Source organism: Bombus pascuorum, chromosome 6 (assembly GCF_905332965.1).
Source record: "Bombus pascuorum chromosome 6, iyBomPasc1.1, whole genome shotgun sequence".
NCBI classification, from domain to species: Eukaryota; Metazoa; Arthropoda; class Insecta; order Hymenoptera; family Apidae; genus Bombus; species Bombus pascuorum.
Window position 1 is genome coordinate 12,703,755 of NC_083493.1, and position 459,273 is coordinate 13,163,027.

The 459,273-nt window shown below is 42.5% G+C and overlaps 21 protein-coding genes and 1 long non-coding RNA gene across 40 annotated transcripts; 13 read left to right on the forward strand and 9 right to left on the reverse strand.

Moving 5' to 3' along the window:
* Positions 1-212: 212 nt before the first annotated feature.
* LOC132908007 (uncharacterized) lies at positions 213-41,880 on the reverse strand. The gene is made up of 6 exons (XR_009658288.1): positions 41,629-41,880; positions 41,193-41,572; positions 39,554-41,038; positions 2,345-2,486; positions 476-534; positions 213-296 (listed from the first exon to the last, which is right to left on the reverse strand). It is a non-coding gene; the product is annotated as an uncharacterized LOC132908007 (long non-coding RNA).
* On the forward strand, positions 9,064-19,438 carry LOC132907781 (uncharacterized). Of its 2 annotated transcripts, XM_060961177.1 has the most exons (3): positions 9,065-9,842; positions 9,995-10,178; positions 14,305-19,438. In XM_060961177.1, exon 3 carries the CDS (start codon positions 14,360-14,362, stop codon positions 17,732-17,734), a length of 3,375 nt encoding a protein of 1,124 aa, XP_060817160.1. In that variant the 5' UTR covers positions 9,065-9,842; positions 9,995-10,178; positions 14,305-14,359; the 3' UTR covers positions 17,735-19,438. The 2 variants fall into 2 exon arrangements, with proteins under 2 accessions (XP_060817161.1, XP_060817160.1); XM_060961178.1 differs by lacking the exon at positions 9,995-10,178 and having other exon boundaries at positions 9,064-9,842.
* Positions 31,638-37,532, forward strand: LOC132908001 (solute carrier family 41 member 3-like). Its single transcript, XM_060961509.1, has 9 exons — positions 31,638-32,210; positions 33,154-33,264; positions 33,447-33,722; positions 34,534-34,808; positions 35,229-35,562; positions 35,766-36,060; positions 36,164-36,369; positions 36,462-36,610; positions 36,704-37,532. Exons 3-9 carry the CDS (start codon positions 33,449-33,451, stop codon positions 36,878-36,880), a joined length of 1,710 nt encoding a protein of 569 aa, XP_060817492.1. The 5' UTR covers positions 31,638-32,210; positions 33,154-33,264; positions 33,447-33,448; the 3' UTR covers positions 36,881-37,532.
* On the forward strand, positions 40,032-43,704 carry LOC132908004 (uncharacterized). 3 transcript variants are annotated; one of them, XM_060961515.1, is made up of 5 exons: positions 40,032-40,168; positions 42,411-42,528; positions 42,610-42,684; positions 42,825-42,989; positions 43,101-43,704. In XM_060961515.1, the coding sequence occupies exons 1-5, from the start codon at positions 40,160-40,162 to the stop codon at positions 43,301-43,303; spliced, it is 570 nt and encodes a 189-aa protein (XP_060817498.1). In that variant the 5' UTR covers positions 40,032-40,159; the 3' UTR covers positions 43,304-43,704. The 3 variants fall into 3 exon arrangements, with proteins under 3 accessions (XP_060817498.1, XP_060817499.1, XP_060817500.1); XM_060961516.1 differs by lacking the exon at positions 40,032-40,168 and adding an exon at positions 40,917-41,048; XM_060961517.1 differs by lacking the exon at positions 40,032-40,168 and adding an exon at positions 41,885-42,014.
* Positions 43,678-44,730, reverse strand: LOC132908005 (uncharacterized). Its single transcript, XM_060961518.1, has 3 exons — positions 44,511-44,730; positions 44,104-44,271; positions 43,678-44,030 (listed from the first exon to the last, which is right to left on the reverse strand). The coding sequence occupies exons 1-3, from the start codon at positions 44,578-44,580 to the stop codon at positions 43,828-43,830; spliced, it is 441 nt and encodes a 146-aa protein (XP_060817501.1). The 5' UTR covers positions 44,581-44,730; the 3' UTR covers positions 43,678-43,827.
* Positions 44,731-44,831: 101 nt separating this feature from the next.
* LOC132908006 (uncharacterized) lies at positions 44,832-46,609 on the reverse strand. The gene is made up of 8 exons (XM_060961519.1): positions 46,375-46,609; positions 46,184-46,287; positions 45,921-46,079; positions 45,797-45,864; positions 45,533-45,715; positions 45,330-45,463; positions 45,153-45,257; positions 44,832-45,065 (listed from the first exon to the last, which is right to left on the reverse strand). Exons 1-8 carry the CDS (start codon positions 46,523-46,525, stop codon positions 44,887-44,889), a joined length of 1,083 nt encoding a protein of 360 aa, XP_060817502.1. The 5' UTR covers positions 46,526-46,609; the 3' UTR covers positions 44,832-44,886.
* A 514-nt stretch (positions 46,610-47,123) lies between these two features.
* Positions 47,124-51,202, forward strand: LOC132908000 (protein lin-9 homolog). Of its 3 annotated transcripts, XM_060961507.1 has the most exons (8): positions 47,124-47,226; positions 48,073-48,412; positions 48,484-48,789; positions 48,865-49,282; positions 49,359-49,708; positions 49,790-50,036; positions 50,108-50,310; positions 50,429-51,202. In XM_060961507.1, the coding sequence occupies exons 1-7, from the start codon at positions 47,208-47,210 to the stop codon at positions 50,297-50,299; spliced, it is 1,872 nt and encodes a 623-aa protein (XP_060817490.1). In that variant the 5' UTR covers positions 47,124-47,207; the 3' UTR covers positions 50,300-50,310; positions 50,429-51,202. The 3 variants fall into 3 exon arrangements, with proteins under 3 accessions (XP_060817490.1, XP_060817489.1, XP_060817491.1); XM_060961506.1 differs by having other exon boundaries at positions 50,108-51,202; XM_060961508.1 differs by lacking the exon at positions 47,124-47,226 and adding an exon at positions 47,320-47,866 and having other exon boundaries at positions 50,108-51,202.
* A 507-nt stretch (positions 51,203-51,709) lies between these two features.
* LOC132908002 (nuclear pore complex protein Nup50) lies at positions 51,710-54,386 on the reverse strand. Of its 3 annotated transcripts, none has more exons than XM_060961511.1 (5): positions 54,255-54,386; positions 53,691-53,848; positions 52,614-53,605; positions 52,416-52,553; positions 51,710-52,314 (listed from the first exon to the last, which is right to left on the reverse strand). In XM_060961511.1, exons 2-5 carry the CDS (start codon positions 53,844-53,846, stop codon positions 52,008-52,010), a joined length of 1,593 nt encoding a protein of 530 aa, XP_060817494.1. In that variant the 5' UTR covers positions 53,847-53,848; positions 54,255-54,386; the 3' UTR covers positions 51,710-52,007. The 3 variants fall into 3 exon arrangements, with proteins under 3 accessions (XP_060817494.1, XP_060817496.1, XP_060817493.1); XM_060961513.1 differs by lacking the exon at positions 54,255-54,386 and adding an exon at positions 53,932-54,018; XM_060961510.1 differs by lacking the exon at positions 54,255-54,386 and having other exon boundaries at positions 53,691-53,858.
* Positions 54,387-54,461: 75 nt separating this feature from the next.
* On the forward strand, positions 54,462-68,464 carry LOC132907999 (uncharacterized). 2 transcript variants are annotated; one of them, XM_060961505.1, is made up of 9 exons: positions 54,462-54,569; positions 55,624-56,575; positions 59,029-59,061; positions 59,750-59,815; positions 62,252-62,493; positions 62,584-62,845; positions 62,920-63,313; positions 63,413-63,595; positions 65,098-68,464. In XM_060961505.1, the coding sequence occupies exons 2-9, from the start codon at positions 56,498-56,500 to the stop codon at positions 66,969-66,971; spliced, it is 3,132 nt and encodes a 1,043-aa protein (XP_060817488.1). In that variant the 5' UTR covers positions 54,462-54,569; positions 55,624-56,497; the 3' UTR covers positions 66,972-68,464. The 2 variants fall into 2 exon arrangements, with proteins under 2 accessions (XP_060817488.1, XP_060817487.1); XM_060961504.1 differs by having other exon boundaries at positions 55,971-56,575.
* A 76,302-nt stretch (positions 68,465-144,766) lies between these two features.
* LOC132908003 (LIM domain only protein 3-like) lies at positions 144,767-155,668 on the forward strand. The gene is made up of 4 exons (XM_060961514.1): positions 144,767-144,872; positions 145,144-145,407; positions 152,644-152,884; positions 153,607-155,668. The coding sequence occupies exons 1-4, from the start codon at positions 144,784-144,786 to the stop codon at positions 153,760-153,762; spliced, it is 750 nt and encodes a 249-aa protein (XP_060817497.1). The 5' UTR covers positions 144,767-144,783; the 3' UTR covers positions 153,763-155,668.
* A 37,824-nt stretch (positions 155,669-193,492) lies between these two features.
* On the forward strand, positions 193,493-264,064 carry LOC132907849 (LIM domain only protein 3-like). Its single transcript, XM_060961287.1, has 6 exons — positions 193,493-193,861; positions 234,766-234,881; positions 235,264-235,401; positions 236,002-236,127; positions 254,104-254,260; positions 262,039-264,064. The coding sequence occupies exons 2-6, from the start codon at positions 234,799-234,801 to the stop codon at positions 262,195-262,197; spliced, it is 663 nt and encodes a 220-aa protein (XP_060817270.1). The 5' UTR covers positions 193,493-193,861; positions 234,766-234,798; the 3' UTR covers positions 262,198-264,064.
* A 15,432-nt stretch (positions 264,065-279,496) lies between these two features.
* LOC132907838 (probable serine/threonine-protein kinase DDB_G0282963) lies at positions 279,497-284,921 on the reverse strand. The gene is made up of 7 exons (XM_060961262.1): positions 284,822-284,921; positions 282,404-284,724; positions 282,227-282,322; positions 282,074-282,161; positions 280,840-281,989; positions 280,161-280,220; positions 279,497-279,741 (listed from the first exon to the last, which is right to left on the reverse strand). The coding sequence occupies exons 1-5, from the start codon at positions 284,871-284,873 to the stop codon at positions 281,847-281,849; spliced, it is 2,700 nt and encodes an 899-aa protein (XP_060817245.1). The 5' UTR covers positions 284,874-284,921; the 3' UTR covers positions 279,497-279,741; positions 280,161-280,220; positions 280,840-281,846.
* A 92-nt stretch (positions 284,922-285,013) lies between these two features.
* Positions 285,014-286,269, forward strand: LOC132907850 (zinc finger SWIM domain-containing protein 7-like). 2 transcript variants are annotated; one of them, XM_060961290.1, is made up of 3 exons: positions 285,014-285,331; positions 285,412-285,572; positions 285,713-285,925. In XM_060961290.1, the coding sequence occupies exons 1-3, from the start codon at positions 285,208-285,210 to the stop codon at positions 285,728-285,730; spliced, it is 303 nt and encodes a 100-aa protein (XP_060817273.1). In that variant the 5' UTR covers positions 285,014-285,207; the 3' UTR covers positions 285,731-285,925. The 2 variants fall into 2 exon arrangements, with proteins under 2 accessions (XP_060817273.1, XP_060817271.1); XM_060961288.1 differs by having other exon boundaries at positions 285,059-285,331; positions 285,412-285,643; positions 285,713-286,269.
* On the forward strand, positions 285,815-287,127 carry LOC132907845 (cell cycle checkpoint protein RAD1-like). Of its 2 annotated transcripts, XM_060961284.1 has the most exons (5): positions 285,815-285,957; positions 286,042-286,266; positions 286,362-286,556; positions 286,631-286,906; positions 286,990-287,127. In XM_060961284.1, exons 1-5 carry the CDS (start codon positions 285,865-285,867, stop codon positions 287,017-287,019), a joined length of 819 nt encoding a protein of 272 aa, XP_060817267.1. In that variant the 5' UTR covers positions 285,815-285,864; the 3' UTR covers positions 287,020-287,127. The 2 variants fall into 2 exon arrangements, with proteins under 2 accessions (XP_060817267.1, XP_060817266.1); XM_060961283.1 differs by having other exon boundaries at positions 286,631-287,127.
* Positions 287,128-287,175: 48 nt separating this feature from the next.
* LOC132907851 (sodium/calcium exchanger regulatory protein 1) lies at positions 287,176-290,482 on the reverse strand. Of its 2 annotated transcripts, none has more exons than XM_060961292.1 (3): positions 290,281-290,482; positions 288,171-288,442; positions 287,176-287,626 (listed from the first exon to the last, which is right to left on the reverse strand). In XM_060961292.1, exons 1-3 carry the CDS (start codon positions 290,351-290,353, stop codon positions 287,573-287,575), a joined length of 399 nt encoding a protein of 132 aa, XP_060817275.1. In that variant the 5' UTR covers positions 290,354-290,482; the 3' UTR covers positions 287,176-287,572. The 2 variants fall into 2 exon arrangements, with proteins under 2 accessions (XP_060817275.1, XP_060817274.1); XM_060961291.1 differs by lacking the exon at positions 290,281-290,482 and adding an exon at positions 288,650-289,312.
* Positions 290,483-294,042: 3,560 nt separating this feature from the next.
* Positions 294,043-354,858, forward strand: LOC132907844 (calmodulin-like). 2 transcript variants are annotated; one of them, XM_060961282.1, is made up of 7 exons: positions 294,043-294,170; positions 314,079-314,514; positions 318,492-318,635; positions 328,128-328,243; positions 344,865-344,955; positions 352,201-352,257; positions 353,191-354,858. In XM_060961282.1, exons 2-7 carry the CDS (start codon positions 314,172-314,174, stop codon positions 353,271-353,273), a joined length of 834 nt encoding a protein of 277 aa, XP_060817265.1. In that variant the 5' UTR covers positions 294,043-294,170; positions 314,079-314,171; the 3' UTR covers positions 353,274-354,858. The 2 variants fall into 2 exon arrangements, with proteins under 2 accessions (XP_060817265.1, XP_060817264.1); XM_060961281.1 differs by lacking the exon at positions 294,043-294,170 and adding an exon at positions 296,869-297,673.
* A 546-nt stretch (positions 354,859-355,404) lies between these two features.
* LOC132907833 (uncharacterized) lies at positions 355,405-410,084 on the reverse strand. The gene is made up of 8 exons (XM_060961252.1): positions 408,818-410,084; positions 367,848-367,983; positions 365,392-365,587; positions 364,302-364,512; positions 362,909-363,233; positions 361,792-362,058; positions 358,699-361,678; positions 355,405-358,519 (listed from the first exon to the last, which is right to left on the reverse strand). Exons 1-8 carry the CDS (start codon positions 409,182-409,184, stop codon positions 358,181-358,183), a joined length of 4,821 nt encoding a protein of 1,606 aa, XP_060817235.1. The 5' UTR covers positions 409,185-410,084; the 3' UTR covers positions 355,405-358,180.
* A 2,410-nt stretch (positions 410,085-412,494) lies between these two features.
* Positions 412,495-415,100, forward strand: LOC132907843 (RIB43A-like with coiled-coils protein 2). Its single transcript, XM_060961280.1, has 7 exons — positions 412,495-412,625; positions 412,793-412,933; positions 413,125-413,270; positions 413,371-413,611; positions 414,360-414,587; positions 414,739-414,845; positions 414,918-415,100. The coding sequence occupies exons 1-7, from the start codon at positions 412,503-412,505 to the stop codon at positions 415,057-415,059; spliced, it is 1,128 nt and encodes a 375-aa protein (XP_060817263.1). The 5' UTR covers positions 412,495-412,502; the 3' UTR covers positions 415,060-415,100.
* Positions 415,101-415,462: 362 nt separating this feature from the next.
* On the forward strand, positions 415,463-418,033 carry LOC132907841 (sodium channel and clathrin linker 1-like). Of its 2 annotated transcripts, none has more exons than XM_060961269.1 (7): positions 415,463-415,640; positions 415,723-415,798; positions 415,871-416,351; positions 416,416-417,400; positions 417,461-417,589; positions 417,656-417,817; positions 417,883-418,033. In XM_060961269.1, exons 1-7 carry the CDS (start codon positions 415,603-415,605, stop codon positions 417,908-417,910), a joined length of 1,899 nt encoding a protein of 632 aa, XP_060817252.1. In that variant the 5' UTR covers positions 415,463-415,602; the 3' UTR covers positions 417,911-418,033. The 2 variants fall into 2 exon arrangements, with proteins under 2 accessions (XP_060817252.1, XP_060817253.1); XM_060961270.1 differs by having other exon boundaries at positions 415,726-415,798.
* Positions 417,950-418,826, reverse strand: LOC132907848 (vacuolar-sorting protein SNF8). The gene has a single exon (XM_060961286.1). It carries the CDS (start codon positions 418,824-418,826, stop codon positions 418,071-418,073), a length of 756 nt encoding a protein of 251 aa, XP_060817269.1. The 3' UTR covers positions 417,950-418,070.
* A 354-nt stretch (positions 418,827-419,180) lies between these two features.
* On the forward strand, positions 419,181-420,525 carry LOC132907852 (RING-box protein 1A). 2 transcript variants are annotated; one of them, XM_060961293.1, is made up of 5 exons: positions 419,181-419,340; positions 419,507-419,534; positions 419,649-419,770; positions 419,883-419,968; positions 420,132-420,525. In XM_060961293.1, the coding sequence occupies exons 1-5, from the start codon at positions 419,248-419,250 to the stop codon at positions 420,142-420,144; spliced, it is 342 nt and encodes a 113-aa protein (XP_060817276.1). In that variant the 5' UTR covers positions 419,181-419,247; the 3' UTR covers positions 420,145-420,525. The 2 variants fall into 2 exon arrangements, with proteins under 2 accessions (XP_060817276.1, XP_060817277.1); XM_060961294.1 differs by lacking the exon at positions 419,883-419,968 and having other exon boundaries at positions 419,195-419,340.
* A 4,072-nt stretch (positions 420,526-424,597) lies between these two features.
* LOC132907840 (proton channel OtopLc-like) lies at positions 424,598-433,591 on the reverse strand. Of its 5 annotated transcripts, XM_060961265.1 has the most exons (12): positions 429,958-430,905; positions 428,815-429,118; positions 428,622-428,694; positions 428,369-428,527; positions 427,724-427,944; positions 427,473-427,642; positions 427,231-427,389; positions 426,622-426,888; positions 425,740-425,990; positions 425,493-425,626; positions 425,065-425,297; positions 424,598-424,980 (listed from the first exon to the last, which is right to left on the reverse strand). In XM_060961265.1, the coding sequence occupies exons 3-12, from the start codon at positions 428,651-428,653 to the stop codon at positions 424,690-424,692; spliced, it is 1,917 nt and encodes a 638-aa protein (XP_060817248.1). In that variant the 5' UTR covers positions 428,654-428,694; positions 428,815-429,118; positions 429,958-430,905; the 3' UTR covers positions 424,598-424,689. The 5 variants fall into 5 exon arrangements, with proteins under 5 accessions (XP_060817248.1, XP_060817251.1, XP_060817246.1 ...); XM_060961268.1 differs by lacking the exons at positions 428,815-429,118; positions 429,958-430,905 and adding an exon at positions 433,126-433,591; XM_060961263.1 differs by lacking the exon at positions 428,815-429,118.
* Positions 433,592-459,273: the final 25,682 nt, after the last annotated feature.

Below are 459,273 nucleotides of genomic sequence, written 5' to 3' on the forward strand. Positions count from 1 at the left end.
TGTGTCTATTTTTCAAAGAAATTATAGATGGTACGAAATTTGGTACCATTTATCATAATTTAACAACAAAATTAATATCTAATATCTGTGATTCGCTGTATTTAATAACGAATCTTTGTTTTTACAGATTGTGATTGAAATGATATTTGTATTTATTTATTATTTAAATTTATAGCGAATGGAATAAGTACTATCGTAAGACTCACGTGCAAGGAACGTAGACATCGATGCTGCCCAGGAAAAGTCGTCGTGAAGGCCATCATCAAGGAGGAATCATGTAAACCTATAGAAGAAAACTATAGCAAAATATGGATATTATAATTTGTTCTTAGAGATAATGTTAATTATTTGAAAAATTTAAAGTAGTAGAAGATCAATCTCTATTAAAATTATAATGACAATATTCAATTCAAGAATGCAAAATTTAAATACAAGCAATAGAATTTAATGAGCTACAAATTATAAAATTACTTACATTCTTGGCTTTTGAAGCCCCGCTAGCTCCTTTTCAAGAAACAGGAGGAAGAGGAAGAACTGATAAACCTTTAACAAAATATGAACTATTATATATAAACGATATATATATAATTATAATAAAAATTATAATAATATAATAAAACGATATATGAATAATTTATTTTGAAAATTAAGCGATGATTAGCCAAAAAATTTGAGACAACGAAATATGAAAAAATTCTATGAAAACTTTGAACTTTAATAATAATGGAAAGGTTAAATTGCAGGTAAACTAATTACTACAACAATTGGAATTTTGATATTAAAATTTAAGATCAGACCTTATTCTTTAGTTAATAATAATTAAAGCAAAAGACAAAGAATTAAACTAATTGGAACACGATATGTAATGATTCTTACATGCTTAGTTTTGAAGCATCACTGCGTCCTTCCCAAAACACAGGAAAAAATGTGAATTGTGAAAAATCTGAAACAAAACATGTGAAATATTACAATTTCCTCTGCGAATATACCTTTCGTCGTTTAAAGAATTTAAGGAAATGAAAAATAAAACTATTCAAACTTGAAATTTTAATAATAATAAAAATCAAAATTCTGTTAAAATTCTTATAAAATTGAAACTCTAAGACAACAATTTTTAATGTAATTGACGCTATGAAATGATGAGAATCTATGGAAGCTTAAAGATTTTATGCTAATAGAAATTAATAATAGTTCAATCAAAATACGAGTAATAAAATAGTTTAGAATGCAATGTACAGAGATACTTACATTCATGAGTTCCAGAAGAGACTGTATCCTCTTGCGAAACCTGCGACTCTACTACCGAAAGCGAATGTTTGAAAAAAAAAGATATATAAAAAAAGAAAAAAAAAAGACTATTAGCGCGTCCGTTTAAGTAACAATCGACGAACACACTGACTCTAATTTCGCGTACAACTGTTGTAATTGAATTTATAATTACCACGAGCTATCGTGCTCTACAAAATATAAAAAATGTTATTACGTAGCAAACACTGACCCTACCGACCGCATTGCGCGCGGCCATAAATATTTTCTGAAAAAAAGTTGTATTAGCATGGTAGCTAGGGGGGGGGGAGGCAGACTGTTTATTTTGGAAATACTTTTTTTGCTGTTTTTCGAAACCTATTATGCATTTTTCACCAATAAAGAGGTATTACGTACGCGTATTAGACAATGGAATACACGTGTAATATTTCAAACACTGTTTATGTATTGCAAAACATTTTCTAATATATTTTTTGTATTTATTAATATTCTAAAATATAAAACCAATTTTCCAAGAAGAATTCAATTGTGAATGTTCGTTATCAGAGTTTGAAATATGGTTTTTACTAATATATCATGTTGTACTTTATAAAGATTCGACAATGCTTATAATAAATTAAGCTTTCTTATCTAAACGTATCTGAAGTGATTAGAATGTATAATCTTGCACAGAAATGTGTTTGTTCAGACTCTTTCAAGGAAATAGTAAACTTATTTTCTTACTCAAGTATATAAAAATATAATAATTTCATGATAGATTTTTTTCCAATAACAATTAAATGATTCGCATAATTTGCTATATATTGATATAAAAACATTAATTACTTAATAGTATATCCGATTATTAACGATAATCTATGTATATACCCATAACACTTTTAAAATGTGATTTCTTTAACCTCATTTTATTTCATCTTAATATTTTCAACAAATTATACAACTATCTATAAAATAATGTCATTATAAACCAATTGTAAATTGTATATCAATTATGTAACAAATACTGATTACCACTGAGCCAATAAAAAAAGAAAATAATCGTGTACATACATCTGCTTCGTTATAATATCTCAATTACCAAATCTGCATGAGAAATCAACAACAGAATTTATTAATAAACATGTATGGCGTCATTTCGTATCTCTTCGAATTATCGATTATTAATCGCCTGTGGCGTCTATGATGTGAACCCCTATTTTTTCACGTGACCAGCCAATAATCTGTACAAAAGAAAACCAACAATATCAAATAAATGCATGACAAGAGCAATGATATTACAATAATAAAACAAATTATAATGCAATAAAGCAAAAATAGAATCCAAATTTTGCCTCAAAGGCCGATAATATGAGCTATCGATAATGAAACCAGTCAAATATTCGGTAAACAATGATGGTTAAAAAGAAAATTTCGAAAAACTACTCAGTTTTATTAAAATGATAATCTATAAGCGATTAAATAAAAACGTACTGTTTAAATGAAGCAGATAGAAGTATAGAAATGTTGATAAAGTTGAAATGAAAGTGCTAATAATGACAAGTCAGTACGACGAATTTTCCCTCCGTAACTTTCAACGGTAGAATGTCACCTCACGTCACGCTTCACCACCAAACTACGACTTTACAATTCTTCGCACCAATAAGAACACACGCTTTGTTTCGACGATATATTGCACCAATAGGAACGCTCAATTTCATTTGACAATATTCTGCACCAATAGGAACGCCCGATTTGACTTCGCAACACGCTGCGCCAATAGGAGCGTCCAATTTTCCTACATACGAAAGCGCGAAAATTTAGTGTATTCAAATAGTCAAACTGATGAAATTGAAGAATATAAGGTATGTTTAAGACAATGTTCATAGAGAATAAAATTATGTTGATAATGAAAAGCTCTTATATTATAGAAGTGTAGCTGATATTATTAAGTAAAGTAGGGTATTAGTAAAAATATAATTATAGTATATTAATTAATTATTCATTTCATTATTAATAAATATATTTAAATAATTCAAACATTTTCATAGATGAAAAAACATGAAAAAGATTTTCTGTGCTATTTTATGGATATCTCTATTAAACATAAATGTCATTTTTAGAAATTATTAATATTAACAATTTGGAATAGTCTTTGATAATTTATAGCAAAACTATTATGCAAAGAGAAATTTTTTTAATCGGAAATAATTTACTATCATTTTTTACTTTGCTATTAATTAATGTACAAATTCTAAAACTTTCATTACTTTAACATAATCTTATATCAGGAAGTAAAACGGACTTATGTGTATAACAAGATATTATATTTACATATGTATTTAATAATTAATTGTTGAACAATTATATATGATTAGAATTAAGTTAAGAAAGTTGGTAAATTGTTATAAAATTCTATATATCGTTTACTCTTGTAAGATATTTTATACCATACTTAAGTACGTAATTTCATATTAAAATTTCATTTCAGTATATTTCAATGACTATAAACGTCGTAACCTCATTCTGTGCTGAATCGGTAACGTTGGGAATGATAATAAAATGATAAGGTGGCTGTAAAACCTCCGAGATATATGAAACAAAAATGCTTTGGATATTTCTGATTAAATATACATAATTTCTATTTATACTATCAAGTAGAGAAAAGTAGATGTAAGCATGTAATAACCAAAGCCCCTAAAGCTCCGAAAGGACAAACGAGGTTGCAATACATATATAATTTCTATAATCGCTGCTCTAAAGCACAGATGATGCAATATAACAAAATTCTACAATTTTTGAAACGATCGGTATTTCAGTACATATTGATTTTAGTACAGAATTGGGATTTCAGACACGAAATCTCATATCACGCCAGTACAAAGTGATGATGCTATGTCTATTTCACAAATATGTACTTCGTCTATTTTATAGTTAGTAATTATTGGAATTAAAAGTGAGTATGACTATAAACTTACAAGTTGATATTTTAAACAGAAGAAATGGAATTTTATATTTCATATATGTATCATGTTCACTTTCTACTCTTTCTATAATATTTGTAAATAGTATCAATTTTTCCAATAAAATAAATTTTAATGGTTCATTATTATATTATAATTTCTAATACACACTGATTATCGGTGTAACAATTAAATTATTACTTTATACATTTTTCAAATGGAATTTTGCTTTTGTTCAACTTTCAAATCGATTTAAATTTAAGACTAGAAGTTTGTCAGTATAGTTACTTCAATTTCTAAAAAATGTACATTTATTACACGTTGAAAAAAGCATTATTTAAAGAGTTTTACAGTCCTTTGTTAGTAAGTTTAAGGTAAATTATAAAAAATTCTTATACCAATTTAATTTCTATTTAACTTCTCTCAACAAATAATAGGATAATAGAAAGTTAGCACGCTGGAAATTTCAAGTGAATTTCTGTTTTAATGAAATGGTAGTTGCAAGAAAAAGAATGCAATAACAAAGTATTTTGCAGCTGAAAGAATATTGTTTTCGTTGCAGTAAATATTCCTTCAATTATCTGATATCAATTGCTATATATATCCGTACGGTATATGCGTATACATACAAGATACATATCGAGTACACAAAATTGGCTGCATAACGTATCTTCGCTGTCCAGGGATAGAAAACAAAAAAATCGAGTATGGGACTACTATTGTCCAGCTGTCCAGTAATGGACGACCCTCTTTTGGCTCGAGCTAATAATGCCGAATTGATCCAGGACGCTTTTCAGTGATTATATTTCACGATGCCGAACGTTTGCCTTTTATTAGAACCTCACCAAGAAAAGCAAATTTTTTATTACAGTTTTTCTCTGTCCGGCTGTTTACGGCTTTGCATTTTTCAGGCATCTGCGTTTCAAATCGTACCGATGTACAAAAACTGAAGAAAAACGTAAAACAGGATATGGCTATATGACGATACTATTCAAAAAAAATAAATTATTTAGCGCGAAACCTACGCACTCGTATCAGCTACGATAAATATTTATCTGCCGATCATCGAGCAAATTGTATTATCTCTTACGATATTCCATAACATGTGTCGTTTGCATTATATTGAGATTATTATGAATGCAGTGAAACGCGAGATTTAAGTTACAAATAAACACAATTAACATACGAAATATTATTATCGTTTATTATAGACAATACGTATGTTACTCACAAGTATAGAAATACACGGCGAACTGAATTTTTACATATATACAGTAGCGGACAAAAGTTTAAGACGAAATGGAAGAAATAAATAATTGATTTACTTTCCATAAAAAATATAAATACGGTGTTCTACTTTTGGTATTAACTAATTGTACATTTGTTTGTACACTTAGAAAAAAAATTTCATTTTGATATTTTGCTCAATAGCTAAGTTATAAAAAAGGAACGAAATCTGTATAATATTTCGTCGGTCAAAAGTTTAAGACTATACAAAAAATATTAATTTTTGGTTAAAAAATATACACAATTTTTGTTTAAATTCAATATTTTGTTCAATATCCGTTATTTCTTATCCCTTCGGTACATCTTCTTGGCATAGAATCTATTAATTTTTTATATTAATCTACCGTAATATTATTCCAGGCTGTTTCAATCGTAGAGTAAAGTTCATTTAAATTTTTCGGTTTATAACCTTGTACTGTCTTTTTTATGATGCTTCACAAATTCTCGATTGGGTTAATGTCTGGTGATTGCGACGGCCACGGCAGCACGGTGATATTTTCTTCTTGAAAAAACTGTTTCACAACCCGAGCCGTGTGCTTCGGATCATTATCATTTTGAAAAATAAAATCATCACTCATATTGTTGCGTGCAAAAGGTAACATTGTGTTCTTGAGTATGTCCTTGTATTGAAAACGGTCCATAATTCCATTGATACGACATATCGGACCAGGGCCGCTTCGAGAAAAACACGCCCACACCATAACGTTGCCACCACCATGTTTAAGAGTTTTTAAAACGCACTGTGTTTTCAAACTTTCGCCAATTCGACGTCTAACGTACCGTATCCCGTCAGAACAGACGCGATTGAATTTCGATTCGTCAGAAAACAATACCTTTTGCCAATCTTCACTTGTCCAATGCTTATGAGCTTTAGCAAATGCAAGTCGTCTTTTTCGATTCCTAGAACTCAGCAGTGGTTTCTTTTGGGGTTTTCGTCCTCTTAAGTTAAAGTCTTCTAATCTTCTCCTAACAGTTCTAGCACTAATTTGTGTATCGTTTTCATAGTTTATCTCCGCAGCAATATTATTTGCACTACGAAAACGATCCTTTTCGCTCAATCGATGAATCCGGCGATCCATTTTCGGTGTTGTTTTCCGTGGTCTTCCGTTTTTCGGTTGATCGCAATACATGCCTGTCTTTAAACATTTATACCAAGCTTGTTTACAAGCTGTTTCTGACCTGTTCACTATATTTGCTATTTCGGTGAAGGTTTTACTTTGCTTTCGCAGCCTTACGATTTGTTCCCTTTCGTTTTCAAGTAAATTCTTTGATTTACCCATAGTCTGTTCCTACCTAAATGAATTTTAAGCAATAAAAGGTACACTAAACAATGATTTTGACATTCCAGAATCAAAATGTTCAAAAACTGTACTCGTACTCACGTTTTACACAGATCGTCTTAAACTAATGTCCACTGTTTCCAAGTGCTAGGCGGTAACTAACTGTTGTAACTCCTACATTGTTTGTATTTAACAACTGACTGTCTGAGGTTACGAAGGTCAAACATACAGCTACGTTATTCCAAAGAGACAAACCGAATAGAAGAACAATATGCGTATAAGATGTTTGTAATCCGGTTTACAAATCATCGTCTTAAACTTTTGTCCGCTACTGTATATTCTTTTTTTTTTACTATCACCCTGTGCAGTAACCTATATCCACACGATACTGTTAAGAAAAAAAGCGACCATTATTGAATCGTCGAATCTGCGGTCATCCATGTGGCGCGTGTCCTGTGACACGACTACTCGTTTCTTTTTTTGCCGGTTCTTTTTTCACCGATGATTCGATTATTCAAGAGGGAGGAACGAGAAAAAGGACGTGAAAGAGAATCGGACCAAAGAGTATGTAGAATCGCACGCATGCTCGAGAAACATATCCGCCAGCTAATTTTCAGCGTACTAATTTGCACCGGAATCTCCTTCGCTATCGAGCGCTTCGAACAAAGAACAATTCGTTGTCGAATCTAGATGCATCGATAAGTGGCACTTTACTATCCAATGCACGGGAATTTTACAAAGGGACCATCTTCTTTCCTCCCTTTTCCATGGTTGTGCAAAAGCAACTATACGATTACCGGTCTATAGTTCGCTGTAACAACTATGAATAACAGAAGTAGATCGCAGGATGGGAAAGCGAGCACCGGCACAAACAGGCGCGGACTGCCAATTGAAATGCATCATGCGATTCGAAATTATTGGTCTATGTCTCGCAAAGTTCCTCGAGTAATATCATTAATTTCGAGCAGCGAATACGAACGGACGCAACTTCATTATCATTATCAATACCGCACCGAAATCGCGTGACAAGTATGCAACCGCAAAAGCGGAACACCCTAGCGTACGCTTGGATGTTATTGGCCAGCCGCTCTAATTTATCCTTTAAATTATTCACCATCTCGACTATCCTGTCGATTTTTGATCGGTAAAGAAAGAAAGCATCCAGCGAGACAGGTGCGCCGCAATTAGACACGTGCCGTGAACGCGATGGGGCACGATTAAATTGTGAGGAAAACGGCACCCGGTCATACTGGAAGGTAAATCGTGTGTCCGACAGAGTAGTTTCACTTTGGAAGAGGAAAGGATGCGCGTGGTCAAACGCGATGCGCGCATGAATGTTTATAACCCGCGATAAGTGCAACTTGTTTCAATAAATTATTCGCATCTAGCCCGACTACGTGTGATGGATTATCATACAAGCGTTACACTTGTTGAGCTCTAGTTTTGATCGGCTTTTCAAAACGAACGTAACATTTTATGTAACATTAACGTAGAACAGAAGAAATAGAAAACGCGTAAAGACTTTACTCACTGGAGGTACATATTGGGTTAGCAACTAAGTGATTGCGGATTTTGTCATTAGGTGGTATTGACAAAATCCGCGATCACTTAGTTGCCAACCCAATATTTAGCAATAAAGCTAACGAACATTGTCCTTTTCTTTAAGAACTTTCTTTTTGATCGCTTCTTTAAAACGAACGTAACGTTTCGTGTAGCTTCAACATAAGATAGAAGGAATAAAAATCGCATTACTATTTTATTTGTTAGAAATATGTATTTACGAATATAACTAATGGCTATTGTTCTTTTTCTTTCAGAGCGTAATGCTCGTTTTTGAAATCTAGCGATAAAATATCGAGACAGCAGTGCGGGAAGAATGGAGAAAAAACATCGGCTCGTCATCGAACGAGCTCCCTTGAGTACTTTTCGAAAAAATATCTCTTTCGTGTAGGTGCGAGTGTCTCTCACGAGATTCTGCGCGTCATTTCCCGTGGAATGGAAGGAAACTCCTAAGAGGAGGCTCGTACCCGGCCGGACTTGTCCGTGAGGCTAAACTAATTTGCTGCGTGAGGGTAGTCGCTGGGTTGGAGCTTGAAGTGGGGTGACACAGGGTCGAGGCAGATGGAAAGTTCAGAGGGGTTGAAGGGAGAGTCATCTGATTCCGCGTAGTGGGAGAACCGAATTCCGAGTGACCAGTAAAAATGCCACCCCACGCGCCCCTCCCCTTCCTCACCCCCCTACACCGCTTTCCTTCACTTTCTCTTTCCGCTTCGCTTTCTTCCCTTTTCTTCCCTTTCGTCTCCCTTCTCTTTCGGACCCTTTACCCTCACCAAGCCCACCTTCGGGGTGCAGGAAGGACTGTGAACTGGGGTAAAAGACTGCTCGTGCTGAGTCGCGAGGAGGACGGTGATAGCTTAGAGACGCGCGGATATGTTCGCGTCTGTGGTTGAGCGCGATCATGTGGGTGGGCGCCTTTTTTAACGCACGTGTGTGCAGGTGCGTGAGTCTGAGAGAGGAGGAAGTGCCTTAACGAAGAAAGGCTCTCAGTGACGGATACTTTCCTCCAAATACCCTCCGTTTTCTTACATATTCGTGAAATTTATCTTTTCATCTTCTACGATGAAGAATGACAATGAAATTTCTAAATAACGTGAACGTTATATCGCACAAAGATGCGTGCAATGTGGATCGTTGATCTGATCTTAACGTTAATTTCGCATCAGGATGCCGATAAAACAGAAACGTTCGTTATAGAAAAATTATATGAAAGAACATTGATCTTACAAGGGAAAGCTTAAATCTTGTAGCAAGAAGAAATAAGATGAAGAAGGCGTAAGGAGCCAACAAGAGCTTAAGAAGACGTCGTCCCTGACTTTGAAAGAGGGTAGCAGGGAGTAAGGGGTGAGTTCACTGGGGGGACTAGAAGCTAGGGTATGGAGGCGGTAGCGGGGATGGGGGTTGAATCAGCGCGGGGGTGTATGGGGGAATTAGTAGATGGCCGTGGACAATGTGGGGGATACTTTCTCATATCAAGTATGGCCGCCATCGTGGCACGATGGCCAAAACAATAGTAAGTAGAGAGACCAGTAAGCAATCGTCGTCTCTCGTAATTCCTCGCTAACGTCATTTTTTTCACCCCTTCTATTTTGAAAATTCTTAATCTCGGATTACGTCTTTGAGACAACACTTTAAACGTTTCCTATTGTTTTTCTCGTGTTTCAGTGCGCAGTGAATAAAGTGATGTTATCGTCGTTATCGTCGCCGTTATCAGTCGCAAGCTCGTGCCTCGTTTATTAAAAAGGATTCATCGCCGTATCACTATAATTAAGAAATGGATAATGGCAAGAAATCAATCAATCGTGAACATTTTGAATTCTTTTACATGGGCAAATTGCTTCTGATTACGGTAAGTACTTAACGAAGATTTTCTAAATTTCCTTGAAATCGTGTATCTTTAATAAATCGAATGGCTACTGTAATGCATTATCATGCAATTTTTCCGATTATCGTCACCGATACGAGTATTGCTTATCTTTTACGAAAGAATCAAAGATGAAAAATTCTTCCCATTCCATCTGCTATTCAACGGAAAAATAAACTTCGCGTGTGCAACAGAGTGCGCGACTCATCGTATACATTCTTACGTTCGACCTTCGCGATTTTTACAGCGATTTGTCATCCATGAAACAGCTTAAGGATTGTAGAAACGCGTACGATTACTTCACTAAGATTATCAATGTCTAAATAAAAAGAACAAAATAGTAACTTTAAATATGGAATTTCTAAAACGACGCTACACCGTTGCCCATTCGACGAAGACTAAGAGGCCGTCCGATATCCGCCGACGTCTTTTGCATGCGAATACTCCACGTGGTTCATCTGACGACACGCATTGCGCAGATCCAACTTTCCGCAATCCCCACCTTTATGTGAAACGCACCTTTTACATACTTATTTCTGATACGAATATAACACGCCGCTCAGTTAATATAGCTCGGACATGTGAACGCGTTTAACCCTTTTTTAAAAATACTTCTATCTTCTAATTTGCAATGAGACGTTTAAGAGAAAATGTCTTACTCTATATATTTTTAAATTCTGTTAACATATTTTCAATTCAGAACACGCCAACATTTTTTTTTTAATTTTTGGAGATAAATCCTTGAAAAGAGAAAAAAAAGCAAACTTTTTACAAAATACATTGCAAAAGTTTAAATGAATGCGATCGAAGTAATTCATTGGACAGTACAACGAAGCTACGTGTCCCGTTACAAATTCATTTCCTTATTGAAACTTTAGAAGCAAAATGCAACCAGTTCGGATGAATGTCAGTGAATCGCAATTACAGAGACGTCAATCACGTAAGAAGGTCGAAGTGGAGAGACGAAGCGTGCTAGATGTTTAAAGAAAAGAGGAGTGGGTGGGTGGATAGATTTTCAGTACTGGCGCGATGATATTTGTCTTGTTTACGGACAGACTTATGCGCGTGTGCGGACCAGTGAAGTTCGCTGCTCGATCAATAGGCCTCTACTGAAATCACATATAAACGCACTCACGCGCACACACGCAGGTTACCGTTCGAACGGACACACGTACGCCACGACCAACGCAAAAACTTCGCGAGCTTTTCTTTTTCCACTAGGAGAATCGAGATGGTCGAACGACCCAACGCGATACTTCCATAATTTACCCTCCTCGTCATCTTATCGATTCTAGAAATTCCCGTTTCTATTGACGTTCATGTTCAGTTTGTCTTTAAAAGTTCAATGATCACCGCGCGAATAATCTTATCTCGCATATCTCCATAAATACTTACATCGCTCATTTTTTTTTTTTTTTTTTTTTCTTAGTACCAGTATATTTCTGATAAACGAATTACGAAAACAGGTTAAACAGATATAATAAAATACGAAGGGACGTATCGAGCATCCTAACCGAACAATCTCGTATAGGCTGCTTCGTCGAATCATATCGATTCATCGCATTCAATATTAATTACCGTGCAAACCCTCGCCGAAAACGCATAATTTATCGTACCATCGTTTCACGAGTCGGTAAAGAGTCAGCTGCGACCACCACGCATCCGCGTATGCTACACGCGGCATATGTTGTCGCAGCATCGTTATTCTGTCAAGTTAGAACGTTGTTTACCGCGTGTAACACGCCCACGCAACAACGCTATGAAACGATTTCAGTGAATCGCAACAGAAGAAAGGCATATGCAGAATACGTGCATCCACGATAATACCTCTTTCACTAGCTGCCCCTTCGTATCAAAAACGCGCGATTGTTATTTCCTTCTCTCCCTTCTTTGTGCTTTCCACTCTTTAACAACATGTTTTTCTCGACACCCTTTCGAGAACTATCAAATTCCCCTCGCTCCCCTAACCTTCCCGTTCTTTCGATGTCATTCATCCAATTTTGGCTAGAAACGGTGCAAAGGCTTTTCCACGATATAGTGGGGCACCGACGTACCATACGGGCGTATTTACGCGTATTTTTCGAAAATCCGTCAAATGTTACGCAGAAATGCGGGTTCTGCTTCGCAACCCTCCGCTTCTCTATCTCAGCCTGTTTTTCAAGCCTCGCGTAATCCAATTTCTGTAAGCTGACAGGCGGCCGCCCAAATTTCGAATAACGATCTTACGTTGTCGTCGATTCGAAGGTTCGATATATGTGTCTGAACTTTTACGATCAACCCTAGAGACGACGATCGCAAATAATATTTATTATTCCCGAATTATTATAATTGTATTACCGTAATAGATATAAAATAAAATTTTAAAGGCCACGAATTAAAAGATAAGAATATCAAATCGTTAGATGTAAAAAGATTTAGACGTGACGAAGAATAAACTACATCCTATTATATGTAAACGTAACTCAAAGATTAAAGCGAAATCTTCAGGATAATGACATAAGCGTGAAGCACCTTTTTATTGAATCGTCGAATTCTTCGATGGAACGTGATTGGCCTTTGATCCGCGAATCGGAGCGGAATCGATCGAAACAGTTCGAAAATCATCTGTTTGGGGAATGTAGCAAACGATGCTTCGTTAGAATGGTGGGGGATATTTATGTGATAGTTCTCTGAAGGTGGTAGGGGCGAGAACGGTGTGACATCCCCTTCATAGGGCATCGTGTCTGCACCTAACAGTAACCTGAGAGAGTTCACAGAGGCGTAAGCGGTGACGAACACCATAGATTAACACCTCTTCGAGATCTTTAAAGATCTTTCTATCGAGAGTATACGTAGTAGCATAGGCAGCTGTTCCTTTTGCCTTTTTTCAAGAATTCGCCATGTTTCCCTCGTCTACTCATCTCCTAACTTCAGTCCAATTTGATCCCTCCAAACAGTTTCAGTACGATCGAACGAATATCCTTGAGTAAAAATACCCTCCTCCTAACCCCTCGTTTGGTCGAGACGTTCCGTAGAAATCGTAAAATTTATATCGAGTGGCTCGTTCTTTCGAGGGCTCGTTTGACCAACACCAACCTGAGGTAACCCCACGGTTTACCTACCCTCCTTGATGCCACGTGCCAATAACGTTTTTCCAGCATTCTTGACGTCTTTAAAAGAGAGACAGCGAAAACGATTGTTCGTCGCGCGAACGTGTGGCTATGTGTAGTTTCAACAAGAAAGTGGTGTTTACGCGCGATTTCTCCGATAAAAATGTGCGATAAAGTTCCACGTGATACTCAATGGAATTGTATTGTTTCGGAGCCGTTTTATTTACATTCAGCGATGTTTATTGGATGGTTTCTAGAGAAAGATGTTTCTCGGACGATTTCAATCGGTGGCGTTTAATCTTTTACGAAGAAACCATTTTTATATTGGTAAGAAACTTTTAATACTAATTTTGACATATTTTTTTCTTCTTTTGTAATTTTTTCTCTTTTTTTCCTATTGCTATAACTTTCCTATAACTTATGATCGTTTAATTCTCTTTATTTTCGTCCAATCTTGTTTCGATATTGTCCCTCGTCGCGAGCATTACCAGAAACTGGCACAGTTCAATGACCTGACTATTATTTCGTGACAGGAGGCATGGGTCTGTCAACTTCAATTAGTAATTACGGAGCTTCTGAAATGCATATTCGTACTATCCTCTGAATTCAGCCCTAAAGTATGGGCGCATATATGAGTCATATAGTAGGTTCCCCAAACGTCTCCCTTTTCTAGCTGTGTCCATTCGCGTATAGGGTGTCTCATCGAGGTAAAGGCCTATAACTCGTGTGTACTTCTTTCTCTGCCACTCGTTAGGCGATTCTATTTTCATCCGTATATATCATCCAACTGCAATCACGATAGTACATATAGAAACGAACCCACGGAACAAAACCAGGAATATGGATGAATCCATCGATACCCACCGTATATATTAGCGGGACTTTGTTCGATTTCGCGTTTTTTAATTATTCGTGTTACCAATTCAACGATAGAAAAATACGGCGACGTTTGAACAATATTGCCAAGGCTGCGTGAATGCAAATAACAACGAGAGGGGGCCGGTTTGATTTTTGTTTAACAGGGCGACGAGTAATCGATAAGCTGGTGCGAGATTGGGCCTGTCACGTCCAAGCAAAATGTCCTCGACGATGGCGCATGAGACGACGACGATATCGGAATTGACGGAATTGGACAGCGACGGATCGAGTTGCGGAGAGCGCGACGCGAGGAAACGTCCTCGGTTCGACGCGGATTCAACAGGGCCGAAGAAGAGACGAAAACAAACGACGCCCGTGAGATTCTCCTCGACGTTAATGCCCGGTGTGCACGAAGAATCGAACGAGGACGAGGAAGAGGACGAGGACAGCGAAGGTAAGCTGTCGTCGCAATCACCCATACCGAGTCAATCATCGATAAGAGACGAGAACCTGAATAACGAATTCCGTTGCAAATATTGTAGTCAGTTTTTCGATAGCAAGGAAACGTTAAACGTTCACCTCGACAATGAGCACGGTTCCGCGAATCAAATTTCGGAACAAAGTCAAAGTAGATCTCCGAATTCCGTGATCAAACAAGAACCGTCTCAGCAACTGGACCAATCCGAGAATCCCGTTAATTTGCTTAGCGTAAAGAACTTCGCGATAAACTGGCTAGCCACCGGGCAACACGTGCAATCGCAAGCACAAATGCAGACGCAGAACGAAGAATCCTGGCCCGGGCCAGCGAGTCAAATTCCACCGTTACCCAACCACTTGCAAATCCTTTCTGGCTTTCCTGGCGCCTTGGCGCAGTATTTACCTATGCCCGCGTTCCCATTGACGGAGTCCGGTTCTATCGCCAGGCCCTCGTTGGGACCAACGCCGGTCAGAATCTTTAATCCGGACGCGTACTGTGATCTGTGCAATAAAGAGTTCTGCAACAAGTATTTCCTCAAGACACACAAAGCGAACAAGCACGGTATCTACGTCGATTCACCGGGACCGAGCACCGTCGACAATAGCATTCCAGGACCATTGTTCCCTACCAACTATCCTAGTAACATGGTTAAGATAGAACTACCCGCGACACCACCTACACCGACCGTCGCGTGTGATCTCTGCCAGAAACGTTTCAAAAACGAGGAATCGATGCGTAAACACAAACAAAAGATGCACGCTGAATTATTGGATCAGTCGCAAGAGATCAATTTGTCGCAAAACGAAGAGGATAGGGATACGTCGAGGGATAGTCTCGGCGGTATGGAAACGTTGTTTAAGCAGGAATACGGGATAGAACAAGAGGATGCAACGTTCGTACCAGCACCCAGACACCTATCGCCTCAATCGATTCAACAGGCACGAGAATCCGGTTTCAGCGCTGATCGACTTCGCCGTTTAGGGGTTATAAATCCAGACGCGTTTTGCGAGATATGTTGTAAAGAGTACTGTAATAAGTACTTCCTACGGACTCATAAAATGAAAAGGCACGGTATCATCGTTCAAGACAATGAAAGATCGCCTAGCAATCCAGGGACAGCGGCCAGTTGGCATCAAGTGCAGACCAGTCCGTTAAATCTGATCGTGACGGAGAATCCTGGTAGCTCAGAATCGAACGATCGAGCCGTCGACGATTACGAGTGCAAGTTATGTGGTATACGTTTCCAGACGATTGGGCTGTATCAAGCTCACTGTCGGAAGATGCACGAGAGCGAGGAACAACAATCGCCTAGGCAAGAGTGCGAGCTAGATATATCCGATCAACGGAACGATTCGATCTCGGAGGATCTTCAAAAACTGCAGACGATGCTGTTGCAACTGAACGGACTCAAGCCTACCAAGGGATTATCGTGCAACGTGTGCGGAAAAGAATGCGAGACCAGAGCAGCGTTGCATATTCATATGATAACGGAGCACGGCGCCATCCAAGAAGATTCAACATCCTCGCCGCAAGAAAAGTCACCCTTAACTACAACCTCAGCGTTCTGCGCCCTATGTGGAAAAGATTACGCGAGTCAGGACGCTCTCAGGAAACATATCGCCGACGAACATCAACCAGCGGTTTCGAATACCATTCCTCACACTTCTACAACCACAGCGACAACGACCAATTCGAATTCGACCAGCCAAACTCCAACCGAGAGAAAGGTAACGTCGATGACGCCAACGTCGAGCTATTGCGAGATATGCAACAAGGAATTATGCAATAAGTACTTCATGAAGACGCATATGCAAAGAATGCACGGTATTGAGATTGAAAATGGAGCCCAGATCGGTGGCGTGATATGCAACATTTGCAACAAGGAGCTGTGCAGCAAATACTTTTTACGCGTTCACAAGCACAACACTCACGGCATAGTCGACGAAAATACTCCCAGTTCGGTAAAACAAGAGACCCACGAGGCATCAAACGCGGACGATGCTGCTTTGAAGCCGGAGCAACTCGGTGATCTGAGTCACAGATATTTCACCCACTTTACAGAGGTTTGTCCAATCTGTAGCAGAAGGTTCCGCAGTATAAAGTGGTTAAAGGCTCACCTGATGGGTGATCATGGAAAAACAGGCATCGATAAATGGCGCGAGATGGAGCAACAATATCAAACAACGCCGAAATCAGGGAATAGAACGGCGAATGCGATATCGAAGAATCCTCAACAGAGCTCGAATTTGAAGATACCGAATGGATTTGAAATCTCACAGCAAATCAGGTCTGCCGACTACACTGGTTTGGGTAATCAAGTTCTGTCAAATTTACTGGGATCATCTTCCGAAGATCAGTCGAAAAGCTATCGCTGTTCCTATTGCAATTTCACGTCCTCCGTGTTACCGTTTCTCTTCCTTCACGAGAGGTCTCACGTGAATATCCGTGACAACGAAGGAGAGAAATCGCTTCAATGTCCGATTTGCTCCCAAGGTTTCCATCAGCTGGATATGTTGCATCATCATCTCCTCACGTCGCACCAATTTCCCATGTTGCTGCCTCATTTTCAACCCCCTGTGCTTAATAATTTAGGTCTTGACGCAGAGAAATTGAACGAGGCCAAAGAAAAACTCGATCTGGAAGCGAAGGAGGACCATACGAGGAACAGTCCACAAGCTATCACCAATCAAAATATTCCCGAACCGATGAGAAACAAACAGGACGAAACAGCGGTCCAAGTTACTCCTCATGGTATATATAAGTGCGCACAGTGCAATTACGCGACGACCAATTTAAATAGAATTAAGAAGCACGTGAGAAAAGATCACAAAACGATCAGCGATCCTACCGATAGCGTGCTCGCCGAGCTTAGCAGAACTTTGAAAGACGTTGCCAACAAACATAAGGTACCAGCTTGCTACGCAACGCCACAGGACATGAATTCCAATCCTGATAAAACGATCATGCAGCCATTTTTAATCGAAGAACAGGACACGATGCAAGCTGGAGAGGAATCCAGCTCGGAGAAACGGTTCGCGCCGGCTTTGGTCTATCTGCCGGTTAAATCGCGAATCAACAACGTGCTCACTGCATCCTTTACCCTCAGTCCTGCTTGAAACTCTTCCTTCTTCGCATCTACTCCTATGGATTTTACAACTTGTTTCTACGTCTGCGATTTGAGCACGTGTTATCAGTTCCTACGTAAAGTGTAAGAAAATAGTTAGCGAAAGTTTATATATTTTTCATATACGTGGCTCGTCGAGGGTTCGACTCATTCATCGTTTAGCGTACGCGTACTATCTTGGTGAAAACCATTCACTACATATATTTCCTGGGTATTTGCCGACGAATTTTCATCCTACGCTTTTCTCGTGCAGTGAACGAGGATCTAAGAGATGTATTGGCCTATTTTTTTCGCTTGTTTGATGACTCTTATCACGACGTATATCGCATACATATTATGTACAGAGTGTTTATCAAAATTCCCGGATTCTGTTTTTTTCATAAGAACAGAATGAGAAAACGGAACCCGCGTTCGAAAGCCACGTTGTTATACTGTTCCAATTCGGGAACGTTTTATTGTACATAATATAATTGTATAACTGACACGAACGTGTGATCGAAAAAGTTCCTATTTTAAATGTGACCGACCTCCGAAGAGAGTATACTAGATCGTGTCTAATCTTTCGAGCAACAGCCTCCTTTGTTCGCTTTAATTATTCTCGTAATGCCGCAATTTTGCTTTTTGCTCAAGTCCAGGAATTACGAGCGATACAAGATAGAGAAGGAAACGAAAGAATTACGCGACGCCATCTCGATGTTCGGGCGTCGTTGATACATAACTTTATCGATATACCGGTGGTTTTTCATTTTTCGCGATCGTGCTAGTCAATATTTTATATATAAATATATATATATATATATACATATATGTATAAGCAAAGTTGAAAGGTAGGGAAGAAGATTTATAGAAGTATTTATATGTAGACGCGTTAAAATATGATGAATAACGTGAGGAAAAAGAGGTAACGATAAAAAAGAAGGACGAAAGAAGCGTAATTACGGTAACTGTGAGACAAGCATGATTAAATCTACGGTTACGATATTTAAGTATCAACGAGCAGTGAAAGCCAATCAACTCAGGGTCGACACAGTATAACCCGCAACAAAAAGTACAATCGTATACACAGCCAACGCATTACATAGAATTAAAATAAATATATCGATATAACGTTTCGCAAGCCGCGGATATCAAATATACGCCAATCGATCTCTTCCCGTTTTCGAAAGGGACAAAACGACCACTCGAGAGATATTCGACTGTACGATACCCGTTTCTTTAAATTTTAAACGATTAAAACTGTATGCGCCTCTCTGATTATCTATCTAAACTATTTAAACAGTAAGATCTTACATAGTCTAGTCGTTTACAAGAAATAGCAAACGTTGCCCTAACGATGTCGGAAACGTAAAGTTCCTTTCCGAAATGATGTTTCAACCTCGTGCCTTGCAGCTGAAGAAACTGAGAATCAAAATTTCGTTATCGCCATATATAAGAGTCGAATAGAAGTTGGACACGGTTCGAGTGTCCACGATGTGATGTCGTTTATTTCTGTCGTCCGTATATACAGAAAACAATTCGTACCACGATAATCCTCTAGATCTCGTAATGGCAGTTTCTTTCTCTTTACCGTGCGTGTAATCGTACCACTCTTATCCGCGACGACTGACCTCACCGGTTATAACGCTCTTCGATATAATCGTGTGTTATTTAAATTTCAATATAGAAAGATATATACAAAATTAGAAAATATCAAAATTATATACAGAATTATAAAATTTGTAAAAAGCATAGCATAAAACATAGCATAGAAAAGTAAAAAAAGAAAGACAAACAGATGCAAAAAGATTACATGATTGATCGCACAGTATTTTTAACCGTGTTTCCAATTCTTTCACCGTTAACGGTCAGCAAACGTTCGATCGAAACGTTGTAAAAGACAGCTGGTTTTATAGTGTGACCAGTGGATAGCCAGGCGTGCAGCCGTTCCGAACTTACCTCACCTCCCAAAATGCATTCTTTGCACCGGTGGGGTCCCTTCGATCAACAAACAGACGCGTTACGTTTCCGCCTCCGACGCACGCCTACGCATTGTTAACCCTGGATTATGGAATAATAACGCGGCTCGTTTCGACGACTTTCTTATGTCCAACGAACGACATACGCACGTTGATTCAGAGGCAAATTTCAAACGACACCCGGTAGCTTAAGCCGACTTACATCATTTCACTTTGGTTTCATCGGCGAAAGAAAACCAGGATGAAAGCAGCGTTCGTTCGCCGTGTTCCTTTAAAGCGAAACAGTGTAAATCCGACTGTATCGACCGCGAGACGAACCGAACAGCCATTGAATATACGTATATCGAACACGAACAAAAGACGGTATCCAGTGGCGATTCGATAAACGCGAACGGTCATCAGGCCAGAACGCGTTCCGCGCGATCTAGATTTATGGCACATCGGAAGCAAAAACGGTAGTCTCGACCGACCTTTGTCTCAGCACCCATAAAAATTTCCCCGGGACAGCTGAAATTCGAGAACCGCGTCATTTAATAGGATACGTCCGGGTTTTCCGGCGAAAATACGCCTGAATTAGTATGCGCGCACGCGTGCATTAACATATTTTAGGGGAAGCCAGAGGAGGAATCGGCCATTACGAATCTATTGAGAGAAGAAGAGAGAAAGAACGAACGAAATGTATAGATGAGGGGTACGGAAATTAGAAGAGCCGGCGATCAGAGAAAAAGAGGAAAAAAGACGGAGAGAATTTTTAGTGGCATTGTCGAGATGGCGAGTTTGGGTCCGGGCGAACGGTCTCACATCTGGTCCCCTTATGTGAAGGTCATGTAGGCGAAAGGTCGTGACCTTGGCCGGGATTTTTCCGAAAAAGTCCGACAGAAACGAGCCAAACGAAGGGGGAGGAAGGTGGATAGCACGTATCCTGTCCTTCCTCTCTCCCTTTCACCATTTTTCTCGCCCCACGGACGAACGGTGACATGCAAAACGCGCGCGTCCATGTAAATCGGTACCCTCTTAATTGCATCCCATGGAAATGTGCGTATTGTGCACTTAATGGTCCGTGCGCGGCAACGAGGGTCGTAGATTTTAATTATTGTAACGACTCGCAGTCGATAATAAATCGAGAGCAACGCCGGGGGCGTCATGGTTTTTCACGTGCTGCGTGCAATTTATATCGCCACGTACGAATGATTACGCGATAAAATATCACGGTTCATTGTGTAGAACAGCTTTCCTTTTTTCGTTCCATTTTTAATAGAAATTCGTGGAATTTCATGGAAACTCACGGACCCTTGTCAACGTGTATGGAAAGAAAATCATGACGATCCTAGCCATCGGGGATCATGAAATTTCACTGCAAGCGGCGTGTCCTAAAACGAGTATTGCCTTGACTAACGTAATTGAGCGCAAAATCAAATTTTACCCGTTTAAATCAAAATGATAGAAACTCGAAATATATTTAATATATATGTATATATAATATATAATATATATATTGATTATATATACTGAAAAATTAAGTAAGTACGTCATAGGTTAAGCGCGTTTCGTACTTAAACGAAAAAGATAATATAAATATATATATATATATAAATATATAAATGAATATATATATTTATATATATATTTATGTATATATATATATGATCTGTATTATACTATTATATGATCATACGTGTTTAATAAGCGTATCGTTTCATATAAAGTGTTCTGCGCGTCTAGAGAAATTATTTTTAGCCCGTCTAGTCATTTTCGACAGAATTTACAATTCCAAAAAACTGTTCTAGTCACACGACACAGTCGAAGAATCATATACATATAAATATATAATATGAATACACACGATATAACTAACCTTGAATGGTTTATCGATATACAAGATCGATCGTATATTTTTATATAAGGTTGCGAAATAAGGAAGTTCTTCCTTTGTTGTTTCTCATTTTGTATTATTTCATATATTTATTTGAATTTATTTATTATAATTTATAGACGTACGATCATAACGATGTGCATAAATAAAGTATTTTTCATTTCTTTAAGTTCTGTTTTATATGATTTTCGTTTCCTTCCGTTTCTTATTTATATAGTTACTTGAAACCAACCGCTTTTACGTTCCCATTAAAGTTTTACCGTTTTGCCGTTGCACGACATCAACTTGTATAATTCAATTTACTCAAACGTCAATGTACGTCAGATCGATCAATTTCGCTGCTCCGCGTTTTAAAAGGTGCCACTCCTACGAGTTTTTCAACGCGATGCGAAAGGGTGCCCTGACAAATTAAATGTGACAAATTGCTCGCGTGTTCCGCACTTTTGTCGTTTCATCGAACAAAAAGTATAAGTCAAACATGACCGTATCCGGTTTCCTTTCCAGTACAATTTTTTTTTTTTTCATCACACTCGCAACAACGTAGAATTGGGGAGAGAAATTGGAAAGGAAAAGAAGGGTGGAAACGCGAAGTGAGACGGAGGGAAAGAGAAGAAAGAAGGAGTTTCCCTTTCTCGATGATTCTTCGTGAGCGTAGTGAGGGATAATATTTTATGGGCAAACGAAAGGAAAAGCGGGTTGGTCAATTTTCAGCGAGAGGGAGAGCACGATCCAAAGACGTGAAACGCTTGCGCTATATCGGAGTTTTCTTTTTGGTTGATGGCCGGAGTCAACGGTTTGAAAAGGGAAGGCGGAAGGCAACAGTTTCTATCTCTCTCGAGCCAACGACCACCAATGAGTAAATGACACACAGCTAGCCCCTACTCTCGTACGTAAACACACAAACGTACGTACACACCGAAAATTGGACGTCTACCCACCCACACCCACTGGGGATATGTATAAAAATCAATAACATCTTGCGGTTTCCAAGAGCTCCGAAAACGGGGAAATATATATGGAGGGGAATTACATTCCCTCCTATAGACAAAAGAACCGCCAATTTTTCATTATCGTTCGCCTTGGGGTATTAATTATCGATAACAACCTTAACCAGCCTCGATGAAGAGAAACCATACGAGGAAATTGGTTTTTTTTAAATAGAGACGAATGAAAGTTAAAAAATAAATCAAGTAGACAAGAAAATAACAAAACCATAAAAAGATGAAATAAATCTCTCTTTATTTCGTCCTCTAAGAATCCAACGACAATAAATCTTTTCAAGATAGAACGTACCTATATATATATGTGTGTATATTTATTTTTTCAACACGTCAATATGTTGCGTTTTTCAAGCATTGCAAGGGAAAACGTGAAACGACGTTTTTTTATTTTCTCAGGCGTTGCCATATTTTCCATTTACAGATTCACCTTGTAAAATTGTGCGCGAGGTAACAGTACACGCAACGCGATAGCATGTCAGAGTGTTAAGAGAATAATACTGACATTTCAATAAGAAGGCGAAGTGCACCGATATAGGAAAGCTTCGAATGCGGCCGATGTTTCGTTTATCGACTTGCTTCCTTTCACCCTACATAGGATAAAATAATCGGGATCTTTGCCTTTGTTCCCCCGTCAATTATTTACGAAGACAGCGGCGATGGTGGTGATAGTAGTGGTGGTCGCGTCTCAAAGTTCGTGGTAAATTTAAGAAAGGTATCGAACCGTATACATCCCTTCCTCTTTCCTGGTCCACCCCGTTTCTCCTACTCATCAACTACCACAACCGCAACGCTGCTTATACCCTGACAAGGAAGTGAATTGCAATTATCAAAGCCTCTCCCCTCCCGAACCCACTCCCCTCCTCTCGATATACTCGCCCCTTTCGTCTCTTCTTCCTTGGCTCCGCCGTTCACTTTCTTTCCCCTATCGTCCAACAACTTGGAAATTTCATCCCCCTGTAATAATTTCGCCACCACGGACACTACCACACACAGTCGTGACCGCCGTCTTCGACGATCAAAAGAATCCACGTGCCGAGATGAGGGTCGACGAAATATTTCGCTACGTAGCGAATTTCGTGAAACCCTATTGTTCGATCTTACGAATGAGAGTGTCACCGCCGAAGAGAAGGACACTCACCGTAGACAAATTTCGACACAAATCAGAGTACGGTAGAATCTCAACCACGTTCTTTGTCATTTAGCCTTTTTTTCTAGGATATGTGTAACTTTTTTATCGGGAAGATTAAAAACAGAGCCAAGTAGTTTGTCTATTGACACGATTTTCATCGAAATCGCGAGTACGCGTTCGAACGTAAACGCGTGACATCGCATCGGACGAATATATAAAATGTAGCCAAAGCAGCACAATGAACGAATCTCGTATCAAGATAGCTTCCCTTGAAAACCGTGCTACGGAGAAATGAAATATCGGTGTCGGTTGCCTTACAATACCGTTGCCAGAATCGCGTAACATTGAACAAAAAATTCGAGTGCGCGTAAAATAAAAAGACTGAAATTCGTGGAATCCTTTCATCGAACTCACCCTCGTTTTTCTCCGCGCGACAAATACACGATCGCTTTTCCTTTCTCTCTTTTTTCCTTTTTTTTTTTACGAATCATATACATACACGTACACGTACGTACATACACGTATATACCCTTTTTTCCGGTTCAACGATTTCCGTGGGGAATATCGAGAAAAATCCGCGATTCGAGAAAAACTTGGCCGAACGGGGTGAAAATATCGCCATTGTTCGACGATCGGTTTTCGGAGCTTTAAAAAGGGGCCGCGGAAAAGGCGCACAACCCTTTATTTGTTTAGCAGCGTTGTGGCGCGTGAAGCGTGCCGGCTGCGCGCCATGGCATACGCTTACCGTTTCGACGAATTTCACCCCAAATTTTCAGCTGGCACACACCCCAGCCGATTTACACAATATTTTGGAAATCTTTTATAAGATTTCGTCCCTCCGCCGCTCTCATGGCTTAACACGAGCCCGTTTCCGAACTCCATTGTAACCGACCCGCCACTCCCCTGTTTTCTTTCCGACGACCTGTCGACGAACGACCACGACGACAGATGGGAACGTGCCACTGTTCCGAGGAATACCGCGCGCACGACCAATGGTTTGAACGACAAGAATGATGGGGAAAAAAAAGAAAAAGTTTGTAGAACGCATCGAAATCGTGAAATTAGGGTCGATATCGGAAAAAAACGCGAGGAATTAACATAGTCATTGTGAATGGGCTCCACCGACCGGAAGGGTGAATCGTCTCACGTGCACCCCTTTTAAGCGACACGTGCCTTTCACTTTTCCGCACCTTTTTTTTTCTATGCTTTAATGAAATCCGGCGTAAACGAGAAACACAAAGGTGCAAGCAAAGTCGTAAATTAAATTTTGGTCCAAGAAACGTGAAAGGGTACAAAATACAAGTCCGAAAGTCGTGTAGTGGTAAAATATAACGCGCGAGCTCGTACTTGATATTTTTGTTTGAAAGTTTGTTACACGGAGTGGCACCTGGTTGAAACCGGTAGGTGATTAATTCTAACACTAAAACTATCATAATAGTGAAAACGACCAATCAGAATTTTTCATACAAATTTTATACACTTGCAACGGTATATTATTCGGAATTTAAGGAATACGAACGAAAGCTTACTTGTCCGTTTTTTATTTTAATTTTCTTGGTACAAGGTTTGTACTTTAGTCACCGATATTTCTGGCGTTGATCACGAAACGCATTAAGTTTACACTATTACTCCTCACTATTTCATTCCAGCCAAACCACCTTCGAAACGACTGTATTTTATATATTGTGTACATACATGTACGGGGATCTAGTAAACTTAAGTTTCCTCTTATGTAAACTTGGAAAAATACCTGACAATAATACTTCTTCGGTTGAAAATATTACGCAAGCGCTACAAAAATTTCCGAACGCACAGAAATATGTGCATGACACAACATATTCTACAATTACTCTTAACTGACGTAACAACTAATTATTCATGTTTTTTGACTGAAACAAGCGACACGACTGTCGTACTCCATGGGTGGAGGAGCAAAAAGAATAGGTTATCAACGCGCAAAAATTTGGCGCTCGAGATATACTTAGATAACTTGTAAATATCACTGATGAAAACGTTTCGCACGGAAATGATATGATGTGGTAACGTGATACAAGACAACTTATTAAGTTCCTATTATCGTGTTATATAAACGTACGTTCCTAAGTTAAGCTTTACTTAATCGAAGTTACACCACGCGTTAATGTTATAATTGAAAGAAATGACCCTGTCACAAGGCTCTAGATCAGCGGTGTGATTATATGTACACACATTTAGAAATTCTGTTTTTACGTCTCTCTAAACAACAAAACATGTATGTATGTATGTACGTGTGTGAATTGTGCGAACTGTGTACACTATAAAGTTAAGCAATACCGTTAAGCGGCAAAATTATATCTAGCTGATAAGGATATCGTAATACGTAACATGGATAGTGGGATAAGTCACTGAGACAAAGATCAAAATTAGTTGTTAAATGTAAAACAGCGATTCGTGGAGCTACTATCCAATCGCGATAAGTATTTAAGAAAATATTCAATCGATAAGTACCACAATTCAGGGTCCCCTAGTTGTTTCTCTCTTAGCGGATAATGGTGAAATAGTGTAATTAAAATGAATGTATCTATTCGGTGAACCATAAGTACAAGTAAATACTGTTTCAATGACGAATTACTAAAATGTATGCGTATATCTACGGACAAAAGGTGCGCAGATTATGTGTGTGTATGCATAATGAACGGTCATCGCAAGAATTCGACGTCATTTTGTCTAATTATATACAGACCAGTATGTTAATTACGAACAACTGTGACAAGGAACATTAAAACAGAAGACTATTACATTCGTCTGATATGATCAGTAATTTTTAAGCCGGCTACTTAGTCATTACCAACGAAACGAACAGAAAAGAAGATAAAAGATAGTGATAAATAAAGTTAAACAAGTTAAGAACATGCAACAAAATATTTTTTTGGGAAAATCCAAAATATACAAAATTATTATTTTTGCAAATAAAAGAGAAAAAGAGAGAGAAAGAGAGAAAGAGAAAGAGAGAGAGAGAAAGAGAGAGAGAAAGAGAGAGAGAAAGAGAGAGAAAGAGTAGACCTTCCTCAATACGGTGAAGATACAAGACTTTTTCACGATATATAAAAATATCTTTTTTACGCAATAGAATGTTTTATCGAGCAAAGACAACTATCGATTCTTTAAAAGACGAAAAAAGAAAAAAAAGAAAAAGACAAGAGATCCATAATTTTAAGCGTAACGAGAGCTGTAACGTAACGTTAGAATACAGCAAACCGAATGTTCCTAATGTAATGCTTTCATCTAAATACATATATTTATAAATATTTACACGATAGAGGTTCTAATATTTATACCTTGCTCTATATTATGTTTCGACTTTCTTTTCAAGGAATAAAAAGAAAATTGATATTAATATACGAGAAATTAAATAAACAAATTATGGAGTATTTATATCTGCGAATAATATGTATATGCGAGAGAATCAAAGTAAATGCGAGTCGAATGATCGAATGAGACAATTTGCAACGTGTCCAGTATACCTGACCTGTATGGAAAACGTGTATTGTGCAACTACAGCTTCATTCTTTCAATCTAATGCAAACATACAGAAATTGATCAAATTCCATCCGGAGACACATACAAGCTCTTTTATATAAGTTAGGTATACAATATCTCAGAAAAGCTATTGTATGTACATTTCTTTCAATGAATGCTTTAACCATCGAGCGAAAAATATCATCTGAAACCTTCGAGAGATTATAACGTGACACGTAAACAGCTTCATTACATTAATGTTCATCAATTAGATTTGACATTCACTTAAAAATTGTTGTTAGCAATTGTTCTGACACGACCGAGGGTACAAAAATCGAAGGAGCGAAAATCAAAATATTTGAGAATCAAAGTTACAATGTAAGTTCATAGAAGTTCGTTGTTCGTCGATAAATATTATTTGTTAGTCAAGAATAGTTGGATACGTCCAATAATATAGTCTAATAATCATTAACTCTGTCGTTTCATTCTCTGTTCCCTACTCTTGTCATATAATCAATAAAATCCCTTTCAATCCGCGTATCAATAAATCTCTTCCAATTTTTTTTTCACTCGAGATCTTTATTGGAAAAATTTTACGCTTTTATCTCGTGTAATTACATGCGTTTTATCAAAATAACTAAATAATTATAGTTTCAGATTGTAGAATATATCAGCTTAGATATTATACATCCGAATGTTTTGTGCGTCACACAAAAAAAAAAAAAAAGTAATGATATTCCAATTAAGAACACACCGATAAAGATTTTGATAAAGCACGAATTAAATGCAATCATTCATGGAACTGATAAAATTAAATATCGCAATCATTTACGCCACGACTCTCGATATCTTATATCTTAACTGAACATTAGATCAATGAAAATCGTAACAATTACTTGAATTTTTATTATATTACCATATGTGCTCTCGTGATACTTACGACAGAAATTTCTTATTATTGTAATCTCTATTATCAATGACAATTATTGTTACTTGTAACAAACAAGGCTCTCAACGTACCGTCGACTGAAGGTTGTCAGTAAGTATCTTTCTCATGATCAAATATTACAAAAAATACTTTCTGAAGATATCGTTTTAAAGTCGATGGCAATTGAGATTTTAAATTGCACGTAAGTTGATATAATCTTTAGTAATGAATAGTTTTATCCTTCTAGAAAATCTTGTTAGGAAAATCAGCTTTTTTACATAATCTCCTTGAAAAGAACGAGAGGTAACAATGGGGATAGATTAGAATTACTTCTTTGGAGTACAAATGAATATGGACATTTTTATTTCCTCACGTTTCTGAGAATCAATGTTTCCTTCAATTTATCGTAGTTATTTAAGCAAGAACATTGTACCGAGAATAACAATACATTTTCAACGACGTTCGCGTTGAAATCTAAAACGGTGACTACGCTATATACACATAACGCGATAAAATAAAAATAAAAAATTGTTTTAAAATCAATAAACAATAGATACATTGGAAATCTCTATTTTTCACATTCCTAAGAAATACATCGTGATAATACTCTAACAATAAGATAAATGCAATAGAAGTATCATTTGCATCGTTCCAAACAGAGAGAGAGAACGAAAATAAAGATATTAAATACAGTAAGCTCGTGGAAATTCGCTGCTAATCAGACGGTGCATAACGCATTTTATAATGCTGATTATAGCACACAAATCGTGGAAGGGATTCACGCGTTTTACAACCGGCAATAAAGATGCTATAAAGCTTGTTTACATTGGAGTATTATAATGAGCAAAAAGTACCAAATGTCAGCGAGTAGAAGATTTTATTGTTTTTTTCACGGTGACGATATCGGAACAGTTAATTCATTATCTGACGAACGCGAGCTAATTCAGTTTCATTGTATTTTTAGATGCTTTAACGTAATCAAAATCGAAAATATAATTATCTAATCTCTAAATTATATATCTACTTAACTGCTTGTATTTCGATTTAAATTATAATTGTTTGATCGTTGTATACCGAATAGACAAGCGTGATACGGCAATTAGACTTGCTTACCGCTTCAATCTTACCCCTTCGATAGAAAGTAAAATCAACTGTATTGTAATTATATTTTGAAACACACATATTCGACCTATACTTTGTGCTGACGACTGTAATGATTGTCCTCGTTAAATTAGTCTTCAATCGACTCGCGTATCACATCGGATATGACCTAGTGAAAGACGTTCGTAAGTCGCGTTGCTAGACGTTTCAACGTCAAAAAGTGTCAATACGCGTATTTACAGTGATTTCTAGGAAAAAGGAGTCGATTATCAACCGCGCACCGCGTGAAATTAAAATCGCTGCGTCATGTGCATCTGCGATTCTCTAAATTGAAGGAGTAATAAACTCTACACGAACCGAGATATACTTCTCACTATCTGATGAAATCACTCTGAAACTGGAGGGATAAGGTGAGGAAAATAATAATATTACCCAGACAGTTGTCTCGAATCGGCGATGTAGTAGTCGAATCGATGTTAATTCAGATGAAACGTCTTTAGATGATAACAAGTTCGCGAGAAAAATTAACGGAGTCGTTGAAAAGCCTTCATCATGAATTTTTTGATCTAATCTAACTAAGCACTTTGAATTTTGTTCTCTTTTAACGGCATTGCATTCGTTCGAAGCCGATTCTAATAGTCAGATTTTCTACGATAAAAATTATAAATTATTCAGAGAAGACTAATTGCTTTATAATAATTACGTTTGTTAGTGGTTTTTAAAGAAATTTGCATAATACTATACTATTATCATGCATTTGCTGACATCAGCTATCAGATCTTAAAGTTGCACGACAACCCGTGTCGCGTGTTAGGTATTTCCCCGTTCATTCGCGAATCGCATTGGATATGACGTCATTGAAAAGAACGAAGGTAATCCCATTCGGTTCGCGTAACCGTACGCACGGAATACCAATTATTGAGAAATTCCTTCGAAAATGATCATGGTGCGAAGCCAACGGATTTACATTCGTGCAGTTGCATTTGCATCCCATAGGATACTATAAAATGGATACGAATACATCTTCTCAGCCGCCGCAATATTTAATCGATTGTATGTGTTGCGAATTCTCAACTAGGTGATGATCAGTCAGATTGCAACTGATCGGTTGATATCGCGAACCTGTGAACGCTACTAATGCTCAAGGTGCAGGTAGATTAAATACGTCGAGTAATATTACGTGAAATTGATTTATTCGCACTGTATAATATAACACGAAGAGTATGACTTTGATGAAGTCTTTAAGGCTGCTTGAAGAAGCTTGGTCTACATATACTAACTCTCCCCAAGTTTTCCTTCTTACCATGGATTTTATGGGATTAGAATCTATTCCTTCCAATCTTGTAATTGTAATGTAAAACATAACCACCTTGTGGTGAGCGCATATCCTTTAGTGTTGCTCATTTGTACTGTATGTTTACTTTAGAGCGGATCCATCAAGTACTTAGGGTATTCAAATTGGCGAGTTATTCGTCTTAACGAGTTCGGCATCATTAAGCTTATGACTTGGCAGGTAAGAAATTTTAATTTTTCTAGAAAATTCGGATTTTCCAAGAAAGGCAGATATACCGTCTGTATACAATGGCAATTTAGGTATATTGTATACAATCTGTATAGTATACAATCCAAATTCCTAATGGTACCTTTTTTCTATTATTATACTTTACAATTGGTTGAACTGGGCATTTGGTAAATTTCTCTAGGTATAGCTATTCCCAGCGAAATACCGTCTTCGACTTTTTGACCATTCTATTCTTTTAGTGAAGCCAATGGGGTGTTTCCTTTTTACTCTTCTTTCATGAGAATTTTGCTCGCTTCAGCAGCCAAATGGTTTGGATGTGTTGCCGTTATTTCTTTGTATTTTCTTGCGTACCTGCCGATTTTTTCTTTGATCGTTGGTATTCGAACAGTTTTAAACATATCGTACGATATTCATGCCCATTTATTCTTCCAGTAAAAAAAAAGACTTCCTAACATTATACGTCCTTTTTTGCAATATTGAATCACTCGCCTCGAGCATATTAAATTTCGCATATTAAATCACTTTAGACAAGAAATAATTAAAAAGAGAATTACGATAGAAATCTTTACTGATGATCGAAGAACAGACGCAACAAGTGGAAGCACGCGAATGCAATAATTTAGATAAATCGCTCTTTCATTTCGATCACGTACGAATGCAAATAAAATTGTTAATAACCTCGATCTTACAAGGATCAGTAGCTCGGAAGCGATTAAAAAATACGATTACGCTTCTTATGATTATTTTTGCCTTCTAACATGAACACTACATTTAATTAAATTCAAGGATTTCCTCGAATCTATATCATTCGTTACGCGTACGAGCATATTATATATATGCGAATAAACTGCATTAGAAATACGAGAGGAGACGCCATTGTAGACTGAGAGTCATAGATGAAACAAGAATTTCTTACAAGTAATATAACGGATCAATTAATGATTTACGATCTACGATCTATTTACAATAAGCTCCCCCCACCACCGTCCATCGAGATGGCGCACGTGGGTATATCCAGACAACAGTACATCGCAGCCATGCATTTGAGCGGTCGAAGTGGCAACAAACGAAGTAAAGCTTCTTTTATCAGTCAGTTACGACCGCTTGAGCGAGACAGTTGAGTGCTGGTATTGGTGGTGCAGTTACAGTGTGAAACCCATTCCGTGATTTCGTTTTTCCCCGGGATCTACGTTTGTGCACCTTTCCTTGTACAATTCTCAGAACGCTGGATCGAACATCGATCACAACGTCCCATCGTGACACGACGAAGCCAACTTTTTATTTCGGCTCACGTAGTACGGATCAAGAAGAGTCCCATACAAAATCACACGCGAGTTCAACAACGAGATCGAGCAGTGAACAATCAGAAGTGGCAAGGTTAATCGAGTATCAAAGAACAATAAACACTTTTCAAGGAAACGTGGACACGCTGGCGCAAATTCCTCAATACATCGTTACTACGTAAGTGCTAAATCAAGATAACAGTTTATTCGTTCTTTTCCTTTTTTTCTTGTTTGTTTCATTTTGTCAAGCCTCAATACATATTCTCTATCTTTCTCCTATCTTTCTGTTGGCAATATCGTTTAGTTTCCATGATAGCCAACAATCAACACGGTAGCACAACATTACACGCGTCGAACATAAAAAAAAAAAAACGGTAATTTAACATGAACTGATAGCGACATAAACCACAATGTTTTAAATTGTAATTTAAAAACTGTGTATTTTGCTAAGTATTTATATCCATCATTAATGATAAATTATCGTTTCTAAAAATAAGATGCAGACATTTTTATCGATATCTCGATAGTATCGTGTATACGGCATAGCGTCCTGATTACGTATAATTAGTATGAAATATGCTTCTGTAAACATAAGTTTCTCATTAATTTTCATTACCTCTAGTAATAAGTGTCTGTAAGGTTTCACAAAAAAGGGTGCCCTCTACATAGATTCTAGAGAAATACTGTAAACGGCTGTTTTCAGCATTTTTGTACGCATGTAATTTAAATCCGACGACACGTGGACTTAGATTAATAGTAATACAAGAACTAAGTTCCTCGTGTCGTTAATGATACTATGCTGATCTCGTATATTAAGTTTCATATGCTATCAAAACGTCTAGACCAAGAGCAACGACTTAAGAGAGCAGCAAGACGTAACTATCAGTTCATGAATATCCTCGTATATTATCAGTTAACGAACAACTCTTTGATCAATATCGGTCATATAGTATCTTATTGCTTAATGAAATTTACGATTAACGGTGAGATCGATAAGCTTTAATGCGTCAATTCTACAACACGATGAAAATTAATTAATTTCCTTGGTTATCCATTTTTAAAACGAATTCAATGTTCTATTCGTTTTAAAAGTAAATCATATTTACTTTTACATTTTAAAGATCAAGACTGACCGAAATAGGCAGATCTGACGTGAAAGTATCACAAGTCGATCCTGCACTTTGCCAATCTCGTGTAGGATACTACAAGATTGTCCGCCAACGCCGAATTCGGTACGTGTCAAAATGAATTTTATGCGAAATTATTTATTCGCTCAATAGATATGTTGCCTTCGGTTAAACAGTCAATGTCTAATACGCACATATAATGTATGTTTATTTAAACTTACGTTCCATAAGTATACGAATGACTCCTTTAAGCGTTGTCTTGTATCGAATCATTAAATATATTCCAGATATGGTCGATTTTCCGGACTCGTCGACTGAACCGGCACTGTCAAACATGACTGTTATAAAGTTAAACGATTGCACGGATCGTAATGAGCATCTAGTAAACAAACCTAATGACAGGGGAGTTAAGGATCACGTGCTTACTATAGAACCAGACAACATGTCAAACGGCAAGGATAACTATGCGTTAGATTTCGATAGTGTAGAAAAAGTTATTGACAACAAGCTAAACACATCGACCGACATTAAAGCAGAACCTGATATCGTGAAGAAAGTGGCAGGTAAGAACTTATATACTTATTGTGATACAGTATTGACATAAAGAAAATGTAGAAAGAAAATCAATGACGATTTAACAGTTATATCTGTTATTGTACGTTCGAATGCTTAAAATATTACGTTCAAAAGGTCACGAGCCGTACAACTTTTATAGACATTTGTACCTTCTAATTAGAAATTGACGCGCTGTACGATAGAACGCATCACGAATGTTGTTACCGGCGATGATAACACAAAAGTTCATTTGTTTCGCATTCAATTCCATTGAACAAGCGGCAAAACGGACATGTCGGAGAATCGAGGGAACATAAAGATTGAAACAACTTTGCGCGGACACGTTCTTTAGATTGATATTAATGAAAATCCGTTATGTTAATTAGCTGCAATCGTATTGATAAAACAATCGCTTAGTCGATCAAAGTATTCACCGTATCGTATTGCCTACGGGAGTACAATGCAATAAAGGATATGTTGTATCGGTGTCGTAAAATGATTTATAAGTAACGGCAATCGTTCTACCGTGATAACCTTATTCGTTATTTCTTGTCTACTTGCGCGAAATAAAAAGATGAGTTTCGTGAGAGCATTGAAGTAATAACGACGCATTTCGCGACTTACGTACCATTGACGACATCGTGAATTTATATCAATAAACCTTTAAGAATTCGTAACAAATGTCAAATATCGGAACTGTGCTGTGACTAAAGCTATACATGTACATCATTCAGTAATTCGCGATAACATTCCAACGAATGATTAAATGTCTTTGAAACGTCGTACGGTTCAGTGTGAGATGTATTGATTTCTCGATAGCGGGTCTGAAAAATCCTAACGGCCAAAAGAACAAAACGGGCATGTCACTATCCAATCTCGGTGGTGGAACAATTTCAAGTGGAAGTTCCGTAGTGACCATCTCTTCCGTCGCAAATTCAGATCCTGATCCTGACTTCCATAATAACACGGACGGCTTTGGTAACAGACCATACAGAAACGAGAGATGGTATCAGACTACCTTCCAAGTCGCTGTTCCATTTTTCATCGCTGGAATAGGTACGATCGGCGCGGGCCTGGTGCTTAACCAAGTTAAGGTACGTTTTCTCTAATATTAATAAATGATAAAAGCAGATCGTCCTCTCAAATTCGATTATCTGGTACAGATAACGAATCTAAGTTTGATCGTAGTAATCGTAGTAATGGAATAAATCACGTATTTTTTCGAACGCGAGTTTTTCTTATCGATCATACACTTTACTCTTATTATCTGAAGATAATGTTAAAACACGTGGTAGCACTCTTTTTTTATTTATCACGCCTTTGCATTTTATCTTGTCTTAATTCCTACTCTCTAACAATCTCAACCCAACCCCTTTGGTACAAACATTCACGATGCAAGATTTTATCGGCATCTACTAATGTAGAAATTTTTAAAACGTAATTTACATTCTTGGTTGCGTAAGAATATCCCGAGGAACGTAATCTTCTTTAATTAAACATCGTCTCTGTTTTAGGACTGGCCAGTATTCTCCGCCATTTCTCAATTGTTCATTCTAATCCCTTCGCTATTGGGCTTGAAAGGCAATCTTGATATGTGCTTAGCCTCGCGGATATCCACGCAAGCCAATTTGGGTAACATGCACGAGTTTCGAGAAATCATGAAAATAATTATTGGTAATATCGCATTGGTACAGATACAGGCGATCGTCGCGGCTGTTTTGGTATCGATCTTCGCGATCACAGTCAACGCTATAACGGAAGGCGGCGAGTACATTTTCGAATGGAACAATTGCCTATTATTAGCCACAGCTAGCGTCTGTACTGCCACGAGCACTTGCTTTATTCTAGGTAAAATTATTATAATTGATCGTAAATCATATTCCTATTTATGATATACATTTCAAGTTTGCAAACGTAATTTATTGATTCATTACATTACTATACTATATGCTATATATATATATATATATATATATATATATATATGCTATACCGTAAAAAATGCAAATTCACGCTTAATGTTTATTTAATTAATGTTTCTTTTCTTATAGATTTCGTAATGATCGCCGTTATCATGATTTCATATCGATGTAAAATGAACCCCGACAATTTAGCTACGCCTTTGGCTGCCTCGTTTGGAGACGTCGTATCAATTAGCGTTCTATCAGCGGTAGCATCAAAATTGTTCGACAGAATGACGCCAGAACCATGGATCTTATACGTTATACTTGGCTGTTACTTTTTAATTTTACCGTTTTGGATCTATGTGGTTCTTAAGAATAAATACACTAGAAATATTTTAACATCTGGATGGCTTCCTGTTTTATCGGCCTTGTTTATCAGTGGGTTCGTATCACTTTCAATCGCCGTTAATAAATTTTGACTAATTCTTAAGAATAAATCAGGCGATACATCTTTGCACGATTCTATCTTTCTACTGTTTCAAAAGATTTGGCGGTTTGGTTCTTGATCAAGTTGTTGACTCGTTCGATGGATTCGTGATCTTTCAACCAATCATAAACGGAATTGGTGGTAATTTAGTCTCTGTGCAAGCATCTCGAATCTCAACTACATTACACCAGACAACGATTATGGGAATTTTACCGCCACACTCGAAAATTTTCATCAGTCCGTGGAAAGCGCTCTTTAGAGGCTGTAAGTGATGCAACAATAATTAATGTTACGCTGTTACATGCTTTTTCGCAGCTCGACGATTATACAATAATGTTCATTTTCTTGTTCTTTAGCGCTGTACGCGAAAACAGCCAGAATACTCATTTGCATGGCGATTTTCGGTGAAATAATTTTTATTTTTGTCGCCGATTATATCACAAAGGGAACGTCCACGTTACATATATGCTTTGTGCTTTCTTACATCGTCATGGCCGTTCTTCAAGTGAGTATATAATGTCCGTTGATTCGACTGTACTAATGAAAAAGTGAAAGGTTTGTATCATGGGAAAAAATATTCACGATTTTTGTTTCGCAGGTTATGCTGTTGCTCTACGTGGCGCATATCATTATTCACGCTATGTGGCAACACAAAATCGATCCGGACAATTCCGCCATTCCATATTTAACGGCATTGGGCGATCTCTCAGGAACAGTATTCTTAGCAATAGCGTTTTGGTTCCTCATAAGTATACATCAAGAGTACGGAAAATAAAAGACTGGTTAAAGTAACGAGATTGACAAGCAATTTTTATTGCGTGTCAATTTTTTCTTGGAAGATGTCATATAATTTGAACGGCGTCAAATCACGTCGATGTGATGGTGTACGAACGAACGAGACAGTAAGAGACGAAGATTAATTAAGAGAGTGAGTATTTCGTGAAAACGGGTACAATACGTTATTACGGGACGATCTGATTGATCTGAAACGGATAAAACAGTAGGATTGTTTCCCTCCACTAAGGGACGTTCTTAATGGTACGTTACTCGCGTTAATTAGTTATTACACGCTGAACATAATAGATTAAAGGAATACGTCACTATTCTTAAAATAGATACACGAATAGGAAGAAAAAGTACAATGACACTGATTCTAATATAACTGGATCGAGCAAAGTGATCCATCATCGTTTAATTTATTATGATCTAGTGTTGATACAGTCTCAATTAGACGAAATAAACAAAAAAAAATAATACGCTGCCTGTTATACGTATCGACTGACGATTACTTACAGTCACTAGATATATATAACTTTTCTGTAAGTTTTTAATTATACTTAATCGTATGAGGCAGCAGAATTTAAAGTATTTTATATATATGTGCATTGTACTTTCAATGTAATTGTAATAAATATGTATAAGCAGAAGACCTAGTCAGTATTTTAACGCTGATCGATAATTGTAGGAAAATTATACATTAGGTTGTCCCAAAAGTTTCTTTCGTTTTAGAAGAAAATAATAGATGCGCAATATTTTTTATTTTATAATATTTTATTGGATTATGTATGATCCATTTTATTCTATTGGAACAAAATCCAGATTCAATATACTAAATGAAATTCTGTGTTAGTATTAAGTTGTTCCAAAAGTCTCCTTCGTTTTATAAGGAAATACTAGATGCACAATATTTTTTATTTTACCAAATCTGGATTTTGTACCAATATGTATGATCCATCTTGTTTTATTGGATCTGGATTTTGTTCCAATAGAACAAATGGATACATAATTCAATAAAACAATACGAAACAAAAACTATTGTGCATCTAGTATTTCCTTATAAAACGAAAGAAACTTTTAGGACAACTGAATACTAACAGAATTTTATTTATACAATAATGTATATCTTTTTAAAATAAAAATTATATTTGCAATCTGCAGAGATCTAAGATAGATAATACTTTCTAATTATAAACTTATTAGTTTAAAATATTTTATCGATATCAGAAATTTGAATAATCTTTTTAGTAGAACAAGAAAGTCATGATGTATATGTTATACATTGGATATTTTTAATATTGTATAGATCGTTGTATTGTTATACACTGGGTACTTTTAATATTGTATAGATTGCAATGTTTTGATATTTTAGAGTCAAAAATAATAAAGTAAGTGATCGATATAGAATAATATTCGATAGTATCAAAATAATATATATAATGTATTTTATAAAAACTTGCTGCGATACTCTTGTAAAGATACATTGTTGATATCTTAAAATAAATTACACCAAACGATCTAAGCAAACTGGACATTCGTAAAATGAATAGTGTAGAATAAAGTATAATGTCTTTAGTTCCTTAAATAGTATTACGGTTATTAAATGATAATGAACCACTTTCATAGCAATCTGTGATTTAAAATGATATCTGTAAAAAAAATGTACATGCAATTGCTCCCCTGAAATAAAACTTTGTATCTCTATAATAATGATTTTTATTCTAATGACCAATATTTTAGTTGAATTTAATGAAACTGATACGAATACTTTGCGTTATCTTATGTTTCACAAAAGTTCCATAAAATTGAGATAGAAAAACCATTCTCTGTACTTTCTTAAATACTAATAAAGCTATGTTAACGATATACTAATAAAGCAAGTTTATTACAATTTACTGTAATTGCAAACATCCCTTCTAATAAAAAGTGAAATGTAATATATCTATACAGAAATCTAACCTACTCAAACCATGTAAATTTCACACATATTTTACAGTTATATTATCTTGTACTTTTCGTTATTTACAATTCTATAAAGTTTTAAATAACACATCATACACCATTTAATATAAGAAGATAGAACTTTTGAAACATGTCATGTTCTATCTTATAAACATCCAAACAGAGTTTTGATTGAACAATAAATGGTACACAGTATTAAGGTTATGTCTCTTTGGCGCAAATTTCAATATGATTGTTCAAAGTAAGTCAAAATATCGCATAATAATTACAATTATGTAACAGACATATAAAAAAATAAATAAAGATAGTTTTATTACTGTGCTGATAGAGTTATTACTATTACACTTATTATTCTTACATAGTGCGTGCTATACCGCCATGATATCAAAACATAAAAATAGCGCGAATTTAGCAAATGAGAGGATGCAATGTAATTTTGTTTTCAAATAATCCTAATTATTTATTTTTACGTATTAACTCAATATTATAAAAACTTAGATACGATAGAAGATTGATATACATGATATACATGGCCCTATAAACATGAAATCTTAGAAAGTACTTTAATTATTTAAAACGCAAAATCTAGACATCATACCTTTTTCATAACGAAATTTAAAAAATCACTGACTAAAGCGTATAACTATTAACAGACTAAATCATTTCAAATTCATGTAATTATACGTGTAATAGAGTATTAAAAACTTACGCATTTTTTAGATATGATTTCGAACTTCGTAAACGCCAATATATCATTCGATGACATATAATAAAAAGTCCAAGTAGTTGCAAATTTATGATTTCAGTTGAAAGAATCACATTGATACGTTCACAGATACGCCTTATATGTAACAACAGTCCGCCGTTAAAAGATCAAATTTCTTCATTTTTTGACAATTTCGTAGTAGCAGTGACGCAACCGCGTATAACGCGCCGAAGGAACGCACTCTTGCGCATACAATGAAGCGCATACATTGGTCATCCTTGCGCGCGGCACCTTCAAAACGTATAAAGGATGGTTGCATCGCGTTCACCGAAATGAAAGTTCTACCGTATCGCCGTGCGAGTCCTTACGAACCTTCGCAACTGGGTTTCTGGTCAGGTGGGGTACGTAACAAGAAGGGGGATGCTGGAACCACGCGCGACATTCTCCCGAGACATTTAAACTAGAACAGTTCCTGGTCGTGTTTAGAAGACACTAGACAAATCGTTTCGGAATTACGTTTTCACGCGGGTGTTCACCAGTGTGTAAGCAACTCAACAAGCGAAACGAAACTGAACGTCAGAGGTCGATATTTTGCAAGTGTTATTCACAATGTCGATGGTGAGTGTTACAACGACTACCAATTTATTATTCAGATACTTTTTCGATTTTTTATGCATATTTATAACATGATCCTGTGTAGAAATTTTATCACGAAATTCTACGAAACTTGATTATTGCAATTAAAAGTATAAATAAAATCGTGCCAGAGAGCGGTATATGCGCACCAGTGGTAGATGTTTTCATACAGTAAAGCGAAGGTTCCGGGTTTCCATTGTTCATTGCTTCTACATTTAATTGGACGTAACACTTGACTGGATTAATTGATGAAACACTGATTGTTGATTAAAGTAATTAATGTTTTTATATGACTGACACAACATAGATACACATTAAGATTGTCTTGATTAATGTTAATCACTTTCTTTCGCGTGACTCGATCAATCATCGCAATTATCTAATGTGTAATACTTTACGTGTTTGTATGTAACAGGTACTTTCTAAAAGCGAATACTTGGCGATAAACCATTCTTTCTATGTACATCATTCTACAAAAACATTCGTTTCCATTTTCTCATTCTTTTCTCTCACGTTTTCTATTTCTTACGTTTGTATCTCTTTCTTTGGAGAGTCATTGGAAGCACATATATGTAGTATTTCGCAATTAAAGATTTCTATAAAAAATATTACATCCAGTGCGTACAAGTGTTTGTATCGGCGGTGAAAAATTTTCCATCGTAGCTATTGCATTTCGTTTCACTGCCTTACAATGGGCGCAGAATTAATAGGAGCCACTTCTACTTCGCGAGTGAAGGTGAGCGGGAAGGAAGGCGAAAGGGTGGTTTGACACGCATCGTCGAACACACGAATGTCTTTAACTGCTACTATCTTGGCGGAATAAGGCTCTTGTCAAGCACAAGTGCACTCGTTCTATGCGAAGGTAATGAAAATGTACGATCTAGTTTCAATCGCGATATAGTTACGTATTACATCAGAATAGGAATAATATACGTGTTTCTGGATTTTTCTTAATAAATCTTGTTAACCAATAACATTCCATTAATAGAAAGTAAATATTACATACCAGTATGATTTTCAATTACTTGTTGACGATGCGCTTGCCAAAGCAATGACACAATTCGTTGCGCTGATTCGCGAACCACCAAGCTCGATGAAAGCTATAGATATGCAAGTTAGCCAATATCGTTGAATAACCGTTTCGTGAAAGAAGAAAATAGCCCTATAAATTGGATCTTCTATAATAAGACATAAAAAGCAGAAATGGAGCAGCGTTTCACTTAAAATATGAACACTATTTGGACGTTTACTTTCTACGAACGTTCGCATTCGAATGTACAACAGAGTGACGAAATCGCGAATAGATATCTATGTAATCCCTTGCAAGACGCGCTGTGTACGAGTCATGTATGAGCGAACCAATTCACAGTCATCTATTGCGTACATCTGCAAACACACACAGGTAAACACAAGCACGCGAATATAAAGAAACACATACACACATATACACGTACAAATTATGATACGCGTCGAGGATGTTGCTTCTATGGTCGCTTTCAGATTCTCTTTTAAACTCGTTTGATGTATGAAGCATTCGTGTCGAAGGATAATTGTTTATTTCAGTGGACATTGGTTCGCATGATAGTCAGTCCCGCAACATTCGATCCACGCGTCTAGTAGTTTGCCTAACACTACTCGATGATATATATCATAATAACGATGATATACGACACAAGACTGCAAACAAATCACTACCGCGGAGACTCTACTTACGTCCTTATCTTGTACATATCCGTAATAAGATATGTTCGAACATGTCATCCACGGGCTGTGATTATCGTTTACAAGCATCAGATTATCTAGCTATATTAGGAAGCACTGTGACTAGGTATACAATTAATTTTTGTCAGAGAAACCACTGGAGAACCTGCGAGTTCATAGTTCTGTCTGTTTCACTCTCAGCAGGGCCCACCGATGGCGTCATCGTTTCGTAAATGCGGTTTAACATTTACATTTCGTTCTTTCGGTCATCCGGGTTGGTAGAGCGTAGAAATATTTGCCACAAATACCTTGACCTACTTTTATATTATTATTATAGGAAGAACGAGTTTACTAGTAAAAGTAAAATAGGGTCCTTCAAAATATATATACATATATACATATAACGATGTCTGCTACTCTGCGGCAAAAAAACAAGGAATTAATTTCGAATACGTTTTAAATTTAGATTCCAACAAGAGAAATTCGTGGTAAACACATGAATATCCGAGAATTTTAATTACAGATGAAAGTGGTGGTCTTCTTAGTTGCTGTTGCAGCAACCAGAGCTTTGCCGCTCTCAAAAGTGCACGTGAAATTTATTTCTCCTCCGCACATTTATGAGCACGGTATTACGACAGATGGTTAGTTCATAAATGTAATTACGTACTATATCGTTAAAAATCTTGCATTATCACAAAACAACATTAATTCCTATCTGTCAGGGGATCGGACGATAGATCAGACGTCTTACGTCTCTATTGGCAGAAGAAGCACAACAGGAAACCCTACAGAATTTGGTACGATATTCCACTCTGATAAGTATAAGAGTATAATACGTAACCCAATAATTTAACCATGTGAATATATTCGTTAATTAGGATCTAATATTAATTTATAATATGATATATACTATAATAAATTATGCATGTTCTCACAGGACAACGGTTACACAATAAAGGTAACGTTGCACCATATATAAAACCGGAAAATGCAGAATCTTTGTGGCCGGTAGGCGTTTTCATTCCACCAGTGGATATCAATGATCTTGGTTACAGTTCGCGAGAATCGAGGCATATGACACCTGACTTTTCCAATGGGCTTGGTGAGCAATACATTTGACACGCAAGAATACACTAGAAGAATTCAAGGATATATTGGTTTGCTTTTAAAAATAAAGTGAGAGACATTCGTTTTAGTTTTAATGATATTTCAGAATACCACGACCCGTATCTATTGACCGGTGAGGAAGCAATGCTCGCTGTAAAATATCTTTATAGCCAGGGCGAATTATTTTACGATGATATTCCACATGAAAGAGCACTGCTGAAAAATCAAGAAGAAAGGAGGCGAAACGGCCTTCATGGTCACATATTGAGAAGTTTGAGGCCTAGCTCGCCATTCTCTAGAAAAGCTTAATGTAGAGGAATTTATTAACAGTAATGTTATTTATTTATGAATTGACTAACGGACGTCGCATGTTAGTAAAAGAAAAAGATAAGGTTTTTTAATATCAAGCAGAAAGTGTGTTCCATCTTTATTTAGTATAATTCGAAAACACCAACTTCTTTGTTTCCTATTTTGAAATTCTTCGACATAAAAATAATTACATTTTGTCTTTTTACGCAGTCCGCACTCAACAGTCTTGCAATTGTAATGTACACAAATGATCGTGACCGCTATTAATTACAATAAAACATTATGCTAATCACCGTACAACGTTTCACAGAAATTTGTTATATAAAATATGTATACCTCGGTTTCTTATGATTATAATACATAAAATACGAAGCTATAAATAAAATTAGAGTATATTTTTACATATTTCTCGCTCATTTAAGCTTAATAACAAATCTATACTGGCTATACTTGCAAATTGACGATATCACGACATGTACAAATACAAGGAACATTTTATACAATAATATACATTCGATTCAAATTCAAATGAACCATCGTAGTAAAACGGAAAGCGTTATCAGAATCAAACCATTGGAGATGCTTGATTTCGTTGTTCCATTGCATAGATCCCCGAAACAAAGGCACATATACACCTTTTTGTAATTCCACACGGTAAACGCGCATCGTTCCTCACCATCGTCAGGTCCACGTTGGAAACAAAGCCTTTGCGTGGCGGTACCATACTCTATACGATACAATATTCCTTATAAAACAATTCTCAATATGTATATCTAAATGTGTATCCATCGAATGTTTACCGTTATTTAAACCGTGTCGTTCAATTATTTTGCCGCACCAACCAGATGCGCAAGGAACAGTGTCGACACCTTTTTCCATTTCAATTGCCGTCGAGTTCATAGTGAAAGGATCCTTACAGGATCCTAGATCTCCTCTTGATCTACAATTCACACATCTTCGCAGAAGTCCTAAAATGGAGCACTTATAAATAACACTTTTACTTTCGTACAGAATCCGCAAACGTTAACGAGATCGTTTCTTTGGAATCGCTTTCGAGAATCATGAATAAATACGTTTTCAATTAAGGAAAAAAAAGAAACACCATACTTCAAGGAAAGGATGAGCTATTTCGGTATGCGGTGAAAGTATGACATTGTCCACTATGTATGTACATATAGATACGACATGTGTTGTGCATGAAACTCACCGGTTGCGCCTTGAAACAGAACCAGACAAAGAATGACGGAGAGTACGAAAACCTCTGTCCTTAACTTCATCCTATCGCGAATATGTTTACAAATACGTTTCCTTTTAATTGAATTTCTCACTCGTGAATTGACATAAGGAAACAGGAACGACCAAACTCAGCCATTTTGAAACTAAACTGTGACTACGAGAAACAGACACGTATTCCATGCAGTTGTCCCTTCCACTGCCTCCTTTCACTTGGTTACCTGTAAGGTCATCGTCTGTTAAGAAGCTCCCATAGGAGAAATCGTTCGAAGAATAATAACTCGGTCGGTAAACAGCTCGCACAATTCTTATCAATTATCTGTTATTAGTCACTTCGTGAATCATGAACCTTAATACATAAACGGTGTTTCTTCTTCTCCTTCTTCTTCTTCTTTTTCAATTGTATCTTTCTTTGGAACAACTGTATCGAATTTATCTCTTCGTCTATATGTATAAACCAGACCACTACAATAACAAAACGAGCAAAGTAGAGATAAGAAGCCTAGATATCCCAGATGACGTAGAAATTCTACAAAAAGTAGAAGATATTGTAATTAAACGTCCAATGTTTTACATAAGCATTATAACTGACTGAAGAATTTAGTTTTAATTTTACCTTGGGTTACTAATCTTGCCTTAGGTATAACAATAACTTTTACTTGCATCATGTTAACGTTATCGATGTAGCACGTGTAGTTTCCCTCTTCGTGAGTGGAAACATCTGATAGTATGTAGATGGAAAAATGTGAAACACCATAAAGTACGATGTGTAATTTATCTCTACTTGAAGTACCTATCAGATAAAGCGTTCCAAAGGCGTCTACTATCACGCGAGCTTCTGGATCCAATTTGCGAAAGGATCGTCGGACACCCCTTTCCAATGTAATCGAATCCTTCTTCCACGATACTTGCGTATCCATAGTTGATCTACGATGTTTGAATTTTGAATTTCGTTACAAACAGTACTTTGTCAATTTCGCTCAAACATTAAATTACTCGGGACAAACGATCGTAAGATAAGCTCCTTCTGCTAGTACGAATCGTTTAATGTACTTGAATCTGCGACCTTTTACTCTTTTCACGCGTGAACATTTTTTGCATGTTTCCTTTAAAATAAATATCGGCAAATGACGCACCGCACTACTAACAGCAGGAAATTCTTCTTCGAGTAAAATTGCTCTTAAACCCGTGATATTATGAATAAATATTTGTTTATATTTCAAATTTATCTTTTCTATATAAAAAAACAAGTTTGCTTACTTGCAGGGTAATGAAGGAGATCTTCGAAAAAACTTAACTATGGACGAATCGCTCTTGTTGGCAATAGTCTGTAATAATAATGTGGTAAGTCATCGTCTCCAGCCTTATAATTCGTTTTTCTTACCGCATTTATTTGTCGTTTTAATTGACAATTTCCAACGCTCGTCTTATATCCTCGATTACGTATACAATGTTCGCATGGACCCCACGGTGCCCATTCCGAAATGACTTGAAGCAGTATTCCAACCTCTCGAATTTGAGCCAACTCAGACATTTGTGAAACCTAATGCAAGTTGCGCTTAATATATAAACACGAAGAGTGTGAACATTTGATAAATATTTCGCATTTAATATCGAGTAGAATAGTAGAATTAATGATGATCTCACGGCAAATCGTGTGGTAACTGATGCCAAATATATTTCACGATATTTCTCCCAATCAGTTATGTTGCCTTGTTCTTTATACGAGACTCCATGTTCTTTGAAAATTGCTATCATCAAATAAGTTTGTCAAATTAATTATACCTAGATATTAATTCTATCTAGATAGTTGATAAATTCAGTGAGATTTTGATTACGTTCGATTCTATAGTTGAATTTATTCTCCATCTCCTGTCCTTCCTCACCATGGCATAAGTAAATACCAGCGTCTGTTACTGCAATGTCTTTAATTACTAAAGAAAGATCTGGAGTAGTGTAAATTCTATTGAACGACGCGTTGTTGTCCATTCCTAATTGAATTTCTTTTTCAGGAGTCTCTCTATATCGATCTTGATGGTACCAAATTTTTGATTGCCTCTCTTCCTTGTCATTGCTATCTTATAAAACGAATATGATAACAAAAACTTTCGTTTTTCTCGGTTAGTGAAATAGTATTTTATACCAAAATCGACATTCCATCACAACAATTGTATCGACCTCAGCGCTTATAAGTAAATATTCATCGTTCTCTTCTGACGTTACTAATCTTTCCTTATTTCTACAATATTTCGTAGGTGCCACGGATTGATCAATTGAAACAATATTATCCGAACTAACTGATGAAATTATTAATAACCAAAAAAAGTTTATTTGTATCATATTAAGTTAGCATTAATGTTAAAATAAAACTACTAAATTCAGAGTATACATTACTTAAATAAATTAGATATCCTATAAATAATGTTATACAGGTATATATAGATATAAATAATTTCGTTTGTTCGACTGATTTTACATAATATCGAATCTTTTAAATTTCATTAATTTAGTGTACATTTAAAAGGTTCCGCAAGATTTATTTCAGTATTCGAAGGTGCTCGCTGACCAATCACAGCATTTGGAACGATGGAAAAGAACCAGTAACGAAATTCACCGCGAAACGGACGAACTCGATGAAAACACATACCCATGATGCATCATTGATAGCAACATGGCGGAGATGATTGAAAGTAAGTTAAAGTTAACTTATTCTTGATAAAATTAATATAACAAGGATTAATTAAAAACAAAAAGTAGTTACACAAGTCTAAGAAATGTTTCAAAATTGATATTATTAATGTACAAGATCTTTCTGTAATACGTTGATGATTTTAGAGTTAGTGTTTTAATTGCGCTCAGAAAGATCTGGTTTAAAATTTCAAAAATGACCAATACACAATTCAAGCGGGACAATGAAGATTTTTACCGTTTAAGATTTCATTTACTAAACAATACTACAGAGACAAATACTTGACAATATATTTTGCGGTTTTTGTAATATCGCTTATTCTATGACTTTAGTTATAATGCAATAACTATACATACTGTTTACCAAACTACGTACAAGTTTGGTTATGTCGATAGTTAAAAGCAGAATGATTTTCCCCGTTCTTACTAAACTCTCATTTTAAATAATTTTTATTAGCAGATTTAGAAAAAGACAAAGAAAAATATATTTTATATTTATAAATGAATAGTCTATTATGAATTATATCTAATATTAGTGATAGTTTTATGCATCAATTTTTTTATAAGTTATGAATCTTCAAAGAGTTATATGTAAAATATTATAAAATATAATTTACAGACTCTTTGAAAATAACATAAAATGTAAGTGCATTAAAAAATAGTTTTTATAATGATGATTGATTATATCTTTGCATATTTAAATAGTTATTATAAATGGACTTGACAGATTTGTTGCTTTTTAATCGTGAAAGGTAGATCTTGATCTAAAGGAAGTAAAACCAAAATTATTATTGTTGTATTTTATGCAAATATTCTTTTCTTATGTATAAATAATTATTTTATCTTAGGTGAATCTGCTGAAACGCTACTATCTATAAAGAATGGAGGATATCCATCAATTGATGAGATCAAAAGTGAAGTGATCGATGATGATACCATGGATATGGATGATCAGCAAATTTCAAATAATTCAACAGACTCCCATATGGACACTGAAGAATCTGATCCAATCCCTGAACTTGGTCCTGCAGCTTTAGGTTTACAAAGAGTAGGTAGCCAACCTCCTCCAAAACCAAATCCTCCTAGCCAACCAGTTCAAGTTTTAAATCGAAGGGGAATGCCAGCAAGGATTAGAAAGAAAAACAAATTATTTTATGATGATATATTAGTTAATCATCCTCATCATAGGTAAATATTTAACATTGTGAATATGTTTATTAATATGATGTATATATTAATTAATATCACCTATTTTTTAGAATTAAGAAGGATCCGTCACATCCAGATACGAAACATTCTCCTAAAAAAGTATCTCGTCCATCTCCTGCAAAAAAACAAAATAGAATAACCAATGAGCCCAGAAAAAATAATAATATATTAAGTCAACCTGTATCATCTACAATGACTCCAATTAAACAAGAGAAAGAACCTGATAAACCAATGCCACCTTCATCTCCGGATCGTAAAATTGGACAAAAGATTGGTATGAGGTTAAGAAATTTATTGAAATTACCAAAAGCACACAAATGGGTTTGCTATGAGTGGTTTTATAGTAACATTGATAAGTATGTATGAAAAAGAAAGATATTCACATACATGTATAATTTAATGTAGTACAGTTGAAATATTCTTTTATGCAGGACTCTTTTTGAGGGAGACAATGATTTTATGATTTGTTTAAAAGAATCGTTTCCACAATTAAAAACTCGGAAATTAACACGAGTTGAATGGTGCAAGATAAGGAGAATGATGGGTAAACCACGGAGATGTTCACAGTCGTTTTTTGAGGAAGAAAGACGTGAATTAGAAAGAAAGAGACAAAAAATTCGAATGTTGCAACAACGAAAGGCTGCTGATATTAATAGTTTCAAAGATTTACCACCAGAAATACCATTACAATTGGTAATAGGAACCAAAGTTACAGCAAGACTGAGAAAACCGCAAGATGGTTTATTCACTGGAAGTATTGATGCTGTGGATACTAGTAATAATACTTACAGAATTACATTTGAACGCGCCGGACTTGGAACGCATAGTGTTCCAGATTATGAAGTACTGGTATGTGTATATCTGTTTTGGAGCAAAAAAGCACATTGTAATCTTATATTATTATGTATTTATTTATTATTTACAGTCAAATGAACCACCGGAAACGATAAGTGTAGCCTCATTTGCACAGAAGTTTAGACCACGACATGTACAATATGTACCATCTCCACCATATGCCATGAAATTAATGTCACCGCGTTTAAACAGCGATCCTTTAATATCGAATGCTTCTGTATCTTTACCAAAGAAATCTCATATTGGTGGAACAATGAATGGTTATCCTTTAAAATTATTGGAATTTATGGTTAAAGTAAATAAAATATTAGCTGCTAAGAAGGTTAAAATAAAAAAATTAAAAGAGATGAACAGCGAGGCAGAAAAAAGACGTTCGTTTGGAGAACCATTACCACCAGACTTTGAAAGAAAATACGCAGGGTAAGCGGTTATTATATTAATCTCATATGTTATATTTGATGAAAAACTGTTTTCTTTCTTTATTGATATTTATAATTTTAGTATTGTTGTTGAATTGGAAAAAATGAATACCGCTTTGCAAGATTTTCTTAATGACGTTCAAGAACTTTGTCAAGAAATGGCTCCGGAACCTAGTGTTGCAGCTATGTTAGCTCCTTCTCATCTGCGTGAAAAATGTAGACAGGAAGCTGCAGATATGATTGCAAGACATAATAGTGTTAATGACAGGGAACCCGGAAAAATGTCTCAATTAGTAACAGATTTAACAGCTCTTATGCTTCAAGTAAAGGTAATTTGAAACATTATCCTTAGTGCGAATACATACTGTTTTATTGTTATACAATCTTCTTTACGTTTTAGAGTTTATCTGATTCAGATCGTAATGCATATGAATTAAAAGTGCTACAAGGCACAATGGAGCAGATACGTGCAAAATTAAGTCCACAAAATCAACAAGTTTTTCAAAATTGTGTTGAAATACACATGCAACATATACAATTAGGCTTGGGACAAAGAGGTGCTTTAACGCCATTTATGGCCCAAAGAGCTTAGCAAATATGAAAGTATTTCCATTAATACTTACAAAAAAATGTACAATACTATCAGAACAGATATCAACTATAATATTACGATATTTTATATGAAAAAGTCCAATTTTATTTTATTATCTTTTTTGTATAGGGCATATCATCATTAAAGAGCACCTATCTTATTAGGATACAAACATTCTAGGAATGAGTTTAGGATAATGTGCTGTGCTGTTAATTGCATTAAACATTTAAAAATGTTCACGTTTAAAAGATTTACATGTCAACTTTGCGATTTTTACAATACAACTTTGCAATAATTAATTAAATATCTATGAATTATTAAATAAAAAATAAACTAATATGGCTATTGTAAATAAAGCGTGCATTTTGCAGTGGCAGCTTTCATTAACTTTATATAGAAATTTATAACATTACATCATCACAGTAGGAATGAAACAAATTTTTTATTTTGTAAAAAAGAGTTTAATATTTTCTGCTTATAGATAATTCCAAAAATTAATATATAATTAATACATTAGTATTTTAAAAAATTATTTTCAATAACTGTACATTAGGTATATGCACAAATATGGCATAACCAATTGTAAATATACTATAAATGATATAAAATATGGATCTTTTACATTTGTTTTATTATACTAGCTACCAATTTTTTATTTATATCGAATGTTTTACTTTGAAAAATTGTAAAATGTTTAATATAATATGCAATAACTTATTTATAATATGTGAGTCTACTTAATGGTCCTACTTTTAAAATAGTTACCAATATATTGAATTAAGAACATCAATTATTAAAGCTTATCTGATTCCAAATATTATGTTGTCATAAATACACTTATATGAATGTTGTACTTATTTTTCAAGCATATATTTTTAATAAAGTAAATATAAATTTGATGCACATACATATGCAATACCAATATAAATAATTCAAATATGGACATCCCTTAAACTTTTTTTTATTATCTGTAAATAAATTCTTGTTCCAAAATATCGCAATCCTTTTATATTTCTTTTTATCTTCGACAAAAAAATTATTTTGTTAGATGATGAAACAGTCATTGCATTGAGTTATAAACGTGGAAACTATAAAATATTTTATATTCAAGAATAAGCCAAGAAATGTAAGTTACGAACTTACCACTTTTAGATTCTATTTACATGAATTTTTCATATGTAAATAATTTTACATTAGGAAACCTATATTAAGCATGTAGATAATATTCCATAGATACAATTCTGTATATATACATAACAAAAAATTACTTTAAATAAGTTATGGTATTTATATTTATAACATATACTAATGCAGAGAAAAAATAAATTTGGATATGTATACATTTAGCTAATTATTCGTACTTGTTTTTGTTCTAAGTACTTGCAATAAAAGTAGTAAATAACGTATATAAACTTCAAATATTCTAAGTCTTATATTTATTTGCTTCATATACATATTATATTACTTATATTATGTATGTTACTGATACCATAACGTACCTTTCGTACAATAAAAAATATGTATGATTTATACTAGTTCTATTTTACATTACAGACTATATCAAGTCAGGTAAAAGTATTACAATGAATAGGTGTAGCGTGAAGGTGTATTTTAATTTTCAAAAATTCATCAATTATAGTATTTAACATGATTTTACTATATTTCTTTTTCAATAATATGTCATTATTTATAATTGCTATTTTTTTTCTTATTTTTTATGTTTATTGAGTGTTTCCAATAATACATCAGCATCTTCATCTGTTTTTACTCTCAGTAATACTGGTACTGGAGGTGGTGTAGATTCAGGCATTGGTAAACAAACTAACATTATTGTATTTTTGTTCATACGTTTTGTTGGAATACTTTCAGTTAATAAAGTATTGAGCAATAAATTTCCCAAAGATGTTTGTGCACGTACTAATAATTGTGTTTTTTCATTTGGAGTTGGTTTTAAGAATAGTGTTCCTATACCTCGATCAGTAAAATTGCCATCTTTTTTAACAAAAACTTTACACCTGTAAAAATTGTAATAATACATTGCATCACATTCAAGTTTTAATCTTAAATTAATACATGTCCTGCTTTCTTTATGGTTGCTAAAAAATGTTGAATGTACCTTTGTTCATATATGGCACCTTCTTCTGTTACCGGTTTAAAATCTGCTTTTGGTGGTTCTTCGTTTTCATCGTCTTTTCCTTCATCCTCAGGTTCTTGTGGCTGTACTACTTGAGCTCCAAATGTAAATGGTTTGGTGCTGCAAAGTTAGAATATTATTAAAATATTTTCATTATACTGAAAATTTTAAATAAATTACCTTCCAAAACTAAATCCAGTTGATGTATTACTCGTAGCAGAACTTTGACCAAAACAAAAGGTAGTTGTATTTGTTGTAGCAAAAGAACTAGTAATAGTGGTATTAGTAACAATAGTAGTAGTAGGTTTTGAATCTGATTTTGTTTCTTGCTCTTCTGATTTATCAGATGCAGTAGGTGGCTTACTCAAAAATGGATTTTTTTCAGAACTTGTATTTCCAAATATGCTTTTGCTACCATATTTTTGATCAATACTATCAAAAACAGATTTTGGCGATTTTTGATCAATACTATCAAAAACAGATTTTGGCGAGTTTGAGTTCTGATCTGTACCAAAAATAGGTTTACCAGTATTTACAGTATGTTCTGATTTATTAAATATAGATTTAGAAACTGGATTAATATTGCCAAAAATTGATTTTTCAGGTTTCCATTCGGCAGATTTTAATGATGACTTTGCATGTGTTCTTCCAAATGGAGAACTCTCAATATTTTTATCTGTATTTGCAATTTCTTTATTATCACTAGACTGTACTTGTGTTGATTTTTCAATCTCACTTCCATGTTTTGCTTCAATTTCCTTAAGATACCTTTCATAATCCTTAAAAATTGGAGTTAAGATACAAAATGGATTTGCATCAACATGAGTTTTAATCCATTGTGCCACACTTTCATTTAACCCTTTTAATTTAGCAAAATAGTCAGTGGATTTTTTAAATATATTTTGTTCTTCCTGATCAGAAGTACTATTTTTACTAGTGAACATAGTTGACGAAGTTTGTATTTCTGTATTTTCCCTCTTATTAGTTCCATTTTCATTAGTTTTTGGAGTTTCATTGTTTGAAGACTTGTTTAGATTCGTAACTGTCTTAGAAGCCGTATCATTAGCACTAATATTAGTATTATTATTAGCTAAAAAGCTAAAGGGTGAAGCACTAGTTGAGGTTTTTGTTTTAAAACCTGTAAACGTACCAAATACACTTCTGGTACCATCCTGAAAAATATTGTGAAAGAAATATAAACACATATATATACACATATTGTGAGGTAAAAAATAAGGAAATGTCGGAATTATTTACTTCTGAATTTTGTAAACGTCTCTTAGCTTTTTTAACAACACGTTTTTCCAATACATCATCAGAAGCTTTCATAAATGTTCCTGCTTCTTCGGCTTTTTCTTCATCATCCCAATTGTCGTGATTCAGGTCCGTAGACGCAGCCCTCTTACCAGCCATTTCTATAAACATATTTTACAAATATACTCAGCGCTGCCTTGCTTATATCCTTTTTTCTTATGTAAAATCAAATAACAAAATTAACCTCTCTAACTAATGATGTAAAAATTAATATGCATTTAATAGATATTAAGATTATTTATTTTACAAATTGACAAAAAAAGTTCTGTATATTATATGTTCTTACAGCAAATAATTCTATAGGAGTTGGAAGTACAAAAAATTGAACGATTCATTACTAATGTTATATTAAATAATCATAATACGATTAATTTTAAGGAAAATCACATGTTTATTTTTAAATATATGAAAGAAAACTTGCAATATAACCTCACAAACTGCCAAAATAGAAGATATCAACTTTTTAATATAACTGAAAAATAAACTAAATTATATCATATTATTTACCAAAATAAATGTATATCTATAAAAAGTTTAATTGAAATCAGTTTACTATACTTGTATTGCAGTACGCACTTAACGTACATAAGAAGTCGAACGGAGTTTAACACTAAACTAAACACAATTTTCAAGTTTGCGCATGCGCATTTTTTCAATCTCGATCATACTACACATATATACATATATCCAAGGAACAAACTAAATCTTAAAAGGTTAAATGACAGAATTATAATATTTCAGTTCCATTTTACGTAACGTGTATGTGATATAAACTTATTTCAAATTCTAAGAACAGTAATAAGGTAACGAATCGTTTTTAAGGTAATTTTGAATACAATAAGCATTATAAATTTAAAGATTATTTTTATAATTTAAACATAATCATTTTTATAAATATTCCGCTTAAAGTTATTACTTTTTAACATGTACAAAAACAGATATAAAAATACAGTGAAGTGAATTGAAGCATATAAAAAACTAGACAATTTACATATATTTTGATAGCTCATATTGATGTTTATTAGGCATATTTATATATAGCTTCAAATTGCACTTATAAGTTAGAAAAGAGTGTGAAATTATGACACAACTGAAAATGTAGCAGAATTGCTAATGTACAACATGCTATCTATTATTTTTACTCATTTTTGTTCCTTAATTTATCTTTTTATAAGGTGTGAAAGTTGTTAAAGAAATTGCTCCATTTGAGATAACTTGATAGAAAAGATGATATTTATGTGGATGGAATAACGCATAATTTTTAATAACATAATTAAATTTTTATAATGTAAGGTATGAAGATATTATATTTTATACATATTAAATTAGGCTATACATATAAGATAGGTATGTGATGTGTGATCACGTGATATATTATCACGTGCAACTGATCGATTTAAACTTCATATTTTCCTGTATATGTATATTTTTCTTTTTTATTTAATTTATATATAATGAAGTTTTGAATAGTTTCGATATATTTACATGAGACAGAAGTTAATGACTAGCAATTAATTTTCAATGTTGCGGCATATTGTGATTTATAAATGAAATGAAAACTGCGTAACGTACTTTTTTCGCATATACATATATACATACGTGTATGTAGTAGTCTTTTTCATTACGATATCAAATATTAAATAACTATTTATTCTAATTATTTTAAATGTTCAAAGTCTTCTTTTTATGATTCTAAGTATACAAGATACATTATAATTACTTAATATGTCATTACAAATATAAGAATGAGTATATAGAATGGTAATAATTTATCGCACTTTATATAAGACTTTCATTATTTTAAGTGTGTATATGTATGAACTAATGAAGCAAATCCTTTGATATAAATACTGATCCAACTTTATATGCTTAATAGGAGCAGCCGTGCTGAGACACGTATTTAAATATGAAAATTCCGAAACATATCTTCGGGTATCATAGAATGAGCTTGTCTCCTATCACGAACAGCATTTCGTTTCCTAATCGTAAATATGTGGCGCCACTATCGTCGGCATTACCAACGTTCACTATCATAAAAGATCTACTTCAAGGAAATGTTTTCTTTGAACATCCTGTGTTTCTGAAAAATTTTTAAGCGCAGTTCATAGTGATTACACAAGATATGCGAACAATGCTTGTAGAAAAATTGTAATATAAAGCGGTAGGCTGTTTCACGTGGCACATCTATCGGTTATAAGCTTGGCGCGAAAACTTTCTTTCAAGAAGCGCGTCAGATCCCTGGGCATACAGCGTCGGAAGAGGAACGAAGAAAGGGAGAAAGAGAAAGAGAGAAGAATCGAGGGTACGGGCCAGGGGTGTCAGGGGATCTCTAGCAACTTGGCACGTCCGTGTACGGAGGCAACAGTGCTGGTGGCAGCACAGACGCTCGTTGATGAGCGAACAATTCACTTTGGTGCGCGGTTTAGCGACGTTGTTTCGTCTGATCGGTGTCGTGAAATAAGGGTGTGCATATGTACCTATGTAACGAACCGATAAAATATGTCTATGACATTTTTATCTGTCTGGTTTTCTTAAGTTAAAACGGTCAAGTGTTGTTGCGGTGGTACGAAGAGTTTGGTGGCTGGTGCGCGCCGTGCGTGCGGTTGATCGGAGCGTATACCGCTGTTCTCGTCAATTTGGTGGGAGAGTGAGAGTGAGAGGGAGGAGGGTTTCCCGTCCTCCTCTTCTCTCGCTAAAATCGGCCGAATTTTTGAACAGGGAGGAAATACGAATAATCTCAATAGAAAAATATGGAGATATCGAAGAGTTTGCAAGAAGAAATACTCACTGTGCAAACTAAACTGAAAAATGCCATACGCGATCATCAGGTGAGTACCGCGGCTATGCATGTATGTCGATAACGATTTAAAGATTGAGAGTACGAAGCCGAACGAACGAGCGATCAAGTTAACGAATGATTCTTGCCCGACCGGCTACTTCATACTTCTTTTTAATACATTTATACTCTATCGATCAAAAAGTCGAGATAGTATGTTCAATAGGTAATCGGCTCCAAAAGTGAAATAGTTTTTAGACAGTTTTAACGTATTTTTCGAATGCAGTTTGTTGTTTACCGAGGAATTATCGTAAAGTAAACGCAAACTAGTCTATCACCTGTTTAAATTCTTAACAAATTATTTTTGTGACTCAGTTTCCTCGGCATTCCCACGCACTATGCGTGCACAAACGCATGTACGCATCGAGCACGCGCGCGCGTGCATAAATGCACACCTCCTATACTACATGTATTTACGGAACTTGTTATTTCAATGTAAATTCTATGAAATTTAATGAAACAATCGCGTTGATCAAAGATGTCCGATTTATACAAGACACGAACAGAAACTGAGTCACTCTAATGTGGTATACGGTATACACCTCCTTTCGATCTATTTTATAAAAGTATCCCTTTCACTCGTATCGGACGTTTGTAAACTGTATTCGCTCTTCGGTTACGTTGCGCGTTATCGAAAGTGAAAGAAGCGTAACAAGTTCCAAGGGAACTTTTGCTTGCTTTTTAATCATGTTATAAGCTTGCACCATGCAATGATCATTTTTTTTTACGAATCGCATAAACTCGAAGGTGAACGAGTGTTCAGACCTTAACCTTTGTTGGTAGAATGCTTCGACCGATGCGTCGCATGACTTTGAGAACCAACATTCTATCTCTCTCTCACTTTTTATCTTTATCTTTCTCGCTCGTTCATGCAGTTACTCACTTGTTCGGTTGATTTCCCTCTCTTTTTCTCTCGTTTACCCTAACTTCTATAGTCCTACATATATTCTCTCTTTCTCCGTTTCTTTCTCCTTTACTTGCTTACTTTTGTCTTTGTCAAGTTCGCTCTTTTTTTTTTTAACTACTGCTATATACTTTAATTTTATCATGATGTATGCACTGCACTTTTACTACGATAAACACAAGACGACTTCCATTATATTTAACTTCTACCTTATCCTGTTCTCTGCCGATTGACTTTTGAATTTCTTTATGTTTATTGCTCGATAGCGCATAAAGTAAACCAATAAAAGTCTGATTAATTCTAACGGCAGTACTATTAGCTTTTATCAATATTTTCGCACTGACCTTTATTTAAAACTTTTAATGCTTGTTTTTATTATTTTTTTTTTTTTTTTTTTTTTTTTTGGTACCGCCGATCTAAGCTCCGTATTAATATTAAACGATCAAAGACTAAAAGTATTCTATCGACTAAACTTCGGACGCGTATGTTAAAATACTATAAATCAGTGTTATCGGATCATACATAACACGTATACTTATTTCGTTTATTTACACTAAACTTCTATTAACAAGTACTCACGTTAGAGGGACATGTAACGCAATGGGGAAAGTTTAACGGCACACGATTCGCATTCTGCCCTGCTCTACCGACCTTGTCCTGTCTAATTCTTCGAAACTGAATATTTTCGTTCGGACAGTAATTTGAGATACGTGTAGTCGATATATCTCGATAATCGATTTCTATTTTCTTTGATCTGTTCGATATGAATTCGATTTTCGACATAACCGATTCGTGTTTAGTATTATATTTAGTAAAATTTTTGTTCAGCGTAATTGTAAAAGTAGTTTCGGATGTTTGCTTAATTGCTTAATCGCTGAATAATTTATCAGGAATTTATCAATTGGATTGTATTGGATCAATATTCGCGTTCGGCGTATTTGCGAACCGGATAGGGCAAACCTGTTCTCGTTTGATACGCATTTGAGTTACACGTCGATTGTCGGGAAACAGGTGCGTAGAATTATCGGTCTGTGAATTTTATAATATTTTAAAAAACAAAGTCGGAGCATACGCAACACAGGGGAAAGACTGGTATGTGACGTTTTGTACTTCGTACGAGTTTATTTTAATATTATGTACACATCGATATATAAATAAACGTATATAGAATATACTTTATTTTTATTTCGAACGTGTTTACTTTGGTGGTCGATAAGATTTTTTTTGAAAATCTTTTTCTCTTTTTGTTTATCTAAACATAGATCGAAATTAGCCGAAACAAGTGTTCGTAAGAATATTTCTCTACTGCAAAAAACGAAAAGAAATGGAACTTTTAATCACGTAATAACATTAATTTGATCGTTTGTACACATTTTTCAATACAAGCGACACACAATGTTACGGTAATTGCGTCATTACGCCGCAGAAGAGACGCCACGGTCGCGTGTATAAAAGCGTAGCGACCGAGGATGTTCTGAATCGAACATTCGAACCATCTTTGTAACTATAACTAACACTGAAATTTTCTCTTTCAATTTCAGATCTGTGTGGGCAAATTGAAGGATGACCCGAACGTAAGTCACTTATTTTTACTAATCCTGCAAACCATTTCGAAATTTACAAACACACGATCGTACGTACGAGTATCTCGGAGGGATCGTAATAACGGTGGTACTCTCGTACCAGGCTTGCCGGAAAACCAAGTCTCCGCTACCAGTTATTTTTGGCGTTACAATTGATTTGCTGTATTTAGTGGATGTTAAATCGTTCGTGTCTTGCTAACGTTGCTATTCGATGTTGTATTGATATTCTTCGGCGGATAGTTTTCTTCCAACTTCCTATATATAACGTAATAATTATTATCTCCGAAACAATTAACTCTCTTCCATTATACTTTATGATCGTTCTCACGTTGACCTTGATAAAAATATAATTAGGAGAAAGTTTTAGAATTAGAAGGAAGTGTTATCAGAATATGAAAATTCTTATAACAATTACGTTTTACTGTATCAGTTTCTACCGGTGACTAACTGTTATGTCACAATAACTGTAACAGTACGATCGATGCGAATACTTACAGCAGAGCAACAAACAAGCAGACGAAGCTATAACAAATTATATTTATAATTAAATGTAAGAATTTCTTTCGTCTTTGTTATTATTCCGCGTTGTTAATAGAACGAACCTATTTGCATATAGCACTCTATTAATACAAAATACATATAGTACGCCTAATTAAGAATGTGTCCTATTATTTTGCAGAATACAGATATCCTTGGTCAGATACAAAAGATTCACTTGCACATCGTATCTCTGGGAAGGTGCCAGGTAAGTTGAGAATCGATTTCCTCGAGCTTCACTCTTTCGCGATGATCCAGGACAGGCTGGCTCGGGGATGTTCCATATTTATGCCTGTCCGTTACGTGCAAATAGAAACGATATCATATCAAATTATCCTACCGATAACGAATCGTCTAGGAAACATAAAATTGTATCGATCAATGTCCTTGATTCGAAGCAAACAAAATATCCGCTAACTCGATCGATAGACGCATCACACAAGAGAAACGTTTTAAAGATATTACAATTAAGACAACCGTAATACTATCTATTCGAGTGGTTTTATTTATCGGTAGTAAATATAAGTTACGTATTCGGCATAAGAACATCTACGATAATTATTAATATTTTATTTCAAATTTGATCAAGCGTTTCACCCTGCTACCTTTAAATGGTACATTTTCTTCTAACACCAAAACGTATCATTGAAAGGAATTAATTCGCAAGTTTAATGGGACAAGTCATTCCTGGAATGCATTCATCACAAACTGTCCATACGTTATCGAATCATGCGTTTATGTATCGACCATGCTTGCAGTTTCTTCGTAGGATTCTCGCTAGCATGAGTAATACACAGTTATAATTAAATAGCGAACTCGTTGAGCGAGTTTACCAACCACCTTTCCAAACTTTGTCGATCGCATCGAAGATAGAGACGAATAGGCGTACTCTTTCCCCTTGCTCACGCACCATGTATATCCTGCATCTTTCTAGTCTTTCGCGAGCTTACTCGACCACGTACCCATGGCTGTTACATTATCATAAGCTCGTGTACATCGCATCCAGTAACAATATCATATTTCCTACCGCAGAAACGTATGAACGAAAAGGAAACTTTCAATGAACGTTCCGAACACCGGAAATAACCGCTAAAGGCTATCTACGTTTGTCGACGTGATAAAAGAAAAAAAAAAGAGGATTAAAAACGGTTGTAGAACGACGCGACTAATTAATGGAAAAAGAGACACTTGCGGAGAATCGAATTTTCGACAAGTCGCGAGGAACATATCCATTTTCTCGAAAGATATCCGTGGAACGTGTGCGCGGTCGCGTTAAATTATAGGAATCACTTGGAGCGCGTTTCTTTTTGGGATTCGCGAATCGACGCGAAGAATCGATAACGGAGCTAGTGTTGCCCGAAGAGACTCTGGTGGATGCGCTTTGCTATCGCCCAGCATCCTTTTCTAAACATTTTCACGATAATCCCGTCGACGCGGATGCGCTTCTTTCTCTTCCCTTTGTATACTCGTGTTTCTCCTAAAGTCTCTGCCTCCCAACGGCTTTCCTGGCTGCCATTTTTCTTCTTTTTTCACGTTGGCAATAAACGACCGATCCAGGTAGATTGCTGTCGGAGCGAAAGAGATACGTAAACGGATAGAAATGGATAAAGATGGAGTAAGTGGGAGTGAAAGAGAGGCACGTATATACAGATACACGTTGAGGGGGTGGATGGAGGTTGTACCGGGGAGTATGAGATGGAGAGAGATGTTGGGCAGAGAAAGAGAGAGAGAGAGAACGCGAATGGGACTTGGGCGAAAAGGAAGCAGAGTAGGGGCCGGGCAGAGGGGCTCAATCAATAAAATGTCCCGCAGAAACGTTTTCAGCTCTTTACGAAATCTCCGCGTTTTTTCCTTTCTTCCCTTTTCTTCTTCCGCATCCCTTCGGTTTCCTCGTTGGTACGTCGTCTGCTTCGGTTTTTCTGCCGCTTTCCACGCTCATTTCACCGAGATCGCTCTTCGACCGTTGTTCATTGTATTTCAAGTTAAACGTTTTACTTCTGAAAACTTCTGCAAGTTGCTCGCCACCTAGCCAAGGTGCGGTGTCTCTGTGTTGTACAGAGGGGGGAAGCCATCCTACCAATCTTAACAGATTATTAACATGCAACTTACGAAATACATACCAGGCGTACGGTTTTTTCTTTTTACGCGTAAAGGCGAAGGTTTTTATTTTCTATATCTTTCTTTCCTTTTTGAATACAAATTGGAGATTATCATACAAGAGAGTTAAGCTTGAAATTAAATCGATCGAAGTATTCTCTAGAAAATCATGTCAGTTTTTGATTATTCGTTACGTAGCTCTGCGGATCCTTCGTCGCTAAATAATTAAAAATAATACGAACGCGCAACATTTTTCTTGGCAGAATGTACATCTCAATAAAATGTAATAACAAATGGTACACTCGTTCTTCGTAATTTATTAACAATCGCTGATCTATCATCGCTTGCATTCGCATTGTCGTTGATATTCCAACGAATTTTTCCTCGACTTGTAAATAAGCGCGTTTGCTAAGGACGGGCTTGCATCTAACTTAATCATACGAATTCATATTTAAACGATCTGCAACACGTAGTCTGCCAAGAAAGTTTTCTACGATCATCATTGACCGATGCTCTCATGCTCATAGTTTTCAATCTGTATACGCAGAAGCAAGTTGTCCAGCGGCTGCGCAAAGAGGTCGAAACATTCAAAGCGGAGAACGCGAACGGGGCGAAAGTTTCCATCGCGTCGCTTCTCGGATTGAACAACAATAATCATATTACAAATAACAATGAAACAAAACTTAAGACCGGCAATGACTTCACTACGAAGAGTTCGAAAGAGGACTACGAGGAAATCGTTAGAAACGGGGATATTGTCTCGCCTACGCGGAATCCCGCATCTACCAAGTGAGTTTTAATTGCGAACCTTGAGTAATTTGTAGAAGTTGATAATGACAATTTCTTTTATATAAAATTATTCGTCGTGTTCGTTCTTAGGGGACGGTCCAGTTCGGTGGAAACGATTTCCGGTGAAGATGATGTTATTGAAGTTTCCATGGACGAGAATTCTAATGAGAAATCTGAGAAAGAAGAGCCAGAGGAGCGTAAAATCGAATCGACTGAAAAAATTAATTTTTTAAACGCTCTTGGTCTCATTACTACTAAAATGTGCGCCGAATTACAAAACAAGAGGGCTGAAAGGAAACGTCGCAGTACTGCTAATCCGCAATTTGTATATTCCAGTCTTGAAGTGCCAACGGTAAGTATAGAGAAATTTTTAATTATCATATTGAATGACATATTAGTATCAAACGTTTTGTATGCTTATTCTAGAAACGAAAACGACACTCGTACCTGCAATCTGGAAATGTTCCGCAAACTCGTCAAACTACTGCTCGTATGAACGGTCCATCGCCACCTCCTGTAAAAGTTGTGCCGGCAAAGTCTACGTCACCACCAACGTCAAGGACAGTGATGAAATCTTTAATACCGGTACAAAAGTCCACTACGAGGCCGAACATACTTAGAAACGTAACGGAAAGTAAAGTTTTCCCTAATAAAAGCAAGGTTGAAAACGGACCTAGTCAAGTACAATTGCCTGTACCTACTGTAAAATCTGTTCAATCGGTTGGCAACAAGGCGGTTCATATACCTGGTTTACCTTCCAGTCTAACTATCGAGAGGATTAGCAGTGATTCAGCAGTCTGTATAAGTTGTAGAAATCCAGGTACATCGTCAATTCTACATTTTATTTTTAGTTTTACATCCTGCTTTCGTAAAGCATCTTTAAATCGTAAATATTTGTTTTGATTTTGTGTTCTAATAGGTACGTTAACGGTGTGTGAAAATTGTGCATCGAATTACCATGTGTCTTGTCACTCTATATCACCAGCTCCATCAAGAATATGCCCCAAATGTGCGTTAATAGACGAGGAAGAAATTGGTGACGGAGACGAAGGGGAGGAGGGAGATGAGGGACGTTCATCTTTTAAAAAGGACGAGGAATTCGGTAAATCGTCCTTGGTTTTTCAGAAGATTTTTAGCTGTAGTAACGTTGATCGTGTGATTGACAAAAAAGTTCTTGTTTCCTGCAGACACTAGCTTTTATGAATGTTCGTGGCACGCTTATCTCATTTCGCGGCGGCACCGTTCGGAATCATTCGATGTATTGTGATGTATTCTTGATAACAAAAAAAAAAAAAAAAAAAAAAAAAAAAAAAAATAAGAGAGAGAGAGAAAGAGAAAAGATATAAAAATATAGCGGCATTTTGCTTATACTCGATAATCAGAAATTAGCGTACATATGTATGTGCTATAAAAGAGTTTCACGCGAAAAATAAAATGGAAAAAGTATTTATAGATAATGCAAACAAGTTGTATGAAAGAAGAGCAGGAAATTGTGTAACATGGGTCCACAATTTCTAGATTTAACGTGCAACGAGGTATCGCAGCGTTGCCGCAGACTTTATTGAGCGTAAGCACACAGAGAGAATAAACGAGAGAGCAGCCTGCCGGAAGAAGTGTCGCGAGTGAAACCGGCTTCTCAAATACAGCAGAAGAATTTGCAATTAAGAAGAACTTTTTGGTCGATCGTCAGTAATAGGGCACAAAAAAGCAACGTGTATTGAACGCGAAATATCTTGCAGAGGAGAAAGAGAGAGAAAGATATGAGCTGCTCAAGCGAAACTCGGATCTGAGATTGCAGGTTTACGAGTTGGAAAAACGCTCACAACTACTCGGCCAGTCCCTTCAGGTTCGTCCTGTGGCCTGCGTAGAAAGAAATTCACAAATTTTTTTCATTTGGAATGCCGTTAATGGAATTATACGCAAATATTTTGCATCTTTTGTTTTTTCATCAATGAGAACCTGCAAGATCTCTACGTTTTTCTTGTTCATTTTGAATATTCTTTTCTAAATATGTGCCGATTTTTTTATAACAAAGCTAGTTGTTTGCTTTATAAAAAAATCGATTTATCTAACGTTATAATTTTTTTTAGCATTATTACTGTAGACATATACACGTACAGACATAAATTATTCTTTTTTCTTGAAGTAACTTATTCGCTATAGTTCATAAAATACATTATCTACAGTAATAATTTTATTCGTTAATTCGTGAAAGTACGTAATGCACGATGCTTCTATCACGTACGACTTAAAACAACTTCAGTGTTTTATAAAAAAAAAAAAAAAATTAGTTTCGACGTTTCATCTTTACTTCTTAAATTTAAATTATGTATTGCTTATGTATTTTGTCTTAGTAAATATATAGTCAATTGACGAAGATAGATTCGTGTATAAGAAACGTTAAAAAGTAGCGTATGTGTGTAAATATCACAATACCGGGATATATTTCAAATCGTTTGGTTAAAATTTTGTTCCGAGAGCATGTGCATCTTTATCGTGATATTATCAGACAGTAATCGATGTGAATCTTAAGTTTTGATATTTTTCAGATCCTTTTAATACAGTGATGTATGTTTGTTAATTATTAAATCTTTCTTTACACAGCTACAGGAACGCACGCGACAGGAATTATTAGGAAAGCAAGAGAAGACGCAGAGATCTATAAAACGACTTGTGGACTTCATAAAACTGATGCAACTCCGAAAAAGCGGGGATTCTCCTCTTCCATCGGCATCGGCCAACTTCCCTCCTCAACTTTCCTCATCCCAATCTCCTCCAATAGCATCAACCAATCAGACGTTGGGACTTCTACAACAATCAACAGTGACTATCGAGAAAGTTCCGTGCCCTACTCCTCCATCGTGCTCAACCAGCTGCCTCGATCGAGCATCGCCTATGTCGATAGGGCAGAACCACAAGTGTCCTACGCCTATCAGCTACCAGTCACCAGTGTTCAATCAGAAAAGCATCAATCATACCTTATCGTTAAAAAAATCACAGAACCAGCTAGAAGGGCAAATCAATCTTCCGAAGACCAAAATCACGCCACAGTGCTCAACTACAAACTGCCAATCACATCAGGCTACAACTCTCGCATTCAGACCGAAGTCTCCGACTCCTCTGTGTTCATTGGTAAGCAATTGCCTGACACCGTCGGTCGTAACCGCAAGAAGCAAACAAATCGCGCAGTACCCGCCCTCAATCGTATCATCGACACCGAAAATCTCTCCATCACGGCAAAATGCCAATTGGAACGAACAACTCTCAATGGAAGAAAGTCCAGGACCAGGCAGCCAAGAAATAAGTTCGGTGTCAATCAACTGCGATCCACCAGAGCTACAGAAATCCTACTGCCTTCCTACGATAGTACCGAATCCGATAAGCAGTTACAAATTACAAAGTCAACCGAGCCAGAGGAAACAACCTTGTTCAATAGTCGTTCAAAGTACAGGCCAAGAACCGGTGGTCTTCTCCACTCATTGTTCTCAGGCCATAACAAGTCCTATATCCTCACCGATAATTCTCGAGAATCACGAGAGGTCGGTCCAGGTAACAAAGATTTCTCAGTCGGGAGACAACAGCTGTATCATCAAAGCTACCAGTTGGAATCAGGCGAACGAAACGAGCCTGCGGTCCAATTGCAGCGTGGTGCCCTCACAAAATTCTTCGAGCACGTGAAATTGGAAGAAGCGCATATACCAGCGCCATCTAGAGCAAAGCTAGTATACAAAAGCGGTACTACTTCCGAAAGGAATGAACTTGAAGTTACGGAAGTCGCGGACGAAGACACAAATAGTAGCGAGTATGCCACCAAGACACCCTTGGCATCGAGCAGTTTCGAAGATGATCTTATTGATGGAGAGGTGAAACAGAAAAATTGGCTCTCTAGCAAGATCATAGCAAAGAAAGGACAAAAGAATGACAAGATAATCAAGAGCGTTGAATCGCATGATTCTGCTTCGAACTCGATGACATCGAACGACTTTATCACGTATGAACGTAAACACGGTAATACGTATGTCAGAGTCGAATGTGAACCTGACGATGAGGACGATAATGCATTGACTGATTCGTTTCAAGATGATGTGACTTATACGCGCATCGGATCTCTGACAGAAATTGTATCAGAGAATCGAAAGGATCGACAAGATTCAGCATCTCTGTGTAACGCACAAAACACTTTCTTGGAGCTTCGTAACGAGGTCTCAGTTCCTGATGATAAGGCTGACTCCGAGAGACAAGACTTATCTAGTGGCAGACATTCGACTAGCGTCAGCAGCAGTAGCAGCACGAGCGACAGCGATACTCCGGAACAAGCGATGAATGACTCCATTAAGTACTCTCGACGACGATTACCCGGAAACGATTATAAGGAACGTTTGGGCATTAATGCTGTATCCCCGGAGAATATGCAAGTCCTCGAGCAATTTGAATCTGCTATGCTGGAAACAGGATGTAGCAATGCTGCCACTTGCTAGGGTTAGATTAAAATGCGGTGTGGACGCGTTGATTACGCTCATTGCTGAAAATTTTTCCTTTCGTCAATGAAATCGACTATTTCTCAAACACCAAGTTTTTTTTTGTGTGAAATACGTTACGTTTGAAAAGAAAACACTTTTGAGATAATTCGAATTCGTATGTTTAAGGTGGTTAGATTACTAGTAATCGTTACTGACTTTCTTAGGCAGTTCCTACTTTTTATACTGCCTCGAGAAACATTGCAATCGTTCGTATATCAATGTTCCGATTATAACATTACAATAATAATGGTAATTAATTACCGTTATATTTCAATTTATAGAGATAGATTGTCTTATTATTCTGTTAGTTTTGTTAGCTATCCATTTATTTATTGATTGTTGTTCATCAGATTTTTTGTCTTAAACTTTTGCAATAATTAACGATGCACGAGGACCAATTTGAATTTCTCCTAATTCAGTAACACAATTTGATGAGAAGTTAAGGTAAATCTTGAACCATCTGTGTACAATCATACAGATAGAACATTAATTTAGATGAATAATGAAAAATTATGAATTATCATACATAGCAAAATTATTTATGTAAAACTCTTACTAAGTTTTAAAACGCTTTAAACATTGTTTCATTGGTATTTTCAATCTCGATGAGTAGGAAACACGCACATATCTGACAGATACTGGGCGATTTATGCAAGGCTTGAAAGTAAGCCTATGAACGTAAGTCGAGTCATATTACCATACTGCCTTAATAGTAATTTAAAAACGATACTTTTTACAATAATTTCTTATGGATAAGCTCGAGAAACGTGTACGACTCAATAGACTGATTTGAATGTCGCCATATTGAAATTAAGAAGAACGAAGAGGAAAAAAAAGATAATCAAAATGCATTACCGTAATCGAAAACTTAGATGTTAAGATTGCGTGAACGTTAAGTAGATAAAAAAGTTACTGAAGCAACTTGCTATCTTAATTTTATGACTCAGATAGTTTCTTACAAACGAAGTACAGGAAAAAGAACCGTGCTTTTTTCTTTTTTGAATACCTTACATCGAAGTAAATGCCTCGACGAAACTGAACGTTACTATTATTTTTAGCATATCATTTATCAAATTTTTAAGCATTTTCTTCGATAAACCAATGGTAGCAGTATTTACTACATTTCAGTCCATAATGTAGGCGGATGTCTTTCAGCAGTTAGATTGTGTCGAATATTACGATTTATATAGCGGTGAATTAATCAGTATATTGCCATTGAGATAATTTTTTTGATCAAAAATTGTGCGGTAAGCAATCGAGTTCGTTAATCTATTTATTCCGTTTTCGTTTTCCCTCTTGCGGCAATTACCGCCAGCTTGTCCAATACATTTAAGTAGTGTATAAAACAAAAAAGAAAAAAAGAACAAAAAAAGAAATTGTTATGCAATGTAGGCAACGAGATAAAAATCGAAATTCGTATTTTTATGAATAAACTGAAACTGAAATATAAATTCTAGAATACAAGTCTTTATTTATACGTGATATGATTTCTTTCTTAAATTTTTGAATTTGTTTCTCGAGAAACAGAATGTAGTAAAAATTAGTACGCGACAATGGTTTTAATAGAAGTGATTTTTAACGACACAGTATTTTGTGGAGCGTAATAACTTTTATTTCGTATATTGACGGACAACGGTGATGTAGAAGGGGAACTCCCGACTCGGACAAACACTCGGCTAATGATATGTAAATATGGTGGAGCTAATCAAGCGGCTGTGCCAACAGGATGCAAGAAGAGATCGGTAGTGCCGTGCGAGCGTTCGATAGCCGATGCATTTGTGCTGGCCTGCACACACGTATCGTGGCGCAGTAACTCGCGTACATATTTAATAGTCGCACGTTAATTGCGCTCTGTTTGCCCATTCCCCATTCTACGCTTCATCCCCGTACCTACAACCGTTCTCGTCACCCTTTCTCTATTCGCCCTTCTCCTTTGTTAGTTTCTGCCAGAGTTTAATTTTAACCAATTTATCTCGAACGTTTAATCGTTTAATCGTTTATTATCGAAATCCTACATAAAGCATGGATTTCCGTATAATTGATAGATTTATATGAATCTCTTTCGACACTTTCTTAATTTAATTCTCTGATATTATACAACTGTTATAGTAGAATGATACTAACGTTTTCTTTATTCATCCTATATTTAGAACTCGAATAGTTTACATAAGCGATAAGCAGCGGAAATGACGACGTAGTAGGAATCAAAGATAAAGAGTCACTCGTAGGGCAGTTACCGCTCGAATGTTGAACTTCTAGTTCGGTGTTCGCTCACTAGATGGACTAAGGTCAGTGTCATTTTTCTACGTGAAATTCAAATCGAGGTAGAGTTCACGCTTCCCCTGCGGGTCAGACAGTATTCGCTTCCTACGATCGATCAAATCGTAACTTCGTAATAGAATGTGTGCAGTGAAATATAACCACTTCCAGAATCATCGACTAGAGACCTACTGCGGGCGAAGCTATTGTATCGCTGCGGGAAGCAATCTTCTCCGAGAATGACACAGGTATATCGAGTCACTGTCCTTTCAAACGGTTGCCAGTAAACTTTCCCGCTTTTAGATTGCGTTACGTCGTAACAGTAAAATTAAGATCTTTAATGACACGACAATTGACACGAAGTGAAATACTTTGATTTTTTTCAACATCATTATAAATTGAAAATGCAGATAATTCGCTAAATAGTTGCCTTTTCGGCACGGAGAATATCGAGATAACATAACCATAAAATATGAAATTCATAGAATGCAATGAGAATGGAAAAATGCGAAAAGGACAAACAATGACATCTATTTAATTTGTTTGTTGGTATGTTGTGTTTAAATGAGTTATTATAGCCGATAATGATTCCTCTGGTGCTGCTAATACCTCTAAATGTAATCCAAACTTTGGAATGCGTCTTACAATTAGTCTCACTGGTTCGAGAATTTAAAATGAACAGATTATAACCATTCTTGGTCCGCTGATAATACATCCTTACATGCGTAATAGCAAACGATGCTCTGCTACAGTAGCAAAAAGACTGTCGATAACTTCGTGTTTGAATAGGTTTCAAATGTTATGGCAGGAGGCTGTACATTTTATCTGATCATGAAATTATATTGCATCTTCGGATAGAGGGTGTTTATTTGTAGTTATTTTCAACTTCTCTGAGATACACATAGGTACATATATAGGATAATCTTTCCAGACATTTTGCTACTTCTTCGCAGCTTTGAACAACAGAACGCCATAGGGCATAGATCGTTAAAATCGATTCGAAATCGACAGTTTCATCATTCACTGTACTCACTCGACGGTCAATTTTTGGATAAACCGTATTCATCGAGAGAAAAAAAAGAAGAAAAAAGAATAGGGGATCTCTCCGCGTCGAGATTTACTTGCATTTATCGCGTTCCATTACTGTCGATGGACGATTCGGTCGCCATCAGCAACGTCGCCACTGCCAACCAACATCGCCAGTCCCAATTAAAAGCCCCTCATCGTCGCTCCGAAATTGATATCGGGAAACAAAAACGCCAATTCCAGGCGTCTACTTCGCGTGTTACGTGTACTCGTATACCCGTTCAATACGTGCATACTCGATGACCGGTTTCCGTGTATATGTATCGTACGTTCTTGCCCTCGCGCACCTATATGTGCACGCCGCGCCGGTCTTGGAAGTGTTAATTGACCGCTGTCGGTCGTTACACGGTTGATCGCAATTAAACACCACAATTTTGCGAACGAACGTTGGACTTCTATGCCGAATTAAAATTACAGTGTTCGGAAGATAAGGCGTCCAATTCGAATCGCGAGTCCAATACGATTTTTTATCGATCAACGATCGACGACGTTCTTTTCGTCGTTCTCCTGCAGTCTTTTCAAAGCATCGGATATCTCGCACCTAGTGTCGTATACGTTTGCAATAATTGCTGCATGGCGATCGAATTTCGGGCATTAACGCTCGTCGTTAATCATTACGGACCGCCACCGCGACAAAGGGGGGACACTCTCTGCCCCTCGATCCCTTGGTTTTCAACGATCCAACAGAGGTCGCGGTCGCGCTGGCGTAGGTAATGTATTCGGGATTCTAGTCGTGTCGCGACGTTATTATTCCGTCGCGATGTGTAAAACTAGTTGACGCTTCGTAAACCTCGATTTCACGCCTCGTCGACCTCTAATTAATGCAGTAGGAAATTGTTATTCCGTTACGTGCACTCTACGTTCCATGCATTATTTCGGATAGCTGATAGTAACGCCCGCTCATGTCCACTACAGCCTTCACCGTCCATTTATCTTTTGCACGGCATTAAACGTTCTTTCGACTACGAACGCGGATCGTTCTTTCTCCGATTGATCGCCACGCTGTGCTGGAAGCTACTCGCGATGAAAGCTTAATGATACACTCCGCGTGCTATGCTTCGATTTAGAGACTTTTCGTCGATTATAGAACAATGGCAGAACGCAAACGATATTTCTATCTTCCAAAGAGTTCTCTCGTTCTTTTAGTAATTCTGATATTTGATCAGATTGACCGCGCATACAGGCGTCCGATGCGTAAACGAAACTCAATCTGCTCGTTTGTAAATGAATTCTGTGGGATTGCAGGTGATCCCTGAATTCGATTCGATTGACTGCAATTCATCTGTCTGGTCGTTAAATGTATTTCCTATGGTCGAAATGAACGTGCTGGAAGAACGAAAGATGGAAACGATAGAGTTTAGTGACTTGGCTAGTAATAGTCGTAACGTTAAAATTCAAATGACGCTGTACCTGACAGTTAGATTGACCCGAGTCTCTTCTTATTACTTTATAGCACAACGATATAGAAAACGAAAATAATTGTACGTTTCTCGGGTAAAGTGTGTCAATTCCGTAATCAGAAAATTATAGTTTACTCGAGAATTTTTGAGGTTAGGTGCAGGTAGAAAGGAATGAATAGAAACGATAGAAAAAAAAAAAAAAAAAAACACGGAGAAAGAAAGGAAAAAGAAGGGGAAAGGAAAGAAGAACAGCCATTACGAGCCTTTACTCACGTTGTGTGTACAATTCAAGTGGGAATGACCTAATACTTGCTTGGCGTAGGATTTTTGGGATTTTTATATCCTACCTCTTTACCATCCGACACTGAATTTCTTTCGTAAAAGTCTTGATCGATTTTTGCATAGTCGTGTGCGTTATGACGCTAAACGTATAAAATCAATTCCCCAACGTCACTGCTGTGAAATTACAACGACGTAACATAGTTCGTTTGCACAAAGTCTAAAGGCTTACTAGAGGGGAAGGGAGAAGGGGGAAAGAAATCGAGCAAGCAATAACGAACAATGTCCGATTACCTTAATATTAGCCCGTGGGTTCCTTTCAATTTCAAGTTCGTGCTAGTAACTTACAGAAAATTTTCTCGTTTCGCTCATTACCTGACGGTATGCGCATGGCACGGCTACGAATACACCGTAGGTTGAGCGTAACAGGCGAGTAGGTAGTCAGTGAGGATGGGCCGGCGCTACTATCGCGTATACGTGGATGTAATGCATGCTAAACATGTCAGGTAATTAACGTGAGCATTACACGTATGCTGCCACCCCTTCTGCCACCCCTCTATCCCCCTTCTGCTTCGTACACTAATTACAGTCAGCTATAATGCCAACCAACCAATCGAACAGAGTTTGAAGTTCGTGACCGTGCCGTGATCGTGAAAATGGACGTACTCGCGAACAATCATGGTTCTTGGATGTCGTGCCGCTCCGGTCCCAAGGGTGTTTTCAGGATTTTCGGATTAGCGATGTCGTCGTCAGGCTCGGCTACCATCCCGAGTCGTTTGGTCGATCGATATCAGGAATTTTGATTTATTCGTTGCTCATTTTTCGTTTCACCAATCACTTTGCTAACTGGAGCGGTTAACGAGACGCGATATCGAAAGGGGAGAGAAAGAAGTATTGGATTTGTTAGGGGAGTACGGGGTCATGGAATTTTTCCGATGTTCTTGAAATGTGGGCTCGTTTAATGCCTCGGCTGGATTTAATGTTAATAGTTCGTTAAAAGGAATCTGGGATGGTAACGTTGTCCTGTAGGAACCCGCATTGGTCCGCGAGAACTACGCTCGAAAGACACGGGGTAGAGAAGGAGAGGTAGAGAAAGGGAGAGACACGTACATCGTGTATGAGGGTACAAAGAAATTCTAATCGAGATACAACCGTTGATCCTGCGACAAATTACACATACGGGTCCTATTACGCGAGAGAACAACTGTGTCGATCGAAAATCTTGTCGACGGCTGCGTTCGTTCTCTCCTAGTTGCATTCAAAAAACAATTTAGTCGAGTAGATGTTTTTTCAAGTGAAATTTATTGGTCTACGAGTTGGTAGATCCGAGAGTTCCCTTTCGATTCCGTACAATTCATGATTTGGAAAATAAATGTTTATCTGACTGGTGGTGATAGAAGGGTAAAGAGAAGTGAGAAAAGAGTAGCATAGACGCATCTTTTACAGTCCTTTAACGATGATACATTGCTTCCGAGACTTTCCAATGGTCGCAATCCTAGCCACATTACTGTCACTTACAGGATGAAACCACGAATCTGTCTCCAAGGATTCTCGCTCGCCTGCACTCGAAAGTCGTGAAAAGTAAATTAGTGTATGTTAGGAAATCCTACTCGAAGAATATAATACAAAAGTGTTTATTATACATACACCCGGATTATAGCGAAATTCTGTACATAAAATTGATACGGTCGCTGTAAGTAGTCTGAGATTAATTAACTTCAAATAACAGACTATATCCGAAATCGATAGAAACATTTTAATACGTAATATCGCGTAAATATTAATAACCTGCGATTTTATTATTTGTTTGTGTGTTACGCGAAATTATTCGGTATATTAAAACGAATTAACGCCGCTTGGAACGTAGATGTAATGCAAATGCAACAAACAGCCGTGTTGGAATGATTATTCGTGATTATTCGCGAACGGGACGAGCACGAAACCGAAGAACATGTAACAACAACGAAGAAGATTCGAGAAGTTGGAACAGTCGTTGAGAGGCTGAGTATCGAAAGAGGGATCGCTTGAAAGGGAATTGAAAAGAGAGAAAGATAGAGAGGGAAGAGAAAGACCTTTCGCATGGTCCTTGTCGTGATCCTACTTGGGGCGAGTACGGTCGTCGCGACGCGATGCGTCCACAGGACCGACGAACGGTTAGTTAAGGAACACGGGAAAGCACTTCTGAATCACTCTCGACGACGCGCGTCCCTTCGCTCGCGCTACTTCGAATACCACGATACTATACACTTTTCCACGAGATATCACTTCGTGCATATATCAATTTTCCACTCACGTCACTGGCCTTCGCGTGAACGTACGACAAAAGTGGAATATGCGAGCCGAGATACGCAATATACGATGATTTCGCAGCTATAGACTGTCAGGCGCCACCTTAGGTACGTTTTCATTTAGCATCGATTAATCATCGTTGAGATCTGCTTAATCGAGTTTCGGGTCTCCGTAAGGGAATTTATGAAATTACGGTGAGATTTAGCGCGTGAAAATTCTTGAAAATTCTTTTCAAGACGATTTGATTTTGCGTTCTTCGATCGCGAACGAACTCGAAGAAGACGATTGCACGAATGAATTTCTGGTATACGTTACAAGCTCGATCGAAAAAGAAAATAGTAACTTTGCTTTTAAGAAAGCGTTAAGGCAACCGCGATAAGCGTGTCGTTGGTAACTCGAGAAATAAATCGTCAGGAACAATTCTCGCCGGGAACGTTGTACTCTCCATCAAGCGCGGTTACTTTTTCCCATTTTCTCACTTCCGTCGAGATCTCTTCTTTTACCTTTTCTTTTTTTTTCCCCTCCTTTCTTCTACATTCTTCTTGGAGATCCTGCGAGTTAGCACCGAACACCCGCGCAGATTCGAACTCGGAAGCGATGCATCATAATCAGGCGGTCAACTTACTTAGCCCGGAGTGCTGCGTGCTTTAAGTTAATTAGCTAATTACTAATTTTAATCGGATGACGTATGCGCATCTCGAGGGATACAAGCAAACCCTCTTAACAGGGGGAAACTGAACTCCCATCATCCTTCTCTTTCTCTCTCCCTTATCCTCCGTCGATCTTCCTTCTCGTTGCTCCTCCCGCTCGCCTCATCTTCAACATTCTGCCATTCCCCCTGCGATCCTCTCTCTTTGATACGTAGAAGCCGAGAATGCTACCTAGCTCTAACGTAAACTCAACTTAATTGGGTCTAAGTAACTTCGCTAAAACTATCTGCTTATTTTTCATTTATTTTCCACTACCTCTTTCACCTTCTTATCAACCATCGTACGTTCATTTCGTTAGATTCGCGACCAGACTACAATCGCGATCTTAAAATTACGAATAGTTCCTTAATATCCGTGGGTGTATCGGTGAGGGATCGCTATCGTTGAAAGAGTCTCGAGTTAGCTGCCTCACGAACGAGGTTAGCCCTCGTTAATGATGCAAAACGACGTAGAAGATCCGTGACGGCAGCGTGAAATAAATATTTGAAACGATTTGAAATGTCGCAGGGAACACGTTAAACCGGTACCCAGCGTGCACTTGCTAGGTCGAACTCGATTTAAATCTGCTCGTTACCCGATCGACGCGTCGTCTTACTTTCCTCGGACTTCTTTTTTGAAATCTCACGCAAATACAGCAGCTCCTTGTCTCGTCCGGTCTCGCCTGCAAATGGAATTCTACCTGTTTAATGACGCGTCTCATTTGCCACATCGATGACGACATTTGTAATTAACCACCCACCTATTTATACCTAATATTCGATCAGTTATACTTACGATCATAGATGAAATTACCATCGTGGATATCAAGATATTGTAGACCGTATTAACGAAACAGAAGATCGATTTGGCCGAGACAAAATCAATTGTGATTTATCGGTTGGTTTATGAGGGCGAGGTCTTATTTGCGTCCGTGATACAAGAACTTATGGTCTCCGAGCAAGGTCCCCGTCATTGACCCGATTTTCTAACTTGACAATTAAGCTGTCTGGGTCATCGGTAAATTCTCCCACTCGGAGTTTAATATTTAAAAATAGATGACGTTTCCGGGCCACGTGTGCCAGTCACCGGTGCGAAGGAACGAACATTCGTTTACTCGATATCCGATATTTCGTAACACAGTTTGGCTTTGCAAGTTTCTAAAAAAGATGCGGCATCCTCTTCTTTTTTCCGACAGATATAAGATCTTTCAACTTCATACGTATGCAACGATCAATTTTGAACCGTCGCGTTGGTTTGCTTCGGTGCGCAGGTTATTCGTTAATTGGCGTGATCTTCGTTCGCGATGCTCTTATTAAAGCCATCAGCTTCGACGGTGGATCAGAAAACAAGCGACGAAACGATATACGCTTATTGTTCGATAAAACGAACCGACGTGTATCTTCGTAGCTAGCTTAATTAGAATGTGTATCTAAACGAATTGAAACAAGACTCGAACGACATGGAGCGACCATAAACGCGTTCAATAATATATCATCGTGCTCGAGGGAAGAAAGAAGCAGAGACGGGAGTCGACGTCTCGATGTATGAGCACATGCAGCCTGGCAAAAAAAGAGACGCGAAAGAACGTGGAAAAAAGGAAAAAAGAAATACATGTATATGTATATACCAGCAGAGAGAAAGAGAGAAAACGAGCAGAGCAAAGTGGGATATATCAACGAGCTCGCATGCGGCTGAAGTGCACGCGCTTAATTAGCTCGCCGTATCCCTTCCCGCATAAAATTACTAAACGCGTTATAAACCAGATATCATTATATTTCGACGTAATAAGATCAAACTTTAATTAGATTCTCCGTAAGAGTGTTCGTATACTTGCGCCTGGTCCGCCTGCTTTACTCGTGCGCGCGCATACACACGTACACATTGACGTCGATCATACGCATCAGGCAGCCTCTTACCCGTGTAAAGACATCGCGTGTAATACCGAACGCAAGATTGGTCATCAGAGAGTCGGTCAGAAACAATTATTAATAACACGTGGTACCGGGGAACGTGCGACGGGATGCAAGCAGCGCTCGATGGATTGCCTACTCTCCGCAGAAGAGAATGCTGCTCGGTTGGGCACGTTAATGAGGTGGGAGTTAATTAACCGAACTGAAGTGAGATGGTAGTAGAGACGAAGGAAGAGGCAAAGGGAGTGAAGGACTGGCGGGAACGTCGGGAATGACGGGATGAGGCCGGTTCTCTCTTCTCTTGTGGAACGGAAGGGAAAAACACGAATCGGTGCAGAAGGTAAAGAAGGAAGGAGAAAGATGGACGAATAGAACGGAGAAGCCGATAGAGGCGAGGAGTGTTAGGGATTGAGATACGGGCACGGGTAGTAATAGTAGCACGAGAGTAGACGGGGAAGAGAGGACAAGGATCGGAGTTAGGGTTATAGAAAGGGATGCTGGATGAAGGGGGATCAGGGGGTGGAAACGAGAGAGGAATAGGTGTACCGAGCAGGGCATGCGGGCTCGTAATTAGGGATCTATAATTGCGTGGAGTCAGCTAGTGCGGTTGAGTCGAGTGGCAGGCACCCAGCGTCACGTCGTTCACACGTACGCGCGCATTTGCGTACCTATGCGGCTGCCTTGACGGACGACGACGCGTGGCGGTGTGTTCTGTGCGTGTTTGCCTTCTCTGTCCCTTTCTCTTTCTCTCTTTCTCTTTCTCTCTTTCTCTCTGTTTCCGCAGGCTGAACTGACTCTCCACGCGGGGGCATCGGTCGCAACCGGAAATGGAGTTGGACACGATGGCCGCAAGTAATACGGCCCGTTACTCTGATCATCCTTGAGATTAAAGACTCCGCGATTACATTGTACGAGCGCTCGAAATCGCACGTGGACCGCGTCGGTTTTTTCTTTTTAACAGCTGGCAGCTGTTTCTTGATACAACTGGAGAAACATTTTTCACTTTTCTTTTCAGATAGCAATCAGATCAAATAATTTTCTTGTTTTTACTTGATATGCGCTACCTATATCCTAATGACGATTTGACGAAGAGTTTACTTCGAGTTTATTATGAGCGTCGCTCATTGGCTATCATCACGCGTTCGTGGCTATAAATTAACAAATCCTGTTTACGTACCCTCGCAGCTAACATCGAAGAAACGCGTCTGACCGCGTAAGTACCAGTATCGTCGCTAATTGGAGCTACGAAAAGCACCGGTTTACAACGGTTAAATAGCGAACACACACGCGATCGATTTTCCATAGTCGCGATGATTCGTTTCGCGTAGGCAGCTAGCTTCTATCGGCTCGCTAATGAGGCAGATTATTCCCGGTAGACTGGACTGACAAGAAAAAAGGAGAATGTGCATAGGAAGTGGGTTTGTCGTTCGCATACTGATAGCACGACGTCGCATTCAGCCGAGGAGATAAGTGCATCTGACGGAGATACGCCGATCCCGGGGCTAACGTTTCCCAACTTGCGCTTCTCGACGAAGTAAATAACCTCGACTGTGGGCCTTGAAATTCGTGAAGTTAATTTAAATAACGCCGAACACTTGATCGTACTGTGGCGTCGCGGTGACTGTTCCACGGAACGATAAAACAAAGACGCCCTGTAAATTCGATAAATCCAGGCAAACGACGCGTATGAACGTGTCAGCTCTAAATGGAGCAACGACGAGCGAACGTAACGCATGGTCGCGACGACTGGAATTTTCACGAGTATGACGAAAGGTCGTCAACGAAGAGGGGAGTTATCAGGAAATACGGATTTCAAGCTAATAGGAGAGCGGTGTATCAAAGTTGAATCGAGCGATAGCATAGTCGACCGAAAATTTCATCAGTAACGGTGACGAGTACGACGAGGACGAGGACGAGGACGAGGACGAAGGACCTAGCCTTGGTTCGGCCGAAGGCGCCGGAAAAGAGCTTTCCCTGGCGTGGCGCTTTCTTCGGCTTGGCAATCCTTCACAGTTAACGCCCCTAATCGTATTCATTAAAGTGCTCTCAATGCTTTTACACGGCTCTCAAGCTCTGCCACCATCTTCTCGCTTCCACTCTTTAAACACCCACGCTCCCGGCCTTCGTTCCTCTTTTCCATCGTTCGCCTCTTCCTCTAACTCTCTCCTCGTCTACCTTTCCGACGGTGCTTTCAACGCCCGAGATCTTGAGTAGATTCTCTCTCCCTAGTCTTAGCCTCCTCTCTGCCCCCCTTCGCCTCCTTCGTCCTTCTCTCCCTTCTATCCCTCCTCTCCCTTTTCGTCCGTCTTCTTGCTCCCTCCCTCCCTCCCCCCCTCGGTTTCTCGTTGCGAGAGCTTTTAAGTTGGCAACAATGCGCGGATTTATAAACCAGACTGAGGGCATTGTTATCGGCGAGTGATTGGAAGGCGGCGTTTCGACACTAGCCGAATACCAACCATTGGTTACCGTCCATTGTTGACCCCTTTATCTTGGAAATTCGTGCTCCACCACCTTGCTTTTCCCCGTACGCCCGCCAGGGACTCGCTAAATCACTTGGTTTTATTGATGGACCGCGCCGCTAGAAAGGCGCGGCCAGCGTTGGTATCACGACTTTTGATAAACGGCCCATTGTGGGCCGTCTTTTCTTCGTGGTTTCTTCCTGTCGCGAGGCCGTTTCCCGTTTCCTTCCATCTCCTAATGCGGCCGATTCTCGTTTACTCTCGTTCGTTCGTTCTTCGACACAGAACGATACCCGCTTCTGCGCTTTTCTCGATTCCCAAATTTTTCGCCGGACGATTAATGATATCTCCTCGGTCACAGCCACCCCTATTTCGATCTTTATCGATTCCACGCCGCTGCTGTTGCTGCTGCAACTAGGATTCGAAATCCGAGAACCAGTAGAAAGTAGCTTCCGGGAAACGCTAATGGTTCGCGTTCGAATTTCGATCGCGTGCACGATGAAACGATGGGAGGCGAACGGAACGCGCTGGGTTTGCCGTGCTGCACCTTTTTGTGCTTGGAAATTAATGCCGAAGCGTGCGGACGCGCGCTGGATCCCTTCGAATTATACGCATCGGTGACAGTACTCGCACAATAGGATACGATAGGATGAATCGAGTTTCTACCCTCGCTTTGCGAGTTGACTTTCCCATGATGCGGTCGTAATCAGATCATCTCTACCCTACCGTTCTCCCGCGTGTCGCCGTTGACTGTTCCATCGACGTCCGCGTACCCGTTTTTGTTTATTGCTCAAATGGTCCCATTGTTCGCCGTTGCACGCCACCGTTTTTGTCTTTCGCTTAAAAATTAATTAAATCGCCAGCCAACGCCGCGCTATCAAAACCCATTTATCTCTTTCGAATCGTAATGAAAACATGAAAACGAATCTCCAAAATAGAACGTTCGACTACCTTTGCGCGCGGTAAAGGATGCTGAATCTCCAATTAGACGAATACGGTGCTTCACGTCGCTAATTCATCGAGTTTCACGATGAATGAACACGGCCGTTGCAAATACGAAACGCGATTGCCTCAAGAGACATTCTTCGTTGTAACGTACCTAACGTCGACATAAAAGAAGACAATACGTACGTAGGAAATCGCGAGCGTGGCGAAAATCATTAAACGATTACGCGTCATGGGAACTGCAGAACTGCGCGATGGTAGACAAATTCGTACGTACGAAGGATCGCGGATTGAGAAGGGAGCTTAAAGCGCGTTAAAATAATATACGAGGTGGCCGATATCACGAGGGGTACGGAAGAATATCGATTCTCGTCGGTGAGTCGCACGTGTACCGGCGCTTCGACACGTGCCGGCTAACTCCGCTACAGGGAACCACGAGATGCGAGAAGGTATCGTTCACCGAGCTAACTGTGTGGCACGCGTGTGCGTGCAGAATCGCGTGCACCCCGATTGATCCCGAATGATGGTGGCGGTCATCCCGCGTTCCGTAGCCACCCTTCGCGCGGAGCAGTTAAGAGCTATCTTCCGTTCATCTAATCCGTAATTATGCCGGTCGAGTAGCAGCTATTTGTACGGATAGGCCGGCATTAGTAGGAGCAGCACGTATGAGCTTCCCTTTGCCTAGCCGATGTTATTTTTGTTGCGTTAACCCTGGCCACCGGGGGTGCACGCATTACGATGCAAATCGGTATCCAATGACTCTTACCGTTCGATCTTTCTCCCATTAATTGGCCGATAAAAGATCCCTTAGGGTTGAGCTGCGAGTATTTCACACTTGGAGGTGGGAATCGTCAGTTCGAATGGGTGAAATGAGCACTTTTGAAAATGAAATACGGTTTAGTTGAACGACCAGCAGTCGAAATTTCATTTTCATCGGTCATCGGGGAAAGTTCATCTCTAGAGAACCTCGATATTTTCTTCATTGAATATTTCTGATTAGTTTATATTTACGTAAGCAGTTAGTTGGAAAACTCGACGAGAGTAAGATCAGTTATATAAAAAAGCAAGAAGAAATTTAATATGACTAGAAATTTTTGAGCTTAATCTCTCAACTCCCTATCCTGCCGTTTCGAGCTACCATAGATATCCTTGAGTTTAATCGCTTCTAATCTCTTGCTCCATTCCTGAGAACATCTCCGTCATCGGTATTTGTCTTGATCTGCAATCTTTTCTCGTCCAATCGAGCCTCAAACAAGTCGGAAGAAACTCTCTCTCTCTCCGTCAAGCGGAGTAGCGTAAATAAGCGAGCGAGTTTTTCTTTGCACAATATGTTGCGGGACCATTACTTAAGCGTGGTGGCGCGAGAGGGGTGGGTGGCAGCTTCTGCGCGGGGAGACTGGCTCTTACCTAAATAACCACTCAGTCACTCGCAGACTTAGCTGGGAAACGGCGGAGAGGTTGAGTGAGAGAGAGAGGGAGAGGGAGAGAGAGAGAGAGAGAGAGAGAGAGAGAGAGAGAGAGGGTGGTTCGGACCGAAGAGTTGCCGCGGGGGAGAGGTCGTGGGGGTTAAGGCCAACGGGGGGATGGCCCGATACTATTACGTGATGTAAGAGCAACCGAGCATCCAGAAACCACCCCGCCAGATTAACGAGGCCATTCTCCGATTGATTTCTCGAGAAACGCTTCGACCGTTAACTTCAATATCGTGCTTCGCTAGGTAAAGTAACTTTTCGTACGATTTCGATTCCTGCCATCCTTTCTACGTGTCGACCATGACGCCGGTAAAGGGCTTACGTCGCGTTATTTTACACTTTGAAAGGCAGGGGGTTATATAGGTTCCGATCGCTACCCCTTGGCTATATCGTTTTCAGAAGCAATTAACAAAGCTGTTCCCGAATAAAAACTGGCTATTGATACGTAAATTAGTACGTAAACAAATTCGTTTTTAAAACACGTCGTTGAGGGGTTGATTACGCGACGTAATTTTCTTTTGTCTCCGTCACAGGTAAATGCCGCGGCCAGACACCGTGAAAAAACTCGATTCGCTTTGATCTTGAACTAGCTGCTCGCGTGATGGCATAATATCGCTTCAAAGCAAACGATCTAATTTCAGCACACGTGTACGCAATTTCGTGAAACGTCGGAACGGTCGGCTTTGAATTTTCTGTTTCATCGAAACTGTCTAAAAATCATTAACAGCCTCGATATCGTTTCGACGTTGACGTTATCCGAGACGCGCCACACAGAGATCAGACAATTTCGCAATCCTCGGTTCCGTCATTGTTTCCCTACTATCGTTCGTTAGGTTTATTTCTATGATTATTTCTTATTTCTAGACGTATTCCTATCATTGTTCTAGGTTAACAGCCTCGATATTCGATTCAATAGAAATTCTTCACTTCGGGTTTCTCCGAACTTTAACCAGAGACTGAAAATTTGACTTCCGATACTTTTTCTTTCCATTTTCATCTCCTTTCTAGAATTAACGATCGCTTAGAAATTTCGTAGTAGGCACGATAGCTATACAGAAAGCAAGTAAGCGTAGAGCTCGCGATCATTGGTATCTGGAAAAGTATTAAGCCCTGTAAACACTCGCAAAAAGCGTTAAGCGGGGTTAGAAAGACAAGCTATCAAATGCAGCGTACATCCAAGTTACGTTCAAGACTTGTTCACGAGTAGCGTGACTCGCCGCTTTGATGTCGTACGAGTAAGTCGCAAGTTTTCGTACAAACAGAGACCGGCGGGAAGTTTCTCCGCAACCTTTCATTACGAAGCTTTGTCGCAAGTGTGTACGCGCTTTTATAAATTGCAGAGTTTAAGGAATTAGCATGCCGATCGCATAGGGTGGCTCGGAGATACGCCAGACGCGTCAAAGTGACACTCGCAGAGAGATGAGGTTCAGACGGCGATGCAAGAGGGACTGGATGCTAGGAGGTAAAGTGAGGTAATGGCGTGTCGGAGTTAACCGGCTGATAACCATCGGTTATAATTAACTCAACCTAATTGGCGAACAAGCTAACCCTGCCAACCGCGCTAAGTCATAACCGAGCGTTTCGCTTTATGGGTATCGAACAGAGGTCGTGCTGTACAGGATTCCTCGCTGTTCGTCGTTCCTCTTCGAAGGAAAACCTGGGATGGATTCGAATTTTTGATACGAAATTTTCTTCTTAACTATTATTTTTCATATTGTTATTGTTATTGTTATTATTATTTCAAACACGACACCTACGATTGAAATAGAATGGAACGGAGAAAAAGTACTTATGCAGATCGAACGGATTCGATCGAGGTATACAGAATATTCATTTTGCTTTGATGGACTTAATCTATTTGGTGCACAAGCCAACTCCGCCAACCACGCAAAGTTATAACTGTACGTTTCACTTTGTGGATATCGTGCAGCGATCATAGTACGTATTATAATTTTTCGTATTACTTATCGTTTGCCTTCTGTAGATGCAGGAGTCTTAGGATCAATAATTAGGATCAATAATTGTTCTTCGTATAATTATTCTCGAGAAAATAGTCACAGCTGAAACAGGATAGTGCATTATAAGGGCTGCAAGTCGAACAGGTTGAATTGGAATCTATAGAATTCCCATTTTACTTTAATTAACTGAACACGTATGACGAATAATTCTATTAAATCGCTAACCGGTAATAGTCAGGATTCCTCGCGTTATTTGTAATAATCATGTTTTAGAGTCGTCGTCCTCTAACGCAACTCCAGAGGTCTCAGGAGCCTCGATAAAAGATTCTCCGTCCATTCTTCGTTATTGCGAATAAGATCGAGATACAACATACATCGGAAACTCGACAAAGTAAACTCATCTTAAGCGCGTTTAACCAACGACTATAGAACGTCTATTTCAGCTGGATGTAATTTTCCTCAAGCAACCTATGAGCCAGAGTTTCTCACAGGAACTGTAAACAAGGCGTTGCGTTACCAGGAAGCGGCTTAAAAACGACACCCGGTACGATCGCTGTCATGGCAGCCGTTGCCGCTTTCTCGTTGCATTCTGCCGAAGGTTAATCCCTATTGTCGGTTGACATAAGCCTCTAATGGATGGAAGCGATCCGCGGGACGAATGGCGCGCAGGCTCTGCGACATGGACGCATTACCAGTTCGATTCGTTCTGTTTGTTCAACGTAACGCTTGCGAGGCGCGAACAAGGATAAAACGTTTATCTTTTTTGTTATTTCATTCGCGAACAACGGGATGCCCGGGTTCCTGTTACGGATCTCTGGACGATGGCGTAGGATTTCGGATTACACGGAGTTTACATTCGGACGTGGTATCGTTTAAGGTCAATTTTAGTTAAGACACACGGCCACGTCGAAGACGTATAATCGAAATCTGTCTTCCGATGAACGAGGCGAGCCAGACAGCTAGGGAGGTTAAACAGGGTGTCCGTTTCGGGTGCTTTAACGAGGCGAAACGAGGCACGGAGAAACGCGGTAAAAGGGCCAATCCCAATCACTTTTCCCGACCAATTCTGTAATTTTCGCTAAGCAGAACGAATGCCTTCTCTCTTTTCTTTCCTCTGTCGGTGGTAGCCGAGCCGGTACGGTAGATTGCAGGGAGGGCTTCGAAGGAGGCCGAGAGCCGGGACACGGGGTGGTTTGCGGCGGAAGGGGAGGGGGAGGGGGTGGAAAGGCCAGGCTGGGCCGCGCGCAATCATCGCCCAGTCTTTTAATTTCCTATACTGGCGGGAGAGAGCACGTGTAAGTGTGTACGCGTTGGCGTGCACGCGCGCATCAACGTCCGTGACCGCGACCGTGTGCGTGCGTTCGTGTGAAACGGATGTAGGGAAGATAGGGCAGGAGAGAATGGGAGGGAAAGTTTCGAGTGAAGGAAAAGGAGGAACGGAGAGGTGTGGAAGAAGCAAAGGGAGAGAAGGAAAGAGAACGTGAGTGAAAGGAGTGGGAGGGTAGGAGAAGGAGGAAGAGAGCGGTGGCTCGTGCGCGAGGGTCGGCACGGGGTGGTAATTGGCTGTCATGGCTTCCCAGTTCTACCAACCGCCCAACAACCCCGAGAGATTGGTATCGCTTATAATTAACTTCTCCGTGCCACGAAGCCACCGTTTCCATCGCGGCGTCCACGAAAAAGAGAGCCAGTTACAAAGGAGAGGGGGAGGGAGCGAGGGTTAAAAAGCAGCTGTGCGTGGGTGTCAGAGAGGGTGGGACGAGCGGGTGGAAGTTTCGGTTGAAATCAAAAAGCTAACCAGTCTTCGTAATCGTGCGACGAAAAAAGAAATCGAGGTACGAGAAAGGACAATCGGTGTGGGTATGTCGATGGGAGGGAGGATTGGCTCGTGGTCGGCCTTCCTTATTTCTTATTCGTAATATTAAGTTCTCTTCGCGGTACGCTGGCGTCTAACGGGGAAGATCGAAATTCCGTATGCCCGGGAGCGTCGAACGGTGGTCTCGTTATTTCGTAATTTTCCTTAGGTACCGTAATTGGAGCCTTTTGTACGCGCGTCGCTACTCTAACGAAGAAGATCATTAGCTTTGAGAAAATCTGGTAGTCCCGCAAGTTTCTCGGCGAACACCTTTGAAACGAACTCACCAACACCTTTAGGGGTGGCTGAACGAGTTAGAAAGAACTGCGGAAGCCGTGCGTCAGGGTTCGAGAAGGATTTTACGGGACATAGGATAGCGGTTTGCCTCTCGGATGGCAGAAGAAGAAGCGACAGCGACCAGAAGAAAAGCTCTTTCACCGTGGGAAACGTGAAAAGCTACCATTCAATGCGACTTTGTCATATTTTTAGCAACTGTCATATTTTTAGGAACAAAAAGAGACTGACACAGGAGGCGGGAGGGGAAACTGGAAGAGGATTATAAAGGAAGGGAAAAAACAAAGAGGCAAGACGATAAAATGGATTAAAGCGGAGTGGATGATAAAGAAAGCAACAAAGGAGTAGAATTTAGAAAGCGTGTTAAAGAAAAGGAAGAGGGAGAGGGAGAGAGAGAGGAAGAGAGGCAGAACAACGTGGACGTTGCTAGAGAGCTGGATAAGAAGAGAGGTTGATGAAGAAGAATGACGTGGCGAAGAGAAGTAAACCAAGGGAATCGTATGAGCGACATGGAGAGCGAGAAAAGAGGAAACTGGAGGGATAGAAATGCTCCGAAGTCTAAGTAAGTAACATCCATTTCTATCCTCTACCATCTAGTCACTCCTTTTACTTTGGTTTACCTTATACTTTACGCGCTACTTCTGCAACTTTTTATTTGCAATTCCACTTTCTTCCACGACTGCCGTCGTTCTCGCAGTGGTTCTCAGGAACACCTCGGTACACTACATATTTCATGCTCCGTTCTCACAATACCATTTATTCGTGACGAAGCTTTTCTGCTTAAAAGGGCGTCCCGTGAGTTTTCGCACGAACGAAGAACGTTTGTGACGTGTTCAACAACGACGATAAGATATTAATTCGAGAAAAGAAACGAAAGAAACTACGAGCAAGGATGCGATAATAAATAACGATCATACGATGCAACGATCTCGAGAATGTCTTTCCATATTCGTGGAACGTATCTATTCTCAGATAGAATAAAACGTTAGTTGGCGCACCCGTTCGTCTGCATGTATGTATTCAATGTCGCGTGGGACCCGTGGAATGCCAGTACAGTGCTCCCGTAACTAGTTTCTGAGCAGGTCACCCCAATTAACGTTTTCACGTGCAACGTGCCGCTCGTCCCCTCGCTTTTCGTCCTCCGATAGTCTCTTCTCTTTCCGCCAGACCTTGCCCGCCATGAGCACACGTACCCTCAGCAGCCAACCTTCTCTCTGTACCAGCGAGCATGCTGGCACGCCACGCCAAGTCTCGCAGAAACTTATAATTACGAAAGGAGTCGGCAATTATAATTGCCTCCGGCCAGCAGAGACGGATGTAATTATCCAGACACTCGTAGGCGGCGCGGCGCGAACGTCGTGAAAATTGGGCGCAAACAGTGCCGCGGTTGTATGTTTTCAAGGACTACTTTTGTCCCTCCTTCAAAGGGCTTTTATCGCAAAAGGCGAAGAAAGAAAAACGCAGCGATTCGATCGAATCCAAGAATCTGGTGTCTTTCGCTGACGGGAATGAGAATTCATGAAAGAGTCTTCGTAGAAGAGAATTCGTAAAGTAGGGAAAGGCGAAAGGAAGGTTTAGTGGTGGAGGTCGTGCGCGAACGAAGCCGTAAATTTCTTTCGATTAACACCGCCACCTCGTAAGCCTGACGCGCAAAAAGTTTTCGCGTTAAAGGCGCGAAGAATGGCGGGCTGTCTTCTCCTTTCTTTGCTTTACGAGATGGAGCAAGGGACGACAGGAGGTGAGAGTGACTGGCGCGCGAGTAGTCGTGTCGAGGTAAGGAGCGAGAGAAACCCAAGCAAGGAGGGAACCAAGACTCCGGTCAATTAAGCGCAGGAAATTAGAGTTTTAATTACGCAGTCATTCAGAAAATTACATCGGGGGCCGTGAAGAAGGCATCCGCAATCACCAACGAACGACGAGGGCACGGCGTGCCCTTTCCTTCCGACAGACCGTCCGACGAATTTTAAAAAAGTAAACACGGATCGATGCGCGCTCGCTCGCTCATATTATCGTTCAACGATCGTTCGATCGAACCTACTCTTCTCTCTTTCGCCTTTCCTTCCTTTTTCGACATCGAAGTCGATAGACGACGAATATGAAACGGCGGAATTAGTTTGGCGCTTTTCCGAACGAATAAATTATATCGTGCGCGAAAACTGACTCATTTTCCTTAACTGCTGCATTTAAATTCCAACAAATGCGCAATTCAGCCTTTAATTGCTTTACGGGCATACCTGATGTTCGTAACTGCTCTCCCGCGAACCAGTAACTCTTCGCCGTATCTACCGAGACCTTTATAATATGTTTCGCCTCTTGTTTTTATTCTTTTTAGCCCACTCGAAATTCGCCGTTGCGATTGCACCACGTCCCTCGCATTGACGTCCCTCTATTCGTCTATCGTGCGTGGTAATTCCGGGCTGGCCGATAAACGACGTTACCATCGTCGTCGTTTCAATATGCGAAGCGCGACCCTCGATTTTAATGGCGCTTCCGCGCGACGCCGCGCCGTGGTCCAGCGTTTCCATTCGATTATCAAATCGAGTCTCGCGGAGTGGACGCGATAACGGTGAAACGGAAATAGTGGAAAAGAAACAGGCTGGATGGGGATGACTGGAGTATGTGGGTCACGGGGAAGGTCAGCGGATAGCGCGTTAAATTTAATTACACGTGTCCGTGACGGCTGTTTGAACGGTCGGGAAGGCTGTGGATCGGGTAAAGCTTGTCCAAATCACTTCGATTTGGAAGTCGATAATGGTATATCCGCGAAAACGCGGCCGATATTCGCTTTAAATTGGTATCGATGGTACTCTTTAGGACGACTTTGTGACACGTCCGCGTTCAACCTGTCCGGTCAGCCGGATTCGCTTGATATCCGGATTGCAGTTCCGACCTTCCCCTACAGACTCGTCGGAAGATCGTCCAGTGGTCGAGGACGGTGAAAGGGAGCGGAATAGTGAGAAAAAGAGAGAGCGCGAGGCAGAACACGATTCGGCTAGTCAGATATTATTAGCGATGTATGTTAAATGGAAAAGGAGATTGGTCGTTCGCCGCCGGAACGGAATTATTATCGTTGGCCGTTTCGGTGCCGCCAATCGCTTCCTCGTCGATCGATGACGTTTATCTTAAAACGATCTAAATGTATCGATTAGCATTTTGAAAGAAGTCGGGCTATTTAGAAAGCACCTGCCGGCTTCTATCTCGATTCGAATTCTCATTCTTTCGAGATCCTCGTTGATTTAACCGTGTTAAGATGCTCTTTGTCGATTAGAGTAGGATCGAGAGAAACATTTCAGCGAAATCATTGACGATACGTGAAACGTAACGAGACTATATTCGTATGTAGAAATTAGAAACCAATCGCGTTCAACGTCGAATATCAATGTCGAGTAACGAGCCTGACGACGACGTGCTCACGGACCTTGAGAAGAGGCACGCGGCCAAAATCATGGATTGCGAACGGTAGATAAAGAAGGGTAGAATTGGTCGCGTGACGACAAAACGCGGCACAGGCGGTAGCGGAAGAATTTGAGCAAGGTGGGTCAGGCCATAGAAGAAGGAAGAAAAAAGATTATTGGGTGGTTGGCAAGTAACGGAGAGTGTTAATTTTCGGAATGAAAACGAGACATCCATCTTTCGCGAAATACTTGGCACTCGACGCTTCAACTGTCGGCCCATTCTCTCGCTCAACGCATTAGAGTAATGAATTAATTTCCATCCGAGTCTCTCTCTCTCTCTCTTTCCTCCTGTCCCGTCGTGCTCCCTTCTACATCTCGCAGGCCGGCCTTTTACCACTCGTTTAGCCCGCAACGACTCCACTCTCTCTTTCTCTCTCTGTCTCTGTCTCTCTCTCAATGCCTCGCTTCTTCCTCGCTTTGCATTCTGGATTTAAAGTCTATCTTCTTAATTATAACGGAGTGACAATGCACTCCCTCTTTCCCTGTCGTTTCCTTTCTCAACACTTCCATTTCCGTGAAAATTCCTATGCCGGTTTGCATTAAGCGGAGGAGAAAGATCAACCCTTCTCGCGCTGAATTCCTCTTCAAAGCAGCGAAAGACGTCTCCAAAATTGTAAAACGCGTTCGTTCGTTCGATTTTCCGATTCGCGCGCACTTCTGTAAGTATGTTCTTCTCGAACGTCGCGTGTTACACGACTTCGTCTTTTTCATGCTCGGGACGAAAGTGACGCGTCCCGAGGTTCGTACGTCGGTCTCGGCCAGAGTCGAGGAAATCTGTATTACGACGCAATCTACCACCCTCTTCTTTCCGTGACTTCACCCTCGCCACGAGCGTCGTCGCTGGCGTGTGTGCGTTCGAGCTTCGTCGATCCCTCGCTTCCCCGGCTTCTCGCCCCGTTCCCTCGCCAACCTCCTCGTGGCTCCTTGTTCTTTGGCGATGTTCGCGAGGTACACGGCGCGCTCGTTAACGTATTCATGGGTTTATGGGACAATTAACCCTTTGAGGGACAGTATAATTACAGAAGCGATTAAACATCTTAACGTATAAACACGCCGTGCCCCTGCGACGTATACGTATACGAAATTCGATGTGGCAGCCAGCCGAGTAGGTAGGCAGACCGTTAGCAATTAACATACTAATGACACGAGGTGCTTTTCGAGAGTCACTGTAACCGGCTAGCCTGCAAAGCTTCCTGTGCATGTATATATACGGGACGATGGGGTGGACGGGGAAATATACACGCGTATCGGCCGCTGCAGCAGCAGTTTCGGCTTACAATTATTTGCGATTAGGGATCGCGCGATCGAGACGTTTCCCGGTGATGTTCGTTAAAATAATTGAACCTCTTCCTCGTTGTCGTCGTCGTCGTCGTCGTCGTCGTCGTCGATGTCTCGACACGCCGATAACGAACACCCGAAATACTTATCCTCGCCCTCTTCCTCTTCCTTTCTCTTACTCTTTTTCGTTCTCTGTCGATTTCACGTCTCTACGGCTAATGGGATCGGTTAACGGAATAGAACGAAAACGCGTTAACGTCTCCGGCAAACGAATAGGATCACGAGAGACGAAGAAGGAGAGAGGCGGGGTAGTTTGTTTTTGCGCGGCTCGTTCAGCCAACAGAGATTTTAATAGTTTTTTAAAGACGAGAAAAGGAACTCGTTTCCTTGATTGGATTGAAGCGTATCTCGCGCGCGAGCTTCCGTAACGACTTTCCTAATTACGCTATCCATTAATTTTAATTGACCCGGTTTTTCTTTCGAAAACGTTGATACCTTCCACGAAATTCGATTAAAAAATCCATCGAACAATAATCTACAGCTCTTTCTCTCTCTCTCCACCTTGTTCGTATCCTCACTTGCCGCGATATCGGTTACAGCAGAAACGAGAAAATTTCAATCGTGCCCGAGGCGCTGAGCGTACTATACCGATGGCTGGATCGGCCGACAACATCAAACTCCTAATGCGATGCACGGCGGTTAACGATACGGTCGAGCATTCGGACATTTTGTTTGCCACGAACGAATTTGATTATCGCGTAATCTCAGCCGGGCTGTGATGCTCGAGCCTGTAAAATCATGGAAAATCTGGCTGGACAATACCGCTTACCAGTGTCATTGTGAAACCTTTATCGCATACTGTGATACGGAGCACGAACGCGCGCGCTCCACTCCGAAAATCAACGCTGCCGCTTCCCCCACCCGATCGTACGTATCGGACGTGTGCACGCTCGACTCACCGAAATGCTTTTGATTTAATTAGCTAATTATAATGTCCATTTAATTAATATAATCGGACCGGTTAGCGAGCGTGGGTGAAGCTTGTATGCCCGTGACGCCGCCAGTGACTATTTCACCGCGTTGCATTTAATAACACCCATTAACGAACATTTACATTAGCAGTAATTATCGCTGTTCCGACGCACCATCCAACCGATTGGGATATTTTCGTTCGTCACAGGTAATCGCGACGTCATCTAATTACACGTTACCATTGAAACAAACCCTCGGCGATCGTCTCTCTTCCTTCCGTGCTTGGAGTAAAATTTAACTACATTAAGGAGAGAAAAGAACGACGCGCTTAACGAGAAACTCTATCTGCCGACTTCTTCTCTCGATCGCGTCAAGACGGACTTTTTCCCGAATACAATACAAAAAGCCTAGGGATTCTTTATCAGTTGGTAACGTCGTTATAGACACGATTAACTTTCTTAATTCTATATTCTCCTTAATCAGTCCTAAAACTCTTGCATAAAGTCAAGATCGTTAGTCCTTTTCAACCCCGTTCCCTAACGCCCTGCTTCTCCTCTTCCCTCCTCTCTCCCTCCCACCCAATTCTCGACAACCGAGATCTTGTCGCTTCCTGTCTTATCGTTAAATCCTCCCAAGCAATATCCGTCGGTGTAACGAAGAAATCGTGCCGGCCAGACGTAGTGGTGGTGGCAGCGATGGTGGTACTGGTAGTAGTAGTAGTGGTAGTGGTAGTGGTCGTGACTCTCCGATTGATAAAGATGACTGGTGCACAAAGCGCGTGTACTAGATGCGTGTATAGTGTATACAGTGCGCGGTGTGGTGCGGCAGAACGTTCACGCGACACGCGCCGTGCGGGCAACCGCGCATGCGCACGGCCACGCGTGACGTGCCAAATGACGTCGCAGTATGGAGCGACGAGTGGCGGCCGGAGGACGAGAAGCAAGGAGACGCCGGACGAGCGTTCCAAGCAAAGTCTAGCCGAGAGTGCGCCGAGTGGTTGGCGGTCTCGCGTCGCCTCGCGTACCGTCGCGTTTCTCTTCATTCCGAAGTGAGCTGCCGTTGCGGACTAACCGGCAGCCCCTGCGCTCACCTCCGTTGCTTCTGTTGCTGCTACCGTTGCCGGCCGATATCGTTGCCGCTGCTTATCGTCGAATCTTCAGCGGCGGCGCACATCGGCGATAACGCAACGTGTACTATTACCGATACGTCATCGCGTGCACGACACCGCGCACCCGCTAATGAATTGAATTACTTTCGTGCCGCGGCTATCCACCGCACGAGACTCCGCGGCACGCGTACGCTCGATCGATCGATATCGCGCGACAAGTGACTCAAGCGATAAGTGTCAGATACCGAGAACGTTCCTCCACTTTCGTTTCACTTCCTTGCGTTACTCTTTACTCCTTCTGCATCCTTTTCTTTCTTCCAGCCAAATCCTTGATTCGTTTCGGCTTTCTACTCCTTCCTGTTCGAAGACTCGCTTCGTTCATCGAGTGTGTTTGATGAGTGTCAACATTTGCATCGAGGATCGAGGAACCCTACCTACCATCGTGTCCTCTGGTATACCGAAGTTTAAGGATTTCCAAGAATCTGTCGGTTTTTTCGGCCGGTGAGTAGCTGAATGATTTCTTGCGAAGAAACGTGGTCGACACACGCGCGATTTTCAACGAATCACGTATTCGAGCGGATGTACGGTTTAAATCGATTTACAACGCGACGAAACGGCCGATTGATAGATCTTATTACGGTGTGCGCGCGGGGCCAGAACGTCGGAATCGAGGTGGACGATGCTCGAGTGTCGATACTCGGTGCTGGCGATGTTGAGCGTGGCCGCTGATGCCGGTTCCGATGCGGGACGTTTTAATTAACGTTAGGAGGAGCGACTTTTTCATCGCGACAGCGCGCTTTCGTTGCATCAACAGCGCTGATTCATTTAAAATCGAGACGTCCCATGTAGATTGTTTTACGTTGCGCATGTGTGTGTGTCTGTTTACCAAGAATCCATGACGTTTCCATCTTCCCTAGAATGTTGTTTCGCAAATGATTTTCCGTGTTATCAATAAATTATTTTTTTATCTTTGTTACGATTAGTGGAACGTCGGTCACGAGGTTCCATTGATTCCGTTTCACGTGCACGTTCCACGAAGCATGGCCGTACTCGAGGAGGATTTTTTGCACCCCTTTTTGCTTGCCACGCTCGGTGCGTGTCACGTTTGAGGTGATCGTGGTGTAACTCGAAGAGGAATGGAGCGTACGGGCCGCACGCATTCCACTCGTCGTTCCGCGAAATAAATCCGAGGCGCGGTTATGAGTAGGTTCGCCGTATTACACGATATAACGTCGTCCTTTTGAATCCGGCCTCGGTATAAATCGAGCATTATCGGACAATCCGTAGCATTCAACGGCCGAATGAAACGTTCGCCGCGGCGTACATTTACGTTTCAATGGCCGAATGAAATTTCCGCGTGGCGTCTGCCAGGCAAGAAGGCGTTGTTTGCGGGACAAGGAGAGAGAGAGAGGGAGAGAGGGAGACAGACAGAGGGAGAGAGAAAGAGAGATAGCGAAAGAGAAAGAGAGGAGGTGAGTTTATAGAGGTTTAGAAAGAGAAGAACGGCCGTCGCAACGCTCGCCAGCAACCCCCGCCGCGTTTGCCGAGGCATTAATTGGGTGGAGCTTTAATTGCCTTAGCGCGACCGACCGCCGTTCCCGCCGAACTTGGCCCGAGAAGGGTGGCTGGAAGGTCGCGTTAACGTTTGCCGACCCGAGACCAATTTCTTCGACGATTACGATCACTCGATTAACCGATAGAAATTGTACATTGCTTTAAACAATTAGGATATCACGGTTTATCGACGGTTTCGATAGGAGAAATCGTGAAAATTTCTCCGTGGTAAAATCGTCCATTTCCCGTTGGTTAAGTATCTGGAAAGAGAAAATCGAATGATCTTGTTTTGTCTCGAATGTTTGTTCAACACCGCGTGAAAGGCCATCCGAGTAATGGCGAGTGCGGTCAAGCTCCTAGTCTTTGGAGTATACACCTCTCCACGCCTCTCTCCTTTCATCCTTTCTGTATCTGATACTCTCTCCGCGACTCCCTTTCTCCCCCCGTGGCTCTCACGAAACGCGGAGGCGACTAACCCCTAAATGAAATCCTGGAATTAAAGCCGTATATTAACCTCGGGGCGCCTCCTAAATTAAAAAACAACATTTTTACGATGTCGAGGGCGGAGTAAGGGGTTGAAGAGGAACGAGGAGGATATCGAGGAGCGAGAATCGGTTCGCGGGTACGCGGGAATTCCTCCATTCCATCGCTTCAGCCCTCGATAGGATCGTGGCCTAACGTAGTCCTTGTTCTACGTAGGCCGCCTATCCTCCGCGTCGACAAGGTCACCGAACTCCGACCACTATTCTATTGTCCGTAAATTGCGTTTTTAAATTCGTCGGGCGCTCTGGCACGTGGTGTATCCGCGCGAGCTTCCGAAACCTGCGAATCGTCCGTCGGAGTTTGGAAACGCAGCTGTAACCACATTTTGAATTATTCAAACGCTTAACGATCGATCCATAAAGAATTTACGCCTGAAACATTCTAAACAAATTTATCATTTAAAGAAAGGGATGCGGTATAAAAGGGTCGATGGTAGAAGCAGTGGTAAAATTAAATAATTCAGTTTGTTGGTTGCAAAAGAAACGGAACGTTTGTAGAGAGCGACGAGTTAAGGAGGTAGATGGTGGATGGTGAAGAGAAGGCGTAAAGCGTCGAGATTACCATGGAAATCCAGATCAGTCGCTTTGCATACTTTGGAAATACGTCCACGGAATCGGGTAAGGGTGTATAATGGAAGTTGAAATTGGTTGAGCCTGTCCCGTCTGGGCAAGCTATACCCGTATACGAGGTATCGAGGGAAACGCATTCCTTGCCGAAATTGCTTCGCACTCGATTCAACGGAAAACACACGCGAGGCTTCGAGTTCGGGGTTACGTTTTCGCGCATCAAAAAATATATACGCCACCGGACGAGCACACACCGGTGATCTGGTGTATACGTACGCGCGCATCCACCACTCTTCGGGTTTCTCCTCGGCTTAACTTCCTCTGTCTCACACTCGTAAAGCGTTGATTAAAACCCACCCGTGCAATGCGGTGAGACAGAGAGGGAACGAAAGGAAAGGGACGGAGAAAGAGGATGAACGAGAGAAGCCGTGGAAGAGGAAAGAGCAAAAGAGGACGACAGAAGGAAGAGGGAGATTGAGAGGGGTTGAGAGAGAGAGAGAGAGAGGGAGAGAGAAAGAGAAAGAGAGCAGAGCAGGGGGTTGAAGGCAGTAGAAGTTTGGGTGGGTTCGCGTGTATATGCGTAAGTGGGTGCGTACGGTTGTTGTATGGGTGCGTGTATGCAATTGTATGAGCGGAGCGCGCGCGTACTCGGACGCAGGCGCAGGAGAGTCGAACCGAAACGGTGTGTGTCCGACAACGACGGTAAGCAGAAAGGAGAGAAGAGGGAAAACTAGGAAGCTAGGAGGCGAAGAAGGAGAAGAGGCAGGGTTGAAGGTGGTGGGTATAACACAGGTTGGTAGGGTGGGTGAGTGGATCGTCGAGGGGTAGGGGTGGTCCAAGGCGTTGCTTGCTTAATTACTAAAAGCTAATCAATTCCGGAGGAAGTAAAGTTTAAATTGCAAACTAAAGTATAGCTAGCTCCCGGATGTAACGCTGCAAAGCGATATTACCGTTCGCTGCATTCTGCAATTAGCCCGTGGTAAATCATTGAAAACAAATTATGGGCGGAACCTGCGGATGGCTGCTGACCCTATCCGATCCTCTTCTAACCCCGCCAGAGATCCTGGCCTGTATCTATAAAAATGTTGGCGGACGGACAGCGCTGATATTGGAATTTTACCCCGGTAATACGGACGGTTCTTTCGTTCGCGTTAATAAGCCCAATTAATCCCGGCCGGTAGCGATTTTTCACGGTCCTTTTTGTCCGGGCTGTCAAAGGCGCGACCTCGCCATCGCACACCCGGTCACTGTGTCCAATCCCCCTGATTCACCGATCGAAAAAATTTCCAGCCGAGGATGATTCATCGCATTAAAGATCGCTCGTGCGTTCACAATTTCTGCGATTTCTTGCCGAAGGTTCTTTCCACTTCTCTTTCTCTTTCGTTGGTCGTAGAGCTTGAGCGATATATTTGCACGGGCGGAAGTTCGTTCGATGGATAATACAGGAAGGGAGGGAGGGAGGGACGGACGGATGGAAAGTGCGTTGGCGGATGGTTTAAATAACGAGAAGAAGAAAGAAGGAGACAGAGATGGTGGTAGAGGTATAGGAGAAGCTTGGTTTCAGATCGAAGGCAAAAAGGAGAACGGAATGAGGTATACAGCACTGAAAACAAGCAATAAAATCAATGTCGTTTCCGGCGATTCAATTCGCAAGACACATCGCACAATTTCACATACAATTTTACGGCAGAACAGGCAGGACTCCTATTTACTTCACGGCCGTCCTTTCCCACCTCCCTATAACCGTTTACCCTCTTACCCTCGGTTGGTCGATCGCTCGCTCTTTTTCCCTCGTTTCCCCGAACCGCTCGCTTTCTTTATCTTAAATCCTCGGGAAAGCGCGGCCACGCGATCATCCCGCTCCGACATCTTCCCAGCCAAGATTCTTTCTCTCGAACAAATCGTGGCTCGATTAATAACGCGAGAAGGGCGACTCGCTGGAGAAGAAACGTAAGCGTTTCGATCGCGCGCAACCGATCTCGATGCCACGATATGTTGATCGAACGTCGTTCCTCTATCGCGACCGGTTCATGGCCGAACCTCGTATAAACTATACGCCCGATATATATATATATATATACACACATATATATGTACAGTTATACATATAGCCGCGTATAGAGGTGGAGACGGAGGTAGCTATTGGCCTCCGTTATGAAACCATTGGACATGCCCGCTGTCGCGTTCCCCCGGTTTTAATTTCCTATTATTTAAACGAGCTCGTCAGTCACCGTGACATTTATCAATCGCAAATTACGCTCGAGCACGCGCAATATGCGGATTATGAGCGCGATCGAGTCGACGTTGTTTGCAATTAATTATTGCAAATCAGCCGCGACTTTGTACGAAAGGCCACTTTCCCCGTGGCCACGATAAATTTTCTAGTAAATTGGTGGAATTAATTGCACAACGAGACTGCTGCCGCCGGCGTGGATAGAAGTTAGAGGCACCGAGAGCAAACGGATCTCGCGAGCGTAACGAGGGAACCAACACACCGCGAAGATACGGGAATAGGCATCGATGTAAGGAAATATTTAAACACGACATAATGAGCGGTCTAATTAGAGCTCGAGTCGCGATAATGGCATGACGTGGATGTGTTTAGCTTCGTTCCTAATGGACCTACTAATGAGTTCGTAATACGTGTTTATAACCTTCCTTCTCCATTCCTTAATCTGTAGCTTGACTATCCTTGTCTTGTGCGTCGAAAGCCACTTCCACACAATGGCTATCGTCCATCGGCCAGCATAGTCTATCGACTGATGTTCCCTTGCCTCTTTCTGCCCCTTCCTGCTCCTACCTTTCTTTTCTCTCCACAGTAGCCGACCCCTTCAGAAATCACGCTCTCGGTTCATTTATCAATAAAAGTATTGGATCGGTTGCCTGGAAGTGACGCCTCTGCTAACGAAACAAAGGAACTGGGCGTAGTTATCAATTGGATATCGGGTTCGCGATTAATTATGCAACGTAACGCGCGCACCAGTCCTCTCCATTATCGTGGCACGTACTTGCGAATGGATGAATTTCAAGGTTATTAATCTTCTTTTGGCGCCGTTTCGGCTGGACACAGCGTCGCTCCTCCAGACCGAAATCCCAATTTTGCTTTCGAACGAATCTCCTTCCCCTCTTGCTCTTCTATTCACTTCGTGACGTTTGCCACGAATAAGCGAATCGATCGATCAACATTTCGGAGCGATCTAATTCTTGCAGTAGCGGACAAAAGGGATATACGAGTATAAGAACGTTAGTGGAGCAACCGATCGTCTTGATCTATCCGTAATTAATGCCGCGGTCCCTGTTCTTGTTTCCTGCGGTGGTTTCATGTCTCGGATTTCTGTACGGCGTCTCCACCGCATACAGAGGGTTCGACGATTATACCGGTGTCACGATACGACCGTTCACCGCAATAATATCGCATTACCAAGATTAACGTGATCTCCAATAATAGATCGGACAGTGAGCAACCATGCTGGATTAGCTGACAACAGAGATCCCTTGCGCTTGTCCAGGGCATTATTCTCATTATTCGATGCCCATTAATAATCACAGCATCGTTCCTTTGGTGTCCTTAAGTGCGTTCAATTTGATTCTCCCTTTGATCGTGTCCGTGCACAGTGCACGCAATAATGCCACGGGATAAATATCGGCTCGTTTGGTACCCGTATACGTGTACCACGCGTCTCTCTTCTTCTATAATCGTCCTCGAAACCCTTTGCTCGATTCTCAACAAACCCTGTTCCCTAGCCACGCGACATCTACGTACTTATTACTTATACCTATATGTATATGTAGATAAGTGTATCTATTCAGAGATACACGCTGTGGATACGAAGAGCAGGAGCGAAAGACGTCGAGCATTACGCATCGTGAACGGATCGTAGATTTAAATAGTCTCTCCCGCACCTTGGCGGGGGATTCGATTTTTAATCGGTGAGCAGTCGCCGGAAAATAGCCACTTCGTCCCAGCGCGTCGTGTCTCTGTGGCCGACTCGACCAGCTGTCTTTTCCGCCGCCAAACAATTGTCCCTTCGTTCGTTTATCGAGCGAGCCGACTCGAGAAGAATGAAGCGCACCGATGTCGAGAACATCCGAACGAATTGTACCGCGCTTCCTCTCGCGTCTGCGTATAAAACATCCATCCACGCTTTACACTCCAGTTCGTTCGTTTCTTTCTATCTTTTTCCCTGTTTTCGAATCCTTTCTTCTTCCATTATCCTTCGGTTCTCATTTTCTTTCCCGTTTTCCTTCCTCTTTCCCGATTTCTTCATTCATTCCCCGTTCCTTCATGGTGATTTTCGGTAGGTAAACCGGTATCGAATCAAAGTTTCGCGTTTAGGAGCAACGTCACTGAGCAAAATCGATGAGACCCAACGAGCCAGAGAGAAAAGGGGCAGATAGAAAGAGAAAGGGCACGACCAGCCGACAATACTATCACCGTGGTTCGTTGAAGCCAAGTGTAAATAAATAGATTGCATTCCCGTCCCATTTGTTAGATTAGAATCAAATATAATTTCGCGAGGCTTTCCCGGTATAGGATCTTGATCGAACAGCGGCAGCAGGCTGGTCTCTCTGCCTGCCTGCCTGCCTGCCTGCTTGCCTGTCTGCCTGCCTGCCTGCCTGCCTGCCTGTCTGCCTGCCTGCTTGCCTGCCTGCCTGCCCCCGTATCCATTTTACCGCGTAAATACGGCCAATCTTCTCCAGAGTAATCTTTCGCGGCGCGTTAGTTACGGAGTTCGATGAGAAAGTTTACCAGGGATCGCGGCTCGATTCTTTAATGCATTTTGCTTGCACCGCAAGCCAACCTGGCTGTTGGAACCAGCACGAAATATTGAAATATACGGAGCATTCGACAACACCGAGGAAACGTTTACAGCGGCTACGCGCTTATCGATTCGCCGTAATTGGATGATTAATAAAATTAGCGGAGCGACACTGACACGACAGAAGCGTCTGCTCGATTTCTCGCGGCAACGCGTTCCTGTGGAACGAAACGAGTTTGTCACGGAGAATCTTCGTTAACGGCGATCTTTCTTGTTTTTCTGCAGACGAACGGCTCTTTCACTCTGCATTTTTCTTTTTTTCCTTTGCATTTTGATCGGTCATCGAAACTCGTCAGCCTCGATAAACAAGATATACATATGTAGTCACGAACGTATCGCACGATGCTTGACTAGCTAAGGTGATTTTTACAAAGCAAGAGCCAGCCAGTCTTTTAATATCGTGCGGTCCTCTGTAGAAACCAAGTGGGCGGTAGAAAATGAAATTTAATTGACAATTTGTGTAACGCATAGCCGGTTATCGTGTGTATCGTATACAAAGTGTCGGTGAATATTTTCATCAAAGGGATGATACGCTTTACAACGGCATTGGTAATTTTTCTTCTTGTTCGATGCACGTATCCCCTTTTGAGAAGCAAGCGGCGGGTATATTAAGCGCGTATCGGTGTTGTTTTTATATTTCAAGCGTGTAATTTGGAATTACAGTTGCTCGATTCGGTATTTCACAGATTCGGTCGGCGCAAACTCCTTTTTCGCGTTTCCGCTTCATCGCGGTGGGTGGCCATTTTCGCTATTGTATAGTACCGGTGGCTTCTACGAGAGGAATAATTATTTCTGCGTAAATGACGATAATCGGGCTATTATTACATTTACGGCATTACGATGGTACGATATTACAGTAGTACGTTATTAGAGTATTGGAGGATGAATATTAATCGGGCACGTACGAGTGGTGCTTGTAATTAAAGTAGACACGTCATTGGACGGAAAATTAAATTAAACGGCGAGATAACCGAGTAATTACGCGATGTCATTTCACCGAACAAAGCGAAATTTCTTTCGCTCGAGCCTTTCGCGCGTTGCACGATGATGCTTCACGTTGACGTTTCGCGAAATTTCGTCCACGTTGAAAAATCACCACTCCAAACCGTTTTTAAACGAAATCGTTTCCAACAGCTGAAACGAATTAAATCCCTAGCGAGACGCTTCTCCCCTGTCCCTCTGTAACACGGTTCCCCCTACCTATTCCTCTTTCCCTTTTTCTCTGTCGACAAAGCGTTAACGAACGCTAATTCTTGTCGCAGGTGGATCGATCGAACGTCGATTTCTAAACAAATATTAAACGGCCAATTGGTGTTTTCCGCGTAGCCGCTCCCTTGTTATTATAATTATTGATTGGCTATTCCCATTTGGCTCGTGACGATAAATTAATGTTTCTGCGTGCAACAGTGCACACATACGTACGCACACGTGCAAGCACAGTTAACATACGCAGAGTTGATTTCTAGCGACGTTAAGTCGCATTTACCGATTGCCCATATTCCATCCTGCTCTGGTAACTGTCTTTCATCGTTCCCCTCGTTGGCTCACGTATGGTGCGCCGACGCAACGCTGGAAAACACCGTTTTTACCAATTACCCGGTCATAAATTTCGCGGGAACCGGCGGCCAATTATCCTGGAATTAGCGTCGCGCCGAGCGTCCTTGCAAACGGTCGCGCGTCTCTGTCTAAGCGGCGCGCATTCACCTCGCTAATTAGAAGAAAACCGAGTAATTACACCAGCGACCGAGCGACCCTTTTCCGAAATTTCGCCGCGAATATAACAGAGAGGGACTAGAGAGCGGAAGAGCGCGCGTGAAACGAAGAGGAAGGGGCAGAGAGAGAGAGAGAGAGAGAGAGAGAATAGAGAGTATAAAAGACGGAGCGAGAGACTCGCTGGTGCGGTTGCTAGTTTCTACTTTGAGCGTTGAAACGCGAGCGAACGATCAGGGAAACACTATTACCGCCGGTACCTATATACGCGAGAACGTTTAATTAATCTTACGCGAAATCAGCGGGCTTTTATTGTCATGAATAGCCTCCGACCTGTATTTAAACTGGTTGATTTTCGAAGAGCTGGGCGGTGTTTAATGATTCCGCGTGCTCGCGACCACTGGCCAAGTAATTTCCCCGGTAATCGGAAATATGGAATCGGCCGTTTGATAAAAGACATTAGTAATGGTGCTGTCGATCCGCGATAAACTATTTATTACGTTCACCCGTGGCCGATACACGGCACGCGTTACACGCGTTTCATGGCCCAGACCGCATCAGGCTGTGGATTGCCAGGAGGTGCGCGTGGGTGAGCGAGTGCGACGAGCTTGTGTACAACGTATCAGCCTAGCGAGCGAAAGACCGAGCGCGCGAGCAGGTAACACAGCGAGCACAGCGTCGACTCTCAAAACCAATTTTCGGGATTTCATTTGGAAAACATAACATGCTTCGCACGCTGTTTATGGGTTCCATTAGGAACCTGTCAGCCGGTGATCCCGCGTTGCATTCTCATACCATAGGGAAGGAGGCAACATGCGATGCTGCAGCCGATATACCAATCGTAGGGTTCGATGCCATCTTCGGGGACTTTGGCTTATCGGATACACGGCCTTGATCCACCGAATATCCGTTTGATATCGGCTTTGATATCGAACACGGGCACATTTTTTCCTCTGCCAGTTGATCGTCGCGATTTATTCATTTCGATTAATCGGAACTTATATACGTGTACAACTAACTGATTTTACTACGTAGTTATAATTTGATCGATCAACGTTATGCTTTCGGATAAAATTGATGGAATTATCTGAAAAGGCTGAGGCTCGATTTTGAAATCCTTAATATTCGTCGCATCGAGTTCGATTAGCGGTCTGATTTGTTCCCTGTCCAATCGAACGACGTTTCCCAATTAAGTTTACTCTAAATTGCGCGATCGTCGCGGTTGTTTTTCTTCCACCGTCGTTCTCTGCGCCCGTCCTGATTGCTCTATGGAAAAATACATTTTGGTACAGCCTCCCGAGTCGCTTCCAACGTATTTTTCGTATCGAACAAGCGAATACCGATGACAAACGTTTGCCACGACGAGTTACTACGCGCGCGTGGACGATCTCTCTTTTTCTCTCCGTGTAATCGTCTCTCTCTCTCTCTCTCTCTCTTTCTCTCGCTTATGTGACACGAGGGCCGATCGGTCGAATCTATTCGTCGTTGCAACGTGCCGCGCTAACAAATCGATGGAATCCATTAAATTCACCGACACGCGGCGTGACGCTCGAATTATTCGTAGCTGCAGAGAAAATTAGCGATTATACCGCGGTACACTCGAAACGGTTTCCCCAGTGGCGAGAGTGCTATTGTTCGATCGATTTGAAATCGAGGCTCGAAATTGTCGAAGAGGATATAAAGATGTTGATTTCGAGTCGGGATATAATGGATCTATGCGATAAGTCGGTGAAAACAGATTTATTCCTAAATATAATAGGATGACTATATTACAGAAATATTGACTTTGATTTGTATTCCGTATAAAGAAAAAATAGGTAGATTTTTTTACCCAATATTAAATAAGATCTACATTTAGAAAAACAAGGTAGGGACGATATAATAATTTCATTGTACGATGATCTTTACTCGATTCTCTCAAACTCCGACTTCTCACCCTTAACCTTTCGATGAAAAACTTCCCGCTTCTTAATAATTTCGCATTATTATCGATTTCACACGTCCGATACACATTTTGTATAGTCGTGCGTAGCTATAATATCCACGTGGCATGCTCTCGTACACGCATGCACGCGTTTCTCGGTCACCATCGTTCACACGGCTCCTCTCATTCCCATAATACGTATTAGATCGGTATATAATCGTACCCCTTGGTTTCACGAGACATCTCGATCCCACAACATCCGGAAAGTTAATTCCTTATGGTATTAATACAGAAAGTGCATCTCCGGTAATGAGATTGCGTTGCGCGAAGGGGATGATATAAGGGGTCGATTACAAGGCTCGTTCGTAATAACATACTGTACACTCAGCCGTGTATTTGCCGGAGGTAGGCATGACGCGTCGTATATACGTGGCAAATAACGTAAATAGAGAACTGTTCCGCGCGCGACGATAATTAATTCGTTGGCGGGGCTTGGTCGACCGGTGATCGCGTCGAATCGCAGGCTACCTACCATTGCCTCATCGCGAGTGATCGATCTTTCAACGGGGATATTGTTGCGGATCGAGGCGGAAACGCGTGATTCCGTTGGTTTAGAGACGGCTAAGCGAACTGCGCCGCGGTGCTCTGGCGCTGGCGAAAGATGAAAGTCGCAAGTCATGCGCCTAATTCGTTCGAAACGTTCTGTCTTCTCTAGCGCGCGCAAGCTGACCGCGACCACGGCGACGAAAGCAGATGGAAAAAGTATTAACGAAAGATTCGAGCGTGGAGGTTTGGTGCGGGCCAAGCCGCGGTGCCACTCGCTTCTTTTTCACCCGCCCTCTTCCCGTTTCGTTTTCTTTTTTCTTTTTGCGATATCGGTGGAGCGATCCATCGACGCGGCGATTCCCGTTCTTTTCAGGAAAAAGAGACGTAGCCGGTCGTACGGAAAGACCGAGATAATTACTTTCGGTTTTCGGGCGTACGCTTGAGCGAGCGCAAACGAAACAGGCGTATCTTGCGGTCGTGAATTTAATTAAATATTTTCGTGACCGAATGTCCGCCATCCGCCGTGATCATCTTGCCTTTTCCTTTTTTTTCTCTCTCTCTCCCTCCTAGACACCGGGCAATTTACTTTTTTAATGTCTGTAATGAATTAAACGTTTTCCCCCGTGATCTCCCTTTCTTTTCCGTCGTGTTCCCTTTTGCCAGCCGGTGTTACCAATCCCCGTCTCGCACGCCACCGTTTCCTCTCTTCTTTTCCCTCCTCGCTCTATTTTCCATCTCAATATTCCTCCATTGTCCATGCAGCTTTGCCTCGCCATCTTCTCCGTTTTTTCCACACTCTGCGTGTACCTCGTGTCTTGTACCGTTTCATACACAGATGAAATTAGAGACAATGCGATTTTTCTACATGCATGTGTACTCGCTTATGGTGTCCAATTTCGTTCTCGAAACTCCCGGTAATTCGTACCTTCGTCGTTACAATTCATTCGCTAGCGACGAGAACGAACGTCACCGAGCCCGCTAGCCTCCTTAAACTTTTATCGTGGCCGGAGTTTGTCGAGCCGCGCGTTCGTGATCGCGACGCTATCCCTCTTCGCGCAGGTGCGCGCCGTGACGCGGTGTTCAAGGCGAGACCGTGCAAAAAGAGTCTCATCTCGCCCGAGGATATAGTATACTCGTAAAAACGTCGTGGATCGATGTAATCTATTTAATGTAGACACTTTCCAACGCCATATCGTTCCACGTTATATTCGAAAATTCGCCGACACACGGATCAATTTCGGTTCCCAATTAACATAAAGAAACGCGCGACACTGTGATTCCATTAGGTCGATACTAAGATTCAATTTCATCCGCTCTTTTATTTCGCTTTTTTTTCGACCTCGATAGCGTAAATTGGATTTGACGACACCGGACGCGAGCGACGTCGCAATACAGGGGCGGATTGCACGACAGTGCAAGCAGCCCCGTGCTCGCCGCTGTGCGGGGAAGCCGGCCAATTACATTACTTAGACTAATGTTATTGATGTCGTGGCGCGGAGAGGATTGTTTTTACCGCGCGGTGGCCCGTACTGCCTCGTCGTTTCGACATTTCCGTATGCTAGTGTGTCTACTATCGTAGAAATCCTCTTCCTGTTCCACGCCTCGCACGAGCCAGTTGCTCGCGTAATAATCGATTTCCGTGTATCGTTTGACGTTGCCTCGATCGATTCTCGTTTTCGTCGAGTAAAAACCGATCTGCCGATACGTGATTTAATCACGCGCTCCTTCGATTACCTCTCCGCCATTCTCGGATAAAATACGATTACGCAAGGAGATCACAGGGTGGCGTGGCGCGCGATTGTTTAGAGGTTTCGAACGATTTTCGTGTTTCGAACGGGAGGCACGATCGTATCCCATCGGATAGATTGGCTAGTAACGGCAAGGAGTGGATTTTTCGTCGTCCCGCCGGAGGAAGGGATTCTGAATGAGAAGTAGGAGCTGAATCCGAAGCAGAAATAGGGGGCGGAAGGGGATAGCGAGGAGGACAGCGACATGCGTGTTTCCTTTTCCTTTCCTCGGAATCTAATTTCGTCGAATGTCATCCTCGAGACTCGAGAGAGTGCAGCGATCTGCATTCGAGGTTGAATCGTCCGATAGCAATTTCCAAGTGAAGGGGAGAGAAGCTGTCGCACGCGGCTGAAAGAGAGAAACACACCGACCGAGTGGGGAACGGAGGGGTTGGAGGGGTACGGAAGAGTCGGTTGCGGGGAGGGGTTGAATCCTGCGGGAGGATACGCTGTCCGTTCCCGGGGAAGTCTCGTCGAAGTATCGAGACCTGTATCATGGCGGCTATAATACATTTTTTATCTGATCGAGGGGATCTTCTTTATGGAGGGTGCTCCGTGCACGCTTCTCCGTCGCTCTCTGTATCGGCGCATATGTACACGCGCGCCACCATTTACCCTGTGCCGCTTTTCGAATAGCTCGGTCGCTTGGTATCCTGTGTTCGTGTTTCTACTTTTTCGCGCAGACACCGTCGCTCCCCGGAAGCAGCTACATACGGAAACGCAGCCAGGTTCGTACACTTCTACCGTAGCGTATATTTGGTACTTTCTTGCGCGACAATTAACGGGCGGTGATTTTCTCGCGGAGGAATTCGCTCGACGAAGTCACTCGATAAAGTCGCCGTCGTTGATCTTAACTCCGATTAAGCCATCTAACGTGACTAATTTGTGGATTCCTAGGAATTTCAGACCGTGCGTCCCTCCCGCCTCTCCCCCTCTCCCTTCCCGATCATTCCTTGGAAATCGTTAAAATTTACGACAGCGATCTGTTCGTGAAATAAAACAACGGCAATAGAGATCGAAATCGAAAGAGGCGCAAGAAAGGGTGGTCCCTGAGTGTCTGGGTTGAAGGCTGGATGTTGAGACAGAGGTATAGGCAAAGGCAAAGGTAGAAGAGGGAGCAAAGGAGCAGGGAAGCAGGGACTGAAGCAGAGCCAAAGACGGATGGTGGCGGCGACGATGGTGGGGTGGCAAGGAGAGCTCCCTATCATGTGGGGAAGAGGGAGGGCGGTATAGGGGATTGAAAAGCAATTTCCCCGCGAGGGACGCGCGGTGTGTGGTCCGAGCTTTATATTAATGATCCAGATATATTATCGGACGTGACCGAAATTGCTGTCAAAAAACTCGGATATTGGATCGAGAGGAGATTGCGAGAAGGTCGCTCTTCTCCGGTTGCGCGCTTCTACCTACCTACACACACACACACACACACTTATGTATATATACATACATACATACACACATATAAAAATATATATATTTGTATATATGTGTACATGTATGCCGATCGGTCACCGTTGAAAGTCGTTCTAAAACGGGCACTCGTTTCGAGGATATTTTGGTTTTCCGATTCGGTGTTTGTCTGTCGATCGAGCGAAACGAGGGCACGCATTTCGCGCGAAGCGACGAGCCCATTGAAATACTCGAACGAACGCCTAACGTTTCCTATGACCTTCGTCGTAAACTATCGGCGACGACTTCCAACGTTTCTATATCGCATTTCATGCACGATTCTCGTTCGCGTTTCCCCGTTGCAGCCATGTCTATTATTCTCGCCCATCACGAGATAATGCGTCCTGTCGTTCGCCGGAGGTTGGACAGATCAATTTTGTCCGCGGATTTCCCCGTTTCGAATCCGTGTCGCCTAAAGCGTTTCGCGTTCATTCCAGTCCCCTTCCGATAACACGCGAAACACGCTTGTTCATTTTCTGCCGGCCGGTTCAAGGAGACGATATCGAGCTACGACGAGAGAAGGAGGAGACGAGTTTTGCAGAAATTGGAACGCGTAGATTATCGTTGGTCTCGCGCAAAGTGGACCACGCGATCGTGAATTAGACTATCTTCCAAGCGGAATATTTATAAGACGACGAGACGATGGCGATCACATCACCGACGTGCAGTCACCGGTTTTCAGTAGGTAGAAACACGTCTGTGCGAGTGTGTATGCGGGTGCGTTAAATAGTGGATCCTGTCGCGTTACGTACATACGCGAAACATGTTTTATGCAGACGCGAGATAAGCGATTAAACTGCAACCCAGCCGTACCGGTTTCGAAATGATAAGCCCGGCTAATGAACGCACTTTTTGCCCGCTGAAATCCCTCCGGCGTGGCGTGCCTATGCTCGGTATCGAGCATCGCGTTGACGGCTCGTCTAACACGTGTTCACATTCGATCGATCTGGTCGAAGTAAAATTTGTCTCGTTACTCGCAATTGCGTTTCATCGATGATTTACTCCATCATTTTCTAGAAGGATCCCCCTTGCTCTTTCTCCATCTCTCCCTCTCTCTTTCTCTAGACTCGTACCTCGATCTCGATCGATTCAAAAAAAGAAAGGGAGAGAGCAGAGATTGGCTATTTAAATGCGATCGCATCAGCGCGGACGCGCGTCTGATACGTCGATGGAAATCGACGCTGGTTTTTCTGTTAAGATGCCGCTAGCACGAGGTCACGTTCCGACTCGAAAGACCAATTTCCGCTGACTTCTATTTACATAGTTAGGTATACGGGTTGGATAATACGGCCCTGTCGAGTTGGTCGTTCGTTCGAGGGATAGCGAGAGGGGCTAGCTGTCCACTGGTAGAAGGATAGCTTGGCAGGAAGCGGGTCGAGGAGGGTATTACCGTAATACCCACAGTGTTTCCAGGACGGTGGGTAGGCGTAACTAAATTTCCATATCTCGGTGATTGTAATGCGCATTTAGCGGTGAACGACGACGACGACGACGACGATAGATCGAATTAGCGTTTCACCCCGGTTCCTTCTTCCCATGTTTACGCTTATACTTTCTAATTTCGTGAACCGACTTCCTTTCCCTTCCAACGAGCTTCTCGCATCGTGGAAGGAGCTTCTCGACTGTATACCCGGCGACAAGGTTTTATCGGCGTCGGAAGCACGACGAACCTCCGTGATTTCGTATCCTTCCGCCTTTGATCGATCAACGGACCACATCGGGCCGAAAGGTCAAGCTCACAACGAGAGAATTGCGCCTCGGCTATAAATCCACGCGGCTGTTCGAACCTGTATTTACATGCGCGAGTAGCGACGTTTGATTGGCCGTGACGTCGTCGCTTGAAAGTGGCTTGCCAGCCCCTTGATTGGATTCTATCCTGGACACAATGAACTGTACATCGTACGATCCAACGTAATCGAACCAGGACGTCGGTACTGTGAGAGGTTGCCAAGGGGAAGAACGAGAAAGGGATACCAGCGGGATTATTACGGAGCATTGTACAAAACCGTGCGAAGATTCGCCTAACTCTTGATTGATTCTCCGTCTCTCTTACTCGCGCGTCAGCTCGCAACGGCGTCTCGATTAATTTGCGGCAAGTACGAGAACGTTTTGTATATTTATTCGTACACTATTGATGTTTCGTTGTTTGTACGACCGCGTGTTTGTTAATAATTGTTTTGTCGATTATTCGCGGGCAGAACGCTTTTCAATATTTATCTTTCAGTGGCACCACGGTGTACACTGATGAAACGGAGAAAAGTAAAAAATAACGTCAGCCGAGGATTCGAACTAGGCTGATAGACTACATAGAAGCGAGGAAAATCAAAGGAACGATCGTATATTGGTCACGTTCCGAGGGTGCGCTTGCACATAGTAGTTTGATACTGATTGACGCTTGTTCGCGTGCGGAGGGATTAGCGATCCGACTCGTGCCGGGCAACCGCGTCTGCGCGCTGATTTCCTGCCTCACCGCGGCCAACTCGATTCGCTCATCGAGTATACTCCGTGAAATTCGCCATGACTCGAAGATTTCTGCTCTTTGGTCCCGTTCCACTAAAATATTCCCTCCTCTGACTCAACCATGTAAAAACTCCACGGTCGGCAAGCTTTTTCTGAATCGAAACCACGGTCAATGGGACACAGTCATGGGAACAATCGTATCGTTTAATCGCGTGGCAATTTCAATCTCGACTTCAATCTCTTTTTCCAATTAATCCGTGTCTGGCGTGACGAGCGGACAGACGGTGTTCGATCGTGTCGGTTTTACGCGAAAAAAAGAGGTTCAAATTTGGCCGAGGAAGTCGATCTCCTTCCAGTGACACACCACTGCGGAGATACATCTATATATATATCTATATCTATATATCTATATATATAGTTCTCGTTTAGGTCTCGTGGGAATCAGGCACGAACTGAGTATCGTGTCGAGACGAGGATGCGAGCCATAGTCACGTCGAGGAATCAACGCGTGCTCGTAGTCGCGTGATGCAGGGCACAGGGGTGGAGATACAGCGAAGGGTAGTAAACGTGGAATTCGAAGGGTGTAGCGGTTTGGAAAATGTCGCAGAGTCGCTTAAGAAATACGTAAAGCGAGAGACAAACAGCGTTTAATGTGGGGTAAGAAAATAGGAAGAAAAGGAAGAGGAAGACGATCGTAAGGGTCGGTGGCAGCGTGAACGAGGAACTATGGCGAATCGAGGAGCGGGGGCGCAGAAGGGATTTGTGGAACTCGAAGGGGCTCAGGGATCAGTAGGTTGGTTCGAGGGCTTGGTAGGAAGGGGTGACTGTACTTAGTTAGCGGACAATGCGGCCCCTAATGAACAGCCAGGGGCGGCCGGCAGAGCAGCCACTGGAGCACGCCATCTAGTCTGAGACAGACAGATTACGTTGCGTAGCGTTATACCGCGTTATCCTCCCCCGGCTGTTGCATTCGAGGTTCGCATTGCGTGGCAATTTCGATTACGGCCGACCGTTTCGTCGTTTACGACTCGAGTAAACCGTATCGACGTTCCTAAGTATCGTTCGGTCTCCTAAAGCGTGAAAACGTTCGCCGGGTACTACGTCTGGCGATGGATGGACGCATCTCGGACAGGACTAGCCGAGAGTACGTGTGCATCTACTTATATACGAATACGCGGAACGATTATCATACAGATCGAATTAAGTCGAGTCAGGTTTTGATCGTCGACTGTTAATGAAGAGGACAATAGACCGTCCTGATTTTTAACTCTTCGGATTTCAGCGGGTTTGCAGCGTCTTTTAAAGGTCGATAGGGTGAAAGGGAAGCACGAAGCTGTCCCGTAGTCGCGTAACACGGTTAACGCGATGAAAATAGATTTCGGGCGGCTTGTAAATTAATCGTAACTTGCTCGTGGATAAGTTTTGCTAACATCGTTGAAAGTTGAGGTTAACGAGAGGCGTGTTGCCGCGCGGGACGAGTAACCAGCAAATTCGCGTGGAATACAGCGCGCGGATTTAAACATCTTCGCGGAATCGTAGTCGGTCTATAAAAAGAAAAAAAAAGAGCGTGAAAAGTACAGTTAAAAAGAAACGAAAAATTCGCTGAACGAGAGAAATAAAAAAGGCGAGCACAGCGAAGCATCTCGGTGACTTTACGACGCCGATGTAACGGTGTGTAACGATGCACTAAACGCGCGTGCATTTAAAACTTTAACATTGCAAAAACTGGTATAAAACGTCGACATCTCGCCGACGTCGGTAGATAACGGTTGGAAAGAGCGATGCGCGTCAGCAGTCTCGAGAAAGAGATTAAAGAAGAGAGAAGAAACAGAGGAAAAGAATGTATAATCGAGGTAATACAACGAACGGCGTGGCGTGTCCGCCGCAATGGAAGAAACGAGCCGCGTTACGGCACGATTGAGATCCACTGGCTGCTGCGGCGGTTGTAATTGGATTCAATTGTCCCGCGTTAAATCAGTGACTGCACTCTCCTGCCAGTTCTCCATTCTGCGTCTATCCATCCGCTACTCCTACGACACAGCTCATTGAAACGAGTCGGCTACAGCGCGCTCGGAAAACCGAGTCCTTCACGACGTTCGCGGAAGCTTGAAAAGAGCTTCCGCCGCCAGTTCCGCCGTTGTATAGAAAAACACCGATTATTCGCGTAAATCTTTGTCTCGGCCGCGAGCCGCGGACGTTCCGATTCACGCGTCAGCTTGTTTTTTCAATTAAAAAAATCGTCCGTTTATTTGCTGTTCCTAGCACGCGTTTCAATCGTTCCAGTTGCACTCGTCCGACTCGTTAACAGCGTACAATGAGATAGGACCGGCCTTTGTAAAAAGTTCTTTTTTAATCGTTGATTCGTGCGAAATGTTGCTCTTATATCTCGGATTCAAAATCAAAATAATGGAAATTAAATATTTGACATTTCAGGCATCCAACATGTTCCTTCAATTATATTTCTCGACATGTTCGGTTTAAGATCGAAGAACACGGAACGCTTTGAAATATTCGATGAAGCATTAAAAGTTGTCCTATCGCAGGTCGATCGATGCCATTTGTAATTACATTCCTCGGTGAATCGTCGAACGGAGAAGTAGCAGGGGGTGGATTGCGCGCGAAGCTTTTTGATTTTTCATTGCGTCGAACGGAACGGCCACTTATCGATTGGTCTTTGCTCCCATACTCGCGTATCGATAACAAGCTAAGCGGTAATTTTGCTAATGGCATTGCCACGTCCTTTATATTCTACCCCATTTGCGTCTTCCGTCCTTCTCGTCACTCGTCCTTCTGGTCACTGCACTTCCGGAAACATGTTTCGCGCTACGTGCGTGGCTTTCGTATACATATCTTGCGCGTATTAAGGTGGCTCCCTGTTGGTCGCATATCTTCATTTTCTTCGTAAACACTATTCCTTTTAGTAAAGTTGCATTTAATACATTTTTATGGCCGTTTCTCGCTCCTCTCAGCAAACGCTGGTTCTGATCTCGATCCCTAACGAACACAGTGGAGTTCGAAGACTTTAGATTTCCGAGTGCCCTATGTATTCCAAGGATAAGAGATGGAACAGGTAGAATCGATCGTTTCTTGTTTCTTAAATTAATACGCAAGTTGTAAAAATATAGTCATGTTTGGTATCGCTTTTACAGCACGAATCTTAATAATTTAATTAAAGCTGTCTATATAGCGATATAATAAAAAATATGAAAAATGATATTTTTTTTATTATGATAATTCAGTATCAGTTGAATCATGTTAAAAGATGACCGTTCGGATTTCTGGTTTATGATGCGCTATTAAGGGCTGGAGAACGAGGCACGAAAATATGGAAACTCTAACTAAACGGGCTCCATTATGTATTCTATCTTTGAAGGAATCAGTTTATATTACTTTAGAAATAAATGTCTTATTTTTTTTAATATATACATAAAATGTCTCTTTAAATACATATATTAAATTTCATGATTTCAACATATATATACAATACTTGTTTAATACATATGATAATACATACATTGTCCCCGATAACAATGGACAGTCCTTTATCCCCTGACGTATTGCAGAAACGAAAAATTTGTCTTGCACGGTATAACATTTTTACCATTCGTACCATTGCATGGTACACGGAAGGCACATTTTCGACGAATACTAACTTTCTTTTCTTTTTTACATCATTTTTTCCCGAGGTACGAAGGTAAAGTTTGATTTTTTTAATTATGATTATATATTTTTCTTCGCATGATTCGACAGCACTTTCCAAGGTGACTGTTTTTTCGTCCAGTCGCGGGGAGACGCGATCGCGTTGAAGCGCGTCAACGGGAGTCATAAATTCCCGTTACGATTATAACAATCGACACCACGAACATCCCCTTATTTCTTGTGGGATAATAGGGGTGTTTGTTGTGTAATAAAACTGTGATCAACAGTTTTACAAGATTTATATTTTCAACAATTTATTACGTTTATTATTGCGCCGTGTCGGAAGATGTATTTGATAATTCTATACTTGCTAGTTGCTTCGTATAAGCAAAAAGTAGATTAAGTTAATGTCGCGTAGACTGTAGCGAGGCCTAAGTTTGCAGCAACGGTAGATGACTACGTCGAGATTGAAAGAACAACAGATTTGACTGATCTAAATGTGTAACAATAGTAGATGACTGCTCTAAGGATAAGACCGTTGACTCGACTACACGAAGATTGGAAGAACAGTAGAAGACCCGTCTCGTACTATTAAGGAGGAAAGCTCGGTGTGGGTGTGCCTTTTTGAACTAAGAACGCGGATTCGTTGTTCACACTTTACGGTAGAAAAGCGAGGGTAACGATCCGCGAAGCCCATTGATTATAGCCAACGTTAATAAGTAAAAATATGAGGAGAAAGTCTCCTGCAGATGTGGCTCATGGGTGTCCTTGTTCATGGGAAGAGCCTGCTGTTTCGCTAGACAAACACCCGCTTTCTTCGTAATTTGTAAGAGCGTTCGATAAACATAAGGACTGTTTTAAGGACCATCCATAAATCAAAAATACTTATATGAATAGAGATTAAGCTAAAAAGATTCGGTTTATGGTGGTTCCTTAGGTTTATTGCGAGTCAGTGTAACGAGTGTAGGCCTTGGCGGTCAGACCATGAGGGACGTCGCATGGACCATCTCACGCGACGTAACAGTGACTTTATTAACCTTTTATGTATACCATCGATTTCGATTAGCTATTGAGGCACAATGTTTCCAAATTTACCAATTTTCTCGAAAAAAAAAAAACTGCTGGTACAGGGAGCGCGGCTGGTGGTCTTGTTCCCGCCTCATGTGGCACGTGTTAGACATTGCTTCTTGAAACAGATACGAAGGGGTTGTGTCTACAATTTATTGTTGTAATCATCTTTCCGTTCTTCTTCCTAAGTGAAAACCAACAACAACAATAAATATCAATAGATATCTCTCTCAAGAGGCAACGTTTGACACGTGGCACTTCAGACGCGAGCAAGACCACCACCAGCCATGCTCCGCAACTTCAGCAGTGTTTCTCTGCAAAAATTAGCAGATTTATAAGCTCGATATTTCAAATATTAATCGATATCGATAGTATTCATGAAAGGTTAATGAATCGATCTTGTGAAGTACTATCAAATAATGCGAAATGTTATATAGTTCTGGTTAAAAACGTAAGCACACCTTCGTATCTTGGAAAATAATCGTTTGTGTTGCTTGATGATTGCGTTGGACAAAATAACGTTGACTTCCATATATCCTCAACACCTCCAACTGCAAAAAAAAAAACTAATTACATACCTGCATTAAACTTCTGCTTTCTCGTAACCAGTGTTGGGCGAAATTTTATTTACCTATTAAATAATGGATAATAAATTAATGTAATATTTTAGTTATAAATAAGAATTAAATTTCTTACTTAAACAAGTCATTCGAAGGGTATATTTGCTATTTCTTATTTGCAAATGAAATTTTATTATTTTTTATTTTTTTTTTTTTGGATTTAATTGGAAGATGGATGATAACGTATAAATAAATAGTTGTTGGTTTTGTCTTATCCGTTTTAATTTTATACAGTGAAAATATCGTGAAATTAGTATGGTTATGTTTCGATGGACAAATCGCAAGTTGTCTCTGAAACTACTTGCTTTTCAAGTTTTCCGAAAGTTTAATTCATTTCGACGTATTCAACAAACATTGTTAACGATTATCATTTATAGTATGCAGTAATCTTCCTGATTGAAATATTATGTTTGTGTAAAAATAAACTTGTTTACCGATATACAAATAGTAAATAAAAATAATAAATTAAAAAATAAAACTGTATTTGTAAATAACAGTTAATTTCATTATTTTATGCAATGTATTTAGACTTGTACAAATAATAGGTAGTATATAACAAATGATGCTCTTTTAAAATAATTATTTAAATGAACGATTTATTCAATGATGTCCAATATTGCCTGTGACTAATAACAGTGTATTTCTAATTTATCGTTTTAGGATTCTGTTGTCTGTATTGTAATTTTGAAATTGTTCACTTAAAAGTTAGAAATGCAAGAAACGAGTTATCTAACGTTAACTATACCAATTCTATTGTACAGCCTAAAATTGTTTATTTTCAGAAATTATCGATAATTGCATAAAACAAAACGACAACTTTTATTTCTAAGATTATTTTCGACGCTTTAAACTAAAACTTTTGCGATTAAAATTAAAAAATAATTGGTTTCTCGTAGAATTGCTCGTTCTCTGGGAAACTAAAGTACTACGAGAAAATATTATATCGTAGTTCATTTCATCTTTCATGTAATTCGAAATTCACTGTTGCTTATACATGGACAAATCTTTGTTTCGAATATTATGAAAGAATTATCGACAAAGCTAACTAAAATGATCAATTGACGGTGAGTTTAATGAGCTTCCGTTCTTGGTACACGCAGTTCGCGTTAATGCCACGGCGTCGGAAAAATTTTTTTATCGTTTCCCGCGATTGCATGGTTTCGGCCATATCAATCTTGCATGAAAAGTAGAATTTCGCTTCTCTTTGTACTTTTATTATTCGTTGTAGCGAATTAATTTTGAAATTGCAGTAACATTTAATTATTTCCGCGAGAATCATTATACGTGCATAATACTGTATAAATACGAACTGAGAGAAGAAATGAGCGTTGGTACAAAAGTAATTTGAAGCGCACGTTACGAACCGAGCTTTTAAATCAGACGCCCACAATGAATAATTAAAATTTAGCGGAACGTTTTACTTCACTAGGGTAACATACAGCACGCGTGCAACGCTGAGTTTTGGTCCTGTCTTTCTTCTGTCCGCACCCGAATCAGCTCGTAGATATCGCTGCAGATTATGTGACGCGAACTAAAACATTAAAAGACACGCGCTGTACAAATAACTTGTAAAACGCCACTACATGGTAATTGCAGAAGAGTAGAGTTGTGGCTATCTCGTCGCGCGAGAATGGTGACGCTCACCACCTTTTTTCTTTACCCCTTTAGGGGGTTGCGTGCGTGTACGTCACGTTGATTAACGAAAATACCAAGGTTTCCGAGAGCTTGTACTACACGAAACAGCGTAATTCCTGGGCTCACGCCACGTGGTGCAACATAGTTGCAAATTGGTGAGAGCAGATTTGTAATGAGTTGTGCTTATATACCGGTTATTCGATCTTTGCGTCGCGATCATGCGATTGTTTGCGTTCAACGGTGAACGGTTTACGGTTTATATAATTATTTCTGGGAATTTCGAGCGCGTCATTATCGCTAAGAAGCATCCGCGAGACGAGGGAAATTGCGATCGAACAAGCTACTCGTACTTACGCGCAATCCATCTTGACGTCCTTAGTTATTAATGTTCTCGATACAATCTCGAGGTTAAGCTTTACGCGCATACGTAGCTGATCTTATGTAGGTAGAATAGACAAACACAGACAGCTAGTGAGAGTGTGTGTGTGTGTGTGTGTGTGTGTGTGTGTGTGTGTGTGTGTGTGTGTGTGTGTGTGTGAGAGAGAGAGAGAGGGAGAGAGCGTAGCGAGAAATCAATCGATTTTCGCGATTACGTAGACATCGAACATGCCACGCGATTCGAGTTTCCCAAGCGGAATTAATAAGAGTAAATTAATAATGAAACGAGCTTGCCCCCTCCTCCGGCCGCGTTTCTCGCCTTTCTCGATTTAATCTCTTTGCGCGTAGCTACTCGGCATTCGCGTACAAAAGCGAAAGACTTTTCAGCTGCGAGCCCGGCAACTTTAATGAAAATAGTTCTTACGTTTTTACCTGCGAGTCTCGAGGGGGGTTTACGCGACCCCTTAACGAAGATTCTAATTAAGCGAACCTCCCACATCACGGCCCTAACTCACGCCCGTCACCTACCCTTTCACCCTGCCTTCTCCTCTCGTTCCACGCGAACGTCGTTTTCCAAGAGAGCCACGTAAAGAATAAACGTTGTTGGCCGCATCTGCCAACCTCGTCGACAGACGTACGTATGCACTATACACACATCGATGCCAACGTCGATATTTCCCATTCGGACGATAGGCCATTGTACCAGGCGGCAGAATAGCGTCTCGATAAATCCTCCGTGTTCAGCGTTTTAAGCTTCTTTCGCGCGTCTACGGATCGACATCGCGAGCATAGCGAGCATAACGAACAAACAGGTTGAGCAATCAATTTAATTTCTCTCCTCGTTCCTCCTCCTCCCTTCTCTTCTTCTTTCTCGGTTTCTCTTATTCGCTCTCTTTTTCCTCTGTTTCACCTCGTCCTCGTACTCCTTCGTACGGCCACCTTCTTTTTCTCCTCTCACCGGGTCTAGCTACTCGTGTGACGTAGCCCAGCTGTTAGTAGTTAAGAGCAATGGTTATAATGAGACCCCCATTACGCCGCGACTTTTAAAATCTGTCTCTGACAGCTGGACCACGATGGATTATTCTTTATCCGCGGGCAACAGTTTATTTAAAAGTAACGAGACCGGCACGGATAATGAGCCGTCCTTCTTTATTTCCATCCGCGCCTGTCTATGAACTTCTCTCCGGCTTCTCTCCCGGGAGAGAACCCGGCTTCCGTTTCTCTTATATGGCAAGCGTAATTGAAGTTTGTATCCAACGTAATAAATGTCCTCCGCGTGTACCATGTAATTAATAAATTCCGGGATTAAAGAAGCTCGCGCCGCGCGGTTCTGGCATAGTTTCGCGGCCAGTTTGCCTTGCTTTTGTTCGATTCGCCAGTGGCCGGCAACGAACGTACGCGGCCGGATCGCCTTTCCAAATACGAACGTTAATTCCGTTCCGTTAGAGTTCAATTTCAGAGTAATGGTTTCTCATAAGGGCCGACGCAAATCGATAATTCGATTCTCCGTTCGAAGATCAAAATAGAATTTTATCGTGCTATTCGGAATCTTTTCGAAAGCTGACAAAAACGCGTTAACAAATTGAATTCAACGATGGCCATCGTTCTTTCTCGCGACGTTCTTCCCTTCGTTTGCTTAGATCTCTTTTAATTATCGAAGGCGAATAATCGTTCGTTTAAAGCGAAATTAATGGATTCCTTCGGTGCCAGCAGGTGGAGGCGGGGGTTGGGGTTAGATTTATTTTTCCTCGCGCCACCCTTCTTCTCCTCGCCATTGCCTTCGTCGTCTTTTTCACGGCGTAACGACGGGGGAACATATGAGGGCACGCTGGAGGGGGAGGGGGCGGTTACGGCGCCATGGAATCTCCATAATTCTGGCTTACAGAAAATGACAGCTTTTAGCGTTGATGCACAGTTTATACCGGGCGTATTATTTTAAGTGGCGCTGTCTGTATAATTCAAGACTCGGGGTGCATAGACAGAGCGAGCGAAACAGAGGAAGAGTCTGTGGTATCCAATCCGCGAGAGAAAGGGAGAGGACAAGAGCGAGAGAGTTTGGGGGTGAGGACGACAAAGAGGTTGGGGGAGAGCACGAGCGATAGAGAGAAAGGAAGAGAGACGGTCCATACGAGAAAACAGGACGAAGAGAACGGTAGGATGAGGCGGAAGGCGAGTGAGAGGTGAAACGGGAGAGTGTGGGTGTTGCAGGGGAGGGGCGGGAAGGTCGACGCGGTAATGGCATCGTCGTGTCGCCAGCTTAAAGCTCCAGTGATTCTCAATCACGCGAATCCATTCTCCGTGTCCATAGCGTTGGCGCCAAGTCCGCGTCGCGGATGAAACCGTCGGAGGCTGCGCTGAGATACTTTCCGCTCCGTCGATGCCGACGTTTCTTCCGAACTACTGTAAAATAAATAAACTCGGCCAGCATGTTCACGAGTTCTCTCGCTCCTCTCTCTTCCTCTCTTCCATCCGGTCTGTCCTCTTTTTTTCTCTCCATTTTTCTCCCGTGCATCGAATTTGAATTCATTCACGAGCCGGATAAAACACGGTCGCTCGCGGCTAGCTGGTACGCGAGCATAATGGACATCGACGAAGAAAGAGGGGAAGAACGTCAAACGTTAAAGAGGAAAAAAGAAGAAGAGCGAGTAAAAAGGGTGAGAGGGAAAGAAGCAGTGGCAGAGGAAGGGCAGAGGGGGGAGGAGCTGAAGAAACGAGCAGAAGGGGACCAGCTGCGGTTTCCTCTAATCTTTGTACAGCTACGGCCCCACCGAATTAATACGAGAGCCTCGAAGAAAAGATAAACATTCCCGTGAATACTCAGGGGTATACAGGAGAGCGAGTGTGTGTACGCACATGCGGGCAACCGTAGGCAGTAGCATGTGCTTTGCCGGCAAGATGTTTTGACCGACGAGATCCCGTCGTCACGGATGTCGTTTCTGCTTAATTGTTCGCTCTCCCCTTCGTATCTTCCTTCTTGGTTCCATCGAACGCGAACGCCGGCAGCGCGAAACCGAGCGCCACGATAGATGGAACCCTCGCCGTGTCCTCCTCCGACGTGTTCCATTGTACGCGTTCGAAAGAATAATCGTAAGTTCATTAAACGGAAGTCGATTCGCAGTTGCGAACTCGTCGTTAATATTCCGTCGGTACGCCGCTACCGGAGAGTTAATTAATCGCGGCCGAATTCGAGCACGAATTCCGACAGCATCGGGACGGCGAAGAAAAATCCATCTTTCTTTCGAAATAGACGCATTTAACGACGTAAGTAACTCGAAAAGGATCTAAGGCTGGGGTTCGTTGTCGTTGGTTAAGATCTCGAAAATTGGGTGGGGATGAGCGAAGATAGGGAAGAGATCACATGGCGGAGAGAGACGGTAGCGAAAAGGGGCTGACAGGGTGAGACAGGAAATAGAGAGCAACGGAGAAGGACGTGTACGACGTAGAAAGGGTGGGACAGAGAGAGAAAGAGAAAGAGAGAGAGAGAGGGAGAACGAGGGCCGATAGACGTAGGCGCCGGCCAAGTTGCGCCGCTGATTGCACCACAAAGGGTGCAATTATGCGGCCCTCCAGCAATCACCGCGCATTCTGCCCACCATTTGACCCCTCGACACCCCTCGAGCCCCTGAAACCCCCGCCATACCCCGAGATATCTACCGTCCCGGGTACACAGGCAGCACACTGCGAAGCACGACAGACATATCACCGGTCGGGCCACCGTCGCTTTTTATTTAAATGCGCCCCCTCGACGAGTCTACACCCTGAATGCCCCACGGAGTCTATGCAATTTAACCTGGTGGTGTCGCGAGAAAAAATCTGTTAATGAACGATTGTCGGCTACTGGGATTCGGATGAAAATATCCTGAAAATTGGACGCCTTTCTTTCCTCCTTTCTTCCGTTCGCTCGTTCTCTCCCTATTCGTATCATCCTCCACCCCGACTCGTCGTTTGAATTCGCGCGATGATCAAACGTTTATTCACCGGTCTTCCTGGCCGCGTGCCTCCTTGCTGGATAATTTATCGATGCGTTACGTACGACCGCAACAGATTTATTTCTCTTTCGTTTCTCTTGTCCGTCGTCGATCCGTCTGTAAATTCAACGTTTCGTTAATTACGCATACGTATAAATCTCACGTTATTTACATGTTCTATACACAAGATAGCGTGCATTCAGTAACGTACGATATTTCGAACGTTCGACCGTTCTAACGAAGTGCACTGCCTATAGCAGACGCGAGGCGAACGAACCTAATTTCTGGCTTTTTGCCTATTACACGAGAGCACTCACGACGTTGTAGCGATTATGGAGAAAGGGCGAACGAAGGATGAAAAAAACGGCAGCGAAAGAGTGGAGACAAGGACCAAGGAACAGACAGAAGGCAAGAGAAAAAGAGAGGAGCGATGAGACGACGAAGGAGGTACGACGGAAGAAACGTTCCAGATGTGTTGCCGGCTTCTGAACAAGTTCAGAGTCAAGTTGCCAGACCTCGTCTCCACGGTCGTGGCTCGCAGGCAGGAAGTGCCGCATTAAAGCCGCTAATCTGCCTGTTTTCATGGCTCTTCGTTGCTCCTCGCGTCGCTGCTGCTACTCTTTCCCGCTTTTGTGCCCCCGCTCGTAAAGCGTATGTTTATGCCCGTTAGTTAAGGAAACGAACGGGGGATCGATACGCGGATGAATGTCAGCGCCGGGATTGTAACAAACTTATTACACGGTCACGCGATAAGGAAACATTTCTGTCACGCCCAAATTGTTCTGTAACGTACTTAGATCTTATTATCGTATTCTTCGATTCGTCGTGGATCGATTTCAACCTTCGTGTTCCATCGTGGAATTCGCGCAGATGTAGTTTTTTATCAAGTTATTTGCCGTGGTAGTACGCGTTGTCACTTTCTCGAATCGTATATTTTTAAGCGTATACCGACGAGACCAAACACCGACCAGGTTTAAAGTAAATTTTAAAAACGTATTCGTCCGGGTCCCAGACGAAAATCTCTCCCAATGGCCCGTTTCTGTAATCCGAAGACATTAATTTGTTGGCAGGACGGGCTTAAGAGTGTTGACCCGGCCGTTCTCCCAAGGGACTCGTTGTATTTTCTCAGGTTATCCGGGAAGAATCCGGGAAACAGCACGGGACGTGCCGGTCAAATTCTACGCTCGCCGACTTTTGTGCTTCCGTCGCACGATGGACGGATCGCCTCGACTGTCTGTTCTAACGCGCTTTTCAAATATTGATTTTTCGATTTCGCCACGTGTTCGACCAACGTGTCCCATCGATCGTCACGATCGTTTCCTTCGAAGATGAAATCCTGTCGTCACCGAGATTCTTGACTTTGTCTTAGTTCCTCCATTCTAAAATCTCTCACTTGTATCTATTACATCGTTATATCGTTACCGATCCGAATTACAACCTTCTACCTCGGGAACCCAAGGGATATCCCTTCCGTTCGATTCGATCGAAAGTGTAAAATCGGCGGTCTCGTTTGCAAGGGTTCTTCTTCAGGGAGCGAAACGGCGCGGGCGTACGGGCGCGTATCAGTGCCGTCGGTGGCAGAGATCCAGGGGCAGAGGTGGCTCGCAAGCAAGAACGGGCGGGTAGGACGGGAGGTTATTGCCTGTTGGGTGATTTATCTAGTAATACTAGTCGACAGGCCACGAGGCCAGGGCACCAGGCATGGGGGCAAACCCGTGCCTTCTACCCCTACCCGTGGGGCCAACCACCGGCACCGGTGGAAATTAAAAACTCACTTTATTACACGTCTCATTCTGTGCTACCCCCTGGTTGCCTCTGGCCTCGCACCCCCGGCAAACCGTCTGTACGATCCTCTCCTTTCCTCTTTTCGCTCCTCTCGTCCGTTGCGCCACTCCGCTCTCTCGTCACATCCTGCCGTCCCTACAGCGCCTCGTTCACCGCGGACCGACTTAATATGAGGCCGGCCATACCTGATGGAACGAATATTATTAAAGTTCGCCCGCACGCGAAACCCGTGAAATATCGCTGCTCTCTCTCTCTCTCTCTTTCCCTCCCTCTCTCCTTTTCTCACCGTCGACGCTCCACGTCTCTTCTCTTCAGCGTTTAGACCCTTCACCTCCTCCACTCTCGGCCTGCTGCCTCTTGCCACCGGGCTTTTATTATCTGCCTCTAGCTTATACTCGAGACGGTAGCGAACTCCCAGAAGCAAAAATAATCACGGGTAAGCCGCGATGTAAATACGCTGAGTTTCACCGCCACCCTCTCATCCTCGCCTCCTGCTCGCCACCCTCGTCTCCTACCTTCTACTTCTACTCCTCCTTCTCCTGTATTCCGGAATAGAGTCCTCCTCCTGGGTTTTCCATTTGCGCCAGCGGTATACTCCGATTTTTCAAGTTTTCGCGAAACAGGATGAAACGCCGCGATGGATCGAACCGCACGCTGCCACTTCCTAAGGTACTTCCGTACCAAGTAACGGAACGTTACGCGATGGATTATTTATGATTCTATGCTTTTATCTGTATTACTTCGTCCACTGCGACTCTGACTGCACCGCCATCCCCGAACCCGCACTTACGTATTAAGAATGCTTTCCTACACAGTGACCTGTCGCGAAACGCGAGCCTCCTCTGTAATTCCAAACGATGCCACGATACCTTGCAGCCAAAGGTTTCGTCGATGATCCGCCTAGCAGAATCAGTAATGCTTTTTTCGCGATTTTGTTCTACCATCGTTGCTACTGTGTATCCTTAGGCCATGGTTACGGTGGATGCGTGTTGCGACCAACTCGATACGACAAAACCATCGATTACGTGTAAGAACTTGTACGCGTGCATGATTTTCGGTTTGCCGGACGTTTCATTCGTCAGAACGTTGAAACACTCATGTACTATAGCACAGGGTTGTTACTCGCGCTCGTGATAGACCGAGCCAATGGAACAACAAGCGCGCGTTAAATACAGAAATTCTTACGCACGAACTTATCGAACCGAACATTATTGGCCTCTTTGCTTTCCTCCTTCCTCTTTTCAATCGATGACTAAATTTTCCCTCTCGGTCGGGGGACGCTCTGTATAATCCGCAGACAATCAAGATCGGTCGGCGGAGCGAGGCGGGTAACGCGATTGATTCAATTTCCAACGTAAAGGGAGCGGTTACGGAGGGAAAATTGAAGCAGCACGTTGATCGGGCTCAAAACGGCCGTGGAACATACTTTATCTTATCGAGGAGACATTGGCAAGAAACGCGAGGTCTCCTAATCATCTCGCGTCGCAGCTGCGCGGCCTCTTTTCTCTTTCCTTTTTCCACTTCGTGTCTCGTATTTCTCTCTCTCTCTCACACACTCTCGCACGCTATATCGAGTGCCTACGCATTCGTCTGCACGCGTATGCACGCGTGTGCGCGCGTGCATAGACCTCGATGTCGTACCCATCGGTATCTGGCTCGTTTTATTAATGTCAATAAGGCAATTATCGTCGATGAATGGCGTGGGTGGGTATCTTGCTCATACCGCTGTCGTGCCGGGTTACCTGCCTTCGGTATCGATGGCTACGAACCGATGTTTTTAATGCGCCCGAATGGAACAAGTTCGTTCACCGTGCGAGCGACGCCCTCCGGTAGCTTCGGTTTCATTTGGAATCGACGGAAAAAAAAAATCGATGGAACGCTCGATTCTAACCCCCACGGTTCGTGCAAACAATTGCTTAATATTTCGGCGACGGATAATACTAGCATGGAGGGCAAACAGCGTGTCGGCGACGAAATAAACCAAGTCAAATAAAAACGTGAAAGCAAACGAAACGGGAACGTAACGCACGATTCGAAAACTAGCTTCCCCTGCCCTGCCCTTCGGTCCAGGCCTGTGTGCAACTACACGATTTCAATTTACCTGTAAAGCGTCACGCTGGTGGCTGCATCAAACCGATAACATCTATCTGCTAGAGGTGGCTTAGAGAAAATTATCCACGCTGTATCCACGTACCAGAACCGATTTCTTTCCGCTGGCTTCTTGAACGTTTGCGCGTTACTCAGCGCACTCGCTGAACGAAATATACCGAGGGATGGGGAGAATAATATAGGAAAGAGGGGTTTCTCCAGTCTCCGCTAAGCAATATCCATCCACCCCACATGCCTGCCTGCCTGCCTGGCTGCCTGCTTGCTTGCCTGCCTGCCTGCCTGTCTGCCTGTTCGTATTATCGGTATGTACAGACGGGCTCTCAGCAATTTATCCATTACGGTCCCAGTCGCGCGCGCACTATTATTGCATTTTTTGAAATTATTGCTCTCCCGGCATCGACGTCGCACGCCACCATCTTGATTGACAGGCTGTGCGCGCCTTTATCGCGTATGAGCGCACCCATGGGCCGTATCGCGTATATACGCGTGCCGCATCGATTTATCGTTACGCCTTTTCTACCCACGAAACCGTAACCGTTTATCGAATCGTTTTATCGATAACGAGAGACGCTCGTTACGGCCTAAGAATCGCTTATAGGCTGCTGATACAGTGAGTACCTGTATAAATGCGAAAATTTCTCCTTCTCAAGGAACCTGGCATGATTCGTAAAACGCTCGTCTACTACTCTGCTTTATTCGATCGTCGGGCTTCCATACGAATCTTCAAAATAAATTCACGTTAATCCGATACGATCGCGATTCCTAACGAAGATCGACAAAGGAAGCGAGAAAATTAAAATTAAAGACAATGCAAGGACAGGACAAATGCAGCAGATTACTCAGAAAATTTCTTACGGAAACTATCGCGAGATAGAGTTAAAAATCCAATATTTTAGATCTTTTATTTTATAGCAAAGATCTTCGCACTCTTCGTACCGTTTACCCTATGCATTTCGACTCGTCAATTATCGAGATCGATAATTACGTATACAAAGATCGCGTATTATTAACGGGCTGCTTCCGTTTTCTCGTTAAACAAACCCCCGTTTTATCATAGCCAATATTTCCATGAGGCTCTTAGGGGACGCGTACGTGCGTAGACTCAATTACCCGAAGTGTGTGTGCCTGGTTGTGTCCGAGGAGACTTGACGGGAGCGGAAAGAGGCGGGCTGAAAGGAGCGCGGTAATACATCGTGTCCGAAGCAACTGGAAGGATGTACGAGTTCGTTTGGGGCAACGAAGTCCGCAGAGGCTCCGGTAAAGGTTGGCATGGTAAAAAATTCAGAGGGTGAATAAATCAAGGAGCGTCGCAGCAGCAAGTAGCGAAGCGGTAGAAAGCGGAGAAGCGGTAGCAGCCCCGTGCACGGAGACCGATCTAGCGACGAAAGTGCGGCCGACGCGCCACGATCTCGACGATCCTCTTCTTTTGTACATACTTTATGGCGAATAATGCGTGAAAAGGGACGGGGCCGGCCCTCGCGCGTCTCGTTTCACCCTGGACATTCCCACGTATAACGTTCCAACGTAATCCTCTGATCCGTCCTTAGACGCACGATGATTTAGGGCGCCCCTTGCACTCGCACGTTGCTTGTCTTCTATTACAGAAATACGATTAGCCACGCTAGCATATGTATATCAGAGCATTGTCGTGTATTCAACCTATCCTGTATCTCGTTATTCTTCGCTCGAACGATGCTCGGTCGTTTTTCATTCGGTCCTCCATCGTCGAGTTATTCGCTGAATAAAGGACATTAATCGTAACTCAACGCGTAACGTTTGCGCATTCAAGCTACTACGATTCTCGACTGAGTATTCGAGGCGTTTCGAAACGCGTATCTTTCGTTGGTATTAATCTACGGTTCAGGATACGTAGCTTGTGGGGTGGGGGGAGGGAGGTGGAGGGCTAAAGAGATCGGTAATTACAGGACGCTATGAAGTAATGTCCGATACCTTTTACGCTACTATCTATTTGCGAGAAAAAGGATTAAGAGGCCGGACAAGAAGGATTGAGAAGTTGAGTGGGTGGGAGGGATGCCAGAGGCTGGGAGAAAGGTAGGGGAGGAGTGGAAAAGTGAGAAAGAGAGGAAGACACGAGAGGGAGGAACGTATCTATATAGTAGGTATAGATCGTACCGTATCGTTGAGTAAGTTGGAAACGGAGGGTAGGACGCTCGGGGGGATGGTGGCTCATCTTGTAATGGACTCAGAAGACAGGCGAGTCGGCTAATGGACCCCTGCTCTTCCAGAAAAGCTCTCAGTATCTGTGCCACACGAGCATCGATGCCATCGGGCTGCGTCCTTCCAAAATCCGCAACGCGTATCGGTACCGTGTTGCTGTTTCTCCGCGATTCTATACGGCAGATACGGCTCGACCAGCGTTTTTCTAGATCGATGTATTCTATTCGGGTCCGCGCGACGTGTATCGCCTGATAGACGAAAAACTGACCGGTTGTTTGCCGAGTTCACGCTCGAAAAAATATTTGACGTTACGCGTAGGATAACTGGCTATCTACGTGTTTGGATAACGGGAAATAGCAGATCGGAGCGTGTAGGAACTCGCATTGGATGACCAACGACGCGAGCTCTCGTCGCACAAATATTTTCTCGCGGAGACGCAAAACGGCGAGAATATTTAAGAGGATGCACGTTCTTTCGAAACAACGAACGGCGCCGCACGATATCGTTCACAGGCCCTGTGAAACGTTTAACCTGGTAAACGAGCGCGTAACTTCTCTTCGAGCCACGAGAACAAGACATTCGGGAGTAATTAACGAATTATTGAGAACGAACAGTTGACTGAAATGAAAATATATTCGATTTGCGTGCGTTGGCTCGCGTGTCACAGGGGATGGAATCTTAGAGGTAGACGAATGGAACTCACCTCGCAGACAGACAGTAGAGGGAGAGAGAATTCCGAGGAAAAGGGAGCTGTGGAGAAGGAAAGCGAGCCAGAGGTAGTCGTTCTACTCTCATCTACTCCCACCGAGTCGCACCGTCTTTCTTTTTATCCTTCGCCAGTCGTCCTTTCCCGGTCCACTCTTGAGAGTAACGTCTACCTTCGTTGATGGGCAACGCCACTTGAGCGGCACTAACACACGGTCCCGGACACACTCTACGTAGCTGTCCGGCCGATGTCCGATACATCAGGTCCATGCATAATAAATCCACAGGAGCGGAGCGTGCGGAGCGCAAACACGCGCGTTGCCTTTACCCGTATTGGACGAGCGGATGTTCGGCGGAACAGAGACAGGAGGATGCACTTCGAGTCGAGTGGGAACTTTGAAGACGGGGCACGGGACGTTTCTCCGCGCGCGTGTTTGTCCTCTTGCTCATCGAGAAAGCCTTCGCCCGGATATCAATATCCAGGCTCCGTTGGCGTTAGCGGGTAAACTTGCCCATCAAATTTTTGCCAGTTCGCTTGCCGTGCCCGGCGGGCAAATTGCACGTGAAAATCGGACAATTGGTATTTTCGAGTACTTACCTATCTCTCTCGAACGAACGTCGAATTTTCTAACAAAAAACTTCGAGTCTAGTATGCTGAAAAACAAATACGCAATTATCGTTACGGACTCGTTAACGGGAACGGACGTTGAATTGCGTTCCCTGTTTCGGCGCAACATCCTGGCAATTACGGGGGAACGAAGGGGTGTATCGCGTGACTACGGGAAATTTAGGTTTTATCGAAGAAAAGCTCGATCGAATTTAGAAGTTGGAACCGGTGTGCGGGGCTCTCTTAATTAACGAACGCTAAATAAATCCGTTTCGGGGCGAAACTCGAATGGGTCGGGCACACGGGGGTATGCGGGTGGCAGCCGTAGAATTTATTTCGGCATCGACACGGAACGTTTCTTCGGGAGACAAGGCAGTTCTCGCTGGTCTGGTTAGGCGAGAGAGCGAGCTAGCTAGCTAGCTAGCCGAGTGCCGTTTAGTTTAATACACGTAACGCTACTCTCCGACTGCTTTTTCTCCCAAATACTCTACTTCCAACCGGTTCGAAGTAGTATAAGTCGTGGACAAAGTAGACGGCGTACAGAAAACCTCCATTAAAGTCCCTAGAAGTGATTAGTACCTTTCCCATCTTCCCCCTCTCCTCTCTGTTTTCTCTATCACGATCTTTCTCCTTTCCCCGTTCTTCCGTTCGTTACTTCCCCGCTACTATCTCCGTATACCTCATCGTATCTCTATTCCTTCAAATCTTTCATCTATTCCACTTTCTCTACTAGCCACGATAGCGGTTCGGCGCTCGCAAACGCGCCGCGCGTTTCAAACATTCGTAACGAACGCGAGAAGGCGGACTCTGACTCCCCCGTGCGTATTTTGCTCGCTTTAAAAAAAAATCCATTCTCATTGGTTTCGGTAGTCGTCCTCGACGCAAAGTCGTTTTCAAACGGGAGAAGCAACACGGGACTCGAGTCGACGAGATTTTCGTTCAGCGGAGGCTAGCTGCGTTTGCGACCGCGAGTTAAAAGCACAGACAGCCAGGCCTGCCGCAACATTCTAGGAAATTAAATTCAACATAGATAGTTTCGTTCCTGATTGCAGATGAAACCTGGCAATCGCCCCAATTTCATTTCGTTCTCGCGAGAAATAGAGGGAAAGGGAACGCTTGTACGTGTGTACGTGTACATGCGGTATCGATGACGGTGATGCCAGTAAAGGGTGGGGGGAGCGGGCAGTCAAAAAAAGGGTGGATGCGGATTGTAAACCGACGCGTCGAAATCCCGATTCGAAAAATAGAGCGCCGCGTTTCCCATGAACCGGAAACTTGGCGGACGTTAAATTTAGCCGCGCACCGATCGGGAACGTTCGGGAGAGGGCTAGATGGGATGGGTGAGCCGGTGGGCGGGAAAACGGGTGGGTAAATCGAGGACGGAACGGAGAAAAGTATAACGTCGAATCGAACAAGTTTCAGAGAAATGTCATTTCGCGGGAGTATGTAATCCACTCTTCTCCCTGATTTAATCAGAGACCAGTCATAAATCAGCTGGTAATTAAAAGAGACCATCGTCGATAGCGGTAGTAAACATGGCCTAATCCATTTCGCAGGGTAGCTCATAGGTGTGGATAGTATGGGAGTGGAAAAAAGGTCGTAGCCTTTCTAATTTAATCTGGCGAATGATTCCGTGATTCTTGGAGCCGGCGGCAACCCTTTCATTACTTACGTCCCCACCCTAACTCACGAGGTACCCTCGCGCGCCACGGCAGCTCCCGAGCCTCTGTTCCTCGCTTTGCCCCGCGGACACCCCCAAGAACCGGCGCAGAACACTAAATCAGCGACCAGTGTAATTTTTGTAATGGGAGGTGTGGCCTCGTAGGGGTGGTAGACGCGTCTCCCGCCGGGAGAACCGGACATATAGTAGGGATGCCATCCCTGCGTTCGCCTCGCGTCGAGGAATGGTAGGGTTTCGTAGGGGTGATTTTAGGGGTGGAATTCTACGATGCGAGCACGCCGCTTCGGTGGTTAATCCTCCGTTGCTATTTCTCGACTCGGGTTCCGATCCGCCACACAATCTTCTCTCTCTCTCTCTCTCTCTCTCTCTTTCTTTCTTTCGCTTCACCATCACTCTCTTTCTGTTATCGTTCTCTTTTTCTTTAGCCTGTATGCTTAGTTCTGTATGCGCACACTTCCATCAGCGATACAAAGCGATTCCTTCGTTGGTTTATCCTCGAAAGAACGGTAATTAGAGACTTCTGTTCCTACGAGCGATACCCGCGTGGTTATTAAATCGCGCATCATAGAAACGTTTCCACCAAGATTTCTCTTTTGCAGGTCCAACGACCCGCATCTATCGACTTCGTTATTCCGGCCTTTAATTAGCGTACATCAAATATGCAAGTCAAATGTCGAATCGTCGATCGACCTTTTAAAAAAAGACCTCCGTTATGATCCGCTTACTTTTCTTCTCTTTTCCAATCAAATCCGCGCACTCGACTCGTGGCAACATATTCCGAACCGATATGACTCTGGCGCTTTGATCGTCGTCTTAATCGGCTTGAAATGCGGACCCTGCTCCTCGTTGCTGAGAATTTCGCTCGAGTAGCAGTTAAACTGCGCGGCAGCGTAAATGGTTCGATGATAGGCTGCCGCGGAGTGGGGCAGCGAGTGCGGGTTGCGTTTGATGGCGGGTGCAAATACGGGTTTCGGCTCGCGCGAGTTCCTCGGGTTTGGATACGGGTGCGATGACGGTCGAGTCCGACTGATGCGGAGTGGGGAGATCGTCAGTGGCGGGGAAGGCAGCAACAGCGGTGTAGGGGTGGAAATTTAATACACGGGTGGGGGTAGAAGCACGAGAGTGGGGCGGCTAGAGGGGCGAGCGGCGGTAGAAGTGGGGATTTATCACTTTCGGTGGCGTGCCGCGGTCGCACGCGGTGCTCGGTAGTTTACAACTGACCGCCGAGCGGGCGGTTTCGTGACTCTTGTCATCCGCTTCTAGATCCTCCGTTTATCGTGTTTAAAGGACGCGGGATGTCTCGTTCCGCGGTAGAATAAACAGGATCGCGATCACGATCGAAAACATCTTCGAAGATCCGTATATTAGAGCGAATTCCATACCTTGAAATAAATGTTTCGATGTTTCATGGAGAGGCGAATGATAAATAGTGAACGTTGTTCTGTGCAGCTGGTGTAGTGTCACGTGACGGAGGGAATCTGGAGAACCGTGCTCGGCACAAGGTACTCGTGGAAACTGGCTCGAGATTCGAACTCTGTTAGGTAAGTCTCCGAATATTTTAATAAATTATCGTTATACGTTGTACGATGTTAATTTCTAGCGACACTCGATGCACTAGTAGTATTTCTTCTCTCCCCTGTGGCTTTTTATTTTTAATGTAATCGCTAATTGGAGTGATAAAAACGAAACGCCAGAGAGGAATTGGAAATGCGGTGTGTAATTCAAATTTCACTAGTTCCACTCGGCCAGTCCAGTCCGGCCGCGATCACACGTTCAATTTAACAGGGGCTTCCGGTGAAAACCGCATTTGCCCTTTCCATAGTGGTGCGATTAACGTGCGCGCGCTCGCGCTTGTTCCCGCTCAATCCGCGTCGTTCGAAAATTGTTATAAAATTCCGCGTAATCCGCTTTGCATGCGAATGGTGGGAAATGAAAAAAACGGTTGAGAGACAAATGAAAGATGAAAATTACACGCTGCCACGATATTGCGCGTTAGACCAGTGAATAGTTGGCTATTATCGCTCCCGATATTTTTTTTTTGCCCTGATTCATGTGCTTCACCATGATGTTTAGTCATCGACGCTGTCGTGGTTCAAGAGCACTAGTCCTTGTCGCCGGTAGCATCGAACGTAATGCGTTCGTATGGTTGCCGTTAGCAATACCGATTCCTTAGAAGCGACCTTAATCTGCATCCCGTCAAATGCTGACACATTGCTACGCTTACTTTCTCAGCGTAAGGTGGCGCTCGATTACAGTTGACTCGCGGCAACGGGAGACTTTTTTCAATCAACGACCGGAATTACCGTGCGAGTCGCGACGTTTCGACGCGTTCATAACACAATACCCCTGTTATTACGAATGGGATACCGGTCGTTCGGTTTAATTGACTTCGACACGTCTCGCAACCGATGTTTATCCTCCTCACACATCCCAACTGTAGACAAAAAAATTTCATTCATGCAAATGCTATTCACGACTTACGCTCAATCGTGTACGATTGATCTTGAAATTAAAATCCCGCGATGTAATTACTTTCACAAGTAAAATTAACGCATTTTCTTTTATCTTATACTTAATATACGCTTACTCAATGATCCATGCTGGAAGTTACGTAATCGAATCTCTTATCTATTTCCACTCTATATCTTCCGTTGGTCTTTGTCCCTCTTCCAGAACGCTCGGCCACGATCCATTGCGACCGGATATCTAAGGGGCTGTCCGTTGGCCGTCCCGACCGGGCAGAGACGCGAGGGTATCCGGTCGTTTGAATTTCAATAATTGGCGCCAGTTTTAGTAGCGGCGGCGGTCTCGTTAGTCGCCCTCCCGAACGGAGTGACTTAATTATTTCGTTTGAAGTCCGCGGTAGACGAACGAGGGAGGAGAAGGGAGGCCAGGGGGCTGTCAGAGGTTGTGAGGCGGAGGCGGAGGTAAAGGAGGCATTTGGGTGATGCACAGTCAGGCTCCGATCGTCTGTGTGTACGTATACGTTCGAAGACGTTGCCCCGGTCCCCACACAACTCACAAATAAATTGAGAAAACTGGAGCGAGGGAGACGGTCGTGCGAGGCAAACGTTTATTTTACACCGACAAATTGGTGCAGCTAATTAGCTCCGGCTAAAAGCAGAAGTATGACCGTGACGCCACGCCTCGTGTCGCGCCGCATCGATGTTGTTGCTGCTGTAGCAGCAACAGCAGCCACGGCGCGATTCTATGTAACAACGTTTCATCGTTGCAGCCTAGAGACGTGGCACGATTCACGGCAATTGTCTGTTGCTTCGTGTTTTCATTCCTTTTGTACACCGCTCGCATTGAATCTGAAGCGTTTCTGTACCGGTGCTTACGCACCGAACCACAATAATGCAGCAATTAACGCTCTTTCGATTCTTTTCTTTTTTCCTCTCCTATTCTCGTTCTTTCTCGTTCCCTCCGTCCCCGTTCGTTACGTGTTGAACACGATCGAATGTTGTTTTTGCAAAAGCAACCGAACATCTTCAAGGACGATCTCCTCCGATCGTTTCTTGACAGCGTGATGCGTTTTCGCAGGAGATATTTGTCGACGATACCAAGGAAATTATAGGGGACCGTCAGTTGCGATATAATTTAATAATGCCGGCCACGCGTAATGTCTTTCGACACGCGTCAACGATAATTCCGAGGCGAATGTCCAATAAAAAGCCACTTTGCCCGATCGAAATATCAAATGTAATCCTCTTAAGTCGGGTGCACCGGTCGAACGTGTATCTCCGGGACTGACCATCGTACGCCATCCTTTCCTCTTCTATCGTCTCTCGCTTCCTCTCTCTCTCTCACTCTCTCCCTTTCACTCTCTCTCTCTCTCTCTCTTTCTTTCTCTCTTTATCGTTCAAACATTTCTGTCTCTCTCTTACTAGTTTCGAGGGAACGTCCGCTCTCACCGTCCTCGTCCCACCCACGCGATTCACCGCGAACTTCTAAGTTAACTTCTAACCCCACACCCTTTTCCCTCGCTCCCCATTCCTATCCAGAGGCGTTGCTTTTACGGCGATTGAAGCTTCCCGTGGGTCCTTGGGCACTCCGCCAGGTGGCAGTGCCGCGTCCTTCTGGGCGTCGGCCCCCGATATTCCATTTACAAGATTTTTTAGACAAGGCTCGAGTATCTCTTCGCAATCCGCATGATTTCTTGCTTCACCGTTCCTCAAGAATCTTCTAGGGAGGCGAACCGCCTCCGCGACCGGTCGAATTTTCCGCCTGCCAGTTTACGTTCGCTACGAGTAGAGTGGGGGCGGTCTGTTGCCGCACGCGAACACGAATATAATTAACTGAAACTTTAATTCGTTCTGTTCTCCAACCGGCTGTTTGAAATCCGATAAAGTAATCGGTGGATTACGCGAATTTCGACAACGTTGATCGATACTGCAGAGATCGTTGCGATGAACGGTGATGATTTCCGGTGACGATTCGCATCCTCGAAGTTCGATCGAACGTAAAGCCAGGACGTAACGCGCGATGGATCCGATCCACACGGACAGAACGGTAACAAAACGGAGGTGGAATGGGATACAACGGTGCGGAATAGAAGGAAGAGAGCGGTCGGTGGCAACGCGCAATATCGCTGTGTTCCCCTGATCATTAAAGAACCATTTGCAGTTGCACCGATGCCGACCGACGTTGAATAATTAACCGGCCACCGACTAAAATCGATTCATTAATTAATAAAGCGGCTACGCTCGCTTCTACTAATAACGCCAGTCCACAATTGAATAGAGATCGCGTTCATTAACTGTCCGTGTACTATTAGCAGCGGTTGCGGTACATTACGAACGAATCGAATCAACTAACCAGAATGATCGAGTTTACCAGGCCGATAAACAATTTTTCTGCTTCTGCCTTGGTTCTCTCTCAGGGTTTACCATCCGATCGTACGCGATCGTCGTCGCGCGACGCGTATAAAACTTACATCTCTGTAACGTGTAACGCTTGACGTCGTTCCGATTCGCGGGATAGACGAGCATCTGTGTCCTAAACCGCAAACAACGACGGCTCGTTTCGTGTCAACGGGTTAAAAAGACTTTGTTCCCTTTGTTAAACGTTTCTCTGCCGCATCGCCTCGACACGGCTGTTCGCTATCGGTCGTCGCGCGGCTCTACCGTCTCTCTTCGTGCCGCGAATTTTCTTCCCCCTTCCCCGATTCCTTCCTCCACTGATCTCGAACACAAACGAACAAGGAAGAAAGTTCCATCCTCTTGCTCGACTCTCTGGTACTTGCTCTACCTATCTCTGTGTTTGTCCGTCCTTGTTTCTTTCTATCCACCCTCACTCTCGATTCTTCGTACTCTCTCGCGCTTTCTGGTAGTCGTTGGTCGGGCGGTGCCGTCTATTGGCCAGGATATCTTTCGATTATCAAGACTATCCGTAGCTACCGCCTTAGCCGAACGGGCGCCGTTGTCTTCTCGGCTCTTTCAATTAATGTTTTGATTGATTTCGGACCCTTGCCCGGAGGCCGACCCTCCCCTTCCGCCTGGCTCGCGTTCGATCCTCTTCAGCGCACGATTCTTGCCTCGCCGCTGCTTCCTGCGCTCGCGTCATCGATCTTCATATTTACCTTTTAAGCTTCTATTGTCTCGCTTATACAGTTCCGCGTTATTTGTCCAGGATTATTCTTGCGGCGGATAGTAAAGTCTTTTATCGAGGATGGAGCGCGGAATATGGAATACAAGTCGAACGGTTTGCTCCTTTTGTACACGAGAAATCGGTTCGATGGCTTACTTGAAATTCTCGTCGTGTTTCGTCAACCCGTGGACGCGAATCGTTCTTTCTTAATCCGTTGTTTTGTTACGTCCAATCAATCTCGTGACGTGGATTTTACTCCTGATCCAACGAAAATGAGTTATTCGTTACGTCTTATCTCGAGCCTGACTTCGATTCCTCTGCAGGGATTATCAAATTGATCTGTCGCTTTAAAATTCAGATATCCCAAGAATGTCTCATTCTTCGGATAATCGTAGAAAAAAGCATCCATGTACAATCTCTGTCTCACGTTCATCGGCTCGCATATCAAGGTAAAGGAACGTCGGGACACCGAGATCGAAGAGTATTATACAGTGGAAGACAAAACAAAGTTTAAAATTCCCACTTGCGTGTACGAGCGTTAATAACATCTATCTCAAACATATTTTATCAAATCGTAACAACAATTTCTAGGATACCTATTGTATCTATTCATCGACTTTGTATATTATAATTTCGTTTTTCAAAATTATTGTTTCTCCATATTGCTTATTTTTAAACATTCTTTCGTCCGCAGTTCAATAAGATCAAACTTATCCAACTTCCACAATCATCTTACACATTTGCATACGAAAGATGGGTGCCCTATGTCGCGTGATAGATTTCCAAAAGATCGAACAAAAGTTGGCTCGTGAGTTTATTTAGATCAAAGAGCGAGCGATTTAAAGCGGTTCGGGAGGAAGGGATGGGATAACCGTTAGCCGCAGCTTTCTGCCCGGATTAACCGAAACTTCCGTTTCCGATTCTCGTGTACGTGCCGCATCCACGCGGAGAATGGACCCCCTGGTGCGGGTGTTTGGCAACGGGTATTCGAGAAGACGGCGACGATGCAGACAGCGTCGGCATCGTCGACGCCACACTAGGCACTCGGCAAAGGAACCAACGAGAGATCCAGCCTCTACTCGTTCGAGACGGTCCCTCGAATCGGTGTTATACCGGTGGCTGTTTTATTGCGAGATTTGCGGCGTGGCCTCTCCGTGTAACAAGACTTACTGAGATCTTAATAGAATCTGAGACCACCCACTCTCAGCGAGTGCCGTAGCACCAAGTAACGCCGTCTTCGGCTACACAGTCCCGTAGCCTTCTTTCTCTCTTTCTATCCGTAGAGTTTCCTTTTTCCGCTAGAAAGAGTCGTCGCTTCTATCTCTCTTTGGTTGCTCGGCCTTTCTTTGGCTGGAAGAGGATGGACGGAGAAGGGAGTTGACCCCGGCGCTGCATCCCTCTATCAGGAAAAGGGGTGCTTATTCTAAGCGTATATAAGAGGGGCAGGAGAATGCCCGGGGTGGGCTGTAGAGTGATTTATGAATATTGCCTACCGAGAAAAGTGTATCGCGTTCGCCGCGTCGATTTTACCTCGACTCCGGAGCACTTTGAAACGCGTACGCCAACTTTCTTCCGTAACATTCTCGTCGTTCCGATTAGCGGGGGCCGACGAAATAGAAAAGGGGCGGATTTCGAGCGGTAGCTGTTGCGATCGTCACCGACCCATCGGATTCTCTTGTCGTCCCGGTGATTTCGATCGTACGCTCGCTTTCCCGGAATCTTCTCGGCGATCGTCTAATCCGATCTCAACGGTTTCATCCTCCCGTCGTTTGTACCGGATCGAAATTCGAGAGAAATTTCACGTTTCGAATAAATCACTGGTAATTGTTTAACGAAAAGATAAACATCGTGGCTGTCAACGGGAGGAATTTGAACGGTGATATTGGCTCGACGATCGCAGAGATTACGCAGACGCGATCGCTGTAAACCTTGGCGGGTGGTGCTCTGCTATTCTTCACCGTACGACGTAATTAATTTTGCGTTTTATCGCGGCATCGACTATTAATTACTGGCGGGAACGTGAGTGCGCGCGCGACCGTGCCCCATCGCGCTAAATGAATGTTCCTTCGGTCGACAATAGAGAAACCTTATTAATAAATATGTGAGGGTATCTTGGCCGCGTGGTGCGATAATGGCGATCGCGAAATTCGAAACACGCGTCTCTGTATCGTCTGGCCGGCTATTCACCCACACGAACGGAATATTTGGAACGGTTATTTTGTAGCGCAAATATAAACGTAGCAAAAATAAACATCGCACTGGTATGTAATCCACCCGGTGGGTTATTCAGCTCACATCTAATAATAATAATAACAATAATAACAGTACACACCTGTTCGAAAACGATCATCGTAATTGTTCGAGAGTATAAGGAGTGGTATTTCGGCAGTTTTCATTCTTTTCGTGGCAATGAGAATTTTTCGTACAAGATTCTCTCGAGCTTAAAATGATCGTTCCAGTGTGCGGGGTAAATATCTACGTAGAATAAAGAATGGTTAGCGCCCAGGGCCATCGATGATCGGTTGGCAGAAGCAATTTTATATTTTATTCCTCGATTTAAATTTATCATTTCGGATCTGGCAGGGACAAAAATAAGTTTAAATTGAATTCCGTTTTCCCCCCTATCCACGACGACAACCGCGTGCATACGCCTACCATCTCTATCCCTATATTCTTCGTATACCATCGAACAATTCTGTTTCGCTTTTCCAACCAACCTCAAGCCTGTCGTTTCTTCGACACGTCGTCGCGAGGGCTAGCGGTGGTATTGCGCGAACCTTGTTTCTTCGAGGACGGTTTAATGGGAGCCGCGTCAGACGGGAAACGTTTCGTATTGATGCGCGTTGTACATTTTCAGCGAGCAAGCGGGAAACGTGGGAAATAAACTCGGTGGGAGAAGTAACGTTCGAGGAATTCAAAGTCGACGCACGGATTATACTATTATCTCTCGTCTCGTCCTTTTACACGACTCTTTCTCTTCTTTTCCGTCTGATTCCAGTTTTATCGTCGTTTGGGATTTTTGTTTAATACAATAGAGACCGATCGAACAGTGAAACGTTGCGATGAAACAGGAGACGAAATTCCGTGGTTAAGACCGCGGTAATAATCGTTAGCGTAGTTACCAGCTAATTAGCGCGAAGCTTCGAAAATATCTGGACGCGGTGATACGACATAGAGCGAGGAAAAACGGAACGAGTAGGAACCTCGTGGCGGAGTGTAAACGAGAGAAAGACAGAGAACAGCTAGAAGAATATTTTATAACGAGCTCTCGCTACGAAGACAGCACCAGCGGTACGGTTGCCAGCGCGTATAACGGTAAGATCGGGAGTAGATCTGTCTCCCCAGGAAGCTTGTTAGGCGTCGGCGAGCTCCGCTATCTTCTAATTGGCGATATAATGATTCTGAAGGATGGAATAGCATGGTCCTGAAGGGGCCGAGGAGCACCCTATTCCGTACCATCCCTTGTTAGGGGTGAAATTAAAATTTGGCTCTACCTACCTTCCTGCCTCTCCTCCCTTGCATCGTCAAACCTCCATCTTCCTCAGCCACTGTTCCATCAGGCACGTTCTCTCTCTTCCACTCCATTCACCTCTCGCAGCTTCGTCCTCTACTTCCTCCCTCTGTCTCCTTCTTAACTTTATCCTTTGGCTACCTGCTCTCTTCTCCCTGGTGGATTCGTTATGCGACCGCTGTGAAATGTATATGTCTTCTGATATAGCTGGAGGATTCGACCGCGAGGACGAGGCGGGGTCGTCGTTATCGTGTCGTTCGAATTTCGAGGGCCTTTCTTAGAAAGCTCGGCTGGTCGAGCACCGAACGCGATTGCGTTTGTTATCCTACTTCTCTCCTCGTTCCCTTTTCGTTCGCCACGTCCGCGTTATTTCCGCCGTTCTCTCTCTCTCTCTCTCTCTCTCTTTTCCTCCTAGCCCTCGGGGAAACGTCGTTAAAAGATCAAGGACCGATTCGTGGCGGTCGGATCACGCGGCAAACGATCTTGTCTTCGCGCGAATTTCCCGGAAAAACGGAGCCGAGTGGAATTTCGAGATGGCGCGTCCATAATTGCGATGATTAAACGCGTCATCCCGGCACGCTGGTTAATTGGACGAGTCAGTTGGAAAGTGGCGTATCAACCGGCGATTTCGTTTTATATCACCGGAAACTATGACTCGTGAAATCAACGCCGGGCCCTGTAGTTAAGCGCCAATGCTTAATTAAACGTTAATCTCGCGCACGATGGCAAACGAAAGTAGCGGTGTGTCGGGGCGGTGGTACTGGTTGGGACTAGTAAAGAGGAACGTAAGGGGAAGAGGGTGGTGTAGCCGGGGCGAAATTAAGGCTCGCCGGTTGATTCGAATTCTCCTTGAGAAATTTCCTTTCCCTGAGAACGCCCTTGGTGCGCTCTCTAGTAGTTACTAAACTGGTCGTCTCAATTAGCGAAACTTGCAGCTACGTTACCGACTTCCAATTAGTCATAGGTTGCAAACTGTATCGCGCTTACTGGAGCGAGACTAATAACTCCTAGACCATGAAATATATGCATAGATACACGATGCAAATTAGTGGTACACGGCCGGGCGGACGTTTATGAAATACTTATCTTAAGAAAAATTTCGGCTCCCTCTGTGTAATCCTATCTATCTACCAGTCAAATATGTACGTTAGGTTTCTCAATTAAATATCTTTTCTCACCTCGTCCTCCTTATCTCGCTTCTTCACCGTGTTTCCTCCTTTTCACAGATTCAAGAAATGCGCGATACAGATTTTTTCCCGCGTGAAAGTTCAACGTTCCAAGACCAGACGAAACAACGAACGTGTGCGTCTCGGGATCTGGCACGTTTTCGTGTTGGAACGAATAGGTATAAGTATATGCGCGCTTCTCTATGTATGTGTGTGCGTGTGTGTATGCTCGACACATAGACACACGTATTCACCGTCGATCCTCGGCGAATTTACGAAGGCCCTTGTCGCGCGGCTGATAGTTACAGGCCTGGTCTCAATTAGTAGAACTTACGTCGCTAGGGTCCAATTAGACGTAGGCTAGAAGCTACACCCTGTTTGCTCAAGTTTGCCGTACCTATGCACCACCGTCCGTCGGATGGGGTTGCTGCCCGTCCTGTACCTACCAAGCCTGTTGAAGGTGTCTTTTTCCTACGCTAATGACTAATTAGCAGCCTCTCCACTTCACAGTATAATGACACGGGATACAGCCTTGAGCCGTCGGCTGGGATCATTATTAAACCCCGAAATTGCAGTCGTGCCTGCCGCCTCGTGTTATGCACCGCCTCGTGCCCTGTACTTTGCCCTATCCTGCGTTCTACTCCCAACCCTGTTCAACGTGGTTTCGTATACCCTCGCCACGACGTCGCGACGCACCGTACTCGCTTGTTTCACTACCCACGGCTCGATCCACGGCTCGAAGGACACGCGGTAAGATGCGGAACGTGACTCGACGAGGATGAGGGTGCGTTCTGATTTCGTCTACCTCTTATACGCACAACCTTTGTTTCCTATCTTTTTCCTCATTGGTCAGCTTCCATATCTTTTCTCTTTGTTTTCCATTCCTTTTATTATATCATATTCTCTTATACGTTCTTCTGATTATATTTTGCAACCTCTTTCGAAAGATTCGATGGAGCGTACAAGTTGTATATTTACATTTGATCGACTGGTTTCGTGGAACCGGATAAGGGATACGCGTGAAATTACTCGTTTAATTAATTCAATGTTAAACGCAATTAAACAGGTTTCCTCGACGCGCGCGCGCTATTCTCAATTACGCATCAGTATTTCAGGACACATAATACGAAACGAGAGAGAAAGAGAGAGAGAGAGAGAGAGATACCATCAAGTGATCCTGTGATCCAGCAACAAAATCATTGGATTTTACTTCGGTTTTTAAATTAATTTCATAGATGAAACGTGTACATTTCAAGCTACGCTATAGTCCATTTCCAACCCTTGGCATATTATACGACGCCCATTCTCTCGCTTATTATACAACGGACAAATTCGTCTCGTTCTATGGAATAATACTTTTCCACCCTACCCGCGCGGCTCCGTGCTACAAAACCGTTCCTTCCTTCTTCCTTCAACCGTTTCTTTTACATTTATTTATTTCCTAAACGTCCGTCCCCGCTGGCTACTTTATATTTGACATTTTTATTAAACCAGACGGTAGCCCCGTGTGTCCGTAGCGACAGCGCGTATCTCAAGGATGGCAATGGCAGTGGGGACGCACGAGGCACGGCCCCGCCGCGTTATCCCATATTGCTGTTAGGGCAGTTTCGTAATCTCGCGAGGGTGCCTCCTTATATATCGAGCGAATAAAAAGTTGTATCCGTCGCGCCGATTCGTCGATCGTCGCGTCCGGTTTTCCACCCCTTGTCGCACCGCTCGCTCCATTTCTTCGGCCACGAAAGACAGTCAGTGCGGAAACGATGGGATATTGTATCGCATCCAGAATCACCGGTACCTCCATACACGTCCCTTCCATAAATCAACTTTTCACTTTACGATTCCGTTACGTCCGAAGGCGGCACTACCCTTTGCGTCGTTTCTTGCGCGAGAACGATTTTACGCGGTCGATCAACGGCGGTACGCATCCTACAGAGAGTTTTCTCACTTTCTGCCAGACTGTGAGATCTCCTATATATCAGAATCGTCGAGCATCGTCCGGACGGTGCGGTCAGTCGGTTACCGATACACTCATTGTGCATTGTCGCGAAATAATGGGACGGTAAATTGACAGAACTAGTTTCATTCTATCTAGCGTATCATCGAACCCGGAGTTTCGATAACGGATACTGCGTGACGGTATTAAATACTGCGCATGCCTGACAAATAACTGTACATCCGTGAGAAGTTCGATCGGCACGCGCAACTTGCTTCCGCTTAGGGAGATTTCCGTATCGATACACCGACAATGTTATACTATATACTACCGCACACATATGTAAACGCAACATAGTATGTTGCGTTTTACTCCGGTTACGATTCTTCCGGGTGATCGCGGGCTGTCGGCTCGCTGCGCGAAATTTTCTTTCCTCTTTGTCGCTGGAATTTCGTTCACATCTCTTTCCCTTCTGTTCGCGACACGGATTTTCACGTCCGCGCGTTCGATATCGTCTCGCGACGATATCGTGTTCGATAGGGAGAAAAAAAAGAAGCGTAAGGAGTCGTTGGAAGGGGTCAGAGAGAGAGAAAGAGAGAGAGGGAGAGAGAAATCCGAAGAAAAAATGGAGCGCACAGATCGTTTGACGAATCACGAGGTGCCTCTTGGATACCAACGTAGTCGGGGCACGCTAAGAGGGGGCCAAGGGGATACGCGGTAGAGGGATGATGTTTTTTTCCTCCGCGGCGCCTCTTTAATTTGCCCTCCAATTAACGGACGGGGTCCTATTTGAAAAATACCTGCCACGAGGGCTGGCAATTATACTCCTTCCTTTTTTTTTTGCGCCACGAGCGCGTTATTAGCGCTATCCGTCGTTCCTCTTGCTCCTCCTTCTCCCTCATCTCCCATACTCCTTTCTTCCACCATCCTCCCACTTTGTCGTCATCCCTCCAACTTCATTCCTCCTCTTCCTCGTATCGTCGAGTCGAGCTGTTCCTCTTCGTTCCCACCATCCGCTCGTCCCTATCCCACCCGCACTCTCTGTCACCCTCGCTTTTTACATGCGTGTGGCCGCGTTCGCGTATCCGCATCTGCGTCTGCCTGTATGGGTGGTTATATATGGATGTATTGCAAAATGTGCGAGTGCTGGTGGTCCAAAGGGGGAGGACACGCGGGCGCTCGTATACGGGAGAGAGGAGTGGCGACGCGGTGAAGAGAAAGGGAGAGGAACAGGGACAAACTGTTGGAAGAGGGAAACGAGAGACAGAGAGGTACAGGGAAGGGTATAGAGAAGGTAGGAGAAGGAGAAAGATAGGGTAGGTGGGGAGGGATGGGGCCGGGGTGCTGGCGAGTTAGAGGAGTGGCGTTTATAACTCGTGCCCGGGTCTCCAAGCTTTGAGAAGGCCAATTAGCAGCATAAAGCTACAGCTCGGCCCCGGGGCCGAGGATGTTTGTATGTAATAATGGATTGTTACTCAAAGTATCCGGCTAATTAATTAAGCCCCCGCGCCTCGCCGTGCAGCCACTCACCATTTTAGCCGGCCGCCCTCCTTCCCTCGGATCGCCTTTAGAACGCGTTCGTTCCTGCGAATGTGGTTGTTCGTGTTTCGCTCTCGTACCCGCGCTTTTCACCCTCGCCGGACCACGTCGGTTCCAACTACGAACGATTCCTCGCGATCGATGCTCCCGCCAGTAGATCCGCGAAACGCGCCCACCGGATTTCAATCTCGATCCTTCGGCTTCACGTCGATTTTTTGTCGATCGAAATTTAGAGATCCTTGGCAAATCTTGTGACCTAATGTTTGATATTATTCCACGCAATTATTTTCGATTAAGACAAGACATTTACGACGCTCGTGGGAATAGCGGAATCGATCTATCGAAAAACGCAGGCACGGGAGATTTAGCGCGCGTCGTCGGACGACCGGTCCAATTAGCGTGGATCGTTATTGCATGTTGTCGGCCACTTAGCAGACGCTTATTATCGCGACGTACGTGTACATTACGCGGTGGCTGTCTGCGGGCTCATTGTTAGGAACTCACAATGGCAGAGAGACACGATTTACGATGTCGCGGATTTAACGAGTCGACGTTCTTGTTCCGTGTTGCAGACGGCGTTCTAGCCGAAATCACGATGACGATGGACGTGAGCAAGTCGGAGCCGAGTAAAAATGGCGCGACGCAGCACGAGTGCGCTGGATGTGGGAAAGCGATCACGGAAAGGTAAGACGATCGTGGTCTTCAATTTCTACTTTTATTTCTTTCGTGAAACGAAACGGAATGAGTTACAAACAAAGAACAAATTGAACGTAAAATAGAAAAGGACGCGATTGACGAACCGTGACGAATTACTTGAAAATATAAGACGGACGATTTAGAGAAACTTTCTAATCGGTCAAACGATAAGCTTCTTCCGAGAACCGTGGTCAAAGATCAGTTTCGAACACGATGGGTTACTGGTCGGTAAGAAGGAAAACTATGGTCGGTTCTTCAGGTATCTCCTCAAGGCCATGGACCTGTTCTGGCACGAGGACTGTCTGAAGTGCGGGTGCTGCGACTGTAGGTTAGGAGAGGTCGGTTCTAGTCTGTTCACCAGGGCCAACCTTATCCTCTGTAAGAGGGACTACCTCAGGCTGTTCGGGAATCCGGGACACTGCGCGGCCTGCAACAAACAGATACCGCCGTTCGAGATGGTTATGAAGGCCAGGTCGAACGTCTATCACTTGGACTGTTTCGCTTGTCAACAGTGTACTCATCGGTAAGTTATTCAGCGCGAGAAAATCCTTCGATCGATTCGATTTACATATCGTTCCGCTGTAAACGTCAATTTTTCCGTCGTTTTTCTTTCTGTCTTCTCATCCTACGATCTCCGTTTACGTTTCTCTGCATCGAGCCGTACGACGATGCAAACGACGAGGGTAAGGGAACTGTACGCATGCAAAAGTAACAAAGACGAACAGAGTTGGGGATGAAGAAAAATAGTACGACGGAGAAGGGGTATAGAGAAATACAGGGGACGAAAAGAAAGAAGCGAGAGTACGGTTTGCGAGAGACACAGTCCGCTCGGGAGTTGCTTTACAGGTCAGCTGGGAAATCACCCTGTGCTCTATCCGTCGCGACCTCTTCCTCCGCTCGCGCTAGCATTCCACGCAGCAGGAGGCTAACTTCTCGTCGCATTATTCCCTGCGACGCTTTCCACCCCCGCCAGCACTCTACCCCTGAGACCAGTTATGTAATTATACAGATACTGCTGACATTTTTGTATCATATCGCACCGTGTAACGTAGGCAGACAGAAACAATGGCTAAATGCCGAACGAAAGCTCGCCACGTTTCCGGTTCAGCGTCTCGCGATGGACGACGAGAGGAAATTCACAGCACGAGTTTTTCCTTTCCGAGTTCGATCCCTGAATCACTCGGGAGATTTTATTTCAAACGTAGGTCGAATCGCTTCGTTTATTGTTCGCCTCTCGTCTTTCGCGATTACCCTTCGCTTCGTCCTCTCGATGATCATGTTTTATTAAAGTTCCGCAATTTGGCTCAAAGCGATCTTTCTCTTCCTCTACCCTCCATCTCTCCCCCTCTTCTTTTCCTGTTGATCATCCGGTCTCTGCCATCTGACGCGTAAATTACAACGGACCGTGCGGCGAGTAATTTGCCCGGATGCGAAATTTTATTGCCGTTGGTAACGAGGCTCGAGTAATTTCGCGACGTTACCCCCATCGTCTCTGCCGGTGCGTCGCGATTCCGTGCCTTCCACGTTGCTTGCTACTTTGGTGAGTACCCAGAACAAAGAGAAACGAAGTAGACGCAGGGAGACAGAGAGGGGACATGTAACTCCGTGTACCGCGATATACAGCGACGACAAGAAATCGCGAGAGATATAGACGAAAGGGGACGGGGCTAGAAAAGAATAAGCTTCCGATAGAAATGGCGGTCAATGTAAAACGGCGAAACTATGGAACCGTGGTGAGACACAATGCCGACTTATTGACGAGATGAAAGGTTTCGAGGGTGGCAAAAGCGGGTGGTTGGCAGCGGTCTCTGGTGGTACGTAAGAGAGCGCGAAAGAGAAAAAGCGACGAGCGAGGTGGACGAGACGACGAGAGGTCGAGAGGAACCTCGTGCACGAGAGGGAGAAGGCGAAACGGAACAGGAGAATGTAGTTTGGAGCCAATAACAGTGGCTCGTCCAGGCGTGCGACAAACGTTGTACAGCTTCTCAAACAATGCGAACAAAAGGGCATCAATTTTACGTTTTTATCGCGCGGCATTGTCTGTCTTCGACAATGGGCCGAGCGGGCAGCGACGGAGCCGCGCGCCGCCATGCCCAAAGCAGTGTCGCGTTCATCGCGGTACAACCGACTTCAACGGAATCGACGAAAACCTGCTTTTGTCTCCGTGATTCACCCCGTGCCAGAGAGTGTTGCACACACGCGACATTCTTGCGGTTCGCTGCAAACCTTTTCGCTGGATTCCCGGGACCAATAGCCTCCGCGATTGCCCGTTTCGCGGAACCATTCGTTTTGAAACATTGGACGAACGCGTTTTCACGCTGGATAACCGGCAACCTAATTTCCATTACAGTCTGCCATCGTAGCTTTATCTGGTTCGCATCGGAACGATGGTTATCTGTGAGAAATCCAAACCGTTCTCAATACATTGGCGATTTTTTTCTCCGTTTCAAAAGCTAAGTTTACATATAAAAAATCTTGTCGTTGTCCGGTGCTTTTTACGTACGATACGATACTTTGAAAAATAGAAGCGTATATATTCAAGAATACGAGACCTACAAACCGTCTTTCGCTTTAACCGAACGAAATTGCCGACGATTAGATTTCATTGGTAATTTAGCGTACCGCCAATCCCGCCAATTATTCCCGTTTGATCGAAGCCCCAAACGTTCCGTGGCCCGGATCGAAACGATTCCGGGCGTTCTCGGTCGGATTTAGATATTTTCCGTGGTAGGGGAAGAGAAAGCGAGCGAGAGAGAGAGAGAGAGAGAGAGAGAGAGGGTGGATCGTTTCCAATTATTTCGTCGGTAAAAAACGGACGGGTGAACTCGAGGAGGGCAATTATACGCGGGGCGCCGCGACGTGTAACGCGACGACTTAGAGTTTGCAATTAAACAGCAACAATTACACGGGGTAACTTTAGACTGTAATAACACAGAATAAAGGGTTGCCGGTGGCGGTGCCTAGCCTACCACCCTCCTGGTTAGAGGATGATTTACCGATCCAATTAGATATCTCTCTCTCTTGCTCTCACGCTCTCCCTCTCTTTGCTCCACTAACACGCAGAGAATCGCATCGTGTGTGTGCAGACAACTTTCTACTTACACACGTTTATTCGTGCGCGCGTGAACGACAGAGAATACGCGTCCCCTCGACGTTTCTTCGATCCTCTTGAGGAGACGTCCGGTCAAATTTAACGACCGCCCAGTTAATGCCCTCGCCGACTACAAATTGCAGTTTGCCGTCGTGGCGTCGCTAATTCGACGTTGGCCGATTCTTCGTACTCGAGCATCGCGTATCGAACAAGCCGCGTCCGGTTAATCCAGAAAAATTGAAAGTAGGTGTTACAAAAATGATCTACGTCTTTCGTAACTTTGGTTGTTTACTTGTTTGTTCTCGGACGAGAACGACGATCGTTTCTATGGAAGTACGTATTAAGTAAATACGGGATTGAAAGTTGTAAAGGACAGTCGATTATGACGTGTCATTGACAGTTATTACGTTGAATTGCAATTAGAAGAGATACGATAAAGTCGACTTAACGGGTCTCGCACGTTTATAATGCACGGCAACGGATGCGGGAACCTGTTTTAAAGCATATTAGCTATAACCGCTTTGAATACGATTATTACTTAAAACCACCGTCGTATTACGATCGTCATCCTGTGAAACGTATTTGCAACCAGTTAGCTTCGCATCTGTGAAAGCTTGATACTTAGTCTGTGGATACTACACTTGTACCCAGTATCTGTTTAACGTCGAGCCATTGCTCCTTAATGAAAAAAGAAAAGGAGCAAAACATTCGAAAACCTGCACTTACACCATGAGCACGTCATTAATCGTGCACGACTCGGTTGTTCGAGCTGATACGCTTAATTTGCCTGGCAACGCCTTGCAGCTGGACGAGAGAAAGAGAGGGAGACAGAATCGGGGAGAAAGAGAGAGAGAGAGAGAGAGCTGTTTAATCCTCTTTTCTGCGCCGAGGAAACTCGTCCCGTTGCGGCAAAGGCGCAAATTAAACCGGTAACGCTGCCACCGGGTCCCCGGACGCGATCGCGACGTTGAGACGCGGCGCATATGCAAATTTTATTCAAGAAACCTGTGTCCCTTCAAAGAAAAAGATTCACAGAGACGGGCAACGGTGAATGTTTTATTTCGTTGGCGTTGGTCTGCAACAGAGACGCTCCGGGAATGTTACAACTGCATCGAACACGTCCCGTAAAGCGGAGTCTAATGGGGTCACGCATTGGCACTGGTTACTTTATTTATTTACGCGATACCCGGCTTTCGAGGTTCCGGTCGTCCGTTTTCCGCAGTGGTTGGACGTGTCCGATTCTTCTCCAATTCTCGTGCGTCCAGAGCCTTCTGGCTTCAGCGAGCTTCGGCGACCCTCGTTAAACATTCGCCCGTAGCGATCTCCGAGACCAGCTTCCTCTATGGATTGAAATTTTCTACGTGAATCGGACTACGAACCTGGTCTTTCCATCCCAACCACTGTACCGATCCTCTCTGCTTCAGCTTCGTGGGTAGATTAATATTTCAAGCGCACTGTTGTTGCGGTACGCCATTGGTGACTTGTAGATACGTGACGGTTCCGTACCGGACTTTGACTAGTCTTTGCTTCGAAGACTATTGGCAATGTAACGCTGAAAATTTTAAATGGTAAATAAAATTGTAAAGTCTTAGGCTATGGTTAAAATATATGCGTGTTCTGACGAACTATCGTTCGACAAAACAGACTCATAGGAGTCTATATAATAGTTACTATATATTTGATTGCTCCGAGCAATGGAACATTTAGAGGATGAAACGCATACGCTCATAAGACTCTACAGTTGTTGATGAAAGAATTCAGACGCTTGTAGGAATATTTTACAAATATATCAAGTACGTGTGCTACAGGAAACATTTCGAAATCTCCTTAGCGCTGTAATCAGACTCGACTCGACGTTATGTTCATAAAGCTTGAAAAAATTTTCTGAAAATGTACATGCAATCTACGAGATATTTAGTACAAGTATATATTTCACGAAGATCATAAAAATATTTAAACAGTTAATTATTCGTTACATTAATAAGCCTCGTTCAATGGGACCATCTTAGATACTTATTACCATACCTAAAATGGCTAATTCTTCATATGGTACATATATGTATCTATCAATTACTTTTAATAAATATACGTTTCCAGTAAATATTTCGGAAATTTTATGCGCATTTGAAATCTTTTTTCCAGTATAATCATGATACTCGTGTTTCACTATAGCAATAAGAAAATTCAATATCTTTTCTACAACACACACGATGTACATATTGTACATTACATACGATAAGTTCACATACATTTCTGAGTCACTGTGTACATATATGTGCACGTTTGGCTGCTTTGACATACCTATTCGTCAGAATTTGCTATTTTGCTATTTTTGCATCCTTTGCAATTTTGTATTTTCGTTTCTGTTTGTCTTCTCTCGAACATCAGGAGACGAATAAGATTGGTCGATTATTCTATCGTTAGAACACACTGCACGCGTAATACGTAACGACGAGAACAGTTAATTAGGAGGGTTAAATTGTTGATGAAACAATGCGCTCAAAATGCTAGATGGAAAACGTTAAAGTGGAAAATCAGCGGGTATCGCGCGCTGGTATCGTGCCACGACAGACAGCTGCACCGGTTGCTAGAATTAGAGGAATGGGATTCACGCGGCATTATTCGCGCGATTATAATAGAGACTCCTGAACGAATGCACTCATGCAACAATATAATTCTGGCGGATCATAGTTATGTGAATATCTAGTTCGATCCAGACTTCACGGAGGAATGACTGAAAGAATGTGACGCGAATCGTTGGTACTTGCATTCCACATTCACGGCATATTATTATAGAAAAAGTACCTACAGGAGAATTTTAATATCGTCAAATAGTATTCAAAAGCTCAGCACTGTGAATAGCACTGTGACCTATAAAAGTAAAATCCCTCAACATTGTGTTCAAGATGAATCGTTCAACGTTTCAGTCCTGTGACAAAGTCTTTGGTCCTAATGGCACTTCTGGCAACATCCGAACGTAAGGGAACGTTCATCTCGTAATTTCTCTACAAATTCACTTAACCAACTACCAAATAGCCAAATCTAACTAGTCATTTGGGTTACCAATCTCATGCACATAATAATTTCTTTACGTGTGATTTCATAGCTGTTGAAATCAGTCAAGGATTAAAATACGTTCAGCTTCTAATCCCATGGCTGTAGAAGTTTCTAATTAAAGAACGACCGGTTAATAAGTTAACTAACCGGTCCTAGACACGACAGTGATTCTACGATGGTCACTGGTAACCAAAGGCGTGTTGGGATTAATCGAAGTATTTAAAATGACGATAAATTTCTACCTTAAAAATTACGACCATTAATGTCATCTTTTCTTAACATATTCAATTTCCTTTCCTTAATCCGCTTAAGAAAGTAAATCACTCATTTCCGAAGCAGTTGAATATTAATCATTTACCCAGATAATGAAATCGAAACATTTACAAAACGCCAAGTTGATCGATTTTATTAATTTTAATGTACAGAATACACAAAACTCGTTTGATAGTCGAGCCTTAAGTATCTTATCAATCAACTCTGAAAAACAAATAAAAAAAAAAGCAAACGAGAGATGAAGGCAGAAGCAGACAAAGAATGAAATTTGAAAGAGAAGAAATCCACGGGATGGATTCGTTGAGCGAAACAAAGTAAATAACCGAGGATGGTTAGGTGTCAGGCAATTGACAAGGAAAAGAGAGAACACCTTGAAAGCAGAAGGCCGGTTGCGGCGAGAGATGGTCTCGCGTGGTGGAGACCAGAAACCAGCAGGTGACGGCCAGCTGAATAGCGAGTAGAGGAACGACAGTGAGAGGTATAGAGGTGACAGAAGGGCGAGTGAAAGAGAGAAAGAGAGGTGGAGGTGGATCAGAGTACAGCGTCATTTAGCAGACGACGCGTATAATGGGGGAAACGAGCGAAACCCGGTATAAGCTGTGCTCGTTGGGAATGGCCGCGCGCAACGCGATAATTCTATTTGCCGTACGATTATGAGAGTATCTACCTCGAACCAGACTCTGCCGCTCTCGTATTTCGCTCTCGTATTTCCTACCGGGATCAAAGCGGATGTGAGACCGCTCGCGGACAGAAGCCCGATAATAATTATTTGTCCGACGCGTTGCGATACGCTCGTTATCCAACGCTCGTCCCCTGCCACCCTTTGTCATTGTTTCTCCTTTTTCCCTCCCCCCGATTTTTTATTTTTTTATTTTTTTTTTTTGAGTCCCACTTTTTCGGATTTTCCTCCCTTTTTGCCTTTTTTCCCCCATTGTGACGATCAACCGTTTATCGACGAGCTAGCAGCGACGCGATACCCATGCGTAGTGGTTCGCGAATGAAAGAATCGTTACACACGTTCTTTTTATATCGATCATTTTTTTCCCCAATTTTTCTCGCCGAATAATCCCTGATTTACCTGCTGTTAATTGGCAAGAAATTAAAAAAAAAAAAAGAAGAAAAGAAAAAGATATTAATCATATATTAAACATCTCTTCTCACATAATGTCGCGAACGATCGAACAAAAGTTCAGGCGTTCTCTTTGAAGCTGGCTCGGGGATCTCGCAACGTAACAGATGACGAGAAACGTATCACGCGGAGATCTCATCGAATCGCGGTTGGAGGCGGTGTACAAGTTGAAGCGGCGCGACACCAGTAGCCTGTGGTTTTGATTGCAGGTTTTGCGTGGGCGATCGATTCTATCTGTGCGAGAACAAAATCCTGTGCGAGTTCGACTATGAGGAGAGGCTCGCGTTCGCCAATATGTCAGTACAAACACCCGCCACGCTGGCGTACATCAAAAGGCAACTGCCTCCAGCGCCGACACCGCCTGGCCAGAACATGCATCCTGGTCACAATCCACTGCAACCTCATCAGGCACTTGGCCAGTCGGTGGGTCAACATAATCACGTGTCGAACGTAAGTTAAGAGAGGACCGTAAACGTTTGAAGCGTTGTGTCACGCACGCATGCTTAAAAGCATCGACGCCTTAGTCGCTGTGTTACCACGGTCGTCGATGACAGGCGGAGCCGGTGGTATTTTAATTGGAAGCGTTACACGCCACGCCGGAAGTTTTCGTCGCGTGATCGGTTTCGTTCGCTGGCCCGAGGGACCAGCGACGTACGACGTATTTCAACTTTGCTTTTCAGTCGGAAAATGAAACGCGAAATTCGAATGCTTTTCATCGTTTTAACGGTCAACAGTTACTTCTTCTTGTAAATTATTTTGTAAATTATTTTATAAATTATCTTGTTTAAACTGCGCTCATCTCGTATATAAATATAACGCAATATTAAAAAGAAAAATATAAATCCGTTTCTTGCAATCTGGAAAGTTGACTAGCGAGATATTGAAGGGGCGATGGACGTCTACATTGCTCACTGCTTCTCCGATCTATAATTATTTTGATTAATAAGATTGTTAATATTCCCTTCTACAAATCGATCACGCCTTTCTTTCCGCTAGCCAATTTACCAGCCGCGAACATTAAATCTGCATGGGTCACCTCTCAAATATTAATGCAAATTTACCAAATAACAATAATCCGATTCACAAAATAAAAAAAAAGAGAATCGAAAGAATATAAGAGAATAGGATTAATGCTATTAATTCTCAGTCAGAATAACAATTTTATGGTGCAGGGGCAGATGTCAGGGAGCACGCCGATGGTGAACGGAACGGCCATTGGCGTCGGTGGACCCAGAGCTCCGGGAGACATGAACAACAACGGGCTATCGGGTCCAGCCCTCGGACCGGTGAAGCCACCGCCGATGTCTATGCAGGCTCCGACCAGCTGAAACGAGGTGTCACCCCCTCTGAAGAAGCTCAGATGTCTCAGCGGTTATTGAGGCTATTGACGCTGACCGACGAGATGAACGGGAGGTACGGAGAGGGAGTACGGGCGAGGATTAAAACGTCGTGACGAAAGTGAACGCGAGGAACCAGAGTGATAGACAGAGAGGACGCATAACATGTGGATCGGTGAGAGAAAGAAGGCAAGGTTGAAAAGGGGGGTGGGAAAAGACGAGTCGTTCGCGACGAGAATGGAACGAAGATGGGAAAGAGAAACGAGATGGTCTCCGCGACGGATCTCGAGGATACCCGCGGAGGATCGAACGTTTTTGGGGGAAATAGTCGTTTAGAGGTTGGGAATAATCACTGTGATCGCGAATTGTATGAATAAATTTATGGAAAGAGATACGATAGGAGCTGCATAGGACGTGGACATCTCGCGAAGAGATACACGTTTAATACACGTCTTGTAATATACGGTACAACATGTAACATGATAAAAATAGGCGATTTATGTAAGATACGTTTCTAGCGAGGAGAAGAGCGATTAGAAGCGTGCGAGTAAGCGTGGAAGGGCGACCGAGTGAGAGGGTGAGCGAATGGGGCAGAGTTACTTGTAAATATCTGTATCTGTCGACTCTGCGACACCGAAAGACTATCAGTATACGCAGACCAATCGAACGAATTTCCATAGTACTCGCGATTCGTCGACATTCGACGTTTGACGGCCGATCGAGAAGACGAGTGTCGAATAGGCGAAGGAAGAGAATCGTCGTAAGTTTGTTCGTAAGTTACTGTTTGCTGTTTTTCAATTTTATCGTCGGCTCGAGACGGAGGTCTGTGATTCGCCTGGACAGAGGCGAACGAACGTTCGATTAAATACCAAAGGTAAAATCGAGAGATGTTGTTCTGTTCGAGGGGAATCTCGGCGGCGCGAATGTGACGAATCTCGAGACGTTCCCAAAATGTCGGTATACGAGGCGCGAGCGAAGGCGTACACGATGGCTAATACCAAAGATTAACGATGTAAGTTTCGATGCCCCTCGGGAGAGCAAGTCGACGTCTCGGATTTCGAATATTCCTTTCTCGGTGATAATGGCGGTGACGGTTTACTCGAGCAGCCCGTGTCTACTTGCCGAGCTTCGCGGAGAATGCATCTTTAACGCGGTCTGCGATCGGAAACTTGCGAAACGAGGGGCTTAGTCGCGGCTTTACGCTTTAACGCCAAAAGACGAGCGAAAACGGTCCAGACGAAAGGAGAAGCAACAACGAGGAAAAGAAAGGAAAAGAACGGGAATAAGATCAAACGGCGGCATCGATACCAAAAGACGATTGAGAAAATCCGATAAACGTTGCGTGCGCTGATAAACGATCCGTTTTGAATCACCGACGAAGCAAATCACATTTGAAGGCGCCAGAATCGTGATCGTGGTACTCGTAGAGAATTTGCCTGACCGTACGCTTATACGACGACAAAATTTATCACCCTCTCCTCCTTAATCTCGACGGAGTTGTTGACGTTGTCGTTCGATCAGACTGTCTTCACGAGCCACGTGGGACGACTCGAATGTCGCGCTGATTCTACAGGATACTGCATTTCGAAACCACCGAATCGATTAAGTACAAAAGATGTTACGCGAAGAGGATGTCCTACGAAGCGGGCGTGAGGTAGCAACCTGTGGCGAAGAGAAAGAGGGAGAGAAAGAACGAAACCTACACGAGTGATTCGCGCTCCGAATACGCGCGACAGAGCCGAACACACTTTCCTCTCGTTTTTTTTTTTTTTATCCATCTGTATATAAATATCATTTATTAGCGCACTACTAATATATTTACCGCCTCTATAGAGGCTCCTATTACTACCGAGAAAATATAACATTCTTATAAATACAAGCAAATCGTGAGTTTCAAGCGTGTGTTCATTTCGTTTCCAGGATCGGCCGGTACCTACAACGCCGAGTACCATACGCCGTCGTCTTTTTACTCCTCTATTTATGGCTGTTTCCGCGACGTTTGCTCCCCTCCTTCTTTCCTTCTCTCTTGTTCCTCTTCGACGAGAAAGCGAAATCGCGACACGCAGTAGAAGAGATCCACTGATTTGTGCGGGCCGTATTGCCCGCGTGATACAGGGAAATGGTTAGAAACGGAGACGGGACAGAGCGAGGGTGGGGGTGGAGCGAGGAAAAGGGGTGAGGGTGAAACAGGCAAGGGGAGGCAACGCGATTTCCCTAATGCCTTCCAGCCCACGGAGTTGAATGTTATTATGCACGGTGAAGACTTTATAATAGGACGTTGAAACTCTTTAAAACTCGCGGAGAGCGGATCCTCTACCTCCCCCTCTCCTTTCGCATCGTTGCGCTACCCCTCGAAAGGGCTCGTCACTTCTCCGACACTCGAACAATTTTCCTCGTTGCACTAAAAAATTGAGAGGTTCGTTCCGAGTATACCCCGTTGTTTGTCGCTTTAAAGTTTATTAAGACATTTCCCTCTTGGATTTTTTCTTATCGGACGAATAACGTAGGTTGCTTACTTATAAAATTGCTTCGTCAAAGATTCATTCGAAGAATCGAAAGCAAATAGCGATATGCTAAATCCATATATGAGTCAACTTTGTCCCTTGTTTATGCGTCCACTGACTCGTTCCAAAGTCAGAGATCATATACGGAAAATTTTATACTGAAAACACAAATACTTCCTTTTCAAGTATGTGTTATTTTATTATGCATATATGTAGAAATATTTTTCTTCGCGAATATTATTTAATATACGTTTTAGTTGACGAGACGCGTATACCTATCGTCTTCTTTGACCTACAAGGACGGATAACGTTTTCGTTACAGATCGTGTACGCGTTAACGAGGGACGAGTAGGAAGTTTTTCGTAGAATAACAGAACTTTTCGTCCTTTAAAATATCGGTATCGAAAAATTTATATTGGCAAACTTTGATACGAGCCCAGTGAGACAGATTTCGTCTGGATATCTCGCGTCAAGGTCTCGTAACAACGCGTCAGTCCGTATAAATTAAATCGATCAGCTTATAAGCCAGAAGGTAACACGAGTCTCGATCGCTGACGCTTTTCGACCAGCCTCACCCCCTTTGTCTCTGGTCGCATTAATCACGCCGAAGTCGCGCGGTTATAGGGGATGGTAACTGGTGTGGTAGGAGAAAGAAAAACAGAACCCCTTAAAATAATCTGGCCTGAAATGAAATCAGCCAAGGCAATTTCCAGCCCCTGTAGCCAACGGTGATGTTAACAGCGCCGGCGGTTTTATCCATCCACTCTCTGTTCCATCCCTGATTCGAGCGCGGTGCAACCGACAAATGACGACGCGGCAACCCCCTCGCGGCGGCCCACGGAATTAAAGATCCCGAGATAAGGGTGTCATCCTTCGCTATGCATTATGTGTTCGGCAAAAAGCTCAGGGCCCCCCTCGGGCTATCCTGACGCTCTGCGTCTCGTTCTCGCTCAGCTTCGCGCTTCTTCTCACCCCTACCGCCCCTTTTCTCTACCTCCTCTCAATTTCCTCTCTGTACGTCCTTCTTCCTTTCTCTTACCGCTTCGTACGCCACCTTTCCTCCTCGTCTTCTCTTCGTTGACTCTGTTGCGCCCGAAGAAGGTTCCAATTAATCTCCCTCGTACTTTTTCCACTCCCCACCCCATAGCCGCGTAGGATGCCACACTATGAAAATATTAACGGTGTTTTCGCCGTGTGTCGGATCGCTTTATTCCACGATACCAGCTCCACGACTCGTTGTTGGTAAGAACGTTGGACGATATTGGACAGATGCGTACTGGTAAGTCATAATAAGATTATTAATATTAGAATTGTAATTGATCGAATGTGATCATGTTCGTGATTGCAAGGTAATTCAGTGTAATTGGAGAATGCGGTGTAATTGAAGCATGGGGTTACACGTGTTCCCTGAGACGATCAAAGTGTCACGTACAGCAGGGTTGGAGGAGAGGGCCGGAGAACGAGCTGGGAAGGTGGCGAGGGGTTCCTTTTGAAACCGTCGTGCAAAGTAACTCACGGAAGCAACGGGGTGCACGGGAGCGCGCCGTGTTATGATCCGGACATCCTTTTCGGTTCGAGGCGAATAGAAGTTCGACCAGCGTACGCGCTCGTATTTCAGGTTTTATCGCTCGAAAACGTGGAGGGTGGGCCGACGGTCGTCGTACTCGACAAACCGTGTACCGAAAAGCGACGTACGCGATTCGAAGGAGACCGTTCTCGTGACCCGCGGCGCCTCTCCTTCCTGATGGATAAGCCAAAGCACGCTGGTGGATCGAGCTCGCCCAACCCAAAGGTTATCGACCACTTGATCGTACGTTTAAGGATAGCTCGTGTGAAATTTAATAAACAGATAAATTTTATCGCGATAAATTTACATTGTTAGAAATTCACTTTTTCATGCCACGGACAATTTAACGATTCTCGTGGCTTGGAAATCTGTTTAACAAAAATGATGGCGAAATCACGGAAACGAAAAGAAGATTCTTCCGTAACGATGACCAAAGAGGAATAACGAGGTAATTCGGGTCGACGCGGCGGGGTGGGTACGGAAGGATGGCGCGCGTAACTGTCGTTGGTCGAAATCGGAGTCGCTTTATCCCGGTGTATTGTCGGCGCGCATCCTAAAGCAATCACACAGGCGACCGGCCAACCCACCATTACACGATATACTGCCTTAACTTTGGACGGAGAAGCGACGTTGGCGTCGCCCTGCGTCGCGCCGCATCGCGAACGTTACGTATAGGGTGTACCGAAGGAAATAACCGTCATCTGTATTCGCGATAACATCGTAATTGAATGCGGTTGACGGGGATTTGCTGTACGGGCAAGCGGCCACCAGGCCCATAACCGTTCCCTTTTACCTCGGCTACCTTCACCCTCCGTTATCCTTCTCTTTTTTTCCCCGCAGCCACCACGTTTCTTCCGTCCCTCTCTCTCACTCTCTCTCTCTTTCCTCCCTTTCCTCTACGTTTTCTTGTTTTCTCTCCTCCTTCCTACTTCCCTTCGTTCCAACTTCTTTCTTCGTTCCAGTTTACCTTCAACTTTTCTACCCCCTTCTTTTATCTTCGTTCTTTTGGCCCAACACCCAACCCGCACCCTCCTATCTCGCAGGGATATTAATCATATCGAGGTGCGGAAAAATCTACTTCGCCGACGTTTCGAGCGTGTCGTGGTAGCGTCACGTATAAGTACACGGGCACTTGCGCGCGCGCGACCATTTTCGGCGCGGGGACAGGGAAACTGAATGGCGATACGAAGATAGCAAACGTAGGAAAGAAAGTTTATGAGGGGTGTTTCGTGAAAAGGGATTTTATATGTTGCCGTGTATGAAAGTGGACTAGCCGCTTGGTTGGCCCGACAAAAGAAGTCGCTGAACTCTTACCCTCGCCGGTTCCAGCAATTTCTATCTCTTTTCATCTCCCTCGTTTCTTCTTTTCTTCTTCTTTCTTTCTCGCCTGTTGTGCGACGAGTATACCGCCGCTGAAGTACGCGAACATCTCGATTTCAATTAGTCACCGAACCCTTTCCTCTGGCTCCCTCTTGGTATCTGCCCGTTAATATCGTAGCTCCCGATGCTGCGGGATACATTTCCATGGATACGCGACAAAACGCGCGTCGCATCGTTGCGGCGCGTCATAAAGGAGTAACCTCGCCAGGGTGTACCGGAGTGTAAAAAATCAATTAACAGGAAATAAAAACACACTTGGCCGAGATAGGAAGGATTGTTCGAGTGCATCGATACCCGCTATCGGAGCTGTACAGGAACGCTAAACGGGCAAGAAAGAGGACGAATCGCGGCTATCGGAATAATAAACGGAATGGTGACTGGATTTCGCGAGACTATTCGGGATAAATCGGTGCAAGCGCTGATGGGAAATACTTGTTTCCTCGGTACTGTCACGAAACCTGATTGGCGCATAACCATCGGATTTCGCGCTCTATTAATGGCCGTGTTTTTAATCTTTTCGTTTCTTTCTCTCTTACTCACAACGATCCTCTCTCGTGGTCTTTCTCCTTTTTATTCTACTCTCGGTTTTCTCTCCTCAATTTCAACCACCGTCGATCCGAAAAGTGGCCGTCCGATAGAGCGACACAGACGCGTACAAATTATTTAGCCAGCACAGATCGTGGATATGGAATTTCGTTGCTCCGAATGTCTGCTCAATCGGAACGATCGACCATCCTCTTATTTCGTTGGTTATGGGTCAAGCGTGATGCGTTCGGGAAATGCGGTTAAGACGTCGTACTCGAGTCACGGTTTCGTTCATGGGTGCCGCCACGGCGCCTTACCCCCTTCTTCTTGCCACCAACCCCGCTAAATATACTCTTATACATTATTCGCCGGTTACGTCGCGGTGGTGGGCAAATAATTCGGTCGCGAGCCCCACGAAAGATCGATAAATTGTATTACATAAATAACGGTCGCGCGTGGCGTCGATGTTATCCCGCAATACGTTAGAATGAACTATCTTGCGCCGAATCACGGATGATAGCCGTGATCTGTGGCGCCTGACTCGGTCATCCAAACCGCCTCCTCTGCCAGGAATTATAGTTCCGACACTTTTGTCGGAAAAGAAACGATTCGGGAAATGTTTCGTGACGATATTTTTCTTCGACATGGAGATAATCGTGTCGTTGTGCTTTTATGACTCTAATATACCGGGTGTGATACATACGCGTGATACAAGCGAGCAGAAAGTTGATCAAACAATATCCTAAATATATTCCAAATAAATTGAAAGACTAAAATACGTTCGAAGCTTTGTGTTCAAAAAAGTGGAATTTGAAAATTTCCGGACAGTTAAAAATTGTCAAAGTGGCCTTTGCCGAAAACCAGACCTTGAACGAACAAATTTTATTCTAAAAATATATATCTACAGTTTATATGATACACGTATATTCTAGAAATTTTCCAACTCGATCTTCTCGAGAACAGGGCTCTTTCCAAACGAACGGTTAATGGACTTATTGGAACAATCGCGGATGCGTGGAAGCGGAGTTCGACTGTCTGGAACTCGTCGAAGGCAATAATCGCGCGTAAGCAGGGCATTAGGGGCAAGTTAGTTGTCCGTAAGCCCCAAAGTACGAATTAGCGTGCGGCCATTGTGGAGGGAGTTTCGGCAGAATGCTGTGCTTCCGGTGGCCCTTAACCACCAGGATACGAGCATGAAGGCGCAGAATGGCGTCAGGATTGAACTAAGAATATTACCGTTGGGAAAACACGCTAACTGCGCGTACTAATTACGCGGCCCATACTAACGGTCACGATATTTCAATTTCAGGCGACAATGGTCACGTTCTCGCCCACTAAAGAGTTAAGTTTAGATATGGAGGGTGATTCGAGTATACGAGCTGATTTATATCGTCTAGCTTACGTAAGAAATTTTGAATAAATTAGTTTTGTTTAATCAATGGTAATAGGAATAGCGTCCACGTTATTAATTAACCCGTTGCTTTATGATTTTTTTCCGTGGTTATATAAAATGGCGTGCGAAAGTTTTGCAAATTTAACTTATGCAAAACTTATGCAAAGGTATTCACATAGACGAATTTACATCGGTTTCCTCGCAAAAACGCAGGGAAATGTTAGCTACGCTTAGATTTACACGTTATGTAAGAAGGAACGATATAATAAATAAATCTTCTTTATTATTCTATATCCATTGTTTTAAAACACCGCCGAGTTAACACGATTAAGAGAAGGTGAAAGAATCACTATACGTAAGTCGACGTTAATTACGTATATATACATATATATACTGTTTTAGCACAGCGATGAGGACAGAAAGCATTTGCACATACTTCGTTCTTTTCCAACGAAGAATTTTTTTGTCGTCTTCCACATTTCATTTTCCTAATATTACATTATTTCACAGTCGTAGTAAAGTAATACTAAATGATACGACATTCAACATACCTGAACTCAATTAATTGGTATATGAGTTCTGTAACAAATTTAATGGTACGCAAATACCCTTTGTAGTCGCGGTATGTCGGGAGCAAGATATTAAAAACATCGTACGTGATTCGTATTTAATAATTTTAATCTTGTAACGTTAAATTAGAGTCAGGATCATAGAACCAACTTCAAAATGATTGAGCTTAATACGAGTAATAGTCTGCCGTTGTTATCTTTGCTCCTTTTTCTAGCGTGATATACGATAAGGCGAAGGGTTAAACAATCGTACGAAGCGAATTTGAAGAACATGATGAAAAATTGAACGTTTTGTGATCGACGTTAACAATAAGATCTCCGAGCAAATGCGTAACTCGTCGATATTTAAATTTTAATAGCTGTCACGTTTGCGCAAGTAATAGAACAGCGCAAAGTGTACACAACGATTAAAGTATGTTCGAGGGAAAAGTGGTACATGCTAATTAGTCGACGATACGTAGCGGGGAGAACGGTCGATGCTAACTACCTCGATATTCCAAATTTAGGGGACAGGAGTTTCGTTTGCGTAATCAATAGAGCGGCGCGAAACGTTTCGGCGCGATTGAAGAGTGTGCCAGCGAAAATTGGATATAATCAAGGAGAAAAGTGGCGACGATATTTCCATTATCGTTCGTTCGTGACACTTTAACGGTCTACCCGGTGTCATTTTCGTGCAGATCGTTGACAATATCCGGCCAAATGAGTCTATTAAATGCACTCGTCGCTGAAAATGTTGAAATTAACCATTCTGTCCGATGTTTTCTGGCATTCGTATAAACCACGTCGACGTCTCCGTCGTTATCCTAAAATAAAACGTTCGTAAGAAACAACCTACGCGTGCCATCCCCAGCATACTGCGAATTGAAAAGATTCCTGCGATCCGAGCCGAGCGGTCGCCTTATTCCCTTGTGCGCAAAAATGGAATACGTTAATGCGTCTCGTTTAAGCGAAGCTATTTAACAGGTTCTGATGCTGAAACGAGTTGTCGGGAATAGAAAATCTGTAATTACCCCGCGTCCTCGCGCGGATGTAATTTACGCTAATTAACTTGAAAGCATTTTTTCCCCTCTCGTCGGTGTGCCGCCTCTCACTATTTCGCGGCCGTTCCGTCCGGATCTCGCGTCCGCGCTCACCTCGGATCACGTTTGCCGCGGAGGCTTTCCTTTTTCCCGTAACTCGGCCGAGTGTTCTCGATTCTATAATTGAGGGAAAAAGAGAGAGAGAGAGAGAGAATCGGCTAATCGAATGACGCAATAACCGCCCATTCCTCGTACCTAAAGCGAGCGGATCGCCTCGTAATAAGACGATTCTCTTGTCGAAAACGCTCCACCGACCCAAGGAATAGAACGATCCTTCTCTCCCGTCTGCTCGGTTTCTTTCGTCTCGCCATTTCTATTTTCCTCCTTGGCTACCACGCGCGTTTCCTTCGCGTTTCTCCCTTGCTTGCTCCATGGCCGTAAGCCCGACGGGGATCGTTCACGATTTTACGAGGGACTAGAGTCGAGTATCGGTGGGCAATTATCCGCGAAACAAACAGGTCCGCGAGGGAAAGTCTAACGACTGCCGGGGTCTTCCCAGCGATTACCTCAAAGCAAACCGCCTAACAAGACATTGTTCCGAATAGCTTAGCCATTCTACCCTGGCGTGGCCCTTTTCCACCCTCACACCCACTCCAGCGGAACCTCTTCCCACATAGAAGAACCACCACATCCAGTGGGACGACCGAACCCGGCAGCAGTTAACAACCCTGGTCTGGCGACGGTCGTTAGCAACCAACCTCGTGCACCACCTCCCTATCCGCATCTTCGACTTTCTCGCTCTCCCTTACTCCTCTCCTCTCAGCATGCCGCATCACCATCTCCTAATTCAAATCCGTGCTCCGTTAGCCGCTGCTGGTCTGCGGACGTTGATGAGCGTGCGGCAAACGTCCGTGCATCATGGAAACGGTCCGTTAATAGCGCGCGCCATCCCCCCGTCAGAAGTTAAACGTGCGACGTTGTGTCGCTTTTTTCCTTTCTTCCAGTTTGAGAATTTGTCCCGTTATCAACTTGATTCGATGGTAGAGTTTGTCGCGTATTTTGGAATATATTCTAAACGCTGTCAGCGCTATTGAAATTATATTTTTCTTTTGTGGCAGTGACGCAATTTTTCTATCGGTGATACCATCGTACGTGGTTTCTTTATCAATTATTATAATTATCGATACGATGCAATATCCTTTTTTTATGTCTGAAGACAACAACGATTATTCGATGAAAAGGAAAACGCAACAGTTGCGACAGCGGTGTGATCGAAACAATAGGCACAGTGAATTACGTTGTTAGCTTCAATTAGATATTATTAGACAATCTTGTCTTGCAACAGGAAAAACGAGCTGGTTGAATTGAAACGAATTTAAAAATACCGAAGACTGGAGTCTATGTTAGCGAGCGAAGATAACGTAAAAGATAGCTGGAATAGGTGGCGCGAATAAACACGCGACTCGGTTGACGCGGTGTAACTATGAATGTCGCTTTTCATGCCGTTTTCCTTCCGCGCCTTCGTTAAATCTTGATTAAATCACAGAACATACACGTCAGTAGGAACCAGCGTTAATAAATTGAAGGAGATGCATACATTCTGTGTATCGTTGATTAATCAAGTGTATTTTTTAAATAGAACAAGAAGACATATAAAGATAAGATTCCTTCACAGTGGTCTATTGTCGAAGCGAATCTCGTAGCATCGTGTCGTCGATGAGGCACCAAGAGCTCGTTCTCGATAAGAAGAGAAGAGGAAGAGAAAGAAAGAAAGAGGCTACGGAAGAAACGGCACGGTCGACCGGTAACTCGCTCCTTTAAAAAAGTTCTTTCGAGTATATTCGCGCGTTAACGGCATTATCGCCGCCGCGATAAAATCCCCCGGGTGATAATATATTCCAGCAGGCAGGCCGGGAAAAAAATACAGATTAAGGTATCCTAAGCACGGATTTAATGCTTATTTATACGCCGCTAAGCACCAGCATTACCGGCGTATTACGATCCTAGCAGTCGCGTGAACTTTTTTCGCGCCTCCTACCACCCCTATCGTCTCTCATTCTCAATCTCTCCGCCGCGAATTAGCGAGCACGATTAATTTTGATAATTCCCAGATGCTACGAAACGCTGGAAACCGCTGTGAAACCAGCCTCCACGTTCGAGGCTGAGAAACTTTACGCTGCAATTTTATCGCGCTGTTCGCGCGAAACACGTTCCGCTAGTTCTCGCGGTTCCAGTCCATTAATGGGTCCTGAGATACGACTTTTTTTCTACGTTCGACGGTTAAATCGGAGATTATACCTGTAGCGAAGAGACCGTGGAAGGCTGAGCGACACGAAGACGAATCGGTTTACGAGGCTGTCGGACTGGAAGGATCGGCATTTGCCATCCCAACTTCCGAACCGACGAAACTTTCTCCGGTCTGTTTTTCCTCTTGGTCGCGAGTCGAGTTTTAAGTATTTGATTACCACCCTGCACAGCCGTAACGCGTTCGCGTTCAATGAGCCACCGTTGCTGTTCGTTAGTAGCTAGAGAATGCCAGCTCTGCACGCGATTCGAGCCAGCCCGCTCGACAGACTTACGATACTTTGTTACTGCGTCGTTAATTTTAACGTCTCGTACGTGCCACCGATTTTTCTACCGGCCTCTTCGATTCTCCTCTTGCCTCGAACAACGCGTACAAACCTTTGTCTTTCGTGATTTTTCTCTTTGCTTGCGACGCCAGTGGCAACGATTATCCTGGTGATCGCGCAAACAATTCGAATCGGACGTAAAGTGACGAAGGTGGCTGACTCGTTTGATTAAACTGACGGAATCGGGAAATTGCGGAGGAACAGCAGTTTGTCATTTAAATCGTAGATAGATCGACGATCGGCTGAACGAAAATCAGGACGCGGACACGTAATTACCCGTTCTCCTTCGCGTAATCGGTAAGACGATCGCCTATCTCGCGGCTCGATGCGGCGTCGTTAAAGGGAATGCTTTCACACCACCCTGGGGAGCATCACGCTGGAGACATTATCACCGGTAGGCTTACGGAATTAATATCAGAGCTCTGGCTCCCTTCTGCCTTCGTACTGTGTGTATCTCACGATACACCGAAACTTTCCAGTTTTAAATAGCCGCAGAGTAATCGAGGATCGCGACGATAAGGGTGTGCCAAAACAAGAAGCAATTTCGTCGAGATCGACGTTTGAATAATTTCCAAAATTAGTTTGGCGGTCGATATAGCGAATTGAACTGCTACTGTCCTATTTAACAAACATTCGAATTATCGGAATAGGTAGATGGAAAAGAGAAGAACCGAAAAGGAAGGTAAAATGTTAGTAGATTTAGTGGTAAAATTAAATAGCATGGGGCTATAATTCGCTCATTCCTTAGATGTTGGGATAATAGAAGTTCTTTCTTACGTTTCTTCCTTTATTTTATTAGAATTGCCGTGGAGAAGCAATTGCTCCTCCTATTACTTGTAATTACCCTTTATTTTTGTTTTATTAGCAGAACACAGTACTATTTCAGTAGTACAAGAAAAATGTTTAAAAACCTGCTTGACGCGAACCAATGAGGTCTTCCGTATCATTTTCAGCAGATGATCATAAAAATCAGGATCTCCCTGCACCATAATGAACTAGCTAGTAGTAGTGTAATTATACATATTCGTGAATTAACAAATAGCAAAACGGAGCTGCCTTGTAACATACAAAATTACTTTTCGTTACGTCTGTCACTGTAACTTGTAACTTGTGACCTGTAAAATTCGCTAGTGAGATTAAGCCAATTGCACAAGATCGCCCGCATTAAGAATTTCATTTATAGAGGAAGATTATTTACGTCTGTCTATACATGTGCCACTGGTAACGTGTTCAGGAAACACACAACGAGTTTAAGAAAACATAACCGTATCTAGTAACAAAATAATTTCAGGATTAGTCTATCGGATTTCTAGATGAGCATTTACCAACGCGCATAAAGCAACGCGTATATCGCGCGAATTATGAGGGTGTCATAATGTTTCTCACGAAAATCCAATTTGCCCCAAAAGCTGGCCGATACAGTTGGACCCGCATTTCGATATTGCCATGCTTGTTAATACCGCGACTCTCTTCCGTCACTTTAATGGATGTCGCCGGGGAAAATCAATTTGTTCCAATTTGCCTAGTTCTTCTCTCTCCCTCTCTTCTCTCTCCGTTTCTCTCGCGAAATATCACAGTTCGTGAGCGTGACTTCGCGCGTGCACAACACGCGGCCTGGTCCATCCTTAACAAAGAAGCATCTCGGACGCTGCGTGTCGGTAAACACGCGTATACGTATCCCCTGCAGATAATCTTTTTTTCGTTACGTTGTGTTTTATTTACTTCGATCTTTCACGGTTCACGTTATAATTTTTATTGGCTTCCACGCATCGACAGTATCCGTTTCGAGCACTCCAACGAAATGAATTGCAATATTTGCCGGCTGCATTGGCGGGCATATTTTCGAGCGACGGATCGATGGATTGGAAAGCCAATAACGAACATTTTCGCGAAAACAGACGGAAGGAATGGGAAGAGTGATGGCGGAGAATGATTGATTGATGTTCTTTGGCGTTCCTCGAATTTTTCCTGGTAATCAAATGAATTAAGATCGGAGCAAATTTTCGACCGATCGAATATTTAATACTTCTTAGAAACGAGATAAAAATACTTGGAACAGTATAAAATCGTTGCCGATCGTAGAATAAAGTATCGATTAATTTGCGTATTGAAAGTTAGATCAGACTGTCTTCGTTAATTGAATTGTTCGAATGATCAATAGATTATTCGTTTGCGCGGCTAATCAATCGTCGATGTCAGATAGACAATGAGGCACGGTGACCTGCTTCCTTAATATATCACATCGATATCAATTTTTCATGGTATTCCTTCTTTCAGATCCTTCTTCTATTTAGATCGTTCGTTATTTCCAATCGCTGATTTGAAACAATCGGCTGTGAATTACGCGCGGCAAGATTGCTAACCTTAAATAAACAACGATGATAGAGACTAACGACTAAAAGCCAGTTGGGAAAATGGTGGCTGGAAAAATCGGCGCAGATGGAACGGAAATCGGAGGAATGGGTCGATTAGGTCTGGATAGGCCTCCGGACGGCAGTGAACCGATCGAAAACCTGTCGTGTAACAACAGCGGCCGGTTGCTGCTATGTCAGGTCCACGGAGTGAAGTAAAATGGACTTGAAGGGTTATGGCCAGCCATCCGTGGGCTTATGGGCTGATCGCGACCGATAGAATCAGCGTTCTGCCTCCGTGCTTTTGCTCATAATCACTTTTCGATTAATTAAATTTTACGCCCTCTGTCGTCGATAAACATTAAATTTAACGGGTCGCTCCTGCCACGCCGTTATTACTCGTTACGGTCTATAAGCCCGCCGCCGCTGCCGCCGCCGCCACCGCCGCCGCCTCTCGAAACACGTAACGCACGCACACTCATAAAATCGACGCGCGAAACGTTACCCGTTTTTTGGTACGCGCTATCGTTTTTCTTTTCCTTTTTCATTTTTCTTCTTTCTCTTTTTTCATATTTCCCCGTTCGTTTCGTTCCTAATACTGTAGCCTGTATCTATCTCGTGCGATATCAATTTCGATCGCTGACACGTGAAGGGACGAGGCAGCAGGAAGAGGACGGTGGAGGCCGCGCGAGCGGGCCGTGAGGCTCATGGATGCTGAATGGCCACGACGATGAAACGGAACGACGGCCGAATCGCGGAGGAGGACGAGTGTTAATTGGATCGAGCGTCTGCAAGAATATCGGTTCAATTAAGAATGGTAAGTGGTTCCGTTAATTTGAATTCCTCGAAGGCTTCGGCCCGTTTCCTTTGGCCCGCGACGCGGCCTCTCATAAATATGCGCTCGATAGTTAACCTTTTTCTCGTCGCTTTCGTCATTCATGAGCCTCGAGCACGAAGAAATCGAGCGGATAAAGGGGAGAGCCGATCGAGTCGAACGATTCGTTCCTTCTTTATTTCTCCGATTCCCCCTCCCCCGCTCTTCGACCCACCTTATACTTTGCCGATTCGGCGGAGCCGGCGAGACCAGCGAAATCATTGTACTCCTTAGCAAAATCGACAAATACTGAGCCATTCTGAAGTAGGGTATCCGTGGAGCGGTGCGGGGCTAAATCTGGCGAAGGCGGTAATTAAATTAATTAGCCTTCTTGAGGATGCAAGGATACCGACCGACCAAGAAAGCCAGCAGAACACTGCAACAGAGAAAGAAAGAGAGAAAGAGAGAGACAGCCAGCTCGTTTCTTTTCCCTTAAAACGGTCTTAATTATCAGGGAATTTTCCCCCTCCTGTTTCGGCCCACCCCTTTCCGTTACCCCTCCTCCTTTCGCTCTTCTTCCTCCCTCTCTTCCAACCATTTTCTTTCTCGTCTCTCTACCACCTTCCAAACCTTCGCCTCTCTATCCGCGCTCACACTTCCTGTCTCGGTCTTTCTTCCGGCTATTTATTAAGTTTTTACTTATGGTGGTGACTGCATAACAATCGTCCCAAGCGACCAGCCGGTCGATCGGTTTCGCGCGCTCTTACAGGCGGACGAAACTTTTGCCGCGCCCGGCCATGGGACGGCTCACTTTCCATGAAAGAAGCAAAGCACTCAGAGTAATTAGAAGCGGAATTATATTCCGCCGCATCCTGTTTCAGTTTATAAACAAGGACTCTTAAATGAAGTTCCCTCGGAAGAGTAGGACGCTTTAATGCCCCCAACGCCATGCGTTCACGTGTCCCCTATCCACTGGTTTCATTATTTTCCTCCTTCTCCCACTCGACCTGATTCCGCGTACTATTCGACATGGCAATTTTGATTTCTTCCTTTGTGGGAAGCAAGCTTTCTATGGCCATTCGGTATCGGTGAAAAAACACAACACTCGAGAAGACGAAGTATAAGTGTTCGACTTTGGAATTTTCGTTGTTTCGATCACTGAACGTATGAAATTTAATAACGATTGAAATTTAGAAACATAGGAAAAAGAATGTTAAACAAAACAAAAATAATAAAACAAACGTACGTTCGTTTTTGCTGACCTTTTGACTTTTGTGTCACTCGATGACTAAAAGAAAGTATTTCAATGTGAAATAGTTGAAAAGATGTGTGAGATTCCAAGATAAGAGCTTTAACCTACAGTGTTTTTAAAGAAATAAATAACATTTTTTCAGTCGCTACGTTAACTTAATCCAATCAATAATAGATAAATATTGTGTAAATGTAAATAATATTGCGAATATTTTTTAAAAAGTATTTAATCCCAAAATCAATTGGAAAAGTAGTTCCGATTGAATTTTGAAATTAATCTTCTGTAAAGCAGGAGAGATATTCCTTTTCATCTTTTTCACCTGTAACGTTCATTTGCGTTTTGTTTGTCGGGAAGATGTGAAATAAATTATAAAGACACATTACCAGATCAATGAGCATTACCGTTACTCCTGAATTAATTTATATTCCTTTCACAGATTTTAGAGAATACTTTATGAAAATCATGTTTAACGGTATTAAAAGCTTAATTATAAAAAGATTTGTGGTGATTAAACGACTAAGCAACCACGCACAATTGCCCAAAGACGTATCGTATTAACTTTCTGTTATTAATTATTGTTTTCCAAGCGTATCGATTGGCCGGCACCGGATAATTGGACCCATGGCCCGTTAATAATGCAGCTTCCTCGTTGAGTTAATATTCATAAATTAGCGTTACAATAGAATTTGTTACGCGTACAACTACAGACTCACCAAGGACGGTACCGACGTCGAATTTCGCAAAGCGGCTTGAAATCCGATATAAAGTTACCAGTGAATCAACGCGAGATTCTCAAATCTGAAGTCTTGCATGATTTTCGCGCGCTGACTTTATCGATAAAATCGAGTTTCAGCCAGTGGATATTAACTCAGTTTAAATCTACACCATATGTAGAATTAAATGGTAATTTGGGAGAAGTTGCATCAAAACTGTGAATAACGTTATTATAAAATGAATCTCTACAATATTAAATTTAATCAGTCACTGACAAACTGAAGCCTCTTGTACGATAAGTTATCACCTAACTATGCTTATAGCGATACTGTTGCTGTATTTTACAACTTCATTAACTAAATAAACTTTATCCATTTAATATACAATATATATTGCGTTGCATACAACATAGTTGCATATAACGATATTATATATAACATAATAGAATAATATAAAAAAGGTAAGATTTGTTTCGACAAACCGACGCGCAAGTTGTAAAATTTTCTTTGCAACTTTATTCCTTTTACCGATGTTATCGTGCAACACAGAATTTATTAGTATTTGTAACTGGTAACTCGTAAAATTTCACTAATAGTATTAGCTCGTTCGTGTAAGCGGCTCCTAATATCAGGACGCGTAAATGGTTAAGCGTTTGGCGCCAGTAGAAACGGTGGTAAGAGTCAGCCGCGTTCCACCGGCATCGATCTTGGTGTTATCGAACACGCGTGCACGCTGAACGATCCCTAGGGAGCCGTAGCTCGATACACCGCCAGCTTCGCTTCGCGACTGCGAAATTAGCGAGAAGCCCCTCCACTCGATGGTGTTCTATTCCGAGAAGAGAAGCTTCAACTTCCTAAGCTCGACCTAAGTTCGGTGCTTCCGCCAGGCCATTCGCTTCTCTCCGCTTCCTTCGCGATCTCTTCGCCTTCCTGTGTGCACGCGTCCTTCGGCTTGCCACTAGACGCGACACGATGGTCGCCACCAGCAGGATACGGTGTAGACAGAGAACGGGACACGCGTTTTAGTTTTTAATGATTATTGCGTCCCAACGCTCGGCCCAGGTAGCTAGACATTAGTCGACGGTCTCCCTTTCGCGCATTTGCATATCTTTCCAGCCGTTAGGAATTGCCTGCTGGCTGCTTTCGCCCGCCCTAACCAGGCTATATCTACTAGCACGGACGTACTCCAACTTTTAAGCCCTTTGCTACCCTTCCCGTGCCCCTTTCGCTTCTCTTGCCACCTCTCTCTCTCTCTCTCTCTCTCTCTCTCTCTTACTTGCTTCTTGTTCGTTCCAATTTTCTTCGTTTCACCAGCGCACCGCCATCCCCTCTTTTACACTGTTCGCCATTGCCTCTCTGTCTCTCCGCGTCCGTGTCTTTCTTTATGCGCGCGGCAGCCGCGCTTGTAATTCCTCTCTTCCTAGTTCTTCCCCCGCCGTGCCGCTGCCTTCCCTCTTCCTTTAATGGCACTCGGTTTTCGAGTGCTTTAATTAACGTTTTGTCAGGCGTTCTTTAATTAGGACGCTTTTGAAAAAATCAGTTATCAGAGCAGTCAGTGCACCGCGCCGTGGGCGCTCTGGTCGAGACGAGGCACGATCCGCTCGTCTACCTGCGAGGTCGACTCTCGGCTAAGCGCCACGTCGCCCGGAACCGGGTGTTTACTCTTTCAATCAGTCGCAGTGTCGCAAACCAACGACCTGTGTTTCACGTGGAAAATTACTAAGGAAACACGATTGTTATGTTACAATGATCACGGTTTTCCCTCTCATTTACTTTAATTTCTAGAACTCGTTCGAAAAGCATTTTGAAAGACATATGCACGTTTGTTTGTTTGGAATCTTTGAAGTATTTGACGTGCAAAGTGTTTTTTTCGAGGAAGTTATTGGGTAGCAAATTGAGAAGATAATACAAGAACATAGACATTGAGGCGTTTTCAAGGATTTCAGATCAATCGTAGAAAGATCACGGGGGCACTATTAAGCTCGTTCGAAGATCATCGAGGGCTTTTCTAGTGACATTTGGAAATTATTTATAATCAACACAAATCGGTCAGAAGATATTCAAGATTAACAAGGATTATTTCCGAGTATAGAGAGATTATTTTAAGACCATTCAGCTAAGTCCTGCTGAGGTCGTTTGAAGATTATTCGAGACAAAATAATGGCCATGCCAAGCTGCTTGAAAAGGTCGTTCAGGTCCAGTTCAAAATCATACGAGGATCGTTGAAGCGTCAAACTGAAAGTTAAAAGTTAAAGACGTCTGCAAAATACTTGACGTCATTCCTTTTATCAAGATTATTCGAAAAATACCGAAGATCGTTCAAAAGTCATAGAAAGTTGTGTCGAGCTTTCCACTAAGACTTAATCCCTGTTTTTGATTATTATTCTCATCCAAGTATTGCCACCCTATCAATTAAACATTTCGTTCAATCCATTCCTATGAGAAGAATCGGTTGCCTAACGAGTAACCCGAGCGTGGATCACGTTCAAAGCGACGCGACGTTTCGTTCAAAACCATCGACAGAGATCCGCTCCCCTGCACCGTTCTCGCGGCCTGGTATCGCCGAGATCGTTTTCTTGAAATCGCGCTTCCCGGAGAACGAAGCTTACGCGCCATTAAATTTTCACGCTGCGATCGTCGAAATTCGCGAATATCGTGCTCTCTCCTTATCGTCGAACCGAGTAGGTTCATAACCTTCTCGTATCGAGCGCGGTGTGGTTTACACGTTATTTAGCTGCCTCGCCGACGTAAGGTCGCCCCGGTGAAACTATTGTCCGCAATCGGTGGCTGAAACGAAACGCGTTCGCCGTCCGTTTACCTTTTCCGCCTCTCGATATTACATCTAGTTACGACCACGGAAGAAACGTTTCCCGTGAAATTAACCCCCGCGCGGGCGTCGAGGGTATTTTGTAAGCGGCAGCTGGATGGAAGAGGCAGGTGGAGCGCGGTGAAACGGACAATAGTTGAGCGGTCGCCTTCACGGACCCCTTGTATAGAGATAATATCTGTATTTCATTAACATTATTCTCTGCGGTAGACTCGAACCGTCTCTGTGTGTTCCGTGCATGCCGCGAGACCCAAACGAGGTAAACGGCACCTCCAGAAGGTACTCGATTGTGCGTTCGAGACCCACCCACTCTGGGTGTCTTGCTCGCGATCTTCCGCGAAACTCGCTCCCTTCGAGCGAGGCCTCGACGCGGCTATAGTCTCTCTAATTAGAAACTGATTGCGCGCCGAATCTCATTTAAATTTCTGCCTCTTGCCGGAGCAACGTTTACGTCTTCCCTTCTTCAACTTTGGTCCTTTATTTTAAAGGTTCAACTTCGTTGTATAGGCTCGTCTGTACTTTAGATGACGCACCCGTGCGAAGGTTGTCGTACGAACTTTGGAACTGCAGAATTTATCACTGTGACTTTGTTTTTTTGTTTTTTATTCATTCATGGGACTGTCCATTAGTCAAGAATATAATTTATAAATAATAACAGCGTCAAATGGGGACTTAAAGCGAGGTAGAGGTTAGTAGGTGAGGTGGTTGATAAAAAGATCGGTCGACTCGTGAGTTTTATTGGAATATATGGTTGTTTGGTTGAAACAGTTAAAATAATCGTACGATGATATTCAACTTGCAATAATTCAGAATGATGTAAGTTTCCGGATGAAACATTGGCGTGAAATTTGTCAGTGGTACCGCCAGCATCAAGTTACTAAAACTTTGAGCGTTTTACATACAAAGAGGACATTAAATTTGGTTGTTAGTTAATACCAGATAATGTTTGTTGGTAATTGCGATAGGTTACTCACATTATAAGATTCCCGTTATATCTGGCAAGTTGACAAATTCTATGATGAACTGTTGAGGTTATTAGATGCATGTGAACAAAGGAACGCGTGGATAAATTGTAAGGCAGAAAATATATTTTAAATACTGAAGTGTAAATACAAATCGGAATATAATTGAGCTGGTCCAGATCCGCACGCTAGCAGTGTTACCCTATGAAAACTACTGAAAACTCTGAAGCCAACGTTGCCTCTGTACAGTTTATGGTCTGCCTTCGACGCAGTCTTTTGTCTATACGCTGTCGATGGCTTCAGTGCTTGAGAAAACTCAAAGACCAGATGTAGAGTTTTCTTAGAAGTGACGACCACTTCAACATTCTCTTTCCAGAGAATTAGTATGTATTTCGTAGTAAGAAAAGCAGATTGTGGAATTATATTTCAGAATTAACCTGATCGATAACCGGTACAATAACCTGATGGATGCTCGTATTATTGAAGAGTTGAGAAATTCGTTGAATAGGTCTTAATGTCATCGTGTTCATACATCAAGCGTCGTATATATGTATACTATTAAGATAGGAACAAAGTTAAGGGAACAAACGGTGACGTGAAAAATATTCACGCTAAAAAAAAAAATTCAGGACAAAAGAACGAACGAGGGATTCGTGGCGGGCCAAAAGCAAATCCAGTGGAGCAACGTAGCGGCTCGGGGGCTCGTAGTTTACCGGGATCGTTACGGAGCAGAGCCGCGGAATTCAATAGCAACAAACTCCGGCCGCGGATATTATTCGGCAGTAAAATTTTATTTTGCCAGCATTTATTGGCGCGTTCGCAAAGCCGCTCGACCAGACCCGGTCTCTCTACGCCCGCGTTTATTTGATAACGACAAATTATTGTTACGAGAAAAAATGGCGGCTGCCTTTCACACTCTCCCCCTTTCGTTTGCCAGTGTTTCGTTGACCGGCTCTCTGCAACGGCTCTCTGCATCGGCTATGAACGCACGTGGAAGGAGGAAGGAGAGGGTTGGACAGTGCAAGAGGAAAAGAGACAAGAGGGGAAAGGGTTGGCTTTGGGCCTGAGCCTCGACCAGCTATCGGGCGACGTGTCCGAACGCTAATCTCTCGATATTTTAGCGGATTTATATTTTCACCGGTTGCACTGCTGCCGCCGTGGCTCGATCCCCCGAGATATCTGCAGGGAAACGTACGACAGGCATATCATTCCTCCTTCGAGCTCCTCTCGCCCTCCTTCTCCCCCTTTTTCCTCCTCTTTCTTCTTTCGCTCTCTATCGTTATGCTTTTCCGAACGCAGTGTCTTTTCTCTTTCTCCACTCCACGTTCTGGCTGCGCAGCTACATCGACGTTCGGGTAAAAAACGCAGATTACCAGGACTATCGGTAAATACGAACGAGCACGAACATTTCGCTGTGATTTTTTTTTTTTTTTTTTTTTTGAAACGAGACGTATTAAGCCGTAATACGTCTCGTTACGTCGCGTCGGTCAACTCCATTATCGAATGGACCTCGTACGCGTGTATACGTACCATCGTCCCGTGATACCATGGGATAATCACTGCGAGCGGATAGATTGTCGCGCGATATTTTTCCAATTCGCGGTAGGGATTTCACGTGTCAAAAAATGGACGGCGTATTTCGCGATGCGTTTACCGACAGGAGAAAAGATAGGTCGATTGGTATGGAAGATAGAGAGGTAGGGAGAAAGAGGAATTCTGGCGTGAGGAACACGTTAAGTTGTTTCGCGTTATGGTTGTGTTATGGGACATTGGATGCGCGTGATACGGTGTTGCACGAGGAGCGAAGGGTGCACCGTGCTCCATATAGGCACACGGATATATCCTGGCTGCCGATGCTGCTCGCTGCACCTGATCCTGGTCGGCTAAATTGATGATATAATCCGCCATAACTCAGGATTACCGTACAGGCCCGAGTATGTGTCGGTACACGTGGAGGAGCCGCGCGCTCTTCGGCTTGCACCACGAATATCGAGCATTCTGAGTCGTGTTCTCTCGCGACGTACTTTAATCCATCGCGTTCTTTCGCGTTACTCTCGAAATGTTCGTCTGGTCGTCCATTTTATCTAACGATCTGCCGTCGATCATATAGAAGCTGCAACATTTTCATTTTCTCTTTATCTTCTCTTTTTTATTTTTATTTTTATATAAATGGAAATTTTCGTATCGCTAATCAAGTCCTCTTTTTGTTAGTTTCTGAATACAATTTCATTACATAAGCACGTACGATTAGTGTTCAGTCTTCAAACGACTTACTTGCGCAAGTTCATTCATTGCAAGAACATGACGTAAACAACATCTTCAATTCTTCGTATTATCTAATTTGCGTCAATAAAAAGTAGCCTTTTCAGAAAAGTACAAATTCGCACTAAACGTTCGCAGTTTACTTACGAACGATAAAAAATTCATCGCTCGTTGCCACCGCAATATTCTCACAGGTAATTTTGCATTCTTGCAGCTCTTGTATCAACAATTTCATACAAGTTGAATCGTCGAATCGCCAGCACAGTGGATCTTATCTGAATTTCCAAGCGGTGCGACGCTTCGCATTGTCGATTTATAAACTTAATCCGGTGAATGTTCCGGATATGCCCGTTCCGTAACATTGTTCCAAGGGAAAGGAGAGCGAGGGAGCAGAACCAGTGTGTCCTCTACGACGCAACGTGTCCAACAGGCTTTTTGATTCTCCCTAGCGACCTGACGACCGTCTCATGCTTCAACGATTGTACACCGCTATCTCGCGGAGGATCATTGCACCCCTGCGAGCCTCTTAGGTACAGTAAATGGCTACACGGAAGAGGGGCTGAATCCATGCCAACTCGCAGTCATGGTGGCGTTTGCCTCTTACTGCCTGACGTTGCGTTGTGTCGACCAGCAGGCTACTGTTAACTTCCAGCTATCGCAAAAACCTACTTAAAGCTCGTGTACATGGTCTTTGTTGCTGTGTACGATCAAGTACGGTGCTCGACGTACGACTCAACCCTCGTTGGACGACCGGTTTGTCTCATTGTTATCCGACGATCCCCGAGAGGGCGGAGATGAAGAAGAAGGAGAAGAAAGGAAAGACTATGCTTCGTGCAGACTTTCTGCGGACAACGTTTATAGCAGCGGCGTGAGCTAAGGCCTCGTTAGTTTCGTGGGCCGCAACTTCCGGCGAATCGGCGTCCCCCGACGTCTCACGACGGTGGCGACGCTGAAAAAAGAAGTTGCTGCTCTTACCTCCACGACAGTTTTCTTTCTCCTTGGAAAACTCTCTCTTGGATTATAGTTCGCGTTCGTTACTCGACCCTCGTTCCATCTACGAGTCCCGCGTTATTTAACGACCAACGGGCAACTTGTAACAAGTTGTCGCGACGAACTAGTAACTAGATTTCAATAATCTTCCCCGGGGGGATTTCCGATTCGACGTGCCAATTAGCGCGACAACGATATCGTCGTCCGTGGCACGGAGCAAGATTAAGAGAATGAAGGTAAAATAGAAAAAAAAAGGTGACCGGGGAGGAGAGGTGAAAAAGGAAATATAAACGGGAGTAGAATCTCTCGGACGTATGGCATGGACGCTTAAGTCCTACCATAAATATCGCTCGTTTTCCGGTGTGGCGCGAAGCATGAAACACGACCAGAAAAAATCCGTTCCTCAAACACGCGAAATATCGAAATTTACAGCCTTACGTTACAGGACGAAGGGTGCGGAGAAGCGGCTTTATGCAGATTTTGTAGACAGGGCAGGAAATTTGCCTGTGGTCTCTACGTTTCGAGCACCGCTGGTACAAATAGAATTAACGAATTCTGAAATATTTTTGTTTGTCCACCGTGAATGTCTGCGCTCCCTTGTCGCCTTCCTCGTTTCACGTGTAACGGAGATTAGCCGTACATTGCTCCCCAAGGATTCTTGCACGGCTTAAAGTTTCCTACTCATCTCGTTTCATTCAGTTTCGTTCGGAAAAAAAAAACATCGGTAGAAGTGTCGTAGGAGTTTAACTACGTTTGCGTCAAACACGATCAGCTTGAGAGTGATTAAGCGAAACTCTATACAGTACAAGCAATAAGCTTCGTTGTTATTCTCGTGAATCTTCACCGACGAGACTTAAAATGATTCATTCGGTCCTCCCTTCTCTCGTAGTAAATATTCTTACGGACGTTACGATCTTTTATCTCCAGTTTTTACGACGATATTCCGGCATCCTGGCTTACGATACGTTCTCGCATAATTGCGCTCCCGTCGATCCCGAATCAGCTACGCAGTAGTGGCCTAGATACGAATCGAATACGGAACGAGCCTCGAAAGAAGCTTCTTTATGACGTATATCGCAGCTCGGTTGACAAAGAGCCAGTCGACGAGTGGATTCGACACGATCGCGAGCCTCACGATATTCGATAACATCGTCTGAGAAGATGCACTGGTTGGCTAAAGCTGGTTTCACGACTCATAAACTCTCTTTCGTCGCCCTGTTATCGACGTCCTTGGCCTCCTATTGCTATCGATGGCGTACCTGCATCGTATCCGAGCAATTCATAATTTCTTCGCGTTATTATGTTACAGGGTATCCGATTCCTTCGTATCTCCTTGTTCGTGTGATCACGATGATAATTTGAATATTTTCAAGGTAGGAAAGATCATCGGTAATCAACTGAGATCGAGATTGCTAGTCTTATGTTGTTGTCGATGAGCGATACATGTAAGATCCGTGTAATTATTGCTCTTGTAATTAATCTTATCAGTGCCATATTAGATTCAGATTTAATATTCTTAATCTTAATCAGGTCAGGTTCCATTCGACTATAAAACAAGATAGCATCGTGTGCTACTTTATATATTAATTCCTCAAAAACATTTCTGACTGTAACCAGTAACGAAGACTGAAACTATCATTAATTTCATATTTATGTAAATTCATATTTAGACTCGTCTATTATATTCGAGTAAAATTCCAATTGAGTAGAACAAGAAATAGAACTAAATACTACGTTGCACCGCAATTCTTCAAAAACATTTCTAACAGAGAAGAGCGAAGGTAGTAGCGGTACCAGCGAGGATTTGCTTGTATTTTACTGGTCGACGAAAACCGATGACAAAGTTGCTTCGATAATGTTTCTTGAGTCTCAAGGGTCGCTTCACGTTAAGGCTTCGGCTGTGACGCCAACGCTGGCACTCTTGCTCGGTATGTTAATTAACGGTATAAGCTTCCAAGCCACGGGCTTGTAAGGAGTCCTTTATATAACTAATTAGTACCGCTGGTATTCAGACTATTTACTTCATTTGGCTCGGCCTAGGCACAGCTACATCCAGCTTTTATTTTCATCCCTCTCGTTCTCTCTCCTTTCTCCCTTCTCGCTGTGTGTCTCACCCTTCCGCATAGTTATCGCTATTCTTACTTTTTGCCCGCTGCCAGAATAATTCGCGACGACACTTTGATCCTCGTTAGAGTTTCAGAGACGCATTGTCTGACTTTTCGCGCAAGTTTTGCTCCTCCGAAACGTCGAACGAGTCTCGCTGTTATATTCGTTGGAATATTTTCGTCGATCGAGGACAACCGGGCCGAGGTAAATTTAAATAGCTCTTGGATTCTGTAAATCCTTTACAAATTCGTCTGCTACAGTTCTCTTTCGTTGGAGACAAATCGTTTGCTCAAATACTTTCGTATGTTTTGGAATAATCGTTAAAGTTCAGGGGATGTCTTTTGCACCGACGAATCTATGTAAATCAAATCGTATGTAATCTCCGAATCTTTATTTGTTTGTTCCGTTCTTTATTTATTTTACCACGAGACAAGCCCTGTAATACGTAAAAGGATGAAAAGACTCTTTGTTATACCTAGATAAGTTAAAGTGATGATTACTATAATATACATTGTAAAGAATGTTTCGAAGATAGTAGTCATTAGCCACGTGGATCAATCTGAATAAATCATTCGATTTATGTATTTATGAGAAATTTAAATATTCAAAAATATACAGCATGTGCAAAATATCCAAAGTAAAGTACCTACATCTTATGATATGTAGGGGGCGAAATAAATTTTTATGTACGTACGTTCTATTTCTAGGGTTCACATCTATAAAGATATAAATTTGCATAAAATATCAAGCCTAACCATATATAATGTACAAAATAATTCTTGACGATAAAAAAGAACGAAGCAACCAATAGAAGATATTAATGCTTGAAAGTATTAAAAGAGGAAGTTCCATTTACGTTGAATCATTCTGGATCTTTATTTACTGAAACAGAAACCGGTTAACTATGCGCATATAAAATAGTAAAGCACCCGGAGTGCTTTATTAAATATGAAATCCAGGAGGATCATTAAAGTCAGTCTCGGCTCCAAACTTTCAAATAGTCGCGAATAGAATACCATTGTTAAATCTTATGAAGATGTATGTAACATCTATGTACTCTTACATAGCGTTGTAATATGGTATTTATCAACGTGGCGCCACAAAAAGTAGCCTTCTCCGAGCATTCTTATTTCTCGGTCGGGCCGTGTTCCATCTTCGTCCGTTCGAGCACGAAGTTGGAAATTGCCGCGATAAAACCGCGCGTAAAAGTATAATAGTTTATGGAGTTAAGCAGCTACAGTGGGCCAATAAAATTTCCGGCATGGGTCTCTCTCGCTTGGTCTCGATCGTTTCAGGCCGCGAGAGATGTTTCTTCGTCGGTTGTGACGTTATAACGCGTTACGTAGGCCAGCGCATCGATTCGTCCGGGTGCGCGTGACAATCGCGATTAGCCCTCTTAACTCGCCAGATCCTATCGTTCCAATTATATAGGATTATCCGGATCGATACTACTTTGCTACCACTTTTCTCCTCGTAAATACATCCCGTTTATCCATCGACATTTCCCTCTAGAGATCTAGCATCTATCGGCAAAACACCACGTACGTAACTAACCGCCTTCTCTGCCAAACGTTTGTGGACATTGCTTGAAAGAAGCCGCTTATTTTTAGCCCGCAGTGTACGATATCTCGACCGGCAATCGTATTCGTCCGTGTTCCGTCGTTACGACAAGCAGTCTCGACGTGCGTCGTTCGTTTACGACTATAACGACGCGCGATTCCGCGTAGATAATCAAACACCGCGAAAATTCGTCTGTCTACGCGACGAGCGTGCAAAGTTCTTTCCAAACCATTTTTATCGATAGTTCGTCGAACTGATAATTTCTGACGATACCCTTTTGCACACCGGTGTCGTTAATCGTACCGTTTACAGGCGAACACCGGTAGCGCGCGCAATTGTTAATTACGCATCCCAAAGGAGCCGACACAGGTCTGCGTAATTAGCGGCGGAACGGATGGAAGAGAAAAAGAAGAGAACGAAGAGAGTGAAACGCGGGTGAATCTTTCGCGGTTTGGCGTCGAGGCCGAATACGGTCGTGGACGAGACAGACCAACAGGATTAATGACCATCCTTATTATCGTTTGGTCGTGGGTACATGCGCGACGCGGGCAAGTTTCGAGGCTAGCGCGTCTGCGGCGTCGCCTGCCGACGATGCTGTGCAAGATTTTTAATTAATCGATCGAGACGCCAGCGTCGGGGCTGCCGTCGTTCGCGGTGTGGCTGGTTCATTAGAGACTCTTAATTAACTTGCGGCGCTCACGCGACTTCGTACAATAGAATGTATATGTGTATATATATAATGTATATATATATATACTTATCTGTATATATATATGTATATATATATGTATATATATATCTGTATATATATACAGTTAGCGCAAGCTAACGCCATTTAATTACATGTTAATAATATACACGGAGCAGAGTTACAGTGGCTTGCTTTCACGCCGGAAACCCGGCGAATCGAATTCACTTTGCACGTTCAAACTGAGGTCCAGGATAATGTCGTAGGTGGTGTACAGGCTTCGATGCCTCTACAACTATCGAATCAACCGGCGAACACACGAATCGATCGATAATTGCGTTCTCCGCAACTCGAATCTTTCTCCGTTGAGAATGGACCGCGGCGTAATTGACCGGCTCGGCTCGCGTTTCGTACGATTAATTAATAATCAACCACTACGTTGGTGAGAAATTGGAACTCGTGGTCGAGTACGGAACGTCGCACATGGTCATGAACAATAAGCCGCAATCGAGCACCAGCTCGAAATTTAATCGGTCTCACGTTGCAGAAACATCGTTTCCCTCGTTGAAGGATACACCGCGGTTAAACCTGTAAGGTTTGACGTATACGCAGGAGATTAAAGAGAAAGGATACGTAATTACGGATGTCGCGAGATATAGGAACGTACGAAGTGTTTGCCTCGTGAAAAATTCAATTACAAAGGGGAGGGATAAAATCGGACCAACCAAGTACTTGAAAATGAATTCGCGTTCAATTAAAGCGCCTCGAACAATTTGCCAACGCGATCGCTTTCGTTATTTACCGAACGATAATTAACGATCGCGTCGTTAATCGTGTCTATTTGATTGCATCTGCTGGAAGTGCGCGTGCACGCGTGTGCGCACAAATTTATCAAAATGTCGGTGAACATTCACATCCAATAAAGGGATCCTCTAACGATCGGCCACCGCGGCCCGCCCACTCTTTCACCGTCATGTCCCGACACGAGATCTTTCCCACTCGTTTCACGTTTCCGGTAATTCATTGAACCGAGATCGCGCGCCTGTACGTAGCGGTGTCTTAATTTTATTAAAACAGAACTTTGAAAACTGTCAAGCCTTAGAAATCTACTTATTTCTAGTCTTGGAATATGAAGAACCCAATTTTGAAAATCAATAATCTATACCATAGTATAGTCGAAACTGTCCTTTCAAATAACGCAAGACATTCTCGCGCCATATCGAACGTTCCAAGAATGGGAATTTGTCCGGTTGTTTATAAAGTTTCATACTTATTATCACCTATTATCGGGAAATTAATTTGTAAATCTAACGAGTCGTTCGAGATTACTTATCATGTTTTTCACGTGTGATCTTCGTATGTTATACGCTTGTAAAGGTATTATTAAATTCCGAATCTTGTTTTATTGCCTATTCTCGTTTTCTCCATTTATCTGCAGTGTATACGGCATGAGACAAAAAATCGATTCCAGTTTAATTAGCGTGCAATTACCGAAGATTATTTATCGCGTGACAAGCGAAACGGAGATTATTAGAATCTTCTTTGAGAAATAGTGGGCGCGGGGCGCGCGCCACGCAAGAACGATGCCAAGACTAGTGGAAGGTGGCAACATATGCTCAGACAGGCTTGCCACGAACGCGACCCGTATATATTAGAGGACGACATCGGTGTTTTCCGGCGGGCTGGTTAACCGCACTCGTTAAACGCCCCATAACGCCCTACCTCCGTAACATCGGGCCACGTTGTTTGTCGAATTTGAACTTACGCGCCCTGTTATAACTTTTTTCCCTCGTTGTTTTCCCATGGACAAACCATTTTAACCGAAACACTCTTTTTATTCGTTTAGCTTTCTAGTAACTACGTCACAGATATTCATTACCATCCGAATTGATCTCTAAACTATAGATTCCTAATAAATTATTTCTAATCGCTCTAAAACTTTCAATAGGGTTCGAACGTTCGAGTTTAAAATGTTAATTTTGAATATAATATCGTCAGAAATGATCGATAAATGTTTATATTCAAATTCAGTGAAATACGCTCATAGAGGATCAAAAGATTGGCAAAATTGAAACGTTTCCTTCAAGTATTAGCCGAATCAATGGGCGATTTACGAGGCGAGAGCAAGAAACGAACGATACAAAAGAGGTGGAGGGAGGGAGACGGAGAGAAAGGCGCTCCGCGGAAGATCGATACGTTGAATCGGTTTGCTGGCGGCTGAGCGGCTCGAAAGACTAGCTCAACAGCTCATAAAAGGGCGCCCGCGGAAAATATATATCGACATTGAAAAGTTTGTCGAACAAGCCGGGCGACATGTTGCCACGATAGCGCCATAACTTAACGCCGTCGTCGATATGGGAGACTCCTTCTCCCTCTTTCTCTCTCTTTTTGCCACCATTCTCTCCATTTCATCCACATTTCAGCTTCGTCCCTTCATAACGTGTACCTGCGATCGCATGAACTTAAGGGCCGCTTCGCGCGCTATTTTTACGAAACGATGGAAATATGTCGCGCCGATTTACAGGCCGCCGTCGACACGTACCGGTGCGACAACAAAGGAAAAGAGCTTTCGCCGTCGCGGATATTGGATACAGAAGAAACGATAAAAATCGCGCCAGGATAGCTAGTAATTATGGCAACACGGTTTAACACTAGAATTATCAAGTTTCCTCTTATTTTGTTAATGATAAGAATTTGTAATTTCATTTTTATCTTACTATTTTAATTATAATCGAAGATATAACTGTTGACATTATAGAGTTATGTCGACATTTAGTGTATGTATACCTAAGTATAGTGTACATAATAAAAATTAAAATTAAAACTATATAATGAAAGTAAATGAGTATATTCAATCGCGTTCCTGTCTCGATAAAACCAGACGTTAATATCGCAAAATGATTTACACGCTTTTAGTTGCAAAAACCGAGAAACAATTCAAACATTGAGGTTCCAACGTAGAATACTAGAATTATCCTATTTCTATTTTTCAGTCCTTGATTCTTAAATTCCATCGACTACCTTCGATAAAATATCCGTGAATAAATAACATGCATAGAATTTTCAGCGACTCTCACAATTTACGAGCAGTAGCGGGAAAAATAGCCGAAACATTGTTTAAGCATATCCGATTCGACACCAACGGACCAAGATTCTAACAAGCTTATCGGTAGCTGGTCGGATCGAAGCCAGGGGCATAGAATTGAACCGGCCTCGAGTGGCAGCGCATCGACATCGACAAAGTTCATCGAAGACGACAAGCGAAGCGGCGATCGGCTGAAACGAGTTCACCGTGGAGCATTCTAGCTACCTACAGCCCTGGCAGCGGCTGTAGGCTGGGGTCGTTGCAATTAAGGGTATTAATTAGCGGGTACTTCATGCCCCCTCTCGTCTCCGCCGCTGGCCTAGCCCACCGCCACCCCGTGCCCCTTTCCCGGACCAAACCCTCCTCTACCCCTCTCCGGTGGCTCTCCTATACGTCGACCCACCCTCTCGTCTCTGCACCCCTCCTCGTGCCGCTAAAGTGCACCGCACCGCACCACTGACAGAGCAATACGGACAAGAGGTATATAGCTAATTACATGATTTTATAGCGGTGTCCGGGGAATCAGGAAGGGGTGGTGTAGAGGAGAAAGGGGGTCCAAAAGGGGAGAGGCGGCACTGAAACACTCAGAGACGTTCGTGACGTCAATGGCGAGCAGCGCAAGCTGAGCTTCCGGCAAGGGAGGATCTAGTCGAATAGGGGAGAAGGGTTGTTGCGGAATTTTTTCTTCTCTACTTATCTTTTTTTTCTTGTTTTCTTTCGCTATCCCCTTTCCTGTCTCTTTTTCGCAGTACCTTCTGTTCTCTTCGTTTTCTCTCTCCTCCCTTTTTCCTCTTCCTCTTCCTTTTTTCATTTGCTTCGCGATACGACGCAACGTCGACGGTGTAGACTTTGTCAATCGAGGCACGCGTTTGGTTCTTTGAGACGCCTCTGATGTTGTTCCATCACGAAAAAAACCACGTCGCTCGGCATGGGGAACCATCGTGCCGCTAATTACCCGGCGCCATGCGTATGCAGTAACGCACGTCGCGACATCCCATGGAAGTAATCGTAGCCCGTGTCTTTAAACAAAGTTCGTTGGAACGCGGAAATTTTTAAGCCGGCCGTGTACTTGGTTCGTATACGTTGATCGGAGAAAGATAGGTACAGGTGAGAAATTCGCGAGAAACGCGTCACTCGTCGATCGAATGAGACCAGTTGGCTTGGCGTGAACGCTCGTCGAGCCACCGATCCATCGGTATCCGCCAGATGAACCCGCAAAGCCGCGCGATCAGGCTACCGCCAGCTCGAGGGAGAATGGGTTAGATATTCATGTATTTAAATTTATTTATTGGCAGGATTTTTGCTCCGGCGAGGGTGTCGTCGGGAACGAAGGGAGAGGTAGAGGCCTGGCCGGACTCGCCTTTCTCGTCCCTTTTCCTTCCATCTTGCAGTCGACTGTTAAACCTTTGCCGCTCGACAAGCCCTTCTTGGTAATTTTCCCGCTTAAAGAGATCTCGGCCAATTACGCGGCCTGTCCGACGGCCGTTGAATTTTAATTGGAAAAGAAACGAGCAGAAACCCTCCTTGCCGGCTCTATTGGCGCACCCCGCGGCCCACGAACGCGCGCTCAAGAAGCGTAGATACGGACGCATCCGAAGTTAGTCCGGTTTTGTTCTTGACGCGGCCCGAGGAAAACGTGCTCGAAACGGTGAAACTGAGAGAAATGCCGCGTGATTCGCGGTCCCTCCGTGTCCGTGGCAGATTTCTCCATGGTTTTCCGGGGAATTCCAAATGAGAGGATTTCACGGGGTTAGCTCGCCAGGAGCACCCCCATTAAGTCTCGCGATTAATCGCGACCTACTGAATCGCTTACGCAAATCACGGTATTAGATATTCAGAGTTATCGGCCTGCTGTTGGCTCGTTCATTTTTCTCCGATTCTTCCTGTCTCTTCAAATTGACACGACTAGGCAATCGCGTTTGTTTCGGTTACATTAGCGAGAGAATTGAAAGTTTCTCTGGTGTTTGTAAATTGTTCGTTTCGATAATATTGTCTCTGCAATTTGGAAGATTTATTTCGATGCTAATGTAGTTTGGACGGTTTTGTAGCTCCTTATAATTATTTTCTTCGGAGCAGAAGTTAAACGCGGTCTTGTTTAATGGAAGATAAAAAAGAGCATATGGAAAAAGGATTAGGATCGAAATCTATAGTTTAAGGATAGATAACGAAAGGTTTAAAGATCGTTTTAAAATGGATTCCGTCGTAGCAAGGCACGGGTGCTGCCACGTCGCGGAGGAACAATAAACCACCTAGCCACCCCCTTACCACCCTCGTAATCAATTTCCTAAAGTATCCACATACGATCACGATCTTCCTTCGGAAAATCACCACGTCTCTTAACTCTGTTTCGTTGCAACAAACTGTACAAACATCATTATCATTTCCTCGAGACAGCCTTTTACGTCAACATCCAACCTTAACATCCCAAACAAGAATCGCCATTTCAGTCTCTATCAGCGCTGCTTCTTCGTCGAAAAAGTGAATGTAAACGTCGCTTCAACGTCGTTCACTCGTTTCAGCGTATAATTATTTCCCATCCTGATAAAATCAGCTGCATTTTCTTCATCCCCTCTAAAGAAAACAATGGAACACCAGCCTCGTAAGTAGCAAAAGTGGACGCATGCGTTCGCTGACACACGCTCCTATATTACGAAACTTTCATGAACGCGTGAACGCGTGAACGTGCGAAGGTGACTACGTGCGACGAGTCGATCGACAGGGGAGAGCTAATAAGTATCGAGAAACACGGAGTCGAAGTAACTTTTAAGAAGTCTACCATCGACATAGGAAAGGGAGAGGGGAGTGGGGTTGCTCGGTTTCCAGGTTTCACTGGCGTTCGAACTCGATGGAACACGAGGTTTCGAATGGGGGTGGTTTGGGTAACCGTAGGGGTGGTGGTAGCAGTACTTTATGAACGCGTTTCACATAAATTGTCGCGGCTCTTTAAGAAATTGGAAAAAGGCGCGAGATCCTTGGTGAAACAGCTTGCGTCGAGAGTGGCTGGAGAACTTTTTGAACTGCTGTAGGACAGCGAGCAGAAAGGGAAGAAAGGAACGCGAGAAGAGTGAGGAACGACGGGACGGGGGGATGCTCGTGCGTACGTGTTCGCGCGATACTGTGTGTGGGTTCGAATCGGTGTGCGTGGGCGAGCCCTTCGAAGGAACGTCTATGAGGCAGAAAAGAGGGAGAGCACGGGCTTCGAATAAAAGGTGACAAGGTTCTAACCGTGGATTTACGTAACAACACGAATATGCCCGTACCCTTCGAACAATCGAGATGCCTCGTACTTATCGGGCCTCTTTCCGTTTTCCCACTTGCGTGTTGCATCCGTTCGAGCAATTACGTAACCACGAGCAATTTGGATCTCGTGGAACTTTACTCGTGTTTCCGACGAATTAACGATTAACGAGCCAAAAGAAGGATCATGAAGATGAAACGGTGAGGATGGTCTAAAAAAAAAGTACGACCTTCCTTTTGTAAGAATCTGTTATATAAAGTTTCGGAAATGGTAACAGAGGCAGGCAGAAATGTCACTGTCAATACATTATCGATGCTCGTCCAGGAGAGGGTAATTCGAGTATACGAAAAAAAAAAAAAAAAAAAAAAAAGAGGAAAGGAGGAGAAGAGTCAAGCCGGAGGACAAAACAAGAGTGGCGGGTCGTCGAGGCGCAAAGGAAAATCGATGCGTACCTGTGGGACACATTTTCCAAGCAGGTAATCTTCGTTGGCGGACGAGATATTACATTTGAATAAACGTCGCCGTCGATAACCGCGACAGATCGCAAATACGCTATCGATCTAAGCGAACTGCCGCGCGTAAATATCCCATGGGAAATGTTTGCTAATATCGATCATATTCTCATTAATAGTATATGGCTTTAGGCAGGGGGGGTTGTCTCTTATCGTCTGCGAGCGTCTCGCGAAATCTCTGCTACCCCTTTCGGAATGGTTCTTTGAGTATTTCGCGCTTTAACCGGCACGGTACGAGATGGTCGTTCGCTATCATAAGAAAAAGAAGAAACGAAGAAGAGAAGAAGAGGCAAATCGAGGGGAGAAAGCAAATATGTACACGTCGAAGGCAGACACGAGCGTGAAAAGTTCAGAGGCGCGCTGGCGCACGTGCACGCGTACATGCGTGTACTTGTATGTTCGAGAGCACACACAAGGGACTGGCGAACAAAAAGTTTCGGGGTGCGGCGGGCATTTATCTCGGCGGACGATGATAAAGGGAAACAGAGGTTCGCGGCGTGTTGGAGCGAATAAAACGTAGTCGCGGGTTACGTCGAATAATGCCTATCACGGAGAGTAAATCGGAATTTACCCCAAATGCGAGCGAGCGAACGAGCGAACGAACGAACGAACATGCGACCATATCTCGTTGGGCCCACCCCCTGTGGCCACTCGCCGCGTCCGCCGGTGTTTACCGCAATTATTAAATGTAAACTCATATTTCGTAATTGCCAAATATTGGCGGTCCGATCGGTTGGTCGTGGCTCGATGCATCTCGCGAGGGGATGCTACTGCTCTCGCGCGTTTTCATCCCTTCTCGCATAACAATCCTTCCCAGCGGCCCTTTGAACGAATTAAACCTCGACGAATCGATAAATGAATTTGCTTCACAGTGGTTCGTTTCTAGGTACACTTTGCCTTCCGATAGAGATTCCATAAAGATTTTGGATTTCGCAGATCACACTGTGTCGTTCCCTCGTTGTAAATCCACTTATTCCAGCGAAAGATATTTCATAAATTCAATTCTCTATCGATATTTCGGTGCAACGGTTTTTCACTTTAAAAAAACAGCGCGAAATGGAAGCTCGCGAAGAAGTTAATCGGATATGCGATTTTCGATAGCCAACGGGGGGGAAAGGTCCGCGCTGTTGACGAGGGTTGTCAACGGCGTGGCGTCAGCTTGTGTAACTATCGGTAATTAATCAGAATCATCCCCGTATATCGTGTCCGTCGGGTGCGGTGAAGGTAAAGGGAGGGGAGGGTTGGTTGACGGTGGCGATGCCATGTGGTGGTGGTGTTGGTTGCGAAAGGGTAGTTAACCAGTGACGTCACGCCCGTGGCGACATCTGGTCCGGCACTAACCACCGGACACTGCAGGACGTTGAACACTGGACACTAGTCTGTCCCTAATTCTGGATCAGAATCAAAATTACCCTTGCGCGATCGCGTCTAGCCTCTCCATGTCGGCAGCTGCTTCTAATTAATTCCGCGTTCGGCACGTTCTACTACCGTTCTCTATCCCTTTCAGTCAAAACGACCCGGGGAACGATCTCGGGTCCAAACGAGCAATAAATTTTTTATTTCAAAATTCGTTCGACCGCATTTAGACTGAGATATCAGGCAAGACACGATATCAAATAATTACGTCGGACCTTTTCATGCAATTCCACTTCACGTTTTCTTATTTCATTCTCCTTTACTTTTACATTCTTTCAACTAAGCTGTTTCGCTTATTTGCGTATCGAATCGGAGCTGGGTTGAGACTAAACATAGTACGCAAACTTTCGAAACGGTTAAAACGCGAATAGTTAAATGGTCGACGCTTTGGTGCGTAACACCAGCTTCAAGCACGTTCCTCCATGCTCGTGGCTATCAATTGCGGCTAATCCTTTTCGAGGATCACCGGGAAACTCTTGTCCTTTTTCCCGGTGGTTCCCTTTACGAATCTCGGAACAGCATGGTTGAAAAATTCGTTGTTAAATTTCCGCGTTACCATGTGAATCTTTGCGCGTTACGTTCGGTAACGCGCGGTCTCGTAATTGGCCAGCGTTTACACGGTAATGGCGGGCTGGCATCGTTTTAAAAGGGCGAAACGTAACCCCCTGGTGGACAGTTAAAGTCCGGCCGGCCTGTGGAACCGGTCATGTATATTAGATACCCAATTCCAGCGGTAATCCAGCCATAAATATCTTTGAATTATATTTTCCACCGGGCTGGACACCATCACGAACGATTTGTTCTAAAAGGTGGTGGGGGAGGGGGGGTATCGGAGAGAGAGAAGCGGCAGAGGAGGGATAAGCGGCACGAGGGCGAAAGAGAGAGAGAGAAACGGGCTTTATTTAGCCGTTAATCGCTCAATTAAACTGAATCGCTCGAATTAGCTTTTAATCCCGAACGTGGCGGTAGCGTGAATGGTATTTAAAAAAATCAAAATGAAATTTTCAGAACGTTCAGCTGCTATTCTTTTTCTTTCAAACTTACCCTTTTCGATCGTTCATGCGTGTCCTCCGATTTTTTACGCGGTTTACAGTTCCATCTTTTCCCCTTATTATCATGTTTACACGTATTAACGAACGTAAACCGTGGCGCACTCTTCAACGTTCTTCAAAAATAATAAACGCAGAATGTATTTATTTATTTATTCAAGCGATCAAAACAGCGTTAATTTTCATAAAATCGTATTTCAGCGATAAATTCTCGTCGATAAGATGGGTGGGGAGAGCCATATCGCGAATGGATGTGTGAAAAAATAGCGAAACAGTGTAAATATTTACGATCGAGCGATATTTGCCAACTGGGAGAAACGATTTCGCGGTGTTTCTAGGAAAATTTAGTATCCACGTCCAACTCTCTTCTTCTATCTTCGAAATGAAATCACATAGACGAGAATTTGCATCGGTTCCGCGAACAGCGTAACTATTTTTTTCTTTTCAGGCGGTCACCGAACGCTGGCACGATCTTTAGGCTAATCTAATCCTATTTACATCGCGGCACCACAGCCAGATTGACGTGCACGGAAATAAATCGGGACGGGGCGAACGCGTGCACCATCGTGGCCGTATAAATTCGTGCTTTCTCCCTGAACAAATCGAACGTCGGGCCTGATGTAAATGAATTCCGCTCTAATTGCAATTATGTGCCCGGCGAGTGCACATAAATGTTCGTCGTTACGCGATATATGACGCGTCACTCACGACCGAGCCGTGCGTCATTGCGAATTTATGAAATACTGATCGATGCTATATCCGTATCGCGCTAGTCTTCCACCAGCTACCGTCATAATTGCAATCAATAGTTGACGTTATATATAATTTGGCCAAGTCGAGACGACAATCCATTACGTATTTACGCGTCCTTGTCGTTTTCTTCCCGTGGGTGAAGAAGAACGTCTTCGTGGACGAAAGCTTCATAAAATCTAACGTGATGGTATAGGTTATAGGTAGGATTACGTCAGTCACAGACGATTAACGTTAGTCTGTGCTTGTCAAGTTAATTTTCCGCTACACGAAGCTTCCGCGGAGCGACGAACCGCCGTCATTATTTGAAATTCCTTTGCTCCAAGTGGGAGCTACGTCTGAAAAGCTTCGAAACTCCGATTTTGACTGCTTACAATCGAATTACGTTTACTCGGCATGAATCAATAATCGCCAATCAATAATAAATCACGTTACGTCGTCCTAGGCTAAATGCCATTCTCCAAGGGTAAATCATTAAAACGTTGGTAGCCGCGCACGCCAATCAGCAAGCATAGCGTGTAAATACGTGATGGAAGTACCCCAAACCCCCTTCGCCACCGTGCCGGGCCGCGTGCTCTTCCCTGAAATCACACCATCCTCCTAACTGATTTGCTGTTTAGCTAGACCGATTTATTTATCGGTCGGCCGTGATTAGACTTTCGCTTTACCAGGGACACACGACCTCGTTAAACATTGACCGGTCCGGCAGATTTGTTAACGATCGTCCTGCACTGCTACCGATCGTGAAAAACACTCTGCACACCTCCGCATTCCTGTTTCTTTTCGCGTAATACCAAATAACTTCCACCTGTTGCTACAAAAGAAAAATACGTTGCGTCGATCGATGACGATTGGATAGCTCGTGTACACGAGAAAATGTCTTCGTTCACTTATCGACGAAAGCTACGAGGCAGATGCACATAATATATATCTTCCAAATAACAAACAAAGAAAACACTTTCAGAAAAGTAGCGAAGCTGTTTCTCGTTGATACGTGCTCTATTCGAATTAATTTCGCCTAATCTTCGCCGTCGTTAAAATTCAAGACCGTTCGAGCAGACAATAAGATCCCTTCGCCGTCCACGATTCCCTGCAACACCATCCAAAAGTTCAGAGGATACTACGTGGCAAAAAGTTCGATGAATAATACGGTGACGGGTCGCATTAACTATCGGCCCGTGTCCTCCAGAGTCTTCGGCGTCGTTAGTTTCCCTTAATTACCGCGCTTGCCTCTATACCCCTTGCCCCACCCTGGCTGGCAGTCTCTGGATCGAAGAAGTCAGTTCGCAAGTTCTCGAAGCTCGAACGGGAGAGAGCGGTTCTCACGCTCGTTAGAAGCTTAAGGAAAAAGCACGTTAGGGGTGGGATAGCCTAGGAATGTGGACACCCACGAAGACGTGCCCCTTTCGGGATGTCCTATCGTCACCCCGAGCTTATTCCGCCCCTTAAGTTCTGGCCACACCCGCAATCATGCGCAGTTTCCACCCATCGGCCAATGAAAGCTCGAGAGCTTGCAAGCTCTGCTGAACGGCTTTCGAGCCGAGCCACTCCGACAAACACCACGTGCCACGCGGCCGAGTTGCACGTGCGTCCGCGGAGCTGTCGAGCTTTTGCGCGTCGTGGCCGTGAGTCGAGCCCTCCAATCGACGCGTCTTTTGAGGGACGAACGTCGTGTACCGGTATCTCTGTTGATTTTTCTGTTCTTCTCTCATCCAGACACACCCTGTTCCCTTTACTTGCGTCGTTGATCGTTGTACACATTAGTTCGTCATTGCACTGTTTCGTTTTCTATGCTGAAGAGAAAAATCGTCTAGCCGACCACATAGAGGAAGACACCGAGACTTCACGGTCCTGAACAGGCTGACAGAACGGGGCCCAAACGTAATCGGGCGGAGGCAGTTGGAAACTTTGTGAAAACCACGAATAACGTAAGTAAGAGTTTCTTTATTTCTACAATACGATTGGAGTTCGTTTGGATGAGAATCGAAGGTGGCATCGAACGTGAAAATTGATTGTGACAAGCCTGGCCGATATTCAACAGTTGGTCCTTCTTTTATCTTCCAAAACTCGACCCTTCGTGCTACCCCTGCGTCGAGCCCTTAACAGGTTCGCTCTTACGTCACCCTCGATTCTTATAGCAATAGATCGTACCTCTTGGGTAAGAGGTTGTCGACTGCTTCCGTTTTGTAAAATAAATACTACTGGTACGCGGTGATATCATATTTAGAATTATTCGATATCGTTAATTTTAATGAATATTCCATTTTAATACTAAAAATCTCAATTTCCTATCTTGTGGAGTGGACAGAAAATTTTGTTTCGTTCTTTCCATTACGAAAGGTATATAATTCAAAAAGAACATCGTCGTGAAATCTCGAAACGCGTAAAAGCAAACGACTAAACGAAAAAAAAGGCAGTAGCCACGAGGAACAGACGTCGCGCGTAAAACGACGGAACCGCATTTATCGCGTTTATCCGCGTAATTCTTTTCGCGGTACGACCGGATGCTGGCGGAGGAATTCGCGAGCCGTGGGCAGTAGGTGTGGCCATAGGTGTAACATATTTATGTTGTGAACCGGCCGAGTGTGGGCAATAAATAGCGAGCGCACGACCGGCCACGGCGGGGGGTGTGATGGCGCGGGGAAGGCAGGTACGAAGCGTAGGGGTAGTTCGTCGAGGCGCGGGGTTAGAACGATTACGCTTTCCAAACCCCTGGTCGTTCGACCGCGTCACTGGCACCGCCACTGGCACCACCATCGGCACCACCACCGTATCTACCCCCGCGTCGCCCACACCCCCATGTACGTCCTATCACCATCTGTCTTTCTCTCTTTCTTTCACTCTGTCCCGTGTCTCGCGTTTCGTCCCCGCTTAACCCTACCAACCCTTTTGCTCACCTACATCCCCCTGTCCCGTGCCAGCGGAGGCTGTATGGTGCCCGAACAATCCTATTCGTTTGTTTCCAGCCCGTATGCACGCATATACGAAGGCATGCAATTTCGCGTTAGGAATGCGCGAACGAGCGCATCGCAGACAATGTTTGGGGTGGACGGAGTACGAGGCGTGCTTCTTTGGAAAATGCCATGGCGAGAGGGCTTTAGGACGACCAAAGGGGTTGCAATACTGTCTGGTCCGTTTATACGCTTCAACCTTCCAAAGAAAAAACAATTTTCGTTGTTCACCACGATGTTATACAGTAAGATCTCCGTACCTGAATTCTCGGTATTGGTTGTTTCAAATATCCGTGGGTAACCGCAGTTGGAAAAAATAAATACGGAACGAAATGTGCATACACGAAGGTACGAATAACGTTGCATCCCGTACGGTATTCATTTTATTTTACCTTATCCCATAGATATTACCATATAACGTTCATTACTATACTTTTACCGTTACATCATATTAAATTAAGTAAGTAATAACACACTACCAAGTTGTAATATGCTTATGATAATAAGTATGCACAGTATACGTGTAGCGTCCTCTACTATTCGTGGAAGAGTTTGGAACTTATTCCCCGCGAATACGCAGATTTTACTGTATTCTCATTTTAAAAAATTAAACAAAAATTGGACAAACGTGTCGTGTACGGCGACGATTTAGATCAGGTGAATGACGAGTACGTAAGTGGTAGAACGGAATCGCCTGTATAGACAGACGCGAAAGCACGCGTACGCGGCCTCGAGTCACGGCTATGCAGGCCATCTTAGGAAGCGAGCACCCCTCGGCATTCCAGCGATCTCGACCGATCGAGAATCGAAGGATAACAGGAACGCGGCGCCGAGTGGCCGCGTGTGTGTCGGCTGTCCGGCAATCCTAATGATGCATATCTCTCCTCGGCCCGTTATGTCTTGAATGTCACGACGATGCGATATCTGGCGGACCGGTATCGGTCGGTGAGGCTGTTGCTGGGGGTCAATGGGGGGGTTGAACAACGGGAGAAGCACGAAAGCTAACCGGAATCAGGGTGGTATATGGTCGCAATGAGGTTGAGAGCTTGCGGCCGGATGCCAGTCTAACCATGTCTAGCGTACGTTTACTTGCAAGCTTGCCAGACGCTCGTACGCATCGCCAGCATCCGAGCAATGCGACTCAAGAGTCCGCGTCGCCGCTGACGATGCACTTCAAGATGCAGTCTCTTGGTAAGCATGCTCCTGCCTCCAGGATTGGCCCGTTCGTCGTCCGCCAATCTGCGTCAGGGTGTTTTAACGTAAACGTGACTTGGCGTGTATAGAGAAGAGGAATCACGCTGATCCGTGGTTGGGATGCTCGAGATTTTAGATTATACTTTTTCAACAAACGTTCTGCATATCAGATTCTACATAGGATGCATTTTGTTTAGAGTTGACGTACGTGGCGAAGGAATGATACTAATCAATGTTTGAAAAATGAGATTTTTCAAGGGATGCTTCCTGCGAACAAGCGTCCTTGATAGTAATTTTTTAAGGAATACTACCGACTGTATTAGGAGATAGGAAGATTTCTTATGGGATGTTCAAAACAGGCACTCTTTCTACGAGATTACTTAGAATATGTTCTATTTCGTGTTAACGTATATAGAAAAGGAATAATGGAAACTGAGAAATAAAAGAATTTTCTTAAACGATAATTTCTAAGTTTTCGTGATATTTGGTTCCGTATAGGATATATTTCACTTATCGTTGAAGTACGATAACGAGGACAGTTAAAATTAAATTGCAGATTCTGCACTTCGACAAATCGTTTCTCTTTCTCTCTCTTTTTCTGTCTTTGTCCTTCTCTCTCTTTCTCGAGTTATTATTTCTGTGGTTGGAATTCATTCGAAAAATAAACGAAAACGCGGTGTCACCACTTCTTCACCTTTAAACGCGTTATTCCTCTCAGAGAGGAGGCGTGGTCGCCAGCTCTACATTCGATGGAATGGAAAAACGCGAATTCCATTTAGCATACAAACGCAGGCCCACGCAAATGAATTTTATAAGTGTCCTTTTCGCGAGAACACGCGCGTATTTCGACGCTTTGGCTGCGTTAACCCGGCGGGATTCGAGGACGCGCGATGGGTAATAGGCGGCCGCGAACGAAATTTCCACCCTCCTGTTCCCTGCGCCGGCCACCCCCTCACGCGGCACGGTGTGTGCGTACACCTCGCGCATTCCGCAGCGAGATTGCGCAAAAATCGGGCAAAACAAACGCAACTAATTTAACTGCTTTCGAACAATTAATCCGAAGCATTTAATTTAATTGCGCCGCAGCCCGTCGAGACCGGGCAGCGTCAGTTGAAACAACAACCGATGCGAGACCCGGCCGGAATTTTCGGCTCGTCGCGCTTGACTCGAATTCTTTCGGATGCAAACAACCGAAAAAAAATATACACGCGCCTCTGCCCGTGCGAAATCAAACAGCGACCCATGGACATCGAAAGATGTAAACCGAATATCGAATCGGCGAGTCGCAGGAAATCGTGCAAGTAAAAGTCTCACGGATGACGAACATCAAACTTCAAAAATACTATATTTTCATAAAGGGGAGAAAAAAAATTGAAAGTAGTTACTCCGAGATGGAAGAAGATCGAGAGAATCGCGTACAGGAGTTACGGGCGTTGGTGGAGAACGAGCTAGTGGGTAGGTGTAATTAATAGCAAACCCGTATAAATCAGAGACAGGCTGGATGCAGGTTGGTATGCGCCGTTCCCGATGCGGGATTATGCCCAGAGGGGCGGTTACCCCACGACCCGCTAATTTTTCAAACGGCCGCCATAATGGTCCCGGCTAATTACTGATTTTTATCTCCACGAGTCGGTACTGTGAGAAACAGTCGTTCGACCATGAGAAGAGGGACAGAGAGAAAAAAATTGAGCGAAAGAGACGGACGCAGAGAGGGTGGGATAGGGAGGCTACGGAAGAAGAATTGGATTCGGGTCAACGCTCGTTCTGTATTGCGATTTTAAACGGCTGAGAAATTTTCTGCAGTAACACGGTATAGAGTTTCGCTTTAGAGTTCCAACGATAGTCGAAACGATCAAAACACGTTTTTAACGATTTTATCGAACCTTCGTGATAGCTAAAATGTTCGCTTAACCCTTTTGGCGAGTTTTGTTTTCCACGATAACGTTAAAACCAAAATAACCAAATTTCGTCAAATAACCAACACTTATCGTAAGAAAGTTAAAGCGAGGGAATAGTTTGGAAGCCTGTGGCGTTAATGCTACCGATCGCTGTTAGTCGGATGCCGCTTGGAAACTTACCGAATTCACAGGAGGATTGTTGTTCACGTGTACGGGACGTTTCAAGTTACACATCGACCGCGTATTTTGCGCGGGTGAATACAGCTAACTACCCCCAAACACCTATGTACTTAACGTAACCCATGTAAGCTCACGCTAGAACAAATTTACCCCCTGAAACCCCCGAGACGGGTCGCGTCTCTTCCGACCATCCACTTCGAGTCCCTTCTCACCCCTCTAATTCTCCTATGGAACACCGATGTTATGAAGTTGTGTTGAACTTTTCGCAAGCATAGTTTGCAGAACACCCTCGGGTGACTGCAAGGCTTACCTTGGCTCGTGACATATATCTACGCGCAGTTCTAACAAACCGTCGCGGAAACTGAGGGCGGGTCACGAGAACGAGGGGTGAGTCGCACGAAATTTGCGGAAGAACGCGTCAACCGCGCGTGGCTCTCTTTCGATTTCGACCACGTCCCTCTGGAAAAGTCTGCAATTCTCGTATCAGCTACCTGTTGCCCGGCCACTATGTCAATCGACATGTCAATGCGATAATTCTGCTTTTAATGAAATTCACAACGCCGACGCATGTGTTTGATTTTGGAAACGATGTTATTCAACTCTCTTGCGCAACAAAGCGTACAACCTTGCGTAACAAAGATGTAAATCGGCTCGGCTATTAAACTCTTGGAAAATTCTTCTTTCGCGATATCTCGTCGCTTCGCCTACGGAAGAAATTATCAATGCTAACTTCGAAGATTTGCTTAATTCCTCTACTTTTTTTCTAACTTAGTATTACGAAGAGTTTGCTTATTTTCCCCGAATACGACTCGTGACGAGGCTTGTTTTTCGAACGGTAGCGTACGTACGTGTCGCGTATGCAGCCGAAACAACGCACGCGTTAGGAATTCTCGGCACGGCAGTCGGAGCCAACAGGCCCGGTAGAAACTTACGGGCCAACTTTGAGGGGGGTAACAGCATTACAACGTTATTAGATTTACCGCAAGCACCTACCCCCGAGGCACTCCAGCACATTACACACATAGCCGTTCTGAAGTATAAGTAACCCTAAAGCGGTAGAGCTAAAGCCCAGCTCGTGGTCCCGGTGTCTTGTACGTTAAATTATGCGCGTGTGCCCGCAGGTACGAATGAGAGGCATTCCTCCGTACTTTGCCCCTTTGTGTTACCCCTTTCGATCGCGCTCGTATTCGAAATTTCAATTGCGAATTTTCAACGTCAAAAGTACAACGTCAAAATCGTTGAATTATTCACGAAGTGAAAAGAAAGAAAGAAAGAAAAGCGAATACGGAGAAGAGTGAAATGGAAGAAAGAGAAAAAACCAGAAAGCACAGTGGAGCTAGAACGGTGAACGGGCCATAGAACGAGAAAGAGAGAACGGTAGAAATTTCGGTGCGAGTAGCTATTGAGTAGCTACCCTTAAGATAAGGGTGACTTCACCCCGTCCCTCATACGTTTCCGCTATCTGACGCTAAACGGCACCGCTGCTCGTGGCCTTCCACGTAAAAGGGATGGTCCTGGCAGGATGGTTCTACATAATACACCGGCACATTACTGTCGAAACCCCATTAGATAAGCGGAATTTAGAACGGCGAGACAGGATTTTTGTACGGACGACGTACGTGAAAAATCACCCGAACGCTCAGCTTCGCCGCGGATATTTTTCTTCTCGTTTTTGCGTCTGCGGTACGTTTCGAACGAAGATCCTCCTTTTAATCACACCACTTTGCTGCGTCTTTCTCGTTGCTATTTGTCTGTGTTGTCGCGACATTGTGATAAGAATACGAGTGGGAAAAGTAGAAGATGATTTTTCAAATTTGGAATAAAAATCGAAAATCGATTTCTGCCGCGACAAGTTTAAAACGACGAAAGATTCTCTTCGTCACGATGGATAGTCGATTTGTTATCGCGGCGAACTGGCATCAGTGAAACTGATTTCAAAAGCGAGAAGATGGGATCCACGCAACAAAAGCCTTTACACGTCTCGCCCCCTCCATCGGCTCATTTAAGGCTAACTGTCCACAACGGGGGTGCAAACTACCCTTATCTGCGGACGTTTATGCCCACGCCTTATCTAGCAACCCCGGACTGCTTCGTGCTTGCTAACAACTAGGTATTCTCTCTTCCAAGCCAATCTCCTTCCTCGAACAAAACGACCTTAAGTTCTGCCGTCTCTCTTGCTCCACCTACCCAGCTTTGTCATTTATTTCGCGTCTTCTCTGTGCTCCACTTTGCTCTGGGTTTATTTCAATTTCCTCCGAGCGTTATTTTTAAAATGTCAAACGAAACGTAGCTTCTCTTAAAATACTTACATCGTAGGAAATTGCGATTATTCAACGAATTTAAATTATTTGTTAAAGAACATCTACTATGCGAAAGAATGGCGAGTCTTTCGTGATTTTCAGCCAAACACCATAACGCGTGTCTCTTGATAAGTATTTAAATGTCGATGTTCCTTCGCGAAACTATTTCTTGTATTCTCAAAACCAACAATCTGTTCTTCGTTCATTCGTATGGAAAAATATTTATCGAAAATCTGCTGTCGAAAAATTAACGGAATTAACAGCAGCCGTGTTAGAATCCATCTTCGAAGCAATGTTCCTTTTATTTTTCTTTCTCTACAAATCTAACGACAAGAGAAGTTAGGAAACAATAGCGCAATTTGGTTCGGCGCAAATCCACAGAGAGGAACGGAGAAGGTGGCGATACGGAAAATCGAAAGGTACGATGTTCCTTATCTCGCAAGTTCCCTCAGCCGGGTTGGAAGAACGGTTGTCGAGAGACTGAGGGTCGCTGGCCGGAGGATGTTGCGGTGAAAACAAAGACGTTACTCGTCCCCTATCTAGGGTTGTAAAATAACCGTCGAACGAGAGCAAAACAGCGGGAGGCAGGGGGAGTAATAAATGAGATAAGCTCGGGATAGATTCTTGCGGGAGCAAAAGGCATTATCGATGCGTTTCGTCGAATTCCTTTCTTTCGTTTCAATCAGACTATCCCCCTTTTTCTACGATCTACCATCGTCAGGGTGTGCGTTCAACGAACAAACGGAACTACAAAAAATAAAAAATACATATTTCGACTCTACAAGTTTCCTAGATTCTCTCCAATTTATACATTTTTTTGTTACCATAGAGAAACATACAGGGGCAAAATTGGAAAACACGAACGGAGCTCGATTCGTGGAAAATAAAAACACGTTGTTCCCAGCTGGTGCTCGTGCCTCGCGTCCCGGGAATATTACAAACAACCGGCCGATTTTCCGCTGATTTTCCTGACTGAAACGTGCATAGCCGCGTATTGGTATATCGAACTAATTGGAAGTCTTAATAGCACTCGACGTAATAACGCTGTCGGTATCCAGGCGTGTGCATCATATCGATTGGAATCTACAACGGACCCCTCTTGTTTTCAGCCCGCTCTTCCGTGCACTCGATCTACCTCCGTCGACTGGTAGCGAATCAACAAACGGGACTGATTTGATTTCATTCATTAATTCCGAGCGACTTCGTTCGCTTCGATTTAAGTTCATGCGTACTTGAACGCGTTTGCGGCTGTGGGTCGTTCGGTGATTTCGCACGTGTCGCACGCTACGGGGACAATTCCGTCCTCCGCCGAGGGTCGCAAGGATATTTTTAACCGAACTCGACGCCTATTAAGCTACCGAATAATGTTTTCGATATTTCTGAAAGATTCGATAGACCGATTCAGCAAATACGAAAATAGTCTCCGTCGACGAGTTATTTTTCATACTCAATTTAGTACCGACTTGATAGAAACAGAATAATTTACGTTCCGCTGAATATAGAATCGCTGCTGCAGTCCGTCACCTCGATGATTTAATTAACCATATATTCTTTCCAAATTGCGTATCGATTTTAACATTATCCTCGGATCACGTCGAAAATATTTCCTCGAAAGTTATAACAGGTTGAGAGATTTTCTCAACTTGGCCGAACGATTTCATAGAATTTCCCTTTTAGCCGATGTCGAGAAAAACATGTACCACGAGCAAAGAAGAAAGACACGTCTATTGACATCCCGTAACCGTGCCGTGATTTAATATAAACTGCACAAAGCTCCACCTTTGATAGTCAGATATGAAATACTCCGGACCGAGGAGTGCCCTTTCGAAGACAGCCTGCCCCTGCTGGAGGGTGCGTTCGAGAGTCTGGTCGGACTGCATCAAGCGGTGATATCTTCCTCCTCCTTCGTCTGTCTCGAGGTCGAATATTCTTGTAGCAAAGGGGCTCTACCAGCTTCCAGTCTTTCAAACATACGAATATGAAAGATACGTTGGAATGTTTGGACCTTTATCGTGGACGAATGTCACGTGTCCGAATGCCTTCCCGAGATTCACGCTTCATATAATACGAGTCGTACATTGTAGCGAATCGAACAGGCAATTAGAAAAAGATGTGTCACGCGATAAGCGATAGATAGTGAATTTATTAAAAATTTCAAGGTACCCTTGGAAGTCTGTGGAGACTGCTGCTCGAAAGTTTCGGATCGTTTCAAAATAGAAATATAGAAAAATAATAGTTTGGTATTTCTTATCTTTAGTAGGTTTTAAAAATAACCTTTCAGTAGGTTAAAGGACTTGTCATTTTTTGCTGCACAAAATCGAATACGAAGACAGGGAATTAACAATTACCGTGTGGAGAAACAAATCGTGGAAATATCTCAGCATGCATTAATACGTTTCTATCTAACGACCAAAATTCGTATTAATTAATGATTATTTTCTCCTTATCAATTAAATGATTCTAAACTATCAAACGGTAGTGAAGCTAACCAATGGATTTACCATTTCTTTGTAAGCTCAGAGAAAGCTAAAACACACAGCGGATTCAAAAAGAAAGCGGTTTTCTCCGATAGACGATGGTCCCGGGCACGTAACAGCCGCTTCAACGGCAGACTTTGATCCTTTATTACATTTTTACAAGCGATTACATTGGCCAGCCGCTGGCGATTCTTTGGGACGACCTTATTTTCTTCGGCCGAGGACGATCCACCGCGATCGCTTGGCATGATCTACCCTGCCACGTCCTTACCCATCCCTCCGTAACGAAGTTCCAACGAAGGAAGATATTGTTCTTGTTTGTAGCGAAGTTAACTCGAGTTCCGACTCAACCGTGGCTCACTCGCCCCTAATTAGGTTTAAGGGATTATAGAATTGCCTGGCAAAGTCGATTACGAGATTGGAACGGCCGACGGAAGGGCGGACGACGAAGAAGTAGCCGGAGAGTTTTCAAGACACGAAGCCTCTGCGAGCTGAAATTTATCGGATTTCGCGAAACGCGGCGAAGCTAGCTTTGAAGAGAGAGACCGTGCAAAATATAATCAAAGGCTTGAGTAACTTTCTCGTCCATTTCACCCTTGAATACCGTTAAAGAAGGACGAAATTATTCCATTTCCTCTCTGCTTCTTTTCCTTCGTTTCGGTTACTAACCCCAGACTAGAACACATCGGTCCTATTATATCTTATGCAAAATTAACTTACCATCAAAATTTCACCATCGAGGTCCTTTCCATCGGTGAGAAGCCAATCAAGACTCGTCTACGGTTCAAAGGGACTCGGAACTTTTTCATCGAAGTCAGAACTCGCAGGTACGGTATTAAGAGCCGAGGTTGGTGAAGCGAGCCTCTAATTGAAAGCCGTCAAAGTGGTTAACGGGAAATCATAGGTTCCAGTGAAGAGAGACGCGTGCGACGAGCTGCGAGCGGAAGGTCGCGGGAAGGCACCGTTGACGGATCAGCCGACGCTCTGCTGTTGGATATAGAGGGGTGGGTTACGGCGGTGCGGACACAGAGAGTGAGAAGGGCAGGCAAAGAGAAAGGGACGAGGGTTAGCAATTTTAAACAGTCTCCGGCGACTCGATCGTCCAGCATAGCGTAGTCCGGCTAGTGAGGCTGAGCGTGCAATGATTGATGCCAGGCCGACCGGTATGGAGGGGTGAAAGTGAGGAAGGCTAGAGGATCGGTCCTACGGCCTGGGGAAATTTAATTAACGTAAATGCCGCCGCCACGGCCGGCGTTACACGCCGTGTGTGGCAATCGCTCATATGCAACTGGCCCCTACCCCCCCACGAACCCTCTCTACCTTCAAACTCATCCCACACGGAACCTCTCCTTCCCTCTCCGTCCACTGGCTATCCTACTGTTCACCCTCTCGCGATTCACCCTCTTTGTTCCTCTCGATCTCCTCTTTCTCTGTCCCATCGTCGACGTGAACGCCGCGCGCGTTCAAACCTTTCCCCCAAGCACATCCACGCACGTTGCCGCGTGCGTCGGCCTGATCGGCCAGCTGGGGGTTATTAAACGTTTCGAACAGGGGTAAGGGGCTTCGATTGCGGGCCGATTGATGGATCTTGGATCCTGTGTTGCCTCGATCGACCAAATATCCGCGATCTCGTGGACCGCGATAAGTGAACGGGTTACGGCGCCCCTGGAAATAGTTTGCTGCCGCGCAACGAGCACGTATCGGTGTTTCCCTTTGGTTATTTGTTTGGCTTGATTATTATGTTTCGTCACGGTCGTGGCGAAGAAGATTTTAAAAGCGAGAAACGAGGAAGACTTTTAACGTCGATATCGTGTAGGTATCAGAGAAAATGTGGTCATCGAACGATCAGATGCAACGCCAACCGAGACTTCTGTACAACGAAACAGTTTCTAAATAAAAGGGGTAAACGCAAAAGAAATCGATCGATCGTCAAATAAGAGTATCTAAGATCGAACGATCGTTTCCCAGTGGCGATTGTCAAACAGGGTTTTTGCCAGGCTTTGTACACGTAAGTATCGCGAGGTAACGGCTGCTGCGGTGCGTGAGAGTGGGGTGGCTTGGTTCGAGGTCGAGATAGGCCGTGAAGGGTGAAGTGGGACGCGGGGCACGTAATGGCCGCGGCACGTGGTGCGTGCCCCCATTAAACCGATCGCACTCTGGATTGATTTTCAGCCTTTCGGCATTTGATGCGAACAAACTTCGTTGTCGGTATAATTGAATCGCCGCGAGTGTCTACCTGACTCGAACGCAAATTAACCGGAACGCGAATCGCGGCGTCGTGAGTTCACGACCAAGGGTGGATGCGGACAGGAGAAAAAGAATTCATTCCTGTTCGATACAAGAACGCGCGTAACACGATGATCTAATTATTCTCGCTCGTTGCCGACCGATTCTTTGACGATTACCAACGGCTCGTCCGGTTCGCTGAACTCATTCTTCGATCGAGTCCACTCGAATCTAATTCTCTGCCAGAACAGCTTTCTATCGTAACTTCGTTACCCGTTTTATTTCCAACGATTTAATAGCTTTACAATTTTAATCGGAGACCGCCGAGTCGATTGATCAGAAAGGGGTAGAACGGCGGTTGATCCCGTTCGACGATCGTCGAATCAGGTGGACCAGTCGATTCGAAGGGGTGAACGAGTTCGGGACGAAAGTGCAACGTGGCAGCATGCGAGCAAGCAGCAGAATGCATTCGTGCGGTCTGCGGACCGTAACTGCTAATTAGCGCATACAGGTCTGTATGGCAGGCTCGAGGGTTGGACGACTGCCGGTGCAGGCTACGCAATGCGCCCCTTTATTAAATACCATCGAAATTAAAATTATAATTGCATTCGCTAACCCAGGGGGGTTAACAGCGTCCGTGCGCGCGATACTTCTTTGCGCGGTCGTTCCCCTTTGCCGCAATCCCCCTATCGCGGAGGATTTGCAAAGAATTAAAAACAGAGAAAGATGGTTCGAATCAAAGGGGAGAACACGGATTTCTGTATTTAAAAAGGAGTAACCCTTACGAACATATCGCATCAAAAATAAAGAACGTCCGTGATAAAAAAGGAAATCTAACGCTCTTACTAGAAATTCGTTGGTGAAACGGATACGCGTTGCCAGGCACAAGGATTGTAAAACGCTTCTTGAAACGTCGATAGTAACGAGTGGTAATAGTACCGTTGGATATTCTAATTAGGGGTAACACGAGCCGCTACTTCGATAGTCGAATAAGGCATATGCCGATGAGATTGTAGGTGGAAACGATGCTGAAGCCAGAAACGGCGGAGGTAGAGGCAACGGCAGTAGGTTGTATAGCCCCTGTCAGCCACTGTGCCACTGACGGCTCGCTAATTGCTCGACCAACCTCTAATCCTCCGAGCTGCCCCTGCCTCCGCGTTCTGCCACCCTTCAAATCCAAATCCATCCCTTCGTAACGGCCGATACTCTCCGGTGCTTTCAGAATTGCGAGCATACATTCGAATATCGTGTGTATGATAACGAAATTTCTCAGCGAACGATCGGAATAACTGCACGCAACTTCGATCGAGATTTCTCATCGATCGTGCACGGTGTGAATAGAAACCAACCCTCGTTATCCCCTCTCGCAGGGGATCCGCGTTTCTCTCGTTTCACTAGGCCGGTCCACTAGAATTCGAAATTGCCTCGTCTATCCGCCGCTCGGTGGCTGTATCAATGCGATCATGATAAAAGGGAGAAAATTCCATTTAGGATCGTTCGAATTGTTTTGCGGTCAAGCCGGTTTTCCCGTGTTATCGATTCGATTTTATATCGACACTTTGAACCAACGGGACGTCTTGCTCGTTTTGCACTTTTAAGATGGAAATAATAAGAGAAAACAAATATAGCGAAATTTCGGGTCCTAGCGTAGTTCGTAGGTCGAAGGGTAGATAGGTTGGTCACGGTCCGGAAATGAAAAAATTGCAAGTTGCACGGAGCGCAAAACGCTCCTATGTGAAATCGATCGTCGTGACCGCGCGAACGAATGGGCGAGTAAGCGAACGAGCGTATCAAGGGTCGGTACGGTCGCGAATTAATCGAGCATATAATCGATGTGCGCCTGTCGATATATATGTATGTATATGGAAACCATCCGCCTGGTCACCCTCGTGAACTCGGGCCCCTCTATCGTTAGTCAACAGTGCACGCGGTAACGCTAATTTCTGTAGCGGACGTGTCCTCCTGCTTCGTTAAAAAACGTTCAATACTCTCCATGTATACTTACTTCTCCACCTTACGTTAGGTAATTACCGTACAAATAACCATAACCTAGTATTTATTAGGAAGGAATCTGTCGTCGAACGTTCGCTCGAATAATTGTAATTAGAGTGGGACTTTTGACTATTACTCGTCTACCTACAAAGACTACTTAAATTTAGAAATTTCATAATTACTCATCGATCTAATATCCGCAAAATATTTTTACCATTATCGTATTCTACAAATATTTTTCAATCAATCGTTTTCGTTAAATTATCTCATTGCTTAACTTCGTATACGGTGCATTTCCTCGCATGCAGATTATAAACAGTTGAAAATTCGACGATTAGATCGAACAGGACGCTTACCAATACTTCTATTCCGACAACGAGGACAAATCGCGAGGTATCGAGGATCGATCGACGAAAGGATGGAAAAGGGGACGCGGCTGGACCGATTGGTTGAAATTAAGAGCATCGAATGACATCATCGCGATATCTAGCGCATCTCCGCGGCCGCGAACGAGAACTGACTGTCGGCCGGACACGGTAGCACGATAGCACGATCGTAGTCGCAAATTTATATCTGATTTTCCAGCGGGACGGAAATCAGGGAACGGCGCAAAATTGATCTGCCTTCTGATTTATTACCACGAACTAATAAAGCCAATATCGAGCGTGGCCCGCGGCATTCTACGGAACACGACCGATAGGTAGCCGTATCGCGGCACCCGCTACCGCGACTAGTTCAAATCCATACTTTACAAAAGCCACACGGCCCTGTGATTTCGATGTCGCGTCAACGTATGCCGTTCGTGTGGTGGCAGCCGCGACGATCGACCACGATACTGCGACCGATAAACGCGTCGAATCGTGGATTAGTGGCTGCCACGAATCGGACGATATTCTCTTTTTTCGGCGAGGCAAGCGACGTTCGAAAATTCAGAAATCCACGGCTCAGCCGTCTCCGCTTAGTTTTCGTTCCCTCGGTTCAGCGTGCACGTTTAATTCGGGCGATATTTTATTTCGACTCGCCGTCCACGGGTTCGAATATCAATAACTTTTCGACCGGCACAGTTGCAAGCACGTTTCAACGTTGTTCAAGCCATATCGCGACGTAATTTCATTCTGCCCTGCTGCAAATAGTTTCGTTATCACGGCCATACAATTCCCGTGTCTTCGCGTTTCTACACACCGTTCAAAATTTATACTTTTCACGCGGTCGGATTCGTAACGCGGCAAACGGCCCGAACCTGTCCGTTCGTCGAATAATGTTCCGCGCACTGCCAACACTCCGCCACCGACTCCCTGACAAACTAAATTAAACGACGACGAATCGTTTCATTCTATTCGCGCTATCAAAAGCAAGTCATCCTGTTAATTTTCACTTATGATATTTCACGCGCGTAATCTCGATGGTCGAACAGATCGATGGATTTTGCGCGTTTCGATATCCCGTTGTTATTTTTTACAGCCGTGCCATCGACCGATGGAAACTCGACATAGGGGCAATTGAATTTGGTGAACGTAGGCGCGTGATTCCTAAGGATTCCACCGATTTTTCACGACTGCTATTCTGTATTGGCTCGGATCGATTTCCTTCGTTTCGTGTATTTATCGTCGGGGCGATTTAAATCTTTCGCGACAGCCAATACGATCTTGGCGATGGAAACGACGTGCACGATACCCGTGGAAGCTTAACAGGCAGACTGTAATTAAAAATGCAATCGGCAACGAGCTCGTCCAGTCGTCCTCGTGTATACGAAGATAAAGGAAAATTAGTAGCCGACGTGATTGGTAGGATCGTACGGGGATCTTTGAAGCATTTGTCAAGTCCCCTGGACAAATGAACGAAGTTGCAAGAAAATAGTTCCTTCTACGTAGAAGCTGCGTGATATTTGCATATTGTTGGAAAATATTTTTATTCCGAATTGTATATAATATCGCAAGTTCATTCCTTAAAACTGATAGCCGAGAAAGATTAGAAAATCGGCAACGAATCATTAATAGTACCCGCAGTAAAAATAATATATCTCGATGTCATGTGCTGAAATTAAATTGGCAAGGAAATGACTCGAATTTTATGAATATTTGATAAGTTTCCTTACAACGAAAATCTTCAAGAATTTCTAACCGCATTTCAAACAAACGATATACATTCTTGACACAATCTGAAACCTGGATCTCAAATGGATATTTCATGCGTTACAACAGGCTATTAATCCTAGCATTCCTTAAAACTATCGTCTTCCAACGATCGAAACGTTCGTTACAGAGTAAAAGTCTGCAAACGAAGAAAAAATATTCAAACACGCGGTGCAACAATTACAACCGATAGAAACCGAAATCGCGAGCAAAGGGGTTGAAAGAGCGGAATGAGAGAAAGGAAACAGCAGAACAGGGTCGAGGATAAGCAGCATTATCGCTCGAAGGGATTTCAGATGCTATTTAAATCGGCACGCCGGATCGCGTATATTATATTTCTCCGTTCCATTTGCGTGAAACGTAAAATTAATTAAACAGCTGATACGTCGTGCCAGCGGCAGAGAACCACCTCGTGCAGCCTCTGCCCGGAGGCAGGGGCACACGCCGGGAAAACAAACACATCCCCTTCTGGAAATAGGTTCAGGCCGACCAGAGCAGATTTTCAATTTACGCCGGGCCGCTCTAAGGGGATGTAAAAACGCGTTGCTCGCTCCGGTGCATTCTGCTCCGTTGCGCGGAATACGTCAGCGTGCATACCTGTCAACGTGGCTCAGCGATAAGGAGAACCTGCCGAGTGGTGTGCAACAAAGTAAAAATCGATTCGGTCAAACGGACGAGTTAATCGAATCGGCAAGTTCTGACTAACCGTCGAATTCGACGTTGCACTGTGAAAAGCCACCGACAGTCGGTACTACCCCTTTCGAACGTAACCGTCGCTGTACGGCGATGTTCACGGTAGAATTGATCGAAATAAGCTGATTGATTTTTCAGTTAACAAGTATGGAGAAATATAGTCTTTGACTATCGAATTGGGATAGCGCAGAATTTTTATCTCTTTCTATTTTAAATAAGTTTCAGAAATTAGAAGACCTGTGATGATAAAGTTTGTCGATTGCAAGAACGCGACGTGCGTGTGCATAATTTATGTTTTCTTTTCTGGCCTTCGTTACATCTTAAGTATCTCTTCGATATATGCGTGTACCTTGTGCACTGTCTTTCACCTCACTTGTATTTTATCAAATATCTTCAACTTTTTTCTTCGTATCTGTCGGAATTTTGAGTGACCGTTTATGGCATCTTTAGGAAATTCCGAATTACATGTCCTCCCCGGGCTGTAAACCTAATGACACCGAGGTCAGGTAAAAAACCTCGGGAAGAACCCAGCCGGAAAAGCACGATGGACAGACGAAACCCAACGGTTGGTAGGGAGAATCAGCAACGTAGGAGGACAGTTCATCATCAGACATCGTACCGTGCGGGTGAAATACTTCACTCCCAACAAGATCTTACTACCGCCGTGTCCGTAACATCACACTTTACTTTTATACAAGTGCAAATACAGTGCTAGATTACTCTAACACTCGATCTATTGAACCTCCTTCACCTTGAGCGTTAAGTCATTCGAGGTACGCGATATCAACCGATCGGTTTGACCTGACCGGTTGCTCTTTAGTCGAGAATTCGCAACAGTATCAATACGATGGTCTGAGATGAGCAAGTAACTGAAACGAACTTTGGATTTCTTCAACAGCATTCAAGTTGGGTAACTTAGCTGACAATGAGATTTTTGGAATATTCTTCTATGAAAGAAACTTCGTGACACGCGTGCGACAATAATTTCGTTAATACATATACGATATAATCTATGTATTTAATAGTATACGTGGTACAACCAAGAATAATTTGCCATTCATAACATAGTGTTGTAGTTGGAAAATTGAGTTCTGCATGTGGTCCTAATTCAATGACCAGGGGCTGTGCTATGTTGCAGTATAGCATGTGTGGCAATTGCGAACAGCGTGAAGATTGTTTAATAAAGACAGGGGGCTGCAGTAGCAGGTCGAAAATGGTACGCGAAAGGAGATTTGTCGCTGTAAACGAGAAGGGTGCAGGCGCCATTCCTAATAGCGCGCGTTTTACCTACACGCCGAATTCGCAAATTACATTTGCATGTATCCGCGCCTCCCCGAGACAATTTGGCCTCATAAACATAATTAATGGCGGAGCATTAATTCAGAGATTTTTCGCCGGTTGTGAACACATGTTACCGTGCGCCACCAACTGTCTCGCAATTTAGCTAAATAATTACCAAACTTGCTCTCCGCGGACGACGACGCATTGCCAGCCGCCGACGAAACTTCATTGGTAACGGAGTCGTACGTACCACTGTCGCATTGTTTACGACTTCTTGCCAGTGAGATTTATCTCCCATTCTTTCAAAATATCACACGAATTGTACGATATAGTATACCTTAGTTTTATTGGCGTGTCTGTCTACTTAAACCTTCTAAGAATCGAGGAATTGAAATGGTAAACGATGTACGATAAGTGTCAAAAACAAGCAGACGATTTCTTTAGTAAATAAAAATATAAACTTCATATACGAAATATGACGAAGGAAAGAGTAAGCGATGGAATGATTTATTTTAGCTGTTAGGGCCATCGCAAGATAGAACTGCGATAAGTAAGCAGCGATAAAGCATAATTGAAAGAGATGACAGTATAATCTTGCAAGTAAATTAATGTAACCCTTTTACAAATACCATTCGTTCTTTTTATAAATCTACGAAGACGATAGGAGCTGAAGAAGAAACAAAGAAGCATCTTTCGAATTCCATTGCGAATCTCTACTTTTACCATTTACGCCATTCGCTTTCCGTGACTAGAAAGGTAAACTTAACGCTTCAAGAGAAGGTTACAAATCGTCCCTGACACCGTTCGTGTCTAATCAACCCCCAATCGACATCCAAGATAAAAATGTCCAACTCGAAGAAATCTGCTGTTCCTCGCGAAAGAATGTGGCAAGAACGCGTGACCAAAGCTCGTCAGAATTTTAACCCGTGGTAAAATCACTCTTAAGCGTTAGAGTTGATGGCTCAACAGAAGCCGACAGTGCGGCCATTCACGTGTGTTAAAGGCAAGGCATATACGTGTATATATGGACCCTTGTCCCGAAGCAGGGCTGCCATCCTAAGCCGGCTTGACTAATTGGTAGCGTTATAATCATGGGTACACGGTTAGGTTGGTATTACCGCAAGTTATAGCCCCGTCTCCACATCGGCGACCGCCACGCACATTCACGCGTAAGAGGGGTGCTTAATGACCCCGCCGTTTACGCAAATTTTCCCATTATGCGACGCGGTTTTGGCCCGCAAAACGGAACGATCCTGGCGACCGTCGGAACGAGCGTCATTTTCTTCAACTACGAGGGAGATTAAGGCTTTTCGAAACCGCGAACACCGCTTTTGACGTTGCCTCGTCGGCACCTCGCACACTATCGCGCGTTCCCGGGACTATTCATTCAATCCTCAATACGGAAACGGCCAGAACATCTACGTTTGTACACGATCCTCGTTAAACCGCGCACTCTTCGTGCTTTCATTTGTCGCCGTTTGTAATCGTACCTTGTATCAAGTTGTCAATTAACTAAGCAACGATACGCTGCAACTCTACATTTCCAAATTATTCTTATTTCAACTATTTGTAAGAGGTGACAGCTCTTTGTGACTTTTATTCCTTGCTAGATTCGTAATATGAAAAAAGCAAGGATCTTAAAGCGATTATGTGTCAATTACATTACGTTCTTCGGTCATTTAATCCTGCGACGGTACAGTAAAATAAATTCAGAACAAACGACTTAGAAAATAATCATTAACTAGAGGTCCCATGCTAGTAGGAAACATACGCTTCAATTTACTACTGGATTATCGACTACCAACTGCATTACGTATAATAATATTCAAGATGTTACCATACTGTGAAGGATTCAAATGCTATTTTTATTTTTTACTCTTTGCATACTGATTTCGCAGTGAAATAGTGCACGAAGAAGAGTATTCTGTATCTCCGGTAGTCGCGAACGATCCGATTTTCGGTACACGTAGACGCGGCCGTTTGGTCACGCGAGATATTGATAATAAAAAATCGCAGGATATAAAATAATTCAAACAAATGCGCTCGCACGAGGAACGGTCCTGCCACGATATATTCCGGCGGGCTTATCCGCGTCCGGTCATTCATATACGTGGGAAAAAAAGTGACGCTCTAATGGCTGGCTATCTGTAACGGTTAGGAAGTGGGGAGATTTGTTGATGCCAGCGCAAAGAAGGGGAAAAAGGAATCTTCTCTCCGGTGGCTGTCGTTTGACATTTATCGATATCGTACGATATTCGCCTGTCATAACGACGAAGAAATAACGACGAACGTGTACCATCGCGACGCTTTACTGCGTTATTATATTCGCGGATACGAAAATTGGATAGTTGGAAAGTAAAAGCAATTACGAAAATGCGATTACTATAACGAAATCAGCGTAGAAGGAAATAAACGCTGGTACAAAACGTGAAAAGGTTCGAGGAAACTTCATATCAGCGTACTGCGATGTCCCATCGGTTCGAATCCCGTGGGTGTGATCGCTGCTAACTAAACTTGTAAATCTCTCTGGCCGACCTCTCGCTAGCGCGGGACTAGAGCCTATTCCAACTGACCAGAACGCATTTGTCTATCTTACGAGCGTGGTAAACGGCGCCTGTGGAAAATCAGTCGTGCTGTAATCTTCGTTGCTTCGATCGAAACTAACTTTTAGCCAAACAATCGAGAAATATATCGCCTCTGTGAATAGAGAGAAACAGAGAAAAAGAGAGAGACAGCATGGAACGGTAGTCGAAGATCGATCAAGCGGATCGAGGTAGTTAGGTAGTTCTCCATCGCGAAGTTAGGTATACGCAAGTGGAAGAATTTCGTGGTAGGCGCAGTTTCGGAGGAGATTGTCGCGACGTCAGGGCATTAGAAACAAAAGCTGGGCAAACGAGAAGTTACGAGGGCTCTTTATACCTGTGCCTTCGCATCCGGTTGTCTCGCGTATTATGACTGATGTCTTAGTTAACCGTTGCGGCGAGGCGCTCGAGGCTTTAATGCCAACGAACGAGAGAAAAAAGGAAGAAACCAGGCGAGAGATACGCGAGCACTTGTGTCAGCCGCGCTCCATGCCTCGCCCCCGAAATTGTGAGGGATGGTTATGGTGCAGCGTGCACGCGATACGATCCCGCGAGCGCTCACAAATCAAAGCTGCCGCACGCATTTGCGTCATCTTTCCGCTTGAACCAAGGAATATCGCAAAAAGTTTCAAACCCAGTTCTCCGATCGTTCTACCTGCTCGTATATTGCTATTTCGTGGAAATCGACCTGTGGCTGAGGTACGTACGCGCGTCGTTCACCGTACGAAACTTACATTTTAATCCTTCGCTCGCAATAATTGTAATGGGGCGTCTACGAGCTAACTTCTCATGTATGGAAAATATTTAAGCGTCGGTCTTTAAACATCGTCGTGTTGAACGTTAACGGGATACGAAATACAAGTAGCTCCATAAAGGTTTGATTTATCGTTGATTACCATATAAATGGCTCTCGAGTTTGATACGTCGAAGACACGAAAACAGTTTAATATAGATGTTATGGATTCTACCCTGATCGCGAATAATTAACGAGTATTTAATATTTTCGCAGCGGCTGCGGCCGACCGGTATCACGTAACTCCGACCCCTTTTTCTCGGTGGTTTTTTTATTCGCGCCTCGAGCTCTAATCGCCGCCTCGTATCCCGCGGTAATATTTAATTTTTAATCCAAGCGTATTCAAATGCGGCCGGGCTCGCTCTTCGTGGCGCTCTTAATGGGTATACAATTTATTCCCTGGCCACGGCTTATTTTACATTTTATGCTAAATAAGCGTCCCGGCTACGCGCGTCGTCTATACTCACGCCAACAATTAATTACACACTGCGTGCCTTTGGAAAGCACGGTTGTTATTTCTATAAAAAATAAACAAAGGAATTGCCGCGTCGATGGCCGATTAACCGGCAACTTCCCGGCCATTCGCCAAACCAGAAAATGCTTTCTCCTTTGGTTATATACCACGTATTAAATAAGACGAGGAACAGCACGCTCGAATACCATCCGAAGTGCATTATCTTCTCACGGACCCTTGCCCGAAAGTTCGAGGGGGTTATATCCGACCCTCGTAATTATCTACAGGAGAAATTTGGTCAACGTGGCCCGAGGGTCGGCGCGAAACTCAGTTACAGCTTGGTCAGCCACACTTGAAAATTCCCGGAGGCGCCTTTAATCCGTGATTTTTAATCCGGGATCGATTAAAGGCTTAATAGGCAATCCTAAGCGAAAATTACGCGCGACCTGGGGCCACAACCGTGTCCACTTTCGTCGACTCGATCGCCAATCCGCTCGTTACAACATTCCGCTTCGATCTTCTTATTTTTAGCTTCGTTCCCTCTATATTTCTGTTGGCTGTGCAAACATTTCGATGCAATTGAATCGGACGCTGTTCCACTGTCAACTTGAAACGTTGTTTCCACTTCATTTTCCCGTTTGACAAATAAGAAGCAACTTTGTCGGTTAAATCGCGCGAGAATCGTTCGACCGTTCCATGCGCAATACGGATGGCTGGCACGTGAAAGCGGCCGTAAAACGAACAATTGTTTCTTGCTAATCGACAAGTTCCAGAGCAGGCCGTGTGCATTGACTCGCCGGCAAGTTTACACGCCTACGTCGAATTCCGACGAACGTCGCGAGGGGAACGAACCCAGTGAGCCGTTTGCGAGTGTCGAACGCTACTCGTGTCCGTGTCGGAACGGTCGTCAGAAAAAATCGCAACGAGTCTTACGATTCAATTACGACGCGTATCCGTGCAACATCTCTGACGGCGGATGTCCGGCCTGAATCAGTCATGAGTAGCCTGCTCCCTGTCTCCGTTCTCATTTCCGACAGGATGGACAGGAAAGAAGAAAGAAAGGGACCGCCTTCCGGCTCTATCCACTGCTCATTTTTCGGCCGCCACTTCATGCATTATTTAACTCTCGGACTTTGAAAACCAGCGTTAAAGTCTCTACGGATGGACTTGAACGTTGCCCGTGACAGCTACCTCGAAATCGATTATTTTCTGAACTACGTACTCAGCAGAAGTAGAATATTCGAAGCAGGTTGCGCACGAAAACAGATTTGTAATCGATTTGTAAGATAGAACACGCGAGCGTTTAGGAATCGTACGAAGCGTTCATTGATCGGACGCGCAATCTTTGAGAACTCGTTTCTCGTTTGCCGATCGAGTCGCGTGGCTGGCGTTGCATTTGAAAGCAGATCGCTGCCGGGACGGTTCGTGTATGCGTTCGTTGCAAAATTCAAAGCAACGTCGAGCAAATTTAGATTTCCTCCCTGGGAAATTCCGGACATAGCCTAGATCTCGATTTAGACCAGCCCAACGAGCTGGCGAGATTGAATAATTGAACGAATTCTAAACCTCCGTGTCCGGCTATTACGAACGTTGAATATTAAAGCAATCGTTTCTCTGCGGTGCGGCGGTTACACGATCACGCCAGTTATAGACACTCTACTGTATGAATCTACGCTCTACCGTACGAGTTTCTTTCGATACGAAGGTGAAACAGCGGATCGCTGAAAGATCCAAAATGGACGCTACGTACGCAACTTGAAGCGCGTTTCAGAAATGTTTTATTTCCATTCTACGAGGAGATCTACGACTCGTAATCCGAGAAGAACATCGGATAAAAGAAGGGACGCGATCTTTTGCTTGGATCGTTCGTTTAAAACAGTTTTTCACGGCGTGAGAGGCGATAAAGACGAGAATTAGATACGAATCGTCTGAGATGGGTAGGGGACGCGAAGCTGGTGGTCGCGCCACCATCCTCCATTCTTCTCGAGACCTCGCGCACACCTCGGATTCTTAAGCACGATTTGTACGAGTGCTATATTTCTTCCGTAAGGGCGCCGTTTGGTGGTAATAGTTGCAGTATTATTTACTGTTAACGGCCCACTTTGCTCGCGTAATGCCGGTGAATTAACTTCCTGCGAGCGCACCTTCCCGTACATGCGACACGGGATACTTTATGGTTACGAGACTGACTACTCGGCCACCCCTTTTCAACTTGTTTACTTTTCACGCGACCTCACAAGCAATAATCGAAAGTTCCTTTCGCCACTGTGCACGAATTTTTCACGATCGAATCTGCCACGAACGATAAAACACGAGGTAAACGTTTCCTGTTCTCGAACGAGCTTACGATACTTTAATCGCGACCGGGACGAACGTTTTCCTTAAAGATATACGAGCCTCGAAGCGTTAATCGACGAAACGAAACCGCAAACTCGATCCACCAGCCACGGATACACGCTTTTTTTTATGGTACTTTTAGCTAATTGAATCGATAACTATCCAAAGCTGTTATCGAATTATCCCGCCATTGACTGGAAGGATAATTACGCGACGGTTGGGTAAACCGCGCGTGGCCGGGAACGCATATTTTTACCGGGCTTCTGGTGAGAAGGAATTTTATGTGTACCATAGAAGAGATTTATCGGGCTATTCCGGGGATAATGCCGGTTTCGAATGTAATTTGGACACTTTACGATATCTGTGTATGGTATTTATTAACGAGCAAGGTATCGATCTTTATTTTGCTTAATCGTATTTTATCTTTGCAAGATGTCATAAACACGTACCGCTGGCATTCATCTCAATAATCGTTTATGAGAACGAACTGGCGAACAAGCTAAGTTTTATCGACGCCACAACACACCATTCGTTTAAACAGGCCATAAAACGCTGCCAACATAATCCAACGTACCATCAACGCACGAACGAGATCGAGAACCACCATTAACGTTTACTATTACCGTTTCCAGTCGTTCGAGATCGTTTCACCGCGAAAGGCCGAATCACGATGTCAAACAGGGAACAACGTGACCGGTCCTATCATTTCCGTGCATTGGAATTAGATAGAGTAGAAACGAACGCCTGAGCGAATAGATAGGCTAACGGGCGTACGTTCTGCCCAATACCTAAGATAGAAAGATATATATTATACGGATTATTAAGTGTTCGCGCATTCACTTAATCCCGTAGTGAATATCCCGTGGTATATCTCCGAGCCGATCAATCACAGAAGGGAGCCGTATAACCCCTAGCCAGAGGCGAGAGCCAGAGGGCAACGTGGAGAAGAGAGGAGAGGAGAATAGTGAGAGAGAGAGAGAAAGAGAGAGAGAGAGAGAGAGAGAGAGAAAAGGATAGGGCAGGGCAGGGCAGTACAGGGCAAGCCCGTCGGTTTCGGTTCTCCTCTGTTATTCGCACCGAGTCATATATCATTTCGTTATCATCGACTCTTTATATGCGGTTGCGCTCCATTTTCTGTCTGTTTGCTCCGTTAAACGGCGGCGCTGGTTTGATTCAGTGAAACCATTAGCCGGATTTCGGTCGCCGGCCGCATTTTCCGTTCTCGCCTATCGGCCCGGTTATCTCTGCCGCATCATACGCGACTGACTACCCGCCATTATCGGTATGGTCCGGCGCGAACGATAATACCCGGGGGCAACGGAAAAATATTCCCCTGGCTCGCGAAGCCGATTTACTATAAACAAAATCATTGAGCGAGAACGCGAGCCGCTTTGATTCTTGCTGTTGTACGCACGCGAGACTGGTGCGCGTGTAGCTGTTCCACGCATACGTACGATTCGCTCATAAACACGGAAACACACAAAGACAGGTACGCGCACACAAAGAGATGCTTTAATTATTATTCGGTCCTATTGCCCGTTGCATTTCATGTACCAACGATCACATTCCTTTATCGACGAGATTTTAACGTGAACGCGCGAGTTACGCTCGGGCGTTAATTCGATGCTTAAAATTCTAACCCCGTAATCCCTTTTAATTGCGCGATAACAGCGGTCGCATCGTGTTAACGAACATCGCGATGGACGCAACGCTGGACCGGGCATTCGTTTGAATTTAAATTATAGCGATCATATTTCTTGCTTCTACCGACGGCTCACGTTTCCGCTTCTCTCCGCCGATCCTCCAAACCCCACCAGAGGACTTTCGATTTTTTCCATCGGCAAACGATCGGCGCCTGTGCATATGCGTTCGCCGAAAAACCAGCTGTGCGCCGCTGAACCGCCGCCATCTTGCCGAACCAACAACGTCCCAAAGCGCTTGCTGAGCCGGAAACAACTGATAGCGATGCCACCGATCGTCGCTCGCGGTCGTTCGAGGATGGTTAACGCCGATATTATCCATTGTCCTACGAATACGGTCGATAAGCGGACCGATAATAGATTTTACGGGACGAATTCATGCTCCGTTTCCTCTGGCAATGGCTCCCTGCCACCGACAACGGTACCAATAAAATTCCTTGAAAGACAGTTTATCGTTTTCGCTTCTCCGCGCTACTCGCTTTATATTTTTCTTCGTTCCGGTTCCTAACTCTGACGCTTTATCGATGTTTCGGTAAACCGAAGCGAAGGATACAACGAAGAAAGTGGAAAGATTTTAGTCAGCTGCAAAAGTGGCTTCGTAGAATCTTGCGAATCAACGCGAGGTCGTACAGGAAATACCGTGAGAGCCGCGAAAGGGGATGAATAAGATTCACCCTGGCGCACTTTCGGGGCGCAGTTCCGCGACGGCAGAGATTGCGCCCGGGGGTTGCAAATGGGGGTGTCAACGGCATCAGGCCTGTATTGTGAAACGTCAATGCCACGGAAACTAACACCGTTCCCTTCGCTTCGACCCTCCTTCCCTTTGCCAAGCCAGCGAACCCACTATGGCACAAGATCTGTATTCTGTTGATGTTTGATTCGATGCCATCTTACGCCTCGTCCCGTTCGATTAACCGACATAGAATTCGCGCATCCATTGATTGTTCTCTCGTGTGATATTTCCGAACGTACGTCGAATTTGTAGAGTAAAAGAGTGAAAATGGAAAAAGAATAGTGGAGTAGAAAAATGGAGAAATCGATTCGATCGTCGTTGTCGCGTCGAGTGTATTTGCATTAATGGAAGAAGCGATCACGTCGTCTTCTGAAGCACCGATAAATTCGAAAATTGCCGATAACCGATAACTGGCTGTCAGAACAATCCACTTGTTTTGACACCTGTGTCACTTCCGGTTATTCAAAGCCCGCCGGCGTGTTGTCCAAAACGATGACAGCACCTTTGTCCGTCGCATTCGAGTGCCGAGCGTGGTACAGTCGTCGACTATTATCGTTCCAATCATTTGATCAGTCTCTTTAGACGATCCTCTCGTTCATTTTCTCGTTGTAAGTCTCCTCTTACGTCTTATCGTTTACTTGACGCAAACGATCGTCAGCTGATGATCGTGACACGAGGTGCTATCGAATGATACAACACGCGTGTCAATTTTGTCTGCCATTGCAATTTCATCCTCCGATTTTATTATATAAAATAACGTGTCACCGTGACAGTAGCGTTTATCGTCAAAAGAAGGGTAAAAACGACCGTTGCTGTTCATGACGTGAGCACGATTTTTCAAAATCTTCCGTCGTTTTTGGACGAGATTAATTCTGCAATTGAAACGGTGAACGGTGTCTTCGGATTTTCAGTAGAAATATATTTCAATTAACAATTGTATCGTTAATTATATCGAATTTCAAGACAGAACTAATGATGGAAAATATATCTGATTAGTTACATTTGTCTGCTTGAAAAATTGTACTATTTTTTAAGTACAAACTAGCTGGCATTTACGACAAATTCTTTCGCGATATTCCTTTCGAGCTAAGCTAAGTTATAATTTTGTTCTCTACGTTCCACATGAAATTTACATTCTTGCTCACGAGAAAGCCGATTTTTAAAATTTTTTGCTTCCTACATCGTTTACAGTTTCAACTCTTCGATTCGCTGCCGAAGGTGCTGATCTTTCCGATCGCTCGAAACATCATGCGAAGAGTGAACGTAGAATAAAACGATTATATAGGAAACCTGGATCGACTGAAGTATCCGAACGGGGTAAAGAGTACGCGAAATACCGCAACGACTTTGAGTGGTGTGATCCTAAGAGGCCGGTAAAGGGTTAAGACTACCCGCGTTTCCTACAACGATCTCCACTTTGGCTCGAGTCCTTATTAATAGAGTCGGATTAGCATAACTGCTACTCGGATCCGTCGGCCGAACTCCGCATAATTAAGCCTCGCCGATTGCTATCTTCGCCAGTGGAATTTCTAAACTGCGAGATAAGCCGTCGCGACAGCCTACTTGGAAGTAGATGGTGAAATACGAACGCCCAGGGAATTAAACGATGCCAAAATTTTCGTTCGCCGTGTTTCGCTGGATTTTCACAGACAGATTGCTCAAATGTATCGGTTTAAACGTTTTAGATTCGCGGTAATGGACGAACGATAAAATTTTCAATTATTACGCCGCCACGTTCTACTTCATCCGCGGTGTAATTGGGGTTGCGATAATAACAGCGATGATATCGCGCAGAAATATTTGGAGAGTGGAGAGAGCGAGACTGCGAGAGACGAACAACGTGACAGAGAGGGAGAGAAAGAGAGCGAACGTACCCTTTTCATATACGCGCGTATAGGTTACGCTCTGAACACGAGAGTACACGTGGCTACCGATAACGAGTTCTGTCAGTGACTGCTGCCGCTGTCACGAGGATCGTCAACGAAGAAAGGGTGCACGTTTGCGTTTTGCAAAGCAAAAACTAGAGGCTACGTCACGGCGGTATAACGGCTTATCGGTCGGTGCGGTACATTAAGCACGGCCGTTTACTGGCGCTACCGCAAAACGGGGATGCTGTCGGTCATGCTGGCAGAAAGGGGGAGGGGCGGGGACGAAGAAGGGTGTCGAGAGATTATCTTGTCGTATTCAATATTCCTATGGAACGTTCGGGATGATAAATCGTCTTTCTCGATAGGAAAGATGCGCCGGAACCACGTTCCAGGACCTTCATCGACTCGCACCTCAGACCACCCCATGAAGTTCGCTGTCATACGTCCGTTTGCCCCGTTCCGATTCAATATCAAGGGCTCCCGGGGATTTGGCTTCCATCGAAGTGGCCAATAACGTCTTAACACTGCCTTTTTCTCGCCTTTGTTCCGTTAACGCGTGTTTGATGTATCAGCAGATTATGTTACTGTATGGAACGTTTGGAATACGTTTGAAAGAATCGTCAGGCAAGGATTAAACGTTGCGAGTTATAGGGAATAAAAGAAGAGAAGAAGCAGAAGTTCGACGTCGAATAGGATTTTCATTGAAATGGCTCTTTGCCGAGTGGTGCGCGTTTTCCTCCTGACGGAGATTTCTGAGTCGCGGTTGCGATGAATCGTGGAAACCGCAGGATCGGCGAGGACGCGGGTGCGAATGCGTCCACCAAGAAATCCCGCGGGTATCAGTATAATAAAACCATTAGAATGATCCTCGTACGTGCATTCAAACGGTATAAATATCCGGCGGAATCCCTCGCGCCGTTTCCAACTTCTGTGTAATGTTAAACTTGCGATAAATCCGAAGTGCCCGGGAGGAGCGAATCTCTTGTCCGTGACGTTTAACAGGGATCGTATCGTCTTCTTCGTTGACCATGGACAATAAATACTCTGCAGCCATACGTGAAACGCGTGGAACCCCTATGGCGCTGTCGCTCGTATTACGCGCGATATATTTTTTTCTCTGCCAGACCGGTGTACTTTCGAGGTTTCATTATTTTATGTGCATTCATCACGAAAACAATAACTCGGTTGACCTTTATTTTTCCATTTGAATCGGGATCGGTGGCCGTTCGATCCGTAGGCATTGCTATACCTCGACCCATTTACCATTCACACTTTTTCAAAAGTCATTCTCGTCGCTATCGACTCATCCTCAAGTCGGATATATCATGTACGAGGCACCATGCTGTTTATCCTACTCGTGACAGTATTTTCTGCAACGTTGAAAGAAGTCGAAACATTCACGTTATCGTCTCGTAACAGTAGAATTCTTCGTTATAACACCGACCATTTTGTTTATTATCTGGCAACATTTTTGTTGATGCAATTACGTTATCCGACCAACATCCGACGAACCCCAGTCATTAGAGTCCTAAGTAAAGGCTGACATAGCACTCCTGCTCGTTTGTGTAGACGCGTATATAATTATCGAAGCGTACACCGAGACGATGTTGGTGTCAGCAATGGTCATTTGCCGCTATCGGCTGGTTCACAGGCTATCCTAACTGCTCTGTCCTGTCTGATTATTCTCCGTACCCATTCTACTCCATAAAGCCTGTTAGAGAGCCGCGCGTACATTATCAGCGGTAAATTAGCGATTTCAGAGTTAATTAACGCCACGATCCATTGATCGCTAAGATTTAAGAAGAGTGGCAATAGGGCAGCTTCTGCCATTGAAGGTAATTATTATAATTATTATTCGTAACAGACATATTTCCGCGTATTTCTCTATATGTAACAATTACTTTTCCTGAAAACGGCAAACGGTTATTCGTAACCTCGAAGAATTAATCAGACAGAGTTTACCCCAGTATTTTGGCAGCAATTCCAAGCGATCGATCATTTTGTCGAAGAATCAACAAGTACGGTTTACATGCGACCAGCGTCCAGTCTTCTTCGTGCTCAAACCACCGACACCCGTGGCGTGTGTTTCAATGCTCCGCCTACAACACGGACACTTCTCGCGAATATCGATATATCACGAGGCACGGTGGTAGCCTGACGTTTCCTGTCATCGCTTTAACGGAGCACCACTCGGATTAAGTGTTCCTGCTTTCGTGAACGAGTTGTACTCTTCGACCGGTCAATAACGAAACTACTTCACAACCGGACGCGTAAGAGGCGGCTGACCGAGAGATCTCGTCCCCTCGCCTTTCGCTATCGCTTTGTCTTCGACGTCGTTCCTTCCGATCCGACGCAACGTCAAAACTCGATTCCCACCCTTGTATTCCACGATGTCCTCCTTGCCTCTATACAATTCCAAGTTCAAACTACGTTTTAGAAGATACGCGTTTAAATCTTTGACTTTAATATTCAATGGATGCAAGTTTCGTGTCTACGATCACTATCGTTCGACCATCAAACAACGATCGTATATTCTGGAAGTAGAACTAATGATTTTTCGAACAGTTGATTAATTTAACGTCCGTGTATCTAACATTCGCGCATTCTGTCTGCTCCTCTTTCACAATTTCTCTCTCTCACTTCATCCCCAAACAGTGTAAATTTTCTCAGAAAATATTCGATCAGGTCAGCTTCCTTCTTTTGCACGAAGCTCCATTACGTCGTAATAAACAATCATTGGAATGTTAATGTTACGCTATGAGGAAGACGCGGCGTATTCATCAACCAGGATTTATTAGTAATTCGTCAACGTTGAAGTTACTTTGCGTTGACCAGCGTAGCGTAAACGTGTCCGAGCTGACCGAGAACCGATCTAAAGTTAGACACAAGTGTAACATTGAAGATAGCGCATCTATCCAAGTAGAAGGGTAGTCGAGGAGGGTGTCTAGGTTATTTACCGACTAGCTGCTAACGGCTAACCGTTCCTCGAGCGGTCCTAACTCACGCGCAACGGCCGAGAATATGTCCCGGGTGTCCGGACCTTCGTCTTATTGCGGCGAGACCGTCTTGAATGAGTTATCCGGACCAAACCAAGGCCTGGATGAAGTTAATCACAACTCCTTCCTTGAACTGTACTCGGATTTAACGAATATTCATGACGATTATTAAGTCTACCATGGTCTCTGACGATTTCCATTTTTCGCGTTTACTCAGATTTACTGATTCGACGTGGCTCAAGCGACTGACAAATATGTAGTGGCGCTTAAATTGGAATAAAAGTGGAATTCTATTGTAGCGTTGTATTGTATTATAATTCACACGGAATAAGTAACTATTTTTTCTATTTCGGGAATATTTTCTAAACTGTTGAAAAAAAGAATAGATTAAGTGGAAACTTTGCTATCGCTGCATCTATCCAGTGGAAGTGGTGGATGTGAGCTGTTTGAATTTAGACGAAACAATTTTGTTAGAATTTAAGCGAACGTTGATGTAATATACTTTTTTCCACCTATCATTCGTTTGACCTACCAGAATGTTGCACTTCCTAACAGTTACTGTTCGTATCCTTACAACGCGAGACGAGTTGTTAGTTAAATTCTTTGCTAATTAATTTTTTATCTAGTTAAAAGATCGAGTCGATGGTGGAATATTATACCGTTTCGTTGAACAATAAGGTGCTGCAACAGTAAACCGGGGAAAATAATTAATAAACATTCTTCCGCAAGAGATCTCGTGTTCCTTTCTCTGGGGCTACGTTTGCGTTTGATTTACGCGGACTCGTAGGAATGCTAATTAAATCGTTGCTGAAATTTCTCCGGAAACTTTCAGTGAATTTCCCCGGCCGTAGCTCCAGCGCGAAACTGTCAAAATGCTAATTTCCAAGTTGATCGTCGGGATGCGTTTCGTGGGAACGATCGAACTAGAATCATCGTGAAGACTCGACTCCTGGCGTGCACTTGGTGATTTCGTTCCTATAGGATACAGAAGAGGGAGGGCGAGCGGTAAAAACGCAAAGAAACGATGCTCTCTCCGGTCAGAGAGTCGGACGGCGACGAATTGTACAGGAAGGGGTGGAAGAGGGTAGCGTGGCTCGCTTCAACTGGCGTTATCTTGCAGCGAAACATTAATAATAAAAGTTTTCGCTCATTGTCTCGCGGCGTCGCGCTAAACGGCAAACGAACGATCGTGAAGGGGTGGTCGGGGGTAGAAGGGGAGAGGAAGAGGAAGAGCGCGAGCACGGTAGCACGAGACGCGCTGTATACATACAACTGTGGCGAGCGCGTTTTGTCTTTGTCATGAATGCTCCCTTATCTTTCGCGAGTCCATCACCGGAGACCGGTTTTGTCCTGACTGGGTTCTGGCGTAGGACTGTCTGCGAATTGTAAGGAGACAGGAAGCTGGACACACCGGGCAACGTCTGGACGCTCAGTTGGGAAATATTTCGAAACGTCGATCAGCCGCGAAACAAGGGTCGTGAGTTATGCGATGGGGCTTCGGTTTACGTCAAGTATCGCGTATCTCTCTTTCTGCCCTTTCGTTCGATGCACTCCACTCTCCCAGCGTCGATCTAACGGCGAGGAAACGCGACGTTGTTCCCTGGATTTTTTTTTTGGCGATTTTATATCTTCCCTTCTTTGATGCTTATGGCCATCGATCTTCCTCGTCTTTGGTCTGTCGACCTTTAAAGAACTTGTATCGTGCGTATTTTTAGTCTGTTACGTGGTGAAGTATAGACTATTGTGTGGCGGGGTTAGAGCAAATCGATGTCTCTCGATCACCGGCTACATCTCTCAGCCGACCACAGTTTCCCGGCTCGTACTCGCTTTCGGTAAAGGGATACGATGTAAATCAGTCTAACGCTCAGCCGCATGCACTGACCGCACATTAAGTAGCCTTGACCACCCGAGATGGAAGCAAGGTAATCTCACAGTCGGACTGCGCGGATTCTTCGTTCCTAAACGGAATATGCTGTTTGATCGAGGTGATCAAGTACACGGCAAACTAATCGGTTTAAATTACAGCTCCGACAAGATTGAGATTAGAACCCATGTCTTTATTTGAACGATACTGATTTGGATGTTCATCGGTTTTTTAAGAATAGATTTTTCCGCGAGAAAAGGACAATGTCAATGGCAAAAAGTCTAAATTCGAGGATATTGAAATTTCGATATGACGTGTAAAATCCACTTTACTCTCACCTAAGTTCCACTGACTAAGTTAAATGTCTACCTCTACGACGTTCGCCGTTTTCGACGATTCAGACACAAAATAACCCACGAAATCCGATTCACCAGGTAGGATTATCTTCGGAACGGGCCATGTTCTCGTGTCAATGTCTCGAGCGAGAATTGCTGAGCACGTATGTGGAAGGAGGACAACCGATCGATCGTTAAGTTTGTGCACGGCTGCCGGGGACACTTACAAATTAGCCAATCAAGTTCTAATCCCAGCACGATTTACCCCAATCGGCCCGTATCCCACCGCAAATACTTTAATCCGTCCATTAATCCTACAAGATAAAAGTTTCCGAAGTAGTTACGGCCCCTTTGTCGTCGGCATCGGCAACGTATCGACTCGCGGCCGTTCAGCCGACTCTCCAACGATAAGGACCGTTTCGATCGGTTCCTATCTGCGTAATTAGCGTTCGTTGAACGCCCATCAATCGTTGACCACGGACAGTAGAAAAGGAAGAAAACGGCCGGACCTCGAAAGCTGAATTCACTGTCGGAATTCCATGGATTCGTGGAATAGCAGAAAATGCCTTCGAAATGAAAATTTCAGTACGGCAAACGATTCATTTTCAACAATTTGCTCTTATATATAACACTCTGTGAATATTGCGATTCTAAAAATTCCATAATAGATTGCGTTGCGGTTTAATTCGTGTTTGTTCCGTACGAAAATTATACGCACACGTAAAACGTATTTCGTAATTAGAAATTTATAACGATTAAATAAACTAATCGCGTTCGAAATCAATTAATGTCTATAGTATCCCCACGATTGAACGTAAGGGGCTTGCTTCTTTCCTCTTCCTTTCTTCCTCTTCCATCGCTTTTCGACACCCTTGCATTTCGATGTCCTCCTTTGTCTAATCCGAAACAGTCTACACGTTAAGGCTTAACGTATCTGTATACGTATCAGAGCTGTTGAAGCGATCGCCACTTCTAAGAAAACTCTACATCTGGTCTTCGGTTTTCTCAAACGCTAAGGTCATCGATAGCGCATAGACAAAAGAATGCGTCGATGACATACCATAAGCGGTACACGTGCGACGTTGGCTTCAGGATTCTTTTAGTCTCAGGGTAACATTGCTAGCGTGTGGATCTGGACCAACTTACATTGTATTCCACACTTTGTACTTTAATATTCACAATATATATATACTTACAATACCTTACAATTTGCCCACGCGTTTCTTTAATTCCACATACATCGAATAACTATAACTTAACAAGAACTATCCTTCATCGGCGAACTTTACAATACATTGCAACACATACTGCTTAAAAATAACTAGAAAAATATCTCGCGTGTATCCTCCAGACGAACCGTGACCTCCGCTGGAATAAAGAGAAAAGAAGGCGGGGAAAAAATTCACTTGGAGTCTTGATGACGAGGATTTTCTCCGTTTGACTGAAATACGTATCCGCGCGGCATAATCCCGATGTATTTAAGCGGACGGGTCGGAATTGAAATCCAAAAGAAGAAAAAAAAACGGGAAGAAGGATGGGTGGGATCCGCGAGGGTGGGCGGAGAGGTGCGAGCTTCGCTTAAATTTATGCTCGGCATCCTAGCGGTCGTCCCCGGGCAATTTTTTTTTCAACTTCAACCTCGGGCGATTCTCTGCCCTCCACCCTCCCCTTTCCTGCACACCTACACCCTGCACGCCACTCTCTACTCCCCGCTACCCTCTCTCTCTCTCTGCCTTCCTCTCTAGAGAGAGCTGCTCTCCCTCGCTCTCTCACTCCGTTGGTGGCCATATACAGAACGCTGGACAAACAACAATAAATACATTTTCCCAAGCGGGGTGGCAAACCCGGTGAGGGGTGGAACTTCCATGCGAGCACGTACGGGCATAGCTTAGCGTAATCTGACTGCACACCACCCCATTTCAGCCACCAACCCTCCGCGTCACGACGTACGCAAACCCCGTTACCCCTGCTCTCTACACTCCAGAAGACTGTGGCCACCCTCTCTCGTGCCGTAGAAGAGGAACAGAGGTGCGCGGCGGGTGGTGGTTGGAGATGGAGAGATAGCGAGAGAGAAAGAGAGAGAGAGAAAGGTGGACGGATGGGTTAGAAAAAAAACAGGAAGGAGTACAAGAGAAGAAGACAGAAGAAGAGAAGAAAGAAAGAAACACAGTGGCCTGACAACGCGATGCGACAGGGAAGGAGGCGGTAGATGGCATTGCCACCTGACGAAAGAATGCCGCGACCTGACTAGAATTTCATTAACCGCGGTCTGGCCAGAAGGGGACGGCAAATATGAAGAGAAAAAGAGTGGAGACACGGCGGTCGCGTTTATCGGCGCGAAAGAACTTGTTAAACAGACCGTTTGTCCGTTCCGTCGTTTCCGTTATCCTTAAACGGCTCTTGGACGAAAATTATCCGGAACGATGACTGCTTAGAGGCTGGCTAACGTTTTCTTTTTTTTCCATTGCGCTGGAAGGACTCTCGGTACCGTCAGTTTTCATCGGCAAAGTAGAAAAGACGAATTTTGCGTTAGATATTTTGCCGAGATTGTGCGTTTTGAAACTTATGGAAGCTAAAGCGACAGAAGAAACAACATGGCTAGTTCTTTGTTTCGTTTTATTAAATCGCAGGCAGTTTGGACGATTTCACGTGACTGTGGGGTGTTTTTCGTCGGTCGTTGGACCGAAACGGAGGAAGAGTTTAAGCGACGTTCTCAGCCAGCGTGTTTTCGGTCGACATCGACCGTTCGGAATGCTAATGCGTGATTACGGCACAGCCACGGTCGTAATACGTGAACTTTTTGTGCGACTCACGTGTGCCACGGCCCGCTTAAAACATCCCTTAAATTACCCCCATTAGCAAGGGCTGAATGCCGGGTAAACGAGGATTTCACTGGCGCTGTTACGCGAGATTTATTCCGTAGGAAATATTCCTTTGGCCCGTTAAATTACATCGTTACGGTCCACTCCTCCCATCCTGGCCACCTCCGCGTGTGTTGACCTAAACATACGCATAAACCGATTTCCTAACGCATTGTATAATATAAAAGTAAGAACTTGCGGAACGACGACCGACTTCAAATTTTTCTACCCCAAGATATACCGTTCGTCGATCCGGAAAAGACGCTTGGAAGAAATGCTTGGGTTATTTCTCGTAGAAATACGATCGTCGAAATATTTTTTATTTGTTACTGTTGAAATATGTATAATTTTCCGTGCTGGACTGGGTTAAATGCGTATTAGAGTTACTAGTATGTGAGTATTAGTGTGTGGATACATGTGTGTAAGCGTCCAGGCCTTAGTTAGGACAAAAGACGATCGGCAGTGGTTTAGAAGCATCTGGAAGAGTCGGTTAGCAGTCGAGTGTAGAGAAAGTGCGGAGACACGTGCAAGTGTGAATCGAAGAATATGTGAGAAATCCTTCTTGTAATAAATATATTATTATTTTAATATTACACCACAGTGTATATTCAATGTTCCTTCAACATTATTTCGGCACCAAAGATCCACAATTCTTAACATTACATAGCATCTACATATTGTACTAATTCGATAGACCAAAGTATATTGACGATGTATCACTTATCGTTAGTAGCACGTGTAACTACAAAAATTAAATACTATCTGAAGAAAATGTAGAATCTGATGAGAAAAAGAACGCATCATTAGAAAATACGCAAATACTTTCTCCAGATACCGTATTTGTCGAAAGTATCACATCTACAAGTAAGAACACGTATAGCTTCGCATGATCACCGAACAAGGAAAGTATCTTCCTTGCCCCTGTATCATCTCAAGTAACATGTTCTCAACGACGAACGGGATTTACACGTCAGCTGAAAAGTATCGAGACACGTTTCGTCGTTAATAACGCTTTCTTATTTTAAACTTTACATCGCATAGTCATTTTTTATCCTCGTTGTTAACGAATATTCAGGAATATCAAGTTATGTAATCTTTTAGCAGTTACTCAACTTCTTGCGGCTTAGAGAAAATACAATAACTGTCGTAAAGACTATATAACGTTATACGTTAGAATATCATAATCATTTTCCATCAGACGACGTTTGAAGTTAAAATACAGCGAGGAAGAAGGAACTCGAGTCGTAAAATCTCAAGGTGCCAGCGATATCACGTGGAAAGCTAAGTCTCGCGTGTCTTTATTAGCAAGACTCCTTTAAATTTCCGGAAACAAGTAACAGTTCCCCGTGTTCGTTGAACAGGCGGGATGAGGGGGATATTCAGGACGATTTACAGAATTTAAACAGTCTCTAGGGATAAGGCGGTAGCATGGCAGGTCGGATTAGCAGGCTGCCGCCGTCGAAATAATTCCCCCACTTGCCTTTGCCTGGCCACCCCCTTCAACCTCCGGGGGTGGTTACGTCCTTCCTGCGGGATAAAACAAAACAGCCAGCGGAGTATATTAATGCTCGGCTTAATGTGGCCCGCCTAATTAATGGACCGACTCACCGGATGCCCGTACTCTCGTCCTAAAAGTAAAAGATAACGCTTCCGCAGAAGCATTATTAAAGACAAAAGCGTTCGTGCCGAGCGAAAGCCGGTTGGAAAAATTTCCAGCCGAGCCTCTGCTCTCTCAGGTCGACGAAAACACCGGCGAAAAGGCATCTCGCGCGAGAATATGACGCGGCTTTTTCCTAGGTATATCACGCTGTTTACAAGCGCGTGAAGGAAACGCGGAAAATTTTGTTTTTCCGTCGAGGAGATTGCAGGGGTGGTACTCTGGGAGTGTCACGGATGCTGCGAGGGCGGAGCCTTGAGAACTGCATCGAGACTGCCCAGTTACGTCGATAAACAGAGACCTCCTTTCCACGGTTTTCGTTTCAAGGAAATCTTCTTGCGTCTTTGTTACCACCGTTCTGTACATAGTTATATCCTCGTTTCTTATAAAAATATTTCATAACGTGATGTAAGGTGCGATATGACACTGGTGACGAATAAGATTCATCCCATTCGAAGATAACAAGTGAAACGTAACGAAGAGATCGGATAAATAATGGAGAATGATATCGTTGGAAGTTCAAAGTCACTCGACGAAGCTAGGAAAAAATGGAGGCTCGATCGGCTGGACACAGATTACACGGAACTAATTTAATTACATTCAGGAAGATGGTTAACTAAGAAGATCTACCAATTGGAGGACATGTTGGCGGTTGTCGAACATGTACGAGATAATCGAATTATCGTCGCTTTGAGGAGCAGCGTCCGTGGATGATCTGATCACGTACCTGATGAACAGATCGCCAGCGATGCGAGCCGCTTTCGAAGGGAAAGCTCTCGTTATGGACCCTTCACGGTTACGTTCCAACGAACCGTTACCACTGTGCTCCGTTCGCTTCCCGACGATAGTAACTTCTACCGAGTAATTAAAGCCACGCGAAGCACGAAAAGCTAGCGGCGCGATATTGCTGAATAACTGACGTTAATGTTACAAGCACAATTGCGACCGCATCCGCGATAAAGTTGCCATCTAAATTACTAATTAAACGGCGCAACGCTTTCAGACGATGTTTCTATCTATCGCAACGATGGTTTAGTCACGCGTTTCTATTCTTTGCCGGCGGACAAGGCGTTTTCGGACGGCCGGCAACGACCGCGACTGTAAACTACGAAAATTGTGGAACAAAGTGGAAATTGACCGACCGCATGCAGTCGGCAAAGGTTTTCCAGGTCGTCGCTGGCATTCAGGTTGGCTTCCGCAGGAATTTCTGCGGTGAAATTCCAGGCCTAGCTCGAAAATACTTTTGTAGAATAAGCGTTATACGTGCATGTAGAATAAGCGTTCACGTTTTCGAATCTCAAAGGAAAACAAGTTCCGGTCACTGGACGGTATTCACATGCTTCTCCGTATCCAAGAAACGCTCGTTTCCTCGAACGTGCCGGAATATGAAACGAAGGACAATGGTGTTTTAAAATTACAAATATACGTGTGATCGATATTCGACGTACAGAATTCTATACGTGTGCAGGCAATAACACGTACGCCGCTCTCATACTTTTCGCGATGGACGTATTAACGACGACTTTAATCAACCAATAATAACAATAAAATATATTAACGTACGACATAAATTCAATGTATGGAGCATTCGATCGTTACCCAATTATTATGTGGGCAACTTTGGGCGCATTCGCATTTAATAGTTTGCATAATTTACCTGGCTAGTTAGTTGTTCTATTAATCACCTCCCTTATAGGGGTATAAAGTTACGCATAATAATTGTACCATTATTTAGATCATATTCGATGTATCGATAACCAGGCTAGCACGCAATGAATTCGACATAATTAATTAACTCGCTTCGACGTATCCATCGAATTTGAGGTTTCGTTTAGTTTCCAAACAAATAGTTTTGAAAAGATATAGTTTAGAAATTGAATTAATTCCATAAATAATATTTTGTTGTGAAAAATTGTAGTGCAAAGTGTAGCAACGCTGGCAACGATCGAGTCATAATATCGTTCTAAACGTATGAGTTTCAAATATTTCGGTCTTTATTAATTAACGTATCAAAGGCACGGTATTAATATTTGCTTCGCAGTCTCAACCGCATAGAAGATATTAACGTCCCTGTAATATTGTGTCCAGGCTAGAGGGAGAGGACATATTGAAACCGCACAAACTTTGCTCATAGCATCCACCGGGTACTCGTAAATATACAGGGTGGTTAAGATCGAACGTCCCTGTGGACGTAGACAGAATTTAAGTCCGTTGTGAAAGCACTTTGTGAAAAGTTATGGAAGCGTTCGAACTAATCCAAGATGCATGCACATTGTGTTTGGTTAGTATAAATATCCAATGCTACTACACCTTTCCCAATGGTATATCCAGAAATCACATACAAAATTAACTATCGATTACTCTTCTAGAATATGTTAAATCTTGGACCATTCGCGTGAACAAATTAGCAGAAGGTACAACTAACGAAAGATCAACTGTTTCTTAGAAATATCACGTCCAAGGGAAATACGATACTCCGTTTAATGTAATATTTTAGGATCTAGACAATCGAAACTGTTTCAAACATTCTTGCCTCGAAGCTGAAACTTGCCGTTTTCCCTCAAAAATTGTATTTTCCATCGTATGATATAACAAAGTACGAAAAACAAATGATAAATCAAATACTGCAGGCTATACTTCAATCAGACATATTTGCACTCTATATCTAAACCTTACTATCCTGAAAACGGACGATATTTTCGCGTTTCAATAACCGTGAACGACCGGTGAAATAAAATAGAACGGGAGAAGGCAAACGCTGCCGATTAAATAAACGTTAAACCCCGAAATTTCGTTTAAACGGCATACATAGGGGTGGATTAATACATACGTCTTCCGGCGAAAACAATTAATGTTTATCGGGAAGCTCGCACAGCCGTTACCCGACAAGCCGGTGGTTGTTTCAGAACCGGTGCCGCTTAAACGTGCAATAAGTGGAGAGAAGAGAGGGTCAAACTAATTCGATTCTAAACTCTGACCGCATCGCGCGAGAAAGAGGCGACCACGAGGACGGGCAGAGAAAGACCCGGCTACGCACACCACGATGGACACAGATGGCACTAACCGCGCCGTTAAATTCTCAACCTGTAACTCTAATTGCTCATAGACAAGCCGACGTCCTAGTGCCAGATGCCGTTGAAACTTGTTAAAAGCACGCAAACGTGATTAGTCATTTGGTTCTGTTGAACGATGATTTACCGTGTTAGCTAATCGAGTGGTAATACAGGGCAAAATTAATTGATCGATTACGTATATAATAATTATCGTTCTCATATTAGTTTGCTTGTTCAGAGTTCAGGTGATCAATAGAGATTTTGTTATGTTGCAGGAAATCCGAGTGACATCTGAAAATTAATTAACAATGGATGTGACCAAAAGCGAGCCGAGCAAGAACGGGGCAGTGCAACGAGAATGTGGTGGCTGTGGAGAGGTGATCACAGAAAGGTGGATATCAGACCATTCCATAGACAACTATCGTCTTTGCATGTCTAAAACAAACTCGAACGAATGTCAACTGTACTATCTATACGACCAAATACACGCAATATTATAAAACATAAGAACCACGTGATAAAGAACTAAAGGAATTGAAAAATTCGAGTCGAAAAAGAAGTTGAGATATAATTCTGGAAAACATCAGACTATAGTCGTTTACTAATAGAAAACGATAAACTACTACTTGATACGTTTATTTGAAGCTACGAAATCTTGCGAGCAATTTTTGACATACTCCTTTAACGTTTCAGAATAACGATAAATTCTTCATCTATTTATATTCTTCGGATACTGGAGAGATCGTAAATAAACTAAATTTTTCAAATTGCAGGTATCTTCTGAAGGTATTGGACATGTTCTGGCACGAAGACTGCTTGAAGTGTAACAGCTGCAACTGCAGACTCGTGGAAGCTGGCCCGTCGCTTTTTATAAAGTCTAATCTAATATTGTGCAAGAAGGATTATCTGAAGTAAGCAATTTGCCTAACTACCATTTCTCAAAACGCATCACAACGTGTATACCCGTGAAAGAATCGCGAGTTTGTAATATTATAATTCTATTCTGGTGTGGGCACGTTGACGTTTCATATTTCATTGTGCCGTGGTGCACGGTGACGTCAATAAAGAGCAAAGTGGAAAAGGCGACGTTAAGCACACGTACGGACAGACCTCGACGTGGCGAACGGAAGCAACAAATCGAATTTTACAGATGAGTTTCCCTTATTGAATACATCCACGTCCCATATAAACAGGCGAGGGCAAATAAACCGTGTTGAGATTACAAAGTCCCGAGGGAAACGCGCAGGTGGCGCGTCTGCAAAGAGCGTTCGCTGTCGAACCTCCGTGGCCTTTATTAATAGCCCAATATTTGAAGATGGCATATTCCTCGTGGTCGTAAGCTTATTGCTTCTCCTCAACTAAAAGTCTATCTACCCCAATGCCATGACAACACATTTTGGTCGGTCGAATAGCATAATATCGTGAAAGAAGAAAATAAAGCAGGAAATTACAAAACCTTTGTCTCGTCGGGTTTCTTATCATAATAAAGTTTTGTTTTTCGATTTGCGCAGACTCTTTGGACACACTGGTCACTGTGCGGCCTGCAATAAAACCATTCCAGCCTTCGAGATGGTGATGAGGGCGAGAACGAACGTTTATCACTTGGAGTGTTTTGCGTGTCAACAATGTAATTACAGGTGAGGTGCTTGACGATCTCTTAGAACAGCGGTACGCGATACTCGAATGTTTCGAGATATAACACGATCTAAGATAATAATTCGAGCAGAGGAAAATCATACGAAAGAAAAATAGAAACTTTGGAAAAGTGAATTGTATGGAATCTCGTTATTGAGTTGTTGGAGAACCGGGGGTATAGTCTTAGGCGTGCTAGCGATATTATGTTATTAAATATAACGGGAGGCTGTGATTAAACATTCACACCCAAGGGTGGTGGGAAAGTCACTGGTTTCTGGGAAGTATTCGTCGTGGCAGCTCATCCGTATAACAATTTAATTCGAGCCAACCCGGCCGTGTGCCTGGGGGCTTGGCAAAACTTCTGCAGCACTTCGCAACACTTCGCTTACTTATTCACAACAACCAAGTTAAGCCCGAAGCTCGTTCGAGTCTGTGTTTAAATCGAAACACCTCGGTGAATCCGGCGGATGAAGATAATCGGCGCAAGAATCGAGAAGCCGTGAGTAACTGTCGTGCTTTCTCGCCGGACTGAGCAATAAAGTCAGATTAATTACACCATTCTTATTCACATACTTTCTCTTCTTTATTACCATCGATTTTGCGCAACGAGATATTTATCGTTCAGACGAATCTTCGAAAGTATACTTGACGATATCGAACAACAGTTTTTAATTTCAGCTGTTTTTAAAAACAGCTTTAATTCTCGACAGAAACAGGCGTATCCTCGTTTACGTGAAAATTGAAATTCCTGAAAAATGAATTCGCGTTCTACGTGTAACGAAGAAGTCCGGTGAAATTTCTGTGACGGGCATAATTGACGTGAGGACGGCACGGTAGGGGTGTTGAGACATCTAGCAAGAGAGGAGATCCGACTGGAAAGTCGGGAGAGTTCCGAACTATGCGAGCGACGTGTAGGTGCCTGGAGGTGCACGTCAGATGCAAATCACGCTGACTAATTCCCCGGAAAACTAACGAATCCCGAGGGCGCGCGAGCCAAATATCCGCCGTTCGCGAGAAACGTTCGTTGCGTAACCGCGTTCCGATAATCTGAAATTAGCAAATTAATTAATTTTCCTGCAGGAATTATTCCTGGAATATTCGACGGCAAACGGTATCCCCGAAATTAACGAGCAGCCATCGATCGTACAAAAGCTTTGAAAATAATAAGAGGGAGGATTAGGTTCGTACTCGTTCGGCCAGGTCGAGAGGTTTAAAGGGTGTTGACGCGACATTTCGTCCACCTAATGTCAGACTACGGCATTTCTTTGACCTTTCTCCCTACGAATGTTTCCGTCTTCTACTAACGGGCTCCTGTTTCACCGATATCAACGTATCGTGCGTCTCGGTTCGGATACAAACAAGGTACACGTGAGTAGAGAATGTTTGCGCCATCGTCGCCGGGGATTAGTCGAGTGGCTGTTTCTACTCGAACGAGTTACATGTTCTCTGTTGAATTTAAAATATAATCCACCATTAAAAATAGAATTTTTTACCATGTAAGCGACTCCTATCGCGACCGCGATGCCGAGAATAAAAATGAAAAGAAGAAAAGAAAAATAGGTACGAGGTATGGTGCCGCATGGGCAAAGGTTAGCAGCTCGGCGTGCTCCTACGGTAGCACGTGACTATCGAGCAAAGCCGATTACTGCTTAAAGATACGTCGAAAGTATACTTTCTTTCGTGGTCGAAGGTAACGTGCAACCCTTAAGGCGAACCATTGGTTAGGGGTCGAAGCGGTTGACCGTAGGTAAAGCGGAAACGGATGTGGCCGTTGGGTCACGCGATCTCTACGAGCCGAGCATAAAACACCTGAGTTGTTTAATCATACGCTCCTAAGCTGAGTCGTACATCGTAAACTCGCGGGGGTTGGTCTCCTTCTCCTCTCTTCTCTCACTCGATCGCTCGCTTCCACTCACGTGCTTTCCTCTATCGAGATGTACGGCCGGATAAAAGTACTCCGTTTATCCATTAACAGGTATGTTCCGACGAGTTAACGGTATCAATAAAAGTAACCGATACAATTGTCGTGAAATGTAGGTTTGCCGCGAAACAACTCGATCGTCCCTTCTAACCATTCGAGACTGATAAAGCGCTACTGTATCTTTATATTAATTTAATAAGGATGTTGCTCGATCACTGCATGTTTTTACAACTTACGATATCCTGTCTCGTTAATAAGAACCATTATTACATTATATACGCCTTATATCGAGATAAATGAATATCTTACGCGAATTACAACGGTAGATAGATAAACGACAATTGGAGCCGTTTAAACGTCGCCAATGGTAGACATAGCTTTTTCGCCTTGCGATCCAACCGACGGAACTTCGAGCTCGCCTTTTGTCTATGAAAGCACGGCAGGTATTGTCGAGCGGCTTCTCCCTCGCAAAGCCCATTGTTCGTGCTTATATTGTATTTAGGCATTACGAGTCAGGCTGGTATAATTGTTATTGTTCCGTGGCGCTTATCGAACACGCTGCTCTGCTGCATTCCCACGCGAGTCATCGCCTGGCCTCGTAATTACTCGAAAATCATTAAACTTCCACGGTGTACGAAACGCCTGGCAAGTCATGACGTCCGCCATTAATAGAAACGTTTCCGGATAATCTCTGGCGCACGGTAGAAAACGGTGCGAGAAGTAAACGATAGAAATGATATATCATAATATTTCGTTAGGGCTGTATCTCTTGCAAACGGGAGCTGCCTTATCGTGGGCGCGTGTACGCCAAGAGCGACGAACGTTTCGATGTTCGAGCGAGACGACCGCGAAGCCGCACAATGCAAAGTTAACTCTGCCGTTACGAATTCACGCTCTTTAGGAGGGTTGCAAAGAGAGGCGTAGGTAGGTAGGTAGGTAGGTAGATGGTAGGTGGGTAGGAAGGTCGTGCAGAGTGGAAAGAGGCAAGTCGCGTAGAAGGGAGCGGCCATTTTGTTTCCGGTGTCCCGGGAGCACTTCCGGTCACCGTCACGCAGTTCTGCGTCGCGAAGTGCCCTCGAGCTCCTGAGATCTCCTTTCACGATTATATTCAAATTAAATGCGGGAGTCTGACCGGTAATATACTGCCACCAATTTAGCTACAACCCCCCGGAGGGTGGTTCGCCTTACCTCGTTCACCGACCATCCGACTGTAGTGGCCTGGAAGAATCCCAGGAACCCGCTGTTTCTATCTATTCTACGTTAATCGTCCGTGGCAAAAACGTAACCGCGTCCAATGGGGAAAATCTTTCCGGGTCGCCCCTCTGTGACCACCCCCCGTAAACGATGCCAAAAAAATCTCATAGATCGACGGGGACATTGGTAACCGTACACCAAAGGCATCGATCGGAAGAGAAATTTCGATAACGGGAAAAACAACACCGGTTGGACTTTTGTGATCGCCAATAAATGCGCGGCAGACAAGGAATTTGCTTCCGGTTTTCGATGCAAAGCTTGCCGTATCGCGTTCAAGCGCCGCTGCATCCGAACAGTGGGGTTTCAGTTGCACCATTTTCAATGGTGATAATCCGACGTACCGAGGGCCTCGTTGCACGAACCGAACCAGCTTTGTCACCGGATAACCTAGACTCGCATTGCCAGCTCCGGTAGCGGCAGCGATAGACCCCCCCCGTCTCACCCCCTTTTCCAACCCCTTGTCACTCCTCCTCCACCTCCTCCTACTCTTCCTCCTACTCTTCCTCCTCCTCGTGTTCCACCCCCTTTTGGCAACCCGTTTCATCCCCTTCGCCGAAACTGCCTTCAGCCGAAAGCAGCCCTGTGTAGTTGAACACTACGGACGTGCAATACTCTGCCCCACTCCTACGCTCTCTATCACACACGATACACAAACTCGTGGTAATAGACGTTCCAGCGCGATTATAAATGAAACGCGTGACACGCGGGATCGAATTACTTCAACGATCAACGGATTCTCTGGCAGAACGATGGTCGCGCCGTGGGAAATCCGGAGCTGCGCGCTTCCACCGTAACGAGCTGGTATTTGTTTCCGTGCCATCAAAATGTGTATCATTATTCATGCGTTTCGTTGTTTCGTGGGTCAAAAGAAACGCGAACACAGAGACGGAAAGAAAATTCAGCAGTCAGTCAAAAATGAAGCAATTACGCAGAGGTATAATTTTCTTTCTTGGAAACGTTGTTTGGTCGTACATCAAGTTAAACGGACGATATGGACCACGGTTGATAGGGAACGCCGTGATACCGACACGATCGTCCGTCATGACAATTTTACGACTACGCGTGTATACCTTTGTGTAACATGGATGCCACCACGACGCAGCGCTCGTACACTCAAGCTATGCACGGTAATCGGAGCCAAAAATTCTCTGAGTTTAATTGAACGCGATAACCGATACAAATTGAACATTGCGGTCAAATGGCAACAGGTTCGGTAAAAGGCGCGTGGCTAGAGCAAAGATATCAAATAAAAGATCACGATGATACGACTGAACGAAGAAAAAAGACAAATCCGAGGAAGACTAACAGTATTTTGGCACTCAAGCTTGAAGTTAAAAGAAAAGAAGAGAAATACGTTATACGAGTGAAATCGATATATACACAACAAGAATTAAAATAGAAATAGAAAAGAACCATCCTTAGAATCCCTGCTCTTATCAATTTCTAACTCGAAAATTTCCAAGCTAACTCGAATAATTCCGCTAGCGAAGAATTCTTTTAGCAAATAAAATTCGTCAATATCAGCGGTACTCGATAACCGGGAATCTTTATGCGAAACGTTAATCGATCGCGCAGTCCGTGAACGTGGCACATTTCACGCAGCCGGTACGGATTGTTCGCCGGCGGTGCTTTTGGCGCTGACAATACCGCAATGCACAGGTTGGCCTAATAAAACTATGATCGCCGGATAAAACAGTGCAGTGCATGCTGGTAATTAGCGGTATACATAAATCATTGGCAACGTAGCACGTAAATGCATACACACACGCCAACGTGTACCCGCGGCCACACCGTCACCCATTACAAACCCCCGCGCACCCTTTCAACCCCCGACAGTCGAGCAAACGAGAGATCTGTGTGTATGTATAATGGGCTACGCAATGTTGCAAACTTGGCCCGCGTATGCGACGCCACGCTGAATCTTTGCCTTTTGTTAGATACGTGTCGACTTAAATGGAGAAATGAATAATACCTTTGCACGAAGTCGAATAAACGAAAAATTCCTATTAGCTTTTTGTATGTATCAGAGAATTGCGATATGCAGGATGATATTCACAAGAAGTTTCAGTTTCTCCGATGAAATTCGAACGATTTTTTCATCGATAAAAGCGGATAATACGAAGGACGAAAAAGATTCGTTGTAGGGAAAAATGGACGAGGCAGAGATATTGCTCTTAGCGTGGTAATTAATTCGCAGTTGCTAGCGACGCTTGCGCCCGTATCGGTGTCTAGACGTAAGCCTTGGATTTTTGAAGCGCTCTCATGCAAAGTGATGACTTAATCTCTGGTTTAGGGGCCTTGTTAGAAAATGGACGTAGCTAAGCCTCGCATGGCTTAAACGGGGCATTAAACTCTTCCCGTATAAGGTATACACATGCCCTATATCACTCTGACAAGTTGCGATTAGTTCGCCCCGAGTAATGCGAGCTTACCGCCTTAACGATGCCTCGCGCTTTCTGCTTTTATTTTAATATTTCATCGCACGCATTGTCGCCTGATCGATTTCTGCGTGATTTCAACCGAGGACGGGGGAAACATCGCGCGTATCCCTAACAGGGGAAGTGAACCAATCGAAGATTTTCGTCGAGGACGAACTCGAATAAAAGACAAATGTGTGATTTTGTACAGTTTCCCGACGTCTCGATCAATGGGACTTTTTACTTCCATCAGCCTGGTGTTTTATTTCTCACAAATATTCGGTGATATTTTAAATATGAAATAGTGGGTGTAGAACGAAAACTGACATTTATATCGTTCCGTTAGAAAAAAAACAAACAAACGGGGGAAAAACAATACGCATAAATTACATTCGCACCAGCTGTCAATTCTGACGGTGATATTAGCGGATCGCGGTGTTCTCCAGCAGCGATACGATAGGCGGCAGATATGGCTGCATGCAAAAGTAGTGAACGATCACCGGGGGCGAGAGCTGCATGCGTGTCGGGGCGTGCGTGCGGTATGAAGCGCGCACGACAGAATAATTAACGAAACATCAAATTCCGTTAAACGCGGGAAATTAATCGAGCAAACACGAAATTAGCTGAGGCGAACGGTAGATACGCGGTTGTACACGCGCAAAGATCCCTGCACACCTATATACGCTTCATATTATATACACACTGGCGGTCACACAGATATACGCGTATTTGCGTTACGTGGCCGCCGATAAAACGATACCGAAATTGCCGCACCGCGGTGAATGTCGTTATAGAAATTAATGCGATTTCCCTCGGGCTATCTACCCCCAGCTTAGATTTACTATAACCATAATCGAAATATAATCGAGTGCATCCGCGATGCCAGACGCGTGAAACGCGACTCTTCGTGTGTACGCGCCGCCTATTCGTCCGTAGTCGTTGCGTTGCGCCTGTTGCGAATCCTGTTACGAAATTCCTTCCGATGCGTCATGCTGTAAACTACCGGAGTGGTTTGCAGCTTATGCGTGCGATAGTAGCAGACCAGACGTCCATCGTCCATGCTCGAGCCTCGTGTTTTACAAACATTTGTTTTCATGCAGTGGTGTGCCTGCACGTTTATAAACAACGCGCGGCGTGCCGCGAAATGTAATTCTTTTTCCCCATGTGCATGACTCGGCATGAGCCGAGCCAATTAGGGAAAACTGCGCGTCGACGGTCGCCCTGTACGCCTGTATGGACGATATTACCGAAGCGAAACGATACGAAACATGTTCGACTTTGTAATCGGACTCGGTCCTTGGGAAAATAACGGGAAAGCGCGCCGACATTAGCCAACGATCGGTATGGGAAATTGGAGGGGAGAAAGGCGCGTGTACATGTACATGGGGTTACGAATCGAGCTGATGTTTGCGTCAGACTCGAATGCTTTGTCGGTTGACAAACTCGACGTGTGCAACGTAATGTTAGACGGCTTGTGTAATCACAGAAACGCGGTCTACCCCTTAATAGGAAACTTCAATTGCAAATTAGTTCGTGGAACTATGCGACGAACGCTTTAATAGCCAGCATGTGATAATATCGGGCGAATTTACGTTTGTCCGCTAAGCAAATTCTTCGAAAAGCGGTGGTGGATGGAAGCGGTGGTGCCGTTGGTGAATCGAATACGAGAGCCAATAAATAATGAGAGCGCGGGAGATCGGCCGCGCTCTCGCGCGTGACCGTCGATAAAATAATAATTACCGGCGACAATGCGCCCGGTACAAATTGCCCGTTAATTTTTGCCGATAAACATTCGTAAGCCCGCGTAGAAGCGAAAACCGTATGCACGCGACGCGTAAATAATGGTGAAAATACGATCACGAAAAGCGCGTGTACCTCTACGCAGACACGTTCGATGTGCGAATGGCACACACTGCGCATATGTGTGCGTATACCTGTGCACGACGCGGTCGAACGTGCGGCGCTGGAGGTTAGCCTCGGCGTAAATATCGCTAGACAATAATTTGGGGTGGTTATTAGCGATAATAAAATGCCAATTTATCGAACGATGCCTTTCCCATCAACATCCGCGATTTATAATCCGTATTCTCGATGCTTCGTCACGATCACGCATCGCAACCACCCAATGTCTAGCTATTATTCACAGATGGAAAAAATTTGTTGTACGTTTGCGCGCGTTTAGCAGAATCGAAGGTCCAGAAATCGGTGGTTTCGTTTGGTTCTGTACGGATTAAATGTCTGTACGGTTGCTCATTATGGACCGATAAGCCAACAGGGGTGAAACAACGCGGCGTCGACTGTCTCGGGCAGGTCACAATGAAACTAAGGCGCAATCTGAAGCCCCGTTTCTCTGTGACACATTGGTTTCTGAGTTACCGAGCGTCTGTGTCAGACACCCCGTATCTAGTGGGCTGCAATGGAGTTAGACGACTCGGTATAATATCACTTGTCACGTCCAACGTCAGTTCGGAAACCTAGACTATTCGGTTGCTATACGGTTGCAATAACACTGCCTATAGCTAAGCGAGCGTATAACTCGCGCCGTCCCCAACAGTCTGTTCGTTCGCTTCGTCTCGACAGTCGTAAAGGAAATAACATTCCTGAAATTTCGATGATACTTCTGAATCTTACTAATTAATACAAAAGTCTTAATACAAAAGTATCTTTCATCGAATATCGATTCCTTTTACAAACCTTTAGGACCGTTTTATAAAATCAAGGTAAATCGACATATCGCTATCGAATCGATAAGAAAAGATCTTTATAGACACGTCACAGAAAGCTAGATTACGATAATAGATGGGCGTCCATCGACGCAACTTTCGAGAGAAAGAAGGTGGTGCTGGGAGCAGCTTGCGACACGTAAACCTCATGGGTTCAGGGTCCCGTCCAGTGCATCAATTTCAACTTTACTCGCCGTCTCCCTGTTTTTAGAAGACGCATTTTCTTCCACTTAACTTTCCCGGCGATAAGGGCAAGCTCTACGTCGAGGACCTGGCGGCGACAGGACGAGAGAGAAAGAAGACCAGGGGTTCGCGTGCAAAGTAAAGTTGTTCTTTAGTTCGTTAGGTCGGATCTACCGACAGCCAGGGGAGGCTGCTTTTCCGCTTTACTTATGAGACTCGAAGGTGAAAAGATAACCTAGCAGCATTATTCACCGCTGGAAAGGAGCTGCGGTTGTTACAGCTAGGTTTAAGGATTCGCCGATGGCAACCTGCTGACGTAATACAATTTGATCAGCCCTCGGTCCCCTATGTTTCCCTTGCTTACATCGCTACAGATGGAAGATTACATCACTGCAAAAACTTCAACAAAATACAGCAGAACCTTGCTTATTCGCACTTATTTTATGCGAAGAAATTAATACTCGACTTAAAACGTACTCAGTTCCGTGAATGCGTATTCTTACAACGACTGCAAACGTTTACAGAGTATCTATAACGAATACTATATCTCGAATATTTTATATACCTTTCCGTATTCTGTGCATTTTTGCATCTTCAAATTTTCTATTAATTCGTAAGAATCCTCAGTATTCCTGTAGTAAATACACTATGGTTTGTTCGCATCGAGAATAAATTCAAATTTAAAGAAGAAACAGCTAAACGTGATAGAGAAGCAACTGATCCGCTTCAGTTTTCCAAACATTATGTTCCTTTTTATGAAGTAGTATAGGAAGTAGAGGGTGAATAATTTTGTTATTCGTCTTGATCTGTTCGGATGAACGATCCTGTACAATCTCCTAAAACGCTTCTTTGACGATAATGTGACGATAGTGGTCGGACGATCGTCAATATTCCGATTACACATATATTGTACAGGCACCGAACGTTTTTGTTTCGTATAGTTGGCACTGTCATTATGATCTCGTTAAAGAGAAAGTTTTGCACAGCTCATCACAAGGGTAAAAGAGGATGCCCAGGGGCCAGTCTACGGATGGGCTTCTGTTCGAGGGTACAGGATGGATTCGAACTCCCAAGGGTGAAATGGCTCATTCCGACGCACTTATCCGGCGCACGCCGTAGATAACCATAGATTAATGGGGCTTGGAGACTCGAAAGGCGACGGAAAGAGACAAACGAACGAGAGTCGAAGGACGACAGAAGGGAATGAAAGACCAAGGGCAAAAGCGAGTAAAGACATGTGTCACGGAAAAGAGGAAAGAGGAAAACTCGATCTATAAGAGAGGGCGTTATACCTTACTCGGCGTCCTAGCTGATTTATTGTTTATTGAGAAATATGGCCGTTACTTCGCTCCTAAGAATTAACTTAACTCTCTTCTTTCCTCCTTTCATTTCGAACAGTTCAACGAACTTCAATCGGGGAGAACGGAAAAAAGAGACGCGACGAAATACGAAACAGTTGCCATTACTTTCACCATCGCACGAGAATCGATCAAAGAGAGAATAGCCGAACGATGTTCGCTCGCGAAGTTCGAATCCAGATGAAATTTTCACCAATTATTAGATAATACTGTATTAATGCATCACTGTATATAGTCTTTGAAACTCCTGCAGCTTTACGCCAAGTTGATGGACTTTGCTTAATGCAAAGCCGACCCACAGAAAGGATTAGGCTAGCTAAGCCCGCTACCAGAACTCTATCTCTTCCTCTCTTACTGTTTCTCCCCTCTAGGATATTCAGGATATTCAGTTATCAAGAGCTACCGGTCAGAAGGAGGTACTGTTAGAAGTCAAACAAGCTGCCCTAAGCGAGATAAGACTGTTAGTCAGACCTTTAAGTTACTGGATAAGGAGCTCATCCCGTGTTTTTCAAAAATAAGCGATCGTATTAAGGAAATTAACACGTACGAGTGCCGACAATACTCACGATTGGCCGTACAATTTCTCTGTATGATAATAAACCACGGCTTACGCACACATTAACTCGAGCCAAGAAGTTTGCAGCCTGGTTCCGTGCACCTAACTCCGGACAAGATTTGGTAATTAAACCATGGCCTTTGCAACTTTGAATTATGCGTGTTCACGGTCCTACGCAGGAGAACTCCTAAGGGACCAATTTGTTGATTAAACCTTCGAAGCATCTTACCTTCTAATTCCAAGACCCTCTGCTTCTCAGCCATCATAGGTATTTCAGGTGTATGTAAAAAGTTTATCTATATTTCCAACTATTTTAGTATGGTTTTCATTGAAAAGACACTGTTGAAGAAGACTCGATCAACCTTACAAGAAATCTAAATCATCCAACGAGTTTCAGCCACTTAAATCGACTCCATGGATCTCTTTAATTGTGAGCTTAATTTGGGGGTTTACGTTCATAACCCTTGCACGAAGAGGGTCGCATTATTCTCCCGTGGGGTGCAATTTATTAAATCCGTTCCGGAATACGCTCGATTCGTATAATGCGACGCAGATTTCACGCTCGCGCGTATAACAAGACGAGAAAGAACAACAAAAGTTAAACAAAACTAAAACAAAAAAAAAAAAGAACTAACGCCACGAAACGGTCGAACGTTTGGCGGAACATTGGCTTTCATCATACATTTCCGTTACACCGTATCGCTTCGAGTAAATGACTCGCACGGACTGCTTTGAAATTGATTTTAACGACAGAATTAACATCGAAACAATCTACAGTTTTCGATAGAATTACGCGAACGATTTGGATATTTTCCAGCCAAATTACAGGAACGTCAACACCATCGCTGGTATCCCTGTCATCCACAATGCACAACTATGCGTCGAGGGCAATGCCGCTCTCTTTTCGAGTGTAAAATTGAATCAGCGCTTTTTAAACGTCCCGCACGCTTACTTTTACGCGTTTCGTTGGCGCGTTCCTGTACGTTTGATGAAAAACATAAATCGTTCGCTCGGCGCTCGGACATACGTGAAATTTTCAAACTTATCAACGTTTCTGAACAAAACTAAAATGTTCAAATACAAAATCGTCACAGTCTTTGTCTCGTTATTCATATGAATTATTCCAGATAGCGAAGAAAGGTCGTAAACGTAGATCAATTCGTCTCGACCGTGATACTCGTCGATACTCCAGACCGTGGACCAACTTGCCCGAAGCTGGCTGGTGAAATGACGATGAACGGAACCGAAACAAAACCTCGACAATGCCCGCCGGTTACAGTTACGGTTTTACTGCTATAGCTGCTGGATAACTTCGATATTCGATATCGGTACATGGAAGATTTCGGAGTTGAAAGATCAAGCTTGTACTAGCCTGCTACGGGCTACTTCATAGTAGGAAACTTAGGTAGCAGCGTAAGTCATGTTTAACCCGGTTCCCCTTAGTGGCACGTCAGCTCGTAAACCAAAGTGACTTAGCGGACCTCGGACATCCACTTCCGGTATACGGTCTCTCGAATGCGGCTGCTTCCCATTGGCCGATTCAAATTAGCCGGAGTTTATCTGGAATTATGGAGTACGGTAGCGTACTTCTCGACGATGCTCATCGATGAGCACGAGTACGTGCTTCCGAGCAGATCGATCGACTATGGGCCGCTGCCATAATTGGCAGATTCCCTCGTTATATTCACCAATTAAGTTCTCGCCTGGCTCTGCCAAAAACTGTTTTGTCAATTTCCAGCGGGCTGAAGGACCATCGCGTTTTGTTCGGCCGCCGTTGGAAAACAAACAAGGAAAAAAAAAAGGAAAAATCGATGCCTGCGAGCCGCAGGGGAGAGGACGATGTCTGTCCGAAGCGGAGTTTACATGCGTGCGTCCGACGCGTGTGTGGGTTCATGCCAGCGCATTATAGTTCGTTGCCGTTAACTGGCAATTATGCAGAGTGGAAGCTTAGCCTTCCGAAATGGGCATCGATCGTGCCGACTATCCATACCGTTATGCTGCCATATCCAGCCAATACGCTTCCGTGAAACGGAGATAATCGCGCGTCGAATCGAAACCGCGATTCCTGCGCCTTTCAACCGCTCGTCCCGTACGAAACGATGGAAAACGTTGGAAACGCCGGAACGTTTCCTTCGATTCGGATGCTCTATCCTCTCCCATCGAAGGGACGTCGCAACAGGATCTAGAAAGACAGCGACGCGATCGACGAACATGGTTGAAGATTGACGAGCTTGCTTGGAACTCGATGTCAATTTCCAGAGATGAGAGCCCGCCAGGCTTTTCTCGCAGTCACCGGTGTCGCGGGTGATCCTAGAGAACTGATAAGTACCTGCTTCAGGCGAACGGTAGATTTATTGCCGTGCTTGTCGGTCTAACCTCTAACTGCCACCCTTCCTCTTTAGTTCTATCTTTACCCCGTCGCCCTTTCTCTCTTTCTCTCTGTTTCTCGTGTTCACCCTCCCATTTTCTTAGTATAGAACTTGCCCTCGTCTAGTTCCGCGACCGAGAACGATTCGTACAGCCTCCCTCTCTTCTTCCGCTTCCGACCAAAACTCGACTTCCGTTTTATTGGCGGAAATAATCTTTGATGTGATTGCGTTTTGCCTTGGAACTTTTTTCTCCAACCACGAGGGCGACCAAGCCGATCGATTTGTGATACGCGGACCCGATTCAACTTCAACAGCCGCCAACCGCTCTCGGCTCCGCATATTTACGATAATGCGTTCTTTTTTTTTCCCTCTATCTCTCTTTCGTCGGGGCTCGTTACATATTAATACGATTTGCATTAGCATAACAGCGAACAATATCGGCGAGAAAGAACGATAGAACGATATATACAAGAAACTAAAGAGTTTGAAAGGTGGGAGACGAAAAATCGCGGTGATTCCTTCCCGTAAAGTAAAGAGCGATACGTAGCAATTGTTCGATAAGACAGAGGCTTTATAAGGCGTTCAAACGATGACGAAGGGACAGTGAACGTGTCGCATAGAAATATCGCAGTTTCATCCAGCCGATTCAACCCCTTCGAAACAACAAAGCCGCGTTCCTAAAGGTATCAACGACCCATCGTTGTCTTAATTTCCTTCGTAATCTAGGTTATTAATATAGCTTAGGGTCGGCGGCGCGTAATTTCACGCCGCATAGAAATTAATAGAAAGACGAATGCTCCCTTCGCGTACTTTATAGCTGAATACCCAAACGGAATATCAAATGAACCCTACACTGGTGGATTTCTATATTCGTTTTAGAAAGTTTCACTGGAAAATTTCACTAGAAAATTTCGTTAGAAAATTTCATTAATTTCATTCTTTAAAATTAACTACCAATATTTTTCTTCGTTCGCTAACGCGTTACGACATTCATCCTACTAATTAAAAAAAAAAAAAAAAAAAAAATCGTCCGCTGTATTCGGAGTCTTGAGCCCATCGGTTCGACGTCGATGGGATGCGTGACATGACGTAGGGCCCGTGAACATTTCCATGTCAACGTGCACCGTACGGTCGGACAATGAGTCGCGGATTCGAGACGTCGCGTTGTGTATTATCGAGTGGCATTCCGACGCGTCTCTGCAGCGACATTTAGATAGCGACGTCAACTGTCTACGGGGGTAAATCTGTCTTGGAAGCAAAGGCAGCGCACTTCCCCCAAGTGCCACAGCGACCAGCCCTCGCTACCGAACCGAGCGAATTCACTTCTGATCGAATTAGCGCGTCACAGTTCCCTGATACCCCGACAGTCTGAATTAATTAACAGGAGAACGCACTAGGTAAGCAGCCATTATCGAAATAAAGCGGTCAGATATGAGGTGGCATCGCGAGAAATAATCCGAAGGATCCGATGAATTGTCAATTTTTGCCTATATAAATTTAAGTTCTAGAAATTCTGTTCTAAAAATCAAAAGAAATGAAAAGAATGAGCTTCGAGTGCTAAAAATACGAGTACGGATGAATGAAAGAAGAGAGTATAAAATAGAGAAAGAGACGCGTGTTTGTAATTTTTGAACCATACTCATAATCTTTTTTTACGTTGCATTGTACTTGAAAATTATTATTACATCCAGTTATTATTATATCTATTATTATTATTATTTTACCTTCTGGTACCATAACAGAAATCCCAACGATACAACAACTTTGATAAAACTAGTTACGATCGTGGCAGGAATTCTTACTGTTTCTTAAACAGACAAGACTACCTAACGTCATATCGGGAGAACGTCTCGACGCGAAGGAACAGCGTCTTGACTCCATTAACTTCACACTTAGCAGCACCTTAGAAACCCTGGTGTCGGCGGAAGATCTGATTAGGGGTTCGAGTCTCTGCTAAACGCGTTAGTCTCGACTGTAGAACGTCGAAGAGGGAGGGGAGGTGGAGTGTACAGCTCCATCAGGTGCTAGAACGGTAGCTCTGCGAGAAGCCGCTGGGGTGGGACGTTTGGAGGCGGGGATGGTTGTCTCTCCATAGTTTGATGCAAATTGAGTAAGAGCACCGGCAACTACCAAGAATGTAGACCCTTTCTCTGGCTCTTCTCTGCCGCGTAGGGATTCCGCGATCAAGTACAAAATTTATTCTCTGCAACCACCTTCTCGCCAACGTTGCACCACCTCCCACCTCCTAGTCTTAGGTCTTGACTACCGCCGAAGTGTTGCCTTTTGGGGTTTCTCATCCTACTGCTTCGACAACTCGCTCTGTTTGCCGACGAATCTCGGGAGCTTCCTCTCGACTTGGCAACGTTAAAGTCGAAACGCGGGGGACGGTTAACTGTTTGCAAGACAACCCCTTCGCAATCATCTCGTTTTCTAGTTTTCCTATGCGTTAATAGATATCAGGGAAAAAAATTGCAAACGCTTGGCTTCTATTTCTAAAGCTCTATGAAAGAAAGCTGTATGAAATTGGACTTTTTTTCCGAATACGACATTGCCTCTAAATGACATTGCCGCGAACGAGAACGTTTCGACGCCATTTAACGTCACTAATGCTCGAAGCGTTTAACATTGCACAGACGTGTAACGCGTATCTAGTCAGAAAATCACAACACCATTACGCTACGATCTCGTTGCTTCCATCCTTCTTCCTTTCTGTAGCTTACCATCATCCTCTCGCTCTAATGTTCCCTTTTTATGGCGCACGATTCGAAGCTGCCCCCGGGATCGATTTTACTTCGCACCATGGCACTTATCGTACCCCGTTACGGTGGAGCATTGCTTTTTATGGCGGTCCATGCTAGATGTTCCGATCGCTCTTCGGTTCTCTCGCTATTTTCTTTCCCTCCCGTAACCCTCTGCTCTACCCCACGCGTTCTTCCGCCTGTTTCCCTGTCTTCTCTCCTCTCGACCGTTTGGAATCGCGGAATTAAAAGAATGGAAAATCGAAGGGTGATCACCGTTCGCGATGTCAGTTACGGACACGAACAGATGCTATCTCAATTCATTTTTGATGACGCTAAATCATCCCGTCTGCTATCGACCGCGTTACGTATCGGAAACCGCTCTACGTTTCTTCGACTGTACGCGAAGCAAAGATCGTTGCTAACTCTGTCGCCATTTCCACGGCATTTAATAGCATAACCGCGGATGACATCATCGAGCTGGAGAATATTTAGCCCGAGGCAACGTAAAAATACATATACATTTGTTGGCCGTTACTCACGTTACGATTGCTGGCCAGGCTCGTTTCGAATGCTGCAAATGCTCTGCATATTCGTGCAAGTGGCCCGGGGAGGTGCTGAAAAAAATCACGTCTACATTTACATAAGCGCCGGTATAAACCACTCGACAGAAATCCCGACATAAAACTCAAACAGGATCCCAGCACGGGACAGCACATCCGTTGAATACGCAATGCCCGTATGTACACAATGTACTGTCCCTCCCCCCAAAAAGATGCTTTTATTATTCACCGCTGAGTTACGATACTAAGATACACCCCCTACGTTTACACCTACGAGAAGTTTACGCGCCTGAACGATGACTTCCCGTCATCTCCAGACTTTGAGCTTTCAGCGAGAATCGAATGGAAACAACGTACGGATATTACAATATGTTGGAACGTGAATACATAAATACGGCATAATCGCGACATGTATGGTTAATAATTTGTATATATATGTAACAAACTTCTTTTTTTGCAAGTTATTTGGAATTTTAATTATGTTAATCAAGACGGGATTATAAAGAAATTTAATCGATTGTAGAACAATCTGTTTTATTTTCTATGTCTAAACGATAATATCTTTCGTCTGTCTTTGATCTCTCTTTTGTTTTGCGGTGTAACAATTTTTCGTTCTTTTTGTCCCGAAAGCCATAAACGTGCGAGCAGAGCAAAAATTGAAATAGAAGAAGATTAAGCCGAGGACAAATCTTAAAACCCATCGTGATAGTTTAGAAATGTTAACAATCGTATTTTACGATGCGCATGGAATAAAAACATGAGGTAGATAGCGGAATTAAATAATAAGGACAACAGCGTTTCATTCTTGGAAGACAAATCGCGGAAACTGACTCGTCATACCGCGGTCGATACGAAGTACGTATAACACTGTGAGAGCGATGTTCACGGCACCTGACGAGAATATCAAGGCGTCGTGGTATCCTGACAAAACGATTTTCGAGTCCCTCGTGGATCCTGTGAGGATCTATTGTGTTCGTTGGAAAGCAGCCACCCTTCGTGATCCTCGTTTTCCAAGGTTCTTTAGCATTTCCGGCGTATCGTCCTTTATGCGGACATCTAGAATTCCGCGCCCCGTTCTCTCGCGCGGTTACAGAAAAAATTGACTTTTAAGCCGGCAATAAAAAGGAAAAATGCGAAATCTTTGATTTTAGTAGCGCCTCTCCCACGCGTCTCTTGCCGCCCGTCCGGCGACAGTTGGTCGATGCGTATAACCCTCGCGGCAACCTTATTTCTCTTATATCGCAAGCCAAGCACGTTCGTACTTCGCCACCATTTCGAAATCTGCGTTTCTGTATATAGCGTACATCGCGTAGGATCAGTGGAAAATACCATGGATTTCATTCGTTGAATTTTAAATCACAGTTACCTGCACGTTATCAGAACTCAGTCGAATTATACATATAGATGTTCCGTGGTTTACAAGCTTTACAATGTGCATGCGTTAAAAACGAAACGGCCGTGGCGACAAAGTAGATGCTATTGGCGGATCGTTGGAAAAGACTTCGATTCCGGTATTCAACGTCTGCAAGGGGTGTGCAGGAAAGAAGGTTAGAGCAGAAATGGACTCGGCGGTAATCCAGGTACGACGTAGCGTCTGCGAATCGAGTGGAAATTTACATTTAAAGGACCTCGAAGACACTCTCGGAAGCTACGGGGTACCGGTGGCGTTTCGCTGCCTGTTTTTATTTTCTCGCAATTTCCTCGACGGAGCAGAACGGAAAACGGTCTTAAAAGGAATTAGCACGCTTTACTACTCCGCCTATCTCCGACAACTCTTAGCCGAAATTTCTTCAAACCTCTGCCATTTGCCAGCCTCGTCATACTAATCCAAGCTACTCTTACTACTTTAACGAAATGTCACTCCGTAAAAATAATTTCATTTTTCTCTGTTCGTAGATTCTGTATAGGCGACAAGTTCTTCTTGTGCGAGAACAAAATCCTGTGCGAGAGCGACTACGAGGAAAGACTGGTTTTTGCAAACATGGCGGTGCATCCGCCATCGACCGCGACTCTGGCGCACATCAAGAGACAAGTGATTCATCTTCAACCACAGGTAATTAAACGCTTTGAACATCGAGCATTCGATACTTTTCAAAAGCAGCGTCACGCGTAGCGATCATCGATTACGTTTAGTCCTGCGATCTACATAATCCTATGGAATACCAGTTGACATCCTTTGACAGCGATACCGCTATAAACGTGGTCGATATCCCTGTTCTGTCGCAAAATATGTATGCTGACCGTGCAAGCGTATCGCTTTCACCAGCGCGACGCTGTCCACGTCGCTGCTTCGAATCTGCCGGAGATTACGATCATCGGATGTTCTGGAAGGTTCAAAACTCCTTAAGACGTAACCCCTTAAGGTGGGTTAAAGTGGCACGTCGCTCGTCCTGACCCTCTCGACAACAAAGGACTCCCTCGGGACTTCAGCTATGCTTTACCATCCCGCCATCATCTTACGAGTTAGGATATCGCGTGTCCTTATTAATTAAGCTCGTCCGTTAAGCAAGCCTCATCGCATACCGTAACTATCCATCCTCTTCACCGGGACTGGAACGTGCGAAAGAATTTACTCTTTGAATAAGGATTTGACAGCGTCTTAAGTGGAATTACCCAGCTGAAATTCGTTGAAGAACTCGTGTTGCCGTCGTCGCGAAAAATGTCCTCCGGAACGAAACACCAGCGAGTATTTTAAGCGTGTTGATCGGCAAGAAATTGTACAGAATTTTTATCAGTAGAGTAGATTCTTCGATATATAATACGCAAAGTTTTACCATTTTCTATGGATAAAAGGTAAAAGTAACGACTCTTGTTATCTCGATAATCATAGAACGCTACTTCGCCTTGCAAGTTGGAATTTTAAGCACGTTGATTGATGAAATGAATTTACTAACAACGTCAGTCTACTCCTTCTTTTATAAATGAAAGATAAAATAGAAATTATTATTCGTTCGAAGACTACTTTCCGTCTACAAGTTATTTGGAATTTTAATTATGTTAATCAAGACGGGATTATAAAGGGATTTAATCGATTGTAGAAAGATCTGTTCTATTCTCTATCTCTGAACGATAATATCTTTTATCTGTTAAATGTCTAAAGATATGGTTGTCTTCCGATAACCATGGCTACTTTCCAAGTTGGAATTATAAACTCTTCGTCTAGTTAAGCCGTTTGGGTTTCTTGATTATCTTAAGACAACAGTCGTGCTTCGAAACAGTACCTTAAGCCCTTACCGCGGACCTCCGCCTGTCTGACCCAAGGTGGATCCGATCTACTTAATCCGATCTCCGTCTTGCAAGGATGTTTACGTCCCTCTGCATGCTTGCGTCACGTACCATAATTTACCAAGTGCAATATTTACCGATCAACTATCGTCCGATTTGTTGTTATATCTCGTACAAGAGCCACGATCGACGACGAGAGTCAGCACGATGATACGTATTATATTTCATTTATAAAACTCGTACAACGCGAGCTACAGGAAAAATAAACGCATTACGTTTGTAATTTTTCAATTAAAGATCCAGATTTCATCTTAAACTCTTTCACCAAACTCGATCGTGTATCCAAATTTTGATGGTTCAACGTTCTCATAATGAACATCCTGAAGAGTATAGAACCATAGCATAATTATTCTAAAATTGTAAATTCTAAATTGTAAATTTTAAAATCAGATTACCAACACCAACGCTTTCCTTTGACAATTACTTCATTTTTAGTAAGCCCTGTCTTAATCCTGTCTACAGAAGAAACGATTCGCATAATTGCTGGAAAGTATCGTTAAGGAAGTTTCAAGACAAACTTTTAAGAGTGGTCGAAGAGGCTAGATTGCCGGTGCACACGCTCGAATTGTACGCATGCACAGAATAACGAGGTCCCCAAGCCGATGATATCAGACTCGGCAGCGTGTACTACTTATAATATGCAAATTTTCTCCCCTTAACCGTTCTGCCGGGGAACTACGTGTAATTCAGGGGTTGCTAACCCTTGCGACTCTATTTCTACACCACGTAAGTGTTCATGTTCTCGAACGGTAGCCTACTACGCGCGTCCTTCGTTTCCGTATGCGTGGCTCGTTCCTCGTGCGTGAGTGTTTAGTTCAATTAATATCGGTTTGCACGTACGGCTGGTGAGCCAAAGTGGCAGGGCGCTGTGGAATCCGCGTGTTGGACAGAAAAACCAACGGTGGCAAGGAAACGTCACAAGGGAAAGAGGAATTACGTGCGAAAGTAGAACTGGTCAACGATTGTTTCTCACGTACTGGAAAGAAACGTCGCGCGCGACGTTGGAACGCGTAAATCGCTGTGTCCCGATCGCACGGGAATGAATTTTTTCTTTCTTTTAAGCGACACCTGAGACGAGTCTAAGATCGGCAATGAACACGAACGTAGAAGAGTGGCAACGTTGGGAAACCTCGAAGAAAGTAACGCCTGATGTAAAAGCGTCGCTGCGTTCGTTACGCGATTTCTCAGGATCCTACAATTTTTCGCGAATCGATGAGTCGGCTGTAATATCGATTTCATCCGAGGGTTTACGACTGAGGGTTATAAATGACCGATGCCGTGAAATAACGGTATGGCGGACTAATGCCAATAATCGACGCGGCATGCTAATGTAGTTTGCGCATCTATTACGTTAAGCCTGATGGATCTCTCTTGACATGTCGTTCCTGAAGCGTGAATACCTTCGATCGCAGAGAACACCCCGAAGGTGTCTGCCCCGGCGACATCGAGAGCCGTTCTATTTCCTCCGGTGAATGTCATTCTGACATTTAGCATCTGAATGGAAAAGACAATCGCCGAGACAGCTGGTCTCCGGCGTGAGTTTGACGCGGTAGATAATGTCAGGTTGCGAATCGTTTCGCCGCGCGTGTTTCTCATTAAGTGTCACGAATCAACGTGGCGCTAGTACGTTCAGATTGGAAACCAAGATTGTCATCGGCGATGCTAATTTTCCAGATTTACGCAGCTACAGATCTATTCGTTTTATTACCGTAATATCGATCAATGACGTGTCGTTACGGAGATATTCTCAGAGGACGTCTCGTTCGACTGTATAAAGATCGTGGGAACGGATTAGGCGGAAACGACGATCAACAGGAGTCAGGGAGGAAAGGATAGGATAATTCGACCCTTGGAACAGCCGGCTCGTTGGTGGAATTAAACGTCGCGACGGAATGCAAAGTGGTCGTGCTATCTCGACTTGACAAAATCAAGAGTAAAGAGGGGCAAAGAAGGAGGCGCTAAGATTCTTAAAAACCGCGAAGAGGGTGCGCATCCAGGCCGTAGCAGCTGCCACCCTTAACGCTTCTCCTTAAGCCGTGGCTATGGGAATGGCGAAGTTACCTCGGCCGAAGGAGGTGGAAGGTAGTTTTTCTGATTGCCTGAGAACGGACAGCTGTCCCAATCTTTCTCAGCCGAGCACTCGGCAGCCTCATCGGCTCTTGTAAATAACGCCTGACCGTGCAGCGTTTACGAATAACTCGAGCGTGCCAAGCGATCCTAGGTAAACCGGTAATGGAGGCGAAAAAGGGAAAGGAGAATGGAAAAAAATACGACGGTCATCACCCTCGATAAATTCAATTACCATCGTCCCTCGAACAACCGCTGCTCCGTTTCTACTTCTCTTTCCACTCTTCGCCAAGTGGAAAGAAAACGTCTCGTTGAAAAGAAGCTCGCCGTTCATCTATCAAACGTGTCACGCGGCTCTTTAAACGCGTTTAGGAAAACCATTCGAGAGGGGAGTTTCTAATCGATTCGAGATCGCTCGTCTTTTTAAAGCATCCCGGCTAACTTCGTTTCAACGTCGCGATATCCCTTTCCCACGGAGACAACTGTAACGCGTTTAAAAATTGGCGAGAAGTCTTATTTTGATCTAATTTTCCCCTCGAGACTCGAACGGAGAACGCGGCGTGGGAAAGGGATACGCCGCGAAGAGGTCGAGACGAAGAAAGAGAGAAGCCGAACGTAAGGAGAAAGAGAGAGAAACCGAAGGGAAGGGAGTTGGAAACGATTATCTGAGTTTTAAAACAAACTCTCAAGTGTCTGCAAAGTCCTCTGCGAATCAGAGGGTTGAAGGGGGTGGAACTAGGGAACGGAGAAGGGGAACGATGGAGAAGGAGGTTGCGGAAGATAATATGCTAATGCCAAGACGGAGACTACATGGGAATTTAAGAGGATCAATGTGCAGTACGAGATTCGTACGGCGAATAAGGTATTACAACGTCTTCTATACTTCTTCCAGGCGATTAGACCCTCTAAAGTTCGCGGAACGTGCACGAGGAACCTGAATTAAATTAAACTTCCGAATATTCGTCATTCTTACCGGGCGTAAGTGTACCGAAGCATAATTCGCTGAGTGAAAATATTATCTACGAATCTACCGTAACGATAGAATTAATCTACTGTTATAATATGAATTCTTTTAAAATAATACTTGTGTGGGACATCGGGCGCGTATACGTATCGTTTTTGTTAACAAACGTATTATTAGATTCACGGTACTTGACTACATTTCACATAAAGCTTCCGCCTAGCCCTTTACACAATACACGCGGAGAAAGCTCGCATGGGAAAGCCCAGCTTGCGAGCTTATGTGAGATTATGAGTTTAGTTACGAAACAACGGAACGCTACGTGGCCTCTACTCTCTTTTGTAACGATTATTACACGTAGCGCGTGGTCTTACCTGCGCGTTCACTTATCCGCCACAGAGAACTCAGCCATCGTCGAGCTTATTTAGACCGATAAAAATAGAACACGAGAGAGAATCGTAAAATATCAGTGGAAACATTTTTACCGCCTAATAATACAATTACATCTATGATAATATAATTTCACGTTCTAATAATAACGAATACGCTTCCTGTTAATTGAGAATCGCTAAGCGTGACTCTGTATTTCACGAGTAACTCTGGAAATCCCAAATGATGAAGCACATTAAGGAAATCCTACGCGATATAATAATCCCTGGTAAAATAGCGAGGTTCACGGCATTCTGTTCTAAATGATCCTCCTTCGATAAACGACGTGGCTAATTCTCATCTCGTGCTTCGGGCGGTGGATAGCCGGGCAAGGATCGTGGTACCGGAGCGGCGAATGGTGTAGAGGGTGGCGCTAATTTTTGCGCTTAAGAAAAGCAGCACTGTGGAGGAACTAGCTTGCACCTGGCTGTTTCCCAGCCGCGGGAGATCAACGGACAAATGACACGCGATTCTCGTAGCTCCCGGTAACCACCGACAACCCCCGACAACCCCCCGATGCTCCGCATTTACCGTCAGTTACAAACTGCCTTCACCTTCTCTCGTCGAGTCGCGATTAATGTCTTATTCGTGGCCCAGGCGTAAAGATACGTTTACACTGGCGTAGGAAATTTCGCAATGCAGTTAATAAAAATAAATTGCGTACTGCCTGATGTACTGAATTGAAAGAAAAGCGCCTGAAGGATTTGAAACGACGAATGTATCAAAAATGGAACGAGTGAGGGAAACATTAAGCTTAAGCGGTTGTGGACCTAAAAGATTCCTATTAAAGTAGAGTCAGATAACGTTCAACTTATGATTCGAGTGCAAACTCGATTTTACCTTCGAAAGAATCATCTACGTTCGTAGAACTTTGCAGTTGAAGGTTTGAGTTGAAGAATCTTGGAATTCCAAACGAATCTCGGTCGTCTTTGAACTTGAATATCTCCACGAGATTTGCAGATCGGACAATGGATTCTACGAGTTCGAGATTCTCTCACAAATCTATATTTTGAATGTGCAGTATGATTTTCATCGACTCCTCCAAATCTAGCATCTAGACAACCGAATTTCATTAGGTTACGATGATTTCTATAGAATCATATAGTTATGATGTCAGAATCTATAAATCTAAAACACCATATCAAAGTCGCGTTTTTCACGAGACAGTGTCTGAGATGGAATCTGATATCATCTTCGAACTTTGTCGCCGATGAATGTAAATTATTTTTAACGAAACCTACGCTCGAATAACTTCATCTTACTAGAGTACATACTATTCTGTGCCAGCAATCTGTATCTGTGTAAACGATTCGCAGAGCGCGTGCCGTTTGATTACAAAGACGGCAGTAAATCCACGGGACAGTAATTCCTTCTCTGGCAATTGTAGATAAAACTTGAATAAGTCATAGACTTAATTTAACCCGTGGTACCGACCAACAGCGGTCCGGAGCCTTCCACGGAGATTTCTTAATTACGTGCGGGCTTCTGGCGGGGATGGGGTGAAAAGAAACAGAGCAAAAGGCAAGGAGGAAAAGAGATAAAATGGAAGGGCGTTTGTATCGAGAAGAGAGAAAGAAAGACGATGGTCCCTCGTCGGCTCGCGAAAAGCTAAAAAGGGTTTCCCGTTGCGGCAAGAAGATTTAGAAATTCTTCCAGAGGCGAAAGTCGCCCTTGCAACGGCGATAAAGCATTTCTTCAGCGGTGCTTTGTCATTTTTATCATAATTATTTACGGGTTAATTACTCGCTCCCGTTGGGGCTGTGCGAATTTTTCTCCGTCAGTTGCACCTTAGATTTTCCAATTAAAAACACCGTACATATTTCAACTTTCCTTTTAAAGCGTGTATCGTATTCGAAAGAATTACTAACGAGCCTTTATTTTTCTTTCCCTAACGCGCCCCCTAACTGTTCAGCCACTTTGTGGACACGAAAGTTCACGCGCATGAGGGAAATCATGAGAATGGCAGGTTCGTTCATCGTGCGAAAGTTAGCATGATCAACTCGCCAAGTAAAATCATGGTAAGGGTGGATCTCGTCGGTAAGGGCTGTGCCGCACGGTCTGCCGAATTTTAAGCCTGTATAATTTAACACCTTTGCCGGCGAAACTAAGAGAAACTGATGGTGAAGGGAACAGCGGAGCTAGAAATACCAAGTTTGAAGTTTTCAACGCCACTTATCTATCCTAGCGGCATCTCTTGTTCCCCGTGGTACCCTCTACTTACTACTTCCACGAGCACTTCTTTCTCCCTTTCCCCCTCCTTGGTCGTCGTTCCGGCGGATATGGCTTGCAGATAGAGACGGCTAAAGACCGAGACAAGTGGCGCGGAGAAAGAGAAAGAACAGAAACGAAAGAGAGGATATCGAGAGGGAAAAGATAGGAGGGACGAGTGGAAACGCCCAAGTTGAGTTGCTTCGTCTGAGCTGAGATACAAGTTCGTTCTTCTGGCCTTTTGTTTTTGGAGTAGAACCGTAGAGACGGCGGAGCAGGAACAAGAACACCGTGTCTAAAACGAATTCGTTAGTGGCATCAACCCCTTTCACTGCGCGAATACCTTCCCTTCTTTCCAGTTTTAAGTCTCTGTCGTGAATAATTGCTCGAATCAGATTAAGGCGTTGCCCGGTCGATTGATTGCTAATGTAATTAGAAGGCTAGCAGTTTCTATCCACCTTTACGCTATCGTAGATTCGATTTAACAAAGCTTCGAAGCTGTCCTCTTCTGCAAAAAGATTTTAACGCCAGGACTAGAGCGATCAAACGAATAACATAATTCTTCATATTCGTCTTATTACAATGGCGAATGTTTGGACGTTCGAACGATGTTTCATGAAATTAAATTTCTCATTGTTTATATGTAAATGAAGCTAGTTCCTTTGTGTGTATTGTAGACTTTTTCAGGTATCTGATGATATCTATCATTTTGATTTCTTTCAGACAAATCTTATACTTTAACAATCGTCGATAGATCTAATGTTAACGTTTAATATTACAACTACCCTCCGATCAGTATTCTACCTTCAAATTAATCCACACCGCATGGAATCGTCACAATTTTTGAACACATTATAACTTTGACGATTTCTGTCTTTCAGATCATGTCTCCGGGAGGCCCGCAGAGACAAGTAAACGGAGAGGCGACCCATAACCACAATGGATACGCAGCACCAGCGAGCTCGAGCGCCCATAACATCCTAACCTCCATGAATAATTTAAACGGTATCAATGCTCAAGCACCTTACGATACCAAATGACAAACGAAGTAAGCGCCGACGTATCGATCGTATCACAAATGCGTTGCCAAATTCGTTTAACGACACGGACGTCTTCTATCATCATTGCCGCTATCGTAGTAACACTCGGAATGTTCGCTTGTTACTGGAGTCTCAAAAGTCTGCTTACACGTTCGAGATTCGTTATTAAACAACAATCAAGAATGGTCGTCGTTCTAACGACCGATAGACGAACATCCGTAAAATCACGCATAGACAAAATGTTAAACACTTTCGCAATAGCAACTTCTATTTCTCTAAAATCTACTAGATGGTACTCTAATAAATAGATGCCTGTTACATCATAATTTCTAACGAATTTCAATGGATCTTGGAATCAAGTTCATCCAGAGAAACAACGTGCTAATTTTAAATTCGCGTTTGAAGTTATCAAGATAAACGTTAAGACGTATTTTATATAATGGCGTAGCAAGTGACCAGACTCTGAAGACTGTACGAGTCGACATGAGTGAAATCATTGGTGCTGTTTAGAAGTTTAATTGCTCGAATTTCGCAGGCTAAGGTAGAATATAAAAATCAACAGGAAGGACGAAGTGGCCAGCGAACAGAAGAGCAAGGGAGAAAAAGGGGTTGAAGCAGGATGAGGTTAAAACGCGCGAGGAAACAATGCGGGTAAACCGAATGCTCAGGGGTGATCAAAGTTTGGCTGTTCTTGTAGTCGACTTTGCTGTCCGTTGCGGGTAACGCCGGTAAATCTAGCTTTACCGGACTACCGGACCAACGAACTACCGGAGGTAGAACTGGAGGAATAGCCAAACGGAGTGAAATTGGTGAGCGAGGTTGGCTTGGCAGATCGGATCGGTAGCTCCGGCTTCGCCATCCAAACCAACCAGAACCAACCTCGCCATCATCCCCCCTTGGGGCTCATACGTTAGGGGTGACTTAAGCATTGTTTCAACTTCGAATCTCTCGGTAGAGGGCCAGATTGATGTCGCGAACTTTTCCGTTGCCTTATTTGCGAGTCAGATAACGAGGCTGAGTTATGCCGAAAGTTCTCTCTTTCTCTCGGATTGGCCGGGGCCGCTATCAGAAACGAGCAGACCGGCCGAAGAAAATGTTTTATTTCCTTGATGCCATACGCTACGGAGATTTGTCGGTGGCACGCCTCCGGAAAAGAGTTTCACGATCGCTCGAACGATAATAGGCTTACGTCTGTCGGATACGATAATTTTTACGGGAAACGAACAGTTTTCCATTTCCAATGAGAAAACAGATACGACTGCGATTTCTTTCGTGTTCGATCTCTTTCTTATCGACGTTTGCGTATTTTATCGCGTATCACGATGAAAATACTCGCCAGCGAGCGAGCCTATGATCGTTCTATCGTTTTTATCGAATTTTTCTATCCGAACGTTTTGTTTTGTATTTTGTAAGCATAACGAATACTTCCACTATACTCTACGATTTTACGAGTACGCGCGTAGTTCCTAACGCTAAGCGTCTCTGGGACGAAAAATGAAACGTAACGATTAGTAAAAAGGAAAAACCCATATCGTCTCGTACGACTACTAACCGATTGTCTAACCAAATTAACTCGTATAGATTACGATTAGCAGTGACTGTGGTAGGCGATCTCTAGTCACACTGTCGTTACCTACATCATCGAGTATACTCCCTTGACATACATTGTATCCAAGCAGCTTGTCTAACGGGGGGAGGAAAAAAAAACACCTAGTCCATTTCGTCTTAAACGCTATGTACGATGCATGTAAAATCTTTGACCGAGAATACGTAAGGAAGTGTGTACGTTCACTAGTATAGATATGTTTTGTATCATAGTTCTATCATAGAAATATTAATTAAAATAAAATTACTGTTTCGATGTTAACCGTGTCGTTCTATACACTACCTGCCTCACCTCCCTAACATATAGCAAAGAGATGACGAAAACGCCAACGTCTATGATATTGATTTCGTAACTTTAAAGTCAATTCTTCGTAATATCTTCGCATCCCCGTTGCTGTCCCGAGATTTTCCCTGCGTTTCTCGCATCCTTCGCGCTTCCTCTGAATTATTTAAGGGCACTACGTGATTGGCCGACAAATCCGATATACCTCAATAATTTACCAATCATACGCAGTCCTTTGTGTTTTATACACCACGTTGCGAATAAATCGCATTGCGTATTCAGGAGAGCGAGATCCAACTCTATTCGACTGTGAGCGCGAACCCTCGCTGTATTCGCCTCGAGAACAAAAAAAGAAAAAAAAACGGAAGAGAAACGATGGTCTAGGATATGAGAGATCGAAAAGGGAGCAATTTTTAAGGTACCGCTCGAGGTTTGCTGAATGTGTCAATAACATCGAGGTAGTAGAAAATTTGAAGCACGAGCTAGTACAGAGCTTCAAATAATTTCCCATTTCTTTCTCAACACAATTTTTCACGCAAATAGAAATTTCTCGATCGAATCGAGAAAATAACGCGATTTCGGTCGTAAAACACAGTCCGATTTCGTCAGAGGAACGGCTTATCTGAAATCGAACGACTGCGGCAAGTAAACTAAGCTGGAAACGGGTGGTGGAGAGAGAGCGGGCATTCGATGTAAATTGGCAATTTTTCCTGTGCGACCTACGGTAATCATTGGCAATTAGACCGACGGACTACCGATAAATGTTATTTATGGCCGCGATTATCCGCGGCGCACCTAGCTGCCCGAAGGTTCGTCTAACTATAAAACCTTGCTCGCGGCCGTCTAATTGGTCGACGATTATTCCTGTTTGTACAAAATGTCCGTACAAGCGCCACTTTACTTCGCCACAAATACAGGCGAAACTTTCTGGTGAATCGCGTGTACCGATTTAATGCACGCGAATCACGGATACCAGCGAACAACTTAACCGAATTCGGTTGTATCGCTTAATTAGTACAATGTTCCGAACATATATATGTTTTAATGTATACAGAAAATCGAAAGATCAATATATTAAATCAAAAGATATAATTGTCAAATTGCAATCGAATACAGCGGTCACCAAAGGTATTCGCATATCCTCATTGTATTTATTACGGTATAATAATTAATTACCTTCAAATATATCAAATTTTGTATCGTTTAGCAGTACTTCCATGTAACTACGAAAATTTGATACTGCGAAAATATAGAACCTGATACGAAAACTTTTTATTGGAAAGTATGTCTATGCGAAAATCTCTTTTGCGGTCATTGCATGCGGTTGATTTAAAATAATTGGAAGAAAGATATTTTTCTTAGCGTCGATAGCCCATCTGTCAATTGTATTTTTCTATGGATACGTGTATTTCGGACAAAACACGAATGAGAATACGACGGGTAGCGTGGTAGCCAGCCGAAAATCGTATTCCATCCGCTGAACGTGATTAAAAGGGAAGAACGTACGCATCGCGGTACTCTCGCGGCCCTTGAAACAATATTATTATTAAAAGCTTTGCGCGGTCCGGTGATCCACGTGAGTCGACGGAATGGTGAAAAGAGTAGTGGACACGCCGGAGGAGAGGAGGAGACCAAGCTAGAAGGGAGATAGGGACAGAGGGTGGCTTGGGAGAGGGTCCAGCGACGGAACAGCGATTAATTAAAAGAGCAAAAACTGTTTTCATAAAATTCATTTGCGGAAATATGCGCCGACTGAAATAATATCCGGCCGATGAGCGCGCGTGTCCTGGCTCGCCCCGGTGTTCACGGGGACGCGATGCTCGCGAGTGAAAAACCGACGCGAATAAAAATGGAGGCTGCACGAAATACGAAAGTTTTCGCATTTTTTTACGTTCGTCCAGCGGACCGTGGTATACGTTATCGCGCGATTCTGTGTGGGTGAGTACGTTTATTCTCTTGACCCGGCATCGTAAGCGTATCGTGCATACACCAGTTACAAAGCAACCAATCTTCTCTGTCTTTTCCTTCTTTTCTCTGTCCTTTCTCTCGACCCTCTCACCACCACCGTCCTCCCTCCGCTGTTCCGCTATTGCTTCTCTCTCTTTTGTTGCCACATTTCCCTCGTTCCCACTTTCATTCAATCTCACAGCCGTTCAGTCATAAAAATATTTCTACGCCTTCCTGGATATTTTTTCTTTCCGTTGCCATACCTTGCACACTTTTCCAACGTTGGCCGTCGACCCTCCCCCTCGGCGCACCCCTGCCCCCTATTATTCTCGACGGCTAGGAGTGGCGCGAAGTGTGATTTAAACGCGCGTAAAAGTGGCCGTTAAAAGGCAAGAAAGCTCCTTAACTCCCGCTTTGATTGGCCAACTCGGTTTATTAAAACGCCCCGAGCGATATTACATATTTTTCTTCTCGCTTGAACCGGGCCACTTCAACGCTACCGTACATCTCCTTTTTCCTCGTCGTTGCCCATTCTTTCGTATTCTTTGTCGAGCTATAAGGCTAGCTGCTCAAATAACCATTTTCTCTTTCTCAGTTCCTTTTCTTTATTCCCCACCTCTGGCCCACCTTCGGGCCAGTGTCTTACTACGCCTCCAACAACTTTCTTTCCCGAGCCTCCGTGCAACGAACATCTTTCAACCCCTTCTAAACGATATTCTTGAAGAGCGTCGAGTGGAAAGAATACAATCGTCGAAACGGATCGTTGGAACGTAAGTGAGAAATATGAAGAAACGAGCAACGAGAATTAAAATCCCGTTAACGTAATATCCCCTTGTACAAACACGATTACTCTCGCTTGTAAATCTGTTCGAGCCGCAAAATCGAAAATCACATCGAGGTGAAACGTGTAATCGTTAAGCGGCTCGCCCTTCCTCCGCCACGACAGCTGGACTCCCTTTTGTAATATTAATTAATAAGGCAACTTCCGTGGAACGAGATACTTGCTGTTAATTAAGAAATACCTAGCGAGCGCTCTTTTCCAACGCAGGGGCGAGGAAGCGGAAAAATAAGAGGTAGAAATTCCACGCTGCTCTGGCACCCTTGGAACGAGGTAAACTTAATCCTCGGCCAAGTTAAACCAACTGCTAAGCTTTTCATTATGCCAAAATGAGCACGCGAAGAAGAAGGCTGGTCGAGGAGAGTCTTGTTTTCCTTTATTCCTTTCTTAAAATCTTCATATCGAACGTGATCTTTTATCTTCGCTTTTGGATACACGGATCATCTCGGCAGATTCTTTAAACATCTTCGTTGCATATTTCGAGTAGGAAATTTTCGAGTTTTAAAGTCTCTTTATAGAATTCAAATTCCTTTTGTCGGTTTCTTCTCTTTTCTTTATTTCCCAGAGGGATCGTTTACGATAAAAGAAAAAGAAGCGAAGGGAGGGAAAAAGAGAGAAGCGAAGGTTGCAAAAGAAAACTCTTGGAACTTCGAATTCAAGCGAAAGGCGACGAAAAGTTTTACGAGCACCACAGCCGTCCTGGCTGGCTGGTTTGAATTGCATCAATTAAAAAAAGCCGTTCCACAAAAATTCCATAACGCGACGGTTGGAGGGCTGCGTCAAATGTCCCTGCACATTCGTCCGCTTTCCATTTCTACCGGATAGTAAAACCTTTTCATTCTTCTCGCACCTCTTTTTCGTTGCATCGTCGATAACGATTACCCTGCCGCCGATTTAATTTGGCATTTCGCTCGCCAAAATCAAAGTAAATATATCTCTCTTTATGACGCGTACTATGTTTTAATTTTTTGATAAAAATACACGTCGGCGAATCCACCGTATTGAAAAGTATCGTTTCCATGACTATTATAAAATAATATAACGATAGAAAATATGTGTACAGAAATATTTCGAATAAATATAAATGTAATATGTAACGGTGTGAGAATCTTCGCTTCGATAGTTGGAATATTTCTGAAAACACGTCTGCACAAAGAAACGAGAAGAATACTATTCTACGAGAGAAACATAACAATAATACCTACACCTGTAATAGTACGTATAGGATCGGCACTCAAGGTATGCGAACTATGTTCTCATAATACTTTGTCCGGTCGCAGAGGATATATGAAAATATACGACAAGGGTCGATGGTGGCAAGGGTGAGATCTATCGACAGGGATGCGATGTTTAAAAGGATTTTTTTTCTGTTTTTTTTTCTTTTCTTTTTTTTTTAACAAAACGATACATTTATTTGATCTACTTTTGCTCGTTTCGTTGGGATAAAATTGAAGAATAAAAATTGGTCCACTGCCAGGACTTCTTATAAAACGCGTTTAAGGTATTTCCAACCACCTTTCGCCTTTCTTACGAAAACAAAATTACGGTATATCGGCGAGCTTGAACGAGAATGTTGGAAGGCTTCGATATAAGCCAATCGAAGCCTGTAAAAAATCGCACCTAGAAAAAACTCGTTACCCTCTCCATCGAAACGGCACTTGTTCCGTCGCGTGATGCAATTTAATTTGAAAATTTCGCCGTTTAAATCGTGCTTTAAACAGAAGTTCGCGAAATCGTATTCTGAAACCGAAGATCGTGCAACTTTCGATGAACGCTATTGTTTCAACGACGACTGAAAAGAGTCTCGAGTTACAATGGATTCCGATAATCGTTCCCGTCGTCTTACTATGAAAAAAAAAAAAAAAAGAAGAAGATGAAAGAAAGGAAGAAAAAGAAAAAAAACGAACGGACGATAAACAGATCTTATCGCATTAAATTGGGGAAAGACCATAGCGAGGTACTAATCGGCTACGATTTTTCCCGAAAAGGCAGTGGAAAAAAAGGACGATTCTTCGGGGAGTTGTCGAATGAATCGAGCAATCTTCGGGTCCTTTGTTTTCGAGATCTGCCACTTGTAAATATAATTACCCCAGACTCCTCTTGGTTGTCCTCCAGTCCAACCCCCGCAGCCGCTAGTACTTCCACCTGGCCCATCCCATCGTCTCTAATTTGATTCCGCGGTTGTTTTCACCCGCCTTCGCCGCCTCCTCTCCTCTGTTCTCTGCTCCGCTCACGCATTGTCTCTTGTCTCTTCATTCAAATTACCCTACGCTTTCCCATTCTCGCGCCGTTACAGCCTCTCTCTTCCCTCGTTCCTCTCCTCATCCCTGGCCAGACCCCACCGTTTTCACCCTTATTGTTGCGGTTTTATTGAATCCGCTGTGCATTGTCTGCGCGCGAGCGAGACGCGGCCGTTGTTCAAAGAAAATTGGCGCGTAGTTCGAAATACGCGAATATATTCGTCTTTCAGCGGGCTTACCCTGTGCGGTCCGATGAAATCGAGTTTCACGGCTGCGTACGTACGGTCAAAAGGTACACTAGGCTGGCTACGTTGTTATTGTACCGTGACGTGCGTCGTACCATTTTTCCGCGTATGGGTGCGGGTGTGTTTTTTCGGCAGTTGTCAAATCGTAAAATCGTTATGCAGGAAAATGGCTCGGGAAGAATAGAAGGATGCTTGCGATGCGTGTTTTAGACCGCCGTTCCGATCTATAAATTCGTTGTACGCGGAGCACAGAGACATCGTCGATCGTTGTTGCGATGCGTGGAATCGCTGTAAATACGAACGACGTTGTTTCCTCTTGGGTATCGAACGGTCTCTGCGAACGTCCGTTTCGTTCTAACATTTCCCTGCATTGTCTCGTTTCCTCGGATGTATAAATATGTAAGAAAGCGGAATTCGTGACTGGACTGCGTTACACGAGCAAGGAAATATTCGCCGGGAAGAAATCTGTGCATCGAGGGCAGGGCATCGGGGAACGTTCGAGGGGAGATCGAAGAACGTTTACATATCAAGAATCAAAAGGGAACTCCGGACAAAGTGTCAACATGCAAAGACGGATTGCCTTTATTTATTTTTCCATTACTTCCGTGTGTACATTTTATGAAAAACGTTAAAACCATGAGCCCGGGCTACTCGATAAAAGATACGCAAATATTTTCCAATAAGTTTCGAGTGCATGTCGATAGGTCGTTTCGAATGTTTCACCGAACAAAATCGCTGTCGACAAACAACGGAAGACAGGGGCAGCACGGTGAGAGAGGGGTGGTGTAGGTATGGTGGAAAAAAGGGGTGCTTAATAGCCGTCAGAGACGCGATTGTTGATTCGTGTAATGAAATCAAGAGTAATCGCGAGGGCGATGGCTTTTGTCCGGGATGCATGAATTTTCGACGAACGACCATTAATTATTCGAAATTAAATATCCTCCGTAGGTTTTAATTAAAATGTTTACAATGTCGCCCATCCAGATTACCAGCGGCATTTTATGACGTCGATATATTAAAAAGGTGCGGATTCATTCATCACGACTGGATCGGCGGCTGCCTGTACAACTTTCCAACGAAACATCAGCCTGGCTTGTGTATCGAATAAAGCATCGAGATAATAGCGACTACGCAGAAGAGAAAATAATAAAAAATCAAAACTACAAAACGCCTAATATAATTGTCCGATGTATATGAAATTATCAAGGAATCGGTTTGCGTGAATCAGACGACGCAGTTGATCGTCAGTTTCCAAATCCAATAATGCAATTATGACGCGTCCCGATAATATTCGTGTAATTAAAATTCCGCGCCCTCCAGCTAGAGGCTCGTACCTCCGTTACCACGCTCCCTGACTCTTGTGAGCAAACGATTCTTGTTTGTTTTGCAAACAAAGGGTTTCTCGTAAGGGTTGGAGAGACTTGGAGCAGAGAGAAAGAAAGAGAGGATGGTGAAGGAGGGCGAAAGTGAAGCGTGGAGGAACGAGGGGAAGAAAGAAAGAGGGGTGGAAAGTGAAAAGGGGGTGCTGGAAAACAGGGGGCAGAATTATTACATCTTTTGTTCGAAGGCTCGAACCGCCCCATTTGCGGAATTGCGGATCGCGATCCAGCCGCGATTGCGACCGCTGAATACCACAGGGTCGGCATGGCTTTTGTTAGTTTTGACTAATTTCCGCCAGGTAATCTGCTTCAATTCGAATTTCCTCAACCATAATAGCGTGTTACATAGGAATTTGATAAAGTTGTCTATGCGATATCTGCATTCCTGATTAGTTTACGATCCACTGCACCGTGTTATATGGATAAAATATTTTTTCGTCTATTCGCTTACGAACGGCTCGTCAAATTATTTCGTTTCGGTAGATTTGTTCCGATCGTTTAGGTTGAAATTGACTAATCGAAGAACGAGTGGATGAATTTGTAATTATTTCCGCTATTAAGATCCAAAATTCTCAACAGTTTCAGTAACGAAACTTGTTAAATTTGAAGACACACAGGAAAAGAATATGATACTTCCTCTATCTTCTGTAAAAGAACAATTTCAAAACTCAATACCCTGGCGACTAATTTCATATTACTGGAGAAGATTATTTTTTCATTTAAAAACTAGATACTTGTGCTTGTCACCTATCTACATGTACTTGCATTTATTATTTCAAAAATATTAACAGTAATAGTTATTGTTGAGGTTGAGGTTGACTGATCGAAGAACGAGTGGATGAATTTGTAATTATTTCCGCTATTAAGATCCAAAATTCTCAACAGTTTCAGTAACGAAACTTGTTAAATTTGAAGACACACAGGGAAAGAATATGATACTTCCTCTATCTTCTGTAAGAGAACAATTTCAAAACTCAACACCCTGGCGACTAATTTCATATTACTGGAAAAGATTATTTTTTCATTTAAAAACTAGATAGTTGTGCTTGTCACCTATCTACATGTACTGGCATTTATTATTTCAAAAATATTAACAGTAATAATTATTGTTGAGGTTGAGGTTGACTGATCGAAGAACGAGTGGATGAATTTGTAATTATTTCCGCTATTAAGATCCAAAATTCTCAACAGTTTCAGTAACGAAACTTGTTAAATTTGAAGACACACAGGGAAAGAATATGATACTTCCTCTATCTTCTGTAGGAGAATAATTTCAAAACTCAATACCCTGGCGACTAATTTCATATTACTGGAGAAGATTATTTTTTCATTTAAAAACTAGATACTTGTGCTTGTCACCTATCTACATGTACTGACATTTATTATTTCAAAAATATTAACAGTAATAATTATTGTTGAGGTTGAGGTTGACTGATCGAAGAACGAGTGGATGAATTTGTAATTATTTTCGCTATTAAGATCCAAAATTCTCAACAGTTTCAGTAACGAAACTTGTTAAATTTGAAGACACACAGGAAAAGAATATGATACTTCCTCTATCTTCTGTAGGAGAATAATTTCAAAACTCAATACCCTGGCGACTAATTTCATATTACTGGAAAAGATTATTTTTTCATTTAAAAACTAGATACTTGTGCTTGTCATCTATCTACATGTACTTGCATTTATTATTTCAAAAATATTAACAGTAATGATTATTGTTGAGGTTGAGGTTGAGGTTGACTGATCGAAGAACGAGTGGATGAATTTGTAATAGAAAGGTATATTAAAATAATTAAAGGTATAAGTATAATGTATAAGTTTATGCTGATTCAGATCCTTACTCTTTTAGTGTTACTAGACAATGGAATGATAGGGAGCACGTTCATATATTTGTAGCAAAAAGGACATTATCAAAAAGTTAAGCTTATAGCTTTGGCTAGAGGCTACAGGGAACATAAATAGAAATCTATTTATTCGTTCCTTTGCTCCTATACCTTGCAACCCAAAACATAATGTATACTCAAGAGTACAATAATATGCACCGCTCCTTATTTAGAGTACTTCTGCGTAATAACAGTCTCCAGGTCACGGATATACATAAATAAAGATGTAGACTTTCTCTTGAAGTAGTTACTTCAACATTGATAAAGAGGCGAATTCTTGAATTTTTGGATAGTAAATATAAGAGAACAGAGTATACGATGATCGTAAAATTTTAATCCCTATGCGACGCGACGTGCACCATCGACAAAACCCAGCCCTTGAGCAAGTTTAATTCTTGTGGGTCCCATCGGTGACTTTATCGCGAGAAATTGCCACGGTCCGGAAACCGTCGTTACAGCATCGTTACCGTAAGAACTTACTGCGAGCATTGTTACGGCTAATGTTACCGAACTTGGTTAACTTTCAGTTTTACCGTCGATTCGGATTAAGAATTTATGGTAACAGCCGACTCTTCGGTTTATTCCCCACCGCGGAAGAACCGAGAAAACGTTTTCGAGATACACTTTAATTACACTCTCGGTATGCTTGAATATTTATTTTTATGGGGCGGAAACTAGACTTGACTAACGGTGCACGTATCGTGAGCATTTTGTTCGCAACGAGACTAAAAATTCGAAGAAAAATTGCAACTACTATCCTAAAGCCTCTCTAAGCCTCGCTTACGGTGCTTCGCATTGCTTGAAGAAACGAGTAATCAGAGAATAAAGGACTCGAGACTGCGGTTGGAAGTGAATGCGCGCTGGCCTAGAGCCTGCTCTCGTTGCGTATAATTCGATCCACGCATCGTATCGTGTTACCGTCGATTCGATAAATCGGACGACTGGCTTGGACGCGACGTCAACGTCGCAGAAACCGAGTAGTCTCGTAGAAAACCGAACGTACTGGTCTCATGTATCATCTACTTGCTGGTTCGGCACTTTCACCGCCAGTCAATTATATTAACGAAGAAACACGGGGTGACAAGCAAGCAAGAAGAGCCAGCCAGACCAACTTGCAAACTTATAACTTCACCCTGATGACTTGTTATTTTTACTTCGTCCAACTGGTTCCCATACTAGCGTACTCGTGATATGATGTTACAAGAGTTTCTCGACGTTAGCTCGACTAACTTCTGCTAATAACGGCCAAACATTAATTTCATCCGATTGGATCCAACAGACTTAAATAACAAAAACGAAGATAAAGAACGACGCTCTTTGGAGGACAAAGGAGTCTGTCCTTACTCAACCCTCACATCTCTTCAGAAACATTCGAATTCTCATTCCATGACGGGAACAGAGAGGACTACTTTAACCCTTCTTCCTTACCCCGTATAATCTTTCCCTGTGGTAGCTTTCTCTTGGCGGTCGGTATAATCGCACCGCACCAGTATTCCCGCTGGAGTCGTTGCTCTCGACGCGATTCCTCCAAAGGATGAAACGACGAAAAGTTTAATGAGTCCGCCTACCACGTGTCCTCGGTCGGTAAAATTGCCTTTTCCTTCTCTTAACGACCTTGATTTCGAACATTTCTATAATCGAATTACAAACAGACGTATTATCTCATTATACGATTCGATCAAGAGAATCAACGTTTCTCACGAACAACATACGATGCAAGCAGGTATAACGCTAAAGCTACCACATCAGTCAAATTGACTTCACAATTGGTTTTGCAATTTTATTTTAACATTCCTACTTCGTGTTATATTTTTTCCGCAATGTTGTAATGACTTTCGTAACGATAACTAAAGGAATAATATAATGAATTTTATTTTGTCTTTTATGTATTCAAACTCAAGATCATTTTGTATCAAGATTACTTATACCAATAGCAGTCAAAATGATTGGTACTTGTCAAAGTGTAAAAGGGTCCTGCTATCTGTTTATCGAACCCCAATTAACCAGTTTCCTCGTTTTGTACAACTTCCCACGCGTCTGTAAAATTTTTACTGCGTATTATTCAATATGATGATATCAGTTATCAGGAAAATTCCAGATCGATCGCTAGATGCTAACACTAAAAATACCACACTAGTCCAAATGAATGATTCTACAATTTTATAAATGTGTTAACCCTCGTTTAGGGGTCATGATCCCAGATGGATTAATAATACCAAAAATGTACTACGTAACATGGAATTCCTTCTGTAAGAAAGTAATAAATCAATAAATATAAAAATATTCTATTATTACGTATCTTTTAAAGACCAGTCTTTTTCACTGGTTTTGATAGAAATAGCTTCGTATTAACTATCGGTGGTTCTAGTGTTAAGAAACCTCTTACGTATAAGAATATCCCATTTTTTCATACAACTAACAGCGAGAAATAAAGTTACGCGTAGATATCTTATGGTATAGCGTTTCTCACAATGGTCCTAAGTAACTGTTATCTTTTTCCGAAGATTATTCTGTGATAAGCTACACCATGTCAAAGATTACGCGTTAGATGTAACATACTCGCATGGGTTCCATTCCGGAATGCTTCTTAGACCTCAGAAATGTATACTGATATCTAATAGCTTATCTAAAAGTTAGCTGCAGGAGTCTCAACGGTAACTACAATCTTTGCGTTTTTCGAATCGATGCATTTCAGCAAAATAATTTAGGAAGACGAGCTATGCAGTGAACAACGAAGTAAAACAAACATTGTTATTTAAACTACAAATGTCTGACAAAAGAAGGTATGCAGGTTCCTAGTAGTAGTTCTAAGTAGTAGAAAATGTGTTAAGTTAGAACGTAAGTTTTCCATTTGCATGAAAGACAATTATCGAGACATGTATGACGGAAATTACTACGAATTATTACAACAAATATCGAGGTTCGTTGTGCTTGTGTACAAAATATCCGTTGATTATTGCCTATTCTATTCCATTATATCCGATAAACAATAAATTAAATCGCAAACCAGTAACAAGATACGGCAATACGCGATAATCTAATTAAATCCATTTTATACAATGTTTGTGATAAAGGACTCGCAACACAACAGACGTATTGATTGTACGCCACTCGGCAAGTTTCACGAGCGTTTTACAGCATTTCGAAACATAAACGCGACTGAGCACTAATGGACCGACTTAAATATGTAAGAGAAGCCTGCCCACCGGGTAGCGGGTAACAATAAACTAACACTTAAGACGTACTTCACGGCACAATGCGAAGTCACACTCTTCGCGCTAACGATCTCACCTCCAAGCTTCAAGCTTCAAGCTGCTTGTGCCACTGTCTCTCTGGAAACTGTTTTAACTGATGCGGGATAGAGAAAACGCGAAAGAGCTGCGAAATATCGACAAATATTTACGCCAACGATTATATATTCGCAGAATACGTGAACAAGGAACAAAATAAAGATATAAATGTTATTGTAGGAGAAAATTTTATATGCAACATTTTTAAACGATGAGAAGATACCTAATTGGTGAAAGTGGTTAATTTTTTGGATCGTGTGATATTTCATAAAGTAGACTGTTAATAAACATTAGAAAACAAAATAAAAATATAGACGTTATATAGATGTTGTTGGTAATTGGTGAAACTATTTTTTGAGAGCGAAATAATAAAATAATAAATATCTCGCGTTACATCAGAATTCTCTAAACTGTAAATGAAAGAAACAGACGACACCCGGTATATCATAAAAGCTAACAATGATGGAAATATTAGTTTTTAAAGTCGCGCAGGGTGTCGTTAACGTTCCGAGTCTTTCCCGTTCGTGAGCTAAAAGTTGCTGTCCCCTCGTTGCTCGTCGCTTTTCTTAACGCCTCGCGTTTATAGGCCTTCGTGAGCTATAATTCCTTTTTTTCTTTCGTATACTGTTTGATACGAGAAAAGAAAACCGTGTTCCCATTCGCCCAGTTCGCAACAAGTTATAGGACTTTGTGTTACAATGCACGTTAAAGTAATCCTTCGAAGTGATCGCTTAATTTTTTACAAACATACAATACTGTTTTTATAAATATTTAACACCGAATATGCTACATAACGGCGATAAATTTTAAGAATATGTAAATTAAAAAAATTATTCAGATGTTAAACGACATAAGTGGTGATTAAATAGAATTTCTATTCGTATACAGCGATTCAAATGGAAATCAAGTTTTCTGTCGTGCATCCTTAAATTCGACCGTCGTACCTTTCGATCGCGACGGTCGATAACGACGATCATTATAAATTTAAGCGCTTTTAACAAAAGCCACGTTAGCTCACAGCCGTTTCGCACGCAAGCGGCACTTTGCATGCCGCATTCCGGACGACTTGCCACCCTTGTTTGAACTAGCGAACTGGTGTTGCGCTCAAAGTCCGAATGTATAATTAATCGGGTTATCAATTAAAGGAGCGGCGCCGATTCGTGACCGCTTCCTACAGTCGAACCGCTATTATACATATGTCGATATTTGATCGTGATACTGGAAACGGAAACGACGTTCGTATATTTTCGCGGTGACAAGATCGCATAGTTCTGCTTTCCAATCGTAATCGATTCACCTTATTGAATTTTCACTTAAGGATAAATCAATAATACCGAATACCATTACTTGTTATAACGTATATTAGAACTTATTATAAATTAAGCTTATTTTATTTTAGAGTATTTGATAATGGATATCATTTCTGATATTTTGTATGTTTTTCTCTCAGACTGCTATTAATACCTGAATATTTTCTAAAAAATTTAACCTAACCTATGAGAGTATATCAGATTTGAACTTTCCAATCGTAATCGATTCACCTTATTGAATTTTCACTTAAGGATAAATCAATAATACCGAATACCATTACTTGTTATAACGTATATTAGAACTTATTATAAATTAAGCTTATTTTATTTTAGAGTGTTTTATAATGGACATCATTTCTGATATTTCGTATGTATTTCTCTCAGACTGCTATTAATACCTGAATATTTTCTAAAAAATTTAACCTAACCTATGAGAGTATATCAGATTTGAACTTTCCAATCGTAATCGATTCACCTTATTGAATTTTCACTTAAGGATAAATCAATAATACCGAATACCATTACTTGTTATAACGTATATTAGAACTTATTATAAATTAAGCTTATTTTATTTTAGAGTATTTGATAATGAACATCGTCTCTGATATTTTGTATGTATTTCTCTCAGACTACTATTAATACCTGAATATTTTTTAAAAAATTTAACCTAACCTATGCGTGTATATCGGATTTGAACCTTCAGTCTTTGATTATTTTGAAGCTTCAGTATTTGGCGTCTTTGAATCAATTTATGCTCTCTACAAAGATAGAGACGGTCGATCAACTGAATTCTCATTGGTGGAACGACATGGAAGCCGGTAAACTCTGTTTGAAACCGGCGAACTCAATCATTCTCTCTGTTCTACGACACGGCAAGGACCAACACAGTCTATGTAAATACAGGGAACTACTATACACAAATACATGCACTTTACTCGATATTTAATGGGAATACCAAATCCTTCCGGTACATTTTTTATTAGCACGAAGAGAAATGAACTAGGTACACGATCCTTCTATGGCGTATTCACAAGTTTATAAATAATCGATCAATTTCTGAAGATAGCTCTCAATATAAAAAGTATATTATAGTGTTATGAAGAAAGTATCAAGTAGAGAGTGAGAGAAAATATTTAACATTTTATACAATATCAACATAAATAATTTAATCTAAATGTTACACGTAATATGTTTAAACGTTTAAACTTACCTCGTATAGACAGACATCTTGTCAGGAAATCTTCAAATGGAAAGTACTTATAAGAAACGTAAAAACAGATATTGATCACATTTATATGACACACAACACGTACTCGATATAAACTGCGTTATATTATTCTTGTAGATGTATATCAAGGATAATTAATATCACACAATTACTTCAATTTTCCAATTATTTACGTCAATATAACGCGCACGTTTCAAATCACTACTTTAAACTAGAAATTTTCTCTAGCGCTCGTAGCGCACTCTAGTGAACGAGTGTTGAAATTAACCAAGCCTTACTATTACACGGTAAACAATGCTGGATTATCATTGGCTGACAAGATCAACAAGTAAAATAACTCTAATTTTATTATCGCTGTTACCACTCTTATGTTTCATAATTTGCTTATGATGAAATAAGTTTGAATCATCTAGCGGTGTAAAATTATAATTTTTGAAATAGATCGACTTTTGAAGTTTGAAGTTTTAACAAGTAGTAATCGTTATCGACGTTACGAGTGTAAATAGAAGATGTTATATCTTATATTTTTGATATGAAAAAGTGTAGTGGAACATTTTGAGTGACTAATGCACGCAAAGAAGAAAAATAAAGTACGCGATAGAATTTCATGTACTCCAGCTTTGACCACACATAGCCTTATCAATAAGAGGTAAATCAACATATGATAAGTATTAAAGTAGTTTTCGTTATATGAAAAATGCGCTTGCATAAGTCGAAACGTAATTTCCATGTCCTTTGATGTAGTTATTATATGTATGTGTATTTATACATACATATGTATATCGATGCGTAATGCGCATTTATGTCGATACGTAAATACTCTTTGATCGTTTCCTGCAAATCGATTATGAGTAAGGAAGGTCATATATTTCCGAATTAGAATGATTAAAAAATTTGATTAGTGACGTTAATAAAGTTCTAGGAGAAAAACAAAATATTGTGTTAAATCTTTATTATATTTCACACAATAAAGGTAACAGTTTTGTAAAAAGCATAGTTTCATAAAAGATATATGTATACATTTGTAGAATATAACGAATACAAGAAATAACTTTTAATACTTTTATTAAGTGACATAATGACTGCCTATATAATATGTATTATTGTTTATTCTTTGCGATAAAATTTTGCAATATTAATGATAATAATAGTAGGGGAAGCATAAGCTGATGATGACATCTAAAATTGCAACATCCATTCTCGGTGTTGATCAATTTATTAGCGTCCTGTCTGAATTTTAACATTTACAGGGCTTACAACTACACTGTCCGCCAGATTTACAAGCGCATTTGTCTGTAACACAAAATACAAAAATATTATTAGTGTTAAGTATTTAATGAAAATTTATTTACAATAAACATTAAGTATAACAAAATGTGAAACAAACAATAATTCATGATTTAAAAATTGTAATGTTTTGAGCAGTTATTTGCAAAGAAATATTTCGTGAAAGTAATAAAACTCGTTGAAAGTCGTAACCTAACCGAACTATAGAGTGAACCGACATTAATAATGGTCACGGTTAAGCGATCGTTGCTCAAGTTTACAAAAAATGAGATATGTACAGTCCGAACAGAGGATCATTACCACATTCCTTCGAAGAAATCTTTCTACCTTATCACAAGTCTAAAAATTAGAGTATAATTTTTTTAACATATCGTTTGAAAATTTAAATTTATATTCTGAAAGTAATTTAAACTAAGAGTTATTACCTCCACATGAGGAGTCGCAGCACTTGCATTTGTCGCCACATTGACATTGTTGGCATTTATCTGCAATAAGAAATAACATTTTAAATATTAGACAAAATAAAAAATAAGTATTAAGTGTAGCAGTCAATTTTATTGAGGAAATTTGCGTTCACTATATATAAATTGGTCAAAATCATCAATTGAGCACTGCCCGTAATAGCGTTTGATGAATAAATTATTTCATTACTTCCTGTATAAACCAATGGAGTTAAGCGCATGTTATAAAAATTGTAATAAAATTTCGCGTAATTCTAGGAATTTCAATTATCTCCCATTCATTCATATGAAACAAAACTGTATGAAAATATCGAAATGCCTTAATACAAAATTCAAATTTTTTAAAATGATTTGAAGCAAAACGAAGAAACTGTTGTTGTAAATATTAAAAAATCAGTTGGATCTGGTAATAATTACAATTGAAAAATAAAAAATATTATAAATGAAAGTGTTAAAATATATGTAGCAAATTAACAATCATTAAGCTTGGTATATTGAAAATATTAGCACTCGACTAAAAGTGAGCAAAATTACTAAAAATTTCAGAATAATTTATTGAATTGCATATATCAAAATTGCATTACATCCAAATTAAATTATCGTATAATATAAGAAGGTTCTTGGAAGTGAAAGTAATTCTTACCAGAGCACTTGTCGCAGCCTGGTCCCGGCATTTTGTAGTTTTTACGTAGTTACTTGGTTCGAATCACTTGGAAGCTGAATGATCACTTGTTAGTTCCGGCGTACCCGTTCGAATTTATCGATCATCTCCTACCATAAGCCCTCTTATACTAACGCATCTTAACGGCGTGTGCAACTAGCATCGTGCGTGCCATGCGCAAAGCAGGAGCGTACTTATTCACACTAGCTTCATACATTAAATTTAGAATTATGGAATTTCAAATACTCTTTATATTATATCAACATCTGTCACAGTTTTCTAATATGATAATAATTATATGCAATTGTTTAATTTTCTGCATTAAGGTTTTTCATCATATATTATATCGCAGAATATTGCAATACACATTTTATAATTAATTAATAAAAGGAACAAATAACTTCAAACTATGGCAATTCTACTGTTAGAAATTAATGCGATTGTCTGTATATATTTAATTTTAAATGCTACTAAGTAGAATTACTTAGATACACAATTTAGATACATAGGGGTACATTGATACACAATTTACGTCCCTGATATAGTGCAGCACGAAACCAATGAATATTGCACGTTACACTACATTATGAGATAAAAACATTAGTACTACCAGAGTCTGATACTACAATGAATTAAAGTTTATTCTACAAACTTTATGCAAATACTAGAGCAATGACTTACTATTAGAATAACGAATAACTAAATTTCTTTCCATTCTTTCCCCAAAATCTATTAGAAAGTCTATTAGAAAGCATAAATAAGGCAATATGTATTTTCACTCGTATGTACCTCGTTTTATGCTATATATTTAATATTTATTTAATAGGAAGTAAAAGTTGTAAAGTTCATTAGGAATTTTTTTAGAATATGGAATTAAATTAAATAAAATTATATGTACTTCACTAAATATTATTGCTTTTTACCAATGCTTAAGTTACTTATAATAAAAATATGAAATATTCAGTTTATTGCAAATATTTAAATAGAATTTAAGCATTTCTCCAATTATTAATAAAATTCGTTTTTCTGGCTGCTTCTTCAACATGTATGGATTCATCTTCAGGTTCATAATTAATTTCATACATCCCATTACTTGCTGCGTTCTTCCCTTTTTGCGCTGAATTTACCCGGGCTGAAAATATTTTTCATATACATAAATTTAAATCATAAAACTAAGAATTCCCTCATTTTCTTCCATAATCAAATGTAACTATACCTTCGTGTCGGATAACAACTTTGCTTTGAGCAGTTTCAAGTAATTTCTTGACACGAATTCCATGTTTTGGCGATTTACTATTCCTTATCTATAAATATGTATAATGAATTAACATGTTTCCAAAATATAGAAACGGTATATAGAAGTACCTACTGTTTTAACTTGTAAAGGAAGTTTATATGAAACCCTAGGAAGGACAAAATGACTTGTAGGTGTATTACCACACTCTGGTGTTTTTATTACATGTGCCTTATAAAAAAAAAACACACACACACAAATAAAAAATTATCAATACAGCATTTAAGTAAATTTAGATATATTTATATTTACCTCTTGTTCGTTTGTATTCATTCTAGGAGATAAATTAATCTTGAGAGTTGTGGTTTTTTGAGTTTTATTTATAGTTTTTGACGAAGCATTTTGTTTTGAGTTTGTATTTGATAATGATTTAGTATTATGTTTCACAGGAGTAAGCAATAAATTATCTGTTTTAGCATGTACATTTTTTATAAGTTGCATATCTGTGCCTCTTATATACATACCAACTGGTGACATTATAGTATTATAATTCAAGCGATATAAGCCTTCTGCATGTGGACTTTTTAAAATGTGTCTTACTTTAGTATTCTGTACAGGAGTATTCATATCAGGAAAATATGTTTTTTTCTTTTTACAATTCTTATTTAAAGGAGATTTTCCGGGTGTCGTAAAAAGTTTTGTTTTTACACTTTGTTGTATCTCTTTCTCTTCCATGCCCTGTTTCTTTAACAATGGTGATTTTATATTTGGACTTGAATTAAATTTTGTTCCACTAGATGTCTTTTTAATATTTATGGTTTCTTTTTTAGAAACTATATTTTTTTCATATTTTGGATCAGCGTCCTCAGTTTTCTTTAAGCTACTTTCACTTACAAAAGAATTTGAATTTTCAAGTATCTTCAAGAGAGATTTATGTTTTTCTAAACAGATTTGATAGTCTTTACAAGAGATTAGAGTTTGTAAAAATTTAGTTTCATCATTCAATGAATTTGATTCACTATCATTAGCAAACATAGGAGACATTCTCAATGTTTTTTGTATCTGTATAATTTCAGGATCTGCATTAATTTCTGTAATAATTCTTGCTGTATTAAGACATCTCTTCCTTTTTTCTGCTATGTCTTGTATAAGTGATTTATCTAATTCATCTAGATCTAGTATTGCATAACTATTTACCTTATCAGGTGTCACCATATTCAAAACAGGCTTTTCATTAATTTTTTTAGTTTTTTTCTTAGAATATGAGATATCACTACACTGATTACCTTGTGATTTATTGTGTAATCCTTTTAACTTCGAGCAACTAAAGTCTGTTTTGTTTATAGATGGACTTTGACATATATCCAATAAATTTGGAGTACTTAATGCTTTATTTTTTGGTGGATTTACATCATCAGACACATTTAATGATGCCATTTGTTGCTCACATATATTTTGAATATGACTCATACTTAACAAAGAAGGCAATGACAAAATTTTATGTGAAGGGGCAGAACATTCTTTTTCTTTAGGAAATAATCTATTACACTGATCTTCCAAATGTTCGAAAGATGTACTACTTACATTATCTACATTATTAATACTCTTACTAGAATTACATTTTGATATTTTAGCAAAGAATCTTCTTTTAATTACATCTATACCAGAGACAGGAGTAGTACATAGAGATGTATTTATGGGAGAACATAATTTTTCATTTTTGCAATTTGTTATGTGAGTAGATCTATTACACGCAGGGCTTATAGAAGCTTCTGGGTGTGCAAATGTAGACATTTGAAATGAAAGCCATTCAGGAGCAGATTCATCTTCAATAAATTTACACATTTTTCGAAATTCTGTTGTTAATCTGCTTAAATTTATTGCAGACGTTTTGTTTGCATCATCATCATCATACATGACAGACTCCTCAATGATAGTTAAGAGTTTTTCAGTAAAAGTTTTTGGTGATTGTTCGAATTTATCAGATAAACGTTTTAATACTTGTTGTGTCTGTGAAACTTCTTGTGCTTGATTAAAGTAATTATCTAATAAACAAAGCATTGTCTCAAATTTTTTTGTTTCAATATCCACATGTTCATCTTCATAATTTTTAGAAAAATTCTGTTTGTTTCCATCTGTACAATGGGGAGAAACAAATGGCGGTATCAGTTTTGTATTAGATGCATTATTCGAAATAGAACTTGCATTTAATCTATTACTGTTTACATTGTAATTGGTATCCCTTCTTAAATTTTTGCACATTGCATTGGATTGTAACTTAGGATGCAAATCTGTGGTTTGCTTTTCCATTGTACTTGACAATTTGTTAGATGTATTATTTGTAACATTCTGAGGATTATTATTTTCTTTATTATTATCCGCTTTAGCACATAACTGTTCATCTTGAAATAAGTCAATACACTTATTTAAATTTGATGTAGAATGTATAGTTGAAGATGAATTAATTGATGGATTCTGTATACAAGAAAGTTTTGAAAAGCTGCCAGCTAAAATAGGAGAATCTTTATTGCTGCACGTAATATTATCAGATGTATGATTACTTTTATCTTTACTTTGAATTTCATTCAAACTGTCTTGAGACATTGAAGAAAACGTATCAGTCTCACAATGTTCTGAAAAAAAGTTATTTTATTGTTAGATGAAAGATTAACACGTAAATTAATATCTTTATTTAGATAGAACCACTTGTATCATCAATTCTCTACTTACGAAAACTATTTAGCGAATCTATGAAATCAGCTCGCCTTCGTCGCCGACTCATTTTTCGAAATTTTTGGAAGAGCGCTGCATAACTGATAAAAACGTTACGAATCACTATAATCATTCATTTTGAATTACCAGTAGTGCCAACATATCGAAGAATAACTTATAGGAAATAACCTATACTTCATGTTGGTAAAATAGGGAATGCTAGTAATTACAATGTGAAGATAGTTGCATGTATTTTAATCATCTTTTGAAGTGTTAAGTTGTTTAAAGTAATGTGATTCAAAATTAAAATAACTTTGTGTTGACTACTTATCAACATTTCTTTTATTTATATTTTTTGTACAAAAGTTACATTAAAGTATGTACTTACACGAAACATAACCTTCATGAGTGTAAACAAACAATTAGCATCAAATGCGCTTCTGTCTAAGACGTACGATATAAAATATGCAGAGTTTGTAAATAAAGTGCTAAAGGAATCAGCTGACAGTTTTGAAAAAGAACAGAAATGTATACATATTTACTATGTAATTATATAATGCTGTGTAATTATCAGTGGCAAATTTTTACACAACAATTAATGATTTTAGTTTTAGATGATGTACTATTAAATCTGTATAACATTTTTGGTGATGCACTTGAAAGGGCATTAGAATTGTATGAACGAGGACGTATAACTTATATTTTTCCTTCTGAAAGTGCTGGTGTTCCACCTCATAATGATAGACATACTGCCAGATATTTAGTGCAGGTTAAAGGATTGTCAGGAGCAATATATATGCTTTTCCCAGATATAAACTATTGTCTTTGTGCATCCTTTAGGTATAAAATATATAATCTTTCTAGGTACTTATAATAACAAATAATGATGATTGTAAAATATACTTCCAGATGTCAAGTGTTAAATGATAGATCTTTATTTACTTGTAAACACGTTTTAGCAGTTTGGCTAACTACCATCACGAAAGATAAATTGTCTTATCAATATATAACAGAGGAACAATTTCAAAGCTTGTTATTATTTCAAGTTTTAGATAAAGAACATGTACACTGAAGTAGAAAATTATAATTTAGTTGCAAAGTTAGGAAATCTTAAAACTATAGTATTGTTATTAAAAGCAATTAATTTTAAAGAGGTATAATAATATTCGGCCATTCTTTTGAGATTTCTGGCAGAGACAAAATAGATTTTGATATAAGAACTTTTTGATTTTCTTCAGAATGCCACATGTTTTGGAACTGAGAATGGTTTAAAAGTAACAGTAGAAGATGCAAAATGCATGCAAGCTAGTGCTTATATACCAGCTCATGTATTTCAGGTGTTTAATTTAAAGGAAGACGTAATATTTAGAGTAAATTTAAACATATTAGTGGAGTGCCTCTGTATGTTTTGGAGTAATATAAATTGTCAAGGGAGCTCTGTAGCTTTGCAGCTCTTCTATGAAGTACATATGTTCAAAATATATTATAAACCTTGTATTTAGCTTTTAATAAATAGAAGTTTTACTTTGCTATTAATAAATAGAAGTTTTTATAACAGGGCAATGGACATCCTGTAACAGTTCTTATAGAGGAAGATGGTATTATAACAGATTGTTCTTTAAAAACTCAGGAACCTGATGAGTTATTAGATTTTCATCTTGAACCAGAAAATGTTTTGAACAAAGTAGTCCTTCAAACCGAACTATTAAAAGATATCTTATCCGAACTTGATTCAACTAGTGATTTGATTGAGGTAAAACATAATTTAATGCTGAAAAATTCTATCAAATTATAGCTTAGTAATTTTATATTTTGGTAATATTGCAGTTATTTTTATCACCTGCTCCACCTTTTTTTCGTATTAGTACAACTGGTTTAGCTGGAATTTGTCATATTGAATTACCCCATGATGGTGAATTGGTTGATAACTTTCAATGTACTTCAACAGCTATGTCTAGTTACAAACTCTCACATATTAAGCCAGCTATGAAAGCATTGTCATGTGCAAACAAAGTTTCATTGAGGACTGATACATGTGGACTATTGTGTTTTCAATACATGGTTAAAACCGATGAAGGACATACTTGCTACATAGAATATTATGTAAGGGTGACTTATTCTTGCTCGCTATTTACAAAAAAATATAGTATATAGATAGATATAAATATATAAACAAAATTTTTCAGATTTCTCCAGTGATAGATCCTAATGAATGATATTACTTAATAAATATGTTACTAGGATTGTAAATATTGATCAGTAAAGTTTTTAAAATTGTTCTTTTATTTTGTATTATTTATAATTAAAGCTTTCTATTCATTGTATTCGTTTTCATTGTATTTATATAAAAAAAATATTTTGATACAAAGATGTTCAAAATTATTCTTTATTTGTTCTGAAATTTCGTTCGATATATCCATAATGGATATAACATAGATGGAAGCATATGAATAACATTTAAAGATGCATAAAAAATATAGAAATATTTGATACTTTCAAAATGCAACATAATTTCCGTCTTACGTATATGAATATGAATGACATTGTATTCATATATCGTATCATACTGCGAAATATTAAACCTTTATTTGAAAATAATACCAGCTGTATCATATTCATGCGTTCATATGTATTATTCTGCGTGTAAAAAGTTTATTTTTTTTTACATTTATGAAAACAATATATTGCCCTTAATTAGCGAGAACAACTTTCAACATCATTAATCAATTTTTAATTCATTAAGGAACATTATTTCCTTAAATAACATCTTTATTCTTGAACCTTGTATACTCTTGTACATACGATATCATCAACTTTCATGATCTGAAACATAAAAAATATTCATTTCTTTAATTCGATAAAAGAATTACATATATGTAACAATTATTTTTATATTTTAACAGTTTCATTGAATGAATGTAATATACGATTCCTATAGTTTTTTAAACTGTCTTTCAAGGTTTCGAAACAGTTATTATTAACTCTATTATTGAACTTATTACATTGTTCGAGTCACGAAGAGCAAGCGGTAATTGGCGGACCTTTTGACCAATGACAAGCATTGTTATTATCATCAGATGTTCGCCCTGTTATCTTTCGTAGTGTCGTTCAACCCTGCAGAACTTCCATTGCACAAAATGTAATTCAATTGAAACACTGAGCTTCTAATTCTTTAATGATCGAGATTATGTAATTTATTATGACCATGGTTTTTATTAGATTAAACGTTTACGATTGTACCGAGATAATAAGTAAACCGTTAAGTTACAAAGGTTGCTGATAATGTTCTTATAAGGTTAAACGAGATAAACTTTTTCTATTCTCTTACTCTGCCGTGTGCAAGTATACTCTTTTTAGGCATACATACCGCTTTCATTTCTGTCGGCGTGAATTCTCTTTCAATAGTGGTTTCCTTTTCTCCTTTTTGTACTTGAATAAGTTTATTTCCATCTAAAGTGCAGACACACTTCACTTTTCTTCCATCTGCTGTTTCTTCATCAAATTCCTCACCAAGCTTGAATTTTATTTCAGAGTTCTTGAATGCGCTAGTCGTTTTCAACGTATACACTCCATTGTTCTCTGTTAGTTCAATCACAGGACTCACGCTGCTACCCATTTTACGCGTCATTATACCTACACCTAAAACAAAAAAAAAAAAAAAAAAAATTACAAAACTCCAAAGTTTAGGAATATACAGATTAAAAAAAAAGATGAAAGTCAGTCGTTTATAAGAACAGCTTCTTTTCAAATTGATAAATGCAAGTGCAGATGTTCGATTCTAATGTTTGAATTGCAAATTAAATTTAAGATACTTTAATTTGTGTTAAATATGGGAGTCTTCCTTACCCAAAGCTTTCATGAATTCATCAAAATTTTCACTCGATTGGAGTTTGTATTGTTTTCCGAAAACGGATGAAAGCATTTTGAACGTATAGAGCACGACACGTTACCAATGAAAGTAAAAGCAAGACTGAACATCACCGGTGTCATTATCGCATCTTATATCGTGAATAATGGGAGCCAGGTTCTCCATAATCGAAATACCAATATGTAAACTTTGAAGTTTGAACTTTTCTGCGATTATTTGCGATATCTACAGCACATCGCGCGTACATATCTTTGAAAACAAAATATGAAGCAGGTTACCATAATCTTATTTGTTCATTTGTTCGGATCAAATTATACCGGTTACGTGATATTTGTTTTCAACGTACTTTATTTGCATATCGATAGATTATGTAATTGCAACCGATATTATTAGCCATATTTTTTAAAAGGTAAATGGAAGTATAAGATCTAAAATATCATCGCGAATCTGTAAGAAGTTATAGTATGTTTTTACACACATCAATCATATGCACGATTTCAGCCTCCCTCGATTCGAGGAAGGAATAATTTATATTCCTTGCCCGTATTAGTCAACACTTTAACGTGTGGGCGATGTCGATCAGAATGAGCTTGCACTTTTATTTAATTTCCGGTAATCGTATGAAATAACCGGTTGCAATATAATGAGAATGTGAAAATGTTGCGGATGCGCTTATACGACTGTTGTCACTTACAATGTGACGAGTAAATCATACGCATTTTGTAATGTTATGTATCTTGTTCTTCGCTTAAGGCCCCTATTCGTCTATTATCAGGCAACGCGGTCAGTGTATTTTTATTAAGTTAACTTCACAAGTACCATACATTAGTACGATTCGACTGACAATTGCGATTTATTAATCTTGCTGGTAAATTAATTCAAGTGTTAAATTGGAGTACAATCGGACTCTGTCTGTGGCACATGGCGGGAATTAAGCGTGAGGTCAGGTCGTTGCACAGCCACAGGAGCATAGTTCAACATATTAAAATTGATTATCTTATTTATCATTACAATACGTTGTGGGCTCTAATATTATAAATGAGATCGTACGTTTGTGGTGGAATTAAATTTCCCAGCAACGGAACCGGCTATTTCATAGCATTGATTGTGCATGCCACTCATATTCTTGAGGTTTGTCTGACTATTAAAATATTCTATTATTTTTTATTTTACTTTAATCTTCCGTCGTTAATAAATATTTTCATAACATAGATATATCACCAATTCGTTCCAACAATCGGGTATATTGATTATTACCGCAATACAGGAATGGCATTGCAAGTTGTACTTTCACAATTTCGTTACCAGATAGTAATTGAAATATCTCCCTTATCAAACGACAAAATGTCGTTACTCGCATATGTGCTGTATAATGTTTATGAATATTTCATTTCGATTATGGTATTTACGATTTATTTGCCACATCAGTCGGCGCTGATAATAACGTTTGATATCATAATCTGCCGGATGAAATTCATGCAACGATACAGAACGTCTCGTGTATTATCATTCACCTTTGTATCGTACGCGCACGTTTAATTATGAATCACGTTCTTGGAATTCAATTGGAGCAACTTACTTTACGTATATATTATCAATTCATACGTACCGAGCGCCTTCATGAAATCGTCGAAATTCTCGCTGCTGAACAGCTTGTATTTTTTTCCAAGGAACTCCGGCATGACGATCGATCGAATTTGTCTGGACTTGAACACGTGACCAAAGAATTAGGTCTCAAAGGACGATAGCTTCGGTTGGACAGAGAAACGATAGTAATGAAACGATGTTCACCGTCTTGTTGCCGGCTCTAGACTGACTAGGATCCGGGAGGACGAAGAGCGTTAAAGGTACACTCTGGACTGACTACACATCTCTCTCTCCTCTCCTTCCCTCTTCAGCACTCTATGTATCCTCTCTCGCTCCTTTTCATTCACCCCCTTTTCGCCCTTCTCTCGATCGATCTTTCTTTCTCATTCGACTTTCCTCACGCTCTTTCCGTCTTCTATTCGAAAATCTTTCATCTCTGTTTCATCATTTAGCTTGCGTGTTTGGGCGGCCCCCTCTCGGTATATACGCAGCTGCTGCGCAGAGTCTGTCTTTTTCTCGTAGCTTGGAACTTCGTTTGCTTTTTTTTTCTTATACGTTGCGTCGTGGTCAAATCGTTCTTGGCGTTTGTTTAGTTACGGTTATCATAGGAATGGTTTGGTTTTATTTACCAACTTCAACCATATTTTTATCGCAGCTAGAGATACATAAATATATCTATTGGTAGGAAACAATATCTAAGCAGTTTCACTTTGACTCTGTATTGGTCAAGCCTATGTATAGCTTATACTTTACTGCCTTGTTTTCTTACAATAATCACAGATAATGTATAGGAGATGTTTATTTTTGTCTACTCTTTCTAGGACACTTTTTTCTTTCACCAAATATTTTTGAATCGTAACATCGTTCCTCAGAGTTGGATTCTTTCGAATTATTTTTAAAACGATACTTAATCATTTAAATATTTGTCAAAATAACCATAGCATCGATCGTCGTCAATTATTTATATAACGGTAAAACAATGTGACGTTGTTGATCACGCGCAAAACATATTCGTCTGACTATGCAAAGTTTGTCGTTTATTGGACAGTAAGCATTTGCGCGCGATGCATCAATTAACTCTGATATTTTACAGTTAGATCGTGAACGTAATTATTTATGATCTCGGTAGTACATCAAAGCGTTTCATTTAGTTTGCTCTTTCATTTTACTCTTCATCATAAAAACGTGTTGCTATCAACGCCATGAACTTGCCCGATAAAACAATCGCCAGTGATATTATACAACTTCGGACGTGTTATAAATTTTCGTTTTCGATTTTCGTTAATCCGCAGTTTCTGTTTGTAAAAATGGTCGCCAAGGTGTCTTTACTAGATCGCAGGCGAGATAAGAGGATATAACGTTTCATTCAGCAACCAACCGGCGTCGATTTCGCTGCGTTTGCCAAACGGCCGGACATGGTCGATAACGGCGCGGTAGAAACGCGACGACGTGGCCGCGGCGCGTCCGCGTCCATTCTTGTTGAGCACGGTGTCTACGATCGCGTAGCAACGCGCCACATTCGACGTACCTACTCGTACACTTAGCAACACGTTTGGCAACGTCGAAACTTGTGGCGAATTCCGCATCAACAACGACGTTGAGAACGTAATCCACCTGTATCCATCTACATACGTATGTGTTCTATCAAAACGATCCGAAGCGTTTGCTGGATCGTATGAACCACGGAATCACCGATGTGTTCTCGCTTACCGTAACGCAAGCAATCGCATTGTTTGATAATGATGTTTTGTCTTTCGCCAGGTTACGTAAGTGCACTTTGAATTTTCGAGATTTGATGGTCTGCTCTAATTATAGATCCAAAGACGAAACACGCGTTTTGTTCACGTGCGAATATCGGACTACCTCCTACAACCGGTTCCAGCCGATCACCGGTTTCTCTCGCAACGTTATTATAAACCCGGTGCGGTCGATGGGCGCCAGTATCACCGCATTGAAAATGCGACGGCGACGACCGGCCAACGAGGATGCGTCGCACACACATCCACGCAGAGGAAAGGAGGCAATCGCGACGTGCTCGCGGGTTTCGCCGTCTTTTCAGTCTCGACTGACCGGGTAGATTTGGCAACGCTGCGGCATAGCAGCGGCATAGATTCCGCTCCGCAACCGCAACCGCACGCCAGCCTAGCGCCATGATGCCAAACCAAGCCAGCCGTACAACGGTTTCTCCGCAGTGACGCGCAAGCTGCCGGCGACGGCGTAGCATACACAAGCCAAATCGCTTGCGGGATCATAACGTTCCGTCCAAAAATTTCTTTTTCCAATTCTTTTTTGTAGTCTTCGCGCGCTTCGATCGTCGACATCGACCAACGCACGAGTATTCACGCGCGATACGATACGATACGAACCTTCGTTCTTATTCATTGGCCGCGAATTGGCCAGCTCGTGCGATCGTATACATGTTCAGCTTAATCCGAATCGATACACTCGTATCTTACTCGTTCGATCGTTGAAACACGATCGACTCTAGTCGAGTCGTGTCATCCCCTTTGGTAATCGGTATCGTTAAGTAGCGGCAAATTTCTCTTCTTTGTTACATGGTTACGTTCTTTCCTTTCCTTTCTTTTGTTGTTAATATTTGAAGTAATTGAACGACAAAAAGAAGAGAATATCTATAAGGAATAAAAAAGAATCTCGAAGGTGACTTTGATAAACCTTCCCACGATAAGCACCATGTTCGATACTGAGAAATTTATCGGAGAAATCGAGAAACGACCGGCGATTTATGATGTGAATCGTAGCGAGTACAACGACCGTAATGCCAAGATGACCGCGTGGGACGAGGTCTGCCAGGTGATGGTACCGAATTGGGCGCGCTTGACGGACGAGGAGAGAAACGTAGAAGGTATACAGCCTCTTGCGATCGATCGATCCGGATTCCTCGACTTGCACTTACTCGACCCTGGCACGAGTTGTCGTGACCATACCTGCAGTCGTTTAAAATTAGTATAAATTGTTTCATCTATTCAATGGTTATAACAATAACTATCGTTCTACTTGCATAATCTTTAATTAAAAAAAAACAAGATAGAAATATCTTGTTTTTCCCGATGCAACTGATCAGTTTTTATAGATCTTCTTTAAAACCATCATAGGAAATAATCTGTAGTAAAAGTAATTTTGTTTACTATCGTTAGAACATGTTATATATTTACAATAGAGCCCCATAATTTCCAGAGAAAAACTTACGTGGAAAATGGAGAAATATCCGTGACTATTTTATGAAAGAATTGAAGCTTCAGAAATCACAGAAAGTAGGGCCGGTTGGTCGGAAACGAAAGAAATACATGTATTTCGATCAACTGTTATTTCTAATGCCAACGGTGGAGAATAAACGGTTAGTACCTCCCGAATGTTGTGAGCGCGAAGATCGTTCTTATTTGAACGACGCATTAGCCAGTCTATAGTCGTATGCCCGTATTCCTATACATTACAGAAATGCCGGTACTACATTAAGTAATTGCAAATCTGAGGAGAGCGAGGGTGAAATTGACAATCCGGTGATCGAAGAATACGACGTACCATTGGCCCATGCTGCTCCCTCCATTACCACTGGCAGGGAATACCTTCAGCCGGGCGCATCCTATAAAATGTGCCCCCGTTATCCAAAGCAGCTTTGTGAGACGTCGTTCGCGTCCTTCGATAATGAAATTCACGATATCCTGTCGTCACACAGCAGCCAACGAGTTGCATACGATGAGGATGACTACGACAAAATGTTTCTACTCTCGTTATTGCCGATCATTCGACAAGTACCGGAAGAGAAGAAGCTCGATGTCCGGATACAGATGCAACAAGTCTTGGCCCTGGCACTTCGTCCTCCGGATAGTATGCAATGATAATTCTGATGATATTTCGAAGATTTTCTAATAAAAGCACGACGAACTAGGACATGTAAGTATGCTAGTCCATACGAAAAATTCTTTTTTTTTTTTTTTTTTTTTTTTTTTTTGGTAACGTTGTTTCCGTTAACAACGATAATTATGCAAACGGAGAAACAATATTTTTATGAATTTAGTATCACGTATTTTTTGAACTTTGGAACGTTGCAACGAAGTTATATCTAGATCGTACTTCAATTGTGTTCGTTTTGATAACGGCTAATATCATCGTAGATGTTATATAGATTGTTTATATCGTAGACATAGCGAAACCACGATAATGTTTGAGAACGTCTCGAACATAAGCTTTTATGAAAGAACCATGACTTAACGGATTACACTTCGAGTACCTATATCTGTGATATTACGTGAGAAAAACTACTTTTGACAAATGCAATACTAAAAATAGAATTTATAACGTATCCTACTCTACTATAGGAAGGATGATATACATAGTTGTTTTTCCTATATAAGACAATGATATGATATGTATTTTCGTAATTTGAAATAAATGCCAGTGGATTATCGATATTTGTCCAATATGGATAAGTGTGTGGATGCGTTGCGCAAGATTATAATGAGTATGTAAATATGCAAAAAATAAACGATACGTAAGGTTACTTCTCGTCGATACAGAACTCGCTTGCGTTTAGGGAAGTATGGACAGGTGGCAGCACTAGTACTGTACTTTCGAACTTTTCACTTTCCGTACTTCATGTAACGCATATGGAATTACTTAATTTAGCAATTTAGTAGATATTTAATTGAATCATGGAAATTATTCCATTAAAATGCGCCTACTTAATTTTGCACTTAAATAATGTACTTGCAGTAAGATTTATCGTTAAACACGATTCGTATTTACTCATTTTGTACTAATCTATTATTTATCAGTTTAAAATAAAATTATTGTCGAAATATGATAATCACTGTCCGTATCGTATAAATCCATCCTTCGTTCGTTCACGATGGCAGCAAATTCGATGCGGGAAGAAACTTTGAGGTATCCATTATTTCTCGGGGAACTTAATGGTGACGTGAATGGTCGTAATATCATTTACATCTTGGTACGCTGAGGAAATTTTGAAGTAGCATTTTAAGACGACATAAAATCTTATCAAAAGTTGAAAAACCTATTTTAACATGGTTGGCTTTTAATCGTTAACTGGAATAAGATGTAGATATACCTTTTTACGTAAAAGCAAGTTAAACGTTATATCGATCCTAAATCGAACTTAACTAAGATTATACTTCAAGTATTTGTTAGAATATTCGCTTCTAATCTAACAGATACAGAAAGAGTAACCCGATATCATTGAATAAGAGAAAAATGTATTTGTTCGGATATCGTATCGTTTGTTGCTCCACTTTTACAGGGTGCAAACTGTATTTAATTAACCTGCCATCGCATCCTCTAGTGGGTGGTATCTTGTTGTAGCATAACGTAAAATGCTATTCATGCAGCGCATCTAATTATAACAAATAATGAGGTCCATCCAGAATCTAAATTCACGACGTTCTATTTTATTTTTAATCAAAAGTACAAAGGGGATGAAAATACGATGTATACTTTACTATTTTGTTAGTTTAGTGGGCGTACAGCGGTAAATATCGATTAAAAATTCTGTAATGTAAAAATACTTTGTGGTTTTTGCAATTGTTCTTCCAATCTCGATCGCCGATATGTATGTAATCTCTATTGTTGATATAAAGCAATTTTAAATGAAATTTTGATCCAAATCTCTTTAACGAAACTCACCGAATAAATTGAATTCCGATTCGATACGACTAACCACGACTGTTCGTTTACCGAAGTGCTAAAATAATGTACCTTGGTAACGAGAACGATGCGTACACCTATTAGCTGTTGCACCCCCACTCATTTAAATACAAACTGCCAATCATTGGCTTTCCATATAAATTGCGTAGATCGCAGACACCTTCGGTTATAATATTTGACCAATTTCGTTTCACAACGGAACAAAATGAAATCGTTAGAAATTTCGTTGACTCTATCATTTCTTTTGTCATCGAGCGTTTACGACCTGAAAGTTCAGACAATGGAGATGCATCGTTCCCCCATACCATTGTCTCGTTTTTTGCTTTCCTACGGTATTTCATACTCAAAAAATAAAAAAATAAAAAAAAAAGGAGGAAGGATAAAACCAAAGAGCGAACCACAAATACAGCATTACAATACGTTTGAAAACAAAGAATCGTTTTTTCCTATTATACATTTAATCCACAAATAAATTACTTCGATGAAACTTTGCCTTTATATCTACGTTTATCGATTATTATTCAACAAAATGTCCTTGATCCGTATTCGAAGGGTGAAAATTAATTCAGCGATTTCTGACTGGAACACTAGATGATAAAAATGGCATTAACGCATTGACAAGGACAATCGGTAACCGGCTTGGGACATCAGGCGCGTAAACATGCAAGGGTTACCAGCAACTAGTGGCGTTTGTTGAAACCCAACCCCTCGGTGAACCCTCCTTTCCCTTCCATTCACTCCCTTCCTGAATAGACACAGCCATCCCCTCGATCTCCACGTATCCACCCCTCTCTCCTAGCCATTTCTCTCACCCTTGCTCGTTCACCGTTCCCCTCTTCTCGCTATCTGTCTCTTTCCCCCTTCGACACGCGCGGCTTTCTCTCGCGCGCGCGTTCTTCTGCCTCTGGAGCAACTCGCAGCATCCATCGGCCCGCTCCGGACTTCAGTCCATGTCGAGAACGCGGCACCGCCGGGACCCTAAGGACCCTTCGATATTCACGAATCCTTAGACCTTGCGAGCTAGTGGTATCGAGACAAAGCTGTTCGTTTGAAAGCCACAGCCACGTTTCAATCAAATCGTCGACCGATCGAGCGTATTTTTCAAATAAACCCGACACCGTACTCTTGTCAGTGGGAAACTGATCTCGTTCCACTGGAGAACTGGTATCCTCTATGGTACCTGAAACCTGAGCCTTCTTCCTCGATCGAGCATATTATGCTACCAGCGAAACAAAGAATCTCGACGACCTCTCAATAAGCATTTCTAAAGCGTCGAGATCTGTTTACGTATAATACGTGGTGGACGTATAATACGAAAAAAAACGAAGCGTCCGATACTTTCGAATTCATTTGTCATTTTGGCCAAGAACCCGTGTCCCGAAGGATCAGCGATCAGCTGTCCGATTCTAACGGATGTTTTAAGGGATTGCCAGAGTATAAAATTAGATAGTCAAATTTGATGTGGATAGAAATAAACCGCCTAAAGCGTGATCTTTGAGGAAGCGACAGTTGGAAGGGAAGAGGAGCCACGAGGGCCCGCGAGGAGACTGAAGAAGAGAGATTTCCCGCAAGACTGCCGGGGGTTGTTGCCCAGCCCCGGAGAAGCGGACATCAGGCCCGGATGTTCGCAAGGACGAGACGCCGAAAACGCTGCCATGCTACAAGGGAAACTTTTCACGGCCGTCAACAAATTCCTTACGACATCCCCTTTGGTTAACAAAATCAAGTTGCTGATTGTAAGTTTCTAATTCTTCTCTCTGTCTCTCTTCCTCTCTCTCTCTCTCTTTCTCTATCTATCTGTCTGTTTGTCTCTCTCTGTCTTCCTCTCATCACTTCCCTTGTCTGTGTCTGTCTTTGACCTTCTTCTTCACTGGCACAGTTTCTATTCGACCTTATTGAGAAAAGTTGTCAGTCGCTGTCTCCGGTTTGATTGTATTCCGAGCCGTCCCGAGGAAACTGTTTAGAAAATTGTCGTATATATCCTCGACCAGCCAGATGGGGAGATTATTTGTTGTATATTGGAGTCACTTTTCTCCGCTATGATCTTCTCCACTGCCTTAATGGAGAAAATGCATTAGTAACTGAACGTATGAAATTGAAACTATATTTCGGGCTATTTTCCTCGATGAAAGAATATAACCTTGTGGGTAGGAGGAACGTAACGTGAAATGCTTAGAAGGGAAGGTGGAATTTCTCGAAATTCCTCGTTGCATGCTTAACTCGGAGTACGTTACATTCTGCAGAAAGGCACCAGCAGAAATTCGCAGTAGAGATTTTTTCTCGTGAGAAGGAAAATAGCTCGGATGATACTACAACAGCGATAGTATGTTGGAAATGCAAGCTGTACAGTTTTTACGTACCCTTCCTCCAGTTCGAGAAAGTATTTATAGTAGCTTTCCGAGAGGGATCTTTTTGTTTACCTGACTACGAAGTGAGAATTTTGTGCCAGCGAAATGGCCCGTGGAAACTTCGAACTTGTTTTTCCCAGTCATGAATACGACCAGGATGGCACCTTTAATTGCACACAATTATCTAACTCCACGCTTGTTTGAGCACCATTATACCTTCTTCTACCACTAACTCATCCAACTTTTTACTTTCATTTACTTTTTCCAAATATTCCCTTAGGTCTTGAGTTAATCTTCGCTAATAGTAAAAACGCGAGCATCAAGGAATCAGAATATTAGAGGGTTTAGTCATCTCCAATATATATTTCATAAAGAATTAGGTAGGAGAATCGTACAGTTTAAAATTATGTAGTAAAATTATGCAGCGATTTGGTAGCAAAGAATTTTCCTGTCCTATCGATCATGTAATTTCATACACGTGCTTCGAAAACGAACGAAGTCATCGATTGAACATTAATGCAAATCGATAATGCTCCTATCTACGAGAGTCGTTACATGCGCATACCTTGTAATGCTCCAAATTATATAGCGATACACGTCAGTTATTTGCCAGACGAAACAATCAAAGCACACTCCATTTCCCTCGTTTTAACTTGTTGCTCGTCGTACCTCCATATCCTTCCGTATGTTTATCATTGGTTATAACTGAATACCATATTCCTGTCACTGATAAATCCTATGGAATTCGTCTTTGGCATGTAACGACGACTACAAGCGAATGATCAAAGGCACACGGATCGTAATTTCATGTCGTATTCGTGAAACAACAACGTATGATTCTACCAATTTACCTTGCACGTTTGATACAAGATAATGTAACTCGTCTTTAATTAAATTTAATCAGAGAACAAACTTATCGTGGGGGATTAGCAACAAGCAATTGAATTCTCCATCGCGCACGGAAATGATACATGCCAAATATAGGAATTACATTTTAAGGGATCAGCTTTGTCGTATTACACGCGCCAATCTCTGTATCGTCTTAGGATTCGTTTCGAAGATTCCGCGTGTAATCTTCGACGTATTATGTAGAATGTAGAATTCTCTGTCTGTTTCATTAGGCGATACAATCAAAGTCATAGGGATAAGACTTATATTTATAACCGCAAAAGTTTGTTGCTACAAATTTATTATGGATTTATAGTACTTTTCCAAGAAAGTGAGTTTGCTTAAATTATTGGAAAATGCAGCTGCCACCTCACTGTCAGGATCTCTTCAATTAGACTTTTGTTAATCATACTCCTAGAACTGAAAATGCACGCGAGATTCAGCTCACAATCCCTAGTTCATTACTGACTAATTGAATTTGCGTTTCTTCCGTTCATCCTCTTACCAACTCTGCAAGGTACCTGACTTGATGTTTCTATTTACAAGTATCAGACTTCCGATAAAGCACTTTGATCCGGTTGCTCGAGTACTGTTTCGGACGTTTCGACATTGTCCTCTGTTGGAACGGAACGAATCTCTAGGAGTTCTCGCGTTTCTCCGTCATTCTCGACGTGCCATTATCATCGACGTATGTTCACCGCAGAACTCGAAATTCCGACCGGGCACGATGCTACACGCGAAGACAAATGGCCAGATCGTAAGCAGATACGAGACGCCGTCTAAAAGAATGCACTGGTGGACAACTTCTGGCCCGGACTGCATTGCGAATGAGCCCTTTGAATAGCAAGGCGTAGCAGCCACGTTTGTTGCAGAGTGTAGAGTCCATCGTGCTTTCATCCTGCCTCCATAGTTTGTTACTTTATCAGTTTACGTGAACCACACACAGTAGTACAGGTCAGTCTGTTGACTTCCCCAACGAGATTAGCATTGTGTTCTTTCACTTGCAGCGTTCCTGTGATTCTATTAGCCCGAGCAGAGTTTTTCTCTACGTGCCGCTTTGTTGTGTTTTTATCGCTGTTCATGGTGTTTTATGTTGCAACTTAAACTCGCAGAATCCACATACCTACTTTTTTACTCGTGTTTGGCTTTGTGGAATTTCAGCATGGACGCGTGTTACTGCTAGGAAAGAATGATCTTTGCTTTGAACATTCTACCCTTTCAGTTTCGTCAAACAAGAAATCATGTTTGTCGTTCGTTTAAAAAGTGGTACAAACAATTTTCATTCCTTGGAACTCGATACCGTGTGTTTGGTACCGGTATATAAAATATATAGATTGAGTTATGATTTTAATCTTTAATTGGTTTATTTACCTGGTCCGGTCTCAGATTATACAGATCGTCGATAGATTATCATCAACTTTGAAGATTCAATAATTCATTTTTCAAAGAAATAAGCTTTGCAGCAAATCTGTCTTTTATTATACGTATTCATACGTATAACAAAATATTCGAACTGATTTTAAACGAATTTTCAGCTTTACTTCGTTCATTTGGCAGCCGTATCACGCGACACATGATTGGTCAATTATCAGCATTTATGGGCACATGTTATACGCAAATTGCGTTCCAGATCAACGGAATTTTTGTCAAACGTCTGTCGAAATATCCACTGAAAATCTCAGCAGGATTTTCCCGCGCGTTGAAATCCCTGGAAGTTCCAGTGTATACCATTCTATCGAATCAGTTTCCATCAATTTGGTCAATTCATCTGCGAATTATGACGTTATAGATTTGAATCATTCGCATTACGTTTTAATAGACTTTCTATGAGATATCGCGAGTTTCCATTCTTTTTATTTTTTTTTTTTTGTTGATCGAAAATTTGCTACCCAATAAAGGAATAATTAACTACGAGCAACTTCATCGAGCAGGGTAAATGTTTAAAATAAACGGTCCGGTTTGGCTTTCTCTGGTTTCAACCGACGAAAACCGTCGGGCCAGTTCAGTTTCAGGCGGTGCGCCGTATATACATGTAATTGCGCATCGTTTAAACGTAGATTAAAGGAACATGTTGACAGCCGTAACATTGCACGTCCGAACGTCATAATAAAAACCGGGCCAATCCGCAGCGTTTTGGCGATGACACAATTTCATACTCATCGCAAAGCACGCAAGTTACTTTGAAAATGTTAATGAGTCAGGACTAACCAAACCGTTAGTCCATACTATGATTATATAACTTGGGTCTTTGAAATGCTCAAGGAGAGGAGAGTTATTAACATCACTGGATGCTCTCTTCAAATTTCTGAACGTGAAATTTAGAGAGTGAAATATATGCTTATCTAGAAATTTAGAAGAAAAGTAACAGTTATAATTATGTATTTCCATTCCGATTGGTTAAAATATAAGATAAGATAAGAATTTTACGAAATAGATCTCCCAAGAATCATCGAAAATAATCCGAGCTCGCGATATCTAGTATACATGATATGTATCGTTCATCACGTTTACGTACTTTATCTCTTCGTTAGCAGATCATATCTGCCTAAATATAGTTTGCATTTTTCCTTTGGTAGAACACCTGAGCGTTTCTTCATTCATTTGCGATGTGCTTTACAACGAATCTTTAATAGGTTCTTTTTATACTCGCGCAGAGAAAATGGAAGAATGTGGCTTGAAGAAGACAGTAAGTGGTAGAGTAGTGGAAGGTCGAATTTAATTAGAGTATTCCATTTTCTGTGGTAATTTGTAAGAAATAGGCGAACGTTTCATTATTTTAATTCGTTCAGAGCTTTCTCTAAATTTGTACCTATCGTAAAGGAAAAAATTTCCTGTGGTTCGTTGCAATACGCCCACTTGACTTCTGTTTGATTTATAATGCTTAGGCTCTTGATTCTAATTTAAAAAATTGAGTAAAAAGATAAAGAAAAGATAGTATGACGAATATTTCACGATATGAAACTTGTTAACTCGTTAAAACATTTAATTTCGAAGCATCGAGTACGATAAGATAATTTTGAAAAATTATCAGTACTCATACTTTCTCCTGGCATTGTGCTGTCAACAATACGCTATATACGAAATCTTACAACGCTGACCTATCTGCTTTCATCTTACGTAAAGTAAGAAACGTATAGCCAAGACGCATTCCATTTACCGCTTTGTATGTCACATCTTATAACGAGCTACTCAAAGGTAGGAAACGACGGTACCGGTGGAATGCACAACAGAAGCATACAATAGCCTGTAAGCTTCGATACTTCTTCCTTGTCAATTTGCATATCGACGCAGATACTGCGTGTCGTCAATTCTTCGACCAGGATCATCCTTTATTCCTTGTTTTCGCTATTGCTTTTTATCGTCGATCAAAGTCTTCATACTGGGTGTTTCGATTAGAACGAACACATTTAATACAAAACGTCGTAAAATGTTATATTTCGTGGAGTTAGTGGCAAAAGGAACGATCCATGATGTATATTTATTCTCTCCTAGATCGTAAAGCGAAGAACAGGCCAAACGACATAATGTTTACGAGGACGAAGAGTTTAATTGATATCGACTCATAAATTTCATAGGTTTTCATATCCTGTCGAGATATATCTTCCCGCGTCGCAAAACCCAGAGGAGCTTTCATATCATACGCGTGCACCATCAAAATTTCATTTTTCTTTTGCATTTTTTCGCCGATTGCTTCTCCAGCTGTGGTCCAGGGAGATTGTTCGATTTAGGATTTAGATTCGATTCAGGCCAATGGAGATCTCGCACGAACAGTCCGGATTTATTCGAGAATATCTTGTGCAAAGCGCGTTGAAAATCCATGGATCGGGCGACTATTGGATACTTCGAATTCGAGTATCGGGATTCGACGATTCCTATCGTTTTCCAAGCTCCAAAGGAGCATGCTTTCTTGGAAATATTCTGACTGTTCGCGCGCTCAATGCGACTACTTGGCCGCGAGTTTCGAGTCCGAGTTGCTTCATGTTTCACGCGCTCTCTCCCCCAAAATCGAATCCTTCCGTTTCATCGCTTTCACCTTTGAAATGAAAATTCTTTCGTTCTCACTACGTGCTAGCGTCAACCTATATATTCTTTTTCTCTGTTTTTCGACGAAAACAACTTATCATCCAGCTCGTATTTCCTATCGATTATTAATTTCCCTTTGACGACTGCTCCATTCTTTCAGAACTATCGATTAAACTCGGACGCTAACAGAAAATATTCGGCGAAAGTATTCACTGATATTTCACCGAATAACAAATAAAATTAGCTCTAGAATTTAATTCGATTGATTGGACAAATAGCAAGGTGCTACCGCGGCGTTCGGAGCACGTTACGAATTATTTTATAGCGATACACGCGACCACGTCCCATTTACCATGCCTCGCTATTTGAATACCGTGTATTCTAATTAACCGCACCGTACTCCTGCATTTGTACGGATAATTAGTTTACTCAATGTCATTAATATCCGTAACGAGACGATAACTTCTCGAATACCTTGACTTCGTATAGCTTTGTTTGTATTGTCGAACTTCGATGAACAACATCCTTCAAGATCAATGATAGATTATGATAGCTGCGAGATAGTCCTTGCAACGTTATCCATCGTGTAAATGCACATCTGTCCGTTACTACGACTCTGTATATATTAAGCAAACGAGTCGCTATTTAAATCAGCTTCGTTATTCACGGTATTGCTCGCGGCCTACCCAAAAGACGTTTCGAGGTAACTTCGTATGGTAACTCTATTCATTGTCCTAACTTTCTTCCCAAACTTCTGCGACGCTCGTGCATGCGTCTCGGTTCTCGTGGGCGTAGGAAACGCTGGGGTGGAGTGTGGCTGAAAAATTTGCGATCGTCGAGAAACGTATCGCGAGGGGTAGCTGGCGGATTAGCGAGGAATATGCAAGAGGCCCTGGGAAATTAAGGGGACAGAGATTTCGCGTTTCGTATAATGAAGGCTTTACCGTGGAACAATAAGATTCGCAAAAATGGAAATTAAATTATATTTAGAGGTGTTCTTTATGGCAGACTCTCAGAAGACAGACAGGAATCCGATCGACCGAATTCTCGATTCTGTTTCCATTTTATACAGTCGAAAGAAAGAAAGAAAAAGAAAAAAAGAAAGTGGTGAGGAGAGTGATAAAAGATGAATCCTTACGATTGCAATATTTTCTTCTGATTTTTAGAACTTACATTGTTCACTTTGATCGATCGATTCGGATATATGTACTTCAAAGATAAATATACCTTCACATATAACACGTCCGTTGTTGATCGAGGATGAGATATAAAAGAAAAGATTAAGGTGGCGATGTTATTTATCTTGACGACACTTTATCTTTAGTTATTTATATATGACGGTCCGATCGCGGGTGTTGCAAAGAGATTGTGATAAATTTAAGACAGCCAGGCTCGTTTATCGAATATTCGTCGTAAATAGAGTATTTTCGAAGAGAAAGCCGCGGGAGCGAAGACAAAATCGATATAACCATAAAAATACCGATCATCATAACGATCCGCCATTTATCGACGAGTTTTAATGAAATTTAAGAGCGTTTCAAGTTGGTTGTTCGTGATTTACGCGTAGCACGTTGAGAAAGCACAGGAAACGAAGTCAATTTCGTAAATTAAATCTCGCTGTCTCGTATCTCCTTGTCTACAATAAAATTTCGGGGAACGCGCATAAACCTTGCGTTATCTTCGCGGATAACGATGCGCACCAGCGTAATAAGTTTTTCAGAATGTACATAACGATATTTTATTTCGTCATAGAATAGCTAACACGTTTACTCGTTACTAGTAAAAAAACGGCCGACGTCTTTTTATTATTGAGCAAATAGAGGTCTGGTCGATAAACCGTTCACTTTATCAAAACGGTATTGACCTGACCAGATAAACACTGTAGTAATACCCATAGGCAACGCATATCGTTCTGTAATACATACGTGTTGTATCCTACATTTCCTAATTCTAATCTACGTTGAATCAAATGTCACACCTAAGCCATCGGGCTGTGTTTTCCCATCGGCGATGTCGTGACGGGTATAACACTGGTTCATTCGTAAATGTCATTCATTATGCCATTACGTGGTACATGTCACGAGTATTAGTGGGAAAACACGAGATATATCGAAGGCAATTAACACGAAGGACATCGCGATAAGGCGATAGCCAGCGGCATTTAAGACACGACATGCATCGATCTGGTTTAGTAGATAACGAGGGCGAGTTTCCTAATCGAGATTTTGACACGATGCTTTCTATTGCCACGTCGCGAAGAAGAACCAACAGCAACGACGATAATCAATTGAATTTTTCGACAATGCTGATGCGCTGGAGGGGATCGAAGCTTTTTTCTTTTTTTCTAAACTACCCAGTAGCGAGAAATTAAATCGCGCCATCGATTTCCGTTGCGTTCCAATCGCGTTCAGCGAATATTTCCCAACGTATATATACGTAACCTAACCTAAACCTCTTTTTTCCTTCTCTCATTCACTGTTCGATCCCAATCGGCGTGCCGCGTTTCATCTGCATATCCATCGATTGAATATGTAAATGTTTCGTGTGTCGTGAAACACCACTTACGCCGCGCCGCTGCGGCCCTACGGTCTTTTGACTGTTCTCCTCGCAAAAATACGGTGTCGCTTCTATCGGCGAAGAATGATAATGTAGCTTTATTTCGGACAACGGCGAGAAAATAACGGGGCCGTTGCTATTGCTAGAATGGCGAAACGTCGACCATTATACCCGGAAAATTCTTGGCCGAGACATAGTCGTAAAAGAACAGTGGCAAGTAGAGGGAAGTACGCGTTTGTTTTACCGAAAGTATGAATATCGAATAGGTAAATCTGCCGAAGGCTTCAGCTAGTGGCACGGTCGTAGCGGAACATCTGAATTTTATGTAACGTACGATATCATTTCGAGAATTGGAAGTATAGGATTAAACATGGTTCTTTTTTCATACAGGTATAGATACAGTATCTGTTTTTGACAACGTGTAACATAATCACAAATATTACAGATAAAAGAATCTTTAACGATTTTATACTTTGTAATTATTATACGTGTGTCTGATAAAACAGCACGATGATTGATTTATGTGTAGGAGCTAATGCATCGATAAAATGGAAATACATAATCATCGAATATCACGGAATTATATGTCCTATTGATTTGGTAACAATTAATTTCGTATCAGATAAAGAAGATTTCTTTAACTCGATACGAGTACTAGCGATATTATTTCGAGTAGTAACATGTAAAATCGACGGGTATATTATTTTAAAAAGAAAAGGTGTTGTTAAGGTTATTGGATGTATGTGAATACAAAGGAACGCGTGGATAAATTGTAAGATAGGAAATATATATATTTTGAATATTAAAGTGTCAGTACAAAGTTCGGAATATAATTGAGCTGATCCAGAGCCGCGTTACCCTATGACCGAAAAACCCTGAAGCCAACGTTGCATGCGTACCGTTTATGGTTTGCCTTCGACGCAGTCTTTTGTCTATGCACCGTCGATGGCTTCAGTGCTTGTGAAAACTAAAGACCTGATGTAGAGTTTTCTTAGAAGTGGCGACCACTTCAACAGGTGTATATTTTACAAAGAAATTTTTTTAATAAGTAATTTAAATTTATAGCTTTCTAAATCCACAAATGCTGATTCTAAATTTTGATAGAATCGTCGTAAATACTAAAATTTCTAAGTATTTACAGACGTTACGTCAGAAGAAGTGCGTATCAACGTCTTGAGAATTTCTAGGCCGTTCGTAAACCGTAAATTCCTGCTCGAGTTTCCATTCGAGGACGAACTTCAGCCGGCAATTAAAAATCTCCTTGGTAATCGTAGCACTTTTAAACAATTAACGAGCGAGCAACTGCGTCCGCTGTAATTAACCGATAAGCAACCCGTCCGTTCCTTTTCAGTCTCTCGTCGCATTGCATTGTTTCCATTTTCGCGAGCTCCTTCGGAACAATTCGACGGGGCTAACGAATTTTTTTCACCATGGAGCGAAACACAAGCACCCGTAACGCGAAGCGTCGCCGATGCAGCGACATTTTCAAATTTTATCTTGGCTCTTCTCTTTCTCCTGTTCGATACGGCGAACGTGAAGAAAAAATAAACTCGGATCTCTCGTTTCTCTTTGAAACATCTCATAAAACGTTCCGATATTGACCCGAATATGCCCAAAACTTTGCCAGTTACTTACGTCGCTAGCCTATTCTCTATTAGTTCTAATTTGCATATTCAAGTTTCACAAGATGGCTGACATGAAATTTTAAGTTTCATCGCTACGCAAAGCGCACTCAGTCAATTCGTTATACTCATTTTTTACTGTCCCTACCTACGTTATACACGTATATATATATATTTCGCCGTTGAGTGAAATTTACGATGGCTGGAAATTCCAAGACGCTGTCAGAATGTCTCTGTGCACCGAAGTAGATGCGTTTCTCGCTTCCCGAGCTCGATGCGTTGCTTCCTTCTTCCTCGTTAATTCTAACGAATTTGAAACGAGATACGAACGATTTTGAGATAGATGGAGTACCGGCGGCAGCATTAAATGAGAAAACTTAAGCGCTCCTGTGGTGTTCGTCGTATTACGGAACCGTTGCCGCCGCTGTATGCGCTAGCCACACTTTGGTCCGCTCTTTTCTTCGCCCGTTTGCTTTGTGCACGTTGATCCAACCGTGCTGCGAGTTCCCGGTAAGACGTAGCCGTGCGTTAGGAGGCTTTTCGAAAAGCTTCAAGCACCTTACGGTTGGAAACACATACCTACTTTTCGCTGGGTGAAAGTCCCTGGAGAGAAAATATCGCGCTACACCTACTACAGGAATATAAAACTCGGCCGTTACTCCCATCCGGAACCAAATGGGTGAAACGATGCTAAATTCTTCTCAAGAATGTCGTCGTACTTGTCACGTAGGCTCGTGTTCCCACTTAGGCGGTGATTCGAGGGATTCGCGAAAAATGTTCAAACCCCACGCGGATGGAGCATTCACTGGCAGCCTGGAAACCAGATCATATATTCCTGTCCCAATTCGTCTGTAAGGTTCACGAGATACGTGAATGCGAAGATTAACTGGTTTTTCCATCACACTAAATGGTACAAGGAATTTAATGGACGAGGCAATGAACGCGTGTCATTGATCTGTCGCGAATAATCACACCATTGTATCGAGAGAACAAGGACGTGAATTAGCCGTATTTCACAGGCGTTTCGTCGATCAATTTTAGTCTAGATGCTTTATTGTTATGGCTCGTAGCACAGTTACTATTTTCACGAACATAATTCTTTAATACTCTCCTACAAATAAAAATTTAGTTACAGGGAAATAAAAACGAAACGTGTCTGTAGCAAAGTGAATAAGAAACGAGAATAGTTTCGGTGAATTTGTTATGTATCGTTGAAATTTTAGCGCAAGTTCATGGAACGGCATCTTGTTAAAAATTAATGTTTCATCAAAAGGTGTGCTAATAGAAGAGGCGAGGAAAAGGCACGCGGTATTATTGGACCATGAATAGATCGTGTGTTTTCTTTCGATCGACCTCTTTCTCTTTATTCCTATCCTAACCGTACTTCTTCTCTTCGAAGAATGTGTCGTCGAAAGATAAATTTTCATCCCGCGTGAAAGAAAATCGCGATGGCTGTTCTGTCGACCCTTACCGAGAGCGTAAAATGTTGTCGTTCGATCGATTACTACAGATATCGGTTTGTTACCGAGGAAAAGAATTATTTTTCTTCCTTTAACGGCGCCGAAGCTACACGATGGCCTATATAATATGAATCGTAAACTGTGTGTGGTTTTCCTCTGGCAATGAATTGAAAACGAAATCGGCGCTTAATAGCTAGCACAAACACGGGCAACCGTGCCGTCGCGCGATCATTTCCTTTCTCATAAGCTGAATTATGGCGCAGAGCGACGCGTTTGCGTGAAATCGGTCGTAAACGGGCGGTCAGCCGCAGCGCTAACGAGTTCGCCCTCAACGCGTTTCTCTCCCTTTCCCAGCGTGTCGATTAATCGGTTAATTCTTGGTAATTCCGTACATTCCCAATTAGCACTCAGCGAGTACGAGTACGGTACGTGGTCGGCGATCAAATTCTGCGTACAATGTTTCTAGTTGCGAGTTTCAGGTTGTAAAATCGTTCGGAACTCGCCAGTTGCTATAGTTCAGCTTGTGAGGACAGGTTGTAGCGCGTTTGGTTCGAGACTTTGTGGAAATTGCACGAGCCGAGGGTTGAAAATGAGAGAAAGGTCGTGAAGAAGGGCGACAAGAGCGCACGAGGGTGTTTTATACTTTAACCGCGTACCTCGTTCCTGATATACCGGGCTGTGTCTTATCTGGTTATCTTGAGAAATGCTCTTGAATATTAGAAAGATTCTCTGACTCGGCCGAGTGCCGGAGGAATCCTCGGGGAAACTGCTGGTCCCTCGTTGATTGAATAGTGTCGAGCAGGCGGTTGCTTACATGCTTACAAGGTACAAGCTTGTCGCAGCAGTTTACCCCATGTAAATTGAATCACTATACCGCTACAACGGGAAGGTAACTACATGTCTACAAATTGCACTAATCCGGAATGGAATCGGTGAAATTTGCCGTGTCGCAGTCAAACCCCCGAGACTCCAAACACCAGATGCGTACGTATAAGCAAATATCCTTGAAGTTAACGCTCAGTTGGCGCTAAGAACATCGTATTTCACGTCAAGACATTTAACTTTCTTGTGTATTCGTACATTTCGCGAGATATTCTTTCGAAATATTATCTCTGTATAAATCTGGTAGGATGATTTCTCTTCTTCGTAATTGGCCATTTGTAATGCAAACATCGCAGTTTCTTCGTTATCGAACATCAATTATCGAGCTACATACTTTCTTCCCTGGACGCTCCGATGGTATTTCATCCGAGGAAAAATTAAATGTTTAATAGCAACATAAAACGCTATCTCTTGTATGCAGGCTGCGCCACGTAATAGTCGCATGCAAATCGTCAGCCGCGCGTTCAAGTCAGTCCAAGTTTTCTCGTTTCTCGTTCAATCAAAATGCGAGACAGTGTGATCGAGTGCCAGGTCTTATCGCGCCTACGGCCTAACCCTCGTAAACTTCTCTCTTTCTCGGTCCATTCCTTTCTATCGACCTTGTATCTCTGCCGTATGTTTCTCGTTGTACGTTTCTCGCATCGTTGCATCGTGCTTGTTTCTCCTACCCTGTAATTCTTCTCTCAGCGAAAATTACATTCGCTAGTTGCTTGTTCCTAGTGTTTACAGCACCGATTTACACAGCGAACATATCCATTCTGTTTCTCCGCAACCGTTCCGACGAACTCTCGAAATTCGCTTCACGCGTTTTACAAACGCGCTATATAAACACCCTTTGGCGTTAATTGACACGATTTTCGAAAAGCAAACGATTAACGGCGGCATATAATTACAAGTCTGCCAGGAACGCGTTTCCATGACGCTTGTTTACTTCGATCCACACTCAAATTCAACGAAATTCGCATAATTTTGAACGAACGTTTCAGATCGCGCGATTTTTAGCGGAAGTTTCCGATCGCACGTTTTAATTAAAACGTCTTAACCCATAAAATTCCGCGAGACCTGACCCGCGCTATAGCATCAGGCATTCCATTTTGCGACGTCCTCTCATCGGTATTCAAAGAAAGCGTTCTTTTAATCGCCACCAACATTCCACGATCCTGCGGCAAGATTCATGCATCGGCCATTGCGATCGTTAAGTTCCTTATACCCATCTAATTGTCCGTCGATCTGTTAAGTATTCGATGCTTCAACCGTTCGACCAGATGCTCGCTGCTAAGACGAGTTAATTAAGCGGCACGTTTATTACGAGACTTAATCGAGTTAGAACGGTCGCGTCGTCCAACCGATCTTCGTGCCCTCGGACGAATTTCGTGACTCTTTTAGTCCGAGCCAAGTCTCGATATGAAGAACTAGGCTGATATGACTGGCACAGCGATAATAACCACGGCTGCGAACAACGGTAACATAACGACGTTCTCTTCGCCGCTCTTCCACCTGTTCTTCCAGTTGACGAGTAATAAGCCGGTCAATTGGCGTAGTCGTTGCCGCTAATGAAGTTTCCCCTCGACGAGGAAATATCGAGAAACGAATTAAGAGCGTGCTCTGAGTTGAAAAGACTTTCAACGATGCAATGTGTATTACCAATTCATCCAGCGACTAAAAGAATACGAAATGTGAATCGATTGATGATTCGCTAAAGATACACTCGGTAGAACGAGACGGATAATCTGTGTGGTTACGGTAAAATTTCTTCGAGATTAACTGATACGACGTTAGAAACGATCGACAATGATGCAATTTCTGGCTGAAAGTCCACCGGTCAAAACATTACGCGTATCGTCCACCTCGCTGTTGTTTCATTAATCAACTGGATAATGGACCGTCTGGTTGTAGGGGATGGTCGTAATTGAATTATCTACATGATAGATTGCAACGGACAAAATGGTTCTTTTTCTGGTCCCGCGCCCATCTACCTTGTTTTCCGATTTCCTTGTTTCGTTGCGGTTTCTACGGACGTGGCATCGCAGACTTTGCCTCCAGAAGAAATCGTGATTGGTTAGAGGGACAAACGCTTGTTACGTAGTTTCGAAAATGCAGGTTGCTCGTGGGTTATTTTTATACGATAGTGTCAGTTGTCCGTTTACGATCGCAGGAATTTTAATTATGCGGCTAATTAAAGACAAGGTTCGATAACGGCTAATCGGAAAAACGAAGGGATAGTTAACGGACGATTACGAAGAGGATTAAAACCGCTTTTATAATTACGTATCGAAGACGTTCCCCTTTATGTAGTTGGTCAGCGACAACGAGTAAAGAGGAGAAATATTCGTTGGTAGATCTCGACCGGAATCTGAAATCTAATCCAATGAAATAGGCTACGGTCACCTTATCCACGTTGGGTGGCACCGATAAAATGTAATTTAAATCGGCGGACCATCCGAGGAAACGTCGAATCCGAGCACAAAAATGTCAGGACCGATCGGGAACGCGTGACGAGTTAACGAGAATCCGATTTTGCCACTGTCTTTTTACCGATGGCTATGCAGATGAAAATAAATGAATAGAAAAGAAAAGGGAACCTCGAGAGCTCGTTCCACGTTCTTTTGTTACTAAATTCGCGAAACTTTTCCTGTCGGTTGATTTTAAAATTCGAAAGTCCTGGCTGGAGGGTGATCCGCGTAATTCTCGTCCTAGCCATCTGTGTCAGTTGCGAGAAAGCTGCACGGAATTCAATAAATTGGATGTCTTTCTTCTTGTCCGCTAGGATCACCGTGGTTTTTCCGTTGAGCTATCGATCGCTCGTGCGTTAAGAAAAATTTAATCCTTTTTTTATCCTGAAGATCGCGGCAAGAAACTGTTTGCCTGCGAAAATTACGATTTTATGATCGGCTGTTTCTTTCTGAGCGAGAATACGAAATTTATAGTGGTCGCGATATGCGAGCTCGATCTCAGCGGAAGATTAGGGTCGATTCGCGCCCCGAGCGACGGCTCTCTCATTCCGCTGGCAAAAACGCAGCAATTTGGCGAGTCGTCTGATCCGAGGTTTATCGCTGTGACGTGTGTATGTTGTGTCGAACTGACAGGGAAAAAAGCCGCCGGCTCGAGCTTCTTTTATTGTCGCGGGAAATACCACGGAACCTGGCAGTTTCTAAACAGAGTTAAACGCGTCGTAACTTGCGTCCTGACGTTCGAAATGCTTTCAACCGTTGTGCGCTTTTTCTCTTCATAAATCAAGTCTCGAAGTAAGAATTCTATGGCTGTTCTTACGGTTATTAAATCCACGTCTCGATTACTTTCGTTAATAAAGTTCCGCGCGATAAAATTTCTCAATTTTGGAGATTAGAAATTAAAATTCCTAAGTTTAAAAACTGGGACGGTATTACGTAGAAAAGAAGAATACAGGCAGCTTTCGATGAGATTATTTTAATCAGAAAAGAGAAGCGACCAATTTTATGCCAATTTAATAAACTAAATTGCCAGAGTTTAACAAGAGCGTTTCCCAATCGAAATCCAATCGATGTTTCTGTTACGAATCGCATCAATTACTGCCATCAATTACTCGGCTGTTGATATTGTCGACAATATATCTCGCACAGAGGAGGCTGAATGTCAAGCCGACCATCAAGGCGTTCAATCGATGTTCGTAGCTGCAACGAGACACGATTACCGTGAACAGCGCAAAAACACGTTCGTGGCTAGCTTCTAAACCACGCGACCGATAAACTTTGTACGCTGATATGCCTGCGGGACGTGTCTCCAAGTTTATAACCGCGAAACAGCGAATACCTGCCACTTCGTGATCGTTACCCGATTCCTGTACATTTTTCACTCCAGTTCCGTCCGAGTTCACTCAGTTCCTTTCTCGCAAACTGTCCGTCCACGTTATCTTTTTATTATTCAATTTTGGTAATACGTTTCGGGCCAACGTGCAAAATCATCGATGGAATTGCGTGTTATAAGAACGAGCCAATAGATGCGTCTTTCTTCGATTAGAACACATAATTCCGATTTTCTTTTTCACGTAGCTTTATCCAGATCCGTTCTATCGTGTCTTCTGTGTCGCGGTAAACTGTCTGTCCATCGTAACGCGCGTCGTGCCACCTGTGGCTAGCGAGCTAGCTCGATTCATCGACCATCAGAGAACGTTAAATCGTTACCCACGAAATTCATTCGTCTTCTTTATTTGCCACGCTTTGTCTCGCGTAATTGCACTCTATATTCGCAAATAAAATCTCGACGATTTTCTACCATTTCCCTAAGCATTTTCTCTATACAAATTCCTGAAACTCTGGCGTATAAAAGATGAACAAGCGATCAGACGGTTGTTCTCACGAGTATGTTTATTTAAAACGTTTGCAGACGAGACAGAGCAGCGGGACGGTAGCGAACAGCGAGGGACAAGAAGGAACGACGAGCAGCTGTTCGTCGAGGACGTCGGCGGCCACGATAACGATGACGATGACGACCACACCGACAACGTCGACGTCGACGTCGACGATGACAGTCGCGTCAATGGCGATGCCATTTGTGCCTGTGGAATCAGAAGCATCGATATCGTCCAGCGCGACAGACCAACGGCAGCAATGTCGTTGGCAATGGCAACAGGCCCCACAGCCCCATTCGGCGACTTGCCCGATCACGGCCACGTCGTCCTCCACATATTTGTCGGCCTCGTCGTCCACGGAGGCCACCAAGCTGTCAACGAACGTCCTCTTTTCCTTGCCCGCGTCTCCAAAGAGATCAGCCCCTGAATCGTCCAGCAAGACGCCTACTATATCGAAATCTCAAATGAAAGGTGAGTTAGTTTAACGATTGTCAAACGGTCGTAGCAATCGGATTCGAGACATCGTGCGCACAAGTGGACTATGTCTTTTTTTAACGCCAGAGTATTGATTTACGTATTCCAATAATCGGCAGTAAGCTGTCAATTTGAGGAAGACGATCTAACTGGTGACTGGCACTCCTAATTTTTTTGATATAATAATTTTTCAATTTATGGATCTTCCTCTGTTTAATCTGTCTTATCGTTTTTTGGTCGAAAATAAATTATATCGTATTTCCATTTGCGAGGACTAAAATCGATCTAACTGGAGTTAACTTTTAATTCTATAATTATAGAAATTTCTGATTAAGGAAATGACCCGATTAACAGATTAGTCGTAGAAAGGCGAAGGAATTCGCAACAAGGTAAGAAGTTATCGGACTTAATATTTTGTCCTCGCATAGATCTTATGTAAACAACAAATTACTCAGCTTGTCAAGTATTATAATTAGCCCACTTTTGCTCTCGATGCTTCATTCGCAGCCGAGTCCGGCATAGGTTTTTCAAAGACAAGAGAAAATTAGTGGGCAGAAAGTGGAGTGGTATTCGTTTGTAGCCGAATCTGATATCTATAGGTTGTTTGAAGGCAAAAGAGAACTGATAGACAAAAAGTAGAGTGGTATTCGATTTATTTTTACGATCTTTAAAAGACAGATAATCCTAAGTCCGTAGCTGAGAACTCGAAGAATTATGTTGGTGTCACACTCTATCCATATTAATGGCTCGGAACAAATATGACAGAGATTTTCTTTCTGTTTGAATTTCGAGGATTAAATACGATATCGCGTTGGAAAGCTTAATATGAATTTAATCTGACGTATCTCAACAATGTATAACTCTGCTCTTGCGTTATAATTTGGAAGGTGTTGTGGCGATGAAATGAATGTACCTGTGGGATATTATTCGTAGGATTACTTTTGAGAATATTTAATCGGAGATGAAATAAACATAAATCATGATCCAGGAATATATTTAAACCGTGTAACCAAATTTATTACTTTAATAACCGAGCTGGAAGTATCCGAGTGAATTCATGAAAACATAAAACGACTCTCGTTTTAAACGCATCCATGACTTTTCAGTCATTTTCCATAACATGAAAGAAAATTTTCATATATTGCATCTGTAATTAGTTCTGTTATATGATAGAAATACAGAGCCGAATTTCCTATGAAAATTTATTTTATTGTTTGTGAATTAAGTTTTAAATATTATCGTGCCTTTTGTTTCATTACCTTATTATCAAGTTCATTAAAATTAATTATAATATTATTTTAATTTATAATTCCGAGCAAAGACACGATAATTAAAATTTCCAATATCATATCCCTTTTACAGTTATTAATTCCAGCGAATCGTTGAGCAAAAGAAACTCCAAGTATTGTTTTTGTTACACGGCTTATCTTTCCACGCAAATTGAAAACAACCAAACCGTTTTGTATTTCATTTATGGTATTCAGCCATCGTTACGAGCCACTACTTCGTTAGCGTTGTCAAAACAGAAGAGAAATTCGCAAATATGTAGCTACAAGATGGTGCAACCAACAGCTTTTTCGTCATTTCATTGGTACACTGCAATGCTTTCGCGGCAGTTGCTTTTTTTGACATTTGCGTCACGCGCAATCAGAAGTATAGTTCTTCGTGACGTATATTCGTTTAGAATCCGAACTGTCGCCACGTTTTTAACCGGTTTTGTTTTTGACAGGAAATATCACCGATACTTAAGCTCGACTCTTTTCAGTGTTTTTCCCGCGTTTTCTATATGTAGACCGTTAATTATAGAAATGCAAAGAAAATCGACGCAACGTTCAATACATAACAAAATTTCTTTCGTAAAAGATTTACATCGAAATAAATATTAATTTCAAACGAACAACAAAATTAGCAAATATTCGCTATACGATTCTTATACCGTACGATACACAGCTACAAATTAATGATCGGACCTTCGATAAATTTCAAACGCTTTTTTCCAACTGCAAGATCCTTTTATAGAGACAGGATTAAAACGTTGGTCGAGGGTTCGTCCAATGGCAAGATAGCGGGACGTTAAAAGCAAAAGGATGTCGCAAACAGAATTTTTGGATCAAAGAAATCTCGTCTACATCGCTTATTAGAGAAGCGAAACGCAGAAATATGCCGGCCCCTTTACAGCAAAGCGACACGCGCGTCAATGCTGACTTAAGCTTCTTCGTAACTTCCGTTTCGTTTGATATTTTTAAAGAGATCTTTTATACGAGAACATTTTATGCGTGCGATTCTCAGTTAAAGATGCCTAGCTATTCGTTCGAAGATCAGGTTACTTTCTATAGAATGTTTCGTTCGCATGTTTCGCGCAAATCCTCCTCATACGATGTACGGTCGTTGCCGAGAGAAATTACTCGCGTTACTTCTTTCCAGAGACGAATGTCGAAAGTTTACTCTCAGTTCAAGGCCCATCGAAACGAAGAGATAGCTGCAGCACGTGGGAACTAATGGTTTAATCTTCGACTTAACTGCGTCCTTATTTATATCGCCAATTCGACGAATCCTGAAAAATAACTTGGAAAGGACTATCGCGCGAAATATATCGGAAAGAACCATACTTTGTTCCTTAATCTCTTACTTTACCTCTGTCTTTTAGTAACTGTTTAAATGAACTTTATCTATTTCCTGTTGTAACATTGTATTAGATATAAAAATGTTTGATATCGTATCGTTGATTCGCCAGAAGAATAATACGTCTAAAAAATTTATCAAACAAAAATTAATCCTAAACCGAGATGTATAATAATTTAATAGAAATCCTAAAAATTCAAAGGCTATCTAAAAATGACAAAGAGAAGGAAATTTATCTTTATCGATATTAATAATTAATTAATTAATAACAAACCACAAACTTGTTGCAGATGTGTCGATATTATAAGGCGAGGGGTTAATTCTCTTAGATATTGTTGAATTATCTCAGCATCGTTTCCCTGTCGTTCGCACAGGATAAAAGAGAACTACGAAAAAAAAAGAAAAAAAAAAAAAAAAAAAAAGAAAAAGATCGGAAAATCACAAATCCGTAACCGGGTTAAGCAGAATCTATTTGTCGACGTTCCTTCCTGCGCGGTTTTTCTTCGTCGTTACCCATTAGCGCGAAATCGCGGGCATCCTCCGGCTTCACTCTCACTCGTTCTCTCTATCTCGGTCTGCCGCTAGTTGCAGCACAATAGCGCGTGGATACGCCGGTAGAGAATGTGCTTATAGGAAAACCATAGCCGCCGGTACGAACAAAATCAATGGGCCGTGAAACGAGGCTATTAAACGGTCGAGTCAAGCACCGACGATCCAAGTCCGACCAAGCTTGTCCCTTCTCATCGTGCTCGCCACTGGCATCAAACATCGCGGAATGTTATCGACCGAACTGTTTAATCAGCTCGAACGTCCGATCTTTCTAACCCTACGTAACGAAAAAAGAAAAAACAAAGAAAAGAGTCGATAGACGGTTGCGGATTTTACGATTATTTTCGACTCGTCTTCGTGACTTGCGATTCATTGTAATCCAAGTTCTTTGATTGTGCTACTGTCAGCGTAATTAGCCTTGGGGCTACTAGCGTCTTAATCGCTTTTCATTATTTCCTTTGTTATATATATCGCTCGATCGAACGATAGTGTTTCAGAATAATAGATATTTTAATATTGCACTCTGCGAGAAAAAGGTATTAAAATACGGTCGTTGAATCGGAGCTAATTAAAGAATCGCCACGTGATTGCGTCGAGGGATGACGCATTAAGACCGGAAGGAAACTCCGCTTTGTGCCGCTATGCAGCACGTTTCTTGAACGCGTTTCGCCACTTGCCAGTTGTCGCCTTTAATCTTTCCTTTCTACGATGCAACTTTTTTGAATATTATTCATCGAGAAAAGAAGAAAGTTGGAACGAAGTGGTGCGTGTTTTATTAATCGCATTGAATTTCGCTGTTGTAGAGTTCAGGGAAGCTTTCAGACTATTCGACAAGGACGGAGACGGAAGCATCACCAAGGAGGAACTCGGCAGGGTGATGCGCTCGCTCGGACAGTTCGCAAGGGCTGAAGAACTACGCACGATGCTACAGGAAATTGATATCGACGGTAAGCGCACACACATCTAAACCTATGTATCTGCGAAAAAAAACTTTCCCATTTTGAAACCAAGAAACGTCACGCTATTCTGTTAATTCGGCTATGGAAACAAGGCAAAGTAAACGTGGCGTGCGACAAAATAGACAAATGTGTCGAGAACCACGGTGGAACGTGGCGTTAATCGAAAACTTCGCATTAATATTCAACGATACTGTGAAAACGAAAGCGCATGGCGATCGGGTCGAGCCCGGAGGTTCGTTAAAATTCGTAACGGTGTTTCCAATCACCTGGCTAAATTCATTAGCAACACGTTCGAGTGGAGCGCAACACGAGTCCCTTGCACCACTCCCGCACGTAAATCGTTCCGCTGTTGTTGAGATCCTGTGGTTATAGTTTACGAACGTGGAACAAATAGGGATAGCCAGGTGGATTCGTGGATGAAGGTGATAACCGAACCACCGACGAATGTCGCAAGTTTCGTTCGTTGGTGTAACCACGTTGGCCCACTTACAACCTTTCTGCCCAACGGCATCGCCTTAATTGCGGGTAATTTTCGAGAAGTGTTCTCTCGTCCAACAATGGGGAGAATGTTCGTGAGTGGAGCCTCTTTATTAAGCTAAATCCATTTCTCTCTCCCCGAGAACCCTTTCCCATCGTTACACACTTTTACCCCTTTTCGTTCGCCTATAACGCCACAAAAGCGGCAGATGGTCGTTTCGTTCGCTCGTTCTTATTTCGAACCGTGTGGCTTAAAATTCTTGACGGCATATCCGATCCAACCTTCCTATCGTTCCGATGTCTAATCACGAGATTCGTTGAAACTTAAGGACCAAATCGGGGGCCGTATCGCGACCGAAATCTTGTCAGCCTCCTCGATGCTTCTTTACCCTTTTAAAAGAGGCGGGATGGTGGAAGATATCTCGAACGGATAAGACGCAAATTTTCGGTGAAAATTAAACCGCGCTCGTTGTTGTTTATGTCGATTGCTTCGTTAAGTGAACCGAGGCGAGGTTGGAGCAATGGAAGTAGATATTGGTTTCCGCGCCAAGGAGCGATGCTCTCGAGTTCGCCGTACTTTTTCGCCACAATACACAGGGTTCATATAAGAGTATCGGAACCTGTTGCTGATTCCTCCATCGCCAAAAAGGAAATTTCTTTTATCGCGATGCAATTGATTCTTCGCTTTACGATCGTGCTTTCTCACGGTACTAAAAGGCACAAATTTCACACTGAAACTGGCACAGTGATCGAACCGGTCAACTCGTTGATCAATACTTCGTAGAAATTTTATAGATTTACGATTTATGATTTTTGGAAAGTTTGCTTTTGTACAAATGTACGTTATTTCATCCCTTTCTTTTTAATTTCTCCGGTAGAAATACAGGCGCTTCTTTGTACTTTAGTCGTTGTTAATTTCGATGTTATAAACTTCCGATTTGAATGGTACATTGAAATTCCAAGTAATGTAGCAATGGCCACAATCTCGCGCGAGGAGCCTTTATTCAAATGGAATCTGTGTTTCGCGGAATTACTTGTACGTGTAAACAAACAACGACGGCTCATTTCCCATGACGAATCCGAAAGCTGTCGTCGTCAATTGCGAGTCGTGTTTATGGCGCGTAAAATTTTCTCTCTCTATGTAATGTCTATCGTCGCGCGGTAGGTAGTTCGTTTTACGTCGACGAACGGCTTGTTCGTGAAAGATTTTATCTCGTTGACAGGGTTTTTATTAACTATACGACCCGTTGGAAATAACGAAACGCGAGCAAACTCCTATAATTTACAGCGTTATGAATATCAAGAATCATTTAACTTCTCAACACTGGTAGCCAGATTTCGTAACATCCAGATCACATAGATACACCTTATTTATCTTTAAATATCTTCATTCCTGTTTGAAATCTTAGTCGCCGACACAAGTCCATACTTTGCTTCTTTAGTTTCTATTTGCAGTCGTTGCAACATATCCTTTACTTCGTTTTCTTATCGTTTGCTTACTTGTCGCAAACTTACTTAATAGTTTGCGAATTTTTAACAGTTTCCTTCCGTTAGCTTTAACGCGACTCGTGAATACAAGTCGGCCTGCTTTAATCGTTGTAGCTTCTTCAAATAATGTATTTAAAAAATTAATTGGACCGATTTTGCAGTTTAAAATAATAATAAAGATACTCGTATTATCTTTATCTTTCTTCCGTTACTTGAACGTGTTTCTATTCCTTCTATTGTACACGTTTCACCTTCCTCCTTAATATTCCACAGTTCACGGACGTTCCCTCTAATCGACGGATTCATGTAATTCTCGCGTCGAATATCGTAACGGGAGCGAAGAACTCCGTTCGTGAACGTCATCCTCGCCGAATCAAGGCCTGGTTTACCTGGCTTCACGCGGAACCTCGGTAGGATCGCTTCGAATTTCGATACTAAAACCTCGTAGTATGTACGAGTAATTAGAAATACGGATCCGCTGGCGGCCCGCGATACGTCTACGTCTAATCGGACTCGTTTCATCGTGGATGCATCTCATCTCGATGAATACGTTCGCCTGTGTGCATCATATAGCATCGAATAAAGAGAAAACAGAGAAAAAATGGAGGAGAGAGGAAAAATATTCCTATGCGCACAGATACATCGGCGACGGGACAAAACGGAAAGAAAAGCCGAGGGAAAAAATATCGCAAGATACTCCGACGATAGGATGCTCATGCAATCGCTCTGATGCGACATCCATCGCGCCATTGAATACACCCACTCCTCTACGAACACGAGGAATCGTTCTTCCGACTTAGTCGGACCAACCAGACCATTCGTATGGATGGTTCGCGTCACATCGAATGTCAATCGTCAGGTTGTGGCACTTCATGTTGCGTGATCGCAAGTTGCGGATAAGTTGATGTACAAACGGGTAACAGGATGATTCTATGCTGTTGACTAAACGACTATAGCTTCTATGATTTAACAATATTTTCTATATATAAAACTTAATAGATGCACCCTTTCTTGTAAAGGGGAAATTGGTAATTTAGTTAATTAAAGTCCAATCAATGTGCGACGCACGGTGTTTTAAAACGGTTACCTGGCCACGAAAATTTATACCTTTGATCATCTGCTATTCCTCAATTTTTCGTTTTTTTAAATCTCTATATGCTTAAGGATCCTCAATTAAGATGCTATTTAGCTAACGGAAACTGAAGGAAACTGTTAAAAATTCGCAAACTATTAAGTAAGTTTGCGACAAGTAAGCAATTGGCAAATAAATATCATGACCAATAGATGTTTCTTTTTCATAAAGAGACAATGTTTACTGTAAATTGTTTTATTAGTTTGTCCGAGAAGTTTCTCTCGTTTTATGAGAAAATAATAGACGTACAACGTTTTTCGTTTTATATTATTTTATCGAATTACGTACGATCCATTTTGTTCTGTTGAGATAAACACCGTGACATTTCACAGACTTGATTTCACGTTTGTAGGAAGCTGCACTATTGTAAAAAACACGTTTGCGAAAGAAAGACAACCTAATACATCTCCATTTTCATGTTTCTAACAGTCGGGTTGCATGCCACGCGTATATTCCATCGTTAAAACCATAATCCCGTCAAATCCTAAAGCGTCCCCGCTGCGAAATCGCAACAACGGCGCATCATCCGTGTGTACATAGCCTTAGTCGGGACAACTAGATTATTCGTATAAATGACTCGTGGAATGTCGAATGTCGATCGAATGGCACGTCGCATCGCGTCCTGATGTTTGGCTTTTCGCACGGACGTTCCGACAGGTCGATCGGCGGCGGCCAAAACGAGTTACTGCTACCTGTAACTCGAAGACAGGTTTTCGCCGATGGGAACATTATTCATCGCTGGAGCAGTTTTACCGCGAGAAAGTTGGAGAATCGGGACATAAATTGATTTTTGCAACCCAGTAGTGTTGTCGGTTATCGCGCGGGCCTCTGACTTTCGCGAGAGTCAGCGAATGTGAAAAATTGACTGAAGTCTCCGCAGATTGTTCTATAAATCGTAGTTAGGGATAAAGTAATTGGACCGAGGGATTGAAAACAAAAGCTTCAGGTACCTTTGCTCGATTTAACACTTTGATTTATTCGTAGTCGTACTGTGCTTATTTCAACACGGTTTTGGTTGTTCGGTATCCACCTGAAAACTGAAGGTTCCTCGTGGTCAGCTCATCGTTACATGTTCGACGTCTAAACACTGAGACGTTAGTTAAAGTGCTTTAAAGTACTGCGGATAACAGAGTTTTTTGAGTCTTAGACTATTAGAGCCTTGTACGGGAGTATAATTACGACAATGATTATCTCAAAAATAACAGCTTGTTAGCAGTCTTCTCTAACAAGAGCGAGAATACGTGTGAGTTGTTTTAATGCAATAGCAGCGCTAATGATCTTGGCAATCGACGCGACTTCAAATAATAATAAAAAAAATGCTTCAAGTTCGAATTTTAGTTTATCTCTTAAATTTGATTTACAAGTTGGCTTATAGTTACCAAAGTTTTACGCGATACAGCATGCAGATATATCAGGTTTAGCTGTTATATTTATTACATTAAGCGCTGCGAATGTTTTTAAACAAATTCCGTGTTGTTCCAGTGGAAATTTCTTGTTGAGAAATTAGTATCTAATTGCAAGTATACGTATTCGTCTGTGGTCTATTCTAGAACAGCGTGTGTGTAGAATGGTAGATCAAAAGTTAGTCGAAGTTCATTTTAAAAATAGACTTTAGGTTGCGATCGATCCACTTCAACGAAGTGTTAATTAAAATTCGTGACGTCTGCCGTGTTTGCGGAACGAGACTTCGTGTTAGCTTCGTGTTAGCCTCTCGTGCTTCATACATATTTTTACAAAAATGCAATTCAATCATACGCAATTAATATCAAGACACCAACAATTCTTTCTTTTTTCCACGAAATTAATTTTAATGCTCGAAACGTTTTTTATGAAAATTCCTCAAAGTTTAAAATACAATTGATACCACGTTTTATTAAAAACGAACGACAGTGTCCTGGAATTTTCTATGTTGATGTTGCACCACTAACCTTGTTCGCGCATTTAAATATCGCTGCAACTAGTTATTTCATTAGCACTCGAAGTACGTGTCAGGAAATCAGTTACCATTAAAAGTGATTCGTTCGATAGCTTTTCGATCAATGAATCGTCACCTATACGTGTGTATACAATGTTTCAAATCCACCTTTACTTTTCCCCACGATATCTAAATCTGTTTGTGTAACTGCATATGAGAAAATGACCAACATTAATCACCGTAATTGCCGACATTCGAAATTTACGACAAAAAAAAAAAAAGAAAAAATGAGAAGATTAAAATGTTACATAAAATCAGAAACGCAACTACTACGATATAACGTGGCTTCCGCGAGACGGTTTCGTTTTCGGTAATACGAGTCTGGTTTTAAACCAAATCGTCGATAACGATTCGCCACTCTGATTTGCAAAACGATTGTAAATGGAACAGTGATTCCATGAGGTCCAGTAAACAACAAAGCCTTGAACGACTATTTCATGTACATATTCCATTTCAAACGGCCATTTGATACACAAACGAAAGAGGCGTGTTTCGTCACAGGGGTATATTAGGTTCCGTGATCTCCCTCTGTCCATCTTTGATTCCATTTTCCGCAAGAAATATCGATACGACGTCTGACTCGACGGCCACTACTACTTATTTCACACGACACATATTACGCTCGTTATTTGTTTTTTCACGAACGAAAAATAAAAATATATTTTATGTATATCGATATGATCGTAAAATATCATTGTAAGAATGAGATCGAAAAACATCTGCCCGGAATCTTGATTTCACGAGTATGCCTCTATTTATAGGGATATGGTTGAATAACATTCTTCACGGTTCACGGTTAAAACGAATTGGATGACCACAGAGGATGCAACCAAGGTTCCATTCCATTCGTTCGTCTTTTACGTTTTTCTCATGATCCGAGGGGAACATCGTTCAACAAATCCTGGCTTATTTAGACCTCGATCTATTTCTTCGTTTATGCTTGCATGCCGTATTCCGCTTCTGTCGAACGCACGACGAATTTAAATTTGCCGTTTCTGCATCTGTAACGAGCAATCCCCTGAGTTGCTGTCACAAGCTCTATAAAATATTCCGCTACTCTTTTTTCCCCTTTCTACTCGCCCCTTGTGACACGTTTATTCGCGCGCAATTATTCACAAGTTTAGCGATGTTTACGAATTACGGAAAATCCATGGACAGGGGGCGATCGAAAGCCCTTCTATTCGTCGCTTTAACGCGAACAAACGAAAATAACTCTTCCTCCTGAATATCAACGGTATTGCGCGATTTAGAGTGAAGTATCGTTTCGAGAGGGATTGTAAAATGTATCAACAACCAACCGTTTGCTTTTTCGCTGGCAAGAATTCCACGATACAATTTATTTCGAGAGGCGAAACGGAACAGACTCGGCTAATTTTCGAGGAGAACGTCCGTTTCCCGTTTGTGTTTCTCGCCACGCTCATTGTCGATGAAGTCGCTAACTTACGACGGTGCTCCCTGCTCAAGATGCGTCAAGAGATTGCAAAGTGGCGGCACGGTTACTCTGGTTACGTCAACCGTACGTCCCTGGAATTTACCATCTGATGTCCGGATAGGTAAACCAAGAGCACTTCGCGTGAACAGTGTCTGTATGTATGTTGCGTTTACGTGTCTCACCGCGCTTGCGTTTACGTGTAAGTATACTATAGTATATACAGAAGCGGAACAAACGGAGCGCCAAGGCGAGCGGTTAAGCGTGACGCAGTTGCGCGAGTGCAAAGGTAACCGAGGCTCCTCTACTGCCAGACTATTAGCGTATCTCGACAGACTGCATCGCGTGCTTGTTGGCCTTTTGCGCAACGCCCTGCTTGCAAGGCGAGCACGCGTTAATTCGTCGTAACAATATACTAATTAAAACTTGGCCATCCGCTTGAATAGCACGATCGTTTACACTGTACAATCCACGGCAACTATTTCACGCGTTGAGGTCGTTTCTCCATCTCGGCGCGTTCCCCGATTCCGTATGACTCATGTAATTTTTAAACGCAAGAAGCTATTTTATTTTACAAAATTTTTCAAATGTATCAACGGGAAAAATATTCGTTTACTTACTTTATTCATTTATTATCGATTAACGGCCTATATTCCAATTATATATATGCACTACATGTCAGTCATATAAACAACGTATAAAAGTACAAACACAATGTTAAGTCGCTGTCTGCAACGCGAGCTTGCACAAGGGGCATTTTAACGAAGAGATATTTCCGGCGCAGAAGTCCAGGCACTCGGCAAAGTAGTTAGCATATACAAATAGCATACAATTAGCAAATTAAGAATACACGGTACACAAATCCAAGCTGTTGAACGTACATTGTTAACATAAAAAATATTATTTCTCCTACTATTCTTAGAAGGTACGCGAGTATTATTCATGCTAAGGAATGGAAAATCAATATCAGTGGTAAAGGTTTTTTTTTTTTAAAGAATAATCACGTCACGTATCTTCCTTTCATCTGCAAGCGATCTCGTATTAAGCGTACCAAGATCAGCCTTTGTATTGCTAATTATAGTTAGCAATATTATATCGCCAAAAATTCTTTTTAAATTACGTAATTCGTTGGGTATTTCAAGTACAATCGGAATGTAGCTTCGCGATACTGTCGTTCATTGTCCGTTATCAGGGCAGGTTTCATTGTTCTCATCTCTTTCTCTATACACGCTGTTATACAGTTATGTAGTTTTTAGATAGATTTTTTGTTTAATTGAAATAGGTTACTCGGAAATTGATAAGCCGTTGGAACGTCCGACTCCCACTCAAATTTCCGACCGATAATCCAATTTGTCGACAAAAAAACGAAGGAAAAGCGCGTTCGAATAATTCTTCACGCCCGGGCGTTTAATCGCTCGAACAAACGAACGTTGCTTATCTCTGTACACGTACGCGATAACACGACGTGCATAAGTTCACGTGGACACGAGGCTGATAATATTAGACACGTGATTGCGCACGTTTTATGTGTAGACGCGTTCGAAATCCGCCGGATTTTAGAAACATAATCGCGGCGTGCTCGCCCGGAATAATGTTTCGACCGTCTCAGGAGGACGAGAAATCCTGTAACGTCACAGAAAATTGCCGAGTTTCGAAAACACGACAGCTTTGCTCGAAGAAGACACGTACGAGTTTTATAGGTTGCGTTTTGCCGTATCTTCGACTTTTCCAACGGATACGTTTCCGTGCAGATAGCGCTGCACCCATGTTTTACTTGACATCCTTTACAAGTGGATACGTGCACGAAATTCAACGCAATTATTCCATTTAAATACAATCTACCGGATGGCATAATTAACAGTGAATAATAATAATAAAGGAAGGTTGCCTGACGTTCTTAATTAAATAAAATTTTCATGTATTTTTTACAGAATTCCTATAATTTAATTTCTGCGCGATTCTCGTGCAATTTTTAAACGCACAACAAATTATTTAATCCTTCGCCGTTTCATGTAGCGTCGATAGAAATATTATACCATGAAAAATTTCTTGCCATGAACGAAGAATGAACAATTTCAGTACACAACAAAATTCCCCGCCAATCACCAGAAGCTCGAAACAACAGCCATTATACAGTCTGTACACACTAGTCGTTTGTTTGCTCGAGGGGAAGTGGCAAGAAGGTGCTTTTCTATCCGAGACTGTGGTTATTTATTTAAAGATGAAGGATACGACCAGAATGTTAGCTTTCGATGGTCTCCCGTCATGGAAAATTGTCACACTATTGAAAGCTCTCGGTGGGTTCTCGTGTATTTTCGTCGGTGCTTTCTCGAACGTGTTTCCCACGGGAATTATCACCGAGAGAATTTATATAGTTCCTTAACCACGGAATTTTTTTTCTTCGTATATTTCGTCTGCTGTTCCATATTTTACACGCTGTTGCACGATCGCGATAAAATAGGCGGCGAGGGAAGGGGAGATAGAAAAAGATACAGATAATGGAAAACGCGATTTTCAGGACGGGAATGCGAAAAGCGTGGAAAGCAGCTTTCGTGTAAGAACGTCGAGCTTACATCCGAGTCGTGAAGTTTGTTAATCCGTCGATGTCGCGGCTTATGTCTTCTCATACTTTGCAACGTTCTTTTCATTCTCGGTACGAGAGTTTCTTTTCGAGTGGTAGTTTTGAAGTAAACTGAATCAGAATTGGGACCGTAAAAGGCGGGAATGATAAAATCTTTCTTTTGCACGGGTGAGAGATTGTATCTAGACAGGATGAATAGCGTGTACGCTATAAAGCCTCATTTTTTTCTTTTAAATAGTTGTAACAGAAAAACGAAAAATGTAGAAATTCCAGTAGAACGGCATTTGAGAATAAATGGTAGCTATGTTGCTGGCTGACGCCGAAAAAAATTCTCTAAAAAAAAAGAATGAGACGATGTTGATGTACATGATGCGTTCGTTTTGTTTTTGTCATTTTAGGAGATGGAAATGTCAGCTTCGAAGAGTTCGTGGAAATCGTGAGCAACATAGGTGCGAGCGAAACCGCTCCTACCGATCAGGATCAGGAAGAGCAGGAGCTGAGGGATGCGTTTCGGGTACGTTTGCCTTTTATCTTTTTCCCTTTGTTCCTTGGAATCTCCACTCCACGCTGTTTCAACGTGATTGCCAGCATGGAAAACACGATACAGATACGATTTCACTGAACGACCAGCCAGTTTCATTTAACTATTTAACAATCGCTTGATATCGTTTTGAGTGTACCCGCCGCGTTCTCCACACGGCCAATCTGCAATGGATCATTTCAAAGTGTTCTGACAGCGTGAATTTTCCTATTGAAATTATATAGAGTCACGGCAGTTAACGAACAGTGATGGAAATCGATAGATTAATCTGCGTGTTCACAGCGAAACGTCAAGGGAATGGATTTATTAGTCGAGCACGAAGGTGTGAGATAATGTTAATCGTAACGATAGACAGATTGATAATTATTTTGAACTTTGATGAAAATTAGCAGGAAAAGATAAGAAGTTGAAAATTGTGAAAAATTCAGATTCAAATAATCAAATAATCCCAAAGATCGAAGATTGGAGAATTTAAAGATTTAAAGATATTTAAACGCAAAATCTTACACGTTCAAATGTACAATATTAAGCGAACTAATTAAAACTTGTTAGGTTTCCGATGCTGAAATTAAAATGATCACGTGCAAGGGCAAGAAAATCGATTTATGTACGAATTACCTGATCAACTCAGGGTCTTTGCTAGTGAACGAGATACGTACGAATTCGAGTCTCGTGTTTGCCAGCGCTGAAATTTTCGGTACACGTCCGCTCGGACAAGATATGTATAAAGCAGCAATGATGCCGGTAGTTTACATTCCCCTGTGCATATATGTAGCATAACATAGTGTTTGTACGTGAAAGGTAGCAGGTCCCTTAGGAAAAATAAATCCTTGCAAGAACAAAATCACGAGAACAGCGTCACGCGCGGAATCGTGCTCGATGCTGACACCGGTTTGTTGTCTTCCGGTAAAGCAGCGTCAATGTGACTAGCTTCTGAGAGAGTCGAAGCGTAAATCCGCTTAACGTTATCGAATCACAAGTTTCCCGTTTTCTCCTTATCGAACGATATCCTTTTCTTCCATCTATCTTCGATTTATCACAAATTTATTCGGAACTAAGAGAGTTAACGATAACGATGCAACGATACGCGACGATCTGTTGAAGGAATCGTCCTCGAAAGAAACGTAGAATTATCACATCTGTCGAAAGTCTGCACTTTCTATTCCACTTACATGGAATTGAATCCGTCGAAAGGAAGGTTAAAAAATACGACGATTGAAACAGTTAAGTCGATCGCGACATCGAGGACGCGGCTCTTTGTTCCCGTAGAACGACGACGCGGTTTGCGTTCAACTGGTCCGTCAAGCGTATCGTACCTATGCTTCAATACAAACGTTAATAATAATTGTCAGATAACGAGTAACGAACGACAGATTTCGTTCCAAGGCACAAAGCTTTTGCGCGCAGCAACTGCGGAAGTGTTCTACAAAGAAGCCACGTCCGTGTCGTTCCGTCCCGTTCTGACCAATTCCAATTAATTCTCGCACGCGCGCCACGAATTTGTCCGACGAACGCGCAACCGACTACCTTTGTTCGAATGACATCGAATATACCACGCGTAGGCGGCTGCCATTTTTGGAATGTCTCTTCTTTGCAAGAACGTTTCTATGCTACGAATGAGTTAGTTTGGTAGAGTAGTTTCGGCTAATGCTTCAAATTTTCCGCAAGCTGACTGTCCTAGTTAGCTTAATCGTTGCATCATTAACTACAGAGACGAGACTAGGAATTTATTGATCGTTGGATAATTGAATTATCAAGCTATCGAAGCGATCCACTGACAAATAGTAGATTTTACTTTGTGCCAACGGGTCCGCGAATATCTCAAAAGGTTCGAGCAATTAGTTCCAACGAACGAATCTTTGACTCTCGTTTGATCGCGAAAGACATTCGAAGAAACGGGATAGCGAATGCCTCTTTGGTGTTCACGATGCTTCTCGCGAGACGGACGAGACACTCGCTTTCGTGTTTTATATCCTTTGAAAAGCAACGCGACATGTCGGCAATTTTAAGCTGCTATGCAGCGATGTGCATTAAGTGGAAGTTTTTCATTCGACGGGAGAAATTAGATTCGTCGATGTCGTGTGACATTTGCACGAGACAACGCACCGCTTTATTACTCTGAGACGCTTGTTTCCTCGTGGGTTGCTTTTTTCCAAACGATCGTCGCATTTTTATCGACTCCGCTTTGTCTCGCTGTCTTCCTCGATGTTTGCGGAAGATCCTTTCCTTGTGCGGCAGAATAAACACCGATAGCTTGTACTTAAACAACGATAATGCGACTGGATATTGTCATTCACGATCGTGGCTCTTAATAAACTGTCTAAAAATGGAATAAAACGTAGAAGTAGGATAGAAGAAACGGAAATATAAAGAATAACGCGATTCTCATCTAGCGAAAAGAAATAACAATTTTTCACCAGCTTGTTCTTCCCCTGCACGAGTTTCTAATGCTCTCTCGTTTCTTGCACCATGCAAACGTTTGCAACCTGTTCGTCGGTGATTTAGAACGAGCATATATTCTCCTCAATGCCCAGATTTGATTCAGGCGAAGAAATTTTAATCCAATGAATCCACATTCGCTGAAAGAAACGAGCGTTTCCCGAAATAGCGTTAATAACGGAACGATGACTGGTACGACGTCCATTTCCAAGTTCTAATTGATAAATTGAAGTCTAAACAAGTTTGTCTCGGCGACGAAGCCTCTTGGCTATTGCGCAATACGGAATGGCTCAAAGCGTCCAGCTTCGAGTAATTTAAAATTCCTTCGAATCTAAGTTTTCCCATTTGTGCCACGAAATCCATGAATTGTGTTCCTCAACGAGACCTCCTTTCGTTGACTTCGTAACGGGTTTCCTCTCTTTTCGCTAAACGGCGAACACAGCAGTAATTGAAGAAGAATTTCTCGCAGCTGAAACTACGCTGGGTCTGCTTCTCTTTTTTCCTCTCTCTCTCTCTCTCTCTCTGTGCACACTTTATAATAATTTCAGGCGACAGGGGGAATACTTGACGAGCTGGATAAAGCTCAAAAGCGGTCAGGATCAAAGAGGATAGTAGCCGGGTTAGAAAGTTCTTGGCCAGGAACGTGGCGGCCTCCGAATTCGAAGCGGGCGACACTGGTTGCAAGATTCAAGCTGAATCCTTCCGGATCATCATCGTTCTTCTCTGCCGCGAGAGAAGTTGGTCGCGCATCGACCGAATAAAGAAGGTGACAACGAGAAAACGAAGAAAGTTTCAGTCTCCTCCGCGCGTGACGTAATCAAACTCAGAGCGAACCGATGGGATTACGTTGGTCCTTGCAAATCCCCGTTTAACGTTTCGTACCGTGCACCCGCCTCGTTTGTCGTTATCTTAATGAAGAAAGCGTGTGCCACATTCGAATAGTTTTTTCGAGAGATTTTCCCAACAATGTTTCATTTCGAGGATAGGTATATCGAACTCATGAGCGAGATTGTACGGCTTACGAAAGTATCTGAACACTTATCATAGAAAACTTTCACGTACGTATTATATGTATAAAATATATTAATATTTCGTTATCTACGTGAGATAAATTTGTCACGGTTACACTGGTAAAATTTGAAATCAGTTTGGAAAATATTCAGGCTTATTGATATAATCAATTTTATTTTATTTATTGGATAATTGGATATTGAATTATTGAATAATCGATTATATAAATACCTGTGTGATCTCTATAAAATAAAAGCTTGCACTAGATATCTTGTAGATTACAAATATCTTCTAGGCGGATTTTCAGATTTATTCCAAACTTTAACAACATAACCGTAATAGTTGAATCTTATTACAGTATTAATGAAATTAGCAAAAGAAGACAAAATGAACAAATTAAAAAAGATTTAGAATGTTTCCTGCAATACAAGTAATACATTTGTAAAAGGTATTTATAAATGTTTGAATAACTTTGCGAACTACTATATTTTTCTGATGTATTCTTCTCTTTCTAATATTTACTCCCTTGTCGCGCTGTTATTGAACAAATTGTTAAAACAACAGTTTCGCAAACACGTAACTGCTGTTTTTCAATTCTGTGCGGTGTATTACGCTGTATTATGGCGCTTTAAACGTAGCCATAATGGGATATGTTTTTACAGGTAAAGCTGTTTGAGATCTTGTATACTGCAAGTTTGTAAGTTTGTTGAGGCATTGTTGATCGTTAGAATTGCAAAAGCAACAAGTTTCCGTGTATCGATTTTACAGTCCACAAAACTTCATTCTATCTAGTTGTTATCAATTTGTTACACAAACATAGTATTCGTGCTGTAGACGGCCGCTGCTACTTTCACGTGCCTACTTTTTCTTTTATACTGTAGAGCTCCGTTTATCTAAACTTGATATAAATCCATCAAGGGATAAACTGCAATAAAACTTGAGTTTATATAGTAGAAGTTTCCTGAGCTTCCCCGTCTGTGATATTTCGTTCGTATAATAGAAATCCACTTTCGGAAATGTAATTTTAATCGGCAGAAGTTTACTTAATTCATTCGACGCTATGAATTTATATAAGAATTTCGAAAAACAATTCAAAATTATTTTTAATGCCTAAAGCTGTGTTGCTTCAAAATAAATCCTCGATTTACGATAATGTATCAGTTATCATGCTCAAGCCTAAAGGTATGTTTCAAGCCTAAAAGCTATAATTTGTCATTCATAATGACTATAATTATATGCTATAAGTGATGAATTCATAAAACTTCATGTTTTTCGCGCTTTGATCGTCGAGTAATTTCGACAGCGTAGCGCATGCTTCATCGTAATAAGCAAATAGCGTATGATAAACGCGCGTCGATGAAACATCTTGGCGTTGAAAGCGTTAATCGAGTAGTAACTAATATGTCATTCCAATATATACATTTGAAATAAATGTAGTTCTACTGGCAAGTGGCATCCTTACGAGCCTATTCTACTCGCAGAAAATTAGATAACAATAATCGAAATACGACATAAAGATTTTCTCATCCAGCTGTCGCTTTTCATTTCGTTTCGCAGCCGAGAATGAGAGAGAAATTTCGTTCCGGTAATCTTAGCGGATCTGAGACGCGAGATTTCACAAGTTTTCCAGTTGCAGACTTAATGCCCTCTCGGAACGGGTCTGAGCTTATCTTGAGCGACAATGAGCAAGAATACCGCGTGGTGTAACGACCTACTTTCATTTACGTATGTACGCGAAATTCAACGAGTACTCAGCGAAAAATCGGAGTCGTTTTTTAACCGAAAATCTTGCGGAATCAATCGGTGATTAAACGTAGGTATGAAAAGATGATTCTTTTTTAGACTAACTGAATCGAATAGAAGTTTTCTGCTGACCAGGGTGTAACAGGTTTGTCGGTTTTCAACAGGGAAATTGATAAAGTCGAGGAGGAGGAATTATCGTCACCTTTGGAAAGCGAAACGCGCCAAGGATGGCGCTAATGGAACCGCCCTCGATCGATTTCCGTATTAAGATTCGCTTTCAATATCGAGGCCACAAATAAACCTTCGGCGGATGTGTCGATGAATAATTAAAGCGTCGAACGATTCGTCATACCGGGAGAAATAAACACGGAAGAGAAAGTACACGGTGTTCCTCCTTCGTGAAAAGTAATCTAATCGAAGAAAGCGTAACTGGAAGAAAATGCCAGCTACTCCAGTTACCAAGAATCTTTCATCTGACGGTTAGCTAAAAGGTAGCTTTCAAGCTTCGAAAAAGTACTGCAACGAAAGCCGCAGCGAGCCACTGGTCTTTCGTGTAGTACAAAGGGAACGTCCATTAGTCCTTTCGGCGTAATACGATTCAATCTCGTGGCCATTTTTTTCGTTCGATTCTTTTGGATTGTTTAAATCCATCGCGTATACATCGCTGAATTCATGGAACAATTTACGGCTGGTCGTTCAATGAGTAGAGTCGAATTCGCGGAAAATTTGATCGTAAAACAAAAACAAAGTGATTGCATAGAGCGAATACTATTGTATGGAATGCAAACGTCCATATTGTTTTGTATCAAATGGGTTAGCTTCGATGTGAGTACCATCGAGCAAGTATATGATTGCATCCATAGGTAATTCGTAGATAATTCGATTAAATTCTTCGATGAGAAAATACAATTTTTGATCATGCGTAGTGTACGATAGATTTGACGATCGTCGATACGCGATTTCGAGATGGAAATCATCGCGAATTAAGCAACCATTTAAATTAGGTTCCTAATGAGCAATAATATCGTTAAATACGCTAATTTGCAAACGTAGAGTTTCGTATATTTCGTCATCGACGGTACTGCGTGATTAATGTCAAATTCTGTTTGATTCTATGGATGGAAAATACAATGCATTCAGAATGTATGCACTTACATTGTTAGTTTATTATACAATTGGTTATACGGCTACAATAAGTGTGACAATTGCATTCAATGGAATTTGGGTTGCGTGGATTTTATACGACGCAAGGTGTGCACTACGTGACAATGTCGCGCGGAAAGTATGGCGCCAGGCGCATTTGTTAATTATGATTTTTATTTTCGTAAGAGATGCCGCGTCGTAACGAATTCTACAACATTTCACAAATTATACGATGGGTCATATGCACACGTATGCGGTGGAATAATACAACGAATGCTGGAAAATCCTATTATCCATCCTACCGCTTTTTCCATTCTATAAAGAATTCTGCCGGCAACTATGACAATTATTAAATTGTCAATCTGCTGTTTTCTTATCGTTTGTAGCATTATTTGATTATTAATTTCATTCACTTATCTTTTCACGTTTACTACGTATACGATAAAATTAAATTATCTTCAAAGTCGATATAAATTATATATATTTATCTGTATCTTATAATTTGATCACTGACTGATCAACTTTTTACTTGTCCCTTGACAATTTGAAATCAGAAATAATTATTTGTGAAATAATTTAGAAATACTTACCGGTATATGCTGAATTCAGAAATAATTTTCCTATAATATATATTAATTTAGATACAGAGACAATTCGTTTAGAACGAATTACGTATGTATACACTTCGATGCACGCTAGAACGAGCTGATACTACAACGAATAAGCATCCAATTAGTACATTTTAGCGTATCCCACTGAAACAACTTTTTATCACGAATTGCGTTTCCCTTGAAAACATAGATTCCCCGGACTATTCGTTAGAACATACATTTCTGCAGCCAGGAGTCGATCGGTTCGCTTTTCCGCTCCTTTTTTTTCACCTGGTCTGACTCGTATGTACTCGAATTCCAGAAGTCGATAACGTACTTTCGACACGTGATCGTACCTATTCGTCCTCATTTCCAGCGCAGCGATAATGTACCACCCACGCGCAGTTATCGTACATATTAGTTAGTTGAACGAGCTTAGCCACCTCAATACGCGTTCCGCCGAACTAACTTCGTCTTATGATGGCGGCTTTAAAGGCCGTTTGTCGTTCATCTTGCCGATGGCAAGATCTCCCGAGTCTCCGCGTTTCCATCGTTCCAACACGTTCCAGCCATAATTCCGAAATATATTTCGTGCAATTTGTCTCGCTTGCGAAGCGCGTGCAACGTGCAATTCGTAAACGAGAATTTAGTACGATTACAAGCGTTTTAGTTGAAAAAGTGAGAAACGAAAATTGTCACCTCCCGTGCGGGTATATTCGGTGAAATAGAGGAAACAAGTGTAAAATGGAGCAAAGCAGCTGCTTTTCCCTCAATTTGAGGTAACGAGGATTCGCAAATGCTTGTAATCTTCGGACATAACGGCGCAAACAAGAGGAAAGAAAAATTGTTGAGAAAATACCTGGGAATTCATCGGTCGGCTGCGGCGAGCTTTGGATTCTTACCAGACACAGACTCGCCTTTATTTCCCGTTTACACGAGTTGTATGAAGACATAGCTCGTGTAATGCGAATCAACGTTGTCGGAAGTTTCTCTGCTTGTGATTGTTCCGCAAACACTAACTTGTTAACCGACAAGGACAAGTTAAATCGTCACTTGGATCAGCACTCTCTTGCAGATATAATAATTCTGTTATTCAGAGATCCTTATTTTTTACCTTTTATTTGTCTTACAAATAAACGATGTCGTGTTTATACGTGTTTGCAAGTATATAATAAATTGTCTTAAATTGTCTCAACTTCGTGATTGTGGAAGGTTTTAGTTGGCTACCAGGTTAAAAGTAAAGATCGTTACGAATTGATTCGCGATAATACAACGAGAATTAACTGTGCTAGTTAGCTTTGACTAACAAATTTAACAAACCCATCTTAGTTACCATTTCCTTGATTGCACTGCCAAAACGTAATGCAAACAACGTCGATTTAACTATCCAACGTCGCAACAGAAATAGAAGTCCTCTGTTGCTCGTACGCCTTTGCTCAAGAAAGTGTTTCCGATTTGTTGATTTTCGACGGACAGAGGCAAATGAATCATTTGCGATTCCGACAACTGTTGTTCAAATAAATCAATCGCAGTTGTGTACTGCGTGTCGAGATATAGCAGTCGTAAATTAAACTGAGAAGTAGTAGCGGCTACTAATATATTAAGCTTCAGATACACTTGAGACCACTGCATTTTGTTTTATCTGTTGTGTATAAAAAGAATAACGCGACTTACGACTAATGTGTTCTATTCACAAGCAGAAAACCAGTAAATATTGACTACTGTCTCAAGTATTAAAAAACGAAAAGAAAAGGTCAATACAAATATAAAGTTTTATTTCAATATATCGTATAAAATGTATATTACGTTGACTCTACATCGAAAGCTTATTCACAGTGGAAAGATATTGATATGAAAATCTAATTTGTACATTATTTATCTAACATTATCCATATTATGTACACATTATTTAAAATATTAGCATCTCGTTTTTATCGATGAAGTACGATTATTCGAAGCGAAACACTAAGGATTAGGTTGTCCGAAAAGTTTCTTTCGTTTCATAAGGTGATAATAGATAAACAATAATTTCTGTTTTATATTATTTTATTGAATTAGGTATGATCTGTTTCATTTTATTTCTATTAATATGTTCGCGCATAATTCAATAAACTAATATAAAACAAAAAACATTGTGCGTCTGTTATTTCCTTATAAAACGAAAGAAACTTTTCGGACAACCTAATTTCATTGTTAAGGAATTAATTTTACCCTCGATTGATTCTACGATAATAACTTATCATGATAGCTATCAAATTTACAAAATAGTCTGATAGTCTGTCTGTGCTATCCACGAGTGCCTTTAGCATCTACGCATTCTCAGCACTCTACAGCAGAGCTGACCGAGCCACGGTCCACAAAAGATGAAAAAAAGTATAGCGCTCTGCTACCTATTATCTAGTATATTAGAATGACCGGTTTATATGCATCAGGCGCTCAATTCCGTGCATCTTCCAATGCGTAAAAGTGAAAAGGCCTTGGCGGAGATAAACTTTCTGGAGAACGAGAACCGGAGGTATGTGGAGCGGCGTGTCTCAAAAGGGAGCGTGTCAAACCGTTGCGCCACAATACATTCTAATGACTGTACCATCGCAGCTCGACCATAAGGACATTCATCCTGCCGTCGTTTTCGTGCACCATTCTTCTTTCCACCGCGTCGTCTACATACACTTTCCTAGCCATTCCGCGGCCTTTGTTGCCTGGTCTTCCCTTTCTTCTCTTTCTCCATCAACCAACCGTTTCCACTCGTTCCCTTTTTCTCCCTTCCTTTTCGTCTTAGCCGGCTGCGTTTATACTATTTCCTCGAGCGTTTCTCGATTATCAGGGAAAAAATCTTCGTCTCGTCGTCCTCCCTATGATCCTTCATGCATATATTCAAGCTGGAATCCGGTAAGAAAAATCACCACCGCGATATCAATTTAATCATCCTCTGTTCTTCCGTTTATCCAAGAAATCGTTGCATATTAATTCGAATACGATACCATTTCCATGGAATATTCGTCTCTTTTCGTCCGTTAACGAGGCTCGTATTACCATCCCTGGTCAGGGGTCAATTTGTCAGCCAGATAAAACTCGAGTATTATTTCATTCGTTATTCGATGTTGAATATCAGTACATTTAACCAAGTTATGGTTTTCATTGCGGTATCACGTGTATAAATTGCCGTTCGTAAATACACAAGAGGACATCAACTGGTCTCGTAAAGAGCGTAATAATTGATCTACTCTATCAGAAAATTAAATATGTAAAATCATTTACAGAATTCGTCGAATCAAAAAGTGACAAATGCGGTAAGAAGACTAGTGATATTGTTAAGAATTTTGGATCTTAATTGCCGAAATAATGGTATAGGAACACTAAATTTACACTTGGAATTTGTATTAGAATAGTTATATATTTATTTGATAAACGATTTCAAAGATATTCGTCGATACACACTTGCACGCGTCTCACCTTCTTCCATACAAAACTGTCAACTGAACAGTTTACATTCCTTTGTTTTCGAGACGCCGCGCGCACACATACTTCCATACACTCATATTCACATACATGTATCACTATTACTTGGTTAATCTAGTCTTGCACATAAAATTATACATATTTCGATAGATATGAATTCCGAGATTGAAACCCCTAAAGAAAGACACGACAAATATAAGTAAAAAAGGAATTTAATCGAATTGTACGTAACTGGTGTTATTATAATATTGAGCGCATGAGTTCTTTAAAGCGTAGGATTTTAAATGAGATTCGTTAAAGACTTTAATAATTCCCTAGTGATTGTTCATTTTATTACACAATTTAACCTTTAATAAATGTCTTAATACTCATGAACAGACATATACGTATATATACATACGTACATTGATATAACAAAGCAATTTGCGGTATCCAGAGAACGACCAGTTCGCCGTTGCGTGCGGCCTACACTCAGTCTTGCTATTAACGACCCGTTCCTCTTCCTTCTCCTCGTTCCATTCTCGAAGCCATTACGTGCTTACGCGCGGACGCACGCTATCGGCCGACGCTGGTCACTTTTACCGCTCCATTTAGCTTCTCGTATCCACTCAGGATCGCGGCCGCTTGAAATTTAAAAAAATAATTTTCGCCTCGTTTTCAAGCAATTATCTCCACGAGGAGACTAACGCGTGGACTTTTTTCCAGCTCTTCGACCTACGCGATCGTAAAAGTTATCGAAATTTTTTAATTGATTCGAATGAATTTTCAGCTTAATATCGAGTGCTAATGACTCTCGCGGTTCTCGTTTTCCTTGCTCGTTTTACTACGCAGAATTAATTTAGTTTTAGATCCGATGATCGACGATCGTCTCGTTGGGAATCATATTGTCTGGAAATCAAGCTTGTTGTCAGGCTGAGTATCTGGCTTCGTAATAGACGAGGCGGAATATTTATCGTGGGAAGTATACATATATCGTGCACCGCCTTTATTCGATACGAATTAATTAACTTCGTTTTATCACGCATCAAATATCCCTTGGAAAATCAATGATTAAATGTTAATAATGACGCGGAATATACATCGTATCGAAATCCCTGGGTGCGTAATACGCTTCATTACACACGTCCTACCGTTGATTATTCGATTAACAATGGTAGGAGGATAAATAATGGCGGTGTGAAAGCGCTTGGAGTCGTTGGCTTCGCGGCGTGAGAGAGCGATTCAACCCGTCACTCGCGTTGAAAGCTTCGCCTCGATCGCTTTAAATCGCCTAACGCGCGCTTAAAGAGTTTAGCGAGCCGGCATTGGGGTCAGACGCGACGTATCGCAGTGTCCCGAGTCGATATTTTAATCTCCGTGGCCTGGCGAGCGCGCCGGCAGCCGGATTGTAGCCGGCGAATAAAAAAAAAAAAAGGGAAGGGAGGAAGAGAAAGAAAGGAAAAAGAGCCGGAAAACACGAGAGAAAAAAGTGAAAAGCGAGGAGCAAAGCGAGAAACAGCTTCGAAAGAACGGGATAAAACGATCGAGAGTATAGTGGATGACCAGTAAGATTTATTGCGTTCGTTGAGGAAGGGGAAAGAGACGAAAGGGTGAACATTAGAGAAAAGCTAACAAAGACAAAAATATTGAGAGAGAAAAAAGAAGACGCGACGACGATCTCTCGCCAAACGCCATATTCCATGATCTGTATTCTGAAACGTTCGTCTTCTTCCTTTTCTTTTGTTTGTTAAATACAAACCGTATTTTGCATGGTTCCGGGAGTCAATTCGCGTAGTGAAATATGAATCGTTTTAACGTATATAATTAATGGAGTATGTTATTCATTGCACGATCGATGTTATTCAACTGTGAACAAATTAAATTTCAAAATGGAAATGTATTGGTATTTACGCGTGGGAGGTATGAGTTTTATCAGTTAACGATATCGAATTTGTAAAACAACTTGATACGTTCAAATTGATTATCTGTAATTCTACGATGGCAAGTAGAAATACAATTTTTGCGTGGTTTCTACGAACAAACGAGTTACAGAAAAGAATATCCAAACGAATCGAAAAACAACACGGTTCAAAATCTGAGAGGTCGTTGAATATGCAGATCGCTGCGCCGAATAAACAATTTATTGTCTGTAAGGAACACGCATCAATAGGAAGAAAAATGGAATAATCTGTGAACCGGAGAAATCTATGACGAACAGAAGAGAGTCACGGGTCAAAAATTCAGATCGTCTCCCAGGAGTATTGGCATGCAAATATTGTACGTTACTCGCCCTTTGAGTCAGTTGAAAGCTACAGAGAGTCCAATTTAAGTTAATTTAAACCAGCAAAGGACTACTGTAACATCGTCAAAAACGAACATCCATCGTGAGTCAACGGTGTTTCTTCGACCACGGGAGAAAACCAGAAACGTTATCTTCTCGCCTTACTAACGGTGTAATCGCTCCTTAATCGACAAAAGTGGCTTTTCATTGGATTTACGCGAGGCAAATAGAAAAGGTACGAGCCCAGCTAATAGGAAAGGTATGCCCTTTTAAGCGGACCACTTTTAATATCACAAAGTGTACGCTTTGAAAGAAGAGGATGAAACAATGGGCTAATTGGTTATCACGAAAGAAATCGAAGGGTGCGAGGAATTGGAGCGAATCTTAATATTCCGGATGCGAATAGCCCGACACTTGGGAAATTTTTTATGCTCTTACAGCTTCGATTACGTTCGTCACGTCCCAACGCCCTAACGCCTCGCGATTATCACCTTATCGCAGTAGCGATTGCCATTCCTTTCTATAATCCTTTTTTCGATTTTCTCTCGTACCTGCCTCTGGTCGTACCAAATTTCGACGATTTGTTCGGAATTCGCGATAAAGCTCACGAACTTATTTGGTTATCTGACTCGTAGCCTGGCAAGAGCCTGGCATGATTTATTCTGTCGCTCGTACACGTTCGCGTGAGACAAACGAGCGTATGCATGAGAGACCAGCATAAGGCGATCTTAGATCAGAGATCATAGGGTGAACTGGATACGAAAAATCGGTATTTTAATCTTCGTCTTTTGCATTAGCATATATATGACACAGTTTCTTTTGTCGCGTTATTTCTTTTCCTCGTTTTCTCTGTTTAGTTTCTCTGCGATTTGTTTAATATTCCAGTTCATTATTGTGAATTGTAAAGAGAACTAATTGGCAACGGCCCCGATCAGCGACAGATTTTTTCCTCGTTAGTCTGCCTTGTTCAGCCGTGACATTGTTTCAAGAGGGTCGACGTAGAATACGCGATATGCGCGTCAGACCGTGTATGCGATTAATCGTCCTTAACCTTTGCAACGCAGACTTAATCGACGATTGATTAATCACGCACGGTTTACACGTCTATTGCCACGATTCGCGTGTATTCCAGGCACCGAAAAACAAGCCGATGTCTACCTTTCCATTTCCCGAAACACAATCTCTCCCCTTCGTTTACTTGCTGAAATATCCAATTTCGCGGCTGGTCGAGGCGTTCCAGAAAAAAGTTGATCGTGAACAGCCCTGGATTAATCAATTAGATCGATCGTTCCGATCAAAATACTTCGAATTCGATTCTCCACTGAGACTCGTTCGATAGGTCGATCAACGATCCGTTCGCCAGTCACTCACCGATGAAACTGTCGCGCAAAAATTGCACTCATCGTGCGATGGAATCGTCATGAGACACGCTCGGATGTCGAGTATGCAAATAACGATAGTGTTGATTACGACGTGTTATTTGTTGGCTCGACGACCACATGACGAACCACTCGTGCGAGCAAATAATGGAATAGTTAGAGAACTAACGATTTGGTAATTGCCATAATGGCTGCTTGATTACGATTTCCGACGTCGATGAATGTGAGAATGTCACGGGGAAGCGCGTCGTCGCGATTCGAGACGCGGCATCTTGCGTGAAACTCTTTTCTTTGCTCTTTCCCATTTCCTTGCACAATGGTGAACAATATTCCCCTGTGATCGGAAACGGAGCCAGACCAACGATTTCCAGTCAACGGAGAAACAGAAAAGTGTGTGTAATCGTTAAGCTGTAATGGGAGACTCGGCGAGTTCCGCCACCTGGAAACTGGTCGATTCGCAATCACCGACTATCTACCCGACGTTGTTACCTTTGACCTCAAGACGCTACGGAAAGGGAAAGAGTGGAAGGGTGTTCAAGCGAGCCCTTATTCCTACCTCGTCTAGAAAGGACTTCGTGAATTGGAACGCATTGCGTAATTGCCGAGAGAAGAAACTTTTGGCGCCATTGTACGTAAACTTGATCAGATGGTGGAAAATTAAGGAGGCGAGAACGAGTATTTAGTTACTCGAATGTTCTATCTCTTTGCTGAATAAAGCTAAGGCACATTATTCCATAAATAATCTTCCATAAATTGTTTTGTACGCTGTTGGAAAGTAGGTTTCCGACTTGCAACGAAGGCGTTACCTTGTAAGCGAAATAACGAGGAGAATCGATGCGTAGCTCCATTTAAATAAATACCAACTACATATTGCACGCCAGCGAAGCGCGGTATCGTAAGGAGACGATTCTCGTTAAGCAACCTAACTTTTCTCTCTATCAATTTGCCTATCTTCGTTTAAGAAACAGGTAGCGTTCCGTGTTTCGAGCTTGTTCACTTTCCACTAACAGCATCGTGGAAAATTAAACTTCGGATACTATAATGGTTCTGAACATTATGAAACACATTTATTATTCCATTTATCGCGATGTAATATTTTGAACAAAAACCGTTCAACATTGGAACGATGTTTTCTTTATATCGCAAATAGTCAGAGCGAATATCGATTTCTCTTTATTTGAACTAACTAGAAACATGTTTAAAAATACAGGATCAACGTGATTATATGGATCTGGACGGTTTCAAAATATACGATGAATAAACGTGGCTGTGCAATTTCGTGAGCCAATAAAAACAGAAACGCAGATCGAATGTCGAACCGCGAGACGAATCGAGATATTCGTGTAATACCATACGCATTACAATATTTGTATTATAACTGAATAGCAATCAGCTCTCTAATTCAATTATTCTTCCTACCGTAACAAATATTCCCCATAATCGCAAAACATCGACTGATGGCTCAGGAAAGTATTTGCACAATTATCATAGAAAATTTCTGTGTGTGTATTGTGTGTTTCATATGAAACATTTTGAAATGTCTTTAAACCTGTAACAAGACACGGCTGACATGGTTATAATGATTAATAAATGTTGTAAGATATTTATTCCAAACGTATATTTTGTAAAAAGGAATGGTATACGGTACACAGCACGAATACTCATCTGAAATATATAAAATATTAAAGATAATCCCACTGAATACGGAGACTTATTAATATAAATATTTTTAATTTGTTTGAAACTTGATTAATGCGATTATAAGATACTAATCGGATTTTACCAACTTTCGAAATATTTCGTATAACGCGCACAATATATCGGAAAAGATGTTTACCAGTGTTCAAATACTTTCGCGAGCAACTGTATTCCCACGATACCGAAAATCGACCATTAAGATCAGCGAAAATAGCAGTTTTTCGATCCTGTTTACTCCCCTTTCCACCCCCTCGTTATCCTCGGTCGATGAACTTTACTTGTTTGCTTGACAATTCAGTAGAAATCTCGACGACGTTGGTCGCGAATGGACATCGTTGCTCGACGCTGTGGCTGCGCACGTGACTCCTTAGAAACGTGGCCTGGTTTCTCTTTCCATGGAAAATTCAAACCCATTAATTTGCTGGTAACGAAGCAAGCATCGGAGAAGGACGTTTGCACTGGAAGCTAGACGTACGAGTCGAAGGTCGTCGCACAGAGACCGTTCCCAGGAGCTGCATCAATCCCAATTCTGCTTCCACAAAAGTGCGATGGTTTCATGATTGCGTCTGCGACAGCGGCACCGCCTGACAAATAATAGAGACGTGCGCCTCGTTATTATTCCCGCGTCGGCATTTACTCGCGAGCCTCATCGTCCGCGCGATTATCGACGCCCTCGAAAAGAGCCATCCTCCCGTTAGGCTCGGAGAGAGAAAAGTGCCGTCTGCCATTTTCTTTGCGCGGATATTCCATTTACCTCGAAATAAAAGAATCTATCTCGCCCGGATGATTCAAACCCGAATGCTCTAACCGGTGGCATACGGTGTAGAATGTTGGCGAGCAGTTTTCTGTAGCGATTCGTTGTTTGCTTGCAGGTGTTCGACAAACACAATCGAGGATACATCACCGCCTCCGACCTGAGAGCCGTGCTGCAGTGCCTCGGCGAGGATTTGTCCGAAGAAGAGAGTACGTATCTTTTACCGTTCTCTGTATGTTTATTTTATTTATATTTATTTTATATTTTATCTTATATTGCTTTGTATTTCATATATTATTTATCCTATTTTTTATTACGTTGTATTTCATAGTTTATTCATTTTATATTATATTTACTTTATTTAATAAGTTTTCAACTACGTATATCACAGTGGATGACGTATTTATTTTCTTCTCGGTCCGTCTGAAGTTTTCTTTAAATTGTAGTCTTTTATTCAGGACAAACAAATCTCTGTATCTTGCAGACGTATCGAGTTTCGTGTGTCGTGGATGGTGTAAATACGTTTTCCTATGCAGTCTGTTTGAAGTTGACTGTAAATTTTATTCTCTTGTCCGGGATAAATAAATCGAAGATGCGAATAAATAAATCGAAAGGACGAACAAGGTCTGGATAAATAAAACAAAAATGAAAATAATAATGGACAGTGTTGATAGTAAAAACGGTGGACGAATGGAACTTCATGGCAGAATGGCGTGACGCGGAGCACATTCAAGAGTATTCCTTGTGAAGATAGAAAGGAAGGGTAGTATAGAAATATGTGGTACTCAATGCATGGGATGTATATACTTTAAGAATTGGGGAAAACCGTAGGAGTCATAGCAAGTGATATATCACGAGGGTCGTGGTACCAAAATTTTTATTTCCCATAATTCTAAGATCCCCAGCTTTTTGGGATACCTTTTCTAGTTTATTTACGATGCGTATGTAATGTCGGAGCATCAGAATCGTTTGTATAGACGCGTCTTGACCGAGAAGTAAAAGTGTAAGTAGATCGTGCCGTGTCGAATCAGACAAACGAATCTTCGAATTTTAAGAACTTGATCTTAGAAACAGATATTGATGTAACGCTATAAATCTGCAAGACTGTATTATCTGATGTTCCCATTATCTCAATTCAAATCGTCATATCCAAGTCAGATAAAAAGTTTTCTATCTTCAGGGAAAATTATCGAATTCCAACTTCGAGTTATTTTTATTTAATACTCGGAGATCCGAGATTATAGTCAAGCATTCGACAATTTTTCTAGAAAAATGTCAGTGAGTAAAAATTTCATCGTTATTTACATGGAAGCCAGTTACCAGTAAATTTCAAAGAAATTTTCAAAAAACGAAACGATTGAAAAATATGAATTTTTATTTGTTCTTGTTACGAATAACCATTATTGGTTACCAGTAACCAATATAAATGATCGGGATTTTTCGTGGTTACCAATAACCATTTTCGATGACCAAAATTTTATTTTGGTTATCGATAACCAATATCGATGGCACAAATTTTTGTAGTACGATATCTTTTATTTTATTTTCTGTTTCATATGTTTTCATGTTTCTTTGCTTAATAATATATATATGTTTTATAACTATCTTCCTTATGTCATCAATGAATACGTATTAATTATATGTAATAAATAAATAATAATAATTGACACGTTATCAGTAAAATTTTTGCTGTCGATAATGGTTATTGGTAATCAAAATAAAATTCTAATCATTGATAATGGTTTTTCATAACCAAAATGAAGTTCCCATTAGAAATAACGATTACCGGTAATCAACAGAATTTTAATCATTTATTGTACAATGGTTATTTATAATCAATATTTTTTTAAAAATTAAGATCGAAATTATGATATCTGTTTGATAATACTGCGGTAATAAATGATTAAAATCTCATATTTTATTGTTATTACTCTCGTATATCAAACGTATCGTTTAGTGTAATATTTGAAGTATGTCTGAAGAAAATAGTTTCAAGAAATGATTGAAATAAATGTAACGAAAACACAAATACCGTTGCATCTCGCAAAATTAATTTTGAAAACGAAACATTCCGCTGCTTTAACGCTACGAATTTGCAGAGATTGTCATTGAGTATTTTCATTGTGTTAAACTAACTTTTGTTATGTATCCACATATTAGGTTGTCCGGAAAATGTCTATCTTTCGCAAACGTATTTTTTTCAACAATGCACCTTCATACAAACGTGAAACCAAGTCGTGAAATGTCGTGGTGTTTATCTCAACAGAATAAAATAGATCGTACGTAATTCGACAAAATAATATAAAACCAAAAACGTTGCGCGTCTATTATTTCCTCGTAAAGCGAAAGAAACTTTTCGGACAACCTAATACTTTATCAAAGATATGCCGCTATAAGTCTATAAAATTTCTATGAAAGGTTACCAGTTAGTTATTTCACTCTGACAGTTCTAGCGTGAAAATACGCCGTAATTATATAATACTAAACTATTTCAGATTGATTAAACGAATCGGAGATATCGAGATTCGTCGTTTGTAAACTGTCGAACAAGTACAAACGAGAAAGAGGCCTCCCGAGAGGCAAAAACGAGAAGGGAAGTTCGCGGAAAGTTTTCATTCGATAGCAATTCCGCACTTGTCTTTCGTTCCCGCGACAAATCGATTCCAATCTCGCATCGCGCTGGTTAAAACGCGCGGACGAAAATCGTGCAACGCTCTATCTGTCGCGGCGAATTTTCGCCAGAAATCTTCACGAACGCATCCTCGAAATATTTGCAATATTCGCGCTGCTAAAATTTGTCCAGGTATTCTCGTACATTTCCACTACTCCATATCCAAACTCCGTGGAATTTTTCGTTAGGAAATCTAAGGAAGGCTAAATCGAAAAATATAGGTCGTTGCTGGGAACGGACTTGGGAAATTCAAATATTATTTCGAGTGCAAGCGAGTCTGAGAAAATAAAGGGAAAAATGGGCAAAGACGAAAAGACAAAATGGCTGTTATTATCACGAAACGAAATAAAATTCCATTTGGAAAAACATTCGTTGCCATTGTTCTCGTTTCTCCTTGTTATCTCGTTGGATTAGCCGACACGCGTGATCTCTAATTTTATTTGACGTGTCGTTGCAAGCTTCCGCAAGTTCGACGAGGTTTCCCTCGTCCGAAAGAATACGAAGAATTCTTTGTTCCTTTCTCGATCGACTCCGCTAGAATTTCGTAGGGTCACGCAAATAAACAAGGACTACAGCTCCTCCGAAGTTATCTTCTTTTACACGACGATCTTGCAAACTTTTTTGCAATTTAAATTGTACGTCACGTTGTCGTCGTTTCGTCCGATCGCCCGAGCACTTTCCTAGAACACTTTCGCAAAAGAAGCTTCGTGAGAAATTTCGTTACGCGCAATCGCACACCGAATGGCTACCAAACTCAGTGATACTTGCTGAGTACGATTCTTTTTTATGACGCGAGGAAAATTTGCAACACTTTGGGAGAAATAGCTATGGAATACTCGAGATACTTTTTCTTTGCTTGTTAGAATATCCCTCAAGCGTTGAAATGTGAATATTAATGAAAGTTAAATAAGCGCAAAAGGCTAGGTATTAATTTACTCTTGTTGAACAAATCGTGCATACTTGTGGTGAAATACGTGTGACACCATGTCATACGTAGTAACGTTTACAACTTTTATGACGTAGCGTACCTGCAACTTCGGTACATAGTTTCACTAATACTTCCAAGTGAATCTTCCCAAAATTATAAGCTTCGCATTCAAAAGAAAAAAGACGCGCGAAATATTTTTTTATCGACAGAAAATCGAATAAAATCTTTTACGTTGTCATCGCCGCTATGGAACCGCAAACGGAATACAAAGAGTTAAACTTAGGATTATTTTTTACTTTTTTAATTCTTTGTGACCTTAGCGCCCAGCAGTGATTTGAAAATTCACGGTAGAGACGATATTTTTCGCCACGTCTCGTTACGGTGACCAACCGAGCTGGATGAGCCTGTTAACAAACTTAACTCGCTCGAATGGGCCAATAAAACAACAGTGACCGCGCAAAAACAACGAAACTATCCTCCACTCTTGTCTCTCTTTCTCTTCCCTCTTTCCCGTGCTTCTAGCCTTTGCGAAAGTTTTACAATAGACAATCAAGAAGCATCTCGAGCAAATTTGTCGAGGGTTGAGTTAATAGCGCGACCCGTTCTGAGAGACGGTAAATTGCGTGGCTTCATCTACACAGGGCAACGTAATAATCCGTCCAATATATGGCATGAGGTTACTAATTGACTGGAATCAATTTATGCTCTATATGTATTTCTGCCTATCTAGGTATTAACATTTGCCGTGGGCTATGAAACCGATTACGGTAATAGCTCACCGAGAAAATTGCCAATTGTATAATTTAGTGACGAGTGTTATTAAATATTCATAAGTCACGCGGTATACCGTAAATGTTTTCGAAGAAGAAGATACGGTAAGAAGTGATCTCAAGTGATCTCGTCATCGATACTACGGATCTTCGTTACGTATTAACCGTTTTTGATCGTGGAATTCGACTTGATATCATTAAAGAACTATTTGCTTCAGAATTTCGAGAAACACAATTGGGATCATTTCCAATTTTTACCTTAAAATTTACCGTCAACGATCTTTCAGTTTCTCGTGATACGTCGCAAGGGTTGCGATTCTCAAGTTTCTATTTTTTACAATATCAAAATTCCAAATATTTGAAGCCTGAAGGATATCCTTCCCAATCTATTTACGACTCATCCGCAATACTGCAACATCTGCATCCTTTGGATAGACGTGTCGTAGCGGGAAGTAGAATTCTAAGTAGATTGCTTCGTGTAGAGTCAGACAATATATCTCCAAATATTAAGAAACGTGGAACTATTAAAAATTAATATAGAGGAATAAATATTAAAAAGAATCGTCGAAGAAACATTAAGGATCTCCAAATTTCGAGAACAGGAAAAAATTTGTTATTAAAAATTGTTATTTGGTAATGAAAATATTTCACATTTTTTGTTCTCATGTATATCAGGGAAGAAGGAAAGAGGAGATAAAATTGTTATACAAACATAGGTCGTTTAAAACTTTATTAAAAAGTTATGACAAAAATGAAATGAAATACAAAGGGAACAGTAACAGGCTCGCGTTTACTGCGATATCATGTAAGAACACATCAGCGACACTTACGTTTGCTCGGTTTATGCAAATGTAACGAATTCTCCATTTCAAGATGTTTACATCTCAAAGTGATTACATTTGGCGAAACGAAAGAAAATAGAAATAAAATTCGCTGGATAATAAATTCTACTTTCAGCCGCTTCAATTTTGAATTATCGATTTTGATGAACATTTTGAGATGGAGAATCAACTGCCTTCAGATAAACAGATAGAACGTAAATATCGCTGATGTATTCCTACGTTATGTCGCAATAACCGTAAGTCTGCCACTGCTCCCTTCGTATTTCATACTTTTGTCGTAACTTTTTAATAAAGTTTTAAACGACCTATGTTTGTACAAGACTTTTTCTCTATTTACGCGCACAGAATATACTGACAACGTTTGGCCGTTAATATCTGCGACTCTCTGTATAATATATCTTGTCAACAATATATTTCTAAATTTTAAAGGAATAGCTATACACACAAAAAAGTATATCTTTTTCTTTTGAAAGAAACAATCTAGGTCAGAATGATTCATAAAGTGTAGAAAAGTCAGATTGCGTGTAGGTTATTTCCAGTCGTGGTAACTTTTAAGAAAAAACAGTAATCGTCTACGGGAACTCGTACTGGGCCACTGAAAACACTGCTGTGACTTGTTTCGTGCAATTATAGTGATCGTGATGAGAATTAATAGAGTATTAGCGGATACGAGATATGGCGTTTATCGTTCGCGGAGGATCGTGGGAATTAGCAATGACGCAGCTGTTGCATTCACAATGGATTAACAGTTACAATTGAAACTAAGATCAAGTGGGATAATTAGTGGGATATAAGTAGTCACTTACAGTCTTGTGGAAAGATCGAATTTTGATGAATAAAAAGCCAATCATAGAGTAATAAAAATCCGAGGAAAGAATAGAGAGAACATCGTTGGAAGAACAGGCAAAACGCTGTGGAACGATAGAAATATATTCTTTTAGACAATCTCGCAATCTCAAAATTCATGTACAAATTTGTTGCACTTCGAGGAATTACAGTTAGCAAGTGAAATATTAATTACATAAAATCAATGTTCCGTATAGAAAATTCTAAAAAAAAAAAATAAAAGGGATAAATATCTGTGGAAGAATGGAATTATTGGTGAGAAAATTAGCAACGATAGAATTGACACGACGATTTATCGAATTATCAAACGGAATTAAAATGGACAATTGTCGACGTGGTTGCGTCATGTCTGACCACGATCGGTCGTTTTCCACTTTTCCTGTATTACACTGGTAACACGGAGCGAGGGGCAGAGCGGTTACATTATCGAGGTGTTTCTCGCGCGTGGGAAGCGCAGGCCAGAATATTAATCGCTTGGTACGTTGTTTCGCGCGCTAATACTTCGAATTTTACGGGAACGAGAGGCCGAACCGTGCCGGTGAAAAATTAAATTGGCGCTCGTTACCAGCAACCGTTAATTAGCATAGGAACGTTCATAGGTGACTCTAATCAGACTAAATGCAATATTTGCCATGTCAGTGAATGTCTACGGTGCGTATGTTAACGGTGAAGATGTTAATTTCAACTTTTCGTCAAGCTGTCCGACGATTTAACGATCGTTCTACCCAACTTGTAATAAGCTTGTATATAATCTGTTCACAAAAATCAGTGACAACGAAATTCCTTTTGATAGTTTAACGAAAGAATTTTTCAAAGGAAAAATAAAATAAAATATAATAATAAAAATAAAATTAAATAATATAAAGAAAAAATAAAAATAAAAAAGAAAAATGAAATTATATTGCGTTCCTGAAATAGAATTACGTACATATTCTTCTTTTCGTATTGTCGAATCACATGATATCATATTTTTGAATTCACTTTTCCGTGCAATTTAGAATATAAGGAAGACGTCCACGATGCAAAATATATAATACAATTTAAAAAGGAAGATTGTAAGAAGTTTTGGGAAGAAGGAATTGTATTATCGTAATATCGTGAAAGAATTTTCAAGTGTTCTTTTCACATCGACAGGTTTTCTCGTGAAACTATCAGAGAAACAATCTCGAATATAGCTGATCCGATCCGCATCTTGTATACACGTGTAAAGTGCAGCAGAATTTCACGCGTGTAAACACGTATGACAATAGCGAATATCGAGATAAGGCTAAAAGAAAGAGGAAAAACCGTAACCATAATCATTTTATCCCTGTTTACTCGAGGATTTACCTCGCCTATAATTTTTCAATCATACTAGAGAAAGAAAAGATGTAAGCTGATTTTGCTGTGTGTTTCAGTCGAAGATATGATCAAGGAAGTGGACGTGGATGGAGACGGCCGGATCGATTTCTATGGTAAGCCCAATGCCCCATAGGAGTTCCTAATAATCGGAGAAAAATACGAATGGTCGAATGGAACTGGGAATTCCTCGAGTACGTGACGCGTGTGATACGAGATCGCGATTGATCGATGTATGTTTAGTCGGAGATAGAAAAATTTTGGGGGAACGAAGAGGCAAAAATATCGAAGTATTTCGAGGAGAGTAGAAAGAAGATCGACTGTTGCGAGTTTGGAGAAATTCCATCATCTCGGTGATGCGGCTAAAAGAGAATCGAAAGGAAAAATCTGTCTCGCCCTTGTCGTTTCTATTTACATTCAACCTTCTGCTCGAGTATTGTGTTTTCAAACATATTATGTACATAAATGAGGAACGTGCATCGTCGCCATCTGCGATAAACCTAAACATTTCGATCACGATTACCCTATTTATCCCCCTTTTCCTCAAAGATGGCCAAAGCTTCCGTGTATCCTTCCCTACGAATTTCCTTAAGCGACATGGGACGTGGAATTGTTGATTCGTTGTAGTATTGGGGTTGGAAGAAGCATCTCGTTCGTGATATCTTGCAGTTGAATTAACGTATCTCTGGGACCCTCCACGACAGCAATGGTAATTCAATTTACGTTCATCGAATTTGTGACACTGGACCATGGGACGCGTTCCAGAGAATTTATTTTATTTATGGGCACCAGCTGCACAGGAAATACTTTGCACGAACGAATATACCTCTAAACTAGATAAGGGTAAATTCTATTTTATAGGAGTTTTTGAAACGTACGTAATCCTATACCGGGTTTTTGGAGCTTGCGTTCGAACGGAGGGTAGGCGTTGAATAGATTCCATAAGCAAAGGGTCGACATGAAAATGGTATTGGCAAACCTATTTATTTTTGTGACGTCTTTAAGGACACGTGGTTGCCGAAACTCCAGCAAAAGTATTTCTGTTCCAGAATTCGCCCATGCGCTCGGAGAGCCTGGAATCGACGACGACGAGGAGGACGAGGAGGAGGAGGTGCTGTCCCCGGGCTACTAGGATTTTATCTATTCTCGTATCTGTATTAGATAGAACGAATTAACATCGAGCCAACATCAACGGACAATCGCGTTCGTCGCACACTTTTTTCCCCTCTGACATTCACCTCGTTGCATGTATCGCGAACATCTCGCGTCGACATTCGATGTGCATCGAACGAAAATGATATGCTCGTAATGTCCGAGCCTTCTGCTTGCATCTGTTAAATCTTTGAGCGAAGAAAAATGTCGAGCGTAGAATGTAAGGAAAGTCGCAGAAAATGTTTAAATCGCCGCCGGCGCGGAAGATAGTTGCGTTTCGGACCGACAGAGTGCGCCACTCTCTGACCAGAGTTCACGGCGCCACTTTGAACTTGGCTTAATCGTAACGCTCGTTATCTTCGGCCAATGTCAGAGGACCTTTTCGACAAGCTCTAATCTCATCTACCACAAGATTCGTAGATACGTCTGGTGTGATTTTACGTTATCCAAATCCGAACAACCTCAACGATACACCGATCGACTCTATATGTTCTTTTAACGATTCGCAGCAACGAGTGTCGAATTGTTATAGCAACACGCGAAGAAACGATTTTCTTTTTCCCATCCCATCCTCTTTAATAACAACGGTACAGTCGATCGTTAAAGAAAGAAAATCTACGTTGATACACCATCAGACGTCATAGTGCTGATATTTTTAAGCATCTTCGTAGCAAGCGGAATGAACGACGCAGTGTGTAACGTGAACGCGAGAGAACCGGCTCGCGTTTCGTGTAACATAAGGTCCCAGCAAGCGACGCGCCGTCTAACTTCCTTCGTTAACTGCGCTACAGTGTCTAACGATAAATCTTTGCGAATTGTGATTCGCGTGAAGCAAGACACGAGAGGTTGGAGGGAGAGACGGAGACACGATCGCTAATTAAACGATCTTGTTGATTAAAGAACGCAAAGTAACGAATACGACGAACGTGCTCTATCTCTCAGATAAACGACGATTTTCTCGACTAATTAAACTCTATTCGAGTCTCTTGATGTCTCGATCGCCTGTGTCACTGTAAAAGAAAGGCGATCGGCTGATAATCGATTTCTTCTCATAAGATATATGGATTTTTCGATTTTACTCTCTCTCTCGTCTAATCTAAGTGATGCACCGTATTCTTCACCTAAAATAACGTAAAAATTAAGAAGATCCAGCACCGCAGTAAACTCGATATGTTCGAGATTGGGTTCTCCGTTACGATGTCGCTAGAGATCGATCGACGACGTTCGATCGCAACAGCTTTAGTATCGCGTTCCCGCCATTTTGGCGAACACGCGACGAAACACGTGGACGAGACGAGAACTCGCGCTTGCACTTTTTGAAAACTCTCAGTGGCGCGGGTCTCGAACGATACCAACGATCCGATTCGTTCGCAGAACGTAGGGAGCGAGTCGAGACCGCGAGGGGGAACGGTTGAGTTGTGAATTTTAAATCGATCTTGATCGCTTCGCTCTCCTTGAGCTTCGTACTGTGTACCTTATTAACGATATCTCACTGTTACGCCAAATAACAAGAGTCGCACGCTGTTTCAAATATTTTAAAGGGTCTAATAAATCTACTAAACAAACGTTCCTTGCTATGTCAATTTTCTTTACTATTCCCTTCCACTGAGAAAAGAACAAACCTGGTAAAAATAGATATCAGAGTAGAAAGCAAAAGTGTTACACTGTGATTAACTGCTAGCATCAAATTGATGTATGTAATTTAATTCACGTCGTGGTTTACGCCAGACTTATAGACGAGTTTCGTAAAACTTTAGAGAATCCGATTAATGGAAAGACAAATCGAATTTCTTGGAAGAAAGTAAAAGACGTTTGTAAAAGGTATAAGCTACGAGTCAACTAAACAACATGTTCTTTGATGAGGATGGATCACTAAAGTAGGATTTAAAAGTTATCAGTAAACAGGAAGTAAACAGGATCAGCTGTTAGCTTCTAATTTAACATCGGAAGGTTCATATCGGATTAACCAGAAGATACAGCGAATCACGAAAACAAAGACGAATATGGATCGCTTTCATTTCATCAAAAGGAGAAAGAAAGAAGTGGCTGTAGAAGGAGCAAGGTAACTGGAAATTGAAGACGAATACATATATCCACTGGTAGCCACGTAATTTTTTTTTTTTCATAAACGTTCATTTTTATTAGCGATAAATAAACTTACATATCTTTACAGTAACAACGTCCTCTCGTAACCCTCGGAAAATATGGTAATATCTATCCGCGAAAATCCATATAGATCGAGACTTCCGTTCTTTCATATTTCACGTGTTTTTCTTCCCGTTAAATGTTGTTTCTGCCTCTATGGTGTTCCGTATCTAACACCAATACATTCTCCGTCCTGTAAACGGATGAACGAGCTCGTTAGGAAGAATCGGTACGACGCGAAACGTACGTACCAGAAGTATCTACGTTTTACAGTGTGTGTTTTACATGCGGCCTACGTACGTACGGAACCTTACGCTTCCTTGGTTAAATCCTAACGATAGCGAACATACACATCTGTCAAACATAAAACGAAACGAAAACGTAAAACGAGTTCGTTAAGTATCGAGCCGAAGGATATTTCGATCATCGAACCATCGACGCCAACGGCCACGACGATCGCGACGAGATCGAGGCCACGAGCGTTCGTCTGGCTGTTTTATATTTTTAAGTTTCACTATGCCATCCTGCTTTGACCGTTAACTGGTTTTCGCTTCTCGGTCTACTAATATAATCTAGAATGGCTGGAATAAATCCTCGTTACACGAATCCCAGTCCGTTGGGCCGAACACGGTTGGCGAACGCCTTACTTCCGGCAAACATAATCCGAAAATAGTACGCCCGCTCGGCCACGGTAAATCGAGAAGAATAAAAGATATCATGCGATCGTCGTAACTTTTTCTTTCGCGAATAATTTGACGTTTCTTACGTGTATTCTTTTTTTTTTTCTTTATTTTCTTTTTTGTTCACCGACGAAAAAAAACGGCTATACAATATTCGAAAAATATGATTCCGCCAATGATTTCGAACAAGGCGACATACATGATATATATGTATAGATGTAGTACGTATATTTTACCAGTTAAGAGGAAAAAGCTTTCGTTTAATGATTCGTATATGTATATATGTATATATGTATATGTGTATATATATATGTGTATATATATACTATGTTTCTTCGGTTTACTCGTCACAGAAGCAATATATGTATGTACACGTATATGTTTACGAATATACGCGGCTAGGCGTCAAGTTTTGTGTGCGTGCTATCGAAATACAATGCGATACGGCTGAGAATTTGTCAAAACCTTCACTCCTCAAATCCTCTGTCCGACTTTATTTAATCCGGGTGCGATAATCGTTCACATGGAGCGAAAAAACAGATCAAGTTGAGAAATACACATCGTCGATTGGTCTGCGCATGTTTGCAAGATCGAAGAAGCGCGTTTTCCTTCTCGATTCTTTTGGTTTTTTCCACCGTTCAATTTGTTCCCGAATCGTCAAGGACGACATTTTTCTTGACCGCAAAAAAATGAACGTCCTATCGATTCCAAACGACAACAAAATCCTTGTATCCTTTTTAAAATCCACTTACGTTCCCTCTCCTATTGAAAGACATCGTGCGAAGAATCGCGTTCGATCATCAAAAAATGCTCGAAAAAAGAGGCTCGTCTCGACAGTGATCGCGGACACGATTTTACAAAAATGTTCGTATCATAAGCAACTAACTCTAATCGTTCACCGGTGCGAGACACGAGGCTCGTTGGTTTATCAATTATATAAAAAATCAAGCGTCCTTCGTTTAACTTTAACAATGCGGTCCCTTGAGCAGTCGAGGTTTTGGCGCTTCTCAAGTCACTCGAGTTATTCTCGTTTACCTAGTACCATCCAATCATACAGATCGTACAGTCATGCACTTGAATCCAATTGGTTTGTCAAACCGACTTGTATTTATTTTCTTCTTTTCATACTTTTATCTTTGTTTCTTTCAACGTCAGTTCCATTTTCCATTATCCAGGTCCATGCATCTTCGAATGTTGCTTGAACAAGACAAGACTCTGGAGTCGCCATCGCGTGCTCTGAACTTGAAAAGTACAACCGAAGTCACAACATGTTGGTGGTTATTAAACGCTAAGTGTCCTTACGTAAGTAACATTTAAACGCACACAACGTTTTCCTTAAGTAGCTTACGAAGCAATTTATGTCGTTACATATCTAACGATCCGCGACGACGGTTTCCACGATCGTTCTCAGACTTTGACAACCATTTCTTCCGAGAACACGAAGGAAAAGGAAATATTCGACCCGTCGTTGCGCTCATTGTTCGAGCGAATGTCCTACTTTCGTGCATCGACGTCCCGTGAGACCGCTCGTGCGAAAATCAAAACGTTTCACGACGCAACGTCAAATCATAACTGTTACAGCAACTTCGTATCGAAGTACAGAATCGCAAACATATTCACGGAATCTCAACGAAGCTTCGACAAATCGCAGGAGACTTGGAGAAACAGAAGGTCACCAAACGAACTTCGAAAACTCTCTGGTCTACGCGTCGATCATTTGAAAACAAAAAAATGATCGAACGATCGCTACTGGCAGAATAGTAGCCTAGCAAAGATAGTCCAAAAGACCGAGTACGTTTTCGTACAGCTATATATAAATATGTATCTCATCATCGATCCATTCGTCGCGATCTTTTCCTCTCTCGCACGATCGACTTCGTTTAATGGAACATCGATCTTAGCATTCTCCCTCAGGATCTTGAATTTTCACGGTAGCGGCAGCGCTGGCGAAACGTAGCCGCCTCCTCCTAACTATAGAGAATGCCGATAACGGTGGTTTTCGACGGTGATGCGAGGATGAGATAGAAGCACGATTGAAATCCCATCTCGCGACGGGTCTCCCTCAAAGGACCGGTTCTTCGTCGGTCTCGTCATTGTCATCATGCTCCTGTGCCTTGTACTGAATCATAGTTACCGAGACAGAATTTGTCTTTGCTCTTCGCTGTCTCTTTTGTTGATTGTTAACACCAGTGGGTGCATTGGCCACGCTGCTGGAGGTCGAACTGCAACTGGATCCGCCAGAATTGTTGCCCCCGTTGTTTCCCACGGGGGATACGAGATCGAGATCGAGTTGCTGGCCATGAGCGTCGATCAAAGGTCGCAAGGCGGTCCTCAAAGACCAGTAAAGTCGAGGATAGGCGCGTTCCTGTTGCAGGATTAGCTCCTTGCTTTGTTTCTGTCTCTGTAACAAAACCAAAAAGCGCACAGTTGAAGCGGATGTTCTAATCGGAACGGGTCAAGAACGAAATCATCGAGGGGAAAGTGCGTGAGAATTATCGATCGCGTTTAATTAAAGGACGAGCGAAGAGATACGCTATGACGAACAATCGAAGATATAAATAAACCGTAGGAGAAGCTCACCTCGGGAAGGTCGCTTGACCTGATTTCCCGTGAAACCAACAGCTTCTTACTCTCGACGAACTGCCTCAACGCTTTTTCTCGGGTGTATACGAACGGTCGTACGACCCTGAGATCTTGACGTCGTATGTAATAGTGCGCCTTCATGGTTTTCAGCTTGCCACCGTGAAACACCGAGACGAAGAAACTCTCGGTAAGATCGTCCAAGTGTTGGCCAACAGCCAGCACGTTGTATTTGTGCCGCTTGGCGATCGCGTATAACTGCGACCTGGTCTCTCGGTTGCAGAAGCTGCACGCTCCACTGGCGTCCACAGCTTCTTCTTCAGGCTGATTGTCACCGCTGCTGCACTTGAATTCGCTGCTCTGTTCTTCGTAGAAGTAAGGGACGTCCAGAGACTTCAGATAGCTCATTAGTTCCAGAGGGTCGAATCTGTTTGCGTCCACCGTGGCTGCTCCGATCTCGAAGTCCACGCCCTTTGATCTTACGTAGAATCGGTACTGGTGCAACGTGTGTAACAAAGACAAGGAACTCTTGCCGTTGGTCGACAAGCAGACCAGCACTCTATCGTTGTCTCGAATCATATCGAACTCTTGCATTGCCTCGACAGCTGGCTTCCAAATGTTCTTTGGCGGACAATGCCACTGAACTCGGGACAATTCGGTGTTCCCGTCCTTCGAGTCAAATGTCGCTCCCTGGTCTCCATCTTCTTCCTCCTTGAGATCGCTCGAACATTCCTCGTCTTCAGAGAAGTCATCGTTTTGACGGACTTGTTGCTTGCAGCTTGACTTGTTGGACAACGCGGTCATCGAACTTGCTCTTGGTTTGCGACCGTAACTGTTGGTCGAATTGGACTCTGCGCTGCTGCTACGCTTTAAATCAACCGAATCTAGAGACTTGTCGCTCTCGTGGAAAGATAAATTGATACCACTGTCTTGGGAACTAACGGAATTCACTGCGGAATAAATTTTAGGAAGAATCTTTCGCGCGTCTCCGATCTCCAAACCACCGCGTTCTTGAGAATCATCGTCGTTTAAATCGTCATCCAAGTCGTGTACCACTTCTTCGTCATCAGTTTTCGATTGATTGCGTACCATCTGTTCGTTCTCAGCTGGCTTCATCACGTAAATTACCGTCTCATCCGAAGAACACTCGCTGGACATTTTGCTTTCCTGTTGAGTTAGTTCTCCGATCTTCCCAGAGATCTCTATTGGTCCGCTTCGTCTGGCGCTCGACATTCTGGGCGATGACGAAGACTGAACGATCCTCCCTCTATCCGGCGAGCCGCAACCATTCGACGACACATCCGAAGCCGAAGCATCCGGAGAGTGTCTATGCAAACCGTCCACGGCATTAACCATACATCTGATCTCAGACTTCACCTCGCTGGCCATTTCCTTCGAGAATTCCATCAAGTATTCCGCGATATCGCTCGCAGTGAACGAATCGTGTCTCGTCTGTTTGTCCTCTACGGACAACTGACTAATGGCGCTTAGATTGCGTGAATGATGTTGCGGCGTGTTCTCGGAAGTATTCGTTTCCGACAGCGCATCGTCGACCTTGGATATCACTTCTCGGATCTCTGACTTAATCTCCGTCGCTAATTCCTTCGTCACTTCTTTCACGTAAGCTCTCAGATCGTCCTCTGACTTTTGACCGCCGTTCGCTGAAACTGGTGACGACCTACCTCCCCCTACGAATCTTTCCGTATAATCATAGACAGAGGAATACGAAGACGGAGGCGATGTTGCGTTATGACAATTTAACGACAAGATCGAATGACTGGGGCTGCTATTGTCCAGTTCCAGAGAATTCAAATCCGTTTGACTGCTGCAACTACAGTGATGTCGTCTGTGCTTCGAGGAGTTGCCATTATTTCCACTTAATCCCAGACTAGTCAAGGTTTGCGGGCTCAGAGGAAGCAGCGGAATGGGGGAGGACGAGGATGATGCGACGTTTCGGTTCCCCGAATCGTTGCCACCACCGCTGGTGCTACCGAGAGAGTTGCACCTGGCACGACCAGCGTTGGTGGAGTCCATCGGATCTCTTTGCTCTTTAATTGGCCTGCTGCCCGCGTGAGACATCGTGCTGAGAGCCGATGCCGTGACCGCTTCGCCAACCGCGAACCTCACGGGCATCGGAGAACTCGGACAAGTAGCCGGTGACCTCTCACCGGCTGAGTCGGTATTTCGATCGACCACGGTGGTAATGGACGACGTCTGTTCCTCTTCGTTACTGTTCGCTGGACTGGACGATGAAGTCTGGAATTCGGCCGCGTTCAACAGAGTTCTCCTGACTGTACTCAATACCGGAAGACTTCTGTGTCTAGGTGAATTGGACGAGATCGGAGCGTTTCCCGCTCGAGGAATGTCGCTGTTCAGTCGACGGATGCTATTAGCCAAGGCTAGGCAATTGACCAAGCTGTCGTGCGTTGTAGTCGGCGTGTGATGGCTGTGCTTGTTCCAAGATAGCATCGGACTGAAAGGCACTTCTTGCTTCACGTTCTGCGAGTTACCCAGAAGGAGATCCTGCGCCTCGCTCGGCAGCATGAACCATCGTAAAGACTCCAGCCGTTCCGACACGATGTTGTAGCTACGATCTATCTGCAGCGGATACCTCTGCGCCATTTTCCTAGCTCGGTTGAAAATGTTGCGCGCTGTCTGCAAACAGTCGCCGTAGTTCTGCGGAAGTACACCAGTACCGGATACTCGTCTCTCGGAAGCGTTCATCTTCCCGTCTGTGTATCTGATGGAGCTGAGCCACTTTCGCTCTTTGAACACGCTATTCGTGTGGTGGCGCCATTCACCCGTATCCGAGTTGAGCACGTACTGCGGCAGCAATTTCCAACCTTCCGTCGCTACCATTTTTAGTGCCTCCAGTACGAACGCCACCTCTGCCTCAGACATAAAGTAAGGGAAGGAGAGTTTCGCGAAACCCGGCCTCAGACCTTCGGCGTTCGTTTCTTCGTTCTCAGTGTTCCGTTCCCTGGAAACGATAAGGTAACCCGGTTAGATCGCGCAGGCAAGTACCTTCTATTTAACGGTATCATGCACCGTGATTATTCGATACAGTCCAAACGATGTTTTCAACTTTCGTACCCCTCTATCAACGCCTTCTGGTATTCCTTGGCGAGTTCCTGGTCGATTCCCATCAGATCGTGAGCGTAACGTCCTGCACACGCGCACCCGCCACGCGCCTGTATACCGAACACGTCGTTCAACACGGCGCACACGAAGTTGTGGTGAAGGAACGTGCCCCGTGGATGACGCACCATAAACGAAAAGATCGGCAGCCTCTTAACATTCTGCGAGCTGCTACCGAGCAGAATTAGTTCCGGAATCGTGCGTACGTGTGCCAACACTTGCCTAGACAAACAGGAAACATCGATCATGTTTTACAAATACAATCCACTTGCAGCATCGATCGAAATGATCTTTGAAAACATTGTGCGCGGACGTCCTTCGTTCAAAGTCGATCACAGCCTTCCTTTATATTGCGTGGTTGCTCAAGAACATTGCAATTTGGTTTTGTTATCTCGCTGATTGTCATGCAAATTTCACGTTTCTTATCTGCAGCAACGAAGTGCTGTCATTTATACTTGACACGCGTATTATGAACATCTTTTAACCGCTTTCTTATGTATCCAGTATATTATGTATTAACATTGTTAATCTACAAATTTAGTCTACAATTTTTTCTATTAATTCTCACATCACCAACCATCGATTCTAAGGTCTAACGGCTGATCGCCAGTAACGACCGTAGCAACCGACGTTTTAATGTACGAGAATCGGCCGGTAGAAATTTAAAAAAAGAAATAATCGAGTTATTTCCATCAGCGATTCGCAATCAAGGAAGCAGTCTCGAACTGCCAATCGATTTCAGTCGAATCAAAGCTCCAGGAGGTCTGGCGTTGAAGACGTTCCCCTTCCCGATATCTACCATTCTCCTATATAAATCGGCTATAAATATTTCCTCGATATCGGTGACGTTTCCTCCTCGCGAACACCGCACGTGTCATGTATCGTATTTGAAACAAGCAAGTTCACCAAACATGAAAGAAAAATGGTAACCAGATTGTACGATTTGCTACGATTGTACGAGGATTTGCTTTTAGACGATGACAAGCTCGATATTCGTCTATTTTAATCGATTTCTTAACAACGAAATTGTTCATTCACGTTACATTTTTGTTGGAGACGTGTAAAAATATACCTGGAAATCTTATCTTGACGGGTGACGATCGCTCGCGGCGTGACGTTCTCTTTCAGTTGCACAGCGAGTCCGCATCTGATGGTCTCGACGACACCCGCGGTGCCACTCTCCTCGCAGAGTTCCGGATCCCGGTGATAGTGATGAGAGTCCCGCATGTCCTCCGTAGCAATTTTATCTTTCAACAGGGACCGTTTGGTCACGAGCACGCCAGGGGATTGAACTCCACCGATGAACTTGTGCCCGGCGAAAATAATCGCGTCTTTGTGCACGGTCGTCTCCCCGACGCCGGGCAGATGTGGATTCATATCAATTTGAATGTACGGGGCTGAAAAATAGATGTATTTCTAGAATATACGTTTCTATAAATGATGTTACTTTTAGCTTTTTAGCTTTTAACCTTTCGATCACTTTTTAGCTGTCGCCTATGAAAAAATCATAATACTCTGGAGTATAATATTAATTTAATATTAAAACACTGAAGATACAAAAATTTCTATTGATTTAATACAGTGGTCGTAGAAACGATCTGCGCGTATTTTTACTTGTTCTTCGACGAAACAGGTTTTTAACAAGTTCTACGTTTCATTCAAATAATACTTTGTAGCAAGTGTGTATATTCCTTCTATACTTTAATAACAATAAGAAAATTATTTCGTACGAAGACAAACACACTCGTCGTTCTTTGAAATAGTTTCTTTAAAATCCAAAAATTGCGAATAATTATACTCGTTGATGACGATAATAGCTCTTATCAATTCGTTAATGGCGTTAAATTGAGGCGATTAGTCGTTTTAGCGTTTACATATCCTTTTGTAGAACATGGTATTCAACATCTCTTTTATCTGTGAAAAACTGTATTGTTCCTACGTCTGCCACTTTAAAGATCACGGTATCCGTAAGTGATTGTCATCCAGTAATTACTAGTTTCATTGATTACTAACAGATAAATACTAGACTCTTCAGCGGATAACCACTTCAATCTGATCGTCACCGTCACTTTCTACTTACATGCGTAATCGCATTTTCAACTCAAGTTGCATTCATCTTCTCTAAAAATCAATCTTCAATCATCACGAACAAACAAATCTCTACATTCCCCTTATCTTTCTATAGATCAAACTTTCAACGGAATCGTACAAGTTTTCTCCTATCTTCTATTATGATTTCTAGAAATAACATTTACAACAAAACAATTATTTAAAACAACAAAAGAAGAAAGAAATTTCATACGATACGGAGATAACAAGTTTTATGCGACTGATAATACGCGTGCCTGATCGATTAGGATCGAATAGTCGTGATAATATATTTTTGTTAGAAAAGGGAGCAAACATTACGTCACGTTGGATCTTTCATTGTTTCGTATATCGACTTCCACGTGAATCATTGTTACCTGTTGTGGTGTAATCCCAGACGCTAAGTGCCCCATACTGATGCAGTAGAAGGGTCGTGGCGACGTCATCTGCCAAAACCCCGGTTATGCAACTGGCAGCGCTGAAGCATCCGATCATTTGCGTAACACCTTCGCTTCGAACTTTGATCAGGCTCCGCTCGAGATCGTTCAGATCCAAGAAACCTTCTCGAGTCTCGGAAACTCGTACTATCTACGGTAATTGTTTCAATGTTACAAGCAAATATTATTCTATTGTAAAGTATTATTCTAGTTGCATACTCTCTGCCCTATTTTTAGTGTTCTACTTTCACGGTTCCACTTTTGTCGTACGATGTTATCGATCCTAAGTCGGTACTTGTTCACGCGAACGCACGATTACGCTTGCAGTATAATCTCTATTTCTGAATATTCTATGTTCTTCAATGACTTGTTGAACGTTCCAGCAATTTAAAAACGATTAATAATACGCGTTTGAGAAACACTTCTGCGTTAGTAACGCGGACAAAAGATCGTATTTTATTTATACCGAGAATTTTATAGCGATGCCTGGCAAGTTGGAATCACTTCAAAGAAAAGAATTGCAAATGGCTTAGTTCCGGAATAACATGTATCACGCATTCGTGTTCTGCGAAGTGTCAAAGACTCTTCAAAGTTTCCCGACGAGTTTCGTTCAAAAGGCTCATCCCAAGGAGTTCTCTTCGCTCCGAACAAAGGCGTAGCAGAACTTATCACCGTAGAAACTTCTTCTTACTTTTAAATACAGCGCCTATTCCAAGAACGTATCGATTATTAAATTTTCAACATCCGGCTCAAAATAGACTTAGTTATTCCCTACTGAGAGAGTGAATCAAACAAATTATTCAAAATCATATCGTTAAAAGGTGAATTCATTTCCAGCTACTTAATAGCTTATAATTCACTAACAAGGAGACTGTTCGAAAACAGGAAGGAACGACGACTCGAAAATATCCTCAGTGGAACTCTCAATGTCTTTCACAACATTTACGTTTACATTGAAACGCATCAAACGTTTTCATCGACGAGAATACTTTCGATTCGCTGTTTTCAAAATATCGTATCGTCTGCTTACCCTGACGCCATGCTCACGCCAAGGCCGGAGATTCGCGTGGTGCTCGAACGGTCCCACGAACACCACGGTGGATTTGGAGACATCGAGGTGTCGCAAAAGCGTACGAAGGGCAGCCGCCGTGCCTTGACCCGTGAACAGCACAGCATCCTGCTCGCCAGCTCCCACCGCATGTCGGACAATGTCTCTGGCTTCGTGTCTGTAAAGATCCTTGCAGTCAGGATACATCGATTCGTCCTCCCGTGGCTATTAACGATCGTAAAGTTGCTGCTGTTTGTCCAATCGAGAACAAACGATGCTCGTTTACGTTTCTCAAGAACGTTTCGAGATCTCGAGTTTCATTGGCGATCGTTGAGGTCGCCTCGAACAGAGAAACGCAAGTAGGACGAAGCTTATGACCGTTATAGGAAAACATGCTTCTTCCAAGTCCATTTATATGGCAACGAAATTTTAATCGAATTGCATTGTACGCATAGGATGTCACGAGCAGTAGGAATTAAACGATGGACTTTTGCTATGTGAAATTCGATTACGTTTATACGAACTTCTCTCGATAGGTTTAGATAGAATTATGGTTGGCAGAAATATCGTGGTTTCAATAATACGCGTGGTAGCAACATCCATCACGATGATACTCTGAGCCCACGTGTTATTTGAACGCGGAAATCTACACGCGTGTCCACTCTAGGCAAAAGCACGTCATCGGGTGCAAAGACAAAGCTACGGATGCCTTTGCCAGCATCATATACAACCCCTAAAAAATATAACACCTGAATCGGTGCAAAAGAATAGCCGACAATCGTCAGGAATACGATCACGAGTCTCGACACGAAGAATGTCAGTGCCCGTTACTCGTGACGCGCAAGTAAATTACGTTATATGTTTCTTAATGTAGCAAACGATAGCCGTGATGCTCAAGGAATAAGCTTTAGTTAGTAAATTATTTCGATCTTAGTAAAAGGTGCAATGTTTATTCGCCTAACCGAAAAGCATCCGTCCGTAACAGCGTCAGGGTTGTATTGTGCAACGTATCGCTCATACTTTTACCGTTTGTTACGTGTACATTGGATAACGGCGAATCATACTTGCGTTACTCTGTTCTTGAAGCTGCTTCACTCGCTTAAACAGAAGAATTGAAGGGGTGAGTGGAAAAATGGTACAAGTACATTTTTCTCTAAGAATATCAGTATCTTTCTAGTAGATTTTGTTAGCGTTTTAGCGCTACAACTACCGAGAATCATCAGAGTATAAAACTTGTACCAAAGGACCTTAAATAAAAATATTGGTATAAAGAAATACGTACAAATTGCACGGAGAAAAAAATTTTTATCCGTACAGTTTATAAATGAAAGTGTTATAAATTCATAAAATTAATAAAAAGAACGATACCAACTAGTGATTTAAATCATTCCGGTAGTTTTCACGTTAATATTCAGAACCATACGTATGATTTCTCTCTACCAAAGTTCAACTTTCGCCACAATTTTCCCAAATCAGAAACATTCTTGCTCGTACCACTTTCCCTCTGACCTCTCGCTTATCTCCGGTTTACGTGAGAAACGCGATTCGGATGTAACCATATAAAAGTCGCGTGACGAAAAAGGCGCGTTATCGTCGTGACTGGCTTGGTGGTGCAGTTGGACAGCCGGTAAGCGGTTGGGATTCGACTCGGTGGGGATATTGATCTGGGACATGAGCGCCAGGGAATGGGACGCTGTGCGGAACCACCCCTATACGTTCGACCGCGTAAGATTTAGGGATAACGGGGTCGCTTCGCGCGGGACAACCTTTTCGATCGAAAACCATGCCAACAACGAACAAACGTACAACTATCGGCGGCTACGATCGACTATGAACCTGAGATATGAAACGAAACGTGTCGCGAGCGGAATGCGTGGAATGGAGGCGAAATTGTACGGGTCGGCAGAGAAATAGAAAGGCTCGTGTACGGTCGAGTGGCGCAGAAAACGAGTCTCGTTTACCGCAGAAACGGTACGTCAACCGGAATCGTACGTTGCACGCGGTACGATATGCTAATTTCGCGTAGGAAATCGACGATTACAAATTCATAGCGCATGCTCGGATACTTTCTAACGATGCGATCCGCGACGTACGTAAGTACCCAACGGTCGCGTACGAACAACACGACGAACGATTGAACGGACGACGGATCGTGTTGGTCCGCGAATAGCTACAATATCTCGATTAATAGGCTGACCAGTAACTGGAATTGGTTCTGGGAAGCGGCAGCTGGTGAACGCGGATGTGTCGCGCTCGATAATCGTCGACCGTGTATAAATGCGTGCGCGTGCTTCTCGCCGCGACCTCGATCGTTATCGTGATCATTCGGTGGTCCAGTCACACGCTGATAGCATAGATATATATATATATACAAAGAGAGAGAGAGAAAATATGGAGGGAGAATATAGGAAGGAGAGGGCGTCTTTCGATCGTCTCACCTGAACAGAGAAGACTGAAGGCTGCAGATGGACGTGGACGCTCGGGTGTCGCCCAAATATGGCAGCACCTCCTTCGCAATGTACTCTTCGAGAAATTGCAGCGACCTTCCAGAGGCGGTGTAGTCGCAGTAGACCACTGTAACAATAAAACGCCAGTCGTTTTCAAATGTTCCGAATACGTACACAAGAAAGAACGAGGGAAAAGGAGGCGGAGGGCGCGACACACCGTTCCTCCTTGGCAAGGCTCGCGCGTGGGAAATCGATCGACGTCCATGATAACGCTACCGCGTCTTTTATTCAACGGGCGTTGCCAAGTGTTTTTGAAAATTTCATACTGTATGGCCGTCGAAATAGCCTGCACGCGACCGGGTCAACGATTCCACGTTTCTCACGAGAATAAGATTTTCGATCCCATCTTCTCCCTCTTTTTACCTTCTTACGCTCGTGCGTTGGTTTCGAGCGAGCTGTTTTCTTACACACTGAAATATCCCACGCGATTCGGACGACCACTAAAACTGCGCGCTATTATTCATGCTTCGCGAGAGCACCGGCGCCAGCAACGGTGGGCCGTTTATTCGAAGATATATTGGGTGTGACACATGATAGAAATAAGAAAAATTGCTCGACGTATGGGATCAACACTCGTAACGCTGGTACGCAACGCTCGTCCAAGGTGTTCTATTAGCGTAACCGAACTCGTGGAATTCAAATTCGCGCGGAGATCCACGCGAGAGAAGAAAAAACGAAGTAGGTCGCGGTGTCAAGGCAACTCTAAGGTCACCGAAATATCGGAAAAACTGATTCGATGATAAATACGTTGCGATTTCAATTCTTCCAACAGGAAGAAGTCAAAGGTCGTGGTATCGCGACTAACCTTGCAACGACCTTGACAAGTCCATCTATATTACAAGCTTTTATCGGACCTACATGCTCGGTTTTCTGCATATATATCTATATGTAGAGTAAGCCAGCTCGCCGCGTATAAACCCACTTCAGTTCGACTCCAATTAAATCGTATTACAGGTTCTCGCGTGAAAAGTAATTCACACGTGCTTCTTCGAGAGTCGAGGAACGAGATGACTCGGAAAATACAGGATTTACGGAGATCGATGGTGACAAATCTCGAGTATCTTTTGCGAATGTGTTCAGTGGTGCCCGATAAATTATCGAGGAGAACTCGAGAAAACAAGGTCAAGCGCAGCTCCAGCTTTATTTCAAATATCCCGAATTCACCCCTACACCATTTTCCTGCGGTCGACATTCGCACGTTCCACCCTGTACATCGGTGTCGAGGCGTCGAAGCCGCGGTCGTTGCTTCCGTTGCTATTTTCAGCCCCGCCAGCCAAGCCGAGTTTACCAGAAAATGGAAAATGTTTATTCAGAGGAGAATGGGAGCACATTCTTTCTTGATGCTTCTCCATCCGTTCCTAACAAAGGACTGTACGTACACGTTTATCTTGCACAGACAGATTTGCCCTATGCGAAAGGGTTCGAGGGAAAATATTCCGTCGAGTTGCGAAACAGGCACTTTAATCAAGGTGCTATAGTAATTGCCAAAAATCGAGGCTTCCGTAGGTAGGTTTTTAAAAGAGAAATTCTGACATCTTGCAAGCATTGCTATTGACACGATGGAAAGAAAATTTAAGACGACGAACGATACTAGAATACGCCTTAATTCTACAAAACCGAATCGTATTAGACAAGAACAATGATATAAACGACACGAATTTGTTTAAAGATTCGTTCGAAGATGATCGTTATCATATACGCAAGCATAGACATTGAACGTTCTTTTGACCAGCATTCGTGAGTTTTATCAGAGGTTGGACCGATACAACACTGATACCAGCACGATAATTCCTCAACTAATAATATAAATAAATTGAATTACATATTGAATCTCATAAATTTCTGAATAAAATTCTCATAAATAGAATTCTCCTAAAATTCTTCGTAATCTTGTCTTCTACGATCTTACGATTTTAGAAAATAAGATAATCAAGTGACTTGCCATTTATAAAATCCACTTATAAAATCTTGTTTCTTTTATTATAGTTACCTTCTTACAACAGAACTATTTGTACTGGCATAAAATTTCGCTAATAATCCCAATCGTATATACATATAGTAAATTAATAACAGCGTTAAAGGAGCGCGAATAGTCATAGGTCGTGTTGTGAAATACTTGGATCAGCGTCGACGTAGAAACGAGCGTTCTCACGTGTAACATTGACGAGCGGCGACGAGAAAGAAAGAAAGAGATTTGGCTATTTCGCGCGGCCAAATGGAATCGCCTTATTGCCGGGGAAAGCCAAGGTAGGCGAGGGATAATGATTCGCAGGTGTGTCTTACGAAACAGTCACGATCGGTAACCGGTCCTGCGCGGGTTCGCCAGCGAAATTATGCCCCGGCCTAGCGGCTTCCGACCATTTTACCCGCGAAGGGGATAAATTGCATTGATTTGTTTAGGAAGGAACGCGTGGAACTAAGCGAAGTTTAATGGCCGTTTCGTAACTGTCCAGCGCCACTTACGTAAAGTGTCGAGCGCTCTCGTCTAGAACGCGAATGGAAGCGTTATTCCGCGAAGTTGAACGCCGATTAACAAATGGAAAATAGTCTTCCGCTTTTACTTCTTTTTCCTACGTGACCGTCGTGCGGAACGATCCACAGGCACGCGTTCTTACAATCGTTAAACTCTTGTTCCCGTTAATTAATGCTATTAGGAATTTAATAACCGGTAATTTGTAGCGAGAATTGCAACAAGGTGAAAGTGTAAACTAGAGAACGATATCTGTACAGTTTAAAAATCATTAAGAGGCTGAAATTTGCATAAGACTCGGAAGGAAGAACGATTCGGCGCTTAATTCACTTTCGATGTATCTTATCTATCCGCGTGATAACGATTCTTTTACATGCACAACTTCGTCGGCACAGTTATTCGCTCGTTAGCGATTTCAACGTTTCTCGAGAAATACTCCTCGATTGTCGCGCTGCAAGGATACGCGTGTTTTGAAAGAATAAGGAGAGTTTTATTTATCTACAGATCATGATCGGCCGTTTGTAATCGAGGCACCGCGCCGTTAAGACCTAAGCGATTCAGCTGGGCGCGCGAACTCAAGCGCTGATGCTCTCGACTGACGTCAAAATCTCGTTACTTTATCGAGTTGTCACCGGTTCCATCAATGATCGTGGATACTAAATCGCTCGAAGCAACGTCTGCACACACAGTGTCGCCAAAGCTCCTTGGGAATAATTCGAACGCGCCGTGACGGCTAACCTGAATGTCAACTACGCCTCCGCGAATGTAGACGAACAGGGTCGTGCGATCGCGCGACTACGTCCGCTCGAGGCGATCCTTTTGCCAAGCTTCTTGTTGTCCGAACTAACAGTGAAGCGTGCAATATCCCTCATCGATCGGTGGAATATTACGCGAAAAACATCGCCAGATGATTGACAGAGCTATTTAAAGTAACGTCTAGCCACTCGACGGCCGTCAAAACGAAGTTTCGATAATTGATTTTGAAGCTGACTGGCGAGAAGCGAGTCTTCCGAATGGACTATCCGCTACGCCGGCAGGCTCGAGACGCGAGCGAGCCTCGTAACCTCGTTGCAAACCATGCTCGGGACTTTGCATACTGGACGCTTTCTCTAGCTTGCAGGCACGAAGCCAGCCTTCGTTCCGTTCGTTTGAGAAGGTTCGGCAAAAAACTTAAGGACGGTTGGTTAATCGCGTCACGAAAGGCAAACGACATAACCAAACGAATGGACTAACGAACGAACAACCAACTATTCCACGGAGGTGCGCGCGAATCGTTTTACGAGGCACCGGACGGGTTCAAGGTACCAGGAATTGCAGGGAATTCGCTTCTGGGCGTAGTTTGACCTAAATCTCGAAGGCAACTTACTACGATTGCCCGAACGACCGTTCGACCCCGAACCGGTAACTATTCGCGTTCGAAGCACACACCGAAAGAAATCCTCTCCTTTGTAGAACTAGAGCACACGGGTGTGCAGTGTGCACTTTGTACACGGGTGAATCTACAAAGAGAAGAAGAGGAAAAAAATAGAGACGTTGGATAGAGAACGCGTGCGTGCGCGAACTTAGATAGCCGACGTATTGCTCGTCTCGGATAAACGGTAAATTACCAGAGCATTCCGCTTTCCAATTAGTCTTCAATTACACGCGGACGAGTTGACCGACAACGGCACGCGTCCGGCAACGTTTAACTGCTAAACGACGGGTTCCTCTTCGAACCAACCGCCTTGCAATTAATTCGGAGGAAAGCTTTCGCCGCTAATCGATTAATTCGGCTGACCGGATGAGAAAGCTCGACTCGCGTACGCATTTCGATGGAAAACACGTTAATTGAATTGGCAAAAGATCGGCTCGTAATGAGAATGTTGATATACCGTTGATCTTATCATATGGAAGGATTCATTGAAAAGCTAGACGTAGCAAATAACCGTTTGAGAAATATGCAGTCGCATGGTTGGCGAGCTATTCTTTGCACAATTAAATATTTACGTAACATCCGCACAACATGGCGATAATTTGTTTGAATGATGCGCGTTCCATCTACCTCCTGGCAGACATGAACGTTATTTGAAAAATGTTAAATCTCTTTTTCTCTCTTACTCACTATACTTTTTAGTATTATTTAAAGAACAATTTGCGTAATGTCAAAGAGGATAATTGAAATGAACGTAATAGGATTTAGGATACGGATAATACGTAAACTAATATTCAAATCGATGCAATCGAAATACGTGAATAGACTATGGTCAGCGAATAAAGTCGGTACTCCTACTTGATTATTCCGAGTGCCAGTTAATTGGTCGTATTTCCGCAACGTTATTATTCGCAATAACGAGACTGTATATATCACTCATGTCCTTCGATACGTCGTGCGTGACGGTTCACGAGATTTTATTCTATCACGTGTATCTCCTGGTAGGAATGTACGACTTTAACCACGTATTCTTTCGCTGATTCAGCTGACATAGCAAAACTATTCCACTGTGCCTATATCCTCCTAAATCTTTCAGATTGTCACGCTATCAGATATCGATCAACGAATACCTTCCTTCTTATCAAACATCAAAGTCTACTGCTATCAAATTCGAGCAATTTAAATTCCGTAAATGTCGTGGAAAAGTTGAAGAAATGTAATTACTACTAATACTAACTATTTCGTACATAATAATTAATAATAATTTAATTTGATTTCAGAATAAAATATCCAAAGAAAAATGTAAAAATCTCTCTCATTATCATCTTCTATTTTTACATATTTCCTAATTTCTCTTACAAAGAATTTTTCTTTGATCTACGTTGACGATAATTATATCGACGTTCTGTGATAATTATAATCGAGGTCTGAGTCTATCGTCATCCGATTCAAAGAATTCGAGTCCCAAAGATTCTTTGAAATAGAACATCTCGAAGATGAGTTAGAGGAATCGTCGCATGAGAAGATTCGACAGATGATGCAATTCTCGCGACTATTTTTAACGCGTTTAAGTGCTGGGTAATGATATGTGTAATGGAACGAAATTAACGCTCGCAATTATTGTCGGCAGCTGACTCGAGAGCGAACGTTTCTAAGCGTTCGTGAGTGTCGACCGACTTGGCTAACTGGATTACGCGTCGCTCGCGTTTCGCGGCGGATCGTTCCGGCCGCCATTCACTTTGTTCTTAGTTATGCGGCAATCCGGGAAATTGTCCTCGAGGCCGGCCAAGTCGTTCTGTGCGTAACCGAACGCGTACAGTGTACGCGAACGTTTTGAGGGAGAAAACCAGTCCGCCTTTTGGGACCGAGTCGCAGACGCCTGTTGCGTGCTCGCACGTTTCCTCAAATTCCCTTCGTTTGTTTTCAAAATTTATCATCGTAGATACGATCCGAAGAAGATCGCCATGATATTTTCAATGGTTCGTTGAACGTGTTTAATGTACGAGAAAATGAAAAACAGAGACTTCCTTGGAACAAATTCGAAGAAAATCGGAGAGAGGAGAAAGAGCTCGTAACAGCTACACGCGATTCCCTTGGCTTTGATCCTCTTACGATTCTACAATTTTTATGCTGCAATTTTGCTCTCCTTTCAACAGGAAAAGAGACTTTCATATTCAATTCTACATTATATACTAATAAATTCTATTCGTTATTCTCTTGTATTTTAGATGGAAAAATACAATTATGTCAGAAATGTCACAAAGAACATAACGCAATTAATTATTTTTAAACTTCGTTTTTACATGCATTAAAAGGAAATGAATTTTATAATAATTACCTTGGACATAGCAGTAATATCCAAAAGGTGAAGGTAAACGAAATAAGAAAAATTCGAGTAAATTATTCTCCCACGCTTCAACATTCCACGAAACTATAATTACTACTTAAACCTAGAGTCAATATGCACGATATCCAGCCTGATTAACCGATAATCTCTTTATCCCCTTAATCGCGTGTCAGCTGATGGGAAGCTTCTGATAACTGAGCTACTTCCTGATTAAATCATGTACGAGAGGCGCAAGAAAAATAGCAAGAAAAAAGGAAGAATGACCTACGACGGGACGCGGACAGAGGCCTCGAGTCGTGCAGCGATCGAGTCGAACGCGACCCAGTTTCCACGTCTATCCGTGTTCTACGGACTCCTTGGATCGCGCGATAGTACGATCGACCTGGCCGACGAGTTCGTACGATCAGTCTACCGTGTGGAATATTGTTCGCACCTATTTCGGTATAGGATCGGTACGACCGACTTCTATCCACGACCCAGATCGTCTATTCCATCCTGCAAGTAGTTTCTGCGCACGTTCCCTCAGAATGTTTCCTCGTTTCGTTCCAAACGAATGGATACGATCGATCGGTATATACACTAGCAAAAGTTTCATACCATCGAATGTGTCTCATAAAATCCAAGAATTAGAAAAAATAGCGGCTACTTCGGTAAAAAAATTATCGACGCGAAGGAAATTATTTATTATGGCTAGCTGTATAGTATAGATTTCGAACGAGTCCTGTTGCACGATAATTTACTAGCTAATAATATTAACGAATTAACGTGTCGTAAATTCTAAACTCGACTTGCATAGTTTTTACGATTTTGTGGTTTTACATCGAACGGAACAGTCAGCTGACCTGCGGTTTCAAAACATCGGACGTAAAACTTTTATTTATCACATTACTAAGCTGGTCGCTATTATTACGTATAATTTATCAACACTGATGAGTTGTAATTTGCAAACCCGTAAAACGTCGCTAATAATACTATTTGTGCAAGAGGATGTGGCTGATTCAACGGTTCGAATTTTTGGCTAGTAGTGTACATTCCATTCCACTCAAAGAAACTGCATAAGAAAATAGGGAAGCGGCCTTTCCGTTTGCACATGAGCGGTTTGGATTGCTTCCACTCGCGAGATAAGCGAATCGATCGTGGTCGTTCCAACCAGCAGATCCATGCTACAATAAGAGCTACTCTTTTCCGCTGGATACACTCGAATCGCTAATTAACGCGCGAGTGTTTCGGAGTGGAACGGCAGCGGATCGATGGCCCTTGCCACGCTTCCAATTACGCGGGCCCCGAGAAAGAGTGTGGGCCGTCGCGTGGGCGTTCGAATCGTCCTGCTCACTTTCGTTCCCACACACCTGACCTTCGAGAGAACAATAAATTTCAGATTAGTCAATCGTGTCGTACGTCTGTCCCATATTTACTGCATCCGCTATATCTGTCACGATGCGAGCGGTTTGACTTTTTTGCGAGAGAAAATAGTCGAAGGCCGAGTTTTACTGCTGCTCCAATCGTACTTCTGTTAGGTTCGAGTGATATTTCTCGCGCCGCGGGTATCGCGTGGTGAAACAGTTGCCTGATAAACTTTGGTAAACGTGCAAGATTGTGCTCACTGAGGGGAAAAAATATCGTATCTGATAAGAAAGTGCGAGGGAACTCGCGCAGCTGTCGGTAATCGATTTCTATATCGAGTGATGTCATTTATAGTACAGTTTCTTCGAAACAGCGTTGATAATCTATAACGTTTACAGACGTACACATGAATCAGAAACATCAGAATACATCTCTAAGACTTCGAAACCCGATCGAACGATCAACGTCATTCGAAAACCTTAAGTGGCTCTTACAGAACGAAAGCTGTCTCTGTGTAGCGCAATATTTTGCATGGAAAAATATTCATCCGTCGTTTTCACGCCTCGAAGTTGCTATTGAGAAATATACAAATAATATTATACTAAATGGTATTCAACTATTCTAACACCTCGAGACGTATACGAATATTCGTCATACTCAGTGATTGCATCATACGAGACATCATCTTGTTTCGTAGGATGAGGCAAGTTTCGCGTATAGGGACTACTTTAGAGTACCCGGAAGAATCACGTAATCGCACGAAAAACCATGTCGTTAGCGACAGTCTCGGCCAAGATTATCCTTATCGCGTGACAATTAACGCTATAAATAAAGCGCGACGATATAGGTGAATATTGCAGCAACTTCTCGCCAAACGTTGTGCGTCAGTAGCAAGATTTCGAGTTGCCGGTGTTGTACGCGATGCACGCGACAAACGTCAAATACGAGATGGAGGACGCTTCCGACAAGCGCGATGTGCCGCTGCCGGAATCTTTCACGAGAGCCAAAAACCTCCGAGACGAGAAGTAACGTGCGAAACCGGGCTATGGCGACGGGACGGGAGGATGGGGAAGAGAGGGTGGAAGCCTTTCGAGATCATGCCCGGCACTAAATTTGGAACAAGGCTCATATCCAACGTCGCACGGTTCGCCACGGGGCAGAGGAGAGAGCGTTGCTTGCGACCTAAATACGAAGGGACCCCGAGAGAGCGTTTCGCCGTCCTAGCGTCGCGGGGTCACTTCCATGAAATCGTCCCGCGCACGAAAATAATTCAGTCTTTGTTCGTTAGAGCGTATACGAGCGGAAAGCGAGCGAGAAGTTGTTCGCTGGGAGAGCCACTTGCTCTCCCAGTGCGAAGAATAGGTCGGCGAATGGTCGTACGATCGATTCCAGAAGGAAAAGTCGCGGGATGAAGGTTACGAGAGAGTCAGCTGTTCTTGGAAGCCATGTTTTCCATGGTTAAGAGGTTGTACGCGAAGCTGAGTTGCAAATGGAAAAAGCAGATAAACTCTGAAAGATTCTTTGTACCCGTGTCTCTAATCAATCCTCTGTAAAGAGATGCAAAAGCGGTGGTAACAGTCTGGCCATTATTGCGAAAGATAGGTCATCGTGTGAACTAGAGATAACACCAACGACGGAGAAAGAAATAACTGGCGTTGAATTTTTTCATCGTATCTAATCGAACAGCTGGTCTTCCACAGACACAGAACGCGTGTCATCGCGAGAACCAACTGATCGATGGAACGTCGAAGGAGGATCCAAGACGGCCAAAGCCGAAGCTTTCTGCGTTCTTCAACCGATCTTCGTGATCTTCGATAGATCGGAAATGGAGCAGTTCGCGCGAGATCGTGACTAGATCTAACTACCGTTGAGCAACGCGCAAGGTGGCGGGGAGCGAATAAAAACCGAAAGTGATTAAATCACCGCGCCACACTTCCTTGGACCGTTTAACCCTGGAGCAATGACGCATGAATGGAGACGACCCGGTTGAACTTGGAACCGTGAAACCGGTTAAGTGCGCCGGATACCAGGGTCGTTCCATTCCGATGTAATGCGCGCTTGATATTTTTGCCGGGTTACGTATTATTCGTTGACGAATGGGATCATCGTCGGGAACAATCGATGCTTTGGCTCTCGTTGTTTCGATAACCACGGGCCATCAACTGTCGATGCATAACAAATATCTTGCCACGCAGACCACATTTATTGACTTATGCAAGAGAACATGGGCGGAAAAGATTGATTTACGCATAAATAGATAGAAATGTTAATTTTAATTGACATTGATTTATTTTATGAAATTGTTATGCTAATACGTTTCAACGGATATTGTCGGAGTACGTCTCGTTTCTGAATCTCTCGACTAGATCTTGTTGTTGTAAGATGATCTAATAGCTTCGTGTGCCTTAGACGTTCACAATTAGACCGGAATAGGTAATCTATTTGAATGAATCGATAGCTAGGTACACAGCTTTCAGAGTATGGCAACTATGCAATAAATATTAACTAGCCGCTGACTCAAGAAACGGTGATTGTAACAGATACGAGAAGAGTGGGCATCGATTACGTCTTACCAGGCGTGGAAGTGACACAGGAATTGCCAGTATATTACGTTCTATGCATGATTTCACTATTATTATAGTTATTATAGTTATTATAGTTATGCTGAAAGACTTCGTTGTCGATTGTCACGATTTTTAAATTTTTAACTTCTCCGCGTATGAACAAGCATTTCATTTTCATAATTCAATACCGAAAGTGGAAAATACCTGGAAGAAAAGTAACAGCGCCGTAATAACAACGTAACCGCAAGTTATCTGCGTAAACAGTCGATCGAGGCACGAGTGGCACTCTGGCCAAGCGCAATTACCACGATAAACTCGATTAAACCTCTCGTTTCGCTTGACGTAGTTTATTTTATGCACAGAAACTGGGCTCTCTGTAATCTCAGGGAGCAAGCGGAAGTGATCGAACGGCGCAGTTCGCCTCCGGCCCGATATCCACACCGATAACTTCCGCGTGCCGCTATGATGCGCCGCGATAATCGGCCATCGCTTCGGTAACATTATTAACGAGCTCGGTGCACGATGACGCTCGAAAACGCCTAAACCTCTCTCGCTACACGATTTAAAGTCAGAGTTCAAAGAGCGGCCGTGCATCCTCGCGTGTAACAACTCGAATATCCTGTTCCAGGATCGAGAACCGTTGCGTCGGAGGTTGATCGGTTTCCATCGAGATTCCGTGCAGTGGCCTTTCGTTTGAACCGTTTGCTCGGTTCGACCAACGTCCAATCAATTAAATTCCGTTCAATAAATCTTCGACAGATTTCTCCTCCTTCGTTCGATTCCTTCCTCCTAAACGACGACGATCGAGACAGTGAACGCATCCGTGATTTACGCGACGTGCAGCCCTGTGTCGTGACACCAGCGCGTATGCACGTGCACGTATACGAGCTAGGGAAGTGTGGAAAGAGAGAAAGAGAGAGAGAGAGGAGGGGAGAGAGAGAGAGAGCGAGCAACCGCGTCAGCAAACCACATTAGGCGTGTACTACATTAACACGTGGTTGGTCCGTTGGCTGCGTTGAATTACATAAGCGTGAGGTAACCGAGGGCAATGTCAAGGCTACAAGCTTTACCAGTGGTATATATCGCTGCTCGATGTTGTTACGATCCAGATTTACGTTCGTCAACTCTCTGTGGCTCCTCCGTGGCCAGAGATAATCACCCGTGATAACGCGTCTCCTAGCGTAGTCGTGGGTGGACGGACGCAGGAAGTCTCCGTCGTCGGTCGAATGCACGATGACGCGGTCTCAAAGCTCAGCCAATTCTTCAACCACTCATCCGTGGACGAGCGAATACGCGAATCTTGCGTAAAGATATTTGGCAACGACTCGATGATATCGAGCTCGTCGAAGGTTACACACGTCGAGCTTTTCTGGTTGATCGTGTGGGCGTTCGATATGGGAAGATAGTTTTTATTTGGCTTCGAAGGTGCTCGCGATGAGTTTACGAGATGCCGCTGTTGACGGAGCGATTCGTTATCCCAGTGACAGCACGTGCTTTCAAGAGCCCCCTGCTCCACTTACGACTTACGACCCGTATTCGAGAAAGCGCATGAATGAGCTAGAATGCTCGACTATACTGTTACACAGGGATTATTCGTTACGTCAAGATTTACGTCAGAGAACTATCCATGCCCTAGAAAACATTTTCAATTGTTCTCAGAGTACTATACGCTGTATACCTTTGGCTATTGTTGCAATTTACTTCACAATATGACGATCCACTGCTTCTTAGGTTCGCTGATTAGACAGCGCCCGGCCGTCTTATTCTACTTACAGAGAAAAGGTTTCACTGGGACACGAATCCGACTAGAAAAGAACGTAAACACTGGTTGAAAAGTGCAAAGGTAACGAAAATATTAGCTCGTATCGATCGTATACTTGAAATAAACCCGAAAAAGCGTTCCAACCGTTACCGAAGCAGAACTCTAAGACAAAGCTAGGTCGTTCGAAGCACCTCTTCGATTCAACGTGATCGCTCGATTTATATTTAATCCCAGTCGTCGTCTCGGTGCAATCTTATTTACAACGTAAGTGCTTTGTTAGAGAGTTCGTTCCATTAACAAGTGGCGAAAAGAGAAAAAGAAAAACGAGGAAACGCGGAGAATTACATAAGGAGACAAAGTCGTTATCGAGCAATGTCACTAGTAGAGGTAGCTAACCAAACCACGTTATCAATGCTAGTTCGAAAATTTATGCGATTCGCATGTACGATATATAGGATATCGAGTAAACTCTATATTCTTCATCCAGTACATACCATGGGCTTAACATAGAGTTAATTGCTTGTTTCGCTGATAAAATATTCTTACGATTTTTGCCAGTGATAAACGCGTTCTCGAACGCTGATAAGAATTTTGTTTTTTTCGCTTCTCGTTCGGTGCCACTACGTCTGCTGGTGTTATCTAACAATTAACGTTCCACTAAGACAGAAATCTGTACATCTGTTTTGCCGGCTGTGTTATTCATCGCGTAAGTAATTACGACGCAAACAGTTCGGCTCATTGTTTTATTCTTACTGCGCATGAAAAATTCTCGATTTATCAAACAGGGAAAACATCGAACCGCTCGATTACCATTCGCCACGAAGGCGAATTGGTAATGTCCAACGGAATACTTATATTTCAGCATAAATCCAGTTCATCGGCGTCATCGATCGCTAGATTAGTCGTCGTGAAGATAGTGATAGCTGTTTACAATATTACCTTGCTAGATGATATTTTCCAACAATATCGCACGATAGTCAACAGCTCGCTAATCATATAAATAAATCACGTGGCCTTTCCAACAATATCTATTTTCGTGGACTGAATATTTTCACCGAGGTTTCGAGTCGGAAACTATTTTAGTTGTCAAAGCGACACGCGCCACCACCTTCGATTCGCGATTTATCTATATCAGTTTACGGCGCGCCAAAACATCACGCATAGCGGCAAGCGGACATTGGCCGGGTTTCTTGCTGATTTCAGAATACCCGCGATTGGAAATTTTTTAGCGTCGGGCCAAACACGTGCCACGTTTCCATCGAATTTATCGAACGACATCGACTTTAATTCCGTGACAGGACGGTGCTACTTCTCGATTACCAAGTTGCGTGTTGAAGAATCTAAGCCTGTCACGAATGACACCGTCGGTGTACGAAGATTGCTCGGTTTTTCCGATAACGTACGACGATCGCTGTGTCTGTTCGTCACTTTTTCTCTTGTGGAAACTATTTTCATGAATAATTCATTTATTAACAGGTGTAAACCCTTTTATATTAAATGTAGATACGGTGAGAAGAGGCGAAGAAAATTGAAAGAAAAACGATGTATTCCTCGTTAAATTGTTGCATTTTGTATCTATTTGGAGAGAAGCCACGGCTCGTTCTAGTCAGTAAAATCGCCTGTTTACGCATGAATCTTCTAAGAAACGCCTTATCTTGTCTTAGGAGTGCACATAGTGCTTCCTAGCTAGGAAAACCTGCTATACTTCAAAGACAGATTCGCCGCTTAAAAACAATATAAAAATTCCATATAGGCTGATTCCGTTACAAGCTTTTTAATCAACGGTATCAGTAAAAAGGTTCGTATCTTGTCTATGATATAAACACATCGGCCGATCTAAATGGAACTTGTTAATTTTTACTACAATTTTTCCAACTCACGATCCGTTCATTGGTCAACTTTACCTAGTAATTACAACGTTAAGTCGTGTCCAGGTTATCAAGCGTAAGAACGAAAAAGTCAATGGATGGGATAGAACTAGAATTAGAATCGGATCTTGTTAAGCGATTGCTTCGCCAATTGAACTGTCTTTAACTTTTTCTATATTTTAATCTACGCTGATGTAACACTGGTTTGAGCAAAAGGCAAAACGAGAAATTCCGAGGAAAAGCTGCGTATGTCTCTCGAAAATTTATAAATGGTTGAGAAGAACACGTTTCAGACCGCTGATCTATTCGAGAGCAAAAATAAATCGACTCGTGGTTATGCGCAATCCATGAATTGTTTATCGTGAATCATTTCGAGTATGGCGCAAATCCATCTCTTAATTCTATAAGCGTCCCATATTTGTATGCACTTCTGTTACTTTATGACATTCACAAACGTGTTAAAATATTTAAGTATTCCTCCTTCATAGCGCGGCGTTTCTGACTATCCAATTACGAAAAGTTTCGTGGATTGTCTTTTCTCGTACGCTTTTGTCCCTAATTACAGCGGTGTACATATCGCTCGTTAAGGAAATCTTGCTTTATTTTCCAAGATTCGAATTAACCTCGAGATCGATTAAATCGAGCAGATACGACTTCCCGGGATATCTTCCGCCAGATCGGAATCTATCTTTACTGTATCTACAACGCGAACAAACACATTGAGAATGGGAGAAACATCATCGATGTTCAATCTTACGTTTGCTATTATTGCGTCATGGTCCAAGTGGCGCGAGTGGAGCTTTCCTCGAGAAATTGGCCGGTTGTTAGGGCGACAGCAGATTTCTCGTGGTTGTCATAGCCTCCGGAGACAACCAACCGGATTGTCTTCGCAATAAAGAACGGCTAATAAAGCGATAAGCGTCGCGTTCTCGAATTACCAATCGAGCACGTACACAGTTGCTGTTCGCGGCCGCATGCTTACGGTTACGTAAAGTAAATCCTCTCGTAACGAGGAGACCGACCGATGCGCAGGCGAGTCGATAAACCTGTGGCCTGAAGTCGAACGCTCGGGGAATATATCGAAAACCAGTTGACACGTTCGATGGAAACAGTTAACACTGGCGGATTAAGGTCGACGATAAATCGACGATTAGTCCGTGGCCACGATAAGCTATTACTTTCGTGCCAGTCTCCGTGAATCGAGACGAATCTTATTTTTAGAAACGTCTGAAGAGTAATAGGATTAGAATATATTAAACAAATACGGAGATAATTTATGGCATATTATTTTGATGTTAGTATGCGTGTACATTACGCGGGTCGAACGTAGTACGGAAGTCACTTTCGGTTTCAACATGAAATGCATTATCGTGCAGCCTCTTTGAAACAGGATGTCATTCCGCGTATCAAATAGATTGAACGTTGCGGTAAACAATCGTAATTAACCTGATTTGCGAATGTTCCGAGTACACAGCTATTTCCATCATTTTCTGTCGCGCACGCAGAGCGCAACCTGTTTGCGCAATCTGCATCGATGATGGAACGTTATTGATAACGTTATCGAGCGAAGTCCTACACCGGAAATGGTAAATTTACGGATTTATGCAGATACAGAATGGTTGATAAAAGGAATCGACTTAAGGTGAGTGCTCGTACGGCGAACTGTAGATCGATAAAAAATTCGTACGGGTGACCTCGCTTCTGTTTTCAGCGATCTAAAGATTCTCGCTCGAAGGCGGAGCTAACGTAACCGGCTCTGAGCAAACATTTGCAATCCACGCCCGCTATCTTGTGCACGATCTCGTTGACTATTTGTAAACACTGTCACAACATTCTGCGTATCATTTCACCGAGTTAACCCGATAACGATATCAAAAATTTCTAATATCAAGTATATCAAACTGTATGGCAGAAAAAAAGCGATTTTGTCGTCCAGTTAAGTATTGGATCATTCTATAAGTAACGCGATGTTTTCCAATATACGCGTATCAACCAGGTAAAAATAAACAACCAGGCTTATAATTAACCTTATTAACCTTCGCTTTATATTTCTCTGAGTATGTGTATACGTCATCGTTAGCTATTTAACGTGTTAATACATTATTTTAATCAAAAGAACGAGATGTAACGTACAATTTGCGTTCGATGATTTATAGTATTCTAATTTAGAAGCTGAAATAAGATTAAAATTGAGTTTTACGAATACGACACATCTTCGTTGTATTTGATGCATAGATTCCACTTTACACCGAGCGTGCAAGTCGATATTATAAAACAAGGGGTTAATCAATGATATATCTTTTCTACAGTTGATCGTCATCTTTTTATTAAGTTTCCTATATATCTTTTATAAATCTTCTATCATGACTTATGACGATACTGTTACGAAATCGCGTTAGTCAAAGGATAAACTAATGTTTAATATCTAGATGATCAGATTTGATCACCAGAAATCGTCAGAAACGACCGGCGATAGTTACAGAAGTACGTTATAAGGTTTAAAATATTTATATACAATCTTATCCTAATTCTGACAAGCATCGTTTGAAGATAACATGTAACTATTTTCATCATCGAACAACGTTACATAAGAAACGCCTTCGCGCGCGCGGAACAATACGGTCCCCTATACGTGGAAACTCCTGTGCATGACTGGTCGTCGCTTAATTCCCGAGGCCATTTTCTAAACGAGTGGCCGAGGAAAACGGAACGTGGCGACGCGAAACGTAATGATGACGCAATACCGCGAGAAACAAACGAGCCGACGGATGCACGACCATTGCTGCTAATTACGCCGATCAATCTACGATTTCTTCGAAAACGATCATAGCAGCGATCAACCAGATCGTCCGTAATATTACACGATTGCTAGATTACTAAATAATAGAATCGCGTTTAGGAATCGAGCAGTACATACACGTAGATCGTAGATAAAATTAGAACGTTATCAACTGTGTCACGATAACGATGTATTCGTATTTGTAAATTTGGTACCAGTGGAGAAAATGATAATCGTTGTGTACCGTTATTCGAAAAGAAATAGGTAATGAGAAAATTTAAAATTTAAGATTGGAGCATCGATATTGGATGGAAATTTATTCCGAAAACGTTAGTCGGGCGTACTGCATCTGATACGAACGACTACGTCGAGTCGCTATTAAATGCGAAATAAGTGCAAAATAATTGCGAAATAATTGCGACTGTGTTTTAATAGAAATTCACGAAATTCCTAAACACAGTGTTTATGCCGTATCTGTTGCCAAAATCGCGCGTTGGTACACTTGGACAATCTTCTTGCGTACACAATTTGTCAGAACGAGTTATGGATCGTTTACTGTTCGATCCACCTAACGTCTGCGACACGCTGGATATTACGAAATGTTATTTTTACGAGGGATAGACGAACGTGTAAATATATTCGTAGCGTTTCGCGATTCGATTTCGACGACGATATCTCGGCCACTTGGCGCAAGGCCGACCTATGAATCGGTCCGCGATTATTCGCTCCGTGGTTTCACCGTCGCGTAAAAGTGGCCACGAAGTCACGGAGGTACGCGTGTCGAAATTGAAAGAGCCGATACAATTGCAGATAATGGAAAAACTCTCGGATTTTTGCCGCGATCCGACAAACTTTTACCGATTGCCCTCGTTCCTTGCTGTAGCGCGTGGATCAAAGCAGAAAGTAACACTGGTTTATGGTGTTTTGCGATGCGGCGTGGCGTTGCTTTTGCTTCCACACCCTGTTGGAGCACGTCGCGTAAAAAGACAGAGATCTCGACCCTCCAGTAATGTAAAAACCGATGCTCCGCTTTTACCTCGTCTATACCGCAGCGCGAGACACGAACGTGACGCAAATAGAACGTCGCTGCAAGGTAAACAGCAAACGGATGTCGGAACGAGCGAAATGTGGAATACATTAGCATTAGTTGTGGAATAAAGGGAACAGACATCGAAGGTGACGCTCGTTTGTTTCACTGATCCGGACTAAAGTTTAACTATCGACGCGATATGCATTCTATGGTTAAAAATTCAAACTGTAATAGAACAATGTTGACAGAATACCGTATGCCGTGTATACTTCTATTTGTAACTTCGAAAGTTACTGCTGGTTTTATGCGAAACACGATGACTAATTCGGATTATCAAGAAACTGCTTAATTGATAAAAATTCTATATCAGTCACTCAAGCTAATGGAAAGCTAAGAAACAATTTGCAAGAGTCGCAGAAAAATTATGAATTAATATTCGTGAGTTGCTAAGCACAACCTTCGCACGCAAAATTTCATTGAAACAATCTTTTCTGAATGAGGAAGCTTGAAGAGTAAATAGCAAAAAACGGAATAGAAAATTTCACGATACGAGTACTAATGATATACCTATATATATATACGCGTGATTAAGTTTTTATCACAACAGTAAACAAATGCGTTTTTTGCAATCCAAAGTTCCAGTCATGGTAATAATTCTTGAAAATTTCACTGGTTTTTTGTGGAGTTTCCAGATATGTCGTTTTTCGGTGTGCGTGTCCTCGTACTTATACATATTTAAGGATATTTGACCTAACATTTCAAGAAAATGACAATGAGTTCCATCGAATGTTTATTGATTCGATTTGCAAACAGATACTGCTGTTCGATCGTGGAATACAAAAGCCGACCTTCGGACACTCAGGCGAACACACTGAACTCCATCGAGCGTAATCTTGTTTCGCGTGTGTTGCAATATTCGAGAGAAAAGGAATGGGCAGATCAGGTTTGCCGGGCCCGAATTCGAAACCGAATCTTTTATTTCTAGGACGACCGCCAGCCGGTTGTGGTTGCTTGGCAGATTCTTTCTGGTCAAGCCTAGCGCGTCGAGTGATTGTCGCTTCTAAAAAAAGCGCGTGCATCACGAAGCTAACTGCAAAAGCAAACCTGGACGAGACACCGAGTAAATCCGCGATTCTACTTGACCTAATAAAACGCCAGACGACGACAGACTGCTTTTTATCCCATTGAAATAAGACAGTCTCCATGGAAATAAGGAAATCGGTCGATTTATGTACGCGCGAATAAATAATGCACGAAAGCCGCCGTTTCGACGTGCGTTTCTTCACGTGTTTGCGACATCGTAAGATAAGATCCGTGGAACCCATGCGAACAGAGATGAATAAACGTGTGAATGACGAGCCATGAGTCGCGCCTGTCATTGAAACGTTGTATTATCACCTTCGAAAATACGATTCGACGTATTCCGGTTACGTTGCCGAGTACTAAATACGCTGGCGCCTGCTGACTAGTTCACTGGAGATAAGATTGAAAGTGACGAGCCGGAGAAGCTGTAGAGGAATAGTTCGAGTTTCGTTCGAGTCTCTTAGTTACTTCGAGCCTGTAAGTCTTGCAATGCCAGTTAGTAGACTTGTCATCGACGATACCATCTTCTGCGAGTCACCTCGCAAAGGATCTTGTACCTGCTGTATATTGCTTTTCTAGATGCTTCGTCTCTCTCGACGCGTGTATGCACGACGTTCCAAAAGTTCCATCTCCGTTCGACGTCTGACGAGTTCATAAGTCCGAGCGTATTTGTAGTTACAAGGAAGCTACAAAAATTTCAGCTTGATATTTATTTAGAAGAATTCCTTTCGATTTCGATGGATAAACCTTTACTCGTCGAACGAGTCACGAATCATTATTTTTAATTATTTCCATCGAAAATTATTTCAAAATTGCAACCAATTATCCGCTATTTCGTTTGCCTGTTACACGACGAAGAAGCAATTCGTCGAAACGTATCGACTTTCAAGAACGTCTATGATTCTATCATTAGCCTCTAACGACGTATTGTGCTTTTCACGATGTAACATTACGCTTCATCATCCTAAATACATAAACTAGAGAAAACAAGAGAGTTAACGAAGCTCAGAAAAGCTCACAAGTTCATAAACACACCTGAACATTTCTTCCATAAAAAAAAGAAGGCAAATCTCTGTTATCCTCTGTTAGCCTAGCAAAATGAAATCCTTTCCTAATCGCGCAATCCATCAGGAAACGATGCCCCAAGCAATTTCCCTTTTCTCGTTCTCCTCGTCCCAGTAACTTACAGAAGGCGTGAAACGAGAAACGATACATAGAAGAAACGGAGCAATGTTGATCCACGCGATATACGACCGCTCACCATTCAAGGTCCACCGTTCAGGGAAACGTACTTACATATCCCAATGAATATGTGAATGCACACGAAGACAAGCACTGTATTGTGTGCGAAGCCTGTTTGCGATCTCCTTCACACAGGCCGAATCGAACACGTAACCATCGACAGTTTCTCTGGTACGCGCTCTCGCGAGATTATCACAGAGAAGAGAAGGGCGTTCATAGTGATGTAATCGGCAAACGTAAACCGCGGGCGACGCCGGGTCTGCCGGAGTCGGCCGATGGCCAACGACCAATGGGAAAACGTGGCACGTTTGTTTGTACCTCGGCACCGCGTGTATGATTCCTTTCGCTGGCCTCGTTCCCTAAGCGCCCGTTTCTGATCGCGTTCCATAACCGCGCCAGGATCAAGGATACCTTGTTCGGGAATTCGCCTGTTGGCAGCCGTTCACGACTTTCGGTCGACGGGTCTTTGTCCCTCGTGACCGACTAGTCTGGCTGGTAGCCGATCCTTTGGAAGGTGAATTGGTCTATGGGTATGAAACTAGTTGGTCCCTCGAGGCCGTTCAGGAATAAGTTGTGGTCTACTATTTGGGTATCCTCGTGCTTTGTTGTTTCTGTTAACTCCTTAACCCTATCGTTCCTGATACTTGCATCCACGAGATGATGCATCGGTACTAGTGGCAATTTTTGCAGAATTTTATAAATCTTCTTTCTTTTCTTTTTTTTTCTTTTTTGTTTTTGAACAATTAAAGTAGGTATTTTAGAAGATTATTCTGTTCACGTTCGTGAAATTCGTGCATTGACCTGTTCAAATGGCGGTGTTATTTCAAATAAATAATATCGCTGAATGATCGATTAATAACATAAGTGAATGAGTAATAGAAAGTTCAAATCTACGGATATAAGTGCACGTAAATACATACATACATATGCTCATGTGTGATGCAGCGAATTTTTGTTGGTACATTTCAAGGAAGAATAAACGTATACTGTACGAGATAAAATTATTTCTGGCGTCATAAAATTTCTAGTCTCGACGAAAAGTTGTCGCGACAAATAATCTGTGTAGAAAGTTAGCCAGTGTTCTATAATTTGCAAACGGGAATATACTCGTATTTTGTCCAGTACTTTTGTGTCGAAGAATAATTAAATACGCGCAGCAAGGTCACGAAAGAAGTCATTTGAATGCTATTCATAGTTGAAGAGGAGGTAGGTTTGGGCAGTCGATTAATTCCAACATATAGAATACATTGTCGCTTATTTATGCCGCAACTTGGTAAATGTCAACGAAAGGGACCCCGCTTTGACACTGTGATATCGAATAAAATTGCCATCCGCTTGGTTACATTCCACTGTGATTACAAATGAAATCTCATTACTCGCGAACGATATAGCTCGCGCAAAGCGAAATAGATTGCACAGTTCGTCGAGCATAGCTCCGGGCGTTCTTTAAACGTTCTCCGCTGTGATTGTACGTGAGCTGCAAAACGATACGGAGGATCTATTCGAGAAACTATGTAAACGCGACAGGACGCGAGATTGGTGGAAACCATGAAGAAATCTCGCATTTAAAAGCGACGCGCAGAACATGGATTGCATATTTTGATGGTCGGCGAATCGATAACGACCGCAACCAAGAACATAACGAATGCAATAAAGCGGTCAAAGCGGTAATTTAGGGCCGACGACGTTTCGTCCAAGGAAAATCGTTATTTGCATATAGCGTATATTACCGTCGCTTTTTAACGTCTTTCTTCCTCTTTGTTTCCCTCTCTCTCTCTATCTTTCTTCGTCTCTCACGAGACTAGAATTCACGCGGACAAAAACAATGAGAACGTAGATTATGCTCGTGACTGACTTCGCCGCTCGTCAGAAGTGAAGTGGAAACGGACGACGAGGTTACAAGGAGCGGTGGAAAAAACACGGAGGTCGTTGATGGACAATGCGTAATTTACAACGAAAGAGACGTGCCAAGCACAAGCTTCCGCATTAGAATATGTATACAAATGCATGTACAACAGGAATATGATGGATAGAAGGGGAACGAAGACTCGCCGACAGGAAATCGGTCGGTGCGCTATTAGAAACGCAGCCATTTAATGCCACGTCTGGCGATTGTCAGCGAAATTGGATAATACTACCACGGGATTTCACTTCCTTCTCACGTGTTCCTATGTCGTATTAATAGAAAGGGTTCAGGTGTCGCCAGAAACGTAAGGTGAATGATACGGAAATTTGTCAGAAATATTCTGTAGTTGTAAAGGGATTAATTCGACTGTAAAGCAAATCTATTTCTTAAACAAGTTGTACTACAACGAGGCTCGTATTGCCGGCGACTTTATCAAATTCGTAACTCGACCCGTACCACTTCCGGCAACTTCTGCTTCGGTATTACTCTCCCGATGCCAAGTCGATTATTGAGTTTCACGCTGAGCCTGTCGCGCTGGTACTTCGTAAACGAAGCTCATCGTAGAATTTCATCATCTCAAACGAGCTTGTCGAGAAGATAACCGCGTTAATATCCACCCCTTCGTGCCGACGCTTGAAATGGCTGTTCCTCTTCCACCTCCGGATGGGAAAGGACCGTTCGTAGAAATTTCTTCTCGCTGCAACTTCCGAGGGAATCTAATAACAATATCCTTGACCCGGTTTCCATGGCGATTGGTGTCGCGTTTAATCAAATAGTTGAAGTCTGATCGAGTTCGTCGTTGGACAAACAACCGAGTAAACAAAAGATGGACCCGTTGGATGGAAGAGATAAGAGAGTCTTGCTCAGTTACCAGGACACCCCCCGGCCACCTCGATCGATCGTCAGAACAGCCGGTGAAAATAACGCGGGCATTATCGACGATAGAAAGTCCGCTACTACCCGGGGAATGCAGATAAAATCAATGAAAGCGATTCCCTCCTGTCCGTGTTTACGGTCAATCGCAGGGACTTGAAAAACTCGACGTAACAATAATTTACAGGCTTGCCCATAAAAAGTCTCGTGATCGACTTTATCGTTGGCGGCACGACCCCAGATATCGCGCACCCCCTTTTCCTCTCTGCTTGCTATTGGCTCAGCCACTTTCCCCGATGCTTGTTTCAACGATCGCGACGATTGCACACGCAACCTAGTTTCCAGCTGTCAGAATCAGTGACCAGGACGAGACGCTACGTGGAGCACGATCTCCGCGTAGAAAGTGATCGAGCGTTTCCGGGACAGGCTGCGCGAGTCTCTCCGAAGACGCGAGTGATAACGAAAGGGAATAACCGAAGGTGGTATTCGATTCGATAGAAAGGGAGATGAGATATCGTCCGGCTCGTATTGTCACGAACGAGAACTCTCTTAAGAACGAAGAAGATCGAGAGGAAACGAACGACATCGACGAGGACGTCGCGTCTGTCTGATCGAAGCGAAAGCAGCGAACAGTTTTGCCGCGATACGGTCGACTTGGCACACGTGTGTCTACGAGCAGATGGTCTGGGCTTTTGTACGATGGATCGACGACAGTCACGAACTCGATAGAATCGCGGCTACTCTACGCGAGCGGCTAGCAAAAAGGAAGGAAAGGAAGTAAAACAAGGCGACGAAGAAGCAGAAGAGGTGGAAGAGGGGTTGGAGGAGGTGGTGGCATGACACGCGTATGTCGGAGTAACTGACGACATCGGAGGTGGGGATAGGCTGTCTACTACGCGATAGGTAGCTGTGCTCGAACGAGAGAGTGGTCTATAGGCACGGCTTGGCTCATCTCCAGGGCATTGTCTTTTTACGATGACGAGTAACACCGAGGGCTGAAGCGACACCGGTGGAAGGGTGAGATTGCGAGCTACGAAGAAAGATACTCGCGGCCGAATAAGAAAGGAAAACAGCTCTGTCTATGAATGTACCGACCTGGAACGGATCATCAGCGAATCGTGGGTCAACGTTCGGACAAGAGGGAGATATTCTTTTCTTGGTCGCTTTTAGATCGTGGTATAAATATAAGCGGAATCGGTGCATGGCTGTAGCCGTTCCGAACTCTGTGACTCAAAGGAAATAACGATGGACACGAGCACAACAGCCGTAGCTCGATGCAACTACCACGCTTTATTGCATGAACGCACGCAGGCCTGGTCATCGTTGGACTCGCCGCGACCCTATGATTTTTAGTTCCAGATGATTAAGAAATCCTCGTTGTCTGAGTTACGATACACGTAAAACGCCTGCTTCTGCATATTATTATCACGCTGTATACGCGACCTAAGTCAATTCATGGATTGTCAACTGTCGACCATCGAACGATAAAGAAATTGGATGTAACAGACGACGTTGCAAAAACTTTATCTAGTCAGTTCGAACGTATCCAACACGGATTGTGTTTCGCATTCTTTATCTCGCGTAGCGTCGACGTGTGTCATACAATATATCATTGCCTTGAAAAACAAATCGTTACTGGAAATGTTTCCCACATAGAAAACATTCGCGCGGAAATCTTCCGCGCTATATAGAGTGTAGAGGGTGGCCGAAAATAAAATTACGATCCAGCAGGAGACGCGAAACGGGGAAGTACAATATATTCGATTCCTGCTACGAAAGCCAAACACAGGAATCGCACCTTTAGATAGGCACCTCGCCAGGAATTCGCTTCGCTGACTGAAACAAGTATCCACCCTGCGTAGCCTGGCGTGTTGTCTGTGCGTAATGGCGGTGCGTGGCTTATTCCACTGCGCCGCGCGCGCATGCGACACGACGCAGCTTATCGGCTCGTTTGGGGGATAGGAGGACTCGTGTGCATGGCAGATAATAAAGGTTCATCGTCCCTCTACGGTACCAATTATTTCTCGTTTCGACGTTCTCGGCGGACATTGATATTCGGAGAAGCAGATTTGAGCACATCCGCTCGGCTAAAATGGTGCTTTAACGAGCTCGTAAGAGGTTACAACCGGTTCATGCACTCTGCGAACCATTTTTACTTCCGCGACCACTGGAGAGGAAGAAGAGACATTGTAACCGAACAATGGCGCGTAGAACAAAAGGGAAATTATGAAAGATGCACATTTAGATTGACACGTTTTTACCTTATACAAGAAAATTCATTTACAGGGAAATAAAAGGACGTCTAGAAAAGATCTGTATAATATAACGACAATTCGCTTTCACGCGAATTCGATGATTCGGGTAATAAGAGTTCGGCCAGAGATCGATAAAAATTCCATAAACGGAATCAAGAAACGTGATACTACGGATAGAGAAAGTGGAGAGCCAACGTGAATCGCGTATGCGAACAACTCCGTTTGATTTGGGGATAATTATGCGCGAGAAAGGTGGATTTTATGAATATTGATGTACTTTATGGGTCTTTGGTTGTCAGAAACACGGTAAAACGACTGGCGCGGTGCAATTGATTTCACCATAACGGGCCGATAACGAGTCAATTGCCGTGGTTCGCGCACTTTCGTTCCTGATTGCAAAATCGGTCACGCGGATTATGTTACGCGCGCCGCTCGTTCGACTGTTGCTCGCCGCGGCAAGGTTTCCAAGTTGCAATGGAACACACGACGACTGCGAAATCACGCCAACGGCCGTTCACAATTTCTTCGGGAACATCGGAATGCGTAGTGCGATGCGACGTTGCTTAAAGAACGATGGAAGAATCGCAGAATCGATTGAACTGCTACGAAAGATCGGTTATCCTGGTGACATCTAACGGATCGGAACAATGCTATCGTTCTTCCCTTCTTTTCTCTTTTCCCTTTAAAGATATTGAAGAATGACAAAAAAAGAGAAAGAGTAAGATACAGAGGTGGTTGAGAAACAGTCACGAAAATGGAAACTTGGACGTCACAACGAGAATTAAAATCATCGTGGTGTATAACGCTCGTAGATGTTTTCACAGGAACGTCGATGTTCGTTTGCTTTCGCGGGTCGCCTTCGATCAGTTTGTGTGCATAAGTTAAAGCCCAGCCGGTTCATCCTAACGAACTTATAGGTGCATCGGCCTACTTTTAGGCTCCGTTCGTGGGAGCGCATAAATAAAGGAGTCAGTGTATAATTCAAGGTCCGTCCACGTTGGCATTAGGAAACGTTTTTCGTTCTAGAAACCGTGTTTTCTTCGCGACCTTTCATTTCGATCCGTTCTTACGGTGTAATCTTCCGAGTCAAAACATGTACAATCCTTCGCAATTTGTGAAACGGATAAATTTTCAAAGGGAAAAATCGCTACGCTTGCGCCGTGTTTCATCCGCCATTCCCCGCTGGGTATCTCGCCAGCATCGTTGACGTCAGGGGAGAAGACGCGCGCGCTTAGCGGCCCAGTACCGACGACCGATCCTTTTAACGAGTTCCAATTGAAAGGAAATGAAGTAATGAAAAGCGCAACGACGAAGGCGCCCTTCGTAAAAGGGCGCCAAACGCGACGTCTAACAACTACTTTGTGATTCTAATAGTCGTATCCGTTCACGCAGCTGACCTGCTTTGACTGCGACGTTGAATTGCAGATTCGTCGAAGACGCAAAGTTATGAGTATCCTCGTTCGTGGACACGAAGGCGTTGCCAATTATCACGAAGAAAAAGACCGAACGATTTGACCCGAGAACGAGAGCTAACTAACTGTTGAGTAGGACTCGGATCGGCCATGAATGCTTCGCATATCGACGCTTGCGATGGGATTGCCGGCTCGTCGAGTGGTTTAAGTGGTAGCAAATTCTAATTGGCTTCTCGTCTAATTTAATCGACACTCTGTATCCGGAGAGCTCGCGTCACTGAACGCCTCCGGCTCGTTAGTCAATCCCGATCTCCAAGATCGGAATTGACGGACAGTTTTGGGTCACGGACGCACGTAACGCGCGAATATTTTCGGTGCGTTTATCGAACCGGTCGCACCGCGTGTTCGCGCGAGTGTGCGTTACCGTTAGCCACCGCGCGTCTCGCGGCCAATCGCCACGCGCTTGCCTCGTTTCTTCGAAAACGGCTGTACCTGGACGAACGCGTCCTCACGCTTCATTGCGATCTTCTCAGGCCATCCGCGCGCGTTACCGTCGCGTCCAGAAATATTTGCCATGTGACGCACGACCAGCGGTGATTAACGACGAACGAAACATCGCTCGCGAAAATGCTCGGTGAAAATAGAAAGCGTAATCGGGACATCGCGCGCGATCCTCTTCCATCTTCGCTTCTTCTGTTCCAACCGATCCGTTCAAACGATGACTAGGCAAATGTTTACCACAATCCGTGCCGCTTCTAGGTCCCGCCTTCCGGACTCGATTGCTCACTCAGAAAACAGCCAATCGTTCGACGAGATTTTTTTGTCAAACCCATCGATCGATTCACTTTGCGGACGCTCTTAGATGTTAATGTAAAGACCGTGCGATTGTGGGGCGTCCGAAGGTTTTTTTGAAAAACAACCGTTACCTTCACCTTTCCTTCGGAATAAGCGGCCATCAACTATAAGAACAAGGCACGGAAACCGATATCTTTCCTCGAAAATTGTATTACTTTCTGACAGTGTATTAGTGGCAGGGTCTAGTCTAAACTATAACCGACTGACCCTTCTTTATTTATCCGTTTTGAAAGTGGGTAAAGATAATCGATTTATCGATATCTGGGCGTATAATGTAGTACTGTTGAAGTATCATTAACTCGGCTTTCGTAAGAATATCTTGATATATAGCATAGTACACGTGTCATTGTGTCCGCCTTCTTCTTCCAACGCTGTTAACGTTATTATCGCAACCTGACGAGCAGGTAACCAAGCAAGAAACAGATCCCCGGACAAAACGCAGTATCGATCCTTTTATTTCCACCGGTACAATTTGCCAGACCACGCTACCTCTTGAAAATATATGATTAATGATCGATACCAGTGCAGATGTAGCTTGGCACTCGTCACACAGAAAGAAAAGCAAAATTAAAGCGCATTATGACGAATTCTAATGCGATGACTGTCTGCTGTTGTCGTTGACGGATCACAGCGTTCACCATTTTCGCTTGCACTCTCGTTTCATGCAATCCATCGTCAAGCATGCAAAACAAGTTACACAGACGTGGTCATGTATAGAATGGTAAATAAAAATATCGACTGGCTTTTCTAAGATCAAGTTTAAATTTATAGGAAGTACGACTGTTTATTTATTTCTTTAGTGAAGTATTTTGGAAGATCGAAGATAGATGTAATATTGATTTTGCTTCTTAAAGCAGTCATACCGAGTAACTGTTTGCTAATTCGATTACGGCTTATTATCGATTTTCAAATGTCTTCTAAGTTATTTTGGACTGAAAATTGGTTTTAAAATATTTCTAGAATCAATTTTAGTATCGATTTTGGTTTTCTTTACTTTTATCCTGCAGTTATCAAATCATAATCATTCGTAATATACATATCTAAATATGAGTTTCGAAACTTATGCTTTACACAAGAAATAGCATGAAAGCGTTTCGTAGGTTTCCCAGAGGTTTTACAGGGAAATCTGATCTGTGTCAGTGCATTTGTATACAGATCGATAGCGTTAAGAGAAGCGTGGAAAGCGGCGGCATGGATATCGATATCCGACTTAAGCATGCAAATGAGAGATCAACAGCAGCAATTTAAGAAATAAAATTAACTGGCACTCACGAGCCTACACAGGTGCTCGAACGCGCGAGCTTGTGTCGATAGATTATTTGCACATATTTCCATAGAAACTCTCAGGTTTTCCTCTCCTTTTCCTTTCTCTCTTTCTCCACCGTGAATCGTGCGAAATCGCACGTACATTTCCAACATACACACCCATATTACAACTTCTCGCACAACAACACTCTCGTTGTTTCGCGCGTAAGTACACCTTCTCCTCTCTTCCGGAGGTATCACCGTTTGGCAGCGCGCGGACTTTCGTAATATTTGTATAGAGAAGGGAAAGTGACTGAAAGAAACGAGCGGCAGATGAGATCAGCGTGGCCGCAGGTATCTCGAAACGACCAGCTTGTCAAAGCCTTTTTTGTCGAGTAACGGTACAAGTATCGTTTATCGAGGCGAACTAGGAAATTCGTGATGTCTTTCGCGAATTTTTATCCGATCGAGTTTAAAAGTTATGCGCCAGATAGGGAACAGGAAAGCCGATCGATCGATATTGCGAATAGGCGAGGGGCCATGGTTGCTCATGCGGCACGTTGATTCGAGCACTTTCACCTAGACCCGTGTCGATCCAGCTCTTCTAGATCTTGCATGAAACGTAATAATTTAGAAACTAAACGTTTGCCTCGAACAACTGATGCTGATCGTTTTCTTTCTTCTCTTTCTTTCTTTTTCTTTTTTTTTTTTTTTTTTTTGTCATATCGCAATACGAAGCGACATATAGATACGATCGCATTGCTCGAGTACCATATCATTCGCGAACGTCTCGATTAACCGAGAAGCAATTCGTGGAACGACTTCGTCGGCTGTTAAAGTCTATCGAGATATCGTTGCCAGGTTTTCGTAGACGAGATCTAGTACATGGTCGAGCCGGTGAATTTTCCAAGAAGCAACGACAACGCGTGTATCTCGGAAAGCCGATAGACTCCGCAGAGTCAACAAAACCACGCGAATAGAAAGATATAATTGACACAGATAACTGTTCGATCGGTCGCCATGCGGAGTAATGTTTTTGCGGCAATCGCGTGCGGTGAACGCGTCGATCGTCGTAGAACACACGTCGGTGTACAAACAGTAATAGTCGCATTCATCTTGATTATTTTCATTGCATTATGCATTTGATTGGTAAAAACATGCATCGAGTTGCGCCACTCGCTAGTTGTTCTCTGAGTATTTCCCAAACAGCTCTGACCTTTGTCGAGCACCGTTATCTTTCTTTCCACGCGTCCATTAATAATGGACCTTAATCTAACGCAACAAGAAAAAAAGAAAATACTTTACGCGCGCCGCAAGTCCAGCACGTAAAATTTTCGACCGTTGCTCGATTCGATCCAGAATAGAACCAGAAGGATCGTATAGAACGAAACACGAATATCCGAAGCCCGGGTGCGCGTGCGCGCAAAAAGCGAATCGCTGCTTCTTATCGAGGGCGTAACACGAGACAAACCGATCTGATTACCGGCGAACGACCTTCCCCGAGAACTATGTATCAAACAAGCGTTACCTGCTACCAGGCGGGAAGTCAACGAACGATCATAACCCGTAAATGTCGCCTACAATGGAACCAGTTTCGTCCCGTTCCATGCTGTTCGGTGGCATCGATACCGGTGACGTCAGACGTTAACGGGCAAGAGGGCTGCACGAGCACGAGAAAGGGAGAAAAAGAACTCGTGACACTCTCCGGGAGCAGATAGAGAGCCTGGAGCAAAGTAAATCGGACAGAGAGTGGCAAGGGAACCGCGAAGGGTGGCGGATCGATAGCACGACCTTGAGACTCGTCGTCGCCTCGGTACGCCCGAGCAACCTCCGGTTCTCATAAAAGCGAATTACCGTTGGGAAGAGAGGACAGCGCGTGGACGTATACACAAACGCGCAAGTTCTCTGGGTCGACAACGGTTTGGGGAGGGAGAGGTACGAACGAGAATGAGGTGAGGATACGGAGAAGAGGTAAAGGGAAAGAACCATCGTGCGGGGTGTAAGCGAAGAGAGAAACAGGGACGTAGAATGAAAGAAAGAGACCGGAGGGAAGGAGGAAACAAAAGATGATTCGAATGATCGTACGACGTCGTGGATACGCGTTTTATTTCAAGAGGTACTTTTACGGAACGGGTCTCGTTGAGTAGATTTTTCTCGGCAGAAACCGTAGCTATTTACGTACCACGCCCGCGAAAATGCACGTTTCGACGCGATCGTTGGCATCTCTGACGTTCGGCCATTTTGGATACACGGTGACGTCAGCGACAAAATCTGGGAAACGATCATGGATAAAGACGTGTCATCCATCGTGGCACGGTGATTTTCTCCGCTCTACTGGTACCTTCGTAACCTCACGCTACATCGATTAGCGTCTCTATTCGTCCGAGAATCGAACCGGACACGGTCGAGTATGTTCCTGATGTATTTTTATTATTTCTGTTCCTGAGAGTGAATCGAGAATGTGCCGTTGCCATTCTTCGTTACGGTCAAGACAACAAAGATAAAAACAACGACGAGCAATACCGAGCTCGATTTTTTCACTCACGATAGATGGATTACTTTCCTTCTCTCTTTATTCTCTCATACTCTCTTTTTTTTTTTTTGCTTTTCGTATGACAAAAAGGAACAATGCAACAGAGCGCCGCGCTGGGTAACGAATGGACGAGCATTCACAGACGACCGATGTGCAACCTCGCGTTCTCATCGAAACCGAGAAACTTCAACGTGCATCCGGTGCATGCCATTGTGCGACCTCACCGGTAGTCTGTTCGTTCACATACGTATCGGTTTGGAACCGAGACGCTTTTTCGTATGCTTTCATGCAAATACTGCTGTGACGGAGCTCAGTTGCTTTCGATCGATTTAATATTGCGCACTTAGTCATTAACATAAGACGTAATGGCCGCCGAAGACATAGTAATTTATTAATGTATCGTTCGTTTATATTCGTGATATTGTAGCTAGTTTCCAAGCGAAGATAAAACGTGCTAATAAAGAAAAAAAATGAAGTAAACAGCTTAACGAGGATTACCTTCTTATAATATAGCGTCTCTAACGAACGACGGGTTTATTACTTTATGATGACTCGCGCCGTCACACGTGAGAAATAATCATGTTACCGGAGAACAGCCGACGGTAAATCTAATCCGTTCTTGTCTTCTATCAATCCTAGGAGGAACCATATTCGTCATAGTTTCTAGAACCATCCTACAAACGCGATGTTCGTTCCTTCAATAGTACGTATAGAAATTAAATAAAAATTAATTTATGTTCTCTAATCTATTCATATAGATATGATAAATTATATAAAAACTGATGTATGTTCTCTATATAGAAGATTTGATTAAAAGTAGTGAGAAGATTTTAATTGAAACTAGGTCAAAATCTAATAACAGAGAAAGCTGACTTCAAAACATATCGGAGCAACGTTCGATCGTTGGACCAACCTAACCAGACAGAAACGAGTTTACATAAACGAACAGCAATGAATCATCGATATAATTGGCAAAGAGAGAAAGAGATCGCTCTCGCTTCATCTTTCCGTTAGCTACGATTTCGAGTTGGAAGCCAACAAAAGGAAGAGAAAATAACCAACAGAACTTTCTTTTCGACCACACATGCGAGAGCTACGACGAACAGATAGCTATCAGGTGTCGCGTCGCGATAGCACTCGCTTCCCCTTAGCGGCCGCGGAATTTAGATACCCAGCGACGCTTCTCTTCCGGCTGCACCGCTTACGTAGTGCGTACAAGCGTTACGTAACGCACGAGAAGCAGAGCAGACCGAGCAAAGCGTAACAATCTATCGGATCTACGCACGGTTGCCGCGCGGGTGAACGTTCGGCAATGTTCGTGGATTCCCGGCTGAGCTCGTTGGCCGTGGCTCGACCGATTTGCAATTGCACCCGCGCCGCGCATGCGCGCGCCTTTCGTGCATGCAACAGCATCCACGATTTCAAACCTATCGAATTTTCCTTTTTTCTAACGCGACACTCTACGTATCTTTATTTCATTTCGTTCTCTATTTATCCGGCTTTATGTAACGCTTCCAATATTTTCAATTCCCCTGCAAGTTTGTTACACCCACGCGTTCGTTTATTTATCAACACGTGTCGACACAACGCGACATTTTTCAAAGGATGCGCCAAACGCTTCATCGCATTGATCGCGAAACTGTTTTTGGGATACGCCACGTTTCGGGTGCAATTTTACCCCGCGCGTGACAATATTGCATTACGTTACTGCGGTGCAATGCGCGCCGCGTATTTCTCCGTTCCTTTTCCACGAATGCACGTACGCACGCTCGTTTTTGCGCACTGCATTTCAACCGGTGTTTCTTTCGCGCCGCGCGGCCTTTAAGAAACCACATTTCACGCGAGCCCCGTTCCTTACCACCCGTTCCGTAATGTCGGCTTCTCTCATTTTTTCCCCTCTCCGCTTCCTCAGTTCGTGCGCGCGTATACAAGCGCGCTTCGATAAGCGAACCGCGGACGGATGGGTTGGCAAAGGTCAAATATTTCGAAGGTTGTCGATGAAATTATTTAACGAGTCGCTACCGTTCGACGGTGTAAAGTCGTTATTGTAGCTGGACAGTCGAACAGTGAGAAGAGTGAAGGGAACGTGTCTGTTAGGATTTGCGCGGATTCTTCGCACGTGGACTTTCTTGCGCCCAAATAAGCGTCCTCGACATATAAAACCTTACGTGTACAGAAACATTTAAGTTCTCGAACTGGAAAGGACGGTCTCTTAGAAACATATGACGTATCGCTCGATCCATCTTAGTCGAGGATCTAGATTGCTGTTGGTTCTTTCTTTTTTCACCGCTCCTGTAAGGCTTTACGGTGCGTTCTAAAATTAGAGGATGACCGAGGGTTCGCGCTTTTATCGGATAGAATTAATCTGCCGAGAAAGTTTCACTTTTGGTCGCGCGAGTTTAACGAAAAATTTAATTAAAAGTAAAAAACGTCGATTAACCGTGTCGAGTAAATAATATTTAGTTGAATCTTTTAAAAATGTTTCCGCAACATTATCAATAATAGAATAATCGTGGGTCAGGAGGATCAACGCCCGTATAATTCCTATAAAACGTACCGATAACCAGCCGCATCTCTTCGTGCCGTTCTCTGATACGTAACACTTTGGTAAATTATGGTCCGAAGCTGCGCAGATTGATTCAATACAGGTTATGAAAAGCAAATGTATAGCTGTGTACCTTCGAGCAAAAACTATGTACATCATTTTGCAGATACACTCGTGACCGCATGTTCATACTCACGTTGATTTTTTCCTTCTTCTGTTAAGTAAATTTTGCACGTTGTTTACACAGTTAATACAGTCAATAGAACCTCGATACAATAATATCTCGAATGACATCATAGACAAACATTTAAATGATTATGATAAGAACGATCAACAACGACAAATATGACATCAATATTATATAATGCCCATAATGCCCATTGGTAACATTAAAAACAATTACGTATATCTGCAAATATGAAATATCTTTAAAACCGGATCTTTCGCATACATTTGCTAGAAACCTTTTTCTAATGCATATCTTCGATCCGTAAACGTTTTCATCCGTTGAGTTCACTTCTATAATTCCGACGTTAACCTCTCTCTCTCTTTCTCTCTTTCTCTCTACGACAATCGTTTCGCCATGGAATGCTTTCTCGCGATGACCTAGCCATTTAGTTAACAAACATCTGAACAAAATGACGTACATGTATACCATGATAAATCAACGATAGCGATACTGGTACATGTCACGTTATTTACAAATACGAGCAGTCGTTAATTGAATGGTTTCTCGGTTAAAATCATCCGCCACTTCGAAGTTAAATAAATGCACGGAAGCCGATGCTGCATCGTGAACTTAAACCAAACATTAAACTCTATCGAATAGCTATTACTTCAGGTTTGGTTTGGTCGTACTCACGAACGTCGAATTCTGAGTCATGTCCGCGAATAAACGTGTTACGATGATTGTTATTCTTCGGTGGCGACTCGTTTCCACGAGCGATCCGCTGGTTGGTCTGGAGCGACGAGAGGAGTCGCTAAAAATCGTGTCGTGCCGTATACGCGTCCTTATGAGGAAATCGGGACGTCGGAGGACGAGGCCTGGCCTGCCGGATTTCATGTTATCCCGTTAGCAGACTCGGGGGCAGCCGCGACGCAGCCAGACGAGACGCTCCGCGACACGCGCCGCATCCATCACCTACATACGCGCATAGATTGCGATCGTTTTCCGTTCCCGTTTCCCATCTTCGTGCACGATAAAACCGTTTTGCGCCTCTGTGAATCGCGACTGCAGCAAGCGCCTCGCACACTGACCTCGATACATACGTCGCGGGTCTGATATCTGCTCGCGTTGCTCGTCAACCTCGATTAAACCGCAGCCACCGAAAAATGTCGAATATCACGGCGCGTCGCCACGGACCGTGACTATCGGTGCCGTTCCGACCCTCGGGGAAACGCTGGCTCTCATTCCTCCGATCAACTAGCTCGGTCGCTAGCATTACCAGCTGTAGCCGGGTAACCGTCATAGCAAAGCGGATATATCTTCCAGCGTACATTGGCGAAAAGCGGTGAAACTCGAAGACACGTCGAAACGCGTAAATTCAAGCAACCGTGCCTCTCGCGGTTTACCTTTTTGTGAAAGTAGATCTCTCTTTCTCGACGGGTCACCGGGCGTAATTCCTCGTCCTTATGCAGCGAGATTACGCGCTCGCGTCGGCCGATGCTTGCGCGCATTCTTTTCCTCCGCCGCGAAAGGACATTATGCATAAACGACGGTGACAATGTGTCGTGTCATGCGCGGTGCACCGCACCGTACCGCACCGCTCCACGCCACTCCATACCGCGCCGCGCCATGCCACACCGCATTACTTTCCCGCGGTGTGGAATTATTGCGGCCCGTTGGCAAATGGGTGTGGTAAAGCGATTTCGCCCGCTCCTTCACGAGTCACGTCGCAGCCAACCGATTTTAGAGATCGCGAAAACGCATAACACGCGAGATATAAACATTTTTGTCGTGATACGTCGGTGATACTCCTTTGGTTGATGGCACGTTTTTACGAAAGGTACGCCAGGGTCCGTTTCCGGGAACAGGTCTACCTGTTTGAAAGGACTCCAAAAGAATTCTCGCTATGCGCGCGCTGGATTCCATGCCGCATCCTTTTACTGCTGCGTGACATCATATCTATTTTCAGTAGCGCCAGATATCTAATATCGGACATCCGCTGTAATGGAACCTGAGATCGTATTCCCGGGGCACTCGGCATAAACAAACATAATTGTTATCTCGCGTGTCTTATTCAACTATATTGCAAAGGAAATACATACATGATACGAGAATCATCGAAACGACCGCAATATTCACTACTTTCCACTGTCGCTCCTACTTTATCCCATCTATGCGATATCTAGGCGACCAGTTATATTTCTAGCGCATTCATCGATCGCTGGTTCTCGTAACGAGGTGAGAAAAGACTAGAATTTTATTCAACGACGTTGGCGTGAGGCTGCTGCTCGTAACACTAGTCCAAGCAAAGATACAACGTCCGTCAAGGTGTTACTCTCGAGACCGTGAGAAAACAACGTGCGTAGAATGTGTGTACAATGATAGCACTAGCTCGGCTTCCTCTTGAGGAGAGATGGTTTCGCGAGCCGCGCAATCTCTGATGTAATACGAATCTTTCTCTCTCTCTCTCTCTTTCTATTTTCTTTTTTTTTTGTGTCGTAGAACGATGTACAACGTATAATACACTTCCTACGCGGCTTGGCGAAATTCGACGCTGGAGTATCTCATTAATATTCTACGCCGTTGATTCTTTATCTAAAATTCAAATTCTCGGATCGAGACCGAGCATCGTAAATTGCCTTTCGGTCGGAGAAAATGAGAAAGAAAAAAAAAGATGATAAACATGAAAAAAAGAAAGCAAAAGAGAGAGAGAGACGGATAGAAAACAACAAACGAAAACAAAAATAAGATGAGGTAAAAAAATTCAATAACACATAGCGTTTGGCGTTTTCATAGAAGAAGAAAAAAACAGTCAGAGCATTGTGATATCTGGGATCGCGCGATTTCTCCGTTTCTTAGGTCGAATCGGACTCGAATTCTGGACGTGTACGCCACGCGTACACACGAGTAACATCGTTGCGGCACGTGAACGAGATACCACCACATATTCTCGCGACTTTTCAACAACACTGACGTGTTGGACTTTCAGCTCTGCGCGATTAACTCGGCGGATACTAGACAGTCATCAGTGTGTAACGCCCAGGAGGACGCAGCGTTGCCCGCAATAGAATGAGCCCGTCCGATTAATGGCACAGTCAGACGAAAGAGGACGCATCTACTTCGACTACCGACATCGACGATGTTCTATCTCAAGCACACAATCAGATTATTCTCTCACGTTTAAATCGTGTGCTTTCACCGCGTTACACATAACATGGTGATAAAAAAGCACGAATATAGAATCACGCAAATCTTTCCATCAAATGGCTGGTCATATTATCGTCACGTAATTACTCAGCGGGATTGCTATTCGACGGAAGCTACTACGAACGGTCTACGTGGAATGTCAAGTAGTTTTGTTCATGTCGGTTTGCATAGAACGCGAAAAAAGAAAAAATAGAAAAATAGAGAGACGGGAAAAAAGAGGAAGCAGGGAGAAGGCAAACCCGCCCGAGCGAAATTACGATGAATACCGGTCGTTGTTTTCTAGTACAATGGCCGTCGTTATGTCGCCGCTTTTATTACGTTCATGCGAAACTGCATTGGAAATGAAGCGACGCACGCGATTGGTCGTCCGTAATATCGTTCGAGGCTGATTTCCATCGGATAAAACGAAGCAGGAGCAACGTTTGTCAACTAAGATTCCGTGGAAAGTTGCGGAGAGCTCGACAAGGGGCGCTCGTGGGCGTTACTCCGCTATTATACGACGGAAGGGCTGAAATTAGGTCAACAAGGTGTCGGTACGCATAACGAACTGGGTCACGCTTTTACAGACGCTTCCACATGGCGAACAATCGATCGGGCTTCAGTTTCCCTCCTATATATCCCGTGCTTCCAAAGTAATAAAACGCAACAGGATAGAAGAACGATGAAGAATATTTGGCGTGAATATGCGAATACACGAGCAACGTCGGAATTTGCTCCGGCGATTATCTTATCGCGAATATTCCCGCCGATACGGAGCTCGCGTTGCCAGAAAACATAAACAGAAATTCGTTTGGCCCATGCAAATAAACGATCATTGCAAATTGGGACACAGATTGATTCTCTTATATCCATCTCTGAATTCTCCGCCAAATTGTGAAAATTTCTCGCGTGCGATAAAGAAATATTGTTCCCAGTGTCAATAACGTAGCGGCGAAGATATCGATAAAGAAAAAGATCGTGATACATCTTACTGGTTGACCTTGCACTTGACGAAACTATCCACGTGGCTATATCCGCCTGATGACGACATCGATGATGTCGGTTGCGGCTACAGGCAGAGGGGGACTTTCGTTTTCATTTTCTTTCGAGGTACTCGTCGTCGAGTCCTTGACTGTGCCCACTTCGATAACGCTACTCGCATAGTAAACCCGCTGACTCTTATCACCTTCTTGCATTCGCGGCTATCGTTTCTCGCTCGTTCGAGGTGAGTCACTTCAAATGTTCGCCATTATGACATTCGTGACATCCTCGTCGAACGATGCTACGTTACATTGTTTCCATCCGTCTATATTGCGACCAGATTGTATACGTATATACATATTTTCGTTACGTGAGACACGCCAATGGTTTATACGGTCGTGTTATACGACTTGCGCGACTCTCGAGTGATATGATATGTATACATCAGGCCGGATAAAACGGACGACCTTGCGTATTGGCGTTCTCGTGACAAATCGGTACATCGGCAGATTGGGCGACCGACACACATCTGGCCCATCTGTCGACTCGAGAAACTTGTTTTTCGACCGTTGGTCCGACGTGTTTTTTCGACCTCCTCATGAATCACGCGTCTCGTCCACGCTCCGGGCTATTAGCGCTAATAATGCCACTGCCTCGAACGGGATTAACCCGATGGCACATTAATTTGGACGATATTCGCGATCGCTCTTCGCTCTACCAGAGAGCGTTACGTCCGCGAGCAATGACGATAATTGTTTGCCAGATTACACGATCTATTAATAGGTGGAATATTTCTGAGCGTTACCACGAATAGCTTTCCTGTCAAAGAGAGGGAGAAGCTGTCGATTTTCTATAATCTCACGTATTCCTAATTTCATTTCCAAACGTCTCAAATAGAAATGACGAATTTTAACTATAAACGTATTTTTTCCTCGGGGTATTTTTAAATTTCCTTTCCTACTACTTTGGACGTTTTCAGATTAAAAACACTTGGAGCTAAAAAAATTTCTAAAAATTCTGATTTTATATTTGCCGTTATTATTCGCGGGAATATCGCTAATAACAAATGTAAGCGCGTAGTTATGATCTTGCAATGTACAACAAACATCGACGTTTAAGAAAGAGAATCGCTTTATGAACGATGTCCAATAAAAAAAAAAGAACGTATAATACGGTACTGTTCACTTTACTCGTTCGCATAAAAAGCGGATCAAACGTTGTAATCACTCAACAACTCGGGTTCTCTGCATCCCAGCGAATCCATTATTCAACGAGAAAAAAGAAAAGAACGTTTAAGTAGCCTCGCCGCGTGAATCCCGTGGCGAAAAGAACGGTCTCGAACGTGTTAGTAATTTCCTGCGCAATTGCGACACCGTCCTTTATCTACTGTTTACATAAATCCGTCGCCAGATACCTAAGAAACGATGATTAAAGAGACATAGCTTGTGGATACTTCGCGAGGAAAATTAGATCGGCGAGCGTTTAACCGGAACACGAGGCACACTCTAATGGCGAATCGTTTAAAATGGGCGGCGGAGGCAATTTATTTGCATCGCACGTGGCCCTCCGTGGGCGGCGGTCAGAAAGCGTGTGTACACGGGATCCCGGAACATCGTCGGCATCGACATACTCTCTCTCTCTCTCTCTCTCTCTCTTTATCATCTCCTTTTCTCTCTTTCTCTAACGATAGACACACCCGAGTTACGCTTTGGGGTGAAACTGTACATATAGTTAACTCGATCAAAACGGCGACGGGCGACATGGTCGCCATGATTGGTACGAAGTCACCCAGAAGAAAGAGGCAGAGAGCCTGGCTTCCGCCCTCTCGAGTCCCTTATCCCGTCATGTCGTTCCCGCAGATCACATCCAGCTCGGGCCGTGTTACCAAGGAACGAAACTCGACGGACAATTTCGGCGGAGGACAGAAGAATGGATGTCCTTCGACCGGATTGACCGTAGGCCAACGACACCGAAATAATACGACGCGCAAACATTGTCGTGCCTTTGAATATTTAACAGAGTCAACATGCGAGTTGCCGTAGCAGAACGCCGGGTGTTTACGTTGACGAACGAACGCTTACATTATCCGCACCTCTCGATATCCTCTCCTCTCTTACCGCTACTCGAAAGCGAAATACCGAAGGGAATTAATTATGCAAGCGTCGTACGCGATCGAGCCCGGTTCGTTCATACGTATACACGTTCGCTACTCGCCGCTTTTACCTGCAACGGAGCAATGGAACACCCTCGGGTAAGACCGATCTTCGCGAGGTTGTACCTCGCACAGAATCTCGCGTATCATGCACGCGATCGCGTCAACAACAACAATCGGGGATACGCGGAGAAACGATCATCCTCGCGATATCGATCGCAGTTGCGGCGAACAGCGCACGACGCGCTTTTATGTTCCTAATTGGAGATACATACTCGCAACGCAGAGGTTTCCACGCGCGGCTCGCCGAAGTATCGTGTTACGAAAGGTATATGCCAAGTGCACTTGTAAGGTATCCCCTCTGTCAGTCCGGCACATAGCGAAACAGACATGGAGCAGAAACACCTGCTCGAGAAACATCGAGAAACATCGTCGGTCTGATTCTATGAAATGCACGCGTGTTCAAGTGGAACGATTTAGAGTCAAGGTGGACAAAATAAATAGGAAGAAACAGGGGGGGATGCGGTCCAGTAGACACCCTCGTACGTAGTCAGACTCGGACTCGTCGAAGCTACGAGAACCTTCGATTTTATTGATAGGACACACACAGCTCGTAATGTGTCGCGTTAATCGAACGATGTTGACGACCTTAACGAGAGCTCGTGGACCCTGCTAGACGCGCGCTTCTTTGTGTCGTGGATCCATCCGTTGCGTACTGTCGGCTATGGGAAGAGGGAGAAAGAGAGAAACCAAGAGAACAAGAAAGTCACGGAAAGTGCGACAGAGAGACAGAAAGAGAAAGAGGGAAGAAGCTTCGTGGGTTTTGGTGGGGGGCAGGGGGGCAGCAGGGCTGGAGGAGGCGGTAGGGGCAAAGACTATATTGATCACTGACCTTTCCTGCGGCCGAATGGTCCGAAGAACGTGCCGTTCTTGCCGATGACGTTATCGTCGATGTACTTGAGCAGTTTCGTGGTATCCTCCCCTTTTCTAGAGGCGATCGACTTGACAGGACGCGGCGGCGCAAGCCTCTGGTTACCGCTGGTCAGCGTGCTCGGGCTGACGGTGTTGGTTGTGGTTGTGGTGGACGTGGTGGCCGTGGTCGACGTTGACGTCGACGCTACGGCGTTCGGTTGGCCCGCTAAGCCGGCGCAGCTTGTGCTTCCAGCCGTAGGGCACGTCGTTTCCTCCGCGAGGGAATTGATCCTCCGCTGCGACCCGCTCCAGTTCTTACCGCACGAAATCTTCACCGAGCAACTCATTCTCTCATAGTAATCGGGTACCTCTCAGTGTGCATAGTAAGGGTAACGACGATTCGACACAAGCGATAACGCACCCGATCGTTGCATGTACTCTCCGCGATGTGCTCACGGAGCCGAACGTACCGACAAACACTACGGAATAAATGTGTGTATTATACGTGTATATATACGTTTGTATGTCTCCTTAGTTAGAGTTTGTCACTCGCCGAACAGCAGTAGCATCGTCCGGAACGAGAATGAACAAATTTGTCTGTCTGGTTGCCCTTTCTCTTTGTCCCTTGCACTCTCGGATACACGTGTTTATCACTGGAACGTTAATTGGAACGGTGCGAGGGACACGAGGGTTGGGTTATCGTTCCTAGTCTGATTTAGAAAAAAAAAAAAAAGAACAGACGAAGAGGGACGCGCGCGTATCGCGTGTTAATCGTCCGTTCAAACGATAACTACAGGCGGAACGAACGAACTTCGCGAATATCTCTTTCGTTCTTTCTTCCTCCTTTACTTTTCCTTTTTTTCCCTGTTCCTGGCTTCTTTTACACCTTTCGTTATTTGACAATGTTTCGATCGATTTTGACCGATCCGTTCCAGGCGAACGGGACGAGGAAAAGTTTAGCGTTCACTCAGCCTCGCGATATTTGCTCGACTTTTGACGTCACGCGATCCGGTTTGTTTCGTGTTTTTATACCTTCGAATACGTTAGCGCGACCACCGTCGGATTAACTCGAGCTTCGACTACTTCCGTGATAGCTTGCCAAGCAATGTGCGCACCGTGAACACATACAACCTCACTCGATGCTGAGGCGAGACTGAATGTCTAGCGGACGAGCTGCCCGGTTCGCCAATGGCGTCACATGGTCACGCAGGCGCCGTCGAGTCTCGCTTCGCTTCGGGGCATCTTCTCTTTGGATCGGACGTGCGGGGTACCGCGAAAACATGGAACTCATTTTTCCGCGAATCTCCACGCGGAATCTACTTAAATGCTGCGCTCGATATTGCAATTATTATTGTTATTTCTTTTATTTCTTTAGCGACGCTAAAAACCTACAGTGTGAATTAAAACGCGCCGCTAATCCGTGTAATTTCTTTTTTTAAGAGCAGTGGATTTACATTTCTTGAATGGGTTTGTTCTTTCGTATTTCTTATAACGTTAAAGTCTTGTACTATACAGACAGATATACGTGTGTGTATTTGTTTTTCCTTTAATTCGCGTATGAATTCTTAGTTCAGTCAGGCATTTCGAGATATCATTCAATTTTATTTATCTTTCATTAATATCGACAGCCATACTGTAGGTAAACATAACTGAAAAACAAAAATAATTAGTATCATTCTTTCGATCTTAAATAAATTCTTCTTTGGAAGAGTGAATTTTTAATGAAGCGATTCTTTTAATCGGGAACTCCGTATACATCCAAAGAACGTATTTTTGCAGAAACGACTGCTCTTTAAGTTTCTCAACTTGCCATTGCGAAAATATGACACAAATAGATGTCTCGTGCTTCAAAGGAGAGTTTTATTTCTGGCAAACCGCACTCTCTGAACTCGAATCGTTATACAGGAAACGTGCAACTCTTGTACGTTAATCTATATTCGTTATTAAGAGTACTTAAGGAAAAGGAAAGTAAGAAGACTACTTTTTCTTCGGTTTATCGTAATTACGCAAACAACTCCTAGTTGTATCGTTAGGATCCTTTGCGCGTTAAAATCCGATCTCCCTCGTTTTAAACATACTAAATTGAATTTCACCATTGGGTTTGTATCTTTTACGTTGGTCGTCTCCTTCCATGTTATAGATAGACAGTTATTCGTGTAACCTCTTTTCCATGATCTACACTGGCAATCTCCAACCATATGGCCCGATACGTTAAATATAGGTCAACCGGAGGCACGTGCGTTTTCTCATTAAGCGAACAATTAGAATCATTAGCCACGAATACAATACCGCGATCGTGTTAACACATTCTAATAAGAGCGCAAAATTCGTAACAGCATCGATATTCGTTTGCATTGTTCGAAAACTGTTGCTCGTCGTTGAACGTTGTTCGATGCCGCATAGAAGAATATCAATGGTTGAGGTAGTCGAACGAAACTCTCAACGCGAATATCATCGAAACGTTTCCCATAATCATCGTGGTAGCGATGTAATTAACAGGAAACAGGTCTATCGTACGGTAATAAACGAATCGCTTTTTCCTCCGGTTACGTCCCTGTAATTAAGGATCAGTGAAATCTCGTCTGTTAGCGCGTTTCTTTTTTCACTTTCCGGCAGTATTAACGTCATAGCGGAATCTTTGGATAAAATAAGGGACACAAATTGCACCGTTCGTTCGAATCGATAAAAGAGGAAACGAGGCGAGTATTTCCTTAAAATCTATGCCAACGCGTACCAACAGCGTATAATATTCTTTTCATCGTGTCCAGCTGGAAGCCGTAAAGAGGCTTTGCCTTTCACGACGATTTATTCGAGCTTCTCGCGATTTGCGCGAAACAATTTGAGCCTAGAATATTTAATAAACAATGTCGCGTTCCCGTGGCTTCCACGTGGCTTCCTTCGACACCGCTCTAAAATCTATGCTTACATTTGATTCGTAATCCGTTCTCATTACCGAGTTCTCATTGTTGAAGAAAACGATGCGACAACGACGGCTCCGTGAGTCACGATGTCACGCGAAACACAACGTCCACACAAAGAAATCAAAGAAGGCGACTAAATTCGTTCTTTATTCCTGTGGTAAGCTCTGCAATTGTAGGCGGTCGCCAACACGCTATAAACTATGTACATATGTATATCCGATCGATACAGACGTTCACAGAAGCGTGATAATACAGAAACGTAAAGTCACGAATCATCCGTAATGACTTTCGCCGAGTCAACAGATACGTTATACGACACATGTTTACTCCTTCAACATCTGCTCTTCACGTGACTTTTTCATGCAAATATTCTTATTAGCGCTCTATATATGTACGTCAAATAGATGCTACTATCGCCTGAATTCGAACATGATTAATGGCGTTAATATCACGCTTTATATAATATAATCACGTGTTTACAATTAATTAAAAGCAATCCAACATTATCAGCCGATTTGAGTAGATAAAAGTAAAATTGGCCAAATTTCTTCTTAATCGATAAATAAGAATTTCTCATCCTCTGCTTCGATACGAAGAATCGCGTTAGATTTTGACAAGGTAACGCCATGTTTATCGCTCAAACGCTCCATGGTAACGAATTCCACGTGATTCTTGCGGCTTTCGTGGCTAGCTGACACTCGGGCTCTGGTTACGCTCGTCCTCACGTAGATCGAATTTGGCACGATGCTGAAGTTTCAAACCGCGACCAAAGAAGACCTGAAACTGGCCGCATCCATTCAGCGCAGACGGCAGATAGATGCGGAAAGAAAGGAACGAATATTCAATCCACGATTCAGGAAAATCGGAGTAAGTCTCAAGGAGCAAAGTGTTTCCATCGAGCACGATAACCTGTTACAGATCGATCGTGCATGAAGGACAAAAACGATAAGTGTATACGCACGCGAAACGACGATATATCATGCTGCGCTTTCGAGAACGTCCGGCATAATAATTTTTATCCGTAACACCCGCAGATAGACAAGGAATTCTTGGACAAACAGGTCGCGGAAAAGAAGCAGCAACGTGAGCTGGAACAGGCCCGAGAATCTCAGCTCGACGAGAATTTGATTCGCAGTAGTAAGGTCGCTTTACTGCTGCAAAAAGAACAAGAAGAGGTAAACTGTCAATTATGGACGGTAAAAAGCAAACGGCCGGATGATTAATTGTCTTTTGCAGTGTCATCGTTAAAAATTCCGACTTTGTTCGCGTACTCGTTGCTCTTTGCGCGTTTTTTTTTTTTTTTTTTACCTTTTGAATACTTTGTTAACGGAATCCACGTTACACCTTGTCATTGTTGATTTTCCAGGAAAGGCGAAATATAAATAAGGAGATCGAACACTTTAGACAGCAGTATCAGCGTGCCGAACAGCGTCGGGATTTCGATCTTTACGATCCGACTGCTCTTAAAAAAGCCGATGTCGACCTCTCTTTTGAAGCTGGTTTTGGACAGAAGTAAATGTTGTCGTAGTAAATTTCATTCGCGTGAGAATCTCCTCGAGCTTGAGAAGGAACGATATAACGATATTAAATATTTGATGGTCGAATGGTGCAGATTCGCGGGCGAGGACGATAATGCAAAAGAACGGTCGAAAGCGCAGAAAGAAGAGATGAGGTGGTGGATCGAAAAGCAAAAGAACGAACGTATGCAGGCGGAGAGGGAACGCGAGGAAGCCGAGAAAGCGTACGAAGCAGCTGTCATCTCCAGGGACAAGCGTGCCATGGCGTTAGATCAGATGGAACGAGACTGTCGTCGAAGATTGAACGAAGCCACCGCGCAATTTAATCGAGCTCTGGTAAGGCTTTCTCCTATTTAGTCCTTCGACGAAACAATCGGGAACAAAGCGTCAGGAACTGCAAGAAAAAGATAAGAATCTTATTATCTGACGGTTGTATTTTACAAGCCGGGGAACAGAGAGAATCGAATTTCCTTCTCATACAGACGGAGATCCGTTTCCCTGTCGTTCCTCTTCTAGGTATTTGCGTACTAGTCGTTGTTCGTGGACGACGAGAAAGTGTAAATTCAGATAATTAAGTGCTTGATGGCACTTCATCTCATTAATTGATTTAAAGTCTTCCCTCTCTTATTGTCTCTCTCGTTGTTCTCTCGTCGCGAACGAGCCAATGACGACGAACCGTGAAATGTCAGAGTTCAACGGTGGCAAAATCTCGTTGTACTTGATACGGCTGTTCTATTCTGTTCGCTGATGAATTCCCTCGGTGTCACTGCACCGACCAGACGGAGTTATTGTCGCTTCGTCGTTTAACACGTCCCGAGCATGGGCTACACAGTTAACATAAACCTTCGCCGAAGGTGAGCACCGTTTACAGCAACGACGAGGTTGCTACGGTCGATGAGCAAACTTGATGACGTCATCGACGTACGAGTCTCGGTAACAACACGACGAACGATCCTTCGGTCGCTTCCCCGACTCTTCCTACACGTTCTGATCCTTGACTTTTTTTCTCTTCAAATTGTCACGCTCCGTTGGATCGTACGTTTTAGTCGAATGACCGGCTTCGTTTTTCGTCCCCTTGCGACAGGCTGAGGAGCAGAAGTACCGCCGCCACTGCGAAGCCCTTCAAGAGGAGGAGGACAAGAAGGCGGATATCTACAATCACGTGACTGGGGACTTCCTTACGGAAGCCAAAGAGCAGGCGGAGAGCACTCATGGACCGCACAAACCGTTGGCCTCACGTTACAAGGGCATGACTGCGGACGAGCTTAGGGTTTTCAGAGAGGCGCAAACACAGCAGCTGAAAGAAATCGAGGTAAAAGCCGATGGAATGAACGGTTGTTTTGCGCGGTTTTAACGATGCGCCGCGGATGGTTGAAACAGTGCCAACCGTTGTCACGGCCATGCGAGGGCACGGCCAGGGGAACAAAAAATTTGGCTCGCTCAGGGTAAACCTCTTTTTCCAGAAAATGAGATTAGAGGAGAAGCGAAGGGACGAGGAATGGGATCGGTTAATGAACACCCAGGCAGAGATAGCGGATTCGTATCAACGTGAAATTGACCGGAGAAGAACGTAAGATGTTTAGGTTAAACATTTGTTGAATTATAACAAAAAAAGAGAATTGAATAAATCGATACGTTGCAGAGAGATTAAGAAGAAGATAGCAGAGGAGAATTTGGAACTCGCGCAACAACACAAATCTCATCAGGATTATCTGAATCGTGTGCTCTACAAAAACAAACCGACTGCAGCCTTTTTTGAACAATTTAACAGAGACGCCCGCTAAAACGAAAGCTTATGCAATGATACGAATAAATGACTTTTTTTTATATAAATACGTACATTTTATGCTTATTATTCGTAACTTTTATATTCTTACCTTTTCACGCGCATTTTCCTGCGTGTAATCGAATACGATTATTCGAAATGTTTGCTTGTTGGTAAATGATAAATTTGCCGCTTCATGAATCATCTTCAGTCGGTATTATATCATCTGCTTGCACGTCATGTTTTATATTTTATAACAGAGAAAGTTTTACGAACAATCACGTGAATTTAGAATTTTAATGTATCATTTTATTGCAATGCTTTGAATATACTGCAGGATATTAACATTTTGTGTACTATTATCGACCATCCTGTTGAATGCATGCATTTATGCGCTATCGGTAAAATGAGACATTGTTGATGTTTACGCGTCCGGCTTCAATGATGTTGCTTGAAATATCTCCCGAAACATTGCAAATGTAAATTAAACGTGCAATATATCTTTCATCATGTTCCTTCGCGCAACATAATATTGCGAAACATAAATCATTCTAGCGATAAAATGCTCGATACAGAACACGATGATGCTCGGAAACAAAGGTTAGCTTTAAGGTTATATATCTTCCTGTATTCTTTGTTTTATTTGTGATAAATATATTTGGTAAGTTTTTTTTATCAATAGCAGCGAGCGAGATACGTTGCTCGAAGAACAATATGAAATTGTGGAGGACCTCAAACGAGATTTGCACTTATGCAAGGTATACTGTTTGTACAAATCAAAACATTGTATATATGCACCTAAAAATATTTGTTATATATCCACTTTTTAGACAGAACAATATAATATGCGAGTTGAATTAGAAATTCTGCGAAATGAGAATCAAAAGGTTACCGATATAAAAGAATCCTTGAATCGTATTCATTTAGAAGAATGTGATAACGAAGATGCACATAAAAAGGAAATAAAAAATTTACAAGAACGTATTAAGCTGTTAGAAACAGAAAAAGATTCAGCTTTGCAGCTGTGGCATATTTCCCTGGATACTGTAAGTGCCTTAGAAGATCAATTAAAAGGATTTCAAGTATATGGAAAAGGGACAAAATTTTATCAAGAACAAACAAATGCTATTAAGGAAAGTTACTCGGAAGCTATTAGAATGTTAGAGGAAAAGCTTGCATTGGCCAAAGATAATTTTATCAAACATCAAACACTGTACGAAAGTAGTAAAGAAAAAATTAACAGTTTGACTAACGAAAAGGATAAACTTTTGGAAAAATATAAAAATCTTGAAATGGGCGCACATGATAAAGGTCAGTAACATCTATTTATAATTTGCAATAACAAATAGAGACATTATTTTTATTTTTTAAAAAGACAGGAATAATCAGCTGACGATAGAAACGTTAAAACAGGAATTAGCTTATGCCAAAACAGAAACCAATAAAATGGTACAAGCAAAATTAGAATTAGAAAAACAGTTGAATGAAGTTAAAACATATGCTGCAAACGTAATGGAAAGGGACAAGGAAACAAAAACTAAGATGGGAGAAGTTATTGAATTGATAGAATCTGCAGTTAGAGAAAAGGATTTGGTGCTTCGTCGTGAAACTCTTGTATTGGAAGAAAAAGCCAGATTAGAACAGAGACTAAACGTAATAGCTAATGAATATGATGTAAAGATACAAGAGTTGAATAAAAAAACAAGAGATGAGATTGAGTTAAATACGAAAAGGTATCTAACAGAAATCAATGAACTTAAGGCAGAACTAAAGGCAAAAATAACAGTAGCGGAGAAAGCTCAGAGAGAATTGAAATTTACTGAAGAAGAATCAAACAAAATACGTAGAGATTTAAGTGTAAAAGTATTAGAATATGAACAGAAAGCCAAACGTATGGAACTTCAGTTACAAGTATACGATGAAGCAATAGCTAAAAATAAGTATGATATGGAAATTAAGCAATTAAGAGAAAAAATTATTATTCTTGAGAGTAAGCTGGGTACTTCAAATGATAAATTACAAAAGTTAGAGGAACAGCAAACTAGTAACATACAAGATCAGATGAATAAAGCTAATCATGAAAATAAAGATATAATGAAACAATATTCGGATTTAGAGAATCAATTAGCTAAAACATTAGGTGATAAAGAAAACCTTGTATTGCAATTAAAATCATTGAAACATGATTTTGAGCATGAAATACAGAAAAGGGATAATGAAAGGCATTCTCTTGGAAATAAAATTCAAGAACTTGAAGTTAATCTTCATAAAGCAACTTGTGTAAAGGAAAATAAATTTAGAGACGACATTACTGATGGAATAAATCCATATGTCAAAAATAAGCCTAGTTTTGATATTACGTAAGTAAATACAAGTATTTATTAAGTCAAGCGATATTATAAAAAATATTTCTATTACAGAGTTGAAAACAAATGTCATTGTTGTCAGTCTGCATTATCAGATTATATGAATAAATTGCAAGAGAAATTTGATAGGAAAACAAAGGAGTTAATCAATCATGTTCAAGTTCACCAAAAATTAAGTAAAAAGTACATAAATTTTTTCCAGATGTAAATGAGAAATTATCGGTATCTTTATGTTATTTTATATTTTAGATGGAGGGATGAAGCAAAATCTTTGACAGTTAAATTTCAAGGCAAATCTAAAGAACTCAGGGGAAAGATAAATTTCTTACAGAAGGAAAATAATGAATTAAATAGAGAATTATTAACTTGCAAACAACAATTGGCACAACATGCAATTGAGGATATACAGAAGTCTGTATTTACTGTATTCATGTAATATAAGATATTTTAGACTAACTATGGATATTTTGTTTTAGATTTAATGAACCGAATGAAATTAGGTGATAGTGTTTTCCTGCATCTACAAGAACCTTATAATGGATGTTTCATCGTGTACATATTACAGGAATATGTAAATTTATTCACATTAAAAATACATTTTATGCTACAGATATCCTTTTTTTTAAACACTGTCTATCTATATATAGTAAAGTCAATATTGTGCTTACTCTTTGGATACAATGCAGGCTGTAAATAAACTAGGAAACCAATATAATGTTTCATTTTCACCTTGTTCATCTAACCATGCCAGTCCTTCTTTCACCATGTGGTCCAAGGCTTTTTGTGTCCTATCTGGTTCCCATTTTAACTCCTTGCACAGCATATTTCTTGAAATATATGCATTTCCAGATAAACTAGCTTGCTGTAACACAGCAGTGTGGTCCATGCTCAATTCACCAGGAATAGATTGTACTAAATGCTTGCCACGTCCAATTGGAACAATAGAAAATCCATTTCCAAAAATTCGTAATTTTTTTGCTGCAGCTAATAAGTCCTCATTTGTGATCTCTTGGTGTTCTTTCCTACGGCCTCTGGCTTGTATCAATCTTGTCCTAAGTTCGTCCAATGATATCAATCCACCATTTTTATAATTTGTAGCCATACAAACTTCAACAATTTGAACAGCAAGTTCATAATAAAAATCTCCTATGCCAAGAACTGACCAAAATCCTTTACCTGAGGCCAAAGGATCTACACCTATTGATGCACACATTTCAGTAAATTGCCGCCGAAAACGTGCATTTTTCTTAATTTCATTTTTATACTTTGAGGCAAATTCTTCTAAATTCACGCGAAATGTTTCCATATGCTTTGTCATTTGCTCAAACTGATTTTCTTGAATCTCAGTTCCCTTATCTCTATATTTTTCTCGCTCCAGCTTTTGTTTTTGAATAGCACCAACGCCCGCCTTTCGTCTCATCGTGCAATATATTTTATACTGTGTTACGGATTACAAAAGTACGGATTAGAATTTACACCAAAACAAAATTAAAATGGTCTTATCTAGTTATTAAATGGTCGAAGTAACTGTCATGTTCTTTCGTGTATTAGGTCCTCTTTAAAAACATAACCTAATGTCGATACAATGACATGATACTATACGTCGTTTCTACAATAGATACTTTGATTCTTAAGCATTGTTTTCAATACGAAATGAAGGTATTGATGTTTATACAATATGACAATTTATGACGCGCACAAAATGTTTAATAATTGAAAAAACTTGTAACTTGTAAATACATTCGTACAGATTCTTGCCTTCGTATCGCCTATACATTGTACTTCGAATCTCTCACACAAGGTGTCAGATATCAGTTGGCTTCAGACATCAAAATTTAGATATGGCGTCGGCAATGGAAATTGATGATGAAGAAAGTGATTTACCAACTTCGAGTAGTAGTAAAGGAGAGAAAAAACGTTTTGAAGTAAAAAAGGTGAGACGAAGAAATTAGGAAAATATTTCATAAATCTTGTATAAATTTAAAAACTTCTAAGAAATTAATCCACGAATTCTAACCTCATTTTTGCGTTGTCATATTTATTATATTCACATGGTTTATCTGTAATATTTAATTGAAAATACGAAATTTTATATTACAGTGGAATGCTGTGGCCCTTTGGGCATGGGGTACGTATTTGAAAATTACATTATACATATAATTTATTGTAACAAGTAATATGGTTAATTTAATACCTATGTTGCAAGATTTTCCCAATAATTATAAAATTTGTTATTTTACAGATATCGTAGTAGATAACTGCGCGATCTGCCGTAATCATATAATGGATTTATGTATTGAATGTCAAGCAAATCAAGCGTCAGCTACTAGCGAAGAATGTACCGTAGCTTGGGGTGTATGCAATGTATGCGTTCTATTGTTATAGCATTTTGTTACAATACACATTTAGAATCAACAGCAGAATTAAAATATTTTAACTTTTTTATTTTAATTTTTTACACTTTTTTTTCGCATAGCATGCATTCCATTTCCATTGCATCTCACGTTGGTTGAAGACTCGACAAGTTTGTCCACTTGATAATCGAGAGTGGGAGTTCCAAAAGTGAGTACAATTTACAACAAACAACGATACACAACAGGCTTCTTAAAGCTTTTGAAAATTGTGTGTTTGTAGAAGAAGCACAAAAATTTTTCATATATTTTATATAACTTTTCCGTTTTATATATATGCTAACTCCCAAATACAACTTTTATATTTATTTTAGATACGGACATTAGCTGAGTGTGTTCAACTACCACGAACATCTGAACCCTCGAGAATGCCAAAGCCGATGCAGGTTTAATTACATATGTGAATAAAAGACATTTAAATAATTTATCGTAATAGCATCATAAAAAACAAAAATCGGCGGCATATCTATAAATGTCATTTCAGTGCTTTTGGCAAGGATAATAAATTACAAATTTGCTTGAAACACAACGTGATTAAAACATTATTGCACCAGCAGTATCAACTTTATAATGATATATCTATTGAGTTAAAACTGCGAATACTAAAACTATAAGCTATTGAAAGTTTCTTATATTATCGGTTATGCATTATATGACAATGTACTTCTTAGTCCTAAGAACATAAATAAAGGAAAATAAATTAAATAATTATTTAGCCCACATATTATTTCACATCGTTTCATTAAAAACCACGTAACTATCGATACCTCTACACACAACTATAATTTTACATTTTTTTTCACAGCATCATTTGGAGTTAAAGAGCCGAATACAGAAATATAGAAGTATCTTACGCCGGTGCATTTTTCCCTAGGATTATTTTTTTACCGAATTTTCCAATGATCCGCTTATCTGATTGTAAGAAATACCATCTAGCAAAAGTTTTGTCCTTGCCCTTCTCAAGAACGGTGAATTCACGTAATCCACTCTTTCGATCAGCAATTTTTTTACTTTAAATAGATATTGGTTTCACCGACACATACAAAACCTATAAGAAAGATGTTTCAATATCTTTAAGTAAAATATCCTTTACATTGACCGTGTTGCAAAAATTGTGTACACGCCTGTTAAATATAGATAAATTTATATGTATATATATAAAAGTATGCGTATCAAGTATTGGTTTCTTAAGATCTCCTTCTTTGGAAAGATTGATGGATATTTTTCTCTCGAGACGTTAAGTAAGCTCAATCTCATCGAAATGGCAACGACAGGTATCGTAATAATAGCTTTTACGTTCTGACAACCTACATGATTCTGCTGCCTTTATGCTCTTATCATTAATCCGCGCTATTATAGCACCTGGATTTTTAATGAGACATAACAGCTGCCTATCTTCGTGACCCGTAACGTCACGTCGAGGCCAATCGACCGCTTTGAGATCATCTCGAATCCCTTTTCCAGTTCTAGTGTATTCAAGAGGTATGGGGCAATACTTATCAAGCGGCATACCGTGGAGGAGCCTCCGACGAGCTGGCTTCTAATCCGGGCATACAGTGAAAATTACATCCATGGAGACCAAGCGACATTCAGCAGAGCTGCGAGGGAGCATTAGTAAGTCTTTCCAGCTCCGACTTTACCTCGTCTCACCTTCCTTCTTTTTTTCCTTTTTTTCTTCCGCTAATGTCTTTTTTATTTTTACTCAGCTTACCACTCCTACTCTCCTACGCAGTCACTGCTATAATAGAAAACACGGTATCATCGTAGAAATGGGATTTGTTTAAGTTCCAATTTGCCCGGCGCACGGCCATGTATTTCAATAAATCGCAAATAAACGGTCGTCCAATAATGATAATATCGCTGTCAAATTACAACGTCTGCTTTCGGTTGCACGTTTCGGTCAGAAACTAGAGATTCACGACGTCGGTAAATATTTATAATTTAAATATTTGAAAGAGAGCGAAACGTGGAAAGGGACGGAGCGGGATGAGCGAGGAACGCGGCAGCTGGAAAGAGCGGGGAAACGCGGGTAATTCGGCAAGTGGATTTCAATGATTTCCAGAGAGCAAGTTTCGCACGAAACGCGAGTAACTATGGCTGCTTGAATTATTTACCTGGTCGCGTGAGATACGATATAAATACGATTTGCATTCTCACGGTCGAGATAGAGAGCGATAGATAGTTCGGTTAGGGAAACGACCATAGGCTGATCGAAGAGGTTCGAGAAAGCGTTCAGGAGGAGGCAAAATTGGTAGCGGAGGATGGGAGTACGAGTCGCGAAGGTCTCATTTCCGCCGGAAACAGAGGTTCCCTCGTCCTTGCTGCGAGTTACCCTCCCTTCTTCTCTCTTGTCTCGTCCAGATGGAGGCAGAGTCCAATCGAATTAAATACATTCCCGAGGATCGTCCAATCGACGACCTCCGCCAGTGGTATTTGTCGGGTAGAGTTGTTCTACCCAATACCACTGTCATATCTTTTCGTCAATGTCTACCCCTCCCTTTCCACTTTCACACTCTTCCTCCTTATTTCAGTTACATCGACAGCGACCGAATAATTTACTTGTTTTTCCTCTTCCTTTTTATCAACGCGTCGTAGCGGGCAGCTACGACCATATCGAAAATTCATTAAAGCCTCGTGTAATTGGGTCGAGAAAGAGAATCGCCGCTGACCCTTCGCATGGCTCCTTTATGCTCCGCTCTCGCCGAGATAATTTTATTTCGAACGTTTAATGATTTCACGTGTCGATACGTTTTCGGTCCTCCGCTGATGGCCGTGGGCAACAACAAAAGGCTATTCCTTGCGGCGGGCGATTATTTTATTGCAGTATTTACTGGAGAAAAAGACAAAGAGGAAAAGGTATAAGCGTATTTCAATTCGCCATAAAATCGAAGCATTTCCGCTAGTTGTACGTTATATTATTCAAAAAAGTTCCCCCGCTGGGAGACCATCCATTATCTGCTGCTCCGATAAATCCGCCAAGACGTTCTCTCTTCTTGTGTTTGGAGGATATATCAAGGTTTCCTCGTCCCGTCGTTGTCGCGTCGCCTTTTCCTCCTTTTCCACGCTTGGTTCCTTTCTGCCAACGTGGACTTTCGAATCGACGGGAGTTACGGGACAGGACCCGATAAATTGCAAGATTTTTCCGTGACCCATACAAGCAGCATCGTGCCTCGTCCAAGAATTATCGCGCAAACGGTCAAACTCGCGCGAAACGTTTCGTATTCATCGAATGTTAAATGCAAATTCACACAGTCCTTGATTATTTCGCTTTCAAGGTGTCCCCGCTATAAATAATCTCGTCGTTAATAATAATCGATATTCTCGTTGCGTGGCCGATTCAGTCCGATAATAACTATTATCGTTAATAGATGACTCGTTATACGACAATTACGGTCACCGCTTATGGTGCAACTTTAAATTCTACTGCCAATTAAATTAGGTAAATGGATTACGACGCTATGGCGCTAGATTATTCTACGAATTTCATTCGTCCTGCTTCCGTCCTGTCGATCGTTTCGGACAAATTCCTAAAAACTCGCGTGAGTACTTTTTACGTAGTTCACGATATCCAACGAAAGCCGGGCAAATCTAAGATTTCACGTTTCCTTGGAAGCCGAACGTTTTCCATGCGCGCGTTGCAGATTGTATCCGATGCTGGTGGTGGTAGGTCGCGCAGCTAGGCGGTCGTAGAGACGGTAAATCCTGGTTAAATCCGTAAAAAAAACAAAAGCTACGACGAGCGTTAGAGGATTGTGACGGCTGTTACTAACACCCTCTGTTCTTTCTCCTTTCGCCGAAGATTCATACATGTTTTTGTGCAAAATTCTTCCCAACAATTATTGCTTTCAGTTTTCCAACTAGTAGTTACGCTTTCTTCCCACGAAAGAAACCTTCTCTCCCCCCTCTCTCCGTGAGTAATTAAGCGTGTTCCGATCTTTTACTCGAAAAATTTATTTATACGAGAGCGAACGCAATCAGGTCTTGGAAATCTTGACGCGGAAGGTAGACGGGCGGTAAGTGGAGCATTAAGTTCGAAATTTCGGAACACAAGGTACACGGGTGGGACGCGTACACGGTATTCTTGGTGGACGAGTCCAAGAGCACTCGATAGGCTAAGTAAATCAGAAGCCTTTGGTCAAGAGTACAGCCTCCACTACGTTTAGGGTAGGAGTTAAAGAGGGCAGAGCGGAGGGGCCGGCAGGGTGATGAAGGAAGAGGGTGCAATAGTGGTGGCAGGAGCAACAAAGGGTTGGCTAAGAGCTCTTCACCGTCCACTCGCTCGCTTTCTCCAACCACCGAAGCATCACCTACTTCTCGCTGCAGCGAGGCTTGCTTGCCTCGTGATGTGATTGCTACCGAAATGTGTTTACCGTAAACCGTATCAAACTGTCGACCGTCCACCATCATCGTTACCGTCTATCTTTTCTCTGTGGTATACCGATAAAAGTACGCACCTCTATCGATTTGCGTCGAGCATGGCACGTCGCGTCCTCGTCCTCGTCCTCGTCCTCGCCAACATCGTCGCAGCCAACGAAGAAGGCTTTGAAACGGCCCTTTTACCCTTTGTCTTTGGTGCCAGCTTAGAAGTTCCCGTGCAAGGTAGTAAACGTTGCGGACAAGTTTGCCTTTTGTGTCTTGTAACGTTGTTATTTGCGAAGGATCGTCAGTCCTCCTTTCTTCATTTTTTTTCTGCACTCTCAGTCTCTCTTCCTCTCTTTCTCTTTCTCTTTTGTGTTTGCCAAGTTAAATGGTAATTAAGGAACGTCGAAGGATAACGCAATTTCTTTGTGTGTTTTACTTGTACTCTTTATGAAAAGTAACAATTTTATCAAAATAACCGTACTATAAAGTCATCGTTTTGAATCGGATAACTTAGTAAGGAGTTTGAACGACGCTGTTGGATCTACATTTGTAACACGTCTTCCATATTTCGAACAGGCATATCGCCGAATGAAACCGATAGAATATAGCCAACGGCATAGACACGTGCGTTATGATGGTCCATGCCCATACACCGAAGAATCGTAAATGATCTGGACGAACCCCCGCGCGAGATTTCTCCAGTGTGTTCACTGTCCATAAAGCGATGTTGACGACTATCAGAAAGGTGATCAGTTCCTTGCCAGGCTTGTCGTTTCTGGAACAACGTCTTCCCCACGCGATCTACAAATTTTTGAATAGTCGAAAGACAGTTCCTCTACCTGTCGATAGCGCAAGATTTTATTCCTCGTGCTATCAATTTCTTACTTTAATAAGCAGTGTCTGGCTCGTGCTCTGTACCAGGGCCAATAAATCTGTGATAAGCGATAGTATCCAGGTCGGACCCATTGTCAATATATCACCAACAACTCCGAACAGACAATGCAGATAGACCCCAGCTTGAGCTGCCGCCAACAGGGTGGTATCCAAGTCCGATGGCTTGATAATCTTTTGCTGCAACGCTTGCAATTTCAATGTTCCAGCGACCGAAGCGACCATACCTGCGATCGTTGATCGTTTCTTTGATTTATAAGAATAGAACATAAAAATATTGGGATTTTATCGACGCGACTTTAACGCACGATGTTAAGAAAATATCTTGGTGACACAGCGGATCATTGATCTCCGTTAACTGTAAATTTCACAACAGCGATACACGATACGATGCGATAATTCCATAAAATATCGGCACTTACCTAACATAAGTATAGTCGCGTCCAACGAGGTAACCTGAACGATCGCGATCTTCATCTTGGCCTCCTTCAGCACGAAGAACATGATCAAGCTCAATATCGTCGCGGCAACGACTAGAATTCCGCCAAAGAGACCTCTGAAAAACGTCGAGAAGGAAACGTCGGAACGAAACAATCTTGAAATCTCAACGATATCGCATTAACAAATTAACGGGGAATTCTATCGGACTAATTAAATTTCCAGGCTGACTTGTGAGAGCTGCTGCAATCTATGCTAAGGTGATACGAAGATCTCGTCGGGATCTCGCTTTTAGCATCGATCTTCTCGTCCACCCTCTTCCACATCTCGAACAGTATCACCGCGCAAATTAAACTGAATTCAATTGTGCACGGGAAAAGGAACGGGCTGGCGTCTCTCAGAAGCGACTTGAGGATACCGTCATCGTCGTCGTGCGTGTAGCCCAGCTGATCGATCTCGTGTTGCGTTTCCTCGACCAACGCCTTGGCAAACAAACGGAATGCCTGAGGACTCGTGAAAAATTCACGTCGACGCACGCGTATCGACGTAGCGGAAACACAACGATGAAAGCATCGGCTGCGTGATGGAACCGCGTTGCTCGCTCTCGCGCTTTTTCGTAACACAAAGATCAAAAGTCACGCGTTCTAACTGTTCCCGGTCGTTGATACGCGACTACTTCCATTTCCACGTGAAAATGAGACCTAGCGTTGTTTAAAACCAATAGCGAGCGTTTCTATGAATATAGAAATAAACAGCGAATTCGGCTTTGATAAATGGTAAATACGTTTAATCGACACTAACCGCTCGTTCATGCTAATGGTCATCGAAATGCTGGCTGACGTTCAAAGTGGTATCATTTCTGTTGCCGGTATGTTCTTTCTCCTTTATTCGAATTGGTTATCATTGAAACGTTTTCGAATGTTGTCGGACATGATGCGATGATCACTGGCAAATTGACTCGAATCACTCGACTATGTAGTTGATGCAACGATGTTTCGCTTTTGAATCGCGTTTCGTATAAACACGATGAGTGTAAAGTATCGGTTTGTTCAAATATCTTGCGATTCTTCTCGCGATGACAAATGTTTCTATTTTATTCATCGGTCCACGTACCTGCAGCCATTCGCAGAGATTAGTGGCGATCATGTGCATCAGGCCTAACTTGGCAAGGGCGGCGTGCTTGGCCAAGTTGAGACTTTTACTGTTGAGAAATATAAAGTGCATCTGGGCCGTAACTAGCAGCAGCCTGGCACCCGGTGTAATCGCCCTGAACGGACCGGAAGCTATTTCCGCCCCAATTTGCAATCCCGTAAATACCAACGAGCCAGCGCCAAATCCCACTGCGCCGAGTCTCAGACAAAAGCTGCCGTACTGTTGCGTCTAAGGGAAGAAGGATTTTTTTTACATCTGTATATTGTACGTGTGTTACGTGGTTGAATGCGACTCGTTAATCAGAATGTAGCCGACTGTTCGCGATTTCACACGCTCGATGAGAAATGTTTTCGTACAAATTATTCAATGGCCGAGTCGGTGTAACGAATGATTGGCCTGCCAGTTAGTGAACAGTTGCACAAGCCGAGACACCTGAAAGGGATTGTCTCTGATCGTTTCTGACACTTTGACAAAGACAAACATTAGCGGGTGCGAAAGGTAACGGCAATGTTGGACGTGATTCCAAGTTCATTTCGAAGGCGATTAAATATTTTCGAAGCGCAAATTTACCTGACACGCGTTCACGCGATCGCCCTTCTCGTTGTATTTTAACGCTTCTTCCTTCTCGTTTTTCCGCGCCATATTCTTCTCGGCTTTGTCCCTCAATACCATTACGTACATAGAGATCACGAACGTGACGCTGACTACGTACAAATACAAGTAGAAACCCTAAACAGATTCATTATAGCGTACTTCTGCAGATGATATTCTTTCTAACGACATTAAAGAATATTTAGAAGAAAACTTAGCACCTGATTCAACGAAGCTGGTACTCTTTCCGTCACATTAGCAGTGATAGGTACAGCAAGTCCAACTACGATCAACAAATTCGCGTAGAGAGTACTCATAATGGACACCATTTCCGCATGACACTTTCTTTTCTCTGTCAATTTTGGTCGTTGCTCGATCATCTGTTGCTTGACTATCGAACGAAATTTTCAATATCTTTCAACATCCCTTAATTGCTTTGAGCGTGCACTTTTGTAAATAAAAACGCGCTCACCCTTTGCTGGTTCCAAAGCGTTTACAGACACGTAAGCCGTGTTGACAGGTGACAGTGGTAGGAAATTGGGTCGTTGCCTTTCGTGATCGTTCCTCTCCGGATGATTCCGATTGTTTAACAACGGTATTTTACATCCTGTCGTGTGTCCCGTTACAAATTCCTGATCCTGAGGGATGCAGGAGGGTAGCGACATGTTACTGCCTATCCCTGAAATCAATGCCCTATCGGAAGGGAATCAGTTCGTGTTTCGCGTTTGACGTTCATTGGATTCGAGACAGAGATCGTTTGGTGACGATTAAAACGTATAGAACGCGATTTCAGCGAGCATTTGTGAAGAACCTGGCAGGTATTTAACCGTAGTGAACCGGTCGATTTCGCGTCAATACACTCAGCGAAATAAATTCAAACGAATCAGTGGACCGTCACGTTGAAAATGTTTCATTGGAAAACTGAATTCAATGATCGTAAAATTATACGCTTTCTGCGCTCTTGTATATCGCGTTGATCATGCAAGGCCCTATAGTATTTTGGCTTCGATACGTTATTAATGTCATCGATGATATAATATATCAATCGCGTGTATGTACATATGTATGATGGAATAATATCTCGAAAGAAAATTAGAAAACGAGAAATTGGTATTACCCGAGAAGACCTCGTCGATGGTTTATAACGGCAGTCAAGGACATGCTTTGTCTCCGTGGATGCGACATTCTTCCTCGAGGCGACAACAGGTACTCTTTTCCATCAGCCTCTGACGATAGGGTTATCGCTGTCGGCGCATCGCGAGTTTTCAACTCGCAACTTTTTTCACAAGGTATCGTTATTTGAAAATGTAGTTTCGATCAGGATGCTGTATCGTTTTATAGCGCGATGTACATTGTTATCAGTTACTCACGTCGTCGTTATATTGGATTGACTATTATTCATAGTCTATCGTCGTTGTCCTCGATATGGATGAATAACACGAGCTGAAAGAAACGGTAGCTTTGAAACGTTAAAGAAAGCCAACTAATCTCTCGTGGTTCATTTTTTCTTTTCCTTTCTTTTATTATTTGGCTATTATAGAATTCACGTAACACACGACGTACAGTTAAAAAAGTTCTTTCCCCCTTTCTTTACGCAAACGTTGCGTAACAATCGTTTCGGTTTATTCACCGGCAATGCGTCAAACTTTCTAGCTCCTTCCAGGGTTGGATAAGCTCGCGACGCCGTATTTGCTCGGCTATTCTCGCGAAGGAAACTTGGAAATTTATTCCCAAGGAAATTCGCCCGCGTTTTGAATTTTTAGTAGGCTGGCCAACTTTCTTTCTTCGTCGGTCGCCTCGTCGCGTTTAAACGGCCGCGACAAAAGCGATTCTTCGTTTCGATCGTGACGGAGCAGTACCGTCACACCTGAAAAATTGTTCCAATTACCGGAACGCATCGTCCTTCTTCTCGTTACTGTCTCCTTCTCTAAATCCCACCGACTCGTCCAACGAGACTGATTCCGTTGCCGACTAATTTTTCGGAGAAGAACTCCAGCCGACGAACTTGTTCGTTGTTTTCGCTCGTTTAGAACGCGAAACTCCGGCGACGAGTCGACGACGACGAGGCGAACTCGCGAAAGTTGCACTTTATTGAAGGCGATTTCCGACTTTGTGCCCGCCGTGCAACACTGACACTGCCGCTGTCGTGTAACCAGACCAACTTTGCCAACTTTCGTTTGAATCGCGTTAAACGAATCCTGGTGAACTGTGTGACGCTATCGGCGCGTCACTCGTTTCAAACGCTTCGCGAGAAACCGAGGCTAGGCGTGGTAATGCCATTGGTGTTACGCATACTGGCAACTATTCTTGTGACGCGCGCCGTGAATCGCACAAAAGCCACTTCGAGCACGCCTTTGCGGAAGGTAAGCGCTTTCATGCGTCCGTCGACGATGCCTCGTTACGTTCTCGTCACGAAATTTCTAACGGCGAGTGTCTTTTGTACACTGTCGACTAGTTTCGCGGCCGTAATTAACTTTCCGCAATATATATATATATACATACATATATATATACATACATATATATATATATAACGTTTAATACAACGAACGAAAGGTCACTCGAATTTATTGTAGATTATTCGCGTGCCATGAAAATCCTAGGCGTTTAACACGCGATGTCTCTGTTATTCGAACGGAATTCGTTACGTTAACAGGGGACGGACGGTGGAAATGCAACGCATAATACAATAGCACGGGTTATTACCTCTAACGTTGACAAATCAACTGACACCGTTGCGAAGCGTTACAAACTGTCGCTTTGATTGGCGAATCGAGGCGAACGATGCACGAATGAAACGGAACGGTAAATCTCGCAGAACGATGTAATGACTTGGAAAAGAATAATTGGCTATTTGTTCACGGTTACGAATCGCACGAATCGTCCAACGATCGTTCGACACCGATCAACCCCGAAACACGTCGACGCGAACAGTGACGAATTGGACCGCGACTCGCGTGATTCTGACCCGAGAACCGCGTCCGCGTCCGGTTCGACGTAGAACTCGCGACAAACAATTGGTGTCGCGGCGAAATTAGCGAGAGATCGCGAGAAACGTCGGAACCTGGCATTCTGAATATCAGGGAAAAAACATAGGAGTGTAGTTCGACGATCGAACGTGCGTCAAGATCGTTGATTGATCAACGACGCCCGGTTTAACGGCAACACGTTGGTCGATCGATATTGTAAATGAATGTAACTCGTAGCCGTCGATTGTTTATTTATGCGGAATATTTCGAAGCGGTGATAACGCGGCCGTTCGACCTGGTATTTGCATTTGTATTGCTTGATTACCTGAGAATTCAATTTCTGCGACGCAGTTTTAGGAATAATCGAAGCAAGAAATCGCGCTCGTTCGACGAGCCGTTCGAACCGTGTAAATTTTCATACATCGGTGACCGTTCACCGGATCCACTCTGGGAAGAACGATCGCGAGATTATCGCGAGTGCGCATCGAATCGAGGATCGCCGCTGTATCTGTATCGAAACGAGTGTATCGATGGAATTTGCGTTAATAGGAAAACATGTAATCCGTATGGAGGCGGACGTCGGACCGCCGATACGTTCTCATAAGTGGGACCCAGCCGAATTCTGCATAATTTTACGAGACTTCTGTTCGCGATCCGGTAGAGTTTATAGGGCGATCTTCTCGAGCGTAATCCGCACAAACGAGCCGGTTAAGTGGAGTATAAACTGTTAATGAAGCCAGTATCATCATCCACGCGGAACGCCACGATGTGTTTACCGAAACAGTTCGAAAATTTAGACCGTGCCTGCTAAAAGACACTAATTGTAGGCGCAGCCGATAATAGTTAGTATCTGTGGCCTAATCACCGCTTCGATGCGAACGACGATCGATTCGACAAATCCCGATTTACATCGACTCGCCGTTGTCCTTGCCACTTTTGCCCTATGCTCGCCGCGGTTAATCGGCTAATAATTTTTTTCGCCCGACAATCCGACATGGGAAAAGATTTTATGATTATTCACGACCTCGGACAAAGAGATAAACGTAGTAGCTATTTCCTGGTTTCCGTCGCTTTCCGTGATGAAATTGCACGGAAAAAGAACCGAGAAGAAAAGGGGAAAGAGAATGGATCAAAGAGACCGCAAAGCAGTGCACACGCCAATTCGGCTCCCAATAGAGTACAGATTGACGAGAATAATTTCGCTAGATTCGTCAGTTTGACGGCGGTGTGGCGATGAATAGTAATGCGCGGATTAGATGCGCTTCCAGTTTAATAATCAAATTTTATCGGTACTCTGGGGGACGAGAATTCGGAAACCTGCCTTCGTTCGAATTAAAAAAAAGCACGAATCGCAATTAGACACGCTCGATGTTAGAAAAACCACGAAAATCAAGGAAACCAATGAACGATGAATTCGTTGTAACTCTTCGTCGCTAATTTTACATAGAACATCGCCTGCTTCCCGATAGGACAATCGTGTACAAATTATTTTATCAAATATAAATACCTACGTATAACAAGTACATGAATTCGTACAGGCTAGCAACGTTCGATAAACAAATACAATAACGACAAAAGCATCGAATATCCGACTATTGATAGAACAAAACGCAATTTCTACATGGTAGTCTATCGAATGTAAACACCTCCACATAGAGGAGGAACGAATAACATTCGACAAAGGATTATAACGGCAACAATAGAACGGAGGATCAGGATAGTGCACAGGTGAAGCTCCATTCTCAGCAAGATCGGTAATGACGCGAACAGCCCTAGTAGGACGACGAGCAATCAATCGAAATCGTGCTTGTTGCTGTCTATCCAACCTGCGACCTCTTCGTTCCTCGATTCTCTCCTGTCTGTCCCTGGCCTCTCTTTCTCTCTTTCCCACCCCATCCTTTTCCTCTATTTCTCTCTTTCTCCCCAGGAGAGAGGCTCTCTCTCCACCTCGTTTCTTTCTCACTCACTCCCTCTCTCTCTCTCTCTTTCAGTCTGTCAACGCTGTTCAGGTCCCTAGCTAGCTCTTGAACCGGGCCATTCAGCGAGGCCGCCCTTTCGCCAGATTCCTCTTCCCGGGGGCGGAACCAGGGAGAACCGGAAGTGCCCGGATATGAGTTTCCGGCGCGGACAATTTGCAGCGCAAAATTGAATGATCGACTCCGATAATCGTCGTTGCTCGTGCCTACCTATGTAGCTCTGCCACGCTCCAAATTCCAAAGCGGCGGCGTTGTCGCCAGCAGTCGACGATCGGCTGCCTACCGCCATTACGTCGATTCGTTATCGTCATTACCGGGGTTCCGAACGAGGCCCGTCGAAGCTTGCAGACGGTTCAACCCTAGCCAGCCTGATCCGCCATTTTTCGGCTAGTCACTTGCCAACGTTTTCACACTCGAAACTACACCGTACGTATTTTTTCCTCCGCTTCATTTTCTTTGTTTAATTAACTCTGCAAATTGTACGTGCATTCGCGTATTTTCGCTAAATATGTGAGCAACCAGCGTGTTCCTGGAAGTTCCTAATTCTAGAAACGAATAGTTTTCAGTTGAGGATGAAGCCTCTTTCCGAAAACCGCTAAGTGAAACACGAAACGGTCGAGACTAACGATAATAACCTGTTACTTTGTGCAACCGCGTGCACGGTCGAACACACGCGACCAGAATGGCAAAGAGAAAGAGCACGGTCACAGGTGAACTCCATTTGCCGCACCGACGGAAACGCTGATACGGCATAAACTGTTTCGACGGCTACGAAATAAAGGTGTCCCTGCCGCTGCTGGTTTGGTGGGAAGGGAAATAGGCGCGAGATTGATTCGAATTGCCAAAACGGTCCGGTGACTGCGACAAGGCGGTAGCCATTTTTGAACAGCGAACCTTCGCTATAAGCTCGACCGCAAATGGCTATTTACCTCTTCTGGCCCGCTCGTTGACGTTCGTGTCCCTGTTCCACTCATCGGCCATCCAGTTACTCGTTCCAACCCCGCTTTCGTCCTCCCCGCGTCCCATCCTTGCTCTGTCGCCCTGTTTTCAACCCTCCAACACCCCCCGTAGCCTCGGTCTCACCCCTATCTCTTGGCGCACTGTGCCTGTACAGCCACTGGTTCGCTCGACAATGTCTATTGGAAGATTTATTCCAATATTTTCAATTAAAGTTAGACAAAGCCGTGTTTGATAACGCCTGCGTGTTTCGCCGCTCTAGTTGCGAAGGTAAAAATAATGTAGTACGCGCGAATGATCAGGAGTGGTTTTCAGCGGTGTCGCTTCACAGGGGAGGGACGTTTCAGGCAGTGGGCTCGATGTGTGTAGAAAACATATCAAGTATGGAAGAATGAACCGCCATCGCGAACGCTAAACAAAGTTCGCTTTACATCGAATATGAAATTTTCGCGTCTGGTCTCGAAAGACCACTTGCTTTTCTTTTAAACAGAGCGATTAAGTTTCCTGATGAACGGAGTATTCGATGTTTGGTCTCGAAACAAATGGTAGTCTCGCGTTGAACGTTCGGCTGGATGATTTTCTTTCTATGAAGATAACGATAACGTTTTTAAGAAGCTAATAGTGAATATCATTTGAATCTTTGAACGATTGTGAAATCGATAGTCCACGATTATCTAAAGGGTGCAATTAAACGGTTGGGCGACAGGGATGACAGTGAAATTATCATTACGCAAGCTAAACGACTGGATATCGTAATTAGCAGCGTCGCATTACATTGATAATTGATTGCATAACGACTATTCGAGTTACTTATAACAAGCTGAAATGGAACAGTTCTGCCCTTCTGTTCTTCGAAAATCATAGAAGAAAGAAAAAAATGGAAATCGTTCAATTTCTCTTGTTTTCTCTTCTCTTTGGAAATCTTCGTGGAAATCTTCGCAATCCCCTCATTTACTTTCTTATGTATCTAAATTTACGAAAGGGAACGACGGTCTTTTATTGTACGTGGCGAATGATAATTGGATGCCCAGTGGAATACCCGCAAATGTCACGTGGTTGTCATGAGAGCTGTCATTGCCTTCTGTTCGCATACATGTGTGTGTGCGAGAGAGAGAGAGAAAACGGGAGATCAGCGAGAGAGAGAGAGAGAGAGAGTAAGAGAAGAGGTATGCACGTATCGGGCGGCACACTGATTCGCTCGGACAGTTCGATCACTGGCTCGTATACTTGCGACAAGTCCGGAACACGTAGCCTCGGGGAACGGTGGTTGAAGGCGGTGAAAATGGAATTTGAGTGGCATCCGGGGGATCGTGTCTGTATTTATGATTTGATATCAACTTTCCTTTCTGACTCGACGTTGCCGCGTTCCCAGTTTCGCGTCACTGCGCAAAGCTTCATGAAATTTTACCCCAAATTATAGGTTTATAGAATTAGAGATCTATCAGTTGGCAACTGTTTAGAAGAGGGAACCGTCACGAGCCTCACGAATTCACGCAAATGCAATAATTCACCGATTAATTATACGAGCGATCCGACAGAGAAATGGAAACACGAAGAAACGAATTACATTAATAATTTTCGTTTTCTTTCCGTCGTATTCAGAAATTTAGACATCGTCAAGTAAAAAGTGTGAAGAGAAGAGAGTGGCTAGTGCGAGGAGAAAATGGCACAAGATTCGCGAGTTGTTTCCGAAGGTTGAAGATGCACGCACGCATTGGCGACAGGTCGAAAATCGATTCTTGGTTGAATATGTACAACGCGAAGGGTAGGATGACCCCTGGTAATGCGAAATATAGTGCACAGGCGAAGCGAGAGAAGGGAAGTAGGACGTCTGACGTCGAGGGGAGGCTGATGAGGTTGAGGATGTTAAAAAGAAAAAGAAAAGCTGGGAGGTACCGAGTACTCGAAGAACAGAAATGGTCTGACGAAGTAATAGGCTCGCCATGGCGTACCCAGGTATTGTGCCAAGGAGAACAGCTTCAATAGGAAGGGGATGAACGCGTACACGTAGACCAATACCGATTGACGTCGTATAATCGAAACTTATTAGTCGAACGCGTTACGTCCATCGTTCTGTATATACATATATGCATATATCCGAAATTCTCTACTCTTTCACTTTGATGAAATTAATCGTTCGTTCTGTTTTCCTTTTTTTTTTCTCTCTTTTTATAGAGCCAGTTATTTACAAGGTCGTTCATGTGGAGGAATAATTTTATTTTTTCAACATTTTTTTCAAGCGTCGTTCACAGCATTCTATTTGATCGGCGTGTCGGCATCAAAATGATTTTCGCAACGACTGAGAGTCGATTTCACGCGAACGTCGACCAGTCGTTCGCGCTACAAATTTGCGTTTTGATAACGGTCGGGTTGCGAGGGTGTCAGAGTCGAAATGGGTCAGAAAAAAAATCCCGAAAAAACTGATAAAATACATATACGCAAAATTGAAAAACTCACACGCACAAACTTATACAGCGGCGAAATCGACCAGTAGAGGTTTAAAAATAAATACGACACGACTGGGGAAATTTTCGATAATGCTTCTGGCGTTTGTCGTAAATAACGTAGCGTTGCCGCGTCTGGTGACACACAAAAACGGCCAGGCGAAAAATTCTCTATACCGGCAAACCCTCGTGTAACCGGTCGCGACTCGGTTGACGGATACAGTATGTGGCGTTTAAATGATTCTCACGCGCGCGATACGGATCGCGCCTGTTCGACCACCCTTCTGCATCGTTATTCAGCTTAGTGATTTATATAGAAATGCCGAATGAAAGAGAGGGACGAACAGATTATATCGAACGACGATGGTTCGCGTGGAATTTATCTGGAGTGTATGGGACAGGACGTACGTACACGTGTCATCTGGCATCGGCGGGAACTGTGTCGGTGCATGTACCACGACACACGTCCAGCCATTCGCAGGTGATAGAGAATCGCGAGTTCGCTTGTTATTATGCTATGCGCGGTGTGATTTCCAATATGTTGCGAGCGACGACCGTCATAGCGACCCGTTTCGACCTTCGATGCCCAAATGACTGGCCCAGTGGCTAAGAGAAGAGTGCTCGTTCGATCTGTCGCGTTAATGGCCAATACGCGACACATTTCCGATTGGTTCGACCTCGTTCGCCGCGTGGCATCGATGGAATTCGTACTCGTTGTCACGTATAACCAGATGGATGCGTACGTGTGTGTAAATACTGGCGAATTGTGTAGCGACGGTCAACGATAACGTCGTTAAACGGATATTAACTTCGCTGAATAACTGTCTGCGACGTGTGATCAGCTCGAAAATATTGTACATTTATTTGTATCATTGATAAAGATGTTTCGATGAGGGTAGCTTTAAAGGCGACGTAGTATCTATGAGGAAACAGTTTCTAAAGATTTTTATTGGAAATGCGTTGCAGAATTTGTTAGATTAAAGACACCAAGGGAAGGAGGAAAGGAGATGATAGAAAGGGACGAAGTCAGGGTAGTACACGAAGGTAACGTAAGATCGAAGTTTAAGTGGTTCTTGACTCGAGAGCGAGAAAGAGATTGCCACATGCTCCGACAACGTGACTCTGGTAAACTGGTAATACTGATGCAAGTGTAATACCTAATAGCAGCCCGAAGCGGTGTCGGGGCCAACTCCTTCTAAGTGAATTAACTCTGAGTTAATCTCGAGTTAAGTAAACCCCTAAGTAGACCTCGAGTGTCTTCCGTTCTTCCTTTCCTGCGAAGCCCGCTTCGTCTAGCCTCGTCTAGCCTTCCATTGCTCGAGCGTATGTAGTATGTAGGAGTACCGTGTGATCGTTAACGATTAGAATCTTTCGAGCCCTCCGAGTGATTACTAGTCACGCTAACTCCTTGGGATCTTTCCGTTTTGCTCGTTTCCTCTATCCTCCATCCAATGAAATGAACGTTACGCGAAACTAAGCCTACCAACGAAATACATACTAACCCGTTTAATGAACACACTTTGCAAAATTTCTCTGAATTTACCTGATTCGCGGATAAATTCACTGATTCATCGCATTTTTAATCTTCCCTCTGTTCATTAAGATTAACCATAGAACGTCCCGACGACCGGCCATCGTTATACTCGGCAACCCTCTTTTCTCCATCGGGTACAGACGCATATTAATCACCGCGCGACCACACTCCGCTCTCGCGTCATTTTTCCTCCGTTTCGAGATTTTTCCTTTTTCGCGTCTGACAGCATGGGGGCGGAGCGAAACCGCGTTACCGTTATTTTTTGCGCCATTTTTCACTCGCTCGTTTCTCGCACCCTCCTTTACCGCCTCTACCTAGCCACTCCGTCCAGTATATGTGGACGTTGTTCCCGTGCAGTTTCGCTTGTCGCCGTTTCCAACACGATATTTATACAACGAATGGAAAACGTTGATCAACGTCGTTGACGTACCGTCGATTCGGTTGCAGATCGTGCAGGTTTCGTTGACAACGAACCAAGTCGTAAAGAACGGCTCGCTTGCCACGAAACCCAGACGTTTGCATCCATGTCTCCAGTTTTTCATTCTTCGTGCTCCTTGCACAGATGTTTCTTCCGGACGTTTGCTTCTCTTGCGTTCACCAGGACGAAGAAAGGTCTCGCACTTCGATGAGGAAACGTTCGAGTGTGCTCGTGGAAACGTTCCACAGCGCTATATGCGTAATTGTTACCAAGTTCATTTACATCGCATTAATGCCCAAGCAAAATTGCTGCACTCGCACGCTAACGGACCGATCGTTAAATACAGCTGCCGTTTAATCGGCTTGTACGGTATTACGCCGGGTGTGTGCAACAAAATTATAATCTGCCGGCCTTGTTGTATATTCCGGCGACTATTAATCGTCTACCGAATATGGTTAATAAGCATACTCGATGCGCGCCGATCTATCGATTATTAGGCGTTGCTTCGAAGGTGTGGAGAGGCGCGGCCGAAACACTGGTATTTGGAGTTGGTCGATTATCGTACTCTGTCAGAAAGAATATATCAGTGGATCGTATCATTTCGATATACTAAATGAACGAAAGGACCAAGTTTTATTTTTATGGCTTCGAATACACGCTACGGTAGAAGCCTATTTATCTCAATCAAAATTAGACGATAAATACCTAAAGAATTTTGAATCGCTTCCACCGAGTCGAAGAATTTACCTTAGTTACTTTAGAATATTCTGTAATCAAACATCTATCGAAATAAAGATCATTATTTTGTGTTTGCTACTAACACTGAACTAGTAACGAAATTAGTAGATGATTTAAAGAAGTGATTAAACATGTTTGCTCAGTAATGTATCTCATGTTCGTACAATAAGATTTCACTAATTCTTCACTATCATCTATTCACACGATAGCAGTTCACAATCGCAAATAAACGAAATCAAACAACAGGGATTCATTTAATCGTGTATTAATTAATGATTCATTCCAATGAATGAAATTCCACTGTGTGAAGCAAAGTAATTTGCTAATCGTTTCAGCGAATGGTACATTTGACGGAACAACACTTTCAGCCTGTTGGTAAATTCTTACGATGTATTTTAGTATCGTTATCAGAAAATAAGCGATGGACCAATGTGAATAATGCACGAGGGCTTGAGAGAAAGAGGCGGGTACAGAGAGACATGGCGTGTCAGGGTGGAGAGCGACAGGAACCTAATGAAATTACGATGTTACTTGCCTGAAAGACACTATTCAGAGGAAGGTACAAAGACAGCCAAAGCGGTAAAGTCGGTGTTTGTGTCGCAAGCTGCTCGACCACGTACATACACGTACGAAGGCATAGGGCGAGACGCCTGCATGAGGAGAAAGTACACGCGCGTCTGTGTGTGTGTGTATATATATTATACGGTAGCAGCCGTTGACGCAGAACCGTGCAGGTGCACGCGAGATACGATACCTGCATGTACATGTACGTATAGGCGTAGGCGTGCATGCGCCGAGATGCGTTTCTGCTCTTTCCCCATAGAAAGAGCCGATGCTCGCAAAGCAGCGGAAAAAGAGCTTTGTGAAAAGCGCAATTGACGGGCTTTCTATTAGTAGACGAGGAAATATCGGCAGAGGAAAAGAGAGGTGAGACGAGGTGAGAAGGAGAGAGGGGACCATCGATGGAAGACCGGTTGGGGCTAGACTTTTATGGAATGGACGAGGAGAAAGAGCGCGAGAGACAGAGATCGAACACGGAAGGTGAAATAAAAAACAGAACGAAAAAAGAAAATAAGGAACGAAAGGAAGAGAAAACGGAGAGAAGGAGTGGGGGAGAAAGGGAAAAGCAAACGACCCTCCGTTTTACTTTCCTTCTCTCCTCCTTCTTTTTTTTTTCTCTTCCTTTCTTTCGGCCTTTTTCCATTTTTACATTAAGCGACTAAATTTCCGTGTGTGCCCGGCTACGTTGAATATTCGCCTGGAAAGCCGTCCGATCGCTTCGCATCCTTTGATGTACCGCGGCTTTTTTTGTTGTACACCGACTGAAAACACGAATCGATTTTGCGCTGATTCGCGCCGAGGTGTAGAGCTACCACCTCTCTTTACCTTCCACCATCTGCTCCATTTCCATTCCCTGTTCCTCCATCCGTCCTTCCGTTACCAGGTTTTCCCGAGGATCGTCAACCAGGCGCAGCTTGCAACCGTCAGTTACAAACGACAGCCAGCAGAGGTTTCGCATTGAAAACATAAAAGCTCCACGACCTTCCTCCTGCATTGCAAAATATCTTTTAACCTTTAAGCGGCGCACGCGTTTGCGTATATCGATCGGCCATCACAGGAAACTCCATTAATAAATCGTATTTACGAAGGAAGAAAAAAAGGAAAGATAGAACGCGGACCGCTTTGACACCAGGTGTTCGCGATCACGACGCTGTTCTTTTTCTCTCTTCGCCCTCCGTCGCTACGCGCACCAACCGAAAATTAATAGCTCGGTCCGGTGCCGTCTGGTTGTACCGGATATGGAATATTGCGCGCAAGATTCAACGATTGACGTTGGTTACACATCCTGCCAACTGTATCCTGGCGCCTGTTTCTCATTCCACGCATGCACGTTCATTGTTTGTCGAGTGGAAGGCATGAGATTCAAACGGAAATCAGTACACGAATCATGACCAAAGTTCGACGTTCTCCATCGTTTGTCCCGAAAGCATCGGGCCACGGAACAATGCGACAACATCCTATAATTATGTTAAGTACGCCACTGGAACACGGGAACTGTATAGTATGGCAACTAAACTAGCACCACCAATAATCGTGCACTTGGTTTGCTCAGATTCCCTCTTGTAGACGGTGAAGAGGGTGGGGATGGAGTGCATATTACGAGCCAGCCTATAACATAACGTTGTTACGAAGCATCGCGACCGACCATCTCTGTAGTGATCAGACAGTAACTAACCACATTTCGATAGCGCTCGCGCGTGCCTATACTCGTGAACGCGAGTATAAACGCGTGTGCAAGTATTTATCGTCGGTACAATGGAAAACGTAAACATTTATCGAGGAACGAAGTTAAGAAATCTTATCGGTAAAACGAATGGCAGTTGCTTACGACGGTATTTATATTTCGATTCCTATGGAATTAAGTACCCGATACATATACCTATATAGCATTATGTAAATAGGTAACCGATAAAACGCACAATCACGAGCAAATAAATATTCAATCAGTTCCGTCACCCTTTCCCGTTGCACGCGTACGGTACAGCCATGACAAAACAATTAAATTGGACAATAAAATTTTAATCTTTCGTTTGAACGGGTATCGCGTTTGTCCGAGGCGAAAAAAAAAAAAGAACAACTTCAGTGAGTTTCGCGAAACTAGCTGCCATCTGGCTGTACCGCAATAACGCGTGTTGTTTTTTCCATGCAGTTGCCATCGTTTTGTAAATTGATGCCCGGTTACTATATCGGTATCATTCTTTGACGATGCGTCCGTATTGGCTGGCTTTTAACACGTCCCTCGATCATTACCAATTAGCGACTGACTAACGAACAAAATAAACTCACCGTTTTTCCACTCCGCTAGAAGCTAGAGCTTTTCGTTCGGTTAGCGGAATATAATATCTCACGGAAAGCAATTAACCACGGATAGAAGGAATCGTTGTTTGTCTGGCAACGTTTGCTCGACCGTTAGAATTATGCGTTAGCGGGCAATTATCATCGACACTCAAACGTGGACACCGGCTGTACCTACCTGCTGGAAATATCAGTTCAAGCAGGCTCGATCCAGAGGGGGGAAAGGGGGGGAGCGTTAGATCGGAGCAGAAGCGGTGATGGCTGACGTATCCTGTATTCCACAGTGACGGCAGACAAGCACGTATATCAAATAATTAGATTTCGGCCTGAAACGTCAATAACCATGTCAAACCATTACCCGTACGAGACCCTGTCGGCCGGTTCGTTACTAAATGGTCGGTGGACCCGGCCGATGATCGGCGGGGATGTTAGGCAGGAAAACGCTCGCCTGTCTGCCTGCTCGTCCGCTTGCCTGGACGACTGCTCGCAAATTTAACCGTGTTAGCAAACAACTCATTTAACGAAATTAGGGGCTGGAGCGTCGCTTAAAATCGGAGAAATAAAATTACGTTTCAAAGGGGTGGCCGAGTGGAAAGTAACGGGAGGCCGTACAGTGCACTGTACGGCCTTCTTTTCTCTCTGTCTGGTACTCACCGTACTATCCAAGCGTTGCCTGTCAGACGAATTTCTCGGTCGCCATCGGCCACTGATTGCCAGAGGGGCACATCTCTCGGATATTTCTTTGGAAATGAATTTTATCGAAGGAAATCTTTCAGCTACGAGGATCGATGTTCTTGGAACCTTTTCGTATCGCAACAGAGAACGATGTAGAGCTCGTGGGATGAACCTCGTGAAATCGAATCGGTCAATGGGAATAGGAGCGGATTAAGAAGATCTTCTCTCCGAGAGTAGAAGAGTCTCCGTAAATCTCTTCCTTTATCGTTTCTAAATGTAACCAGTCTTGCGATTCTTAAACCAGTAACCAATCAGTCTTTCGTAACGTGTATTCAAAACTTTGAAAACGAGGTAAAATTTTTCGCGTAATTCCGATTGCGAAACGTTGCGTAGATTAGTGGTACAGAATGGCTGGCTGATAATAAGGGAATGGCAAGAGTAAGCGAGGCGCGATGATAGCGGAATAGGTTTGTTTAAAGCGCGAAGGAAACGTCGTCGATGTCAAACGTCGCAGCCCCGAGTATAACAATGGACGACGTTGCGCCTTCCGTTCGAGATACGATTCGTCGTAGTCGTCTCGTCGGTCGCTTGGTACGCGCTCGCGACCAGGCAATCGCGCACACAATTGTACACGCGCGTACATTGTGTGTGGCCGCCCATACAGTATACCGCGCGAAACCCAACCGTACAGCTATCACTGGCTCGCCATCTGACAGCCTTCCCTCCACTGTTCTCCTCCTTCCTAACGTCATTGTTCGGACGTAACCGCGTACGAACCAAACTTGCGTGCAGCTGCACGACAGGAAAACTTTTGGAAACTCGTCAGGTTCAGGACGCGATCGGTAGCTGTCCGCTAGAAATTAGAGGCACACGCGTGAATTCGATGAACTCGTTTTCAAAATTAGGCGTCTCAATTGGATTCTAGGATCGTCACGAGTCGGTTGCTTCGCGAATCGGAAAGAAAAGAGATTTGGTTTTTATAGATAAATATAGTTCGATGGGGATCGTCGGTTTTTATTCACGCGGCTATAAAGTTAATTTACTGAACTTGTTAAAAGTTGTTAACGCCGCTAATGTATCGAGTCATATTCCTGACGTGAATCGTGTGAATTTGACACGTGTTTATGACGCAGATTATGCAGCTATTTTGATATAATATATTGCGAAAATACATCCTGGTAGTTAATGTAGTAAACAATACCAGGTAAAGTTATTAAAAGAATCACAAGTTTGTTGGTTAATCGTACTAAAATATCCGAGTGTCTAAATACCGTGTTTGTTTCGGGACGATAAAAAATAAGCGTATTTCTTAGACATCGCTAATTAACAACGTTGTAATTATAATAATTGAATACAGCTGATCGATCGGATATGTGAATTGGAACAGGAATATGTAATGTGAATATTCTGCGCGCGGTAACGATGAAATAGCAAAGACGGTGGAGTGGAAAGAACGTCGCAGTGAAATATTAAAACGAAAGGGAAAAAAAAAGGCAATATTAAAAAGCGCCGTAGTTTAAACGCTGGACAAACAGACGGACGACAAAACATGTTTTTCTATTCGTCAAGAATTTTATTTGCTCGCGCAGTCGCTGGTCGTTATTAACCGAGTTCGCTGACGGAAACGTTTTAATAAGTTAGCCGCGAGTAACATGATTTTTGCAATTCGAGAAATTGCAGTGTCGCTGGTAAAGCAAAGGAAGAACATGGTAACAATGCCTTGAATAAGTGGACGAAAGCGTGCGCAAGGGCCCGCTTCGAAATTACGTTGTGCTAATTGTGAAAGTTTGCGATCCCCGATGGTATATGGGCGTGGAAAAGGAGCGCGTGCTTTTTTCCAGATTGCCAGCGTCGAACGTTTATTTGAATTCCTCGCATAACTATGCACGTTTATGTATCCGTTACGTTACGGAAACCGCTTGCGGCTGAAGTTCTTATCGATCGATAGCTACGCAACAGCAGCGTAAAAGAAAAAGGAAATAAAACGTGCACATGGCATAAATATCCCATATAACAACGCGTTAATCTTTCGCGTTGAACGATCGACGAACAATTTCTACTTTGTCGATTATCCTGGCATCCATCTTCCCACGCTCTCCTTCAATTTTCCTCTTCTTCTTTTTTTTCTTCTTCTTCTTTTTCTTCTGCTTCTTCTTCTTCTTCTTCTTCTTTGTCATTCTTATTCTTCCTCGTTGTTGCCTTCCTCCTCTGTTTCTCTCTCGTCGTCGGCCGAACAAAAGATCCTTCCAAGTTTCTTATTTAATTAAACTTCGCGAAACAACCGGTAATGAATTTAGATATCCTGATGCGTTTCGTTCGCGGCAAAGAGATACGTCCTGACCGTCTCCTCGGCGGGAGTTTGCGTTTCCACTGTCCTGACATACCGTGAGACGTCGACCCCGTGATTAAACTGGTCGCAGTGGTGCGAGTCAACCATGGAACAGGCACGTTCCGTCAGATACGTACGGTTACGTAAATGGAAACGAACGATATTTCTTTCGATTTACACGTTAAATATTATTTCTTACGGTAGAATTAAGATAATATAAATTATTAATTATTCTTAGATCACTAATCGATAGTCTTTATGTAAATTAAAATTCCTTGGGTATTCTCATATGGATGTCTCAAGTTCGACGATTGTTTCCCGCGGCACGCATGAACACGTATCGACGTCAACTCGTGTCTCGTCGCAAGTTTCAGTTTGTCTTGCGGCTGATTGCCAGGCGTATCGCAATTATTGGATGAGCAAAGAGCCGTGGGCGTAAGGCGGTATCATCGAGTTTCACGCAACACGCTGTTTCGTCTGATCTCTCAGGGCACGAATCGATCTGACCCGATTTCTAGCTTCCCCTTTGAGATACTCCAACACCTTCGGTAAAGCCAAAATCGTTGTCGGTTATCGACGTATATTTGGAAATATTCGATCGGGAAGTAATTTTAAAGTCGTAATTTCGCAATAGCGATATCTGCTAGATTTCCTTTCGAATCTCAGGTTTTTGTATCTGTGCGTAAATATTCTCTTTGAGTTCGTCGGATTATTACGTTGAAACGAATGTTACCGAGAACGGTATCGTATCGTTTTAATACGACGTTTTTACGATGCGGAATCGGTTAAATCTTCAGTATAAAAAGGAATTTACATAATTCTACGAGAACGTTTCAGGGATAATACGTCAGAAAACCATACGGCTAAAAGAAAATTGTCTAGACAGGCACAATTATTATAATAACGCGAGGTACTGACAGTTTATAGCTACGCTTTTATTAGCGAAATTAATTTCGCTAATATACAATTAGTCCCGTAATTGAGTGATTTAATACGGTTTGATTATTGAATGCGTTAATAATGAATTTCATTTGATTATAATATCGTATCGCTGAAGATCGAAGAGATTATAACACAGATAAAAGACTTCTCTGACGGATTTCGATTTTCGAAGAATGCTATTGCAAAAAGACGGTAAGAAATAACGACGAAAGACATTTCGTACTCGAATCGTTCAACAAATTTTTACCAAAGTGAGAACGAGGATCGATTTCCATTTCCGGCTTCATTGCGTTTTCCAATTAAAGGTCGCGTCAAAGTTTCTTAAGCGGCGGACGTCAATTTCCTCGCACTTACTCCGCAAAGAGAGTGACTAGGGACGGAATTCTCTCTAAATTAAGTTCTCGATGACTTTGAGCATGAGCTGCGTTGGATACCGTTGACAAGGGACCAAAGGAGATATTGCAGGACGCGAGCAGAACATTAAATACCCGCTCTCTGTTCTTCGTTGTTAATTGTTTCTCGATTAATCGGAATCGCGTGTCACGTTTAACGTTGAAAAATCCCAATCACAAAGTCACCGTGTGCGGCGGACATCGCGAAAACGAGCAATTTTTCCGGCAATTAACTTTCGAAGCCTCTGGAATCGCGTAACGACGAAACATTACTCTCGGACAATTATCGATTCGCGGCAGGTGGCTCGTTCGAATTCGAGTCGGTCGTTTTGGCCGAAACGCGAAACACGCCATGTTAATTTTCGTTGCTTTTGCGTAAATAGGCGTTAAGTTTAACTACCCGTGAAGGCGGCGCGACGCAGCCATCAATTCCCTCGCATCGACCGGCCGTTTTCCTGTTTTCGTGACTTCACAGAGCCTAGCGCTGATCCTGTAAACCGTTTCGCGAAAAACTCTCTGCCCAAGCAGTTAGAGATCGCTTCCGTTAAGCCCGTTAACTGAAATATCACCCCGATAACGAGAACGTACTGGAAGAATGGAAAAAGAGATGGAGCCCTGGAGAAAGAAAAAAAAGACGAGAAATAGTGGGGTATATATATATATACGTATATATATATACGAGATATATATACATATACGAGAGGGAAAAAAGTAGAGAGAGATGCAGGAGATCGAGCAATTGTATCTATTTGTTCGAGAGCACCAGATCCAGCTAAAGCATAGAGTGGGCTGTACATAAACTGGTATATACCAACGGATACACATACACGCGCATAGTACAGGCTACGGGTAGAGAGCTTAACGGGATCAACGGTCGTTTAGTATCGTTTTATCCGTGGGCTTAAGCGCTAATTTTTGCGAATAAACTAGGTGAATTGTACACACAGTTCAACCATCGTGCGTGCGGCTATTTAACGAATTTACAGCGAGGACCGATCTGTTTCGGATTTGCCCGCGAACTACGACCTCGAAAATTCGATTGCGGCTCTCTCGATGATTCATTTATAGTACCGGTCATCTGGACCGCGATCCCACGTTAATTACGAACCTCCAGTGAACTATCGCGAGTTTCACGCGCGAGAGGGAAAAGAAAAAGATAAAAAAGAGTGTTCGATAGGGAATTTTCGAATCGCGCTACGGCTCGTTCGTTTCCGTTTAACTTGATCGGTTGGGAATCGTCACGTTTTAAGAGTATCGTTCCGATTTGGACGCGATTCAAGGGAGTACCTATTTCGAACGACAGGAATACTATCGTCCATTCGGTCGATCAGCGAATCCGGGACGGCGCGTGCCGGAAACGCGGTTAATTGTTTATACGATGCAGATTGAATACTCGCTTAATGATTCATTGGATCCAATAGATCTTGAAATTGGATACAAACGATAATGGAACCGTGACAGGACAGTTCGATGCGATTGATGAAACCGTTCGCGGCCACGTTGCGCGCCGTTCCGTTTAATATAAATCCGATTTCGAGCATCGATTTATACAGCTGGAAAATAGTTCTCCGCGCTCTGGAGGATTATCATCGTTCCTCGAGCGGCAACGTTATAACACCTATAAATTTCGAAACGCTTTACTCATCGCCCGGATTAAACCGTAATTAAATTGACGTTCGTGGCTGGCGAAGATTTCGTAACCTCCCGGATGCAGACATCGTCGCGATCATCTTTTTAACATCTACCTTACCTCCGTGGAAGGACTTCGTCGCGCAAACCACCGTTAAGACTCTCTCTCTCTCTCTCTCTCTCTCACTCTCTCTGTTTCTCTCTGTCTGTCTGTCTCTCTTTCTCTCGTTGAAACCTTAAACCTTCGAATCCTCAAAGGAAGAGACCAAGAAAGCGGTTACTCGGCAAATGATACCAATTACCAGGTCCAATCGGATAACTTAATCCCGAAGCGATTTGCCGAGTTGGCGCAGGTGGTTTGCGGTTTAATCGTGACTAGTAGCAACCATGCACAAGGCAACGTCGAGACCAAAAAACACGATGCTGCACCATCCAGGCTGGCAGGCTTACCTACTCGAACGGTCAGACGAGCTTAGTATGCATTGCATGAAGGCACCGCGTATATCCATTATATTACGATCCCTTCCTCCCATGCTACCTACTCTTCCTCCCTGCAGCTCCGTTCTTCCTTGCAGCTCCCCGTGCTGCTATATCCACTGGAAGAGATTTTCTGGCGGATGGTTCTCCGCTATTATCCGGGCGCTATCTGCTTCACTCCTCTCTTCATACCCCATGTACCCTCTCCTTTATGTGCACCCGTTATATGGAGAGGTATTTACCTGAATACGATCCCTGCAGTGTAGCTCACGTGCGTCTGCAGCCTAGGCTCACACAGAATACCCGCGCCTATTCGCGTTACCGCCAGATATATTCGAGCAGTCTGTGCCACGAGCCAAGCACCTATGCCCTGCTTCAACCGCAATCCAATGCTAGAGAGCGTTGAAATGCACGAGCTTCGTCTGTGTGCGGCTGCGTGTACGTATATGTGTTACTGTGTATGTCCCTACGCGTATGTAGAACGCACGGTAAAACGGGGAAGCATAGAATGCCGGTAAGAGGTGGCGGTACGCGTCAACGCGTAGACAGTATTCTACCGTGGCGCGACGAGATCAAACTACCGAGCTCGGGGTAAATCGGTCGAGCGTGGTAGAGGTGCAACAGCAGAATCAAACCTAGTTTAACGTCAAACGTCTGGCGTATTTACATTGTCGTTAATACCAGGTCCACCCTGTTAACTTAGCCCAGCAATTTCGCTATTTCGCGCTGTTCAACCACATTTTCAGCCACTAACGGTATCTGCAGATGTGCACGCAGCACCACCACCCCTCGTTCAACCCGCGCCACCTCCCGTAAGGACGAGATGCCGTGCCCATGGACCCGGTCGTATTGCCTTCCGGGGTGTAAAATAAAATTTTACAACATTTCGAGGCTTCGTCTCTAATTTGATCGTAACCGGTTTTCCCACGGACCGCTATCACGACCCATTACTAAGAAATTTCATTTTTTTCTTGCTCAATTTCACTTCTCTCCCCCACCACTCTCTCTGTCTCTCTTTCTCTCTTTCTCTCTCTCCTTCTGTCTTTTTCCATCTCTCCGTACGTCTGGTATTAACCGTTACTACCACCACTATTTCGACCGCTTTTCGCAAACGATCCTCGTAGCGTTTCGCAGCGATCGCCAGGAGAATGAGGATTCGTGGGTCGGCCCAATGTCTGGAGATCGTTTCCCCTAAGTCCAGATATCGTTATATCGTATTCGTTGGCCGCTATCGAAACGATCTCCGGAAACTTTAATTGCGACAGAGTTTGGAATTCGACGAAAGATGGAAGGCATTAAATCGTACTAGGATTTCCTTTCTTCTCTCCATCGTTCCTCCTTTTTTGTTCTCCTTTTTCTTTTTTTTTTTCGGGATATTTCACTTAAAACCGTATAACGTTACGTCGAACGTAACAGCTCCGGAAACGGTTTCTTTTCATTACGTTAATAGACCAGGCGAGAGTTAATTCCCTTTTTCTAGCCGCAGACGCATCGTCTCGTCACGGTTCGCTTTTCCCTCGATTCCTTCATTTATCTCAGTTTCTCTCGATCGATCGAACGTGTCGGGACCGCCGCCGGCGTGTACACGATACGAAAACTTGCAAGTCCGTACAAACAACGGCAAGTTCATTGCCTCGATCCGTATACGCGGAGTGGAAGTTCCGCGAGAAATCCGCGCTCGCGGTTTTATTGCTCGTTTCGCGTCGCCATCGAATCACGAACCGCTTGTCCGATACCTGGATTCTCTTCGTTTTCGCGGCTACGACCGGGAGAAAACCGGAGAGAAGGGAAACGTTAATGTCCGTCGAAAAAAACCTACGCTGCCGGTAGTTTCCCACGGCAAATTGATTTAATATACGCGCGGGCAAGTGGGTGACGCCGGCGATGAGAGCCGCGTCTCGCCTGTACGCATCTCGATTTTCGCATTTCATGAGCATAACAAATCCGGTAAATCGGATTTCGCCTTCGCGGATGGAACCTCTCGTATTGGACAACGTTATTTCGAACGGAAATTCGCGTCGCGTTCAGCGTTGATTTCGCGCCTCCTCCTTTCGATCCCCGTTTTCCTCTTCGCCTGTATACGCGTCTTAATTGCGAACGAACGCCTCTCGACTGTGTGTGTGTGTGTGTGTGTTATTTATCTAGACGGAAAAGAAATACGCCGTTGCAATCGACCACGGAATTCCATAGACTGAAATCAATCATTCTCTGAATTCAACGTTGATCCCGTATTCGAAAGAGACCTCAGACCGTCTTCACGGGCCTTTCACGGTTCCTTTCACGACTCTGCCAATCCCCTTTCCATCGGCAGGAAAATACGTAAACGAAGATAGACGCGCGTATTCCCAGATAGGATCGGGGAATATGTGCATCCTCGGAGGCAACGAATCGTTGGATGTTTGCCGACTGTACGATATAAGGTGAACCGCTGGATGTCGCGCCGCATCTTGTCAACGATATTTCGCCAAATGTTATTAGGGATCGTTTCTTTGAACGTTTCTACAGCGGAAAATATCCCGTGACATCTCGGCGTATTACCAAATTCGCAAACATTTGCGTGACTGAGATCGAGAAATCTCGCAAGTCCCTAGACCGTGTAAGTGGTGTGTAAACGATCGTACGAAATCGCGATAAAAATAACTTCTTGTATTTCGTTGCTTCACGAGGCTAGACGGTCGTAGTTATACGCGGAATACGTTGTACGTTTATAAACATATCGTAGCAGGTGGGTCAATTGGCAATGCAGGTTGAAAACGACGTTTTATTTCGGCGAAACTTTTTTCCCCGAAGCCCTGCGGATACGTACGCCACACGGAATATCGGGGATCTTGTTTAATTTGTTTTCAGGATCAATGAATTTTTATTAACGAACTGAAATATTTGAATTGGAAATGTAAACTGAAATAATTTATATTTACCAAAGCCGTTCGTTCGAATGACAATAATATTTGTACGAAGCGGTGGTATCTGCCGAATTAAAACATCCGTGATTTATGCACGAAACTACGTGCAACAAAACTTTCTAAATGAAATCCAATAAAGCGAGCTTTAACGAAAAGTAGATACATGCCCCTGTTCAATCGGTTTTAAAATCAGGTTCGTCTGCAAAAGCGTACCTTGTAACGCAAACATTCTCTCCTGTGCTATTTTATTTTAATTCACCCTCGACGAAAAATCGCGACGTTTCGAACGGTATCATCATGCCGCGTGTCGTAAATAGTTTAAGATGTGAAAAATATGAAACTCGTCATATCCTCGCCAACCCTCGACGAATCTTCCTCCCCTGTATAAATCGTTCCAGCGACCGATTCGTAACGACCTCGACGCTTAAACGCGTCGTTGCATCTGCTCGCGGAAAATTAGGGGCGTCGGCGCGATCCTCCGCTTCACTCTGTTTGATTATCGATCCAAACCACCGAATCGTCCGAGTATCCAAGTATCCACGCTCCAGCCACGTCGGTGTGTACCTTTGCTCTTCCTCCGTCGTCTATTTGCCTTCGACTTTCCATTCTCTTTCCACCCCTTTCCACCCGCCTGTGCTTCCTTGTCCCCTAACCCTGCTGACTAGTGAACCATGTAAGAGGCTGCTTGCTTTTTCTAATCTAGCTGAGGGATTGACGGGCAGGATCGAGCTTTAAGCATCAATTTACATGTAAGTTTCCGGCCGGTGCCTCGTTCGTACCGTAATTACGTTCGCACCAGGGGTAATCGTTGCCTGTCTTTACCAGAAAATATAGGAGGCGCGAGTCGCGTCCGATGATCGCGTCTACATCGCCCGAGAGACGCGTCCTCCGAGCCCCTGTCGAGGGGATTTTATCGATTCTCGGTCTCGCCACCCTCTCTTCCCTTTAACGCGCGTTTCGACGCGACCGTGTCTAAAACCTGATATAGAGCTCGTTCTTTCGCTTCGAAGAAATCGTTCGCAGCACCTAACTTATCGCTCGATTCGTCCAACATTCGAAGGGGAATCGAAGACGAATATTTTGATTTTAACGACCCAGCTTGAATCCCACCGTTTCTCTGAAATTGAAGTTACAAAGCTTCGCAATGTTTATGTCGTTTGCGAATGCGATACTAAGGGATTATATACATTATCTTGATTAATCTCGTTGCTAGTTTTCTAATTAGAATATACCAATATATTGTATCGTTAAGTCCAGCTATAGTTCATGGTATAAAATTCCTACGTAACGTTCGTTGTTTTAGAAATCATACCGTAGGGTTAATTGATCACAAGATGCAGTTCCTCTATTTGCTCTTCCTCTTCTATCGCTGCTCTTGCGACCACACTTCGTCCATCGCTATTACAGTTTAATAACCGAACGTCTCGTAGTCGACACTGCCGTAGATTTCGCCTCGAGCTTCTCAAGCTCTAAAAATCGATCCGAATCCATATTACATTCCCGTCGGATTTCTCTTTCCATTTGAACGAACGTTGTAACAATCTTCTCGCGTCCCTATCGACGGCGAAGAATTTTAGCAAAGGTCCAACCGTGACAACGTCGAGATCTCCTCGGGATTCACATTCACTGCGATTAAAATATTCTTTTCTTGTCGCATTTTCAATGATCTCGTTCGTGATTCGCGCTCACGCATCACTCACCCGTCATCCTACGAGTAGTTCGAGTATTTCGTGCGAATATCCAGAGGTCAGAGAAGCGTTTTATTACAAAGCGAAAATAAAGAAGGACGACAACAAGTCGCCGTGTCGTGACATCGGATATCCTTGCAAATTAATTTCTATAGCGGATTTCTGGATGGTATTGGTGCAACCCGACCGATTCAAGATAATATCGGTCGAACGGAAACGGAAAAAACTGTTCACCGTGGTTCGTGGGTTGCTCTATTAGAATAGGTATCCGTTCCTTTTCATTTCGTTCTTTCCACTGTCTCTGATTTGTAGCTCGTGTTTCCATCGAACGAGCTACGAGGCCAGCTTGCCTCTCACGGTGGAAATCATTCGTGCATCTCGCACGAGCCAGACCCTTCCTATCGGTTTCCAATTTTTCTACGTGCGCGTGACTCTCTATACGTCCTGTCCTTTCTTTTTTCGTCGTTTTATTTTACGTATGCGCTTCGCTTCCACTTTGTTTGCTCTCGTTTGTTTCTCGCGAAAAAGACAACTCCGGCTGTCTAATCGTCGATGGCCGGCGCGACATCGGCAGCGTCATCGAGACAAATTAGACGGATCGCGGAAACGTATTACGCGAACAATGGATTCGTTAGCGAGCACGCTTTAGTTTTTTGGGCGATTCTCTTGGCCGAAAATTTGACCGGAATATTGAAAAGTATCTCGGTCGTACTCCAGCGGATACGTTCTAACGAAAACAAAAAGACGAGATAGGAAAGAAACAAATAACAAAGAAAAAAAAAAAGAAAGGAACCCCGACGCTGGTACAACGAAAGGTTTCGCTGGAGAGAAACGGTAACTTCGTGAAATATCATGCACGCTCAATTTCACTTTGTCGAAAGTTTCTTCGTAGTCCCGGTCATTATAACGACGCTTTGTTATCCATCGTCTCGTCGTATTATAGCTCTGTTGCTCGTAGCTCGCTTGCTCGCTTGCACGCGTGCGAGTGCGTTCGCTCGACCACGCTCGAAACTCTAACTTTATGAAACAGCTCGCGGAAGCGTGGCTCTGGCTTGGCGCGACTCGGCGATTGGGCTTGCGTCGCGTCGTTTCGCAAAAAAGAAACCTGGAAACCGAAGGTAGTGTAAATTGAGCTTACAATCCAATCAGCCTCCCCTGCCACGCCGCCTCTGCCGCTTTCCTCCGCCCTCCCCCTCCACCCACTGGTATCTCGAGCTCTACTCGAGGTTCGTCAGCTCGAGAGGCGTAAAATAGAAGCAAAAGGAGGCGGGAAAAAAGTGGAAGGGAAAAAAGGGAAGAACGAAGGAAGATCGCGCGATGAAGAGCTGAAGAGAAACGACGAAAGAAGGGGGATGGTCAGGATCAAGGAAAAGGGTGGGTGAGAAAGTGGGAGCGTAGGGCCGCAGAAATAGCCCCGGAGGGTTGATACAGTGTCAGCGAGCGAAGAGAGAGAAAGAGATGGGAGAGGATCGAGAGAACTCGGGAGCACACAGATATTTCCAAGTACATTTTTGATGGGATTTTTAAATGAGCCCCAATTGCGTTAAACGTTACGGTGCTCGACTTAAGGCAAGATTTCCTTAAACGATGTTTCAGATTCTCAAGGATTCTGGTTGGTCTGCCTCGTTAAGGGGTGAAGATTAAGCCGGCGACGTCTTGTACTTCTTTTTTCGTCGCGGCCTGCTTGTGGATCGTATTAATCGTATCGTACCGTCGATTTAACTCTTAAAATCTATTCGAATTCTTACGACATCCTGTACCGCGTCCTGCCCATCGAGTATCGATTCACCGCCGTTGGAAAATCGGTGGACGTAGTTGTGAAACAGGAATGTACAGCTTCGACACGACCATCGCGTAATTCGCTAAGCTAGTTTCTCGTAGAAAAAATCAAGCTGGAGTAAAGCGAGAAGTGTAAAAGCGTGTAACGAGGGGACGAACAGCGTTGTTGTATGAGATTCGTAGGGGAAAGTTGCAGTGTAAATCGCTAGATGGTCAACTAGTTGATACTTGGTTGTGTGCCACGAAATCGCCAGTATACTTTGTTCTTTACGCGCTAGCCGAGAGGGAAAAGGAAAACCTTGAAAAAGAGACGAAAGATAGGAGAGACAGCAGGGCGGAAGGGTGACGGGCTGTACGCGAAATGACGTAAAATAAATTACGCCGAGTTTAAATGTACTTTTACAGCTGCGATGGCGCGGGTTTTACACCGGAAACTTTGAGACCGACAGTCGTAGAAAACACGGAGATACGAAGAATGAAACGAGGAGCATCGTTTTATCCTGATGAGCGCGGAAATTGACGCGTCTCGCGGGGACTGTCGGGCTGCACGCTGATGCTTTCATCGTTAATTTAATCGCAAAATTCTGTTCCAAGTAAACACGAACAACATTTTTCCTTCCATTTTTCAAACAGAACGAACACGACGTTGTTTCTTTCGCGATGTACTACTACCGGTACGTAGTTGAATCCGTCGAGATCCATTTAAATTCGTGTCCTTATTTATTTCCGTCTCTCGATAAGCGGGATTTCCAGTTAAATTCGATTTCCATTACCAGATTCGATCCCATTGCAACGTATACTCTCGGTATCTTCTAGAATTGCGTCAGACACTCGCTGGATCATGGTTCTTTGGCTGTGAAAACGGATTTCGTTCGACTTTACCGTATCATTCAACCGCCTGTTCTCCTCTCGGGGATAAAAGGGATACGGAAAATTTGATCCGTCGCTATGTTTTCCGCGTGATACGAGAGTTCCACGTGGTAATCGATCATTCGTGACATTTGAAACGACCGCTAGATCCTATTTACTAGGTGTTATAGATTCTCCATGACTCTCGTCGATATATTATACTTGTTACCCGAGTTCGATTATCTCGTCTCTCTTTCTCCGTTGCTCGTTCTTCGGTTCCCTGTCTGGTCCGGTCGTTAATGGATACTTATCGAATTAAAAGTTCGGCGTGCCATGCAATCTCGCGGTGCTAAGAACCTAATTGGCATTTAATCCCGTTAGCGGGGACGTTAACACCCTCGGACGATCTGGCCAGTCCCCTGGCGTTCGAGTCCGATCGAGAAGCGTTCGTAACCTTTCCGGTAGGGTACGATCGCGGCAAACTATATCTCGTTGCAGCCAGAGTATTTTACGAAGTAATTAATTCCCGGAAAACAAGTATACGTACGCGTGAACAACACATCGATGAAATTGTTTAACGATGCTTCGCGACAGCAAGCTCCGTGCTTCCGGCGTCGTGAACCAATACACCGATGAGACATAATTATGTTTGACGAACGTCAATGACATCGTGTTGCGCAATTTACGCGGCAACACACGTCCAAATATGATACATACACGTTGACGTCTAGACACGTACTCATAATTTCCCGGATGATATGCCAATATTCTATCTGTATCAACAAGAATATCGTTAGCTTAATGTTTACGAGATAGATCCAGATTATCGCTAGAGAGAGAGGTAGTTTCAACAGGCCAGACGCTCTGCATTCCCTCACGAAGGCTTCAACATAATAAAATGGAAATATGTTGCACGAGTAGGTATACACGGAGAAAGCTTTTCGCTGAACGCGTTGAACTTGCCTTGTTCAGTGGAACGCAATAATTATTCGCTGCTTAACCGCTGTGCATCGTCAAACCGACCCTGCCGTATCGGATTATTTTACGGTTACAACGAGCGCGCATTGTAAGCGCCCGTTCATTGTAACCTCCCTCTTTCGTTTTTTTTTTTTTTTTCTTTTTTTCGTCTGTTTTTCATCCGTTCTCCTCTTTTTCCTCCTCTCTTTTATTTTTGTTCGAAGCGGGAGGTTGCTCGATAAATATTAAATCCGACGATAGACGATTAAACGCGCGTCAAAGCCGATCGAACGGAAAAGAAGCAAGCATTCGATGGAATTGATCAACCGAACAATGTCAACTATTTTCTCTCTCGTTTATTATCTACCGTACGTTCGCGATCGAAAAAAAGTCTCACACGGCTGCGGGCGACAAAGCTCGGAATTAAAGTTTTATCTGAACGATGTCGCCGAATCTGTCGATTCCAATTTCAAACTATTCCACATCAAACGATGCGCTTGTTAATAGCGCTATCGGAAAAGATCGATATCCGGTGACCACACGCAGCTTTATGCGAAATTTCGTGTCTCTGTTATCGTGTATATCGATAAATATTCACGCGAAAGGAGTACCATTTATTGACAAACAAAGAGATGTTTCAATCGGCCAGATTGCAACATTCACGGTATACAAATTGTTATTTGCTTATCGAGAGAAAGCATTCATTTACGTTCGATTAGTCGACGGGCCATTACGTATGACTAGTTCGCGTTTATTTATAAACACCGTATTGACTTCCGTTTCCGAGACAATCGAAACAGGGCGCACGGTACCTGTTAATTCGAAGGAGTGAAAACAATCGTCAGCCGAGCGTTTTCGAGTTTTCGTACGATGCTACTACGACCATTGTGATTCGACGAACGTTTATATACTTTGGTGGTACTATCATCGACGAGCTTACGTCATATCGATAATACGGAAAAAGAGAATTACCTGGTAGTCGTGTTCGTTGATCCCCCGGCGTTATTCGTTTCGATGGGCAAGCAATTGGTCGGCAGACGTCGTCATTTCGTTGATCTTCGATCGGTCTCATCGGTTTATCGGCTGTCACAGGCTAAAGTATCGCGCGTGGATTGGACCAGAAATCGGTGGTGAATAAGATACTGGCGGTTTGCTGGGTCGTGAGATACGTTGGAAAGGTTAAGCGGAAGATGAGCTGGGTAAAGTGTGCGTAGGTTGCGAGAGCGAGGGAACGGGGGAAAAAATCTGGCTGGAAGGTAGTAGGTGCGGAAGCGCGTTGAACCGAGTACGTGCTTTCCTTCGAGAGTTTGGCGCGCGACTGTGCTACTGAGGCCAACCCGGGCCACCATCAACCCTCTTATGGCTCTGTCCCTTCGTTCAAACCCCTCTTTACACCCCTCTCTCTTCGCGCCACTCGTCTGTCCCACCCCGGTTGGCGCTCCCACCAGAATTCTGAGCGTCACATACTCCTCCGTTTCCCTCTCTCAACCCCTACCGTTCACCCTCTTTCTCCTTCCGGCTGGTTCTCGCATTGCCAGCCTCTCTTTCCGTTCTACGGTCCGTTCTTCACCCCTTCTCTTCATCGACCTCTCTCCAGCGTCCACCTCTCCCGCGCAGCTTCATTATACCCTTTCCTCCATGAGCAGCTTCATCCCCCTTGTCTCTCTATACCACCGACTATCCTACTCTCTCACCTCTGGCCACTTGCTGGGTTACCTACCCCTACCAGCTAATCTCTCTTTCTCTCTACCCCACCCTTCGCTTCTCTTCCACTCTTTCCTCCTTCCCTTCCTTCCCCATTATCCTTTGTTCTTGCTCTTTTTCACCAACTCGTTATGTCTTTATTTCACTCTGTCGGCTTTCTTCTACCCCCGATGTTTCGTGTCGCGTTCGCTTCTTCTCTGGCGTTCGCCCGACGATCCTTCTCCCTCCGTGTCCCCTTCCCCCTTTCGTCCTTTTCGTCCGTTCGTCCTCCGTCTCGATGTCTCGATCTTCGTCCGTTCTCGCGACCTCCCCGCGTTCACCTGTCCTCTATCCTGCTTCCCTGTAACTTGTCATCCTTCAGTCCCGTATACCTGTCTCTGTCGTGCGAGCAACCCCTTCCTTCGACCCCATCGTGAAATCACCAGCGATGTGGACCGGCGGTTAGCGACGGTGCGCGCGCCGCAATTCAAAACTGCGGTTAGAAGGGGTCGTCGAAGATAAGGATGAGCCCTAAATATAGCGACATGGTGCTTAAAAGATCCTCATCCCAGGCCCTCGGCTGCTTACCTCGCCTTACGTGCTCCTTTTAGCGCCGCCACGAATTCTCCGCACTTCCCGCTCCAATGCCCGAAAGCCAATAACCCGTTCGACATGCGTCATACGTCGTTTAGAAACGCCGAACTCCCTTCGTACGTGTGTGCTCGTTAATTTTTCCATCGATTGCTAATGGCCCTGCGTTGGCGTGCAATTTGGAAAATTCTAGCGAAACCTTCGTACGAATGGCAGATTCGCAGGATCATTGCAACCCTTTGTAAGATCGATGTTGATCCATAGCGACACGAAGATCCACGCTTGCCATTATAAATATATCGACTTTACCTTTTCTAATTACCGACGGACTTTAATAGAAATTCCAGTCCGATGATACAACTGAGTTAGTCGCGTGAAATTGCGAAAGTTGCGAGAAAGTTTGCAGATGCGTCTTTATGGGGTAGAAATCGCTTTGGAGCAAGGAATATTTCGAGATGAATGTACGATCTCGTTGCTTGATGCGTAGTTTCAACGATTCATAGGCGATCTCTGTGATCAAGCAATGATTCCGTTGTAACGATTCCATCGACGAACGAACGATATACGTTTCCGACGACGTTAGATGTGTCGACGGTGTAACGCGAATCGCAGCGTGACGCGTGTATAAATAAAGATCGGCTAAGCCTCGTCCTGCTCTGTAATTACGATGGAACTAAGCTGGGTATTCTGCGGATCGGTGATCCTTGCGTCCTGGGCGCAACGCCGCCGTGGTATCTCCGCTCGGACGAAACCAATTTGGAATTAATGTAACGTCCTGCGAAATTAGCGTGACGTCCTTTCGGATAGAAACAGCCAACCTCTCGATCTTTTGGCGGACAGTCGAAAAATAATCGTCGTTCTTTCGTCCATATAGCATTCAATCTCGAAGATACCTGCCTACGATCGAGACTTTGGATCGTCATCGTTGTAAATTTATACCTATTGTCATATTTCTCTATGCGATAATATATTCATGACAAGTATACAAACGCGACGTTATTAAATCGTTGGAAATACATATTACCACGTATTATTTAAATTTCCACTCTTTTGAACTTGTATAGAAATTCCAGGTTACGTCATAAGTAATTAAAACGAATGGAAAATCGTTTCGGTAGTTGCGAAAGATCTTTCAGGGACCACGACCACTGCATCCTTTCTCGTCCAAAAGTACTTTCATCCGAGTAATATCAAAGTACCGTAGAAGCGAAGCTAAGCTCTATTATTAAATCTAAT

Excerpts from the sequence above, each read along its gene's own strand:
- LOC132907781 (XM_060961178.1), top strand. The coding sequence starts at position 14,360 with ATGTCCTCGACGATGGCGCATGAGACGACGACGATATCGGAATTGACG.
- LOC132908001 (XM_060961509.1), top strand. The coding sequence starts at position 33,449 with ATGGTCGATTTTCCGGACTCGTCGACTGAACCGGCACTGTCAAACATG. Across the intron at positions 33,723-34,533 it reads TATCGTGAAGAAAGTGGCAG|CGGGTCTGAAAAATCCTAAC; the intron begins GTAAGAACTTAT and ends ATTTCTCGATAG. Across the intron at positions 36,061-36,163 it reads TCGGCCTTGTTTATCAGTGG|ATTTGGCGGTTTGGTTCTTG; the intron begins GTTCGTATCACT and ends CTGTTTCAAAAG.
- LOC132908004 (XM_060961515.1), top strand. Across the intron at positions 42,529-42,609 it reads GCACGGTATTACGACAGATG|GGGATCGGACGATAGATCAG; the intron begins GTTAGTTCATAA and ends CCTATCTGTCAG. Across the intron at positions 42,685-42,824 it reads AGGAAACCCTACAGAATTTG|GACAACGGTTACACAATAAA; the intron begins GTACGATATTCC and ends ATGTTCTCACAG.
- LOC132908005 (XM_060961518.1), bottom strand. The coding sequence starts at position 44,580 with ATGAAGTTAAGGACAGAGGTTTTCGTACTCTCCGTCATTCTTTGTCTG. Across the intron at positions 44,272-44,510 it reads TCTGTTTCAAGGCGCAACCG|GACTTCTGCGAAGATGTGTG; the intron begins GTGAGTTTCATG and ends GCTCCATTTTAG. Across the intron at positions 44,031-44,103 it reads ACGACACGGTTTAAATAACG|AGTATGGTACCGCCACGCAA; the intron begins GTAAACATTCGA and ends TGTATCGTATAG.
- LOC132908006 (XM_060961519.1), bottom strand. The coding sequence starts at position 46,525 with ATGGACAACAACGCGTCGTTCAATAGAATTTACACTACTCCAGATCTT. Across the intron at positions 45,464-45,532 it reads CTTACGATCGTTTGTCCCGA|ATCAACTATGGATACGCAAG; the intron begins GTAATTTAATGT and ends CAAACATCGTAG. Across the intron at positions 45,066-45,152 it reads GGCAAGATTAGTAACCCAAG|AATTTCTACGTCATCTGGGA; the intron begins GTAAAATTAAAA and ends TACTTTTTGTAG.
- LOC132908000 (XM_060961506.1), top strand. Across the intron at positions 49,283-49,358 it reads TTCCAGATTATGAAGTACTG|TCAAATGAACCACCGGAAAC; the intron begins GTATGTGTATAT and ends TATTATTTACAG. Across the intron at positions 49,709-49,789 it reads TTTGAAAGAAAATACGCAGG|TATTGTTGTTGAATTGGAAA; the intron begins GTAAGCGGTTAT and ends TTATAATTTTAG.
- LOC132908002 (XM_060961510.1), bottom strand. The coding sequence starts at position 53,858 with ATGTTTATAGAAATGGCTGGTAAGAGGGCTGCGTCTACGGACCTGAAT. Across the intron at positions 52,554-52,613 it reads ACTGGATTTAGTTTTGGAAG|CACCAAACCATTTACATTTG; the intron begins GTAATTTATTTA and ends CTAACTTTGCAG. Across the intron at positions 52,315-52,415 it reads GGTGCCATATATGAACAAAG|GTGTAAAGTTTTTGTTAAAA; the intron begins GTACATTCAACA and ends CAATTTTTACAG.
- LOC132907999 (XM_060961505.1), top strand. The coding sequence starts at position 56,498 with ATGGAGATATCGAAGAGTTTGCAAGAAGAAATACTCACTGTGCAAACT. Across the intron at positions 59,816-62,251 it reads TATCTCTGGGAAGGTGCCAG|AAGCAAGTTGTCCAGCGGCT; the intron begins GTAAGTTGAGAA and ends CTGTATACGCAG. Across the intron at positions 62,494-62,583 it reads CGGAATCCCGCATCTACCAA|GGGACGGTCCAGTTCGGTGG; the intron begins GTGAGTTTTAAT and ends GTTCGTTCTTAG.
- LOC132908003 (XM_060961514.1), top strand. The coding sequence starts at position 144,784 with ATGACGATGGACGTGAGCAAGTCGGAGCCGAGTAAAAATGGCGCGACG. Across the intron at positions 145,408-152,643 it reads TGTCAACAGTGTACTCATCG|GTTTTGCGTGGGCGATCGAT; the intron begins GTAAGTTATTCA and ends TTTTGATTGCAG. Across the intron at positions 152,885-153,606 it reads AACATAATCACGTGTCGAAC|GGGCAGATGTCAGGGAGCAC; the intron begins GTAAGTTAAGAG and ends TTTATGGTGCAG.
- LOC132907849 (XM_060961287.1), top strand. The coding sequence starts at position 234,799 with ATGGATGTGACCAAAAGCGAGCCGAGCAAGAACGGGGCAGTGCAACGA. Across the intron at positions 234,882-235,263 it reads GGAGAGGTGATCACAGAAAG|GTATCTTCTGAAGGTATTGG; the intron begins GTGGATATCAGA and ends TTCAAATTGCAG. Across the intron at positions 254,261-262,038 it reads TGATTCATCTTCAACCACAG|ATCATGTCTCCGGGAGGCCC; the intron begins GTAATTAAACGC and ends TCTGTCTTTCAG.
- LOC132907838 (XM_060961262.1), bottom strand. The coding sequence starts at position 284,873 with ATGAGTCGGCGACGAAGGCGAGCTGATTTCATAGATTCGCTAAATAGT. Across the intron at positions 282,323-282,403 it reads TGAATACAAACGAACAAGAG|GCACATGTAATAAAAACACC; the intron begins GTAAATATAAAT and ends TTTTTTTATAAG. Across the intron at positions 282,162-282,226 it reads TTCCTTTACAAGTTAAAACA|ATAAGGAATAGTAAATCGCC; the intron begins GTAGGTACTTCT and ends ACATATTTATAG.
- LOC132907850 (XM_060961288.1), top strand. The coding sequence starts at position 285,208 with ATGAGTGTAAACAAACAATTAGCATCAAATGCGCTTCTGTCTAAGACG. Across the intron at positions 285,332-285,411 it reads TTTTGAAAAAGAACAGAAAT|TTTTAGATGATGTACTATTA; the intron begins GTATACATATTT and ends TAATGATTTTAG. Across the intron at positions 285,644-285,712 it reads TGTCTTTGTGCATCCTTTAG|ATGTCAAGTGTTAAATGATA; the intron begins GTATAAAATATA and ends ATATACTTCCAG.
- LOC132907845 (XM_060961283.1), top strand. The coding sequence starts at position 285,865 with ATGTACACTGAAGTAGAAAATTATAATTTAGTTGCAAAGTTAGGAAAT. Across the intron at positions 285,958-286,041 it reads AAGCAATTAATTTTAAAGAG|AATGCCACATGTTTTGGAAC; the intron begins GTATAATAATAT and ends GATTTTCTTCAG. Across the intron at positions 286,267-286,361 it reads CTTTGCAGCTCTTCTATGAA|GGCAATGGACATCCTGTAAC; the intron begins GTACATATGTTC and ends TTTTTATAACAG.
- LOC132907851 (XM_060961291.1), bottom strand. The coding sequence starts at position 288,725 with ATGCTTTCATCCGTTTTCGGAAAACAATACAAACTCCAATCGAGTGAA. Across the intron at positions 288,443-288,649 it reads TGAATTCATGAAAGCTTTGG|GTGTAGGTATAATGACGCGT; the intron begins GTAAGGAAGACT and ends TTTTTGTTTTAG. Across the intron at positions 287,627-288,170 it reads CGCCGACAGAAATGAAAGCG|ATCATGAAAGTTGATGATAT; the intron begins GTATGTATGCCT and ends TTTATGTTTCAG.
- LOC132907844 (XM_060961281.1), top strand. The coding sequence starts at position 297,593 with ATGCTACAAGGGAAACTTTTCACGGCCGTCAACAAATTCCTTACGACA. Across the intron at positions 314,515-318,491 it reads ATCGAAATCTCAAATGAAAG|AGTTCAGGGAAGCTTTCAGA; the intron begins GTGAGTTAGTTT and ends TCGCTGTTGTAG. Across the intron at positions 328,244-344,864 it reads AGCTGAGGGATGCGTTTCGG|GTGTTCGACAAACACAATCG; the intron begins GTACGTTTGCCT and ends GTTTGCTTGCAG.
- LOC132907833 (XM_060961252.1), bottom strand. The coding sequence starts at position 409,184 with ATGAGTTGCTCGGTGAAGATTTCGTGCGGTAAGAACTGGAGCGGGTCG. Across the intron at positions 363,234-364,301 it reads CTGGGATTACACCACAACAG|CCCCGTACATTCAAATTGAT; the intron begins GTAACAATGATT and ends TCTATTTTTCAG. Across the intron at positions 361,679-361,791 it reads CAGAAGGCGTTGATAGAGGG|GGAACGGAACACTGAGAACG; the intron begins GTACGAAAGTTG and ends TATCGTTTCCAG.
- LOC132907843 (XM_060961280.1), top strand. The coding sequence starts at position 412,503 with ATGCTGAAGTTTCAAACCGCGACCAAAGAAGACCTGAAACTGGCCGCA. Across the intron at positions 412,934-413,124 it reads TGCAAAAAGAACAAGAAGAG|GAAAGGCGAAATATAAATAA; the intron begins GTAAACTGTCAA and ends TTGATTTTCCAG. Across the intron at positions 414,588-414,738 it reads AGCAGCTGAAAGAAATCGAG|AAAATGAGATTAGAGGAGAA; the intron begins GTAAAAGCCGAT and ends CTCTTTTTCCAG.
- LOC132907841 (XM_060961269.1), top strand. The coding sequence starts at position 415,603 with ATGCTCGATACAGAACACGATGATGCTCGGAAACAAAG. Across the intron at positions 416,352-416,415 it reads AATGGGCGCACATGATAAAG|ACAGGAATAATCAGCTGACG; the intron begins GTCAGTAACATC and ends TTTTTTAAAAAG. Across the intron at positions 417,401-417,460 it reads AAGCCTAGTTTTGATATTAC|AGTTGAAAACAAATGTCATT; the intron begins GTAAGTAAATAC and ends TTTCTATTACAG.
- LOC132907848 (XM_060961286.1), bottom strand. The coding sequence starts at position 418,826 with ATGAGACGAAAGGCGGGCGTTGGTGCTATTCAAAAACAAAAGCTGGAG.
- LOC132907852 (XM_060961293.1), top strand. The coding sequence starts at position 419,248 with ATGGCGTCGGCAATGGAAATTGATGATGAAGAAAGTGATTTACCAACT. Across the intron at positions 419,341-419,506 it reads AACGTTTTGAAGTAAAAAAG|TGGAATGCTGTGGCCCTTTG; the intron begins GTGAGACGAAGA and ends TTTATATTACAG. Across the intron at positions 419,535-419,648 it reads TGTGGCCCTTTGGGCATGGG|ATATCGTAGTAGATAACTGC; the intron begins GTACGTATTTGA and ends GTTATTTTACAG.
- LOC132907840 (XM_060961268.1), bottom strand. The coding sequence starts at position 428,653 with ATGAATAATAGTCAATCCAATATAACGACGAC. Across the intron at positions 427,945-428,368 it reads CATCGACGAGGTCTTCTCGG|GGCATTGATTTCAGGGATAG; the intron begins GTAATACCAATT and ends CCCTTCCGATAG. Across the intron at positions 425,627-425,739 it reads GATTGCAGCAGCTCTCACAA|AGGTCTCTTTGGCGGAATTC; the intron begins GTCAGCCTGGAA and ends GACGTTTTTCAG.